The sequence below is a fragment of the Rana temporaria genome, chromosome 3 (assembly GCF_905171775.1).
Source record: "Rana temporaria chromosome 3, aRanTem1.1, whole genome shotgun sequence".
NCBI classification, from domain to species: Eukaryota; Metazoa; Chordata; class Amphibia; order Anura; family Ranidae; genus Rana; species Rana temporaria.
Window position 1 is genome coordinate 387,861,589 of NC_053491.1, and position 482,162 is coordinate 388,343,750.

A 482,162-nucleotide genomic window follows, 5' to 3' on the forward strand; every position below is an offset into this window, starting at 1 on the left:
TAGATAACCATTTAAACTTCAAGGAAAGGTTTTTTTTAACCACTTCATTACTGGGCACTTAAACCCCCTTCGTGCCCAGACCAATTTTCAGCTTTCAGCACTGACGCATTTTGAATGAATTGCGCGGTCATACAACACTTTACCCAAATTATATTTTTATCATTTTTTTTCCCACAGAGCTTTCTTTTGGTGGTATTTGATCATCTTTTTTATTTTATTTTTTTTGCGCTATAAACATAAAGACCGAAAATTTTGAAAAAAACACTATTTTTAACTTTTTGTTATAATATAACATTAAAAAAAAAATACGTATTCTTCTACATATAAGCGTATATTGATTGGTTTGCGCAAAAGGTATAGCGCCTACAAAATAAGGGATAGATTTATGATTTTTTGTTCTTTGTCAGACCTGCGATATTGCGGCAGATGTATCGGACACTTGACACAATTTTGGGACCATTCACATTTATACAGCGATCAGTGCTATAAAAATGCACTAATTACTGTGTAAATGTGACTGGCAGTGAAGGGGTTAACGCTAGGGGGTGAGGAAGGGGTTAAATGTGTATCCTGGGTGTGTTCTAACTGTGGGGGGAGGGGACTGACAGGGGGAGGTGACCGATGCTGTGTCCCTATGTACAAGGGATGCAGATTGGTCGCCTCTCTCCCTGACAGGACGTGGAGCTCTGTGTTTACACACAGAGCTCCACGTCCCTGCTGTCACCGCCGATCGCAGGTACCTGGCGGACATCGCGGACGCCAGGCACACGCAACGGCTTATCAGCCATGCGCCGGGCACGTTGTTTGCGCGCTGCGCACCCCCAGCTCCGCGCACAGGGAATGTCAACAAGAGGACGTCCAGAGACGTCCACTCGGCACTTGAGAGCCGCGCTGTGGACGTCTTTCGTCCATAGCGCAGATCCCAAGTGTGTTAAACCTTGCCTTTAAGCTACTATAACATGGCAACCTGAATGTAAAATGGAGGTTGTCATGCTATGTTCTTTACAGCTTTGTCACGTCATGAGTGATATGCTCATCAGCCAGTGGGGAGCGTTTCCTGGTATTCAAAGAATGCCCCAAGTTTGGTGTTGGTTTAAAACCCAATGCTGCATTCATATAGTGACCAGTGTCCCTCCCAATATCTGTTTATATACACTGTGTGGGTTTTTTTTTTTTTGTTTTTTTTTTATTTGTTCAGACTCGCACACACTCTTGTGCTCATAAGTGTACATACCCTGGCACAATTTATGATTTCTTGGCCATTTTTCAGATAATTTGAATAACAAACCTGTGTTTGGCTGAAGCCCTTTATTATCAATCAACTGTTTTTATTTTTTTTTAAATCCTAATCGCAACAGAAGCTGCGTGTGTGTTTTTGATAGCTATAAAAAGGCTACTCCTCTGTTACAATGTCAGGTTTCTCTGATGTAAAAAAAAAGGAACTTTTTACACCTTTTAAACTGTACAGCAAACTGAAATCTTTTAGTTGGAGAGAAGTAAAACTAAAATATGGTTGCATAAGTGTGTACACTCTTGAACCAATACTATTGTTAAAGCCTTTTTTTTTTTTTTTTTTCTTATTACAGCAGTCTGTCTTTTTGGGTATGAGTCTATAAGCATGACACATCTTGACTTGCAATATTTGCCCACTCTACAAAAACACTCCAAATCTGCCAGATTGTGAGGGCATCTCCTGTGCACAGCCCTTTTCAGATCACTCCACAGATTTTTAATTGGATTAAGGTCTGAGCTCTGGCTGGACCGTTCCAAAACTTTACTCTTCTGGTAAAGACATTCCATTGTTAATTCGGATGGATGCTTTGAGGCAGTGTCATGCTGAACGATGGAGTTCCTTATCAGGTCTGGACTTCTAGCAGAAGCTTAAAGGTTTTGTACCAATAAGGCCCCTGTTCCAGCTAAAGGAAAACTGTCCCAAAGCATGATGCTGCCACCACGTGCTTTACTGTGGGTATGGTGTTTTTTGCACCGGACATATTTTTTTGAATTTTGGCCAAAAAATTTCAACCTTGGTTTCATCAGCCAATACCAAATTTCCCACAGGCTTTTGGGAGACTTCAGATGTGTTTTTTGCAAAATGTAGCTGTTCTTGGATGTTTTTCTTCGCAAGAAAAGATTTCTGTCTTGTCATTCTACCTCCATAGCCCAGACATATGAAGAATATGGGAGATTGTTACCGCATGTGTGACTAACGCGAGTGTCAGATCCCCGCCCTCAGCGCTAACTGGCAACGGACAGGCCGACCTCACACTGCACTGTCACTTACGTAACAATGCCACTCTGTTGCGCCAGCGCAAAGATTTTCCAGCTTGTGGGACCACAATCTAAGTGCCAACAGCCTGAGAGCGATTGTCACTGGGCTAATTACACAATTAACCCTTTAACAGCCACCACCCCTGTTTTGTCCAACTAAGGGGATACTCGTGATTTTAGCAATACCAATTATAATTTAGAATAAGCATCTGCAACACACACTGTCACCACAGACAGGTCTGCTCAGAGGCCTTACTCTACAACAGTAGTGCGCTCTTCAAGAGGCAGGTTCGTTTATAGCTTGCGTTAAGAGTTTGAGACAAGGTTAACACTTTTCAACATAAGAGTTTATTATGAAAAGCGCAAAGTTGGTGCAACAAAATGTTACAGAAAAATGTTTTAACCACTTAAGCCCCGGACCATTTTGTTGCTAAATGCCCAGGCCAGGTTTTGCGATTCGGCACTGCGTCGCTTTAACAGACAATTGCGCGGTTGTGCGACGTGGCTCCCAAACAAAATTGGCGTCCTTTTTTCCCCACAAATGGCTTTCTTTTGGTGGTATTTGATCACCTCTGCGGTTTTTATTTTTTGCGCTATAAACAAAAATGGAGCGACAATTTTGAAAGAAATGCTATATTTTTTACTATTTGCTGTAATAAATATCCCCCAAAAACATATATAACATTTTTTTATTCCTCAGTTTAGGCCGATACGTATTCTTCTACCTATTTTTGGTAAAAAAAAATCGCAATAAGTGTTTATCGATTTGGTTTGCGCAAAATTTATAGCGTTTACAAAATAGGGAATAGTTTTATTGCATTTTTATAAAAAAAAAAATTCTTACTATTGGCGGCGATCAGCGATTTTTTTTCCGTGACTGCGACATTATGGCGGACACTTCGGACAATTTTGACACATTTTTGGGACCATTGTCATTTTCACAGCAAAAAATGCATTTAAATTGCATTGTTTATTGTGAAAATGACAGTTGCAGTTTGGGAGTTAACCACAGGGGGCGCTGTAGGAGTTAGGGTTCACCTAGTGTGTGTTTACAACTGTAGGGGGGTGTGGCTGTAGGACTGATGTCATCGATCGAGTCTCCCTATAAAAGGGATCACTCGATCGATGCAGCCGCCACAGTGAAGCACGGGGAAGCCGTGTTTACATACGGCTCTCCCCATTCTTCAGCTGCGATTGCAACGGAGCAGCTATAAACGAATAGCCGCGCCGTCGTCCCGGATCGCTCCCCGAGGTAAGCCGCACGCAGCGGAGGGGGTCCTGATCGGACCCCCGACCCGCAGAAAGGCGGGGACGTATATATACGCCCATCTGCCTGTCCGTGCCATTTTGCGTACATAAATAGTCGTGCGGCGGGCGTTAAGTGGTTAAAGAGAGAACGACAATATAAAGCCACAAAGTAATAAGGTAGAATTGAAGAAGAATACTTGCAATTAATGGCCAAGGGTTGATTGGAGTTCGATCGATGAACTGGGTAATCGGTTCTCAAACTTGGCAGATGTTCCTGCTTGGATGGGGGAAAGGAGAACTCTCTATTGACTTGGCATCTCCTCTTTTCTGTCAGGTCAAAGGGGTGTTGACAGTGACCCGGTACCAACTGTCTGGTCATCTTACTTAGGGGTTGGTTACTGGGAGGGGTCCACATTCATGCCCATATCCCAGGCCACTTGGTGATCCTTTTTCATATCTCTGCAGCTCTAATGTTTACAGACTAACAATATCCATTTTATTGTCCACGTGATATTTGCTTTAAGAAAAGTCCAAACATGACAAGTTTGCCATTGCTTTTTTACCTAGGACAAATAAATGGGGCCATATAACCATATTAATGTCGGCTTGAAACATTACAAATTATCTGAGGAAACTAAATATGTCTTTTTTTTGGCTGTGTTATGATTTAGTTGGAAGTTATGAAACATTTTTAACTTTCATACTTATTCCACAGTTTAAGCTTTTATGAGTACTTTTATGAGGCATTTATGACAGGGGTCTGCTGATTCTCTGAGGTGAGAGGGTGACAGTTTTACGACAGGCCAGGTACCCTGCCAGGCGACATTATCAAACCTAGCTTGGTTCTGCTTCTCTGAGAACTTTTTTTTTTTTACAAATGTTTTTATTGTAGTATTTAACCACTTGACCACTGGGCACTTAAACCCCCTTCCTAACCAGACCAATTTTCAGCTTTCGGTGCTCTCACAATTTGAATGACAATTACTCATACAACATTGTGCCCATCTGAAAAATTTATTTTATTTTTTTTTCCACAAATAGAGCTTTCTTTTGGTGGTATTTGATCACCTCTGCGTTTTTATTTTTTTGCGCTATAAAAGAAAAAAACACTAAAAATTTCTGTCATATTAGCAGGTATTGCAGAGTATGGGGGGTATTGCGCAGGGAGGGATGGCTGTAGGGGTGCAACGGATCGTCACCGATCCGCGGAGCGCTCCGGAGCCTCGGCTGTAGGAAAGTCCCTGGCTTAGGCCTAGCTCTGGAGAGGCGGCCATCTTGTTCCACCCCGTGTGCTTGTCAGAGCACAGCGTGACACGCCTCGGCGTGCTCACTACAGACCCAGAACTGCCTGCAGACATGTGGAGACCGCATCGGTGAGCTCTGCACCTGCAGGTAGGAGCTACACCATCACCTGGGGAGCATGTCTGTACACCAGGGTGGAGGGGGGTGGGTAGTGATTAGGTGGGTGTAACAAGATTTTTTTTTTTTTTTTTTTTTTGCTGATCCGAAAATGATCCGATCTGTGACTCCTGATCCGAGGATCAATCCGATCCGTGATTTTTTTTTTTGATCCGTTGCACCCCTAGATGGCTGGATCTGTGACTGCATTTGTCACAGATCCAGCCACAGCAGCTGCTGCTGCTTCCGCTCTCCCCCCTCTCCTCTCACACTGTACTGATCGGTACAGAGAGGAGAGGGAGGAACCGGCGTCATCACATGACGCCGGTTTCTTTACAAGTGATCGCTCCGTCATTTGATGGAGTGATCACGCGGTTACCGGGATCTGTGATGCGCCGGGTCTTCTAGACCCGGCGCTCACGGATGATTCTGGGAGGACGTCCTCACAGAACAACTCGACCGCGCTGTAGACGTCTTTTGTCTATGGTGCGGTGGCAAAGAGGTTAAAGGCAAAACAAAAGAAAAATAGAAATTATATAGAAAGACATCAAATAAGCATGTAAAAGTGCACATCACTAGAAAAGGCATTCAAAGCTTAATATAAAAATAAGTGAGACACACAAAAAAAAAAAAATTCAAAGCATACAGAAAAAGACCTGAATAAGAAATACATAAGTTCTTGTTCGTCATGGCATAACAATCTCATATAGACTTAACCTTCATTCTAACAAAACGTGCTTATGTATCTTCCACGGTTCCCATCTGTAAAGAACATAGCATGACAACCTCCATTTTACGTTCAAGACGCCATGTTATAGTTTAAGGAAAGGTTTAAAAAAACGTTTACATGAAGTATTAAATGGTTATCTGTAGACACCTTTCACCTAGTTATGTATGAATGGAATTTCACCTTGGCTCATGTTTGTTTAAGATTTTAGGTCACATTCCTATATTAACTGAACTTATATAACAGGTACGATCTAATAGGAAATGATTAACCTGAATGTATTCTTGTAATTGCATGTATGCCCTTGGGAAACTCCTCCTGTGTCCTACTATACCTGTATATATACGAGGGACGTAAGTCGAGTAAAGCAGATATCATATGATCACAAAGCATGCTTGTGTCCTGTGTCATTATTTGATGTCTCCAGGCCTGTGGGGCTTATGGAAACTCTTTCCTGCATTGAACCTATACCTGCCTCAGTGGTCTTGCAACCAAGGTTCCTTAGACCATCTACTATTAAATACATGCATTCTATCCGGCAGAGTATACAATATCCTCTCCATAATCATCACCATATCAATTCTATCATAAATGGAGGTTAGAGGTACAACAGGGGACTTCCAGTGAAGAGCAATGGCCTAGAGCAGGAATGGGCAAACTACGCCCCGGCGGACCTTTTAATCCGGCCCCCACCCGCAATCTCCTCGTGCCGCAATCGCCGCTAATTGAGGCCGCGGCTTTGCAGCCTATGCTTCAAGGGGGCTGGAGCAGTGTTTCTCAATTCCAGTCCTCAGGCCCCCCCAACAGGTCAGGTTTTCAGGATTTCCCTCAGATGAAAAGGCTGTGGTGATTACTAAGGCAGTGAAACTGATCAAATCACCTGTGCAAAATAATGGAAATCCTGAAAACCTGACCTGTTGGGGGGGCCTGAGGACTGGAATTGAGAAACACTGGGCTGGAGCAAGGCGAGCGCAGATAGGCTGCGGGCGCTCCGCCTCCGGCCGCTTCTCGCCCCGGGGGATTGGGGAATTCCTCTGTGAGGGAGGTGCCACCTACGTCATTGCCACGGGGAAACACAGGAAAGGAGCTGGCCCGGAGGCTGCAGATAACACGGCGGTCACGTGATCACACAGCGTGCGAACAGCAGGATATGGTAAGTGAGGCCAAAAAGACTACATTTAAAATATCCACTATTATATCCACTTGTATATATGTGCCCATTATATCTTTTTTCAAATGCACTTAGGGGGCAGTGGCGGCTGGTGCTCAAATTTTGGGGGGGCGCAAACGGAAAAAAAATGCAGCCTGACTGTGCCCATCATTTGTCACCACTGTGCCATGCCATCAATTGTCACCACTGTGCCATGCCAAATGCAGCCACTGTGCCGTGCCATCAATTGTAGTTTTGTAAAATAACTCTTTATGCTTTTCTACCTTAAATGAATCTAAACATTTAATGTTACAAATTTAAATTTAATTTATATTAATTCACACATACACACCGTCCATCTACTCTTGGTCCGCCCCCCGGGTCCAATATATGAACCCATTGCGGCCCTCAAGTCAAAAAGTTTGCCCGCCCCTGGCCTAGAGAGTAGCTATACAGATAGTATGTATAAGACATTCTTCCTTGCGAAGGATCTCCGCACCCAGCAAGCACATTGTGATCGTGAGCTCCAAAGAGGTCCCAGATGCAACAGCAGTCACCCTTTTCCAAACAGGGGCAAGGAGCCCACAATCCCAAAATATATGTCTGAATGTGCCCCGCATCTGACAGCCCCTATAGCATAATCCAGACGCTCCTGAGAACATCACCTGGAGTCTGGATGGAGTGTAATACCATCTGGTCATTACCTTATACGCTGTTTCTCTAACCGCTAGTGATTTGTGGCCTTCCGAAGGTTTGTCAACATGGCAAACATTTGTCAACATTCATGTGGTGTGAAATGTACGTTAGTCGGTTTCCCACTTTAGTCTGTAAGGAGGATCTTCCGAAAAACCCGAAGCCAAAGAAATCTTAAAGAGTTGAGATGAGACCCTTAGCTCTAGGGGTTTCTCTGCATATCCGTTCGTAGGTGGTATAGGGGGAGGAAGGGGCTAAACCACCATGGGAAATATAAACATTTCTAATTTGCATGAAATGGAGATATTGCCGAAGTGGGATCTGTTTTTGTGTGCGTAGTCATTCAAACGAGGCAAACGAATCTCCAATTTGGAGATCCGCTAATGTAGTCAGGGAGTTGGATTTCCACCAAACAAAATTCTCGTGGATATGAAATGCTAAGGAAAACAATGGTTCTCCGAGAAAGGACAAGCCTGGAGGGAAGGGTGAAATTAATCCAAGTTTTTATAATGGTGCCAAAGGATAAGAGCATGGGAAACGATCGAGTTTAGGGGCGCAAGCTTATGTATAACATTAGAGGGCGACCATAATATAGACGAGAGGCAATAGGGCAAGACGGTGTCAGCTTCGAATTTAACCCAGGGTTCCTTTTGATTTTGGAATGTTCCATTGCGCTATCTTGGAAAAGCAGGCAGCTAGAAAGTAAAACCAAAGGTTGGGGAGACCCAGACCTCCAGTGGGTTGTGACTTGTAAAGAACATTCTTTGCGAATCTGGGGCGTTTTATTCTGCCAAATAAATCTCTTAACATCCTGTTGAAGCTTGTCTATAAATGCTTTAGGGATATTGACAGGGAGGGAACAAAACAAAAATAAAAGCTTTGGTAAAAAGGTCATTTTGACCGCCATCACTCTACCCAAGAATGAAATACGATACGAGCTCCAAGTTCTAAGTAGGCTTCGCAAACAGGGCACACAAGGTAAATAATTGGCAGCAAAGATAGATGAGTATTGTGGAGTGATAAAAATGCCAAAATAAGGAATCTTAACCTTTGACCATTGGAATTGGAAAGATCCACGGAGAGCCTCACACTGGGCAGAGGGTATATTTATGGGAAGAGCTGTAGATTTAGTCATGTTCACCTTAAGTCCAGAAATCGAAGCAAATTTATCCAAAACCGTGAGCAAATTAGGAAGGGAGGTTTGGGCCTGGGTCAGAAAGATCATAACATCATCCGCATACATACAGAGTTTAAATTGGGGGGATTCTAAAGGATAACCAGCAATATCTGGGTTTAATTTAATGGCTATTGCAAGGGGTTCCAAAGCTAGGGTAAATAATAGGGGGCATCCCTGGCGGGTACCCCTGCTCAGTATGAAGAAGTCCGAGTTGCATCCCGGTAACTTAATCCTCGTTTTGGGTTGGTGATAGAGGGCCTGCACCCCACAAAGAAATTCATCTTTCAAACCCATCTGTCGTAGGACAGAAAACAAATAAGGCCAGAGGACACTATCGAAGGCCTTATTAAGGTCAAGGCTCAGAAGGAGGACCTGATTGTTGTGTAGATTAGCATCTTGAAGGACATTCAGAGCCAAGCGGATATTATCTGTGATAAGTCTATTCGGGATGAAGCCCGATTGATCTGCGGAGGTCAAAGTTTCAATAATGTTAGCCAATCTATCTGCTAGGGCACGACCTGAAAGTTTTAAGGTCATTATTAATGACCGAAATCGGTCTGTAGTTTTGCGAGTGTGTGAGCCTTCAAGGGCTTTGGTAACAAGGACATATTTGCCAGGGTGAGATCATCGGGAAAGTGTTCTCTCTTGAGGATTTTGTTAAACATGGCGGTTAGTCGTGGGGTTAAGATGGGGGCATAATGTTTATAAAAGCTAGCTGTAAACCCGCCAGGGGCGACTGACCGTTTCAGGGATTTAATAACTTTTTGCAGCTCCTACTCCGTAAATGGTACATTCAGGTTCTCTATCTGAGTGGATGTTAGGGAGGGTAATGGTAGGGAGGATAGCCAGTTATGAGTTGTTTGCGCTGGGAAAGAAGGTGGGTGGGAGAGCAAATTAGAATAGAATTGTTCAAAAACAGACAAGACCTCCTTAGGGTGAGAAACCATATGACCAGAGGTGTTACGGAGTTTGTACAGGTGAGGTGGATGTATTGTCTGGTTTAATTTACGGGCAAACATAGAGGAAGCCGAATTGCTATGTAGAAGAAATTTAGCTTTGGACCAGCGAAGGGCTTTCTCCGTTTTTGTGGATAAGAGTGTCTAGTTTGAGCCTTTTCTGTGCAACTAGCTGTGCATTGTTGGCCAATGTTGGACTCCCCGTCTGCAGCCAATACAAATTATCCAATTCTTTTGCCAACGTTCCCTATTTTTCCTGGAGGCTATACTAATAAGATGGCCTCTTATAACGGCCTTGTGAGCCATCCATAGAGTACTAGGGGATATATCTGGAGTGGCATTTAATGTAAAGTAGATGAGAACTCTTTTGCCTCTATAAAGCCTATGAATTCCTGGGAATAAGGGAGGAGGGAGTGAGTAAATTTCTACTGCTTACACTGTTCGCTAAGCTGTCATGGCTGTCGTACAGTTTTCAAACAACATGGCCACTAGCTACAGCTATTCGTGTGTCCAGTGCGTGATATCGTTACAACATGTACCACACATCCAGTACTTGCCAGATATTCCTGCCGCTCCTTTAATGTTGCTGTAGGCCTCTTGGCAGCCTCCCTGACTAGTTTTCTTATCTTCATCAATTTTAGAGGGACTTCCAGTTCTTGGTAATGTCACTGTTGTGCCATATTTTCTCTACTTGCTGATGACTGTCTTCACTGTGTTCCATGGTATATCTAATGCATTGGAAATTATTTTGTACCCTTCTCCTGACTGACGCCTTTTAACAATGAGATCCCTCTGGTGCTTTGGAAGCTCTCTGCAAACCATGGCTTTTTCTGTAGGATGTGACTAAGAAAAGGTCAGGAAAGACCTACTAGAACAGAGGAACTTTATTTGGGGTTAATCGGAGGCACTTTAAATGATGGCAGGTGTGTACTGATTCCTATTTAACATGTTTGAATGTGATTGCTTCATTCTGAACACTGCTACATCCCCAGTTAGAGGGTGTGCACATGTATGCAACCACATTATTTTTTATTTCCCCCCACAAGATTTCAGTTTGGTTTTAAATTGAGTTATACAGTTTCTAGGTTGCATTAACCACTTCAGCCCCGAAAGAATTTATCCCCTTCCTGAATAGGGCCATTTTTTGATACAGCACTGTCGCTTTAACTGACAATTGCGCGGTCGTGCAATGTTGTACACAAACAAAATTTGTCATATTTACCCCCATAAATGGAGCTTTCTTTTGGTAGTATTTGAAGGGAATTTCAGCTTATACGACCACCCAGGCAGATTCAGGTAATGCAGGAAGACTTCCGTAGACCCCCAGGCCCAGAGATGCCGATTAATGACACAGGTTTGCAATGTGCACAAAAAGATATCTGATTTAATCAGCTGGAAACAAGGATATTTATACATTTCTATGGGACAAGGAGGGGATGGGAGGAGTTTACTAAGCTTGTACGTGTTTATAACAACATAGTGGGCCAGATTCACAAAGGTTAGCGGATCTTTAGATCCGTGTAACCTATGTGAATTAAGATCCGCCCTCGCAAGTTTGTGAGGAAAGTGTCAAATTCACAACACACTTACCTCCAAACTTGCGACGGCGGATCCTAACTCCCCCAGCGGAATTCAAATTCCGCGGCTAGGGGAGTGTCATATTTAAATCAGGCGCGCTCCCGCGCCGATTTAAATACGCATGCGTCGTCCGGGGAATTTCCCGGCATGCATTGCTCCCACTGACGTCAATAGGACGTCAGTGGTTGCGACGTGAGCGGGACTTGCGACGCGCGTGTTCGTGAATCGGCGTACGCAAACGACGTAGGAAAATTCAAAATCGACGCGGGAACGACGGCCATACTTAACAATACTTACCCCTGCTTTTAGAAAGGGTAAGTATACGACGGAAAACCGCTACGGAAACGACGTAAGAACACAGCGTCGGGTCCGCGTACGTTCGTGAATTTCGCGTATCTCGCTGATTTACATATTATTCAGTGTAAATCAGCGGGAACGCCCCCGGCGCCATTTTTAAATCAAAAAAAAGATCCGACAGTGTAACACAGTGTGACACTGTCGGATCTCAGCCCTATCTATGCGTAACTGATTCTATGAATCAGGTGCATAGATAGGACCAGAAAAAATCCGAGATACGATGGTGTATCTGAGATACTCCATCGTATCTCTTTTGTGAATCTGGCCCAGTTTGTTTATATTTTCCTATTAGCTGATGTCATAAGACAAACTTGCAACATTATGTAGACTTCGCTACAAGGATATATATGTATTCTTGCTGTGTTTAAAACAGGTGTTGGAGAAAGGTACTTTGCCCTAGCTCATGTTTATTTTAGATAAGCCAAGTTCTATAGATTAGTTATATATATATACATACATAAATAACCATGAAAAGATTTTTATAGATAAAAGAACTTAAACTTGTGAGTTTTTTTTTTTCCAAATAACATTTCTTATTGATCATATCAATCAGCAAATGAACATAGACGGCATACAGCAGTGTACACAAATCGCTAGAGCAACAATTTAGCCAGTGCCTACATTGTATTAAAACACAACTCTGGAAATGGAAAATAATCAAAATGGACAAACTGCATAAGATGGCAATCATCAAACAACTGCCACAGGCCTCTACAAGGCCAGAGAAAAACTGAGAGAAGAGAGGGCAGGATAGAAAAGTGAGAAAATGAATAAGGACTAAGGGGGTTGGAGCTCATCCATCGGCTCAGGGCAGTGCCACTCCCAGACCTTATCGTGCATTTCCAGCCTATCCTGTAGCCTGGCTGTCATTTTTTCCATAAGTTCCACATATTTTATTCTAGTGTACAGAGCTTCCTGGGAGGGTGGGGAGCGCCGTTTGCAGTGGAGAGCAACCAGGCATCGGACAACTGAGTGTGTCTAAGCAATTTTTTTTGATGATTTGGAAATCTGTAGGGGTGATACCCCTAGTAAAAATAGTTGTGACTGTCCAAAAGGGTACAATATTGGGGCAGCACTAGTAAATATGGTAGAGGGAGCCCTTGTTGCCCAGGCAGCACTAGCACCTATCTGAGCAGGAGGGATAAATAGTGTAAAGCACATCTGGCGTTGGGTACCAAAAATAGAGAACTTGAACTAAAAAAAGTCTCTCGCTATAGTTCTTTACAATCCCCTCTTTGAGACATTTATATAGCTCACTACCTTTCACAGTTATGTAATCTTTCTTCTATCATAATACATACTGAGATAAAATTTATTCACAGCAGTAGGATGAGGGGTTCGGGATGCCTTAACAATTATGCACATTATAAGCTTATAACAGGCATATAGGAACAAAAAAGAACAATCATCATAATAGTTATGGGAGCACTTTTTAACCATGTTGGTATTCCTACTACAGAACTTGTGTTTGCAAAGGGATCCCATGTCTTGGCAATATTTCTAGCTTCATCTTGTAACTTTCTTACTACTTTTCGGTGTTGTGTCATAATCTGGTACCTCAATACTTGTGTTATGAAACCAGGTACAACACTCATAATCTTCTGTGTTTTCATATAACCCAGTTAACAGCACTCATGCTTTCTATGGCTAACTCGTGTAGTTCTAATTGCTCTAGTTTCTATATTTAATTTAATAATATCAGAATTATTTCCGTTATGTCATCAATAATTCCAGTGTAATTATTCAACCTTTTCATTAAGTCTATTCCCCACCCAATCCACAAGGGAAACCAAGCCCATGCCATATCCTTTTCTTGGAATAAATCCTGTCTTTCACAATACTTAAAGCGGCGGTCCACCTAAACAAAAAATATTTAACGCCAGCAGATAACAAATACTGCAGCTGCTGACTTTTAATAAGTGGACACTTACCTGTCCAGGGTTCCCACGATGTCGGCAGCCATAGACGAGCAATTGCTCATCTCACGGCTGCCCCCGCCGCCATCCTCGGTGAGGGAACCAGGAAGTGAAGCATTGCGGCTTCACTGTCTGGTTCCTTACTGCGTGAGTTGCACAGCACATTTTCACTGGTCCCTGCTGTGTTCGGGGGAACTGTGTGTTTCCCAGAACACAGCTAGGGGAGGGGGGGGGGGTATTCTGCGGATATCTCTCACCGGAAGTGGGTGCAAATACCTTATACAGGTATCTGGACCCCCTCCCCCCTGAAAGGTGCCAATTGTGGCACCGGAGGGGGAGAAATCCGATGAGCGGAAGTTGCATTTTAGGGTGGAACTATGCTTTAAGGGGGTATCTGGGATGCATACTGGCCTCTAACAGGTGTCCTCCCTTATCATCCCCCAACACACTCATTATTGAAACCAGAGAGGATAATTAACACCATCCTCCTACTAAATTCCGGGGAATACAAGAATAGCACACCTTCCCATAGCAGACATATATTATTTGTCCTAATGTAAATGGTTCTTTGGCAACAATTATATTTGTATATTTGTCTTGTACTGAAATTGCAAATTGGTGTAGTATTGCCCTTATATTTTCTGGAAGGGAAGAAAAATTCTGCATGGCTTTGGGTAGATCAGGATCAATTGTATGAAAAGGTGAACCAGTGACATTTTCAAACCCACTAATGGAAATGTTGCATATAGATCTGCTGCTGGTAAGATAGCGCAGGGGGCCAATGCTCCTTTGCAGCAGTCTGTGATTGCCTGTGTCCCAAGGGTTGCAGGTTCGATCCCGGCGGGGACCACTCAGCCTTTTATCCTTCCGAGGTCAGTAAAATGAGTACCATTGAGTTGGATAATAATGACAACCATTATCAGCACTTAGACACCGCGGCAACGCTGTAATTGTCGCTATATAAGTGTAAACATTATTATTATTATGTAGAGGGGTTAGTCTGTGTCTGATCACCTAATCAAACACCAGTCAGGGAAGTTACTCCTACCCACTTTGGGAAATGTGACAGTACTGTTTTCATATGCACTTGATATGTGGGTTAGAGCAACGGGAGGAGTTTTGTTAAAAAGGGTCACATTTAAAGGTACAACCATGAGAGGAATACTAACGGAGTATGGGTGCAATTTACTACTTATCCAACATTTTTCATATCCTGATTTCTGTGCATAGGCATATTTAAACTTCAATAATATTTTCTCTGAAAAACTTTCTGAGTTTTCATTTCTCTCGTCTGTCATGTATATTATTCTGTTGTGGAGTATTAGAGGCTCCACAAATACCCTTTATGGGTCCATAATCTTCAGGATGATAAATACAGTTAGTTATCAGCCAAGTTGACAGGAATATGATCAGGACAGCCCAGCATAAGAGGCACAAGGCCTTCCAAGTCCGTGGTGAAATAAGCGAGGCAATGTTGTTCAGAGCCTGTTACACCTGCTTCACTCAGTTTTTGAGGCCTTATACCAACTGTTTCGCCTCCGTTATCTTTGCCTTGCTTCTTGGGAGTCTGGTCCACTTTCTTTACACGACTGGCATGGATCCAGAATGACTGTGTGAATCACTGCGATCACTGTGGTTGGGGGTCCAAAAGGATACTCTTGCTGCTTTGTGCGGTTTAATTGCTTGACCAACACAGTGTCAACCACCTGGAAAGGGTGCGTAGGTTCCTGTGAAGGAGAGGTGCGAGCGACATTCCTTTTAACTTGATCCAAACTTTCAATAAAGTTTTTTTTTTTCTTGCATATTCTTCCTGAATAAGATCTAGGTACCCTCTTTATAACATAAGTGTCTGTCTGGCCCATGGGGTGGTGAATGGCCTACCCATTAAGACTTCAAAAGGAGAGTATCCTGTCTTTTTAGAGGGTGTCATTCTTACCTTGGCTAGTACAGCTGGTAGGACCTTCTTACAATTTGCATATGTACCTCCAGTGGCCTTCCTGATCTTTAATGATTATGTTCATCCTTTCCACTATACCTGAACTCCTGGAGGTGGTAAGGAATATGAAACTTCCATTCTATTTTTCAGTGTGTTTACCAGGCCTTGACAAACTTTGGCCACAAATGCAGGACCATTGTCAGAGTTGATCTGTAGTGAGCAACCCCAACTTGGAAATTCTTGTATCAGAATCCTCACTGTTTGTGCATCTTCCTTTTGTAGTTACATATGCTTCTATCCATCTTGAAAAAATGTCCACTATTACTAGCAAATATTCCTGTCTTTTACCTAGTTTGGGCATGTGTGTAAAATCTATCTGCAGATGAGTGAATGGTGTAGATGGATATATCACATGTTCATGTTTTGCTTTGTGAGGGTTCCTAGGGTTATTCCGGATGCATCTGGAAACCATTGCCTTAACGAGAGAGGGAAGACCTGGAATGTAAAAATCTTTATCCAAAAGTTCACATGTGACTTTCCACCCTCTGTGACTTATCCCATGGTATTGTGAAATAAAAATGGGTGTGCTGGCTAAAGGGATACATAATCTCCCCTCTTGGCAGACAAGGCCAGTTTCTGGTCTTGTCTGCACACCTATTTGATTTCCATTGCTGGATGTCTTGATCTGTGGCATATGCTTGGAGATCATGCAATGTCTGATCCAAAAGAGGACTCTCTGGTGAGAGTAGTGGCATTTGTATGGTTGCAGGCTGTGTGGATGCTGCTTTGTCAGCTAAGGCATTGCCTTTGGCTATGTCATCCTGTTGCCCTGTATGTGCCCTACAGTGTAGTATAGCTATGGACCTTGGCAATTGTATAGCTTCTAGCAGACTTGTGACAAGCGTTGAATGTGAGATGGATTTTCCATATAACCCCAAAATCGTGTGTGACACCATGTGCGTATTTTGAGTCGGCGTAAATGTTTACATCTTGCCCTTAAAAAAGCTGACAAGCTCTGGTAAGCGCAATTAGTTCCAGCTTGGGCTGACTGGAACGTGACTGGATTTTCTTCTAGGATTTTATCGTGCAATTGCACAGCAGCATATTCAGCATGGTATGTGTTGTCATTTGGCCTGGAACAGGATCCATCCACTAAGACATTCTGTTCATCTGGAAAAGCAACAGAAGACCTGTGGTCTTGGATGTATCCTGATGTATGACGTCCGTACATTTGTTGTGGGACAACCTCATCCTGTTCTCCTTTTTAACTCTAACAAAGCATTCAGGATTGGGGCAGGACCAGATGTAGAAGAGGTGTACTTTATTTCAAGCTGTGGGTTGGACAGAAGAATTACCTCATACCCACTCAGCCGTTGGGCTGACATATGTTGGGTGTAAATGTTGTGTAAAATTGATACATTGTGTGTAGTATGCAGGGTAGTGGGGTGTCCCAGATTAAATGACGTTGCCATTTTCACCACCATAGCACAGGATGCTAGAGCATCCTGAACCCGGTGTTGACACTACCTTTTGAAAAAAGTTTCCCCCCATGTTCCTGCACTAGGACGCCCGCCATGGCTGTACAGTTGTCCCTGGCAAATATCTTTCCATAATTCGGTAGTCCGAGACCAGGGGCAGTTACCATTGCAGTTTTGAAATACACAAAACCATTTTACATTTCATCATTCCATTTGATACAATCGGCATGTCAGAACCAGTGGCTTTCCTTAGATTGGCACAGAGAAAAGACAGCATATATTTTCTAGTGAGTGGGCGGGGCAGACCCATAAGAGCCGCAGCTCTTTTGTGACTAACTTCTTTCTCCTTTTGTGAGGGTAAAACCAAGGTATTCAACAGTTACTTGACACCATTGCAACTTTTTTTTTTTTTTTAGAGACCTTGTGACCATTGTCTGCTAGCCAGTGCAGCAAAGCTAAACCATAATTTTGACATGCTTTCTGGCTCGGACTACTCAACAGTAAATCTACATATTGTAGAAGGACAGAACCCTGACGGGGAGCCCAGGACCGTAGTGTAGCTTGGAGCACAACAGATTAGACTACAGGGGAGTCTACATGGCCCTGGGAACACAAGATAATTGAGCGCACTCCTGACATGTACAGATGCACGTATTAGGAAGGGGAGAAGGGAAAGGGGAGAGGGGAGGGGCACTGGTCACAACAAGTGATCTGAAGGGGGTGCCAACTGTCAGAGAAGTAATCTGAAGGACAACAAGAGAAGAAAAGAGCGGCGCCTTCTAAGCGTAGCAAGTAAGTTTTATTCAAATAAAAGCTCATAAAATAAGTGCACTCACAAAAGGAGCAACATAAAGGGCTTCATAAGATATCAGTTCATCCGCTCTGGTCCCAGGGAAGACTGCAGTCGCTCGGTGACTGAATTCGGCTAAATCCTTTGCCTCAGATGGCTGCGGCTGGGGGAGCCGAAAGCTCACGGAACGCTGGAGAAGGGAGCTTGTTTCCTGAGTGTGCTGCTGGAATAACGTCACTTCCAGGTCAGGGGTGTGCGGGAGGATGCGCTTGTGCGAGACATGCGTGTCTCTTCTTCAGGCTCTGGAGGTGCCATCTTACGAGTGGGAATATAAGCACAATTGGGGCCGGCCTGGCACTATCCTATTGACAAACATTTAAACTAAAAGGAACCAATGTCATTCGTGATATACATACAAAGGAAACAATGGTCATAACGTTCATTGGCTGCCATAAAAGATATTATATAAAAAACTGAATGATCGGAAATTATGCAAGTTAAAACTGAGGAAAGGGAAAATGTAAAGTTAATATAAGTTAAAATAAGATTGATGTTGAACAGCCTGGCTCTAGCTGGAACCTGAAAACGGTGTGTGACAGTGCTTGTGCTTGTGTATTAAAGTTTAAGCACCTCAAGTCAAATTCATCTTGGTTTTCTTTTAAGAAATAACATAATGCCTTAGCCTGCAAGAGTGTTACAAGTGACATACACAGGAAGTCTGAATACACCTTAGTTCACCAGTAAGTACCTTTGTTAAAATTTTAAAATTGCACTCATTACCCGAATATTGTCAGCTATGTAAAGTACACACCCAGACACAAAACGGTTCTAGCACACAAATTTAATCATAACACAAACAAGAATACTATGAGTCCTTAAGGAAAGTTCATAAAATCATGAAAAGTTCATATGATGCTAGTTTCAGCAGTCTCTCCTTCCTGCGGGATCTGGGACAGTTCCCATCAGCAGAACATGTAAACACCAAAAAATAAAGAAAGAGGGAGAGAGAGCGCCATTACCTGAGTGTAGTATTTATTAAAACTGAATACAAATGAAAATTATATATTGCACTCACATGTAAAATGAACATATAAGCACATTTGTCAAGTGTCCAGTAGGTGGCAGTATACCAGGTGGTCAGTGGTGTTACAGCAGACCACTCTAGGTGTGTGTGATGTCAGCAGGGCCAGGACAAGGGGTGGATGAAAGGGACAATTGCCCTGGGTGCAATAGTTTGCTGTATAGATGGGGGCACCTTGCTTCTGTTGCAAGGCTGACAGGAGTAGTGATGACAGCAGCAGTGATTTAACAAGTGACTGCTGGGCGTAGGATTCCCTAAGGTTGCACGTCACGGGGGGGGCGCAGTTTGGGGACTTTGCCCTGGGCGCTGGATGACCTGGTCCCGCCCGGCACTGTGCACAAGGCTGCATTAGGGACATGGCTGCATTATGGACATGGCTGCATCAGGGACATGGCTGCATCTAGGGACATGGCTGCATCAGGGACATGGATGCATCTAGGGACATGGCTGCATCTAGGGACATGGCTGCATTAGGGACATGGCTGCATTAGGGACATGGCTGAATTTAGGGACATGGCTGCATTAGGCACATGGCTGAATTTAGGGACATGGCTGAATTTAGGGACAAGGCTGCATTTAGGGACAAGGCTGCATTTGGGGACACAAGGCTGCATTTGGGGACACATGGCTGCATTTTAAAAAAAAGTATCGGTATCGGCGAGTACATGAAAAAAAGTATCGGTACTTGTACTCGGTCCTAAAAAAAGTGGTATCGGGACAACTCTAGTTTCACGTATTCCCAAGATTTAGGGCAGACTACACAAATATCTTTATATATAGTCTTTATAATTTGCACAATCTTTTCGGGGGGGCTTCCCAAAGGGAACTCTCCAGAATTGTGCAAATTATACCTCAGACACTGGACATTAGGTGTCCCGTTTCTGAAATATGAGCCCTTTCCCAATTTGATGTGATAACCCCCTGGAACAGTGGACACCAAACGGATAGATGTTTTAGTACATACAAATAACAATCCCGTTAAACAATGTGGACAATTTTGTAATAAAGAAGTTTGTGACATAAATCATAAAGTATTTAACTCAATAAAGTAACTCTAAATATCTGAATATTTATAGTACTGCCAAAATACCACTTCAAACCAATCAACACCATCAACAGGATAACCATACAGAAATATAGTGCACAGATAGATAATGTAATCATATAAACCATTTTTCATATATTTGTTTTTTTATATCCGCGCATCCTTCGTCCCCTGAACGATAGAGGGTCCTGTGCGGTCCTCTCTATTACAGGAGGTCCCTAATTTCCTAACCCTTTTATTTGCCCCCGGGAAGCCAGTCTAGCTTCCGCGAGACAATATCCTAACCTTTTCCTAATATCATATAGAAATGGAGAACTCCGGCGCTGTCTAATGGACTGGGGGGGGGGGGGGACTGCAGCAGCACCTGTGGATCTGATCCTAACAGAAAAAGTGATAATAATGCAAAGCATTGTAGCTGCGCTGTGAGGGAGGGAATTCCCTCCCTCACAGCGCAGCTACCACACCCCACATTTTTCCTAATATCAATCATCCCAGGTAAGCCAACCTAGCTTCCTCGAGACATACTCAAAAGTTAAAAGTACTTCAGCCAAGTATATTCTGCTATATCATATTCTCTAGTTCGGAGTACCGGATCAAAGCAAGTGTGACCTTCATACAAATATTCACTTATAAGAAAATAAATTGTAGAGGTTTCTCACCTTCCTGAAAACGGCACCCCACTTCTGCTACCACCTATTAGTACCCCTGTTCACCTGATCTGGGTGCGTGGATTTCAACCGGTTGGGTAATCAAGATAGACACTAGCATTGAGTGTAACAGGATTACAATAATATTGTTAGGCCTTGTACTCACGAGCAGACATGTCCGATAAAACCGGTCCGCGGACCGTTTTCACCGGACATGTCTGCCCGGGGACTTCTGTTCGATGGCTGTACACACCATCGAACAGAAGTCCGCACGTAAACAATACGCGGGGCATGTCCGCGGTGTCGCCGCGTCGATGACGTGGTGTCGCCGCGACAATGACGCGCAACGTGGGCGGGCCTGCCTTTTAAATGCTTCCACGCATGCGTCAAACTCATTCGACGCATGCGAGGGATGGCGGGCGGCCGGACATGTACGGTAGGTCTGTACAGACGACCGTACATGTCCGGGCGGACAGGTTTCCAGCGGACTGTTTTAAAGCAAGTCCAGGAAACCGTTGTCCGCTGGAAACCTGTCCGATCCGCCCGAAAATGGTCCGCTCGGGCCTACACACGGCCAAACATGTCTGCTGAAACTGGTCTGCGGACCAGTTTCAGCAGACATGTTTGGTCGTGAGTACGGGGCCTTAGACACTGGCTGGTTTTCTTGTCTGTGTATGGGGTGTACCCCTTCGTGGATCAACCGATCATATTACAGTATCTTAAAGTATATTTTTGTACAAAGTTTGCCTGGAGACAGATATAATATAAAATAAAAATTTGCCTAGAGATAATTGTACGTGACAGATAAAAATATATATTTTAACCATATTGGCAAGACCTTAGCACATACGTATTTGTGTCTGTAACTGTCTATAATATTTTCACACATTTTTGCAAAATACATTTATTTGCAGCAATTGTGGCTTCTTTGCTTTTAGCCGCAAGCTTTTGAGTTTCCTGTCTTTCTCATGCAGTTCAGCCTTAGCCTTATATGCAAACTTAAAACATTTAATTTAAAAGTTAATAAGAGTTCAAAATAATAAGCATAATATGAAAATTAATATAAAGCTGATATGATATCATAAAAGGTAACCCCACTTTCCTATAAAAAAAAAATGCATTACAAAGATCAATGACCAAAAAATATTCTGCATCGGATGGTATAGAGGTTAGGAGTGATGGCACGTCAGGCACTATAGGAGCGATGGGTATCAAAAGGTTGTTTATAGCTTTGAGGTCTTGTACAAACCGGTACGAGCCATTCGGCTTCTTTACTGAGTTAATGGGGGTGTTGTAGGGTGACAGTGACTCTTTAAGGATTCCTTGCTGCAGGAATCCTTCTATCATTGTGGCAACTCCTTCTTCTTTTTTTCTTTTGAAATGGGGTATTGTTTGTGATAAACCAGCTGTGACCATGATTTTAAAGCTGCCTTGTATGGGTACAAGAAATAAGACCTACATCCAAGGAGCTTTTAGGCAATACCGTATCATCTGGTGGAGGAAGATCACTATCCTCAGTGTAAAATATTGGTATTACTTTGGAGTGTACAAAGACCTCTCCTTCAGTGGTCATTTTCAAATTTATACCCAATCTTCCCATTAAATTTATACCCAAGAGCTTCACAGGACAGCTTGGTATAATCCTGAAACAGTGATGCAAGACTGTTGCACCTCCCCTTTTAACATCCCATTAATTCCCATAGAAGGTTCAGCATATTTGGTCTCACCTCTTTAGTAGTCCTCACTGAGGGTGCGCCGAGTCGCCCCTGAATCGGTTAAAACGGAACAGGCCTATTTTTAACATATAGGGTCACAATTGGTTGCTCATTGTAAGAGTGTGAGATCAAGGGAAATGCTGGGATACTACCTTCCGGGAAGCTTCATTTTAGTTGTTGATTCCACTGTATAGGAAATCGAAGACCCTGTTGCTTTTGGTCAACTTGATTCTGTTAATATGTGTATGCATTTGATCTTGAGTATTTGGGTTATTCCATTTTTAAGGACATTAATTTCTCCAGTGCCCCTCCTGTCCACAGTTAAAACAAAATGTGCGGGACTGCTGGGGTGGTCTGGAAAAACCATGCCCTCTCCCTCTTATTCTTCCTTTGCCTCTGTTTTCACTGCCCCATTGTCCACCATTATTTTGGGGAGGCTGGGTTTGCACTCCACCCTGATAATGGGTACTCACTGCTTTCTCTCTTATTACATCGAAACACCCTGCTGCTTCTGTATTAAAGTTTCCTGAAATTGATCAATCATCTGGGTGGTCCATTCAAATATCATCTGACCATCAAGGCGAACTGGGGTTTTAGATTATTCATATATCAGTAGTTGTAGCTAATCCAGCTTCTGTTGTCCAATTTTTATGAAACCTTTTCCAGAACTCAACTACAGTCTCTCCTGACTTTTGTTTGCATGCTATGGCAGTAGGGAGGGAACTGTTATTTTTAAATACTTTCATCATTTCAGCCTCTAATTCTTTCCACATGATGTTCCTACCTGGTACTGTGTCTAACCCATATGCTCCCGCATTTCCAGTGTCAATAGTGTTTATACTTGGAACATTTGCCCAGCTCCAGGAACTGGTGTGTCCTGTGATGCCATCAATGCTAAGACGCATGTCTTCCTGTGTGTAATTTCTACCCTTACATGATTTTTTTAAGTAAGTTAAAGTGCCTCCTGCAGAGGCAGTGGGTTTGGGGCAATGTTTTACTATCCTGTCAATGTCCTCAATGTCTATTACCTTTTTTCAATATTTCATTTCCAATGGTCATAAAAGGCGCTTAAAGATTGGTGTTACTATATACAGTTCCACTCATTTTAGGTAGACTGAGTAATTTACCCCCTTCAGCGTCTTCCTGTTCTACCTCCTGCTCTTGGCCAGGTGGTGAAACTACCCCTTCTGTAGCTCCCTGATCTTCTTCTGGTTCAGCTACCTCGACTCAGGCTTTCTGTTCTTGCATCTGTGGGCGCTGTCTATCTTGTTGTGGATCGGGAGGGCTCTGCTGTTGTGGTTGTGGTGCGGGAGGGATCTGCCATTGTCTGGTTGCATAATGTCCAGCCAGAAGATCAATATCTTCCTTTGTTAATCTCGGATAGACATGTACATATAAGGGTGGAGGATGACTATTGGCAGGGGTGGGGCTGTTGGGTCAGGGACAGCTCTCTTTTTTATCGGCTTCTTCTCTGTTTCTGGTCATAATCTTCCTTACTTAAACATTTGGTGGGCTTTTTCTGTTTCTCATTGTCCCTTCTGAAACCAATATAGGGCGTATTTTAAACAATTCTCTCCTCCCTTTTCCAAATAATCCATATCCCATTGAGGGTCCCCAGGGTACCAAGGGAAAGATCTCTTATCTCCTAAACATGATCCTTTTACCATATCCATGTGAAATTCATCTTTATTACTATTATGGATAAAGGGGTCTACACTGTGTATGGCTTCTGTCAATTTGAAACCCATGGGACTATAAATTCATAATCGGTACCACAAATTCTAGCTACAAAATAATTACACGTTTCTCCTGGGTTGGGAAGAGGAGGAGGATTTTCTTTACCTTGTTTCTGACCCATATTGACAGTGGGAAACTACAGTCTTACCATGCAGTCTTCTGATCCACACAATAAATTGTCTTATACTTTTATGCGACAGAAAGAAAAAGCAAACGATTTGGGGTCACCGGAGTCTATTTCCTCATTAATCACCTCATATTCCTTCCCAAAACGAATGTATCTATAGTATATATGTGTATGCAGTACTGCTTATCTTTATGGGTTTCCCAAAAACCCTCCAATATTAACCTCTGGCATGGTTCTTATCCCCTACTAATTTATGGGACTAAAAGCTTTAATCAGAGCTGAGGCAAGAAATAATTTGTCAATAGAGACAAAAAGATCCACTTACCACAGATGATTGCTTTATCCCAGACGAGCCCCCAGATTGGCCCGGAGATACCGATTAATGACACAGAAGACAGGTTTTCAATGTGCACAAAAAGGTATCTGATTTAATCAGCTGGAAACAAGGATATTTATACATTTCTAGAGGACAAGGGAGGGGATGGGAGGAGTTTACTAAGCTTGTACGTGTTATAAGAAAACAAATAGATTCAGTTAAAAATTTCCTATTAGCTAATGTCATAAGACAAAAACTTGCATCATTATGTGGACTTCACTGCAAGGATATATATGCATTTTTGCTGTGTTAAAACAGGTGTTGGAGAAAGGTACTTGGCTTATCTAAAATAAAAATGAAAAAATAGAGAACTCAGCGCTATGGTAATAAAAATATAAATATATTAAAGAAGCTGCTCCCCTAAAGTGGTGTGAAAACAACTTTAGCAATGTGGGGGTGTATAATAATAAGGGGGCGCTAATAGTAGGTGATAAATAAATTCCAAATTCTAGCTTGAAACAATATATTAACTATAAGGTCAACAATATAATAGTGATTTATAGTGCAAGTGCTTATATAATGACAACAGCAAAAAATTGGTGCAAACAGGTCCAAAAAATGCAGCAATGGTCACTAAATGATAAACATTGGGAAGTCCATGCATCAAATGGTTGACTTGAGAGTAGACACCATCACCACCTAACAGATATCAAACTGGCGACACCCGGTGAAAGGAAGCTTCCTGACATCATTAATAGATGAAACGTACGTCGAGGCATTCCTGGTCATGTTCAGCCACTTCCAGATTTGGCAAAGAGGGGCGGCGGAACGAACGCACGCTACACCTACCCACGAGAGTGAGACACAGTGCAGCTGGTGCTCCACGTCACATCTAGCTGTAACATGCTTGATTCCTTAGTGCCAAGGTCTCGGCACTTGCACAAGTAAGCGGCTATTTGGCTTTTGTTTTTAATCTGTTGTACAATAAATCGCAGAACTTCACTATGTCCCTCTTTTCTTCATTTTATTCATGGTAATTTCTTCTGTTGAGTCCATTCCTGGCCAGTCCCATCCAGGTACCAGTACAGACCTTAGGCCACCAACAGTACTAAAGCTCCACCTGATCCTTTTTTCATACAAATGGTCATGGTGGTCTGGTAAGTAGGCACTTACCTTTCACCGGGTGTCGTCGGATTGATATCTGTTCCATGGTGATGGTGTCTACTCTCAAGTCAACCATTTGATGCATGGACTTACCAATGCTTATCATTTAGTGACCATTGCTGCATTTTTTGGACCTGTTTGCACCTATTTTTTTGCTGTTGTCATTATATAAGCACTTGCACTTTAAATCACTATTCTATTGTTGACCTTATAGTTAATATATTGTTTCAAGCTAGAATTTGGAATTTATTTATCACCTACAATTAGCGCCCCCTTATTATTATACACCCCCCACACTTATCTAAAATAAACATGAGCTAGGGCAAAGTTCTATAGATTAGTTAAATATACATGCATAAATAACCATGAAAAGATTTCTATAGATAAAAAAACAACTTGACCACTTAAGCCCCGGACCATTTTGCTGGTCAAAGACCAGGCCACTTTTTGTGATTCGGCACTGCGTCGCTTTAACTGACAATTGCGTGGTTGTGTGACGTGGCTCCCAAACAAAATTTACGTCCTTTTTTCCCCACAAATAGAGCTTTCTTTTAGTGGTATTTGAACACCTCTGTGGTTTCAATTTTTTTGCGCTATATTTTGAAAAAAATGCAATATTTTTTACTTTTTGCTATAGAAAATATTCCCCAAAAAATATATTAAAATTATTTTTTCCTCAATTTAGGCCGATGCCTACTCTTCTACATACGTTTGGTAAAAAAAAAATAGGGGATAGTTTTATGGCATTTTTATAAAAAAAAATGTTTTACTAGTAATGGCGGCGATCAGCGATGTTTATCGTGACTGCGACATTATGGTGGACACATCAGACACTTTTGTGACCATTGTAATTTTTACAGCGATCAGTGCTATAAAAATGCACTGTTTACTGTGAAAATAACGCTTGCAGTAAAGGGGTTAACCACTAGGTGGTGCTGTAGGGGTTAAGTGTGCCCTTCTAACTGTAGGGGGGATGGGCTGTGTGTGACAGGACAGTCATCACCGGTTCCTAGTGATAGGACGGTGAACACAGCTTCTTGTAATCGGAAGACTGTGGAAATGCTTGTTTACACCAGCATTTCCCCCTTCTTCCTCACCGTGACACGATCGCGGACATCAAGTCCACGGGACCCGTGGTAGGAGTCACGGAGCTTTGCCTCCCTGTGACGTTCTGCCGACGTATATCTGCGTGCTGCGGTCGGCATGTGATTAAACTTATGTGTGAGTTTTTAACTTTTCTTTAAACCATGAAATGGCGTCTTGAACTAAAAATAGTCTCTCATGCTATAGTTCTTTTCAGTATTTGATCACCTCTGCATTTTTTTGGTAATTGAGTCACAATTTTTACTATAATAAATATCCCCAAAAAAATAAAAAATTCTTCATCAGTTTAGGCCAATATGTATTCTACATATTTTTTCGTAAATGTCACGGGCAGGGAAGGGGTTAACACTAAGGGGCGATCAAGGGGTTAAATTTGTGTTCCCTTGGTGTGTTTTGACTAGGAGAATAGACAGATTGTTGTTCTTAGCTAGTAGGAACAGACTATTTCTGTTTCTCCTCCCCTGTGAGAGCAGGGATTTTTGTGTTTACATGCAAATCCCTGTTCCTGCTCTTGTGCACGTGATCGCACCCGTCGGCCACACACATTGGTGCCTTGGCCCGCGCGTGCGCCTGTTATGGCTCTTAAAGGAGTTGCCTTATATATACATGCCGATTTGCGCAGGAGAGCCATTCTGCCGCCATTTATATTATATGCAGGAGCCATTTGAGAAGGGGTTAAAGGTGGGAAAAGGTTCTCAAAATATTTGTCTCTTTTTTTTTAATATATACAGGTGATACTCGAAAAATTTAAATTTTGTGCAAAAGTTCATTTATTTTACCTTAAAAGGTGAAACTAATATATGCGACTCATTACATGCAATGCAAGATGGTGCAAGCCGTGATTTGTCATAATTGTGATGATTTCGGCTTACAGCTCATGAAAACCCTAAATCCACAATCTCAGAAAATTAGAAAACAAGGAATGTAGAACAGACCTCTGAAAAGTATAAGCATGCATATGTACTTGGTTTGGGCCCCTTTTGCAACAAATACTGCCTCAATGCAGCGTGGCATGGAAGCTATCTGCCTGTGGTACTGCTGAGGTGTTATGGAAGACCAGGATGCTTTAATAGCGGCCTTCAGCTCCTCTGCATTGTTCGGTCTCATGTCTCTCATCTTTAGCTTGTCAATGCCCCATAGATTCTCTATGGGGTTCAGGTCAGGTGAGTTTTCTGGCCAATCAAGCACAGTAATCCCACAGTCACTGAACCAGGTTTTCGTGCTTTTGGCAGTGTGGGCAGGTGCCAAGTCCTGCTGGAAAATGAAGTCAGCATCCCCATATAGCTCTTCTGTGGAAAGAAGCATGAAGTGCTCCAAAATCTCCTGTCAGAAGGCTGCGTTGACTCCGGACTTAATGAAGCACAGTGGACCAACACCAGCAGATGACATGGCTCCCCAAATCAACAAACTGTGGAAACTTCACACTGGACTTCAGGCATCTTGCAGTGTGTGTCTCCATTCTTCCTCCATACTCTGGGTCCTTGGTTTCCAAATGTGATGCAAAATTTGTTCTCATCAGAAAAGCGGACTTTGGACCACTGAGCAACAGACCAGGTCTGTTTTTCTCTAGCCCACGTAAGACGCTTCTGACGTTTGTTGTTCAGGAGTGGCTTGACAAGAGGAATACGACATTTGAAGCCCATGTCCAGGATCCGTCTGTGTGTGGTGGCTCTTGATGCACTGACTCCAGCCTCCTTGTGGAAGTCCCCAATACTTTTGAATGGCCTTTTCCTAACAATCCTCTCCAGGCTGCGATCATTCCTGCTGCTTGTGCACCTTTTTCTTCCACACTTTTCCCTTCCACATAACTTTCTATTAATGGGCTTTGATATAAAACTTTGGGAACATCCAACTTCTTTTGCAATTACCTTTTGAGGCTTTCCTCCTTATGGAGGGTTTTAATGATGGTTTTCTGCACAACTGTCAGGTCAGCAGTCTTTCCTATGATTGTGATTCCTACTGAACCAGACTGAAAGACCATTTAAAGTCACTGAGCCTAGAATATTGCACCTTTTCACAATATTCTAATTTTCTGAAATTGTGGATTTGGGGTTTTCATGAGCTGTAAGCCATAATCATCACAATTATGACAAATCACGGCTTGAACTATCTTGCTTTGCATGTAATGGGCCAGATTCACAGAAGAAGTACGCCGGAGTATCTACTGATTCAAATGATCCGGGTAGGGGGCGTGGATCATTTAAATTAGGCGCGTTCCCGCGCCGAACGTACTACGCATGCTCCGTTTTGAAATTTCCCGCCGTGCTTTGCGCGAAATGACGTCGCATCAACGTCATTTTTTGAACGTCGACGTGAGTTACGTCCTTTCCTATTCACGGACGACTTTCCTATTCAGTCGTCCGTGAATAGGAAAGGACGTAACTCACGTTGACATTCAAAAAATTACATTGGTGCGACGTCATTTCGCGCAAAGCACGGCGCATGCGCAGTACGTTCGGCGCGGGAACGCGCCTAATTTAAAAGATCCACGCCCCCTACCCGGATCATTTGAATTAGGCGGGCTTGCGCCAGAGGGATTTACGCTACGCCGCCGCAACTTTACAGGCAAGTGCTTTGTGAATCAACACACTTGCCCGTAAAACTTGCGGCGGTGTAACGTAAATGTACCAGAATCTGGCCCAATGAGTCTATCTCATATATTACAGATCTTGTCACAGTCGGGATCCTAGGGGGTCACAATTCCTGATTATTGACAGGTATATTCCACCTTGGCGAGGAGGAGCCAAAACTAGAGGAGTATCTAGACTCGAAACCTACTGGATCTATGAATTGCAATCCCACTCTCCTCAGGGTATGAACGTAGAGTGGCATATAAATGCATTCATTAACCAGTCCTAATAGTCGGTTGATTCCACATATATCAATCCTTCAATCCCTTATTAGTGGGTTCAAGAGGTTTTTTTCTTTCTTTTGATAATTTCATGATATACATTATTTTCTATTGGTGGGTTTGTGTTTTTGTAAACCCATGTTCAATTATGGCTTCATCAGGAATACACTTCCCTTATATTTTGAATGCATGTCATAGCATTGGAATTCAACATATGAGGTTTATTTGGACATTTCTATAGCCAGATTCAGAAAGACTTACGCCGGCATATCTACAGATATGCGGCATAAGTGTAAATATGCACCGGCGTATTTATGTTCTTTACCCACAGAACAAGATACGCCTGAAAATAGGCTTCCCTTGACCGACGTAACTTTCCTACGCCGACGTATCGTGGGCACATATTTACGCTCGACGCATCTTGCACTCACATTGATTTCCTATTCAAATATGCAAATGAGGGAGATACGCCGATTCACGCATGTAAGTGCGCCCGCGCAGGCCACGCGCGGTGCGCGTAAGTCGTACGTCAGGCCTAAAGTTATTCCATCAAAAAGCTGGAATATCTTTGCCCCAGACGTGTGCAGGTTAGCTGGAGAGCAGCTACAGCAGTACCGTTACGGACGAGCTGAGCAACCACACGTGCAGGACAACACATCTGTGTGCCAACATGCCAGGGGCAGGCATGGTCCTAGCACTACTAATGGGTCCACCGACTCGTAGGAGGGCACGGGAGAGGATATACCGCACGCGCATGGACGTCTTTGGCATGGGTGATTCCGAGGTGTATCGCATCTTCAGATTCAGCCCTAATGCCATCCTAGAATTAGCCACAACCCTGCATGATGACATCACCAGCAAGACACATCATGCACATGCAGTGCAGCCACTGGTCAAGGTACTGGCAACACTGCATTTCCTCGCCAGTGGATCTTTTCAGCATACAAGTGGAGTCGTGGCTGGGATGTCACAATCCACCATGAGCAGATGTGTGCACCAGGTTGTCCCCAAAATCCTCAAACGTATGTCCCACCACTTCATCAGACCCAACCAGGAGCATCTGCAACAGAAGGCAATGGAGGATTTCTACAGAATTGCCAGATTTCCACGCACTGTGGGGGCCATTGATTGCACACATGTGGTACTATGGCCCCCCCGTGATACAGAGCACATATACCGTAATCGGAAGCACTGGCATTCCATCAACATACAGGTGATAGCTGATGCCCAATGCCTCATATGGCACGTCCGTGCCAAACACCCAGGGTCCAGCCACGACAGCTACATATACCGTCAAAACAACATCCCAACAGATTTTGAACAGAACGTGTATGGGGACAGCTGGCTGGTTGGTGAGTGACATGGGTGTCAGGCATGACTGTCCGAACCCATGATGCACGCATCACGAGGGGCACATGCATGACTAACATCCTCCTGTCTTTTCCCTTCCAGGTGACTCTGCATATGCACTTGGACCCCATCTCATGACTCCATACCGGACTCCCCAAACCACAGGAGAGCAAAACTACAATGCTGCACACATACGTACCCGTGCAGTGGTGGAACGCACCTTTGGCCTCCTGAAGTCCCGTTTCCGATGCCTGGATAAGTCCGGGGGTACCCTGTTGTATTCCCCAAACTTTGTGTGCCAGATCATCGGTGCATGTTGCATTCTACACAACTACGCCATGAGAAAGGGCCTGGAGATTGACATACGTGATGACCTGACCCCCGAACCACACAATCCCCCCCTAACCGAGGGTAACCCGTCTGCTGAGGGAGCAGCATTCAGGAGACGCCTCACAGAAGACATGTTTGCACGTTAAACACACACATTCATCATGGCACAAGGAGAATGCACGCATGCACACCACTGTGGTCCCTAGCTCACACACCCCACATCCACATCACATTGGATTAGCACAAGTCCAACATGCAGGACTTGGGAGCAGCAACGCCACGCCAAGGCTCCAATTATGTCGCTGTACATTCATACCACATTCACACGGGTCGTGGGGATAACTTCTCCCCAACGACTAAGGGTGACACCCCTTACTGGAAGGAGTGTCACCCCCCCATTCACACATCACTCACAATGTAGCCAGCACTCCTCACCGTGGCCCGGATTCACGCAGAGCCGCGTAAAATGGTGCGGGCGTAACGTATCTGATTTACGTTCTGCGCCTAGCATGTTCCTCTGGGGTTAGTCTGGTCCGGCCCTGCTGCATAGGTTCCTCTGCAGGCAGAGGATGCTCCACGGGACGAAGTGATAGGAGCTCAGACAGGCTAAGGCCTAGGGAGTGTTGGCGTCTTTTTTCTATGGACCTCTCCTGAAAACGAATATCGATCTGGTTGCATAATGAGATGAGATCGTCCAGACCGACGGGGATGGTTCTTCCGGCTAATTCGTCTTTCACTAAGTGTCACTAAGCGATCGGTTTTCTGATCGCTGTATTAGTGTCACTGTTGCGTTAGGTACCCCCATAAATAAAGGTTTTAACCCCTGATCGCCCCTAGAGTTAACCCTTTCACCAGTGATCACCGTATAAGTGTCACTGGTGATGCAGGTTAGCCAGTTAGTTATTTAGTTATTTTAGGTTCGCCGTCAGGTTTTTAGAAAGCGTCAGGTACCCCCATATATTACCTAATAAAGGTTTTAACCCCCTTATTGCCCCCTAGTTAACCCTTTCACCAGTGATCACCGTATAAGTGTTACGGTTGATGCTGGTTAGTTAGTTTGCTGTTTATAGCATCAGGGCACCCGCCGTATATAACCCAATAAAGGTTTAACCCCCTGATCGCCTGGCGGGTGATATCAATTCAATTTTAGCGTCAGTCAGGGTCTGCGTCGCCCCAGGCAGCGTTAGGTTAGTGCCAGTAACGCTTACACCCACGCGTATAACTTTGTCTTATACAAAGCTTCAGGACTGAATGGATCCTTCCTTGAATTCCAGGAGGAGATCATCACAGAACTCCTGTATCCAGGCGGTTCTACACCTCACCATCCCCTACCAAATGCAGTAAGCCGACTGCATGAGAGGCATTTTTCGTATGCACTCGAGAGTACCCTAACCCAACAAGCCCCCCAAAGAAAATGTTGTGTCTGTAGCAAGCGGGGATTTAGGCGTGACACCCGTTATTTTTGTCCTCAATGTCCTGCCGATCCTGGTCTTTGTATTGGTGAATGTTTTGAACGCTTCCACACACGAGTGAAGTATTAGGCCCCATACACACCATAGAATCTATCCGCAGATAAATCCCATCAAATGGGTTTCTGCGGATAGATTCTATGGTGTGTACACTCCGTCGGATATTTATCCGCGGATAAATCTCCCCTGGGATGGATTTCCAGCAGATGGATATTTGCTGACATGCTCAACAAATCCATCTGCTGGAATCCATTCCAACGGATGGATCCGCTCGTCTGTACAGACTCACCGGATCCATCCGTCCAAAGGGATTCCCCGCACGCGTCGTAATGATTTGACGCATGCGTGGAATTCCTTATATGACAGCGTCGCGCCCGTCGCCGCGTCATAATCGCGGTGACGGCGCGACGCGTCATCGCCAGAGGATTTCCGCGCGGATTTCAATGCGATGGTGTGTACACGCCATCGCATAGAAATCTGCTGAAATCCTCGAGAGGATTTATCCGCGGATACGGTCCGCTGGACCGTATCCGCGGATAAATCCTCTCGTGTGTATGGGGCCTCAGTGTAGGGTAAAACATTTCACAGGCTAGGCACACTTACACAGGGTCTCCCAAGATGCCATCGCATTTTGAGAGACCCAAACCTGGAACCGAAAAGTTGAACAGTTACAGTTACAAAAAAAGTGTTAAAAAAAAAACACAAAAAAATATATAAAATAAAAAAAACAAAAATAGTTGTTGTTTTTTTGTTCTCTCCCTCTCTATTCTCTCTCTATTGTTCTGCTCTTTTTTACTGTATTCTATTCTGCAAAGTTTTATTGTTGTTATGTTTTTTCATGCTTGCTTTTCAGGTATGTAATTTACTTTACTGTTTTCAGGTACGCCATTCAGCTGTTGCGCAGACTTATTTATCTTGACAGCAACAGCGTTTGCTCCCACGATATCCAATGCTGTAGAAGGTGATTTCACCACCACAGTTAAAAAAAGAGCATATATGCCGAAGCATGGGGGCATTAGGAGCGGAGGAGCGATTTTGTTCCTAATGCCGCGTATATACGGTCGACATTCCTACGGAGGCTTGCCCGTGGAAAAGTTCGACCGTGTGTACGCGGCATAACTTTTTTGCGGGAGGATGCCCCCATGTTTCGGCATATATATATTTTAGGCACCGGTTGCGTTAAAAAATGTTTTATTTTTGGTATTTGCTTTGCAGGTATGGTATGATCTTACTGTTATACTGTAATGTTACTTTGTTTTAATGTTAACCATCATTTGCTTAGCAGGTACGACATTCAGTTGCAGCGCGGATTTATTTAGCGTGACAGCAACAGCGTTTGCTCCCACAATATATAAAGCCGCGACTCCAACGCTGTAGGAGGTGATTTCACCACCACAGTTAAAAAAAGAGCATATATGCCGAAGCATGGGTGCATTAGGGGCGGAGGAGTGTTTTTGCTCCTAATGCCGCGCACATACGGTTGACATTCCTACGAAGGCTTTCCCGTGGAAAAGTCAGACCGTGTGTACGCGGCATAACTTTTTTGCAGGAGGATGCCTCCATGCTTCGGCATATATAAATGGTGCATGTATGCCCATCATTAGAAGTGGGTGGATGAAGGGAGGTACTCTAATGGTGGGCATACCCACCGATCAATCTTTTTTTCGTTCAGCCAACAGGCTGCATTAAAAAAAAAGATTACAATACATGTCCAACAAGAACCATCAACATACTGGTATGTTGCTGGACTTTGAATGGTTATACCAGAATGATGCCTGCGGGTTTAGGCATCATCTTGGTATCATTCTTTTCAGCCAGCCGTCGGCTTTCATGTAAAAGCAGTCACAGTGGCTAATTAGCCTCTAGACTTCTTTTACATTCAGTGGGAGGGAATGTCCCCCCCCCCCCGGATATAAAGAGCGCCATTGGGAAATTGGGAAAGCATTTTATCACACCGATCTTGGTGTGGTCAGATGCTTTGAGGGCAGAGGAAAGATCTAGGGTCTAATAGACCCCATTTTTAAAAAAAGAGTACCTGTCACGAACTATTGCTATCATAAGGGATATTTACATTCCCTGAGATAACAATAAAAATGGTAAAAAATAAATAAAATGGAAGGAACAGTTTACAAATAAAATAAAAAAAGCTAAATAAATATAAAAAATAAAAAAAAGCATCCCTGTCCCCCCCTGCTCTTGCGCAAAGGCGAACGCAAGCGTCGGTCTGGAGTCATATGTAAACAGCAATTGCACCATGCATTTGAGGTATCACTGCGAAGAGGAGATCGAGGGCAGTCATTTTAGCAGTAGACCTCCTCTGTAAATCTAATGTGGTAACCTGTAAAGGCTTTTTAAAGGCTTTTAAAAATGTATGTAGTTTGTCGCCACTGCGCGTTTGTGCGCAATTTTAAAGTATGTCGTATTTGGTATCCATGTACTCGGCCTAAGATCATCTTTTTTATTTCATCAATAATTTGGGCAATATAATGTGTTTTTTAGTGCTTTAAAATAAAAAAAGGGTATTTTTTCCCCAAAAAATGCGTTTGAAAAATCGCTGCGCAAATACTGTGTGGAAAGAAAATGCAACACCCACCATTTTAATCTGTAGGGCCTTTGCCTTAAAAAAATATATAATGTTTGTTTTTATGTAAACAAACAGTGTCAGAAAGGGCTTTGTCTTCAAGTGGTTAGAAGAGTGGGTGATGTGTGACATAAGCTTCTAAATGTTGTGCATAAAATGCCAGGACAATTCAAAACCCCCCCAAATGACCCCATTTTGGAAAGTAGACACCCCAAGCTATTTTCTGAGAGGCATCTCCGAGTCCATGGAATATTTAATATTTTGACCCAAGTTGCGGGAAAAATAAATATTTTTTTTTAATTTTTTTTTGCACAAAGTTGTCACTAAATGATATATTGCTCAAACATGCCATGGGCATATGTGGAATTACACCCCAAAATACATTCTGCTGCTTCTCCTGAGTACGGGGATACCACATGTGTGAGACTTTTTGGGAGCCTAACCGTGTACGGGACGGGACCCCAAAAACCAATCACCGCCTTCAGGCTTTCTAAGGGTGTAAATTTTTTAGTTCACTCCTCAATACCTATCACTACCTATCATAGTTTTGAAGGCCATAAAATGCCAAGATGGCACACAACCCCCCCAAATGACCCTATTTTGGAAAGAAGACACCCCAAGCTATTTGCTGAGAGGCATGTTGAGTCCATGGAATATTAAATTTTTTTGCCCAAAGTGATTGAATAATGACCAAACATTTTTTTTTTACAAAACGTTGTCACTAAATGATATATTTCTCACACATGCCATGGGCATATGTGGAATTACAACCTAAAATACATTCTGCTGCTTCTCCTGAGTACGGGGATACCACATGTGTGGGACTTTTTGGGAGCCCAGCCACGTACGGGACCACGAAAACCAATCACCACCTTCAAGATTTCTAAGGACATACATTTTTGATTTCACTCACACAAATCTTGAAGGCGGTGATTGGTTTTCGGGGCCCGGTACGCGGCTAGCCTCCCAAAAAGTCCCACACATGTGGTATCCCCGTACTCAGGAGAAGCAGCAGAATGTATTTTGGGGTGCAATTCCACATATAACCATGGCATGTGTGAGCAATATATCATTTAGTGACAACTTTTTGTAAAACTTTTTTTTATTTTTTTTTGTCATTATTCAATCACTTGGGACAAAAAAAAAATATTCAATGGACTTAACATGCCTCTCAGCAGTTTCCTTGGGGTGTCTACTTTCCAAATTTTTTTGGGGGGGGGGTTTGTACTGCCCTGACATTTTAGCACCTCAAGAAATTAGATAGGCAGTCATAAAATAAAAGCTGTGTAAATTCCAGAAAATGTACCCTAGTTTGTAGACGCTATAACTTTTGCGAAAACCCAAAAATATACGCTTATTGCGATTTTTTTTACTAAAGACATGTGGCTGAATACATTTTGGCCTATGTTTGACTAAAATTTAGTTTATTTGATATTTTTTACTTTTTGTTATAAGAAAAATCTATTTTTTTAAAAATTTACGGTCTTTTTCCGTTTATATCGCAAAAAATAAAAATCGCAGAGGCAATCAAATACGATCAAAAGAAAGCTCTATTTGTGGGAAGAAAAGGACGCAAATTTTGTTTTGGTACAGCATTGCATGACCGCGCAATTACCAGTTAAAGCAGCGCAGTGCCAAATTGTAAAAACACCTCTGGGCATTTAGCTGCATATTGGTCCGGGGCTTAAGTGGTTAAAGACATATTTAAAAGCAGTTTTTTTTTTTAAATAACTGTTTTGCACAGAGCAGCCCCAATTCTCCACTTCCTGGGTACCCGAGTATCTGTAACAACCCCTCACCAGAGTACCTATATGTTGCCCATAAGAGTGCCTGAGTACCTATCCCCAGCTCAGAGTACCTGGGTACCTATCTGCAGACCTTTAGAGTACCCAAGTACCTGTTCCAGCCCAGAGTACCCGAGTACCTGTTCCAGCCCAGAGTACCCAAGTACCTGTCACAACCACTCAGAGTACCCGAGTACCTGTTCCCAGTCCAGAGTACCCGAGTACCTGTTCCCATCCCAGAGTATCTGAGCCCCTATCTGCAGACCATCATAGTACCCTACCATCCAACCCTTTAGAGTACCTGAATACCTGTTAATGGGCCAACAGAGTACCCAAGTACCTGTCACCAGCCCAGAGTACCTATCTGCAGATTATAAGAGTACCTGAGTACTCATCTTCAGCCCATCAGAGTACCGGAGTACCTGTCTCCAGCCTAAAGTACCCAAGTACCTACTGTATATTGAGCTCAGAGTACCCGAGTACCTATCTGCAGGGCATCAAACTAACCAAGTACCTGTCTCAAGCCCATCAGAGTACCCAAGTACCTATCTGCAGCCCACCATATTGCCCGAGTACCTGTCTCCAGCCCATCAGAGTACCCAAGTACCTATCTGCAGCCCATGACATTACACGAGTACCTGTCTCCAACCCATTAGAGTACCCATCCGAGTACCTATTTGTAGCCCATCAGAGTACCCGAGTACCTATCTTCAGCCCACCATTTTGCCAGAGTACCTGTCTCCAGCCCATCACAGTACCCGAGTACCTATCTGCAGCCCATCACATTACCAGAGTACCTGTCTACAACCCATCAGAGTACCTATCTGCAGCCCATCTGAGTACCTGAGCACCTATCTGCAACCCATGCCTCATATAATATACGATGGGGCATTTGCTTTCCAAAATGGGGGCATTTTGTGGGTAATTCCACTGTCCTGGTGCTCCAGGACCTTCAAAAGTGCGATAGGTCATTAGGAAATTAGATCTGTCATTTATGCTCCTAGAATGCCTGACGGTACTCCCAGCAAGTTGGGCCTCTCTATGTGGCCAGGCTGTGTAAAAGTCTCACACGTGTTACATAGTTGGTAAGGTTGAAAAAAGACACAAGTCCATTAAGTCCAACCTGTGTGTGTGTGTGCACGCGCTTTTATGTCAATATTACATTGTATATCCCTGTATGTGTGTTGTGGTCGTTTAGGTTGCCTATCTGATAGTTTTTTTCTTATTTATCTATGCTCCCTGCTGAAACCACTGCTTCACCATTCTCGGGATGAGTAGCAGAATGTATTTTGGGGTGTAATTGGAAGTATGCATATGCCGTGTGTGAGAAATAACTTGTTTCCCTGACAGACTCCATGGCAGCCTACGTGTGGGTTAATCCCGCCTCTCATACCTCATAGGACCCTACTCCCATAAAGCTTTGCTTCCTGGCCATAGACAGTGTTCCTTTTTTGTCCTCCTCCTAGGACCTATTTTATTTTCAATCTAAAAGGTTCAGTCCTGGCGGTTTTTATTTTGGGAGATGATATGTACTAGTGTCCAACATGTCCCAGCTATTAGCAGGGTGAAGTGAACAGTACAAACTGATGCCTGGTAGAGCTTACTATCCAGCCATTGGCTGGCAAGCATCTTTGGTCGTTTATCCTGGCTATTAGCAAGGAGGCCCTTTTCCCCTATATGAAGTTTCCCAGGCGGTGAATACATGCTCCCTGTTCCAGGCTGGACCGGATCGCTGGTGAAGTATAAACTTTTATGTTTTAAAATCTCACATGGCAGCTGTTTATGTTTGTTGTTCGTTGCGCCGCACAGCCTTACCTGTTGGTCAAATGGCCGCTGGAACGCATGCTGCGTTCCACCTCTTCCTCCACTCAATTCCTGTGTGTGAGAGCCTGCGCGCGCACGCGAGTCTCCGGCTCGCGCGTGCGCAGTAGCGTCTGATCGCCGTTCGCGCATGCGCACACGGTAGCAAGGGTCACGCCAGTCACAGCGCAGTTGCGCGGTGGACGCGGCGGGCGCGGTGACGTCATTAGGGCGGCAGGTTTAAAAGACTGTCAGTGACAGCTGATCCTGGGGGTGCTCCTAGGATCGTTTTCTGACTTCCAGGCACGGTTTCTGTTGGACAAGGTAAGGTGCCCTGTGGCACTTGGTACCTTCTACTGCATCATGTTACTGCTATTGTACTTGCCTATGCCCTATTCTTATCATCTAAACTTCTGATTGTTTGCAGTGTAAAACTTTTTTCACTATGGATGTCTCACCGCCCCCCGGTGGCCAACCCTTGCACCGCAGGTAGGATGGAAATTTTTAATTTCCTCTGCCTGTCTGTTTGGGTCATTAATACTGTATTTATTTCTGATTTCCCTTTTTTTCTGTTACCATCAGCCCTTCTAGGTCTGATCGTCAGCCTTCAGTCCATGAAGATATTGACGTCACTAGATTACATCGACATCATTCTAGAGCAAGTTCTAAACGCCCAAAGAGCAGGTCACCTTCCAGACATCATGGGGAAAAATATAGATCCACCTCTGAGCGTCATTCCCACCGTCATTCCAGCAGCTCTGGAAGAAGGTCTTGCTGGGGGTGCAGGGCTCAAGTCCCAGAAGACAAATCCCTCTGTGATTCCTGTTTTTCTCGGGCTACAAGAGAAAGAGAAGGTGGAGACCAACAAGTAGAAGCTCTAGTCAGGAAAGTGGTCCTGGAATCTCTGAATAAACCTGATCCCAGTGGTGATATCCTTTCGCCTGTAGTTCCAGCTCCAGTCCTTGTACAAGATGACTCTGAAGTTCCGGGTCCATCTCAGCGTAATCGCTCCTCAAGTTTATCCTCCTTTAGTGAGGAAGAGAGTGTCGTCAATTCCACTGGATTTGACTTTTCTCTAGTCCCAAATCTGGTGAAGGCAGTTAAAACCGCTCTAAAATGGGAAGATCCGGTGGAAGCTCCTAATAAACAGAAAAAATATTTTAAACACCTCAAAAAAGAGCGTCCTAGCTTTCCCCTTTTGGGTGAACTTAGTGAAATGATCACTGATGAGTGGACCTCCACTGAAAGAAAGAATTCCTTGATCTCCAAAGTGTCAAAAATGTATCCATTTAAACGCGAAGAAGTGAAACACCTAGAGTCGGCCCCTTTGGTGGATGCCGCTTTAATGAGACTGGTCAAGCATGTTACTCTTCCTTTAGAAGACACAGTTTCTTTTAAAGATGCTTTGGATAGGAAGATTGATACTGACCTCAAGCGCATATATATTACAGCAGGTATGGCTTGTAAGCCAGCTCTGGCCCTTGCGGCCCTCTCCAAAGCAATGGAGACCTGGACAGATGAGGTGGATTCTACTCTTTCAAATGTGTCTGGTCTCCTGGTCAGAGACCTACCAGTTCACGAAATAAGAATGGCGGCTGCCTTTATGGGAGAAGCTTCCCTTGACATTATCCGCTTAGTGGCACGGGTCATGCTCTCATCTGTTACAGCTAAACGCGCCCTATGGCTCCGTCCTTGGGTAGCCGACCCAGCCTCTAAACAGGCATGGTGCCGTATTCCCTTTCAAGGGTCTTCCCTGTTCGGGAACAAACTTGACAGCGCTATCTCCCGTGCCACAGGGGGTAAGTCAGGTTTCCTTCCCCAAGACCGTCGTCCCTTCAACCAAAGGAAATTTTTTCCCAGGCAAGACCAAGATCGTGCTAGAGAGGCTCGTCGGTACAAGCCGGGTAGAGAGTTCAGGAAAAATTGGAGAAGAAACCAACCTTCGGGTCAAAAACCCACAAAAGGGGCAACTCCGGGTAACTGTGAAACCCCTAAGTCCTTTTGATATTGGGATCGCTCAGACGGAGCAGGTTGGAGCTCGGCTTCTGCAATTCCGGCACGTTTGGGCAGCCTTGATAAAAGACTTTTGGACAATCAAGACAGTATCCTTAGGTCACTCCTGGACCTTTGTCAACCCTCCTATACTTCAGTTTGTCCCCACAACTCTGCCTCACTCAGAAGAAAAGAGAAATATCCTTCTAACATACACAGACACTCTCCTGTCTCAGGGCGCCGCTATACAAGTTCCAGCGGCAGAAAGATTTCAGGGAATGTACTCACCTCTGTTCATGGTTTTGAAGAAGTCCGGCTCTTGGAGGCCAGTGATAGACCTGACGCATCTGAACACCTTTATAAAAAAGGAAAAATTCAAGATGGAGTCACTTCTCACAATTCGTCAGACCATTCTACCGGGCGACTGGCTTGTGTCAATCGACTTGAAAGATGCCTACTTCCACGTGCCCATAGCGGCAGAATTTCAGAAATACCTTCGGTTCGCAGTAGGCAGTGTTCACCTTCAGTTCACGTGTCTCCCATTCGGGCTTACAACATCGCCGCGAGTGTTTTCAAAGCTCTTACTGGCTGTCGTGGCCTTAATCAGAATGAAAGGCATCCGTCTATACCACTATCTAGACGACCTGCTGTTACTTTCACAGAACAGGGAACAGATATTGATACATCGGGCTCAAGTTATCCTTACTTTGACCGAGTTCGGCTGGCTTTTGAACAGGGAAAAGAGTCATCTAGAACCCACACAGTCCCTAGTCTTCCTCGGTGCCCAGTTCGATACGATCCAGAGTACAATTTCTCTACCCTTAGAAAAAATCCCAGTCATCCGGGAAAGAGTTCGTCTTGCGTTGGAGTCCCCTTTTCTCAAAGCTTCACTTTGTCTCAAAATTATAGGCACCATGGTATCCACGACGCCCATGGTCAGATGGGCACAATGGCGAATGCGTCCTTTCCAGAGGGGTTTTCTCCAACAATGGGATCCGAGGCCCTAGGACCAATTAATCCGGATAACTCAGTCAATGAGGGACAGCCTCCTCTGGTGGCTTCTGCGGAAAAATCTCCTCAATTGTCTCTCAATAGCCCCTGTCTCCTGGATCACAGTTACATCCGACGCCAGCAACAGCGGCTGGGGTGCCCTTTGCCTGAAAGAAGTAGCTCAAGGGAAGTGGGATTTCCCATCTCGAAAGGTAGTATCCAATATCCTGGAACTCCGTGCAGCCTTCTGTGCCCTTCAAGCCTTCACCCATCTGGTAAAGGGGTCGTCAGTCCTTCTAAGGATGGACAATACGACAGCCGTGTCTTACATAAAAAGACAAGGAGGCACTCGCAGTTTGTCCCTTCTGAGGGAGGTGGAGCCGATTATGTCATGGGCTCAGACACATCTGACAGATCTAACAGCAGTTTATCTCCCCGGAACTCAGAATATTCAAGCAGATTTCCTATCGAGGACGACACTCGACAACAACGAGTGGTCTCTCCACAGCGAGGTTTTCATCTGGATCCTGTCACTAGGATTCACACCGGAAGTAGACCTATTTGCATCCCCGTGCAACTACAAACTGGAGAAATTTTACACAAGAAATCGCTGTCCCCAAGCACTCGGGGTGGATGCTCTAACAGATCAGTGGATGTTCCACAAAGCCTATGCCTTTCCCCCAACTCCAGTTATTCTCCGGTTCCTGTCGAGACTCAGATGGGAGAAAGTCGAGGTGGTCGCAATAATTCCTTACTGGCCCAACAGACCATGGTTTCCACTGTTGTTTCAGTTGAGCTTCCGGGATCCAGTTCTGCTCCCATCCAGACCAGATCTCTTGCTCCAGGGTTCGACCCCTCACCCTTGTCCATCACACCTGCACCTGATGGCCTGGTTTTTGAGAGGGAAAGATTGGAAGCGCTAGGTTGCCCAAGCCAAGCAATCTCTACATTACTAAATGCCAGGAAAGTGAGCACCAATAAAGTCTATCAGAGGATATGGTCCAAGTTCTCGGATTACACCTCCTCCATGAACAGTTCAGCCAAAGTCCCCAGAGTACAGGACATTTTGGGCTTCCTCCAAACTGGGCTTGACCTACCCTTATCAGTCAGCTCCTTGAGGGTCCAAGTATCAGCAATCTCTGCTTTCACAGGTATTTCGTGGGCCAGACATTCCCTTGTCCGTCAATTCTTCAAGGGAGCCATGAGGTTAAGACCTTTAAGAAAACCAAGATTTTCTAAGTGGGATCTTCCATTAGTCTTGGACTTTTTTTCAGGAGATCAAGATTCAACTAATCAATCTATCAAAGATCTTTCCCTCAAGATTGTCTTCCTTGTGGCTATAACATCTGCCAAAAGGGTCTCCGAAATTGGCTCTCTAGGCTCCAAAGAACCGTTCCTCACCTTTTTTCCGGACCGTGTAGTGTTGATTCCAATGCTGGGTTCCAAGCCTAAAGTCACGTCAGTCTTTCATGAAAACCAGGAAATTGTACTTCCCACATTTCATTCTTCTGAGGGTTCTATGGTTCATCCTCTGGATGTCGGCAAAATCCTTAAACAATATCTGGAAGCCACAGCGTCCTTCCGTAAATCTGATCATTTGTTTGTGTCATTCCATGGAAAAAACAAAGGCATGCGTGCTTCCTCCAGAACCATCGCCACATGGATCGTCCAAGCTATCCAAAGGGCTTACAAGGCTAAAGGGTTGGCTCTTCCTGAAGCGGTAACCGCTCATTCCACGAGGAGCGTCTCTACATCATGGGCGGCTGCCCGACATGTTTCCCCTGAAGTTATTTGCAAAGCGGCCTCTTGGTCGTCCTTAAATACATTTATGACGCACTATTGCGTAGAGCCGGCCTCCTTGTCGTCGGTTAATTTTGGTTTGAATATATTATCTGTTGACAATGTCAATTAAAATTTTGTTTCTTTAACCAGCAATTGCCCACCCGGGTGTGTTTGGCTAGTCATTTCCCACACGTAGGCTGCCATGGAGTCTGTCAGGAAAAAGGAAAATTTATATGAAATACTTACCGTAATTTTCCTTTCCTGATGGACTCCATGGCAGCAGGAGTTCCCTCCCTTTTGCTGGAGTAGGCTATATTACGGAACACTGTCTATGGCCAGGAAGCAAAGCTTTATGGGAGTAGGGTCCTATGAGGTATGAGAGGCGGGATTAACCCACACGTAGGCTGCCATGGAGTCCATCAGGAAAGGAAAATTACGGTAAGTATTTCATATAAATTTTCCTTTATTATGACGATTTTGTATAAAAAAAATAATAAATAAATAATTTCTTAATTTTCCCTAAAATTGTGGGAAAAAATTACAACTTCAAAAAACTCACCAAGCCTCTTACTAAATACCTTGGACGGTCTACTTTTCAAAAAGGGGTCATTTGGGGGATATTTGTACTGTTCTGACATTTCAGGGTCATAATGAGAAATGGGATAGGCCGTCAGTACATCAGGTATGATCAATAATTGGTAGCATAGCTTGTAGACTCTATAGCTAATTAATATCCACTAATTTGGGGTATTTTTTTACCAATGATGTGTAGCAGTATAAATTTTGGCCCAAATGTATGAACAAAAATTACTTCACTTGAATGGGTTGACAGGAGCAATAATTTTTTTCCACAGGTGTGATTCAAAGCAATGTGACTATAACATGTTAATATCTCTATCCCCTGCTTTTGCAGCTTAAGCGGGGCAGTAAGGGGGATGCTAAAAAAAAAAATGCCTCAACTGCATGTTTTTAACACCCTTTTCCAACCACAAGTCTAAAGAGGTCCTAAGTTAAAACACTGAACATATTATTTTGCAAGTGACAGTTCCACTTTTACAGGATTACAATAAAGATTTCCTACTTACTGGGATTTATAGACAGCAAAATTAAGTGCAGAGTTTATACAATGGAACAAGTTCATCTCCAAACATCAGGCTCCAAAATGTATTTCCAGACTAGACCTTGCTTGACATCTGTTGTCCAACCATCTTTGTTTTGTTATGTTAAATAACATCAAATGCGTAACAGAGAGAGAGGGCTGAGGCCTAGACCTTCCCCAGGGAGGAAGATTCACCTGCTCCCTGCCATTGTTAGCTTGTGTTGCTAAGAAACCTTTTTTTCTGAATAATTTTAGTACCGGCATCCACATAGAGGATCAGCAGCAAATTTGCCTGAATGAGACAATTACTGAAAGGGTGTAAAACACAACAATGTCGGAACATGCAGCAGTTTTATCAGTTAGAAATAGTAAGTCAGCATCCAGAATAATGTGTATGTAAAACCAAAATCAAATTTTTGGTACGTTGACAAGGTTCCACCTTCACAAGATGTCACCCAAGGCAAAGATGCACCCCTTTCCCTGGGTGTTTATACATTAGGGTGACCAGATATCCTCGGTTTCCGGGGATAATCCCTGGATTGAGGACACTGTCCCCGAACCAAGTCTGTCCCCGGTGTTGTCCCTGCATTGGATTCGAACAGGGGCTGGTGCAATTTCAAAGACAAAAAAAATCTGAATTACACACTTCCGCTCCGCCACTCCTACTAGCTTAGGGGGGGTGTATTTTTTCCATTATCTGTGCCCCTTTTTGATGATCATGAGCTGGTTGGAACGGAGGGAATACTTCTTCAGTTTCGGGCGCATGCCCATTCAGCTCCGCTCGCATGTTCTTCTGCCTTGGCTCAAGTCCTGGCCAGTCACCTACCTGCTTAACTCCTTGCCTTCCCTTGTGGAGTGATCTTCCTCTGCTCCCCATCCTGTAGTAGCCGGAGCCCGGAGAGTAAGACTTGACAGGCTGTGATGCGGGCGGTGGCGGTGACGCGCAGAGAATCGCTGATTGCCGCCATTACCAGTGAAAAAAAAAAATATGTCCCCGGATTTCATTTTAAAAATCTGGTCACCTTATTATACATCCATGTGTTTATTTTCAGCACAGATATAGCAGCTCTAAGATTGCCATGGTTGGACCATTGGAAATCGAACAGGATGAGGAGGGTCTTGAGATGTGGCTAAATGACTGTTTTTTAGTCATAATAAGCATGAAGAAACAGTACCAGAATTTAATTAACATAATGATAACTGAAATCTGTTCTTCCATCTGGGAAGTAAGGTATCGTATTACTCATCCAAAGTGAAATTTTATTCTGTGAATTGTCTCTTTCAAAAAGACAGTTAGATCATGTTTCTAGCACAAAGCATTTTAATGCAGTGCTACAAAACAAAGACATGCAAATTTACATATGAATGGTTAAAACAAAGCAGAAAAATAAAGCTAAGGGGAGGTTTAGATGAAGGGGTTAATAAAAAGTAGTGCTAACAATGGGTTATTATTGTGTTTATTTTTATTAGGGCAAAAAAAACTGAGGCAAATTAGGAGGAGGTAGCTGTACTAACAATCCAATATTAGTACAGTGATCTCCCCACTTAGTTATCATGTTGTGACAGGGGAAATGCACCCCAGCCAGAACACAACGGACAGCGCTCACAGCCATTAGCTGAGAGCGCTGATCGGATGCTCATTGGCAGATGTTTTTCTGACATGTCCCTTCGACAGAAGCTGGACAAGCTGCCGTACACATGAGTCAAATGTCAACCGGTTTCTGTTGAACTGGCCGATACTGGCTGATATTCAGCCTGTGTGTACCAGGATTTAAGCACTGCACATTACGCATTGAGATCATATCTCCTAGTATAATCAGATATATTTTCTTACAGTGTGATCAGAGATCAACTCTCCCAGTGTAATTTGGAAATCATCTCTCTCAGCATAATCAGAGACCAGCTCTTCCAGTGTAATTAGAGATCGTTTCTCCAAGCGTAATCAGAGATTGGCACTCCCAGTATAATCAGAGAATAGCTCTCCTAGTATAATCAGAGATCAGTTCTCCTAGTGAAATCAGAGAATAGTTCCCCTAGTAAAATCAGAATAGCTCTCCTAGTAATAATCAGAGGATAGCTCCCCTAGTATAATCAGAGATCAGTTCTCCTAGTGAAATCAGAGAATAGTTCCCCTAGTAAAATCAGAATAGCTCTCCTAGTGTAATCAGTGAATAGTTCCCCTAGTATAATCAGAGAATAACTCTCCTAGTATAATCAGAGAATAGCTCCCCTAGTGTAATCAGATAATAGTTCCCCTAATAAAACCAGAATAGCTCTCCTAGTATAATCAGATAATAGCTCTCCTAGTATAATCAGAGAATAACTCTCCTAGTATAATCAGAGAATAACTCTGCTAGTATAATCAGAGAATAACTCTCCTAGTATTATCAGAGAATAACTCTCCTAGTATAATCAGAGAATAGCTCCCCTAGTGTAATCAGAGAATAATTCCCCTAGTATAATCAGAGAATAACTCTCCTAGTATAATTAGAGAATAGCTTCCCTAGTGTAATCAGAGAATAGCTTCCCTAGTGTAATCAGAGAATAGCTCCCCTAGTGTAATCAGAGAATAGTTCCCCTATTAAAACCAGAATAACTCTCCTAGTGTAATCAGAGAATAAAGCCTTGTACACACGCTCGGTTTACTCAGCAAGAACCAGCAAGAAAATTAGAGCTTTCTTGCCGAGTATACCGAGCGTGTGTACGAGGCTTTCAGGTTTCTCGACAAGAAAACTGCACAGAATCTAGACGAGAAAAAAAGAGAGCATGTTCTCTATTTTCTCGTCGTGAGATTCGCGCCAGTTTTCCTGCCGAGAAACCCGAGAGTGTGTATACTTACCTGTCGCTGTGGCGGCGACGGCATAGAATGTGACGAGCGCATGCTCGTTGTGCACAATGACGTCACCGCGTTCTTGCCTTTCAAGAGAACCACGGTTCTTTTGAAAGGAGAGTCTGTACGCTCGGGCCGCATGAGATTCTTGCAAAGAATCTCATTCCTGACGAGATTCTGATCCGTGTGTACAGGACTTTACTCTTCTAGTGTAATCAGAGACTAACTCTCCTAGTATAATCAGAGAATAACTCTCCTAGTGTAATCAGAGACTAGCTCTCCTAGTTTAATCAGAGAATAGCTCCCCTAGTATAATCAGAGAATAAGGCCCCATACACACGATAGAATCTATCCGCAGATAAATCCGTGCAAACGGGTTTCAGCGGATAGATTCTATGGTGTGTACACTCCAGCGGATAATTATCCGCGGATATTTTTCCGTCGAATCGCTTTTCAGCAGATCAAATATTTGCTGACATGCTTAACAAATATATCCGCTGTGAAGCTATCCGACGGATATATCCGTTGGTTAGTACACATTATCCGCGTATAAAAATCCCGCGCATGCTCAGACGAAATAAGGGGATGGGAGCACTCGTTCAGGTAAAACTCTCGTTTGTTTGTGATATGGCACATTCGTCCTGTTAAAGCTCTATTGTGTTGTTTCTTGCCTCTTTTTTTCTCTGCGTTCTCTTGCTAGAATAAACCCGTTTTCTTGCTAATGCTATCTATCCAGATGTTGTAACTTTATTTTAGTCCTCCACATGTCTATGTTTTTTGTTTAATTTTTAAATGTACATTTTTTTTTTTTGGTGTTTTATTTTCTTAATATTTTTAGTGCAATTTCTGGTACCATTGTTTTTTCATGCACAATTTTTTTTTTTTTTTGGTGCAATTTCTGGCACCATTGTTTTTTCATGCCCATTTTTTTTTTTTTTTTTTTTTGGTGCAATTTCTGGCACCATTGTTTTTTCATGCCCATTTTTTTTTTTTTTTTTTTTTTGGTGCAATTTCTGGCACCATTGTTTTTTCATGCCCATTTTTTTTTTTTGGTGCAATTTCTGGCACCATTGTTTTTTCATGCACATTTTGTTGTGTATTTTTTTGGGTGAGGTTATGTCACCATTTTTGTTAGGCGTGTGTTTTTCCTTTTTGGTTTCACCAAGTTGGTACACCAAATGTCGTCCCCCCCCCCCACAAGGAGTTGGTGTCCTTTCTAAATGACACATATTACCAAAAATGTTTCATGCCTAATCAACACAGTGTAAAAAAACAATAGACAAGGTATTTCTGAAAATAAACTCACCATTTATTTCAAACATAATTCAACAAAAAAATAACTAGAAGGGCAGCACTTGCTGAGATAGCAACATACATGCAGACTTGTGTTCCAGACTGCACAGGCAACATAGTCAAGGACAAAATGGCAAACCTTGAGGACCGCATACCGACAACTAAAGAGAACAACTACAAAAAACAAAAACCAGGAGCAGCAGCAAGCGAGCCAATGGAGCCCAGGCTGTGGTAGTCCAAAAAGCATAAAGTTTTTGGGGGATCAAATGGAAGGCCGGGAATCATCGTCTCCTATTCCTTCTAACCCTCCTTGCAGCAGATCTTCCACGGATCCGGAAATGGCCTCTTGCAGATGGGGAGGATGTGGCAGCAGGAGGAGGTAAGAGATGTTGGGCAGGATGGGCCGGGTCACTGAGCTCGGTGTCATCCGTCAGCCAGCCCCTCTGCATCCATAGAATGACCTGATTAAATAGGTTCCTGGCACACCTCTGATCTTCCTCCCCCCCTGTTGCTAGTTCGTGTGCAACATAGGCACTGTAGGCCTCAGTGCGGGTCAGGGGGGCCCTCATTATGGCGCTTGCCTCCCTTATCATCTCAAGGCTCCTATCCTCCACTTCCCTCCTGCGCCTCATTAGGCCTGCTTGCCTGACCTGGGGGGGAGGGACATGTGGGCTTGTGCTAGCCCTGGGCCTGGGGCCCTCCTGACTAGTGCTTGGCCCGGCCTCCTCCTCCTGGCTGGCAATGACCCCTTTCTCCTGGCTGCCATGCATCTCGGGCTCAGTAGCTGTAAAATCCAGGCTGGTCTTTTCTTCCTGTGGGAAAAAAGGGTAATTTTTTACAATTTGTCACCAGCAAATCACACACATTTTCAGGCTCTAGACTGGTTTGTTTTTTCTTACTTTAATCTTTAATCTACTCTCCTTCTGATCCCTGTACTTGTCATCCAGGACCCCTATTTTTCAGACCCCGAATTTACTCAGCCATTTTTTAGTTTGTGCTTACAATATCAACTCAAGAATTAAACCATAATTAGCAGCCCAAAAATTGGGTGTAAAATACTCTACCTCATCTGAAGAAGTGCTCAGTCGAAGTTCTGGACGCATGCCAGCCAGCCCCTCACTGTTCTCCTCCTGTCTAGGGTGATCCGTGGAAGGTCTGCTGCCCTGCTGTCTGGGTGGAAGGCTTGACATTGATCGCCGGCCATCCATTTGATCCCCCAAAAACTCCAGCTCCTGGTAGTACCACAGACTTGGCTCCGTGGACTGTCTTGATGCTGCTCCTGATCGTTGCGCCCGTAGTTGTTTTCTTTTTGTGCGGAATGCGGCCCTCAGGTTGTTCAATTTGTTCTTGACTATGTTGCCTGTGCAGTCGGGAACCCATGTCTGCATATATGTTGCAATGTCAGCAAGTGCTGTCCTTCTGCGCGCCCGACTTTTATAGAGGGGGTGTCTACTATCCCAAAGTAGGGGCGTCTCCCGATACTTCGCTATAAGCCGACTGATCGCCTCTTGGCCCACAATCTGGTCCATTTCCTTGGTGAAAGTTTTTTCACAAAAACCACAATTAACACACTGTAAAAATCAAAATTAAGAAGCATTAAAAAATGCACAGCATTCACATTGTAAGAATATGTGGCACCAGATTTCAAAACTACTATGCAAACACAGTGTCTCCTGCAGCTAAAATGCTGCCCAGCTCTGCCCCATTGTTGTGACCAAAAATTATTTCATATGCAGCCCATTTTTAATAAAAGTTGCCTAAATACGTGTCATCTCTAACCATCCTCCATTTTTGAGATTTTGACCATTCCTCAAGGCACTATTTCATGTGTACCTAGCATGCCCCTCATCATTCCTGACCTAGAAATACACTTCACATACTAACCTCTGGCCAACCAACACAGAACAATACTTGCATGATCACAATACACCTGTCAAAAACTACAAATACGTAGAGCATTCTTCACATCTACATTAAAGTGATGTGTGAAAGCATTGTGAGAAGGAATTACCGTTTTGGGGACACAAGAAACATAAGTAGCGTTAAAAGGGTGCAAACAACAGACCAAACCCCAATTCCATGGCTCTATATTTTTTAGGCCTCTGCTGATCCCATGTTCCAATTTTCTTACCTTACTATCTCTAGCTCCTCGTGAAGCACCTTCAATAAATCTCCGCGTAAAGTACGTAACACGTAGGTTCCCTTTTATACACTCCGCGTGTACGTGACACCCCGCCTTTGCCATGCCCCCTAATCAATGTTAATTTTAAAAATCTGGCGTTAAGTGGGTAACTTCTGTCAAATGTGAGAATCAGCTCCGCGTAACGTACGTAACCACGTGGCTTCCTTTCTAGACACTCCGCGTGTACGTGACACCCCGCCTTTGCCATGCCCCCTAATCAATGTTAATTTTAAAAATCTGGCGTTAAGTGGGTAACTTCTGTCAAATGTGAGAATCAGCTCCGCGTAACGTACGTAACCACGTGGCTTCCTTTCTAGACACTCCGCGTGTACGTGACACACCGCCTTTGCCATGCCCCCTAATCAATGTTAATTTTAAAAATCTGGCGTTAAGTGGGTAACTTCTGTCAAATGTGAGAATCAGCTCCGCGTAACGTATGTAACCACGTGGCTTCCTTTCTAGACACTCCGCGTGTACGTGACACACCGCCTTTGCCATGCCCCCTAATCAATGTTAACTCTAAAAATATGGCGTGAACCGTGTAACTTCTGTGAAACGAGCGAAGAATCTCCGCGTAACCTACGTAATTACGTCTTAATCATTCTCTACACTCCGCGTATGCATAAACCGCCGCCCTCGTACACGCCCATGACGGGACATTTCCTGGTTTCCACGCCCCTAATCTCTGTGGGGATGAAAGATGGCGATGACAGGCGACCATACACGGAGCTCTCAGGCCAGAAGTGAGGGGACAGAGGCAGGAACGTCCCGATCCCGTCCCAAACGGTATAAGGCCACTAATATGGCTTTTGAGGAAATGATAGAGCTGGTGGATATAATGCGGAGGAAGGACTATGATGGCAAATATGGGCCATACAAGACCCCCAACCGCAGAAAGGGGAAAATAATGGAGAAGGTGGCAAGAAGAATGAAGAGAATGTTTGGGATCACCCGGTCCAAGGAGCAGCTACGGAAGCGGTGGTCTGATTTGAAACTGAGGGAGCCACATCAGTACAAGAGGATAAAAAAAATCTTAAAGAAAAGTAAGTAAATTATATTAGTTGGGGGGGGGGGGAACCTTTTTTTAATTTTAGCTTGGTCAGGTACATTTCTACATCTGTCTCCTTGGCCTGGTTGTACTTCTGAGCTCATGTTGAAATAGAAGGTGTTGTTCTCCAACATTTTTCTTGGGCAACGACTGTTAATAGTAAACATCTTTGACATCAGCTTATTTATACTAAATACGATGTTGGCCCAGGAACAAAACACCTGGACATGCCTCTCTGGTCAAAAACATGGTTTGTAAACATTGTGTACAAATAGAGTTGTGGAAAATGCAAATCCAAGACTGTGTAATGCCAACAGAGCTACTAAGCAGGTGTTTTCATATCTGAAATCCAGAGCACCTGTGTCTCCACCTAAATATTAAGATTGTAATTTGTATGGTGTCCGTGTTAAAATTTAAGGGGGGGACATCCATGTGTGTCACTTTGCCAAAAAGGGCCCGAATCAGAGCTTGCCATAGAAGTCATCCAAAATGTAGGAGTGGGGGGGAGAAGACCCAATTTAGCCCCAAAAAAAAGCCTCTTCCATAATAAAGCAATGTATGCGATTTCTGCTATACAATATCTGTGTGTTGATGAGTATACCTTTTTGTCATTGTTTATTTAGGGGAAAGAAGACGCCTGCAGTTTGAGGAGGCAGAGAGGGCCAGACAAGGCCAACATCAAACATCTCGCCATGTGGAGGAGGAGGAGGATGTGGAAGGAAGACAGGAGGATGTGGAGGAGGAGGAGGATATGCAAGGAAGAGAGGAGGATGTGGAGGAGGAGGAGGATGTGCAAGGAAGAGAGGAGGATGTGGAGGAGGAGGAGGATGTGCAAGGAAGAGAGGAAGATGGAGTCATCTTGGATCTGGTACTTGTGGATGAGGAAGGGGAATTTGATGAGGATGATTTTAACAATTTAGAAGATGGTGGATTGATGGAAGGAGGAGTCGTGGAGGATGATGGGGAAGTGGTGCAAGAAGGAGGAGTGATTCAAGATGTCGAAGATGTGGAGGTTGGAAGGAGCACACCATCAGGTCAGTGTCACACAAGCTTGATATGGAAAAACAGATGTAGATAGGCTTGCCACCTCATCCCTTTATTCCCAAACACATATGGATTACACATGTTCTGTGGCTAGTGTAATGCTGATATGGCACCAGATGAGTTTAATTACCACCTTAATCAGCCACAGAACCTGTTAAATTAATATGTGTTGTGGTTTAAAGGGATGAGGTGGCAACCCTATATAGATCTACACAGGCTTTTTCTCACATAGTATTTTTTTGGCTTCATTTTGTAGGGGATGAAGATGTTGGTCATCATTTTTCGGCCGCCAGTGCTGGAATGATTATACAGCAAGTGATGGAGTGCAGCAGTGAGATGGACAACATGCGCCAAAGATTGCATCTCATGGAACAAAATGTTAAATCCTACTTTTTAGAGTGCTGCACCGAGCTGGAAACTATGCGCCAACAAATGAGTGCCATAGAACTGAAATATAAAAACATCATTGACATGATGGGCCGGGTCAAAGACTGACCACCCCCCCCCACCCGCCCATCCCCCAACCAGTTTTATTTTGTTAGTCAGCAATACGCCAAAATTTGAAGATGCACACACAGTGTGGCAACATGTGCTATCTGCCATCACAGAATCTTGATTATCTGTGCTTTGTGGGTACAACCCCCTCCTCGATTCTCAAGTAGTTTTGGAGGAAGGGTTTGCTCCCACATAACACAGACATTGATCACTCATGATGGCAGATAGCACATGTCGCCCTTTGTCGGTGTTTAGATGTTGTAGAACTGACATTTGTCCATTGGTGTGTGCATCTTTAAATTTTGGCGTGTTCAGGTGTGAACTCACACCATGACTGGGATGTACAAGTGAAACATTTTTGTCTTTGAGATTTTTTACACATTTTATATGTTTTATAAAAAATAAAGGCTTCAATCAAAAAGCAGAAAAAAAAAAAAAATTAATATTAAAATAAACTAAAAAAAAAAAAAAAAAAAAAATTATTAAAATTTCCGTAAACATTTTAACAAAAATGTTTTTTTAAGATTTGAATTATTTTCAAAAAAATTAAAAAATAAATAAATAAAGGAAACCAAAAAAAAAGGTTAAATATAATATTTTTGAGAATAAACATTTACAAATCTTAACAAAGTTTCACTCAAAATGTTGGGTGTGAAATATGTTGAAAAACTTGGACCAAGATTTGAGCAATAATACCAAAAAAAAAATTTACTAAATATATTCTTAAAAAAAAACCCCAAAATAAATATTTTGATTTACTAATTCACACACAAAAATTGTGTTAAGTTTACTATTGTGAAATATTCTAGTTGTGGTAAAAATGTATTTTTTTTTTACATTGTTGGTGAACTCCAAAAATATAGGAGAATAATGATTGTTAAAAATCCCAGAATTCGAGAACTCAAAAATATAATAAGTCAAAAAATACGTGCAAAAAATCAAAGTTGACATGTTTGTTAAAAAAAATTTGAGTCAGCAAGGAAAATGAAAAAGCTGAAAATAAAAAAAGCTTGTCCAAAAAACAAAGAATGAGTGGCTTTCTTCTTTTATATGCTGGATACCCAGTTTGTAGATGAGTGAATAATGTGCAATTGTGTTTATTTACTAAAACATGAACCCTACATTTGGCACTAGAAGTGCACTATTTTTGGTGAAAACCAGGAAGACAGAAAAAAAGAGAAAAAGCAGTAATGACAAACAACTGTATAAAGTCCAATGGTCTAATTATTTATTATTTCTGTGAATATTCCTTTCTTTTGGGGGCCAAATTAGAAAGTAATATCATCTGGCATAGCAATGGCCCCCCGACCCATGAAGTACTCAACATATTTGTTGCGTACCTCACGAGCAGATTGGGTGCCAATGCCAGCGCGACCAGTGACCAGCCCAGGGAGAGGATCTGAGAGTAGTCTTGCCTCAGAAACGCTGTCGGGTAGGTACGTCTGGGAATGCCTGCGTAAAAAGTTGTGCAAAATGCAGCAGGCAAATACAATGGTGTTCAATTTATATTCCGCCAGATGTATAGCTGTCAGGAACAGGCGGAACCGGTTGGAGAGGATCCCAAAGGCATTCTCGACTACCCTCCGAGCTCTGGACAACCGATAATTGAACACCCTCCTCTCGTAGGTGAGAGTCCTCAGGGGAAAAGGCCGCATTAGGTTAGGTCCAAGCCCGAAAGCTTCGTCCGCTAGGAACACAAACGGAAGTCCTTCCACATTATCTTCATCTGGTGGCAATGCCAGGCCACCAGTTTGTAGACGATCGTAGAATTCAGTCCGTGAGAACACTCCCCCATCTGACAGCCGGCCGTTCTTCCCCACGTCCACATAGAGAAACTCATACTGTGCCGACACCACCGCCATCAACACGATACTATGAAAACCCTTGTAGTTAAAATAGTCGGACCCCGAGTGGGGTGGGGGCACAATGCGGACGTGCTTCCCATCTATTGCTCCACCGCAGTTCGGAAAATCACAACGCTGGGCAAATTGGGAAGCCACAGACTGCCATTCCTGTGGTGTGGAGGGTAGCTGTGGGGACAAACCAAAAAAAAATATTTAATAATTTATCAGATAAACATTGCAATCACAATACAAAAACCATCATTGTGCAACTTCAACAACAGGATTATAATTTCATACCATCATTGTGAAGTGAGTATTTAGTTAAAACAATATAGGCCCACTTAATTATCAGACTCCACATCCCTCTGATGATAGAGCAATAAACTAATTACAGGGGGGAGGAGGGGGGGGGGGCAGAGCTACAATTGATTAGCCAAAAATGCAAAAATTGGCTAGGTGGGTTTGGGCCTAGCAAAGCATGCTGGACAGGTTTATGGTGGGTAAGGACAAAATATGCAGGTAGGCCCAAATTAAAAAAGTTAAAGGTTAACAACATGCATGGGGAGAAAAGGGAACATCCCACACACAGCAGATTCAAATCTCATGGTTATTATGGAACAAAAATAAATTAGACTATCACACATTTAAAAAAAAAACATTCTGATGTTAAAATTAGGGAACTTACCTTAATATACTCCTCCTGCAGAACATGTATGATGGCAGTACACGTCTCCGGGATGATGACCCCAAGCGCCTGGGGAGAGATGCCTGTCGAGAACTTGAGGTCCTGCAGGCTCCTCCCAGTCGCCAGGTACCGCAACGTGGCAATAAGCCTCTGCTCGGCCGTGATGGATTCCCGCATCACAGTGTCCTGCCTCGTGATATAGGGGGACAGAAGTTCCAGCAGACGGTTGAATACGGGGTCCGTCATGCGGAGAAAATTCCTAAAATCATCAGGATTATTCTCCTGGAGTTCCTAAGCAGAGGCATATGAGAAAAATGGTCACGCTGGCGCAACCAATTCTTGGTCCAGAAACGCCTCCTCCCAGTGTTCCTGCCCAAACAACTGATTCGCTGAGCCTGTCCATAAGCAAACCCATAAACACCACCAATTCGCGAGAATCGACGATGCTGCTCCATCATGGATTCAAACCGACAGGCTGGTCAGTCAAGAACACACTCCAACAGAAAGCACCCCCAAATCCAGCACAACCTGCTAAGCCCGCACGACACACAGATACGAGCGCACAGTACGCGGAAACGTGCTGAAAGCCTGTGCCCGAATGCCAACTGCAAACCCGCAAGCACACGCACTGAACCCAAGAATACCACCTGTCAAACCACGGAGACTGAAAAGCACGAATCGGCTCTAACCAAACCTTCACTAGCACGCGGTCACACGGAACTAGCAAAAGCGGAACAGAGGGCGGCGCCGTTGACTTTGGTCTTCCCCTTTATAGTGACGTCTTACGTGGTTTACGTTCCATACGTTCTGGTTCGCGGGGATTTTTATACGCTAGTGTGTACGTGACAGCGGATCAACAGATAAATCCGCCGATCCGCTGAAACCGATCCGCGGATAAATTCAAGCGCATGGATTCTATCGTGTGTATGGGGCCTAACTCTCCTAGTGTAATCAGAGAATATCTCTCCTAATATAATCAGAGACTAGCTCTCTTAGTGTAATCAGAGAATAGCTCCCCTAGTGTAATCAGAGAATATCTCTCCTAGTATAATCAGAGACTAGCTCCCCTAGTGTAATTTAGAGAATAGCTCTCCTAGTATTATCAGAAAATAGCTCTCCTAGTATTATCAGAGAATAGCTCTCCTAGTGTAATCAGAGATCGGTTCTCCAAGTGTAATCGGAGATTGTCTCTCCCAGTATAATCAGAGAATAGCTCCCCTAGTATAATCAGAGAATAACTCTCCTAGTGTAATCAGAGAATATCTCTCCTAGTATAATCCAAGACTAGCTCTCTTAGTGTAATCAGAGAATAGCTCCCCTAGTGTAATCAGAGAATATCTCTCCTAGTATAATCAGAAACTAGCTCTCTTAGTGTAATTAGAGAATAGCTCCCCTAGTGTAATCAGAGAATATCTCTCCTAGTATAATCAGAGACTAGCTCTCTTAGTGTAATCAGAGAATAGCTCCCCTAGTGTAATCAGAGAATATCTCTCCTAGTATAATCCGAGACTAGCTCTCTTAGTGTAATCAGAGAATAGCTCCCCTAGTGTAATCAGAGAATAGCTCTCCTAGTATTATCAGAAAATAGCTCGCCTAGTGTAATCAGAGATCGGTTCTCCAAGTGTAATCGGAGATTGTCTCTCCCAGTATAATCAGAGAATAGCTCCCCTAGTATAATCAGAGAATAACTCTCCTAGTGTAATCAGAGAATATCTCTCCTAGTATAATCAGAGACTAGCTCTCTTAGTGTAATCATAGAATAGCTCCCCTAGTGTAATTAGAGAATAGCTCTCCTAGTATTATCAGAAAATAGCTCTCCTAGTGTAATCAGAGATTGGTTCTCCAAGTGTAATCGGAGATTGTCTCTCCCAGTATAATCAGAGAATAGCTCTCCTAGTATTATCAGAGAATAGATCTCCTAGTATACAGTAATCAGAGAATAGATCTCCTAGTGTAATCAGAGATGGGCTCTCCCAGTATAATCAGAGAATAACTCTCCCAGTGTAATCAGAGAATAGCTCTCCTAGTGTAATCAGAGAATAGTTTGCCTAGTATAATCAGAGAATAGCTCTCCTAGTGTAATCAGAGAATAGCTCTTCCGGTGTAATCAGAGAATATCTCTCCCAGTGTAATCAGATAATAGCTCTCTTAGTGTAATCAGAGAATAGTTCCCCTAGTGTAATCAGAGATGGGTTCTCCCAGTGTAATCAGAGATTGGCTCTCCCAGTATAATCAGAGAATAGCTGTCCTAGTGTAATCAGAGAACAGCTCTAGTATTATCAGAAAATAGCTCTCCCAGTATAATCAGAGAATAGCTCTCCCAGTATAATCAGATAATATCTCTCCTAGTATTATCAGAGAATAGCTCTCCTAGTGTAATCAGAGAATAGCTCTCCTAGTATAATCAGAGAATAGCTCTCCCAATATAATCAGAGAAAAGCTCTCATAGTATAATTAGAGAATAACACTCCTAGTGTAACCAGAGAATAGTTCCCCTAGCATAATCAGAGAATAGCTTTCCTAGTGTAATCAGAGATCGGTTCTCCAAGCGTAATCGGAGATCGGATCTCGCTGGATAATCAGAGAATAGCTCTCTAGTAATAATCAGAGAATAGTTCCCCTAGTGTAATAAGAGAATAGCTCTCATAGTGTAATCAGAGAATAGCTCTCCCAGTATAATCAGAGAATAGCTCTCCAAGCGTAATCGGAGATTGGCTCTCCCAGTATAATCAGAGAATAGCTCCTAGTGTAATCAGAGATTGGTTCTCCCAATATAATTAGGGAATAGCTCTCCTAGTGCAATCAGAGATTGTCTCTCCCAATATAATCAGAGAATAGCTCTCCTAGTGTAATCAGGGAATAGCTATCCTAGTAATAATCAGAGAATAGCTCCCCTAGTATAATTAGAGAATAGCTCTCATAGTGTAATCAGAGAATAGCTCTCCTAGTATAATCAGAAAATAGCTCTCCCAGTATAATCAGAGAATATCTCTCCCAGTATAATCAGACAATCTCTCTCCCAGTATAATCAGAAAATAGCTCTCCCAGTATAATCAGAGAATATCTCCCCCAGTATAATCAGAGAATATCTCTCCCAGTATAATCAGAAAATAGCTCTCCCAGTATAATAAGAGAATAGCTCTCCAAGCATTATCGAAGATTGGCTCTCCCAGTATAATCAGAGAATAGCTCTCCTAGTGTAATCAGAGAATAGCTCTCCTAGTATAATCAGAAAATAGCTCTCCCAGTATAATCAGAAAATAGCTCTCCCAGTATAATCAGAAAATAGCTCTCCCAGTATAATCAGAAAAATAGCTCTCCCAGTATAATAAGAGAATAGCTCTCCAAGCGTTATCGAAGATTGGCTCTCCCAGTATAATCAGAGAATAGCTCCTAGTGTAATCAGAGATTGGTTCTCCCAATATAATCAGGGAATAGCTCTCCTAGTGCAATCAGAGATTGTCTCTCCCAATATAATCAGAGATTGTCTCTCCCAATATAATCAGAGAATAGCTCTCCTAGTGTAATCAGGGAATAGCTCTCCTAGTAATAATCAGAGAATAGCTCCCCTAGTGTAATTAGAGAATAGCTCTCATAGTGTAATCAGAGAATAGCTCTCCTAGTATAATCAGAAAATAGCTCTCCCAGTATAATCAGAGAATATCTCTCCCAGTATAATCAGAAAATCTCTCTCCCAGTATAATCAGAAAATAGCTCTCCCAGTATAATCAGAGAATATCTCCCCCAGTATAATCAGAGAATATCTCTCCCAGTATAATCAGAAAATAGCTCTCCCAGTATAATAAGAGAATAGCTCTCCAAGCATTATCGAAGATTGGCTCTCCCAGTATAATCAGAGAATAGCTCTCCTAGTGTAATCAGAGAATAGCTCTCCTAGTAATAATCAGAGAATAGCTCCCCTAGTGTAATCAGAGAATAGCTCTCATAGTGTAATCAGAGAATAGCTCTCCTAGTATAATCAGAAAATAGCTCTCCCAGTATAATCAGAAAATAGCTCTCCCAGTATAATCAGAGAATATCTCTCCCAGTATAATCAGAAAATAGCTCTCCCAGTATAATAAGAGAATAGCTCTCCAAGCGTTATCGAAGATTGGCTCTCCCAGTATAATCAGAGAATAGCTCCTAGTGTAATCAGAGATTGGTTCTCCCAATATAATCAGGGAATAGCTCTCCTAGTGCAATCAGAGATTGTCTCTCCCAATATAATCAGAGAATAGCTCTCCTAGTGTAATCAGGGAATAGCTCTCCTAGTAATAATCAGAGAATAGCTCCCCTAGTGTAATTAGAGAATAGCTCTCATAGTGTAATCAGAGAATAGCTCTCCTAGTATAATCAGAAAATAGCTCTCCCAGTATAATCAGAGAATATCTCTCCCAGTATAATCAGAAAATCTCTCTCCCAGTATAATCAGAAAATAGCTCTCCCAGTATAATCAGAGAATATCTCCCCCAGTATAATCAGAGAATATCTCTCCCAGTATAATCAGAAAATAGCTCTCCCAGTATAATAAGAGAATAGCTCTCCAAGCATTATCGAAGGTTGGCTCTCCCAGTATAATCAGAGAATAGCTCTCCTAGTGTAATCAGAGAATAGCTCTCCTAGTAATAATCAGAGAATAGCTCCCCTAGTGTAATCAGAGAATAGCTCTCATAGTGTAATCAGAGAATAGCTCTCCTAGTATAATCAGAAAATAGCTCTCCCAGTATAATCAGAAAATAGCTCTCCCAGTATAATCAGAGAATATCTCTCCCAGTATAATCAGAAAATAGCTCTCCCAGTATAATAAGAGAATAGCTCTCCAAGCGTTATCGAAGATTGGCTCTCCCAGTATAATCAGAGAATAGCTCCTAGTGTAATCAGAGATTGGTTCTCCCAATATAATCAGGGAATAGCTCTCCTAGTGTAATCAGAGATTGTCTCTTCCAATATAATCAGAGAATAGCTCTCCTAGTGTAATCAGAGGCCCAGTAATCCAATCCACCATGTACTCCCGAGGAGGTTCAGTCGGTGGCTCCACTTGGAACACATAACTCTGGCATTTCTTGCACCTGGCAAAGGGCAAAAGACGGATGGCCAGCTCCGAACAGCGGGGGCAGGACAGTCCGATGGCCTCCACGCTACCGCTGGAAAATAGGACGAACATAACCTGGGTCCGCATTCGAATTCCGGTATCTGTCAGGGGGACTACAGCAGTAGCAGACATTGCGTTGACCCCTGGCACAGACATTAGGTTCGCAGCTTTCCAAATGGCGTTGATGGCACAGATATGTTCGCAGGACCTTCTCTCTTGGGCGGGCAATCACTCTATCCTTTGGCACCAAACTCAGTCTGCGTCTCACGCAGGGGTGGGTAACCCCTCCCACCTGAGTTCTTTTTCTTTTTTTTTTACACGTGGTAGGCGCACAGGGCCTCGCCACACGTGCGCCCAACTTCAATGGCGACGTTAACTCCTTCCTCACCAGGCACAATTTAACACACGACAATTCCTTGAATTAATGGCAGATTAAACTTCTGAATTCGGGTATTTTGAGGTAACAGCCTATCCCGGACGAGCCCCCATGTGTAGCACTACCCCCGGAGGAGCTGCTGGTTGTTTTGGGTGGCACATTTACCTCATGGCTCCCCCGAATTCCTAGGGGTGGATGATGTGTATTGCATTTGGTAGAAGTAAAGGAATGTCCGCAACAGGTGCTCTTTTCTGTGCTCTTTATTACACAGCCGGGTAAAAACAATAAACTTGTGGTGAGGAAAGTAAAGTTGAAGAAGGGAGAACAGCATATTCAGTCGTGATGGTAGGGAAACAGTCCTGTTCCGAAGCGTAACACTTTTCTGCGCCACTCCTATATGAGTGGGTCTAGTGTACCCGGACAGGCCACTCTCACTGACCTGGCAGCCGGAGTATCACTCGAACATTTGTAGGATAAAGTTCCTGCCACAGACCCTCCTTGGTGAACTTGAAGAAAAGTCTCTGCCACAGACCCTCTTTGGTGAACTTCAGAGAAACACCTCTGCCACAGGCACTCTCTGATTTGTAGTTAAGGAGATAATCCTCCTTCAACTTGTTGCCCAGGTACCAACTGACAAGTGAAAGAAAGAGAGATGCGCCCTTCTAAGTGCAGTAAGCATGAAGTTTAATAAGGAATGACATAAAACGAACAGCCAAGTGACTACTCACAAGCATCACAAATATGAAGGGCATGTAGATAATGGTGGCCGACCCGATGTCACTGGGGTGGTCAGCAGTTCATGGGTCTCATTTCGCTAACACAGGAGCGTGGGAGCGCTTGATGTCGCAGGAGCGGTAGAAGTTCCAACGGTCCAGTACCCCAGAAGCCTCGACAAGCCACGGGACCACCCCAGTGACATCGGGTCGGCCACCATTATCTACATGCCCTTCCTATTTGTGATGCTTGTGAGTAGTCACTTGGCTGTTCGTTTTATGTCATTCCTTATTAAATTTCATGCTTACTGCACTTAGATGGGCGCATCTCTCTTTCTTTCATAAATATTTTCCAGAGCCTGCTTCTGCTATAGGGTTGCTGCCGCTAGTGCTGGTATATATCTTTTGGATTTTAAATTGGACTTTTATTGGACTATTGACCAAACCCTTTGCATTTTTATGGACCATATGCTATTTTACCATTGATCATTATTAGATACACTGATAATTGTGCGCCATCTACTACATTTTTTACCAACTGACAGGTGATCATTCCTTCAGTGTTAGGCTACCTTGATCCCCGGTGGTTTGTCGAGGCCCTTTTGGACCGCCAGCCTCTCAATGGCGCTCCTCAGACAGACTCCCCACGGAACAGCAATACAGCTTAGAATCCTCAAAGGTGGGAACCCGGTCGCTCGCTGGGTCCCCGTCGCTGTTCAGATGCTCCGGGCCAACATGGTCCCGGAGCCAGGAACACTGCGTGGCACGCGCACCCTGGCCAGGTAGGCCATAACGCCGGGGCGCTGTGATGTGGCTGCCCTAGAGGTGGGTGCCACACTCGAAGAAGAAGACCCAGAACCAATGGCGTCTTCCCCATAAATCCCCTCCCAGCATGCATAGTGAGGCCAAACCCTCCTGATTGGCTGCTGGGAAAGGGGACCCAAACCTTGACTCCACTGCTGCCACCTGGGGTTGGAAGAACACCCCAGTGCAACAGAACTACAGCACAGCCAAGCTGAGACAGAGACCCTGTTTTACACATAACATTTTGGATCAGAGTTTAACTACACTCTGATCTCCCTCTAAATGTAACTAGGACCGGTACTATAACATACCCAGGCGCTACATTTGCAATGCAGCATCACAGTCATAGCTTGTGCTGTCATCCATGGATTGTGTGATCCCTTATCTAAGGGTCTTCTAGCCAGATTCATCTGGGTTTCTCCAGTCTTCTTTGAAGGCTTCGGCATTCCTGTTTTCCTTGATGGGAGGGGGTGTCTGGAGAGGCCATTTTGAGTAAGGAGATTTCGCATGTATATGTGTACATAATAGAAATAGTCATTTAATTAGAGCATTAAGCAATCCATAACAGTCCCCCCCCCCCTTGAAATGTCTATTTCCTATTCTGTCCCTAGTAGGTAGTCTAACTCATCTGTCCTCATGTGCCTATGAACTTTTTTCTTGCTATACCTTAGACGGCTGATGGCTGGCCCATCACCTCCCGTGCCACAGTCTTTCCAAAGGTGGAAGTCAGATGCTATCCTTTTGGCTGAATGATCTGATAAGTTGTAGATATGGGGAGGGACTGAAATAGCTAGGGTAAGGGGCATGTTGTAGCCTGTTCTCCCAGTGGATAGGCATGTACCTGGTTTTGACAGGGTCATCCTTTTTAACAAGGATTTCCCATTCTTATCTGTTCTATTCAGTGCACTCCTGTATTCCACCCTACTGATCCCCAATAGTCACAATTCTGTCCCCAGTAACTATCTGTGACACATATATAGGTGGATGCATACAGAGTTCAGCGTCCAGGGGTGTTATACCAGTTATATTGCCAGGAAACATCTAAGGGACAGGATTCTGAAAGGGTCTGGCAATTCCTCTATTCGTCACCTGTTACCGGTTCAGACTACGTCCCAATCTCAAATTAACGAGGATGAAACAGATAATAAGACAAGGAGAGGATTTGTCTATAGTGCTCGACTGCCACCTGGGTTGCCCCTGGTGCATCTTTCCAAAACGTAGACTTAGTCACTGGGTCTGCCTGTCCGAGACGGCCACAGACCACTCACTTCCCTCAACAAGACAGCAGTTAATATTCAACAATGAGATCCTCAACCTTTCACTTTCCTCCATTTCCTTCTAAATCTCCCATGTGTTCAGGACACCTTCTGGAAAGTCCTCTAGCAATCTTTGTAATATCAACTTTCCTTGTTATACCTGTAGTGCCCCCTTACTTTCAGTAAAGGCACTACGCTAAAGTTAGTGGGGAATGAGAGAGATAAGTTGCTCTCATTCCAAATTGTGTTAAATTTGGCTGTCGCCAAATCTGGATTGTTCTGTTGGTCAGACTGCGTTCTGGGGATGCGGTACCATCCCTGGGCAGCAGGTGGCGCCAGAGAGGTCCAGGCGGAGCAGCTTCTTCCTAGCAGCCAATTGGAGGAGTTTTCCCTCGCGGGGCATGCTGGGGAGGAGTATTTCTGTGGCGGAGGCCGTTGTTCTTGGTTCTTCGCAAGTTCCTGGTTCCGGGTGCGGCACCCACCTTTAGGGTGTGCGCACATCGCGGGCCCCACCACTATGGCCTACCTGGCCTGGGGTCACGCGCAACGCAGAGTTCCTGACTCTGGGCCCTCATGGCCTGGAGCAACTGATGCTACCAGGGGCCCCAGTGACTTACTCGGGGATCTGGTGACCGGGACACTTCAACTGTCAACCGGTGACCTCAACGCAATTCATTGGGAGGATTCGCTCTGCTGTTCACATTGTCAGCATTGAGCCTGTGGCAGAGGCCTCATCTGGCATCTAAACCTAATTCGATCAGAGCCAAGTCGTGCAGGGACTTGTTCCTCCCAGTAACCTTAAAGTGGCACTCCAGGTGCAAGGCTCGTGGCAGGGGTCTGTCCGGAGGCACTTCACCCACTCTGATTGGAGTGGCGACAAACTTTGTGTACTACTGCTGAGAGCAGGCTTGCTTTCTTCCTTATCCAAGGCCTGATACAAGCAAAGTTCCTTTACTTCATCAACCTTTTCTGTCTACCTCATGTCGATGTTTGTCATGTTGGGCCGAGAAATAAAGCATTCAGAAAACCTCACTCACTGATTGGACATTCGTTACTGCTCTACTCACTACCATCACCTCTAGACAATGATAAGAGGTAACTTAATACGCAGATCCCAAAACAACCAGCGGCTCCTGAGGGGGTAGCGCTGCACGTGGGGGCTCATCCCGGATATCGGCTGTTACCTCTGGCAACGGAAATTGTGAGTACAAGATTCACTAAAGAGTGTCGTGTTTTGAACTGTCCTGCTACGAGGGAGTTAACCTCACACAGCTAAGCTTGGGCGTACGTGCAGCACAGCATGCGCCTGAAACGTGTCTGGACAAGTTCTTCAAGTGGGAGGAGCCACCCACCCCTGTGTGAGACGTATAATAGAGTCTTCGCGCCATTTTCGCAGATCAACGCCCACCAGCAAGAGGGAAGGAGAACCACGTGGCGGTGTCTGCCTTTCTACAAACGGGTGTTGCCGTTCCACGATTGAGGCCTCCAACCACCTCACCGGGGGTCCTCAGCATGTTTGCACTGCCTGGAGTGCCTGTGACTGACACAGGTATTCGCCTGTCCACAGAGGGACAGTTTGTGCTGTTGTCGAGCGGAGGAATGGAGATGCTGGGACTATCCTGCCCTCGATGCGAGGAACTGTATGTGAAAATACAGCCGTTCGCCCGATGCCAAAGATGCCGGGCCTACCTCTTTGTCGCCACATCGCCCGTTAAGACTCCAAGGGAGTACAGGGTGAACTTTATTACTGCTGTCATCACCGCGGAGGAGGAAGCCACAAGGCTGGAACCATCCCCGTCGGTGGAGATCGTAGAGCCGGAGGCTCCCAACGTTGAGGTCATCTCGGTCTCATCAACCCTGACCTTGCACTCGGCTACCCCGCCACCTTGCTCTCCGGAGGTAAGCCCTATGACCAGAGATGACCCAACCAGCGTGACCAGCCTAACGGACGTGACAAGTACACAGGCCGAGACCACTTCGGAGACCATCACTTCCACAGCGATCTCCGTGTGGCACGCCTTTATTGGAGTAGGACCTGCTCCAGCCTCCCGCAGCCGCGGTCAAGGCCTACCTTCCAGCCACTCCTGGCCGAATTGGCCAAGGGACCTTCCTGTGTCAGGACCTTGCGGTTTCCTGCCGGCGGAGAAATTAAACTCCTCGTACTTCGATTCGCTGTCAGATGATGGTGACCTCCATGACTCTATGTTTGAGCCTATGTTCCCGGAATCGCAGGGCTTCGGAGGATACCGTGCCTTCTACGGTACTCGGAGGAGGAAGAAACGCTTCGGCCGGAGTGCATCATGTGGGTCTCAACAGCCGTCCATGGACGTTCCGCAGCTAACCTGGGGAGTCAGTGAGTCAAACCCTGTTCCCATTGTTCCGCTCACCACCCCCGTGCCCCTTGTTGCTCCCATGTTGAAAAGAGCACCGGACGCATTAGTGCTGCCGGGATGTGGAGACCCACGAACATTGCCCAATTTGGCTCGCCTACAGCGTGTGGTGGTCCAGAAGGTTGCCACTGAGTATGGGTACGAAGACCCATACGTGCCACCCCCTCTCCTTTACCAGATCGATCAGGAGAGAGAGGGATGGTGCCGAGACGCTGTATGGGGGCGCTTAAATGTCCCAAAAGAAGAACGGGAGACCCCCTATGCTTTTGTCTGTGTGGGGAAACGTTTTCAAGACTGTCTCAGAGACTGGAGCTGGGGCAGGCATATCTATCGAGACCGGGTCGTGTTGAAGTGCCCCGGGAAGGAAGATCATACCTTTTCGGTGACATCAACGACAACAAGAGGGGACACTATTTTGTTGCCTGACCCTCGATTCTACAAGTAGGTCAGATGTCTGCTTTTCCTGACCTACTAACTTTTAAGAAGTTCTGGACAAGGGTTTGCCCCCACTCAAGTTGTGTTTTTCTCCTGTTTCCCCTTTCCCCCTGGCCTCTCCGGATCCACATTGCGGCCTATGTGAAGAACTTTGGAGGGGTTGGGTTCAGTCAGTTAGAGGGGGTCCTTGCCAACTTCTCCACAGCAGTACCGGAAGATTCAGTGAGAAAATAAATGTTTTATCTTTTACTTCCTTTTTTCTGCTACTTCTTTGCGACTGAACTCGGACTGCCGCAGTACCAGCGCACTGACCGCTAGGGGCAGTGTTCTGCAACATTTTATTGCAGGACGGACATGTATATTTGGTTCAGATTTTTTATATTTCTTGCAACAGAGTAAAGGGTAAATTATGCTCATACTTAACATTGACTAGTCCAGCTATTTGATGGAATAACTTTACGCCTGAAAACGCCTTACGTAAACGGTGTATCTTTACTGCGACGGGCGCACGTATGTTTGTGAATAGGCGTATCTAGTCATTTACATATTCTACGCCAAACTCAACGGAAGCGCCACCTAGCGGCCAGCCTAAATATTGCACCCTAAGATACGACGGCGCAGGCTGTCGTATCTTAGCTAGGTTTAAGTGTATCTCAGTTTGAGAATACACTTAAACTTAGGACGGCGCAGATTCCGTGTTAGGTCGGCGTATCTACTGATACGCCGGCCTAACTCTCTCTGAATCTAGCTATTAAACTCCTCGGAAGGAAGGGAAATTTCATGCTCGGGCTCGAGTGTGCAGTTTCAATTCCAATCCTGGAGAATTGTATATAGAAATGTTCTTAATATATTAGGATGTATATTTTTTTATGTTCTCTTTTATATTTTTATGCAGGTTCTGGACCCACCTACTATCAACACTGCGGAGAATGGGCAGCGTAGATAGCTAGGGCTGTGTATGTGTGTAATGTCATATGTTATTTAAATTGCCAAATATTGTAATTCAATGTTTATACTTTTTTTTTCTACTTTTCTGTACTGTTAGCAAGTTTCAGGCTGGCATTCAGGCTTGAATTCCTTAGGACACTGGGGACAGTGTCAATTCAAGTGGGGGGAGTATGTAGCGCCCCCTTACTTTCAGTAAAGGCACTACGCTAAAGTTAGTGGGGAATGAGAGAGATAAGTTTCTCTCATTCCAAATTGTGTTAAATTTGGCTGAGGAGTTTTCCCTCGCGGGGCATGCTGGGGAGGAGTATTTCTGTGGCGGAGGCCGTTGTTCTTGGTTTTTCGCGAGGTTCCTGGTTCCGGGTACTGCACCCACCTATAGGGTGTGCGCACATCGCGGGCCCAACCACTATGGCCTACCTGGCCTGGGGTCGCGCGCAACGTGGAGTTCCTGACTCTGGGCCCTCATGGCCTGGAGCAACTGATGCTACCAGGGGCCCCAGTGACTTACTGGGTCCCCAGCTCTACTGAAGAGATCCCAAGCTACGTGCTGTGCGGTGGGGGATCGGCTCAAGGAGAACCCAGAGGCAGGTTGTCTGAGAGGCTTGAACGAACCATCGGGGATCTGGTGACCGGGACACTGACAGGTACACTTCAACTGTCAAACGGTGACCTCAACGCAATTCATTGGGAGGATTCACTCTGCTGTTCACATTGTTAGCATTGAGCCTGTGGCAGAGGCCTCACCTGGCATCTTAACCTAATTTGATCAGAGCCAAGTCCATGGCAGGGACTTGTTCCTCCCAGTAACCTTAAAGTGGCACTCCGGCTGCCAAAGGACAAAGGAGTTTGTCCACATCAGCTGGGTCCCTGTGTGTCAATCTCTTTCAACATCACACATCATGTATCACAGACTCATACAACACAAATACAACACAGTGTTTTTACAGGCTGCAGATAATCGGAATACAGGTTCATATAATGGACCCCGGGCAAGTATTACCTGTCTTTTGGTGACCTTTGGCAGCCGACATGGACACAAAGATGGACCCACACGGGGGACTGGATATACTAAGCAAGATAGGAACGTGATATCTTACCGTATTTTCAGAGGTGATCAGTCTCTGTCCTGCCCGTGATGGTTCCTCTCGGTGGCCTCTTGGTAGGCTCTCCTCCGGCAAGTGCACACACACACTGTCCTGGTATTATCCTAGTGCCCTGACCAGCAGCCTGTTTTCCTGATTCCTGCATCATGATTATCTGTTCTTGCATCCATAGATCCTTGCCCTGCAACCTGATTCCTTCCTTCTTGTCCCTGTCCGTCTACTCCTGGCCCCCCCATCTGCTGATCTCCTGTTAATGATGCCCGGCCTGGCTTGACTATGATTCTGGTTCTCCCCTTTCTACATATGCTGATTGGTTACTGTCACTGTTTTGGTTGTTTGGTTTGTTTGTTGTATTGGTGGTGTATTCACATTTATATGTACAGTACTTACCTTAAATAAACGTACCTACTTTCACCTATTACTGTTTGCGGTTTCCTCTGTTGCAATCCACATAGTTCTGGTAACTCCTGATACATGACAGCCCGACAGAGGGGGACTGACAGAGATAGCAGGCTCAGAGAGAGGGTGTCAGAGAGAGGGGGTCTCGGAGAGAGAGGGGGCTGAGAGAGAGGGAGGGGCCGAGAGAGAGGGAGGCTGAGAGTAGCTCAGAAAGAGGGTGGTGGACAGAGAGGGGGACTGAGAGAGAGAGGTAAGGCTGAGAGAGATAGGTGGGGCTGAGAGTGAGAAGTAGGGCTGAGAAAGAGAGGGAGAGGCTGAGAGCGAGGGGGACTGAGAGAGAGGGGCTTAGAGAGAGGGTGGTGGACAGAGAGGGGGCTGAGAGAGAGAGAAGTGGGGCTAAGAGAGAAGGAGCTGCTGAAAGAGAGGGAGGGGCTGAGAGAGAGGGTGGTGGACAGAGAGGGCAGCTGAGAGAGGGGGGCTGACAGACTGGTGGGGAATGACATATAGACCCCCAGCCCTGTCCCTATCCCAGTGTGTATTAGGGTGGCCACATTTTCAAACTACCATTCAGGGACACCCTCCCTTCCCAAAAATCATCTTGTGCCGAAACGAATCACAGCACAGTGATTGGACACAAGAGGCTGGATTTATGATTTCTCCAATCACAAGCAGGGGCGGGATTGTGCTCCTCCAGGCATTCCTGGCCAGGACAAGTACTGTCAGTGAGTGAAGCGGTGATGTGGCGGCCTTTTTTGGGGGCATCAGATTAGCCCGGGGGGGTGGCTGTGTCAGTTTCATTCCGGGACACTGCATTGTCCCGGAATGAAGGTGCCCGAGACCAGGGACAGACCTGCAAAATGCAGGACTGTCCCGGGCAATCTGGGACATGTGGGCACCCTAGTCTGTATGTGCAGGTAGGTCTGTGTCAGTGTATAATGCCCAGTACCTTCTTGATCCGGGAGGTGCTCTGCTGCTTCTTCCAGCAGCTTCCTGGCAGCTTGCGCCTCCCGCTCATCCTTGTCCTCCTGGCCTCACTGCTGATGCTGTATCAGAGAGGAAATTGGAGTAGACGGAGGCCAGGGGTCAAGGAGGCTGTGAAGCTCTTCTCTCTCCTGGGCTGCCAGCTGCCCTTAGTGTGTTCACCTTCCACGTGGATGCAGCCTCCTTCTGCGGGGCCGGTCACTCACCATGTGGAGATGCCTGCACCACAAGGACGCTTCCGTGCCATGCTCCCACCTCCACCCAACTGACATTACAACAGGGCTGATGCAAGGATTTTTGACAACCTAGGCAAAACCTTATTTTGCCACTATGGCACATGGAAGTCAGGAAGGATCACTATGGTACATGGAAGGCAGGATCACTATGGTACAAGGAAAGCAGGAAGGAGCACTATGGTACATGGAAGGCAGGATCACTATGGCACAAGGAAGGCAGGAAGGAGCACTATGGTACATGGAAGGCAGGAATGAAGGATCACTGTGGTACATAGAAGGCAGGAAGACTATGGCACATGGAAGGAAGAAAGACTATGGCACATGGAAGGCTGGAAGACTATGGCCCATGGAAGGCTGGAAGAATATGGTGCATTGAAAAGCTAGAAGACTATGGCGTATGGAAGGCAGGAAGTCTATGGCGCATGGAAGGCAGGAAGACTATGGCACATAAAAGACTGGAAGACTATGGCACATGGAAGGCAGGAAAACTATGGCGCGTTGAAGGCTGGAAGACCATGGCACATGGAAGGCTAACTTACCTCCTCCTGCCTTCTTGTATGAATACAGCGGGCGAGGGATGTGTACACTGCAGCAGACGTGCCGGCGGGTGGGTCAGTGGGCGGTGGAGGTGGGGGGCAATGAACGAGGCCACCGCACTCTCGACTGACATGTGCTCTAGGACGATTTACCGGTGCCCAGCCCTTATTACAACCAGGGGCAGCTGCTGCGAGCCACACATTGCCGACTGGGCTTGAGGCAACCAACTCTGGACCAACGGTGCCCTGGCACTTTGGCGCCCCCTCCCCTGCGGCACCCCTCACACCTGCCCAGAATCGGCCCTGTCCTGGTGGTTCCAAACCTTTCACTTACAGATGCCACTGTGCTAATTGGGACCTTCAATACTTCAGAAATGTTTCTGTACCCTTCTCAAGATCTATACCTTGATACAATCCTGTGTTGGAGGTCTAAAGACAATCTTGGACTTCATGGCTTGGTTAGTGCTCTGACATGCACTGTTAACTCTGGGACCTTATATAGACAGGTGTGTGCCTTTTCAAATCATGTCCAATCAACTGAATTTACCTCAGGTGGGCTCCAATCAAGTTGTAGAAACATCTCAAGGATAATCAGTGGAAACAGCTGTGAATATTTAAATGTAACTTTTTCATTTTACATTTTTAATACATTTGCAAAGATTTCAAACAAACTTCTTTCACATTGTCATTATGGGGTATGTTGGGTGTGGAATTCGGCAGGGGATGATTTGTTGGGTGAATAGGTGGCGTTAGAACTTCACTCATTCCGACACCATGCTTGAATGATTGATGATTATATCACACAATTTCAATTACTACATTGTAATATATAACTCACCATAATGCAGAATCAGTGGGAGCCCTGACTGTTTCACTTGCCACCATAGCCTGCCATCAAATGCAGTGTGTCCCTTTGCCACCCGTAGCCTGCCACCAGATGCAGCTTGTCACTTGCCACACGTAGTCTGCCACCAAATGCAGCTTGTTACTTGCCACCCATAGTCTGCCACCAGATGCAGCTTGTCAACCGTAGTCTGCCACCATATGTAGCTTGATACTTGCCACCCATAGTCTGCCACCAGATGCAGCTTGTCACTTGCCACCCGTAGTCTGCCACCAGATGCAGCTTGATATTTGCCACCCATAGTCTGCCACCAGATGCAGCTTGTCACTTGCCAGTGCCACCCACAGCCTGCCACTAGATGCAGCCTGTCACCTGCCACCCGCAGCCTGCCACTAGATGCAGCCTGTCACTTTCCACTGGTAGCCTTGGGTTGGGGACCTCTGCTCTAGAACACAGCCTCTCATTTTGCCTTTTGGATATTTGATTGTTGTATCCTTTCTTTTATATAAGATGTGAAACAATAAAAACATTTCACCTCTACAACATATATTCAAGTGCATTAATGATTGACATTAATTGTAAACACCCTATAGATGCAATATCAAGAACCAGATCATATATACAAGAATTATGAGGATAGTCAAGATGACTCAATATCAATAACCTGAAATTGGTAACTTGATAAAGACGGCTTAACAGCATGTCTTCAGGCAGGTCTCTAAAAACAACAGATTATGATGGTCCTAAAAAATTTTTCAAGTGATTCAGGAGCCCTTTCTGGTCCCTTCTGGTTTGATTTTTCTTCTCCTTTTTTAAGAATATATTTTTGTGTCATAATAAGTTCTGGCTTGATGACACACAAGTATGATTGAGACCTTTCCTGCCACAATTATCCCATTAGATGGCTCCTTAAAAAAAAAAAGAAAAAAGAAAAGGGGGGTATCCTCATAGTGTAGTAGTTTCAATAAACAATTTATTTACTGTAAAAAAAAAGTAACTGACGTTCAAAATTTAAATTTAAAGAGCTCCAAAACACTCTGACAGCCGGGTTGGGAGGCTCCCCTGCGTCACTTCCAGTTTTGGCAGCGTCACTCAGCTCCACCCCACGCATATTGTCACATGACTTCTTCAGGGGTATCCTGACCCATACCATTAAAGTCCCGATTTATTTCCTTTTTATTTACTGTAATGTCAGAAAATGGTACCCACTTCAAGAAAACAAATATAAAAATGTGCCAATAATGGATGAGGAGGAGGATGAGCGGAACTTTTACTCTTAAAGCGGGGGTTCACCCAAAAAAAAAAAAAAATTTAATTAGATCTAGCATACTAATGATACTAAGGACATTTATTTTCAGGAGGTCATTTTTTTTCCTCTGTACATACCTTTATATCCTGATTTTGTCCTGGGCTTCCGGGTTCCGATCACTGCGGGACTGGGCGTTCCTATCCTTTGGTTCGATGATTAACGACTTGTGAAACAGGTCCCCTGTCGCACAACGCGCGTCAGCAGATTTTCGGAAATAGCCGAGCTGCGAGTCGGCACTATACGGCGCCTGCGCAGTCAGCTCTACACGGCGGGCGCAGGCACCGTATAGTGCCGACTCGCAGCTCGGCTATCTCCGGGGAATCTGGTGACGCGCGTTGTGTGACAGGGGACCTGTTTCACAAGCCGTCAATCATCGAACCGAAGGATAGGAACGCCCAGTCCCGGAGTCATCAGAACGCGGAAGCCCTGGACAAAATCAGGATATAAAGGTATGTACAGAGAAAAAAAAATTACCTGCCAAAAGTAAATGTACTTAGTATGCTGGCTCTAATGTTAAAAAATTGTTTTTAGGGTGAACCTCCACTTTAAGTGAAGTTCTGCTTTAAGGTGTCCTGCCAGCCCATTACACATACAAGGGCTGCATTATGGCAAAGTATAGTGTGCAGGGGGTCTTAGAGATAGATAGAGAGACAAACATATATATATATGAGAAGGATAGATAGATAGATAGATAGATAGATAGATAGATAGATAGATAGATAGATAGATAGATAGATAGATAGATAGATAGATAGATAGAGAGGTAGATAGATAGATAGATAGATAGATAGATAGATAGATAGATAGATAGATAGATAGATAGATAGATAGATAGATAGATAGAATGGACATATGAGCAAAATTATATAGATAGATAGATAGATAGAATGGACATATGAGCAAAATGATATAGGATAGATAGATAGATAGATAGATTGATAGATAGATAGATAGATAGATAGATAGATAGATAGATAGATAGATAGATAGATAGATAGATAGGATAGACAGATGAGCAGACATTTATAAAGAATAGATTGATTGATGAATAGAGATAGATAGACAAATTGGCTGGAGCATAGATGGATAAAAATAGATAAATTGATACATAGATAGGTTGACAGATTATAAAAGATAAATAGATAGATAGATATATAGATAGATAGATAGATAGATAGATAGATAGATAGACAGACAGACAGACAGACAGAGAGACAGACAGACAGACAGACAGACAGACAGACAGACAGACAGATAGATAGATAGATAGATAGATAGATAGAGCTATAGATAATTCATAGATAGATACTTGATAGATATATAGATAGATACTTGATAGATATATAGATGGATACATGATAGATATATAGATGGATACATGATAGGTATATAGATAGATACTTGATAGATATATAGATGGATACTTGATAGATATATAGATGGATACTTGATAGATATATAGATAGATACTTGATAGATATATAGATGGATACTTGATAGATATATAGATAGATACTTGATAGATATATAGATGGATACTTGATAGATATATAGATGGATACATGATAGATATATAGATGGATACTTGATAGATATATAGATGTATATATATATTTGTATAGCTCCATGACAGACACGCCCACCTGTCACCCTGATCCCCAGCTGTCACCCCTTTCTCTCTCCTATGTCCAGTCCCCCCCATGTCCGACATGTGCCCTGCCCGGTCCAGTGTAGTCGGTGCCCGCTGCTGGCAGACTGCATCACTTGTGATCCGGTGGCGGGGGGGGGAGCGGGTGGAAAGTTCACACTGCAGTGACGCGGCCGTGAAGGGATGGCGCTGCCTCCTCCTCAGTCTCCTCTCTATGAATAAGCAGAATAGCGGCGGTCGAGTGGTCCAGGCGGAAGGAAGGAGGGGGCACCCGGGGCAGGTGGAAGGGGCCCAGGAGATGGGAAGAGCAGGCTTGCTGCCTCTACATGCCATGATGCTGCAGAGCTGTGTGTGATCCTCCGCTGGTACCCATCCAGCAGCCTCCCACCTCATCCCTACTCATCCCCCTTCCTCTGTGTGTCTCCCCTCCCCACCCATCTGTCCCTCCAGTCTCACTCCCAGCACAAGGAACTATGGCTGCTGAGGAGATACCGCAGACTGTGGAGGATTACAAGGCTGAGATTGAGAGGTTGACCAAGGAGCTGAGCGAGACCACCCAGGAGAAGATCCAGGCTGCAGAGTATGGGCTGGTGGTGCTGGAAGAGAAGCTCTCCTTGAAGCAGCAATATGATGAACTGGAGGCAGAGTATGACACTCTGAAGCAGGAGCTGGAGCAACTCAAGGAGGTCAGTGCCAGGGGCTGAGGGTGGTGGCAATGGGGGCTCCGAGCTTGTGTTGGTATGCAGTAGTGATGGAGACATTCCTAGAATATTTCTCATGGATGCAGGGCACAGGAGACAGAGTCTTGTAGAGGACCACTTCTACCTTTACCTAGGGGCAGACTCCTGTAAAGGACCACTACTACCTTTACCTAGGGGCAGGCTCCTGTAAAGGACCACTACTACCATTACCTAGGGGCAGACTCCTCTAAAGGACCACTACTACCTTTACCTAGGGGCAGGCTCCTGTAAAGGACCACTACTACCTTTACCTAGGGGCAGGCTCCTGTGAAGGACCACTACTACCTTTACCTAGGGGCAGGCTCCTGTAAAGGACTACTAAGATCTCCACCTAGAGGTAGACTCATGTAAAGGACCACTACTACCTTTACCTAGGGGCAGGCTCCTGTAAAGGACCACTACTACCTTTACCTAGGGGCAGGCTCCTGTAAAGGACTACTACTACCTTTACCTAGGGGCAGGCTCCTGTAAAGGACCACTAATATCTCCACCTAGAGGTAGACTCATGTAAAGGACCACTACTACCTCTGCCTGGGGACAGGCTCCTGTAAAGGACCACTAATACTTCCACCTAGAGGCAGACTCATGTAAAGGACCACTCCTACCTCCACCTGGGGGCAGACTCCTGTAAAGGACCACTACCACCTTTACCTAGGGGCAGGCTCCTGTAAAGGACCACTAATATCTCCACCTAGAGGTAGACTCATGTAAAGGACCACTACTACCTCTGCCTGGGGACAGGCTCCTGTAAAGGACCACTAATACTTCCACCTAGAGGCAGACTCATGTAAAGGACCACTCCTACCTCCACCTGGGGGCAGACTCCTGTAAAGGACCACTACTACCTCCACCTAGGTGCATATTTCTGTAAAGGACCACTTCTACCTCCACCTGGTGGCAGACTCCTGTAAAGCACCATTACTACCTCCACCTAGGGGCAGACTCGTGTAAAGCATCACTACTGCCTCCATCTTGGGAGCAGACTCCTGTAATGGACAACTACTACCTCCACCTAGGGGCAGACTCCTGTAAAAGACCACTACTACCTCCACCTGTGGCAGACTCCTGTAAAGCACCATTACTACCTCCACCTAGGGGCAGACTTCTGTAAAGGATCACTAATACCTTTACCTAGGGGCAGACTATTGTAAAGGACCACTACTACCTCTTGCTAGTGGCAGACTCCTGTAAACTACAACTACTACCTCCACCTGGGAGCAAACTCCAATAAATGACTACCAGCACTTCCACCTAGGGGCAGACTCCTGTAAAGGACTTCTACTACCTACTCCGGGGGACAGACTCCTGTAAAGAAGTGGTTCTCAACTTCAGTCATCAGGTAACCCCAACAGGCCATGTTTTGGGAATTTTTCTCTTAGGTAAAATAACTGTCCAAAATACCAAGCCATTGACTCTAATTTAAAGCACCTGTGCAAGATAAAAGAAAACCTACAGCATGGCATGTTGGGGGTACTTGAGGATTAAGAACCACTGCTGTAAAGGACCACTACTACTTCCGCCTGGAAGCAGACTCCTATAAATGACCACTACCACCTTCACCTGGGGACAGACTCCTGTAAAGGACCACTACTAACTCCACCTGGGAGCAGACTCTTATAAATGACCACTACCACCTCCACCTACGGGCAGTCTCTCTAAAAAAGGACCACTACTACCTTCACCTGGGGGCAGACTCTGTAAAGCACCACTACTACGTCCACCTGGGAACAGATTCCCGCAGAACGCCACTAGTACCTCCACCTGGAGGCAGACGTCTACAGAAAGCCATTACAACCTTTCACCTGCAGGTAGACTCCTGTAGAAGATGACCTTTACATCCACTTGGGAGTAGACTCCTGTAAAGGACCTCTACTGTCTCCACCTGGGGGCAAACTCATTTAGAAGACTACTACTATCTTCACCTGGGGCAGACTCCTGTTGGCACCTTGTAGGCTCTGGCAGAGGTCTAGTAATCACCCTCTATCAGAAAAAGGTGGGGATCCTCTATTTTGGCCTGGTATTAAGAGAAGATGGTAAACATATTTGAAAGGGATCTCACTCCAGGTGAAAGTGGTATAGGATCTCTACAGGAGTTTTCATTTTGGAGGAGATGGTATAGGTCCTCTACTAGGTTAGGTTAGCTGTCTTGAAGACAAGACTCCTCTAGATGACCCCACCTTCTGGTGAGAAAACTCCTGTAGACCTCATCCAACATATCCTGAAGGCAGATATTTATAAAGGATCACGGCTTCCTTCTTATAGAGAAAGACTCCAAAAAAAGGGTTATTGAAAATGACTGCAGTTGACAGAACCTAGTAGAGGAGCTATAATATGGCCTCCAGGATGAAAACTCCTGTAGAGATCTTATTCCACTTTCACCTGGGGTGAGATCCCTTCCAAATATGTTTATCATCTTAATGCTAGGCACCAATAGAGGACCTATAATATCTTTTGATAGGGGGTGATTCCTAGACCTCTGCCAGAGCCTACAAGGCACAAACCCCTTTAGAAGGCCTGAGCAGACCCTTACAGGTGACTTCTACCACTGCATATTGTATACAGACCTTAAACTCTATCATGACCTTTTTAACTGACTTCAACTTGGGTTCCCAACCTACAGTTAGTGCACCAAGGCTTCAGAGGCCCAATGCAAACTTTTTGCAGCAGCCAACCTCTGTAGGGGCAATGGATATTGTTCCCTGACCTTTATGACGCTCCTCTTAGAAGTAGATTTCCTTGTCTTAGGGTCTTTCTCTGTAGTTGATCATAGACATTATTCCTTGACCCTTGTAATGGTCTACCTAGAACAGTGGTCTCCAAACTGCGGCCCAGGGGCCAAATTTGTGCCCTTTGCTTGCTTTTATTTGGCCCATGAAGTACTATTTCAACCACTGATACAAATAATGGGGCATAATTCCTCTCAATGACACCAATGATGGGGGCGTAATTTCGCCCAATGATGGGGCACAATTTCTACCAATGACACCAACAATTGGGCCCCTACACCATTGATTGGACATAATTTCTTCCAATGACACCAGTGATGAAACACAATTCCTTCGAATGGTATTTAAGAAGGGGTGCAATTCCTCCCACTAACACCAATGATTGGGCACAATTCCACCTACTGACACCAAAGATGGGGCATTGTTTTTTCCCACAGACACCGGGACCTTTTCTACATTTAATGGCCACAGTCCGACCCTCCTAAAGTCTGAGGGACAGTAGACTGGCCCTTTGTTTATAAAGTTTGGAGACCCCTGACCTAGAAGTAGACTCTCCTCTCTCTGGTACCATCTCTGTAGCAGACTGGTGCTATTTTTTCCTTCCCCCCCTTATAGTGGTAATTTTGTATTTCTAGACCCTTGTAGTGGCTCTCTTGTCTTCTTGGATGCCTAGCGTGGTCCTCCTTGAAATAGACCCCTTGTCATTACTGGTTATGTTATAACATCTCTGCTTATTGTTGCTGCCTTGTCCTGTGTTGCTTGCTTTCAGACTCGGCAGAAAATAATTTCTCCAAACGTCAAGGAACTAAAAGTCCCAGCATGCTATCCTGCTAAGGCTTTCAGTTCTTCAACAATTGTAGGGCTGGCTGTACTTTGCCCATACAGATATCTTGTACCTACCAGGGATGTGCAGATGTAGGCCCGAAACAGACTGCTTGTCACATAAGGAGTGTTTATGTCCTGTCACTCTGCAGGTGTATGAAACGCTTGTCTGACATCACTCACCTATTGTTATGCTTTGATAGCCGGTCTCTGCCCTTTAGACAATCGATGAGCCACAACTGGCAACAATAACAGACCCCTCCCTCACACTCGCCCACATACATATGTATGAACACCCATTACTGCCAGCTGTCCCGTGAAGGGGACAAATCCATTAACTATCAATAGTGAAATGTGTTTTTGTGATATGAGTGTATGCTGTAGACAGAATCTTGTTTCTTTTTGCTTAATTTTCTACTTAAATCATCATACTTTATGGTATTTATATCTTATATCCTCTGATGTGGGGATGTAATCATATCTTATCATTTATTATATTTTTTAAAATGAGTAAAACATGTCTACATGCATTAAAATGTATTAGTATATATTATTATTACATGGTGTAACTATTGTATATTCTGTATAATCTTAGAGATATAGCCAAATCTATCTATCTATCTATCTATCTATCTATCTATCTATCTATCTATCTATCTATCTATCTATCTGTCTGTCTGTCTGTCTGTCTGTCTGTCTGTCTGTCTGTCTGTCTAGTGTTTTAGAATTTAGTTAGGCATTGTAGCCGGCTAGCAGGGGATGGGATTATCCGCCACTTCCTGTAGTGTGACAGAATGTCCATGACATTATGCCATAGCAGCAGCCAGTGACAAAGACCAGTGCTGAAGCATAGGCGGAAGAATCTGTAGCTGTAGGCCTGACTTGTCTGCTATTTGCAACGTCAGCTCCTGCAGTCAGGGAGAACACATGCTTCCATGCATACATCTCATAGCAGCCTCTGGGATTGCAGCTTAGCTTCTTTAGGCCATTCTTGCACAAACACTACTGAGTATAACAAGGATTTATTGGGGACAGTTGCACCAAGCTGTGTTACTGGTGTCTTGTGGCTTATTATATTTGTGGTTCTCTTTTGTCTGTTCCAATGAAGACTTTTCTAAAATGTATCTCACAGTAGCAAAAATAATGTTATCTTCTACCTACTTGGGTTGCTTTATATTTGCACAGGGAATTTTGTCATACTCCATGGCAGGTGTCTCCGAACTTTCTAAGGCTCCATTCACACCTAGGCGTTTTAACGCCTGAAGCCCGACGCTATTGCAGCCTTCAATACGCTTGAGGGGTGATTTAACATTGTCGGCTATGGAGATGGTTCACATCTCCACGCCGAACGCCGAAACGCCGTAGGCCTGAAGCTCAAAACAAGTCTCAGGCCCTTTTTTTCAGGCGGCTTTCGGCGTTTGGCATAGCCAAAAATGTTAATCACCCCTCCGGCGTATGTTAGGCTTAAAAACGACGCGTTTTGTCGCGGCAAATCGCGGGACAAATACCTGTTCACAGCCGGTTCCCTACTGCGCATGGGCAAAGCGTGCTGCGCTATCTAATTGGTACGCCGCTGTTTTCCGGAAGTGGGAGATGATACCTGTCAAAAACAGGTACCCATTCCCGCCTCCCCCCTGAAAGGTGCCAAATGTGGCACCGGAGGGGGGAGGAGACAGATAAGCGGAAGTTCCACTTTTGAGTGGAACTCCGCTTTAAGTTGAATTTGTATGTAAGTTGAAACAAGTACATTTTTTTATGTTTTTTGAATAGCATAGGGAAGAGTTAACACCCCTGTAATGTTTGTTTTGCTGTCTGTTTCCCTGTTCTGAAGATTTCACCTCACTTTCTGGCTCCATCGGACATTTGTTGTCGGATTTTCTGACAACAAAAATTTGAGAGCTGGTTCTCAAATTTTCCAACAACAAGTTTTGTTGCCGGAAATTCCGATCGCGTGTACACAATTCCGATGCACAAAATTCCACGAAAGCTCAGAATCAAGCAGAAGAGCTGCACTGGCTATTGAAATTCATTTTGCTTGGCTCGTCGTACGTGTTGTACGTCATTGCCTTCTTGACGTTCGGAATGTCCGACAACATTTGTGTGACCGTGTGTATGCAAGACAAGTTTGAGCAAACATCTGTCCACAGTTTTGTTGTCGGAATGTCCGATCGTGTGTACGCGGTATTACAGGAGTGAATTTCCCTTCCTAGAGGTAGATTTCCTCTCACGTCCTGTTGTCTCCCTCCATTTGTTAGTATGAGTCGTATGTAACTAGGGGACTGCCTGTAAATAAACTACATAGTGCCTGTGGTCAATAGGAGGAAGAATAGTGTCCTATCATTGGTTTTAGTGGAAGGAATAGTGCCCCATCTTCAGTGTCAGTGGGATGAATAAACTACATATAGCTGGATTCAGGTAGGGGCGCGCATCTTTAAGGCAGTGTAGCGTATGGCATTTACACTACGCCGCCGTAAGTTAGATAGGCAAGTGCTGTATTCACAAAGCACTTGCCTCCTAAGTTACGGCGGCGTAGCGTAAATTGGCCGGCGTAAGCGCGCCTAATTCAAATGAGGATGTGGGGGGCGTGTTTTATGTATATTACTTGTGACCCGACATGATTGACGTTTTTTACGAACGGAGCATGCGCCGTCCGTGTACATATCCCAGTTTGCATTGCTCCAAAGTACGCAGGCTGTCGTATCTTAGCTAGATTTAAGTGTATCTCAGTTTGAGAATACACTTAAACTTAGGACGGCGCAGATACCGAGTTAAGTCGGCGTATCTACTGATACGCCGGCCTAACTCTCTCTGAATCTAACTAATAGTTCCTGTGGTCAATAGGAGGAGGAATAGTGTCCCATCATTGGTATTAGTGGAAGCAATAGTGCCGCATCTTTGGTTTCAGTGGGATAAATAGTGCCCAACTGTTTTTATCCATAGGAGAAATTATGCCTCATTGTTGGTGTCGATGGAAGGAATAGTGCCCCATTGTTGGTGTTAGAGGTAAGAATACTACCCCACTGTTGTTGTCAGAGTGGAGGGAATGGTGCCTCATCATTGGTGTCAGTCGGAGGAATAGTGCCTCCAGCCAGTGAAAGGAATAGTAACCCAAGGGCCGGATAAAGTCAAAGAGTTGCATCCGGCCTGCTTGCCACAGTTTTGAGGCCGCTGCTTTGAAGGATGGACAAAAGTTGCATGGTGCTGTTGGGAAGTTGTTTGCAGAATGACAGGTCATTGCAGATGTTTTGATGGCAGCTGTTGATACCCACATCGGGGGAACATTTGGTGACTTGTGATCTATATACAGTCTTTTTTATAATGGCCATCTTTGGTTTGCAACTTATTCATTTTCATTTTTCATTCTAGACTGGCCGGCTTTAGACAAACTCAAGCTAATGATAAAGTAGGGATGAGCTAGGTGTCATTCACATGTCCAAAATCTGCCATGGTGCAGCAAGTATCTTGCAGATACCTGCAGCCAGGATCCCAGGTGTTCCAGTGGTTACCTGCAGTTAGGGACAGATATTTGACCTTGGATGTGTCTGTGTCCAGGGTCGGACATCTGTGCCTAAACACAGGTAACTGGGGGATGTGTGGATATAGTGAATACTAGTAGATACATGCTTATATCCGCAGACAGCCCTGGCTCCTTTTGGCTGTTACTGTGTTGTGTAGGCTGAATGACTACCACCTGAGATCCTGGCCACAGGTATCTACACTATACTTGCTGCACCATGGCTTATTTAGAACATATGAATTCGGGCTTACAATGTTTTGAATATTATTCCATTGTAAAGATTTTCTAATTTCTTGTCCCTTTTACACCCATACAAGTAACAGGGGGTCATAATTTGTAATAATATAAATGAACCATCAGGATTCCATTTTGTGGAACCCCGCCATTTGTGTGTGTGTCCCTGGCATATCTGTTATTTCCTTATTGCTGTAAGCTTTCTGTTTGTGTATCTGTATGGTATGTGGGAATGTTGTATAGCAGGGATGCCCAACCTTTTGAAGAGCGAGGGCCGTGGGCGGATGACTGGTCTGTGTCCACTCTGCATATCGAGAGCAGACATAGCCCACTCTACTCTATGGGCCCTTCAATCTGATCCACCCAGGCGAAACGGGATGGATCCGCTTCTGTTTTTTTTTTTTATCGGATCGATTGGAGGTAGGCGGTGCATCTGCTGATCAGTTTGAAAGCAGCCCAGTAACCACTGCAGAACAGATATGCCCATATTTGGTATCAATAGATATGCCCATATTATGCGGCTCTGCTCTACAGCCGCTTGCTTTCTCTACCGCCGGCTTCATTCTCAACATTGATGCTCTGGGATGACGGATCGACAATCCGCGATCTGGGCTTGCCAACCAGCCATCCCAGAGCAGAAGGTCGCGGGCCACATCAGAGGGCTCTGCGAGCCACATGTGGCCACCGGCCACTGGTTGGGCACACATGTTGTACAGCAACATACCCCCTATTGTGTTTGTTTGTGGTCAAGACCTTTCAAGTATGTATATCCTGTTTACCCTTAGAGAATCAGCTTAGATTTATGACTAAATGATCAGGTGTCCATCTAACTGTTTATAGATAGTCATGTAACTAATCACCCCCCCATTTCCTTTCATCTGTATTCAATATAAGCTGTATGCCTCCTCAGTAAAGACAGACATTCGGCGAATTCACTTTCTGTTTCATTGTCTTCATTGAGTGTCTCACGGTACCGAAGGGCTGCGTGGATTGCTGAATTTAATCCAAAAGTGTGGTAGTCCAGAACCAAGTATTCCTATCACTGTCATCTGGGAAAGAAAGGTAGAGACCGCAATAAGAACATTGTAATACATTTTAACCCGTCCCCACTCCAATGTGTTTTGTTTTTTTGCCTGTCCCTCCTGGAGACATTTCCAGTCACTTCCTGTCCTGACTAGAAGCGAGGGGATATTTTCCCATAAAGAGACACATAGGGCAACATCTATGGAACTTTAGGCTTGATGATGTTATGGTTACTCATGAGCTGGATGACAGCATAAGATAAAACTGAACTAAACCAAAGATTTAAAGAGAAAGTAAACGCTCCTATCGCTTATAGCCAAGGAAGCTGCCATCTTGGCCTCTGTTTGGTGTTTAACTGACATGATGCTACACGTGTGATCAGTTATGACACCAGCCATTGGATGGTTTGACAGTTTGGTTGAAAGCCCAACCAATATGACAGTCACATTCCATCCATGTGCTGGGAATGTAACTTTTTTGCAACTATTAAATTGATGTGTTTAGTTCCGCTTTAACTGTTTCTCAAAATTTTATGTTCGAGGCATGCCTTAACTACTTGAGCCCCGGGCCATAGTCAAAAGACGGCCTCACGGTGGCTCTGTAAATCCAGGAGGACGTCATATGACGTCCTTGGGTCCTCCGGCCACTGGGGGGCGCGCGCATGCGTACCTGGCGCATCTCCGAGATGCCGATGCACGTGCCTGGCGGCCGCAATGTCCGTCAAGTTCCCGCGATCGGCAATGACAGAGCCAGGGACGTGGAGCTCTGTGTGTAAACACAGAGCTCCACGTCCTGTCAGGGAGAGGAGACAGATGTTGTGTCCCTTGTACACAGGGACACAGCATCGGTCACCTCCCCCAGTCACCCACCTCCACACAGTTAGAACACACCCAGGGAATACACATTTAACCCCTTCCTCGCCCCCTAGTGTTAACCCCTTCCCTGCCAGTCACATTTATACAGTAATCAATGCATTTTTTTAGCACTGATGGCTGTATAAATGTGAATGGTCCCAAAAATGTGTCAAAAGTGTCCGATGTGTCCGCCGCAATATCGCAGTCCTGACAAAATTTGCAGATAGCCGTATACTAGTAACTAGTAAAAAAAAAATAATAAAAAAAATGTCAGAATTCTATCCCCTATTTTGTAGTCACTATAACTTTTGCGCAAACCAATCACTATACGCTTATTGCGTTTTTTTTTTACCAAAAATATGTAGAATACGTGTCGGCCTGAACTGAGAAAAAAAATAGTTTTTTTTTTAAAAAAATTGGATATTTATTATAGCAAAAAGTAAAAAATATTGTGTTTTTTTTTCAAAATTGTCACTTTTTTTTGTTTATAGCGCAAAAAATAAAAACCGCAGAGGTGATCAAATACCACAAAAAGAAAGCTCTATTTGTAGGAAAAAAAGGACGTAAATTTTGTTTGGGAGGCACGTCGCACGACCACGCAATTTTAATTTAAAGCGTTGCAGTGCTGAAAGCTGAAATTTCGCCTGGGCAGGAAGGGGGTATATGTGCCCAGTAAGCAAGTGGTTAAAGTAGTTGTAAAGGTAAAACATTTTTTTCCTAAATAGCTTCCTTCACCTTAGTGCAGTCCTCCTTCACTTACCTCATCCTTCGATTTTGCTTTTAAATGTCCTTATTTCTTCTGAGAAATCCTCACTTCCTGTTCTTCTGTCTGTAACTCCACACAGTAATGCAAGGCTTTCTCCCTGGTGTGAAGAATACTTACCTGACCCCTCGAAAGTACCGCTCTCGGTCCCGGGATCCTCTTCGCTGCTCAGCCTGGCCGCTGATTGGCTAGAGCGGATGGATTGAGAGCAGCGCAGCCATTGGCTGGCGCTGCTGTCAATCACATCCAGTGACGCAGCGCGCCGAGGGGCGGGGCCGAGTGATACAGTGAGCCGTCATGGCCGCTCGCTGTATCACGGGAGCGCGCCTGCAATTACTCACCACCATGCGAGCTCTCGCATGACTGTGGTCAGTAATTGCGGGGAGGACAGAGACAGCCGCCGAGGGACCCCAGAAGACGTGGATCGGGGCCACTCTATGCAAAACAAACTGCACAGTGAAGGTAAGTATCACATATTTGTTATTTTAAAGGAAAAAAAAATCATTTACTAACCCTTTAAATCCCCCTCAGGGGAGCTAAATATAGTTGATAATGAAGTAAATTGGACTTATAGGAAAGATTGGAAAGTGAAATAATTTGGATATTTGGATTCTTTAATAAGCCCCTGTAATTGGTTCCTTTGTATGTCCTATAGTAGTTCTGTTTTGAGCTGTTTTGTTTCCCAGGAAAATAGTGTCACTGGAGCTAATACTGGAGGGGATTTGGCTCGGGCAGCGGGTAAACGGCTTGGTGACCTCAGTCCATGAGATCAGCGGGAGGTCATTTGTATTGTGTCTGTGATCCCAGATAATCAGTGTCCCCAGGCTCAACCCCACAACAGAGATTACTGCGGTCAGAACCCCTTGTAGGCTTTAAGTGCCATTCAGATTAAAGGACCAGTACTCCTAAATTCTATGCCAAAGTACCTAAAGGGCCAGCCCAACCTGAAACAATCTCCAGATGTTGGGTAGATGCCAGCAGGCTGAATCAAGCACTGATATCTCTTAAGGTGGCCACTCAAGTGGCAGTTTTAAAAATCTGACAAGCATTCGATTCCATTATTTGTCGAAAATACAAAGCAATTAACCTATTGCCACTGGCCATACGTATATATGTAGTGGCTGGGCTAGTGGGCTTTAATGCCAAACCACTGCAAATACTGTATATGTCAACAGAGAACAACTTATCTGTGCTGAAAGCATGCTCATTGCATGCTGTCAGGGGCAGCTTCAATGTATGTGATTGGAAGCTTCTAATCATAGTTACATAGTTGGTGAGGTTGAAAAAAAACACAAGTCTATAGGCTGCTGGCAATGGGGCTGGACACTGCCCTGTGCCTCCTTGGCATCCGAAAACACCAGGTATGACATACAATGGGTAAATGCTTAAGCCTCGTTCACATGATCGGAAAATCCGACATAACACATTTGTTGGCGGATAATTTTAAAGCATGCTATCCCACATTTGTCCGCGGAAAATCCGCCAACAATTGTCTGATAGAGCATACAAACGGTCAGATTTTACGACAACGTCCTGTCATCACACAATTCCCGTCGGAAAATCCGATCGTGTGTATGAGGCTTTAGTGTGCATGAGGTTTTAGTTCATAGGCGTGCACACAGTGTGTGCCGAATGTGCCTGGGCACACCCTAATAACCGTTTGTAGCTCAGATTCCCCATGCTGCCCAAGCCAAAAGTGAGATTGCATGCTGCCCAAGCCAAAAGTTTAGAGCCCTGATATTTCACCAAAGCTCCCACACGTGGCTCCTAAAATAATTGTAAAAAAAATAGAAAAAGTAAAATAGAAAAAAAAAGATAAATAATTGAAAGAAAAAAAAACTACTGACACTGTCCTCTGCCCTACTGGCACCATCCACTGCTCTACTGACTGACACCAAACTGTGCCCTACTGACACATCCACTGCTCTACTGACTGACACCAAACTGTGCCCTACTGACACGTCCACTGCTCTACTGACTGACACCAAACTGTGCCCTACTGACACGTCCACTGCTCTACTGGCTGACACCAAACTGTGCCCTACTGACACATCCACTGCTCTACTGACTGACACCAAACTGTGCCCTACTGACACGTCCACTGCTCTACTGACTGACACCAAACTGTGCCCTACTAACACGTCCACTGCTCTACTGACTGACACCAAACTGTGCCCTACTGACACGTCCACTGCTCTACTGACTGACACCAATCTGTTCCCTACTGACACGTCCACTGCTCTACTGACTGACACCAAACTGTGCCCTACTGACACATCCACTGCTCTACTGACTGACACCAAACTGTGCCCTACTGACACGTCCACTGCTCTACTGACTGACACCAAACTGTGCCCTACTGACACGTCCACTGCTCTACTGACTGACACCAAACTGTGCCCTACTGACACGTCCACTGCTCTACTGACTGACACCAAACTGTTCCCTACTGACACTTCCACTGCTCTACTGACTGACACCAAACTCTGCCCTACTGACACTTCCACTGCTCTACTGACTGACACCAAACTGTGCCCTACTGACATGTCCACTGCTCTACTGACTGACACCAAACTGTGCCCTACTGACATGTCCACTGCTCTACTGACTGACACCAAACTGTGCCCTACTGACACGTCCACTGCTCTACTGACTGACACCAAACTGTTCCCTACTGACACGTCCACTGCTCTACTGACTGACACCAAACTGTTCCCTACTGACACGTCCACTGCTCTACTGACTGACACCAAACTGTGCCCTACTGACACGTCCACTGCTCTACTGACTGACACCAAACTGTGCCCTACTGACACGTCCACTGCTCTACTGGCTGACACCAAACTGTGCCCTACTGACACATCCACTGCTCTACTGACTGACACCAAACTGTGCCCTACTGACACGTCCACTGCTCTACTGACTGACACCAAACTGTGCCCTACTAACACGTCCACTGCTCTACTGACTGACACCAAACTGTGCCCTACTGACACGTCCACTGCTCTACTGACTGACACCAATCTGTTCCCTACTGACACGTCCACTGCTCTACTGACTGACACCAAACTGTGCCCTACTGACACATCCACTGCTCTACTGACTGACACCAAACTGTGCCCTACTGACACGTCCACTGCTCTACTGACTGACACCAAACTGTGCCCTACTGACACGTCCACTGCTCTACTGACTGACACCAAACTGTGCCCTACTGACACGTCCACTGCTCTACTGACTGACACCAAACTGTTCCCTACTGACACTTCCACTGCTCTACTGACTGACACCAAACTCTGCCCTACTGACACTTCCACTGCTCTACTGACTGACACCAAACTGTGCCCTACTGACATGTCCACTGCTCTACTGACTGACACCAAACTGTGCCCTACTGACATGTCCACTGCTCTACTGACTGACACCAAACTGTGCCCTACTGACACGTCCACTGCTCTACTGACTGACACCAAACTGTTCCCTACTGACACGTCCACTGCTCTACTGACTGACACCAAACTGTTCCCTACTGACACGTCCACTGCTCTACTGACTGACACCAAACTGTGCCCTACTGACACGTCCACTGCTCTACTGACTGACACCAAACTGTGCCCTACTGACACGTCCACTGCTCTACTGACTGACACCAAACTGTTCCCTACTGACACGTCCACTGCTCTACTGACTGACACCAAACTGTGCCCTACTGACACGTCCACTGCTCTACTGACTGACACCAAACTGTGCCCTACTGACACGTCCACTGCTCTACTGACTGACACCAAACTGTTCCCTACTGACACTTCCACTGCTCTACTGACTTACATACTTCATATTCCCATTGCACACTTTCCTGGATGAGCTCTTGGATTCGGGTGCTGTAACAACAACCAGCTGGATACTGGTACAAGTTAGTTAAGATATTTGCCAGCACACCATTGAACAACGAAAATAGCGTCCCCCTTCGTCATCACATGCCTGACGAAGGGGCCCTGCGTGGCTCCGAAACGTTGCACTCTCTTTGTGTTGTGATCATGCAATAAATCATCCGCTTGGACGCTATTTTCGTCGTTCCATGGTGTGCTTACAAATATCTTAACTGCTCTACTGACTGACATTGTCCACCCCCCTACTGACACCCTGACACCGTCCTTGTTTTAATACATTTATTTATAAGAGTGTGTGCCATTTATACACTAACCCAACACTTTATGAAGTACACCTTTCTAGAACCCGGTTGGACCCTCTTTTGCCTTTAGAACTGCCTTAATTCTTCTTGGCATAGATTCAACAAGGTGTTGGAAACATTCCTCAGAGATTTTGGTCCGTATTGACATCACACAGTTACTGTAGATTTATTGGCTGCACATACATGATGCAAATCTCCCATTCCACCACATCCCAGGTGCTCTATTGGATTGAGATCTGATGACTGTGGAGGTCATTGACCTCATTGTCATGTTCAAGAAACCAGTTTGAAATGATTTGAGCTTTGTGACATTGTGCATTAACCTGATGGAAGTAGCCATCAGAAGATGGGTACACTGTAGTCATAAAGGGATGGACATGGGCAGCAACAATACTCAGGTAGGCCATGATGTTTAAGCTATGCTCAGTAAGTACTAAGGGACCCAAACTGTGCCAAGAAAATACCCCTCACACCAATATATCACCACCACCAGCCTGAACCTTTGATACGAAGGGCAGTGGAGTAGTGAGTAGCACTCTTGCCTAGCAGTAAAAAGGGTTGCTGGTTTGAATCCTGACTACGACACTACCTGCCTGGAGTCTGCATGTTCTCCCTGTGCCTGCGTGGGTTTCCTCCGGGTACTCCTGTTTCCTCCCACACTCCAAAGACATACTGATATTTTAATTGTCTTCCGTCTGATTAAAAAAAAAAAATTGGCCCTAGTAGATGAATGTGAGTTAGGGACCTTAGAGGGACCGATGTGAATGTACAATGTATATGTAAAGCGCTGCGTAAATTGACGGCGCTATATAAGTACCTAAATAATAATAATACAATGCAGGATGGATCCATGCTTTCATGTTGTTAATGCCAAATTCTGATTCTACCATCTGAATGTCGCAGCTGAAATCAAGACTCATCAGACTAGGCAACGTTTTACAATCTACTATTGTCCAATTTTTAGTGAGCCTGTGCAAATTGTAGCCTCAGTTTCATGTTCTTAGCTGACAGGAGTGGCACCTGGTGTGGTCTTCTGGTGCTGTAGCCCATCTGCTTCAAGGTTCGATGTGCTGTGTGTTCAGAGATAGTATTCTGCATACCTTGGATGTAATGGGAGGTTATTTGAGTTACTATTGCCTTCTATCATCTCGAACGTCTGCCTATTCTCCTCTGACCTCAACAAGGCATTTTCATCCATACAACGTCCGCTCACTGGATATTTTCTCTTTTTTGGACCATTCTCTGTAAACCCTAGAGATAGTTGTGTGTTAAAATCCCAGTAGATCAGCAGTTTTTAAAAAACTCAGACCAGCCAGCCTGCCTGGCACCAACAACCATGCCATGTTCATAGTCACCTAAATCCCCTTCCTTCCCCATTCTGATGGTAGGTTTGAACCTCAGCATGTTGTCTTCACCACATCTAGATGGCTGATTAGCAATTTGTGTTACCAAGCAATTGAACAGATGTAACTAATAAAGTGTGTATATATCTACACACACACACGTGTGTTTGAGCTTTGGGGTACACACCCTATTGCAACTTTAGGACTCCAGGTTCAACACCTTTTTGGTACTTTAAATAGTTTAAATATGAAGATTCCACTAAGTATCCCTGATATCTAACCTAACCCTAGTAAGTGACGAGTAAATCTGCCTGGATTCAGTTTGTGAACAATTTCTGCAACTGTGGCCCTGTACACACGAGGAGACATGTCCGATGAAAACGGTCCGCGGACCGTTTTCATCGGACATGTCTCCTGGGAGCTTTTGGTCTGATGTGTGTACACATCATCAGACCAAAATCCCTGCGGACAGAGAACGCGTTGACGTAGAAGACACCGACGTTCTCAAACACGGAAGTGCAATGCTTCCACGCATGCGTCGAATCAATTCGACGCATGCGCGGGATTTCGGTCCGCTGGTTAGACGTACTAACCAGCGGACATGTCCGACGGACAGGTTTCCAGCGGACAAGTTTCTAAGCATGCTAAGAAACTTTTGTCCGCTGGAAACCTGTCCGCTAGGCCAGGAAACCTGTCCGATAGGCCGTACACACGACCGAACATGTCCGATGAAACTGGTCCGCGGACCAGTTTCATCGGACATGTTCGGTTGTGTGTACGGGGCCTGTGAGTCCACCCCTTTATAGAAAGGGGGTCGCGTTATGTAGTGCTTCAAAGTATTGGCCCTTTTGATGTAGCTGACCAGGGGCAAGGGCTGTTCAGTGCATTTTAGATTGTTTCTTATTTCAACCCTAGGGATTTGCCTTATACCCAAATCTTTCTAATCCCTAACTATAATGTTTACAGACATCTCTGGGTAAGTCTTGCAATGCCTTCCCTTACCCCACTTTAAAATTCTCAAGGATTTTTTTTTCTTCTTGTTGGGAAAAATTGGCTTTAGATAAACTTTAGGGCTTATTCACAAGGGCACACTGATCTATACAGCTACCAGCCTGTTTAAACCAATGACAGACTGATGGCTGCATGGATCTTCAGCAGGGGTCAAGTCCTGGGGAAAAAAGTGTGGGAACTCCCACCCAAGATCCACTCACCCACCAAAAAAAATGATACGCTCATATGCATAATTACTAAACCGCATGTTTTTTTTCCGATCCACTGTACCTTAGTAATCCTTTATGTTACTGGCCGCTTCCTGTATATGGATTCATCGGGTAGTGTGCAGGTGATCCGTCACTTCCTCAATGCCGCAATGTCTCCTGGGAGCTTTTATCATTGTTCCCAGGAGACATTGCGGAGGTCTGCCGCGAGTTATCGTGGGATTTAGAAAGAAGCAAGTTCAGTGACTCGAGCTGGGCATCGCCGCTTAGTGAAGGATTGGCTCGGGCAGCTCGGTTGCTCTCGGCTGCTCTAGTCCTGCAAAGGGAACTGAGTTCCTGCTGTGAAAAAAGTGCAGGAACTCCGTTCCCAATGCGTTCCTGCAGGACTTGAGCCCTGATCTTCAGGCACATCCCCATGCATCAGTCCCACACAAATGTCCAATCAGGGATTTGTGTGAAGTTTTCACATTGTTGATTTTAGGCTGGCTTCATCGGTGCCTCCTGGACGGGCCATCTGCATAATTGTACAGGTCCACATGCAAATGTGAACGAAGCCTTAAGTACATGCTACACAATTATCTTGTATCTTAGAGGTGAAAAGGCATTGGGGATACCGATGGACCCCTGACAGTCCTCCAGCTCTGGTCTGGACCTGTGTGGTCAACCATTCCTGGTCAGTAACAAGTCATTTATTATTACTAGGGAGATATTTGACAGTTATGTGTACCAAGGGTTGTTCTTCACTCCGCTCGAGTTGTTTATATCACCACTGTGAATTCTGGTTTTATACTGAGGTAATGTAACCCTGATATAGTGATGGTTAGGAGGGTCACCATATACCTAAAGCTGCAGTCAGGTCAGTCATGCCAGGGATTAATAATTCATGCCTCTCCTCATATACTGGAATGAGGAAATGATAAGCAGCAATGCACAGTACAGTAATTTAATGCCAGCATAAAATATTCATGGTAGGCCTCGTCTGTATGTCTTTATTACAAGGTATGGTTGTCATAATGACATTTCAGAAATTTTTCCTCCATAAGTCAGAGAAATAGAAAAACGAGCAGGGTACAATTTCACCCATGTCTAAAATAAACCACTTACTCAATTATTGGAGATGCAGAGCATTTGGCACAAAGTGCTTCTGACAACAATTACTGTATTATACGCATTGTGCAGAACATCAATTACTATATTAGACATAAGCTTTGAGTGTCTAATGCCTTCACTGGAAGCATGGAGAGCTACAGTGGACCAGTCCTTGGGATTAAGGAGTAGCCCAAATTGGAATTTGCAGCAGATATATTTTTCATGCCAAATAATGTGTAAATGTATAACACTGCCAGGTATTTATTACCTCTCACATCGATCACAGTACTCTCCCTGACAATGCATTCATCTGATTTTCTCTTCAGAAGGACAGAGCCATCTTTCTTCAGGCATCTAGGCCTACCATCAACTTCCTGGGCTGAGATGCTGGCTTGGATATGACACAATCATGTAAATCCTGGTGCTTGTGCATTTCTCGGCTATGTTCACGAATATCCTAATATACTTGCTGCAAACTTACATTGTACAGGCACTGGGGGAGTGGAGATTGAGGAAATGGTTCCTTCTGCCTGCAGCAGATCATTGTTATCATCACAGCCTAAGCAAAATCGCTGACTAGAGCTCAAGAATGCCTTTTACAGCCAAAATTTAGACATAATTAAAAACAAATCTGTAGCTTTGGTGAGCTAATTTACTTACATTTTGAAGGGGTGTGATTTATAGTATAGGTCCAATTTATTAGGGGGTGGTGAGACTCAGTGAGTTCCATGTTGGCAATTTTCAGCACTTTATAGCGAAAAATATATCACGTGCTTGCACAATAAAAAAATACCCATGACTGTATACAATTGATGTGTATTAGTACCATGACTTTTCCTACTCCATCAGTCACATATTATAAAAACAAAATCTCTAACAATTGCTACATGTTGCCATCTGTAGAGAATGCGTAGAACAAAAGTGTAGTGTCTATAAGTGAGGTATGTACAGTATGTAAACGCAATCGCTGTATGTAAACCCAATTTTCTAATTCTGATATATAACTTTACTATACTAATGTTATTACAAAAGGCATTTTTGATTATTTTAAGTATGTAGCTTGCATTAAAATAATACCTGGTGATCCCACCATGAAGGGAATTTCCTGTTATACAGTAGGGTGTCAGTGCTCTGTCTCTGACTCCCAAGTATGCCCCTGCTTTGTCATTCTGTCACACTGAATTCTACTGGAGATTGTTGTCACCAACAGGGAATAGCTGAGAAATGCCATGCAGCCATTGCTGAAGTGCATGTAGAAAGTAAAGGGCTCTAAAAAGGGCACAGGAGATCACTAGCACTGAGATTCAACAAAGGATAAAAAAGCTAAAACCAAGTATTTTTTGCCCATTTCCTGATTCCCTTACCAAAGATGGTGGCAGCAGCACCCAAGAGTCGTTTGGCTTTGGCTACTTACATCGCGATTGGCTTCGGTGACACATCGCGGGCGCCCTGCACAGGTAAGTGTCCATATATTAAAAGTTAGCAGCTGCAGTATTTGTAGCTGTGACTTAATTTTTTTTTTTTCGGCGGGAACTCCGATTTAAGTAGCAAACCTGGCCTATCTGTGTAGTTTACGGCCTTTTGGGTTCTATGGGCCAAATCCACAAAGAAATTGCGGATCTTAGTTTTAGGCAGAAAAGTTACACTGGCGCAATTTTAGTATTTTAGGTAGCGATCCACAGAGCACTTACCTCTAAAATTGCGCCAGTGTAGCTGATCTCCTTGCATCTTAAGCGATCCCTAATTAAAATGGGCGATTCCCATTTAAATTAGGGCGCGCTCCCGCGCCGGACGGACTGCGCATGCGTGTGACGTCATTTTTCCCGACGTGCATCGCGCATACGTAGTTTACGTCGGGCTTTGTGGATAGCGACGGGTTCGTAAAGTTGCGACGGGAAAAAAAAAAGTTACGCGACGAAAAAAAAAAATTTAAAAAAAAAACGCGGCGATCGAAAAAAAGGTATGGTTTTGCATGGTCTACTAAAGTTAGTCCATATAAAACCAACCTTAGTTTTGCGCAAGCAAATTCGTAACTTACGCAAATCACACAATGCCTAAAGCTTTGTGGATCTCCGTAAGTACTAATTTGCATACGCAAGGAGGGATTTCGACTCGAAATGCCCCCAGCGGCGGATGCGGTACTGCATCCGAAGATTCAACAGCGTAACTAAATTACGGATGTCGGATCTTCTGCCTAACTTGGGAAAAATCCTTTTGAGGATCGCTCCCAAAGTTAGGCACAGAGATATGCAGGCGGAACAGCAGTTCCGCCTGCGTATCTCTTTTGTGGATTTGGCCCTATATACCCAGCCTAAGCTCCCATTCACACCTGATCAATGTGAAGCACATTTTAAAAATCACTTCAACACTCAGCAATGAGATTTCTATGTTCTATTGTGCTCCTTTACATCTAGCATTGATCTTTCACTCAATGCTCAGAAGAAGTACAGACGCTTCTTTGGTGCATGATAATGCATTTTTGGACACAAAATCTTTTCAGGAGTGCCCAAAAAATGTGCATAATAAATCCTCCTCCTAAAAACTAGCTTTCTACTGGCTAAAACAAAAATGCTCAAGCCTGAAACTTGTGAAAAACACTTCTAAAAACATGCAAAAGTGTTAAAACTACTGAAGCACCATGGCCAACAGACAATAACTAGATTCTGTAGAACACCTGCCTTGTGTACCCTAGCTACTAAACACAGGCTTATGCATTTGGTAGTGCATGCCAAAATTGAAGCCACTTTACAGGACCAAGTCCATCAGTATACAAAAATTTGGCAGCCATGGGTTGATCAGTTTCTTCCTTTAGCTATTGACGCAACCCTACAGGAGCCCTGATCATTGGAGCTATTTTTTTCTCATTGTCATCACAGGAACCCCTTCCCATCCCCCTCCGCATCCTCCCTCTATTTTAACTTTAGCTTATCTTGCCCCTGGTCTTATGACAGTTGGCCTTGACTAGACTCATTTTGGGGAAACATACAATACTGTGATTTTATTCTTACTGCTATCAGGGATGGACTGGCCATCGGGACTACCGGGAGATTCCGGGTGGGCTGATGGCTCAGTGGGCCAGTTGGAGGTCCCCGGCGATCTAACCGTCAATCGCCGACAGCTGGCGCCTGGTGGGTAGATCGAGATTTAGCCAGCATGCAGAGTAGCGCAGGAAGCGTGTGTAATAAGTTCTCTCTCAAGTCACGCTGCAGCTGCTACCCGCCCCCTGACGGCCCCTCCTCTCTTCTCGTCCATCCCCATTTGCTTGTGACATCATCTGGGATAGATGAGAAGAGAGAAGGGGGGGGGGGAGCAACCGCAGCATGACTTGAGAGAGAACTTATTACACTTCCTGCGCTACTCTGCATGCTGGCTGGTAAACAATGTGCCCTGATGTGCTATGTGCCCTAATGTGTCCTGTGCCCCATGTCCTGATGTGCCCTGTGTCCTGATGTGCTCCGTGCCCTGATGTGCTATGTGTCCTGATGTGCCCTGTGCCCCGATGTGCTGGGCTCTGTACCCTGATGTGCTATGTGCCCTGTGCCCTGTGCTCTGTGCCCCGATGTGCTGGGCTCTGTACCCTGATGTGCTGTGCCCTGATGTGCTGTGCCCTGTACCCTGATGTGCTGTGCTCTGTACCCTGATGTGCTGTGCCCTGATGTGCTGAGCTCTGTACCGTGCCCTGATGTGCACTGTACCCTGATGTGTTGTGCCCTGGGCTGGTCTGGATGAAGTCCAGGGCCACATTTTTGTCCCAGTCCAGTCCTGACTGCTATACAGCATTGACAGCATACTTATCTAACAGAAGCTCATCTTCAGCAAACTGTAGGACGCAGTTTTAATGTTGTTAGTACCCATATCTGTGCTATTATTTTTCCTTGCTCATTATATTAGACTTCTAATCCTTCCCTGTGTGAAGATTGTTCATACTAATTAATGTCTTGGCTAACTCCTTGTTGATTATATCCTCAATAAAACTGTTTGAACAAGAAAAAGTGCCGAAGGCGCCGACAGTTAAGTGTGAATGTAGCCTCAGAAAACTTCTAGTAAAAGTGTGGATTAACAGTTTCCCTGTATACAACATACAAGTAAAATGAGAAACAAATTATAGAAAATAATGGAGTTACCTAAACTTAACCTTGAAAACCAGAATTGCAAAAATACTTTTCAAAGGTTTACTTGTTTCCTGTTTAATAATTAACACTACTTTACATTTAATTTGTTAGCCTTCTTACTTTATAGAGAGGAACAAGTCTGTCCGTTAACCATGGTGAAACATGGATAATGTTTTGGGTTTAAAATTAGATGACTAGGACTCTGGAGTAAATTTAAACTGCTTCGTTCACAAGGACATGCTATTATTAGCTGCCTATATTCACAAGGGAGCCTGCCATGGTGTATATGTGTTCTTATGTAAGGTATAGGAGAGGAAGGTGATTGACAGGAGCAGCGTGTGTGCTTGGCATTTAGATAATTCGCAGAATTGTTATTTGTGCATGGTAGGTTCTTTTGATGGACTTGACTCTCAAAATAGAGGGCTATGAAGCTATAACCCCAGAGGGCAAAATTATGTCAAATGAAGCTTTAAATAGAGACGCAAGACAGTAGAAGACATCACCTTTAAGGATATCTCACGTCTGGAGAAAGCTTCCTCTTGGAGATCTTCTGATGTTTTTTTTTTCTCTAGCTTTGCCTTTTTTCTGATGATGTCAGCATTTTTGAATAGAATTGAGTTACTTACACAGGACGCGATTTGGAATTGGTTATTCTCAGTCTAATGCCCCGTACACACGATCCGAATATTGTACGACAGATCGTACGACTTTTTTCGCTTAATTGTCGCAAGTAGAAATTAAATGCTGACCAATGCACGACTATTTACGTTGACAACATGGCACAGGCAGGCAGATTGGCGTACAGGTAGGTCCCTTTAACCACTAAGGACCGCCTCCGGCAGATATACGTTGGCAGAATGGCACGGCTGGGCACAAGCACGTACAGGTACGTCCTCTTTAAGTGCCCAGCCGTGGGTCGCGGGCGTGTGCTCGCGGCGCGCGCCCGCGACCCGGTCCGAAGCTCCTTAACCCGGGACCCGCGGACCCGCTGGAGTCCCGCGATCGGTCCCCGGAGCTGAAGAACGGGAAGAGCTGTGTGTAAACACAGCTTCCCCCGTTCTTCACTGTGGCGCCGTCATTGATCGCGTGTTCCCTTTTATAGGGAAACACAATCAATGATGTCACACCTACAGCCACACCCCCTACAGTTAGAAACACATATGAGGTCACACTTAACCCCTTCCGCGCCCCCTTGTGGTTAACTCCCAAACTGCAATTGTCATTTTCACAGTAAACAATGCATTTTTAATGCATTTTTTGCTGTGAAAATGACAATGGTCCCAAAAATGTGTCAAAATTGTCCGAAGTGTCCGCCATAATGTCGCAGTCATGAAAAAAATCGCTGATCGCCGCTATTAGTAGTAAAAAAAATAATTAATAAAATGCAATAAAACTATCCCCTATTTTGTAAACGCTATACATTTTGCGCAAACCAATCGATAAACGCTTATTGCGATTTTTTTTACCAAAAATAGGTAGAAGAATACGTATCGGCCTAAACTGAGGAAAAAAATGTTTTTATATCTTTTTGGGGTATATTTATTATAGCAAAAAGTAAAAAATATTGATTTTTTTTCAAAATTGTCGCTCTATTTTTCTTTATAGCACAAACAATAAAAACCACAGAGGTGATCAAATACCACCAAAAGAAAGCTCTATTTGTGGGAAAAAAAGGATGCCAATTTTGTTTGGGAGCCACGTCGTACGACCGCACAATTGTCAGTTAAAGCGACGCAGTGCCGAATCGCAAAAACTGGCCAGGTCCTTTAGCTGCCTAAAGGTCCGGGTGGTTAAATTTGCTGCCCAGCGGGCGCACGTGCCCGCCGCGTGCCTTGTGAGTGCAGCCGCGGGTCCCGGTAACTCAATGTTCCTGGAAGGCCCGCGATTGTGGTCGGCAAGGGCAGGACAGGGGAATGTCTTTGTAAACAAGGCATTCCCCTAGTCTGCCTTGTGACACTGTCACTGATGACCGTTTCTCCGTGTTCGGGAACGGTCATCAGTGACGTGTCACGTGTAGCCACGCCCCCTAATAGTAAGAATCATTCCTTAGGAAACGTAACCCTTGCAGCGCCACCTAGTGGTTAACCCCTTCACTGCCAGGGTCATTTTTACAGTAACAGTGCATTTTTACAGCACTGATTGCTGTAAAAATGACAATGGTGTCAAAAGTGTCCGATGTGTCCTCCATAATGTCGCAGTCGCGATACAAATCGCTGATCGCCGCCATAACTAGTGAAAAAAAATTACTAATAAAAATGCCATAAAACAGTCCCCTATTTTGTAGAAGCTATAACTTTTGCGCAAACCAATCATTAAACGCTTATTGAGATTTTTTTTACCAAAAATATGTAGAAGAATATGTATCGGCCTAAACTGTGGAAAAAAATATTTTTTATATATTTTTGGGGGATATTTATTATAGCAAATGTAAAAAATCTTCAAAATGCAAAAAGCACTAAAACTGCATAGGTGTGAATCCAGCCTAAAGCCTCGTACACACGACCGAGAAACTCGACGGGTGAAACATATCGAGTTCCTCGTCGAGTTTCTTGTGAAGCCGTCGAGAAACTCGACAAGCCAATTTTCTCCATTCCCATCAAGTAAATAGAGAACTTGCTCTCTTTTTGGCTCGTCGAGTTTCTCGACAGTTTCCTCGACGGAAATGTACACACGACCGGTTTCCTCGGCAAAAAAAATATCTCCCAGCAAGTTTCTTGCTGGTTTTTGACGAAAAACTCGGTCGTGTGTACGAGGCCTTAGGAGTGCAGCATTTCCATTTCAGAGTTTTTTCCGAGTTGACTCTGATTTGTCCACCATAAGGCTGGATTCACACCTATGCATTTTTAGTGTTTTTTGCAGATTTGCACTACAGTCCATTTACCATGGTTTCCTATGGAACACGTTCTGTAGTGCAAATCTGCAAAATGCAAAAAGCACTAAAAATGCATAGGTGTGAATCAAGCCTAAGTCCCTTTCTGTATACTGGAGCCAGTTGGTCAATTCAAAATTCACTTACAAGAATTTATTTGGAGTGTGGGAGTATATTAGAGATCCTGCAGGAAACCATGCAAACATAGGAAGGACAGACAAACACCATGCAGACACAATCCGGGTGGCAGGTTGACATTTTATCTGATAAAAAGGAACTTATAAACGCTTTAAAATGCATTGCCATAATTCTATTTTTTAAACATATTTTTCATTCACCCGCACTTTTATCTGCATTATGACAGTAAGTTCCTCAGGATCCCAAGGACTGCATTCTCTTCTATTTTTGGATCACTTAATAACCACAACATGAAAAATGTATGAATATTACATTACGTTTTTTTTTATCCTTTACTACAATAACACAACATAAAAAAATGTACAATACTATATCAGTTCCTGTCTGTGTTTTTGACTAGTAATAACTGAGATTTAGAATTTAGTATACGCGCTTATTTATGTATTTTATTTGAAAATTAGTTTGACGCCTTAATTTTAAAATTCAATTTGCTTCTCTTAATCATCAGCCAACTACAAGCTTTAAGAGGAGGCCAATTAAGACAAAAAGGCCCGGATTCGCAAAACACTTACGCCAACGTATCTCGAGATACGCCGCGTAAGTGCAAATATGCGCCGGCATATCTATGCGCCATGCTCACAAACCGAGATACGCCTAAAAATAGGCTTCATCCGACCGACGTAACTTGCCTACGCCGGCGTATCGTGGGCGCATATTTACGCTGGACGCAAGTGGCGCTCCCATTGATTTCCTATTAAAATATGGAAATGAGGGACATACGTCGATTCACGAACGTACTTGCGCCCGGCGCATAATATACGCGGTTTGCGTAAGTAGTACATCCGGCGTAAAGTTATTCCCCATATAGGAGGTGCAACCCATGCAAAGGTATGGACCAGGGAACACAAGCCGTCGTATCTTATGTTGTTTACGTTGTATGTGAATATGACTAGGCGTAGGTTACGTTCACGTCGTAGGCAGTGATCCGTCGTATCTTAGGGAGTAGTTCCGACATGATTCTGACCATGCACAGTGGGATGCGTCCACGGGACGGTGCATGCGCCGTTCAGTATATGTATCTTTATGGTGCTCGGCCCATCATTTGAATGGGGTCACGCCTCATTTGCATGGCTCACGCCCACTTCCACTTATGACGACTTACGCATAGGAAACCCAGCGCAGATTTGGCAGCAATGGCTTCGTGAATCCAGTGCTTACCTCTCTGCACTACGTCGGCGTAGCGTAAATGAGATACGCTACGGCGACCTAAATATGCGCCGATGTATGTGAATCCGGGCCAAAGTGTCTATCCAGCAGGTCATGAACTAAAGCTGAACATAATTAATACATTTATTAAAACAATGTACCAAATAAAAGAGTTACATGTAAATTTATTCACTAATAGCTAGATTCAGGTAGCTTTACGCCGGCGTATCAGTAGATACGCCGACGTAACTCTGAATCTACGCCGTCCTAAATTTAAGCGTATTCTGGAAACCAGATACGCTTAAATTAGGCTAAGATACGAGCGGCGTAAGTCTCCTACGCCGTCGTATCTTAGGGTGCAATTTGTCCGCTGGCCGCTAGGTGGCACTTCCGTTGAGTTCGGCGTAGAATATGTAAATGACTAGATACACCGATTCAAGAACGTACGTGCGCCCGGCGCATTTTTTTACGTTGTTTACGTATGGCTTTTTCCGGCGTAAAGTTAGTCGAACAAATAGCTGGCATAGTCAATGTTAAGTATGGCCGTCGTTCCCGCCTCGAAATTTGAAATTTTTACGTTGTTTGCGTAAGTCGTCCGTTAATGGGGCTGGACGTAATTTACGTTCACGTCTAAACCAATACATCCTTGCGGCGTACTTTGGAGCAATGCACACTGGCATATGTACACGGACGGTGCATGCGTCGTTCGTAAAAAAATGTCAATCACATCGGGTCACCACCCATTTACATAAAACACGCCTCCCTCATCCTCATTTGAATTAGGCGCGATTACGCCGGCCCCATTTACGCTACGCCGCCGTAAGTTAGGAGGCAAGTGCTTTGTGAATACAGCACTTGCCTCTCTGACTTACGGCGGCGTAGCGTAAATACGATACGCTACGCCTGCCTAATGTTACGACGATGTACCTGAATCTAGCTATTAGTGTCGGTTCACACTACCGCGACTTGGGATCCGACTTGTGTCGCCCCAAGTCGCGTGACATGAGAAATTCCATTCCACTCTCTTAACTGAAGCAACTTTACAGGGAAAGAAAATAGTTTACTCTGGCAAACTCCTCCCTCCCACAGAGCTGATTATTCTGTGATTGGCCACAGTCAACGTCGCTTGTCCTGGAGGCAACTTCAAGTCGCGTTATAAGTTGCTCAAAGTCGCGCTGAAGTAGCCTTGCAAAATCCCTGTATGAACCGGCACTAAAGGCTCATATAAGCTTTCACGTGTTAATATCACTTTCAATATTTTGAAATCTGCAGTTTTCTTTGAAACAATCTCACACTCCAAAGACATGCTGGTAGGTTAACTAGATCCTGTCTAAATTAGCTCTAGTATGTGTATGAATGAATGTGAGGTAGGGACCTTAGATTGTAAGCTCCTTGGGGCAGGGACTGATGTGAATGTACAATGTATATGTAAAGTAATGCGTAAATTCTCGGCGCTATATAAGTACCTGGAATAAATAAATAAACAATATATGGTGATCTATATAAATATAGATAATATAGATGGAGTTCTTTGTTCAGTTATTTCTTGTTATAGGATGACAACTTTCTGCACCTATCCTCAAATGCTCTCCTGTCACACGCACTCCCAATGAAGAATACTAGTGGCTGTGCTCACATGCATTGCATAGGCGCATTACACTGTTGTCACCATCAGAAAATCCATCCTGAGAAATTACGTGCAGCAGTTGCTATTGTAATTGTCTGCACATAGTATGCAGCACTCTTATGAAAAAACGGCAATTATTTATATAGCGCCATTTCTTTTCAGAAATTCCAAATGCAATAATTTAATGGTTGGGTATACCACATTTGACAGTTCTATGGTATATTTTTTTAGAGGTCTGTACATATATATATACCAAAAAGAGGTTCAGAGGAACAAAAAGGATACAGTCTCTTTTTTAGGACTTTTGATTGAATTTGTCACCTTAGACAAAGAAGTCCGTTTCCTTCCAGCCTCTGATCAAAGGTCTGTGCACATCACAAGTCTTCTTGTCTCCAAACATGTTGTTCAGTTTTACAACAACCATTATCATTCATGGGGATTTTATTGTATCTCTTTGTTATTTTGTTTAAGGCCTCATGCACACAGGACTGATTTTTTAAGAAAAAAATGCCTGAAGCTTGTAAAAGTGTCTAAAGCTTTTACAGGCGACAAGCTCTTGGCCATTAATTCATTCTATTGGCCAGAATAAATAATTTAGTCCAAAAAAGTTCAACAAGGGAAGAGCTGTTCTGGTACACAAATCAAGCAGGTTAAAAGGTTTGAAGAAATGGTCCCTTTAATAAGACAATCTATTGCCCTTGCAGGAGGTGTAAGTGTACCCATAAGGCCCCTTCCACACGGATCCTTTAACGGTGTCCACCAGCTCAGCGGGAGATCTCTCCGTTGATCTACGCTGAGCCGGTGGATGACAGGTCCCCCTCTGCTCACTGGGTGGGTAGGGGCTTGTCGAGCCACGTTGTTGCTTGTCTATGGAGAGATCGGACAAAAACTAACAGCATGTCCTTTTTATCAGATCTCACCTGATCCGATCTGCCAGGACGGTTGCCGACGTATCGTCATCCAGCTGATTTCATTGCTGACATCCGATGATCCACAGACAAGCATGGAGCGCCCATTCAGGTCCACCGAATAAATTGACAGGTGGACCTGAACGGTCTGCCCGTGTAAAAAGGGGCCTATTAGACAACGCAACTCACAGCTTTAGTGGAAGCCTCTGCTGCGCCAGGTGGGAAGAATGGCTTCCTCAGTTTTTGAAGGTCCTAAGGATGGGCGATCAGACCAATGGATGCTGGTTCCGTTCCCGGACCTCGATGGAACTAGGCAGGGATGGTCACCGCCAGCAGGAGGGAGTTACCAGGAGGAGGATCCTGCAGAGGCTGCACACAGGCAGTCTTGTGGCAACTGGGCAGGGCTAAGATGAGTGGAGAAAAAGACAGAAAAAAATGTCCATTGAAATTAATTAATGCTCGAACACTAGCTTTTAGGCTTGTTTAGCAGCTTCTAGCAGCTTTTAATAAGTGTCAAGCGCTTTTTCTGCCCAAACTATGCTGCTTCTGGACACGCTGGCAGTTATTTGTTTTTTTACTGCCTCTTCCTGGCTTCATCTATACCCTGCCTACATTCACAACGGCTGCAGGAAAACGTGGCAAAATTGCGGCAAACTCGCATCACAATTTTGATGCGTTTTCCCGCAGCAGGCGGTCAAAGCAATCTTACACATTCAGGAGAGGGAGGTTGAACCTCACATAACCGCAGCAGCTCCTAAATGCTGCTTAAAGCCTATGTGTACATCGACACATAGGCTTTTATGGAGTTGAGTTTAGAAGCTTTGGCAAAAAAAATGGCAAAAGCTCCTAAATTTAGGAGCTGCTAGTGTACATGAAGCCTAAAAGCCTCTAAAAGCTCCTGCCACTAAATGCTGTTAAAAGCCTATCTGTGCATGGAGGGGCATTTATAGGCATACAAAAAAAACTAAAGTCATATGCCCCTAGAAGCAGCTGTAAAAATGTCCAGTGTGCATGAGGCCTAAAAGTTTAACCAGACCGGTTATGGTATGGTTATGGTGGACTAAAAGGTTCCTTCAAGCCTTCATTAAAGTAAAAAGGCTTTCCTGTGCTTCCACTATTTTAGTTGACGGCTCTCTGGTTCCTTTTAGGCCATCTCACCATAACCTGTTAATAAAGTTAAGTTAATAAAGTGTCGGTTTTACCTATTTAAATTAGAGAAAGAAGAAATGAGAGGGTAGCCTACAAACCAAAAATACCAGTTTGACATGCATGCTCTATGAATACCTTAAAGTGGAGGTCCACCCCAATTCTTTTTTTTTAAAGCCAGCAGCTACAAATACTGCAGCTGCTGATTTAAAAAAATGGACACTTACTTGTACAGCGCGCCCACGATATCGGCAGCCGAGGCCAAGCAATCACTCATCTCTTGGCTGCCCCCACCGCCATCCTCGTGAGGGAATCAGGAAGTGAAGCGTTGCGTCTTCACTGCCCGGTTCCCTACTGCGCGAGCCGCGCGGCGCGCCCTCACTGGTCCCTGCTGTCTCCTGGGACCAGTGTGTTTCCCAGAAGACAGTGGGGGGGTGACGCAAAGGGGCGTGATCAAGAAAATAAAAATACACCCAATATGTTTATAGGGAACCATCATTTATAAAAATGCCTAAACTGTTGTACATTTTTCAAACCATAACAATCATCCCCCCAGCAGGTTTCTTTTGGACGCTACTTTCTGTCTATCCAATTTTTCTGGCGTAAACAGTTCTCCAGGTTACGGTATAATACCCATTGTGTTGAGAAGGCCTGGGGTGGGTCGGGCCTTCCTGACTTCAAGTCATATCATTTTGGGGCGGTCTTGTTCCCCATGATAGACTGGTTTTCCCATACCCGTCCTCAAAGCATCTATGCAAGTCAAGCAAAACATGTCATCTGTAGACCACAAAGCTTTGCCCTGGGGATGTGGGGAGATTCGCCACTTGTTACAGATGCTTTCTCCTCTTACTGATGTATTGCTTCATCTTTGGTACAAACAGTGCTCTTTCTCATCGACATCAGAAACTTTGTCTCCATACCCCTCTAGTCAACAACTCAGGCCTGCCTAACAGTTTGAATAGTCCCACTTTCGGAACTTAAAAACTTTGTTGACTCAGCCTCTGGTTTCTTTATGCCTTCGACTTCAATCAGGTTCTATAGACTGGCTTACGAAGTTGAAACTACAAAAAAGTGTACATTGACCTCTTGCGTTGTTTGAGGAACAATGTTCCAGTTCGGAACCACTATGCCACGCATTATCTACAGTATACTGACTTCTCCTTACTAAAACACCTTTGAACCCGCCTACCTATATTAGATTATGGTCCAGGGATCTGGGATGGGAGATCTCCTAAAAAAAATGTCAGAGGGCTTTCCAATACACGCACAAATCAGCTTTTTCCTGTCATGCACAGGAAAAAAATGATAAACTGATCTTAAAATTGTAAAGAGACCCAGTTTCGGTCCACAGGATGTTTACGCTGTCCCCAGACACCTGCTGAAGATGTAATATGGAAAGAGTCATGGCAGTTGTGCCATACTCTTTCCATTTTTGGATGATGGATTGAACAGTGCTTCATGAGATGTTCAAAGCTTGGGATATTTTTTTATAACCTAACCCTGCTTTAAACTTCTCCACAACTTTATCCCTGACCTGTATGGTGTGTTCCTTGGCCTTTGTGATGCTATTTGTTTACTATGGTTCTCTAACAAACCTCTGAGGGCATCACAGAACAGCTGTATTTATACTGAGATTCAATTACACACATGTGGACTCTATTTACTAATTAGGTGAATTATGAAGGCAATTGCTTCCACTCCATTTTAGTTAGGGGTATCAGAGAAAGGGGGGTTGAATACAAATCTTTGCTTTGCTTTGTATATTGCATATACTATCAGAATTCTGCATTGCTGCAGTCTGATATAACACAAAGCTACCCTTCATTAAAGTCTCCTCCTTGCATTCCATTAGAGTGCCTGCTTCTAATAGACAGTAACCAGATTCCCGGCAATTACTGTATCTCAGCTCTATATGCTGCATTCCCGATTCCAGGAACATGCTTTATGAGACACCATTTATAGAAAAATAACAAACCCTACCACATCAACCAATACTGTATTGATTAGATAATTCTGGACTATTCTGTGGCTACGAGAAGACTGTGCAATGGAACAGTAAACATTTTGTTACAAATAAATAAATGTACTTTACAGTTCTTTCTGCAGTTTAGCTGTCTCCCACAGCGACTGGCCCCAGCCCTTGTCTGGATTGAAGTAGTCATCTCCAAAGCAGTTTGTGGGAGGGAGGAGCACTAATGCATTTTAAATAATTCAAAGAAGAGTGTGCCACTACCAGAATTATGCTGACAGCAGTTTGTTGTGACTTTCTGAGCACCTGTCAGCCATTAAAATGTATTTTTCTTCCCAGGTACTGTACTTTGTCAGGGTGTGAATCAGATAACTGGCAATTTTCCTATTATCATCACCCCAAGTGCCAGGGTACAAAAAATAATTGATACACAATTATATTTATGGATTATACTATATCTTTTATCCTTACCTATGCATGCCCACAACAATATTTCCTTTTTTCAGCGTTTCGCTTTAACAGGCTAAAAGGGAGCAAATACAAGGAGTTCATTTTTACAGTTTACATACACTTTAACCACTTCAATACAGGGCATTTTCACCCCTTTCATGCCCAGACCAATTTTCAGCTTTGAGCGCTGTTACATTTTCAATGGCAATTGCGTGGTCATGCAACACTGTACCCATATGAACTTTTGATATTTTTTTCCCCCCCACAAATAGAGCTTTCTTTTGGTGGTATTTGATCACCTCTGTGGTTTTTATTTTTTTTGCGCTATAAACAAAAAAAGAGCGTCAATTTTGAAAAAAAACACAATGGCCCAGATTCTCAAAGGACTTACGACGGCGCATCGTCATGTACGCCGTTGTAAGTCCGAATGAGAGCTGTCGTATCTATGCGGCTGATTCTTAGAATCAGTTATGCATAAATTCGGCTAAGATACGAGCGGCATAAGTCTCTTACGCCATCGTATCTTAGTTGCATACAGTATTTACGCTGGCCGCTAGGTGGTGCTTCCGTAGATTTCCGCGTCGAATGTGTAAATTAGCTAGATACGCCAGTTCACGAATGTACGTGCGCCCGGCGTAGCAAGATACGTCGTTTACGTAAGACATACGCCGGCGTAAAGTTACCCCTCATAAAGCAGGGGTAAGTCATGTTAGGTATGAACGTCGGAAACGCACGAACAGCGTCGTATTTTACGTCGTTTGCATAAGTCGTCCGTGAATGTGGCTGGACGTAAGTTACGTTCACGTCGAAAGCATTGACTATTTGCAGCGTAATTTTAAGCATGCGCACTGGGATACGTTCACGGACGGCGCATGCACCGTTCGTTAAAAACATCAATCACGTCGGGTCACAATTCATTAGCATAAAACACGTCCACACTAGCCTACTTTGAATTACGCAGGCTTACGCCGGCACAGTTACACTACGCCGCCGTAACTTTGGGCGCAAGTTCTTTGAGAATACGGGACCTACCTCACCAAGTTACGGCGGCTTAGTGTATCTGAGATACGCTACGCCCGCACATAGTTACGCCGCCCTACATGAATCTGGGCTACTATTTTTTACTTTTTGCTATAATAAATATCCCATTTAAAAAACTAAAGCAATTTTTTCCCTCAGTTTAAGCCGATAAGTATTCTTCTACATATTTTTGGTAAAAAAAAAAATCGCAATAAGCGTATATCGATTGGTTTGCACAAAAGTTATAGCCTCTACAAAATAGGGGATTTATTTATGGCATTTCTATTGTTATTTTTTTTTACTAGTAATGGCGGCGATCTGCGATATTGCGGCTGACACTTTTGACACTATTTTGGGACCATTCACATTTATACAGTGATCAGAGCTATAAAAATTTGCTGTTTACTGTGTAAATTAGGGGTGCAACGGATCGTCACCGTTCCGTGATCCGAACGGGTCACCCCGTTTGGATCGGCACACCACGCGATCCGCGGAGCGCTCCGGAGCGGCGGCCATCTTGCTCCACCCCAACCAATCACAGATCGGCTGTGATTGGTTGGATGGGATGTCCGGTCTCTGCACCTGATTGGCCCGCTTGATGAGCTGCCCGGATTGGCTGGTTTACTTGGCGGCGCTCTGGGAATCATCTCTGCTGACATGTGTCTTCATTCTGGTGCCTTGGCTTCCACTGTAAAATACACTCCAATTTCTGGGATGACGCACACTCCATGCAATCTGCCTGCACACTGATTAAACTTCTCCTGCAAACAGACCAGGTGGATAGGAAGGATGGCACAGGTCAGTGATGTAGCCCAGGAGGGTACCAGCAGTTATAGAGCTTGAAATGAAGCCATAAAAGGTTTTGGGCAATTTAAAAAAAAAAATATTAAGTTTACGAATTTGCAAAAAAATAAAAAAACTGTATATTTATATAAAATCTCACATACGTATATACTGTTTACATGTTAAATTTTAAAAGCTGCAGCAAACCTTACATGTTTGCTAATGTGACAGAACACCTTTGATTTTCAAACATGTAAGGTTTGCTGTAGCTTTTAAAATTTAACATGTAAACAGTCTGTCAGATTTACATATACTGTATTTAAAGTGGAGTTCCACCCATAAATATAACATTACATCAGTAGTTTTAAAAAAATGTCATTATAAAATATTTTTTTTTTTTAGATGCCTTTAAAGTGTTGTTGCTAGGCAGAATAGTTAATCTTCCCACTTCCTGCACCTAGGTGCTTAAGCTTCCTAACCTACCCCGCACAGACCCCTGGGAATGTAGTGGGTGTAACTTTCCAGGAGTCTGTGCACTCCCCAGTCTCGAAGAATCATGTGACTTGGACAGTACAGGTGCTGAAACCTGAAATCCAGGAAGTCATACAGTCTGGCTTCATGATGCCCACACTTAAGATGGCCCCAGTCAATTTCTATTTTATAAAGTGTCTAAATGCTGTAACAACCTAACAAAACGGACCTTAGTTTACAGACTAACTTTACTAGAATACATTAAGCTTGTGTATTACAGGGGTATTTATATTTAAAAAGTGAAATTGTGGCCGGAACTCCGCTTTAAGCACATAAGCTACATTTTGTGTTGAAAATAACTGAATCTAAAACTCTGTTGGGTGTAACAAGATTAGTCTTTTTTTTTTCTTTTTTGCTGATCTGAAAAATGATCCGATCCGTGACTCCTGATCCGAGGATCGATCCGATCCGTGAGTTTTTTGATCCGTTGCACCCCCTAGTGTAAATGTAACTGGCAGGGAAGGGGTTAACACTAAGGGGCGAGGAAGGGGTTAAATGTGTATCCTAGGGAGTGATTCTAACGGTAGGGGAAGGGGACTCACAAGGGGAGGAGACCCAATCGGTGTTCCTCTGTACTTGGAATACACCATCGGTCTCCTCTCCTCTGACAGGACGAGGATCTGTGTGGTTACACACACAGATCCACGGTCCTGCTGTGTTCATGGGCAATCACGGTTGCCCGGTGGACATCACGGCCGCCGGGTACGCGCATCAGGTGCTGAGTGACACCCGGGGAGCACCCCCTAGAGGCACGGGAAGAAAATACACACATACCCTGACCTACGTGTGTGTGTGCGCACACACACTGACCTGTCCTGCATACACTGACCTGACCCACTGACCTGTCCTGCATACACTGACCTGTCCTGCATACACCGACCTGACCCACTGACCTGTCCTGCATACACTGACCTGTCCTGCATACACTGACCTGACCCACTGACCTGTCCTGCATACACTGACCTGACCCACTGACCTGTCCTGCATACACTGACCTGACCCACTAACCTGTCCTGCATACACTGACCTGACCTGACCTACATACACTGACCTGACTCACTGACCTACCTGACTCACTGACTGACCTGACCCACTGACCTGACCCACATACACTGACCTGACCCACTGACCTGACCCACATATGAATTTTTCAAGAACAGATAGGTGAACAGAACAGGTAACTGTACCTTTGGAGAAAATCGATGCACCATCCACCCACAGCAGCCTTCAGCCTTTCATAGAGTTGAACAGGCTGCCTGCAGTGGGGCTGGATGGTTCACATGTGATTTCCGCCCACACCAAAGTGCCAGAGCCTCATGTTGCGTGGTTAAATGTTCAGTTTTGCAGGGGTCCTTATTTTCCATGGCAGCAGAGACTTTGTCTTGCCAGCCTTCTAATGTTAATAAACTCCAGGTACTTGTAAGCTGTTAGAAACTGAAACACACACAGATCCATATCTCTGCTAGCATTTAAAAAAAGATCAGTAACAGCTCCACATGGTGCACTGACCTACCTTAGCTCAGCCTCAGCTTGCGGTCACAGCAGGCACTGGCAGTCAGAGAGGAGCTGAGGAGAAGACGAGAGGCGAGGAGAGCCACACGCCTGAGCGGGGATGTGGTGCGGCGGCCGAATTGTAATTCCCGCCGTAGAGCCTGCAGCGCCTATGATGGACGTCACACATCCCGCGTCCCGTCATTGGCGCTGCAGGCTCCAGAAGGCGGGGCCTGCTATCTATGGCACTCTGCCGCACTCGCCCACTTTCGCCCACTTTCGGCATCACATTGGTCCCGACTCCCAGAAGCTCGGGGCTAACAATGTGATCGAATGCTGCATAGACTCTGGGCTTTTTGGGGACCCATTCGGGGATCCAGCCCACCAAGCCAGGCCCTAATGACGCCCCTGGATAAAGGAATTGACACCATTGAATGGCCCCCACGCTCGCCTGACCTAAATCCAATTGAACACCTCTGGGACATTATGCTTGGGTTCATCCGATTCTGCAAGGTTGTACCTCAGTCTGACGCAGGCACCCGGAGCTCCACTCCTCTCCCCCCTCTCCGGCTGGCGCCTCTATTCATAGTGTGGGCACCCGGCCGTGACAGATTTCGGCTTCACGGCCGGGCACTCGCTGCGCATGCGCAAGTCGCGCTGCGCTCTATGAATGGACAGGCGATCTCTTGGGACCTGTCACGTGTCCCTGGAGATCGCCTAAAGGGAGGGGCCGCCTAAGGCGTGAAGAGAAGTCGCCGAGGTGGTCCCTGGGCTGAAGGAGGAAGTGGGACAGGAAGTCTAACTCCTACTGAAGCCCCCCCCCCCCAAAAAATGACATACCAAATGTGGCATGTAAGGGGGTGAGGAGTGCTTAAAGCAGAAGTTCCACTTTAATAGAACATCCTGACAGGGTGGATTTACTAAAGGCAAATAGGCCATGTACTTTGCAAAGTGCAGTTGCACTTGGCAAGCGCAGCTGCTCCAGAGCTTAGTAAATGAGGTAAAGCTTCACTTTGTAAAGAATATCCAATCACGTGCAAGGAAAATAAAAAAACTAAATTTTTGCTTGCACATGATCGGATGATGGAATTCAGCAGAGCTTCTGCTCATTTACAGTACTAAGCTCTGGAGCAACTCCTCTTGCAAAGTGCACAGTCTATTTGCCTTTAGAAAATCAACCTCTCAGACTGTGCACTTTGCAAGTGCAGTTGCACTCTTTTTCCTTAGTAAATGTAAATTAAGTAAAGTTTCACTTTGTAAAAAATACCCAATCAGGTGCACAGAAAATAAAAAGGAGCATTTTTGTTTGCACATGATTGGATAATGGAGATCAACAGAGCCTTACTACATTTACTAAGCTCAGGGGGGAAATAAGTGCAAGTGCATTTGCAAGGTGCACATTCTTTTTGCATTTAGTAAATCCACCCGATTGTGTTCATCAAACTGAGTATATTAAAATCCACTCAATGCAGACATTTGGGGATTTTAGATTTCATTCATTGTCAAGAGTTACTGTAATATCCCCGTATAATTTATCCTTCAAGTTCTGTTTAAGATTTACAACTGACTTTACACATGTGCACCTTTCAGTGTTCACTATGCATGTCATCCAGTGTCCTTTTTTTTTTTTATCCAGAACAAAAGTTTATTGAAGGTCATCCAGTGTCCTTAAAGTGGATGTAAACCCTCCATACACCCAGTGAAGTGAACAGCCTCAGATTATACACAGAGATTAACCAAATCTCCCTACATAGGTTTTACATGTATATCTGCTGTCTTCACATGTATATACTGTTTAGAAGGTTCAGATTGTGTTAGGAGATTTTCTCTTCCTGTTTATCACAGAGCGTGATGTCTGGGCATACAGCCAAGATAGCTAAAACTGCTGATTGGAGGAAAGGCACACACCCCCTCTCATTATAGGCAGAGACTCTCAGAAGTGTTTTGTAACAGGGCCAGCTGCCTGCTAATCTATATTAGCAACTTCCCCAGACAGAAATTTCAGGCTGCTTTTATCTAAAGTGTCAGAGAATTTGTCAGGAGTCATCAGGCTGATAACAGAGGAACGGTTCAGGAGAGAGCTATGGGACATAGCTCTTTGAAGAGAGATAATAAAACACTGCAGATATATGTGCCCAGTTTAAATTTCATGAATTGGTTTTACATCAACTTTAATATCACTATCTGCTCAACATGGTTGTCAAAATGTACAAAGTGCATATTGATCCTTGCAGGTCCTAGAAGTATTGAGCTTGTTCCAAACAGTGTCTGTTTCCACATATTAAAACTGGGATATAAACACTGCCCACTATAGATACATTTCCTTGGCATATCCTCCAGCATATTATTATTACACAAGATTTATATAGCAGTTTTTGTTCATATAATTTATATAACAGTTTGTGCAGTGCTTTATAACATGAGGGCAGACAGTACAGTTACAATACAATTCAATACAAGAGGAATACGATGGCCCTGCTCATTAGAGCTTACAATCTAGGTATATTCCTTTTCTTCCCTTCATAGAGGGATCTCCAAAAAGTTGCATCATAATGTGTATGTCTCATATAAGTGGGAGCTATAAATCCATTATACTCGGTCTATAATGTAACATGTGTACACTGGTAGCTGTATTCAGCATGGATTTTTGCCAAAATAGTGTTCTAAATATAAATGTCAGTGTCACATCTGTTCATTCCAAGGGTCAGACAGAAAAATAGTATCGCTCCATGGCACCACTATATATGATAATGAAGACATCCTTGAGCGCTGGATGCACAGTGATATTTCAAATATAAACAGCTGATCAGAAAAAATGTGAAAGGTTCTCACAATACTTGTCAGGGCATAGAAATGTTCACAATCTTTGTTCAGGTCCCTCGTATCCTGAGACAATCAAGCATGTTGTCCATCATAATGTGTATAGTCCAAGGGCATAGGCAGGCTCAAAAGTAGCACCTGATCGGTTGTGGTGGTCCGACACGGCTAGATCAAAAGTTTCCACTTATCCCCTTTGCGATGTACTAAACAGACACTGTTTAGAACAATCTCAGTACTTCTAAGAACTATATCAATCAGTATGAACTTTGTACATTTTGACAAACATGCTGAGCACAGTTTGTCACACAGTTTTTTTTTTTTTTGGTTTGTTTTTTTACTTTTTGAATTTATCAAGTTGATACAGTGGACTCCAGACTTTGAGGAATTTTGTTTGCTTTTGTAATTAATAGTAAACCTAAACTGTGAAGGACATCTGTGGGAAGCATTGGAATGTAATGCTTCCTTAAAGCGGATGTGCCATGGGGAAAAAATATTAAAAGCCAGCAGCTACAAATACTGCAGCTGCTGACTTTTAATATTAGGACACTTACCTGTCCTGGAGTCCAGCGCTGATCGCAGCAGAGCACGAGCGATCGCTCGTCTCTCTGCTGCTCCCCCCGCCATCCACGCTGAGGGAACCAGGAAGTGAAGCGCTGCGGCTTCACTGCCCGGTTCCCTACGGCGCATGCGCGAGTCGCGCTGCGCCCGCCGATTGGCTCACACGCTGTGTGCTGGGAGCCGAGTGTTCCCAGCACACAACGGGCGACAGACGGGAAGTCAGAAAAACCCGTCTTTCGCCTGTAGCGTGTGGCCGGAAGTGGGTGCAAATACCTGTCTTTAGACAGGTATCTGCACCCCCCTCCCCCCTGAAAGGTGTCAAATGTGACACCGGAGGGGGGGAGGGTTCCGATCAGCGGGACTCCACTTTAGGGTGGAGAACCGCTTTAACCACTTAATAAACAAGCCTGTTAATATTCTTCATTATTTATTATTATTATTCAGGATTTATATAGCACCAGCAGTTTATGCAGCGCTTTACATCATAAGGGGAACAGTACAACTCCCTGCTCATTAGAGCCTACAATCTAAAGGCCCATACACACGGCCTGACTTTTTGACAACAAACTTTAAAATTAGCAGGTTTTCAAAAAAATCCGACCGTGTGTACGCTCCTTCAGACAAACTTTTTTCGGGTTTCATTGGACAAAAGTTCGCTCTGGAAATGGACAAACTTTTCGGCAACAAAAGTCCTACAGTGCAAAATCCTATTGTGTGTACAGAAGTTCATCTGACTTTAGTCCAAATTAATTACACCACAAAGCTTCTAATTCACTTCCTGGCCATCTCTCATCTCAACTACTGCAAGCACGCAGGCTCAAAACCAATGTTAAAATCAACCAACAATAGCAGAAGTTGACCAAAGGGTGGCGGTAAAGAGCAGATAAGAGCTTTTGATTTTGGGAAAGTTTGTTGAAAAAGTCATGCCGTGTGTATGCATACCAAGTTCACGTCCAAAGCCCTTTAAACAAAGATCCACGCAAAAGTTTGTTTAAAGTCCGACTGTGTGTATGAGGCTTAAGAGGGAGGAGTGGCAGCCAATGGAGGGATTGGCAGAGAGGGGTAGCAGACGCTAAGCTTTTTTAAATGTAGATGAGCCTGGCAGTAGCATTCATGATGGACTGAAGGTTGGTTAGCCTATTTAAAGGTCAGCTATAGAATAGGGAGTTGCAGTAGTTGAGATGAGAGATGGCCAGGAAGTGAATTAGAAGCTTTGTGGTGTAATTAATTAGGAAGGGGCGTATCTTGGAGATGTTGCGGAGGTTGAGGCAGCAAGTTTTGGACAGCAATTAGATGTGGGACCAAAAGGATAATTTGGAATCCAGGATTACACCTAGGACCTTGGCTTGGGGGGGATGGGTTAATAGTTGAGCCATTGATTTTGACAGCGAAATCAGGGGAATAGGTACGTGGGGGAGGAAATATCATGAGCACGGTTTTGGATAGGTTGAGTTTGAGGAAGTGATGTGACATCCAGGCTGATATGTCTGTTAGTAAGTTGGTGATGTGTGACGAGTGAGATGGAATGAGCTGGGGGGTAGAGAGATAGATTTGGGTGTCAGCAACGCATTAATGGTATTGAAAGTCATGGGAGGTGTAGATTGAGAAAAGGAAAGGTCTGATGCCGCGTACACACGACCGTTATTCATGTCACGTTTTTCTGGACGTGATTCCTCTCAAGCCTGCCTTGCATACACACGATCGTGATAAAAAATGCTCGAGCAAAGTGCAGTGACGTACAACACGTACAACGGCACTATAAAGGGAAAGTTCCATTCGAATGGCGCCACCCTTTGGGTTGATTATGCAAATTTCCCTTCTCATAACTTGCTTCTGAGCATGTGCGTTTTTTCCCCGGCCTACACACGACTGTTTTTCACGACGAGAAAAACTACGACGTGAAAAACAACAAGAAAAAATAGGGCAGGTTCTAAATTTTTAATGCCCATTTTTCTCGTCACGAAAAATGCTCTGGAGCCTACACACAATCGTTTTTCACGACCAATTAGAATTTTTTTTTATTTTTCTCGTCAATGAAAAACGCTCGTGTGTACGCGGCATAAGAACAGAACCTTGGGGGACCCTGATGTAGAAAGGAAGAGGGGAGGAGGAAGTAGAGTGACATTGAAGGTGTGGTGGGATAGGTAGGATGAGGACCAGTGAAGAGTACAGTCACGGAGACCAAAGGAGTGGAGCTTTTTTAAGAGATGGGGTGGTCCACTGTGTCAAAGGCAGAAGAGATGTCCAGGAGGCGTAGTACAGAATGGTCATAGTCAGAGGTGATTGCACCTTTAAATGTTGGTGGTCAGTGGTGTGTGCCCTCTTGAATATTGGTGATCAGTGGTATGTCTCACAACATTGGTGGCCAGTAATCTATAACATTAGTGGTGAGAAAGAAACTCTAAAAACAATAAAAGTTTGATATTACATCATGTTACTCTCAACCAAAATTTCCCCTCCTACGTATCTTGTCAGCAAAAGTTTATTAGTTGAAAAAAAATCAATAGTTTATGTTTGCTTGCTTATCTATGTCATCTTGTACTGTTTGCTTATCTTATACTGATATTTGTCATACAATTTATATAAACCTTATTGGCCCAGTTGATTATACGCCCTTCAAACTTTACAAATATAAATGCAACCAAGTTTAAAGTGGTAGTAAACCCAAAACCAATAATGTGATATATTGCAGTTTAGAAATCCTTAGATATGGTGGGTGCATTAGTTTTCTACTTGAGAGCCAGTTCACACAGGGGCGGCACGACTTCGGGGGCGACTCGGCCAGGTGACATGAAGACGACATCTAAGGCGACTTGCAAAATGACTTCTGTATAGAAGTCAATGCAGGTCGCCCCGAGTCGCCCCCAAAGTAGTACAAGAACCTTTTTCTAAGTCGGAGCGACTTGCATCGCTCCTATTAGAACGGTTCTATTCACTAGAATGGGACGCGACTTGTCAGGTGGTTGCGTCGCCTGACGTGTCGCCCCAGTGTGAACCGATTAACAACAGGCCAGTTTATGAGAAGGTTATCGACAGATTGCCTTTCCGTGAGAGGGAGCAGCCTAATCGAAGCTGAAGGAGGAGCAACAGAGACACCTATGAAGCATTGTAAAAAACCTTGAGGCTTTAGAATCACTGCAATACGCAGCAGACAAGGATGTTGCATCCACAATGCTTTGCACCCATGGCAAAGTTCACCCAACATGTAGCCATCTGTGGGCAGCAATCCCACAAGTAAATGGCTAAGCGCCACAAATGCCCCACAATCATGTACAATGCACGTGGTCGCGGCCCATTTGTTGGCAAAAATTGTGTTAAAACAGGCGGAGAGGAGGCGTCACATCCTTTCTTTACTACATGTCGAGAGCCTTTGGAGCATGATCTGAACACAGATCGGGATTCAAAGGCAAGGGAGATTTAGATGAATGTCTATATCTACCCTTAGAGGCACTAACAAATTGATTCCATACTCCAGCTAACATTTTTTTTAAGCGGTTACAGTAACAGTTTTTACCTATTTGGAAAAAGGTTTTACATAAATAAATAAAAGCTGACCATTGCAAGCACCAGTGTCACTGTTAATGGTTTGTCTCAACCCTATAACTGCTACATCTACAGGGCAGCTTGTTCTGTTGAAAAACACCAGACGTACTGGCCAGATCGCCAGGTGAAAAAATAAAACAAAGCCTAATAAGGAAAACAAATGCAGCGATCAAATCTAGTAATTGGCAAGCTGCAATTTAATAAATGTTTGCTTTTGGGTTCAATACCGCTTTAACCCATTAAAGTAGTACTGCATCAGATTTCTATGAAGTTTGCACCCTGTGATATCACATAAGACTACATCACCTAAAAATTTCCAGTGGTCAGTGTGCCCCCTAATGGTTCATATGTGCACTGTGCCTCACTTTCTGCTCAGTGGTTGTTCGTGTGCCCATGTCCTTTGCTGCTCAGTCTGTCCCTCTTTCCTTGGGGGCCATAAAGAGCATGTTTACTAACAGGATTGCCAGGAAAAGCTACTGGCAGAGGAGGGACGAAGAGGATTGAGAGGATCAGCAGAAGAGAAAAAAGGGGTGGGCTCTCCAATGTGAGGGGTTGGCTCTCATTGGATATGGCTGCGATTGGCCATCACAATGAACTAGTTACCTGTATTTCCTATGCTTTGTGCTCACATTTGATTGCCCCCATCCCTACTCCCCCACTAGTCTGCACTCTCACTGGCAGAGATGTATTATGGCCTAGGCCGACAAGGCCCAGGCCTAGGGCGGCACTTTGCGGGGGGTGGCGAAAAGACGCCCCCCCCACGCGAACCCCCCTCCTCCCGCACGGAGAGCCGCACAGCTGAATCCTGGAGTTCAGTGCCGAAGCGTGCAGTTGCACTGAACTCCAGGATTCAGCTGTGCGGCTCTCCATGCGGGAGGAGGGGGGTTCGCGGAGGGGGGGGCGCTTTTTTGCTGCCCCCGCAAAGTGACACGGTCACCCGGGACATCTGCCGCTCGGGGTCCCGCAGCGTCATTCGGCTACAGTGCAGCCGTCCCTCTCTCTCCACTGACTGCAATACACAGTCACTCTTTGGCTAATCCCCCCTCTTGGCTCAATGTTCCTGTGTACACAGCCAGGAGGAGGAGCCGAGGAGAGACACAACTGAGACCAAGAGGTAAGGGGGGGGGGGAGCAGATACGAGGTGAACTAATGAAGTGATGGGAGAGGAGAGGGTGGTATGGGGATATGTGCTGGGGAGTGATTTAAGAGGGAAGATGATATGTGCTAGTGGGGGTGTCCGATTCCCAAATTAAAAGATGTTCTGTCCCCCTGTGCTCATCCCACCCTGTGCTCATCCCACCCTGTCCCCCTGTGCTCATCCCACCCTGTCCCCCTGTGCTCATGCAATTCTGTCCCCCTGTGCTCATGCCACCCTGTCCCCCTGTGCTCATGCCACTCTGTCCCCCTGTGCTCATGCCACCCTGTGCTCATGCCACCCTGTCCCCCTGTGCTCATGCCACCCTGTCCCCCTGTGCTCATGCCACCCTGTCCCCCTGTGCTCATGCCACCCTGTCCTCATCCCTCCCTGTCCTCATCCCACCCTGTCCCCCTGTCCTCATCCCACCCTGTCCCTCTGTCCTCATCCCATGAAAATGACAGGACGAGTCTTAAAAAGGAAGGGATGCGTCATATATAAAGTAGGGGGTGCACAAGTTTCACCAGGCCTAGGGCAGCACAAAACCTAAATACACCCCTGCTCACTGGGCTATAAGCAAGTGATACCTCTACCAACCAGACCACAGTGATCCCTGCTTTTTTGCTCAATGATCTATAGAGAGTTCTGTACTCAGGAAAGGTTTGCAAAAAGGACAAATTCACTTTAAAAAAATAAAAAATAAATGCACATTTTTTTGCAGGTAAAAAAATGTGCATTTTTTTTTTTTGTATTGTAGGAGCCATGTAAAACATTGTACCAGTGATCAGCAGATCGCTGGTGCCATGCAGGTCTCCTGCAGATCTGTCAGTGTATTGGCGTGCTAGTACCTTGTACGAGGAAGCCAATACATTCTGACAGGAGGATTTAGCGCTCACCATGGTAGTTCTTCAAGCCAAAAGCCACAAAATGTTCCATTCACAGAATACTGTGAATGAGTGACACGGCCGGGCAAGTGGGCAGGGAGGTTGAAGATTTCTGCTAGATTTCTGATCGGGGAGCAGGGGGGGGGCTGCGGGGTCCGTTATATTCGTAACATGTTTCATTTTAGACGTTGAATATTGGTGTAACATGTTACAAAAGGTGAACTTATCCTATAAATTTAAGCAAACCAGACTAGATCACAAGTAAATAGTTAACCATTCCCCTTCACAGTTTGGAGCACTCACACAAAACAGATGAGCTGTACCAAGGCGGTAAACCGTGCCTGGCCAGAGTTTAAACTGCCAGTGGGAGTGCACCCCCAATAGGGGCAAAGCTTCCATGGGCAATGCACAGGGTCACTTTAGGGATTCATGAACATACTAGCAGACCCTACCTACCTGATTTGGAAAACTTACATATAAGTAAATAGCATATTCATACATCCCACTCGTTTAGAAGATTCTATTTTTACTCAGCATCCTTTCAAGACATGTTATACATTTCATGCTCTGGAACACAGGGGGATGCTTTGACATTTTAATCAATGCTTTTAGAAACCACAATTAGCAATTTTACTAGATGCTGCATTTTGTGGCTGTATCAAATTTACAATATATACATATTTCTATAAGCTTCTAATATTAAAACACTAGCATTTAAAAAATAAAAATACATCCATGCATCAGTGGTTCCTCCCCTGCAGCTTAACCAGATGTTTGGTCCCAATACGTTGCCATATATACCTCCCAACAGCAGGGGCGGCCCATCCATTAAGGGCGCACGGACGCCGCCCCTATTCATGCGGCCCCCATGCAGGAAGCTGGATGCGTGGATTCCAATGGGGGAGGGGGGGGTTTGAAGCACATGATTATAGCCATAGGCTCTAATAGGCTTAAAAAAAGGGTGCGCTTGGGGCGCTGAACACTGTGAACCGAGCCCACCCAGTTGTGTGACAATAGCAAATGAATATTTGCTATTTTCACACTGATTCTCCTCCCGGCCAATCAAGAAGCAGGTTGGGGTTGGCTGTGGGTGCACCGCTCCCCCCCCCAAAAAAAAATTACCACAAGCCACCACTGCTCAACAGTTATGTTTCAAAGCCACCCATGCGCAGTGTGTTCTCCCTCACTTTTAGTTGTTGCGGCTATAGGGTAGGGAGATCACACTGTGGGAATGGAATATGGTAGTGTGTTTGTTCCTGTGATGCTGGGTGTGAGTGCCTAAAGCTTCAAGCGATTTGGACTTGACGCGACTTGGCAATTCAATGGACGTTTTTATGGTAGGCTTTGGGAATATCATTGCCTACTGGAAAGGCATTTTTAATGCTTTGCCAGTGGGCAATGAATAATATTCCCAAGTAGTCAATGAATTTTATTCCCAAGTAGGCAATTAAAGTGGATGTAACCCGAATTTTTTTTTTTTTTTTTTTTTGCTGTTACAAGGTAGAGTATAAGATTTCCTATCACCTGTGCCCAGTATTGCCACAAAGAGTTAATCCAGCTCTGAGCAATCCTCTTTTCTTTTTTCAGTGAGATAAACGGACAAACAGGAGAAAACTTTTGTCCGTTCCTCCCCCTTGCTGTGAATGACAGATTATTTACATATCTCATGCACTAGCTTGAGACAGGCATTATTTTTTAATTCCCACCCCCACTCCTTTTCTGAAGTCATGTGGTTACTTTTCTGGATTTTGACTGAATGTTAGTGATCATAGCAGAATTTAGTTTAAGGAATACACAGGAGAAAATGCATGTTGACAAGGGTAGTGTAGAGGTGGGCGGGGAGTCTACTGACATCACGACTCCACCCACCGAGCTCCAGACAACAGATCCACCCACAGAATCTGCAGTTTTTCAGTTCTTATAACAGACAGAGGGGAGATATTTGACAGGTAAGGATACATGCAGGAGGCATGTATATCCTTATAGATCAGCACCATGGCAGTAGTTTAGAAAGGATAATGGCGCGTACACACGACCGTTTTTTCATGACGAGAAAAATGCCATTTTTTTTAATTGGTCATTAAAAACGACCGTGTGTAGGCTCCAGAGCATTTTTCTCGACGTGAAAAGTGGTCAATAAAAATGTAGAACATGCTCGATTTTTTCTCATCGTTTTTCACGCCGTCGTTTTTTACACCCAGAAAAACGGTCATGTGTACGCGGCATGAGTGGGTTTACATCCACTTACGGTAATTGATATTCCCAGTAGGCAATGAATGATATTCCCAAAGTTCCAGCTCGTGTTCTAAGGACACTATCTGAAAACAGACAACATACTGGGGCCCATAAACACCATAGTATGTTTTAGTGAAAAGGGGAACTTAGCATAACTGGCTATTGATGAGTAGAATTTTGAATGAAAATTCTTGGAAAAAAATAAGTTCTATGAAAGTTTATACATTATTGTAATCATTTGGGTCAAATCGACATTTGTTTTTGACTACGGTGATGAGAAAATTTGAAGAAGCATGTTGGAAAATGTTTCTCAAGAAAATTCATTTCTAATGCCGCGTACAGACGGTCGTTTTTTGTGATAAAAAAAAACGTCATTTAAAATGACCGTGTGTGGGGAAAACGTCGTTTTATGTCTTCTAAAAAAAGACACAAAAAAAATTCGAACATGCTTGAATTTGTTGTGTCGTTTTTCAAAACGTCGTTTTTTGTGTCATTTAAAATGATAGTGTGTGGGCAAAACGACGTTTAAAACAACGTTTTTAAACCCGCGCATTGCTCAGAAGCAAGTTATGAAGCGAGCTTCAATGGAACAGAGTACGGCCGTACGTGCTGAACGTAACCGCGCTTTGCTAGAGCATTTTGAAAAAACGATGGTGTGTATGCTTCATCGTTTTTGAAAATGAAGTTTGTTTCATGATTTAAAACGACCGTCTGTACGCGGCATTACAGTGTATGTGGTTTTCATTCGGTAAAGTCCATTAATTTCAAAATCAAATGTTAAAAAGCAAACCAAATATTTAGAATGACAAAGAATGTTCTGAACATTTTCGTACAAATTTTCTTAAGATACTTTCTTAGAATTTTCATTTAAAATTCTATCCATCTATAGCAGTGGTTCTCAACGTTCTAGTGCCGTGACCCCTTGATAACATTTTCCAAGTTGTGGGGACCCCTAGCAGTAAAATTATTTTCGTAGCGTGGGTTGTCAGCACCCAAGGCAAAACAAGTAATTTTCACGCCCAAACTCACAGACATTTTTCACTCCCTGAATACCTTCCACTCATACAGTATTACAACCCCTATGGTACATTTTAGGATGTACAACTCTTTCTCTTTGTTCTCCTTTCTTTCTCTTTTATCTCTTTATTAAAAAAAAAAAAAATTTCCCCCCATCCGTCTCCAGCTGTCTTTCTTGTTCTTTTTCTCCCTTTTTCTTTCTTTCATTACGCTCTTTTCCTCTCTATATTCCATGTATTCTCTATTTTTTTTCTTTTCTTGCTCCTTGGTGGGGGGATGGGATGAGTGGCAGTGATGGCGGGGAATTGGGATGAATGGCAATGCTGGGGAGAGTTCTGGTCAGTCAAAAAGGCTGGGAGAGCGGTGTTGGCTTCAGGAACAGCCCAGGATGTGGGGACCCCTGGCAAATCATCATTTGACCCCCGAGGGGGTCCCGACCCCAGGTTGAGAACCACTGATCTATGGCCATATAAAAGTCTATAGCTCCCTAATATAACACACGATTTAGTGAACCTGGAGTTCAGAACTGCTTTTTCCTTGATGGAATATTAGTCCAGGAAATCTTGTTAGGCTGTATGTATCCAGTGTTTTTTTTGCAGTGATCTGCTGATATGGATTGGTTCCATTTTACAGCATCCCATAAAAGACCTGGAATTCCTCTCTGAGGTTACAGTAAGGTCAGCTGGTCCTGGAATACCATTGAACAGACAACACTCCTTATCAGAAAAAGAGGGGACCTCTGACACAAGATATAGTCTTTCCATATAATAAATGAAATCCAATCACTAAAATCATGATTGTTAATATGGTAATGTAGTTTATAGGTTACTTTCGATCTTTTGAAATCTGCAGCTTTCATTAACAGAGTACCTGGTAAACCTGCCTGTAAGATCCTCGGTATTATTATTAATATCATTATTAACCACTTGCTTACTGGGCACATATACCCCCCTCCTGCCCAGGTGAAATTTCAGCTTCCGGCACTGCGTTGCTTTAACTGACAATTGCGCAGTCGTGTGACGTGGCTCCCAAACAAAATTGACGTCCTTTTTTCCCCACAAGTAGAGCTTTCTTTTGGTGGTAATTGATCACCTCTGTGGTTTTTATTTTTTGCGCTATAAACAAAAAAAGAGCGACAATTTAAAAAAAACGTGTTGCTATAATAAATAGCCAAATTTAAAAAAAAAAAAACATTTTTACGTATTCTTCTACATATTTTTGGTAAAAAAAAAACAACGCAATAAGCGACTGGTTTGCGCAAAAGTTATAGCGCCTACAAAATAGGGGACAGAATTATTATTATTTTTTTTTTACTAGTAATGGCGGCGATCTGCGATTTTTATTGGGACTGCGACATTATGGCGGACATATCGGACACTTTTGACACATTTTTGGCACCATTCACATTTATACTGCGATCAGTGCTATAAATATGCACTAATTACTGTATAAATGTGACTGTCAGGGAAGGGGTTAACACTAGGGGGTGAGGAAGTGGTTAAATGTGTACCCTGCATAGTGTTTCTAACTATGGGGGAAGTGACTGACTGGGGGAGGTAACCGATCTGTGTCCCTATGTACAAGGTACACAGATCGGTCTCCTCTTTCCCTGACAGGACGTGGATCTGTGTGTTTACACACACAGATCCACGTCCTTGTCTGTGTAACCGCTGATCGCAGGCGCCTGGCGGACATCGCGGCCGCCAGGCACGCGCATCGGCATCTCAGTGATGCGGCGGGCACGCGCTTGCCGCCGTCGGTGGCGCTCGCACGCCTCCCAGTGGCTGGAGGCCGGAGGCCGTATATAGACGGCCTCCCGGCAATTGGCATCCACACTGCGGCCGTACAAAGTCGTACGGCCGGCAGGAAGTGGTTAATACTGTTTCAATACATCTTAATACAAGAGGAATCAGAGGGCCCTGCTGGTTGTTTAGGCATTTTCTGTTATAGGGTGACAACACTCTGTCCCTGATTACTGCATTGTCACTATGTCACACAATTGCAATAGTGACTACAACACAGATTACACAGACATGGAGCACTGTTATCACCATCAGGAAACCCGCCTGAGAAATGCTACATAGCCATCGCTGGAGATCACAGAAAACTGCTATACAGAAGCTGCAGGAGATCAGCAGCACTGAGATGCAACAAAGGTTGAAAAAAAACACAGATATTTTCTCAAAAATAAAATTTATAGTTTTTTTATGCACAGTACTTTAGCAAGCTAAATGTAACTCAGCCAGTGTTCAGATCTATTTGATTAAAGCCTAGTACACACAGCACAAAAGTTGCCCGGCATCGGCTGGTTCTATAGAAACTGACCGACGTTCGGCCCGCCTGTATGGCAGCCGGGCCGGCTTCAGTTAAAGACTCATGACCGAAAAAAGGACTGCCGACCATCTCCTGGTCGGCACTCTCATCCAATAACTATGAGTGCTGACCTGAGTGTTCTGGCGGGGGGCTATCCTTCTGTCAGTACACAATATCTTAGCATGGGAGGTCGTTGTACCAACATTGCATAGTTAGTACAGGAGCTATGACCTAAGCTGTCAGTTTTTTTACAGCGGGTTGAATGAAATAAAAAAACTAGTAGTGTGTACGAGAGAAATTCAGACAAAGAAAAAAAAACATTTAGAAGGGAAATCGAAGGAAAAGGTAAGTGAACTAACAATGCACTAGCTTAAAGGAACCTATTTAGAAAATAAAAAACAAACCTTTACAACCCCTTTAAGTCTTTTGAAGCATTTTAGGCCTTAAATTGGTTCTTTCCTTTATATATACATATAGAATCCTATCTCAGCCTTTTATTAACCCCTTAACGCCCGCCGCACGACTATATACGTCTGCAAAATGGTACGGACAGGCAGAAGGGCGTATATATATACGTCCTTGCCTTCTAGTGGGTGGGGGGTCCGATCGGGACCCCCCCGCTGCGTGCGGTGGGCGGATTCCCTCGGGGAGCGATCCGGGACTATGGCGCGGCTATTCGTTTATAGCCGCTCAGTCGCGATCGCTCCCCGGAGCTGAAGAACGGGGAGAGCCGTATGTAAACACGGCTTCCCCGTGCTTCACTGTGGCGGCGTATCGATCGAGTGATCCTTTTTATAAGGGAGACTCGATCGATGACGTCAGTCCTACAGCCACACCCCCCTACAGTTGTAAACACACACTAGGTGAACCCTAACTCCTACAGCGCCCCCTGTGGTTAACTCCCAAACTGCAACTGTCATTTTCACAATAAACAATGCAATTTAAATGCATTTTTTGCTGTGAAAATGACAATGGTCCCAAAAATGTGTCAAAATTGTCCGAAGTGTCCGCCATAATGTCGCAGTCATGAAAAAAAAATCGCTGATCGCCGCCAATAGTAGTAAAAAATTTTTTTTATAAAAATGCAATAAAACTATCCCCTATTTTGTAAACGCTATAAATTTTGCGCAAACCAATCGATAAACGCTTATTGCGATTTTTTTTACCAAAAATAGGTAGAAGAATACGTATCGGCCTAAACTGAGGAAAAATGTTTTTTTTATATATGTTTTTGGGGGATATTTATTATAGCAAAAAGTAAAAAATATTGATTTTTTTTCAAAATTGTCGCTCTATTTTTGTTTATAGCGCAAAAAATAAAAACCGCAGAGGTGATCAAATACCACCAAAAGAAAGCTCTATTTGTGGGGACAAAAGGACGCCAATTTTGTTTGGGAGCCACGTCGCACGACCGCGCAATTGTCTGTTAAAGCGACGCAGTGCCGAATCGCAAAACCTGGCCTGGGCATTTAGCTGCAAAATGGTCCGGGGCTTAAGTGGTTAAATAATTACCTGTGATGTAATTTTGTCTAAAAAAGTAAATTATTTGTGCACCAACTATGTTAAACTCTGCACGAACTGTGTTTTTGTAGAGTTCTTTGTGCAGTCATAAATTGTACATGTGATAAATTGGAAGGCTGTATTGTTGGGATGTGTCTGAATGTGGAAAACATTGGAATGTTAAAAAATGATACAATGTTTTAGTGTACAATGGATGCAGTGTAGACTAGGGAAGAAAATCTTTGCTTTTGTTTATGAGAAGGCTTTGCTTGACTAAACAAAGGGAATCTGGAGAGTAAAACTGGACAACACACATCCCCATAGCCTGTGTGGTTATACTGTGTAGTTGCAAAAAAATATTAAAAAGGAGCATTCTAAATTGCTTATCTCATACCAATTTGCAAAAACTCCAAAAGATAGGTAATAAATTGTAAAATCTACAAATTATATAGAAGCAGTTCGGGGAGCACGGGCGCCGCCCTCTCATCCATGCATCCGATCCTTTAAATGATACACGCCCCCTACCCGCCGAATTTGAATTCCGCCGGGTGGATTTACGCTACGCCGCCGCAACTTAACAGGCAAGTGCTTTGTGAATACAGCACTTGCCTGAAAAACTTGCGGCGGCGTAACGTAAATGAGTTACGTTACGCCAGCAAAGATCCGCTGATCTTTCTGAATCTGGCCCTTAGGCCCCATACACACGATAGAATCCATCCGCTGAAAAATCCCAGCGAATGGGTTTCAGCGGATAGATCCTATGGTGTGTACACTCCAGCGGATCTTTTTCCGCGGATATTTATCCCCTGGGATGGATTCCAGCAGATAAATATTTGCTGACATGCTAAACAAATCTATCCGCTGGAATCCATCCCAACGGATGGATCCGCTGGTCTGTATAGACTCACCGGATCCATCCGTCCGAAGGGATCCCCCGCATGCGTCGTAATGATTCGACGCATGCGTGGAATTCCTTATATGACAGCGTCGCGCACGTCGCCGCGTCATAATCGCGGCGACGGCGCGACACGTCATCGCCAGAGGATTTCGGCGCGGATTTCAATGCGATGGTGTGTACACTCCATCGCATGGAAATCCGCACAAATCCTCGAGAGGATTTATCCGCGGAAACGGTCCGCTGGACCGTATTCGCGGATAAATCCTCTCGTGTGTATGGGGCCTAAGTGTTTATTCTTGGACCATGTTACTCTGCCTTTGATGCTTTGTGATCTAGTGTACACTGCTATTGCCCAGTAAACCATACATAGACTGAAGAGATGTACCAGCGTGGATGTCCTTTATTGTAAGTCTAACCTAAACAGTAGTTTACAGACGGGAAAATAGAACGATGGCGGGACTGTAACGGTGCACACAGTAATAAAGCGGTATAGAACAATAGTATAAATTTTAATAGTTTATTAAAAAGAACATAATAGCATCAAGCTACATAGCACATTATAGACCCACAAGGGCCCACTAGGCACATAGATAACCTGATTGATAATACAATATCAATTAAAAAGGTTCCCGTAACAGACAGCAGATACTGTAACAGGGATCGCAACCAGGTTGGTAAACCCAAAGGGTTAGGGTTTACCAACCTGGTTGCGATCCCTGTTACAGTATCTGCTGTCTGTTACGGGAACCTTTTTAATTGATATTGTATTATCAATCAGGTTATCTATGTGCCTAGTGGGCCCTTGTGGGTCTATAATGTGCTATGTAGCTTGATGCTATTATGTTCTTTTTAATAAACTATTAAAATTTATACTATTGTTCTATACCGCTTTATTACTGTGTGCACCGTTACAGTCCCGCCATCGTTCTATTTTCCCATATATAAATTTGGGATGAGGTGCTTTTGTTAATAATACATTTTCTAGTCTAGACCAGCCGGATCCTATCCTCTCTTCCAAGTAGTTTACAGACATCAGAAAAGAGCCCTGCTGGTCTTTGCCTTTCTGTATGTAATAAAGCAGATAAACCGTTAACAGTTCTCAAGTCAAGTGTAAGTGAAACAATCGCTGGGCGGTCAAGAACATGGATGCCAGACCCAGCACAGACAATGGATGGGTTCCAGGATTTAAAGTAGAAGTTCATCCTATAACTAAAATCTCTCAATCTACTTGCATCCAGAATCTAAGAATATCTAGCCCTGTAAAGAAAAAAATGCTATATATACCTCTTCTGGAGCTGCTTCGGTCCAGTCAAATGCTGAGCTGTCATCGGCAGCTTCTCTGTGAGGGAGTGTGCAGGAGAGGCAGTTGACAATGGAAGCCCCATAGTAACTCTATGAGTGATGTCAATTCTCAGGCATTCCTTAACCCCTGTCGGCTGTCTCCTGCTCACAGCATATGCCACTAGAGACCGGATCGGCTTCAGAAAAGGTATGTACAGGGCTAGGTTTGTCTTAGTTTGTGGATGGAAATAGATTTAGAGATTTTAGTTTTAGGGTTAACTTCCACTTTAATTAACATCTGGGGACAATCTTTGTGTTGAAATTCTAGCGCCCTGCTCCCAAATGACTGGGCGCTATGCTAAATTTAGTGGGTGTCTGAGCCGATAATATGGCTCAGACTGTATGATTTGTTCTAAATTAGTCCTGGCAGTGGCTGTGCCTGATAGCATTGTCAGAACCATTGACGTATCTCGGCATAGTGCCTACATATACCATCAGAATGCTTATACTGAATTATAAAATATTATTGTATTTATGGAAAAAAGTAAATATGTGCTTTGGGAGATATACAATTTTCCTACAATACAAGATATCAAAATTCTTTTATCCGTGCTATTTTAAGGACAAGTAATACAAATGAATATTTAAAACATATATATTTATTAACTAAAGATATAGTGCAAAATTAAAATCAGGTACAATTTGTGATAAAACAAATAATTGATATGCTTCTACAATCAGATACATGATGTTTGAATGTTCAGATGATATTTACATTATATGACAAGGTAAATTCATAGCTCTTATTTAAATCATCCTGGTGTATTTAAAACCTGGTGGCTTGTACCTTGACATTGTGTTATCTCTTCTCAGTCCCAAACAGATCTCTTGCATACTTCTTATTATATATGTGTACAGAACAACTGTTATATTGTACACAAGCTCTGCAATGCAAACAAGCTTATTTTTAAATTTAGAGAGAATATATGTTCACAGACCTCATTCTAAAACCACTATTGTTGGCACTTAGCTTTTTTAAAGACAAACGTAAGGTGTGTATGTCTCCTAATATTTGGAATACAATTATCTCATACTGCAGTTAGAAATAACCAACTCCCAAATTATGCTTGCCAAGTATATTTAAATGGTCTTAGTTGTGTGTATGTGAAAACCTTCTAATTACCAAAAGGTAAATAATCAAAATTATACATTTCCAGTATTTAAGAGTTCTTTCTGTTTGAGAAGTGAGAGTCCTAATGAATGACTCTCTTTGAACCATTGCTACATGTTTGCGGTCAATCTCTGCCTGCCAGCTTGCTTCAGAGATCCTCTCAGAGATCAGAGATCAGATCAGGCTTCAGACCTCCAGCTCCAGCCATCAGAGCCCATCAGCCTCCAGGCTCCGATCAGCCTAGCGATCAGCTCCCCTCCTGCCTAATCACTTTTTATCTCCCCAAAGAAGTGTGTGAGTATTTCACTATCACGTGACTGGCGATGTCACATGATACTATGTTAGGTCAGCTGCCCTTAGCAACCAAGGATATGGCTATCTTGAACCATGCCAATATTAACCTGTAGGGGGCAGTGGTGTCTAAGGATAATTCCTAATTTTAAGGTCATCCAGAGTTAATCATGATTTACGACCCCCTGTGAGTTCTGGCTTGGTATAACACCATTACCTGCTAAACAATGTCAAAGAAATGACAACCAAACCAGACATTTCGGCAACTTCTAATTTATGATTGAGATAAGGTTTATGGTCAGCACAAATGCTTTGGGTAAGTTCCTTTGAACTAATGCCGGAATTTGATCAAAGCAGTCTAATACTTTTAAGTAGGGCTGTTACTGATCAAAATTTTTCTGTTCGATTAATCGTTTTTTTTTTAAATCGATTAATCGACTAATTTCGATTAATTATAACGCACATACAGATCCAACTACTTTTAGCTGATCTCCTTGCAGGCTGATTCCCAGTGCAGCTACAAACAACTGGAAAAATGGATAGCAGGATACAAAAAAACACACAAAAGCAGCGCTTGATGGGAATAGCATTAAAACTTTTATAGTCTTCAAGTAGGTAACCAAATAAATATTGCACTGGAGATAAAATCGATGTAGCTACATAAACTGTAAAAATGGTGCGAGTAATACCAAACGGTACCAAAAGCAGTCATAAAAACATGTAGCTAAGTATGATACTGGTATAAAAATGTGTACAACGATACCACTGCTGAATCCAGATGAGGAGGGGTTAACATCAGTCCGTCGGCATGTAGATGTCCCATGAAGGGAACTATCAGTGGATGGCTGTAGAATCCCAGGTTGATAGAGGGAAGTGATAGAGGGAAGTGTAACAGCCCTTGCGTGTGGCAGATAGTAAGGTCCCGCCGGCATGCAGATATGAAGGCACAGCAAAGGAGCCCTTCAGATAGACACGGCAAGCCCCGCCGGTGTCCATGAAGTTACTGGATCTCCGACGGAACTCCCTGAAGGCACAGAAGCCGGCGGAGAGGTGAGTACCAATAAAAAGAATTTTAATCGATCAAAAAGATTTTGATTGATCAAAAAAATTTAAGATTAATCGATTAATTAAAAGAAAATTTGCACAGCCCTACTTTTAAGCTATTATAGGATCTTATACTTGGGACCCTAGTAATGTCTATGTATTAAACAGGTTTATATATGAATTACTAATACACATATATTGTTAAGGTATTATAAAGAAACAATACTATATAAGATATATAATTCAACCGGGATTGTGAATAAGCCCCATGGCCTCAATATATAAAGACAATACCAGTCGTTTTTGTGTCATGCTGTGTAAGGCCTTTCATCTTGTTTATCTTTCTGGGAGTCCTAAACCTGTGATTTACAACCTGGGAGATGGCACAGATAGGCTCCTTATAACCTAAAGACAATGGGCCAAATCCACAAAAGGGATACGACAGCGTAAGTGCTGTTACGCCGTCGTATCCCTGTTCCTAACTATGGAACTGATCCACAGATTCAGTTTTCCATAGTTAGGCAGAAGATCCGGCATGTGTAAGGGACTTACACTGCCGGATCTTAGGATGCAGTACCGCATCCGCCGCTGGGGGCATTTCGTGTGGAAATGCCGCCTCGGGTATGCAAATTAGCACTTACGGAGATCCACGAAGCTTTTCAGCTTCGTTTTTTCTCCGTAAGTTTTAGTTTGCAAACGCAAAATTAGGGCTGCTTTTACAAAGTGTAAAGTTAGTACACCTTGTAAAAACAGACCTTTCTGTCCAGCGACGCGATTTGTTTTTTAATTAGATTTTTTTTTCGCGCCGTATCTTTTTTTTTTCCCGACGCAACTTTATTGACCCGTCGCAATCCACAAAGCTCGGTGTAACGTAATTTTGCGCTATGCACGTCGGGAAAATGACGTCACGAGCATGCGCAGTACGGCCGGCGCGGGAGCGCGCCTAATTTAAATGGGAATCGCCCCCATGAAAATAGGAACGCCTTGCGCCGGCGAAATTTAAGTTACACAGCCCAAAATTTCTAGGTAAGTGCTTTGTGGATCGGGCACTTAGGTAGAAATTTTAAGGCAGTGTAACTTAAATGGAAAAAATTAAGTTACGCCGGATCTTTGTGGATTACCCTCAATGTCTATTCATGCCTGAGAACCTATTTCTAAACTTTAACAGGGAAAAATGGCTGTCCTTCAGTTCATCATATACATGTGGATAGGAACACTAGAAAAATATACTTGTGCAACTTTATATGTATTCTTTTAACCCCAAATGTTCTGACAACATTTTTCCACTGTTGCCTGTAGGTGGCGATACCCCCACAGGCCAATGTTGGAACAAGGGCAAGCCATTGGTCATTAGGTATCTTTCCTCGGGAGCAGCCCAGTGGGAGTGGTGCCCCATTGTACATGCCGGCAGGGGATACTTAAGGGGCAGACGCCATATTTTGGGGTCCTTCGCCTCATGGCCCTCCTGGCACGAGGTATGTGTTGTATGATTTCCAGCCCCGGGACCACGTTGGCCCAAGGCTGGAACTCTACTAGTAGGCCCAGTTATGCTGGCTGGGGCTTACGAATCAAGAGGATCCTAAGCTGTCCATCTGAGTGAAGGAAGCTACACTTAATGAAGGAAACCGGGGCAGGACCTGCCCTGGACGAGACCAAGCAGAAGGCTTATGTCTCGGGATAGGCCCGGTGACCTTATTAGAGAGGAATCCACAACTCAAGTTGTCCTACAGATCGCCGGGTTGGCTTAAAGGCTCTTTAACTGTAATGCTGGAAGTTCAGGAGTTACATCCTGTGGCAGAGGATTCCGGACTTTTCAAATTTGGTCACAATCAGTCTGTGGCAGAGACTATTGTCGAACTGGTTCGCGCATCATTCCGGCTGCTAGGCCAAGTGAGAGGGGTCTATCCGGGTGAGCAATACTCACTCAGAAGGGAGTGGTAAATGATTTTGGAGTTTAGGGGATTTTCCCCAGTGATCTGTACCATGTACCTGAACCTTCCCTTCTCCTTCAACCTTCTACCTTCTTCACAAGTTTTTCAGCAAAAATAATAAAATCTGACAGTTGGAGGTTTTACATCTTGTGTGGACATTGGAATTCTTTTAGACTTTCTTCCCCTAGACAACGAATGTTGAGGTAACGTGCAGGCCTAAGACAAACCAGCAGCTCCTACGGGGGTAGTGCTACAAAAGTATTTCTACAATTAGAGCAAAGTTAACTTGATTCTTTCATTCCTCAAACATAGGTGGGTTAGAGAGTACAGTTTGGATTATTAGTTTTCTTACAAACGGTAAAGACGTTTTTATATTCCATTTTTATTTATGATTATGAAATCTGCTAAATTTGTAAAATTGCAGGTCACATACATTCAATGTAAGACCCCTTTCACATTAGGTGTTTCAGAACCATGGGCAGAATTGCCACAAATCACAGCAAAACACACAGGGCCAGATTCTCGTAGTTTGGCGTATTTTTGTGCGGGCGTAACGTATCCTATTTACGTTACGCAACTTAGAGGGGCAAGTGCTGTATTCTCAAAGCACTTGCTCCGTAAGTTGCTGCGGCGTAGCGTAAATAGGCCGGCGTAAGCCCGCCTAATTAAAATTTGGAACAGGGGGGCGTGTTTTATGTAAATAACTTGTGACCCGACGTAATTGATGTTTTTGTGCGCCATCCGTGGAATATCCCAGTGTGCATTGCTCCAAAGTACGCCGCAAGGACATATTGGTTTAGACGTGAACGTAAATGACGTCCAGCCCAATTCACGGACGACTTACGCAAACGACGTAAAATATTTAAAAATTTGACGTGGGAACGACGTCCGTACTTAACATTGGTACGCCGCATGTACGCCTCATATAGCAGGGGTAACTTTACGCCAGGAAAAGCCTAACGTAAATGGCGTATCTGTACTGCGTCGGCCGGGCGTACGTTCGTGAATTTGCGTATCTAGCTGATTTACATATTTCTAGGCGTAAATCAGCGTACATGCCCCTAGCGGCCAGCGTAAATATGCAGTTAAGATCCGACGGCGTAACAGACTTACGCCGGTCGGATCTAATAGAAATCTATGCGTAACTGATTCTAAGAATCAGGCGCATAGATACGACCACCCAGACTCAGAGATACGACGGCGTATCTGGAGATATGCCGTCGTATCTCCTTTGAGAATCTGGGCCACAGTGTGCAATTGGGTGTCATTATTTGCACTTTGAGAATTGCAAGTGGGAATGGGGGCCTTATTTCCAGTTATAAATTTTAAGAATTGGTGATTCAATGTACAGGTAAAAAAAGCTTGCCATACCCTGATCACATTTTGATCAGTTTGTGGGCTCCCCCGCTTGACAGCTTGATTCTTTTCAATTTACTTCTGTCGAAGGGATATACTGAAAAATTCTCCATTACCCAACAGCTGCAGCCGCTAATTAGTATATTCTGACATTGATGGGTGTCACTGTCAAAATATAATGGCCCCATGGGGGGATTCCTCCATCCACCTAGTTTGTGTGGATGGAAGAATCTGAAAAAAATAAAAATAAATGAACTGTGTGTGGCCAGCTTTAGTTCCTACAATTAAGTATGTTTCTGTTATGTTTGTAGCCACAATTCCAAGTAAAATTACAAGGTCACTTTGACCACGAGATCTGGGCGTATAGCCAATTAGTCTGTAAATATTCAACTATTGTTCATTTGTCATTTTTTATGTCTGTATCCCACCCCTCATGTATATAAGCACTGCCCCTTATCATCAGATTAGAATACATCACACTGGTGTCTGTATAGTCTGTTCTCAGCTAAAACAAATACTCTATTGATGATTGATAAGGCTCCTTTCACACATGCGGACCGTATGTCTGTTTTTTCATCCATCTGTTTACGGATGAAAAAGGGACATACATGTATCCCTATGAGATAGCGGTTGTCAGCAGATGAATATCCGTTGACACCCGATCTCATCGGTGTCCGCTATGCTCCAATTCTGCAGACGGAGGAAAATCCTATTTTTCCATCCACCTGCAGAGCGGATCGGGTGAACACGGACAGACGGTCCGTGTTCATCCGGTCCCCCCATAGATGAGAGCAGAGATTTAACAGGGCGGTCCCTCCACAGTGTGCAGGGACCGCCCTGTCATCTGCCGGCTCAGCAGGGATCAACGGAGTGATCCTCACGGGACCCGTACATCTGAAAGGAGCCTTATGCCGCGTACACACGACCGTTTTTCGGCATGTAAAAAATGTAATTTTTTTAATGTCAATAAATACGATTGTGTGTGGGCTCCAGAGCATTTTTCGCAACGTAAAAAATGGGCATTAAAAATTTAGAACATGCTCTAAATTTTCACGTCGTTTTTAACGTTGTCGCTTTTTAACGTCGTAAAAAATGGTCGTGTGTGGGCTTTAACGACGTGAAAAAAATATGCATGCTCAGAAGCAAGTTATGAGACGCGAGCGCTCGTTCTGGTAAAACTAGCGTTCGTAATAGAGATAGCTCATTTATCACGCTGTAACAGACTGAAAAGCGCAAATCGTCTTTTACTAACACAAAATCAGCAAAAGCAGCCCCAAGGGTGGCGCCATCCGAATGAATTTTCCCCTTTTTAGTGCCTTAGTGTTGTACGTCACCGCACTTTGCTAGAGCATTTTTTTTTCCGGCAAGGCCGGTTTAACAATAATAGGGTTGAAAGAAACGTTGTTTTTTCTACACCATTAAAAATGGTTGTGTGTATGCGGCATTAAACTCAACTCAACTCTCTTCCAAACACCAAATGTTCTTATCCATTCAACTGCACTGTAAGATCTATTTTTTAGAAATCAAGTTTGTATAGAAACTTTATTTAAAAACATGACACTCAGTTTGCAAAGCATGATGGCATTTGCCTTTTCCATTTATCTACTAGCTGTTCTGTATTGTATAAAGTGAAGTAGAATAATGACGTATTGAACCAGGTAGACAAGATCATGTTCAAAGCATAGGGGCAGGCAAGCTTGAATTTATACAGTTTCTCACAATGCAAGCATATTAAGTGCGATATGATTGGTTATGTAGTAGGATTTCGTATTACTTTAATTAATTAGCATTTGTGTTTTTGATAATATGATTATTATTCATATTCATATTATTATCATTGTAGTAGTATTAGTAGTATCATCATTATTATTATTAATTCAATATTATGCAATAGTTACTGTAATAGTCTCTAGAAATGTATATTATACTATTTCATAATATAGAAAATCTACATTTAAAGTTGAACACTCGAACACTATCAAGAAAAACAACCTTGACAAGAAATGGAATAAAACCTGGTACTGTCTGCTTGAATTATAGACAATATTAAATGAAACAGCTAACTTTGCATCGATATATATATATATATATATATATATATATATATATATATATATATATATATATATATATATTAGGGCTGTGGAAATTAACTATTAATTCATCGATTGATCTTTAATTTTTTTGATCGATCAAAATTCTTTTGATTGTTACTCACCTCTCCGCCAGCTTCCGGGCCTTCAGGAAGTTCCGTCGGAGATCTGGTGACGTCACGGACACCAGCGGGGCTTGCCGTGTCCATCTGAAGGGCTCCTTTGCTGTGCCTTCATATCTGCATGGCGGCGGGACCTTACTATCTGCCACACGCAAGGGCTGTTACACTTCCCTCTATCATTTCCCTCTATCAACCTGGGATTCTACAACCATCCACTGGGAGTTGTGATAGTTCCCTTAACGGGACATCTACATGCCGACGGACTGATGTTAACCTCTCCTCATCTGGATTCAGCAGTGGTATCGTTGTACACATTTTTATACCAGTATCATACTTAGCCACATATTTTTATGACTGCTTCTTCTACCGTTTGGTATTACTCGCACCATTTTTACAGTTTATGTAGCTACATCGATTTTATCTCCAGTGCAATATTTATTTTGTTACCTACTTGAAGACTATAAAAGTTTTAATGCTATTCCCATCGAGCACTGCCTTTGTGTGTTTTTTGTATCCTGCTATCCATTTTTCCAGTGGTTGGTAGCTGCACTGGGAATCAGCCTGCAAGGAGATCAGCTAAAAGTAGTTGGATCTGTATGTGCGTTATAATTAATAAAAATTAGTCGATTAATCGATAAAAAAAAAAATGATTAATCGAACACAAAAAATTTGATCAGTAACAGCCCTAATATATATATATTGCATATTTATGTAACCTATATATGAATAAATACAAATATATATAGAATTGTATGGTTAAACACGTATGAGACATTTAACACATAGGAGGGGGTGAACTAAAGTTAGTTTCCCAACGTCATATATATGTCCTTGGGTTGGAGAAGTCTTATCAGAAGAAGAAGAGTTTGATTTAATGATGAACACGTTGGGTGTCATACTGTCTGCAGATAAGCATTTTAACTGGGTAAAACTATAGCCAGAAACTGTTATCAATCATTTTTAAATAAACATATAGGAATTGTGGGAATGAATAGATGTGTCTGGATGTATGACAGTTGTCAGATTTATAGTTAGTTACAATGATGTAGATCTTTGTAAAGTAAAACAGGCATCAGAGTGCGACCACACTGCCCGGTCCACTCTGTAATTTATCAGACCTGGTTAGATATGTCCCCTCTCTTCATTTGCACTCTTTAAGTCAGCCATAGACGGATCAAAATTTGGTCAGTTAAACAGGAATGTTGAATCTATGAGCAGGCTGGATTTATTAAAGTTGATCAATCAAATTCAGTACAACCAGCCTGTTGATACCCCACTGTTAGAATACAATAGCGCAGCAGGAGAGATTCCTCCATCATGCGGTGATAGGGAAATCAATTTATTTTCTTTCCTTCAACCATTGCTTAATGTATGGCCAGCCTTAAAGTTTATGTGAGGACATGAGTGGTATGGCCAATACACAATATAAGCCAGCATAGAGCACAAAACTTAGGGAAGGCAGTGCATTTCTGCTAGGGGAAAGGGGTGTTCTAAGGCATTTCCAAAAGCACTTAAAAGCATTATATACAGCACCAAAAAAAGTGTGGAACTACAAAGCATAAGTTTAGTAAAAAAATAAATAAAAAATCTGCATAAGGAACATTACTTACCGATATGTCCCTCGTGCTGCTGGCTCCTAATTTAGTTGAAACCTTCCTTCCCTGATGGCACCACCCTACCCTGCCACCATAATTTTTTGGTGCAGCACGAGTTACTGAAGCCAAGGGACCTGTCATATGCACTCATCCAGAGTGCTGACTATCCTTACCTGCTCCACCCACATTTTCTATTCACAGAAGCTGTACTATTGGTTTGATGAATGAAAAGCACTCTGTGAATGGAAGAGGGGGTGTAAAGGGCAGGCATTGTGGGCACTCTGGATGAGAGCATATGACAGGTCCCATGGCTTTAGACCAAGGTCAAACAAACACTGTAGGGCAATGGTGTCCAACCCGCAACCCTTGGGCTGCATAAAGCCCCAGAGAGTTTGACATGCGGCCTGGGAACATTTGGTGGGATGCTGGGATGTCATGCAAGCACAACAGCCTCTTCGGCCAACACAGACAAGCCTAGAAAATTCAATAAATGCTGTATGGCCAAATCGAGTGGGGTGCTGGGGTGGGCTGCACCCTCCAGATTTCAATTGCACCCCCCAAAGCCCCCGCCCATAATCCCCTCTCTACCTCACTACACAGCACATACATAGGCTACATTCTCCTTAGTGATTATGTCTGGTGCGAATCGTAGCGGCAGTTCCTCCTGCAGCTCTCAACAGGTAGGTGTGGCTGCCATCCCTGGTGTTCACTATAATGACAGGTCGCTGGCTGGTGCACCCATTTGCAACTACCTGTAGTGATCCCTGCTGGTATTTGCTGGCTGTACAGAGAGCTGCGAATAGGTCTGGCAGCCGGAAACCTATTAAAATGAATGGGGCCAGCAGCTGAACCTACTAGCTAAGGGCCAAAGGAGGAATTGCTCATCAACTATCCTTATTGTTGTTTATCAAAAACAATGTAAAATATTAAACTAGTTTCATATTGCCTCTTTTACTTTTATACAATGTTTTATTATTCAGATAATATTCAGGTACATTAACTTGTGATCTGCGCGTCTTTTTCTGATCATCAGCTATCCTTATTGTTAGTGTATTTTATGTGTAGCCCAAGACAGTTCCTCTCCTTCCAATGTGGCCTAGGAAGGTGAAAAGGTTGGTCACCCTTGCTGTAGAGCGTTGTATGAGAAAAGCCTAGCCTATTCTGATTTTGCATAAATGCCCTGCAGCCTATATATACACCTATTTCACCGTTGCCGGATAAGTGAAATTTATTCATACCCGCACACAGGGGAAGCTTCTAAAAATAGTTGTTTAATGAAACTTTTTTTTCTAGAAAGCAGATTGCCAAGAGAAAGAGGATTTAAGGATTGTGTGGGTAATAGCATTAGATTAACTGTGTACAGTCACTACAAAGTGAAAGCAGACCACATGCATTAAAGCTGAGCTTCAAACACCCATAACATTCCTCACTGGATAAAGCACGTTAAAACACAATCAACCTATATAAAAAATTGCCCAATGCAGGTAAAACTGTTAGGCCTTGTACACACGGTCGGACCAAACCGATGAGACTGGTCCGACGGTTCGTTTTCAGCGGTTCACCTCTGAAGTGGCCTGACGGCCTGATATGTGTACACACCATCAGTCCAAAATCCGAGCTGGTCAGAACGCGGTGATGTAAAACACACGACGTGCTGAATAAAACGAAGTTCAATGCTTCCAAGCATGCGTCGACTTGATTCTGAGCATGCGCGGGTTTTGAACCAATGCTTTTCTGTACTAACCATCGGTTTGGTCCGATCGTCCAGCGGTTCGGTTTTGAAGCATGTTTAGAAATTTGGACCGAAGGAAACCAGACCGCTAGCCTATACACACGGTCGGTTTGGTCCGATGAAACTGAACTTCGGTTCATTCTCAGCGGACCAAACCGACCGTGTGTACGAGGCCTTAAAGGTTAGAACCTTTGTCAGATCCTGATTGCTGTCTTTCCCCATTTGGGAGATTTCCTCTTACTTATTGACTCCATGATGGTGTCACCAGGCCAGGAAATTAAAAGACATCTCCCTAAGGTGGACACACACAACAGTGAATATTTGTTAGTAGACTGGAGAACTTGAAGTTAGGCTTGAAAATTAGCAACAGCTACAGTGCCTTTTTGGGAATGTCTCTACCAGCTTTGCATATCTAAAGAGTGACATTTTTTCCCATTCTTCTTTGCAAAATAGCTCAAGCTCTGTCAGATTGAATGGAGAGCATCTGTGAACAGCAATTTTCAATTCTTGCCACAGATTCTCAAATGGATTTAAGTCTGGAATTTGACTGGGCAATTCTAACACATGAGTATGCTTTGATCTACCATTTCATTGTAGCTCTGGCTCTATGTTTAGGGTCGTTGTCCTGCTGGAAGGTGAAGCTCCACTCAAGGCTCAAGTCTTTTGCAGAATCATATGCCGTGTACACACGTCGGTTCGTCTGATGAAAACGGTCTGATGGACGAACCGATCGTGTGTGGGCCCCATCGTTTTTTTTCCGATCTGTGAAAAAACGTAGAACCTGTTTTAAAATGATCTGATGGTTAAAAAAACAAAAGAAAAAAACAATCGTCTGTGGGGAAATCTATCGGTTAAAAATCAACGCATGCTCAGAATCAAGTCGGCGCATGCTCGGAAGCATTGAACTTCATTTTTCTCAAAACGTCGTTGTGTTTTGCGTCACCGCGTTTTGACACAATCGTTTTTTTATTGCAAAGGAATTCCTTATAGCTTTCTATAAACAATGGCTTTCTTCTTGCCACTCTTCCATAAAGGCCAGATTTGTGGAGTGCATGACTAATAGTTGTCCTATGGACAGATTCTCTCACCTGAGCTGTGGATCTCTGCAGCTCCTCTAGAGTTGCTTCTCTGATTAATGTTCTTAATCTTCTTGCCCGGCCTGTCAGTTAAGGCGGACGGCCATGTCTTGGTAGGTTGGTAGTTGTTCCATACTCTTTCCATTTTCAGATGATGGATTGCTCCATGAGATTTTTTAAAGTTTGAGGTATTTTTTTATAACGTGACCCTGCTTTAAACTTCTCCACAACTATATCCCTAATCTGTCTGGTGTGTTCCTTCGCCTTCATGATGCTGTTTGTTCACTAAGGTTCTCTAGCAAACCTTTGAGGGCTTCACAGAACAGCTGTATTTATACAAATATTAAATTACACATGGGTGGACTGTATTTACTAATTTGGTGACTTCTGAAGGCAATTGGTTTCACTAGATTTCATTTAGGGGTATCAGAGTAAAGGGGGCTGAATACAAATGCACACCGTATTTTTCAGATATTTGTTTGTAAAAAAAATTGAAAACCATTTATAATTTTTCTTTCACTTTACAATTATGTGTCACTTTGTGTTGGTCGATCACATAAAATCCCAATAAAATACATTAATGCTTTTGGTTGTAACATGACAAAATGTGGAAAATTTTAAGGGGTGTGAATACTTTTTCAAGGCACTGTAAATACACAGAAGAAATTCATCCCCTTTCGAACCACATTCTCATTATGGGCTTATGGGCTTAATCGTAGAGGTGGGAGTGGAGATGTGTCTTGCAATTTTATGCATCATCAGCCCATTGAAAACAAAATTTAAATCAATTTCAGCTGGGGCAAAATAAACAAACAAGGATGAAGCAGGACAAAAGGATTGTTCACTCCATATATTGCACTGTGCTTGTTCCTAATGCCCTGAGCACACGATCAGAATTTCCAATGGGATAAAATTTGATGGAATTTTCAGTCAGAATTCCGTTCAAGCTGTCTTGCATACACACTGTCAGGCCTCGTACACACGACAGAGATTCTCGGCAGAATTCGCCGAGAAACTCGGTCAAAACCCGGATTCTGCCGAGAATCTCTGTCGTCTGTACAGTTTTGGCTCGATGGAGCCGCCGAGGAGCTCGACGAGAAAATAGAGAACATGTTCTCTATTTTCTCGTTGGCCGCGTTGTTCTATAGGAGAAGGCGGCCCGCCGAGCTCTTCGGCGGCTTCATCCCAAAACGAGACGAGGAACTCGACGTGCCAAGCACGTCGAGTTTCTCTGTCGTGTGTACGAGGCCTCAGACCAAATTCCGACCGTCCAAAATGCGGTGACATAAAACACTATGACAAGCCGAGAAAAATTAAGTTCAATGCTTCCGAGCATGCGTCGACTTGAATCTGAGCATGCGTCAGAGTTCCACACAGACGATTGGAATTTTGGATAGGATTTTTTTCCGTAGGAATATCCGATGAAAAAATTCCATCAGACTTTTTTCATTGGAAATTTTGATTGTGTGTACAAGGCAAAAGACGCACCTACAGCACTGTTAGTGTGAATCATAGATACACTGAGACCCAAAAATGTATTTGTCCTGAAGTTTCACAGAGAAAACAATGAAAAATGTATATAAAAGACATCAGCTAAAACAAAAGGAAAAAGACAAACTACAAATGAAGACAAAAAGAACCAAGACAATTCTTGGCTAAGTTCAGTTATGGTGCCGCCTTCTGTATACCTGCTTTTTGTAGATTCTTCTCATGATCTGCTTGTTTAAACATCTATTTCATTCAGTCAGTTAATTATTCTCATCTTTGTTTTTTTGTGTTTGCACAGTTTAATTTTTTTTTTAATTGTGCAATAATGTTTTTGAACCAATTTTTAAACTGATGTCAGTAAAGTTTTGCCTTCATTTTTCTTTTCTTTTGTTTCTTTTGATTCTGTTGCTGACTTTTATTTTACTTTTATTTTTCATTATTTTCTTTGTGAAACTTTAAGAGAAATACATTTTGGTTCCGTCTATCTACTGCTTCATTCTGATTTGATTTTTGCACCAGCTGAAACTGATTTTGTTTCTAATGGGCTGATGAGTTAAAAAATCATAAGACACATCTCCACTCCCACTTCTGCGATTAAGCCCATGACGGGTGAAATGCGTTAGAGGGGGTGGTTTTGGAGAAGATGAAGCTGAAGTTTTCCTGTCACGTTTGCAATTGAGCGGCTTTCAGTGTGAACTTCCATGCCTCCCTTGTTTGCTTCTGAGTATTGGATAAGATGAGACCTCTGGGAGCTGCACCCAACAGGGATTGAATCACTGGGTGGCTGAATTAGTGGAGCTTGGAGTGGCGCAACATGTCCGATTAAAGTTCAATGACCTATTTATTTCACACAAAATGACAAACAAAATTATAGGAAAAAAATACAATATTATTATCATTATACAGGATTTATATAGCACCAACATTTTACACAGCTCTTTACAACTTGAGGGTAGACAGTGCAAATAGTTTAATAGGGAAGGTCAAGACATACACAAGGTAATAACTGTGGGGGATGTGCTGATGGAGAAAATAAATGTACAGTTTTTAGGTGGGGGCCATGTTGTGGAAATTTTTATTAATGTATGTTGTCAGATCGTCCCACAGTGTCGGGTTTTGCTGTAATGCGCTCATGTGAGCGTATTCGCACATACAGACGTTGGTGGAAGACCATTGGCCGCGAAAACCTTCCTGTGGACACAGCAGATATGTTTTCTCTTTTAGAGATGTTTATGCCTCACTTCATGGCGACTGCATTTAATGACTCCGAGCAAACAGATCTGCATACATGGGAACTATAGCATAACTATACAAAAATTATGGCGCACTGAGCCATGATGGAGTATGGTTTGCGTCATTGGTAGCAGTGGGTTGGTGTGCACACGGTCATGTTCAGAGCCATCTTTGTAGTGTTCAAATTGTGAGACACGCTTTGTCTCACAGAAAGCATGCCGCATGGCTCTGTACATGACCGTTTGCACTGCTAGTATTCTATTTGTATATATACATGTGTGTGATTGGTTCTTTTCAAAGAATACAAATGTCTGATTGGCTGATTCTGAAGCCACCATGTTCTTTTGTTATTCACGTTGACAGCATAAATAAACAGAGCTGACCATCCTAAGACAGGATTCTGCTAAGCTCAACGTGATACCAGCATCTGTGTCTGTGTTACTTAGAGACAAACCCAGCGCGCATTTCCTGGCATTATAGAGCTATATTTGTGCTTTTAAGCGCAAGGAAATTATTTGCTTATAGGAGAAGCTTAATATTTCTCAGACAGCCAGATAGGCTTCTCTGAAGAGATGAGTTTCCAGGAATCGTCTGAAAATTGACAAAGTAGGAAAAAGTCAGACAGTTTTGGGTAGAGAATTCCAGAGGATGGGAGAGGCTTTAGAGAAGTCCTGAGGGCGAGCATGGGATGAGATGACAAGGGAGTTATAGAGCAAGAGGTCTTGGAAGGAGCGAAGAGAACGATTTGGTTGGTATTTTGAGACTAGGTTAGTGATGTAGCTGGGGGCCAGGCTGTGGATGGCTTTGTAAGTTATTGTTAGTATCTTGAATTAAATTTGTTAGTTGAGTGGCAGCCAATAGAGGGATTGGCAGGGGGGTATAGCAGATGCTAAGCAGTTTGTGAGGTGGATGAGCCGTGCAGAGTGTTCATGATGGACTAAAGTGGTAATATCCTATTTAGAGGTAAGCCAATGAGGGGGGAGTTGCAGTAGTCGAGACGAGAGATGACCAGGGAGTGAATTAGAAGCTTTGTGGTGACATTGGCTAGCAAGTGGCGCATTTTGGAGATGTTGCAGAGGTTGAGGTGGCAAATTTTGGATATCGATAGGATGTGGGGCCGAAAGGTTAGTTCAGAGTCCAGGGTTACACCTAGGACCTTGGTGTGGGGGGACAAGTTGATAGTTGAGCCGTTGATATTGACAGAGAAATCAGGGAAAGTGGCACCTGGGGAAGGAAATATCATGAGCTCGGTTTGGATAGGTTGAGTTTGAGGAAGTGATGTGACATCCAGGCTCATATGCCTGCTAGTAAGTTGGTAATGCGTGAGGAGACAGATGGAGAGAGCTGGGGGCTGGAGAGATAGATTTGGGTGTCTTCAGTGTGGAGATGATATTGAAAGCCATGGAAGGCAATAAACTGACCCAGGGAGGTGGTATAGATTGAGAAAAGGAGAGGTCCAAGAACAGAACCTTGGAGCTCCCCGACGGAGAAAGGAAGAGGAGAGGAGGAAGTAGAGTTGTAAGTGACACCTTTAAATGAGAGGTGGGATAGGTAGGATGAGAGCCAGCGAAGAGTACAGTCACGGAGACAAAATGAGTGGAGTTTTTTTAGGAGGATGGGGTGGTCCACTGTGTCAAAGGGACCAGAGAGGTCCATGAGTAGTAGTGCAGAATAGTGTCCGTTGGTTTTAGCTGTTAATAGGTCATTTGTGAGTTTAAGAAAACCAGTTTCCATGGAGTGTTGAGGGAAAAATCCAGACTGAGGGGATCAAGAAGTTTTTCATGGTCAGATGGTCGCTTAGTCAGTTGTAGACCTGTCTTTCAAGCAGGTGGAGGCAGTGGAGGACAGAATAGAATGTTAAAGGTAGAGAAGAGTTAACACACCTCTCCTAAAGCTGGGGCACCCCCTTATCCCCCCTCCCCCCCACCTTATATCAGCAATCAGCAGCAGAGAGGACAGATCTCCTCCGCCAGATCCTGAGCTTTTATGTGCGGCCACAGAGAGGGTGTTTTGTTCCTTATTGGTGTTTTAGCTGCATTGGCATTGGCATTCTTTTCTCCAGGCAGCCAGGCATTGTTTTCTCTATTAACCACTTCCATACAGGCCACTTCCCGCCCAAGCCAATTTTCAGCTTTCAGCACTGTCGCACTTTGAATGGCAATTGCGCGGTCATGCTACACTGTACCCAAACAAAATTGGCGTCCTTTTTTCCCCACAAATAGAGCTTTCTTTTGGTGGTATTTGATCACCTCTGCGATTTTTTTTTTTTGCGCAACAACGAAAAAAAGACTGAAAATTTTGAAAAAAAATAAGTTTTTATTTTTTTCTGTTAAATTTTTTGTAAATAAGTAAGTTTTCTCTTTCAATTACGGGCACTGATATGGCGGCACTGATGGGCACCGATGAGATGGCACTGATGGACATCGATGAGGTAGTACTGACGGGCACAGATGAGGTGGCACTGATTGGCGGCGCTTGTATGCGGCACCGATGGACACACATAGGCGGCACTGATGGGCACACATAGGCGGCACTGATGGGCACACATAGGCGGCACTAATGGGCACACATAGGCGGCACTGATGGGCACACATAGGTGGCACTGGGCACTCATAGGCGGCACAGATGGGCACTCATGGGCGGCACTTATGGGTGGCACTGATGGCTACTTATGGGTGGCACAGATGGGCACTGATAGGTGGGCACTGGGCATGGATGGGCACTGTGGGGTGGCACTGATGGACACTGTAGGGTGGCACTGATGGACACTGGGGCGGCACTGATTAACCTATGTTGCCAGTCAGTGCCCATTTGTGGGCACTGAGTGGCATCTTTTTTTTTTTAATGCTTTTTTTTTTTACAGCCTTTTTTTTTTTTTTTTAGCCTTTTTTTTTTATCTGCCCTTTTTTTTTTTTTTTTTTTACAGCCTTTTTTTTTTTTTGCCTTTTTTTTGGGGGATCTGCCCTTCCCTGGTGGTCCAGGGTGGGCTTCCCTGGTGGTCCATGTGGCGATCCGAGGGGGGGCTGCGCTGATAAACAATCAGCGCGAACCCCCCCTGTCAGGAGAGCAGCTGTTCGCCTCTCCTCTACTCGCGTCTGTCAGACGCGAGTGAGGAAGAGCCGTCAACGGCTCTTCCTGTTTACATCGTGATCAGCCGTGATTCGACACGGCTGATCACGTGGTAAAGAGTCTCCGTGAGAGACTCTTTACCGAGATCGGTATTGCGGGGTGTCAGACTGTCCCGCAACAACGATCGCCGCGATGCGCGCCCCCGGGGGGCGCGCAGCGGCTCAGAATCCTGAGGACGTCATATGACGTCCGGTCAGGATTCTACAACCACTTTGCCGCCGTCAATCTGTCATTGGCGGGCGGCAAGTGGTTAAACTTGTTGTAACAATAAAATACTCGAGTATAAGCCGAGGTTTTCCAGCACATTTTTTGGTGCTGAAAATGCCCCCCTCGGCATTGTACTACGCATGCTCGAGATTTCACGGCGGAGCAACACAGGCTATTGTAGGAAAACTGCGGCCAGGGCTTTAATTGCCCTCAGTAAACATGGCTCCTCGCACAAGAGGTGTGGGGTATGAGAGACAAGCCGTTTGACAGGTAAAAAGTTAGGCTAAAAACAATACGAATTGCTAATACTGCTTTAAAATGTCAGAACTACATACTGTTGTGTTTTTGGGATTACAGTATGTGTGTTTGACTGCATTTCCTCTTTAAAGAGATAGGCCCGGATTCACATACATCGGCGCATATTTATGCCGCCGTAGCGTATCTCTTTTACGCTACGCCGGCGCAGCGCGAAGAGGCATGCACTGCATTCACAAAGCCAGTGCTCACCAAGATGAGCCAGCGTAGTGCAGCGTAAGTGTAAGGCCAGCATAAGTGTAAGTGGGCGTGACCCCATGCAAATGATGGTCCGAGCCTGGCGCAGTGGTTTACGCCCGGCGTATCTCAAACGGTGCATGCGCCGTGACATGGACGCATGTCCCGTACCCCTCTGCGCATGCTCACAACTACGCCCGGCGTAACCCCTAAGATACGCGGGCCCACCGCCTAGGCCCAGAGCATAAATACGCCCAGACATGCGCCCGTCGAGCGCAAAAGAACACCAGCAGCTTGTCTTCCGTGGTGTAGGTACTTTTGCGTTCTGAGCGATGTCTGCTCCAGAGACTTAGAGGGAGAGGAGGAAAACATTTTTTTCAGCTGAGGAGAAGGCAATCCTGATCTCTGCCATCTCAAGGTACGATGTGTACCTCCATGGGGCACAGAGTGGCATGACCAGCAAGGTCAGGAGAGAAGAGATCCTCCAGGAGGTCACCCTGGAGGTCAATGCCCTTGGACATGAGTTAAGGACCTCTAAGGACATTGGTAAAAAAATTAATGACCTGCGCCGTCTGTTCAGAGATAAGCTGGCCAGGTTGAAGAGGCACGCCAGGGGCATGGGAGGCGGACCAGCCAGTACTATCAGGCTCACTGCCGATGAGGAGGTGATTGCCAGATGTCTGGAGAGGAAGCAAGTGGAGGGCCTGGAGGGCTTTGACTCCGGTGACCAGGCCTTGAGGACAGGTAAGTGCTTTTTATCCCCTATCCGGTGTGTAGCATGTGAGGGGGTGGAAGGGAACATGTGACAAGTGTGTGGGTCCACCAACATGTGAATGCTTTGTGTCATCCACAGATGTGTTGGAGGGAGCGGGGCCATCGTCAGCTGCTGGACGACCCACACCGTCCCCGGAGGAAAGTGCCCACACCTTTCTAGAGGTAGTTGAGGAGAAGCATGGTGATCTTGAGGAATGTATCTACCTCGAGGAGGAGAACATCTTCCCTGGACCCTCCCAAACCTTCCCCCCATTAGGGGAAGCCCCTCAACCTCCCCCCATCAGGGGAAGCCCCTTAACCTCCCCCCCATCAGGGGAAGCCCCTCAGGGTCCACCCCCATCAGGGAAAGCCCCTCAAGGGCCTCCCCGTACAGACGGGCCCAAGCCTCTCCTGCCCCCAGGAGGGCATTGCGTAAGACAAGGGGTGTACCGGAATCCCTACAACAAGGGCTTGCGAGGGAACAGGCCCGCCAGACGTGCCACATGGGTGTTATTGCCTGTGACCTGCGCCGTGTGGCAGACAGCCTGGCCTCTTCAGCCAAGACCCAGGCTGAATGCACAGTGGCCAGCATCTGCCCGGAGTGACAGACCGGGGGATGATCCTCCTCCTGATGCTCCACCCCCCCCCCCGAGGCTCCCCCCAGACAACTGAGGAGCCGGAGCCGTGGCACCAGGCCTGGCCCACGACAGGGCAAATGAGTGCTCTTTTTTTTGGTTGGCTCAGATTATGAGCTTTTTTTTTTTTTGGAGAGACGTGCATAGATGTATGTGCCGTCCTCCAGTAAGGGCATGCCATGTCGGCCAATGGCATGATCCCTTTTATTTTTTTTGTAGTGACTGCACATGGTCAGTAGTGCAGGCTACAGTGTGACTGGTGTGTGAATGTGGGTGACATTCCTGCCAGCAAGGCGTGTCACCTTGGGTCGTCAGGGAGAGGTTATCCCTACGATCGTGTGAATGTGGTATGAATGGACAGCAACACCATTGGGGCCTTGGCTTGGCGTTGCTGCTCCCAAGTCCTGCATGGTGGACTTGGGCTAAACCAATGTGAAGTGGATGTGGTGTGTGTGAGAACAGGACCCCAGATGACTAGTCACCTTTTTTTTTATTTATTAGAAAAAAACGTTTTTGATATTTTTTTATTTCTTTTTTTATTCTTTTTAGTTCCTTTTTTTATATTTATTTTGTCTTTATTTCATCTTTCTCAATTCGTGGCAGCACCCCCCCAGGCCCATGCCTGAAGCTGTGTAAGGGGCCCCATAATTCCTGATGGCGGCCCTGCCTGGCATGTTGGCATACAAATGTTTTGTCCTGCAAGTGTGGTTGCTCAGCTCGTCCGTAACGGTGCTGCTGCAGCTGCTGTCCAGCTGACCCGTGCATGTCTGGTGCTGAGTTACACCTGCTTTATGGGCAATAACTTTAGGCCGGACGTTGAACTTGCGCGCACCGCGTGTAGCCTGCGCCGAGCGCGCGTACGTTCGTGAATCGCCCTATCTCCCTCATTTGCATATATGAATACAAAATCAATGGGAGCGCCACATGCGTCCAGCGTAAATATGCACCCACTATACGCCGGCATGGACAAGTTACGTCGGTCGGATGAAGCCTATTTTCAGGCGTATCTTGGTTTCAGAGTACGGCGCATAGATACGACGGCGCATATTTACACTTACACATCGGCATAAGTGCTTTGTGAATCCGGGCCATATTTTTCATGCCTTAGGCCTAAGTGCCGTTCTAAAACTGTAAAAATCTGGTGTAATGGTGCTACTTTGAAGGTATTTGCAGCTCCACTTCCAAGATAGCAGAGGGACTCAGAATACACAAAAGGGGGATGACAAAGCAGTTCTAAACAATGAAGCCTTTAATGTCTAATAAACATTTTTCTAGCTACGTGTTCCTATGTGGCAAAGTATAACAAAAGCCATTTTTCTAAAATGCCTTTAGCAAAAGAAGTCTATTTCTTGGCTTAAGTTGTATGTTCATTACAATGTGTTGTTTAGCATCTTCTTATCTACATACCTATGACATCATATGTTTAACAACTTCCAGCCCAAGGACGTCATATGACGTCCTGGACTTTCAGTGGGGATATCTAAAAGATGCCTGCAGCCACAGGCATCATTCAGATATCCATCTCTTCAGCCGGCGAATCCCTGCACCATAGGAATGATCATAGCGGCGGTTCCGCCGCATGATCGTTCTTATAGGCGGCGGGAGGGGACGCCCCCCCCTCCCGCCGCCATCTGGTGCTTCTCCGGGCTCCCCTTTGCCATCGGAGACCCAGGGAAACGATCCGCCGGCGTCCGATGGAAACCATAGAGTAGACTGGTGACCAGATGGTCACCAGTCATCTCTATGATCGTCGGAGGGCCGGGCGCGATGTTATGACGTCACGCCCGGGTCCTGGAATGTAAACACAGCCGCAATCGCGACTGAAAGCATTAGATCAGTGAATTTTTTTTCACGATCTAATGCTTTCCAGCCTGGAGGAGAGATGTGGGGTCTTATTGACCCTGCATCTCTCCATAAAGAGTACCTGTAACAAACCATTCCTATTACAAGGGATGTTTACATTACTTGTAATAGGAATAAAAGTGATCAAAAAAAAAAATGACAAAAAAGTGTAAAAATAAAAGAAATTGAGTAAAAAAAAAAAAAAACATAATTTTTTTTTTTTTTTAAACACCCCTATCCCCGGTAGCTCGCGCTCAGAAGCGAACACACACACAGAAGTCCCGCCCACATATGTAAACGCCATTCAAACCACACGTGAGGTATCGCCGCGTGCGATAGAGCGCCAGCAACAATTCTAGCACTAGACCTCCTCTGTAACTCTAAATTTGTAACTTGTAAAAAAAAAATATATATTTCCAGTTGGGGCCAAAGCCCTGCTCTTTAGTGGTAAAGAGGAAAAGAGAGCATCAATGTGCTTGCACCACTATCACACATTGGCAGAGTGGATCCCAGCAAGAAAAGTGCCGAGCAGATGAGTCACTACTGGGAAGGGGTAACAGGGTAAGATGAGCTGCTGATTCATTGCTGAGTTGGGGGGACAGGGTGAGATAAGCAGCTGATTCAAGGCTGCAAGGGGGCGGGCAGAGCTGCTGAGTCACTTACAGTTGAAAGGAGCACGGGGAACTGAGCTGCTGATTTACTGCTGGAAGGAGGAGCAGGGAGAGCACAACTGCCGAGTCACTGGTGGGAGAGGGGAGCAGGGGGAACTGAGCTGCTGATTCACTGCTGGAAGGAGGAGCAGGGAGAGCACAACTGCTGAGTCACTGGTGGGAGAGGGGAGCAGGGGGAACTGAGCTGCTGATTCACTGCTGGATGGAGGAGCAGGGAGAGCACAACTGCTGAGTCACTGGTGGGAGAGGGGAGCAGGGGGAACTGAGGGAGCAGGGGGGACTGAGCTGCTGATTCACTTCTGGAAGAAGGAGCAGGGAGAGCACAACTGCTGAGTCACTGATGGGAAATGGGAGCAGGGGGAACTGAGCTGCTGATTCACTGCTGGAAGGAGGAGCAGGGAAAGCACAACTGCTGAGTCACTGATGGGAAATGAGAGCAGGGGGAACTGAGCTGCTGATTCACTGCTGGAAGGAGGAGCAGGGAAAGCACAACTGCTGAGTCACTGATAGGAGAGGGGAGCAGGGGGAACTGAGCTGCTGATTCACTGCTGGAAGGAGGAGAAGGGAAAGCAGAACTGCTGAGTCACTGATGGGAGAGGGGAGTGAGGGGAACTGAGCTGCTGATTCACTGCTAGAAGGAGGAAAAAGGAGCACTGCTTGAGGGTGGGGGGAGCAGTCATTGGTTTCATTGTTCTTGATTCATTGCTTGTTAGTTTAAACGCTATCCGTAGGCCTAATTATTCTTTCTGAGTCCTGAAATAGGTTCTCTTGTAGAGTAATAGAAGGAAGTGTGAATGTTTTAGGTATGCTGTGAATATCTGGTGGGTAGATAATGGAAGGTGCCAAAGGTTATGTACCCTGTGCTACTGTTTATGACAGGTGTGCCAACCTTTCTTGGCAAACTGTGCTAACACATTGTAATCAACTGTATCTCCTAATGTACTGATATAGAGGTATAAATACATCTACATGAATGTATGTGTGCAGCGCTGTCATGTATAGAGGAGTGCCTATGCACATGGGTCAATAGACTTCTTATTATTTCACAGACAAGTGCTAATAACTGAATTCCACAATGTTGGAGATTAGTCCTGTGGAGATGGTCAAAAGGGTGAGATCCTAACCCTTTGATCCAAAAAAAATTGAAGCAGTATTACGAGGTCGTGTGTACGAGGCGGCCTCGTACACACGACCGAGAAACTCGACGGGCGAAACACATCGTTTTCCTCGTCGAGTTCCTTGTTAGGCTTGTCGAGGAACTCGACAAGCTTGCTTTGCGTACACACAGTCAAGCCAAAATCCCCTCGTTCTCAAATGCGGTGATATACAACACATACAACGGCAGGGGAAGTTCGATTCCACTGGCTAAACTCTTGGGGCTGCTTTTGCTAATTTCATGTGTTTGCGTGTTAAATAAAAGTTTGGTAAGAGACGATTTGCACTTTTCAGTCTGTTACAGCTTTAAAAATGTGTTATCTCCATTACAAATGCTACTTTTACTCCCGTCTCATACTTTAATCTGAGCAAGCGCGGGTTTCTTAGCATACAGACGTCCGAGTTTCTTGTCGAAAACCAGCTCGTCAAGGATCTCGACGAGCCAAATCATTCTCCCGTCGAGGAAATAGAGAACTTGCTCTCTTTTTGGCTCGACGAGGCTCTCGACAGTTCCCTCGACGAAAATGTACACACGAACGGTTTCCTCTGCAACAAAAATATCTCCCAGCAAGGTTCTTGCTGGTTTTTGCCAAGAAACTCGGTCGTGTGTACCAACAGCTTCCTCAGTAAACTCCAAGTAATCATCCATTCAAAAAATAAGTGAATTTGCCCCAGGTTAGCTACCATATGAATATTTGTATATTACCTCCAAATGCTACAGATGCCTTACTTTTGAAGGTCACAGCTTTTAGGATCACAACTCTAACAGATGTCCAGTACTCTGAGTCAGTAAGGTTCTGCTGTATGTGCAAGAAACCTGCTGAAAAGGGAAGGAGCTGACTTCATCAATCTGTTGCTGCTACTTTTCTACCCAGTCACAGCCTGGGGGCAAGTAAGTGACCAAGCTTTGTTGCTTCAATGCATTAGAAAAAAGTAAAGTCATCAATCTAGATGTACTGTAAATCTCAGGACTTACTGAAGAAAATTACATATCCTATATACATAGGCCCGGATTCACATACATCGGCGCATATTTATGCCGCTGTAGCGTATATCTTTTACGCTACGCCTGCGCAGCGCACAGAGGCAAGCACTGGATTCACAAAGCACTTGCTCCCACTTGCTGTTAAAGATACGCTGGGTTTCCTCGGCGTAAGCCAGCATAGGTGGAAGTGGGCGTGAGCCATGCTAATGAGGCGTGACCCCATGCAAATGATGGGCCAAGCGTCATAGAAGTACTTAAAATGAACGGCGCATGCGCCGTCCCGTGGCTGCATCCCTGTGCGCATGCTCAGAATCACGTCGGAACTACTCCCTAAGATACGCTGGATCACTGCCTACGACGTGACTGTAACCTACGCATAGTCATATTCACATACAACGTAAACGACAAAAGATACGACGGCTTGTGTTCCCTGGTCCATACCTTTGCATGGGTTGCGCCTCCTATATGGGGAATAACTTTACGCCGGATGTACGACTTACGCAAACTGCTTATATTATGCGCTGGGCGCAAGTACGTTCGTGCATCGGTGTATCTCCCTCATTTCCATATGTGCATAGAAAATCAAGGGGAGCGGCAAATGCGCCCAGCGTAAATATGCGCCCACGATACGCCGGCGTAGGAAAGTTAAGTAGGTCGGATAAAGCCTATTTTCAGGCGTATCTCAGTTTATGGGCACAGCGCATAGATACGACGGCGCATACTTACACTTACGCGGCGTATCTCGAGATACGTCGGCGTAAGTGCTTTGTGAATCCGGGCCATACTGTATTTCATCAGTGTTTTTTGCTGTTTGCCTGGTTTAACGTCTCAGGATTAAACATTGACCTGTTGCCAATCAAAACAAAGGGAAGATGTGTGCTAGTTGAATATTTGTCTTGCCTGGAGTTTAAAGAAGGCCTTTCATGAAAATGACTTTAATGAATGCACTGCTGTGCTGTTTCTAGCTTCATAAAATCTTGCGAGAATGCACCTAATGCAGTGTACAGGAGATCATTTTCACTGGATCTTGATCAACCAGTTTTCCTAAAAGTCAGGTGACTTCACTTGCACCTTTGGGAAGTCATACATAATTAGTATTTGGTTAAATGTTTCCTAAAAAAGCTGTATTTTTTGCACTTTTTATTAAAAAAATTATATACCGTATGTGGTGGGGGCTGTCACATTTAATAGAACTTTAAAAATGAAAGAAGTGACTAAACCAGTTCTACAGAAGAGTTGGCATTACTGTGGTTATGCACTGCATGGAGAACAGTCAAAGGTGCAGTATGCATAGTAACCAATCAGAACCCAATTAGTATTAGTATTACTTTCCTGAGTAAAGTAAATTGTAATAGGGTGTTATGTATTTTGGCACTCCTCTCCTTGCATTACACCTGGGTCATAAAACAATCTTAGGGCAAGGATACAGATGGTCAGATATTGGTCCAGTAGACTTATCATTTAGCATCCAGCACAAGAGCCTAATTGGTCAGTAGGCCACTGGTATTAGCTTGCTGTTGTACTTGATGAGGGTTTGGGTCCTTCATAGTGTTTTGTCAAGGGTTGAAGTTGAAGATTAACATTGGCCCTTAACATTGAGAGTTGTGTTATGCCCTGTACACACGATCAGTTCGTCTGATGAAAACAGACCGATTGACCGTTTTCATCTGACAAACCGATCGTGTGTGGGCCCCATCAGTTTTTTTCCCATCAGTGAAAAAAAATTTAACCTGTTTTAACATTTTTGTAGAAAACCAATAGAAAAAAAAATCCATAAGTCAAAAATCCACGCATGCTCAGAATCAAGTCGACGCATGCTCGGAAGCATTGAACTTAATTTTTCTCTGCACGTCGTTGTGTTTTTACGTCACCGCGTTGGACACGATCGGATTTTTAACCGATGGTGTGTAGGCAAGACTGATGAAAGTCAGCTTCATCGGATATATGATGAAAAAATCCATTGGTTCGTTTTCATCAGACAAACTAATCGTGTGTACAGGACATTAGTCTAGTCTCTTTCCACACCTGACAGGTTCTTTTGTGCTTTTTGTAGGGCTCCAGGTAGCCTAATTCTGAAGTGATTCTGTGTACATCAGATGAAAATGAGATGTGACGTTTCCTCATTGGGGACTAAATCTTAACATGTTTATTCCTGGCAGTCTAGAGGGATTGTCAGCTAGTATTAAAGTGCTGTCACTCAGCCCAAAAACTCTGCTGGGTTTATGAAATAATCAGAAATGTAATTGGAAGTGCTGTTGCCCTAAGCAAAGTGACTGAGTGCAAACCAAGTCAGTGATTGGGCACTCGGTGTGCTTATGTCCTTCATTTAAAGCAAGACTGAGAAACTGGGGCATTCCAAAATTAGAGGAACGTTATTGGTCATCAATGTATTCTATTTGATCTAATCTGCTACAGTATTCCATTAACGTTGCCACAATTACAGATAGGCTTTACTGATTTCCTAAACTACTTTTCATTATTATATATATCCCTTACATTTAAAGAATTTGAATAAATAGTACCCTAAATTGATGGAAAACAAATCAAACACAGATTTCTTTAATTTAATAATTTTTTCAGTGTCTGTTGTGGATCCAGGTGACTTTTCCTTCAAGTTTTTCACAACTGTACATGAAATACCGTATTTATCGGGGTATTGCGCGCTCCGGCGTATAGCGCGCACCCCTAATGTGGACCCACATTCCTGTAAAAAAAACATTTTAGTACTTACAGTTTTGGTGTCTTGCGCCGTGTCCATCGGCGGCCTTGTCGGGTCCGGCGTCCCTCTGCGGCTTCGGTGGTGTCCTCCTCGTCGGGTCCGGCGTCCGTCTGCGGCTTCGGTGGAGTCCTCCTCGTCGGGTCCGGGGTACGGCGTCTGTCTGCGGCTTCGGTGGTGTCCTCCTCGTCGGGTCCGGCGTCCGTCTGCGGCTTCGGTGGTGTCTTCTCGGCTTCGCCCACGCTGTTACCCGTCTGCGGCTTCGGTGGTGTCTTCTCGGCTTTGCCCACGCTGTTACCGTCGTGCAGTACACTCGGCTACATTCGGCCAGGCTTGGCTTTGCTCGTGCTCACGCTCTGGGACGTTTATGCGTGAGCACGAGCGAAGCCGAGCCTGGCCGAATGTAGCTGAGTGTACTGCACTCGGTATATGTCGGCGCAGGCAATCAAACTGAGCGCGGGAAGCGGGTATTGGCGTATATCGCGCACCCACGATTTTCCCCTTATTTTAAGGGGGGAAAAGTGCGCGGTATACGCCGATAAATACTGTAGTTGCTGTATTGAGTCTCCAAACATTTCCTTATATATACATGTCTCTTAGCAATCCACAAGTCAACTGGCTTTAGTTTTAGATCCTACCAAACTTTTAGGATATGGAATTGGGGAGAAAACACATACATGAGTTTGTCAAAAACCTTAAAAGATCAGCGACACTCTCTGTGAAATCCGAAAGGAGGACTTCAGCTGCTGAGACAAAAAATATAAGCAAGTGAGTAACACACTCCCAAACAAAATCCAATAGGGAGAGAGTCCAACAACCACTTAGGGGTTCGATAAAATATAAAAAAACATTCAGGCAAAAGTTTTTTTTAGTTTCTTAGTTTAGTGTAAAAATAAAAGCTCAAAACTTCTAGAAAGGACTAGATAAAAATGATTTCCTCTGTTACTCTATGTAGATTCTGGCACTCTCTACTTACAAACTACTTCTGATAACACTTTTTTACTGAGGCCTTTACAGTAGCATTTGTCACTGGACATCCAGAAAACATGTCTATACAGATAAAATGCATACTGGTAAAATCCTGACTTGGGCATCTGGATATATCTTTGTAATCTCTGGAAGGGATGTTCAGCTTTTGGTAACACTTTTGGTAACAGGTAAAACAAGAAGTGATATATTATAAAAACAACTGTGGAGAACCCTGACTCTATCCCATGTTCATTTACTAAGGCAGCCATAACTGCTTGTGACACATTCCATTTGTCAAGCTGGAGGGGAAAAGAGTGTCTGGCAGACATAAAAGATCAAATTTTTCCAAAGTCCTGTTTCATAAGAAGTTGCCCCCTGTGGACCACTTGTTCTTCTCGTTCTGTGGTCCTTAAAGTTGAAGTATTAATCCCAGCTATACTGGGCCAGAACTAGGATGGAATCTGTGAGTTGCACAGACCCATCAAGTGTCCGGGGCTGCAACACAGCATCCTTAGTCGCCTAGTCTGCTTCCATATGTGAGTTTTAACCACTTCAGCCCCGGACCATATTGCTGGTCAATGACGGGCCACTTTTTGAAATTCGGCACTGCGTCGCTTTAACTGACAATTGCACGGTCCTGCGACGTGGCTCCCAAACAAAATTGGCGTCCTTTTTTTCACACAAATAGAGCTTTCTTTTGGTGGAATTTGATCACCTCTGCGGTTTCTATTTGTTGCACTATAAACAAAAATAGAGCGACAATTTTGAAAAAAATTCAATATTTTTTACTTTTTGCTATAATAAATATCCCCAAAAATATATTAAAAAAAAAAAACATTTTTTTTCCTCAGTTTAGGCCAATACGTATTCTTCTACATATTTTTCGTAAAAAAAAATTGCATTTTTATTAATATTTTTTTTTTTTTACTAGTAATGGCGGTGATCAGCAATTTTTATCGGTACTGTGACCTTATGGCGGACACATGGGACACTTTTGACACATTTTTGGGACCATTGGCATTTTTATAGCGATCAGTGCTATAAAAATGCATTGATTACTATAAAAATACCACTGACAGGGAAGGAGTTAACACTAGGGGGCGAGAAAGGAGTTAAGTATGTTCCCTAGGAGTGTTCTAACTGAAGGGGGGGTGGGACTGACTAGGGGAAATGACTGATAGCTGTTCATACATTGTATGAACAGGGAACAGTCATTTCTCCCCCTGACAGGACCGGGAGCTGTGTGTTTACACACACAGCTCCCGGTTCTCGCTCTGTGACGAGCGATCGCGGGTGCCCGGCGGCGATCGCGCCCGCCGGGCACGCTCGTCGGGACCAGGGGCGAGCGGGGGGTGCGCACGTGCCCCTATTGACTGATTCGCGAGATGACGTAGATCTACGTGATCTCACGCAGGGGAGCCGACCGCAGGGGAGCGGTGGCTGGTCGGCAAGTAATTAATGTTAGTATGGCTGCCTCGGCAAGAATCTGGAAGGCTGAAAACAGCCAATCAATTTAACTTGGCATGCTTGATTGGTTTACCTGCCGAAGTAAAAACAAACTTCTGGCCCTTCCAATGGAACCAAAAGCTCTCTATATCTTGACTATCTATATAAATATATACTCTTTTTATAGCTCAAAGGCTTTCTAAAACATGGAGCTCTGCTTCTTGAGCTGGGGAAAAGGATCCAATGACTCTGAATACAGAGTGTCCTTCTGTGTGATAAACTGCACACTCAGTATAAAACTGGGATCAAATCTACAGAAAATGTAATATCTGGGTCTTCGGGGAGTGTGTCCTGCACTGGGCTCACAGCAGTGGATTCCTACATCATCAATTTAACACATGTGGTTTCCTTTGTCTCCAGCCTCCTCCAATAGAGGCAATAAGGTGTTTCATTGTTAGATTTGTACCAAAACAAAACCAAAACCAATTCCTATTTTGAACCTTTCATTAGACAAACATTTAGTATTGTATATTTGCTGCGTAGAAATTTGGGACTAGGGGTGTCAAGTTTAATCGCTGCATCGCGATTCGGGTGTCCCCGATGCGGCACCGATGCATGCGACCGTAATAATCGATGCCTAGCCCCGCCCCCGTCCCCGCCCCTCCCGGGAGAGCGCTCCGTTCTATGGTACCTTTTGTTACAGCGCTCATGCGACTGCCTGGCCCGGCCCGCCTCTCTCCTATGTCCAGATTAGTAGAGTATTTTTTAGCTAGTAACCGACGTTTAAAAATGCCAGTATTGCTGATTTTACATACTGCGTTTATGCGTGTTTGCGTTTAGAAGTTTTTTTTAACCATTTCAGCCCCGGAAGGATTTACCCACTTTTTAATCTGGCCATTTTTTGCGATACAGCACTGCATCACTTTAACTGACAATTGCACGGTTGTGCAACACTGTACCCAAACAAAATTGACATCCTTTTTTTTCCACAAATATAGATTTCTTTTGGTGGTATTTGATCCCCTCTGGGTTTTTTATGTTTTGCGCTATACACAATTTTGAAAAATTAACAATATTATTTACTTTTTGCTATAATAAATATCCCCAAAATGTTTTTAAAAATCAAATTTATTCATCAGTTTTGGTCAATATATATTCTTCTACATATTCTTGGTAATAAAAATCACAATAAGTGTATGTTGATTGGTTTGTGCAAAAGTTATTGGGCCAGATTCTCATACTTTTCCCGCGGCCATAGCGTAAGCCATTTACACTACGCCGCCCCAACTTACTGGAGCAAGTGCCGTATTCCTCAAGCACTTGCTCCGTAGTTTGCGGCGGCGTAGTGTAAAAGGCCCGGCGTATCCCCGCGTATTTCAAAGGGGGCGGCTTATATTTAAATTAAGCGCTCCCCCGTTCCGATCGAACTGCGCATGCGCCGGGCTAAAAATAGCCCAGTGCGCATGCTCCAGTTCTCGGCGGAAAACGTCAATGACGCCGACGTGTGCGTCATTGACGTAAAGTCGTATTCAAGAACGACTTACGAAAACGACGTACCCGACGGGAAAAGACGACGCGGACCCGACGCCATACTTAACATGGCATACGTGGGACTGGCGTAAGGTTACCCCTCATATAGCAGGGGTAACCTTACGCTTACGCAAACGACGTAAGCGACGGTTACGCAACGCGATTTCGTTCGGGAATCGGCGTATCAGGCTCATTTGCATAAACAAATGAGACCTGAACGTAAACGCCACCTAGCGGCCGGCGGCGAATTACATTTAAGATCCGACAGTGTAAGTGACTTACACCTGTCGGATCTACAGCGTATCTATGTGAAAATGATTCTAGGAATCACTCGCATAGATACGCGGGTCAAAAAAGAGAGATACGACGGAGTTTCCGGAGATACTCCGTCGTAACTCTTCTGAGAATATGGCCCATTGCGTCTACAAACTATGGGAAAGATTTATCGCATTTTATTATTCTTTTTTTTTTACTGGTAATGGCAGTGATTTGCAAATTTTAGTGGGACTTGCTCCCTGCATGTTGGGTCTCTGTATGTGGCCAGGCTGTGTAAAAGTCTCACTCAGGACGAGTAGCAGATTGTGTTTTGGGGTGTAGTTGTAAGTATGCATATGATAATTTTGTGGAAAAATAATCATTGTGGGGAAAAAGATTTAATGTGAAAAAACTCATGATGACTCTTACTAAATACCTTGGAATGTCTACTTTCCAAAAAGGGGTAATTTGCAGGGTATTTGTACTTTCCTGGCTTGTTCGTGTCTCAAGAAATTCGATTTTCAAGGATTGGCACCATAGCTTGTCGACTCTATAACTTTCACAAAGACCAAATAGTATACGCTGATTTGGGTTATTTTTTCCAAAGATATGTAGCAGTATACATTTTGGCTAAAATGTTGTCCAAAATGTATTTTATCGCATTTTTTTACAACATTGTTGGTCTTTTTTGCTTTGGGTACCCTGTACACACTCTGGAATGGTCTGAGCAAAACGGGGAAATTATTGAAGCCCATTTTTTACAAAACGTCATTGAGAAAGATTAGCCTCCGCTTGTTGAGAATTTCACGAGGTTGGACAATTTCTGCAGATTATATCTAGCCCCAGGTCAGCTCCATTTTCTTGGGGGAGGGCAAAGAAGCATGGGGTGCTAGCAGAATTTTCCCCAGACACTGGTAAAACGCTGAGGTATCTGACGGGATCCCTCACAGAAGCCAGCTGCCGCTGTACAAGACAGTAAGCCCTGGTTCACATTGATGCTACTTTGAAATCGTGCTACTTCACTTGAAGTGGCGCGATTTCAAAGTAGCAAGGTCAGCGCGATTTCAGCTGCTACTTGATAGACATCTGTGTGGCTTAATGCATAGACGTCTATTGAAATCGCACGTGAAAACGGCACAAGTAGTGCAGGAACTACTTTTGCAAATCGGTGTGGCACTGCAAAATCAGTGTCGCACCGATTGGATCAGTGCCATTCCCTCCAATAGTCTGCGACTTGTCATGCGATTTGATCTCTCAAATCGCATGACAAATCGCTCCAATCTGGACCTAGGCATAAGCAGTTAGTAACACCGTCTGGCTTCTGTAAGGGGATCCCCTGTCAGCAGTTTCTGGTGAAAACTCTGCTAGCACCCCGTGCTTATTTGCCTGTCACTGCTACCAATATGTGAAGGCTATAGGATTGATTTCTTTAATTATTGTGTGGATGCATTATGATTCCCAACACTTTTTTCTATGGATGCTATACATTGCTAGATATTTATATATCATCAAATTTATTGTCTGAGGGGCTCCTCCTATCCTCAAGCAGCTGCTGACATCTTGACTACACATTTGCCTAAATCTTCTGAAGAAGCACTCTCCACGTAACATGTAGAGAAAGAGCAAGTCATGACATCACTCTACATCAGGGGTCTCCAAACTGCGGCCCTGGGGCCAGATGTGGCCCTTTGCTTGCCTTTATCTGGCCTTTGGGACACTATTCCATCCACTGACACCAACAATGGGGAATAATTTGTGTTGCTAAAACCACCAATGGGACACTATTCATCCAACTAACACTATCAAAATATCAAAAGGGTACAATTTCTTCTCTTGGCACCAACAACGGGGCACTAGTCCTCCCACTGACACCAAAGATATGGTATTATTTACTCCCACTGGACATTTTCTACTCCCAATGGCCCTAGTCCGGCCCTCCTAAAGTCTAAAGGACAGTAGACTGGCCCTTTGTTTAGAAAGTTTGGAGACCCCTGCTCTACATCATAACCAGCACTCTGGGATTAATTACACTGTAGAGACCTCTCTTTATTCTGTGTCGTGCAGTAGGTCGATGCTAGAGATGTCTACACTATTTTTTAAATCATTAGTGTGAATTTTAAACTTTATTGTTATTATCGTGTTTTTTTTCTTTTTATATTACAGATATTATATTTTACCAATTTGTGTATTGTTGTGCCTACAAAGTCCAAAGCTCCATGTTTTTCTTGTATATACACAACTGGATGGGCTCACTGCGCCCAGGAACCCACCCCTTTTGAAGCCAATTAGAGCCTCAGGCTCTAATCATGTGCTTCTAAAAAAAAAAAAAAAAGATTGGAATCCATGCATCTGGTGCTCTGCATGTAGATTAGGGGCCGGGCCCATGAATTAGGGGGGCGGTGCCCCTGCGCCCTGAATTAGCACCCGCCACTGCCTAGCCCCATTACAGACATCAATACATGGACGTAATATTTGCTAGGACAGTATAGGTGGATACTGCATTGCACAGGCCTGTAACAACTTGAGGCACTCGTTTTCTCAGCTCACAAATAGTTCATACATAAGAATAATGCTTGTTATCTGCCTGTTTATTGTCTAAATGTATATTTTTTAGGACAAACTGTGACAAATTCTCCCAACACAGCTTTTTATGGTACCCTGATTTAAGTTAGGAAAAATAAACGATCATGTCTTATGATAAAGTCTTTGTAGCTTCTTGAAGACATTCTTTCTTGACTGAGCCATAAAGCATAAAACACTTGGCAAGATAAGGTTCTGTTCTTTTATTCCCTAAGTACCGGTACTACCGGGGATATTGATTGTGTCATTGAGATGTAAATGGATGACAGTAAATCAGATCAATATTGTCATTTCTCATCAGGTATTTCCCACTTTGTTGGTGTGCTTTACATATTTTAAAGAAGAACTTCAGAGTAACAATTGGTTGCAATCAATGATACAATTTAAGTTTAGGTTTTTCAGGGCTGGTCAATTAGAGCATTACTAGTTAACATTACAGTAACTCTCCTTAACATTACAGCATACATTTATGATAAAACTATTTGTTTCAATAACTTTTTATTAAGCACATTGAACAATGCACAGATATCAGACTAGCATTTTGTTTCACAGTGATACATAGTAAACAGTAGCTTACAATATACAGTATATACAGCAGATTCCCAAGATGAATAAAAGATTCATGTAGTCTTACAACAAAATGTAAGTCTACATTCCACCATATAAGCAAAGGGAATAAATCATCAATTTCCACCAAGATGACTAAAGGGGAATAAGCCACATACTAGTAGAATACATTAACGTGTTTATGATAAAATTGCAGTAGTATTACAGAAACTAGTACTCTTCTCGTGAGCAAAGTAATGGGTCACCTTAACCTCCCTGGCGGTATGATTCTGTCTGGAATTACGTACCAAAAGCGGTACAATTATTTTGCAAGGAAATTGGCGTTTTATACTGTAGGCCTGTAATTTTTAGAAATAACTCACTTAAATCTGACCAAGCAAGAGTCTTGTAGGCATCCCGGGTATGATTTTTTTTTTTAAAACAAAATTATAAATTATAATATAATAAATAATTATAACAAATAATAATATAATTATAATAAAAATTATTCAATAATGTAATCAACTCAAAATCACTGAAATTTGCAGTTGCAGAATTGTCGCTGTCATTATTTTTTTTTTTTTATGACGAATTTCCCCGCAAATCGCTATCACACATTTCTGCAAGTGATTATAATTTATTATCGCTGTTTTCTAGCTGATCTAAAACCATTTTTGACATAAAGGGACACTTTTGGACAATCTACAGTTTTTAGGCAGAAATGAAATTTTTTATTATATAAAAGTACATGCAGGGCACTGGGCAGACCACTAGGGACAAGGGGGGTGTGTATTTTTTACATACAGTACTGTAATCTATAAGATTACAGTATACTGTATGTAAAGTGTTTGTTTACTTTTTTGAATTTGGCGCCGATCTCCGCCCCCGTGCGTCGTAACGTCGCAGGGAACGGAGATCGGCGGCACATGGGGACTGTGAATCGAGCGAGGAGGTCCCGCTCGCTCACACAGCGGGGTGGCATCGCTGGATCCAGGGACAAGGTAAGTAAACCAAGCCTGTGGATCCAGCGAAAGGTAAGCCCGTCCAGCCCGAGCGTGACTCGGGGTTACCGATCCTAACATGAAAAACCAACCCCGAGTCACGCTCGGGTTTACCGTCAGGGGGGGTTAAGGTGATAGGTAAGCATATTGGGAAGTTAAAGGGGTTGTAAAGGTACAATTTTTATTTCCTAAATAGCTTCCTTTACCTTGGTGCAGTCCTCCTTCACTTACCTCATCCTTCAATTTTGCTTTTGAAAGTGCTTATCTCTTCTGAGAATTCCTCACTTCCTATTCTTCTGTCTGTAGCTCCACACAGTAATGCAAGGCTTTCTCACTGATGTGGAGTATTGTGCTCGCCCCTCTCTTGGACTACAGGAGAGTCAGGACGCTCTCTAAGTTGCAGATAGAGAAAGGAGCTGTGTGTTAGTGGGCGTCCTGACTCTCCTGTAGTCCAAAGGAAGGGGGCGAGCACGACACTCCACACCAGGGAGAAAGCCTTGCATTAATGTGTGGAGTTACAGACAGAAGAACAGGAAGTGAGGATTTCTCAGAAGAAATAAAGATATTTAAAAGCAAAATCGAAGGATGAGGTAAGTGAAGGAGGACTGCACTAAGGTAGAGGAAGCGATTTAGGAAAAAAAATATTGTACCTTTACAACCCTTTTAACCCTCCTGGTGGTATCCCCGAGCGTGACTCGGGGTTGATTTTTTTGGCTAAAATTGGTAACCCCGAGTCACGCTCGGGGTAGCTGTGCAGAGCCTGCAGCGCGCGATGGCTTACCTTCTCCTGGATCCAGCGATGTCACCACGCTGTGTGAGCGAGCGGGACCTCGCTCGATTCACACAGCGTCCTCCTGTGCCGTCGATCTCCGTTCCCTGCAACGTTACGACGCACGGGAGCGGAGATCAGCGCCAAATTCAAAAACGTAAACAAACACAATACATACAGTATACTGTAATCTTATAGATTACAGTACTGTATGTAAAAAATACACACCCCCCTTGTCCCTAGTGGTCTGTCCAGTGTCATGCATGTTCTTTTATATAATAAAAACCTTTCTTTCTGCCTGAAAACTGTAGATTGTCCATAGCAACCAAAAGTGTCCCTTTATGTCAAAAATGGTTTTAGATCAGCTAGAAAACAGCGATAATAAATTATAATCACTTGCAGAATTGTGCGATAGCGATTTGTGGGGAAATTCGTCATAAAAAAATAAATAAATAATGACAGCAACAATTCTGCAACTGAGCAAATTTCAGTGATTTTGAGTTGATTACATTATTGAATAATTTTTATTATAACTATATTATTATTTGTTATAATTATTTATAATTATTTATTATATTATAATTTATAATTTTGTTTTTAAAACAATGTCATACCCGGGATGCCTATTAAACTCTGGTTTGGTCAGATTTAAGTGAGTTATTCCTAAAAATTACAGGCCTACAGTATAAAATGCCAAATTTCCTTGCAAATAATGGTACCGCTTTCAGCATGTTTTTCTGAAAGAATCATACCGCCAGGGAGGTTAAGGGCTCCATTTTGGGGTTATGTTAAGGGTAAATGTTAAATGTCACCAAAGGGTCACTTGTACACAATGCAAACGCAAACAGGGGAGGGAGCAAATATTCAACCCACCCAGAGAGGTAAAAACCTGCAGGGAGAAGCAAAGAGGCAACATTTCAACACCCCCAGAAAGGTAGTATATTCCTCTACTTTTACAGGGTTTCTCTTGTATACAAGTGATGCTATGGATACAGGGTAATGTATAGGGCTAGGTAAGGTAAAACTAAAGAAAAAACTTTTTTTATTTTATTTTGTTTTGGATAGAGTAGGGGAGGGTTATAACCTGTCAGTTTTTATTTTTGCTATCTGTGTTGCATTGGGGAGATTTCCCTTCATTTCTTGCTCAATAGCCAAAGCAGCAAGTAAGAAGAAATCTCTCCAAAGTGAGGGAATGTTTGGGTGTCACCAGGGACACCAGAAGTACTTTCACTATTGGAAAACTTCTTCTCTAATACTGCTCTGGGGACAACTCAAAATCTGGGAACTTCTTTCACTTTTGTTGATAACGGTCAACATGACAAATAGAGAGTTTGAATCTCCCTAATGGCACAAATACCAATTAAAACCTGACAGGTGTTGTAATCCCTCTCCACTATATTCAAAACTAAAACAAGTTATACCTAAAGTGCTGTGCCTTGAGGAGAGGGAGCTAAGTGGTAAAGTCATAAGGGTTAGAGATAAATGTTATTCAGTGCTTTATGGAACAAAATAGTTTTGACCTTAGGAAGTAAAAAAATCTAGGGCCAGATCCACAAAAACCTGGCGTAACTTAAAAAATCCCATTTAAGTTACACTGCCTTAAAGTTTCTACCTAAGTGCCTGATCCACAAAGCACTTATCTAGAAATTTCAGGCTGTGTAACTAAAATTCCGCCGGCGCAAGGCGTTCCTATTCAAATGGGGCGAGTCCCATTTAAATGAGGCGCGCTCCCGCGCCGGCCGTACTGCGCATGCGCGAAGTTACGTTACGCCGAGTTTTGAGGATCGCGACGGCTTAAAAAAGTTGCGTCGGGGAAAAAAAAAAAAAAAAATGACAGCGTCGCTCGGCATGCATTCCTGAGAGGGAGAACTCCATGCCAATTTTCAAAGAAAAAACCGGCATGGGTTCACCCCCCAGGAGCATACCAGGCCCTTAGGTCTGGTATGGGTTGTAAGGAGACCCCCCTACGCCGAAAAATCGACGTAGGGGGTCCCCCTACAATCCATACCAGACCCGTATCCAAAGCACGCTACCCGGCCGGTCAGGAATGGGAGTGGGGACGAGCGAGCGCCCCCCCCCTCCTGAGCCGTGCCAGGCCGCATGCCCTCAACATGGGGGGGGTTGGGTGCTCTGGGGCAGGGGGGCGCACTGCGGGCCCCCCCACCCCAGAGCACCCTGTCCCCATGTTGATGAGGACAGGACCTCTTCCCGACAACCCTTGCCATTGGTTGTCGGGGTCTGCGGGCGGGGGCTTATCGGAATCTGGGAGTCCCCTCAAATAAGGGGGCCCCCAGATACCGGCCCCCCACCCTAAGTGAATGGATATGGGGTACATCGTACCCCTATCCATTCACCTGTAGGCAAAAAGTTAGTTAGTAAACACACAACACAAGGCTTTTTAAAATATTTTATTATTCTGCTCTGGATGCCCCCCCTGTCTTCGTTATTAGCTCAATTAGCAGGGGGGGGCTTCTTCTTCCACTCTCCGGGGGTCTTCCACTCTCCGGGGGTCTTCTCCGGACTCCGGGGAGGGCTTCTCCGGACTCCGGGGGGCTTCTTCCATCTTCTCCCCTCTTCCGCTGTTGACTCGGCGAACCCCGGTTCTTCTGCAGATGTCCGGTGCCTTCTTCTTCAGCGCTGGCTGCCTGCTATGTTTGTGTGTTAGCTCAATTTCTAACAGGCAGCCAGCGCGGTCTTCTGTGGCGTCAGGGTCTTCTGTTCTTCTCTTCCGATGTTGCCTCGTCGCCTGTTGTCGCTGTAATGATGGAAGCGCGCCTTGCATCCCATTTATATAGGCATCACCGTCCCATCATGCTCCGGTAGGTACCCACGTGGTGGGTGCACGTGGGTAGGCACCCACCACGTGGGTACCTGCCGGAGCATGATGGGACGGTGATGCCTATATAAATGGGATGCAAGGCGCGCTTCCATCATTACAGCGACAACAGGCGACGAGGCAACATCGGAAGAAAGGAAGAGAAGACCCTGACGCCACAGAAGACCGCGCTGGCTGCCTGCTAGAAATTGAGCTAACACACAAACATAGCAGGCAGCCAGCGCTGAAGAAGAAGGCACCGGACATCTGCAGAAGAACCGGGGTTCGCCGAGTCAACAGCGGAAGAGGGGAGAAGATGGAAGAAGCCCCCCAGAGTCCGGAGAAGCCCCCCCCGGAGTCCGGAGAAGCCCCCCCGGAGAGCGGAGAAGACCCCCGGAGAGTGGAAGACCCCCGGAGAGCGGAAGAAGAAGCCCCCCCTGCTAATTGAGCTAATAACAAAGACAGGGGGGGCATCCGGAGCAGAATAATAAAATATTTTAAAAAGCCTTGTGTTGTGTGTTTACTAACTAACTTTTTGCCTACAGGTGAATGGATAGGGGTACGATGTACCCCATATCCATTCACTTAGGGTGGGGGGCCGGTATCTGGGGGCCCCCTTATTTGAGGGGACTCCCAGATTCCGATAAGCCCCCGCCCGCAGACCACGACAACCAATGGCAAGGGTTGTCGGGAAGAGGTCCTGTCCTCATCAACATGGGGACAGGGTGCTCTGGGGTGGGGGGGCCCGCAGTGCGCCCCCCTGCCCCAGAGCACCCAACCCCCCCCATGTTGAGGGCATGCGGCCTGGCACGGCTCAGGAGGGGGGGGGGGGCGCTCGCTCGTCCCCACTCCCATTCCTGACCGGCCGGGTAGCGTGCTTTGGATACGGGTCTGGTATGGATTGTAGGGGGACCCCCTACGTCGATTTTTCGGCAGAGGGGGGGTCCCCTTACAACCCATACCAGACCTAAGGGCCTGGTATGCTCCTGGGGGGGAACCCATGCCGGTTTTGTTTTTACAAATTGCCGTGGAGTTCTCCCTCGGGAAAGCATACCAAATGCCGTCGCTGGAATGGGCTTTTACAAGGTGTGACTAGTTTACACTTTGTAGAACCAGCCCTAATTTTACACTTGCAAAATAACACTTACGGCGCAAAAAGGAAGCTGGAAAGCTTTGTGGATCGCCTTAAAGCGGTAGTTCACCCACAATCCCATGATGTTACCATCGAGACAGGCATTGTAGCGCGAGCTACAGTATGCCTGTCCCGATTTTTTTAACCCCGTACTCACCTCGTAGTCGTCCATCGTAGATTCCGGCTCCCGCGGGGAATGGGCGTGCCTATGGAGAGGGAGGATGATTGACGGCCGGCCCTGGCACGTCACTCTCCCCGAAGACAGCCGGAGTAGGTCTCGGCTCTTCACGGCGCGTGCGCACAGGCTATGCGCACGCGTCGTGAAGACCAAGCCTATTTCGGCTATTTCCGGAGAAGCGTGACGCGCCAGAGCCGGCCGTCAATCATCCTCCGTCTCCAGAGGCACGCCCATTCCCCGGTATCTTCGATGGACGACTACAAGGTGAGTATGGGGGGAAAAAATTCGGGACAGGCATACTGTAGCTCGCGCTACAGTGCCTGATTTAAAGGTAAAAGAAAAAATTTTTTTTTTTTTCCTGTCGATAGGGTGAACCCCCGCTTTAAGTGCTAATTTGCATACTAGAAACGGCATTTCGACTCGAAATGCCCCCAGCGGCGGATGCGGTACTGCATCCTAAGATTCGGCAGTGTAATTCAATTACACATGCCGGATCTTCTGCCTAACTTTGGAAAAAGAAAATTGGTTGGAAACAACTGCGCTAAGGTAAGAGATCGGGATTAATAAGCAGCAATTAAATTGTGTATAAACAAAGAAATAACGAATAAAAAAAGAAAGGTAATTGCGCTAAACCCAAATATACACTCGTATTGAACAAGTGTGTGTGAAAACCATTGTATCTGTAAACAATCCAATGGAATCAGGAAGTCAGGGTTACCTACCCTGCTGGTAAGGGTGTGTATGAACCCAGTGATCAACAACACAAATAGTGATAAACCATAACTTCAAAAGTGATTAAGATAAAAATAACATTAGTGATATAAAGTCCATGAAGTCCAAAACTAATTTTTGGAAATAAATAGTAAGTCCATATGATGAATGAAGACACCCGTGAAGATTCCAGAACTATTGTAATTAATACACCAAACGTGAATCCTCCACCGATCATGCAGCTGCTTACCAGAAATCTGGGTCCTGCCGGACCACTATCCACATATCTCTCAACCAGAGATTTTGTAAGGCAGTAGTAACTCCTCCACTTGCACTAAAACCACTCCGTGCTCAACGAGGGATATAGAAGACAACAAGACAGAGCTCCACATAGCATAAATCCGGGTAATTTATTTAAAACAGCAGTAAGCATATATACATACAACTCACATTTAGGTTGAATAGAACCAGCATTTGGCCTGTAACGCCGGCCGGACGTGTCCAGGAACAAATAAAAGGCCACTCGTTTGGAGAAATGAAGGGGATGGCGTCCACACGTCACTCACTCCACCCGGGTGGAGTGAGTGACGTGTGGACGCCATCCCCTTCATTTCTCCAAACGAGTGGCCTTTTATTTGTTCCTGGACACGTCCGGCCGGCGTTACAGGCCAAATGCTGGTTCTATTCAACCTAAATGTGAGTTGTATGTATATATGCTTACTGCTGTTTTAAATAAATTACCCGGATTTATGCTATGTGGAGCTCTGTCTTGTTGTCTTCTATATCCCTCGTTGAGCACGGAGTGGTTTTAGTGCAAGTGGAGGAGTTACTACTGCCTTACAAAATCTCTGGTTGAGAGATATGTGGATAGTGGTCCGGCAGGACCCAGATTTCTGGTAAGCAGCTGCATGATCGGTGGAGGATTCACGTTTGGTGTATTAATTACAATAGTTCTGGAATCTTCACGGGTGTCTTCATTCATCATATGGACTTACTATTTATTTCCAAAAATTAGTTTTGGACTTCATGGACTTTATATCACTAATGTTATTTTTATCTTAATCACTTTTGAAGTTATGGTTTATCACTATTTGTGTTGTTGATCACTGGGTTCATACACACCCTTACCAGCAGGGTAGGTAACCCTGACTTCCTGATTCCATTGGATTGTTTACAGATACAATGGTTTTCACACACACTTGTTCAATACGAGTGTATATTTGGGTTTAGCGCAATTACCTTTCTTTTTTTATAACTTTGGAAAAAGCCTTTTGAGGATCGTTTCCAAAGTTACACACAGACTGAACAGCAGTTAAGTCGGAGTATCTCTTTTGTGGATCTGGCCCCTAAATCCCAGTACCAAAAGCCAATATACCAATCTGGTTACTCTCAGACAGACTTTCTATAATTATGACCATACACACATATGAGTAATGAGGGGATTCTGTTGGGGTACTTCATTTAAATGACTGTGTGCAATCCAGGAATTTAGGGAGGGTGCACATTGGACTGACACTGTGGCAATGCTGCATCTTGTGAGTCTGCTTGGTGGGTGTGAGAGAAATGCACCTGAGACCACACTCTGGATCAAGTTGAGAAGTTTTCTTTATTGACTCGTACGAGGAGACAAGTTACAACAAAAGAACAGATATTTGCCTATTGGTTCTGACCGCCTGCCACTCGTGCAATAGGGCTGCATAGACAAACAGTCAGCCTGATAGACACCTATCTGAACAGATAATTGCCCACTGGTTCTGACCTCCATGACCCGTGCAATAAGGCAGCATACATAGAGTTCAGCCTTATGAGCTCCTATCTGACTTGTCTGTCTGATTGTAAAACTTGCATTTATATACCCTTACAAGCCTTATCTTAGCAATCTCTCCTAGATATGATTGATTGCTAAGATCTACGTCGATGTAACACCTGTCCTACAACCAAACTTAATTATTCCCAGAATTCCTATATGTTCATTAAAGTGATTTATAACTGGTTTTGTCCAATTAGAAACACCTGTGTAGAGACACACTGGCACCCAGCTGTATTAGATCAAAGCCTCCTCATTCTGATAAGATTCCACCAACAGATTTACGACTTTGGGAGAATGAACTTTCAATAACCCCGCCTTATGCATTATGTCTTACTATATAATCCTATATGTATGTATTTATATATATTTATATTTATTGGTTCCCCAAAACTATACTGTATAATTTACATCATATACATATATGCATATACATATATATAAAGCCAACTGCTTTATTCAACATTGTCTAATTATTAATACATACATTGAAAACTGTATTTTAACAGTTTTAATGAGGGCACAAGCAGACCTTTGTTTGACCCTGTCAAACTAAATTAATGTATTGTACATAACTTTACCATATTCCACATAATTATTTTAAACCACCTGTATCACTTATTCTTGAAGACTCTAATCTTATATCTGTGATTTATATACATTTCAACTGTGGTTAAAATGTTCCTTTTCTAATTAGTGAACTTAAAATGAACTCTTAATACATTTTCAAGAACACCTGTGAAAACTTGTCATGATGCAGAGAAGTCATCTAAAGTTCAACACTTAAAAATTAAGGCCCAGATTCACGTAGATCGGCGCATCTTTATGCCGGCGTAGCGCATCTCAGATGCGCTACGCCGACGTGACTTAGAGAGGCAAGCACCGTATTCTCAGAGTAAATGCTCCCAACGTTGTGCCGGCGTAATGTAAATTCGTAGGCGTAAGCCGGCGTAATTCAAAGTAGGAAGGAAGTGGGCGTGATACATTTAAATGAAGCGTGACCCCATGCAAATGAAGGGCCGAACGACCGGCGCATGCGCTGTGACGTGGACGTATGTCCCGCGCCCCTCTGCGCATGCTCACAACTACGCCTGGCGCAACCCCTGAGATACGCTGGCCCACCGCCTACGTGCATAATTACGCCCAGACATGCGCCCGTTGAGTGCAAAAGTACACCAGCCACTTTGGTTGTTTTGGTGTAGGTACTTTTGCTTGCAGATTTCAGAGCCATGTCTGCACCAGTGCCTGGGCCTAAGGATAAGCGGAAGAAAAACTTCACACCAGAGGAGAAGGCTATTATTATTGATGCCATGTCAAGGCACGACAAGTACCTCCATGGTGCTGAGAGTGGCACGACCAGCAAGGTGCGTAAGGATGAGATCCTTCTGGAGATTGCAACTCAGGTCAATGCCCTTGGCCATGAGGCTCGGTCCTCAAAGGACATTGCCAAAAAAATTAACGATCTGCGGCGTCTGGTCAAAGATAAGTTGGCCACGATCAGGAAGCATGCCAGGGGCACAGGAGGTGGACCAGCCATGAAGATTACGCTGACTCCTGATGAGCAGGTCACAGCCAGGTGCCTGGAGAGGGAGCAGGTGGAGGGCCTGGAGGGCTTTGATTCAGTTAATCAGCCCTTGAGGACAGGTAAGTGTGTTTTATCTCTTATCCGGTGTGTAGCATGTGTGGGGGTGGAAGGAAACATGTGACAAGTGTGTGGGTCCACCAACATGTGAATGCTTTGTGTCATCCACAGATGTGCTAGAGGGAGCTGGGCCGTCGTCGGCTGCTGGACAACCCACGCCATCCCATGATGACAGTGTCCACACCTCTCCTCTAGAGGAAGTAGAGGAGGAGCAGGGTACTCTGGAGGAAGGAATATACCTTGTGGACGAGACCCCCATCCCAGGACCCTCCCATACCTCCACCTCCATACGGGATAGCCCCTCAAGGGCCTCCTCCATCAGGGATAGCCCCCCAAGGGCCTCCTCCATCAGGGATAGCCCCTCCTCCTCCTCCATCAGGGAAGTCCCCTGATCGGACTTCCACATACAGACGGCCCCAAGCCTTTCCTGCCCCCAGGAAGGCTACGAGGAAGATGAGGGGTGATCCCGAGGCCTTAGAAGAGACTCTGGCGACGGACCAGGCCCGGCAGACCCACCATATGGGTTCTGTTGCGGGTGACATGCGACGTGTGGCAGACAGCCTTGCCTCCTCGGCCCAGACCCAGGCTGCCTGCACACTTGTTGTCCAGCCGACCCTCACCCAGCAGGCTGCTCAGACTACGGCCATCACTGACAGCCTGCAGGATGTCAGTGCAAACTGAACAGCAATAGTGACCTGCCTGGGGGAGCTGCAGGCCACAACTTCAGGCCTTGTGGCAGAGGTCAGGAGCCTGGCAGTGGCCATACAGGCCAATACAGCTGCCATTGAGGCGGAGGGGAGGCAGACTAATGCGGTCCTCACCCGCATAGCCCCGGCATTGGAGGGCAGGCAGCCAGCCAGGGAGAGACCGGGAGATGATCCTCCTCCTTTTTTTGTAGTGTATGCACACGATCAATAGTGCAGGCTACAGTGTGACTGGTGTGTGAATGTGGGGGTGACATTCCTGCCGGCAAAGGGGTGTCACCCTGGGTCGTCGGGAAGAAGTTATCCCCACGACCGTATGAATGTGGTATGAATGGACAGCGGAACCATTGGGGCCTTGGCGCGGCGTTGCTGCTCCCAAGTCCTGCATGGTGGACTTGGGCTAATCGAATGTGAAGTGGATGTGGTGTGTGTGAGCTAGGGACCACAGTGGTGTGCATGCGTGCATTCTCCTTGTGCCATGATGAATGTGTGTGTTTAACGTGCAAAGATGCCTACCACGAGGCATCTCCTAACTGCTCTTCCCTCAGCAGACGGGGTAGCCTCGGGCAGGGGGGGACTGTGTGGTTCGGGGGTCAGGTCATCACGTATGTCAATCTCCAGGCCCTTTCTCATGGCGAAGTTGTGCAGCACGCAACATGCACCGATGATCTGTAACACAAAGTTTGGGAAATACAACAGGGTCCCCCCGGACTTATCCAGGCATCGGAAACGGGACTTCAGGATGCCAAATGTGCGTTCCACCACTGCACGGGTACGTATGTGTGCAGCATTGTAGTTTCTCTCTCCTCTGTTTTGGGGATTCCGGTATGGAGTCAGGAGATTGGGCCCAAGTGCATATGCAGAGTCACCTGGAAGGGAAAAGACAGGAGGATGTTAGTCGTGCATGTGCCCCTCGTGATGTGTGCATCATGAGGTCGGACAGTCATGCCTGACTCCCATGTCACTCACCAACCAGCCAGCTGTTCCCATACACGTTCTGTTCAAAATCTGTTGGGGTGGTGCTTTGACGGTATATGTAGCTGTCGTGGCTGGACCCAGGGTGTTTGGCACGGACGTGCCATATGAGGCATTGGGCATCGGCTATCACCTGTACGTTGATGGAATGCCAATGCTTACGATTACAGTATATGTGCTCTGTGGCACGGGGTGGCCGTAGTGCCACATGTGTGCAATCAATGGCCCCCACGGTGCGTGGGAATCCTGCAATTCTGTAGAAATCCGCCATTGCCTTCTGCCGCAGATGCTAATGGGTGGGTTTGATGAAGGGGTGGGACATGCGACTGAGGATTGCGGGGACAACTTGGTGCACGCATCTACTCATGGTGGATTGTGACATCCCAGCCAAGACTCCACTTGTACGCTGAAAAGATCCACTGGCGAGGAAATGCAGTGTTGCCAGTACCTTTACCAGTGGCTGCACTGCATGTGAGCGATGTGTCATCATGCAGGGCTGTGGCTATTTCCAGGATGGCATCAGAGCTGAATCTGAAGATACGATACACCTCCGAATCCCCCATGCCAAAGACGTTCATGCGCGTACGGTATATCCTCTCCCGTGCCCTCCTACGTGCCCGTAGACGCAGTAGTGCTATGACCACAGCTGCCCCTGGCATGTTGGCATACGGATGTGTTGTCCTGCAAGTGTGGTTGCTCCTCTCATCCGTTACGGTGCTGCTGTAGCTGCTCTCCAGCTGACCTGTGCAAGTCTGGTGCAAAGTTACCCCTGCTTTATGAGGGGTAACTTTAGGCCGGACGTACAGCTTACGCGCATCGCCCGTAGCCTGCGCCGGCCAAACGTACGTTTCTAAATCATCATATCTCCCTCATTTGCATATTTGAATAAGAAATCAATGGGAGCGCCAGATGCGTCCAGCGTAAATATGCGCCCACGATACGCCGGCGTAGGAAAGTTACGTCGGACGGATGAAGCCTATTTTCAGGCGTATCTGGTTCTGTGGGTACGGCACATAGATACGCCGGCGCACATTTAGACTTACGCGGCGTATCTCTATATACGTCGGCGTAAGTAGTACGTAAAACTGGGCCTAAGACTTTCTTTATATCTATGAAATAATTCTACTTCTAAGCAATCTTTTGCAAGTATTCATAAATGATTATAAAATAAGCATCTAATTTCTCTAACAGGGGGTTACATCAAATATATAGTACCTTAAAGTGGTTGTAAAAGGTATTTTTTTTAATAAAAATAATAAACATGCTACACTTACCTGCTCTGTGCAATGGTATTGCACAGAGTAGCCTGGAACCTCTTCTTCTAGGGTCCCCAGCTGGTACTTTTGGCTCCTCCTCTTCCCTGTGTGCCACTATAGGAAGCCGCTTCCTATGGTGAAACACCTGCTGGCTCACTCCCAAACTGGGCTGTGTGCATCAATTGACACACACAGCGTGGCTTGGCCCCTTCTTCTGCCCCCTCACAATATTTGTCTGACAGCAGTTGGACCCTGTGGCTCCTGCTGCTGTCTCTTAGCATGTCTCTTAGCATGTGAGGATAAAGAGAGAGACCAGCGTTGCTGCAGACGGGCACTGCAATGGATCGAGATAGGAATGTATGAAGGGAGGTGAGGGGGCAATACAACTAGTGGGACATGCAAAATTAAGGAAAAACTTTCTCGACAGCCACACTCCAAAAATGCTTTTATTGTAAAATCAAAAAAACACACAAAAAGCATGCCACAGCAGACGGGGTAATAAGCTGACGCGTTTCACACCAAACTTTAGTGCTTATTTATAGCTTACAACATAGAAAGTGGATGTCCAGTATATATACAACTATATATATATATATATATATATATATATATATATATATATATATATATATATATAGTATATTAACCACTTAAGACCCAGACCAAAATGCAGCTAAAGGACCAGGCCCCTTTTTGTGATTCGGCACTGCGTCGCTTTAACTGACAATTGCACGGTCGTGCGAAGTGGCTCCCAAACAAAATTGGCGTCCTTTTTTTCCCACAAATAGAGCTTTCTATTTGGTGGTATTTGATCACCTCTGTGGTTTTTATTTTTTGCGCTAAAAACATAAATAGAGCGACAATTTTGAAAAAAATACAATATTTTTTACTTGTTGCTATAATAAATATCACCCAAAAATATCTAAAAAATAAAAAAATTTCCTCAGTTTAGGCCGATACGTATTCTTCTACCTATTTTTGGTTAAAAATATCGCAATAAGCGTTTATCGATAGGTTTGCGCAAAATTTATAGCGTTTACAAAATAGGGGATAGTTTTATTGCATTTTTATAATTTTTTTTTTTTTACTACTAATGGCGCCGATCAGCGATTTTTTTCGTGACTGCGACATTATGGCGGACACTTCGGACAATTTTGACACATTTTTGGGACCATTGTTGTTTTCACAGCAAACAATGCATTAAAAATGCATTGTTTACTGTGAAAATGACAATTTCAGTTTGGGAGTTAACCACAAGGGTGCGCTGAAGGGGTTATGTGTGACCTCATTTGTGTTTCTAACTGTAGGGGGGTGTGGCTGTAGGTGTGATGTCATCGATTGTGTTTCCCTATAAAACGTAACACAAGATCAATGACAGCGCCACAGCGAAGAATTGGGAAGCTGTGTTTACACACAGCTCTCCCCGTTCTTCAGCTTCGGGGACCGATCGCGGGACTCCAGCGGCGATCGGGTCCGCGAGTCCCGTGGTCACGGAGCTTTGGACCGGGCCGCGGGCGCGCGCCGGCGACCCACGGCTGGGCATTATACAATCACGTAGAGGTACGTGATTGTGCCCAGCCGTGCCACTCTGCCGACGTATATCGGCGTTAGGCGGTCCTTAAAGTGGAAGTAAACCCTCCTATCGTTTTCAGCCAAGGAATCGGCCATCTTGACCTCTGTTTAATCTGAAACTGCCATGATGCTGTACACGTGACCTGTTATGAAACCAGCCATTGGATGGTTTGGCAGTTTGGTTGAGAGTACAAACAAACTGACAGCTAGCATTTCCGGCATGCCGGGAATGTTAACTGTTTTTGTAACTATCAAATTGAAGGGTTTACTTCCACTTTAAGTGGTTAATACAAACATTAAAAGTAGATAAATAAATGAATATGCATATAAATATATATATAAATACATAAGGACGCTGCTGTTATTGTTCATAGATGTATCATATACATAGGGACTTCAGCATTATTTTTATTTTTGATTCACTTAATCAGTTTTTCTCATTCTCAGGACTATTTCTGGAATAAGAATAACTATATGTGTTTTGTGTTTTTTTTAAACTTCAATTTTAATTTTACATAGGTGTGTTTGCTCTCTCAACCATGCAATCTGGATTTGTCTAGGTTCACACCAGATACTAATTGGTAACTTGCTAATTGGAATGTTGATTGGGTTCCCAGCTGCTATCCTTTTTGTCACGTGACCTATAGTCACTGGCCCAGATTCAGGTAGAATGGAGCAATATTTGCGTGGGCAAAGAGCAAAGATTTTTCTCTGCGCCCACGCAAATATTTCGATTTGCCCAGCGATTCACGGAGCAGTAGCTCCGTAAATTGCGCGGGCGCTATGCTAATTAGCCCTGCGTAAGGGCGCCTAATGTAAATGATCCCGCCGGGGGCGGGAATCATTTAAATTAGGCGCGCTCCCGCGCCGAGCTAACAGCGCATGCTCCGTCGGGAAACTTTCCCGACGTGCATTGCGGCAAATGACGTCGCAAGGACGTCATTTGCTTCTAAGTGAAAGTGAATGGCGTCCATCGCCATTCACGAATCACTTACGTAACCGACGTGAAATTTAAATTTCACGAGCGGGAAGCGCAGCTATACTTTAGCATAGGTTGCCCCTGCTATAGCAGGAGCAACCTTGCGCTAAAGTTGTCGTACGGAAACTCCGTACCTTGCGTGCCCAGGGCCCGCACAACTTTTGTGAATCGGTGGTAGTATGCAATTTGCATACTATACGCCGATCACAATGGCCGCGCCCCCTAGCGGCCCACGCAAGAATGCAGCCTGGGATGTGAAGGCATAAGGAGGCTTATGTCTGTCAGATCCTAGGCTGCATTCGGTGTAACGAGGTTCCTGAATCAGGAGCACTCGTTACACCGGAGCAAGTAAGCCCTTGCGCCGCGCAACCTATGGTTGCGCGGGCGCAAGTGCTTTTTGAATCTGGGCCACTGTATACTGGACATCCACTTTCTATGTTGTAAGCTATGAATAAGCACTAAAGTTTGGTGTGAAACGCGTCAGTTTTTACCCCGTCTGCTGTGGCATGCTTTTTGTGTGTTTTTTGATTCTACAATAAAAGCAATTTATTTTTGGAGTACGGCTGTCCAGAACGTTTTTGCTTCATTTTGCATCATTCTATGCATTGCCAGCACCCGTGGCTTTGGATCAGGTGAGGAGACTTTCTGATTTGTATCCTAGAGCGGTGATTTCTCTTTTTCAACTAGTGGGACATCTTTTATTTTAATGCAAGGAATACATCAAGGTAAAAAAATGTCTAGCCTTTAGAATCACTTTAAGTGTGGGAAATGCGTAATTGGCTTTGTTCTGAACCATTCTCTGTGCGAAAATAGACTCAGCAGAATCTATTGTACATTTCACCTTGATACACAAAGGTGACAGAGAGCATTAAAGCTCAGTTTAAATGAACGCCATGAGACAAATAGCTGTCTGGCACATATTCAGAAAACCGTTAATTACAAACATCTGACTGATGCTACAAGCTGACAGGTGCACAAGGTTGAAAGTGTAAGTTCTGTTCAACTAAGAAATGGGGAGAAAAATAATAGAGTAACATTTCTGCTCATTCAATTTCTTCAGATATTTGCATAATTTCATATATCATCTTCTATAGGGGCTTCTTTTGTTTGGATCATTGATATGGTCAGTCTCTAGCTAGTATCCTCTATGTGTAAACTGTGCAACTGATTTTGGACTTTAACTTTAAAGTGTCATTAAACCCAGACTATGAACAACTCTCATTACATGCTATATAACACAGTGTTTGTGCTCACAAAGCCACTAAAGCATTTGTTTTGTTTAGAGTGGAAATTACCTGGTTGATCCTGCCTTCAGCTGTCCCTCCCCTTTTCTCTGTGACCCCATTGCCGGTTTTGATTGTGTAGACCAGCTGGTGTCCTCTATGTATCATGTTCAATCTTAATGTGCTTCTTTTTTCTTATCTGTGCAGCTTACATGACTACATAGTGGTAAATGACACTCTACTCCCTCCCTCCCTCCTTTTCCATGTTCTCCTATTGTTAAACACTATTATTATTATTATTATTATTATTATTTAGGTACTTATATAGCGCCATCAATTCTCACACTATGGGCACAGGATATAGTATGCTGAATGAATTTACATTCACTAAGTAACTCAATTTTCTAAATAAAAATCTGTATTAAACCCCTTCGCGCTGACCGTACGCATATATGCAGCCTCGGGTTTAGGGGGTTATATCGGGATGATGCCTGCAGCTTCAGGCATCATCCCAGTAGCATTTTTTAGAGTGAGCAGTCGGCTTTCCAGGGATAACATCCAATGCAGCTAAAAGCCGCTCAGCTGTTATACCAGAAGAGCGGGACATCCCCCTCCCACCGCCTTCCGCCGCTCATACCAGGCTTCCCATCTCACCAGGAGACCCGATCCACGATGCGCTACTTGGCTGCCAATGGCGCCGGTTATAAAAAAAAATAAAGTATTCAGAATCGCCATTTTTTGTCCGATTTGAATAGTTTGAAGTGCAAAGGAGGGATCGGAGGTCTTTTAGACCTCCGATCCCTCCATAAAGAGTACCTGTCACCACCTATTACTGTCACAAGGGATATTTACATTCCTAGTGACAGCAATAAAAGTAAAAAAATAATTAATAGGCGCCTATGGAGATTTTTAGGTACTGTAGTTTATCGCTATTCCGATTGGGTCAGACCAATCGTGTTAAAGGGGCCTAAGGCAGTCTACCCACACTGTGGGTGCAGCACAGTGCACCTGTGGCTTTCCTGTGGGTTAACTACACTTTGCCATAGAACTCTATTATATCCTGCAGGTGTGGTGCACTGAAAGCGCACCAAACACGCAGGTACGTGACCCCGCCCCACCCCTCACGTGACCCCGCCCCCTCTGACGCACCCTCTGCTACGTCACTGGGGAAGCCCAGTCTTCCCCCTTGCTGGGCTTCCCCAGTGACGTAGCAGAGGGTGCCTCAGAGCGGGCGGGGTCACGTGATGGGTGGCCCCACCTCCCCTATATAAGAAATGTCAAAGCTACAGCGCGTCATTCGCTGGGCTGTGTGCAGCGGAGAGAGGAGGTCAGCGCGGCTGCGCTCTGGATGGATGGATCTTCTCATCGCTGGACCGGAGATCAACCGTTGCTGGATACAGACAACGTTGGAGCAGGGAGCTGGGACCGAGTAGATTACCACCGCTGGATTTTTTTTCTTTTATTAATAAAGGACTTTTTTCTACGGTGTGTGTGTGTGTGTTTTTTCCAACTATTTATCTGCTCCCGAAAAAACAGCCATTTTTAAAACTTTTTTTTGCCTTGATACATGTCCCCTGGGACAGGACCCAGGTCCCCAAACACTTTTTAGGACAATAACTTGCATATTAGCCTTTAAATTTAGCACTTTAGATTTCAAATGTTTGAGTCCCATACACTTTAACGGGGTTCTAAAGTTCACACGAAAATTTGGTGTGTTCGCAAGTTCTGGTGCGAACCCAACAGGGGGGTGTTCGGCTCATCCCTAGTGACATGTTACAAAAGGTGTACTTGACCTCCAGAAAAACAGATAAATACACATTTGAAATATGTGTATAGCAACTGTTTTACTAAAGGATTGGTAGTTCTGTTTAACCAGTCTTGTTATCAAGGAATCATTGCTAGATAGTATATCCAGGTCAGTCAAGCTGGCCATACATGCGTAAGATGTTGTAAGAAATGTATTTCAGAACATTGTTTAATTTTCAAAAAGTTGGTTGTAAACCCTTACAGACCACTTTTACCTACAGGTAAGCCTAGATTAAGCTGTAGGTGCAAGAAATGCCTCCTAAACCTACACGGTTTAGGAGATATTTGCAAAAAATACAGGCACCGATGTCTACGACGCATGTCGTTTCTAACGGCAATCGTGCCGTGACTGGCGGCTCCCGCACGCAACACACGGGAGTGATGTCATCGCGGCTCCGGTCAGTCACAGCGCCGGAGCCACGATACCCGGAAGTCACTCTGGGAGAGATGGTGGCGTCAGAGGGGAACAAGGAATCCTGCGGGGGCTTCCGTCTCAGGTAAGTAATTCATAATAAGCTAGTATGCTATGCATGTCTTGCAGGGTGTATTTTTTTTCAGAGGCTTTACTTCCTCTTTAATGGGGTCAATATGGCAATTTTTTTTAACTGTAGTGATGGAAAAAAAAATTCCAACAATGATTTTGTATCATTTGTAAAAGTTTGTTTAATTCCAAAATGAAATTTTAAAAGCAAACAAAGTTTTGTAGCTCTTTTGAATGACATTTATTTCTGGAGTCATTATTGATTGTACTGACAAGATTTTTCATATGAACGTTTGTCCAAAAAGCTACTAATGTATGGCCAGCTTTCTTCACTGTAAATAAGCAGTACAGCTTGGTCACCAGCCGTTCTCCAGCTTGCTGACTGGACAATGAAGACATTGAGCATGATGAAAAAGGCATTCATTGCAATTTGAAAAAGCTCTTCTAGCAGTCCAGCATTTGTTATTCCTAATTTGGAATGCATGTAAAGGTGGGGCTAAAAATACATGCTTGCTTATAGATTGGACTGACTTGCTTCTGATTGCTGCAACTGTTTGTCCCTAGGTCCATCTGCAATTCCAGCGCAGTGTGCAACCTGTGGGGTTATAAATTTGACTTGAGTGACTATTTTATTAATTTGGCCACTAGAGTAATATAAGTAGCTGAAAGTGCCTTCATTCTGCCTCCTCACATTGCTGATGTAATTGTTGTTTGTGCTAGTATCATTGTAATGTGTAACTGTTCCTTGCTGACATTTAATGGATTATTGTCCCTGTTTGAGGCCAATTAAAAATCATTATGTAGAAGGAGAGCACTGTGAGATCAGCGTGTATTCTAAGACGAAGAGCACATGAACACATGAACATTTTGTAATGAAGGAACTTTATTGTTGGGTAGAAAGAATAGTCATAGAACATGCATCTTATACCTAATTGTAATAGCATTTAGTAGGGCATGTAGTTGGAAGACGCGGTACCAGTTTTCAAGCTGTTGTTGGTGGGTTTTGATTGAATTGTTCCAAAGCTGGAGCACCTTAGCTTAAAGCGGAGCTCCACCCTATTTTTTAAAAAAAAGTTCAGTTTCTTCCTTCATTTGAGGCTGCAATGTAATTAAGCTCAAGTGTTAAAATAGGGTGGAGCTCCGCTTTAAAGAGGATCTACACCAGGGGTGCCCAACCTTTTGAAGAGTGAGGACCACTTAAGTGACTTAGGCCCAGATTCACAAAGACTTACGACGGCGTATCTCCGGATACGCCGTCGTAAGTCCGAATGGCCACCGTCGTATCTATGCGCCTGATTCATAGAATCAGTTACGCATAGATTTGGCCAAGATATGAGCAGCGTAAGTCTCCTACGCCGTTGTATCTTGGGTTTGAATAATTACGCTGGCCGCTAGGTGGCGCTTCCTTGATTTCTGCGTTGAATATGTAAATGAGCAAGATACGCCAATTCACAAACGTACGTACGCCCGTCGCAATTAGTTACGCCATTTACGTAAGACATACGCCGGCGTAAAGATAAAGCATGTCTCTAGGTGGCGCAGCCCATGCAAAGTATGGACGTCGGAACAAGCGTATCTTTTTGCGTTGTTTGCGTAAGTCGTACGCTAATAGGGCTGTGCGTAAATTACGTTCACGTCACAGGCATTGAGCCGACGTATCTTTGGGCGTAAATACGACGTGATACTGAGAATGCGCGTGCATGCGCCGTTTGTTCGGCCATGCATCTACATGGGGTCAAGCCTCATTTAAATACAACACGCCCCCTACCAGCCTACTTTGAATTACGCGCGCTTACGCCGGCCCATTTACGCTATGCCATCGTAACTTAGGACGCAAGTGCTTTGTGAATACAGCACTTGCCTCTCTAAGTTGAGGCGGCGTAGCGTAAATACGCGCAACGTAGAGCGGCCGTACGTGAATCTAGGCCTTAGTAACTAGTCGTGGGCCACATTGAGCAGAGTGGGCGGATGACAGGTCTGTGTCCACTCTGCATATGTAAAACAGACACGGCCCACTCTACTCTTTGGGCCCTCTGATCCGATCAGATGAAAGAATCCACTTCTGTTTTTTAGCAGATCGGATTGGAGGTAGGCGGGTGTAAATGGACACAAGTCTTTTTACATCTGCCGCTCTATAGAGGTGAATAGAGGGTCCGATTGGGTCAGACCTGTGAGGGATGACAGAAGCTCAATCCAGCTTGTACTCCATTTTGTATGCATATACTCCATTTTCTACAGGCATATTCTAGCCACATAAGCAATATAATTGTATACGTGTCCTTGCTGAGTTCTATTTTTTATGCAATCAAGGGTCACGTAGAAACTCAGACAGTCAGCTGCTTTTTTGCCTTGAGTTTCCATGTCTATATTCGGTGATATGCTTACTCGCTTAAAAATCTAAAAATCCCCTAAATGACGATTGTTTTTCTCTAAAACATTTAACCCATAGGAATTGTTATATGTATTTTGAAAGCCATGATGTACGCCCCCATTTCCCCCTATATAATCAGCAACGAGCCAAAAATAAACAGAGCTTGGTTTCACAAATTATATGTCTCCGTCTGTGTTACTTCTCTAAAACGAAACCAATCTCCCAGGCCTGCAGGCACAACACGAGCGTACCATCAGATAGTCAGGGACTATCGGAGAGACCGGGGGTCTCAACCACCAACAAGACCAATCGTGTTAAAGGGGCCTAAGGCAGTCTACCCACACTGTGGGTGCAGCACAGTGCACCTGTGGCTTTCCTGTGGGTTAGCTACACTTTGCCATAGAACTCTATTATATCCTGCAGGTGTGGTGCACTGAAAGCGCACCAAACACGCAGGTAAAACCAGAAGTCTATGGCTCAGTGCAGATAGCCTGCAGGTGCACTGCGCTACACCTGCAGATGAGTTTGAAAGCAGCCTAGTAACCACTGCAGAACAGATATGCCCATATGTACACTGATTTTAGTAATAAACATACTTTTAATAACAATCTTCCATTCCTGCATTACCAGCTGTTGCTGTCCCAGGCAGAGTGCATTTGGTATCACTCCGCCTATGATAGGAGCCCATGCTATACAGGAAGCATCGGCTAATGCGGCTCTGCTCCGCACCTGCTTGCTTCCTCTACCACTGGCTTCATTCACAACACTGATGCTCTGGCATGGCGGGTCGGCAACCTGCAATCTAGGCTTGCCAACCCAGAGCAGGAGGTCGCGGGCAACATCAGAAGGCTTCGCGGGCCACATCAGAAGGCTTTGCGGGCCACATGTGGCCCCCGGGCCACTGGTTGGGCACCCCTGATCTACACCCTAGAAAGGAAAAAATAAAAGTCAGCGGATGATCTGAAACGTAGTTTATTCTTACAGCTTATATAGTAGAAAACAGTAACTATGAAGATCAGCATAAACCAGACTAAACAAATAACATCTAGATTGTCCATGGGACTTCTCACAGAATGTACTCAAAACAATATCTGTACACGAATGTGATTAGAGGCACTTTAACGTCATTGCAGAGGTAACACATATCTCCTAAGAACAACAACTAGATAGCGTGCGGCTAAGGCGTGGGAAAGCATTTGAGTAAAAAGAAAGCTAAAACAAAGTAAGGTTATACATTTGAAATGGATGCTAGTAACAAAATGGAGTTAAGTTTGTTCATTCTCTTTCAATAATTACTGTAGCTGCTGACTTTTAATCACTTGTCTACTGGGCACTTTTACCCCCTTCCTGCCCAGGCCCATTTACAGCTTTCAGCACTGTCACACTTTGAATGACAATTGAGCAGTCATGCAACACTGTACATAAACAAAACTTTTTATATATTTTTTTTATTTTTCACACAAACAGAGCTTTTTTTTGGTGGTATTTAATCACCACTGGGTTTATTAACTTTTTGCTAAATAAACGAATAAAGACCGAAAAATTTGAAAAAATAAAAATAAAAGTCTGTTATAAAATTTTGCAAACAGGTAATTTTTCTGCTTCATTGATGAAGCTGATGAAGCTGTACTGATGAGCACTGATAGGCTGCACTGATGGGCACTGATGAGGGGGCACTGATTCGCCTTGATGGGCACTGATAGGCTGCACTCATAGGCACTGATGAAGCGGCACTGGTGGGCACTGATGAGGGGGCACTGATAGGCAGCACTGATGGGCACTGATAGGCGGCACTTATAGATGACACTGATGAGGAGACAGGGATTCTAATCTTTCCTAATCTACCGATAATTAAAGAAAAGCTTTGGCTGTAAACACTCTTTAAAGCTAAACTCCAGGAATTCAGCTCCTTTGTAAAAAGTGCAGGCACACTGTGAATTAAGTGCAAGGAGCTATATGCCACATCTCTGTTATTTACATCCGACAGGTTTATGTAGCTCCTGGTATTCAGCTATTGCTATAGTTCCAGTAGCTGCAATGCTGAACCTCCTGGTCATAGCTCCTTCAGAAGAGTCAATGCAGCGGTTATACCTGCTTTTCCCCTCTTGCTGTCCAGTCACAGAAGCCTTTGTATTATGAGAAGTCATTCAAAAAATACAAAGACTTCTGTCAATGGGCAGCTGAAGAGAGGAAAGACCAGAGTTGCTGTGTGTGCTTCTCTCATCTCGAAGAAGTGTCTCCTCAGGGAGCACCATAAACCTGTCAGATGTAAATAATAGCGATAGGTCCGGGAGGTGCCATGTACCATGTTGGACTTAACTCATAGTGTACCTGCACATTTTACAAAGTGGGGAATTCCTGGAACTCGGCTATAAGCTAACATTTTCTGGTGCAGCTTTGCATATAAGGGCCTGTTTACATCACCGTGATAGAAAACACACATGCATTTTTCACAAAGCGCATAATGCATTTTTGGTGCATATTCAACAATGTGTTATAATGTAAAACAATGCAAGCTGCGTTCATGTACTTTTTTTTGCCAAAGGCAAAGGCATGATTAGACTTGTAGTTCTGCAACAGCTGGAGGGCCATAGGTTGAGCACCCATGGTATAGGTCTTAGGCCCCATACACACGATAGAATCCATCCGCAGATAAATCCCAGCAAATGGGTTTCTGCGGATAGATCCTATGGTGTGTACACGCCAGCGGATCTGTTTCCGCGGAGAAATCTCCTCTGGGATGAATTCCAGCAGATCGGATATTTGCTGAGATGCACAACAAATCCATCTGCTGGAATCCATTCCAATGGATGGATCCGCTCGTCTGTACAGACTTACCGGATCCATCCGTCCAAAGGGATTCCCCGCACGCGTCGTAATGATTTGACGCATGCGTGGAATTCCTTATATGACAGCGTCGCGCCGTCGCCGCGTCATAATCGCGGCGACGGCGCGACACGTCATCGCCAGAGGATTTCCGCGCGGATTTCGATGCGATGGTGTGTACACTCCATCGCATCGAAATCTGCGGAAATCTTTGAGAGGATTTATCCGTGGAAACGGTCCGCTGGACCGTATCCGCGGATAAATTCTCTCGTGTGTATGGGGCCTTAGAATCGTGGTGGTACCAGGTTCAAGCTCAAGGTTTTGACCAGACTTCCACTTTAAATATACTTTTTATCGCTGAGATATGGCCTGAAATCCTGTCAAGATTTTTACACAAATATTCCATTGATGTCATTGTTGTAAGGTCTGAGGGGCATGTGAGAGATTTCAAAAAGAGTGTTTATTGAGTGTGTTGGAAAAATTCTGTATCTGGAAGCTAAAATTTATCCTGTCGTTTTTTGCCATATTTCTGATTTTCCATGTGTTTTGTGGCGTGTTATCACACAATTCTACACATGCATTATAGCGCATTGCGTGCCTGCCTAGACGTGGGTCGGGGGTCCGATCGGGACCCCCCCGGTACTTGCGGCGGTCGGATTCCCTCAGGAAACAGATCCGGGACGACGGCGCGGCTATTCGTTTATAGCCGCTCCGTCGCGATCGCCCCCCGGAGCTGAAGAACGGGGAGAGACGTATGTAAACTTCACTGTGGCGGCGTATCGATCGAGTGATCCCTTTTATAGGGAGACTCGATCGATGACGTCAGTCCCACAGCCACACCCCCCTACAGTTGTAAACACACACTAAGTGAACACTAAATCCTACAGCGCCACCTGTGGTTAACTCCCAAACTGCAACTGTCATTTTCACAATAAACAATGCAATTTAAATGCATTTTTTGCTGTGAAAATGACAATGATCCCAAAAATGTGTCAAAATTATCCGAAGTGTCCGCCATAATGCCACAGTCATGAAAAAAATCGCTGATCGCCGCCATTAGTAGTAAAAAAAAAAAAAATATATAAAAATGCAATAAAACTATCCCCTATTTTGTAAACGCTATAAATTTTGCGCAAACCAATCGATAAACGCTTATTGCGATTTTTTTTTTACCAAAAATAGATAGACGAATACGTATCGGCCTAAACTGAGGAAAACATTTTTTTTAGATATGTTTTTGGGGGATATTTATTATAGCAAAAAGTAAAAAATATTGAATTTTTTTCAAAATTGTCGCTCTATTTTTGTTTATAGTGCAAAAAATAAAAACCGCAGAGGTGATCAAATACCACCAAAAGAAAGCTCTATTTGTGGGGAAAAAAGGACGCCAATTTTGTTTGGGAGCCACGTCGCACGACCGCGCATTAGTCTGTTAAAGCGACGCAGTGCCGAATTGTAAAAAACCCTTGGGTCATTTAGCAGCATATTGGTCCGGTCCTTAAGTGGTTAAAGCACAATTTTCTGCATTCTAATTGCATTTTTATAAGGAGCATTACCAGTCAGCAGTCAGCCTGATAGGGTGTGTTGCAATACCTCAGAACATTATTGAGTGGAAGAAATTCAGCCAGGTCACATTAGTATATGTAGTACAAATGGGTTAAAGTTGACTGCTATTATGTGTTAGCAGTGAGTTAGGAGTTAATTAAATTGTAACTCACGTGTTGCAAGGTAGAAGTTCTCACATACCTCCGTGAACAATATCTCACATAATTAACCTCACACAATTAACAATGGAAAGCATCATGTAAGGTGTTGCGGTCACTTATGTCATCTGTTTTGGTTCAAAGGATATGTTACGGTCATTTGCCTCAGTATAGTGGATAATGGATAGGGCGGCTTTCTTGAGCATTTTTGGGAGCATGGCCAGCATTCAGTTTGTGAAACAGAGCTTTTCTGATCTAGACAATTGTGTAAACTTTTGATAAATAGAAAGCAGGCAGTCATTGCAGCAAGATATAAAAGATTGGGTCTCTGATCGATCAGTTTGAAACCTCACCTGTGAGTGGATGCACTGCACAGGACCCTTTTATTCCCGATTGAGATTCTAGCCTGACTGTAAGGGGTTCCCCAGTCAAGGTGATTGCATGGATTTTGTTTGCAGCTCCTTCGGTGATGTATTGTTTTTTACTTCACGTATTGCATTGCTGCTTGTATGTCATATTGCTTTATTAACCATATGTAAATCTGATTAATTGATTGCATGTAGATGAGATTACCTGTTAATTATAGGTAAACAAAGTTAATCATTAATTTTGGAGTTACTTTGTTTTGTGTCCTGTTGGTTAGGCAATGCATCCTGCTGTTCCTCTCTGCCCCCACAGTAACGACCCCCCTGTGGCCTTCCTGCTGCCAGCTTCTTTTCCTCTACCTCCCAGCTGACTTCAGCTGCTGCAGGGGAGCCACAGGATTGAACTTAGTAAATAAAAGTCCCCACCGCTGTTCTGACCCACCCTCTTTCTGTTCTGAAACCCCAAGCAGCACCGATCCCCAGCATGTGCCTTCCCCCCTTGCCCAGTGCTGCTGGCTACTCCTCCTCCCTACCCGGCACCTGCAGCTGCTGCTGGGGTAGGAGATTGGTGTAAGAAAGAAAGGGGAGGGGGTGTGAGAAGCATTTCATGTTCACCAAATCCTTCCTAAATGAACACAGTGAGCGTTCAGTACCAATCACTCCTGTGTTCATTCATAACTGAAGCCTAGTAAAGCTTCAGTTTGTGAATGAATAGGTGCTTTTATTCATTCAACTGAAGTGCAGCTGAGGCTTAAGAGAAAGGGAACGAGGACTCTATGTCCCCAGTCCCTTTCTCTATCTCAAAAAAGAGAAAGCTTTTGTTAAGACCCCTGATCTCTCATGAAAGCCCCGAACAGGGCCGGCAACTTCATTCCTAGTGTGGGCACCCGGCCGTGACAGCTTTCGGTTTCACGGGCGGGCACTCGCGGCGCTGCGCTCTGTGAGTGGTCAGGCGAGCGTTCTCTCTAACTCTATTACATTGGGGACTGATATGATTAGTAGTTTACACAAAAAGATAAGGATATTTTTGCTTTTTTCAGCTCACAGTAAGTGATACTGCATTTCTGGCAGGATAAACAGGTATTACCTGTACTTGCTGAAAATGTTCTGAGCCTGAAAATAGAAATTGAATGCAGCCACTACACGTAAGGACTGGTAAGCTGCAATATATTACCATTTTGTTTTGGGTTTATATTGGTAATTAAATTGTTAGGTGGTGTAAGGTTATGTGACATCCCAGAGTACAGGCTTCACATAGAATCTGATACTGTATTGGTTAATTGAATCAAATCTTTTATACCATGAGCCTTATATCTGTACTTTGAGTTAAATCAGTGAATAAACACAACATGGAAGTGGTCGTCCAAAAACAAACAGGGCACGTTGACATTTCAGTACAAAGTCAAATGACAAACATACAATAAGTTTACAATGTCAGCTGACAAGACATGACATGACAAAGTACATATGATAAAATCACACGTTGTACAATTTTAGCGAACATGAAGTACAATTTTAGCGAACAAGACATTTTATTATAATTATGCAGGTTTTAAATAGCACCAACAGTTTTAATGTTTAATGAGGAAAGACAGTAGAGTTACAATACAATTCAATACAGAAGGAATCAGAGGGCCCTGCTTATTAGAGCTTAAACTCTAAAGGGGGATTCAAGTGATACAAAAGTAAATAACTGTGGGGGATGAGCTGATGGTGAAAATTAAAGTACAGTTGTTGGGTAGAGGTGGGATAGGCTTCTCTAAAGAGACTGGTATTCAGGGATCACCTAAAAATGGACAGAGTAGGAGATAATCGAACAGATTTGGGTAGTGAGTTCCATTGCAGGAGAGGTTCGGAGAAGTCCTGGAGGTGTGCATGGGAGGAAATGACAAGGGAGCTAGACAGCAGGAGGTCTTGGGAGGAACAAAGAGAACACTTTGGTTGGTATTTTTAGACTGGGTTAGTGTTGTAGCTGGGGCTAGAGTTGTGAATAATACTAAGTTTGTGAGGATGTGGAAACCCTGGCTAGACGAAACAGGATGTTCTATATAAAAAGAAGACAGTCGCCATTCAAATTCAATAAATATCTTAACCCGCTATCGGGCATTCCTTTATGGGGAAGACACATTTAACAAAGTATATTAACTTCAAAAACCGGCTCACGGTGTGATGGGAGGGTGGGCAAGGGTTTGCGGGGTGGGGGCGGGGAGGCGAGGTATGACAGTTCAGAATCAAGTGGTCTTTCATTTATTCACAATGTTATAAAGAACAAGTGTAGGATAAGATAGGGGGAAAATAGGGAAAAACGTATGGTTGTGTATTGTTTATATTATGTACGATGGTGTAACACTTTTTGTATCTTTTTATAAGCAAACAACAATAAAAAAAATATTGAAATTAAAAAAAAAGAGTTGTGGATGGCTTTGTAAGTTGTTGTTACGGTAATATCTTTAATTTAATTTGTTGGGCGAGTGACAGCCAATGGAGGGATTGGCAGAAAGGGGTGGCAGACCACTAAACAGCTGGTAAGGGCGATGAGTCTGACAAAAGCTTTCATGATGGACTGAAGGGGGAAAACTTATGTAAAGGTAATCCAATGAGGAGGGAGTTGCAATAGGCAAGGCAACAGATGATCAGGGAGTGAATTAATACATCCCTCACATTTTTGAAAATATTTTATTATATCTTTTCATGTGACAACACTGAAGAAATTACACTTTGCTACAATGTAAATTAGTGAGTGTACAGCTTGTATAACAATGCAAATTTTCTGTCCCCTAATAATAACTCAACACACAGCCATTAATGTCTAAACTGCTGGCAACAAAAGTGAGTACACCCCTAAGTGAAAATTTCCAAATTGGGCCCAATTATCCATTTGCCCTCCTTGGTGTCATATGACTCTTTAGTATTACAATGCCAACATGTACTATGACATACTAAAGCAGAGCATGATCCCCTGCCTTCGGAGACTAGGCAACAGGGCAGTATTCCAACATAACGACACCAAACACCTGTATAGCCTCATATACTTAAATTTTTATGTGGATTTTTGTTTGAAGGGCGTTGGCCGTGAACTTGGTATACATACACACGACAGGACTTTTTCAGCAAACTTTCCCAAAATCACATGTTTTTTCTGCTCTTTACCGCCACCCTTTGGTCAACTTCTGCTATTGTTGGTTGATTTTAACATTGGTTCTGAGCATGCGTATTTGTACTTTCGACTAAAGTCCGATGGATTTCTGTACACACGGCAGGACTTTGCACTGTAGGTTTTTTGTTGCCGAAATGTTTGTCCTTTTTGCAGAGCGAACTGCTGTCCGATGAAAATGAGAAAGTTTGTCTGATGGAGCGTACACACGGTCGGATTATTTTGAAAACCTTCTCATTTTGAAGTTTGTTGTCAAAAAGTCTGATCGTGTGTATGGGCCTTAAGACAACCACTGTCTTGCTAAAGAAGCTGAGGGTAAAGGTGATGGAGTGGCCAAGCATGTCTCCAGACCTAAACCCTATTGAGCATCTGTGGGGCATCCTTAAAACGGAAGGTGGAGGAGCGCAAGGTCTCTAAGATCCACCAGCTCTGTGATGTTGTCATGGAGGAGTGGAAGAGGACTATAGTGGCAACCTGTGAATCTCTGGTGAACTCCATGTCCAAGAAGGTTAGGGCAGTGCTGGAAAATAATGATGGCCACACAAAATATTGACACTTTGGGCCCAATTTGGATATTTTCACTTAGGGGTGTACTCACTTTTGTTGATAGCAGTTTAGACATTAATGGCTGTGTGTTGAGTTATTTTGAGGGGACACCAAATTTACACTGTTATACAAGCTGTACACTGTACATTGTAGTAAAGTGTAATTTCTTCAGTATTGTCAAATTAAAAGATATAGCAAAATATTTACAAAATTGTGAGGGGTGCACTAACTTTTGTGATATACTGTGTGTGTGTGTGTGTGTGTGTATATATATATATATATATATATATATATAGGCTGCAGGGTGGAGAAGAGGGGTGAAGGAAAGAGAGTTTAAGAAGAGAGGGCACAACTGCGAGAAGGAGAGGTAGAGAGCACATTTTACATAGTGGAAGGATTGAGAAACATACTGGATAAGAGATGAATGAGCTGAATGGGGAAACAAGGTCATCTGCACTACATTTTATTTGGTGTTTTACAAAGTAGTTTGCTGTGTATTTTCCCTTTGTGCAATCACTGAAGTGCAGAGTGGAAGTGCCCACTTAATCAAAGAAACCCATGTTATTGAAATAAAACCAGCCTATGCCATTCCAGTATCTGCCCCCCCCCATATGTACCTCAATTGTAAAGGTGGTCAAACTTTATACTGTGATGAGTGGGGATGGTAGTTGCCAATTAAAGGGGTTGTAAAGGTAAAAAAAAAAATCCCTAAATAGCTTCCTTTACCTTAGTGCAGTCCTCCTTCACTTACCTCATCCATCGATATTGCTTTTAAATGTCCTTATTTCTTCTGAGAAATCCTCACTTCCTGTTCTTCTGTCTGTAACTACACACAGTAATGCGAGGCTTTCTCCCTGGTGTGGAGAAAGCCTCTTGAGGGGGCGAGCAGGAGGGTCAGAACGCTATCTACTTTGCAGAAAGAGAAAGTGTGTTAGTGGGCGTCCTGACACTCCTGCTCGCCCCCTCCCCCTTAAGAGGCTTTCTCCACACCAGGGAGAAAGCCTTGCATTACTGTGTGTAGTTACAGACAGAATAACAGGAAGTGAGGATTTCTCAGAAGAAAAAAGGACATTTAAAAGCAAAATGGAAGGATGAGATAAGTGAAGGAGGACTGCACTGAGGTAAAGGAAGCAATTTAGGGAAAAATGTTTTTACCTTTACAACCCCTTTAATCAATCAGAACTTATTAAAAGACACATGGCTAGCTGAGCAAAGTTTTTAAAGTTGTTAGTATTGAGAAGTTACTACTTCTTTATTATTGAGTATACTTTGAAAAAATGGTGTATGGCTTATGCTGACTATTTGTTATACGTATTATAGACAATATGCCTGATTCTTCTTCACACCTCTGAGAAAAGAGAGGCATCTCTCGGAAACGTCGGGTATACTTAGAAGAATCACGTCCCATAATGCTTGTTTGTACTTTGAACTCAATTACATTCTAGGCTGTATTCATTCCATATTATGTTCTAATATATTCTGTTTTGTACTCATATAATAAACAATATTTTTTCTTTTTTACAAACAATTATCTACCATGTGGTTTATACCCTTGTGCCTTTAAAGTCCAGTCAGGGGACCCATTGTTTTTTTTTTATTCTTCTTTTAGATGTGGCACCATATAGAGACACAGACCGATAATCTGTTTTCCGCATAAACACAACATGGACATAATATTTTAAGAGATACAATATATTATTTCAGTTCTGACAATATCATTTTTTTCTCAAGATACACTTTAATCAGGTTGAGGTACAATCAAACTGACACATTTGTATTTTTAAAAAAAAATCAGATAATCAGTTGTCTGTTCTTTTCTCAGGCCTTTGGACAGTCCTTCACCGTCCACCGCAAAGTTGCTGAAGATGGAGAGACCCGAGAGGAGACCCTATTACAGGAGTCAGCGACCAAAGAAGAATATTACCTGGGCAGGATATTGGAGATGCAGATTGATGTGCGGCAGAGTAAGGCGACCATCGGCAATGTCCAGGGCGAAAATGAGCGTCTTACTGCTCTGGTCCAAGACTTAAAAGAGGTAATTCCTTTTGCTCTTTGTACTGTACTTGTCCCAAAAATATTTCCCTTTAAGGCGAAACTCTAGGTAATCAGCTAAAAATACACAGATGAAATACATACAGTATATGGGAGCTATTGTACCTCTGTTTATCTAGTTCTCAGGGTTATGCAGCTCTGTTATGTAGCACAGCCTTGCCTGATTTTTTTGGCCGCAGTTCAGAAACACAGGTCTTGTCCCTCCTCAAGCCTGAGACTGTTGGCATCCTTTTTGTCAGCTTATGAACTGAATGGCTTCTTGCGCTGCTTCTCCCTCTCACACGTTAGCCCTGCCATACAAGGCCTGCAAAAGGCTGATACCAGGTCAGATCCAGGTACCTACATTGCTTACATTGAAAAGATCCAAAATATTTGATGATGTATTAATAAAGAGCAGCATTGAGTTATGTCTTTATACCCTCATTTTCAAAACAGCACTACAAAACCAATAAACAAAATATGATTGGTTAGCTCAAGAAACACAGACACTTACCAATAGTTCTTATCAATCATCCCAGTGTCCACACTGCAATCAGTCAAAAAAAGCTGGGTCATCGTCATCCCCAGACAGTGTGGACTGACCGGCAGTTTGTAATTCATTTATACGTTTCTACAAAGTAGAAGATAATGTCAGATAAACAGAAGTACTGGCACAAGACCACGACCTGGTAATTCAAATGTCATTCCGTCCTAATGTGCTGCAAATCAATACTTTTAAAAAGTCCTAAGTGGTGCAGGATATCTGTGTCTCAGAACTTCAACAATCACACACAACATTTTGTTTTAACCCAATGCTTAAAGGGGAATACTGGAGATTTATTGAGTACTCGCTAATTGATTTTAACTGATTTAAAAGTGGCCAAAAACAACTTGTAATTAGTGTTGAGCGGAATACGCCATATTCGATTTCGCGATATATCACGAATATATAGCCGAATATTCGTGAAATATTCGCTAAAATCGAATATTTGTGATATTTTATATAAAAAAAAATTTGGGCGAAATTTCGCTAATGCGAATGCGAAAATGATTGCAAATTTTTGATAACTGTGGTAGGAGAACTCTGATTGGCTCTGATGCAAAAGAAGGACGGAGAAAGTATTCTCGAATATTCGGAAATCGAATATTCGGAATATTTTATCAAAAAAAAAAATGTTGTGAAATATTTTGACAACTGTGGTAGGAGAACTCTGATTGGCTCTGATGCAAAAGAAGGGTGGAGAAAGTATTCGCGAATATTCGGAAATCGAATATTCGCGAATATTTCTCCACCCTTTTTTTGCATCAGAGCCAATCAGAGTTGTCAAAATCTCGCAGTCAATTTCGCATTCGCATTAGCGAAATTTCGATAAAATATCACCAATATTCGATTTCCGAATATTCGCGAATACTTTCTCCACCCTTCTTTTGCATCAGAGCCAATCAGAGTTCTCCTACCACAGTTGTCAAAATATTTCACAACATTTTTTTTTTTGATAAAATATTCCGAATATTCGATTTCCGAATATTCGAGAATACTTTCTCCGCCCTTCTTTTGCATCAGAGCCAATCAGAGTTCTCCTAACACAGTTATCAAAAATTCGCAATCATTTTCGCATTCGCATTAGCGAAATTTCGCAATTTTTTTTTTTTTTAATTCAGCAACATAAAAGGATCGCCTCAGCTTAGCTACTCGGCCCAGGGTCTCTAATCATACCAGCAATGCTTTTAGACGTCGATAGGATGTGATCTGTTTTAAAAATAAAATTGAAAAAATGTGAATATTCGGAATAGCGAATATTGGCCTCGAAATTCGAGATATTCGCGAATACTCGAATATGCCATATTCTAGCCGAATATTCGCAATACGAATATTCGTGAGCAACACTACTTGTAATGTGTTTTTCCCACTAGTTCATACTCATTTTCTGGGCCATATTTTTACTACACATCTTATACTAAGCTAGCCTACAGTGCAACTAACATTATTGCTGAATGACTTAAGCCCTGTACACACGATCGGTCCATCCGATGAGAACGGTCTGATGGACCGTTTTCATCGGTTAACCGATGAAGCTGACTGATGGTCAGTCGTGCCTACACACCATCGGTTAAAAAAACGATCGTGTCAGAACGCGGTGACGTAAAACTCAACGACGTGCTGAAAAAAATGAAGTTCAATGCTTCCAAGCATGCATCAACTTGATTCTGAGCATGCGCGAATTTGACAACTGATGGTTGTGCCTACTAATCATCGGTTTTTAAATATCGGTTAGGAATCCATCGTTAAATTTAAAACAAGTTGGCTTTTTTTTTTACCGATTGATAAATAACCGATGACGCCCACACACGATCAGTTTGGACCGATGAAAACGGTCCATCAGACCGTTCTCATCGGTTTAACTGATCGTGTGTACGCGGCCTTACTTTAATATTGAACTCCGGGCAAACAGCTAAATACACAGGTGAAATACATATAACACAGCTTTGCATATGCCAAAAAGATCTGCACTTCTGTCTATCTGATTCTGAGATTTACACGGCTGTCTGACACACAGCACCATCAAATGTGATATGGAAGGAGACTTAGATTCTCTTTGCTGTAGTTAAATAACACTTTCATGGCTTGTTCAATTTCCAATCACTCCGCCTGTGATTGGACAGTGAAATGAGGAGAAGCTGAATGATGAGGTCATCTCTACATCACTCTGCTTTCTCCTGCTGTCAGTACGTCCATTGTAAGCACATGACTAGGGTAGCCAAGAGCTAACCATGCCACTTAAAACCTTACCACTTACCATTCCCCCTTTTCTTACATGAGAGATGACACCACACCTGATTTTTGGGTAACATGGCCGAACCCGGCCTTTTATTAACAACCAAAAACATAAAATTAACAAATAACATTTTTAAATAACCACAAAACAGACCTAATGCTTTTGAGGTCCTTGACGGTAACAATCTAACCATACCCTTTACTTGTGTCAGAGGCACCAGCTAGCTGAGTTGCCACCCCAGTCGCTAGCTATAGACTCAGGGCCTAAAACCCAGCTGGCCTCAGCCACCCAGGGTCCTTAATGCTCTCCGTTCACTACCCAGCGAGTCGGTCCCACTCAAGGATACCATACCTGAGATGGTTCACCACCACTCACCCAAATGAACCAAAATTATACCCCCGCCAAGGACCCCAAAATGCTATACACTAACACACCAACTTAACCAAAGATTACAGGCGGGAGGGAGGGATGTTCTTTCCTGGCTATCTAACAGAAACTGTCAGAGCCCCACCCCCACAGCATGGCTAATATACCCTGTGAAGGACTTTTTACCTATATGCTTCAGTTTAATCCTCCCTGCTTGTTTAAGGCTGTTATGGTATTTACCCTTCTGTAGCTAGTCCTGTTTCAAATGTTAATTGTTCTAGCCCTGTGGTTACTGGTTACTGTGATTAGATAAGTGTCTCATGTTAATTATGCTGATTGCTTCATTGTGGTAATTATCTCTCTATATGCGATGCCGAACCGGCTAGATACTGATTAGTTCAAAGAAATATCTTTATTTCAAAGGAGCTGTATTGAAGACCCCCCACTGTGTAAGAGGGGGGCGGAGATTTTTCATTGTAACAGTTTTGGAAATGACATATAAGCTGTGTGTGTTATAACATTAAACTCTGTGTTGTTCCAGCAGTAAGTTTGGCATGTGTGGCTTTCTGGGCGACTCCAGGGATATTCCTTCTCGTGGAATATTGGGGTGATTTTCATTATGGGAAGAAGGGAACGTTGACGGGGATATCATACCAATACCGTCACAATTGGTTGGCAGCAGTGGGATTTTTCCCTTCTATTCCCCTTCACACCCGGATTCCAAGCAGACACTGGAAGAACTACTGGAAGTTCGTGGAAGGATTGCTAGCAACAAAACCAAGCGGGTCATCATAGCAGAATCAATGGAGATAGACCAGGAGGACAGGATTGCAGCAACGCCAGCAGTACAAGAGATGGAGACACCAGTGATTCAGGAGGAGGAATCGCCAGCCAACAAGCTAATGAGAGAGAAGCTAGCGTGGTTCGGCCCGAACCCAACGCCGGATGTGGTGCTGAAAGTGATGGACCTGTTAGCGAAGGAGGCTAAACAAATAAGAGACAAACAAATAAGAGACGCAGAACTACAGGAGGCTAAACAAATAAGAGACGCAGAACTACAGTTAAAACTGGCAGCAGTCCAACAAGCAGCCGCACCTTCTCCGAACAGTGAGTACAGCACAGCAGACACAAGGAAGATTCCGTTTAGCGCTTTTAAAGCTTTTGATGAAAAGGACTGTGAAATTGATAACTACCTGGCGGATTTTGAGCGACAATGTAACCTGCACCGAATAGCTAGAAGAGAGTGGGTTGCAATATTGTCAGGCAAACTGTCAGGCAAAGCTTCTGATGCTTTCCGGACCGTGCCAGATCAGGATATCCATAGCTACGCCCGGGTTAAAGAAGCGCTCTTGGCTCGTTATGCAGTAACCCCAGAGTCCCACCGACAGAAGTTCAGGGACTCACGCAAAACCACGAAAGACTCTTACGCGGAATGGGCATGCCAGTTGTCCCTGTCGGCCTCTAACTGGGTTAACAGCAGCCAGGCCACCACCGCAGAGGACATTTTGCAACTAATGCTCCTGGAGCAATTTTACAATCACATCCAGACGGACGTCAAGGATTGGGTGAGAGATCGCAGGCCCATGACTCTACCAGAGGCCGCGAAGTTGGCGGATGAATATGCGGATACTCGCAAGACAAACCAGGTCACACCACGGGTACAACCTCCACAACCAACGGCGCCCTCACACCAACCAGCCGCTAGATACCAACCGCCTAACAGACCGATGACATCTAGCCCTTGCTACCCACGCCAGGAGGACAACGAACAACGCTGCTTCTGGTGCAAACAGTTGGGTCACTTCAAGCAGAATTGCCCCATGAATGACAACACCAGGTCAAATTGGTCTCAACCGGGGTACCGCCCACCAGCAGCAGCCCATTGTGTAGACTCGGCTTGGGATCCCCAGGAGCTGGGTCAGGAAGAACCATTGGGCACCCCTTACGAAGCCCTCATGGTACAATCTGTTATTACGAACAACAGGGAACACCATTGTCAGCTGGTCATGGGCGACAGCCATGAGCCGGAGGGGCCTTGGAGGAAGCTGGGCAGAAAGAGGCACCGCCAGCTACCCTCCAAGAAGAAGAGGTCCTGGAAGTCATATAACCAGCGGACCTGGGAGGAGAAGAAGCGACTGGAGGAGATGGAATCGCAGCGGGCGCCCCAGATGCGGGCCGAGATGTTCGCCAAGGGCCCACCGGTGGCCCCTTACACCACCACCCAGTTCCTGATGATGAAGGACCACGTGGTAAGCCTGCAGGACATGAGCAAGCAGGATCTGATCCGTGAGTACATAGAGCTGGAGGAGTGCATAAGCCGCATGGAGGAGGAGAACAACCACCTGAGGTCACAGCGGGCTGACCCCCCCAGGCTCCATGAACTGGAGATGGAGCTGGAGAAGCTCAAAGAGGAGAACCGGCGGCTGCGGAGGGAGCAGGGGGTGGCTGACCTTATGGGGCTCTGAGTCCCCCCCCCCCCCCCCCCCGGACTCTGAGCACCGGTGCTACAGCATTTCAACAAATATAACTTTTTCTTTTTATGAATCTCCTGTGACTGTCACTTCAGAGCCATAACCTGCCCCTCCCATGGCGGGACACCTAGATGGCGGCGCACAGACCCATTCGCCATCTTCACACTGACTTCTGGTGACTCTGCAGATCGCACAAAGACTTGGGGACTGAACGGCGTGTGATCTGACGACCCGGTGGCATACCTGAGTCTGAAGCAGTTGCCAAGGGAGGTCAGTCACGCCAAACGGAGTTAACCTCGGACTAAAAGCTCTGAACCCGTCAACCCTACTGGACCAGGGAAGGTCCAATCGGGTTTGCCGGAGCAGGGAGAAAGGGGGGCCATTGTGAAGGACTTTTTACCTATATGCTTCAGTTTAATCCTCCCTGCTTGTTTAAGGCTGTTATGGTATTTACCCTTCTGCAGCTAGTCCTGTTTCAAATGTTAATTTTTCTAGCCCTGTGGTTACTGGTTACTGTGATTAGATAAGTGGCTCATGTTAATTATGCTGATTGCTTCATTGTGGTAATTATCTCTCTATATGCGGTGCCGAACCGGCTAGATACTGATTAGTTCAAAGAAATATATTTATTTCAAAGGAGCTGTATTGAAGACCCCCCACTGTGTAAGAGGGGGGCGGAGATTTTTCATTGTAACAGTTTTGGAAATGACATATAAGCTGTGTGTGTTATAACATTAAACTCTGTGTTGTTCCAGCAGTAAGCTTGGCATGTGTGGCTTTCTGGGCGACTCCAGGGATATTCCTTCTCGTGGAATATTGGGGTGATTTTCGTTATGGGAAGAAGGGAACGTTGACGGGGATATCATACCAATACCGTCACATACCCTAGCTCCCCCACCCCCCACCAGCCTCCTAATCTACCAATAAGCAAGCTCCTATTCAGATGCTAGCAACTGCCTTAACCCTATGTTAACCTGGCTAACATTAACACCCTGTCATGTGCCCCCCCCCCTCCACTGATTCGTTCCTGCTCAGCTACGGGGCTTTCTTGGGCACTGCAGCACAACTGACTGAATCCTTGTGCTGCTTCCCCCCCGCCACCCCAGTCTGAGATTTGCAGTCCAAGCAGCTGATACAAGTACATGCTTTGCTTGCACTTTACAAAATACATTTAATTATGTACTGTATTTATTGGCGTATAACACTCACTTTTTTACCCTAAGGCCTTGTACAGACGACCAGATATATCCGCTGGGATTGATCCGCGGATCAGTTCCAGCAGATAGATCCGGTCGTCTGTATGTCCGAGCGGACATTTCCCGGCGGATAAAAATCCAGCCGATGGATTCCCAGCGGATAAAAAATTCTTAGCATGCTAAGAAATCTATCCGCTGGAATCCAGTCCAGCGGACTGATCCGTTCGTCTGTACAGACTCACCGGATCAGTCCGTCCGCTCCTCTCCCTCGCATGCGTCGTAATGATTCGACGCATGCGTGGAAGTATTTACCTTCCAGCGACGCACACGTCGCCGCATCATCGTCCGCCGGACCGTTTCCAGCGGATATCCTCTCGTGTGTACAGGGCCTGAAAATCTATTTACAGATTACATACAGCGAGAATCTCCTGTTTACTCAGTGGCCTCTGTAATAGAAAGTCCCTTCTCCTGGGCCGGCATTTGACCAGTGTTTTGTCTATCATAGAAGCCAGGAGGCGGGACTTTGTATTAAAGAGACTGCCGAGTAAACAGGAGATTCTCGCTGTATGTAATCTGATGGCGCTCATCTCAACCCCCTCCCTGTCCCCTCTGAGTCAGCAGTAATCTGAGGTGAGATGGGCATTGATCAGGCGGCATTCATGGCAATGTTGAGGCTGCAGATGGGCATTGATCATGATCAAGCTGCAATGATGGGCAATTATAAGGCAACATATGGGCATTGATCAAGCTGCATTGATGGGCAATGATGAGGCTGCAGACGGGCATTGATCAAGCTGCAATGATGGACAATTTTGAGGCTGCAGATGGGCATTGATTAAGCTGCATTGATGGGCAATGGTGGGGCTGCAGATGGGCACTGACCCTTATTTTGCTTTAAAGTTAAAATGTAAGTTTTTTTCCTGAAACTTCCCCCTTAAAATGAAGGTGCGTGTTATACAGCTGTGCGCGTTATATGCCGATAAATACGGTAATAATTTTAAGTACATAACATTCAGGTATATTCATATGCTTAGCAGTATTGCTGTAGAAGATACAAAATTAGTAGCAGAAGAAATTAAATAATTACCCTTCCTAGATAAGATGCAGCTCGGAGTTCCTCCAAGCGCGTAACCACAAAACCTGGGTAATAGGTCACGTAATCTCCACTGAAGGGAGGATTAGAGATAAGGGCCCATACCTTCCTCTTCCAGTCTTAGTGGTGCTGTGCTGGTGAAATTGGGAAGCTGATCTCAAGAAAGATCCAGGTACTTATGTTAGCTGTATGTAAAAAATATATTTAATTATTTTTAAAGGAATACACATTTGTATTATTTTTTCATATCTGACAGGAGCATCGCTGTACAGGCCTCCTCTGTGATTGTAGGGAAGTGCAGGGAGATAGTGGGCACAAAGTCACCACAGGGTCAGACAGAGTCTAACTCATTCTTTGTAATTTTTAAATCCGCTGTTAAGCTTTAGAATGACAGCAATGCACTTATGTTGGCAAATGCTGGGATTGTGTACGTGCAGCCAGTGACACTGAGCCCTGGGTTCTTTCACCTTCACCTGGTTCATTCATAAACTATTCCTTTATGACATCACAGGTGACTTCCCCCTCCATTGGTTAAAATTTCCCCTCAGCCATTCAACTTTCTCAGCTGTTGGTGAACCATATACTGTTTATCTGGCGGTTTAGCGCTAAAAATCCTGCCTGAAAAAATCCTGCAGTCTTCAGTGTGAAAGTCTGAAGGCTTTCACACTAAAGCGGTGCGCGAGCACTGAGCAGGACTGCTCCAAAAGTCCTGCTAGCCGCATCTTTGGAGCGGTGAAGGAGCGATGTGTTTAACTCTCCTCCACCGCTCCTTCCAATTGAAAACAATGGGAAACCGCGATAATACCGCCGGCAATGCGCCTCTGCAGAAGCGCATTGCCGGCGGTATTAACAGTTTTTCGGGCCCTAGCTGGGGTTAAAACCGCAACGCCAGAGGCCGAATATCGCGGTAAAAACGACAGTATAGCGCCACTATACCGCCAGCGCACCTCCCGCGCCCAGTGTGAAAGGGGCCTTATGGATATTGTAGAGAAGAGTACCCATTGCTGTGTACCCTTCTATTAAAAATATTGAGTTGTCACCGGAGCAAGAGGTGGGGAAAAATCCTCGAATTGTAACACGTGATTCCATGACTGCTCTCTAAGATCTTTCCCCTCATTTTTTGCTGTGTCTTCAGGAGAGGGAGTGAAGAAAAATCTCCCCAGTGTGACACAATTTCAACCCTTCTTTACTCTATCTAAAACTAAAATAATTTGTGTGGGTCTGGACGGTGGTTGTACGGGTCTGCACCTTTGTACTAATCAACATGGGGAGAAGGTGCACACTCAGATTAGGTTACGGACCCCAAGTATTCCCTTTAAAATCTGTATCAGACTGGCGAGGAATTTTCTGGGGGACCTCATGCAATTCCATGGGGTACCCCCTTAAAATCAATGCCGGACTCAAAGAGCCTTGTTTGAATAAGGAGGAGAACCCCAACCATTTTTTAAATTACAAGACTGTGGATTGTTCTCCAAGTGAATAGGCTCAGTGACATCACTTGTTAAGGCCTCACTGGTGCCTGCTACCACCAGGGTCCTTAACAACCACTGAAAGTCGGAAGCTGCCATTTGTAATAGCAGAAATAATACCACTATTGTACATGACGTTCTGCTCCCACTGAACTGATAAATGTTCGGGTGTTTTTGTCTGAACACCTGAACAGCCAAAGTTCAGTCTGAACTTTTATTCAAACTATATCTTAAGTCCGGGACTAATCATAAGCAGAAAAAAATACATTTTGTAATTGTTTTATTTGACTTATTTTGATTTCATCTACTGGTAAGTGGTAGATATCATTCAGTTGACCATACATGTTACAGTCTGAATATCTGTACCTTTGGGGCCGGCCATGTTCTTCTGCAGAATCCAGCTTCCTGTCATTTTAAAATAGTTTGTCTGGACCAAGCTGGTCCAAAACTATCTATTACCTTCACCAACAAACATGCCCACTATGAGCACTCTATAAACTGTATATAGCATCAGCTACATACAGTATACAGTGCTGTGACTTGCTCTCCCATTCCTAGAACAGAATCGAGTCAGACTGAGTACCACTCAGCCATTCAAAGGAAACTATATTTTAGAAGTGAAATTAACCACTTAAGCCCCGGACCATTTTGTTGCTAAATGCCCAGGCCAGGTTTTGCGATTCGGCACTGCGTCGCTTTAACAGACAATTGCGCGATCGTGCGACGTGGCTCCCAAACTTTTTGCTATAATAAATATCCGCGATTTTTTTCGTGACTGCGACATTATGGCGGACCCTTCGGACAATTTTGACACATTTTTGGGACCATTGTCATTTTCACAGCAAAAAATGCATTTAAATTGTATTGTTTATTGTGAAAATGACAGTTGCAGTTTGGGAGTTAACCACAGGGGGCGCTGTAGGAGTTAGGGTTCACCTAGTGTGTGTTTACAACTGTAGGGGGGTGTGGCTGTAGGACTGACATCATCGATCGAGTCTCCCTATAAAAGGGATCACTCGATCGTGAAGCACGGGGAAGCCGTGTTTACATACGGCTCTCCCCGTTCTTTAGCTCCGGGGAGTGATCGCGACGGAGCTGCTATAAACGAATAGCCGCGCCGTCGTCCCGGATCGCTCCCCGCGGGAATCCGACCGCCGCATGTCGCGGGGGGGTCCCGATTGGACCCGCGGAAAGGCAGGGACGTACCTGTTCGCCCATATGCCTGTACGTGCCATTCTGTGGACGTACATATACATGCGGCGGTCGTTAAGCGGTTAAAGGGGTTGTAAAGGTTCATCCCTTATTTTTTTAAATAGGTTTCTTTAAGCTAGTGCATTGTTGGTTCACTTACTTTTTCCTTCGATTTCCCTTCTAAATGTTTTTTTTTTCTTTGTCTAAATTTCTCCCTTCTTTTTCCTCCTCGGTCACTCCACTACCCCCCCCCCCCCCCCGCTGCCTTCTGGGAAACACACTGGTCCTAGGAGACAGCGGGGACCATTGGAAATGCGCTGCAACGCTTCACTTCCTGATTCCCTCACGAGGATGGCGGCAGGGGCAGCAGAGAAACAAGCGATTGCTCGTCTTCTGCTGCCGACATCGCGGGCACGCTGGACAGGTAAGTGTCCATTTATTAAAAGTCAGCAGCTGCAGTATTTGTTTCTGCTGGCTTTTAATTTTTTTTTTTCGCAGGACCTCCGCTTTAAGTCTTATTTCTGCATGTGTCTGGAATTTCAAGAGTCTACAGCACCACTACGTAGACATTTACCAGAGCTGTAAATATCTAATTGAGGTTCTGGAAGGGGATCTGGCAGTTTGCTAACTATAAACATCTGCAGATTATCAATTCCCTCTGGGGGGAATTGGGATTGACCTATCGTAAAACAGTCACTTTAGTTCTGTCAGACATGGTTTGTAGGGCAATCAAACTCATTAGGAATACACAGTATGCCCTAAAATGTTCTGCCTAGGCAGGGCCGATCCTAGGGTCACAGGCGCCTGGGTGCAGAAATATTTCTGGCGCCCCCACATGGGCGTCGTCATTTTACTAACTCCTCCCCTTTACAAATGTTTCTATGGCAATGACTCAACCACAGATATGCTCCCCCACAAAGTCTTCATTAACCTGGGATACTTACATGATATCTTAACAATTAACAAAATACAGGAAGATAAGCAGAGTACTTTATTGGGACCTGGAGAAGGGCCTCTGTGATGGACACAGAGAGGGCTTCTGTTAGAGAGTCTGTTGGATGTTCGGCAGCCCCCACCTCTGCAGGCGCCTGGGTGCAATGTGCACCCTGCCTAGGATCGGCCCTGTGCCTAGGGCTAAAGGGTATCCTAAAGCCAGTCAGGCCGGCAGCGACCTTTCAGAGACCTCTTCCTCACTCACAATTTTAAAAAACCTACACACAATTTCTAAAATCAGGACCAAGACACATTAATATTAAGTATATATGTAGCACTACCCCCGGAGGAGCTGCTGGTTGTTTCGGGTGGCACATTTACTTCATGAGTTCCTAGGGATGAATGATGCGTATTGCATTAGAAGTAAAAGGAATGTCCGCAACAGGTGCTCTTTGCTGTGCTCTTTATTACCCAGCCGTGTAAAAACAATAAAACTTGTGGTGATGAAAGTAAAGTTGAAGAAGGAAGGAGAACAGCAGATTCAGGCGCGATGATAGGGAACAGTCCTGCTCCCAGGCGTAACACTTTTCTACACCACTCCTGCGTGAGTGGGTTTAGCGTACCCGGACAAGCCTCTCTCACTGACCTGGCAGCCGGAGTATCACTCGAGCATTTGTAGGATAAAGTCTCTGCCACAGACCCTCCTTGGTGAACTTGAGGAAAAAGTCTCTGCCACAGACCCTCCTTGGTGAACTTCAGGGAGACACCTCTGCCACAGGCCCCCTCTGATTTGTTGTTACGGAGATAATCCTTCTTAGATGAATTATGCCTGGATCTCCTTCAACTTGTCGCCCAGGTACCAACTGACAGGTCATCAATCCTTCAGTGTCCAGCTACCTTGATCCCCGGTGGTTTGTCGAGGCTCTTTTGGATCGCCAGCCTCTCAATGGCGCTCCTCAGACGGACTCCCCACCGAACAGCAATATAGCTTGGGATCCTCAAAGGTGGGTCGCTCACTGGATCCCTGTTGCTGTTCAGATGCTCCGGGCCAACATGGTCCCGGAACCAGTAACACTGCATGGCACGCACACCCCGGCCAGGTAGGCCATAACGCCGGGGCGCCAAGATACAGGTGCCTAAAGGTGGGTGCCACACTGGACGAAGGAGAACCCAGAACCAATGGCGTCTGCCCCATAAATACCCAGGGGCGGGCTGGGCCAGGGGGCAGAGTGGAGATTTCCCCCTGAGCTGCTCTGATTCCCTGTAAAAGGGCTGCTGTGCCTGTGCAGCCAGCTCAGAACTGCACATGTGCAGTTTTCAGACCTGGCCAAGTGCTACTGCTCGGGCAGCTCCGGCAGGAGGGGTTAACAGGGCTTCACTGTGTCCTGTGACAGGGATATTAGCTGCACCTGTCACAGGGCTGAGAGTGTGTTTCGTCTTACAGAGCACAGCGCTCCCCCCTCCTCTCCACTAATGGGAGAACGATCTGGGGCGGTACTGTTGGGCACTGATGGGTGGCAATGATGGGCATTAATGGGTGGCACTGATGGGCACTGAAGGTGTCACTGATGGGCACTGATTGGTGTCACTGATGGGCACAGACTGACATCACTGGCTGGGCAGTGCTAGGGCTGCACTGTAATCGGTGCCCTAATTGTCTGTACAGTGTTCACTGTGAGGAGATGCTCTGATCGGCTCTCCTCACATGCTGTCATTTACATGTGATTGGCTGTTATTGGACATAGCCAATCACATGGGTAAAGAGCAGCGTCATCGGGGCCATGCCGTCATTGCTGTGTCATATTTGTCTTGCTTCATAACATCAATACGTGTTATAAAACCTGGTGGGCATGAATGGTGAGCTGATTCGGTGGTACAATGGGCCACTCGACTAGACTTGCCCCCCAGACTTAAGGCTGCCAGCCCTCTCCTGTAAATACCCCTTCCCAGCATGCACAGCAAGGCCAAACCCTCCTGATTGGCTGCTGGGAAAGAGCACCCAAACCTTGACTCCACTGCTGCCACCCGTGACCCGGTCCGAAGCTCCGCGGACCCGATCGCCGCTGGATTCCCGCGATCGGTCCCCGGAGCTGAAGAACGGGGAGAGCTGTGTGTAAACACAGCTTCCCCTTTCTTCACTGTGGCGGCGTCATCGATCGTGTGATCCCTTTTATAGGGGGACACAATCGATGATGTCACACCTACAGCCACACCCCCCTACAGTTGTAAACACATATTAGGTCACACATAACCCTTTCAGCACCCCCTGTGGTTAACTCCCAAACTACAACTGTCATTTTCACAGTAAACAATGCATTTTAAATGCATTTTTTGCTGTAAAAATGACAATGGTCCCAAAAATGTGTAAAAATTGTCCGAAGTGTCCGCCATAATGTCGCAGTCACGAAAAAAATCGCTGATCGCCGCCATTAGTAGTAAAAAAAAAGAAATTATAAAAATACAATAAAACTATCCCCTATTTTGTAAACGCTATAAATTTTGCGCAAACCAACCGACAGACGCTTATTGCGATTTTTTTTACCAAAAATAGGTAGAAGAATACGTATCGGCCTAAACTGAGGAAAAAATATTTTTTTTATATATTTTTGGGGATATTTATTATAGCAAAATGTAAAAAATATTGCATTTTTTTCAAAATTGTCGCTCTATTTTTGTTTATAGCGCAAAAAATAAAAACCGCAGAGGTGATCAAATACCACCAAAAGAAAGCTCAATTTGTGGGGAAAAAGGACACCAATTTTGTTTGGGAGCTACGTCGCACGACCGCGCAATTGTCTGTTAAAGCGACGCAGTGCCAAATCGCAAAACCTGGCCGGGTCCTTTAGCTGCATTTTGGTCCGGGTCTTAAGTGGTTAAATGCAGAATATCATACCGAACAAATCAAGGTCATACATGGCTAAGCTATAGTGTACAAAAGGTGAGCTAGCAGTCTTCTACTTCCTGGGTGACGGGCCTATCCAAGAGACCCATGATTAGTATCTCTGTACACGAAAATCAATGCTGCACAATAATCGACCAGTTCCCAGAATACAACCTGAACATATTTGAAGAAATTAATATCGGTATAAAACTGTTTTTAGAGAATGGCCATGGTACATGCGTAAACACAGTGACATCCCAGGACCACTCCTCAGCCGCTTAATTAGTCAGATAATTTCTGTCAACACCCCCCTCACCGGCAAGAAAAGGGGGCTACCCTTGCAGTTGACAGCTCTCATTTTAACATCAAACCAAGGAACACCTGTGAAGTCGTATGACAGCCACTATATCACCTTTTATTGATGGAAGTCTGCTGAACCAGGACATTGTTAAAGTGGGAGTTCACCCGAAAAAAATTTTTTTACATTAGATTCATGCTTATTTTGTGAAGGGGAATCTGGTAGTTTTAGAGAGCGATCTTCTCCGCCGCTTCCAGGTATGGTCTTCAGGACTGGGCGTTCCTATTTGATTGACAGGCTTCCGACGATCGCATACATCGCGTCACGAGTAGCCGAAAGAAGCCTAACGTCGGTGCGGCTCTATACGGCGCCTGCGCACCGACGTTCGGCTACTTTCGGAAAATCGTGACGCGATAGATGCTACCGTCGGAAGCCTGTCGGAAGACTGTCAATAAAATAGGAACGCCCAGTCCCGCAGCCCATACCCGGAAGTGGCGGAGAAGATCGCTCTCTAAAACGGTAAGTACTGCTTCGTTTTTAAAAAAACAACCCGATTCCCCTTGACAAAATGAGCCTCAATCTAATGTTAAAATTTTAGTTTTCGGGTGAACCTTCACTTTAAATATTCTCACCCTCAATTTTTTTTCTCTGTTGCAATATTGTCTCTTTGCTTCTTTGTAACGCCCTTTTCTGTAAATATTTTTTGTTTCACAAGATTTTTTTTTTTACCTTTTCATTTTTAAGCGCACTAACGCAGAACCTAAAGATTTACTGTCTCTTAAAGAGCAGTACTATAGTGTAAATCTCTTGTCTGTGGTGACAGTGTGTGTTCATAATAAATTCAAAATAAAAATGATTAGGAAATCTTGTGAACGTTAACTACTTCTCAATAAAAAGTAGTTGGTGGGAGTTAAAGGGTTAATTGCTTAGTCAACTAAACCAGTGTCAATTCCTCTCAGTCTGTTGGCACCTAGATTGTGTTATGTAATATGTCAAGGTACAATTATTTTTTCCGAAATAGCTTCCTTTACCTTAGTGCAGTCCTCCTTCACTTACCTCATCCTTCCATTTTGCTGTTAAATGTCCTTATTTCTTCTGAGAAATCCTCACTTCCTGTTCTTCTGTCTGTAACTCCACACAGTAATGTGAGGCTTTGTCCATGGTGTGGCGTGTCGTGCTCGCCCCCTCCCCTGGACTACAGGAGAGGCAGGATGCCCACCAACACTGAAAAAACTGATGCTGCTTTGAAGGCAAAGGGTAATCACACCAAATATTGATTTGATTTAGATTCCCATTTAGATTCCCCTTCTGTTCATCTAATTTTGAATTTGTTAATTGATAAAACTATTAACACCTCTGTTTATAAAAGCATTCTTAGTTTTATTTATATATATATATATATTTACACATACTTACCAGCAACTCAATGCATTTAGGCATCTAGACCTGGTGAAGACGACTTACTGAAGTCCAAACTGAGCATCAAAATGGGGAAGAAAGGAGATTTAAGTGACTTTGAGGCCTCATGCACACTGGACATTTTTTGGACGTTTTTACAGCAGCTGTTTTTGGCATTAGACTTTTTTTTTCTACAGTCAATAAACTCTCCATCATGTTATCCTGTGTGTCCATGCACACATGGGCTGTTATCAGCAGTTTTGGGCAGTGACGGTTTTGAGCAGTAAAAAAGAAACCAAAACTAGTGGGTTCTAAGCAACGTCTTTCTGCTGTAAAAACGCTCTAACGCTTTCTTTAAAAAAAAAAAAAAACGCCAAAAACGCTAATAAACGCTAAAAACCGCTATTGAAAAAACGTTGAAAAAAGTTGAAAACTCACTGCAAAGCTACTGGCGTTTTTATAACGTTATTTTAACGTCCAGTGTGCATGAGGCCTGAACGTGGCATGGTTGTTGGTGCCAGACGGTCTGGTCTGAGTATTTCAAGAACTGCTGATCTACTAGGATTTTCACGCAGAACTATTTCTAGGGTTTACCAAGAATGGCCTGAAAAAAAAAAAGAAAATATCCAGTGAGCAGCAGTTGTGTGGAGGAAAATGCCTTATTGATGTCAGAGGAGATTGGGCAGACTGGTTCAAGATGATAGAAATTCAACAGTAACTGAAATAACCACTCGTTACAACCAAGGCATGCAGAATACCATCTCTAAATGCACAACACATCAAACCTTGAAGCAGATGGGCTACAGCAGCAGAAGACCACACCGGGTGTCACTACTGTCCATTAAGAACAGGAAACTGAGCCTACGAATCACACAGGCTCACCAAAATTGTACAGAAGAATAGAAAAACGTTGCCTTGTCTCAATTTCAGCTGCGACATTCAGATGATAGGGTCAGAATTTGGCATAAACAACATAAAAGCATGGATCCATCCTGCCTTGTATCAACAGTTTAGGCTGGTGGTGGTGGTATAATAGTGTGGGGGATATTTTCTTGGCATATATTTTCTTGGCCTTAGTACCGATTGAGGATCGTTTAAAGCCATGGCCTACCTGAGTATTGTTGCTGACCATGTCCATCCCTATATGACTTTAGTATACCCATCTTCTGATGGCTCCTTCCAGAAGGATAATGCACCATGTCACAAAGCTCAAATCATCTCACCACTGGTTTCTTGAACATGACAATGAGGTCACTGTACTCCAATGGCCTCCATAGTAACCAGATCTCAATCCAATAGAGCACCTTTGGAAAACGGTTGAACGGCAGATGGCACCATGGATGTGCAGCCAACAAATCTGCAGCAACTGTGTGATGCTACCATGTCAATATGGTCCAAATTTTCTGATGAATGTTTCCAACACCTTGTTGAATCTATGCAACGAAGAATTAAGAAAGTTCTGACGGCAAAATGGGGGCCCAAACCTTTACTAGCAAGATGTACCTAATAAAGTGGTCAGTCAGGCCTCGTACACACGACCAAATTTTTTTGCAGAGGAAACCGGTCGTGTGTACATTTTCGTTGAGGACGAGCCAAAAAGAGAGCATGTTCTCTATTTCCTTGACGGGAATGGAGAAAATTGGCTTATGGAGTTCCTCGACAGCCTAACAAAGAACTCGACGAGGAAAACGATGTGTTTCGCCCGTCGAGTTCCTCGGTCGTGTGAACGAGGCTTAAGTGTATATTATTCTACAAGGTCAACCAAAGTTCATGTGGAACCCCTACACCCGTTCCCTTTTTTAAAAACAATTGGGGAAACTTAGTAAAGCATCATCTGCCTGGAGTTTGCATGTTCTCCCTGTGGCTGTGTGGGTTTCCTCCGGGTACTCCGGTTTCCTCACACATTCTAAAGACATGGTGGTAGGTTAATCAGATCCTGTCTAAATTGGCCCTAGTATATGCATGTATGAATGTGCATTAGGGACCTTAGGTTGTAAGCTCCTTGTAGGCAGGGACTGATGTGAATGTACAAATGTATATGTAAAGCGCTGCGTAAATTGACAGCGCTATATAAGTACCTGAAATTATAATAATAATAAAGCAATTAGAACACTTTTCTAGCAGAACAGACTTAAACTGGCCTGCCAAATTCATGCAAGTTCTGTGCCAGTTTCACTACAAGTACAGACGTGTGTGCTAGACTTGGGAAGTTCTTCAGGTAGCCTTATCTCTATTTACTACAGACATAGTACAAGGACTATCTCTGTGAAGGACACTCTTCCAATTATTAAAGCGGTAGTTCACCCTCTGGTACTTGATGTTACCATCGAGACAGGCATTGTAGCGCGAGCTACAGTATGCCTGTCCCGATTTTTTTAACCCCGTACTCACCTCGTAGTCGTCCATCGTAGATTTCGGCTCCCGCGGGGAATGGGCGTGCCTATGGAGAGGGAGGATGATTGACGGCCGGCCCTGGCACGTCACTCTCCCCGAAGACAGCCGGAGTAGGTCTCGGCTCTTCACGGCGCGTGCGCACAGGCTATGCGCACGCGTCGTGAAGACCAAGCCTATTTCGGCTATTTCCGGAGAAGCGTGACGCGCCAGAGCCGGCCGTCAATCATCCTCCGTCTCCAGAGGCACGCCCATTCCCCGGTATCTTCGATGGACGACTACAAGGTGAGTATGGGGGGAAAAAATTCGGGACAGGCATACTGTAGCTCGCGCTACAATGCCTGATTTAAAGGTAAAAGAAAAAAAAAAAATTTTTTTCCCGTCGATAGGGTGAACCCCCGCTTTAAAGTATTTTCCAGTCATAAAAATGTACCATAATATGAAGTAGTGAGTTCATCCAAAGTCCAATTGCTGATTTGAATTGCTCTGCAAGTTCAAATCTAGCTGACGTACTGAATTACAGTAACTATAACAATAATAATATTAATAATAGTGTATATTTTATTTAATATCAATATTATAAAACGTATAGATTAATATCAAAATCCCACTACACTGTATAAAATGACCCTAAAATGATGATTCTGGTACAACGTATTGCAAAGTTAATTCAAATAAAATATGGTCTTTTTTGCCTTTTTTTTTTTTTATTTAATACAAAAAATTAATAAAAAATACCAACAAAACTAATACAAATGAAAAAAGTTTAATTATCAATGTTTAGAAAAGCAGAAATTGTCAACAAAAAATCATCTGGAAAATTACAATTATGGGGGAAAGGGAATAAAGAAGTTAGTTAGGGCTGATTAGAGTAGATTGAAAGAGTAAATGAGTGGACACATTTTTTTAGCTTTATGCCCTGTACACACGATTGGTCAATCCGATGAGAACGGTCTGATGGATTTTTCAATCAGTTAACAGATGAAGCTGACTGATGGTCAGTCGTGCCTACACACCATCAGTTAAAAAACCGATCGTGCCAGAACGCGGTGGCGTAAAACACAACGACGTGCTAAAAAACAAAGTTCAATGCTTCCAAGCATGCGTCGACTTGATTCTGAGCATGCGTGGATTTTTAACCGATGGACGTGCCTACAAACGATCGTTTTTTTTCTATCGGTTAGGTATCCATCAAGTTTCAAATTTTTTAACCGATGGATAAATAACCGATGGGAACCACACACGATCGGTTTGGTCTGATGAAAACGGTCCATCAGGCCGTTCTCATCGGATTGACCGATCGCGCGTACGCGGCATAAGTTGATCCCATTTGAACCTCAAAGCCTGTCCCTTTGATTTGCAGATGAATGAAACAGGGTACATACACAAGTAACAATATTACTTTGTATCTTGTGTCTGAACAGTGTTAATAAATACTTTGCTGCCAAACTAGCTATTCACAAGGCCTGTACTTGCAATCACACTGGAGAAAAATAACATTAAAGTGTAAATTCACCTTTACAAAAAATCTGTAAGGTGGGTCCACTGTAAGGTCACTTTACAGATTTTCTGTAAAGGTGACCTTATACTTTGAAGAGGAAGTAAACCCTGATGGGTTTTACTTCCTCTTTTGGTCGCTGCAAAGCCTGCAAATGAAAAGCATTATGTGCCACTTACCTGCAAAACAATCAAACGATGTCCCCTGTGTAGGCAGTGTCCATCTTCTGGCCCCTCTTCCTTCCAGGCCACGGACTCCAGCTCTGTGATTCGCCGGAGCAAGCGTGACGTCACGCCCACAGGCTAGGGAAGGGAAGAAACGGCACTTAGTTTAGTTTCTTCCCCGCGCATGAGCCGTTAACATTTTTGGGCGGACTGCAAGTGAAATATCTCCTAAACGGCGCACGTTTAGGAGATATTTCCACTACCTATAGATAAGCCTTATTCTAGGCTTATCTATAGGTAGAAGTCCAAAAAAGGGGTTTCAACCACTTTAATCTAGAGTTCACTTCTAGTCTAATCGCATTGTTGTCAATCAAGCCCTGATGAAGAGGCACTCTTGGACCCATGAAAGGCATGGGCTATTTTTTGTAGTGTCCCCTGACTTTTATTGGAATAAACTTAATATAAAAAAACCTGTGCACTGCTATTTAGTGCAATAAAACAACACAAAACCCCCTTTTAACCACTTCAGCCCCGGAAGGATTTACTCCCTTAGGCCCCATACACACGAGAGGATCCATCCGCTGAAAAATCTCAACGGATCGGTTTCAGCGGATAGATCCCCTGGTGTGTACGTTCCAGCGGATATTTATCCGCGGATATTTCCGATTTCCAGCAGATAAAAATTTGTAGACATGCTAACAAATCTATCTGCTGGAATCGGCTCCAGCGGATCGATCCGGTGGTCTGTACAGACTCACCGGATCGATCCGTCCGAACCCATCCCTCGCATGCGTCATAATGATTCGACGCATGCGTGGATATCCTTATATGACAGCGTCGCGCACGTCGCCGCGTCATCATCGCGGCGACGGCGCGACACGTCACCGCGATGGGAATTCGGCGCGGATTTTGATCCGATGGTGTGTACACTCCATCGGATCAAAATCCTCAGAGGATTTATCCGCGGATATGGTCCGGCGGACCGTATCCGCGGATCAATCCTATCGTGTGTACCAGGCCTCAATGACCAGAGCACTTTTTACAATTTGGTACTAAGCTGTTTTAACTGGTAATTGCGTGGTAATTCTGTACCCAAACAAAATTTGCTTCCTTTTCCCCCACAAATAAAGCTTTCTTTTGATGGAATTTGATCACCTCTGGGATTTAATTTTTTTGCGATATAAACGAAAAAAGACTGAATATTTTGAAAAAAAAAAATGATTTTCAACTTTTTTGCTATAAAAAAAAATTCAATAAACTAAATTTTAGTCATACATGTCTTGGGTAAAAAAAAAATGCAATAAGTGTATATTTATTGGTTTGCGCAAAAGTTATAGTGTCTTTGAATGGGTAGGGTACATACTCATTCACATAGGGGGTGGGATGTTAAAGGGGGCTTCTATATTCTCATAAGCCCCCTGCCCGCAGACCCCCACAACTACAGCCCAGGGTTGTGGGAAATGAGGTCCTTGTCCCCATCAAAGCACCCACCTCCTGTGTTGAGTGCATGTGGCCTAGTATAGTTATTGGCCTGCCAGGCTGCATGCTCGTATAAGGGTTAGTAATGAATTTAGGGGGGACCACGCCATTTTTTTTTTTTTGCATATGGATTGGTGGGGCCCCCCACGCTGTTTTTTTTTTCACTTTTTTTCCTATTCAGCTGTCAGCGGGGAAGCCCATTGACAGCTGACGCCCCGGCCGGTTTCCCGACCCGCTCCTTAACAACCAGCTATTCACTGTGCCCTGATTGGGCAAAGCTTTGTCTAATCAGGGCTTAAAATGCATTGTGCAGCGCACACAGTGCATTGCAAGGTGTTCGGTGGGGCGAACACACGCCAAATTCCCTGAAGATTCGGGTTTTCGCCAAACGGGCAAACAGGCAATGTTTGGGCTGAACTTTCGTTTAGCCCGAACCGTTCACCCAAATCTAACTTATATGAATGGCTTTTATTCACGACTCAGGCCTCGTACACACGGCCGAGGAACTCGACGTGCCAAACACATCGAGTTCCTCGGCCAGTTCAGCACTGAAGCCGCCGAGGAGCTCGGTGGGGCGAGAGCTCCCATAGAACAACGAGGAAATAGAGAACATGTTCTCTATTTCCTCGCCGAGCTCCTCGTCGGCTTCCTCGGCCGAAAGTGTACACGTTTCAGCCAGAAACTCGGTCGGAAGCTGAATTCTGCCGAGGAAACTGGTCGTGTGTACGGGGCCTCATTGTTGACTGTTATGATGCTGTGATTGTCACAGCTATCACATGGTGCTGGTTGCTGTGATTGGCCCAGGTATCTGTCAGCTTTTAATTGTCTGTTTCCCTAATTTAGATTTTACCTCAATATCTGTCATCATCAAAAGGTTATCGCTATAACAAAAAGTGAAAGGAATGCTGTCTTAGGGAGCCCCCAAATAGCAGGAAAACCTGATGGGGGTTTTAACCTTTCCCCGTTCTAGCCAAAACTGAAATATAGAAAGTATGGATACACTTGATTGATTAGACAAGGTTTCACACATTTCAAACCTTTCCAGTCCATCATATGCCTCCAAATGTGGTCAGCTATGGGAACTTGCCAGCATCATAGTAGAGATGGATGCATAAATCAGAACTTCAGTCATACAAAACAAAATAAAATTGAGTAGACCATTCAAAATTAAAATGACAAAACCAACTTATGATGCAATATTCATCTTTATGCCAGAGATTTCCTCAGTCCCATGGCCCTCTGTCACTCTACTTCCTTCCCCTATCAGCATGCTTCTTGTCACCACATGAGCTCTTTGTGCTGCTTCTTTCTTTTACAATTTATCCCTGCTGTACACAAACTGCAAAAAGCTGATGTCCGGTCACATATAGGTGCTCACACTAACAATAAAAATATAAAGTTAATGATGTATCAATAAATACAATTAATAGATGGCCATGTTTATGTTTTATGGGTGCTCAGAATGAGGGAAAGCCGTCTGCACAGGGAGAAGACAGTAATTAAGACTTTCTGAGCAGACAATTCCCCAGGGGTATTCTCCTGTCAGCACTGTCTGTGTGAACTCATGGTTGCAGGAAAGAAATTTGCACCATGTATGGCTTCCCTAAATGGGAGGGGCTGCCTACTATAATCACATTACCAGTCTATGTGTTGTAAAAAGAGAAAATCTCAGCTTACTGACAAAAATCTAAGGACAAAGCAGAGCAAGTCTGAAATTCTACTTAAAACAAGAACCAACCAGACAAGCTTCTCTTAAGAATTATCATTCTTTTTAATAAATGATGTGAAAAAAATACAAAATGGTTCTAGCAGTTTTTATTCTTAATTACAAAATTGTCATTTTCCTTTGGGACAGAAGTGACAAGATAAAAACTGTAGACAGCATGTGCAAAGCCACAAAATGTTTTTTTTAGTTGTCAGTAAATATGCGGCAGAGTTTGTTATTCCCAGTTCACAGTTGAAGTGCCTGTTTCTCTTGTGGCTGAGGGAGGGACTGCTATTGGATGGAACTGCATAGTGTACAGTATAATAGATTGTTCTAAGAAGCCCACAGAAGATGTGCACATAACCCAATAATATGTTTTTATGGCAATTTTTATCCCCACTAGTGCTCTTCTGTAATACATGTCTGAGTTGGAGCCACATATAATTTTTTTTTAAGCATCATCCTCTCCACATATTGATACAGTGCAGTAGGATTTCTCCCTGCAGCCACAGACATTCCTGTGGGAACGTGATAAGCCAAGTGTAAGTCATTTCTTTCACTAATTAACAAAAAAACATAGTGATGTATTTCTCCATGTGGTGAATGTTAATGAGACTTTTTTTGTTAATGAGAAGTAAGGATGACAGCATTCAATGTTTTTGGTGTTCACCAGGCAGAAGGAAAGTATTCGTCAGATCAGGGATGTATTTAAATTTAAACAGTGGTTGACTTGCAGAACTTGCAGTAAAAAGGAAGGTCTGCTTAAGGGGTCTAAAGCCTTTTCATGTCCACTTTAAAGAAAAAAAAATGTTTTATTATTATGTGTTGTGGCAGCACAGTGGCTTAGGGCCAGATTCACGTAGCCCGGGCGCAGCGTAACGTAACCGATTTAGGTTACACCGCCGCAAATTTTCTGTCTAAATGCCCGATCCACAAAGCACTTACCTGGAAATTTGCGGCGGTGTATCCTAAATCCGTCCGGCGCAAGGCGGGCCAATTCAAAGGGGCAGGTACCATTTAAATTAGGCGCGCTCCCGCGCCGGACGTACTGCGCATGCTCCCGACGCAAATTTCCCGACGTGCTTTGTGCGAAATTACGACGCGCCGACATTTTGTGAATCGCGACGTGAAAAAAAGACTTGCGCCGGGGAAAAAATAAAAAATTAAAAATTCAAAAGCGACGCGGGAAATACAGGTATACTTTTACATGGTGTAGTAATTTTACACTTTGTAAAAGGTGCCCTATCTTTGCGACGGCAAACTAACACTTGCGGCGACGTAACGACGGGAAAACGTTTTGTGGATCGCCGTAACTGCTAATTTGCATACCCGACGCTGGTTTACGACGCGGACTCCCCCCAGCGGCGGCCGCGGTACTGCATCCTAAGATCCGACAGTGTAAAACTATTACACCTGTCGGATCTTAGGGATATCTATGCGTAACTGATTCTATGAATCAGTCGCATAGATAGAAACAGGGATACGACGGCGTATCAGCAGATACGCCGTCGTATCCCTTTTGTGAATCTGGCCCTTAGTGTTTAGCATGTCTGTCTGGCAGAAGTGTTAACCATATGGTTCACATCCCAACCACACCTCTACCAGCATGGAGTATTTCATGGGTTTCCTCTGGGTATTCTGGTTAATTGGCTCCTATCTAAATCAGTGCTCGTATGTGTATGTATGAATGTTAGTTAGGAACCTTGGATTGTAAGCTCCTTGGGGGCAGGGACTAATGTGAATGTACAATCTAGGCCTCGTACACACGACCGAGTTTCTCGGCAAAAACCAGCAAGAAACTTGCTGGGAGATATTTTTTTGCCGAGGAAACCGGTCGTGTGTACATTTTCGTTGAGGAAACTGTCGAGAAACTCGACAAGCCAAAAAGAGAGCAAGTTCTCTATTTCCTCGACGGGAGTCTCAAATTGGCTCGTCGAGTTCCTGGTCGGGCTGGTTTCCGACGAGAAACTCGAGCGTGTGTATGCTAATAAACCCGCGCTTGCTCAGAATAAAGTATGAGACGGGAGTAAAATTAGCATTTGTAATGGAGATAACACATTTTTCAAGCTGTAACAGACTGAAAAGTGCAAATCGTCTCTTAACAAACTTTTACTTAACACGCAAACACATGAGATTAGCAAAACCAGCCCCAAGAGTTTAGCCAGTGGAATCGAACTTCCCGTGCCGTTGTATGTCACCGCGTTTGAGAACGAGGAGATTTTGTCTTGACAGTGTGTACGCAAAGCAAGCTTGTCAAGTTCCTTGACAAGCCTAACAAGGAACTCGACGAGGAAAACGGTGTGTTTCGCCCATCGAGTTCCTCGGTCGTGTGTACGAGGCCACAGGCCCCGTACACACGGCCGAGGAACTCGACGTGCCAAACACATCGAGTTCCTCGGCCAGTTCAGCCCTGAAGCCGCCGAGGAGCTCGGCGGGCCGAGAGCTCCCATAGAACAACGAGGAAATAGAGAACATGTTCTCTATTTCCTCGTCGAGCTCCTCGTCGGCTTCCTCGGCCGAAAGTGTACACACGACCAGTTTCCTCGGCAGAATTCAGCCAGAAACTCGGTCGGAAGCTGAATTCTGCCGAGGAAACTGGTCGTGTGTACGGGGCCTTCAGTGTTTGTTATCCCATCTCACTATTCTTTATATCCAGTTCTGGAATGTGAGCAATGTGTACCCTGTCTAATCCCCATTTACAGTTATAAATGTAAGTGCTGCATAAATTGTTGGCACTATATAAATACCTGTTATAAATAATGTAAAAAAAAAAAAATTTTAGCTTTACCTTTCTGGCGTACTGGAAATTGTAGGACAGGGAAGAAAACTGTATCTGGGTCCTACTGGGTCATTCCTGTCGAGGGAGATTAAAATATCTCCTGGAAGTTCCACTCTCTGATGGAGGAACCATAATGAATCAATCATTAATTGTCCTTTAAGGTTCAGATTGGCCTCCAGCCATCTTGTATTCCTAAACTGGTGGTTAGGTATGGGGGTGGAAGTTTATCTTCCTTTACAGGAACACATTGTTCTATTTAATGGCCTCAATGTTTGTTATCCCATCTCACTATTCTTTATATCTAGTTCTGGAATGTGAGCAATGTGTACCCTGTCTTATCCCCATCTCCAGTTATATATGGTATGTAGTGCTGCATAAATAGTTGCCACTATATAAATAGCTGTAATAAATAAAACAAATATTTGACAGTTCATCTTTACCTTTTTGACGAGCTGGAAATGATGGGACAGGAAAGTGAACTGTATCTGTGTCCTACTGAATAAAAAAAGGACATTTTACTGTTATAAAGTAGACAGCGACCCAACTGTATGACATTATGGGGGTTATTTACTAAAGGCAAATTCACTTTACAAGTGCAAACTACAAGTGCAAAGTGGACTTGAAATTGCACTGAAATTGTACTTGGAAGGGCAGTCGCTGTAGATCAGAGGGGGACATGCAAGGAAGATAAAAAACAGCTTTTTAGCTTCCACATGACTGGATAATAAAATCAGCAAAGCTTCCCCTCATTTCAGATCTTCCTCTCAGACTTACAGCAACTGCACTTCCAAGTGCACTTTCAGTGCAATTTCAAGTGCACTTTGCACTTGTAGTGCAAAGTGGATTTGCCTTTCGTAAATAACCCCCTTAGTTTGCTAAAGCAAAGTGTATAATAAACAACTGACATTTTTCATAAAATTTAAATTCTATAAATCATAATGTTGCCTAAACTGATTATACAATAGGTTTTGTATTATGGGTAGTCTACTTAGTTTCTAAGGGCTTTAGTAAAGCCTTGAGAGATAACATTTTTGTTGTATTTTCTTGACTTGCACATCTAGCTCTCCATATATGTCTGTGTTGTCAGTTTGCTGTTGCTCTACACTGATCTACCAGATTTGGGCAACACATCCCATACAAGTCCTCGTTCCCATTTGGGTCTCAACCTATAGTTTAAGAAACACAAATATAGAGGTTCATGCATTATATATATATATATATATATATATATATATATATATACTCATTTTATCTAAATGTATTAGTTGATTTATGTTGATGCTGGCATAGATCAGCATGTGGTCAGACATTGTTGGCCTCACTGTGCTTTAAGGCCCCATGGTGTGCTTTAATTAAAAGAGAAGTGTGGAATTAAAAAATAAAATAAACGTTCATATTTGCCTATGTAAATGCAGCATCAATCCAATTCTGTATCTGCCCCCACTGCCACTACACTGAGAACTGAGCGATCAAAGGCCACTAATTGCTCATTTCTCAGGACAGACCTGAGCACAGATGAAAAGTGCCTGTAAGTCACTGATTCTCTGCTCTGCCCCTCCCTGCGCTTACTGAAGGGCTGGGCTGTGAAGGGGTGGGAGCAGCTGGCTCAGGCTCTCAGTGGTGTGCTAAGAGGATGAGCCAGCTGCCGGTCAGGCATCTGGGCAGATCCCAACATTATAGTCAGGATCCCTGCAAAGCCTTGGACCAAATCTGTGAGGTCAGCTGACAGCAGGCTTTAGCTGCTGTCTGCTGAATCTGGGTCACAGGAGTGCAGACCTAAGTGCACTCCTGTGACCCACAGGACAAGAATGGCCAAAAGAGCTTTAATCTTACTTTTATTTAACCACTTAAGGACCGCCTAACGCCGATATACGTCGGCAGAAAGGCACGGCTGGGCACAATCACGCAAGAGTACGTCCCCTTTAAGTGCCAGTCTGAAGCTCTGTGACCGTGGCCGCGGGACCCGCGGACCCGATCGCCACCGATGTCCAGCGATCGGTCTGTCACTGATCCTCTGTTCCCTGATATAGGGAAAGACGATCAATGATGTCACAAGTCCAGCCCTGCCCCCCCTACAGTTAGAAACACATAAGAGGTCACACTTAACCCCTACAGCTCCCCCTAGTGGTTAACTGCTGTGAAAATGACAAAATTGTCCAATGTGTCCGCCATAATGTCGCAGTCACGAAAAAAATCGCTGATCGCCGCCATTAGTAGTAAAAAAAAATATTAATACAAATGCCATAAAACTATCCCCTATTTTGTAAACGCTATAAATTTTGCGCAAACCAATCGTTAAATGCTTATTGCGATTTTTTTTTACCAAAAATAGGTAGAAGAATACATATCGGTCTAAACTGAGGAAAACATTTTTTTTTTTAGATATTTTTTGGGGGATATTTATTATAGCAAAAGGTAAAAAATATAGAATTTTTAAAAAAAAATTCGCTCTATTTTTGTTTATAGCGCAAAAAATTAAAACCGCAGAGGAGATCAAATACCACCAAAAGAAAGCTCTATTTGTGGGGAAAAAAGGACGCCAATTTTGTTTGGAAGCCATGTCGCACGACCGCGCAATTGTTAAAGCGATGCAGTGCCGAATCGCAAAAAGGGGCAAGGTCCTTTAGCTGCATAATGGTCCGGGTCTTAAGTGGTTAAGCCCTTGCCCTGAGAGAATATTTCTCCTCAGTAATTTGTGTCAGCACAAACAATGGTTACTCTGTTTAGGGAGAATATCTCCCGGAAATTCCATTCTCTAATGGAGGAATCATAATGAATCAATCACTAATTTTCCTTTAAGGTTCAAATTGGCCTCTAGCCATCTTGTATTCCTAAACTGGTGGTTAGGTATGGGAACACAGATTTTTTCTATGGTAATGGCCTCAATGTGTGTTATCCCATCTCACTATCCTTTATATCCAGTTCTGGAATGTGGGCAATGTGTACCCTGTTTAATCCCCATGTCCAATTTTCTGTTAATTGATGATGCTTCATTACCAGGATGCATTAATGAGCTTTAAAGTATAGACCTAGTTGTATGTTAGATTGCAGTGTCCTTGTTTTGTTAAGTGTATATGCATTGTATTTATGAATTAGTTCATCTTCTTGAAGGAAATTTGGACGGCTGTAAAACTCTGGTATGTGATATCATTGAAAAGTGATTAATGTCTCCTGATTTTTAAACCTAATTCTGAGCAGTTTTTTTCATTTTTATAAGGTGCCCCAGGACGTGTAAAATAAAATAAAACAGCTCTGACTACAATGCGCACTTAGAGCTAGATTCACGTAGCTCGGCGTACCTTTTGACGTAGCGCATCTCATATGCGCTACACCGGCGTAAATCTGGGAGCCCAGAACGGTATTCAGCAAGATCTGGCGCCGTACGTTGCGCCGGCGTAGGGTAAATAGGCAGGCGTAAGCCCGCCTAATTGAAATGTGTAAGGTAGTGGGCGTGTTGTATACAAAGTAGCCGTGACCCCATGTAGATTTTTTCACGAACGAATGGCGCATGCGCGCGCATGTTTAGAGTCACGTCGCATATACTCCCTAAGATACGTCGGCTCAATGCTTTCGAAATGAACGTAACCTACGCACAGCCCCATTCACGTACTACTTACGTAAACGATGTAAAATTCGACGGCTGTTCCGACGTTCATACTTTAACTTTGGCTGCGCCTCATATAGCAGGGGTAACGTTATGCCGGACGTAAGCCTTACGTAAACAGCGTAGCGGGCGTAAGTACGTTCGTGAATCGGCGTATCTAGGTCATTTACATATTCTACGCATAAATCGACGGAAGTGCCCCTAGCGGCCAGCGTAAATATGCACCCTAGATACGATGGCGTACTAACACTTACGTCGGTCGGAGGAAGCTATAATTCAGGCATATCTAGCTACCAGAATGGCACGCATAGATACGACGGCGCATCTTTCTACTTACGCGGCGTATCAATAGATACGCCAACGTAAACCTATGCTGAATCTAGCTCTTAATCTCTGGAGCTGTCCCCCACAGTAATCCTTTTTTACCAATAGATGTCTGAGGACATTCCAGAGAGTAAAGGGACTTCATGGATCTGCAGACAAAAATTTCCCAATGCATGTACCAGCTATAAAAAAAAAAGAAGAAATTGACTCTGTCTAACAATTCACGCTAAAAAGAGAGGTTACATTTAAACAAATTTACAAATATATGTGAAAGCCACAGTGCCTACACCAAGGTTTCTCACTATGCAGCGGCCAGCTATATTTTTGAGAGTCTCCAAGTTGGAGCCTATATAGCAGTGGATAAATTAAAGGTGGGTTTGCCTGGAGAGAGCCCTATCCATCCAGTGTGTCCCTGCGCCACATCCAGCAAACAAGCTATTCAAAAAGATGGCAACCACCCCAATTTATAACGAGTCTTTACAGTATTGTGCACATGGAAGGGCAATGCACATCACAAACAAACATTTCCCAGCACACTTACCAGCTAGACTGCAAAAAAAACCCTCTCTAATATTTCACAATAAAAACAAAGGGCCAGATCAACAAAAGGGATACGCCGGCGTATCTACTGATACGCCGTCGTATCCCTGTTTCTATCTATGCGACTGATTCACAGAATCAGTTACGCATAGATATTCCTAAGATCCGGCAGGTGTAATAGTTTTACACTGTCGGATCTTAGGATGCAGTACCTCGGCCGCCGCTGGGGGCATTTCTCGTCGAAATTCCGCGTCGGGTATGCAAATTAGCACTTACGGAGATCCACAAAGCGGTTTCCCTTCGTGAAGTCTCCGTAAGCTGTTAGTTTGCAAACGCAAAATTAGGGCTACTTTTACAAAGTGTAAAGTTAGTACACCATGTAAAAGTAGACCCTTCTTTCCCGCGACGCTGTCAAATTTTTTTTTTTATTTATTTTTTTTTCCCGCTGCATCTCTTTTTTTTCCCGACGCAACTTTTTTTACCCGGCGCGATTCACAAAACTCGGCGTAACGTAACTTCGCGCAAAGCACGTCGGGAAAATCGCGTCCGGAGCATGCGCAGTACGTCCGGCGCGGGAGCGCGCCTAATTTAAATGGGAATCTCAAAAATATTCCGATTGCACACCTTCCGGCAAAATGGCCAAGTAGTAAAAGGGTGCTGAAACGATCACCGGCTGGGAACCGGAAAGCAAATCATATATATATATATACTCGCCAGCACACCAGGAATCATAACGTCCAAAGATTTAATGCATATCTATTATGTCAAAAAGAGCAACGTTTCGAGGCCACGCAGGACCTCTTCGTCAGGCAAAAAGATACAAATACAATAAAGCAAACAAATATATAAGAAGCTGTCACCAATGAAAATCTTTGAAAAATAAAACCCACCCACCCCAAACACCTCCTCCCTCTACCCACCCATCCAATCAGGAGTCTACATTAGGTATGTTATGCAAGCACCTATTAGTGATCAGTTAATCACAAACAGGCATGAGCAAAGAGTCACATGGGGTACATACCCCCAGCTGTGTTCACGATCAAAACAGTGATCGCATAGCTGCTCAGTTGTACATTGCCAGAAAAAATGTATAAATCCCCTACCTGCAAAAGGAGCTATCCATGTACCCCTCCGCTGTGTCGTCGATCATAATCCCGATCGCACAGCTGATACCACGTGTGCTGTCCTGTGGTATCCCTCAGCCAGTGTCAGTCTGCAAAATTGTGGTCAGCGTCGTTGTGCGGCCGCCGTCGCCATAGAAACAATGACGTCGGCGCGTCATACGTCGGCTCAGCCAATCAGCTTCGACCAATGTGACAGTGAGGCTTGGAAAGCAAGCCTACGTCACATGTTACAAGGGGCCAACGAGAGCGCAGTTTAACAGTTCAGGTCTATGACTTTGTTTTGTTTTTTGATTTCTGCCTTGTTTTGTTTTATTTTTGTTTTATTTTTGTTTTATATTTATTTTTATTTATCTTTATTTTTATTTGTATTTTTCTATTTTTATTTTTATTTTTATTTGCATTTATTTATTTTTATTTTTATTTTTATTTATTTTTATTTAATTTTTTATATTTATTTTCATTTTTTTATATTTATTTTTATTTTTATTTATATTTATTTATATTTATTTTTATTTTTTTCTATTTATGTTTATTTATGTTAATTTACATCTATTTTTATTTTTAGTTTTATTTATATTCTTTATTTCTTACATTTTTTCTAGTTGTTTATTATTGTTTAATTTTACTTTTTTTCTTTTTTTCTTTATTCTTTTTCTCCTTTTTTTCTTCTTTTTTGTCTATCTATGTAGGTGTTTGGTTCTGTATTGGTGCTTATTATTAGTCATTTTACCTTTTTTTTAAAAAAGTTTCTTCTTTTCTTCACTTATTATCTTATCCTGGGTGAATATAGCACGCTTCCTCTCTAGTACCTCCCATTGAACCATATCACAGCGGCTTGTTTTACAAGTCGCGCTGTCACATTAGCCTGAATTGTCAGGCTGCGCTCTCCTTGACCCCTGCTACCATGCGACAGGGACTTGCTTTTCAAGCCTCGCTGTCACATAGACCTGAACTGTTAAACTGCGCTCTCGTTGGCCCCTTGTAACATGTGACGTAGGCTTGCTTTCCAAGCCTCACTGTCACATTGGTCGAAGCTGATTGGCTGAGCCGACGTATGACGCGCCGACGTCATTGTTTCTATGGCGACGGCGGCCGCACAACGACGCTGACCACAATTTTGCAGACTGACACTGGCTGAGGGATACCACAGGACAGCACACGTGGTATCAGCTGTGCGATCGGGATTATGATCGACGACACAGTGGAGGGGTACATGGATAGCTCCTTTTGCAGGTAGGGGATTTATACATTTTTTCTGGCAATGTACAACTGAGCAGCTATGCGATCACTGTTTTGATCGTGAACACAGCTGGGGGTATGTACCCCATGTGACTCTTTGCTCATGCCTGTTTGTGATTAACTGATCACTAATAGGTGCTTGCATAACATACCTAATGTAGACTCCTGATTGGATGGGTGGGTAGAGGGAGGAGGTGTTTGGGGTGGGTGGGTTTTATTTTTCAAAGATTTTCATTGGTGACAGCTTCTTATATATTTGTTTGCTTTAGAGCCGGTTCACACTGGGGCGATCCGATTTCCAGCGCGACTTCCAGAGGCGATTCCGACACGACTTGAATGTGAACCACAGGGCGATCTGGGGCGATTTATAAATCGCCTCCAGGACAGGGAATGTCAGAAATGGCCAATCAGAGCTACTAAGCTCTTCTGACATTTTCTTCTTCCCTGTTCCCTGTTTTCCTGTGTCTAAAATGCTCTCTGTGCGTTACAATAGATCAGGGATCTATTGTTGTTGGGGGATCTGTTGTTCCTGCCAGGGATCTAGTTTTGTCAAGGATCTATTGTTGTTCTCATGTGAACTTGTGTTCCTTTCAGGGATCTATTGTTGTTGGGGGATCTATTGTTCATGCTATTGAGCTAATGTTGTCAATGATCTATTGTTGTTCTCATGTGAAGTAGTGTTCCGATCAGGGATCTATTGTTTTTGGGGGACCTATTGTTCCTGCCAGGGATCTAGTGTTGTCAAGGATCTATTGTTGTTCTCATGTGAACTAGTGTTCCGATCAGGGATCTATTGTTGTTGGGGGATCTGTTGTTCCTGCCAGGGATCTAGTGTTGTCAAGGATCTATTGTTGTTCTCATGTGAACTTGTGTTCCGATCAGGGATCTATTGTTGTTGAGGGATTTGTTGTTCCTGCCAGGGATCTAGTGATGTCAAGGATCTATTGTTGTTCTCATGTGAACTAGTGTTCCGATCAGGGATCTATTGTTGTTGGGGGATCTATTGTTCATGCTATTGAGCTAATGTTGTCAATGATCTATTGTTGTTCTCATGTGAACTAGTGTTCCGATCAGGGATCTATTGTTGTTGGGGGATCTGTTGTTCCTGCCAGGGATCTAGTGTTGTCAAGGATCTATTGTTGTTCTCATGTGAACTTGTGTTCCGATCAGGGATCTATTGTTGTTGAGGGATTTGTTGTTCCTGCCAGGGATCTAGTGATGTCAAGGATCTATTGTTGTTCTCATGTGAACTAGTGTTCCGATCAGGGATCTATTGTTGTTGGGGGATCTATTGTTCATGCTATTGAGCTAATGTTGTCAATGATCTATTGTTGTTCTCATGTGAACTTGTGTTCCGATCAGGGATCTATTGTTGTTGAGGGATTTGTTGTTCCTGCCAGGGATCTAGTGATGTCAAGGATCTATTGTTGTTCTCATGTGAACTTGTGTTCCGATCAGGGATCTATTGTTGTTGAGGGATCTGTTGTTCCTGCCAGGGATCTAGTTTTGTCAAGGATCTATTGTTGTTCTCATGTGAACTTGTGTTCCTTTCAGGGATCTATTGTTTTTGGGGGACCTATTGTTCATGCCAGGGATCTAGTGTTGTCAAGGATCTATTGTTCTCATGTGAACTTGTGTTCCGATCAGGGATCTATTGTTGTTGAGGGATCTGTTGTTCCTGCCAGGGATCTAGTTTTGTCAAGGATCTATTGTTGTTCTCATGTGAACTTGTGTTCTTTTCAGGGATCTATTGTTGTTGGGGGATCTGTTGTTCCTGCCAGGGATCTAGTTTTGTCAAGGATCTACTGTTGTTCTCATGTGAACTTGTGTTCCTTTCAGGGATCTATTGTTTTTGGGGGACCTATTGTTCATGCCAGGGATCTAGTGTTGTCAAGGATCTATTGTTGTTCTCATGTGAACTTGTGTTCCGATCAGGGATCTATTGTTGTTGAGGGATCTGTTGTTCCTGCCAGGGATCTAGTTTTGTCAAGGATCTATTGTTGTTCTCATGTGAACTTGTGTTCCTTTCAGGGATCTATTGTTGTTGGGGGGATCTTTTGTTCATGCTATTGAGCTAATGTTGTCAATGATCTATTGTTGTTGGGGGATCTGTTGTTCCTGCCAGGGATCTAGTGTTGTCAAGGATCTATTGTTGTTCTCATGTGAACTTGTGTTCCGATCAGGGATCTATTGTTGTTGGGGGATCTGTTGTTCCTGCCAGGGATCTAGTTTTGTCAAGGATCTATTGTTGTTCTCATGTGAACTTGTGTTCCTTTCAGGGATCTATTGTTGTTGGGGGATCTATTGTTCATGCTATTGAGCTAATGTTGTCAATGATCTATTGTTGTTCTCATGTGAAGTAGTGTTCCGATCAGGTATCTATTGTTTTTGGGGGACCTATTGTTCCTGCCAGGGATCTAGTGTTGTCAAGGATCTATTGTTGTTCTCATGTGAACTAGTGTTCCGATCAGGGATCTATTGTTGTTGGGGGATCTGTTGTTCCTGCCAGGGATCTAGTGTTGTCAAGGATCTATTGTTGTTCTCATGTGAACTTGTGTTCCGATCAGGGATCTATTGTTGTTGAGGGATTTGTTGTTCCTGCCAGGGATCTAGTGATGTCAAGGATCTATTGTTGTTCTCATGTGAACTAGTGTTCCGATCAGGGATCTATTGTTGTTGGGGGATCTATTGTTCATGCTATTGAGCTAATGTTGTCAATGATCTATTGTTGTTCTCATGTGAACTTGTGTTCCGATCAGGGATCTATTGTTGTTGAGGGATTTGTTGTTCCTGCCAGGGATCTAGTGATGTCAAGGATCTATTGTTGTTCTCATGTGAACTAGTGTTCCGATCAGGGATCTATTGTTGTTGGGGGATCTTTTGTTCATGCTATTGAGCTAATGTTGTCAATGATCTATTGTTGTTCTCATGTGAACTTGTGTTCCGATCAGGGATCTATTGTTGTTGAGGGATTTGTTGTTCCTGCCAGGGATCTAGTGATGTCAAGGATCTATTGTTGTTCTCATGTGAACTTGTGTTCCGATCAGGGATCTATTGTTGTTGAGGGATCTGTTGTTCCTGCCAGGGATCTAGTTTTGTCAAGGATCTATTGTTGTTCTCATGTGAACTTGTGTTCCTTTCAGGGATCTATTGTTTTTGGGGGACCTATTGTTCATGCCAGGGATCTAGTGTTGTCAAGGATCTATTGTTCTCATGTGAACTTGTGTTCCGATCAGGGATCTATTGTTGTTGAGGGATCTGTTGTTCCTGCCAGGGATCTAGTTTTGTCAAGGATCTATTGTTGTTCTCATGTGAACTTGTGTTCTTTTCAGGGATCTATTGTTGTTGGGGGATCTGTTGTTCCTGCCAGGGATCTAGTTTTGTCAAGGATCTACTGTTGTTCTCATGTGAACTTGTGTTCCTTTCAGGGATCTATTGTTTTTGGGGGACCTATTGTTCATGCCAGGGATCTAGTGTTGTCAAGGATCTATTGTTGTTCTCATGTGAACTTGTGTTCCGATCAGGGATCTATTGTTGTTGAGGGATCTGTTGTTCCTGCCAGGGATCTAGTTTTGTCAAGGATCTATTGTTGTTCTCATGTGAACTTGTGTTCCTTTCAGGGATCTATTGTTGTTGGGGGGATCTTTTGTTCATGCTATTGAGCTAATGTTGTCAATGATCTATTGTTGTTGGGGGATCTGTTGTTCCTGCCAGGGATCTAGTGTTGTCAAGGATCTATTGTTGTTCTCATGTGAACTTGTGTTCCGATCAGGGATCTATTGTTGTTGGGGGATCTGTTGTTCCTGCCAGGGATCTAGTTTTGTCAAGGATCTATTGTTGTTCTCATGTGAACTTGTGTTCCGATCAGGGATCTATTGTTGTTGAGGGATCTGTTGTTCCTGCCAGGGATCTAGTTTTGTCAAGGATCTATTGTTGTTCTCATGTGAACTTGTGTTCCTTTCAGGGATCTATTGTTGTTGGGGGGATCTTTTGTTCATGCTATTGAGCTAATGTTGTCAATGATCTATTGTTGTTGGGGGATCTGTTGTTCCTGCCAGGGATCTAGTGTTGTCAAGGATCTATTGTTGTTCTCATGTGAACTTGTGTTCCGATCAGGGATCTATTGTTGTTGGGGGATCTGTTGTTCCTGCCAGGGATCTAGTTTTGTCAAGGATCTATTGTTGTTCTCATGTGAACTTGTGTTCCGATCAGGGATCTATTGTTGTTGAGGGATCTGTTGTTCCTGCCAGGGATCTAGTTTTGTCAAGGATCTATTGTTGTTCTCATGTGAACTTGTGTTCCTTTCAGGGATCTATTGTTGTTGGGGGGATCTTTTGTTCATGCTATTGAGCTAATGTTGTCAATGATCTATTGTTGTTGGGGGATCTGTTGTTCCTGCCAGGGATCTAGTGTTGTCAAGGATCTATTGTTGTTCTCATGTGAACTTGTGTTCCGATCAGGGATCTATTGTTGTTGGGGGATCTGTTGTTCCTGCCAGGGATCTAGTTTTGTCAAGGATCTATTGTTGTTCTCATGTGAACTTGTGTTCCGATCAGGGATCTATTGTTGTTGAGGGATCTGTTGTTCCTGCCAGGGATCTAGTTTTGTCAAGGATCTATTGTTGTTCTCATGTGAACTTGTGTTCTTTTCAGGGATCTATTGTTGTTGGGGGATCTTTTGTTCATGCTATTGAGCTAATGTTGTCAATGATCTATTGTTGTTGGGGGATCTGTTGTTCCTGCCAGGGATCTAGTGTTGTCAAGGATCTATTGTTGTTATGTGAACTAGTGTTCCGATCAGGGATCTATTGTTGTTATCATGTGAACTAGTGTTCCGATCAGGGATCTATTGTTGTTATCATGTGAACTAGTGTTCCGATCAGGGATCTATTGTTGTTCTTGTCATTTGAAGTAGTGTTCCTCTTAGGGATCTACTTTTTTGGGGAATCTATGGTTCCTGTCTGCATCTACTATTGCCAGCATGGGATATACTGTTCCTGCCAGGGGATCTATTGATGCCGGTGTGCTCTATTGTTGCTGTCTTCAAGAAGAAGTTCATGCCGCCATTCTCTGTGCAAACAAGTGGCATGTATGGAACTACAACCAGCATGCCTAGGCAAGGAAAATAGACATATAATAAAAAGGTTAAACTTACTTTTGGCAGTGCGGTCGGTCTCAGACAATATGCCCCAATCCTCAAAGGTCAGGCCAGAAATGTCCAGCCAGGCATTGTCCCTTGTAAAAGGGGGTCCCTCTTGTCGTAGAGGCATGGTCTCTCTTTTACCAGCCTTATAAGGGACTCATTATCCACGGCCTCTTTCCTAACTCTGACAGCCATGCTGCAAACAGAGACAACGTACTAAGAAAGTGAAAGTAATCCGTGCCAAGAAGGTGGGGGCTGCCTGGGGACAGGGGAGTACCTGGTGGCTTCTGGGTAAATTCCTCTCTGCTTCTGGCAAAATCGCCTCACTATGAACAGGGATCAGACTTGAAAGCTACTTCCATTGAAATCAATGGGTAGGAATCGCCTACAAGTCGGATTGAAGTCGTACAGGAACTTCTTTTGAAGTCGGATCGCCTTGAGTCGTGTGTATTAACACCAGTCCCATTCACATGTATTGTTTTTCTTGACAGCACGACTTGGGACGACTTGAGGCGATTTCAAGTCGGATCCAAAATCGCCCCAGTGTGAACCGGCTCTTATTGTATTTGTATCTTTTTGCCTGACGAAGAGGTCCTGCGTGGCCTCGAAACGTTGCTCTTTTTGACATAATAGATATGCATTAAATCTTTGGACGTTATGATTCCTGGTGTGCTGGCGAGTATATATATATATAATTTAAATGGGACTCGCCCCATTAGATTGGGCACGCCTTGCGCCGGACGAATTTAAGTTACACCGCTGAAAATTTCTAGGTAAGTGCTTTGTGGATCGGGCACTTAGGTAGAGATTTTGCGGCGGTGTAACTTAAATAGGAAAAGTTAAGTTACGGCCGCTCGTTGTTGATCTGGCCCAAAGGTTTTACTTGCACACCATGGCCTGGAGGTACATTGGATGCTTCCAGACACCATGTGCTCTTGTTGGGTATCCATTGTGTCCCTGTGTCCTTAATTTATCCACTGCTATATATGCTCCATTTTGGAGACTCTGAAAAATATTGTGTAAGAACTGCAGTATAGAGGGGAGCCTTGACTTAGGCACTGCAGCTTCCACATATATTTGCAAATGTGTGCAAAGCACGGTTTTTAATGAGAATTGTTAGACAGGGTCAATGTTTTTTTTGTTGCAGGCTAGCTGGTAAGTGTGCTGGTAAGTTTTTTTTGTTTGTGATGTGCATTGCCCTTCCATATGCACTTTACTGCAAAGGTTAACTATAAATTGGGAGTCACCACAGTCAGAATATAATGGCACACTAGGGAAGACTCCTTCATCCATCTTGATTGGAGAGGATGGGGAAATCGTTGTATACCCAACCTAAATGTGGACAGGAAGTTGTGTACCTGTACTTCCAAAGAAATCCATAACAGATAGAGTAGGGAATAAGTAAAGCTCATTTTGGGTTAGAGTAGGGAATAAGTAAAGCTCATTTTGGGTTATTTTACCATCTGTGTGTCCCATTGGCAGGGAATGTGCCCACAGGTGCTTTCTAGAGGGGCGCCCATCTGAGTTGAAGGATTGCTCCTCTCTTTCCCTGGGCTCGGCCGATGGGACCTGACCCTGCTGACAACTCCTTTGCGTCTGCCATCAGGTCGTGCTGGAAGCTCTCTCTTCTCGGGCCCGCGTAACATATTTCTGAGGTCCCTCTGACCGTCCAGTTGGTGCCTCCCATTGGCTGCTGATAGCAGATATACATGTAGTGAGGGAGTCCCTGCAGCCCCCCGGATGTGGTGACAGTGACAGCTCGGCTGACTGGAGGGGGACTAGGGATCAGCGTTCTATGTAGTCAGGGAGCAAGCAACCAGCCACAGGTCACAAGATGCCAAAGAAGAAACCGTTCTCCATCCAGCGCCTCAACTCCACCCCCGATGTCACGGAAGTCAATGGGATCCCCACTGCCATTTCACAGTTTGGTGAAATGTCGGGAATAATGTATTTGAGCACCCAAGGTAAAAGGGCCAAAAAGTGCCCCCCTTCCCCTCCATGAGCTGTGAACTACAATAGTTCAACTAGTAAATAACAAAGGTTCAGATTGGCATTGAAGTTATTTTTATTTTACAGGGTTGATATAGTGCCAACATTAGGTAAACCCATACGTGCTTTCTTTTTACCACTACTATTCCTTTATACTGGCTTTTGAAAATGCAGCAATTTAGAAACTGGATGAAAGGTTTAGCACTGGCAAACACTTATTGAAATGTAAAAAGTGCATTTTATATACAACTATATAGATCAGACCAAAATGAGGTGGAAAGAGATGAAGGGACTTTGTTCCAAATCAGGGACAGTCCCTGGAAATCAGGGACAGTTGGGAGCTATGTTTACTACATACTGTATACAGACTGATTTTACTGTTAAAGAAAAGGTATTCTGAAAAGTCTACAGTAACTCATAGTAAGTGCTCAGACATTTATTTTTCCTCTGGAGAAATGGCAGAAATAGAGTGGCTGCAGATTTCTGAGGTGTCCCGTGTCCATCTATATGTGTAATGTGGTGATGATTTTAAAGCAGTCTTTGTCTGCTCCCTATAGGTTTAATTTCATATATTTATTCATCAATGTGAATAATATCACTTACACAGTGGTTTTGCAATGCAAAGCACAAATTAATTTCATATAGTCAAATGAGAAGTGATGGCCTTTGTGCCACCCTATTGTGCTCTGGGATTTTGGATTTGGGATCGGTCAGCTTACTGCTAAATACATGAAAATTTGCCTAACAGTTGAAATAAAGGCCGAGAGAGAAGTCATCAGGAGTCTCATAGTTGTATTTAAAGGGATCCTGTCAAAATAAACAGAAAACCGGTTTATCTACAAGGAAGGGAAATAAAACACAAAATGAATGCAGCTCTATAATCATAAACGCATTATTAAATGTATTTATTTAAACACAAGCAGTGCAAGTACCTGGATTTGACTTGGTATGAGCCTTTGCAGCCCCTGGAGTGTGAGAGGAAGAAACAGCGGGGCAGATTCCCAGAGCAAGTACGCCGGCATATCTACTGATACGCCGGCGTACTTTCAAATTTCCTGTGTCGTATCTTTAGTTTGAATCCTCAAACCAAGATACGACGGCATCTGGGTAAGATCCGACAGGCGTACGGCTTTCGTACGCCTTCGGATCGCAGATGCAATACTTCGGCGTCCGCTGGGTGGATTTCGCGTCGTTTTCCGCGTCGGGTATGCAAATCAGCTTTTTCCGACGATCCATGAACTACGCGCGGTCGTCGCATTCTCTTACGATGTCTGTAGTCGGCTTTTTCCGGCGTATAGTTAAGGCTGCTATTTTGTGGCGTATAGATAGACTTGCCATGTTGAAGTATGGCCGTCATTCCCACGTCGAAATTTGAATTTTTTTGCGTAAGTCGCCCGTGAATAGGGATGGACGTAAGTCACGTCTAAGTTAAAAAAATGACGTCGTTGCGACGTCATTTAGTGCAATGCACGGCGGGAAATTTAGGAACGACGCATGCGCATTTCATTCGGCGCGGGGACGCGCTTCATTTAAATGAAACCCGCCCCCAACCCGCCCAATTTCAAATACGCCGCCAGAAATACACTATGCCGCAGTAACTTACGGCGCAAATACTTCCTGGATTCGAATTTAAGCCAGGTAAGATACGGCGGCGTAGCGTATCTCTGATACGCTGCGCCTGTCCAATTGTATGTGAATCTGCCCCAGCATAACTACTTCTACTGTGGGGAGAAACCTGAACTAACGCTGAATATTGCAGCAAAAACTTTTGTTTTTTATCTTTAATAAGCTATTCATTTTATTTTCTTCTGCATGCACTGTCAGATTGCCACTTCATTCAAAAGAAATCCACTATTGAAGTTTGAAATGGACACTGTGTCCCCCTTCTTCTTCTCCTCACTATAGGACCCTGTAGAGAGGTGGAGGTTAGCGGGAGGAACCATTGATCGCAGTGGGGGACCAGAGCAATTGACACTTTTGGAAGTGTCAGTTTTGTAGCAGACTTCAGTGGAGGACTGCTCGTGAACACTGCACTGTTCTGTCAACGGTGCTGGTGACGGAAGAGCTAAATAGTTACCGTACTCTTCTTTTGCAGGTGCAACTTAATTTCTTATAGGTTGCTTTAAAAAAAAAAAAATTAGGAGCTAACCTAAGTTTTCTAAACAGCCCTGAATCTGAACTTGTTAAAGAGTATCTAAGGCTGGGTTCACACATATGCAGCCGCGGTTTCAGTGCAGTGCGGTTCTGTTTACCAGTTCAGGTGCTATTCAGGTGCAAATTTTTTACCTGAAATCAAAAGTTCTCTTCCTGTTCCAGGGACACAACAGGAAATTAGCATAGCCACTGGACTTATAGAGAGCGTAAATATTGCAGTGGTGGAACAGATAGCAAAAAAGACCTGAGAGAGATTCTGACCCCTCACCACAAAATGCGAAACTAAAAAAAAAATATAAATTGGCTTTAGGTACACTTAAAATCGAAGCCTCGTACACACGCTCCGTTTTTTCGGCAAGAACCAGCAAGAAGGTTTTGAGGTTTCTCGTCAAGAAAACTGCCCAGAATCTAGACTAGAAAAATAGAAAACCTGCTCTCTATTTTCTCGTTGTGATTCTCGGCAGTGTTTTCCTGCCGAGAAACCCGAGCATCTGTATACTTACCTGTCGCCGTGGAAACCCGCGTATGCTCGAAATGACTTTGACGCATGCGCAGTAGCTTCCAAGGCATAGGTAGGGTGTAGCAAGATAGCGGCGACGGCATCGAATGTGGCATCACAGTCGATGCCGTCGATAACATCACCGCGTTTGTGCCATTCAAAAGAACGGCGATTCTTTTGAATGGAGTATGTGTACACTCGGCCGGCAAGAGAATCTTGCCAAGAATCTCGTCAGGAAAAACAAAGTTTTTTTTCCTGACGAGATTCTGGGCCGTGTGCACATTGCTTTAACCAGTTAACAACCGCCCTATAGACGATATACGTCTACAAGGCGGTTGCTTAACTCTGGGAGGACGTCCTCCAGACCCGGCGCATCACGGATCATGGTAAATCGCTGGTTCCTCCCTCCCCTCTCTGTACCGAACGGTACAGTGTGAGAGGAGAGGGGGGGGAGAGAGCGGATGCAGCACGAGTGCTGTGGGCTGGATCTGTGACACATGCAGTCACAGATCCAGCCAGCTATCCATCCCTGCTCAGCTTTCCCTGCCCATACTGTGCAATACTCCATACCCATACTGTGCAATACCCCACAATACTCTGCAATACCCCACACTACTCTGCAATACCCCACACTACTCTGCAATACCCCACAATACTCTGCAATACCCCACAATACCTTGCAACGTCGCCTATGGGGATTTTTAAGTAGCAAAGTTTGGCGCCATTTCACAAGCATGTGCAATTTTGAAGGGTGACATGTTGGGTATCTATTTACTCGGCGTAACTTCATCTTTCACATTTATGCAAAAGAATGAAGAAAAAATACTAAATTTGCTAAATTTTATAACAGAAACAAAGAAAAATTCATTTTTTTTAAAGAATTTTCAGTCTTTTTTCTCTTATAGCGCAAAAAATAAAAAACCCAACGGTGATTAAATAACACCAAAAGAAAGCTCTATTTGTGAGAAAAAAAGGACGAAATATTCATTTGGCTACAGTGTTGTATGACTGAGTAATTGTCATTCAAATTGTGAGAGCACCGAAAGCTGAAAATTGGTCTGGTTATTAAGGGGGTTTACGTGCCCAGTGATCAAGTGGTTAATTATAGCCTATAGCTCCCTATGCCCATTCTGCTGCAAGCAGCACACAAACAAATCTTTCAACTCCAGAAAGTTACTACAACAGTCATTAATTCAAACAGCAAGTTTCAAGGAAGCTTAGAAATCTGTCAGCAAACAGGGTAATTGTCTACATTTAGAGTTTTTTTTATTTTAGAGTTTATTATTTTGTTCCATCATATTTGTTGTTTCTGCTACGCCTTTCCATTACTTCCCAATAAGTCTTTGATACACTGACCAAACTATCATCCTAGTCTTGATCAACGCTGCATGAGGAATTAGGAAAGCTTGCAGAACTCCAGCCTCCCCTAATGTTCACTGAAGCTTACTGCAGTTTAATTTCCAAATCCCCCTTGTAACCTCCACTTAGGTGTTACTTTAATTAGAACTCCAGATACCAATTAGGAAGCTGCAGCATTGAACTTTGGAAGCCAAAATATGGCGAGGATAATGACAATGTTGTACAAGTTATTAATTTTCTATCAAGGGGAAAAAGTTTCAGTTTTCGCGCTGGGAATCTAGGTCTTCTGAGAAATCATACATTTTTACATATTTTGCTTCATCTAGTTCCATTGACATTTAAATCATTTTTATATTATAGGTTTTATGTGACACTTATTATCTGTCCTTATTGGATGTATATTAACCTCCCTGGCGGTATGATTCTTTCAGAAAAAACATGCTGAAAGCGGTACCATTATTTGCAAGGAAATTTGGTGTTTTATATTGTAGGTCTGTAATTTTTAGAAATAACTCACTTAAATCTGACCAAACAAGATTCTAATAGGCATCCCGTGTATTACATTTTTTAAAAAACAAAATTATAAATTATAATATAATAAATAATTATAAATAATTATAACAAATAATAATATAATTATAATAAAAATTATTCAATAATGTAATCAAATTAAAATCACTGAAATTTGCTCAGTTGCAGAATTGTTGCTGTCATTATTTTTTTTTTTTTATGACGAATTTCCCCACAAATCGCTATCGCACAATTCTGCAAGTGATTATAATTTATTATCGCTGTTTTTTAGCTGATCTAAAACTATTTTTGACATAAAGGGACACTTTTGGTTGCTATGGACAATCTACAGTTTGCAGGGAGAAAAAAAGGTTTTTATTATATAAAATGACATGCAGGACACTGGGCAGACCACTAGGGACAGGGGGGGTGTGTTTTTTTTACATACAGTACTGTAATCTATAAGATTACAGTATACTGTATGTAATGTGTTTGTTTACGTTTTTGAATTTGGCGCCGTTCTCCGTCCCCGTGCGTCGTAACGTCGCAGGGAACGGAGATCGGCGTCACACGGAGGCACTATGTGAATCGAGCGAGGTCCCGCTCGCTCACACAGCGCGGTGGCATCGCTGGATCCAGGGACAAGGTAAGTAAAAAGTGCCTGTGGATTCAGCGAGGCGAGCCGAGACTGACTCGGGGTTACTGATAGTAGCAGGAAAATCTAACCCCGAGTCAGACTCGGGAACCATGCCAGGGAGGTTAAAGCTATCCAGCACCTTTAATTTTGTGCAGGACTGTCTATCCCACTAGTTCATTCCTAAATGCCATCAGAATACTTATTTCTCTATAGACCCTAAAAAGGCTAAGGGACGCACCGTAGCGACAAATATTTGCAAAACTTTATTATTGCAGGATAACCTTCCCACCTGAGATCCCTCTTTAACACCATCCCGGTGTCAGTGGCAATGGTGGCAATAAATATCACCCTCCCCACACACCTCATTGATGTGCATTTGGATTTAAAAATAATCCTTTTATTGGTGTTCAGTGGTTGCTTACTGTTGTCAATATATAAAACATGATAATACGTGTCTCCGCAGCAATGAGGTTCTTTCTCAGAGGGGTTGCATTTATTGAATCCAAGAACAGATCAGAGGTACAGACAGGGTAGATGACGGGGTACATTCCTCAGCCAAAATAACTTTCCCTAATATACGCATTTCCCCAATTCACTAAAAGGTAGAGCAATCTGATTGGTCAGTTTTACTAGCACATTTAATCTTCTGGGTGACAGATAATGCCTCTTGGCCTCTAGAAGCTGCAATCATAAATTCCAAATAAAGGCCCGGATTAACGTAGAATCGCGTATCTTTGTGCGGGCGTAACGTATCCTATTTACGTTACGCCTCCGCAACTTTTACAGGCAAGTGCCGTAGCGTCGCGTCGTGGCGGCGTAGCGTAAATAGGCCGGCGTAAGCCCGCCTAATTCAAATGTGGTAGATGTGGGCGTGTGTTATGTTAATTTACTGTGACCCCACGTAAATGACGCTTTTTACGAACGGCGCATGCGCCGTCCATGAAAGTATCCCAGTGCGCATGCTCCAAATTAACCCGCAAGAAGTCAATGCTTTCGATGTCAACGTAAATGACGCCCAGCCCTATTCGCAAAACGACTTACGCAAACGACGTACAATTTTCAAAATTAGACGCGGGATTGACGTCCATACTTAACATTGGTACGCCGCATCTACGCCTCATATAGCAGGGGTAACTTTACGCCGGAAAAAACCTAACGTAAACGGCGTATCTGTACTGCGTCGGCCAGGCGTACGTTCGTGAATTTGTGTATCTAGCTGATTTACATATTTCTAGGCGTAAATCAGCGTACACGCCCCTAGTGGCCAGCGTAAATATGCAGTTAAGATACGACGGCGTAAGAGACTTACGCTGCTCGTATCTTGCCCAAATCTATGCGTAACTGATTCTATGAATCAGGCGCATAGATACGACAGCTCAGATTCGGACTTACGACGGCGTACGTGGAGATACGCCGTCGTAAGTCCTTTAAGAATCTGGCCCAAAGTTGTTTGGATATTTCATTATCGTGTAAGACTAAATTGCATTTATTTTTGCCACTATTAATTAGGTAAACAAGTTACCCTTTGAAAAATGCTATGTACCATAAACAAGTACTCCATAAATACTTAAGACCCCTATTGATGTCCAAGTATCATCATTAAAGGGGTTGTAAATGTTCGTCTTTTTTTTTTTCAAAATTAGTTTCTTTAAGCTAGTGCATTGTTGGTTCACTTACCTTTTCCTTCGATTTCCCTTCTGAATGTTTTTTTTCTTTGTTTGAATTTCTCACTTCCTGTTTCTCCTCAGTAAGCTTTCCACCATCATCCGAGCAGTGGAAAGTCATTTAGAAAAGCTTACTGAACACCTTACTGAGAAGGAAAAGGAAGTGAGAAATTCAGACAAAGAAAACAATGGAAAAAAAAACATTTAGAAGGGAAATCGAAGGAAAAGGTAAGTGAACCAATAATGCACGAGCTTAAAGGAACCTATTTAGAAAATAAAAAACAAACCTTTACAACCCCTTTAAATATTGTTTATGGCCAAATTGCATTCTCACTTTTTGAAAAAATAAATAAATAATTTTATCACACATAAAAGACATAGTGTAAACATTTAACTGGCCCTATGGATCTTTACGATTCCTTTGAAGTCTGACCAAGCAATCTTCATTTTACAATCCCTGCAAATTTGCAAATAACGTCCTTTGAAACGTTTAATTAGATATCCATCTGCCAGGACCATGGGGAGGTATCTGCCTCTTGCGTAAAATTAACTTAGTTAAGAGTCATTACTCTACTTCTTTGATGTGTAAAATGGACTTGTCACTGGCCTGTGCATGTACATCCAAGAATGTATGTATGTATGTATGTATATCTACACATGTACTATATATATATTGTATATACAGTGGATAAAATAAGTATTGAACACGCTAAAAAAAAATTGTACAGGTGCTATTGACTTAAAATTTTCACCACATGTCGGTAACAACCCATGCAATCCATACATACAAAGAAACCAAAACAAATAAGATCAGAAATTAGGTTATGTGTAATAAAATGGAATGACACAGGGGAAAGTATTGAACACATGAAGAGAGGGAGGTGCAAAAAGGCATTGAAAGCCAAGACACCAGCTGAAATCTATAAGTAATTAGAAAGCAATCCTGCCCATTGTCAGTACAAATTAATATCAGCTGGTTAAATCTCAAATGATGGCCTATAAAAATGTATCTCATTACCAAGGTATCACACAAGAAATATCTCATGATGGGTAGGTAAAAGCAAAGAGTTCTCTCAAGACCTTTGCAACCTTATTGTTGCAAAACAATGGCAATGGTTACAGAAGTATTTCTAAACTTTTGAATGTTGCAGTGAGCACTGTTGGGGCCATAATCTGGAAGTGGAAAGAACATAATTTCAGTCTGTGAAATACTAGAAGAATATAGTCTGGTTAGATGAGACCAACATTGAATTCTTTGGATGCCATAATACACACCATAAAAACTACCACTACACTTACCTGAACACTTAGGCCCTGTACACACGATCAGTCCATCCGATGAGAACGGTCCGAAAGACCGTTTTCATCAGATCACCGCTGAAGCAGACTGATGGTCTGATGTGCCTACACACCATCAGTTCAAAAACCGATCGAGTCCAACGCGGTGACGTAAAAAACAACGACGTGCAGAAAAAAAATGAAGTTCAATGCTTCCAAGCATGCGTCGACTTGATTCTGAGCATGCGCGGGTTTGGAACCGATGCTTTTGTGTACTAACCATCGGTTTTGACCGATCGGTCAGGCGTCCATCAGTCCAATTTTAAAGCAAGTTCTAAATTTTGGGACTGAAGGACAGTCCGATGGGGCCTACACACGGTCGGTTTGGACTGATGAAACGGTCCTTCAGTCCGTTTTCATCGGATTGGACTGATCGTGTGTACAGGGCCTCACTCCTTTTCTGCTTTTATTCACCCACCAGGGACTTGTAGTTTCACCACAGCTGGAGGGCGTGAGGTATCCTACCCCTGCTCTAATTCGTCTTCTTACCACTCTTTAAAGGCATAGTTCACTGTTACAAATAAAAAACCCGCCTGTGCAGATAAGGGACATTTGTAGATGAACACAAGCTGTGCAGCTGTGACTAAAGTGAATATTGCCCTTGCTACAGCTGAAGGCCATTTACTTACCTCATAAATCCTGACCAGAATCCACCAAGGATGACAGATGACAGAATGGCACTAATTCCATGCATTTACCGAGTCTGCAGCGAGCGTTCAAAGTATCACTACACTAATCCACAAGTTTTATTCTAGATTCAGAGGAGGTTTCCTATGTGTAAACATTATATTACTTGTAATGATGAAAGTACCATTGTTAGTGTGATGATTTACAAAAAAATTACAATATACATGAAACACGTCCAAGAAAGAGAAAATGTATTCCATTAACCCGGCCACAGTAAAGCAAGAGATCAACTATTGCCTAAAGCTTTATTAATAGGCCACACAGTGTATGCAGCAGGTCACATAACAATCCAAGTACTGATTTCTGGTACAATTTTTTTATTGAAATATATATATGTGTATAAAAAGCAAGAATAGCTGAAATGATCCCATGCAGGGAATGTGAGCAATAAGCATATCATGACACAACATAATAATACATATTGAAAACATGTTTTGTATAAAGAACTGTTGAACAACAATAACCTTATGGACAAGGCCGAGGGTCATCTTAGAATGGTTGAGCTTTAATTGCTCAGGGGTTGAGGTGTGGAGCAGTCCAAAAGTTTTGAAAAACAAGACTTGGACTGAACTGTTACGAACAAACAAGAAAAAAAGCAAACAAGGGGTAACAAGACAAAGCACACAAGGTAAAAATAGAAAAAAAGAAAGGGGCAGGGGGGTAGGCCAGATGCCAAGTACTGATTTCAATATATATACTATAATTACCCTTTTTAAAATGGCTGTTGGCTTAAAATGATCGCCACCAGGCTCTAACCCTGATAGCAAGCAAGTTTGTGATGCTGCTGCGCTCTATCTATTGATTTTAGTTATTTTAATATTTATGTTTACGGTTTGACCAATCCAGTGTTCGCTGCAACTAGTGCCTCAACCTCTCTTGATTTGGGTAGCGCAGGAATATTCTGTCTCTCTTTTTAATACATAAATATATATATTCATTTATATATATATATATATATATATATATATATATATATATATATATATATATATTTATATTAATATAGCATACATAAGTTAGTACAACTCTAAAGCCTTGTACACACGCACAGTTTTCTCGGCAAGAACCAGCAAGAAAACTGCTGGCAGAGCTTTCTTGCCGAGTAAACCGTGCGTCTGTACAAGGCTTTGAGGTTTCTCGTCAAGAAAATTGCCCAGAATCTAGACGATAAAAATAGAAAACCTGCTCTCTATTTTCTCGTCGTGATTTTTGGCAGTGTTTTCCTGCCACGAAACCCGAGCGTCTGTATAATTACCTGTCGTTGTGGAAACCCCCGCATGCTCGAAATGACTTTGACGCATGCGTGGTAGCTTCCAAGGCATAGGAAGGGTGAAGCAAGATGGTGGCGACGGCATTGAATGTGACGGGTGCATGCTCGTCGTAGTCGACGACGTCACCACGTTCGTGCCATTCAAAAGAACGGCGGTTCTTTTGAATGGCCCGTGTGTACACTCGGCCGGCAAGAGAATCTTGCCAAGAATCTTGTCAGGAAAAACAACGTTTTTTTCCTGACGAGATTCTGGCCTATGTGTATAGGGCTTTAGCTGTAAAAATAGGAATGATTAGGGATATTAAATGATTTTAAGTGAGTACCGAGCTTAAAGATATATTAGTTTCTCCATCTCATTCCACCCAAGGCTATTTGCAAAAATGTTCTACTAAAACAGTAATAATGATTACAGAGGACATTCTAAGGAAAAAGATTTCCACAAAGATGAACAAAATTTTCATGTTACAACATTCACATTAGGAAGACAGGCCAGAACATCAGTAGTGAGCAGCCAATACTGGAAAGAGAGATTGTTGACAAGAAGTGGCCAAAAGAGGCCGCCGCAAGGGATAACAGCACTAATGCAACAAAAAAGAAAAAAAAAGAAATGATAACAGCATTCTATAAAAGAAAACATGGCAGTCATTTTATGATACAGAGTGCAAAATGAACGTCATTCACTTAAGATTAACTCTAAGGTCTTACCTACATTTGGTTATGTCTCATTTTTACCCTCATTGATAATCTGGGGTGCCCCATGCTTTTAGGTTCCTGACACTACCTCTGACGAACATAGATTGCTCTTCATATCAGGGCTCAAGTCCTGCGGGAACGCATGGGAACGGAGTCCCTGCACTTTTTTCACAGCAGGAACGCAGTTCCCTTTGCAGGACTAGAGCAGCCAAGCCGTCCGAGCCAATCCTTCACTAAGCGGCGATGCCCAGCTCGAGTCACTGTCAGGGGCAGGCGAACCTTAGTAATCCTTTATGTTACTGGCCGCTTCCTGTATATGGATTCATTGGGTAGTGTGCGGGTATTCTGTCACTTCCTCAATGCCGCAATGTCTCCTGGGAGCTTTTGTCATTGTTCCCAGGAGACATTGCGGAGGTCTGCCGCGAGTTATCGCGGGATTTAGAAAGAACTTGCTCAAAGTTCTTTCTAAATCACACGATAACTCGCGGCAGACCTCCGCAATCTCTCCTAGGAACAATGACAAAAGCTCCCAGGAGACATTGTGGATCGAGAAAGTGACGAAATACCCGCACACTACCCGATGAATCCATATACAGGAAGCGGCCAGTAACATAAAGGATTACTAAAGTACAGTGGATCGAAAAAAAAACAAAAAACATGCGGTTTAGTAATTATGCATATGAGCGTATAATGTTTCTTTTTTTGGTGGGGGAGTGGATCTTGGGTGGGAGTTCACACACTTTTTTCCCCAGGACTTGACCCCTGCTTCATATTATCATATAAACCCAGTTGTGAGTATTATATTTTTATTATTAGTATTGTTTTGTTTTTTCCTACAGACAAATGAAATTCTGGAGCTGCAGCGAATGCGGATGAAGGATGAGATTCGGGAGTATAAGTTCCGTGAGGCCAGACTGCTCCAGGACTACACCGAGCTGGAGGAAGAGAACATAACTTTACAGAAACTGGTCTCTACACTGAAACAAAACCAGGTATATTCTTATTTTATGCTATAATGCTGTATTATTAGTGCAGCACAGTATCCTTATTTGAGAACTGTCACCTGTTGACAGCCTACCATATAAGCACACTCTGGTGTACTATAGCATTAAAGGGAATATGTCAGAAGGACAATTCTGAAATTTTTTACCTGTCAGCAGAACAGGAATAGAAGAGAAATCTTCCCAGGATAACTCTTGTTCCAGTGACAGCTGTCTAAGAGAATTTTGTAATAAAGAGAGGCAAGTCTTCATGCATGTAATCATTCTATGGAGACATTCTGAGTCAGTCACATGTGTGCATATCTTGCAGAGATAAATAGTCTTAAAATCACACAAGAGTTTAATTAGGAGCAATATCAGATTTCACTCCAAAACTAGTATTTGTGCCTCATGGGAGTTCTCCGTCCCCATAAGACTTCATAAACTGTCCAATTATTTCTGATTTTTAACAAAAGCTTCCCGTAGAACAAGTTCTTCATTAGATCATTATATCACAGCTGCATTTTTTTTTTACATTATTTCATTTGTCGGTTTAAAACTAAATGTGGGGAAATTTAAAAACACAAACTCATGCAGTTATCTATTCATTAGGAATCAATAAGTCAACTCTGACACTACACTAGTAAAACCTAAACCTCACAAATCAAACTAATCTTGAAGTAGAAGCGTGGGACCTGTCATAACCATCATATTAGACATTGCCTAGGCATGCTGTAGAATTTCACACATTGCCTGTAACGTATATTTACCAGACCAAAAAATAAGCAAATAAGAGAAGTTAATTGTTAGGATTAAGGTATACTTTAAGCTTTTTTCTCACGAGAGCTCCAACTGAAATGTAGAATAATTATCATTTGAGGACTTGACCTATGAATTTGACCCTGCAATTGTTTCTTTGTTTGAAATAAAATCTAATTTATCTCATTTACCAAAGAAAATTTCCCATGAGGAATAGTTTGGTGTATGTTGGTAATTTTCAATGCACTGGCCACCTTGTCAAGGGAAAAGTTAGGTACCTTGGAGGGCAATTTATAAAACAGCAAGGACACTTGCTACTTTTTCTTTGGTTAGCAATGTAGAAGAGGAACCTGAACTGATTACTAAACAACCAGAAAAATTGTCAGAAAAATTAGACTTGTAATTTAATTTGTGGAAATTTATAGTTTATAACAGAATTTATAAAGCAGTAAGTTAGTTTCCCTTTACATATGGATAATTGGGTACAGAAAAGCTGAAATACAACCAATGAGAATTTTGAGGATGTATTTGTGAAATCAAAAATAGGATTTTTGTATACAGCTTACCTGTAAAATCCTTTTCTTGGGAATTCATCACGGTACACAGAGCCTTAACCCCCTTAGCGGTATCCCCGAGCGTGACTCGGGGTTGTTTTTCAATGCTAACGTAACCGATTTACGTTACACCGCCGCAAATTTTCTGTCTAAGTGCCCGATCCACAAAGCACTTACCTGGAAATTTGCGGCGGTGTATCGTAAATCCGTCCGGCGCAAGGCGGGCCAATTCAAATGGGGAGGGTACCGTTTTGTGAATCCCGACGTGAAAAAAAGACTTGCGCGGGGAATTTTTTTTTAAAAAAAAATTCAAAAGCGACGCGGGAAAGACGGGTATACTTTTACATGGTGGAGTAATTTTCCACTTTGTAAAAGGTGCCCTATCTTTGCGATGGCAAACTAACACTTGCGGCGACGTAACGACGAGAAAAAGTTTCGTGGATCGCCGTAACTGCTAATTTGCATACCCGACGCTGGTTTACGACGCAAAAACTCCCCCCAGCGGCGGCCGCGGTACTGCATCCTAAGATCCGACAGTGTAAAACTATTACACCTGTCGGATCTTAGGGATATCTATGCGTAACTGATTCTATGAATCAGTCGCATAGATAGAAACAGGGATACAACGGCGTATCAGCAGATACGCCGTCGTATGCCTTTTGTGAATCTGGCCCCTTGTCCCTGGATCCTGCGATGCATCCCCGCTGTGTTAGCGAGCGGGTGCTCGCTCGATTCACAGTGTCCCCGTGTGCCGCCGATCTCGGTTACCTGCGACGTTACAATGCACGGGGGCGGAGAACGGCGACAAAAATTTAAAAAAGTAAACAAACACATTACATACAGTATACTGTAATCTTATAGATTACAGTACTGTATTTAAAAAATACACACCCCCCTTGTCCCTAGTGGTCTGCCCAGTGCCCTACATGTTCTTTTATATAATAAAAACTGTTCTTTCTGCCTGCAAACTGTAGATTGTCCATAGCAACCAAAAGTGTCCCTTTCTGTCAAAAATGGTTTTAGAGCCGCTAGAAAACAGCGATAATAAATTATAATCACTTGCAGAATTGTGCGATAGCGATTTGTGGGGAAATTCGTCATAAAAAAATAAAAGTATTGACAGCGACAATTCTGCAACTGAGCACATTTCAGTGATTTTGAGTTGATTACATTATTGAATAATTTTTATTATAATTATATTATTATTTGTTATAATTATTTATTATATTATAATTTATAATTTTGTTTTTAAAAAAAAATCATACCCGGGATGCCTACTAGACTCTTGTTTGGTCAGATTTAAATGAGTTATTCATAAGAATTGCAGGCCTACAGTATAAAAAGCCAAATTTCCTTGCAAAATAATTGTCCCGCTTTTGGTACGTAATTCCAGACAGAATCATACCGCTAGGGAGGTTAATTACTTAATGGGTTATGTAGTCACCACGGGTGATTGGACACTGGTAACCCAATAAAATTTGAATTCCTCCCCTATATATCCCCTCCCAAATGGAGAGTACCTCAGTTTTGTAGAAAAGCAATAAGTGTTCCACGTTTAACCCTGAAGAGGGGCGGAGCTCTGTGTCCCATAATGTATTCCCAAGAAAAGGATTTTACAGGTAAGCTGTATAAATCAATCCTATTTTCTTTCTCATACATCACAGGACACAGAGCCTTAATTACTTAATGGGATGACCCAAGCAATGCTAAAATTGAGGGGAGGGAGACACAGATCAGAAACATAGACCGCCATTGGGCCAGAGGATCTATACTGCTGCCTACAATACACTACGCCCGAAGGCGGCATCCTCGTACCCTCTCACATCTACCTGGTAGAACTTGGTAAATGTATGGACCGAAGACCTAGTAGCAGCCTTACAGATCTGAGCCATGGAGGCCTGGTGATGCACTACCCATGAAGCACCAACTGCTCTAGTTGAGTGCGCTTTCATCTGAAAAGGAGGAATCTTCTTTTCTAAACCATAGGCCTGAATAATGACTTGTCGAATCCAACATGCAGTAGTAGATTTTGACGCTGCCTGGGCCTTTCTAGGGCCCTGTGGCAGAATAAACAGACAATCAGTCTTCCGTATTTGAGCCGTAGCTTGCAGATAGACTTTTACCGCTCTTACAACATCTAGAGAGTGTAAACTATCTTCCTCTGCAGACTGCGGGTCTGGAAAAAAAGACGGTAGGACTATATCTTGATTCAGATGAAATCCTGAAACCACCTTAGGTAGGAAAGTCAGGTGAGGACGCAGCACCACCCTGTCATCATGAATATTCATATACGGTTCTTTACACAAAAGAGCCGCCAATTCCGATACCATCCTTGCTGAGGATATGGCTACGAGAAAAAAGACTTAAAGAAGCATGGTGTCAAGTCCAGCTTTCACCCATCACGACGGGTATGCTGTACCAACCTTCAGGTTTACCAAGGATTCCTACTTAGAGGAACCTCATACCTGAACCTGTAGAAGACTCTGCCAGTAACTTTTCATGCCACAGTTGCATGAGTACACCAAAGCCTGGATCCCAGAGCCCAGACCGCCACAGAGAGACTATACAGGCAAACCTTGTTTCTTCTTTACACGAGGCCCGGGTACCACCCATCTTAGGCTTTTGATATGGGCCCGAGGTATGGATCCGGTTATAGCTCCTAGGCCTCCGCAGAAGACCATCAAAAGAGCTTTTTCTTCTTAGCACATGTTTAACTTGATCAACCACCTTAGGTGGCGGAAAAAACTGAGGTACTCTCCATTTGGGAGGGGTTATATAAGGGAGGAACTCAATTTTAATTGGGTTACCAGTGTCAAATCACCTGTGGTGACTACATAACCCATTAAGTAATCAAGGCTCTGTGTCATGTGATGTATGAGCAAGAAATATAAAATGGAGGTCCAGCTGCTGACAATGTTACTCATAGCCATCTGACATATCAAGCCATTTTCTCCACCTTGATTTCAGGTTTAATAATTCAGAGAATCCTCTTTTATTTTTTTAAAAGCTTTTCAAAATCCTAGTCCCATAATTGTATTTTTTGGTTATGGGTATGGCTAATGCCTGTTAAGAAAATGTTCGCTGATAGTGCATTTGGTCGGCAAGAGTAAGCAAAACATTCTGCAGCTCTATAATGCTTCTTGCTTCAAGGTTGCGCCATACCATATATTCTTCCAACCTAGAAACTTAAACCATGGTTGCAGGAAAGAAAATTGCATCATCTATGATGAGTTTAATTCTCATTGGTTTCTAGTAAAGAAAATCACTCAATTCCCCAGTCAGTGTTGATGGGGGGAATCCCTCCTGCAGATCTATTTTTTCTCTAAGGGTAGGTCGGGGGCAAAGGGAGCTGTTCCTACCAGAAGAAGGATTATTGCCAGCAGCTACAGCCGCTGGCAATAATCGAATGCAGAAAATCTGATATGCTGTTTGTACCCAAGATCGATCAATGCATTTATTTGGGTATAATCAACCTGCCCATACATGGTTTAAATTTCAGCCAGTCCCTGCTCAATCTGCTAAGATTTGAGCCATCTCTGGCTGGCTTGAGAAGTTACCCTTCCCTCCAGCTTCTGGTACAGTACTTTGAAGGTTCTCAGATTGTAGTGTTGTTAAAGATTGAGAATCTGCTGCTGTTGAAAAGGTACTGTTACCGGTACTATTATCAAGCTAAATCATATATTATTATGCTATATGTTATAAAATAATAATTTATTATTTATCTTTTTACTGTGAAATTACTGGTTTGGAGTTGTAACTTCAAACTTCAGTAATTTGTCTGTTAAAGGGGTTGTAAAGGAAAACATTTTTTTCCCTAAATAGCTTCCTTTACCTTAGTTCAGTCCTCCTTCACTTACCTCATCCTTCAATTTTGCTTTAAATGTCCTTATTTCTTCTGAGAAATCCTCATTTCCTGTTCTTCTGTCTGTAACTCAACACCGTAATGCGAGGCTTTCTTCCTGGTGCGGAGAAAGCCTCTTGAGGTGGGAGGGGGCGAACAGGAGTGTCAGGACGCCCATTAACTCACAGCTCCTTGCTCTATCTGCAAAGTAGAGTGTCCTGACTTGCCTGCTCTCCCCCTCCCCCCTCAAGGGGCTTTCTCCACACCAGGAAGAAAGCCTCGCATTACGGTGTTCAGTTACAGACAGAAGAACAGGAAGTGAGAATTTCTCAGAAGAAATAAGGATATTTAACCTGCTTAAGTACAGTTTTTGAAAATATAGTAAATTACCTTAAAAACAATTCTGACACCTTTTTCCTACATGTAATAATCAACATTTTATTGTTGGAAAATTACTCAGGACCCCCAAACATATATATTATTTTAGCACACACCCTAGGAAATAAAATGGTGGTTGATGCAACTATTTATGTTACACAGTATTTGTGCAGCAATTAAAAAAAAAAAACACTGTTTCATGAATATTAAAAAAAAAACACTAACGATAACCCGATTGTTTATTTATTTTTATATAATGTGAAAGATGATGTTACGCCAAGTAAATAGATACCTAACATGTCCCACTTTAAAATTGCGCACTTTCGTGGAATGACGCCAAACTTCAGTACTTAAAAAGGTCTATAGGTGACGCTTCAATTTTTTTACAGATTACATGTTTAGAGTTACAGAAGAGGTCTAGTGCTAAAATGATTTCTCTCGCTCTAACGATTGCATTGTATGTAACCTGTGTGTATCTAGCTCTGATACTAGCCAGTGCCTCACCAGCCACCTTACCGCACGTCCCTGGTACACATACTTTAAAAGAAAGAGAACTAAAATAAATAGGTTAAAGAGTGATATTTCCATAAATAACATGTTTTTTTATTGTCTGATATAGGTTGAATATGAGGGCCTGAAACATGAGATCAAGCGCTTCGAGGAAGAGACTGTGCTTCTAAATAGTCAACTGGAGGATGCTATTCGGTTAAAAGAGATAGCAGAACATCAGCTGGAAGAGGCCCTGGAAACACTGAAGAATGAGCGTGAGCAGAAGAACAACCTGCGGAAAGAGCTAGCACAGTACATCAACATCAATGACAGTATGTACAACAACCACATCAACATTGCTGTGGATGGATTGAAGTTCTCAGAAGATGGAGAGTCCAACAACGAGGAAAAGATGAATGGACACATCCATACCCCTCTTGTCAAATTAAATGGGGATTATCGGACTCAGGCAGTTCGCAAGGGGGAGTCACTTCTTCCCGTCTCAGATCTCTTCAGTGAGTTGAATATATCAGAAATGCAAAAACTCAAACAACAGCTTATTCAGGTAGGTGGAAGCATATAGTCACCAAAAGAGGTGGACATTTTGTCTCTATAATTGCAGTGATAATAAACATGTTGCCAATTTGTAACTATATCCCAGTACTCTGTGAGCAGAACTACTTGTTCCCACTGCCTTTACCAGTAATTACATCTTCTTGCAGTCCCTGCACAGTCTGTGGACAGATGTGCAACCTGGGAGGAGGGCAAGCATTTACATAACTGTAAGTGGCGATGGTGAAAATGTTAAAGCAGGAGTTCACCCAAAAAATTTTTTTTAACATTAGATTGATGCTCATTTTGTCAAAGGGGAATCGGGTAGTTTTTTTTAAAATCGAAGCAGTACTTATTGTTTTAGAGAGCGATCTTCTCCGTCGCTTCCGGGTATGGTATTCGGGACTGGGCGTTCCTATTTGATTGACAGGCTTCCGACAGGCTTCTGACGGTCGCATACATCGCGTCACGAGTAGCCGAAAGAAGCCGAACGTCGGTGCGGCTCTATACGGCGCCTGTGCACCGACATTCGGCTTCTTTCGGAAAATCGTGACGCGATGTATGCAACCGTCGGAAGCCTGTTGGAAGCCTGTCAATCAAATAGGAACGCCCAGTCCCGCAGCCCATACCCGGAAGCGGCGGAGAAGACCGCTCTCTAAAACGGTAAGTACTGCTTCGATTTTAAAAAAACTACTTGATTCCCCTTGACAAAATGAGCATCAATCTAATGTTAAAAATTAAGTTTTCGGGTGAACCTCCACTTTAAGCAGTGCCATGTAAAACCATCTGATTTATTAACCACAAACTAAATTTTACATTGTGATGAGGGGTGTGGTTGTTACTTAGCTCTGCCAGCAAGAGCACTGCAGTTTGAGGGCTATTGATTTCAATATGTTTTTATTCAATTTTTCAACATACAATAAGAAAAGGTTGTAGAAGACTTTTTATCAAGTATTTATTCAATGTTATTACAGGGTCTCCCTAATAAAGAGTGATACAATTATGATCTTTCATCATTTATGGAACTATCTCCATGATTTCAGCTATCAAGTCTGAGCAGAATAGCTTGTGGGAATAGCAAAAAGAGAGAGAGAGGGAGAGTTGGACATTGGACACAGCTAATCATGTGATATAGGGCTACTGTGATTGTCCCTTTACCCCCTTCTGTGATCAGCTGTGTCCAAAGGACACGGGCAGCACGATCATGGGAGGACATCATATGATGCCCTCCTGCCAAAGTAAGCCCATGCTGTAGCTGTCTTTCAGCTATAGCATGGACGGGAAGTGGTTAAGCTGCCTAAAAAGAGTTTGGTTTCATAATCCACACCTTGGTAATATTCGCCAAACCTGCATCAATCCAAGCCCAGGTACATTTAGCTCATCCCTAGTAAAGATATTTTATATTTACATTTTGTTCTGCATGACTCCCGACACCTGGAGAGGAAATGAGTGGAAATAGGGGACAGATTTTTATTGCTAGGGCAATCAAATGTTAAAATCTCAGTTAAAGTGGAACTATTTTTAATAGCTATGCTGCTAGCATTGGTAAATAGATAGGAAGCTATAATATTACTTGTTTTAAGTATTTTTTTTATTTTTATTTCTTCAGTTGCTTTCTGGTTGCTGGCCTAGGCCAAAATGATGTCATATATCCCAGTAGTGTTCATGGACATATTTTTTGTTTCATCTGGAGGAGGGGAGGAGGGGAAGAGGGTCTTTCTCAGCTAAACATGCTTTGAATACACATAAATACACATAAGTGTATTCAAGGCAACGCCCCCCAAAACCAATGCGAAAAAATAAAAGCCCATAACCCCAATCGCATTCTGCGATCCACCAATCAAAACCTCCTCCAGATACCCAATGCCAGATACAAGTCCAAAGGAGACCAAAGATTTGCAGTCCAGGGACCTCGCCTGTGGAATGCACTACCAACCACCATCCGACTGGAGTCGGACCACTTGGCCTTCAGGAGAAAGATTAAAACCCATCTCTTCTGAGGTCAAGGGGTTCCTTACCCATGAAATGGATACAGCGCCCAGAGGCGATTCAGTTCGCTTGTGTTGCGCTTTACAAGTCTCTCTTTTCCTGACTGCATGCCTGAGCTAAGGGCAGATGGATTCCAGGACCTGTGCTACATTAATCATCTGCCCTTACACAAGAAATACTTGGAAATAAAAATAAAGCATGAAGACATGGATTGATAGACGAATTTGCCTTAAATATAAAAATTGTATTAAATAGTGCTTTCAGTTTGTATTGGTTAGATACATTTACGTTCTGCTTTATGCTTTCAGGTCTATTTGTCAAATTTTTTTCTGTAGTCACTGAGACAGGAAATTAGGGGAAGTTGGCCCAGTGGGGACAAAGCAATAACATCCTAAAATAGGTTGTATCCTGTCCCATTTGTCTGGAGTTCTTTTTTTTTATAACATCAATCTGTCTGTGTGTAGGTGTGGTTGGGATCATATATATCATAAAGTCTGTCTCTGCTGAAATGCATCTCATCAATAAAAATGATTCTTCCATTTCTCCTTTTGCTGAAGAATGCACAAAAATAAAGGGATTACTATTTGTTCAGTGTGATCAGTATTTCACTGTTGACATTATTGATTCCAGTATGTGGATAATGGACTTGCACTGCTATAAATATAGACTCCCCACTCCCAAGGGGAAAAGTTTAATTCTACTGAATTAGTAAGTGTGCCGGGACATATAATGGCCTAATATAACCTACTGGATTTATAAAATGAACAATTTAACTATTGTTTAAAGTGGGTCCTTCTGTAACTTTACAAGTTTTCACTAAATAAACTCCTGACATATCGGCACAATATACAGAAAAGGCGTCATTTTCCAATAAAGCTGCATCCCTTGTTATTAAAACACCTAGTGCTCCAGTCCAGTGACTTTGTCTAATGCCGCCTACACATGACCGTTTTTCATGACAAGAAAAATGCAATTTTTTTAATTGGTCATGAAAAAACGATCGTGAGTAGGCTCCAGAGCATTTTTCTCAACGAGAAAAACAGTCATTAAAAATTTAGAACCTGCTCTATTTTTTCTCGTCGTTTTTCACGTCGTCGTTTTTCTCTTCGTAACAAACACGCATGCTCAGAAGCAAGTTATGACAAGGGAAATTTGCATAATCAGCCCAAAGGGTGGCGCCATTAGAATGGAACTTCCCCTTTATAGTGGTGATTTTTTTCACGATCGTGTGTATGCAAGACAAGCTTGACAAGAATCACGTCGAGAAGAAAATAATTTTTTTCCATGACATGAAAAACGGTCGTGTGTACGCGTCATTAGGCTTCATGTACACTGGACCTTTGAAAACCTCTTCCAAACGCTGGAACTTGGCAGCTAGTAACCGACATTTAAAAACTTCAGTTTTGCCACTTTTACCTGCTGTGTTTATGCGCGTTTAGCGACATTCATGAAGAATAAAAGATTATAGCACACACATACAAAAATGACATTTAATGACATTTAAATACTGCAAGGCTATTTAAAGCACCTGAACATATTGCTTTAAATATAATTTTTGTATGCGTGCGCTATAATCTTTTGTTCTGTTTGTATGGTCTTATGGCAGCACCATCTTTAATATTAATATAATGCATTGTTGGGGTGTGCCCCCCAAGTACTGTTTCTTAGCGACGTTCATTAGCGTTTTTGTTTAGAAGCTTTTTTTCCAGGTAACAGATTGTACCGATCAGTATAACCTCCCAAATGCCTACAATGCAGGGAAACCCCCCCCCCCCCCCTTTCTCTCTATCTCTTCTGTTCTGGAAAGTCTGTTTTTTCCATATTGCAAATGGTCAGAAATCTTTCCCCATTAAAAATGCATATAAACGAAAACACTTATAAACGTGATTTACCGCGTTTTGCATGCTGTTCAAGCATTTGGCATTTCAAATGCCACTAAACTCAAACGACTCTAAATGGCTATAAGCTCAGTGTAATTGAGTTGTACCTCCCAAGTGATGCCTACAGTGCAGGAAAAATCTCTCTCTCTCTCTCTCTGTCTCTCTCTCTCTCGCTCTCTCTCTTGCTCTCTCTCTTGCTCTCTCTTTCTCTCTTGCTCTCCCTCTCTTTCACTCTCTATCCCTCCCCTCTCTCTCTTTCACTCTCTATTCACCCCCTCTCTCTCTTGCTCTCTCTCTCTTTTGTGCGCTCTCTCTCTCTCTCTCTTGTTCTCTCTCTCTCTTTCACTCTCTATTCCCCCCTCTCTCTCTCTCACTCTCTATCTCCCTCTCCCCCTCTCTCTCTCTCGCTCTCTAGTGTTCTCTTTCTTTCTCTCTCTCTTGTTCTTTCTCTCTTTTTCACTGCCTTTTCCCCCCTCTCTCTCTCTCTCTTGCCCTCTCTCTCCCCCTCTCTCTATTTCTCTCTCTTTCTCTCTTGTTCTCCACTTTCTTTTGTTCTATCTCTCTCTCTCTTTTCTTCTCCCCCCTCTCTCTTGTTCTCGCTCGCGCTCTCTCTCTGCCTTGTTCTTTCTCGCTCTTGTATGTATCAAAGATTTGAACAAAAGTGCTTGAAGAGATATTTTAAAGTAAATCATATATTATTCAAAATGTAGTTATTTATTTGATATAGTTATTTAATTAGTTAGCTAGTTAGAGTTTGTGTGAAATAATATATTTTATATATATTATAAGTTGATTATGTATTTGTAAGTTCTGGTACAGAACTGAATTTCTTTTACCTAAAGAATGTATCCATTACAAGAATTTAGTCATTTAGCAGAAGGTCAACACTATGTTTTTTTTATAGGAAATTGTTATGTGTTACTGTCAATCAAAGAAGTATAAAAGTCGTGTCAGCTATTAGAAAAGTGAATATTTAGAATAACTATTAATACGATCATTATACATCTAGTTCCAGCTATATATGGCTATAGCTGCATGTTGCTGACTTGTAGATTTGAGAATTGTATAAAATAGTGTTACAACGAGACATAGGGAGACTCCTTCTTCACATACACATAGGAGAAGACACTTTCATACACACGCATTCTTACAATGAAGAAGACATTTTGTTTACTTTAGGTCTATATACAGCCTAGCTCATAACAGCTGTTCTAACAGACACCTCTCTGACAATAGAGAAAGCAAGAAGCTAATTATTTTCCTGTACTTTCCTTTTAAGCTTTTATTCCTAATATCTTTTGTTTTACTACATCAAGCTGTATGAAGTTTTAACTTTGTAATAATTTTCAAGTTGATGCCAAGTGTGATCCAAATAAACTCACACTTTGTTTTAAGACAGCCTGGCTATTGAACTATTTAACAAAATGCCTAAAAGACACTACTGGCATTACACGTATCGCCCAGGTTCACACTGGGTACGATTTGGTACGATTTGAGATGCGATTTCACATGTCAAATCGCATCTCAAATCGGCGGCATTTGCCGGCAATGGCACTGTCCTAATCAGTGCGACGCCGCATCTGGGGCACTGCACCGATTTCAAAAAGTAGTTCCTGTAGTACTTTTTGCGATTTCGGGCCGCAATTTACATTGAACACTGCACAGATGTCTCTTAAATCGCGTCAGGAAATTGCAGCAAAATCGCAGCCGCGAAATCGCGGTAAAATCGTGATTTTACCGCGATTTTGAATTCGCAGCAGTGTGAACCTAATCTGGTGTACTTTTACAATCTCTCTCTCTATTTTTGTTCTCTCTCTCTCTTCTTCTGGAAGGTATTTTTTTTTTCCATATTGCAAATGGTCGGAAATGTTTCCTTATTAAAAACGCCTATTAATGAAAACGCTTATAAATGCGATTTGCCTTGTTTGTACACCAGGGGTGCCCAACCTTTTGAAGAGCAAGGGCCACCTTAGCGACTTGGTAACTGGTCGTGGGCCACAATGAGCAGAGCAGGGGGAAGGCAGCCCATTTGACTCTATAGAGCCCACTCTACTCTCAGCACACCAAACTCGAAGGTAATAGAAGTCTATGGCTCAGTACAGGTAACCCACAGGTGCACTTTTCTGCACCTGTTGATCAGTTTGAAAGCAGCCCAGTAACCACTGAGAACAGATATGTCCATATATACACTGTGTTTTTAGTAATAAACTTACCTTTAATAACAGTATTCTATTCTATTTTATTCCATCCCACAGCAGGAGGTCACGGGCCACATTAGATGGCTCCGCGGGCCACTGGTTGGGCACACCTGTTGTACACTATCATTTGGCATTTCAAATGCCAATAAACTTTTGTTCTGAATAGGATTTTTTGCTTTCAAATAAATGTCACTGAACCCAACTGCCTCTAAATGACTATAAACTACTACACATGTACTACATGTACAGATACGATAACATTGACTATAAACTACTCAGTGTACATGTACAGATAAGATAACATAGAGGAGGGGCTGCTTCAAAAAATTCCCACCTGTTTATCAGCAAGCAGAAGTTTACATGAGGGCTAAGATATGATGATGCAGTCATATTTTGACTGAGATGGGAGGAAAGATACTCCCCACCCCAGTTATCTGACTGTAACATTGTAACTTTGTAGCAAGTTACAAGGTGATAATGGAGCAGTGCATTAAAGTGCCCATTTGGCCCAAAACCAAAAATGTAACATATTGCAGCTTACAAATCATTTGATGTGGTGGGTGCATAAGTCTTCTATTCTTTTGCCGCGTACACATGACCGTTTTTCATGTCATGCAAAAAAACAAACTTTTTCTCGACATGATTCCTCTCAAGCCTGCCTTGCATACACACGTTCGTGAAGAAAATTGCTCTAGCAAAGCGCGGTAACGTACAACACATACAACGGCACTATATAGGGGAAGTTCCATTCGAATGGCGCCACCCTTTGGGATGCTTTTGCTGATTTTGTGTTACTGCGTGTTAGTAAAAGTTTGGTGAGAGACGATTCGCGCTTTTCAGTCTTCGTGCTTTTCAGTCTGTTACGAATTTGCTATCTCCATTACAATTCTAGTTTTACCAGAACGAGTGCTCCCGTCTCATAACTTGCCTCTGAGCATGCACGTTTTTTTCCCGTCGTTAAAGCCTACACACGACCGTTTTTCACGAAAAATGACGAGAGAAATTAGAGCATGTTCTACATTTTTAATGGTCATTTTTCACCTCGAGAAAAATGCTCTGGAGCCTACACACAAAAAAATTGAATTTTTCACTTCATGAAAAATGCTCGTGTGTACGCGGCATCACAAATTGAAGCCAAAACTCCAGCTTCCACTTTACAGTTACAGCAAATGTATTTATTTTTCCTTTTGGGATGAAGGCTTTGCATGAATAAATAAAAGCTGCTAATTTTAATCGTCCCTGCCCGTGTTAAGTGGTTTGTCTCGTCCATGTAAACTGATACATTCTGCTGGTGAATTTGTGCTGTGAAAACAGACTTGTTGGCTGGATTAATGAAAATGGAAGAATTGATTGGTTGACAGTGTTTACAGGCATTACTAGTTTTGTCAGCATGACTGATCTGGGATATATTGCCAAGTATGGTATGTCATACTATGATAGTAGCAAACAAGGTTCAGGGTAACCTTCGCCATAAGTTGCCAGATGGTAATGTCATACAACATTCTTCGCTTCCTTGTTATAGCTATCCAAAGGTCTCAGGGAGGTGATGACACAGGTTTGAACCATAATGTCTTAAGCAGCAGTTATAGTATAGTAGTTACTTTGTTTCATATCTAAGGCCCAATTCCTTGTCACTGGAAATTTGGGTCATTTGGGATTCTGCCTTTTTTTAATTAAGACAGATTTGCAGCTAATAGTAACACTGCTTTGGCCCTGGGTGAGCCAGGCAGTGAGAACTTCTCTGAAGTCTGTCCTATTCTTTAGGAATTTAATGTGGAAACTGGAGACAAAGGGCCTGCAGCATGTGGTGCAGCCTAAACATAGCAGACAGTGCTTCATTTGAAGGGCTGCTGTACACTATTTCCAGCCAAGGTGGCACTCAGGGACAGGTGAAGAGCCTACCACAGTTGGGTTGTACCTAAAGCAATTTTCACAAAAAAAGGGAACTTTTTTTGCACCAAAAGTTGCCCCAGTTGTGTAAAATTCAGGGCACATGCTCTGCATGACAGTCACAGTAAGGACTGTAATGAATACCTTCTCATGTGACCACTAGCATGTTTGTGTATTATTGAGCTTCCAAATTTTATCTGTGCATGTACATAAATTACTACATTAAGTTTAAATTATAGTAGTAGATCCTGGCATAGATGCCTAAATGTAACCTCAGCAGCAATTGTCTTTCAGAAGGCCGTTAAACATTATGACTCAGCAAAATAGTGGTTACTGTTATTTATGATATTCCTGTAGCAGCAGAACCTGAGATCAGTAATATTGTAGTATCTTCACTTCTTCCAGGAAAGAGGCTATCATATGTCACTGTATTGCTTTTATGTCAGTAACATTAACAATAAGCTCCACAGGGCTGACACTGAGTACAGAAGAGCACAAAAATTGTGACTTGATGAAAACCAACCATCATCCTATGGCTCTATAGGACTTCAGTCCCTATACCTGAGTTCCCAATTCCTCCCACCTGCTATTTTCAGGAAATCTCACAGTTTTGATAATTCATTTTGTACGATACAAAATGCTTCAGGAAGTAAGGTAGAGCCATTGGCTGCAACGGCTGGGTTTCCAGCAGGATTGTTCGACAGAAGCCATTCTAAAGCCTCATACACACGATCAGATTTCCATCGGAAAAATCCAAGGAATTTTGTCTGAAGGGCGTTCGCCGTGAACTTGTTCTGCATACAAACGGCAAAACTTTTGTCGGCTAACAAACAAACTACATGGTTTTTCTGCTCTTTAGCGCCACCCTTTGGGCAACTTCTGCTAATGTTGTCTTATGGTTAGCATTGCATCGGAGCATGCGTGTTTGTACGTACATACGATCGGATAATCCGACGACACACATTCGTTGTCGGACAATTTTAAAGCATGCTATAAAATATTTGTTGTCAGAAAATCCAACAACAATTGTCCGATGGAGCATACAAATGGTCGGATTTTTGGAATAAACTCTGCCATCACACATTTGTTGTCCCAAAATCCAATCGTGTGTACAAGACTTTACAATAGGCTTGTATTGAGCAGAGAGGGCTACAAACAGATACAAATTTGTCCAGTTCCTGCTGTACTGGCTGAATTTCGTGTCTACCCAACTTTACCCTTGGGCAGGACTGTATTCTAGAGATCAGGAGTGTATTAATCTATGACTACATTTCAGAGGTGGTCCCACCCTTTATAGGGGATTTTGCTTAAGAATAAAAACTACCCCAGATATTGGTAAAGTTAGAAAATTGGGTGTGATTGCTAGCATCTGTTTTACATTTTTAGAAGCAAACAGTTCCACTTCCTGTTTATAGTTGTTCAAATTACCAAGGCCTGTCTTGTGTCTGGCTACTAAGTATGTTATTTCTGGGAGGGATTTCAAATTCATGGGTGGGATTTTATTGCACTTGGTGTGGTCTATTTTGTCCTGGAATTTTATAAAGAAATGTCAACAAGCATGTTTAAGGGCATAAACATAGCAAGAGTCCCATCAAAGCCTATTTTTTTTTATTATTCAAGTTGTCTTAAAATATATCTATTTTTGACATTTTTCCTCTTGATTATCAATTATTGAAGGTGGCTGAGTTGCAGAAGGCTTGACATTTCCCCTAATTAATATTTTAATTCCACTGCAGTCTGTGTGTGTGTATAATTATGTTGTATTTTACATTATTTCCACATCAATATTTTATCAATGTGCTATGCACCATAGAGAATTTGGCAGATTTTCTGGTGCACTTAGCCACTATATCTTCCCTGAGTGTTTATTTAAGAGTAGCAGTTATACTGCAAGCAGTAGCTACTTTGTTTTGTGGGAATTCTTGACGGAACCAAAAACCCTTCACAAAAATACTGTAAAGAAGTGTACTGAGATGCTTAGTGTGATTTGGTTGGTGAAAGCTGGTTTTTAGATGGTCTTCACTGAAAAACTGATTTTGGGAACATGTTACTAAATACTGAGTGCACACATGCATGCAAAACCTAATGAGCCTCATGCTTTCTATGATGTCACAGACACAAACATTTGGCTTAGAATTTGATGAAGAAAGAGGGAGAGGAAGAAGGAGAAATAGTTTAGCCCTGACATAGGGTGGGTTGCCACCTGTACAGAAATGACCCAGACAGTCTGGGTTTTGATACTTTTGCCTTTTTTTTGTCCCCCTGAAACACAGACACAGTTAGTCCCAACCCAGGAAGGGTCGGTGTAACGGCTACCCAGCTAGGGAGAGGGTCTCAGCCGTTGGAGAAGTCCTTTTCCCTGGCAAGCTGCGATATGCAGGTACCGCCGGTATATCCCATCGAACGCCCTTTCAAGAAACGAGACGGGCTACGTTTGCAGAGTCAAGCAGGACTGACTTTTATTGCACATTTCACCTCACTCTTTATATGGTTACAAGCTTACATGAACAATGACACTCTCCGCCCCCTCCTTCACACACATACTTTGAAATAATGACATTCCCTCGAATCAATCAGTCTCTAGACGTTCGGCTCCAAGCTGACATTTAACATGACTTGATCAGACAATAGAATTCAATTAACCTTTAAAACAATTACACACTCACAAAGGAGAGCCCATTAGCTATGCAGGTATTATTAGCATTCAGCAGTGAAAAAAGTCCCTTGTATATTTAACCCTTTGAGCTCAGAATACAATGTGGTAAATCCAATTGTAACGAGCCATGCAGTTCTTTGTAGACCTTACTGTAGGAGTATCATCGATATCCACACAGAATACATAGTTTCATAGGTCCGTTACAGTCGGCACAAGGGGGGAAGCCGAAGGGTCACTAGCGCAGTGTTGAGGGGGGCAGTAGCCGCTTCAGTTCCTCCTGCATCTTGGAGACAGGATCAAAAATGTCGGCTTCTGTCCCACAAGGCTTTAGAATGCTTGAGTCCTGGCATCTTCTGTCTGCTTTTGTCCCCGCCTGTCTTCCCGCCCACCATTTGCATTGCTTTAGAATTCTTAGTTCTGTCCAGGTTGAGTTTTTCGGCATCTTCTGTCCCCACCAACTGGCCCACCCACCTCCCATCAGACCTGTAGTACATAGTCTATAAAAGTGCTACAGGGGATGGGCTGGCCAGCGGGCAGGGATAGAAGCCAGCAGAAGATGCAGAAAATGTCGGACTGCATCCCTGACAGAGCTAAGAATACTAAAGCAATGCAGGTGGTTGCAAGCTGACAGATGGGGACAGACACAGACTGAAGATCTTGGGACTAACCCCAAGAACACCAAAGATTTACAGGTACAATGCAATTTCGTTCTGCTTTTTCAGCTGAGCACTGTGGATATGTTCACTAAATAGAAGAGTACTTAGTGGAAATATTTTTTAAAGTGACTTTGTGCTATTAGGTGAATGATGTTGGAGGCACGGTGCTATATGTATTTTCCTTTTAGCTGACTATTATGTCAGGTTCACACCAATGCATTTGCTGTGACTTGCATTTGTGTGGGAACACATTCATTTAAATAGGATGCTGTACCTGCAGGAAATACAGGAAAAAGGGCTGCATCTTCATGAAAATGCAGCTGCAGGAAAATCGCATGGTGCTTTTGCACTATGCGATATCCCACATCTTAAAATGTGCTGCATTTTCAGAAGGATGGGTGTGCCAAATAGAATGAATGCCAGCCTTGCGTGTCTTGGTAAGAAACAGGGAATTTTGCCTACAGGTGGTTGTGGGAATAGATGCCATTTACACACTGTCTCGCACATGCAACCACCCGCAACAATGTGAGCGTGCTGCTGAGTCTCATTTTACCGCTCCCTATCACTCTCCCTATTTAAGATGAAGAGGCAGCAGCTGAAGGTGTACAGATGGCACTGCTGCATTATTTTGATTTGCAGTTGCGGCAGGAATTATACCCCCTGTCACTTTCAGCGTGCACTACCGTCTGCTGAAGAGACAACCTGTTCAAGTGAATGGGGCCACACTGCAACCTCCCTACAACTGCATGCAATGCACACAGTTGTAGTGCAGGTTGGGGGATTTAAAACAGGCAAGGAGGCAACTGTAGCGCTACCCCCTGAAGGAGCCGCTAATTTGTTTTGGGATAGGCGTATTAAGTGCAGTGTGTCTAGGGGTGATAGCAGTGAGCCAAAACAGTGAGCGAATGTCCAGACAGTGAATAAAGGTTTTTCCAATGCTTTATTTCCAGGCCAACACGGCCAACATCAACAATAAGTGGGAAGAGCAGGTTGATGTAGAAAAAGGAGAACCTTGTAGTATCAGGTCTGGATATTAGTTGAACAGCCCTTGCTCAATAGAGTACCAAGTTATAACTCGTCGCCACTCTTAGCTGGAGTGGGTAAAGTGCCCCCGGACAAACCCCTCTCACAAGCCTGGCAGCCGAAGCGTCACTTAGGATTTGCTGGGAGGAACAGGTCTCTCTCACAGACCTGGCTCTAGGGCCCCTGCCACAGGCCAATTACTTTAGGTGAGCTAAATGGATGGACAGAGCGAATCCTCCCAGTGGATTTTTAGCATAAGTCACCGGGTGACAGCAAAGCGTACCTGTCAGCATTCCGGTCACCGGACCCCCGAAAAGAACGGCACTCAGCCTGGAATCCTCTCAATAGAACCCGGAACCCAGTAAGTCACTGGGGTCCCCTTTTACCTCCGGATGAGGGTTTGTGTAGCCTGCAATTTTGGCCAGGTGTGCCGCGCTGGCGGGGTCCATGGATGCGCGCACCCTGAAGGTGGATGCTGCACCTGGAACGGGACCCCGCAAAGATTTTAGAACACATGACACCTGTCACAGATATACTCCTCCCCAGCATGCCTTGCGAGGGAAAAACTCCTCTAATTGGCTGCTGAGGAAAACTCACTCTGCCAGAACCCCTCTGGTGCTAAGTGCTGGCCAGGGATGGTAACGCATCCCTGGAGCACAGACCGACCCAGTGGACTTTTCTGGAATGACAGAAGTCACAATTTAAATAAATTGTGAATGGGAGCAAAGTAACTCTCCCATTCCCCACTAACTTTAGCGTAGTGCCCATACTGAAAGTAAGGGGGCGCTACACAACATATTGCCTACATATACCTACTGGGGGCAGAAGAAAGAGGACGCTTGCTGAAAACACAACACAGTCTCAGCGCAGTGCCACTGGAGAGTGAGGGCAGTCTCCCCTTGTCAGGTGACATATCATATGACTGGAGAGTGAAAGACAGAGAAGCTGTCTTTATCCCAAGCGGGAGCCACACTGAGACCAAAAAGTGAACCGTGAGGGGGTGCCCTGCTGTCAGGTATCTGTCCTGGGGATGGAGTCAGTCTGGGAACTCAGTGGGGGGTATCCTTGAATTTCATAGTTATTCCTGCCAGCTGCGGTGCACTCTCTCTAAAAGCCCCCCCCCCCCCGACAGGCTGTGAATGCATTGCATTTATTGGTTGCTAGGACTGCTGGTGTCCTAGCAACCAATGGCACATTTGCCATTTTGCACACACACACGTGGGATTTTCTTAGAGCCGCTCCACCTCCAATGGTACATAGTAGACATATAGTAAGTAGTAGTTTTAAAGTGGATGTAAACCCGATTTATGAAATTTGACTTCGGCACATCTATCTAAAGGGTTTACCTATCTCTCTCCAAAGTCCTAAGTCCTGTGTCATTCTGCTGTTTCGTTCCTCTGTTATAAGCATGATAACTTCTGACAAGCTCACAGACACACAAGATAAAACCAGCCTGAAATTTGTGTTGGGGAGGGTGCTATAAATAGATTAGTAGAGAGCTTGTCTTGTCACAGCACAGCTCTGCATATTCCTTCCTTCCTCTGCCTGTGTGGAGAGGGGTGTTTGCCTTTCCTCCAATCAGCTGTCAGCCAGGAAGCCACTTCTCCTGCTGAATGAGGAAGTAGAAATTCTACCACAATGTTAGATTTCTAAAGAATATAGCAAGCTGATGACAGCAGAAAAACATTTAAAACTTATGTAGGAGGATTTGTTTCATCCTGGTGTATCATCTGAGACTGTTCACTTCACAGGGTATAGCAGAGGGTTTACATCACCTTGTGAGGCTAACCATGCTCTTCCTGCTGACTAGGGATGAGCCGAACACTCCCCCCATTCGGTTCGCACCAGAACCTTTCGAACGGACCTAACGTTTGCGCGAACATTTATAACCCCATTGACGTCAATGGGGCTCGAACGTTCGAATTCAAAAGTGCTAATTTTAAAGCCTAATATGCAAGTTATTGTCGGAAAACGGGTTTGAGAACCCGGGTCTTGCCCCAGGGAACATGTATCAATGGGAAAAAAAAGTTTTAAAAACTGTAAATTTTTCTGGAGCAGTGATTTTAATGATGCTTAAAGTGAAAAAAAATGAAAAATTCCTTTAAATATCATACCTGCTGGGTGTCTATAGTATGCCTGTGAGTTGGCTCGTGTTTAGAACTGTCCCTGCACAAAATGAGATTACTATAATAAAAAAGTAATTTAAAACTGCTTGCGGCTTTATTGTAATGTCTGGTCCGTGCAATATGGATGAAAATTATTGAGAAAAATAGTATGGGTTTCCCCCAACTCCCCCCAGGTCATTACAACCCCCTTTGGCCCTATATACTTTTAACAGCATTATACAGGCGGTGCAAACAAGACAGGCACTGTAGGTTTGTTGTTAAAAAGAATCTGTTTGTAATTTTGAACTGGTACTTTTTTAAAGTGTAGCTCCAGCCATAAAATCTGTTTTTAAGCTTTTCTGAAAACATAAGATAAGGGTTATCACCCCTGTAAACATTTGTTTTGCTGTCTGTGTGCATCTGTTCAGAAGATTGCAATTAACTTTCTGTCCCAATGACAAATGATGTTTTGAAAATGTGGGTTTTTTAGTGAAACAAGGATTGGTGATAAAGCACCAGTGGACAGGAGACACCTCTTACAGAAGAGAATTTCCCTTCCTAGGGGTAGATTTCCTCTCACTTCCTGTTGTCTCCTTCCGTTTGTAAGTTGGATGTTTGAAAGTAGGGGCCTGCCGTATATACTCTGCAGAAATATGGGTGTTGGGTGTTGCCACAACACTGTAAGCCCTCACAGTCTTGGTGGACGCTGGAACACCCTGCTGTGTGAACTATTATATCAATAATTGTAATTACATGCCATTGTTGAACAGTGGTAGAAAAATTGGGCCTTTGGTGCTGGCGCTGGTGCCACAACTCTGTAAGCCCTCACGGTTACTCTTGGTGGGCACAGGAATGTTGACAAAGGCAGTACACACACCACGTAGCTTTATGGTGCACACTGCAGAGGACACAGGCAGTACACACTACGTAGCTTTAGGTGCAAACTGCAGAGGACACGGGCAGTACACACCAAGTAGCTTTAGGTGCAAACTGCAGAGGACAAAGGCAATACACCACGTGAGAATGCTGCAACTAGCACAATCACCTGCCTGCCAGTAAATTAGGAAGAGCTGATCTAGCTAAACTATACAGTGTATATATATATGTACAACACCTGGGATGCATATATATCCTCTACACACTGTAACTTTAACTGACTAGCCTGCCTGCTCTATCTACCTAGAAAGAATTACACTCTCTCTCTCTCTCTCTCTCTCTCTCTCTCTCTCTCTCTCTCTCTCTCTGTCACTAACCACCGCCGCAGCACACTACACAAGGCTGACCTGCAGGCAGCCTTTTATAGTGTGGGGCGTGTACTAAACCCCCCGAGCCATAATTGGCCAAAGCCACCCTGGCTTTGGCCAATTATTGCTCTCTGTTTTTTGCGCGCTGTGATTGACCAAGCATGCGGGTCATAGTGCATGCTTGGCCAATCATCAGCCAGCAATGCACTGTGATGCCACAGTGAATTATGGGCCGTGACACTCCCATAATTTTTGTAGCATGGACTAAATTTTTTTAGGTAAGGGTGGACAGCTAATTGACCTACTCCCTTTTTTTATCAAATAGTTTTTATTGAGGTTTTACATAGTCTACAAAGAAAAAACACAAAACCCCATAATAACAACCCTCTCTTCCCTTCCCCAGGTTTTCCAAAAACTGGGATACCCTAACAAAAAGCATTTATTAGACATTGGGGTTGATTTACTAAAGGCAAATAGACAGTGCAGTTGCTCCAAAAAGTACCCAATCATGTGCAAGGAAAATAAACAAAAACTGAATTTTTGCTTGCACATGATTGGATGATAAAAATCAGCAGAGCTTCTGCTTTTACTAAGCTCAGGAGCAACTGCTCTTGCAAGTGCACAGTGTATTTGTCTTTAGTAAATCAACCCCATTGTGTTTTTATAGAAATAACACAATCCTGTTAAAGAATGCAACCATACACATAAACAAATATAAATATGATAAGCAGGCTCATAAGGGTTTTAGTATTTAGTGTACATGAAAGAATGTTGCAGACAAGTTTTTTTCCCTTAAAGCGGGGGTTCACCCAAAAAAAAATTTTTTTAAATTAGATCTAGCATACTAATGATACTAAGGGCATTTATTTTCGGGAGGTGATTTTTTTTTACTCTGTACATACCTTTATATCCTGATTTTGTCCAGGGCTTCCGGGACTGGGCGTTCCTATCCTTCCATTCGATGATTGACGGCTTGTGAAACAGGTGACCTGTCGCACAACGCGCGTCACCAGATGTCGGTAAATAGCCGAGCTGCGAGTCGGCACTATACGGCGCCTGCGCAGTCAGCTCTACACGGCGGGCACAGGCGCTGTATAGTGCCGACTCGCAGCTCGGCTATTTCCGGAAATCTGGTGACGCGCGTTGTGCGACAGGTCACCTGTTTCACAAGCCGTCAATCATCAAACGGAAGGATAGGAACGCCCAGTTCGCCCGTCATCGGAACCCTGAGGCTGGGATAGGAACGCCCAGTCCCGGAGTCATCAGAACGCGGAAGCCCTGGACAACATCAGGGTATAAAGGTATGTACAGAGGAAAAAAAATGACCTGCCAAAAGTAAATGTACTTAGTATGCTGGCTTTAATGTTAAAAATTTGTTTTTAGGATGAACCTCTACTTTAAGTCATACCACAATCAAATATGTAAGTGCAATATGGCACCGAAATCTTCAATAAAAAGAGTATGTAGAACACAGGCTTTAGTTAGATTATGTGGAGCAAAGTGACTGTAAGGTTTTACAGATGTCACAGAGTTAGGCAAGAAGCCTATCAAAGACCATTGAACTAGGTGCTATTCCTGGGGTGTCTAACTAGAGCCCCCCAAATTTATCAAGTTTTGCTAGGCACCCTCATGTGGTATATGTCAGCTTCTTCCATTAACAGTCGTTAACCAATCTGAATTTGTAGGAGGCGGTGGGCCAAGCCATGTTTGGACAATAAGCTATTGGAAACAGTATTGGAAACTGTGTGGAAGGGGGTATTAGTTCTTCATCTACAGTCTAAGACCTAGCAGGCATAGGTGGTTATTTACAAAAAGGCAAATCCACTTAGTCTAACGCTGCTATTTGTATACTAGAATATAGATCTGAAATGAGCCCCCCCAGTGGAAGTAGCATTTGCCAAAGAAATAAATAAAAGAGCAACACTTCATTTCAGAAGTGTAGTTCTAAACTGCATTTGTAAAGCCTTAACTGTAAATGCTGGTAAAGGGGAGGGCGTACTCATCCTTTAGGTCAGGGGTCTCCAAACTTTCTAAACATAGGGACAGTTAACTGTCCTTCAGAGTTTAGGGGGCAAGGACCAGTGGGAGTAGAAAATGTCTTGGCATCCAGTGGGAGTAAACAATGCACCATCTTTGGTATCAATGGGAGTATTAGTTCCCCTATCGTTGATGTCAGAGGGAGGAATAGTGCCCCATCATTGGTGCCAGTGGAAGGAATAGTGCCCCATCGCTGCAGTTGATGAAAAGAATAGTACCCCATCATTGATTTCAGTGGGAGGAATAGTGGTCCATCGTTGGTGTCAGTGGGAGAAATAGAGATCCAATGTTGGTGTCAGTGGGAGGAATAGCGGCCCATCTTTGGTTTCAGTAGGAGGAATAGTGACCCATCATTGATTTCAGTGGGAGGAATAGTGGTCCATCGTTGGTGTCAGTGGGAGAAATAAAGCCCCACCGTTGGCGTCAGTGAGAGAAACTGTGCCCCATGAATGTATAAGTCTTAAAGGTAAAAAGTTGGGTGAGTCATGTAATCTCACACGCCTTCCAATTACTAAAGGCACCTAGGCCTCTGAGTTCTAGTACATTTTCATTTTCATTTTTAGAGTAAATAGTAAATCCAAAGTAATGTAACAAGGAACGGACTGGACAGTCTTCTATCACTTCAACAGTAAATGTAACGCAGGACACTGTGGGTAGTTTTAAGGGAATCCGCTTCCAGAGCTTTAATTAAAGTAGAGTGTGGGGGTACCGATCAGCAATAAGAATCTGCTAGTGTGGATACCATCTATTGAGGCTTAGTTCATAAAGTGCTGCAATTGTGCTGCTAGATAGCAGCTCCAGGGATGGGGTAGAGCCAATCCAATCATGTGTAATTGCAGCGTACAGAGTTGTATCCTAGCCTGACCCTTTTTCCAAACAACATCCCTATGCAGTGTGCCTAATTTCCTAAACAAGGGTCTGGTGATCCATATTGGATATTTTGAAGTATGTAAAGTAGCTGGGGCATCCGGATCATCTTTATTATGTTACAGTGGCCCACAACTGACAATGGGAGGAGATACCATGTGTTATACCTGTCCTTGAAGCCTGTCAGTAATGGGGTCAGGTTGAAGGAGAGGAATAACTTGGGATCTGTTGTCAAATTAACACATAAATGTTTGAAGCTGTCTACTACTCTGTTCTTGATGCTGTTTTCTTACATACAGTGATCTTTGAAAGAGATAGAAATATCTTGCATGTTATTTGTGTGTTTCTTAATCTAACTGATGCTCTGTTCCTTTACAGGTTGAGAGGGAAAAATCGATTCTGTTAACTAATCTACAAGAGTCTCAGACTCAACTGGAACATACTAAGGGAGCCCTAACCGAGCAGCATGAACGGGTCCATAGACTTACGGAACATGTGAATGCAATGAGGAGGCTCCACAGCGGCAAAGAGCTGGACTTTGATAAAGCTAAAGTATCTGGAGAGGAGACTCATGACTATGAGGTCGACATCAATGGCCTGGAGATCCTGGAATGCAAATATAAAGTTGCTGTTACGGAGGTGATCGACCTCAAAGCAGAACTTAAAGCCTTAAAGGAAAAATACAATAAGCATACAGAGAGCTACACGGAAGAGAAGACAAAGCTGGATTCAAGGATCCAGATGTACGACGAAGAGGTTATGGGTCTAGAGAAAGCCCATAGGGAGAGTAGTGATAAACTGATTCTGTTGGAGAGGGAGCTTCATATAATGACTGCTATAGCAAACGAGACTCACAACACCCTTAATACAGCTCAGGATGAGTTAGTGACTTTTAGTGAAGAGTTAGCCCAACTCTACCATCATGTATGTCTATGTAACAATGAAACACCAAACAGAGTTATGTTGGACTACTACAGGCAAAGCAAGGGTACCCGTAGTGGAAGCTTAAAGGGTCCTGATGACCCCAGAGGACTTCTATCCCCAAGGCTGGCCAGGCGGGGTATAGCTTCACCAGTGGAAGCAAGAAGCCCTTGTGAGTCAGTCCCAAAAGACAGCATAGATTCCAGTAGGGAACCCACTCCTCAAAAGTCTGCTACTGTTTCCCCCGTCATCACTGCCCCCCCATCCTCGCCTGTATCTGACTCTAGTGATATTCGAAAGGAGCCAATGAACATCTACAACCTCAATGCCATAATCAGGGATCAAATTAAGCATTTGCAAAAGGCCGTAGACAAGTCCTTACAGTTGTCACGTCAGCGGGCCGCAGCTAGGGAATTGGCGGCAATGATCGATAAAGACAAGGAAGCCTTAATGGAGGAGATCCTCAAGCTAAAGTCCTTGCTTAGCACCAAACGGGAACAAATAGCAACTCTCAGAGCTGTGTTAAAGGCGAACAAACAGGTAAATTGTATAGTACACCCTTGGTTTAACTGTCATAATCCATCTGTATATTTTATCTATCAGTTGGTTTTTAGGCTGCAGTTTAGATCTATTTTGTGCATGCCAGTTCTGTTTTTTAAAGTGATACCAGAACTTCAGTGCTGAATAACTACCAGCAGAAGGTAAATGTTCAAGGCTGATCCTTTAACCATTAAAAGAGAAGTTATACTCACCTAGGTGGATGCAGCATCGATCCAATGCTGCATCTGTCCCCTGCCACCTCTGCAGTGATAACTGAGCGATCAAACACCGCTGATCACTCAGTTCTCCCCCTCCTCTCTGAGCAGAGAACCGCGACTGTCTGTCAGCGGCTCTCTGCTCTTCCCTCCAGCACCCATTGTAACACTGGGATGTGGAGGGAGCAGGAGGTTCTGGCTCAGAAGTATGTCCAAAAAAAGCTTTGGCGCTACTTCTCCTTTAAAGTACTGAATATCAGTGATCAGTCAGTTCCTCCTACCTCTGTTTCAGATAAGGGGACTTACAGAGGGTGGAAAGGCTATGGTGAAAAAAAAATCATTCTCTTTCCCTCTTCATTGTGTGTTATTTGTTTACCGCAGTATAACATTGATGAAGTCAGGGATAAAGGTACTGAGTCCAGGATGGGCAGAGGTGCAAACAAACATGACAGTTGTTTTACTTCCATGTCAATTTGTAAAAAAAATAATATTTGTGTATCCATTCGTAAGGACACTTGCACTAACCCCCCCCCCCCCCTCCATACTTACCTCTTCTAATGGCTGCAGCCTTCTATGCTGTCTGCAACTCAACCAGTATAAATCAGGTTATAGGCTGCCCGCCCCTGAGTATTAACATATTAACATCCCAAAGACTTGAATGGAATGTTGCTTCTGCAGTAAAAGTACATCCCATTCATATTTATAGTTTAGCCGTGTTTTCCTTTGTAGAATAGAAAAAAAAAGTGAGATCTAAATCGGGTTTGATGGTTTCTATTTAGGAATGTTATGAAATTTGACAAGAAAGATTAATCAGAAAAAAGCTAAATGCAGTTTGGAATAAAGGCTCTATAATATTAGATTATGGGGGTTATTTACGAAAGGCAAATGCACTTTGCACTACAAGTGCACTGCATTCAAGCTGCTCTTAGAAGCAGCAACTTGGAGACCCAAATTAAGGATGCCAAAAAAGTCCTGTGGCACCCCCACCGCCAGATATAAGCTTGTCTGACCCCCAGACTGAAAAGCTGAGGGTCCGTTTTTTTTTTTGGCCAAGTAGGGATACAAGAGGGGAGTACTACACTACACTACATGGCATGTTTAACTGAATAATTTCAGCCCTTTTTTTATGACATATGGAGCACCGAGCACTTTATAGGAGGCTAATATACTTATTGATTGCATCACTATTTGGATTAAGAATTTTTTTCACAATTGGACTTTTAATATATATTTTTTTGTCACTTTAATTATTTATTTATTTATCATATTTTATTTGTATAATAATATGTATAATAAGCGCTTTAATATTGAAAATCAAAGGGGTTGGAAAGACAACAAATGTTTCCTCCTAAATTAAAGTCTGACAGAAGCTGATAAAGTAAAAAGTAATGTTTTGCATTATAACTAGTTTGATACCTGTTGAAATCGAGCTGTTTTATTCACCTCCAGCTTTTCTGAATCATTATTCTCACTGACTTCCTGGTTTGCGGTGCGCATTCATTCTTGCTACATCACGGCCTAATGGGAACTACAGTTCCCATTAGGCTTAGCCTCCATGCCTGTGGGGGATAAGAGAGCATCTTCACGCAGGGCTACAGTCATAGGGAGGGGGTGAGCACATTCTGCTTTCCACCATGCAAAACAGCTCAGATGCTGGTGGAAAGCAAGAAGAGGAGTGACAGGAAATGGCATTTTCAAGCCTGGATTACTGTATTTTGGAGGTCAAAAGGAAAAACGAGGTAAGTGATATTAAAATGCTCTAGCTTACAGCAATCAATTGATCTAATAAAAAACGAACCTTTAGTGTTCCTTTAAGGCCCCATACTCACGACCAAACATGTCTGCTGAAACTGGCCCGCGGACCAGTTTCAGCAGACATGTTTGGTCGTGTGTAGTTACGAGCGTACAGAATTTCACCGTACATTTGCCAGCCGGGCCGTTTTTCAGCAGACATTTATTTGCAAACTTGTTTTAAAACCGTCCGCTCAAATCCTGTCCGGACGGACATGTTTGGTGGTGAGTACACAAAACCAACGTACAAAAACCCCGCGCATGCTCAGACTAAATGAGGCCACGGGAGCGCTCGTTCAGGTAAAACTCACGTTTGTTTGGGATATGGCACATTCGTCAATAGAAAGATTAATTCTAGCAATAGAACACTGAAGCAAACCACACAATAAACAACGCTTGATGCCGTCGTTTTATTCATTCTTCTCTTGCTATAAATAATCAGTTATTTAGCTCATGTTATTTCAACTGAATTGTTCCATACTGAAAAGTGACATTTGTTAGCTGTGATGTAGTAAGATTTTAGCAATCTTTTCTTGGCCCGACGTATCATATTTTTAGTGGTCCTCCACATGTCTAATTTTTTGCTTTTAATGTTTAATGTTTATCTTTCCCACTTTATTTATGTGTTTATAGTTATGTCACCATTTAGAATATTTTAATAGGAAATATTTTTGATTTTGCTTTTGTTTGTATATTTAACTGGATTTATTTTAAGATTGTCTACCATGTTGCACACCAAATGCCCCCCCCCCCCCCCATGAGTTAGTGAATATTTTAGATTAAACATTTTATTTGTTTGTAATGTTTGATGCCTAAAATAATACCCACAGTATTACAAACAATAGGCACGTTTTTCAAATTAACAAAAAGGCTTTTATTTTAGCAAATGATAAAAAGGAACAAAAACAGAATGGCAGCACTTGAACAGCTAGCAACATACATGCAAACTTGCATTTCAAACATGGTGAAGGCTAAACTAGCCAACCTCAGGAGGCACACAAACTAAAATCTGAAGCAGCAGCACATAACCAAAGGAACCCAAGCTGTGGTAGTCCAAACAAGATGCCATTTGTGGGGGATCAAATGGAAGGCAGGGCATCAACGTCTCCTCTTCCTTGCAACCTTCCTTCCAGGCTGCCTTACAGCGGGTCTTCCCTGGGCCCTTGCAGGTGGGGATGATGTGGTAGCAGGAGTATGATGTTCAGCAAGCCGGGCCGGGTCACATAGCCCAGTGTCTGGGGTCAGCAGCTCCCTCTGCATCCACCAAAGGGCCTGGTTGATGATGCCCTTGGCCAATTGCCTCTGCTCCTCCGTGCCTTTATTGAGATCATGTGCCACGGAGGCACTGTAGGCCTCAGTGGGGTTGAGGGGGGCCCTCATGATGGCACTTGCCTCCCTAATCATTTGGAGGCTGGCTTCCTCCACTGCCCCCAATTTCTTCTTACGGCCTGGTGGCCTAATATAAAGGGGAGGAGCCTGGCTGGTGGTGCTTGTCCTGGGGAGCTGCTCAACGCCACTGGGCCCGGCCTCCTCCTGGCTGCCACTGACCCCTTCGGCCTGGCTGTCAGTGAGGAGAGGATCTGCCACCTCCTGGCTGGTCTCTTCTTCCTGTGTAAAAAAAAGGGACATGTTGTAATATATTTAGGAATATAATCACTCACATTTTCATGCTTGAATCTTATTTTTTGCCTTGAATTTAAACTTGAAAACAGACTCACCCTCTGACCCCTGCAGTTGTCATCCCTGACACCTATTTGTTTGCCCACGACTTTAGATTTTTACTTCCCAGCTTGTATTTTATTAACCAATATCAAGTCAAGAATCAAACAATAATTAATATTATTACATAAATAGTTATGAAACTACTATCACCTCATCATCGTAGAGGCGCAGATCTGCCTCTCTGTCAGCCAGGCCCTCTTCATCCGACTCTGCAGGGCTGTTGTGATCTGGGGAAGTCCCGCTGGAAGGTAGCGTGGAGGGAAGGTTGGGATTCAGACTTGACATTGATGGCCTGCCTTCCAGTTGATCCCGCAAAAATGACATCTGGCTGTAATACCACAGCTTTGGTTCCTTTGGTGGTCTTGCTGCTGCTCCAGATCTTAGCTGCTTTTGGTGAGCTTTGTACGCTCTCCTATATGTGCCCCTGAGGTTGGCAAGTTTATCCTTCACCATGTTGGCACTGCATTCTGGCACCCATGTCCTCATGTATGCTGCTAGCTGTTCAAGTGCTGCCGCTCGTACGTCCTTGTTGTGGTAGGTGGGCTGCTTTGAATCCCACAGGATGGGCATTTCCCTAAATTTATCCAGCAAGTGCTGGATAATCTCTTGGGTCTGCAGGAGATCCATTGGGAAATGATGATTTAGTGATTTTTATTCTAGATTGAAAAAATAAAAAGAAACCAAAAACACAATTAAAAAAAGCCTCAGCATTTACATTGATAGAATATGTTGTTTAAAAAGTAGTACCTATATAGAAATACAAACACAGTGTCTCTTGTTTAGAAAATGCTGGCCAGCTTGGCCCCATTGGTTGGTTGTAGCTAACATTATTTTTATACATGCTGCCCCTTTGGTTACATTGCAGTAAATAATTGAAATCTAGAACCATACACAATTATTACAAATGACAGCATTCATCAAGGCACTATTGCATGTGTAGATATCCTGCCCCTCAGCATTGATTACATGAAAGAAACTTCCTAATGACCTCTGTCCAACCAACACAGAACAATACTTGGCCTGATCTGAATACACCCTACATAATTGATAATGAGTCACAGCATTTTTGACCTCTCTATTTTGTGATGTCTACAAAAGCATTTGGGTACGAAAATCACATTCTGGTATCCAAGAGACATAATAGCTTAATAAAACTGTGCAACCAACAGACCAAACCCCCATCCCATGGCTCAACATTTTATAGCCCGCTGCTGATCCCATGTTTAAATTTCTTACCTGCCTCTCTCAAAATCCTCGTTTGTTACGCTCGCTGAATTAACACGTAACCTACGTAATCACGTCAAGCGCCTTTTATCCACTCCGCGTATGTATGAAACGCCGCCCTTGTCACCTTTGCCATGCCCCTAATCAATTGAAAAAGTAAATATGGCGTTAACTGTGTAGGTTCTGGAATCGCGTGAATATTCTCCGCGTAACCTACGTCAATACGTTGTTGGCATTCGCGACACTCCGCATATGCAAGAATCCCCGCCCTCATCTCCGCCCCTGACGGGACATTTCCTCGTTTCCACGCCCCTAATCTCTGTGGGAAGGAAAGATGGCGATGTCACACGAGCGGGCACGGAGCTCTCATGGCGCAAGTGAAGGGACAGAGGCAGGACCGTCCCGATCCAGGCCTAAAAGATATAAAGCCACTAATATGGCGTTTGAAGAAATGGTGGAGTTGGTTTACATCATGAGGAGGAAGGATTATGATGGTGAATGTGGGCCCTACAAAACACCGAACCGTAGAAAGTCACACATAATGGACAAGGTGGCAAGGAGAATGAGGAGAATGTTTGGTGTCACCAGGTCCAAGGAGCAACTCCGGAAGCGTTGGTCCGATTTAAAATTGAGGGAGCCACATCACATGAAGAAGATCCTCAAAATTCTGCGTAAAAGTAAGTCCATATTATTTAAGGGGGGGGGGGGAATGTCTGCAATAATGTGTTGACATGTATTTTTTCACATCTGCCTCCTTGGCCTGCTTGTACTTTTGAACATGTGTAGATACTGTATTGTGTTTATGTCAAATAACAACCCTTACCAAATTTCGTGAAATAGTAAACACGCGTAATATGACATTGTTTAGCAAAAATGCGACGTTACTCCAGGAACAACACACCTGGACATGGCTGACTGGCCCCAAACTTGGTTTTCCAACATTGTTGAATAGCAAAATCACAGAAATTAAATTGAGTGCATGTGACAGGCAAACAAGATTCATTCTCCAAAATGCAAATAAAGCTGATGTTTTAACATCTGGAAATGCAAACCACCTGTGTCTCAATAATCAAAGTATATTTATTTGGAGGGTCGACGAGAATTAACGTTTTGGGGGGACATCCATTTGTGTCACTTCTTTGCAAAAAAGGGGCAGGATCAGAGCTTGGCCTAGAACTACGCCAAAAATGGAGGATTGCTGAAAGAATAAACAAACAAAAATCATCATAAATGTATCGTCTATGCAATGTGTGCGATTTATGATATCCAATATCTGTGTGCTGATGAGTATACCTTTTGTTTTTCCTTATTTCTTATAGGGGAAAGAAGACGCCAGCAATTGGAGGAGGCAGAGAGGGCCAGACACCCACAAAATCAAACACCTCCACATGTTGAGGAGGAGGAGGCTGTGGAAGGAAGAGAGGAGGATGTGGAAGGAGAAGAGGATGTGGAAGGAGAAGAGGATGTGGAAGGAGAAGAGGATGTGGAAGGAGAAGAGGATGGGAAGGAGAAGAGGAAGGAAGAAGGAGGAAGAGAAGGAAGAAGTAATTTTGGACTTAGAATTTATAGCAGATGAAGGGCAAGTGGCGGAAGAACAATTTGGCGAATTGAAAGAAGGTGGATTGATGGATGAAGGAGGAGTCGAAGATGATGGGGAGGTGGTGGAAGAAGGAGGAGTGATAGAAGATGATGGGGGAGGTGGTGGAAGAAGGAGGAGTGATAGAAGATGAAGAAATTGGGGATGTGGAAATTATCAGGCCATCAGGTCAGTGTCACCCCTATATTAATAGGGCCAAACATATGCAGATAGGCTGGAAACTATTTACATATTTTGAATGCCAATTTGTTTCTTTTTAGGGGATGAAGATGGTGTAGCACATTTTTCACGTGCAAGTGCTTCTATAATTGTACAGCAAGTAATGGAGTGCAGCACGGAAATGGACAATATGCGGGAAAGGATGCTAGTCATGGAGCAGAATGTGCGAAATGTCATTTCAGAGTGTAGCACGGAAATGGACAACATGCGCCAAAGGATGCTAGTCATCGAACAGAATTTACAAAAATATCATTGACATGATGGGCCGTGTCAAAGACTGAACCACAGAAGCCCATCCCCCGCCCATCCCCCGCCCACAAAACCCTTTTTAATTTTTTGTACTTTATAATACGCCAAAATTTCTAAATGCACACACAGTGTGCCAATATGTGCTATCTGCCATCACAGACTATCTATTGTCTGTGCTTTGTGGGTACAAACCCCTCCTCGATCCTCAAGTAGTTGAGAGGAAGAAGGGTTTGCTCCCACAAAACACAGACATTGATCACCCATGATGTCAGATAGCACATGTGGCCATTTGTCTGTTTAACCAATGACATTTGGCGAGTTTTCACTGAATGTGTGCATTTAGAAATTTTGGCGTGTTCCAGTGTGAAAGCACACCATCCATGACTGACTGCTGTTCTTTTTTTAAATTTTTGTTTGGTGTTGATCTTTTTTGGTTTGTAAATGTTTACAGTTTCAGATCACAAAACGAACAAGAAATCTCACCTAAAGAAATAAGTTAACGAATTTTCTTTAAAAAAAAAAAAAAAATTTTTGTTGTGTTAAAATCTTGTTGAAAAAATTATACACAAACAAATACAAAGCCAAAAAATGTTTTGTATAAAAACAATACCCAAACATTTCTAAATGTAAATAAATGTCTTCGAAACAAATAAAAAAAAAAAAAAAAAAAAAACATTAAAAAATAACCAAAAACATTTCTACATAAATTATTCTGGGTTATTGAAAACCAAACTAAATAATAACTTTAATTTTGAACCAAAGTCTAAAAAACTTCTGTTTAGAAGTGTGTATATATATATATATATATATATATATATATATATATATATATATATATATCTCTAGAGATAGATATATAGGAGACAAGCCCAAAAATTCTGGCGTATAGTTTCAGTGAAATTATTCTTACATTGTGTTTCGATCAGTATTATTGCTAATCACTGTCAATAAAGACAAAAAAATAAATAATTCAAAGCCAATATTTTGTACCAAATATTTGCAGGAAATGTTTTCAGCAAAAAAATACACATTTCTTGTTGAAAAATGACTAAACTAAAAAAATTTAATTGTGACATCAAAAGCAGCAAAATGAGTGGCTTCTTATTTCTAGACTGAATACCCAGTTAGTAGATGAGTGAATAATGTGCAAATGTGGTTAGTTAATACATCTGAGTAAGTAAATTTGGCACTAGAAGTGCACTATTTTTGGAGAGAACCTGGAAGACAGAAAAATAGAGAAAAAGCAGTAATGACAAACAACTGTATAAAGTCCAATGGTCTAATTATTTATTAGTTGTGAGAATATTCCTTTCTTTGGGGGGCCGAATTAGAAAGAAATATGATCTGGCATAGCAATGGCCCCCCGACCCATGAAGTACTCAACATATTTGTCGCGTACCTCACGAGCAGATTGGGGGGCCAAGCCAGCGCGACCAGTGTCCAGGCCAGGAATGTTCTCTGAGGGTAGTCCTGCCTCAGAGCCCATGGAGGCTAGGTACGTCTGGGAGTGCCTGCGTAGAAAATTGTGCAAAATGCAGCAGGCAAATATAATGGTGTTCAATTTATATTCCGCCAAATGTATCGATGTCAGGAACAGGCGGAACCGGTTGCTGAGGATCCCAAAGGCATTCTCGACTACCCTCCGAGCCCTGGACAACCGAAAATTGAACACCTTCCTCTCTAAGGTGAGGGTCCTCTGGGGAAAAGGCCGCATTAGGTGAGGTCCAAGGCCGAAAGCCTCGTCCGCTAGGAACACAAACGGAAGTCCTTCCACATTATCTTCATCTGGTGGCAATGCCAGACCACCAGTTTGGAGACTATCATAGAAATCAGTCCGTGAGAACACTCCCCCATCTGACATCCGGCCGTTCTTCCCCACGTCCACATATAGAAACTCATACTGTGCCGACACCACCGCCATCAACACGATACTATGATAACCCTTGTAATTATAATAGTAGGACCCCGAGTGGGGTGGGGGCACTATGCGGACGTGTTTCCCATCTATTGCTCCACCGCAGTTAGGAAAATCCCACCGCTCGGCAAATTGGGAAGCCACAGACTGCCATTCCTGTGGTGTGGAGGGTAGCTGTGGGGACAAACAAAAAAGAGATTTAGTACTTTGGCACATAAACATTGCAAACATAATCCTACAAGCATCCTTGTGCAACTTTACATTTTTAAAATAGCATTTTCAAATTATGAAGGGAGAATTTCGGGGCACAAATATATAGGCCCACTTAATTAATAAGAGACTCCACAGCCCTCTGATGGGGACAAAAACACTTTGAAGGGGGGGTGGGGGGTGTTTAAACTGTTTTTAGAAAACAAAAAAAAAAAAAAAGTGGCAAGGTGGGGGTTGGCCCGAAGATAGCATGCTGGACAGGTTAATATTGGGTAAGATCAAAATATGCAGGTAGGTCAAAATAAAAAGAACATGTAAAAGCTGATATCAACATGCATAGGGAGAAAAGGGAACGTTAGTTAAACACACAGCATATCTGGGAAATAAAATAAAAAGTGAGTTTGCCACATTATTAAAGACACATTGTGAGGTTCAAATGAGGTAACTTACCTTAATATACTCCTCGTGCAGAACTTTGATGATGGCAGCACACGTGTCCGGTATGATGACCCCAAGCGCCTGCGGAGAGATGCCTGTCGAGAACTTGAGGTCCTGCAGGCTCCTCCCAGTCGCCAGGTACCGCAACGTGGCAATAAGCCTCTGCTCGGCCGTGATGGCTTGGCGCATCACAGTGTCCTGCCTCGTGATATAGGGGGACAGAAGATCCAGCAGACTGTTGAATACGGGGTCCGTCATGCGGAGAAAATTCCTATAGTCATTAGGATTATTCTCCTGGATTTCCCTAAGCAGAGGCATATGAGAGAACTGGTCACGCTGGCGCAACCAATTCTTGGTCCAGAAACGCCTCCGCCCCCTGTTTCTGGCCAAAGTACTGGAATAATGAACATATCCAGCAGCCATCCCATAAACAGCACCAACTCGCGAAAATTGACGCTGCTGCTCCATCATGGCTTCAAACCGGCCGGCTGGTCAGTCAAGAACACACTCCAACAGAAAGCACAATCAAATCCAGCGGTACCTGCAAAGAACGCACGACACACAGATACGAACGCACAGTACGAATCTGCAAAGCAGAACGAACTGCACGCCTGTACCCGAATGCCAACTACGTACCCACAAGCACACGCACTGAACGAGAAAATACTACCTGCTAAAGCCTGGAGACCGAGAAGCGCGAATCAGCTCTAACCAAACCTTCACTAACACGAGCAAAGCCGTAACTAGCAAAAGCGGAACAGAGGGCGTCGCCATTGACTTTGGCCTTTCCCTTTATAGTGACGTCAAACGTGGATTACGTGCACGCGTTCAGGTCCGCAGGGAAATATGGTCCGCTGGTGTGTACAAGCCAGCGGGCCAAATGAAAAAACAGCCTTGTACGCCGGAAACAGCCCGTCGGACATTTCGAGCGAACATGTTTGGTCGTGAGTACTCGGCCTAAGCTGCACCCAATGTTGATCAAGAACATTTTTCCAACGTTTTCAAATAATTCACTTCTGTTGAATGGGGACAGCCACACACCAGTTGAAATTCAGTTTCAATCAGAGTGACAGCTTTAGTGTATCGCTAGCCAAAGACTTTTCCTTTTTTTTTTTAAATAGAAGAATTATAGTGTAAGAAATATGTCAGGTTATTGCTCTCTATGTCCTTGCTGGGGAGATCCACCCTCTCTGTGTGTTTACTTTGGAGAGTGTTTCTCTCACCTTCTGTAAAAGCTGAACTCCAATTTAAAACTAGGTGGTTCGCTTTTTGCTTTTCTAAATTCCAGCTCCCCTATACACCAATATACCATTAATGTACCTCTGGTGCAGAAAACAAAAAACTTTCTTTGATTTTTAGGACAAGGCTTTACCTTAGCCCCTGCTGTGTTCCATAAAAAGCTTCATGACTTTCTGGTATGCAAATTTGGGAAATGAGAACCAGTAAGACACAGGAAGCAGTTCACCAGTTCACTATGTTTCAGTTATGAACGGTGTCGGTGTTCGGTATGGATGAATGACTGCATTCATTCAGACAAGAAAGGGGCCGGTAAATAACATATTTACAGGCCCATTCCACCACTCTCCATTCCGACACAGCCGGAGGGAGAAGAGAGGAGGGAAGCTGGCAGCGCTGCGGGGGACAAAAGGGGGCAGAAGAAGTGCAAAGGGGAGCCCAGAGAGCAGGGGGTTATGGAAAGCCTTAAAGGGAGATCGGTGCTTGTAATAGCCCCCTCCCCCTCCACTGCACTGATCTACCTCTAAGGCCCCTTTCAGACGGACGGATAGAATGGTGCTTTTAGCTGCGGTAGCTGCGATTTTACCGCAGCTAGAAGCACACAATGCTTTCCTATGACATTATTCACACACTACGGTTACCTGCGTTTTTTTTCCTGCGGTTTTGTGCGGATAGAAAAAATAGAACTGGATGCGTCCAGCTGCGAAATCCCGCAGCTATCGGCACATAACCGCAGGTAACCGCAGTGCACTGTGTCAGCTGCGTTTGGTATGAATCTTGAGGGGGAACTCCACGCCAAATTTCAACTAAAAAAACAGCATGGGTTCCCTTGGGTCTGCTATGGATTTTAAGGAGACACCCCCCCATGCCGAAAAAACGGCGTGGGGGTCCCCCCCAAAATCAATACCAGACCCGTATCCGAGCAGCAGCCGTTCAGGTTAGGGGTGGGGACGAGCGAGTGCCCCCCTCCTTAACCGTGCCAGGCCGCATGCCCTCAACATGGGGGGTAGGTGCTTTGGGGGAGGGGGGTGCCCTGTGGCCCCCCACCCCAAAGCACCCTGTCCCCATGTTGATGAGGACAGGGCCTCTTCCTGACAACCCTGGCTGTTGGTTGTCGGGGTCTGCGGGAAGGGAGCTTATCGGAATCTGGGGGCCCCCTTTAATATGGGGTACCCCAAGCCATTCACCTGGCGGAATAAAAAAATGTAAAAAAAAACACACGACACAGGGTAAAGTAATTTACTAGTCAGCTCCGGGGCCCCCCCTCTCTTCTTTAGCTCTTTTACGAGGGGGGGCTGCTTCTTCGATGTCTTCTGGGGGGGGGGGAGTGCAGGTCTGGTTCTGTTCCGCCGGGGGGGGGGGCGCTTTCTTCTTTAGCTCTTTTCCAGCGGCCCCCCCTCCGGGCTTCTTCCAACGTCTTTCGGCGGGGGTGACCGGGCTTCTGTCGCTGTCTGCTGCTGCTTCTTCTTCTTCTCTTCTGCTTCTTCTTCGATGTTGACACATCGCTTCCTCCCGCTGAAATGGCATGTGCGCGGCTCACACCGATTTATATAGGCTCTTATGACGTCACAGTCCCAGCATACTCCAGGTGGTACCGGAGCATGCTGGGACTGTGACGTCATAAGAGGCCTATATAAATCGGTGCGAGCCGCGCACACGCCATTTCAGCGGGAGGAAGCGACGTGTCAACATCAAAGAAGATGCAGAAGAGAAGAAGGCAGAAGAAGAAGCAGCAGCAGCAGACAGCGACAGAAGCCCGGTCACCCCCGCCGAAGACGTCGGAAGAAGCCCGGAAGGGGGGCCGCTGGAAAAGAGCTAAAGAAGAAAGCGCTCCCCCCCCAGCGGAACAGAACCAGACGGCGGTGAAGACCTGCACATCCCCCCCCCCTGCCGAAGATGTCGGAGGAAGCCCGGAAGGGGGGCCGCTGGAAAAGAGCTAAAGAAAAAAGCCCCCCCCCCCCCCCCCGGCGGAAGAGAACCAGACGGCGGCGAAGAGCAGCACATCCCCCCCCCAGAAGACATTGAAGAAGAAGCCCACCCTCGTAAAAGAGCTAAAGAAGAGAGGGGCCCCCGGAGCTGACTAATAAATTACTTTACCCTGTGTCGTGTGTTTGTTTTTTTTTACATTTTTTTACATTTTTTATTCCGCCAGGTGAATGGACCCCATACTCATTCACCTAGGGTGGGGGGGCCGGCATCTGGGGGCCCCCTCATTAAAGGGGGCTCCCAGATTCCTATAAGCTCCCTTCCTGCATACCCCGACAACCAACGGCCAGGGTTGTTGGGAAGAGGCCCTGTCCTCATCAACATGAGGACAGGGTACTTTGGGGTTGGGGGGCCACAGGGCGCCCCCTGCCCAAAGCGCCTACCCCCCCATGTTGAAGGCATGCGGCCTGGCACAGTTAAGGAGGGGGGGCGCTCGCTTGTCCCCACCCCTTTCCTGACCGGCCGGGCTGCTGCTCGGATACGGGTCTGGTATGGATTTTGGGGGGACTCCCACGCCGTTTTTTCGGCATGGGGGGGTGTCTCCTTAAAATCCATAGCAGACCCAAGGGCCTGGTATGCTCCTGTAGGGGGAACCCATGCCGTTTTTTTAGGTGAAATTTGGCGTGGAGTTCCCCCTCAAGATTCATACCAGACACAGTGCTTGGTATTGGCAGGGATCCAAGTCGGATCCCTGTTCAATATCCTTCCGCGGCTAAACGCAACCGCAGCTAAAAGCACTGTACAAATGCAGCTAATCGCTGTGCCTGGAGTCTTGAATTCCAGCAAAACATAAACATGCTTTTAGCTGCGGTAAAACAGCCGTCCGTCTGAAAGGGGCCTAAGGCTTTTCATGAAGCTGAAAGCTATGGAAGGGAGAAGAGGAGAAGTGGCTTTCAGCTGCTTCATGGAGAGCCATAGAGGGGGATTGGTGTTGGTAACTGCCCCCCCCCCCGCTGCACCGACCACCCAACTGTCAGATTCCTTTTGCTGCAGGGGGTACCAGGAACCTCTCATGGGGTCCCCTACTGGCCCAGGCCCTCAGGCAGTGCTAGAGTGCCCGTATGGTCAATCCACCCCTGCTGGGCCTATGTTAAGGTAGGGGCCTGGTGCTGCAGCCCCAATAGCCCCTATATTAATCCGGCCCTGTCCCCGCTCTTCAAAATTAGGGTTAGAACCATCAAGCTAAGGAACAGCCTTTTCGCTGATGTTGTAATATTGACAAATTCTGCTTCATCTTGAATTACTGCTGCTATTATTAGTATTCTTTATTTTCTGGGTATCGCTGCAATTTGAGATTGATAATACTGCACTTTATCATAGTTGGTATTGCAATCTTATTTTGTATCCTGCTTTTTATGTGTAGTTGTTGAACAAATTGGTGTTACTTATAAAAATAATATTTTTATTTATCTCCACACTTTTATCTTTATAATTGTGTTAACATATTATTATTTTTTTTTTTTCATTTATTCATTTGTCTGTCTTGATTTCATTATTGTTCACCAGAACCTTATTTCATTCCTTTTATGTGTAACATGTTTTTGAAATGACAGTAAAAATATCCTTATTCTTTTCTAACGTTTTGTCATTGTTTATGTGTACTGCCCACCATCTTGCATATATATTTTATATCTTTTCATGTGACAACACTGAAGAAATTACACTTTGCTACAATGTAAAGTAGTGAGTGTACAGCTTGTATAACAGTGTAAATTTGTGTGTCGGGGCTGTGGTGTCCTCTCCTCCTCTCCTGGAGTTCGGCCAGCAGTGGCTCTGGTGTTCGCTCCTCAAGCTTCCTCCGTCTTGTGTCCCCTCTTCCGCCAAAGCGCTAGGCATTCAATAGGATCGCCTGAAGCTTTGGCCAATTGGGAAACAGGTCTCACCACATGCCTCCTGATTGGGGGGTAGGAAATTTAGTGTGAAAATAGCGAAAATGTATTTGCTATCGTCACACAACCAGGTGGGATTGGAGCTTAGTGGTCTGCGCTCTGAGCCTACCCTTTTTTGAAGCCTATTAGAGCCTCTGGCTCTAATCAGGTGCTTTAAAAAAAACACCCACCTCGCATTGGAATCCATAGTCTAGTGCCCTGATATGTAGATTGGGGGGCCGGACGCATAGATAGGGGAGGCGGCGCTGAGCGCCCTCTATGGGGGGCAGCCAGTGGTGGCCACACAAAATATTGACACTTTGGGCCCAATTTGGAAATTTTTAGGTAGACCATCTTTATGTAGATCAACAATACTTTTTTTCAGATCCTCAGAGAGTTCTTTGTCATGAGGTGCCATGTTGAACTTCCAGTCACCAGTATGAGAAAGTGAGAGCGATAACACCAAATTTAACACACCTGCTCGCCATTCACACCTGAAAACCTTGTAACACTAATGAGTCACATGACACCGGGGAGGGAAAATGGTGAACTGGGCCCATTTTCACTTAAGGGGGTGTACTTTTGTTTCCAGCGATTTAGACATAAATGGCTGTGTGCATGGGCGTCCGCTCCATAGGGCAAGGGGGGTCAATTGCCCCCCCCCCTGGAAGTCAGAGTGGACTGCACTTTTCAGGCTCCACATGGATGCATTCCACACACACACCATTTCTTATTAAAAATTATTATTTTTAATAATGTGGAATACTTTCTATGTAGAACCTGAAAAGTCCCAGTATATTTCTGACATTGTCATGAGTATAAAGAGACATACAGAATACAGCCTACCTCCAGGAAAGGGAAAATTCCACCCTTGCACTGCTGGGGGGAAATTACCACTTGTACTTCTATGTTTCCATGTTCCAGCCAGCCGCACTGCTCTCCTCCTCAACCCAAAGCCCCAGCATCATTGCATACCATACAGGAACATTAACCCTGTATGGTACAATGAGGATGATGGTGTGCCACCACAGCCTGTCATAACTTTCACAGAAGCTGCAGGGGACCAGTCACAGAGATTGAGGGAATCAGCAAAAGTTTGGTACACAGAGAGTATATTTGTTCCAATTTACTATGTTTATTATGCCTCAGAGAAAGGAACTGTAGAATTCACACTCAGCTCACTTTAAAAAAAATAGAAATGGACTATCAGGGGTCTGTTTAGTCCCCTAATATTTCACCAAAGCCCCCCAACAAGACTGTTAAAAAATGTAAAAATAAATAAATTTGTAAAAAAAAAAAACGGCTGACACCGTCCACTGCCCTTCTAACACCGCCCACTGCCCTACTGACACCATCCATCCTATTCGGCTGCTGGGGGGGGGGGTTAAACCCCAGCTAGTGGTCGAAGACAGGGTTAAATGTGACTATGTATTGCCCCTGCCGAAGCGCCCCCCCTTGAAAAAATTTCAGCAGACGCCCATGAATCTATGTTATTGTAATCAGTGGCGGTGCGAGAGCCAGAGAGGGCGGCGCTCTGGCTCCCTCTATAGACGCCCCGCCACTGGTGTCAGGTTTGTAAGTAGTGGCAGCTTGTGTGTGTGTTTTCCTGTATCTTGATCTGAGGATTCCTGTACCGGTGTGCTGGTAAATTTTGGAGAATCTTTTCCTTAATCCCTCCTTATCCATGTCAATAATTTATATATATACATACCAACAATACAGACCTGATCATGAATGAGGAAATACGGGGCAATTTAGGTAACAGCGATCACAGGTCAATTGGCTTCAGTATAAATCACACAAATAGGAAACACAAGGGGAATACAAAGACACTGAATTTCAAAAGAGCCAACTTCCCTAAACTACGAACCTTGCTAGAAGACATAAATTGGGATAAAATCATAGGAACAAAGAACACGGAGGAGAGAGGTTTGCTTTAAGAGTATATAAATTAGGGCATTAGCCAATGCATCCAACTGTGTAATAAATTTAAAAGAGCGAATAAAAGTCCTGGATGGCTTAACTCCAATGTAAAAATGCATATAAAAGCAAAGGAGAAGGCCTTCAAAAAATATAAGGTTGAGGGATCATCATCAGCATTCAGACTTTATAAAGAATGCAACAAGAAATGTAAGGGTGCAATTAGGATAGAACATGAAAGACACATAGCGAAGGAGAGCAAAAAAAAGTATGTTAACTGTAACCAGATGTCCTTCCTCATTCTTTATGGGGCCAATATGGTCTGTCCTCGCTTTTTTACTAAGGATGGAGAGATGGCGAAGGTATTACATTTATTCTTCTCCTCACTCTTCACAAGGGAATCAGGGGGCTTCAGTAACCAAAACTGCAGTGTTTATCCCCATGACACATCACAGGAAGCACCTCCATGGTTAACAGAGGACAGAATGAAAATAAGACTTGGAAAACTGAACATTAATAAATCATCGGGACCAGATGGCTTGCACCCGAGGGTACTTAGGGAACTCAGTCAAGTAATTGCCAGACCATTGTTCCTAATTGTTACTGACAGTCTTCTGACTGGAATGGTACCAGCTGATTGGAGAAAAGCCAATGTAACACCAATATTTAAAAAGGTCCCAAAATACATCTTTGGGAATTACAGACCAGTTAGCCTAACATCAATAGTATGTAAGCTGTTGGAGGGGATGATAAGGGACAATATACAAGATTTTAGTAATGAGACCTTATCATTAACAGTTATCAGCATAGATTCATGAAGAATTGTTCTTTCCAAACCAATCTATTAACCTTCTATGAGGAGGTGAGTTGCCATCTAGATAAAGGAAGGCCCGTAGACGTGGTGTATCCGGATTTTGCAAAAGCATTTGACACAGTTCCCCATAAATGTTTACTGTACAAAATAAGGTCCGTTCGTATGGACCATAGGTTGAGTACATGGATTGGAAACTGGCTACAAGGGCGAGTTCAGAGGGTGGTGATAAATGGGGAGTCCTCGGAATGGTCAGGAGTGGGTTGTGGGGTCCCCCAGGGTTCTGTGCTGGGACCAATCATGTTTAATTTGTTCATAAACGACCTGGAGGATGGGGTAAACATTGCAATCTCTCTATTTGCGGATGATCCTAACCTAAGCAGGGCAATAACTTCTCAGCAGGATGTGGAAACCTTGCAAAAAGATGAACAAATTAATAGGATGGGCAACTACATGACAAATGAGGTTCAATGTAGAAAAATATAAAATAATGCATTTGGGTGGCAAAAATACGAATGCAATCTATACACTGGGGGGGGGGGGACCTCTGGGGGAATCTAGGATGGAAAAGGACCTGGGGGTCCTAGTAGATGATAGGCTCAGCAATGGCATACAATGCCAAGCTGCTGCTAACAAAGCAAACAGAATATTGGCATGCATTAAAAAAGGGATTAACTCCAGAGATAAAATGATAATTCTTCGGCTCTACAAGACTCTGGTCCGACCGCAACTAGAGTATGCTGTTCAGTTCTGGGCACCCCTGTCCTCGGGAAGGATGTACTGGAAACTGAACTTATTCTCTCTGGAGAGGGGATACGATTTAAATTTACAAATACCATACTGGTCACCACACAATAGGGATAAAACTTTTTCGCGGAAGGGAGTTTAACCACTTAAGCCCCGGACCAATATGCAGCTAAATGCCCAGAGGTGTTTTTACAATTTGGCACTGCGCTGCTTTGACTGGTAATTGCGCGGTCATGCAATGTTGTACTGAAACAAAATTTGCGTCCTTTTCTTCCCAGCTTTCTTTTGGTGGTATTTGATCACCTCTGCGGTTTTACATTTTTGTGCTATAAACAAAAATAGAGTGACAATTTTGAAAAAAATTCAATATTTTTTACTTTTTTCTATAATAAATATCCCCCAACTCCTCAGTTTAGGCCGATACGTATTCTTCTACATATTTTTGGTTAAAAAAAATCGCAATAAGCATTTATCGGTTGGTTTGCGCAAAATTTATAGCGTTTACAAAAAAGGGGATAGTTTTATTGCATTTTTATTAATTTTTTTTTTTTACTACTAATGGCGGCGATCAGCGATTTTTTTTGTGACTGCGACATTATGGCGTACACTTCGGACAATTTTGACACATTTTTGGGACCATTGTCATTTTCACAGCAAAAAATGCATTTAAATTGCATTGTTTATTGTGAAAATGACAGTTGCAGTTTGGGAGTTAACCACAGGGGGCGCTGAAGGAGTTATGTTTCACCTAGTGTGTGTTTACAACTGTAGGGGGGTGTGGCTGTAGGTTTGACATCATCGATTGTGTCTCCCTATAAAAGGGATGACACGATCGATGCAGCCGCCACAGTGAAGCACGGGGAAGCCGTGTTTACATACGGCTCTCCCTGTTCTTCAGCTCCGGGGAGCGATCGCAAGGGGGTGCAAATAGCCGCCCCCTCATCCCGGATCGCTCCCCGACAATTTCCGACCGCCGCATGTACCGGGGGGGGGTCCTGATCGGACCCCCGACCCACGTCTAGGCAGCGACGTGCGGGCACGTCGTTCTGCCTGTCCGTGCCATTCTGCCGACGTATATGTGCATGCGGCGGTCGTTAAGCGGTTAACAAGACATGTGGGCACTCATTAAAATTAGAAGAAAAGAGGTTTAACCTTAACCCCTTAATGCCCGCCGCACGACTATTTACATCCGCAAAATGGCACGGACAGGCAGAAGGGCGTATATATACGTCCTTGCCTTCTAGCGGGTGGGGGGTCCGATCGGGACCCCCCCCCCGCTGCGTGCGGGACGACGGCGCGGCTAACGAATAGCCGCTCCGTCGCGATCGCTCACCGGAGCTGAAGAACGGGGAGAGCCGTGTATAAACACGGCTTCCCCATGCTTCACTGCGGCGGCGTATCGATCGAGTGATCCTTTTTATAGGGAGACTCGATCGATGACGTCAGTCCTACAGCCACACCCCCCTACAGTTGTAAACACACACTAGGTGAACCCTAACTCCTACAGCGCCCCCTGTGGTTAACTCCCAAACGGCAACTGTCATTTTCACAATAAACAATGCAATTTAAATGCATTTTTGCTGTGAAAATGACAATGGTCCCAAAAATGTGTCAAAATACGTATCGGCCTAAACTGAGGAAAAAAAATGTTTTTATATATGTTTTTGGGGGATATTTATTATAGCAAAAAGTAAAAAATATTGCATTTTTTTCAAAATTGTCGCTCTATTTTTGTTTATAGCGCAAAAAATAAAAACGCAGAGGTGATCAAATACCACCAAAAGAAAGCTCTATTTGTGGGGAAAAAAGGACGCAAATTTTGTTTGGGAGCCACGTCGCACGACCGCGCAATTGTCTGTTAAAGCGACGCAGTGCCGAATTGTAAAAACGCCTTTGGGCATTTAGCAGCATATTGGTCCGGGGCTTAAGTGGTTAGACTACGTAGAGGGTTCTTTACTGTAAGAGCGGCAGGGATGTGGAATTCCTCAGCGGGGGGCCTCGATGGTTTCAAGAAACTATTAGATAAACACCTGAACGACCACAACATACAGGGATATACAATGTAATACTGACATATAATCACACACATAGGTTGGACTTGATGGACTTGTGTCTTTTTTCAACCTCACCTATTATGTAACTATGTAACTATATACTATGTTTTAAGAAATATTGGGACGCCTGCCTTTACATGTACATTTAATGACATTCCAGTCTTAGTCCGTAGGGTTCAATATTGAGTTGGCCCACCCTTTGCAGCTAAACTCTTCTGGGAAGGATGTCCACAAGGTTTAGGAGTGTGTCTATGGGAGTGTTTTATCATTCTTCCAGAAGCGCATTTGTGAGGTCAGGCACTGATGTTGGACGAAAAGGCTTGGCTCGCATTCTCCACTGTAATTCAACCCAAAGGTGTTCTATCGGGTTGAGGTCAGGACTTTGTGCATACTAGTCAATTTCCTCCACCCCAAACTCGCTCATCCATGTCTTTATGGACCTTGCATTGTGCACACTGTTGGGAGCATGAAATTGTACAAAATGTCTTGGTATGCTGATGCCCTAAGAGTTACCTTCATTGGAACCAAGGGGCCAAGCCTAACCCCTGATAATCAACCCCACACCATAATCCCCCCCCCCCCCCCCTGCACCAAATGATTTGGACCAGTGCATAAAGCAAGGTCCATAAAGACATGGATGAGCGAGTTTGGGGTGGAGGAACTTGACTGGCCTGCATAGAGTCCTGACCTCAACCCGATGGAACATCTTTAGGATGAATTAGAGCAGAGACTGCGAGCCAGGCCTTCTCGTTTAACATTAGTGCCTGGCCTCACAAATGTGCTTCTGGAAGAACGGTCAAACATTCCCATAGATACTATCTTTTTTTTTTTTAAAGTGTATTTTGTGCTTCTACTCGAGAGAGGAGCCGGACTGCAGGAGTTGGGAGTAGGCAGGCCTCCCCAGAGGCAATCTGCCACCTTTCTCCATGCCCCGGGTGGCAATGGCAGGTGTGTGAGGGGGTCCTCCCACACAGCCCGCCCTACCTGCTCCGCTTTGAAGCCCAACGGGGCAGAGGGACTCCCTATAAGGGAGTGAGAGGATTAGCCCGCTCAACCAGCCCTGTTAGTCCTTCGCCTCTCTTTTTAGAGACCAAAGTGCATGATGTTAACCCAATTTCGAGTGCGTGTAAGTGTGGTGGTTTTTGTGGGAGGGGGGGTGGGCGTACTAAGCGCAGGCTTACCTCGCATAGCACACCCACCGGGAGCCGGGCTGAGACCACCAAACTCAATTCACATGTAGCCGAGACCGGGATCCGAACCCCTAGCTGCAGAGGTGAATGGCTTGTCAGCGCAGTGCCAATCGCGTTGAGCCACCGCAGCTCCACTTAGATACTATCTTAAACCTTGTGGACAGCTTCCCAAAAGAGTTAAAGCCGTTATAGCAGCAAAGGGTGGGCCAACTCAATATTGAACCCTATGGACTAAGATTGGGATGTCATTAAAGTTCATGTGTGTGTAAAAGCATGCGTCACAATACCTTTGACAATATAGTGTGTGTATATATATATATATATATATATATATATATATATACACAGGGCTTTTTTTTCTGGGGGAACTTGGGGGAACTCAGTTCCACCGCCTCTGGCTCAGACCCTTTGGTGCCTGCTCACCACAATCACTTGTAAACACAGAAGTCTGGTTTCTGTGTTTACAAGTGACAGCTCTGCACTCTGTGTGTAACCCCCCTGAACTCTGCACTCTGTATGTAATGCAATTCTGGTATTTAATGACCCTTTAAGACCCTTCTACTGTTTGTGAAATCTGAACGGGGTCATGGTTGAGTTCCTGCACCTATTTTCTGAGAAAAAAAGCTCTGTATATATATATATATATATATATATATATATATATATATAGTGCATATGGAAATATATATTAATGATATGAAGCACTCTCCTTCCCCTTATTTGAATTAGCTGTGTCTCACATGGTTGATGTTTTCAGATACATTTACATAACGCGTGAAGAGCCTTGGCAGTATGCCACCATTGTTGGGACAATAGTGGTTTTTTTTAAGCTGAACTGCTGTTTTGCCAGCCAGATGATTTGTGAATCTGTTCAGATTTATGGGCTTTATGTGCAAACGTGTATATATTTTGCTTCAGATGTATTTGTAAAGTATTTTTGAAGGAATTAAATATGTACAGTAAATGCTGATTTACATTGTATGAAGCAGTGCTGCTTGTTTTTGCTTTCATGTGCATTATGTTGCACTGTGTTTTTATTATGTCCTATCTTGCTGCATTTGAATTTTATTCTTGCACAGTTTTGAAGAGGAAGTAAACCCTCCTCAAAAAAAAAACCCCTGCAAGACAACCCCTGCAAGACAAAGGCATAATGAGCTAGTATACATAGCCTACTAGCTCATTATGTAGTACTTGCCTCCGATCGAAGGCCCCACAGCCGTCCACGTCTCCCCCTCTGGCCGCCAACATGTTGTCCCGCAGTGACTTCCGTGTATCGCGGCTCCGGCGCTGTGATTGGCCGGAGCTGCAATGGCGTCACTCCCAAGCATGCGTGCGGGAACGACACAGTACAACTAAAGCAACGGCACATAGTGCCGTTGCTTCAGTTGGCTTAAGTGCGCATATGCCGCATGACATTGGCACATGCAAATTCAATGATATCTCCTAAACTGTGCAGGTTTAGGAGATATCCTTGTTAGCTACAGGTAAGCCTTAAAGCGGAGGTTCACCCAAATCACAACACTGTACTAAACACATCAATGTACAATCTAGATACACAATAGCCATAAGAATTTTTTTAACACATTTAATTACCTTAATAATTTAGAGTTACAGGGTATCACTCCCGCGGGAGTATGCCTCTCCCTGGCGCCGCATTACAGGCCTTGTTTCTCCCTCAGCCTGTGATTGGACAATGAAAGAAGCAGCAGTAACTTGGTGGGATAACCTGTCTGTTACTCTGTGTGGAGCTTTAATGTTAACCAATGTTGCATGTTAGGACGCTGCAGCATCACAATCATATTATTATTATTATTATAATACAACATTTATATAGCGCCATCAAAATGGAGGCAGACAGTACTGTTTCAATACAATTCACTAGGGGGGCCCTGCTTGTTAGAGGTTACAATTATTCATTTGATGAAGCAATAATATTTTCCAGGAGTGCTTACAGTACTTGCTTTAGGGTGACTGTGTTAATAAACAGACAATAATCACTGTATAACCTAGAACAATACTGGAAGAGAGCCCAGGTATAGACATATCCTGTGCCAGCTGGACGTTTACTGTTCTTTAAAATATTCCTGTCGCACATAATGTGCACCCATTCACTGGTGGAATTATGATATCCAGTTGGCTCAGAAGAGCAAGGAGTAGCGTGTAAGGTGCAAAAAAAAAACAATCAACTGTCATATTTCTCTGAACTGCTCCAGGCTAGTTACAAATGTTTGTCTTTGGTGGCACCTTTTTTGGCGGTGAGATGATAGGGCATCGTTTTCGAGAAGGAAGTAGTTAACTCTTGCTTGAAGTTGAACTCCTGGAAGGTATATTAAGGACACACATTCATAAAGCTCTGTATCCATTAATCCATCAGTCATTTTTTATAGTCTTTAAAGTGGATGTAAACTCTCACATATAGCCAGTGAAGTGAACAGCCCCAGATGATACAGACATGAAACAAATCTCCCTACATAAGTTTTACATGTATATCTGCTGTCTTCAGCTTTATATACTGTTTAGAAAGTGCACGTCCTGTTTTTTTTTATATTCTCTTCCTGTTCCAGCAGGGGGAGTCTTGCCATACACTGTGAGACAGCTGATTGGAGGAAAGGCACACATCCCCTCTCATAGGCAGAGACTAGCTTAGCTGTTCTGTGAATTGACCAGCTGTCAGGCTGGTTTTGTCACATGTCAGAGAACTTGTCAGAAGTTATCATGCTGATAACAGAAGAATGGAGCATGAAAAAGCCACGGGACTTAGGGCTTTGGAGATAGATAAGAAAAGACTGCAGATATATGTGCCCAGCACAAATTTCCATTTTAACCATTCTGCCAGAAACACACTCACAAAATTTCAAATCTTTTACATGAAAATGTATGGACTCCATTATTGACTTTTTCAAGTAGCAATAGTATAGGGCAGATAGGGACTAATCATGATAGCCGTCTGGAATAGGATCAGAGCAGCCATAGGGCACTTGGCACTGGGCATTTGTCCGGTGGACCAGGGTCGCCAGGCTGCATGTCCTAAAGATGGATGATCAGACAGACAGCCTGACATATCTCCCCCCCCCCCCATTACACACACACATGGCATGGATAAACATGAAGCGGTGTGCTGGCGCTGTAGACATGTCATAAATACACATATGAAGCTTCGCGCTGGGATACAACTCTTGCCACGGGCTGCAGCCTCTGTCCATGTGTCAGTGACCTCAATAAAGTTGTGCAAAAAGACAACCATTTGCCATATGAACACTGCACACGCCATGCTGTTGGAGGTGGCTGGAGAGAGAAAGAGGCCGTCGTCGGGCGCCATGTTGATTGTTGGTCATATAGGATGCATTAAGGTAAGGTGACCAGATTTTTAAAATGAAATCCGGGGACATATTTATTTTTACTGGTAATGGTGGCAATCAGCGACTCTCTGCACGTCGCCGCCGCCCGCCTCACAGCCTGTCAACTATCTGGGCCCCGGCTAATACAAGGTGGGGAGCGGAGGAAGATCACTCCGCCAGGGAAGGCAAGGCGATAGGCAGGCGGCTGGCTGGGAATTGAGCCAAGGCAGAAGAACATGCGAGCGGAAGCGGAACGGGCATGCACCCTAAACTGAAGAAATATTTCCTCCGCTCCGACCAAAACATGATCATCAAAAAGGGGCACAGATAATGGAAAAAATACCCCCCAAGCTAGTAGGAGCGGAAGGGGGGTGTAATTCAGATTTTTTATTTTTTTTATTCTGCACTGACTGTCTTTGAAATTGCCCCAGCCCCTGTTTAAATCCAATCCAGGGACAAAACCGGGGACAGACTTGGTCTGGGGACAGTGTCCTCAATCCAGGGACTGTCCCCAGAAACTGGGGATGTCAGGTCTCCCTACATTAAGGTGAAAAAACTCCAGGGTTTATAACCCCTTTAAGCCTGCTCCCACCCTATTCCAAGCCCTATACTGACTATTCAGTAAAAAGGAAAGATGTCTATACTTACCTAATTTAAGGGCACTCTGGTCCTGTGGAAAAAGAAAATATGGACAGCCGCACTGCAAAAAACCTTGATGGTTGTCTTTATTTAAAAAAGGAAAAATGCACTATAAGTCACAGCACACTACACAGGAGTAAAACAGCTGACGCGTTTCGCACTATAAATTAGTGCTTAATCATAGCTATGATCATGAGCTATGATTAAGCACTAATGCCACGTACACACGATCCTTTTTCAGCATGAAAAAAAACGTTGTTTTTCAGCATGTTTAAAAAACTAAGTTTTTCCAACTTCATCATTAAAACGACGTTGCCCACACACCATCGTTTTTAAAAAATGCTTTAGCAAAGCGCGGTGACGTACAACGCGTACGGCGGCACTTTAAAGGGGAAGTTCCATTCGCCTTTGGGCTGCTTTAGCTGATTCCGTGTTAGTAAAAGACGATTCGCGCTTTTTTGTCTGTTACGAGCGCTCCCATCTCATAACTTGCTTCTGAGCATGCGCAGGTTTTTTACGTAATTTTAGCCCACACACGATCATTTTTTAAAACCCAAAAAACTACATAGTTTAAAACGACGTTAAAGAATGCAGCATGTTCAATTTTTTTTTTGTCGTTTTTCAGAACCTGAAAAATGATGTGGAGCCCACACACGATCATTTTAAATGACGTTTTTTAAAAACGACGTTTTTTTCATGCTGAAAAATGATCGTGTGTACGCGGCATAATTTATAGTGCGAAACGCGTCAGATGTTTTACTCCCGTGTAGTGTGCTGTGACTTGTAGTGCAATTCTCCTTTTCTCCTTTTTTAAATATAGACAACTATCAAGATTTTTTGGAGTGCGGCTGTCCATATTTTCTTTTTCCATTTGTTGCCTTGTGCATTGCCAGCAACCTTGATCTCCTGAGACTACACTGATCATCCTCACACAATCCACCTGGAGCGGTGACATTCTTTCTTTCATTCACTCTGGTCCTGTCACATGACTGGCTCCCAGAACCAGCTTCAGAGGAGAGGAGGCACAGCCAATAAAGGATGCCCCATAATAAGTCTATGGGTGACATCACCGCCCAGGCACTGCAGTCTGCTTTCCCCTGAAGCCGGCCAATAGGGAGATCACGCGACCAAATTGGAGAGCCTATAGATTAGGTAAGTATAGATATCTTTCCTTCACAGGATAGTTAGTACTATAGGGCTTAGAATGTGAGTGGGAGCAGGTTTAAGCTTAGCTATTAGTAGACCAGGCTTCTACTTTAAGTTACATCCTGTTCATAAGGACTACTTTGAACCAGGAATACAGTACATAGTTTAGAACACTTCACTTAGGGCCCTTTCACACGGGCGGATCAGTAATGATCCGCCCCGTGTGTGTCTGCAAAAGCTCAGCGGGGATCCTCTGTAAAATCCCTGCTAAACCGTCGGCTGACAGGGCGGTCCCTGCACACTGTGCAGGGACCGCCCTGTCTTTCCTCCGCTCTCCCCTATGGGGGATCGGATGAACACGGACATTCCGATCCGATCCTCCAGACGGAAGAAAAATAGGATTTTCTTCCGTCTGAAAAATCGGATCTTTGCGGAGGCGGACGATTACGAGTGTCAGGGGATGGTCATCCGCTGACACCCGCAATCACATAGGGACCCATGTATGTCCCGTTTTCATCCGCAACGGATGGATGAAAATGCGGACATACGGTCCGCATGTCTGAAAGGGCCCTTAGAATGCTGATTTCTCAGTATATCTAATACCTTATGCATACCGCAGCTGTCAAATTCCAGTTTTTTTTCTGTCTCTAAATGCCCTGCTAAGTTAGCTTATGTGTCCATGCGCATATACTCATTTAGAGGCAGAAATCTGAATGCACAATAATCATGGTCAGGAGAGGAGTGTTTGGGCAGAAAAAATGTCTGACGTGCCTAAATGCAGGTAGCATTTGAACATTCATTATGCTGCCCATCTTAAAGTGATCTTAACAATCATAAAGTGCTTCTAAAGCCAAGACATTTTTTTCCTTAACCACTTCAATACCAGGCACTTACACCCCCTTCCTGCCCAAGCCAATTTTTAGCTTTCTGCGCTGTCACTGTCACACTGTACCCACAGAATTTTTATCATTTTGTTCCCACAAATAGAGCTTTCTTTTGGTGGTATTTGATCACCTCTGCGGTTTTTATTTTTTGCTTTACAAATAAAAAACGACCGAAAATTTTGAAAAAAATAAAAGTTTTATTTTTTTTCTGTTATAAAATTTTGTAAATAAGTAAGTTTTCTCCTTCACCGATGGGCACTGATAAGGTGGTACCGATGAGGCGGCGTCAATGAGGTGGCACTGACGATGGGCACTGATATGCAGCACTGATGGGCACTGGTAGGCGGCACTGATGGGTGGCACTTATATGCAGCACTGATGGGCATTGATGGGCGGCACTGATGAGCACTCATGGGTGGCACTGGTGGGCACTGATTGGCACTGATAGGTGACACTGCTGGGCACTGAAAGGCTGCAATGATGGGTACTTATGGGTGGCACTGATAGGCGGCACTGACAGGCATTGATAGGTGGCACTGCTGGGCACTGATGGGCATTGATACATGGCACTGACATGCAGCACTGATATGCATCCCTGGTGGCACTGACACTGGTAGGAATTTTGGGTGGGCACTGGTTGGCAGCTGCCTGGGCATTGATTGGCAGCTGCCTTGGCAAAGATTGGCATTTCCCTGGTGGCCCAGTGTGGATGCCCATCCCTGGTGGTCCTGGGCGGCATACTGGTGGTTCTGGGCGGGCATTCGAGGGGGGGCTAAGCTATCAGCATAAACTATCAGCACAGACCCCCCTCCGTCAGGAGAGCAGCTTATCGACTCTCCTCTACTCGCGTCTGTCAGACACGAGTGACACTTCCTGTTTACATTGTGATCAGCCGTGATTGGACGCAGCTGATCACATGGTAAAGAGCCTCTGTTGGAGGTTCTTTACTGAGATCCGTGTAGCAGTGTGTCAGACTGACACACCGCACCACCAATCACCGCAATGCCCGCCCCCACGGGCGTGCGGCGGCTGTTATCCTGCTGGCTTTATAGGGTATTTGACTTGGAGAAAAGAAGTCCAGGTCTATCTCTGTGTGATTTCTTGAGAATGAGTGTCCTTTTAAAATGTCCATATACCTTTGATCAGACGTTTGAGGGAACATACGCTTTATTGCCAGAGGTCAGACATTTAAAGTGACACATACAATTTAGGCTACAGTCTAGACTTTTAAAGAATTGTATACATTTTGTAATTACCCATTCCAACCTTGCTTTCCGTGATTTTAAGTTCTCGATCTGTAATTTAGTCTTGAGATCATTTATTTTGTTGCCTCTCAACCTGAAATAGACTCCTACAGAACCATTTTTTTTATTTTTTTTTCATAATTGTAAACTGATGTTCATTCATTGATGAAGGGTTTGACCAGTCTCCCCAACATAGAGACTGGTCAAACCCATTAGGAAATTTAGTGTTGTTTATATTACACACCATTTGATATTTAGCTAAGAAAAGGTAAGTCTATTAAGTTTTAGCTAAGGTTGAACATGCTTATGAAAATAATTCAATATTCAATAATTGTCCATGATCTAGGGGACCAGTTGCTGACTAGATGGTATGTTCCACATTCCTTCTCCTGTCTCCTAGAGCAGAGGAGAGCTTGGGTAATCCTTCAGTCTTAGAATACACAGGCAAAGACCTTAAAAATTGGTTGTAATCCTAACTGAGGTCCTGTAACTCAAATAACCAGAGGTTGCAGTCCTACGCAGAAGTTCTGTGAACAAGTTGTCCTATTTAGTTGCAAAGCTTAAAACTGAGTGGAAATTTAGATTTTGAAACAAATGCCTTGTTTTCTGGATAGCATTTGCAAACTTTTTGATTGATCTTGCTTGTTCCTTATGCACGATACACGATCATTTTTCGGCATGTAAAAAACCACGCTTTAATTTTTTTTTATTTAAAATGATCGTGTGTGGGTTTCACATCATTATTCAGGTTCTGAAAAACGACAAAAGAAAAAAAAATTCGAACATGCTGCATTTTTTAACGACGTTTTAAACAATGTCGTTTTTCGGGTTGTAAACAATTATCGTGTGTGGGCTAAAACTACGTTAAAAACCTGCGCATGCTCAGAAGCAAGTTATGAGACAGGAGCGCTCATTCTGGTAAAACTACCGTTTGTAATGGAGTAAGCACATTCATCATGCTGTAACAGACAGAAAATCGCAAATTGTCTTTTACTAACATGAAATCAGCTAAAGGGTGACGTCATCCGAATGGAACTTCACCTTTATAGTCCCGTCGTACGTGTTGTACGTCACTGCGCTTTGCTAGAGCATTTTTTTTTAAACGATCGTGTGTGGGCAACGGCGTTTTAATGATGAAGTTGGAAAAAATTCATTTTTTTCTACATGCTGAAAAACGTTGTTTTTTAAATGCTGAAAAATGATTGTGTGTATGCGGCATTAGAGTTGTTTTCTAAGGGCATATCATAGCTCTGAAATAATGATAGGCCATTTTCTGTGCTCCTTTTTAGACTGCAGAAGTTGCTCTTGCAAATTTGAAAAATAAGTATGAAAATGAAAAGACTATGGTGACAGAAACAATGACGAAGTTGAGGAACGAGCTAAAAGCCCTGAAGGAGGACGCAGCCACCTTCTCTTCACTCCGAGCCATGTTCGCCACCAGGTAAGTGAATCTGGAAACCATGGGTAGAACAATTTGTCATACCATACTTTTGCCCACCTGCTTTCAGTAGATTGGCTTTGTGATTTTAGGTATATTTTCACTTTTGCTGTCAAATTTCCATTCACACAACATACCTAAAAAAAATTGCTAAATATTTCTTACCTTTTTACATATTTCTGAAGAGAAAGCTTCATGGTATATTGCATTTCTGGACAATCAGTGACTCTGACCCCACACAGACTGGGGACACACAGAGCGATCCCTCATTTATATACAATTAGGAGGCCAACTTCCGATTCTTTAACACTGTGTTAGGACATACAATATTCAAATACAGTTTTCAACTGATAATGAAGATCTGCCAGCACAGATAGGGTTAATTATGGTACACATTAACTCCCCAGCCCCCTTGCATTTCACAAGGATGAATCAGTTTAGGAGTAAAATGTAAAAAGCTAAGCAGCAATCTTTAAATAATTTTAAAAGTTATTGTTTGTGAACATTTTTCTTACCCAATTGACTTATAGACTGCAAATAAAAACCAAACAGAGGTTCTATACCTTCTTCGATCTGTCAAAATATATATATTTTCTAAAGTTGTAGCTGGGCATTAAATGGCAAATAATGGAATCTAACTTCTCTATATATGGTAGAAATTAATAGGGCTAATGTTTTCTGTTATTACCATATATTTACTCACTTATTCTATGGTACTACAGGCCTTGACTTCCTGTTTAAGCTTTGCAAGAGTCACTTTAAAAAAATATCAGTTCCATGGCCAAAAACCACTCTGTAGGGTATATCTTTTTGTCTGGGTGATTGCTGGAGCCATTTCTTTAAATGTTTGCTGTACCAGAATATTTTGGTCTCTGTCCTTTACCTGTAATTGACTCCTCTTAGATCTAATAACTCCTTTAGTAACGTTTATTGGATTTAATTCTCTGCTGTCTGTAGATCTTCCTGTTTTCTGCTGCAGCCTGTGCCAGCCGAATATTTCCTGGCCAAAAATCAATGCATTTAAATTAGATCACTTCATCTTGGTAGAACTGATGGTCCAAACAGCTCTATGCCGCTGTGAAAAAATCTAAAAGTATGGCTGCGCAGTTGAACCATTTAAGGATAACAAAAATGCTACCATGGATTCTTTCCTTCTGAATATGCTGCTTGTCTGGCTATAATGCTGATCCATTGTCACAGTACCTTGTCACTGAACCACAACTGTTCTCTGGGAAAATTGTTAAATACCAGCATGGATTGACAAAAGACTGAAGATGTCAAACAAATCTGACTTCTTTCTATGAGGAAGTAAGCAAAAACGTAGACAAAGGTGTGGCTGTAGATAGGATACTTGGATTTTGCTAAATCATTCGACACAGTTCCCTACACATGTCTAATGTGTAAAGCCTCGTACACACGATAGGTTAACCAGAGGACAATGGTCTGAAGGACCGTTGTCATAGGTTAACCGATGAAGCTGACTGATGGTCGGTCACGCCTACACACCATAGGTTAAATAACCGATCGTGTCAGAACGTGGTGACGTAAAACACAACGGCGTGCTGAAAAAAAATGAAGTTCAATGCTTCCAAGCATGCGTCAACTTGATTCTGAGCATGCGTGGGTTTTTAACCGATGGTCGTGCCTACTAACGATCGTTTTTGACCTATCAGTTACCAATCCATAGGTTAATTTTAAAGTAAGTTGTCTTTTTTTTAACCTATGGTTAAATAACCTATGGGGCCTACACACGATCGGTTTTGACCGATGAAAACGGTCCTTCAGACCGTTGTCCTCTGGTTAACCTATCGTGTGTACAAGGCTTAAGTAAGCTAAAAATTTGCTAAAAGACTGTACAGAGTAGTTTTTAATGATTTATACTCTGAATGAACCGCAGCCTATTGCTTGGACTCTTACTTTTTAACCTATTTATAAGTGATATAGAGTTTTGGATTAAAAGTACAATTTCAGGGTTTGCAGGTGACACCAACATATGCAGTGGAATAGCCTCCTTACAGGATGTCTCCAACTAACGAGCCGACCTCAATGCTCTATTTAATTGGGCAACTATGTGCCAAATGAGGTTAAATGTTGATAAATGTAAATTTATGCACTTGGTGGCAAAAAACATGGATGCATCATACATTCTAGGAGGAGAACAGCTGGGGGAGTCAATGGCCGAGAAAGATCTGGGTGTAGATCCTTCTTGTAGATCATAGACTTAATAATAGTATGTAATGCCAGGCTACAGTTTCTAAATCTAACAAAATACTTTCTTGTATTAAAAGAGATTTATGAAAAAGTTATTGTATTAAAAATACAAAGAGAGAGATAATTTTGCCCTTGAACAGATCATTAGTACGACCTCATCTGGAATATGCAGTTCAGTTTTGGGCAACGGTTCACCAGCTGAGATTTGAATCATTAATAGGCAGGCTGAATGTACCAAGTTGATTGATAAATCATCTTGGGTACAACCCGCCTGCTTGATTCTCTTGCGATTATCACTAGCGGCTGCTATAGTCACTAGCGATAATCGCCTCAGCCCCTTCGTCGGGAGCAGACAGTTGCTTAGCAGGTGGGATTCCCCTGTCAGCACTGTCTGTGTTGAACCATGAAACTTGCACAGTGTATGGCCTGCCTAAGAACTGGAGAAAGTGCAGGGAAGGGCCACCAAACTGAAAAGAGACACAGAGGAACTTGGCTATGAGGAAAGATTAGATGAACTCAATTCAGTCTCTCTTGAGAAGAAGCGATTAAAGAGAGACCTGTAAAAACCCATAAGTGCAGAAAGTGAACTTGTTGTTAAGTTATTCACTTTTTCAGATTATTACAGAGGATTATTAAGGAGGCACTCTTTACAGCTGGAGGAAAATAAATGTAACTTCCACATACAGAACGGCTTCTTCACAAATAAGAGCTATGAAAATATGGAAAAAAAACTCCCTCAAGGACTCATTTTACCCAGCTTAGTGGATTGTTTTAAAAAGAGCTGGGTGAACGAATGCACAAAATATAACTAGTTACAAACACTTTTAGGTAATTACCCCAGTGGTTGATGATATCCAATTGTCTCCTAGGGATCGGGTAGGAAATAATTTTTCCCACTGGAGCAAATTGGATCATGCTGTATCGTTTTTTTTTTTTGCCTTCCCCTTGATAAACTATGGGTATAGGATTGTGTATATGGAGGTTTTCAATTGGTTTATTTTTTTTATTGGTTGAACTAGACTCACTTGTTTCTATTTTCAACTATGTAATTATGTTGTCACAAGAACAGAAAGGAGAAAAATCTCTAATGGAGACCCGAGGAATAAGTAAAAAGCTGCCTGGGGTTATGATTTTTCTCCACTCGATCCTAGGGGGTTATGATTTTTCCACATTCTGTCCTTGGTAAAAAAAAAAAAGTGTTGACTGGACAAACTCTTCACAGTGACCCTGTCCGGTCTATGGAAAAAATGTAAACTAAACCCATCCATTAACAAAGAAGGTAAATATTTACCTTTTTGGTAGTCATAAAACAGACTTTGCTGCATTGCTGATCTCCACCCACTGCAAGTATCAGACCCTTTCAGATGTGTCCAATACTTGCTCAGCTATCAAGCTCTCATTCCTCCCAATGGCACCATCATCTTTAGGGCCCTTTCACACGGGGCGGATTAGTAATGATCCGCCCCGTGAACCTCCATTTGCTCAGCGGGGATCGCACTGTTGATCCCCGCTGAGCCAGCGAATGACAGGGCGGTCCCCGCACACTGTGCACGGACCGCCCTTTCTTTTCTACGCTCTTCCCTATGGGGGGATCGGATGAACACGGATCATCTGTCCGTGTTCATCCGATCCGCAGACAGAAGGAAAAATAGGGTTTTCCTCCGTCTGCAGAATCGGAGGAATGCGGAGGCGGGTGAGATCAGGTGTCAGCGGATGTTTATCTGCTGACACCCGCGATCTCATAGGGACCAATGTATGTCCCTTTTTCATCCGCACAAGGAAGGATGAAAAAGCGGACATACGGTCCGCAAGTGTGAAAGGGGCCTTACAGAACATAGGAGCCAGTGGGAGGCACCACAGCACATGATGTGCCATCATGCTACCTTTGCAGCCTACTTATTTGTCTAACATTAGGAATGTAGAAAGAAAACATTACTATTTTCTCCCTCCTTTTGCCTGACCAGGTGTGATGAGTATGTGACACAACTGGATGAGATGCAGAGACAGCTGGCAGCCGCAGAGGATGAGAAGAAGACTCTGAACTCTCTCTTACGGATGGCGATCCAACAGAAACTAGCACTCACGCAGAGGCTGGAAGACCTAGAGTTTGACCATGAGCAATCTTGGCGTACCAAAGGCAAGGCAGGAAAAAGCAAGATTGGCAGTCCCAAAGTAAGTGCAGAACCACCTACCAGCTCAACACTTCTATACACCTTGACGTATACGCACTTGACCCAGCAGTCAAACATTCTGGGCACCAGTGGCATTGACAGCAAGAGGTGAGGTGGCTATTTCCCAAACTGAAGAAGCTTCACCTTTTGCTTTTACTACCTCACAATTTTGTGATTGTCTCAAGCCTTGTTTTTATAACAGATGTCACTTGTCATGCATGGTCATCCAAGCTTTTTGCATGTTAGTATAATACATGCACTGTTTGTTATCTGCAAGAAAAATAAACTGAATGAATGATTCTTAAATTGGAGTTGGGTGACTAAAATGGTAAGGAATTCATTATCTACTAATAGACAGAAACAGTTGGTAAAGTTGAAATTCAGACACAAAATGGTTATTTCTTTACAAGCTACAAAATATATAAATACACTTTGTGTGCATCAAAAGCTTTAGTAAACCTATCTTTGACCTTGTAAAAGTAGTGGTGACATCATCCCTGTGCTGTGCATAGTCTGAAGGTGTGGATAATAGACCAGTCACCCTGAACAAGGAGAAAGAAAAGTAGTGACTGGTCTATGTTTTAGGATGTTCCTGCATAGAGACAAGGTGCAAAATATGTTTTTTTTTTTAATTACTGCACATATCTGGAAAAAAATACAAAAAAGGCACCAAGATTCAAGTAAAAATACACATCACTTTTGTACATAGACAATATGTATATAGCCATAGTCAAATACTATATTGGAGCTTACAATCCCTTGCATTAGAAAATAAAAAATAATAATATTTTATATATATATATATATATATATATATATATATATATATATATATATATATATACACACACACACACACACACACACACACACACACACACACACACACACACACACACACACACATACATACCATATGCTTATTTGCATTTGAGATCTAGTGCTGTCTAACACATTGAGGCTAACCACTAGACCATTTGCTGCTTAGAAATAATATTCAGAACTCTGTTTTATACATTATAAGGATGTTTAAGAGCCAGTTAAACCAAAGATCTTACTTTATAAACATTATAATGTATAAGTCTGGTTTCAAAGCTATACCCATTTTGTAGGTACCCATTAAGTAATTACTTTCTTTCTAGTTTATATTTTTGATGATATAATGTATATGTTATATGTTCATATTTTAATGGACCCGAGGAGAGTATAAGCACAACATCACTTATCACTATATTTAATTATTATATTTGGTTAGATTTATAATATGTAAAAGTTTTTGTCACCACTGATTGATTCTAAGCAGATTATACCTGCCAGAGCCAGAGAGACGCTGGTACCCAAACTATTTTATATAATACTTAGATTTTAATAATGTATCCCTTCCACCCTGTAAGCTATAAAGAATTATAGTTCAAAGTGAGGACATATTCGAGATTAGGTATTCTATCCAAAGACTTATATGCCAGGTATAAATTAATGTGTTTAAAATGTAAATTTTTATACCCGTGTAAAAGCGAAATTAGGTTATGCATGTTTAACGTGTATATATAGCCAAAACCTTATTTTTTACTTAATTTTTGATAGAGTTGGGGAGGCCTAAAATCCCCTGTTAATTTGTTTTCTGTGTTTGTACCCATGTGGGCAATTTTCATTCATCTCTTGTTTTGGTGACAACTGCTCATTATTTTCTTTTTTTGTGAAGCACATACACAGGACAAATAGGCAAGGTAGATCTTTAGAGCAGGGGCACAGACTGCAAAAAATAACTTGACAGGAGTTCCAGCCAACTGTCAATCCATCGAAAAGTTTAATAAAATGGTTGTTTTGGCTTTGCATACACTTTAGGGTCAGTAAAAATCTGTTGCGTATGAGGCCTGGTTCACATTGGTACAACACGACTGTTGTACGAATGTCATCCTACTTTGCCCTGCGACATCACTCCTACTTCAGTCCTACTTCCAACTGACTTGAATGAACAAGAAATTATTTTGCTATCTGACATTCAGATAGTCTGACTTGTCCTTTGACTAATCAAAACAATCCCAGTGTGACATAAATTCATTTTCAGATGTCACAAGTCAGATGGTTAGGGCGAGGATCCGACTTTGATCCAACTTCAATGATATTGAATGAGCTGATAATGGACCAAAGTCAGACCAAAGTAGTGCAGGAACCTTTTCTAAAGTCGGATCGACTTGTGTCATGCCAGTAAAGACAGCTCTCATAGGAAACCATTGATGTTTACACGTAATTCGACATGTGCTCCCAAAGTCTGAGAGTATGTCGTACCATTGTGAACCGGGCCTTATCAAAAATATCTGTTATCAAAGATGGAAACAACTTGGTTACTGTAACTAGTGACCATGAAAGAGATGTAGTAGTTAAATCAGAAGGTGTGATAAATGAGTGAAGTGAAGATAGATGCATAGATAAGTGAACTGCATACTGAATGTGTCTTCTTAAGATTGCAAACTTTGTCTAAAGCCTAGTACACACTGCCTAGTTTTCTTTTGCCACTGTACTAACAATCTGATGTTAGTATAACAATCTCCCCTGCTATTGTGTCCTGACAGGGGTACCCCCCCCCCCGCCAAAAGACTCCAGTCCGCTGAACAGGAGCCAGTCCACAGACCTTTTTCGATCATGACCCTTCCACAGGCTTCTGTCAGACTGGCCGCAGTGCACATGGGCCAAATGTCAGCCAGTTTGTATTAAACTGGCCAATGCCATCTGACATTGGGCCTGCGTGTGCTAGGCTTTAAGGTCATGGATGCAGGTGGATTTCATTATTTTATGCCAAAGTAATGCACATGGAAACAGCTACTATGGCACTTTGCTTTAAACAGTATTTGACTAGGGTCTGAGTTCCTCTTTCATCCTTTCTGAAAATATGCTTACCAACAAACCAGCAGTAGGCAAAGTAAAGGCAAAATAAAAGATAAATCCAAAAGTGGAAACTCTGCTCATCTGTCTCCTCCTCCCCTCCAGTGCCAGTTTTGGCACCTTTCAGGGGAAGGGCGGAGCAGGTACCTATTTTTTACAGGTACCCGTCCCCATTTTCGTTCAATCTCGCCGCAGTGAGATCTGTCAGAAGTTCAGCCCCCCTCCTCCACCGCCGGGCCGTTCAGAAAGCGAAGCGTGCTTCATGCATGCACAGTAGGAATTCGGCTGTGAAGCCACAAGGCTTTACTTCCAGTTTCCCTTACAGGCTATGGCAGCAGCAGTACCCGAGAGCCGATGGAAACATTGGCTGGGGTGCTGACATCGCTGGATTTCAGGACAGGTACGTTTCCTAATATTAAAAATCAGCAGCTACAGTATGTGTAGCTACTGACTTTTAATGTTTGTGTGAGGGGGGCTGAAGTACCACTTCAAACACCAAATCCCTTTTTTTGCTCCACTCATGTCGGTGTATTGGGAGTGCAACATCCTTGGTGACCGCCAAATCTTGGAGGAAACAATTAATGTGTTAAAAAAAAAACCTGCCCTGACTGACAAACTGTTCCAAAGAATGCCTGCTCATAAATCATCTCCTAGAATCCATAGGCCACACAATCATCCCTTTATCTGGCCTCAGTTGCAAATTGGCCAAAGTGGGTATCAGTAAAGTAACAGTAAAGTGTTTTTCCACGTTTGCAGTCAAATATGAAAAAACATAGAGTGATTGATTTACTAAAGGCAAATAGACTGTGCACTTTGCAAAATGCAGTTGCACTCTGCAAGTGCAGTTGCTCCAGAGCTTAGTAAATGAGCAGAAGCTCTGCTGACTTCCATCATCCAATCATGTGCAAGCAAAAATTAATTTTTGTTTAAATTTTCCTTGCGCGTGATTGGCTAATCTTTGCAAAGAGAGCCTTAACCTCTTTTACTAAGCTCTGGAGCCACCGCACTTGTGAGTGCAAATGCACTTTACAATGTATACAGTATATTTGCCTTTAGTAAATCAACCCCTATAGCTTTGTTATTTGTTCCTTTTCACACAGATTACTTAAAATACATATATATTTTCTACGTTTTGTGGAGAAGGTGTTATGGCTGACTGGAAGCATTCTCTGCTAGCTCATGCATGATTTGTCCTAATAGCTGTGCTGGGGAATGGCTTCTCATTAACCACTTAAGACCCGGACCAAGATGCAGGTAAAGGACCTGGCCCCTTTTTGCGTTTCGGCACTGCGTCGCTTTAACTGACAATCGCGCGGTCGTGCAATGTGGCTCCCAAAAAAAATATGGGGGCCTTTTTTTCCCACAAATAGAGCTTTCTTTTGGTGGTTTTGATCACCTCTGAGTTTTTTATTTTTTGCGCTATAAACAAAAATAGAGCGACAATTTAAAAAAAATGCAATATTTTTTACTTTTTGCTATAATAAATATCCCCAAAAAATATAAAACAAACGTTTTTTTTTCCCTCAGTTTAGGCTGATACGTATTCTACATACTTTTGGTAAAAAAAAATTCACAATAATCGTTTATTGATTATTATAGCGTTTACATAATAGGGGATAGTTTTATGGCATTGTTATTAATAATTTATTTTTTTACTACTAATGGCAGCGATCAGCGATTTTCTTTGTGACTGTGACATTATGACGGACACATCGGACACTTTTGACACATTTTTGGGGTCATTGTCATTTTCACAGCGAAAAGTGCTATAAAAATGCACTGATTATTGTGAAAATGACACTGGCAGTGAAGGGGTTAACCAGGAGGGGGCGCTGTAGGGGTTAAGTGTGTACTAAGGGAGTGTTCTTACTGTGGGGGGGGTGTGGCTGTGTGTGTGACGTCACTGATCGTAGTTCCCTAACACAGGGAACAGACGATCACTGACAGCCACACTAGGAAGAACGGGGAAGGTTTGTTTACACTCGCCTCTCCCTGTTCTTCCTCTCTGTGACCCGATCGCGGGACATCGGCGGCGATCGGGTCCCGCGGGCGCAGTCACAGAGGACAGGACTGGGTCGCTAGCGGTCCATGTGCCCAGCCGTGCCATTCTGCCGACGTAAATAGTCGTGCAGCAGTCCTTAACCGGTTATAATTCAATGGGGAAACTCAGCACTTCAACCTTTAACTTTTTGTTAAGAAAGACAGTGTTCAAATCTAGTACAACTGATGAGATAATATCTGTTTACACAGTACAGATTGGGTCAGTCCACAAACAGAGAAACAACAGGCTGCTCCACTGTAATCCGTATGCTGTTCACAGGAAAAGGTGCGCACCTGGCAAATGCATCACAGCAAGAGCACCACAAGGGGACAGTTAATGTGTTTCACCCACCAGAGCGCTTAATCAGAACAATTATAGTTAAGCACTCTGGTGGGTGAAATGCTTTAACTTTCCCCTTGCTGTGCTCTTGCTGTGATGATTTTTATCTGAATTTTTATAATAAACACCAATCTGCATGTGTTAAAATCAAGTTGCGGTGGGAAGGGCAAGGTCAAACAACCAGTCAATATACACTATATTACCAAAAGTATTGGGACACCTACTTTTACACGCACATGAACTTTAATGGCATCTCAGTCTTAGTTCGTAGTGTTCAATATTGAGTTGGCCTACCCTTTACAGCTATAACAGCTTCAACTCTTCTGGGAAGGCTGTTCACAAGGTCTAGGAGTGTGTCTATAGGAATGTTTAACCATTCTTCCAGAAGAGCTTTGTGGGGTCAGGCACTGATGTTGGACGAGAAGGCCTGGCTCGCATTCTCCGCTCTAATCCATCCCAAAGGTGTTCTATCGGGATGAGGTTAGGACTCTGGGAAGGCCAGTCCAGTTCCTCCACCCCAAACTCGCTCATCTATGTCTTCATGGACCTTGTTGTGTGCACTGGCCCAAATCATTTGGTGGAGTGGGGATTATGGTGTGAGGTTGTTTTTAAGGGGTTGGACTTGGCCCCTTATTTCCACTAAAGGGAATTCTTAACATTTTGGACAATTTCATGCTCCCAACTTTGTGGCAACAGTTTGGGGATGGCCCCTTCCTGTTCCAACACGATCACGCATCAGTGCACAAACAAGGTCCATAAAGACATGGATGAGCAAGTTTGGGGTGAAGGAGATTGACTGGCCAGCACAGAGTCCTGACTTCAACCCGATAGAACACCTTTGAGATAAATTAGAGCGGAGACTGTGTGCCAGGCCTTTTCAGTTGAGTTGAAGCTGTTATAGCTGCAAAGGGTGGGCCAACTCAATATTGAACCCTACGGACTAAGACTGGGATGCCATTAAAGTTCATGTGCGTGTAAAAGCAGGTGTTCCAATACTTTTGGTAATATAGTGTATCTTAATAAATAATCAATGGCCATTCCATAATACTAGTACAAGAGGATTGTGGTGTCCAAGGTAGCGCCATTAAAAGTGAAATTTCAAATACCAAATTTGTTTTCCGATTAGCAACACCAATAATTAGGGATTGTTCTTGGTATTGTGTTTATAAAATAACATATAATGAAGTTCTTTACTCAATAAAGCAGCTTGAAAGACTTGCAGCTTTAATAATGCAGAAGGTTAACCTATCCCAGTTTTCTGGCGCATGAATCTTACAAAACATGGTATCGTTAAATCTGGGTCATGCCAACTGACGGAGCAGAAAACGTAAATGACAAACTACTTGACTTTGTAATCGGAGGCATCTATAGTGGAATTCTTCAGTGTCACCATCATAAATGAATGCACAGGTGACAAGAATGCTAGTTTTCTTTATAAAAATGGAAGAGCAACCTGCATCCAAGCCTCAGGGAATGTTACTTATTCAAGATAACGTAAAAGAGCAACGATACCAGAGAGAAATCGAGCATGAAAATCAACAGCTTTTCAATTCAGAATCTTCATCTTTCAGATGTTCAATAAAACAAGTTATTATTAAAGGGTTGTGTAAAGCTTACATCAAGATCAAGGAACCGATTATTTCTTGGAACTATGTGCCAAAACATCAGCCTCAGATTCTGTATAACTTCTAGATAATTTAGAACTTAAACAGGAGGACTATGGTGCAACTGCTGTTTAGAGATACTGCAGAATTTATCGTAAAATACTTTTTTATTGCAGGGCTCCAATCTAAAGATTGCTTTTGAAAGGAGAATTAATAGTCACATGACCTTTTAATATTTCCTGCTGTAGTTCATATTATTATTTTCCAAAAAAGGGGAATTTGTTTAGTATCAATTTTTTTCTCAAAGTCTTATGTAATTTCCAGATATTCCAAATAAAACGTAACTTAACAATTAAAACTTAAGTTCAAATCATGAACTTTGAAAGTATTGTTAATAACTTTACTTTTTTTATCAATATTTCCAAAAGTATGAACCTAAATCATAGTGTAAAATATTTTAAGGAATGTTTTTGCACATTTTGTTGTGGAACCATTTCAGAATTAAACATATAACCTCAATCAAGCAGCAGCTACTCACTGAACATCTACGTCAATGGAATATAATTTCTGGCAAAAGTCTAAGAATTCTGAAGATAACACCATAAGAACAATTTGAAGAAAACATTCTGTGGTGCTTGATTTGATACGTATTGAAAATAACTCACAATAATGAGGACAAGTTAACCTTCAAAAAAAGTTATAAAGTCATTTGGCAGTGTCTCTCGCAAATATTTTAGCCTACTTAAAAAAACATTTTTATGATTAAATTAAAAAAATACTTGAGATTCTTGGTTTTATTTAAGTTAGTCTTTTTCTAATTTAATACATTCATCTTTGTATTTAGAAACTTACACTATAGGTAGATAGTTTAGATTTCATGCTCTAACAAAATATGTCATTGTATAGTTCCTAGGTACCTCTATGACATTTTTTATTTCATACTTTCTGATATCTTTTTATGGCCAAATCCTTGTTTTTACATTTTTCATGACATATTATATAGCTTTTCGAATGACATATTGTATGTTGCTTCATAAACAATATTTACATTAAATGAGACAATTTAGGCAGTTTGATAGAAATTTATACTTGTTATTTGTATCAAGCATGACTGTTATATACTGAATATACTGCTGATAAAACTGCAGTCTACAGGTTAGCTGCACCTATAACTGGGTGAAAATTGTGTATCTAATTTCAAGTACAAAAATGTAAATAATAAATATATAAAAATAAGCTTACTAGTCCTTACATGTGATGGCTGCATTCGTTTTATTTTTTTCATGTTTTTTTTTTTTTATTTTCACCTTTTGATCCTGCTAGTAATACACTTTCAGTCTTCTGGATGGCAATGCTCACTCACCATACCGGTATCTAGGAAGAAGTAGCATTGTCACCCTAGGACAGGAAGTGTGTACTACCCATCTCCTTTTTCCCAACATTGGAGAAGTTATTTTATAGTGCACAGAGAGAGCTGTAAACAGTGTAAACAAATAAGTTTGCAGTAGAGGCAACAAGCACAGGTTTATCAGCTCACAAGATTTCTGGCAGCATCAATATTTAATGTTTCCACTTGTCCAAAAGACATATAAGATTCCAATAGTATACTTAGCAGACCAAAAGGGAGCAAATAAGAAAAGTTAATTGTTAGGGTTTACACACCTTTTTAAATTGTGAAAAATTTGAACATTGGCTCAACAATTACTGCCTGTACTGGATTTGAAGGGTTTGGAAGATTGCTAGCCATTGGAAATATGCCACTGATTTAACTTCTTATTCGTAGTTCAGATGTAATTTAGTTCAGATGTTTGGAAGCCCATTGCACAGAACATCTTATAGTCTGCCTAGTTTATAATTTGTTTATTATACTAAAACATTTTTTCATTTAGTATTTGCTTACTAAACATGTGTAGTGCATTAACTGGTAAAACATTTCCCGCATAGCTTTTTGTATAACTATAGCTAAATGTCATACATAGGGGTTGATCTACCAAAACTGAAGAGTGCAAAGTCTGGTGCAGCTCTGCAGAGAAACCAATCCGCTTCCAGGTTTATTTGCCAAAGCTTAAAGCGGAAGTAAACCCATCGATTTAACAGTTTAAAAAAGCAGTTACATTTCCGGCATGCCAGGATTGCTAACTGTCACATTGGTTGTGCTCTCAACCAAACTGTCAAACCATCCAATGGCTGGTGTCATAACTGATCACATGTGCAGCACCATGGCAGTTGAAGATTAAACATAGGCCAAGATGGCAGCTTCCTTGGCTGAAAATGATAGGTGGGTTTACTTACAATTTAACTGAGCAAGCTGAAGTTAGAAGCTGATTGGTTATCATGCACAGCTGCATTAGATTTTACACTCTACAGTTTTAGTAAATTAACACCAAAGTGTGCACAGTTTACACCATGTCTGCCATTTTGTGGTGTAAACATCAAAAAATATATGAGAATGCAGTCATTGGGAACCAGACAGATAATTCAACTAATTACTTGCATTCACATGAATATTAGTCATAGGAACATTCACTTCAAGTGGAAGGTGTATTGCTTTTTTTAACACAGTATAATATGGCATGTCAAAACTATAACCAAACGTCAGTTATCTAGAACTTAACATTGTACTAGTGTACATTGTTTTGGTTGACACTACTAGCTCTATCAAAGTTAGTCTGTTATAGCCATCAGTGATCTAAATGGGAATACAATATGAAAGTCATAGCTGATCTAGATACATAGTGGTCATGAGATTTTTCTGAAAAGCTATGAAAATTATTTTAATGGGCCAATACATAAAACACATCTTGTAGTTATGAGGTGCTAAATACATTATATTAAATATATTTATGAGTATTGCCAAGACCTGAAAATCAATATAAATGTAGTCATTTGCAATATGTTTTAATGGGAGAGCATACCCTATAAATAAAAATAAAAATTCTTAACAAGATATTTGAATTCTCAGTTTTTTAACAATATATTTCATTAGAATGTCTGCTGTCAAAGCAGACAAATGGTACAGTGAGCTAGTGTTCCTCTTGGGAACAAATGTGCTAAAACTTTTTTTATTAGTCTTTAAATGTAGAGTATTAGCCAATAACATTTTGCTCCACAACGTTAATATAGATCAACAATAATCACTGATAAAAAAAAGACAAAATATCTGCAAAAATTATATTCCACATGAGGTCAGAGAAAGGGTATAGTAAACATTTAGATAAATATCACACTAAACCAGCCAAAGAGCATATCATTGTATCTACATAGCAAATGTTAAGCTCCCCAAAAATACCAAGTCCTGTTTATGAATGGAAACACATAGTGGTCCATGGCCACCTGGTAGTCTATTAGGCTTTCCTATATTAAAGTAGAAATTCACATTTACACTTAATTAAACTTAAGCCAAACGATCAAAGCGCAAAGAAAAACACCAGTGTTTCCAAGCATCAGGTAGCAACAGCTAAGCTGTGAAAGCATCGTCCATCCACCAACCCCAGGTAACACGTTTGCTGTCTTTGCAGCAGTTCCCAGCTCCAGTTGGCAGGAACCCGCTTCACACCTATTGCAGCAAGCTTCCGTTCCAAGCATCACAGGACAGGCCACCACTCAGGGTTCCAACAGCTTCATCATCAGCCAACTCCAGCCCAGAGAAGTCCTCTACACTCCTCTTGCACCAGCTATCAGCCTCAAGGAGCACTGGACAGCTTAATACACAATGCTTCTCTACAACTTACAGCCAAACCTTTCCTTACTGTGAGGAATCTCCTATCTCCCGGCAACAAAGGAACCTCTTCGGTTTTACAGCTTCATCATCGACACCGTCATCACCCAGAACCAGAGATGCTTACTCTCTTTCTGCCACTTCTCATTGTACCAGACAAAAAGGTAACAGCTCCCTTCTCGCTGCATCATCTCCCAGATACATGCAGCATCTCCAGACTAACTATCCATTAATTGAATCAAGGCTTCAGGCAACCCGGGTACTCCCTCCAAGGCTTCTGTCTTACCCTAGTTACACAGAACACATTGCCCTCAGTGAATCATTGCTTAGTCCAGAGTCAAATCAGTAAGTTAAAAAAAAAGTATAAAGATATACTGTAACAATTAACCTTAAAATACTGGGGCAGAAATATACAATCTAATGTTGGTGGATGTTCTGTGCAATTGACCTTCAAATTGTATATAACATGCAGGAATCAAAGTTTGAAGAACAAAAAGTATAGGTAGTATAGAACATAGCACAAATTGAGGGTTCAGCTTTATTCTGGAGAAGAGCTCAGAGCATGGGGTTTCAGGAGGAATGTTAGACATAATGGCAATTTGATGGAAGTTTGTTTTATAACACAAATATAAAGCACAGTTTGAATAGTCCTGTTTTTAATGTGTTGGTTTTCCAAAGTGGCCTTTCTTTACTAATCACTAACAATGTATGGAGTAACAACGGGTGCTTTGGTGCTGTAATGCTGTGACTAACAGTATGTTTTGCAGGAAGAAGTCGTTATTTTTAAAACTGTTAGAAGGTCATGATTTATTTCATTGAAAGAGGTGTAGCATGAAGAAACACTGGGCCTTCTACAGCCTAGAACATTTTTTTATGACAAAAGATAAGTGTTGTTTGGGTTTTTTTCTTCTTGACTAGGCAGAGGTATAGTATGGGTATGTGAATATGGACCAATGCCAACATCATTATTTGAGGCCTATTAATGACTGTTTAATAGTGACGTGATGCCTCATTTTTCTAATACACTTATCAACATCATTACATTTCCTGTATAATATCCAGCCACCCTACCAGAATGTATCCTTATTTGTGAGCACATTGACATTCTGTTTTCCTTCTGAATATTCTTTGACAGCTGTTCTCATGTAAGACCTAAGCCAATTCAGCTTGGCAGCCTAATGTGTTGAAAACAGAAAGCAACTATTCAGGCTGACCAATGGATTCTGTAGGCTTCTGATTAACTCCATTTTGTATTGATAGATCTCAATTGCTTGTTTCCATCTTTCGGTAAACAATGTTGATAACAAAAAGACTTGCACTGTTTTAGACTTACGCTAATGCTAAAGAAGATAATTTAATAACTGTATATATATAGCATAAAAATTGCACATATATGAAGGAAATTTATTTTCAGGGTCTAACCTCAATGACGCTAAGACTGTTAGTAAAATTGTGTACACTTATTTTATGCGAAATTCTTTACAGTTGTACACGTATTTTATGCAAAATTCTTTACAGTTGTCTATGTTTCATGTTATAATTTTAATTTATAAAAAATAAAAATACAACAACCTTTGCGTACATATATAGTATTGCTGATTTCCTTTGTAGGTTACTTTAATGATATTTTTGTTTATGTGGTATGGTGGGAATTATTTTAGGTTTTATGGAGCAAGGCAAAAAGATTTACTTTTTTTGGACTTAAATGTTGCCACTTTTGGTTTAAGTCCTTAATAATTAATATTTGCATTCCATGAGACCAAGTTAAAGCGGTAGTTCACCCACAATCCCATGATGTTACCATCGAGACAGGCATTGTAGCGCGAGCTACAGTATGCCTGTCCCGATTTTTTTAACCCCGTACTCACCTCGTAGTCGTCCATCGTAGATTCCGGCTCCCGCGGGGAATGGGCGTGCCTATGGAGAGGGAGGATGATTGACGGCCGGCCCTGGCACGTCACTCTCCCCGAAGACAGCCGGAGTAGGTCTCGGCTCTTCACGGCGCGTGCGCACAGGCTATGCGCACGCGTCGTGAAGACCAAGCCTATTTCGGCTATTTCCGGAGAAGCGTGACGCGCCAGAGCCGGCCGTCAATCATCCTCCGTCTCCAGAGGCACGCCCATTCCCCGGTATCTTCGATGGACGACTACAAGGTGAGTATGGGGGGAAAAAATTCGGGACAGGCATACTGTAGCTCGCGCTACAGTGCCTGATTTAAAGGTAAAAGATAAAAAAAAATTTTTTTTCCTGTCGATAGGGTGAACCCCCGCTTTAATTACAGAAAAAAACAGGATACAACGGTGCTCCTTGTAAAAAAAAAATAGTTCAGAAATTCTGTAAACATTACAAATGTCATTTTAAGGAGATGTCTATTCATGAAACAGGCAATATGGATGTAGAGCAGGCACCTTCTAAATTTTCCAGATTGCTTTCAAAGTGATTAAACTCTATGATCTCTGATGGTCTGTCAACTTGGGTTTTGACTTCTGCTCCATTACAAGGCTAAAAAGCCTCTACTCTGGAGCCAGGTGCTGCCCCTCACAATCAACAATGCTGAAGCCTCAGCAGCCAATAGAGGCTTTGGCATTGAACTGTTACCTGCTAGGTTAGGGCAGTGGCTTGGCTTAGGATCTAAGCATGTGTGTTCAACCTGTCGCCTTCCAGCTGTTGCAAAACTACAAGTCCCATCATGCCTCTGCCTTTGGGAGTCATGCTTGTAACTGTCAGACTTGCAATACCTCATAGTTTCGCAACAACTGGAGGGCCATAGGTTGAGCACCCATGGTTTAGGTGGACAGGGAACGCATTATTAGGGCTCCCCATGTGCACCAAAATCTAAAATGTCTAAAACTTACTTGTGTCACCATTAGGTGTCGGCTCTAAAGCTGCATTGCTAATTTAAAGCACTTGATGCATGTGACATGTTTGTGTTTTACTTTGTGCACAGCTTTGTATTGTTAGATAGTTTAAGAAGTTTTGTGTGAACAGTTTAGGATTAGATAATGCACTTTCTTTCATCATTGCATATAAATATCTTAAGTTATTATCTATTATTTTTCAAATAACAGTGCTAGAATTTGTGTGTTTTCCAATAAAATTTAACATTTCAGCTAAATAAATTTGTGATACTACCAAAAGGATACGTTTCTGAATGGGATACAATTGATGCTAGTTCTGTGAATCACTAAGGTGATTTTCTTTTTTAGCATTCATGCAGCTGGCTGCCTGGGAAAATTACACAATTACATTTAAAATATGTGCCCCATTTTTAATAAGTGATAAGTAGAGTCTTTGAATAAAGGACATCAACGCCAATCAAATTGCATTCGTCTTAAATGTATGTTTACTTCAGAATACACTGTACAGAGGATCACACCTTCCAAGGGGTTGTGATACAGAATACAAAACGTTACAGGCTTTTATAGGAAATCATAACAAGTACGGCGCAAGCCCAAGGTACAGATTACACAATACATTCTTTATTATCTGTGATAATATTATATCTGGTCAGCATGGCCTAACTAGGGTGTTAAGTGAAAGGTTGTTTTAACAGAAGAAAGATGGATTATATCAAAGGAGTAATTAAAAAGTAATTCAAGAGGGGAAGGGGCTTTCCAAAACAATCTCTTTTCTGAGAATACTTATCATGTTATTGGCAGAACATCTCATGTCTTCTGGAGACAGTCAAGGCACAAAAACATGTTGCAATACCAAAAGAATTCAGAAACACTTAAGAGAAAAACATCTTCATATACTGGGGGAACTCAACTTCAACGAATATATATATATATATATATATATATATATATATATATATATATATACACATGACATATAGGGCCAGATCCACAAAGAAATGGATAGGCGCAGCGTATCAGAGACACGCTACGCCGCCGTATCTTACCTGGCTTTAAGTCGAATCCTGGAAGAATTTGCGCCGAAAGTTACGGCGGCATAGTGTATTTCTGGCGGCGGAATTTAAATCGGCGATTACGGGGCGTGATTCATTTAAATGAAGCGCGTCCCCTCGCCGATTGAACTGCGCATGCTCCGTTTTGAAATTTCCCGCCGTGCTTTGCGCGAAATGACGTCGCAACGACGTCATTTTTTTAACTTAGACGTGACTTACGTCCATCCCTATTCACGGACGACTTACGCAAAAAATAAAAAAAATTCAAATTTCAACGCGGGAACGACGGCCATACTTAACATGGCAAGTCTATCTATACGCCCCAAAATAGCAGCTTTAACTATACGCCGGAAAAAGCCGACTAATGACGACGTAAGAGAATGTGACGGCTGCGAGTACGTTTGTTGATCGTCGGAAAAAGCTAATTTGCATACCCGACGCGGAAAACGACTCAAACTCCACCCAGCGGATGCCGAAGTATTGCATCTACGATGCGAAGGCGTACGAAGCCGTATGCCTGTCGGATCGAACCCAGATGCCGTCGTATCTTGGTTTGAGGATTCAAACTAAAGATACGACGCGGGAAATTTGAAAGTACGCCGGCGTATCAGTAGATACGCCAGCGTACTCTCTTTCTGGATCTGGCCCATTAGGTATATTTTCATATCTTCACAGTCCCTCCTGTGTTCTTTGGTATACGATTCTTATACTTCTTCAGGGTCTTTAGGTAGAGCCCCAGTTAATCTTTTTTTAGGATGTAACATCCTTTCCTGTGAGAAAAGCAGACTCTTAGTTGAGTAATATAATTTATTATTTAGCAAAATTAATCAAATCATAATTAAAGTTAAAAAGTATATGCAGATATTTTTAAATATATGCATTATACAAATGTATTATGAATGAATAATAATCAGTAACCATTTTTTTAGGAATACAGATTTAAATAAATATTCATTTTCTTTCGGGAAGTAAAGTTTAAGTATCATTAAACATGTCATATGACTTAATTTAAAAAAATAATGAAAGATTCTTGAATTATAGCAGGGGCAATAATACCAAATAAGCATAATGTGTTTTAAGGCTTCGAATTTGTGAAAGTTATTCCAGTGTTTTTTGTTTTTAAAATTGCATGCAGAGACAAGTAAAAAAAAAAAAAATATATATATATATATATATATATATATATATATATATATATATATATATATATATATATATATATATGTTTTGTCACTGCCTCCTGCTTCACTGTGTCAAATTGTTTTAATGTTTTCTCTAAGATAATAGGCTTACTAACAATCTCTTTGCAACTAACTGTACAATAAAGGGGCAGGCCTTTCTGGCTTAAAAAATATGTTTTATTTAAAAGGGAAGTGATGTTTTATTTTCTGTTACCATTTTTGTTATATTTTTCAATTTTTTTTAACATGTACCATCTTAAAAGCGGTTATTGCATGATTAATTAAACAAAATCATACAACTTTTTTGCAATAAGTTGTAAAAAAATGATATCTATCTATATAGATAGATAGATAGTAAGAGCATGTTCCCTTATTTATATTTATTCTAAAAACAGAATTTACCTAATTTTCAGTTTAAAATGTGCTGTAGAGGTTATGTAGAGGTTATACTGGGACTGCCCCTTTAAAAAAATTGAAATTTTGTTTTTCTTTCCTTATTTTAATTTTCAGCATTGAACGTGGAATTGCTCAGTTTGAGCCATTCACAAATTTTGATTGATTACCCTTTTTTTTTCAATATTGGCCTACTGTTTGCCTTTAAAGCAAGAATTGGAATTACACAAGAACTTTGAAGCAGCAGCTGTGATAAAGGGCTCTTGTCAGTGAATACAAAAAGAAATAGCCCCCAAATGCCTGGTAACTTACTACAGGAATTTCATTTCAGCTGCCTGTCTCCTGGATCTGTTCTCCAGAACGTAAAAGAGGGCAGGAGGAACAGTGACCATCACGAAGAGGTGTAGAAAAAGACTGATGACTGAACTAGGTCATATTTTTTATTAATTTTAAAGGCGCTCTCTATTGGTGACTTAAACATAAAATTGGTGCAATGGACACTTGAAAATATTTCATCATCACTCCTCTACTTCTTCAATCAGATGGTGCCTGACAGAAGATGTATATCAAAACTCCTTTTTCTCCTGCAATTGCAGCACATCAAATAATTCTTCCAGGCTTAGAAAAATGCAGTCAGTGGAGGCAGACAGTTTAGGAAAAAGCGCAGTTAATGTATATATAAGGGTCTCTGTATCAAAGCAAATTTAATTATCCCCGAAATATTTATATCTATATGCATGAAGAAAAACACATAAAATGGTCCTTCCTGGCATACATGTTAGGTGTGTTATTAAATAGCACACACAAATTTACAAATTTTAAAAATAATAATTATGCATTTCTGGAAAAAATTGTTAAGGAACAAATATTTCAGCCAATCAATTTCTGAACTAGAAAAAAACAACACTGATCTAAAACCAAGGAATTGCCAATATGGCATCCGCTATGGCAGATCCAATTTAAATGTTTAAAAAAAAAAATATTGCATGTGAGAAATGTTCAGTTAAACTCCATTTAAGAAATGTGTAAAACATTTTACGGTTAAAAAAAAATTTGCAAAGAAAACGATTTTGAGGTAAACATTTTAAATAGGATAACAAGTTTACGGTTGTGCATTGATACATAGACCCGGTAATATGTAGCACAAATTGTTATGCATTTAAAAAAAGTTTGTGTGGAATTTAATTTATTCTCTCTAGCACACATTTATGGACTTAAAGTAGTATAGATATTGTTGTTTTTTTTTAATTTTTTCTGGAAATTTGGAAAAACTATTATTATTTACATTTTAACAATTTAAACGAGGCATGCGTGTACTCTTTAATGGCATTATCATTGTGCCAAGCAGTTTGCAAATATTTAATAATATTTATTTATTTTATTCACTCAATTTATTTAAATAGTGTATTACATTATTATTTTTTTACTTTTAAACATGTATTGCATCTTGTTCAAAACAAATTTTAACACCATCTTTGTCCAAAAATGGTGAGGAAGGCAGACAATTATTTATACAGTAATTTAGAGTTTCTTGGTGAATCTGACATGTACTGAACATTGACTATTTAACAAATATTCCTTTTAAGACCTAATAAGCCTCTTCTGTGCCCCACGCTAAAAAGAATGTTTCAAGTAGTTCCCAGTCTGATGTAGTTTATATTTTTTCCTGAGGCCTGACTTTGCCTAATTTTATATCTAAACTCCACCAAATGCCATTCCCCTGACCACAAGAGTGCTCTTATTAGCCACACAGGGAGACTACTTGGATAGTGGAATGGCACTTGGTATGGCTTAGCCTTCATTTAGAGTAAATTATTATATGATTTTTGTTATACGTAGGGCTTTAGCATTTAAAACTTTCATTAGCTGCCTCTGGTAAACTTTCTGGCATGAATGTAGGTGGTACCTTTTAAAGGAAAAATCAATTTTCATCCTATCCTGTGTGCTCCTGAAATACAAAACTAAGTGCAGGGATTTTTATAAAAATATATCATGAATCTAATTGGATTTATGACATAAACATCACCTAGGGTGAAATTGATTTATTTTGCAAAGCAATCCCATAAATGTTTCAGGGTATACATCTAACAACTATGCATTAAATGTGACCATTTTTAATGGACGTGTGTGTGTGTGTATATGTGTGTATGTGTGTTCATGTGTTTATTTTGTTATAAACCTGGCACCAGTATTAGTTTGGATTGCATGTTGTTTTCCTATTTTGAATCAAGCTGCAGGTCTTTCTTGCCTCCTTAACTGTGCATTAGATGCACCTTCTCTGTTGCCTAAATGCTCTGGTTGTCTCAGTTGCCTTTTGGGCCGTCCTGACATATCCAAACACAATGTAGTTAGGTAGGACAAATTGCTGGTTTGTTATTTGCACCATGGAACCGGAAATCATCTTACGTTTGATTCATAAGACATTACAGATAGGTAGAAAAAACGTCCTGGTGCTATTATATTACAGTGTCATAATACCTCACGGCCAGACATCAAGTGGTGTTTTTCTGGACAGGCAAAATTGGAAATGCTGTATATAATTTACAAGCTAGCAAAAACAAAACTGAATGCAACAAATACATTCAATTTTGGCAAGCCTCATCTGGCATTTTGCTCTTCTTTATAGCACTATCATTGCAATGTAGGTGTCACACAAAACAAGAACTCCTATACCCGCCTCTCCAGCAGTCTGTGTGTCCTCCGTTTCCCCTCTGGTCGAGTGCTGCAGCCTCTATCAGTCTTGCCGGCATTCAGCGCTTCAGGAATTGGGATGATGTCCTTTGCCATGTGGTCCCTTCCTCTGACATCCTAAGTCACTGTGGAGTCCCCTAGTGACATAGGGGTCAGAGTATCGAACCATGGTGGAGTATAAGAGTTCTTCTTTCATATGACTCTTTCATGTTGATTTTTTGTAACCTTACAGGGTAGCTTTCAAAAAGATAACACGCTGCTAGAGAGGGGGTCAATTCATCGAAAATGCATAAGCATTCCCCAGCACTTAGTCCACAGCACTTAGCCAAAAAGGACCCCAATGAATACCAGTTTATTACTGTTTAAAAAGAGAGGTATCTCTTGCATATGTTTTGGAAGCATATTTTAAAGACCAAAGTGATGCTGAGATCTGCTCTATGGGCGCATTAGGATTACGTAGGAAAGGGTTAGAACTTTTGACAATGTTTGTTATTGTCTATGCTTTCCTGTCTTGGTGACAGCCACACCCCTGTTTCTTGTGTGGGTGTCACAGGGACAGGACGTGAATACAAAGTTCTCTAATGGGGTCATAAACATAACTACTTGACAGACCTGACCTCTTTATTCTTCCCCACTCAAATCTAAAAAAATATAATAACAATGGCTAGAGTTAGGCTTTAAGAGTAAGTGTATCTGGTGGTTACCACAGGTACAGCAATACATGAAAGATCCAGACTCATTCAGATAGTTGTTTCTCCTATCATGTATGTTGACACCTTTCAGTGCACGAAAAATATGCCCATGTAGTCTTTTCGTCTGTATTTATGTGGAATGGTCTCAGATTCATTGTTTGTTCATTTTTTTAATTATTTGCTATTTCAAGGGGCAATACAGCCCATGTAATATAATAATAAATAAAAGGTTAATTTTTACATATTTTTGTTATGATCTTTTAATAATAGTTTTATACTTTTTAATGTGTTAAAATATTAATGTTATGTTTTAAGGCGGTGTTAAACCTTTATGTGTTTGTGTGGCTCGGGTATTTTGATTGATAGAATGTTGTGCCAAGTTTATGGGATAGTAGTTATAAAGATCATCAAATTATTTGTAATTTTTCTGCATTGCCCTGTTTCAGTGGATGGATAGCAGCTTTTTATAAACATTCTTTCATTTTAATGGTCAGGGATAAAATTTGAAAAAAAACATTTTTTTTTTGCTTCAGGCAAATATGAAATATCGCATATGAGTAAGTTATTTATCTCAATTTACATACACATACATTGACTCTTCCTTGTAAAACAACTCAGTAGAAAGTTTTATTTAGACACATGGAGTGTAAAAGCAAACATTCCTTGGTGTGATTTCTTTAACAAAAAATAAATTTCTATGAGACATAGGTATACCCTGTATTTAATGTTTATTTTTGAAAATAAAATGATAAATACATTTTAAAAACAAATATAAAACACCCGTTAAAATAATACTTTAAATACGTAGGATAGTATTTATCAAATGCAGTCATTTTTCCTATTTACAAAAGTACTGTTTTTTTGTAAATAGGAATGTGTGAATGGGGCCTAAAAGTGAAATTGGTGTGCAAGGCCTTGTCATAAAATCATAGAAAGCTTTTATTTTTCTACAACAGAAGTACATATTGGTACATAGAGGAGCTGAAAGTTAGAAAATAAAAAGTTGAGAAATCCTCCAAAAAAGAGAAAATAGGTAAATTTTGAAAATAACAAAAATAATGCTAAATGTTTTCAAAAATCATGACAAAGATATTCAATAGCTCCTTAATAAAAATAAAAGTCAATCAAATTATTCTTATCAATATTGTCATTTCAATGCTTTATATAAAAAAAGAAAAGTTACAAGGTCAAAATACTTCGTAATAAAAAAGCTTTTGTCAGGCATTTTTTCAGGCATTTTTCAACTAAAAGGTGCAGAGTGCTGCTAAAAAAGGGATGGAGGGCTGCTGTTTGAGCAAAAAATGCGCAACAAAACTTTTGAAAAAATGTTTAAAAAAGTTAATGTTGTGCTTTTCAGGTGTTTCTATTGAAGTCAAATGAGACAAAAATGCTTAATTCTGCCTGAAAAGGAGTTAATGCACTTTTTTGAGCCACTGACATTTCGTTAGATGTTAACAAGGACTATTGAAAACAATGGCTTTCTGCTTTTTAAACGTTTTTTGAGCTTCGAGCTACAAGCTACAAAACACAGAAGTGAGCGCCATGTCACTTGTGGCAAAACGCCCATCGCTCAAAAAGTATATGAGCTACTTTTTCTTCATGAGCATTTTTTGCTCAAACAGCAGCTCTCTGCCCCTTTTTTCCAGCAGCACTCCACATCTTAGTTTAAAAAATGCCTGAAAAATGCTTGTCAAAAGCAACAAAAACACACAATTCTGCTCCAAAAAAAAGTTTAAAAACTCTTGAAGAAAAAAAAACACTTGGAAAAAGGTTTAAATATGCAACGCTTAAGTGTGAATGTAGCCTTGAACAGGCTCCCAAATTACCCAGATAGCAAGCAATTGTGCTGCAAGTTTGAAAATTACTTGCTAAGCTACTGCTAGACTTGCCAGGCTTCACAATTTGTTGCACAATTGCAGCAAGTCCGCATTGCATGACTCCAGATCAACTTTCTTTGCAAACATTCTGCAAGTTCTGGATCAGTTATGCTGTGCAATTGTCATCCCACCACAGGGGGCGCTGTGGTTAAATTTTCATGCTGTAGACTTGCAGAACTCTAGCTGTAGACTCACCAATGCAACTTTTCAAGTGTACAGCTTGACAGGAAGATTGTGCAGCAAGTTAACATACTTATAATTCAACACAGACACAAATTTGTGGAAAAGTTATCCTAGCTATCTGGGTAGCAATAACTAGACATGTGCACAGAATTTTTTTTTTGTTTTTTTTTTATTCTGTTTCGTATCGTTCCGTAGGCTCGTTCCCGTTCGTTTTTCGTAAGACGCCCGTTTTCCTGTTCGTTCCCGTTCGTTTTTCGTACGACGCGATTTTTTCGTATTCCGATCGTTTCGTATTTTGGTTACCGTTTTGTTTCGTACATGCGGGATGGTTCGTTATTCTGTTTAATTCATGTTCGTTACTTGTTAGACAATAATTTTCGTGAATTTTCATCATTTTGTACTTTCGTAAATATATCGCGGGATTCGCGGCACTTTCAACACGCGGCTCATCCATATTAACTATTGTTAAGCCCCATACACTTGGTCAGACTTTTTTAACAACAAACATAAAAACGATCGTTTTACCGAACGTTCGTTCGTTTTTAAACTCCATCAGAAAACCATTTTTGGGTTCCAGGTTCAAAAGTCTGGCCAACTGATCTCTCCCTTCAGACGAAAATCCACAGAAAAGTTTATTTGGCTTTACTGCACTTCTGTACTCAGCACAAAAGAGAAGCTGCTTCACTAACTAACTACACTCACTGTCCATTCAAAAAAACGAAAATGACATCTTATAACAAAAGATTTGCATTCTGTATTTTGAAACCAAATTACGAACAGAAAGAAGGAATTCAGAATACAGAATACAAATCTTTTGTTATAGATGTCATATGAACATACAAACAGAAAAAGGAATCAAACAAAATACAGAATGAAAATCTTTTGTTAGATGTCATATGAACATACGACTGAAAATCAAAATACGAACAGAACAAGGATTCAAACAAAATAAAGAATGCAAGTCTTTTGTTATAGATGTCATATTCGTTCTTTTGCCGTTTTAATTTTGTCGTATTTTCGTCGGATCGTTCGTTCGTATTTGCGGTTGTTCGTTATGCGACTCATTCGTAATCCCATTGTTTTCGTATTTTGGTGCTTAAATTTTTTCGTATGTACACATTATTCTGCGGGTACGAAAATGAACATTTTCGTACGAAAATAACATTCGTACGAACGGGAATGCACATATCTAGCAATAACTATACAATACTATGAATAACATGATTCATTTTAAAAGCACAGTATTAGTATTTGATATGATTTTAAAGAATGTCTAAAGGTTTTTTCAGTTTCAGGTAGAATAAGGAGGGAATAGTTTTTACTGCTTTCCAGGGCTCCATTACAGAGATTTGCCCTCACTTGTCTCCGAGCCAATAGTGTTACCAGAAACAAAAGTGAAGTAGTAGATTTAAACCTTTCTCTACTTTACTAAACAAACAAAAAAAGGTTTCTGTGTTGCTGTTGGAAATTTACACTCACTTCCTGTCCGGGAAAGGAAGTGAATGGCATTCTAGTACTGTGTCCACCTGGCCTTACTGACTTATCGTATGCAGTTTACAGCTAAATCTGATTTTGATGTGTCTATTGTAATAGTGTAGATGAGCAGAATCCATATCCAGGATGGGTATGTTTGTATATAAATGCTGCATATTCTATATTTATAACAGAGATGTGTACCGTACCATAAATGAAATGGATCCATAATATAATATTTTTCTCCAGATAGCGCCCAGCCCTTTTTATATTGTATAATGAATTTCCTCCCATTGACACTTTTGAATTCCTGTTTGTAAAATAATAATAAAAAAAAATACTAACCACATTAAAGCGGATGTTCCGCCCCAAAAAAATATTAAAAGCCAGCAGCTACAAATACTGCAGCTGCTGACTTTTAATATTAGGACACTTACCTGTCCTGGAGTCCAGCGGCGTCCGCAGCAGAGCACGAGCGATCGCTCGTCACCCTGCTGCTCCCCCCTCCATCCACGGTGAGGGAACCAGGAAGTGAAGCGCTGCGGCTTCACTGCCCGGTACCCTACGGCGCATGCGCGAGTCGCGCCCGCCGATTGGCTCCTGCTGTGTGCTGGGAGCCGAGTGTTCCCAGCACACAACGAGGGGGGCGACGGGATGTGACAAAATGCCCGTCTTTTGCCCGTGAATGCCGGGCCGGAAGTGGGTGCAAATACCTGTCTTTAGACAGGTATCTGCACCCCCATCCCCCCTGAAAGGTGTCAAATGTGACACCGGAGGGGGGGAGGGTTCCGATCAGCGGGACTTCACTTTAGGGTAGAGAACCGCTTTAAGTTATATATTAGAAATTAACCCTAAAGGTACATTTTGGTGTTGCCATTGTCTCTTTTCATATCTGTCTTTACTCCATTGACTTCTGTAATGTGTATGTACTGTATATAATATATAAAAGCTGAAAATATTAGTTGCTTGGCTGTCATGCTGATCCTCTTCTTCAATGCATAGTGAGACAATGTACCTAGTACAAGTGTGTAGCTGTAAACTCACAAATAATGACTTCTGTACAGTTTTTTGGTCATTAACTCACTTGGTGTTCAGTTAAAGCAGTGGTTCTCAACTCCTGTCCTCAGGACCCACTAACAGGCCAGATTTTAAGTATTACCTTGGGGAGATGCAGACTAGAATACTGCAATCACTGAGCAGCAAATAATATCACCTGTGATGTATTTCAGTTATCTTGCAAACCTGGCCTGCTAGTGGGCCCTGAGGACAGGGTTGATGACCACTGAGTTAAAGGCTTGCATTTACTCCAGAGAACCTGTGTTCACTTTGGACAACCAATCATGAGCGGAACAATTCACGTGTATCTAATGCCAATTTGTTAAAATTCTGGACAAAGAACATATTAGAACAGAAAGTGAGAAGAAATCTCATCAGGAAATCTATGACAGGTGACACCTTAGCGGTTGTCCCAATTGGAAGCTTTGGTAGGCCTAGTGAAAAATAGGTTCTTTTAGTAAAGCAGCCTCAGTAAGAGCTGAAGTTAGAGGATTAGCTTGACAGTCTGATGTCATTGTCTAGTATTTTAATAAAGGGATTGGTAAATGTATCCTAGGGGTTCTCATATGTTTCCTTTAATCTGAACAAATGTCATGTGTTCTATTTTATTGTGTATCTGTAAGCAATTGTCGCTTGCCCATTCTAACCTCTCTAATGCCATCTGCTGGTAATCCCAAGGTACTGCACTTCATACAAAATACACTGCAGAAAACTTGTTAACTGAAAAACTATAATCCCTGTTCACAAATTAGCCACTCTATATGTTTACAAATAGGATATAAAAGTGATGATAAATGTGCTTCAGTAGCTTTACATATCATATGCAACTATTTGCTTTTTAAATGATTTAATGAATTTACAATATATATATATATATATATATATATATATATATATATATATATACGGTATATTACCTTTACATGATATGTGAACAGAGCCTTGGGGTTCATTTGAAAGGAATGCTAATTGTACAACTCAGAAAGTATTGATTCCAGAGGATTAATGTGATAACCTAGCAACTAGCTTTTTTAGAAAAGGTCAGCGATCGCAGCCTCCTTATATTTCTTACAATATCATTTTTTAAAGCACAACTTTGTGCGGAAAAAAATGGTCCCTTGTCCTCGGGGCTGTGCTTGCACTGCAAGGTATAATAGCTCATTTGTCTAGGGGAGACGAGAAATAGGTTTACTTACCTGATCCTCTGTCCCGCGTCAAACGGCACATCTGCATGATTCGGAAGTGGACTATCCCTCATGCTCCTCATGTCTAGAGAAGGCCTTTGTGGCAATTCCTATAGTTCTACCATGAAAGGTTCACTTTAAAGTAGGGCTGTGCAAATTAACTTTTAATTAATCGATTCATCTTTAATTTTTTTGATCGATCAAAATCTTTTTCGATTAAAATTCTTTTCATTGGTACTCGCCTCTCCGCCGGCTTCCTGGCCTTCAGGGAGTTCCCGTCGGAGATCCGGTGACGTCACGGACACCGGCGGGGCTTGCCGTGTCCATCTGAAGGGCTCCTTTGCTGTGCCTTCATATCTGCATAAACAAGTTTACGGTTGTGCATTGATACATAGACCCGGTAATATGTAGCACAAATTGTTATGCATTTAAAAAAAGTTTGTGTGGAATTTAATTTATTCTCTCTAGCACACATTTATGGACTTAAAGTAGTATAGATATTGTTGTTTTTTTTTAATTTTTTCTGGAAATTTGGAAAAACTATTATTATTTACATTTTAACAATTTAAACGAGGCATGCGTGTACTCTTTAATGGCATTATCATTGTGCCAAGCAGTTTGCAAATATTTAATAATATTTATTTATTTTATTCACTCAATTTATTTAAATAGTGTATTACATTATTATTTTTTTACTTTTAAACATGTATTGCATCTTGTTCAAAACAAATTTTAACACCATCTTTGTCCAAAAATGGTGAGGAAGGCAGACAATTATTTATACAGTAATTTAGAGTTTCTTGGTGAATCTGACATGTACTGAACATTGACTATTTAACAAATATTCCTTTTAAGACCTAATAAGCCTCTTCTGTGCCCCACGCTAAAAAGAATGTTTCAAGTAGTTCCCAGTCTGATGTAGTTTATATTTTTTCCTGAGGCCTGACTTTGCCTAATTTTATATCTAAACTCCACCAAATGCCATTCCCCTGACCACAAGAGTGCTCTTATTAGCCACACAGGGAGACTACTTGGATAGTGGAATGGCACTTGGTATGGCTTAGCCTTCATTTAGAGTAAATTATTATATGATTTTTGTTATACGTAGGGCTTTAGCATTTAAAACTTTCATTAGCTGCCTCTGGTAAACTTTCTGGCATGAATGTAGGTGGTACCTTTTAAAGGAAAAATCAATTTTCATCCTATCCTGTGTGCTCCTGAAATACAAAACTAAGTGCAGGGATTTTTATAAAAATATATCATGAATCTAATTGGATTTATGACATAAACATCACCTAGGGTGAAATTGATTTATTTTGCAAAGCAATCCCATAAATGTTTCAGGGTATACATCTAACAACTATGCATTAAATGTGACCATTTTTAATGGACGTGTGTGTGTGTGTATATGTGTGTATGTGTGTTCATGTGTTTATTTTGTTATAAACCTGGCACCAGTATTAGTTTGGATTGCATGTTGTTTTCCTATTTTGAATCAAGCTGCAGGTCTTTCTTGCCTCCTTAACTGTGCATTAGATGCACCTTCTCTGTTGCCTAAATGCTCTGGTTGTCTCAGTTGCCTTTTGGGCCGTCCTGACATATCCAAACACAATGTAGTTAGGTAGGACAAATTGCTGGTTTGTTATTTGCACCATGGAACCGGAAATCATCTTACGTTTGATTCATAAGACATTACAGATAGGTAGAAAAAAACGTCCTGGTGCTATTATATTACAGTGTCATAATACCTCACGGCCAGACATCAAGTGGTGTTTTTCTGGACAGGCAAAATTGGAAATGCTGTATATAATTTACAAGCTAGCAAAAACAAAACTGAATGCAACAAATACATTCAATTTTGGCAAGCCTCATCTGGCATTTTGCTCTTCTTTATAGCACTATCATTGCAATGTAGGTGTCACACAAAACAAGAACTCCTATACCCGCCTCTCCAGCAGTCTGTGTGTCCTCCGTTTCCCCTCTGGTCGAGTGCTGCAGCCTCTATCAGTCTTGCCGGCATTCAGCGCTTCAGGAATTGGGATGATGTCCTTTGCCATGTGGTCCCTTCCTCTGACATCCTAAGTCACTGTGGAGTCCCCTAGTGACATAGGGGTCAGAGTATCGAACCATGGTGGAGTATAAGAGTTCTTCTTTCATATGACTCTTTCATGTTGATTTTTTGTAACCTTACAGGGTAGCTTTCAAAAAGATAACACGCTGCTAGAGAGGGGGTCAATTCATCGAAAATGCATAAGCATTCCCCAGCACTTAGTCCACAGCACTTAGCCAAAAAGGACCCCAATGAATACCAGTTTATTACTGTTTAAAAAGAGAGGTATCTCTTGCATATGTTTTGGAAGCATATTTTAAAGACCAAAGTGATGCTGAGATCTGCTCTATGGGCGCATTAGGATTACGTAGGAAAGGGTTAGAACTTTTGACAATGTTTGTTATTGTCTATGCTTTCCTGTCTTGGTGACAGCCACACCCCTGTTTCTTGTGTGGGTGTCACAGGGACAGGACGTGAATACAAAGTTCTCTAATGGGGTCATAAACATAACTACTTGACAGACCTGACCTCTTTATTCTTCCCCACTCAAATCTAAAAAAATATAATAACAATGGCTAGAGTTAGGCTTTAAGAGTAAGTGTATCTGGTGGTTACCACAGGTACAGCAATACATGAAAGATCCAGACTCATTCAGATAGTTGTTTCTCCTATCATGTATGTTGACACCTTTCAGTGCACGAAAAATATGCCCATGTAGTCTTTTCGTCTGTATTTATGTGGAATGGTCTCAGATTCATTGTTTGTTCATTTTTTTAATTATTTGCTATTTCAAGGGGCAATACAGCCCATGTAATATAATAATAAATAAAAGGTTAATTTTTACATATTTTTGTTATGATCTTTTAATAATAGTTTTATACTTTTTAATGTGTTAAAATATTAATGTTATGTTTTAAGGCGGTGTTAAACCTTTATGTGTTTGTGTGGCTCGGGTATTTTGATTGATAGAATGTTGTGCCAAGTTTATGGGATAGTAGTTATAAAGATCATCAAATTATTTGTAATTTTTCTGCATTGCCCTGTTTCAGTGGATGGATAGCAGCTTTTTATAAACATTCTTTCATTTTAATGGTCAGGGATAAAATTTGAAAAAAAAATTTTTTTTTTGCTTCAGGCAAATATGAAATATCGCATATGAGTAAGTTATTTATCTCAATTTACATACACATACATTGACTCTTCCTTGTAAAACAACTCAGTAGAAAGTTTTATTTAGACACATGGAGTGTAAAAGCAAACATTCCTTGGTGTGATTTCTTTAACAAAAAATAAATTTCTATGAGACATAGGTATACCCTGTATTTAATGTTTATTTTTGAAAATAAAATGATAAATACATTTTAAAAACAAATATAAAACACCCGTTAAAATAATACTTTAAATACGTAGGATAGTATTTATCAAATGCAGTCATTTTTCCTATTTACAAAAGTACTGTTTTTTTGTAAATAGGAATGTGTGAATGGGGCCTAAAAGTGAAATTGGTGTGCAAGGCCTTGTCATAAAATCATAGAAAGCTTTTATTTTTCTACAACAGAAGTACATATTGGTACATAGAGGAGCTGAAAGTTAGAAAATAAAAAGTTGAGAAATCCTCCAAAAAAGAGAAAATAGGTAAATTTTGAAAATAACAAAAATAATGCTAAATGTTTTCAAAAATCATGACAAAGATATTCAATAGCTCCTTAATAAAAATAAAAGTCAATCAAATTATTCTTATCAATATTGTCATTTCAATGCTTTATATAAAAAAAGAAAAGTTACAAGGTCAAAATACTTCGTAATAAAAAAGCTTTTGTCAGGCATTTTTTCAGGCATTTTTCAACTAAAAGGTGCAGAGTGCTGCTAAAAAAGGGATGGAGGGCTGCTGTTTGAGCAAAAAATGCGCAACAAAACTTTTGAAAAAATGTTTAAAAAAGTTAATGTTGTGCTTTTCAGGTGTTTCTATTGAAGTCAAATGAGACAAAAATGCTTAATTCTGCCTGAAAAGGAGTTAATGCACTTTTTTGAGCCACTGACATTTCGTTAGATGTTAACAAGGACTATTGAAAACAATGGCTTTCTGCTTTTTAAACGTTTTTTGAGCTTCGAGCTACAAGCTACAAAACACAGAAGTGAGCGCCATGTCACTTGTGGCAAAACGCCCATCGCTCAAAAAGTATATGAGCTACTTTTTCTTCATGAGCATTTTTTGCTCAAACAGCAGCTCTCTGCCCCTTTTTTCCAGCAGCACTCCACATCTTAGTTTAAAAAATGCCTGAAAAATGCTTGTCAAAAGCAACAAAAACACACAATTCTGCTCCAAAAAAAAGTTTAAAAACTCTTGAAGAAAAAAAAACACTAGGAAAAAAGGTTTAAATATGCAACGCTTAAGTGTGAATGTAGCCTTGAACAGGCTCCCAAATTACCCAGATAGCAAGCAATTGTGCTGCAAGTTTGAAAATTACTTGCTAAGCTACTGCTAGACTTGCCAGGCTTCACAATTTGTTGCACAATTGCAGCAAGTCCGCATTGCATGACTCCAGATCAACTTTCTTTGCAAACATTCTGCAAGTTCTGGATCAGTTATGCTGTGCAATTGTCATCCCACCACAGGGGGCGCTGTGGTTAAATTTTCATGCTGTAGACTTGCAGAACTCTAGCTGTAGACTCACCAATGCAATTTTTCAAGTGTACAGCTTGACAGGAAGATTGTGCAGCAAGTTAACATACTTATAATTCAACACAGACACAAATTTGTGGAAAAGTTATCCTAGCTATCTGGGTAGCAATAACTAGACATGTGCACAGAATTTTTTTTTGTTTTTTTTTTGTTCTGTTTCGTATCGTTCCGTAGGCTCGTTCCCGTTCGTTTTTCGTAAGACGCCCGTTTTCCTGTTCGTTCCCGTTCGTTTTTCGTACGACGCGATTTTTTCGTATTCCGATCGTTTCGTATTTTGGTTACCGTTTTGTTTCGTACATGCGGGATGGTTCGTTATTCTGTTTAATTCATGTTCGTTACTTGTTAGACAATAATTTTCGTGAATTTTCATCATTTTGTACTTTCGTAAATATATCGCGGGATTCGCGGCACTTTCAACACGCGGCTCATCCATATTAACTATTGTTAAGCCCCATACACTTGGTCAGACTTTTTTAACAACAAACATAAAAACGATCGTTTTACCGAACGTTCGTTCGTTTTTAAACTCCATCAGAAAACCATTTTTGGGTTCCAGGTTCAAAAGTCTGGCCAACTGATCTCTCCCTTCAGACGAAAATCCACAGAAAAGTTTATTTGGCTTTACTGCACTTCTGTACTCAGCACAAAAGAGAAGCTGCTTCACTAACTAACTACACTCACTGTCCATTCAAAAAAACGAAAATGACATCTTATAACAAAAGATTTGCATTCTGTATTTTGAAACCAAATTACGAACAGAAAGAAGGAATTCAGAATACAGAATACAAATCTTTTGTTATAGATGTCATATGAACATACAAACAGAAAAAGGAATCAAACAAAATACAGAATGAAAATCTTTTGTTAGATGTCATATGAACATACGACTGAAAATCAAAATACGAACAGAACAAGGATTCAAACAAAATAAAGAATGCAAGTCTTTTGTTATAGATGTCATATTCGTTCTTTTGCCGTTTTAATTTTGTCGTATTTTCGTCGGATCGTTCGTTCGTATTTGCGGTTGTTCGTTATGCGACTCATTCGTAATCCCATTGTTTTCGTATTTTGGTGCTTAAATTTTTTCGTATGTACACATTATTCTGCGGGTACGAAAATGAACATTTTCGTACGAAAATAACATTCGTACGAACGGGAATGCACATATCTAGCAATAACTATACAATACTATGAATAACATGATTCATTTTAAAAGCACAGTATTAGTATTTGATATGATTTTAAAGAATGTCTAAAGGTTTTTTCAGTTTCAGGTAGAATAAGGAGGGAATAGTTTTTACTGCTTTCCAGGGCTCCATTACAGAGATTTGCCCTCACTTGTCTCCGAGCCAATAGTGTTACCAGAAACAAAAGTGAAGTAGTAGATTTAAACCTTTCTCTACTTTACTAAACAAACAAAAAAAGGTTTCTGTGTTGCTGTTGGAAATTTACACTCACTTCCTGTCCGGGAAAGGAAGTGAATGGCATTCTAGTACTGTGTCCACCTGGCCTTACTGACTTATCGTATGCAGTTTACAGCTAAATCTGATTTTGATGTGTCTATTGTAATAGTGTAGATGAGCAGAATCCATATCCAGGATGGGTATGTTTGTATATAAATGCTGCATATTCTATATTTATAACAGAGATGTGTACCGTACCATAAATGAAATGGATCCATAATATAATATTTTTCTCCAGATAGCGCCCAGCCCTTTTTATATTGTATAATGAATTTCCTCCCATTGACACTTTTGAATTCCTGTTTGTAAAATAATAATAAAAAAAAATACTAACCACATTAAAGCGGATGTTCCGCCCCAAAAAAATATTAAAAGCCAGCAGCTACAAATACTGCAGCTGCTGACTTTTAATATTAGGACACTTACCTGTCCTGGAGTCCAGCGGCGTCCGCAGCAGAGCACGAGCGATCGCTCGTCACCCTGCTGCTCCCCCCTCCATCCACGGTGAGGGAACCAGGAAGTGAAGCGCTGCGGCTTCACTGCCCGGTACCCTACGGCGCATGCGCGAGTCGCGCCCGCCGATTGGCTCCTGCTGTGTGCTGGGAGCCGAGTGTTCCCAGCACACAACGAGGGGGGCGACGGGATGTGACAAAATGCCCGTCTTTTGCCCGTGAATGCCGGGCCGGAAGTGGGTGCAAATACCTGTCTTTAGACAGGTATCTGCACCCCCATCCCCCCTGAAAGGTGTCAAATGTGACACCGGAGGGGGGGAGGGTTCCGATCAGCGGGACTTCACTTTAGGGTAGAGAACCGCTTTAAGTTATATATTAGAAATTAACCCTAAAGGTACATTTTGGTGTTGCCATTGTCTCTTTTCATATCTGTCTTTACTCCATTGACTTCTGTAATGTGTATGTACTGTATATAATATATAAAAGCTGAAAATATTAGTTGCTTGGCTGTCATGCTGATCCTCTTCTTCAATGCATAGTGAGACAATGTACCTAGTACAAGTGTGTAGCTGTAAACTCACAAATAATGACTTCTGTACAGTTTTTTGGTCATTAACTCACTTGGTGTTCAGTTAAAGCAGTGGTTCTCAACTCCTGTCCTCAGGACCCACTAACAGGCCAGATTTTAAGTATTACCTTGGGGAGATGCAGACTAGAATACTGCAATCACTGAGCAGCAAATAATATCACCTGTGATGTATTTCAGTTATCTTGCAAACCTGGCCTGCTAGTGGGCCCTGAGGACAGGGTTGATGACCACTGAGTTAAAGGCTTGCATTTACTCCAGAGAACCTGTGTTCACTTTGGACAACCAATCATGAGCGGAACAATTCACGTGTATCTAATGCCAATTTGTTAAAATTCTGGACAAAGAACATATTAGAACAGAAAGTGAGAAGAAATCTCATCAGGAAATCTATGACAGGTGACACCTTAGCGGTTGTCCCAATTGGAAGCTTTGGTAGGCCTAGTGAAAAATAGGTTCTTTTAGTAAAGCAGCCTCAGTAAGAGCTGAAGTTAGAGGATTAGCTTGACAGTCTGATGTCATTGTCTAGTATTTTAATAAAGGGATTGGTAAATGTATCCTAGGGGTTCTCATATGTTTCCTTTAATCTGAACAAATGTCATGTGTTCTATTTTATTGTGTATCTGTAAGCAATTGTCGCTTGCCCATTCTAACCTCTCTAATGCCATCTGCTGGTAATCCCAAGGTACTGCACTTCATACAAAATACACTGCAGAAAACTTGTTAACTGAAAAACTATAATCCCTGTTCACAAATTAGCCACTCTATATGTTTACAAATAGGATATAAAAGTGATGATAAATGTGCTTCAGTAGCTTTACATATCATATGCAACTATTTGCTTTTTAAATGATTTAATGAATTTACAATATATATATATATATATATATATATATATATATATATATATACGGTATATTACCTTTACATGATATGTGAACAGAGCCTTGGGGTTCATTTGAAAGGAATGCTAATTGTACAACTCAGAAAGTATTGATTCCAGAGGATTAATGTGATAACCTAGCAACTAGCTTTTTTAGAAAAGGTCAGCGATCGCAGCCTCCTTATATTTCTTACAATATCATTTTTTAAAGCACAACTTTGTGCGGAAAAAAATGGTCCCTTGTCCTCGGGGCTGTGCTTGCACTGCAAGGTATAATAGCTCATTTGTCTAGGGGAGACGAGAAATAGGTTTACTTACCTGATCCTCTGTCCCGCGTCAAACGGCACATCTGCATGATTCGGAAGTGGACTATCCCTCATGCTCCTCATGTCTAGAGAAGGCCTTTGTGGCAATTCCTATAGTTCTACCATGAAAGGTTCACTTTAAAGTAGGGCTGTGCAAATTAACTTTTAATTAATCGATTCATCTTTAATTTTTTTGATCGATCAAAATCTTTTTCGATTAAAATTCTTTTCATTGGTACTCGCCTCTCCGCCGGCTTCCTGGCCTTCAGGGAGTTCCCGTCGGAGATCCGGTGACGTCACGGACACCGGCGGGGCTTGCCGTGTCCATCTGAAGGGCTCCTTTGCTGTGCCTTCATATCTGCATGCCGGCGGGACCTTACTATCTGCCACACGCAAGGGCTGTTACACTTTCCTCTATCACTTCCCTCTATCAACCTGGGATTCTACAGCCATCCACTGGGAGTTGTGATAGTTCCCTTCACAGGACATCTACATGCCAACGGACTGATGTTAACCCCTCCTCATCTGGATTCAGCATACTTAGCTACATGTTTTTATGACTGCTTTTGGTACCGTTTGGTATTACTCGCACCATTTTTACAGTTTATGTAGCTACATCGATTTTATCTCCAGTGCAATATTTATTTTGTTACCTACTTGAAGACTATAAAAGTTTTAATGCTATTCCCATCAAGCGCTGCCTTTGTGTGTTTTTTGTATCCTGCTATCCATTTTTCCAGTGGTTGGTAGCTGCACTGGGAATCAGCCTGCAAGTGCATGGTAGCTGTGACAAAACCTGGAAGCTGATTGGTTTCTATGCACAGCTGCACCAGATTTTGCCCTCTCCAGTTTTAGTAAATCAACCCCATTGTATCTTTTCTGTAAGCATTTCAGTTTGCCATACTTGCTAATCTTTCAGATATTAAAGATTAGCGCTATGTAATTTTTGTCCCAGGAAATGTTCATTTTTACACTTGACCAACTTTACCAAATATGCAATTTTTCTGTATGATGTAGATCAACTTCAGCAGGTGACATTCTGCACAATTTTAACAAATAGATTTTTAAGCATCACTTGGTAATGGAAAAAGTATATTGCAATTTAGCATCATTTCAAATATTAAGGCCTCGTTCACACCATGGTTCGGAGACGTCAGTTTTTCTGCAAGGGCACAAAAAAAAGCATTGTTCTCTATGTGTCCTGTTCACACCACAATGCTGGCATCACATGCTGATTTTTTTCTGCACCGGCACATTACTCACCCGCATGAAAACTGATGGAAACTGATGGCGGTTTTGCCATCAGTTCCTATCAGTTCTCATGCAGGTATGATGTGAATGAGCCCTTAAAGATAACTGTTTAGTTAGCCTTTTATCAGTAAAAGCGTGTGCACTGCGGCAGTTGGGGACAAGTTTATTTGTAGAAGGCTTATTTTCACTACGTCAGTTGAAAGGTCTTTTCAGTGGAGAGAATTTGATAAAGCTGACCAGTGTTTTATAGAGTCAACCTCTACAGCTGCCTTCTATAAAATAAGGTCAACTGTAAAGTGGAAGTAAACGCATAGATTTAACCGTTTAAAAAAACATGTATATTCCTGCACGTGACGGGAATGTAACTGTCACATTGGATGTGTTCTCAACCAAATTGTCAAACTATCCAAAGGCTGGGGTCATAACTGATCACATGTGCAGCATCATGGCAGTTGAAGATTAAACAGAGGCAAAGATGGCAGCTTCCTTGGCTGAAAACGGTAGGATTTACTTCCACTTTAAAGCCCAACTGCAGTTTCAGTTTAAATCTGCTAAATACATTCCAGGTGCGTCAAAACAGAAGGTGTTCAATGACTTGCAAATCATTTTCTTAACAAAGAAAGCAAGAATAGTCTGTCCCCTGCCAGAATTCTATACAGGAAAACCTCTGCTCTGTGTGAAAGCAGTGGTCTCTCTGAAGAGGTCTGACACACCACCACTGAATCAGAGATACATCTCTTGAATCAGAAGGGAAATTTGTGGGTTGGGGAAATCCAGCTCTGATGTGTAGTCAAAGCTTCCACACAGGGAGCAAGGGCCCTTCTCTGCAGCATGCTGACAGGGAATAGGCTTTTCTACTCAGACTGTGGCTGCTTATCTAAAGCCAACCAACTTTTAGACTTTGCACAGCTTTTGTTTTGATGTACCTGGAATGTATTTATCTGATTTAAACTGAAAGTTTGATTAAACATTAAATAAACTGAAAGTGGTTAAATGTTACATATATTTCCTCCTTGGTCTCTGCAGATACATGTTTTCCTTATGTTGCTTTAACATGTCTTATAACACTTGTGTACTGCAGTGTCCTCTTTTCCATATAACTAACCATGGATTGTGTTATCTCTTTGTACATACGTCTAATTTATCAGTTTCTTGTAGATTGTCAGCAGCCTGCTGCCCCACCGCCACAATGTTCACAACTAACCCAACGGCTAGACTATCTGACCGCCAGGTAACGTGCAACTAACCATTACCACCGTGCCTCGTTTCAAACTTGCTTGCTGCATGCAGAGTCTGTCTGTTTGTCTTTAGACTAACTTCTCTACTGTCTTCTATTCCTCCAAAAACAGTATACAGTAAAACCTTGGTTTGAAATTAACTTGGTGTGAGAGCGTTTTGCAAGACAAGCAAAATGTTTTAATACATTTTGCCTTGATATACAAGCGATGTCTTGATATAAGAGTAGTGTCAGGTCACAACAGTATAAAAGAGAAGAGAGGAGCCTCTAAGTGTAGCAATATGGTTACATTTAATGAAGGTACAACATTTAACAACTTATTGCTACACTTAGAGGTGCCTCTTTTCTGTTTTATACCCTGTAAAAAAAATACTTTGATATCCAAGTGCTTTGGATTACAAGCACGTTTCTGGAACGAATTATGCTTGCAAACCAAGGTTTTACTGTACTGTTCAGTCTACTAACACGTTTAATGCATGTAAAAAGTTTTTCCTTAATATAAACTAGTCTACATGGATTAGACAAATGCAACACAATTTGATACGTTCTAGAAGTTTTAGAACATTTTTAACTGTATATAATATAATTATTATATAGAACTTATATAGCGCCAACAATTTGCTCAGCGCTTAAATATCGACTGTTTTACAGGTAAATTGAATTTTAACAACCAGTTAACATAAAGAGATTTGGGTCTCTAGGGGATTTTTGCCGTACTGTGCAAGTATATAGAGCATATTTTCGCATTATGACAGACTTACCTAACAAATTGATTCCTTCCAGTACTGCAGTGTCCACGCTATCTTTCTTTGCCAGTGCTTGGACTGTCAACTGACCATTTTGTAAGTTCAGAGTCTTTGGGCATCTTGATTGGCACCATTCCTGCACATGTGCATAAGACCCCTTTCAGACTGGGGCGGTTTTCAGGTGCTTTAGCGTTAGAAATATCCTCTGCTAAGCGCCTGAAAACCGTCTCTCATTCCTTCCAGTGTAATTTTTCATGCTCAGGCGGTGCGTTTGCGGGACGTTGCCAAAACCGCCGCGCTAGTGGCTGAAAAGCATTGCAAAAGCACAGCTAAAACAGAGCTGAAATGCTGCTAAAACGAGCGATGTGTTAGCACTAACAGCGGGAGCTGTCAGTGTGAAAGGGGTCTACGTGTTAGTTTATCCCAGAATAGAATTGTACCAAACGTGTACATGTGCAGCTCACTGTTCACTCTGAAAGGCAAGGAGAAGAAGACAGAAGGGACTTAATCTGGCCACAGACGGTTTGAATCTCTGCTGGTTCAGCATGAACTGGAAAAGATTCAAACCATGTATGGACAGGCTAAATGTACCAAGTTGATCAATTAATCAACTTGGGTAAAACCAGCCTGCTGGATGTTACATGTGATTACATGCCGGTATAGCCACTAGCAATAATCACTACCTTCTCCCGACGGGGACAGCGATCCACGCCCCCCTGCCGGGAATATATAATGGCTCAGCGGGAGGGATTCCCCTGTCAACACTGTGTTGATGGGGGAATTGAGCAGGAAAGAAATGTATGGCCGACCTAACAGGGTTGATTTACTAAAGGTTAATAGGCTGTTCACTCTGAAAGGGATTTGCACTTTGCAAGTGAATTTTCCCTGAGCTTGGTTGACAAGGCGTCTTTCATCATCCAATCACATTCAAGTAAAATTGCTGCTTTATTTTTTTATTTCCTTGCATGTGATTGGGTATTCTTTGTAAAGTAACAAAAACATAAGTAGTGCCATCTAAGTGTAGCAATTCGGACATTTATTAAATTAAAATAGTGATGGAAACACAAACAAGCGGTATAAACCAGCATAAGTAGTGGGGTCACCCGCGCTGTCCCGGAGGCTGCCTGGTGCCTGGTGTCGCTGGCTGGAATGGCTGGTGTGACTGTCCATTATCCGGTCCCAATGATAGTGCCCAGTGCTCCCGGAAGGCTGGGATACAGATCAGCGATACACTGTGTATGAAGTACAGGGACACTGCAGGGTGACGTCACTTCCGGGTATGGGGTCAGCAGGGAGGTGTGCGCTTTTGGAGTATGCCTGCTCCTTCCTCAGGCTCTGCTGGGGGCCATCTTTGAAGAGGGTTTATATACGCCACATTCAACAGAATAAAGAAACAGAGATTGCCGCTCCAAGCAGGTCTTGTTGGGTGCAATCTTCTTCTCAGGAACTGAGGGTGCTAGCAATGCACATGGCAAATAGGAACAAAAGACGATCAGGACAGCCGCACTCCAATCCAACTTCATGAGTAAACACTGAAGTTAGTGTGAAACGCGTTAGCTGTCCTAGGTTCCGTTGCTGTGACTTGTAGTGCCTGTTTCCAGTTTTTTACATTAAATTTACGTTGGATTGGAGTGCGGCTGTCCTGATCACATTCAACAGAATACCAAGTGACTGACTAAACAGGTAACCATGGGAACATATAAACACAGAAGCAAAATACGATTCCAGGAAATAAGAATAATATTAGACAATTACACATAAATATAGATAAGATTACTAGTGGAATTGATAGATAGAAGAATAAATATATAAAATGTAAAAAATTAATGAATTAATAAACTAGAATACATTCCAGCCAGCAACACCAGGCCTCCGGGACAGCACGGGTGACCCCACTATTCCCGCTCGTTTGTGAGTGTTTCCATCACTATTTTAATTTAATAAAGGTCCGAGTTGCGAAACTTAGAAGGCGCTGCTTTTGTTTTTTTGTTGCAGAGTCTCTTCTAGCTGTAAGCTGGCAGCCTTCTTGAGATAAGCATATCCAATATCCTTAGGCCTCATGTACACTTCTGCTGGTAAACAGACGTTTAGGAGCAGTTGGGAATTTTTTTTCAACTGCTCCAGAACTCTCCTCTATGTTATCTTATCAGTACATGTACACAGGGTCATTTCTAGGCAGTTGAGTTTAGAGGCTTTTTTTTAAAAGAAAAAAAAATTAGTTCAGACGCTGTGTTTAGAGGCATTTCAAGCGTCAAGCACTTCTAAACACGGTAACGCGTGTTTAACCGTGTTTCGTTTACAGGCATTTTTCATTTTTGGCTATTTAAAAAACACAAATTTGATTTTTTTTTAGAAATGCTGCAAAACACTGCTAAACGTGCCATGTAAACGCGGCAAAACGGATGTTTTAAACGTGGGTCAAGCACTTCTAAACGCGGTAACGCGTGTTTAACCGTGTTTCGTTTACAGGCATTTTTCATTTTTGGCTATTTAAAAAACACAAATTAGATTTTTTTTTTAGAAATGCTGCAAAACACTGCTAAACGTGCCATGTAAACGCGGCAAAACGGATGTTTTAAACGTGGGTCAAGTTAAATCGTTCAGGAGAGGTTGTAAAAACGTCCCGTTTCTTGGAAATTTTGTCATGGACTTGATTCATTTTCCTTTTCATTGACCCCACTCCCTTTTCTCCCTATTTTGTATAGCCTTATCCAGAGTGCGCCAAATTAACCCATTGTTTGCATTCTTTGCAAAGTATTTTTTTTTATAAATTCGCTAAGATAAGAGAAAATAAAAAATGAGCAGCCTATTTACTTTTAGTAAATCAACCGCACAGAGTGGCTTCTGTCATAAAAAGCCTACCTGTCAGAATTTTTTTCAAAAAGGGTTTACTTCCCCTTTAACTACTTGAGACCCGGGCGTATGTAAAAAGATTGCCTCTCGGGTTTATAGAGCCACCTTGAGGCCGTCTTTTTACGGCCTCGGGTCCTCCGGCCACTGGGTGGGCATGCGCTCCCAGCGTGTCACCGCGATGCCGATGCGCGTGCCTGGTGGCCGTGATGTCCGCCAGGTACCCACGATCGGTAGTTTAAGAGCAGGGACGTGGAGCTCTGTGTGTAAACACAGAGCTCCACGTCCTGTCAGGGAGAGGAGACTGATGCTGTGTCCCTTGTACATAAGGACACAGCATCGGTCACCCCCCCCAGTCAGTCCCCTCACCCCACAGTAATAATCACTCCCAGGATCCACATTTAACCCCTTCCTCGCCCCCTAGTGGTAACCCCTTCCCTGCCAGTCACATTTATACAGTAATCAGTGCGTTTTTATAGCGCTGTTTGCTGAATTAATGTAAATGGTCCCAAAAATGTGTCAAAAGTGTCCGATGTGTCCGCCATAATATCGCAGTCCTGACATTATTTGCAGATCGCCGTATTGCTAGTAAAAAAAAAATATATATAAACAGGACAAGGGAACAGTGAGGGGTAAGATGTGTGAGGATAATACATTGGTTCTAGGGAAGCAGGTAATGAGGTTAAGGATAGGAGGTGGATTAGCATAGGAACAGGGTAAAGTGACTATGTTGGTAATTATTGTAGTTTTCTTTTACATCTACATTTTTTTCCTTTTGATTTTTTTTGCTAACTCTATGTAGACTGAAGAGACAATAATTATATGATTATGTACCCATTGTATATGCTATGTTAAAAAAAAATTGTGACCTTGACCAAAAAAAATAAATAAAGGAATTAAATAAGTAAAAAAAAAAAAAATGTCAGAATTCTATCCCCTATTTTGTAGCCACTATAACTTTTGCGCAAACCAATCACTATACGCTTATTGCGATTTTTTTTTTTTTTTACCAAAAATATGTAGAACACATATCGGCCTAAACTGAGGAAAAAATATATATTTTTTAAAAAAAATTGGATATTTGTTATAGCAAAAATATTTAAAAATATTGTGTTTTTTTTTTTAAATTGTCGCTCTTTTTTCGTTTATAGCGCAAAAAATAAAACCTGCAGAGGTGATTAAATACCACCAAAAGAAAGCTCTATTTGTGGGGAAAAAAGGACGTCAATTTTGTTTGGGAGGCACGTCGCACGACCGCGCAATTTTAATTTAAAGCGACGCAGTGCTGAAAGCTAAAATTTCGCCTGGGCAGGAAGGGGGTATATGTGCCCAGCAAGCAAGTGGTTAAAGAAACTCCCCTGAAATAATTTTTCCAGAAAATAAAAATCATCATGTTAGCATTTAACATGATGATTTTTGCTGCCAGGTGTGTCGGATTCCTGTTTCCCCAGGTGCACTGTGGTTCCTCCCACCACCTGCTACAATACTACTGTGCTCTGTAATGATAGCACCTGGCAAATGGGCGTATAACATATTCTTTTAGTTTTGGATAGACCAGGACAGAGTTTGTGTTTGTGTCTATCTATATAATTTCCATTATATAGACAGCAAGTAGGGGGATTTTCTATCATTCCCTGTCCTGTCTGACGTCCATCAAATAAAAAGGAAATATGGAAATTTTCTTCTACTTCCTATCTTATCCAGCACACATCAAACAGACATATTGGGGTGATTTACAAAAGATAATTATACTGTTCACTTTGCAAGGGAATTTGCCCCAGAGCTTATTGAATGTGGTGAAATTTCACTTTGTAAAGAATACCCAATCATGTGAATGGACAGTAAAAAAATATATATATGATTGGATGAGTAAAGTCAGCAGCGCTTCACTTCATTCACTGATACAAAAATCAAACGAAAAATACAGTTTTTCGAAGCGATAGGACGATAATCGGATCGTTAGTACAGAGGTTTCAAGAGCCAATCCCGACAGTTCATTTGATAATATCCGATCAGACAAGCATGAAAAATTTTCTTGTACGATACCAGATCGTACGATTTTCGTTTAATCAGTACAGTTTTCGTTCGAAAATACAATACAAATACATTACAGCACATTACTAGAATTTTCATAACTTTAGTAAACTCTTCAGGTTCAATATGCGACTAGCATGTAAAAAAAAATCTGTCGTCCGATTTTCGGATCATGTGTACGGGGCTTAAGGCCTAAAAAATCAGCACTAGCGGTATAACCTGCTATTAATCTAATGTGTCCCTTCTCCTACTGGCTCTTGCAGTAGTTGAAATCTTCCTCCTACGATCCACCCCACCCCTGCCGTCATAATCTTGCAGTAAAGGGGGGGGTAATAGAGCCAACTGGTGACAGACACACATAAAGAGAAAAGACTATGTCCACTTTTTCTGCCCACCTCCCCCATTCATAGAAGTCATACTATAGCTTCTATTAGTGAAACGTGATCTGTGATTGGAGGAGGCAGGCCTCTCACCTGTCCTTCATTCATAGATCATGCTTTATTTATGTAAACTATTGCTTCTATGAATGGAGGAAGTGGGTTAAAAGAGCGGGCATAGACGGCACTCTTGTCACAGGACCATTGGCTCTAATAATCCTCTCTGCACTGCAGTAGGTAGATTTCAACTGATAAAGGAGCCAGCAGCACAAGGGACATGTTGGATTGATAAGTAATGTCCTTTGTGCGGTTTTATTTTTATTTGAAACTGGAAATTAATCTGGGCTAATATAATGGACTTTTGACGGTACAAGTAAATACTGTAGAAAATCTATAAATATTTATTCATAAAAAAAGGGTATACGAAGAAAATTGTATACAGAACTTTGTGAACAAAACAGTACAGTATCAGCATATTATCTCAGTACACATTATAGGAAATATTACATAAAAGCTTATACTTATTCACATATGCTCATGAACATGAGAACATATAGCACCAGAGGGTATACATAAACTTTTTGATCCTTAGGACTGGATTTGATATGCGGAATGGTGGATCTTGCTTTTACTCAACATGTTTCGCGTACAGGATGCTTCATCAGGAGCATAAAGGTAGGTTAAACAGGTCTCCGCAACAATGTGTGGATCAGACCGTTAGTAATCAATTGTGGCATATACAGCGCTGTTATCTAGCCAGCCAAATAGGCATGCGGTAGGCACTTTAAAACACCATAGTATATGAAGGTAATAAAACTTTTGACTCATGCACGATATGTTGAGAGACATCACATCACCTCCTCTCTGCTCCCTACGGGTCCATATCTGATGCTCCTTGTTGGACACTAAGCCTACAAGCTATCCAACAATTGGAGCTACAACAGATTCTGGGACTCGCTTTAGGGACTCTAGACGGAGTACCCGCTGTCCATCCTTAATTATCGTCTCTCAACAAATCGTGCATGACCCAAAAGTTTTATTACCTTCATATACAACGGTGTTTTAAAGTGCCTACCACATGCCTATTTGGCTGGCTAGGTAACAGCGCTGTATATGCCACAATTGATTACTAACGGTCTGATCCACACATTGTTGCGGAGACCTGTTTAACCTACCTTTATGCTACTGATGAAGCGTCCTGTACGCAAAACATGTTGAGTAAAAGCAAGATCCACCATTCCGCATCTCAAATCCAGTCCTAAGGATCAAAAAGTTTATGTATACCCTCTGGTGCTAAATGTTCTCATGTTCATGAGCATATGTGCATAAGTATAAGTTTTTATGTAATATTTCCTATAATGTGTACTGAGATAATATGCTGATACTGTACCGTTTTGTTCACGAAGTTCTGTATACAATTTTCTTCGTATACCCTTTTATTATGAATAAATATTTATAGATTTACTACAGTATTTACTTGTACCGTCAAAAGTCCATTCTATTAGCCCAGATTAATTTCCAGTTTCATATTATCGGGACGCTGGTACACTTTAACAGTAGCATTCACAGTATTTAGTCGCCCTGTGTTTTATGCATTTTTCTTTGGCAGGGTCCACTTAAATTTATTTTTATTTGGACTTATCTTGTGCTTTATGTCTATTGTTAAAAAAAACGTGTGCTTTATCAAAAATCTGAATACAAATAATTCATTATATCTTTATTATATTTTTATCATTTGTAATTTGATCCCCTGCTGTTTAGGCCTACTTACAATACGCACACCCCTCCTTCCCTTCTTCCAGAAGATAGTGATTGTTACGATTTTCAGACAATAAAAAAGTGAGCAGACTTGACTTTCGTAAGAGAAAAGTATGCAATATGCTGTGTAAAGTATCTAATAATGATGTGCATAGTAGGGTAATCTATACACTTTTTAAAAAACATTACTTAAGTCTTATGACAAATTGGATTTCAAGGCAGGGGTTTGAAGCTAGGTTTAATTACTGTTTTGGGTCTGAACAAAGGAAATTGAGTACTGTGCTTGATACTTTTCTTATTTGCACTAACATATCATTTTTCATGGACGAGGTTTTGGGGTTTGTCCCCTTCTTCAAGGTCCAAGCAGTACTGATTCACAAAAGTTTTAGCAGAAGGTGAAATGTTACAACAAAACAGAACAAAAAAAAATTCTCCGATGGAAAGGGAAAAGAAAAACAAACACATACATATCAATGTGTATGGCAATTGTAATAAAGCTATCAGCAAGTGAGATAAGACAGAGGGAAAGCTATAGACTGGAAGGGGGGGGGGTGATAGTCACAGAGGGGGTCATAAAACTGTAGTATAATGGGTAAGGAAAACAATATCTAAATTTAGGCCATTGTTTTTTTGTGTCAAAAAGAAGTATCATTCTTAGTTCAAACGTTTTCCTTTCCTGGATAGTTCTGAAATTCCCTTCAAGAACTAAAACATTGAAGTCTTCTATAGTGTGGTCCAGTTGTGAGAAGTGATGTCCCACGGGTGCAGAAACTGTCTTCTTTATGTTCCTTGATGGTATGTCTGTGCAAATTTATCCTCACTTGCAACTTCTGTCCTGTTTCACCAACATAAGATCCTTTGCTACACCTGTTGCATTGGATGAGGTGGAGGTACAGCTGTATGATCCCATGAAACTGAAGGTCCCATTTGTGTGTGTCAGGCCCCGTACACACGACCGAGTTTCTCGGCAGAATTCAGCCAGAAACTCGATCGGAGCTGAATTCTGCCGAGAAACCCGGCGTGTGTACACTTTCGGCCGAGGAAGCCGACGAGTTCCTCGTCGAGCCAAATAGAGAACATGTTCTCTATTTCCTCGTTGTTCAATGAGGAAAGTTGGCTCGCCGAGATCCTCGGCGGCTTCACACAGAACTCGACGAGCAAAACGATGAGTTTTGCCCGTCGAGTTCCTCGGACGTGTGTACGGGGCCTCACACTTTTGGATAGATTGATCCGATTGCACAGTTTGCAGCATTTTTTATTGCAGGGTTTGCTTATTATTTGCCATTATTTGTGACTTCATAATCAGAGTGAAGTTTTCTGCTAATTAGTTTATGTCTGAGGTTGGGTGGTTGTCTGAAAGCCAATAATGGGGGTTGTTGGAAAACAAATAACCGATTACCTCTGGTCACCACATACAACCCAACACTAGAAGGGATGAAAAAGATGATCAAAGATTTACAAGCCATTATAACATAGGATGAAGCTCTGAAAAACAACAACCCCCATTATTGGCTTTCAGACAGCCACCCAACCTCAGACATAAACTAATTAGCAGGAAACTTCACTCCGATTATGAAGTCACAAATAATGCAAGCAAACCCTGCAATAAAAAAACGCTGCAAAATGGGCAATCAGATCAATCTATCCAAAAGTGTAACACACACAAATGGGACCTTCAGTATAATGGGATCATATAGCTGTACCTCCAGTAATGTTGTGTACCTCATCCAATGCAACAAGTGTAGCAAAGGATCTTATGTTGATGAAACAGGACAGAGGTTGCAAGTGAGGATAAATTTGCACAGACATGCCATCAAGAAACATAAGGAAGATAGTTTCTGCACACCTGTGGGACATCCTCTCTTACAACTGGACCACACTATAGAAGACTTCAATGTTTTAGTTCTTAAAGGAAATTTCAGAACTATCCAGGAAAGGAAAACGTTTGAACTAAGAATGATACTTTTTTTTTTTTACACAAAAAACAATGGCCTAAATTTAGATATTGGTTTCCTTACCCATTATACTACAGTTTTATGACCCCCTCTGTGACTATCACCCCCCCCCCCCTCCAGTGTATAGCTTTCCTCTGTCTTATCTTACTTGCTGATAGCTTTATTACCATTGCCATACACATTGATCTGTATGTGTTTGTTTTTCTTTTTCCTTTCTATCAGAGAATTTTTTATTTATATTTGTTCTGTTTTGTTGTAACATTTTACCTTCTGCTAAAACGTTTGTGAATCAGTACTGCTTGGACCTTGAAGAAGGGGACAAACCCCGAAAGCTCGTCCATGAAAAATTATATGTTAGTGCAAATAAAAAAAACAAAATTTTCTCTGTCACAATTGCACTAATACGGCTACGATCACCTCAAGTGGATCTGAACAAGGAATGTGGATCACAATCATTTTAGTCTTGCAAAGATACGTTTTGACATATAAATAACAGCATCTGGAGCACATCTACTCTTTCCACTATCTGTGGTTAACGTGGACTGCTGTGTATTTTTAATCATATGGCTCCCTCTAGTGGAAAATTCAGAAGCTGCAACAGAGAGTAATTTTTAAAGCTCAGCTCTAGGAAACTTGAAAATTCTCCCTTCCAGTGGGGCTGCGCCCACACTGCAGGTGTAAGCTGCTCATTTAGGTTTAGGGGACATGGAAAAATAGATTTACTTGCCTGATCCTTCATCCTCTAAACTGCTGGACTGCTCCCTGCTGTGTCTCCCCCCCCCCCCTTACGCTGCAGTTGTCTTTGGTTCTGACATCAAGACCAATGAATAATGCATTGGAACCTCTGCAAAAATAGCAAGCATCCTCACACACCATAAACATGTAGCTCCCTGATCCCAAGACCAGAAGAAAGCCCCCTTTGTTATAACAAATAATACAAAGTTGTTTTTTCCATGAACAGATACTAAAGATTGCTTACGTTAAAGCTGAGGTTCAGACTAATATGAAAAATCCTTGGGTAGTTGTTGTTATAATCAATAAATGAAGTCATGTATGTTAAATATGGCTAGTATAAATACATGTCTGTATATTGGCTTCTTCTAATTCCCCTGCCCAGTGATCTGAGCGAGTCATGCTGTGATATAAATGCTGTAAACGTTTCTGGGAGTGGGGGATAGCACATAGAAACTGATCTGCTTACATAGGTCCCAAAGGCAAATACCTGTAGGTCAATTTTGTTAATCAACAACTTTCAATATGAAATTAAATTTGTGTGTGTGACTAGATGTATAGAGGTATCCAACCCAATGGCAGTTGGTTATTTGGTGTTCTAAGAGAAAGCATAATTTAGTAAGTAAGTCCATCTGATATGGGTAAAGCTTGTATTTGAGGTTTGCTGAACTCTAGACAGATAAAAAAATACCTATGAAAAGTATTTATTAAAAAATAATTAAATACATTTCTGATTTTGACTTAAAGCGGATGTGCCATGAATTTTTTTTTTAAAAGCCAGCAGCTATAAATACTGCAGCTGCTGACTTTTAATATTAGGACACTTACCTGTCCTGGAGTCCAGCGCCGTCCGCAGCAGAGAACGAGCGATCACTCGTCACTCTGCTGCTCCCCCCGCCATCCTCAGTAAGGGAACCAGGAAGTGAAGCGCTCTGGCTTCACTACCCGGTTCCCTACGGCGCATGTGCGAGTTGCGCTGCGCCGCTGATTGGCTCCTGCTGTGCTCTGGGAGCCGAGTGTTCCCAGAGCACAAAGGGGGAAGACTGGAGGTGACGTCATGCCCGCAGTTTTTCCGAAACTGTGTGGCCGGAAGTGGGTGCAAATACCTGTCTTTAGACAGGTATCTGCACCCCCCTCCCCCCTGAAAGGTGTCAAATGTGACACCGGAGGGGGGAGGGTTTCCGATCAGCGTGAGTTCCACTTTAGGGTGGAGCTCCGCTTTAATGCAGCCCCTCTACAGCAGCACTCAGACTGGGAATAAGAGGGGTAGTACTGGGGAAAATCAAGTGCCTTCCATTTACATGTAATAATAAAAAAACTCATCTGTGTATGGCTGCTCCTTCACTGTCCAATCGCTGGCTGGGGGCAGGAAGGTGACCTAGCTCTCTTCGTTAATCTGCAGCCCAGATAGCAAGCAATTAAGCTGCAAGTTTGAAAATTACTTACTAAGCTATTGGTAGACTTGCCAGGCTGCACAGGTTTTCTGCACAATTACAGCAAGTCCGCATTACATGACTCCAGATCAACTTTCTTAGCAAACATTATGCAAGTCTGCTGCAAGTTGTAGTTCAGTTATATTGTACAAAAGTCCTCCCACCACAGGGGTCACTGTGGCTGAATTTAAAAAAGTGTCAACTAGAACTTGTGCTTTAAGTGCTCTGCAAGTGTACAACTTGCCAGTGAAAATGTGCAAGTTAACAGATTTACAATTCAACACTGCCACACATTTGTGGCAAGTTATCCTTGCTATCTGGGAGTAGAAAAACATCAGGTCACCAGCCCAGCTGTCCAATCCAGTATGGCTTTGTAAATTCTAGAGCTGGGTGGATATAAATAGAATTACCTTGGGGAATAGGACAGCTTCCATTTCTATATACAGTATGTATTTAGCTGTTTGCCTGGAGTTCAGCCCTAATAGATGTTAGTTGTCAAAAGTGTTTTTTTAGGTTATTAAATATTTGTATACCTTTTTTTTTCATCTTCCAGTCCTAATCTAGCACTCCAAGAAGGGAAAGAACATTCCAGTTCACAGTATGCCCCCCTCAACTGTCTTTCCAAAATGCCCCCAGATCCATAGACTTCAACGGAGATGCTAAAACAGGACTATCTGAAGAAGACATCGCTAGACAGGCGGTCAGCTCTGGAGGCGTCCGTGCCGCAGAAAATGTGGACACTCTACACCTCAATATACAGAGACCTGGTTTATACCAAGAAAAGAAAAGCACAGAAAACTGGGAATCTGAAAATCGGCTGATGAGGACAATATTTTTGGCACCTTCACGTCAGATGCTGGCCATATGGGAAAAATCCAAGATGGCACCCTCCATGTTACACATCTGAGTGTTATGGGATGCTGAAAACCAATATATGGAGCCGCATTAGTACTTACCTAACTTAACTTAGGCCATTCATAAGATTATATTGTGTTTTTATTGTCATTGAAAGCATGCTATTTATTTTTTATATATAATTTTGCACCTTTTTTGCTGTGTCCTGAATACTGAATGAAAGACCTGTTCATTGAGCGTCTCTGTAAGGCTAGGACTTAGGTAAGGCAAGTTTCTTAGGTGACAGCAGATTAGCCAAATTGGACAAAGTACCACAGCTGTGCAGAGCATGCAGGGATAGAGTTATAAAGCAGAGTTATAAAGGGGTTGATTTACTAAAGGCAAATAGACTGTGCACTTTGCAAAGTGCAGTTGCAAAGCTTAGAAAACGAGGCAATCTTCACTTTGCAAAGAATACCCAATCACATGCAGGGGAAATAAAAAACAACAACATTTTAGCTTGCACATGTTTGGATGATAAAGTTGGCAGAGCTTCTTCTCATTTACAAAGCTCTGGAATCGACCCCCGAAGTGTTTGGGTGGCCAAACATAGAATCAAACTCTGGCCCTGACTCTACGGCCACACAAAAATTCGGGGCGAGCCACCCCTAGTAGGTATAGACAGAGCAATAAAAACACAAAAGAGATTGTTTATAATATTGCATGATAGGGAAGGATAACAAAGATTTGGCTGAAGTTGGGCTTTAAAGTAGAACTCCAACCTTCCCTTGAGTCCTGCACAGTTGTACAGGCCCCTCTCCTGTACTGAAATGTCTTACTCTGATTTCACTGCACACTGAGTTTCTCACACTGTACATTCAAAGCTGCAGCAAGTCAGAGAGAGATTGCCTTATTTCCTGGCTAGAGGATATCCAGTATTATCTAGCCCTTTCTTCCCCAGCCTGACCAATCCTTTTTATTGGTTGTATTTCAGTCTGTCTAGAAACCACCACTCATCCAGACTGACACCCACCCATCAAGGCATTTTAATATTTGTATAACTTCTCCCAGGAGCCAGTCCACTGCTTGCATCAGGGCTGAGGGCTCTTGAGAGAAGTGTTGTGATGTTTCAGAAAATTGTGAACAGCACCCTGGTGCCCCTCCAGCTATGATATGCCTACATATAAAGAAGCACAGAGACCCAGTGATGACATTACTGGGACTAAAATAAAGTATGTCATGAAACAAGAGAGGTTTAAAAATGTAATTAGCATTTTAATCAGAGGGGAGGAAGGAACCAGGAAAGGCAAAATCAGATTAAACCTCAGAATTAATTATAATGTTCACTTCTTACCTGTAATGCCGCGTACACACGATCACTTTTTGTGATGAAATAAAATGACATTTTTAAAAATGTCATTTAAAATGATCGTGTGTGGGCTTCACATCGTTTTCCGTCTTCTGAAAAACTACCAAAAAAAATTTGAACATTCTTAAATTTTTTATGTCATTTTTGAAAATGTAATTTTTCGGGTTGTAAAAAATTATCGTGTGTGGGCAAAAACGACGTTTTAAACCCGCACATGCCCAGAAGCAAGTTATGAGACGGGAGGTAAAAATACCATTCATAATGGAGTAAGCACATTCATCGCGATGTAACAGTAAAAGACAATTCGTGCTTTTTTGTCTAACAACTAACCAGCTAAAAGCAGCCTCAAGGCGAATAGAACTTCCCCTTTAGAGTGCCTTTTGCTTTCTTCATCATTTTTCAAAAACGATGGTGTGTGGGCAACATAATTTTTAATGATGAAGTTGGAAAAATGTAGTTTTTTTTCATGATGAAAAATTACTTTTTTTTTTCAAGAGAAAAAGTGATCGTGTGTACGGGGCATTAGAGAAAACATTATGTTCATTTACATCCAAAAAACATAAAATACTCATCAACCAAAATATATTTTCTAACATAGCTGGGTAGGGTTATAAAAACTGCCACGGTTTTATTGTTGTGTTGGTGCCATCTGTGACCCTGATTTTTGGGTCTCAGTGTCACAGGACTGGAAGTGAGGGAAAATCTTCCTAATGGACCGAACAGTAGCAATTAGGTTGGGCTTCATTCTGATCCTTTTCCCTTTAGCTACAGTGCAGTGTACCCATGTTTTTTGTGCATGCACGCAGGATGTTTGGTGCGCTTTCAGAAAGCTTTCACCAAAACCGTGGGACATAATAGAAGTCTATGGGAAAGCAAAGCTAACCTGCACGAAAACTATGGGTACACTGCACTGGCCAAAACACATCAGGGGGCAGTGAAAAAGCGCTCTAAAGCCTAAGGCGGGATTCACACCTATCCATTTTTTGTTTCACAAATTTTTCACACCTATGCATGTTTAGTGCTTTTTGCATTTTGCAGATCTGCACTACAGTCCATTTAACATGGTTTCCAATTAAACACGTTCTGTAGTGCAAATCTGCAAAAAGCACTAAATGCATAGGTGTGAATCCAGCCTAAGGCTGGATTCACACCTATTCCTTTTTTTGTGCTTTTTGCATTTTGCAGATTTTCACAACAGAAACCATGTTAAATGGACTGTAGTGCAGATCTGCAAAATGCAAAAAGCACTAAACAAGCATAGGTGTGAATCCAGCCTTACAAAGGTTCTGACCCTTGCCCATACTATTCATATTGAAACAATAAGATCTGGTTGGAGTTTTGTTTTAAGCAAATCTATCTTGATATATAAGTGCCTTGATGGAAGAAACATACAGAGGTCAAGCAGTAATCATATAGTAATTGTTAGTAGACATTTTAATTTCTTTGAGTAAGAAGAGAAAGAAAATCTATCCAATGTGAAACAGACACTAAGCCCTTCCCTACTGTATCCTAAACTAAATAAAAACCTTGGGGCTTTAGATATACTGTACATCAGTGGTTCTTATTCTGGTCCTCAAGTACCCCCAACAGGCCGTTTTAGGAATTTCTCCTAGATAAAATGGCTGTCCAAAATACCAAGCCATTGACTCTGATTTAAAGCACCTGTACAAGATAAAGGAAAACCTGCAGACATGGTCTGTTGGGGGTACTTGAGGACAGGGTTGAGAACCACTGCTGTACATTAATGATTTCAACAGGTATCAAGTAAGCACTAACTCAGTGGTGGAAAAATATACTTTAGATCATTTTTTTTTTTTTTTTTTTTTTTTTTTACCTAATACTAGTTTACACTGATAAGCCATTGATGAGAAGTACACTTTGTTTAATATAGTCTACTACACATTCGTGCATTAGCTAAATACTGATCATTCTTCACAGAGTTTTGTTTGCTTCAGGAGAGTTGGATATAACTATAGATTTATTTTTAAATCGTGAATGGTTTCTTTGGCCCAAGTGTGGTCTTTAACGGTCAATTAAAGTTATTGCGGGTGGAGTGAACTAGAATGTCACTATTGTCCTGTTCGGTCAAAGCACTGGTTCGTTCATGCACTTTTTCTTTTAATTTTTAAATAGTTGGACAATAAACAATATACATTTTCTAGAGGGAAGAGCTAGTCCTACGTAGGCAGATTGGGCAGCCCAAATCTTCTTCTTGGTTGCAAAAAAAAAAAAAATGAATGTGTTTGGTCATTCATGTTGGCCAGATCATTGAGGCGCAACTGGACAGGTGTAAGAATAGAGTGTATGGACTAAGTGCCAACAGGTGTATGAAAATGTGGGAGAGTGCGATGGCAGTAAATGATTTTTACATTAAAAAAAGGTGCTTTACCTTCCAAGACAATCTTCATGCCTAATCCTTCAAACTGTGACTGCATTTAGGCATGCTAAATTAGCCCTAAAAGTCATATTATCACATATGAAAATCTACTTTAGCATGTCTTAAGTGATATTGCAGTGATGAATCAGGATCCTTGTATTATTATGCTCTTGATTGTGATATAAAGGGGGGTTTTGCTTGTTGACACTAAATATAATGTGTGGGTCATTGGTGAATGCTAAAATGCATTTGTATTAACTGTAGCTTGGTCAAGGATAGATCTATACAAATAGCTCCAAAGTGCAGTTTAGCCTTTTTTTATGTTTTTTTTCTGTCATCTGGTACTACTAAATTTTAACATTATAAATAACCAAGAAAGTAAAATTTTTACTACAAATTGCAATTTTCAATGTAGGGTGAAAATAACGTATGAAGTCAGTAGTGCTTCCTGATATGACTTTTTGTTAAACATTTTAGTTAGTTAGTTAGTTTGTTTTCTTAATCACTTTCCACAAATAAAATACAAATACATATAAACATATTTTTAATCACAGTTTATTTTCTGGACGCTTGGGCAAAAAAATACTAAATTGGATCCACCAGCAGCCAGTAAAAATAAAAAAATAATAAGCAGCCCTTACTGTCTTACTCACCTTTTCTAAAGTGCTAGCCCCACAGACTCACCCCTTCACAGGTTTTGTAATAAAGCCTCCATACATTTTTATACAATTTTCAATAAAACGAATTAAAGGCCAAATTTGAGATTTTTAAATATTGTAAAGGAAAAAAAATACACAACACAGTTTTTTTCCTCTCTGACGCTGTCCTCCAAGGATTCACGGATTGAGATCCTTTGAAGGTCCTCTTCTGCCCAACTTCACTCAACCTACTTCCTGTGAGCCCAGGCTGTCATGGACACACCCCTTGGGAGTGTTATCACACCCTCTGAGCACACATTACTATTTACACATCACAATGTGGAACACCCACTGCCCAGGCAAGAAGGACCCATGATGCCATAAGACTGGCTGGAATTAAACTTATGGTCAAGCTGGAGATGGGCTTTAAACAATATATGCAATGTGATACATTTAGAACTAGCGTAATAGTAAGGAAATAGTCCTGAACTGTGATAAATGAAAAGCAAAAAGGGTTTACTAAAGGATTACTTTTTTACTTACTGTAGTGAAGCAACTATTCAAACACATGCAAAGAAATTTCCTTGCAAGACTGCAATGTCTATATGTACATAACCAGAAACATTGCTTTTGCAAATGCTAGTTTGAATTCTTTATTCAAACTTTTAACAAAAATAATTGAGAGCAACTAATGTGTAACACATCATTTTAAAGACAGACATATTTATTTTATGTTTTGTTATGTTTTATTTTTATAAGTATTATTGCTGAAATATTACAGTAAAACAGAGCACACTTGGGGCGTTTTATATAAGTTTATCCTTCTATAGCAGAATAGTCTACTTATTTCATTTGATACGAAAACAATTTGTCTTTTTTTTCTGTTATCCGGCTTTTCTTTAATATAATTTATTTTTCCGTATTCATATATTTAATAATTTATCATTCATAGCCATTTTGGTAAGGAGACCAACCTCTAACCTGTTATTGTTGTTTAATTATTCTTCTGATTTCTGTGATTCATTTCAGATCACTTAGAATTAATAATTTAAATTATTTTTTATGCTTGTAAAAGTAAAAATGTTTTTTTATTTTTTTAATTGCAGTATTGTTTTAATAACTTTAAGCACTTGTGTCAATCACCACTGTTTTATTGCAGGTTTACACGTAAGGTACACGTTATTTTATTTGCATTACCTCATTTAATTTCACGAAATAAATTATTTAATTGTCAAAGTCAAATTACCTCGGATTGCAGGTTAAAAATCTGCATTACAACTTGTGATTTCCCTTCTGTAAAAATATGTAAATGGTGAACAGACCTGCTGTACAAAAACATTTCCTTGCACTGCTGTTTTCTTTCCCCCCCATTATTTGTATTATGCGGCAAAGATTTGAATTTTGGGTAATATTACAAATTAAAGTATCAGTTCAAACTGCTCTTGAAATGAGGAGTTAATAAAAGCAGAATGGTAATACAAGATGGTGCATTTTTATTTGTGTAGTTTTACGAGTGGATATGGTGTTGTTTCGGGTGTTTTGCTTGCCCCCCTCAGGCAGCGCTGGGACCTGAACTTTCACCTGCCTTTTCCTAAAACAAGACCTGATCAATACAATGCTTCCTCTCCTCCAGTGTCAAGATCTGTCCAATCCAACGCCTCCCCTCCCCCACCTTAAGTCCATGGCAAGGGTGGATTTTGTCTAATTCCCAAAATTGGACTTCAACGAAGACCGGAACTGTGAAAGTTGTGGCCAAAAAAAAGCAAGATAAGGACTGGTCACCAGTATTGCCCATGGACTCCCTGCAGCTGATCTACAACCATTAATGATTTGTGTGGAGATGGGCATCTTGATAAAACCAAACAAGGGCGCCACTCTGGGTGCAGGAATAAAAACAAGGATTTTATTAGACAACACAATTGGCAACTCACATTTGTAAGGGAAAAGAGGGTTTTGCACATCATACCAGATCAATATAGCAAGGAACATCCAGGGGGAACCACCACTCCAACCAAGAGCAGAAAGGCCGAGCTGGGATCCTGGAAGCCCTCAAGTCGTCCAAGGCCCTTGGAATGCTGAGCCTCGCCAGGAGGAGATTATGTCAGTAGGAAGTATGCAGGACGAGGCGTGGCATATGTATTTCAGAGCCACCCAGCTCTTTTGTCAAAGCCTGGAAGGTGCCAAGTACCAGCCTCTTTATGTACTGAAGCTGATTGGGTCTAGAAGCGGTACGTGAGTGTCTGGGGAGGGGCTACTTGAGCCACACCAAAACACATAAGCCACACCTCCCCTCTCCAAGCGGTGATGTAATCTCCTCCGGGCTAGGCTTGGCATTCCACGGTCCCAAGATGGCTTGTTGGCTTTGAGGATCCCAGCAGAGCTTGGCATTTAAGCTCTTGGTTGGAACAGCAGTTCCCCCTGGATGTTCCAGGCTTTACTGATCTGTCATGGTGTGCAAGCACTCTTTTCCTATACAAATGTGAGTTGCCAGTTATCTAATAAAATCCTTAGTTTTTTAATGTTGCACCCAGAGTGGCACACTTATATGCCTTTCTCATTGCTGCAGATATTTTTTTATGTATCTAAGGAGCTGCTTTCAAGTGCTGCCATTCATTAGATTAACTGTCACTTCTGGACTATGTGCTTTTTATCCTGTGGACTCTAGAGGCTTACCCCGTCTTATGCACCATAGTGATGGGCTCTGGCCTGTTCAGTTAGAACCCGCCAGGAAGTCGTCACTGCACACCGCCAATCATAGGTAGTGAGGCATTTCCCAACTGCAAATACACACGCTTCCAGTTTATACATATGTGTTTTGATCTTGATAAAAGGGCAGGGCTTTACTCCCTAATTTTATAGCTACCCCCTTCCATTCAAGGCTTAGGATCTGATACCTGGAGGGGAATATTTAGGAAGCAGCAGAAGAGATGAATGAAGCACAGAACTACAGAATGAATTAAGCAAAAACAGGGAGATGCATACAGTACAGATCCCCCTCCAGCAAGCAGCACAGTGGTAAGATCACCAATTCTAACTTCGTATCACGTGAGACTAGCTGTCAAAGGCACAGTGCCTCTCCCACGGCATTATGAGGCTATAGGCACAGGAGCACCTAGGTGCACTCACATACCAGGAAGCTACCAACATTTATTTAGTAGGGATTCAGAACATAAATATTTCAGTAGGAAAACAAAAAGTAAATCATTCAGGGCCAGGATCTGGACCCGTCATCGCTGGGAGACAGCACAGAAGGATGGAGATATATACCATAATCTATATGTATCCTGTGCATACTTGCAGATTATGGCAAAAGCTCACCTCCACCAACTAATTTACTTTCACTTTGAAACTATGTAGCCATTTTAATAAATGTTAATTTTGCTTTCAGCCATAAGGCTGGGTTCACACTATACTACACAACAGCAGTACAACTTTCATCCTACTTTGCTCTGCGACATCTGTCCTACATTGATCCTACATCCATCCGACTTTCATGAACAGCATACTACTTTGATCCGACTTTGTGATAGTCTGACTTGTTCTTTGACCAATCAAAACAATCCCAGACTGAGATAAATTCTTTTTACTGCTGCTGTAATCACATGTCGGATGTCAAAAGTCGGATGGTAAGGACAAGGCTCCTACTTTGGTCCAACTTCAATGATATTCAATGGGCTGAAGTAGGATCAATGTCGGACCAAAGTAGTACAGGGAGCGTTTTCAAAGTCAGACCGACTTGTGTCGGACCAGTTAAGACAGCTCTCATAGGGAAACATTGATTTTCACACGTCATGCGAAATGAGCTCCTAATGTCGGAGCGTTTGTCGGACAAGTGTGAACCCGGCCTGAAACAGCAAATGTGCTACATTACAATCTATAACTGCAACAATCATTTTAAAATTGTTCAATATGTCTATAATGTTTACACTTCTAAGGCTGTGATTTTCTCTTCGGCTTTAGGAATGTTACACAGTACATGAAGAAACATGTTTCTAGTGCAGTGTAACTAGTTCTCAAATGTTCACTGTCTAAACATGTTGCCCAGCAATATATGCTATCTTTTATACTCCCTTTGTCTTTAAGCTCTACCAGAGTTCTCTGTGTTTACTCTCATTCACTTCTACTTTGCTTTACAGTGTAAAGTAAAGCAATAGTCTTAGCCAATATTTAAAGGTAATTGTTGTGATACAAAAAAGTGCCATAGGAACCTTTCCCCCACCATAAAAAAAAAAAAAAACTTACAGTAGAGTGGAATCAAACCTCCATACTTTTTCTTTAAATGTCTCCCAGGAACTTTAAACCATAATGTGCATGTATACACAGCTTATTAGCACATTTTGTCAGACTTACCTCCCAAGTGATCTCCTCCAGAGCTGCACTGTTAGCGTTCCCCTAGATCTGTGGTTCTCAATCTGGGGGTCAAATGATGATTTGCCAGGGGGTCCCCACATCCTGGGCTGTTCCTGAAGCCCACACCGCTCTCCCGGCCTTTTTGACTGATCAGAACTCTCCCCAGCATTGCCACTCATCCCAATTCCCCGCCATCACTGCCACTCATCCCATCCCCCCCCCCACTAAGGAGCAAGAGAAGTAATAAAAATAGAGAATACATGGAATATAGAGGAAAAGAGCGGAATGAAAGGGAAAAAAAGAACAAGAAAGACGGCTGGAGAGGGATGGGGGAAAAAAAAGAAAGAAATTCGAATAAAGAGAGATAAAAGAGAAAGAAAGAAGAACAAAGAGAAAGAGTTGTACATCCTAAAATGTACCATAGGGGTTTTAATACTGTATGAGTGGAAGGGATTCAGGGAGTGCAAAATGTCCGTGGGTTTGGGCATGCAAATTACTTGTCTTGCCTTGGGTGCTGACAACCCACGCTACGAAAATAATTTTACTGTTAGGGGTCCCCACATCTTGGAAAATTTTATCAAGGGGTTACGGCACTAGAAGGTTGAGAACCACTGCCCTAGATAGAAGTCGTGGGCACTTCCATCTTCTCCCAGTCCTCCTTCCAGGTTCTGACACTCCGGCCGATTGGTTGGCCAGGACACGATACTGTTGCACCTATGCATGTGCACTGGAGTCACATTGTCATGGCACAGAGCCATGCTGTATATGTACGCTGAGCATGCATGGCACATTTTTATGTAAAGCTATGCTTTTTCTTCATCCTTTATAGCAGGGGTCTCCAAACGTTCTAAACAAAGGGCCAGTTTACTCTCCTTCAGACTTTAGAGGGGCTGGAGTGTGGCCATTGGGAGTAGAAAATGCATCAGTTGGAGTAAACAATGTCCCATCATTCTTGGTAGGAATTTTCTCCCTTCATTGGTATCATCTGGTCCCATTGTTGGGGTCATTGGGAGGAATTGTGCCCCATTGTTGAGGTCGTTGGGAGGAACTGTGCCCCAACATTGGTGTCATTGGGAGGAACTGTGCCCCAACATTGGTGTCAATGAAGGAAAGAGTGCCCCAAGGTTAAGATAAAAGCCTTTCATTGACACCAATGTCCCCCGAGACGCAGTTTGGAGTCTTGGTGAGAATTTTGTCCTATCATTGGTGTCATCTGTTCCCCTTGTTGGGGACATTGCGAGGAATTGTGCCCCATTGTTGAAGTCATTGGGAGGAACTGTGCTCATTGTTGTGGTTATTGGGAGGAACTGTACCCCAATGTTGGGGTCATTGGGAGGAACTGTGCTACAATGTTGGTGTCATTGGGAGAAACTGTGCCCCAATGTTGGTGTCATTGGGAGGAACTGTACCCCAACGTTGTTTTTTTTTCTCCCGCCAGCGCATCGCCTCAGTGTGAAGGCCCTCGAGCTTTCACATTGCGAATGCCGGGGCAGGAGTATTTCAGGCATTCATTATGCGCTATTTTTTGTGATAAAATGCCCGAAATACTCCTCAGTGTGAAAGGGGTCATAGTAAATCTCCCCCTCAGAGTGTTCTGCTCGGAATCTGCTGGGGATGCTGACATAACATTCAAGATGGCAGCACCCAGAAAAAGTCTCTGGGCTTTTGGATGTCTACACAAGGGAGACATAGAATGATTTTTGTTGAAATGAATAGTTTGGCAACAAGTAAAGAACGTCACGTGTTCTTTTTTCCTTGCTGATGGTGGTTGGCATTGATGACATCCCTGATAAATTGGGCTCTGAGGATATGGGTTAAATTATGCCAGTCATCATTAGACTTATAAGACTTGTAACATCTTGTGGTGGGGAAAAAAAACGACAGCTCCAAATTAAAGCTGAGTATTTTCTTTCTATTACTGGGATATACTTTTATTTTTGCAACCTAGTTAAGTTTTAAATTCCATCACACACGTGCTTCACAAAATTCTATAGAATTCATATTGCCAGTCCAAATTATCCATCAGCTAATCAGTGTAGCTGCATTTTTAGAGAATTGTGTGGATTTATTGTGCAGTGGCTTATTTTTCTAAATACATTTTCATGTTGTTAGCTCTGCCTGTCTGCTAGTCATTTCCTTCCAAAACTTCCTTGATTCCCTGCAACAAAAGACTACATATCCCATGATACCTTACAACACCTCAGAAGGCAGGCTCTGTGAATTTTGTGACACAGCAGTATCTACTCACAGGGCATAGTGAAATACTGTCAGAATATTCAAGGAAGTAAATATATTGGATTCTTTACAAAGTAATTTACAAACTTGAAGATAATTGAAACATATGATTCAAAATGTTGATCACAGATTCACTTTAAAGTGGTTGTAAAGCCTTAAGAGGAGGATCAGGACTTCTCTGTGCAAAATCATTGCACAGAGCAGGTAAGTATAGACATGTTTGTAAACCACAGATTTTTTTAAATAAAAATAACAATCACTTTAAAGTGGAAGTAAACCCTTCAATTTGATAGTTACAAAACAGTTAACATTCCCGGCATGCCGGAAATGCTAGCTGTCACATTTGTTTGTGCTCTCAACCAAACTGCCAAACCATCCAATGGCTGGCTTTATAACAGGTCACATGTACAGCATCATGGCAGTTGCAGATTAAACAGAGGTCAAGATGGCCGCTTCCTTGGCTGAAAACAATAGGAGGGTTTACTTCCACTTTAAGGGCATGTTTGCACTGCCTTCACACTAAACCATAGCAGGATACCTCCCAACTTTCTCAGATGGGTATGAGGGATGCCTATTAACAAAAGTATGTAATGCATAGGAGACACTAACCACTTACAGACCGGAAGATTTTACCCTCTTAATGACCAGGCAATTTTTTGCGCTACGGCACTGTGTCACTTAAACTGACAATTGCACATTTGTGCAACGCTTTACCCAAACTAAAATTATGAAAAAAATATGTTTTTTAACTTTTTGCAATTATAAATATACCAAACAAAAAGATTCTTCATCAATTTAGGCCGATATATAGTCTTCTACATATATACAGTAGTCTTCTACATGGTAAAAAGTGTTTATTGATTGGTTTGCGCAAAAGTTATAGCGTATAACAAAATAGGAGATAGATTTATGGCATTTTTATTATTTATGTATTTTTTTCTAGTAATGGCGGCGATATGCGATTTTTAGCAAGACTGTGACATTGCGACAGACAGATCGGGTATTTTTGACACTTTTTAGGGACCATTGACATTTATACAGCGATCAGTGCTATAAAAATGCACTGATTACTGTGTAAGTGTCACTGACAGGGAATAGGGTTAACACTAGGGGGCGATCAAGGGGTTTAATGTGTTCCCTCATATGTGTTTCTATCTCTGGGGGGATGGAACTGACTGGAGGAGGAGACATATTGCTGTTCCTAATCACTAGGAACAGTAGATTTGTCTCTCCACCCCTGTCAGAACGGGCATCTGTCTGGTTACATACACAGATCCCCGTTCTGGCTCTCGTGCCCGCGATCACGGGAGGCTGGCGAACATCCCTCATTGTGCAGGCACGAGCACGCCTGCTATCGCCCATAAAGGTGCTGACGTACACCTACAGCGATTTGCGGGACCAAACCAACCTGCTGCAGTATATGTGATCAGGGACACAGTTGTTTTCTGTGTGTTCTAGCAGTGCGGGTAAACTGCAGGTCACCACATTGTGTTTAAACGGGGCCTAAGACACACCTATAGGTCAGGGGTTCAAAGGGAACATTGGAAAAAGCAGTAAAGTTTGGTTTGCAGACACAGAACACAGGAATGCAACATAAGAATCTCTGATATGCCAAAGGCATTCCTGTAAAAGTCAGAGCAAGGTACTACAATATGTTGTGCAACCTCATTGCAAAATAATCACGGGAATGTTATCAGGGATATGGGTACCATCCAGCACGTTGAGGCCTTGTTCAGATCGGATGTGTAGCAAAATGTATGTATATGAGAATAATACATTCTGGGGAATTATTTAGGCTTCCTGAATAAGCTTCCTGCTGTCACCACATTAACCAAGCTGCACCACCTGAGTGAAATAGGAACTGATGTGGTTCTGCATAAAGCTTCTTTGTTGTTCCCTCGGTGTGTTCATTTGGGACTGTTCATGACTGGCATCGCCTACATATTTTATGGTGAAATAAAACTACCGTATTTGCCGGTGTATAAAGCGACCAGGTGTATAAGACGACCCCCTAATTTTACATTTTTTTTTAAGATTCTTTGTCTGTACTCACTGTATAAGACGACCCCCCCCTTCCGAGGCTTCATATTTCTTCCTTCTGGAGCCATTGGATTGGCAGAGGTTGTAACATCACCGTGCCAAGCCTCTCTGACGCTCAAAGCCAATCCGAGCAGGCTACTGTATGTAGCCTGCTTGGATTGGCAGAGGTTGTTACTCCAATCCGAGCAGGCTCTGTATTCATTTGAATACATCGCTCACTGGGATTGGCTAAACGGTATATACTGTATGTAGCCGAAGCTACATACACTATTACTGCACATCCAGCAGGCATCTGAGCAGCTGACCCGGCGTATAAGACGACCCCTGCTTTTTGGCAGGTAGTCTTATACGCCAGCAAATACAGTACATAAAACCTGACATCTTCAGTTCTTCAGATTGTTCATAATAGCATTTATACTACAATACTCTATGTAGAACATATGTAAGTTCTAAGACTGGCAATGCAATAATCGATTTTCAAACAAACATTCATACAAAAATTCAGTACATTAGAGCAGTGTTTCTCAATGAAAAAAAAAAAAATCCTAAGTACCCCTGTCTCGAGAAAGTGATGGGCAATGATAGGTGGCACTGATATGAAGCACTGATATGAGGCATTTATGGCTGCACTGATTGGAGGCACTGATATGAAGCACTGATGGCTGCACTGATAGGAGGCACTGATAGGAAGCACTGATGGCTGCACTGATAGGAGGCACTGATGGCTGCACAGATAAGAGGCACTGGTGGCTGCACTGATAGCCGCACTGATATGATGCACTGAGAGGAGAGGCACTGATTAGGGATGAGCTTCATGTTCGACTCGAACATCGTATGTTCGACCGTTCGTCGAATTACGAACGTTATGGGCCATTCGAGTGGCGTGTCACGGCCCATAATTCACCGCCACATCGCAGTGCATTGCTGGCTGATGATTGGCCAAGCATGCACTATGACCCGCATGCTTTGGCCAATCACAGCACGCAAAAAACAATTTTTTTTAGAGTAGCATTTCAATTTATACATGGGGTATTTTGATTACCGTATTTATTGGCATATGGCACGCTCCCTAACTTTAAGAGTGAAGTTTCAAGAAAAAAAACTTTCCACGGCCCCCTGCGTATAACACACAGGCACAGTTTACGCTCTATTTTCAGGGAAAAAAAGTGAGTGTTATATGCCAATAAATGCAGTATTTCAGTTAGGCTCTGTTTCCACTATTGCAACCCCAGATTTACGTGATTTACAATGCAACTTTACAATGTGATTCTTGATGCAATGTCATGCAACCGTGTGAGAACAAGTCACACCGAAGTAGGAACAAAGTAGTGCAAGAACCTTTTTGAGTCGCTGTGACTTGAGTCGTAAAAATGAAAACAGGGACCATTGAAATACATGGGTTTTGACTTGTCATGCGACTTCACATGTGTCAAGTCGCACGGCAACTCGCAGTAGTGGAAACAGATCTTTAGATCCTTAGAGTCTAACTTTGGGGACTGTTTTAATTGTGTAATTTCCTATCCTTACGTTATTGAAGTTAAAAGGTGTTGTTTTCTTTTCGGTATCAACAAATATGCTCTTGTTGGGATTGATACAATTACCCTGGGCTCCGCGGTGTTCAGTAAATGGCATTATAGTTTTGTTGATGTTGAAAAAAAAAAAAAAGGGGGAACTTTTGCATTGTATAAGTACATTGCCTGTTACAAGACAAGGGAATGGTTATTTGTGCAAATGGGTTTAATTGTGTTTAGGCTATATTAACAATGATTGGGGATTTTAAAATGTTTGATTTTATCTCTTTTTAGTAAAATACAATTTTAGGGCTGGGTTCACACATATATGGTGCAAATTTGAGCTTTGTTTTCACAGCTAATTGACACGGTAGTTGTTCAGCATTTTCATGTCAGTTTTTGATCAGGATCAGGTCAGGATTGCATCAGTATCAGGTCAGAATTTTATACTGTTCACAAATGAATGACATGTGCGATTCAGAAGCGTTCCCATAGAGGTCAATGGACCTGTATTCGTACGTAAGCCGGACCGCACTTTATAGAAAACGCACACTTATTTGGGCAGTGCGGAGTGTGAATGCAACGCAGGTGTGTGAACCAGCATCATTCAAGGAAGTTATGTATTTCAGGCGCTACGCCAGAGGAATTGTAGTTGGTAAAAAAAAACTAACTAAAGGTTTGTGTAATCCTATGCACTAGGGAAACATATGAGAGATATGGAAAAATAAATAAATAAATAAATAAAAAACAAATGGTAAAGGTGTTTAAAAGCTGTTCAAAAGGCAAAAATGGAAAACATTTCTAAATGAAGAATGAATGGAGTGGCCAAATGGATGTGAATAAAAGGAGAAAGTGGTTGTATTGTGTTTAATGAATGCACAAGGTACTGTATTATTTGATTAGTAAAGTATCTTAAGTGTTTGTTTAAAATGTACACAAGGAGTTGTCTCATATTGTGTTTTCTTTTTCTGGGAGTAGAGGTTTTTAGGCCCATGTTCCTGATAGTATATATTTCCCTAAATGTTTGGGTTAATTAAGGCAATGTACACGGGAAATTGTTCAAACCTCTCCTGAACGATTTAACTTGACAGCTAGAAACCGGCGTCTAAAAAAATCGGACGTTTGGCTGCGTTTGCGTCTAGAAGAGTTTGAAAAACATCTGTAGACGAAACGCTGCTAAACGCGAGTTTCCGTGTTTAGCCGTAATTGGGCTTGTTTGAAGTAAAAAATGCCTCTAGACTCAGCTTCTGAATGTATTTTTTTGGGGTTCCAGAAAAAGCCTCTAAACTCAACTGCCTAGAAATGACTATAAAACATGAACAGATAAGATAACATGCCCAACTGCTCCTAAACATCTGTTTACCAGCAGCAGTGTACATGAGGCTTTACCAGGATATACAAAATAAATTGCTGCATATATTGGGTTCATGAGTTACTAAAATATGATGGGAAAGTTTGTTTGAATAACAGTCAGAGTGACTATTCTGGATATATTTACCTTTTCAATTCCCAGAGTTTCAATCGTAAAGTGTTAATGATGTAATATTGTTTATCCATCAATGTTTTGTTTGTTGCTAATGATCAGATATATTTAAACAGTTGGGAGGCTGACTTTTGAGTCAGAATATGTGTTTGGGTAAATGTTCTGTTCTGAGTTCCTCGGGTCCACTTGGGTCCCGGGATAGAAGAAACAAAAGTTGTTTACGTTTTATTGAAGTCCTGCAGTAATACTGGATTTGAAAAAATGTTTAAATATATTGAATCTAATGAAGACTGTTGCTGAGAAACATTTTATATTCCTGCATACTTATGTTTGAGTTAATGAGGAATATTGTTTTTAAAGGCTGGTTAAGGCCTTAATTGATCAGGTAGATTCTGTGATTTTTCATGTTGGATGAGGAATATCCACCCCAGCCAGCCAGCATTCACCCCTAGCCCCATGCACATAAATAAATGCCCATCCCATTCCTACCCTATACCCAATTCATACCCTGCCCTATACCCTATCCGGATGAAGAGATGACTAAAGGTTTTACATGGAAATCTTTGTTGTTCATCGTTGTTGTTTACATGCCATGGGAAGTGCTGAGATGAGTAAAGGCGGACTCCTGCTGGAAAATATTCCTGGAATGACACCTTGAGGGTTAGCCATGACGCACGCCCAAGGTCTACGAAATTCCAGTGAGCATCACAAGGGAGAGATCCAGATACGCCAGCCCGAAGACCCAAGTCTAGCCCAATGCATCTGTCTGTGGATATCGAGTTCTATCTATCAAAGAGGCAGAGTTTTGGGGTAGAAGGATCTCTGTAAAATATGGATAAACACAGAATCTAACCAAAAGTTTTGGGAAAAGTTTCAGCGAATTATAATGTGGACATTTCCTTCCCTTTCATGAATTTATTGGATATTCAGAAGTTTTTTCTTTGGGACTATTTTTTATTTTGGCCTAAAGGCTATCATGCCCCTCCCATATGCTTTTAAGGACTGTCACGCCCCTCCCCCCTTTGTATTTCATGGACAATTGCTATGAAGCTGAGATTATCTGCTTATTGTTCTATATTTTTACATGCTTAGGATAATGATACATTTATGGTAAGTAGCCCAGGTGAATGTCGGGGGTTTCAGGGTTTCTGATTATCACGTTCGTGATAAAAGAGAGGACTGTAATAGAATGTATAAATAACTGACTTTATTTTTAAGTAGAAATTAACTTTTCTATATGTGTTTTGACATACTTACATTAGCTAACAGTTTGCATAGAGTCACACCCTGCTTTTGCCAAGTCATTGTGGTTAAATTCATGGAACAGCCTGATTGTATAAGCAAAGTCATCTTTTAGCCATTGTTAAAACTAAATTCAGCTGGTTTAAATCTTGATAAGAAAATACTGAGTTTGTATGAAATCTACAGACATATGCGATAATATGCAGCCCATCCTATTTTTCTTCTGTATATAAGTCCCTCTGAGAGAATACACTTTAGAGATCTAATGAACACTCAAATGCTTCCTTGTGTCTCATTTTGATTTCTCATGGAATTCCGGGGGTTACTGAAATGTATCCTGCATTTACCTGAATTACACCTGGGTGGCGGTATTGCCTGCTTCACCTGTCTTGTTTGCACCGCCTGTATACTGCTGTTCAAAGTATATAGGGCCAAAGAGACTGGTAATGATCTGGGGGGGGGGAGGGGGGGGAAACCAATGTCATTTTTCTCAATGATTTTCATCCATATTGCAGGGACCAGACATTACTTTAAAGCCGCAAGCAGTTTTAAATGACTTTTTTCCTATAGTAATGTCATTTTGTGCAGGGACAGTTCTAAACACGTGCCACTTCACAGACATATTATAGACACCCAGCAGGTACGATGTTTAAAGGAATTTTTTAAAACATTTTTCACTTTAAACGTTATTAAAAACACTGATCCCGAAAAAACGTCAGTTTTTAAAACTTGTTTTAGCATTGATACATGTCCCATGGGGCAAGACCCGGGTCCCCAGATCAGTTTTAGGACAATTACTTGCATATTAGCCTTTAAAATTAGCACTTTTGATTTCGAACGTTCAAGTCCCATAGACTTCAATGGGGTTCTAAAGTTCGCGCAAACGTTCGGTCCATTCAAAGGTTCTAATGCGAACCGAACCGGGGGGTGTTCAGATCATCCCTACTTGTAACCAACACCACCACCGCCTCAGACATGGATTCAGCAAGTGCCTCCAACATAAAGAACTGTGCAAATAGGGATACAAGCCGGGGGGGCCAGCAGATCCTGATTATGCGAGTAGAACTCCGTTGGCAGGCTGTTTGCCCCAGGCCTCCAAATCTGAGCGTGCCTTGTCTCCAGTCGTAGGAAGAGGAACTCCAGCAAGATAATCCGGAAAGCTCCTGGGGAGAGTAATCCACCCTAGAGGAGTACAGGTGCCCATAGTACTGGGAGAATCTATCATTTATATTGCTAGGAAGTTTCAACAACACCCCTTCTGAGTCTTTAACTCCACCAATATGTGTAACAGCAAACTGTCCCTTAGCCAACCATGCCATAAGGCGACCACTCTTGTTACCATATTCAAACATTTTGTGGGCTGTGGTGAGGAGCGACTTCTCCTTCGCCTCCACTCTACAAATAGAAAGTTGGTGCAGGGCAAACTGCCAGTCCCCATAAGTAACCTGATCTGGACGTGCTACATAAGCTTCCTCCCAGGGCCAGATTAAGAACATCGTGGGCCTGGTGCTGTGGATTTTGGTGGGCCTTTTATAAATAATAAATAAATAAATATGCAAACAATTTTTTGTTACAACAAATTAAATTAAAGAGTGGGAGGATGAGAAAGAGAGCGAGAGAGGATGAGAGAGGGGTAAGGGAGGGGGGATGAGAGAGAGAGAGGATGCGCATGAGCATGCGTGGGAATGACATCAATACTACCGAAGGCACAGAGCCCAGAAGGAAGACGGGGTGAAGATGGAAGCGCCCGGGACCCGCCGGATTGATCACAGCACAGCACTGGAGGGCTCAGTCCGACAATTTAAGTGTACCCTAATGTGCTAATATTCTGTGAATTCTTGTACATTGTGGCATAACCTACCTCAGGGCCTCTAAAAAGCAGTAATGTTAGCAAAGTTTACTACCGCTTTATTATGACAGGATCCCAGGACCCTCTCATGGGGCCCCCTACTGACCCGGTGCCCCTTGGGCAGTGCCTAAGTGCATAGTTGCCAACATTTAAAAAAAATATTTAAGGGACACTTTTTTTTACTAATGCTATATTTAGAGTAGCTGAGATCCCCTATGTTCCTCTATACATCACAGTAGTAATCACAAAATGAAACGAGTACTAATAATGGGACAGAACAAATATAAGGACTGAGAAGATTTCCTTTAGTTGAACTAACAAAAGTGTGCCCATTCTAGAGCTGATTACATTCAGAATATTCAGTATAATTTTAAATAATCCTCAGTATGATTTTAAAGAACTATTTTTGTGGGTAAGAGGCATAGGGGTAGTGTATGGACGATATTAAACTGGGAAGTATGTGCAGTTGATGGAGACGAATGTGGAGGGTCTAACAGTGGGCACTATGTACAGGAGAGGAGTGCGGAGGGTATGGCAGAAGGCACTACATACAGGAGAGGAGTGTGGAGGGTATGGCAGAAGGCACTATGTACAGGAGAGGAGTTTGAAGGGTATAACAGTGGGCAGTATGTACAGGAGAAGAGTGTGGGGGTATGACAGAGGGTGGTATGTACCGGAGAGGAGTGTGGTGGGTATGAAAGTGGTCAGTATGTACAGGAGAGGAGTGTGGAGAGTATGACAGTGGGCAGTATGTACAGGAGAGGGGTGTGGAAGGTATGATGGGGGCGGTATGAACAGGAGAGGAATGTGGAGAGAAAGATAGTTGGCTGTATGTACAGAAAAGGAGTGTGAAGGGTAAGGTTGGGTTACAGTATGTACAGGAGAGGAGTGTTGAGGGTAAGGTTTGGTTACAGTAAGTACAGGAGAGGAGTGTGGAGGGTATGGCAGAAGGCACTATGTACAGGAGAGGAGTTTGAAGGGTATAACAGTGGGCAGTATGTACAGGAGAGGAGTGTGGGGGTATGACAGAGGGTGGTATGTACAGGAGAGAAGTGTGGAGAGTATGACAGTGGGCACTATGTATAGGAGAGAAGTGTGGAGGGTATGACAGTGAGCAGTATGTACAGGAGAGAAGTGTGGAGAGTATGACAGTGGGCACTATGTACAGGTAAGGAGGATGAAGGAATCTGGGAAGGAAAAATTTAAAGGTTTGTGGAAGGATGTTTAGGGACTGCGTAGTGGTTAGGCAGACCATATATGGATTGAAATTATGCCAATTAAGCATAGACCAGCCATAGTCGATTTATGTATGGGCTAGCTGGTTTTACACAAGTCAATCTATTATCTGACTTAAGTACAACCAGCTTGTCAGGTTTTTCCCAAAACAATCAGTGCTGCCAGCTATAGTTAGCAACACTGATCATTGTATTCACTGGCAGAACACAATAACACTGCAGGAGTGATTCCCCCATACACAGGTCATTAGGTGAGAGGGTGTGTGGGGACAGGCTGAGGAGAGATACCAGTCAGTGGCTGGGTAGGCACTGGCTAGTATCAGAGCCAGATACACACAGATTACATACGCCACGATTGTTAGAGCGAGAGCAATAATTCTGGCACTAGACCTCCTCTGTAACTCTAAACATGTAACCTGTAAAATTTAAAGCTTCGCTTAGTATACAAAAAAAATCGTGCTAACTTTAGAGTTTTTTTTTTTTTTTATGAATGAAACAGTTTCTTTCCAAAAAAAATATATTTGAAAGATTGCTGCGCAAATACTGCGTAACATAAAAAGTTGCAAAGACCACCATTTTATTTCCTAGGGTGCCTGCTAAAATAATATATATAATGTTTGAGGGTTCTGAGTAATTTTCTAGCAAAAAACAAATGATGATTTTTACATGTAGGAGAGAAGTGTCAGAATTGGCCTGGGTGGCAAGGGGTTTATTATAATAATTATTTGTATATAACTTATGGTAAGCCCCGTGATCTCATCCACTTATGCCCCGTACACACGATCCGAAAATCGTACGGAAAATGCCGCTTTCGAAACGATCGTACGATAATCGGATTAGTACAGCGCTGCTGAGAGCCGATCAGGACAGTTCATCCGATTTTATTTATCGTGCGATGCCAGATCGTCCAATTTTCGTATAATCAGTACAGCTGTCGTTCGAAAATGCAATACAAATGCATTACAACACATGACATCACTTCCGATTTTTTATTCTGCCGTACGAGAATTTTCGTGACTCATCAGAACCGACGTGAGATTAGCATACAAAAAAAAACGGACGATCATTCGTCCGATAATCGGATCGTGTGTACGGGGCATTAGTCTGCTGCTGCAGAGTGTGTCATCTTGTATTTAAATGGGCCACTCTGTATGTAGCTTCTGACATGCTGCGCAAGCAGCCCCGTATCTCCGGAACCATAAATGATAGCAGTCCCCCACGTATGACCACTGGTGGGTTAGGTCTTTGGCTACATACCTCCCAAATGTGGGGTCTCTGTGACCCCTGGTCGCCGAGCTACAATCCTCAAAGTCGATTTATTTATTTTGTGATTTTTTTATTTATTTTTTGGGCAAATGGGCCTATCTTGAGGAAGGGGCCTGGAGCTGCAGCTCCAACAGCCCCTATGTTAATCCGGCCCTGCTTCCTCCTGGATCCTGGCCTCATCCTCCAACCTCTTCAGAGAGTACGAGGACTGCTTACGGGCAGCCGATATACGCGCCATATACTATCCTCTGGTCCAGGCCTTAAAGGCATCCCAGGTTTGTACTATGAAAATCCAAATAAAAATATATGTATAAAATAAAAGGCAGCACAGGTGACCAGAGGGGTAGTATTGTCAGCGTTATCCAACCAATATTGGCATATGCCCTCCTGAACTCCTTCATCCTCAATCCAAAAACAGGATAACCTCCATAACCTCTCTCCGGGGAGCCCACTGGACACCTTGAGGAGCAAAGAGGCGTGGTCTGAAATTCCCCTAGGTAGAATACCAACATCTGTAACCTTTGTGAGCATAGATTGGGATGCAAATACCATGTCGATTCGGAATAGGGTTTTGAAGGTGGCGCCAGACATCCGTCAAAGCGAAAGTGTGAGCCCACTCTGCCAGCCCAGGCACCCATCGGGACACAGAGTGGAGCCTATCCCAATCTGAGGTAAGGGTCAGGTTAAAATCACCCACCATCAAGACATCATCCACCCCATAGGTGCTTCATAACTGTACAGGAAAGCCGGATCAGCCAGGGGAGGGAGGAACAACCCCACCAGGACACAAGGGTTATTAGCAAGTAGTGTGTGAAGGATAATATACCTTCCCCCGGGGTCCGTCCTGATATCTAAGAGCTGGAAAGGAAGCGGTTTATGTTTTAGGATGCTGGGCTCCAATGGTGTAGGTCATAAAGAGGTTTTCATGATAAAAACCAATATACATAAAAATATAAAAATGGTGATCACAATGAGTATTAAAAGCAATATGGGGAGCAAAATGCATGCATTGGTTTTTATCATTAAAACCTCTTTATGACCTACACCATTGGAGCCCCCATTTTTTTCTTCTCTTTACATCTATTTGTAGAAGATACGTTTTTTTCAGCCCTCTCCAGTTGGTTTCTAGTACCCATGCCAGGGTTCTCACTTACCTGAACCAGATCGTGTTTGGATGCTTGGAAGATCTTTATGATTGCCATACCCACGGTTTACTAGGATCTTCAGTATTGGAGTAGTTGGTGGCCGATGAACATCTGGTCTTCCTGTCCCTTCCTTGATGACATTTGACTGCCTATGAGGCAGACTCCATTTTCTTCTGGACTTCCGGTGATATCTTTGTGGGACATCTCAAGCTCGATTGATCCACTGTCGTACGATATTTGGGTCCAACGGTTGCGGTAAGCGCATATGTATTCCACCTCATATTTGAAGATTCCTGTTGGGAAGTTCCTTACCATCTCATGACATCTTCATCGTTTTTAGATTTTGTTATGGACACTATATAACATTTTTGTTTATATTGTTCACTTTGATTCGTTTTTTTAATTTTTTTGTTTTGCAATTTTTGCCATTACATCTTTTGTGTCACATTATATGGTCACACCTCACAAGGTGCATACAGTCATTGCCATTGGGCTCACACGTAGCGCTACATTACCATCCACAGCGGTGCAGCATCGCCTATGATCTAACAGTAAACTTAAGGAGAGGAAAGGGGGTTAGTCCCAGAAGTGTCAGTTACTGAGAGAGCAAACATAGGAACTAAGAGATGCTGCTATAATGTCTTAACCGGGTGTGAAATTCACCGGGACTATGCCAGGGGCTCAATACTTGCAGGTTGCTGTTCCAATTGGAAAAATTAGGAATAAAAAAAGGGGTAAAAAACTAAAGGGGAAAAACAAAGAAAGGATCCAACAGTAGTATGGCAGTCTGATAGGTTTGTCCCCATCTCAGGTACTAGCTAACCACCAGTAAGAAAATTAGAGTGCAGCCAGCTCCAGGTTAATAAAACAAGTCTTCTTACCCAGCGTGTTTCCCGTCCCCAGGGTGAGGGAAAACAACGCAGACCTGCCATACAAACAATGTAAATCTGGTCAGTGTAAAACAAACGACCTAGACATCCAGGGGAAAAGATTAAGTTGCAGCCGTTCCATGGGTCTTCACCCGATGGGGGGTACGGTTTCCAGCCATCTTGCGGCCTCCTTCGGGGAGGTGAAGAAACTGACCGTTTCACCATCGATCACCCGTAACTTGGCAGGAAATCACACTGTATTTTATCCCTTTAGAGCGGAGGTCAGCCTTAATGGCATCAAAGGATCTCCGGAGCTTCTGGGTCTCAATGGAGTAGTCCAGGAATAGCATCAAGCGGTTGTTGCCGTGTGTTAATTCTCCCGCTGCTCGGGCCGCCCTGAGCAGCTCATCGCTGTCTCTGAAGTTAAGGAGACACAGAAGTTACAATGGCATCTTTTGCTCCAAGTTAGGAGAAGATGATGCGTAGTCCGCATTAACGAGACAATATACTGACCCTGACTCATCTCAATGAAGAGCTCCACAAGGGATGGGGGTTCCCTTTAACATAGTACCGTCAAGCAGTAAATTACCGGTACAATTAATTGGGTGATATCTCTCCTCAAAAGAACCCCTCTAGCCATAGCCTGAAGAGGAAGGGCTATAACAAACAAAGCCATATTGGTAACAGAATGTCTGGATCATCTTGGGTCATTCCCCTCCTACACCCCAATGGTGTAGTGAGGTGCGGTTACATTCCTGCACATGTTTACGGTGGTTTTCTTTCTAAAAGATCTCAGAGCGTTCTATTCTCGGAGGCAGGGAATTTTAGCAAATAGTTTCATCTGGGTAAATCACTGCCAGTGGACCTCATCCCTTGGTCTATTCCTGCATCAGATACAGCTCATCTGGCTTAAAGCGCCAACTTGGATAATTCATTTACTCAGGGCGGATGGCAATTGAATACCGAGACTTTAATATCCAGCTTTCACAAGTCAGGGGCTCCTTGCCCGGCTAGATGCCGACTTAGCACCCCCTGAAGAGGCGAATCCATCCTTGTTATAAGTAGGCAACAAGCCGGCCTTGGCCTGTGTCCCATCATCTGCCGGATCACCTATCAAGGGAAGCACCAATAGCAGAGATCGGCCCTTAATTCAGCAGTTTTTCCGATGGGGGGCTGGTCTCATGAGACAGTCCTCCAATAGTCTTTCACCCTTTCAGTGTGCCTTCCTCTCAAATGTTAAGGCACCTCGTTACTACAGTGACTTCAAAGGATACCCTCTTATCCAGCTAGACGCTAACACCTGACAGTCGAGCGTGTTTGCTTTCATAGCTACAATGCCATGGGTCATCAGAAAGATCTTGGAAAAGGAAAATTACGGAAAGGTAAGTATACAATTTTCAGTTTTTTAAAAACTGACTTTTTCAGGAGCAGTGATTTTAATAATGCTTAAAGTGAAACAATAAAAGTGAAATATTTCTTTAAATTTCATACCTGGGGGGCGTCCATAGTATGCTTGTAAAGTAGCGCATGTTTCTCGTGTTTAAAACTGTCCCTGCACAAAATGTCATTTCTAAAGGCAAAAAGTCATTCAAAACTACTCGCGGCTATAATGAATTGTCGGGTGCCGGCAATACAGAACAACGAGAGAGCGCCACCCCCTCCTGAACAGTACCAGGCCACATGCCCTCAACCTGGGGAGGATGTCCCCATGTTGATGAGGACAAGGGCCTCATCCCCACAACCCTTGCCCGGTGGTTGTGGGGGTCTGCTTATCAGAATCTGGAAGCCCCATTAACAAAGGGGACTCTCAGATCCCAGCCCCCCCCCCCCCTTCGAACCCCGCACCATTTTTTTTATTTGGCGTAGGGTTCCCCTTAATAGCCATACCAGACCTGAAGGGCCTGGTAATGGAGTTGAGGGAACCCAACGCTTTTTTTTTTAAATTATTTTTCAATGACTTTATCTGTATTGCTGGGACCTGACAAAAGGTTCGCCAGGATTTCATAGAGTACTGTCAGCAAATGGGCAGCTATCGTGGCAGCTCGATGCAATTGAGGCTTAAGATTAATATACTGTACTCTGCTTAACATACTGTTAGAGATTTTGAGTTTTACTATTTTAAGTGGTAAAAGTTTCTGAAATCTATATGAATGTTACAATGCAATAGAATATATGTTAGTTTCTGAAAGTTATTGATATTGCTGTGTATGTAACTTCTATTCTGAGGTACTATGTCAGGACAATGGGTGGAGTTATGTTACTTATAATACTCAAGTGGGTGTTACTTCTTGAACAGTAGCATCACCTTCCTTGGAGGGATGCTTAGAGGGTCACTAAAGGAAAAAAATGTTTTTGCTGAAATTACTGTTTACAGGGTATAGAGACATAATAGTTAACTGATTCCTTTTACAAATGATTAAAAATAGATAAAAATCAATCATATAATGTACCTGCAGTTTAGTTTTGTTTTTGCTGTGGTTTCCTGGTTCTCTGGTGTACAGAGACGAAGAGCCAATAGAGGGCAGTGATGCTTTGTAAAACGAAAATGGATTGGTGCTGACACACAGTAATCACACCTCCTTGATTAGTCACCACAGTGAGAAATCCCCCAGTACTGTTGTGATCAGGAAACAGACAACCAGGAAGTGTCCAGAACAGAGAGGAATTACAGCAACATCAAAGCAAAAACTAACGAGGACATTAAACCTGGACTGCAGTAAGGCAAAGGAAGCCATTTAGCTAAAAAAAAAAAAAAAAATTCCTTTAGCCTAGGTTCACACTGCTGCGAATTCAAAATCGCGGTAAAATGCGCGATTTTACCGCGATTTCGCGGCCGCAATTTTGGCCGCAATTTAATGTAAATTGCGGCCCGAAATCGCAAAAAGTAGTACAGGAACTACTTTTTGAAATCGCAGATGCGGTGTCGCACTGATTAGGACAGTGCCATTGCCGACAATTGCCGCTGATTTGAGATGCGATTTGACATGTCAAATCGCACCCAGTGTGAACCAGGGCTCAGTGACCCTTTAATGTAAATGTAGCACTAACCTCCGAAAGAGCTGCTGAATATTTTCGGGTGGCATGTTAGCTCCATCTTCTCGCTGGCCAGGGTAATAAAAGAGAGTCTGAAGAATTCCAATGTCCACAAGATAGACTTATTTTTCTATGATTTATTTGCACAACTTATTCGAAAAGAAGTTGGAAGGGTGGAAGGGTAAATAGGTAGATAGGAAACACTCCTGCTTCCAGCAAACAGTTCTCGTCGCCACTCTAACCAGAGTGGGTATTGTTCACTCGGATAGGTTCCTCTCACTGGCCTAGCAACCTGGAATGGCGCACGAAATAAAGTACAGTCTCTGCCACATACCTTCCTTTATGAGGAGATACTTTTGGTCCAGAATCCCCTGACACAGGAATCAGCACCCGAAACTCTCCAGATTTACTTCTGTAGAACTTAGATCACCATCAAGCCTCTCAGTGTATGGTGCATCCTTTGATTAAGTTTACAGGCTTTCTTCCAAGATACCAGCCTCTTGCATGGTCCTCTCCAGGATAGGTCCCCCCCCTGGCTTCCTTCATCAAGTGGCTTCCTCCCGCAGGACAGACAGCACCACCTAGAAAGCGTAGACCCAGTCTGACCCAGGCCTACCAAGCTAAACCACAACCCCGGACCAACGTGGTCCCAGAGCCAGGATTCAGGAGCACGCACCCCAGGCCACGGGGTGTGTGTGGGACGGCAGACCGACGACCCCGACACAATGGTGTCTGCCCCTTAAGTACCCCTCCTCAGCAGGCACAGCGCGACAATATCTCCCCTGATTCGCTCCTGAGGGGGACACCCACTACACCCTGACTCTGCTGCTGCCACCCTTGGCCTAGAATGATAATAACTCCCCAGACGAACAATGGTGGTTACTCCCAGCACAGCCATGGCTGAAACAGAAGCTAAATTGCCCATAATTACATTTGTCTGAGTCAAATAACAACTCAGACTCCCTCTAAATTTACAGCAGCGCCTGTTCAATAGGAGCAGGCTACTACATAAATAATGCTTAGCTTTACAAACTGTATAAAAAGCAAAGGGGGTTGAATAGTGAGTTAGGAAGATGGGGGAAGGAACCCCACATTATGAAGAATGTACCATATGTTACCTCTTCCTGAAGCCATCACCTTACCATATGTTACCAGCTATCATTATGCAAGTCTTGTCTTTTGCTTGTCTTTCTAAAGAATAAACTCACACTTTGTTGAAGACAGCCTGGCTATTGAACTTTTGAACGAAACACCTTAAAAGAAGACACTAATTGACATTACACGTGTCTGGTCTACTCTTACACATACTGCATGGTGTCAATTTTCATTGGTTAAAATAAATAATTACATTTGCTACTGTTCACGTGAGAGTGTAATACTGTCATTATTTTACAGGGTGTGTGTTTGTGTACATATAGATCTTCCTATACCATATCCCCAATACAGATAACCCTAACCTTTTTTTTTTTTTTTTTATCTTTTTTTTTTTTAAGTGTATTTTGTGCGTGTACTCGAGAGAGGAGCCAGACTGCAGGAGTTGGGAGTAGGCAGGCCTCCCCCAGAGGCAATCTGCCACCTTTCTCCATGCCCCGGGTGGCAATGGCGGGTGTGTGAGGGGGTCCTCCCACACAGCCCGCCCTACCTGCTCCGCTTTGAAGCTCAACGGGGCAGAGGGACTCCCTATAAGGGAGTGAGAGGATTAGCCCGCTCAACCAGCCCCGTTAGTCCTTCGCCTCTCTTTTTAGAGACCGCGTGGTCAAAGTGCGTGCATGTTTACCCAATTTCGAGTGCGTGTGTAAGTTTGGTGGTTTTTGTGGGAGGGGGGTGGGCGTACTAAGCGCAGGCTTACCTCGCATAACACACCCACCGGGAGCCGGGCTGAGACCACCAAACTCAATTCACATGTAGCCGAGACCGAGATCCGAACCTCTAGCTGCAGAAGTGAATGGCTTGTCAGCGCAGTGCCAATCGCGTTGAGCCACCGCAGCTCAACCCTAACCTTAACCCCAACACATATAAAATTATTGCATACATAGATAAGCAATATATTTACGATTATGTTCATGGGTTCCAGGAGGTAAGCTGTCATGGTACATGAGATGGATGATTTGCACCATAGTAAGCAATATAAGCAATACAAGCAATGCAGACAGATATCACACCAAAGCTGTCTTCCAAAAAAGTATTTTTTTTTATTTGTAATCTGCATGTAATTACAAACGGTTAAAAAAATGTTGGGAAAACAATCAAACTTCTTACATAAAAATCACCACATAACAAGGAAACACTACTCTGTGTCTCCTTTTAGCTTTCCCTTCATGCTCTTTCTCCCCTCACTCCATCTCTTCCTTCAGTCTAACCCTATAACTTCCTCTGACTCTCTAACACACATGTACAAAAAGCAGCACCTCATTGTCCACCTCAGTCTCGTACTCTCTCCCTCTTCCTCCACCTTTTTATATGTATCCCACAAGAACCTGAAAAGTTGGTATGGACCAAAAATGTTTGATTACAAAACATTAGTAACAGAAACTATACTTCTCCACCTCATCCTCCCTCTCATCCCCCACTCTCTCATGCTCCCTCCCATGTTCATCTCCCCTCTCACCCTAATCTGTTTTCTCTCCACTTCCCTAGTTGAGCCATCAAAATATGAATATCTGAATAAACTATTCAAATTGATAAAAAACATAACGTAAACAAATTCAATATGGATTAGCAACATGAAAGTGGCAGTGCTGTTAACAGGTAGGCATCTATAAATTAAAAAAAGTAGTTAAACTCTGTTCCTTAGGCTTTGATTGCCTCAATGGCACAGGCGGGGATATAACTTTATCCGGAGGTTCACTTGGGGGCCCATATAGTTGATTGGAGGCATGATTGAATTAACTTCAAGTGATTGATTTCTTTATGGATAATGACTTGGAATTATTGGTTTGTGCTGTTCCATAGGTCTTGACACAGGTGGATATTGGTTTGGCATGGATGGTATTTGATTGCAAAGCTGTGGTGGTCTGTTTTGTTGTGGGAAATGGTAAGAAGTTGAGTCGCGTGGTCTAACATCCATTACTCTTGTCATATCTGGGGTTCTAGTTCGGGGGGTCATTACTGAGGCAATTGGTGAAGGAATGGGATACAGGATTAGTGATCTGGGAGTCTCATAAATGCTAGAGTGGTCCGCAAAACTAGAAGAATAAGGGTTTGGCGCAGGGTTTGAAGCAGAAGAAATGGGAGTAATTATTTGAGTACTAGTACTAATGCGTTGACACTGAAACATGGCACGGCATAGTAAAGAAATGTATGCAATGTTGCACTGCAATCCTCATGTCAAAATAAAGGTCTGACAAGACCTCTTTGAGAAGAGACACCAAACTTATGGCAAACATAGTATGAGGGCATCGCTGGACATCGATTTGTTCAGTGATCCCTGACACTATGTACAGTAATTCATTTGTCTGGTCCTTCCACCTGTTCTGCTGCTTCGCTTCCTGCATGAGGTAGATGTTTGCCTTCTGCTGGAAGGTGTAGAAATGTCATTATCTTGATCCCAAGTAGATGACTCATTTAAGGCATGTACCTTGTTCGCCTCATCCTGTACCTTCATAGATGATGAATCCTCTTGATTTGTGCAAGCAAATGATACTCCGTCAACAGTAGCAGCATGCTCCTCTCCACTTGCTTCTGTGCTGAAATACAAAAAATGTGAAATTTTAAACTCTTATGGAATTTCGAAGTATGAAGATGATAGAGGGAGAAGCGAAGGTTAGGGGGAGGACAGGAGAGAGAGAGAGAGAGAGAGAGAGAGAGAGAGAGAGAGAGAGAGAGAGAGAGAGAGAGAGAGAGAGAGAGAGAGAGAGAGAGAGAGAGAGAGAGAGAGAGAGAGAGAGAGAGAGAGAGAGAGAGAGAGAGAGAGAGAGAGAGAGAGAGAGAGAGAGAGAGAGAGAGAGAGAGAGAGAGAGAGAGAGAGAGAGAGAGAGAGAGAGAGAGAGAGAGAGAGAGAAAAAGCGATGGTAGAGAGACCTATTCTTGTATGATAACTTACTTCCTTAATTCTAGAACTGGCTTGAGAAAATCCATGTATCTGGCAAAGGGACGCTTTGGAGGGGGGGGGGGACCAGACCCACTTCTTGCTTCACGCTCCAGTCTCTGGTGTCTTTGAAGTGTGTCCTTGAGGCTCCGCCACCTAGTACGTATGAGTTCTTCTGTAATAAAACAAATAATTTGTGGTCAGTGGGAAGAATGGTCCTTACAACAATGATCAGTGGGAAGAATGGTCCTTACATTGGTGGCCAGTGGGAAGAATGGTCCTTACCATTGGTGGCCAGTGGGAAGAATGGTCCTTACATTGGTGGCCAGTGGAATGCATGGAGAAGGTAGCGTAACAAAGTTGGGACTTTATAGGAGGTCATTGCCAAAGGGATCATGTGCCTCTAGCCCTGTCTAGTGGAAAATAAATCAAAAACTATAGGAGGGAAAAGGGAATGGATGGGAAAGGTTGGGACTTGATATGAAGCACACAGTTTGAATGTTTTATTAGGTACAAGTGGACAGTAATGAACATAAAAAAATAATAGTATTAGAGACCATAAATAAAGAGATACAAAAAGAAAAAGCTGCGCTAGTGAAATATGTGATTGTTAGGAAATGCGCTAATTGATACCAGTGTGGTGCTTATTAAATGATAAAGGTCAATAGACCCAAGTAAAAAGAAGTTCTATAGAAATAAATAAATCCATGTACTAGTTATAAACCAGTCTTTGGAAAGTTAATGTAGTGATATACAATCCACCAAAAGTCCATGAACATCAAAAAAATGCTCCAAAGTGCAAATGAATCCACAGCATCCAGAAAGGGGCGATAATAGAAAAGTGCTTTCACCTCAATAACACACTGCCGCTTACCAGATAAAAATTATATCTCTTAATGACTCATTAAGGCCCCTTTTACACCGAGGAGTTTTTCAGGTGGTATAGCGCTAAAAATAAAAACTCCTGCCCAGCATTCTCAATGTGAAAGCCCGAGGGCCCGAGGGCTTTCACACTGAGGCGATGCGCTGGCAGGAGGGAAAAAAATCTCCTGCAAGCAGCATCTTTGGAGCGGTGAGAGGAGCCGTGTGTATACCGCTCCTTCTTATTTAAAACAATGGGAAACCGCGGTATTAACCCTTTTTTGGCCGTTAGCGGGAGTTAATACACAGCAATTCCGACGGTATACCGCCGCTAAAAATAGCGGCGCTATACCGCCACCTCACCTCCACTGCCCCGTGTGAAAGGGGCCTTAATGTTTAAAGGATTTTATGCTATGTGAGCCTTTCATGTTCCTGTGGCATATTCGGTATTGATATAATGCACGAGGCATCCATGCAAGTAACGCTTTCCCTGAGGAAACCCTATGTAGAGACCATTACTTCATGCGTTGCCTGATCTACTGTAATTAAGAGATAATTTTTATCTGGTAAGCAGCAATGTGTTATTGAGGTGGAAGCACGTTTCTGTTATCACCCCTTTCTGGATGCTGTGGATTTATTTGCACTTTGGAGCATTTTTTTGATGTTCATGGACTTTTGGTGGATTGTATATTACTACATTAACTTTTTCCAAAGACTGGTTTATAACTAGTACATGGACTTATTTATTTCTATACAACTTCTTTTTACTTAGGTTTATTGACCTTTAACATTTATTATGCACCACACTGGTATCAATTAGCGCATTTCCTAACAATCACATATTTTACTAGCGCAGCTTTTTCTTTTTGTAGATCTTGTTTGGTGTTTGTATAACATTTATAGTTGCCGCTTGATGTTTTTTGAATGAGTGCAGTATTTTTTTTTTTTTTTTTATGCAACAAAAAAAATAGACAGACAATTGATATGGGATTTTTACAAACACTAAGATTCAAAATAATTTACACATGCATATATATTGTAAACATAACACAGAAACGACCAAGTATCCGTAATCTGTATCAGCGCAACCCTTTAGATTTTTACTCCAAAAGCATTGATTTTTATCCACCCTGATAACAAACATGTTACCTCCTCTGTGCAGTTGATTTTGCACAGAGCAGCCTCCTCTTGAGGTCCCCTTCCAGCACTCCAAGAACCTACTCTTCATAGAATGCATGAAGGTGAAAAACATTGAGGCTTTACAACCACTTTAAAACCAACTGATCAGCTGAAGATGTTCTAGTTGTATGTAGGAAGACTTTTACCATGATAACTTATACTTAACCAGTGTTAGAGTTTGCAGACTACCATTTTCCCCTCCCCCAATGTTCTAATGTTGTGCACTGCAATCCCAGCAATACAAATCAAACACATTCATTGGAAGTAGTGACACTGACCTTCATATTTCTCCAGGGTCTGTACCACACTGGGAAGCTGGTTCACCGCCTGGTACAACCTGTAGCAATCTTACAGGTTTGCATTCTGCCTCTGGAATTTCTTTGCCAGCCGGTTAAAATCTGGAAAAAGATCTTCCTCAAGACTCTGCCTGAGCTCCACATCGGTCACAAACATCTCCACCAAGTTCAGCCTGAAGAACAGAAACTTCTATTAGTGCATTGAAGGCAAATCCTTCACACCTGCAGCATGCTCAACGGCATGACTGCCGATGTGCCATAAACCTATATATATATATCACACCAACTTTTTGCTAGAACTAAATTGAAATGTCAGAGGGCCATTTTATTCAGTTCCATTGGCAAAACAGCGGTGCAATGGATCGTGTTTTACCATGCTGCGCTATAAGAAACATTCATGATAGCTTTTTTTGCCTTGTCTATGCGTTGGGCAAAACTGCCCAGCACTGGCCAACGCATTGAAAGCGAAAGAACCCTCATACCGCTAGGAAAAGCTTGAATTGTAACATAAAAATGCAGCCAATTAGGACAAAACTGGCGTTTTTAGCGCTAGCGCTTTTAAAAAACGTAACAGCTAGCTACCATAACCCCGGTAACCTCTTCAAGAGCCGGCAGTTCTTTCAGATAAAAGTGGTTTCTGTGGGGGATTCACCGCAAGATCACTTAGCGGCGGGAGAGGCCCCCCCCCCTCCTGCCGCGCTCCAGTGCCCTCTGCCACTTACCGTGGCCGTCGGTAACGGTGGAGGCGATCTGGACCTGTCCCTAGCCTGACATGGAGACAAATGAGGGGGAAGATGGCCCCCGCCCATCTCCAAGTCATAGCAGGGCGGGAACGACGTCAAAACTTCACTTTCGCCAATAGCTCTTAAAAAGGGACATTATATTTTTATTTATTTTTCCAATTAGAATTTTTTCTTCTTTTTTTTTATTGCATTTTAGTGTAAATATGAGATCTGAGGTATTTTGGACCCCAGATCTCATATTTAAGAGGACCTGTCATGCTTTTTTATATTACAAGGGATGTTTACACTCCTTGCAATAGGAATAAAAGGCGACAATTTTTTTTTTTTTAAAAGAACAGTGAAAAAAGAAAAAAGTAAGAAAAAAAAAATTTAAACACGCCCTGTCCTGCCGAGCTCGCTCGCAGAAGCAAACGTGAGTAGCGCCCGCATATGAAAACGGTGTTCAAGCCACACAAGTGAGATAGATACCGCCGCGATCGGTAGAGCAAGAGCAATAATTCTAGCCCTAGGCCTCCTCTAACTCAAAACATGCAACCTGTAGAATGTTTTAAATGTCGCCTATGGAGATTTTAAAGGTTAAAAGTTTGTCGCCATTCCACGAGCGGGCGCAATTTCGAAGCGTGACATGTTGGGTATCAATTTACTTGCCGTAACATTATCTCTCACAGTATTAAAAAAAAAAAAAAATGGGCTAACTTTACTGTTGTCTTATTTTTTAATTCAAAAATATGTATTTTTTTCCCCCCAAAAAAAAACGTTAACGTGTAAACACCAAATTTCAGAAATAGGCTCGGTAATGTAGTGGTTAGACATAAGGTTTAGCGATGCTTAGTTGCAGATAGTTCAGCTGCGTTTAAGGAAAGTGCTGCGACCAGGGGCGACTATCTGCATCTAAGCGCGCATGGCGTTTGGGCCCTTTCACATTGATCACAACGCAACAAAATGCATTGTGTGCGTTTCCCGCACTGCCCTTGCGATCGGCATGCAGGTGCCAATTGTTAAAGGCGTCCCAAACGCAGATTGCAATGCAATGCTTTTGTGGGCACCAAAATCACATGGCACATGCGCGTTTAATAGTGCTGTGCGTGAGAATCGTCCCTCATTCATCTTCTCCTCTCAAGCCAAGCTACTTGCTACAAGGGCATTCATGCAGGTTCGATCCCGAATTGCACTCAGAGCACAGCTCAGCTGTGCACTCTGCTCACTGACTGTATTTGACAGCAGCAGGTGCTAAAGGCTCCCACTGCTGCCTCTGTCTAGTGAGAAGAGAGCTGCTGCTTTCAGGGACAGCACTGGATCGAGATTGGGCTCAAGTATAAAAAAAGGGGGCTGGAGTGGGGAGCTGCATGCAAAAGGCTTTTTACTCTATGGCATACAATGCATTAAAGCAGAACTTCAGTCATTTTTTCATCTTTCCATCTATTAAATCTTCTGCCCTTGTTGTTTTACCTTTGGATAGCAAAACTTTTTTTTCTGCCAGTAAATACCTTCACGTTTGTCTGGAAAAAGCCTAGGCTTATGACATAGCTCTCTCCCTCGCTCTCATGAGAGTTTGCCAGAAAGGGAGGGGGAGAGTCATAAGTAGACCAAAGAGAACTGCAGAGCTGGAGGTGTGCTTCTCTTTCCCTATAAATCCAGGAAGTGAACAGGCAGCAGCTTCAGCTGCCCACAGTTAAAACGCTTGCAGCCAGACTCAGTGGAAGGAGACTTCTGCAGCATTTTTGGCAAGTACAGAATCACAGTGTTGGAGGGAAGCTTCAGAATGGCAAAGATATTTTTTTTTTACAAAATTATGTGAGCAGACTGCAGTTCCTCTTTAATGTAAAGTGGTTCCAAAAGGCCAAAGATAAGTACCATCTAAATTTACAAGCTCAGTATGCATGTGCTTGTTTTATAACGTGCATGGAGTCCAATTCATGAGCAAACCACACTAATAAAAGGCAGATTACATTTCTGAGTACATGTAAACTGTTTTTGGATACATGTACATGGCTAGAGGGTTATGCAATATACAATAACAGTTTTGTCTTGCAAATGATACAACTGGAATATTACATCGAAAACATAAACCAATGGAAACAAAATGTACATTTTTAAAATAAGTAAAAATAAAAAACAAAAACACACACTGTGCCGACAACGATTCAGATCCTACAGCTCCATGCAATTTAACAGAGCTTTTCTAGTTCAATGCCCTCCAGAACCCAACTGCCAGATCTTGCAGGCAATGCTTAAAGTTATAAATAACAAGCAAACCAATAAATGTACAGATATAAGACGTTATATGCATCTGCCAAAGAAAGGATTGTGTGTTTGTCCAATCAGTTCTGAAATTTACACAGCCCTGCAACATAAAACCAGCAAGCTTTATTATTGTCACTGGTCCCCAAAAAGTGTCACTTCATGTCCGATTTGTCCACCACAATATCGCAATCCCACTATAAGTTGCTGATGGCCGCCATTCCATAAATATATCCCATAGTTTTTAGATGTGATAACTTTTAGGCAAACCAACCACTATACGCTTATTGGGATATTTTTTTTTTTTTTTTACCAAAAATATGTAGCAGAATACATATTGGCCTAAATTTATTAAGTAGATTTTTTGAATTTTTTTTTACTGGATAGGTTTTCTAGAAGTAATTTTTTTTTGCAATTGGTTTTGTTTATAGCGCAAAAAATAAAAACCTCAGGAGGTGATTAAATATCACCAAAAGAAAGCTCTATTTGTGGGGGAAATGTATTCTTTTATTTGGGTTCAGTGCAATTGTCGGTTAAAGTAACGCAGTGCCATATCGCAAAAAAGGGCCTGGTAAGGGAGGTAAACCTGCTGAAGTGGTTTAAGTGGGACTGTGATCGTGACAGATTACCCTTTGTGGGAACTGACATCACCAGTGACGCCAATACAGTGAACAGTGCTAATACTATACACTGTACTAATGACACTGGCTGGGAAGGGGTTAACATTTAGGGGCAATAAAATGGTTAACGGTGTGCCTAATAAGGTTTACTGTGTGCTGTGCTTGTTTTTACTTCCTGCTTAGCAGGGAGGAAAAACAAAAACGGACACATCACTGCTGTCTGTAGAGAGCCCTGTGATGTTTACCAACACCGGGCTCTCTTCTGTCATTTGCTCAGCTGACCATAAATCATTGGCTAGGACCCACTGATCAGCTTGTGCTGGAGAGAATCACAGCACAGCCGGGGCAGCGGGCGCGTGCCCACACCAGGAAATACCAAATCACTTACACGTATGCGATCTGATGCAGCAGGGCTGCCCTGTCACAGTATAAGTGCGGTGGGCGGCCGTGAAATGGTTAAGCAAAGATAAAATATGACACATAATGCACTCACATGCTCCTGAAATGACACCAAGCTCATCATACAACTCAGAATCCACCTTCAGAACTCATGTGGGTGACACCAGAAGTAATCAACTTGGCTAAAAGCTCCTCTACCCATATCTGTGTATTTCGTAAATAAAGAAAAGCGAGAAGCTGCCCACAATAGCAGCTTGTGTGTGACAGCTGCCAGGATCATGGGGAACCAACAATCATTCAGTAGAGCGGCATGCACCCGAAGGAGCCATAGGTTTGGGGTCATGGGCACCATCAGACAGCTACGCGGGCCACAAGTTGAGCATGCCTGCAATAAGCACACCCAGAATACCTGTTTAGATGCAAAAGTTAGCCTGAAACAGGTAAGGGTGTATAGCAGTGTGCATTGAGTGTTTCAAAACCTCAGTATAAACACCTAAGGAGCTATACAGGTGTGACCACATGTTAAGTATGTGTAGCGCCTGTGTACTTTCAGTCCAGGTGCTATTTCAAATTTAGAGGGGGGATGAGAGAGTTATGTAGCTTTCATCCAGGTGATTTGTACAAATTCAGCTTCTGTTCTAGCTGGGCTGTGCTGACAGTTCATTCTGTGTTCCTGAGGTGCCTTTCCACCCCCGGGATGGCAGGTGGCGGCAATGGAGTTCAGGTCAGAGCGCCTTCTTGCCAGCAGCCAATCAGAGAGGGTTTTCCCTTGCGGGGCAGGCTGGGGGAGGGTACTTCTTGAACAGACGCCATTGGGCGGGGTTCTTGTTCCGGGTGCGGCACCCACCTTCAGAGTGTGCGCACATCATGGGCCCCAGAAATATGGCCTACCAGGCCGGGGCGCACGTGCTACGCGGTGTTCTCGGTTCAGGGACCCTGTTGGCACGGAGCAACTGAAGTTGTGATGGGGCCCAGCGATCTACTGGGTCCCCCTAATTCTGTGAAGAAGATGCCAAGCGAGTTGTGCTGTTCGGTGGGGAGTCAGTCTGAGGAGAGCCCGGAGGCAGGCAATCCAACAAGGCCTAGACAATCCATCGGGGATCAAGGTGACCGGACACTGGGAGTTTGTCTGTTGGCAACCTGTCAGCCGGTGACCATTTGAAAGAGACTACCTGAGGGAGATTCAGGCATCAACATTCTTGAGAAGGATTCACCTCACTAACTGTGTTCTAGAGTAAAGGGCCTGTGGCAGAGGTTCCACTCCTATTTCTATTTCGGTCAAGTCTGTGGCAGAGACTTGTTTCCTTCTCAAGGTTCCGAGTGATACCCTGGCTGCCAGGTCGGTGTGAGAGCCCTGTCCAGGTACACTACACCCACTCCGGCTGGAGTGGCGACGAATATTAAAGTCCCATTGGAAGCAGGATGGTTTCCACCGTTCCTAGGCCTGAATCTGCAAATTCTCCTTTTCACCAACCTTTACTCTATCTACCTCAAGTTCACCGTTTCCCGTGTTGGGCAAGAATAAAAGCACAAAAAAGACACTGGCTGTTTGGACATTCCATCATTGTTATCATCATCATAATCAAACCCCTAGAGTCGCTCACACAGGTAACAAGACATCCCTATTCTATCCAGCGGCTCCTTTGGGGGTGAGCGCTACATATACACACACACATATGTATGCACGTATGTATGCATGTATGTGTATATGTAGCGCTCACCCCCAAAGGAGCCGCTGGATAGAATAGGGATGTCGTGTTACCTGTGTGAGCGTCTAGGGGTTTGATGATGAGAACAATGACGGAATGTCCAAACATACATATGGTTTTTGGATGCAGTTTGCTGTGCTTTTACACTAATGTGCTGCGGTTTACCCACACCACGGGTGCAGCGCATCTGCAACTTTCCTGGGTTAGCTTTGCTTTGCCATAGGCTTCTATTATATCCCGTAGGTGTGGTGCACTTTCTGAAAGCGCACCAAAACTCCTGCATTCAGAAAGTGCACCAAACCTGCAGGATATAATAGAAGTTAATGGCTAAGCGCAGAAAACCCACAGGGAAGATGCAGGTACACTGCACCTGCGGTGTCGGTAAACTGCAGCACATTAGTGTGAAAGCAGCCTTATATTATTAAGTGTATTGCTTCACACTGATCTGAATAGCTCTTCTTTCCTGATGCTGGCACCACTCTGGAGACGGGCATCAGGGATTACAGGTGGAGTGCAGTTGGTATCACTCCACATGGGACAGGAGCCGGCACTACAGAGAAGGCATCTGCTTATGTGGCTCTTGCTCCCTACTACAGATCCAACTTTACAAGTAGTCCCTCTGCGTTGCATTCTGTCCGATGCTCTGTGATGGCAGGTCAGTAAGGCCAGACCGCAATCTACCAGTCACCTGGCCACGATCTACTGGTTGAGAACCCCCTGATGTAGAGGATCTAAATGTGAAAATTAAAGCAAAGTACCAGAATGTCCCCCCATTGCAGAGACAAGATAATGGATATGAATATGTGAAATTTTATCACCGGTGCAATAATGTTATATATGCGTTTTTCTAAATATTGGGTCTGCTGCAGTCTCAAATTCCCCACCAGTAAGGGATATGTAATGTGTTGCTTTTAGTGGATAAACTGCACCAACTCTATACTAAACAAATATAGGTTTATATTCTGTGACAGTGAAAAATCAATAATTTGTAGTTTAAACCATGGAAACTGTAAATACCAAAAAGTCCCCAAAAAAGCATGTATGAATAACAAAGGAAAAAAGAAAGAAAAAAAAAAAGTCCTGTGCTTTAAATCAAATAAGAGGTCAAAAGTCCTCCTGGGCCAAATGGACCAAACCGTGCTTTACCACCACCTTCCAGACTGAACACTCAAATCAATATCACCTTATATGAGCCTGGATCAGCTGCTTATCAGAGTGTACCATAGTCTGCTTGGGATTTCCCAACCGATCAATGGCTCCTTGTTGTTTTCACTTTAAGCGGATCATTAAAAAAAACTCATAGAAAACATACGGCCATCATTCTTGTGCTTTTATTCAAAAAACAATCTTTAAAAAGTTATTACACTCACATGGTATAGTGCCTTCGACCGCCACCAAGGCCTTCCAGCGATCTGTTAGGGCTTGTATTTTGACGTGCCGTCTTTGGGAACCGGCATGCGTTGCAAGCCTTGTTCTCGTGCCGGTTTGGGACAGGACAGGACATTGGCGTTACCCCTAAGCCTCTACGTGTTTCGCATCCAACCATACGTCTTCAGGAAGCTTCAGACGCCATCTTACTTGAGGTATTTATGCCCATACTACGGAGCTAAAAAAAAAAAAAAAAATCCCCAAAATTGCTTTTTTTTACCTTAGTGCAGACCTCCACTTACCTCATCCTTCAATTTTGCTTTTAAATGTCCTTATTTCTTCTGAGAAATCCTCACTTCCTGTTCTTCTGCCTGTAACTCCACATAGTAATGCAAGGCTTTCTCCCTGGTGTGGAGTGTCGTGCTCGCCCCCTCCCTTGAGGGGGGCAAGCAGGAGAGTCAGGATGCCCACTAACACACAGCCTCTTTTCTCTATCTGCAATGTAGAGAGCGTCCTGACTCTCCTGCTCGCCCCCTTCCCCCCTCAAGGGAGGGGGCGAGCACAACACTCTACAGCAGGGAGAAAGCCTTGCATTACTGTGTGGAGTTACAGGCAGAAGAACAGGAAGTGAGGATTTCTCAGAAGAAATAAGGACATTTATAAGCAAAATGGAAGGATGAGGTAAGTAAAGGAGGACTGCACTAAGGTAAAGGAAGCCATTTAGGAAAACATTTTTTTTTACCATTACAACCCCTTTAGGCAATCGGCTGACCGCAAAAACAAAGTTTGCTTGCTGCCATTTTGGTTATTGGTACAGATTCGCCCATAGTTTACTGTAATGATTCTCTGCTCACTCCTTGCTTACATTCCATTCAAAAACGCAACTACAAAAACCAAAGTCCCCATTTAAAATGTAGTGTAAAAAACCAGCGTGTGCAGAAATAAACTTAGACTGCCCTAAAATGGTTGTAAGAACTTTACAATTTTAATCCACATTTCATATATATATATATATATATATATATATATATATATATATATATATATATATATATATATATATATATATATATATATATATATATATATATATATATATATATATATATATATATATATATATATATATATATATATATATATATATATATATATATATATATATATATATATATATATATATATATATATACACACACACACACACAATATATATATGTGTGTGTGTGTGTGTGTGTGTGTGTGTGTGTGTATCTCAAGAATTTAATATATAAAAAGCACCAACTCTATATTATTATTACATCTATCATTATTGCGAAACAACCTACACTTAATATACTTTTATTTTATTTACATTTTATTTTTATATTATTTATATTTTATTTTTATCTATATTAACATTTTATTTTAGTTATATTTACTTTTATTTTTACTGTTTCCCTACATTTTATTCTTTTTGTAATTAACATAAATCAAGTGTAGGCCGTTTAGCAATAATGATAGTAGATGTAATAATATCAATAATATAGAGTTGGTGCTTTTTATATATTTTTTCAATTCTTGATTTCCATATATATTTTTTATTTTTATTTGTATTATGTAATATTAAATGAAAATGTGGATTACGATTGTAAAGTTCTTCTAGCCATCTTATTAGGGCAATCTAAGTGTATCCATTTCTGCACACGCCAAATATTTTTGCAGAGAATGACGACAAAATAGTAATAAATTGTAATTTACATTTTAAAGGGGGACTTTGGCTTTTCTAGTTTCCGTTTGAGTGAAATGTAAGCAAGGGGTGAGTATAGAATCATTAGAGTAAACTATGGGTGAATGAGTACAAATAACCAAAATGGCGGCAAGCAAACTTCCTGCTTTTGCAGTCAGCCGATTGGTTAACTAACTCTGTAGTATGGGCACAAATACCTAAAGTAAGATGGCGCCTGAAGCTTCCTGAAGACATGATTGGATGGGTAACGCTGACGTCACATCCTTGCAACACGCGCTGGTTCCAATAGACTGAATGGCAAAATACTAGCCCTAACAGATCGCTGTTACTCGTGCAAGTCTGCAAGGGGCGGAATTGTTCAAGATGGGCGCGTGTGAGGGGCGGATGCCTACAGAAGGGGGCGTATTTTGTAAGGATGGGCAGTGCTGTTAAAGCGGTTGTAAACCCGCATATACATTTTTTTTAAACCCTGCAAGGCAAAAGCCATAATGAGCTAGTATGCACCGCATATTAGCTCATTTATGAAATACTTACCTCGGAACGAGGTAGGGAACTTACCTGGTCCACACCGAGCGTGTCTTCTGGGTATCGCCGCTCCAGCGCTGTGATTGGCTGGAGCGGCGATGACGTCATTCGCACGGGAGATTCCAATCCGGCATGGGTCGGCGGGGCCGGCCCTTCAGCCAAGGATCCCCCCTGCGCATGCGCCGCTGCAATCAGTACAGGTTTAGGAGATATTCTTTATACCTACAGGTAAGCCTTATTATAGGCTTACCTGTAGGCAAAAGTCAAAAAAGTGGGTTTACAACCACTTTAAGGGGGAGGAATTGTTCACGAAACTCAAACACATCTCTTAAATATATATCTGCTATTCACGCCCCGCAAACACGTGTAGGAAGAATAGCAGAGATATAGTTGTTTAAGAGATGTGTTTGAGTTTCGTGAACAAGTCCGCCCCTTCTTAACAGCACTGCCCATCATTACAAAATAAGCCCCCTTTCGTAGGCATCTGCCCTTCACACTCACCCATCTTTAACAAATCTGCCCCTTGCAGACTTGCACGAGCATCGGGAGCGTGTGGCACATTTTCGGCTATTGTGCACAGGCGCTGTCTACAGCTGATCGTCAATTCCAGTAATCAGCGGCTCCGTACTGCGCATGCCGGGCATGCCATGCGTTTCCGGTGGGCATTTCTTGACAGGACACCTCTCTTAGGCACTATACCATGTGAGTGCAATATGTTTTTAAAGATTGATTTTTGAATAAAAGCACAAGAATGTTACACAACGATGGCCGTGTGTTTTCTATGAGTTTTTAAAGATATTTTTTAAGATTAACAACAAGGAGAGATTATTGATCGGTTGGGAAATCCCAGGCAGATTATAGTAACTGATGAGAAGCAGCTGATCCAGGCTCATATAAAAGGTGTTTTTTGTATTGATTTCTGGTGAGTGTTCAGTCTGGAAGGTGGTGGTGTAGCACAGATTGGTGATAGTTACACTTAGCCCAGAAGTACTTTTGACAACACTTATTTGTGATTAAAGCACAGGTTTTTTGTTTGTTTTTTTCCTTTTCCTTTATTATGCATACATTTTTTTTTTGGACTTGATTTTTCACTGTCACAGAATAAATACCTATTTTTTTTAGTATAGGGTTGGTGCAGTTTATCCACTAAAAACACCACATTACATATCCCTTACCATTGGTGGGGAATTTGAGACTGCATCAGACCCAATATTTAGAATACACATATATGAAATTATGCACCGGTGACACAATTTCACATATTCATAATCTTGTCTCTGCAATGGGGAGACATTCTGGCACTTTGCTTGAATATTCACATTTAGATCCTCTACATCAGGGGGTCCTCAACCAGTAGATCGTGGCCAGGTGACTGGTAGATTGCGGTCTGGCCTTACTGACCCGCCATCACAGAGCATCGGACAGAATGCAACGCAGAAGTACTGCTTGTAAAGTTAGAGCTGTAGTAGGGAGCAAGAGCCACATAAGCAGATGCCTTCTCTGTAGTGCCGGCTCCTGTCCCATGTGGAGTGATACCAACTGCACTCCACCTCTTATTCCTGATGCCCGTCTCCAGAGTGGTGCCAGCAGCAGGAAAGAATAGGTATTCGGGTCCGTATGAAGCATTACACCTAATAGTATTAGGCTTCTTTCACACTTATGTGCTGCAGTTTACTGACACCGCAGTGTACCTGCAGCTTTTCTGCGCTTAGCCATTGACTTCTATTATATCCTGCAGGTTTGGTGCACTTTCTGAATGCAGACATTTGGGTGCACTTTCAGAAAGTGCAGGATATATTGGAAGCCTATGGCAAAGCGCAGCTAACCCAGGAAAGTTGCAGATGCGCTGCACTCGTGGTGTGGGTAAACCGCAGCACATTAGTGTAAAAGCTGCCTTCTAGAGGGCTCAGAATAGTAAGGGCCCATTTACAAGTGCAGCAGGTGTGGCTGTTGCCCTAAAAAGTGTTATTCCGAGTGTGTTCGACAGGTGCTGTGGAGGCGACAAGTTGCCTCCTTACCACCTAATTTGAACCCATGATTGCTGTGCATTGCACACGATTGCTACATGGTAGTATGCCAAATAGAGGTTTAAATCATGTTTGAGGCTGCGAGACTGGGACAGGTGATCTTTGACTTCTCTCAAGTTATTCAGGTAGATCTCCACCTCTTTAAGGTTGTCCACCCCTGCTCTACATTTTGCTCTGAAAATCTGCTTGCTACCATGATATGGCTTAAAAATAATCAAAGTACATTTCCAAGAGGAGAGGATTAGTCTAGCTCCATGCACACTGAAGCTGATAAACTGTAGTTCATTGGCGTTTTAGCTTTTTTTTTTATGCCCATAAACTGAACTCTATGTTAGCCTATGTGCCCATGCACACCTGGGCGTTTTTTCTAGTGTTAATGAGCTTTGGAGTTTATTGGCTTTTTTCTGAACGCCCAAAATTTGTGTTCAAAGTGCAGTTTTGACAGGAAAAAGGCTATAAAAAACAAAACGCAGAAAAAAGCTCAAAAACGCCGACACGATCGTTTAGCTTTTTTTATCCATTGAAAAAAAACACCACTACACTGAAAAACGCTGATTAACTGGTTGCCGACCAGCCGCCGCAGTTCTATGGCGGCAGGTTGGCTCCCCTGCGCGAGAACCCGTAGCTCTACGTCGGCTCTCGAAGCGGCCACTAGGAGCGCACGCACGCCCCCCGCTCATCCCCGACTCCCGTGCGCGATCGCCGCCGGGCACCAGCGATTGCTCGTTACAGAGCGAGGACCGGGAGCTATGAGTTTACACACATAGCTCCCGGTCCTATCAGGGAAGAATTGCCTGACCATCTGTTCATACAACGTATGAACAGCGATCAGTCATTTCCCCTAGTGAGGCCACCCTACAGTTAGAACACACCCAGGGAACATACTTAACGCCTTCCCTGCCCCTAGTGTTAACCCCTTCACTGCCAGTGGCATTTTTATAGCACTGATCGCTATAAAAATGCCAATGGTCCCAAAAATGTGTCAAAAAGTGTCTGAAGTGTCCGCCATAATGTCGCAGTACCGAAAAAAAAAAAAAAAAAATCGCTGATACTAGTAAAAAAAAAAAATATATTAATAAAAATGCCATAAAACTACCCCCTATTTTGTAAACGCTAAAACTTTTGCGCAAACCTAACGCTTAATGCAATTTTTTTTACGAAAAATATGTAGAAGAATACGTATCGGCCTAAACTGAGGGAAAATTTTTTTTTTATATATTTTTGGGGGATATTTATTCACTAAAAAACACAAGATAATGGATTTGTTAGAATGTAAGGAGGCCGCAGTTTAACATCACAGTGCACTAGAAAGGAGAAGCAATAGCAGACTCCTGGACTTGACAAACTTGGAGAAGAGAAGGATAGACATGATGGGAGACAATGTTACTGCACCAGAATAAACTGAGCTGCTGAAACTTATAAAAATGCAATACATAAAACCAGAAGATGGCGACGAATGCAATTCGCCTAGAAACGTGACAATATAAAATTGATAAAGCACCAACATAACATTCCCTAGCCTTGCTCAACTACCGACAGTATGGGACCTTCTCCACACGCAATATGCCCTTAACCACTTAAGAACCAGCGCACACACATACGTCGACAGAATGGCACGGAAAGGCAAATGGGCACACAGGTACATCCATTTAAATTTGCCGCAGTGTGGTATCGCGCCGCCGCCCGTGGACTCTATGTCCACAGGTGTCCTGCGATCGGGTCACGGAGCTGAACGGGGAGATTCAGTGTAAACACATATCCCCATTCTTCCTAGTGACGTCACTGATTGTTTGTTCCCTCTCATTAGGAACAGCGATTAGTGATATGTCACTTGTAGCCACACCCCTAACAGTTAGAATTACTCCCTATGACACACTGAACCCCTTCCTAGCCCCCTAGTGGTTAACCCCTTCACTGACTGTCGTTTTTACAGTTATCAGTGCATTAAAATGGCATCAAAAGTGTCCGACAATGTTTCAGTCCCGAAAAAAAAAAAAAAAGAAGGATCGCCGCCAGTACTAGTAAAAAAAAAAAAAAATTATAAATAAAAATGCCATAAAACTATCCCCTATTTTGTAGACGCTATAACTTTTGCACAAACCAAACGCTTATTGCGATTTTTTTTACCAAAAATAAGTAGAAGAAGAATACACATCGCCCTAAACTGGAGGAAAAACATTTTTTTTTATATAGTTTTTGGGGATATTTAAAGCAAAAAAATATTGCTTTTTTTTTAAAATTGTCGCTCTATATTTGTTTATAGCACAAAAAATAAGGACCACAGAGGTGATTAAATACCACCAAAAGAAAGCTCTATTTACAGGGAAAAAAATAAAAATTACGCTTACCAGTAACGTCTTTTCCAGTAGTCTTTCAGGACAGCCACAATTGAGAGATAGGCTCCTCCTCTTCCTTTAGGAAACACTGCACCAGCCCATAAATTCTCACTTCCCCCTGCCAGACCTCAGTTTTTATAAGATCACCTCCGGTCAGCTGGGGAGACACAAGAACACATTAATGGTGGCTGCTTGCTGTAGAGTCTCACATCGCCTGTGCGAGAACCGACTCTTCCTCCAGCGTGCGCCCGGACCCTCTATCAGCACCGCGACCCGGAACCGGAAGTCCCGGGTCAAAGGGGATGCATCTGCTCTACGCCGGAGATGACGTCACCCGCCGACCGGCCCGCCTTGGTTCAGAAAATTGCAGCCTGTATTGAACAGGGCAAGCTGAGCTGCCTCCCCTGATAGGGGTCCCCCGCAACCTACAACCCCGCTCGGCGAGGATGGGGTGGCTGAGCGGTGGGTATGTACCACACCTAGGATACCCTGAAAGGCCCCTGCTTCCATAGGTATGTAAAACGGCCTCAGTCCCCTGACTGCTTCGGCCCGGTTCCTTGCACAGTGTCTCCCCACCGGAGGAAACACTAATAACTGAGGTCTGGCAGGGGGAAGTGAGAATTTATGGGCTGGCGCAGTGTTTCCTAAAGGAAGAGGAGGAGCCCATCTCTCAATTGTGGCTGTCCTGAAAGACGGAAAGGGAAAAAAAGGATGTCAATTTTGTTTGGGTACAACGTCGCACGACCGCAGAATTGTCAGTTAAAGCGACGCAGTGCCGAATCACAAAAAGTGCTCTGGTCTTTGGCCTTAAGTGGTTAAAGTAGAACTACAGTGAGGAAAAATAGGATTTTTTGTACTCACCGTAAAATCCTTTTCTCTGAAGTCCATGGACGGACACAGCTCCTTAAATCTTGACAAGTGGGTTATGTTCCCTGTTTACAGGAGAGGACTAGGCAGAAACATGTTAAATAGTTAAATACATGTTACATTAACAGAGTTGAACAGCCCCGCCCAGGGGGCGGTCCCTCCAGACATAACCCTCCTCACTGCAGCTTGCAGCCTCAGTTCGTAACAAGCAGTACAAACCTAAAAAGGAGGGGTGGGAGCTGTGTCCGTCCATGGACTTCAGAGAAAAGGATTTTACGGTGAGTACAAAAAATCCTATTTTCTCTTATTGTCCATGGACGGACACAGCTCCTTAAATCTTGACAAGTGGGACGTCCCCAAGCAGTGTCAAAAAACGAGGGGTGGGAAATATATCAGTAAAAACAATTTTAACTTCACCCCAAAACAAGCAGAGCTCCTCAACGGAGGAGGTGCAACTTTAAACAGCCGCCGGCAAAAACTAGCGGCTGAAAAAAAAAAACATCATAAGATGCACTCACAGCAACCATGTAAATTCTGGAAAAAGCGTGAACGGACGAGCAAATCGCCGCCTCGCACACCTGTGAGACCGACGCATGATGTCGGGAAAAAAACCCCCAGGAAGCACCAATTGCCCTGGTCGAAAGTGCCGTGACCGGAAAGGGGGGCCCGCCCTTAGGAGCATAGGCCTGTATGACGGCCTGCCCGATCCACCGAGAAATGGTGGTCGACGAGACCGCCAGGCCCTTTTGTGGACCAGACACCGACACAAAAGAGAGTCAGAAGCTCCGAAATGGAGCCGTAGTAGGCTGGTATACCCGCAAAGCGCGTACCACGCCTAAAGTATGAAAGGCCGAAACCTCCTTCGGAAGAAGGGAAGGTCGCGGGCGCACCATCACCTAATCCTTATGGGGGATCAAGCATGGCGGCTTGCAAGACAAGACCGCCAACTCAGAAACCCCTCTAACAGAGGTAAAGGCCACTAAAGGGGCCACCTTCTGAGATAGTGTCAAGAGAAAATCTCTCTGATGTTTCCAAAAGGAAGGTTCCTGAAGAACCGAGAGCACCAGAGTCAAAACTCATGGGGGAAGAGATGGGCCAAGAGGGGAAAGTATATGACAAACCCCTTGCACACAAAAAAAGGGGACCCACCAGGGAACGGGCCGCAAAAAGGCCACTAAAAGAACACAGCCAAGGCTGAAATCTGCCCCCAAACGGTGCTTTAAGCAATTTTTAGATCCAATCCAAGCTTTAAAAACAGCAGGACCCTGGACATTGAAAGTACGCCCGTGGACGTCACTCCATCCCTTCGCACCAAGAGAGGTGCGACGGTAGATCCTCCGGAAGAAGACTACGGTGCCCTGTTGAGATGACCGAGTCAGACAGACCCTGGTCACCTAAAGTCTGGCTTCCAATAACCATGTTAAGCAAGTCAGTGACTGTACAACAGGAGGAAGTATGGGACCTTGAGACAGGAACCTCCTGCCCTGGCAATCGCCAGGGTGCCTCCGCTACCAGGCGCCCGATATCAGCGTACCAAGGACGCCGAGATTAATCTGGAGCGATTAGAATCATCGGGATCTCCTCAGCATCCACTCTGTGGAGCGGCCGAGGAAGCAACTACCATGGAGGAATGGCAAAAAATCACTGATACAGACAACACAGGGCCACCAGCGCGACTGACGCGTCTGTACAAGATCACTAGACCTGGCCACTAACTGACACCCTTGCGGCGGAGACAAGCTGCCAGGAGATCCATGCCATGTGAGGCTCACCTCCTGCAAAGGAGCCGAAACACCTCAAGCACAAAGACCAGTCGCCCTGGTCCAGCATCTGGCGACTCCAGTAGTCTGCCTGCCGGCATACCTGATGGTAGACTGAAGCCACGGCCGTGGCGTTGTCCGGCTGAAACCAGATTGTTCGACCACAAGGAGAAGCATAGCCTGATCGCCTAAAATAGTAGGACAATGAACAGTAGACAGCACCTGGTATTCCCAGGCGGTCTTCCACCAGGCACTAGCCAGGCCCGACCCTGGGTAGCTACCGAGACCAGACACATTCAAGGAGGTGTGGTCATAGGTCCACGCAAGTCCAGCGACTCAGGGCCGACTGGACCCCCCAGTTTTGTGAACCTCCAGGTTCACAACCCGTGAGCTGGCATTCGTCGTAAACACCGACCACTGGAAGGAAGGAACAACTTCCCGGACCGAAGAGTCGGGAATCTCTGTCACCAACTCAGAGAGACTCTGACTAGGTGGCGCACAGGAATCTAATGATTTCAGAGACAAGAGATTTTTACCACCTGGACAGTAGTTCCACTGGAAAACCAGGGTGTGGAACTGGGCATACAGTACCACCTTGAAGGAGGCTACCCACAGACCCTGAACCAGCAGGCGCCCGGAGAGAAGACCGATTGCGTGATGCCAATACCTTCTCCGCAGACTGAAGAGTCTGCAATTTCTCCAGGGGAAGAAGGACCTTTGCCACTGAGGAGTCTGGATCAACACTAGATACTCCAACGCTGAGTCGGAACCTAGCATGCCCATAATTTGAACCCTGGGTCGCACACATGTAGGGCAGGCTTGCTGCCACTGAGCTACACTTTCTGGCCTAAACGTTTAACATCCACCCGAATCTTCGGAGGGTCTGAATGGGAATAACCCATCCACTAGGTCGGAGACAGAAGCTGCTCTCAGAAGAAAGTCGTCAAAGTAGCCAATGAGGCAAAGCCTCGCTGTCCCAACAAAATTCAAATAAGTGCGAGCTCCTAGCTGAAAACCCATGGTGCTGACGCCAGATCAAAAGGGAGGGCCACAGGCTGACAGAGACCCTTCTCTCATCACGAAGCACAGAAAAAAACACTGTGACATGTGCAAAACGGGACATGCATGTATGCGTCCCTGATGTCCGAGGACGTCAGGACATCCCCCGGATGAAGCGCAGCTACCACCGAACAAATGGATTCCATGCGGAACTACCCGACGTTCACAAAGGTATTTAGGGCCTGAGGCCCATAGAAAACCCCAAAACTCTCGTCCTGCAGGAAAGGTAAAATTACCTTGCAGCTTAGCAAATCCCACACTGCCCAAGGCAGACCGACGTGCCGGGAGGGGAAGACACAAGGACAGAACTTTGTTCTGTGGATAGGAGGAAACCCTATCTAGTACTCCGAAGAGACCACCTCGCAGACCCACTAGTCGGAGAGCAGGGAGGTTTCACTGAATTGTGAACCTGCAAGCCGCCCCTCCCACCTAGAGACAGGGAGGGAAGGCTATATACATTGGCAGGATTTGGGTGCCGGCGTGATCGGCTTATGCACCCAGGGACAGATTAGTCCCCCAGCTGGGCCTTTGACGGCCTGGGACAATAAAAACTCTGTGGGAATCACAGGTGCTAACACCTGCTGCCACCACCAGCATGTGGGGAAGGACCCAGATACTGACTCCAATATTTACATATAGTGTGTATTATAATATGCACACCTGTCCATACAAATAGACAAAAGCTCCTAGAGCCCTATTCAGGGCCTCTCACCCACTTGCTGCGCTGACCAGGGGTAACCAGGGGACTCCCTCAGGAGGAGACTGCACAGCGCTGCCTGTGAGGAAAAGAACCGTGAGGTAACTTTTGCAGGGACCTGTGTTTAAACAGGAAAAGCCTCATAGGGCTGTTTTATTTAAGGATAAGACACAGATACAGCATAAAAAGCAAAACCATTACAGGTGTCACCAATCAGTCAGCGTCTGCTGAAGTATAATCATAAACATCTGTGCTCATCACAGGGCTTTTTACCTCACAGGAAAGCCCAATACAAAAAAAAAAAAAACACAGGCCAGATAACAGTCCCCTCAGGAAGGCCCCCTCCCCCCTGACAGCGGCAATGTTAGCAATGCAGCAAGGGAAAGGAGCAGGGAAGTAAGGGGAAGGGACCCCCGAACCCCAGGAATGCCCAGCTGTACCAACCCACCGAAGCAGGAGGGACTGTACTTACCTGTCCGAGCGAGGACTCGCTGACGCATTCCTGACAGACCTACAACCGCAATGGAGGTAGCTGTCGGCCCGGTCCACTGTGATTGAGGCAACACCACAGCTCAGTCATATGTGGACCTCGGAGCAAAGCTCACCGGCCACCTCAGGAGTCATGAGGTATGGCGTGGCAGACCAAGCCTCTTTGCAAAGGTGTGCCCACGCTTGCTGGTCGGACTGAGTAGACTACAAGGATCTATAATATCCAGCCTGTCTCTCAGCCAACAGTTGAAAGAAGATTCTTCAAGAAAAAGTAAAGTAAAATAAAATAAAATTTCTCCTCAGGGCGCTGGGCCCAAAGGGAGCCATACGTCCTTCTCCTTTGCTAGACAGAACGAAACTGAGGCTGCAAGCTGCAGTGAGGAGGGTTATGTCTGGAGGGACCGCCCCCTGGGCGGGGCTGTTCAACTCTGTTAATGTAACATGTATTTAACTATTTAACATGTTTCTGCCTAGTCCTCTCCTGTAAACAGGGAACATAACCCACTTGTCAAGATTTAAGGAGCTGTGTCCGTCCATGGACAATAAGAGAAATAATGATTTGATCCCCTGCTGATTTTGTAGGTTTGCCCACTTACAAAGAAATGAAGGGTCTATAATTTATCATGTATATGTATATGTATTTTAAATGATAGCGACCGAATATCAACTAAAAAGCAAAATACAAATGTTATAAATTGAGTTGCAGTTCAGTGAGTAACATAAGTATTTGAACCCCTACCAACCAACAATAATTCTGGCTCCCACAGACTGGCTACAGTATGTGTTTATGTGGTACACGGATTAGTCCTGTCAATTTAAGAAAGTGCTGCCAAAGATAACTCGTTATGTGTATAAGACACCTGTCCGCAGAATCTCTATTTCATTCAAACCTCACCATCATGGGCAAGACCAAAGAGATGCCAAAAGACGTCAGGGACAAGATTGGAGACCTGCACAAGGCTGGAATGGGCTACGAGACCATCAGCAAAAAGCTTGGTGAGACGGAGACAACTGTTGGAGTGATTATTCGCAAATGGAAGAAAATACAAAATAACCATCAATGGAAACAATCTCATACAGGATGGTATGGAGCATATAAAAATTAGAAAAGCTCATTACACCACATCCTCAATTAAAGGGGTTGTAAAGGTGTGGAGAAAGCCTTTTGAGGGGGGAGGGGGCGAGCAGGCAAGTCAGGACACCCACTTACACACAGCTCCTTTCTCCATCTGCAAAGTAGAGCGTCCTGACCATCCTGCTCACCCCCTCTCCCCTCAAGAGGCTTTCTCCACACCAGGGAGAAAGAGTTGCATCATTGTGTGTAGTTACAGACAGAAGAACAGGAAGTGAGGATTTCTCAGAAGATATAAGGACATTTAAAAGCAAAAATCGAAGGATATGGGTAAGTGAAGAAGGACTGCACTAGGGTAAATGAAGCTAGTTCGGGATTTTTTTTTTTTTTACCTTTACAACCCCTTTTAAAACAATTAAAAGACCTACTTACCAAGACTAAAGAACAAACAGGCTTTCAATACAAATATTCGTCTAACGCCTCGGCGGACATGCTGACGTCACCACCATTTCCTCCGCCCCACGTACGTTTTACCTTAATAGACATCGGCAAAGGGGCGATGGGGATTTTCTTGACAATCTCCATTATGACAAAACATACAGCAGGCGGAGGAAATAGCGGTGAAGTCTTATAATAAATTGTAATAAACTGTTTTTCATGGAGAATGTTGCATAATGAGCTTTTCTTTTCATCTGCTCCATACCATCTTGTATGAACTTGTTTCCATACCAATACTCTATAGGAAATTTTAAAGGAAGACATACCTGCAGTGAGGGGTGAGCTCACTAAGGTCTTATCTGGCAAGAGGCCATTTTTTCCCCCCATATCGCACCGGAGCAATGATTGGTGACCACTTGCAGCACTAAGAAATAAGAATGTGCATGTTTTTAGCACGGCTTTCAAATAATCACATTGGGACTTTACTATTTCCTTGTGGATGTTGCATTTGTTCCCCTGACAGCACAGACTTTGCAAACTTCATCCTAACATTGGATGAATTTACCTTTATATTAAGCATTTGTTTCAGCACTTAATGAAGCACTGTTTTTTTTTAAATATAATTTGCATGAGCTTATGAACATAATAAAAATGTTACACTTGAGAAACATTGCTAGGCTGCATCCAATGCTATCATATACTGCAGCTAAAAAGCGGATTCATACATTTTTGTTCTACGGACTTTACTACTGCAATGCTCTACTCGCTGGTGTACCGAAATCCACTATAAATCTACTTCAATATGTACAAAATTCTGCAGCTAGAATCCTCACTAGGTCTAGTACAAGTCACCATATTACCCCTATCATGGGGTCCTTGCACTGGATAGCCATCAGGTTTCACATAGACTTTAGGATCCTCTTGTTCACCTACAAGGCTCTTCATAGCTTGGCACCCCATTATCTTTCTAAACTTTATTAAAACTTACTCTTCCCCTCTCTGGTATAGTGTGTCCCCCCTGCTCATTTACACTCCATAGGGTACAGAGCATTCTTCTGCTATGCTCCAAAATGCTGGAATTCACTGCCTAAGATCATCAGAGAGTCATCTTCTGTAAACTCATTCTAATCTGTGTGTAGCAGTCTCCCTTATACTTAACTGATCCCCATCTCGATCCAGGGATGTTGCATGAGAGACTCCCACTGACACACCAATTGCTAATAGCAGGGTACCCCTAAACCCGAAAACTCCAAGGCTTCCTCCAGGGTAAAAAGGAAAGAAAAGGTTACTCTTGCTTACAAAGTTTGGAGACCCCTGACTTAACCACTTGCCAACCAGGCCAATTCTGCCATTTCTCTCCTACATGTAAAAATATTTTTTTGCTAGAAAATTACATAGAACACCCAAACATTATTTTTTTTTATTTTTTTTAGCAGATACCCTAAAGAATACAATGGCTGTCATTGCAACTTTTTATCTTGCTAGGTATTTGCGCAGCACTTTATCAAACGCATTTTGTTTGGAAAAAACTGTTGAATGCTTTAAAAAGAAAAAAAAAAAGAAGAAAAAAAAACAGTAAAGTTAGCCCAATTATTTTGCATATTGTGAAAAATGAAGTTACACCGAGTAAATAGATACCCAACATGTCACGCTTCAAAATTGCACACGCTTGTAGAATGGCGCTAAACTTCGGTACATAAAAAGCTTCATAGGCGATGCTTTAATTTTTTTTTTTTTTTTTTTTTACAGATTACATGTTTTGAGTTAGAGGAGGTCTACGGCTAGAATAATTGCTCTCGCGACAACATCTCACATGTGTAGTTTGAACACATTTGGGGCGGGACTTACGCTTCTGCTTTTTTTATTGTAAACTGTACATTACATTTTTTAGTTCGACACTTTAAAAAATAAAATTTTTGATCACTTTTATTACAATTACAAGGTATGTAAACATCCCCTTGTAATAGGAATATGGCATGACAGGTCGTCTTTACAGAGACATATGGGATCAATAAGACCCCACATCTCACCTCTAGGCTGGGAAGCCTGAAATCGAAAAAAAAAGGAAAAAACATCACGGCTTCCCAGCCGAGCGTCGCCGTTATTTTGAATGCAGAAAAGGGGGAGGGGTGTCCCTTCTCACCGCCCAAAAGTACGATAAAACTGCTGACCAGCCGCTTTGATTGATCGTCTGGTGTAGGGAATCACCGGCTGAAAACAACAAATATCTGAATGATGCCTGTAGCTGCAGGCATCATTCAGATATACCACCACAAAGCCCAGGACGTCGTTAGACGTCCAGCCGCCGTCAAGTGGTTAAAGGGCCAGATAACTGCCCTTCACCCTTTGAGCAGGCCAGACTGTGGCATCATCGGTCGGGGAGCGTCAGTGGCCCGCCCGCTACTGTGGCATCATCAGTCGGGGAGCGTCAGTGGCCCGCCCGCTACTGTGGCATCATCAGTCGGGGAGCGTCAGTGGCCCGCCCGCTACTGTGGCATCATCAGTCGGGGAGCGTCAGTGGCCCGCCCGCTACTGTGGCATCATCAGTCGGGGAGCGTCAGTGGCCCGCCCGCTACTGTGGCATCATCAGTCGGGGAGCGTCAGTGGCCCGCCCGCTACTGTGGCATCATCAGTCGGGGAGCGTCAGTGGCCCGCCCGCTACTGTGGCATCATCAGTCGGGGAGCGTCAGTGGCCCGCCCGCTACTGTGGCATCATCAGTCGGGGAGCGTCAGTGGCCCGCCCGCTACTGTGGCATCATCAGTCGGGGAGCGTCAGTGGCCCGCCCGCTACTGTGGCATCATCAGTCGGGGAGCGTCAGTGGCCCGCCCGCTACTGTGGCATCAGTCGGGGAGCGTCAGTGGCCCGCCCGCTACTGTGGCATCAGTCGGGGAGCGTCAGTGGCCCCCCCGCTACTGTGGCATCAGTCGGGGAGCGTCAGTGGCCCGCCCGCTACTGTGGCATCATCAGTCGGGGAGCGTCAGTGGCCCGCCCGCTACTGTGGCATCATCAGTCGGGGAGCGTCAGTGGCCCGCCCGCTACTGTGGCATCATCAGTCGGGGAGCGTCAGTGGCCCGCCCGCTACTGTGGCATCATCAGTCGGGGAGCGTCAGTGGCCCGCCCGCTACTGTGGCATCATCAGTCGGGGAGCGTCAGTGGCCCGCCCGCTACTGTGGCATCATCAGTCGGGGAGCGTCAGTGGCCCGCCCGCTACTGTGGCATCATCAGTCGGGGAGCGTCAGTGGCCCGCCCGCTACTGTGGCATCATCAGTCGGGGAGCGTCAGTGGCCCGCCCGCTACTGTGGCATCATCAGTCGGGGAGCGTCAGTGGCCCGCCCGCTACTGTGGCATCATCAGTCGGGGAGCGTCAGTGGCCCGCCCGCTACTGTGGCATCATCAGTCGGGGAGCGTCAGTGGCCCGCCCGCTACTGTGGCATCATCAGTCGGGGAGCGTCAGTGGCCCGCCCGCTACTGTGGCATCATCAGTCGGGGAGCGTCAGTGGCCCGCCCGCTACTGTGGCATCATCAGTCGGGGAGCGTCAGTGGCCCGCCCGCTACTGTGGCATCATCAGTCGGGGAGCGTCAGTGGCCCGCCCGCTACTGTGGCATCATCAGTCCGGGAGCGTCAGTGGCCCGCCCGCTACTGTGGCATCATCAGTCGGGGAGCGTCAGTGGCCCGCCCGCTACTGTGGCATCATCAGTCGGGGAGCGTCAGTGGCCCGCCCGCTACTGTGGCATCATCAGTCGGGGAGCGTCAGTGGCCCGCCCGCTACTGTGGCATCATCAGTCGGGGAGCGTCAGTGGCCCGCCCGCTACTGTGGCATCATCAGTCGGGGAGCGTCAGTGGCCCGCCCGCTACTGTGGCATCATCAGTCGGGGAGCGTCAGTGGCCCGCCCGCTACTGTGGCATCATCAGTCGGGGAGCGTCAGTGGCCCGCCCGCTACTGTGGCATCATCAGTCGGGGAGCGTCAGTGGCCCGCCCGCTACTGTGGCATCATCAGTCGGGGAGCGTCAGTGGCCCGCCCGCTACTGTGGCATCATCAGTCGGGGAGCGTCAGTGGCCCGCCCGCTACTGTGGCATCATCAGTCGGGGAGCGTCAGTGGCCCGCCCGCTACTGTGGCATCATCAGTCGGGGAGCGTCAGTGGCCCGCCCGCTACTGTGGCATCATCAGTCGGGGAGCGTCAGTGGCCCGCCCGCTACTGTGGCATCATCAGTCGGGGAGCGTCAGTGGCCCGCCCGCTACTGTGGCATCATCAGTCGGGGAGCGTCAGTGGCCCGCCCGCTACTGTGGCATCATCAGTCGGGGAGCGTCAGTGGCCCGCCCGCTACTGTGGCATCATCAGTCGGGGAGCGTCAGTGGCCCGCCCGCTACTGTGGCATCATCAGTCGGGGAGCGTCAGTGGCCCGCCCGCTACTGTGGCATCATCAGTCGGGGAGCGTCAGTGGCCCGCCCGCTACTGTGGCATCATCAGTCGGGGAGCGTCAGTGGCCCGCCCGCTACTGTGGCATCAGTCGGGGAGCGTCAGTGGCCCGCCCGCTACTGTGGCATCATCAGTCGGGGAGCGTCAGTGGCCCGCCCGCTACTGTGGCATCAGTCGGGGCGCGTCAGTGGCCCGCCCGCTACTGTGGCATCAGTCGGGGAGCGTCAGTGGCCCGCCCGCTACTGTGGCATCAGTCGGGGAGCGTCAGTGGCCCGCCCGCTACTGTGGCATCATCAGTCGGGGAGCGTCAGTGGCCCGCCCGCTACTGTGGCATCATCAGTCGGGGAGCGTCAGTGGCCCGCCCGCTACTGTGGCATCATCAGTCGGGGAGCGTCAGTGGCCCGCCACTGTGGCATCATCAGTCAGGGAGCGTCAGTGGCCCGCCCGCTACTGTGGCATCATCAGTCAGGGAGCGTCAGTGGCCCGCCCGCTACTGTGGCATCATCAGTCGGGGAGCGTCAGTGGCCCGCCCGCTACTGTGGCATCATCAGTCGGGGAGCGTCAGTGGCCCGCCCGCTACTGTGGCATCATCAGTCGGGGAGCGTCAGTGGCCCGCCCGCTACTGTGGCATCATCAGTCGGGGAGCGTCAGTGGCCCGCCCGCTACTGTGGCATCATCAGTCGGGGAGCGTCAGTGGCCCGCCCGCTACTGTGGCATCATCAGTCGGGGAGCGTCAGTGGCCCGCCCGCTACTGTGGCATCATCAGTCGGGGAGCGTCAGTGGCCCGCCCGCTACTGTGGCATCATCAGTCGGGGAGCGTCAGTGGCCCGCCCGCTACTGTGGCATCATCAGTCGGGGAGCGTCAGTGGCCCGCCCGCTACTGTGGCATCATCAGTCGGGGAGCGTCAGTGGCCCGCCCGCTACTGTGGCATCATCAGTCGGGGAGCGTCAGTGGCCCGCCCGCTACTGTGGCATCATCAGTCGGGGAGCGTCAGTGGCCCGCCCGCTACTGTGGCATCATCAGTCGGGGAGCGTCAGTGGCCCGCCCGCTACTGTGGCATCATCAGTCGGGGAGCGTCAGTGGCCCGCCCGCTACTGTGGCATCATCAGTCGGGGAGCGTCAGTGGCCCGCCCGCTACTGTGGCATCATCAGTCGGGGAGCGTCAGTGGCCCGCCCGCTACTGTGGCATCATCAGTCGGGGAGCGTCAGTGGCCCGCCCGCTACTGTGGCATCATCAGTCGGGGAGCGTCAGTGGCCCGCCCGCTACTGTGGCATCATCAGTCGGGGAGCGTCAGTGGCCCGCCCGCTACTGTGGCATCATCAGTCGGGGAGCGTCAGTGGCCCGCCCGCTACTGTGGCATCATCAGTCGGGGAGCGTCAGTGGCCCGCCCGCTACTGTGGCATCATCAGTCGGGGAGCGTCAGTGGCCCGCCCGCTACTGTGGCATCATCAGTCGGGGAGCGTCAGTGGCCCGCCCGCTACTGTGGCATCATCAGGCGGGGAGCGTCAGTGGCCCGCCCGCTACTGTGGCATCATCAGTCGGGGAAGCGTCAGTGGCCCGCCCGCTACTGTGGCATCATCAGTCGGGGAGCGTCAGTGGCCCGCCCGCTACTGTGGCATCATCAGTCGGGGAAGCGTCAGTGGCCCGCCCGCTACTGTGGCATCATCAGTCGGGGAAGCGTCAGTGGCCCGCCCGCAACTGTGGCATCATCAGTCGGGGAAGCGTCAGTGGCCCGCCCGCAACTGTGGCATCATCAGCCGGGGAGCGTCAGTGGCCCGCCCGCTACTGTGGCATCATCAGCCGGGGAGCGTCAGTGGCCCGCCCGCTACTGTGGCATCATCAGCCGGGGAGCGTCAGTGGCCCGCCCGCTACGGAGACATCAGCCGGGGAGCGTCAGTGGTTCGCCCGCTACGGAGGCATCAGCCGGGGAGCGTCAGTGGCCCGCCCGCTACGGAGGCATCAGCCGGGGAGCGTCAGTGGCCCGCCCGCTACGGAGGCATCAGCCGGGGAGCGTCAGTGGCCCGCCCGCTACGGAGGCATCAGCCGGGGAGCGTCAGTGGCCCGCCCGCTACGGAGGCATCAGCCGGGGAGCGTCAGTGGCCCGCCCGCTACGGAGGCATCAGCCGGGGATCGTCAGTCGCCCGCCCGCTACGGATGCATCAGCCGGGGAGCGTCAGTGGCCCGCCCGCTACGGAGGCATCAGCCGGGGAGCGTCAGTGGCCCGCCCGCTACGGAGGCATCAGCCGGGGAGCGTCAGTGGCCCGCCCGCTACGGAGGCATCAGCCGGGGAGCGTCAGTGGCCCGCCCGCTACAGAGGCATCAGCCGGGGAGCTTCAGTGGCCCGCCCGCTACAGAGGCATCAGCCGGGGAGCGTCAGTGGCCCGCCCGCTACGGAGGCATCAGCCGGGGAGCGTCAGTGGCCCGCCCGCTACGGAGGCATCAGCTGGGGAGCGTCAGTGGCCCGCCCGCTACGGAGGCATCAGCCGGGGAGCGTCAGTGGCCCGCTCGCTACGGAGACATCATCAGTCGGGGAGCACCAGTGGCCAGCCCGCTACGGAGGCTTCAGCCGGGGAACGTCAGTGGCAGCAGCCCGGGGAGCGTCAGTGGCCCGCCCGCTATGTTGGCATCATCAGCCTGGGAGCGTCAGTGGCCCGCCCGCTATGTTGGCATCATCAGCCTGGGAGCGTCCGTGGCCCGCCCGCTACGGAGGCATCATCAGCCTGGGAGCGTCAATGGCCCGCCCGCTACGGAGGCATCATCAGCCTGGGAGCGTCAATGGCCCGCCCACTACGGTGGCATCATCAGCCGGGGAGCGTCAGTGGCCCCTCCGCTACTGGCATCAGTCTGGAGCATCTATATCTCTGGTAATGCAGCACTATTGACTTGTTCTCCTTTCTTGGCTATCAACAAACGGTTACGATCCAGCATGCTGTCCTTTGTAGTGAACTCTGCCTATTTCCTGTTCGTGATCAAAATCCCACCTCTCTGGAGAATCTGTAAAATTTAATACAATCGTTACAGAGTAACTATGACCCCAATCCTAAACAACAGACAGTGGTGTAACGTGGGTTGTCGGCAAGGCAAGTAATTTGCACCACCTAACCTTGTGGACTTTTAGATATCACCACCCTGATCACCCCCACCACATTCCCAGATCCCTCCACTCTTTTTAGATATGGGCTCATGCGTGTTCGAGATCCTAGTCTCGACCCACCTGCCCAAACCCGCCAGGAAGCCAACACTGCACACAGCTAATCACAGGCATTGACACATTGCCATGTCTGTGCAGCTGCGGACTGGGAAATGTCCCACTGCCTGTGATTAGCGGTGTGGGCTTCCTGGCGGGTTCGGGCAGGTGGGTTGAGACTAGCATCCCGAACACGGCCAAGCCCATCTCTAACTCTGCTTACACCCCCAGATCCCTCCACTCTGATTACACCCTCCGCAAGTGGCTGGGGATTTGGATTTTACCACCACCCTACTACCTCACCCCCAAATGCTGCCTGGATTTATTATGGTGGCGCCGGCCATGTCTGAGCCCCTCTAAATGTTTGGCCCAGGGCGACCACGCCAGCTACCCCTCACATGTGGACAGGCTTAAAGTGGATGTAAACCCGATTCGTGAAATTTGACCTGGGAACATATCTGCAGTGTTTTCTCATCTCTTCAAAGCTCTAAGTCCCCGTGGCTTTCTCCTGCTCCGTTCTTCTGTTACCAGCATAACTTCTGACTAGTACTCTGTCAACTATGATCAGCCTGAATATTGTGTTTGGATGGGTGCTATAAATAGATTAGCAGAGAGCTGGTCAATTCACAACACAGCTCTGCAAGTCTCTGCCTATGTGGAGAGGGGGTGTGTGCCTTTCCTCCAATCAGCTGTCTCACAGTGCATGGCAAGAATCCACACCCACAGGACAGGTGAATCAGAAAGAGAAAATTCCAACAAGACATGCACTTTCTAAACAGTATATAAAGCTGAAAACAGCAGATATACAAGTAAAACTTATGTAGGGAGATTATTTTCATCTCTGTGTATCATCTGAGGCTGTTCACTTCACTGGGTTATATGTGTGGTTTTACATCCACTTTAAGCTGGCCATACATTATACCAGGGCTCGAATCCCGGGCGCCAGGTCGCCATGGCGACTAGAAATAGGGTCCTAGCGACTTGGCTTGGAAGGGCGCCATCTGGTGGTGGCCGTTGGTATTACAAGTTAAGCATTACAAGTTAAACAGCAATTCTAATGTAATTTTTCACTATTTTGACTGCCATCTTCTTCCCTCTAATTAGAACCCCCAAACATTATATATATTTGTTATCCTAACACCCTAGAGAATAAAATGGCGATCGTTGCAATACTTTCTGTCACGTCGTATTTGCGCAGCGGTCTTACAATCACACTTTTTTGGGAAAAAATTACACTTTTTTTAATTAAAAAATAAGACAACAGTAAAGTTATCCCCATTTTTTTATGTTATAAAAGATAATAACACCGAGTAAATTGATACCCAACATGTCACGCTTCAAAATTACGTCCACTCGTGGAATGGCGACAAACTTTTACCCTTTAAAATCTCCATAGGCGACATTTAAAAAATTCTACAGGTTGCATGTTTTGAGTTACAGAGGAGGTCTAGGGCTAGAATTAATGCTCTCGCTCTACCAATCGCGGCGATACCTCACATGTGTGGTTTGAACACCGTTTACATATGCGGTCGCTGCTCACGTATGTGTTCGCTTCTGCGCGCAAGCTCGTCGGGACGGGGCGTGTTTTCTGGCTCCTAACTTTTTTAGCTGGCTCCTAGATTCCAAGCCAATTTGTCAACCCCTGTATTATACAATATTTTATTTGGTTTCCTTTAGATTTACCTTTGACTATGTAGTGCAAGAGCCTGGCTGATTGCATACATGCTGAAAGGGTTTAGGTTTGACCTCATATTACATGGTTTTGGTAAGTCTAAAATAAATTTGTTCATGAAAATTGTATAATGTATGGCCAGCCTTCATTTGAGATGTATCAGACCAAAACCAACGTAAATACATTTGACTTGCTTTCAGCAACTTTCCTAAATACTGTGGAGAGAAGTTGCTATAAAGCAACAAGCGCCCGTCTACACTAGCCCTGCAACCCAGGAGACCACAGTGATTAACAATAATCGTTTCCTAGAAAGTCGACATGCTTGTTGTACCCAAGCCGATTGACTTTGGTACAATTAGCCTGCCCATATAGATGGTTAGAATCTCAGCGGCTCCCTGCTGAACACGCCAAGATTTGAACCATCTACAGCTGGCTTAAGTGAGAGCAATTGTTACCACAAAAGGAGGCGAGGGTAAATTTTCCAGTTGGGCCACCTTTAAGGACAAATGGAAAATTGTGGATTGAGCCTCACTTTCTGTTCCATTGACAAAGAGGAAAAATCTCCCCAGTGGGTACAGACAGCAATAAAAACTTGAAAGGGGTCCTAATCCTTGTCAGTATATTCTAAAAATTGTTGAAACTTTCAAATGTATGATAAAGAGGGAGTCACTGAATAATAAACCTCCTTGGGTGTTTGACAGTAGACTACATGCTTGTTTCAGATCAGCAACACACTGGGTGAACCAAGGATAACAACCCTCTGCCTATTGGATGCAGTCATTGCTCACCAGTGCCATATGTGCATCAATGCAATAGCCAGCAATGGGAACTCCTCCATTCATTCTGTTTAGCGAAATCAAAAGATCTTCTCTTGTTCAGCCCGCAGGCTGAACAAGAGAAAGACTGAACAGTGGAGTGTGCTTTACCTTTAGCAGCAATTTAACACAAAACTGATAGCTTACCCTTGGAAAGTACAAGACCACACAAACCATTACACATCCACAAAGTATCCCCATTGCCCATGTCTGTCAAAGATTTTTTTGCTCCGATATATTTACCTGACTCAATTTTGCCATGTCTCCGGCACTATCTCCTCCAGGCATCACACACTCTTTAGGCCCGATCTGAACCAGCAAAGCTTCCCGATTAGAGAACTGATCGTTATCCGGGAATTCACATACTCCCAGCCACCTCAGAGTGGAACCCACATAACCAACACCAACCACTCTCTGACCTTCAGAGCCTACCAGACAGACACCAACAACTCCAACCACAGATGACATGTCATTATTGCCAAACAAGACCTCTTCAAACTGAGTCAGGTTTCCTGGAGAGGTCTGGTACAAAAATTACAATATACACACTAGGGTTTATTTACTAAAGCTGGAGAGTGCAAAGGTCCTTCGATGACTCCCTGGAGGGGGGCGAAACGTGTCAACGCACTTCCGGTTCATGTTAACCATTGACGCAATTTCCGCCTCTGTGGAACACACACCATACAGCGGGGGACTCAGATGTTTTTACTGATGCCTGTTTTTGCCAGATATCTTGTAAGTGGCGTCTAGATTGCGCTTTATATTTTATCCTATCGGTCTTTCACTACGAGCTTTCCCCATCTATGGTGTGTGGCGTATCCTCTCTATAAACAACCATCTTGGAAGAGTCTTGAGCAACCATTCTATATATCCCAGCCTTTTTGACCCCAGACTGCATGGCTGAGGGTCCATTGTTTGTGCTGAGCGGGTCACCGAAAGAGGAGTGTGGCACCCCACATTATATATATATATATATATATATATATATATATATATATATATATATATATATATATATATATATATATATATATATATATATATATATATATATATATATACACATACATACACACACACACATATATTACACACACACACACATATACACACACATACATACATACATACATACATACACACACACTTATTTATTTTTTTGTTTTGCATGGCTTCAATGCCAAGAATTGTATAGAATATATGCTGCCAACTACTATGAATTGTATAGAATGATATGTGCTGCCAGCGCCGTTTCATATATTTTTCTATCACTATTAAAGCAAAAGGGTCACCCTAAAAAACATCTATGTACCATCCCATCCAGCATACTTGCGTCAGCTACAGTATGCCGTTTTTTTTTTTGTCGCTGTATTTAGCGTTTAATCATTCAGTTTCTTTTCAGACTCCCGCGGGGAATAGGCGTTCCTATGAAGAGGGGAACATGATTGACGTGCGGCTATAGTGCGTCACGCGTTCCGAAAATAGCCGGATTAGGACTCGGCTCTTCACGGCACTATACAGCGCCTGCGCAAAGACTAGGAGCTGACTACGCAGGCGCCGTATATAGCCGAGTCCTATTTCGGCTGTTTTTGGAACGCGTGATGCGCCATAGCCGCACGTCAATCATGTTCCCCTCTTCATAGGAACACCTATTCCCCGCCGGAGTCTGAAAAGAAACTGAATGATTAAACGCTAAATACAGCGACAAAAAAAAAACGGCATACTGTAGCTGACGCAAGTATGCTGGATGGGATGGTATATAATTGTTTTAGGGTGAACCTCTGCTTTAAGGTTGTAGCATCTTTGCACAGCTGCTGCAGTTTTGTATTTATTTATATTTTTTTATCTAGTAACTTAGCGCAAGTTTTTGAATTGTTTAAGATTTCCTGCAACAAAAATTTTAATATACACACTGTGGTTTATTTACTAAAGCTGGAGAGTGCAAAATCAGTCTCACTTCTGCAGAGAAACTAATTAGCTTCTAATCTCAGCTTCTTTAAGCTTTGGCAATAAAACCTGGAAGCCGATTGGTTTCTATGCAGAAGCAAGACTTGATTTTGTCCTCTCCAGCTTTAGTAAATAAACCCCACATTGTACAAAAAACACAATGACATTTTTATATACCAGCCTTTCTCAACCATTTCAACAAAGAAAAAAACTAAAAATAACCGTTCTGGTCTCAGGGAACCCAGGTTAAAAAACATACTTAACACCTTAGTGTGATGGTCAGTGGGAAGAATGCTCCTTACACTTGTGATCATTGGGAAAAATTACCCCATTACAGATAGCTAAAAAGATCAATGAGAACTTATCCTATTGCTCATGGAACTCCTTGCAACCTCTGCAGGAACCCTAGTCTATACAAAAGCATGCTGTTCTGCAGCTGCCTGGTGGCAATACCACTCATGTCAGCCAAAGCAGAGGTCCCAATAGCTCCTGGAGGGAGGGTCCTGTTCTCTCTTCCCTCCAAATGGTAGCCTACAGTGGGAAGAAGAGAGCAAAATGAGGGAAGGGGGCATGCTTAGAGGAAACCCAAGTACATGCTTCCACTGGGAGTGCCTTCATTCCATGGCAGACGCTACAAGAAGATCTGAAAGGCCAGTTGTAAATGGGTGGGGGGGGAGCAAATAAACCCCCAGAGCTGCCCTCTCCTCTTCAAAGCCCAAAAGAATCTCATAGCTGTCTTACCCCCCTCAGAGTACTTCAGCTCTCTTCCGCTTCCCTAGGGCCACACAGGACCCCTTAGTTAAAGTGGTTGTAAGGGATAAAGGTTTTTTTTACCCAAAATGCATTCTCAGCAGTAGAAAAAAATAAAAAACACAAAACACACCCTTTAGGTGCAGCTCCCCCTCTGCCCCCCTTAAATATTTACCTGGACCCGACCTTGATCTGGCACTGCTCTCTCCCTGTTTTTACTGTATTGGCCCCTGCTTCTGTCAATCAAATCCAGTGACGAGGTGGTGAGGGGCAGGGCGCTCTGAGTGCCACTATGTTTGTGTAAACAGACGCACACAGTGTGGCTCTGGGTATAGCCCGCACGAGTGCACCCCTAGCATACAGCTTACTAGGGGGACACTCGAAAGGCAAGATGAGACAGGAGCACCAGAAGAGGAGAAGGAGCTGGGCAAAACAGTTATACAGACCAAATACATATAACATATTCCAAAGGCAGAAGATTTTTTTTCCATATAACAAAAAGAAAATGCACCCCATCATTCTGCCCCTTATACTAGTGAGATACAGAGGCCAAAGCAGCCATCCTTGGTTTTCACCGACACTGATGCAGCAGCATTCTTTCCTTCTCGCAACGATAACGACTTAGGGATGTTTCTTTCCTTGCACCGACACCACCAATGCAGGGGCATTTTTTACTTCCAATGATCGGTGTTGGGCATTTTAATTCCCCCACACTGATGCTGGGGCATTTCTTCCTTTGTCCCTGTTAGCCCTATTGCAGGACAGTGCACCTCATTGAACCCTTCATTGCATGCCACAACCAACACATGTTTTGGCAAAGTGCGTACTGCCATGTCCTTGGGGAGAGGGGGTCACATATTGTCGAAAAGTAACCGTTACCTTAAATGCCAGGTGCCAAGTCATTGGAGGATTTGCTTGAAGGCTTATTTTTGTAAACTTCCACCTGATATTGACGAACAAAAAGCAGATCTCTTACAACAGACTCAAAGTTCATTTTACCAAGTACCACGCTCACCAATTTCTTGTACCCTGAAAAACAAACAAAAAAAATTATATACACACATACACACTAGATAAGGTAAAGAGACATGAAGCAGTGGAACATTCCTTCTATTTGTTTTCTAAGATGCAACAGAAAAATGACAGGTGGATTCCAACTGGTTGTTATGGTCAAAAGAGACATTTTCTATACATGCGTCTTCAACCAGGTTGCCGCAATCACCATCATGCGCTACCATGACACAGGGTGGATATCAATGATTTAAAAAATTAAGATTTTTTTTCATTTAAATAGATTTTTGATTGTTATCAAATTTATTTTAATAAAATGCTTTTGCAGCAAAAATCAATCCAAAGATAGATTTCGATTTAAGATACATTAATAATTTAAGTTTATTCAGCATGAAATGGAGCTTAGTTTGTAGCATGAGGCTGTATATTCTGCAATATTTACATTTTTGGTAAACTCATTCAATGAATCCAAACTCTACAAGCCGAGATAACATGCACTGCATTGATGCATTCACACAATTTCACAGTAACCGTGAGATAAAACAAAGTTCAGGAATATTCCATTATTTTACAAATCTATGTACACTACAAACTTTATGATTGAATCGGTTCTGATTTTGCTCTTTTACTAACCTGGCAGCTTATTCTAAATAGGAAACCTTCATTTTGTTTGCAAATATTAAAGATTCCAACTACCAGCAAGAATAAGTCCTTACATTTAAAGAGAACCTGTTCATTTCAGATCCATCATTGCAGTGCCCGTTAGATGGCATCCACTCACCTGCTGCCGCCACGTCCCTCACCTTGTTGTGTTACTGCCGCATCACCAGACACCCCATTAAAGTGAATGGGACTTTTGGCGAGTCAAAAGCAGGTCAGAGGAGGAGCCACTGCAGGACAGAGATGACAGTTGCTCTTTAAAAATTACGATTTAAATCGAGTTGTTTTATATCAAGCCTTTTTACTAGTGATTTAAATCAAATCCACCCTGCGCAGGCAGGCCACCAGACCAATAACACGCCACAAAAACGCATTCCAGATCTCTTCCGGATGCGTTTCTGCATGTGCGCTTTTGACACGCTCTGTTGTGTTTTTGATGCACTCCAGTGCTTTTTACCACGTTCCGGTACAGGAAAAATGCAACATGTTCTACTTTTTTTCTCTTGAACTGGAACGCCCTGAAACTGACCGCACTGGTGTGAACTATGCCATTGGAAACTATAACCTACTTTCCATGCCTTTTTGATGCAGGGGAAAAAAAAAACGCCCTGGACTGCATGTGGTGTGAACAAACCCTCACTATGGTAGCCAATCAGCTTCCAGGTTTTTTTTGTCAAAGCTTAATTGAACAAGCTGAATTTAGAAGGCAATTGGCTACCATGCACAGCTGCACCAGATTTTGCACTCTCCAGTTTTAGGCTCCGTTCACATCTAGGCAAACCGCGGAAGCATCCTCGCAGTCCCTGTCACTTCCATTGGCACCCTGATTGCAGCGTTTGTGCCGCAATTGTCGCTTAACGAATCGCGATAAAATTGCGCAAACAGAATTCCACTACATCTGTCGCCCAAAAGAACAGGCACAATCTTACCATTATTTGTTGAGCGACAATCGTGGAAAATCAGCCATTGGAAGTGACCGGAAACGCAAGGGCGTCCCGCGATTTTCCCGTGATTCAGGATCATGGGCAGAATCGTGGCGATCCTGCCGCGACACCTAGATGTGAATGGAGCCTTAGTAAATCAACCTCAAGGTGTCCTGCCTGCACCTCTGAATTGCATGATGCTGATCCAAGATCTGATGGGAAGAGGGGACCTCATGGTAAGGGTAAGGGTTCCGATTTGATGAGAGGATTCCATGATGGGGAAGGGTTCCATGACCCAAAACTGGAACTTCTGCTTTAAGCACTCCTGACCCCCATGCATGCCACATTCAGCATGTCATTGTTGTGGGGGGGGGGGGTACTTAGTTTTAACAGGTACCCAGCTTCCGCTCATGGCACCGCAGAGGGGACGTTCTCCTCTACCCCCTCCCTGCAATCTTCTGGGACACATCACATAAGATTGCCCGGCCAGTGTAAATGTGCAGCGCAACTCATGCATGCGCAGTGCACACCCGGCTGTGAAGCCGCAGGCTGTCATAGCCGGGTGCCCACACTTGCAATGGCGGGGCTGCAGGAAAAGAGGAAAGAGAGGCTTCGGCATCGCTGGACCGTGGGAAAGGGGAGTGCGTGTTAATTTCAAGTCAACAGCTACACTTTTTGCAGCGGACTTTTAAAAAACACAGAAATGGGTGGAACTCCACTTTAAAGCGGAGCTCCACCCTAAAGTGGAACAAACGCTGATCGGAACCCTCCCCCCTCCGATGTCACATTTGACACCTTTCAGGGGGGAGGGGGGTGCAGATACCTGTCTAAAGACAGGTATTTTCACCCACTTCCGGCCACACAGTTTCGGGAAAACTGCGGGCATGATGTCACCTCCCCCCCCCCGTTGTGCTCTGGAAACACTCGGCTCCCAGAGCACAGCGGGAGCCAATGCCAATCAGCGGCGCAGCACAACTCGTGCATGCACCGTAGGGAACCGGGTAGTGAAGCCAGAGCGCTTCACTTCCTGGTTCCCTCACTGAGGATGGCGGGGGGAGCAGAAGAGTGACGAGCGATCGCTCGTCCTCTGCTGCGGACGGCGCTGGACTCCAAGACAGGCAAGTGTTCTAATATTAAAAGTCAGCAGCTGCAGTATTTGTAGCTGCTGGCTTTTAATATTTTTTTTTCATGGCACATCTGCTTTAAGGATGGGAGAAATGCTGTCCTATGCTGCACTGTTTACACAAGTCTCCTTACAAATAAATGATGTGCATTGCCGTATATTATACAAATAATTCCATCATAACATGCAAAGAGTCTGTGCTTATTCCATCTATTGCTTGGAGATATTAGCATTATACCTTGCAGTGTACAGCTTAACCACTCTACTACCGGCCGCCATCAACTGACGGCGGCATGATAGCTCTGTTCTGACGTCATAGGACATTCTCGTCTTGCAGAGCCACTAGGGGGCCCGCCGCATTACTGGGAACCCGATGCACGTGCCCGGCAGCCGCGATGGTCGCCGGGCACCCGCGATTGCCCAGTAACTGAGCAGGAGCGTGGGATCTCTGTGTGTAAACACAGAGATCCACGTCCTATCAGGGAGAGGAGACCAATGCTGTGTCCCTTGTACATAGGGACACAGATCGGTCACCTGCCCCAGTCAGTCACCTTCCCCCACAGTTAGACTCACAAGTAGGGAACACATTTAACCCCTTCCTCGCCTCCTAGTGTTAACCCCTTCCCTGCCAGTCACATTTATACAGTAATCAGTGCATATTTATAGCACTGTTCGCTGTATAAATGTGAATGTCCCAAAAATGTGTCAAAAGTGTCCCCCATAATGTCGCAGTCCCAATAAAAAAAAATAAAAAAAAAAAATAAAAAAAAAAAAATAAAAAAAAAAATAAAAATCGCAGATCGCCGCCATTACTAGTAAAAAAATAAAATTCATAATTATGTCCTATTTTGTAGGCGCTATAGTTTTTGCGAAAACCAGTCACTATACGCTTACTGCGATTTTTTTTTTTTAAATATGTAGAAGAATACGTATCGACCTAAACTGAGAAAATAAATATTTAAAAAAAAATTGGGGTATTATAGCAAAAAGTAAAAAATTGTTTTTTTCAAAATTGGCGCTCTTTTTTTTGTTAATAGCACAAAAAATAAAAACCGCAGAGGTGATCAAATACCACCAAAAGAAAGCTCTATTTGTGGGGGATAAAAGGGACATAAATTGTTTGGGAGCCACGTCGCACGACCGCACAATTGTCAGATAAAGCGACGCAGCGCCAGAAGCTGAAATTTCGCCTGGGCAGGAAGAGGGTATATGTGCCCAGTAAGCAAGTAGTTAAAGATACACCTATGGGCAGGATAAAAGGGAAGTTAAGTAGCTTGGGAATAAACAGCTGCATAATTGAGAAATAAACACAAAGCTGAACCTGTTACATTTCCATGATGAGAGAGCGACACCCAAGCAAAGTGCTAAATGAACATTCCGAATAAACCATGAGCCCCCTCCCACCCCACTCTAACCCATCCTGCAAGATTTTACATCAAGGATCAGCACCTGTTTTTAAGCATACAAGTACCGATACTTGTGCTCAAATACTCGCCGATATGGATTACCAATACCACGTTGTGCAATTTAAGCTCATACAAAATGAATGGGCTCCAATGGCACCGTAAAGAATCACATGCAGTTTCCTGCACCGCCCACGTCTGAACCCAGGGTAAAGTCAATGTGACGTTGGCAAGTACTCACAAAAAAAAAAAAAAAGGATTTGCCAATACCAATTACTGATATCTTTGTGGTGCCATTCAAGCCTATACAAAATGAAGGGGCTCAAATCACACTGCAAAGAATTGTAGGTGATTTGAACAGGAATGCATTGCGATTCCTGTCCGAATCCCATGCAGTTTACCGCACGGCTTTGTGTGAACCCAGGCTTGTCACAGTGGCTTCAGCCTGGGTTCACACAAGAGCGGTGGGGGAACCGCAAGCGATTTGTTCAGGAATCGCATTCGATTTACCAAAAAAATATGTAGAATACACATCGGCCTAAAATGAGAAATTATATATATATATATATATATATATATATATATATATATATATATATATATTTTATTTTATTTTTAATTGGGATATGATAGCAAAAAGTAAACAATATTGTGTTTTTTTTTTCAAAATTTTCAGTATTTTTTTGTTTATAGCGCAGATACTACGGAAAGAAAGCTCTACTTGTGGGGGGGGTGGATTTCAATTTTGTTTGGGAGCCACGTCACACGTCCGTGCAATTGTCAAAGCGTGACAGTGCTGAAAGATGAAAAATGGCTTGGGCAGGAAGGGGGTGAAAATGCCCAGTATTGAAGTTGTTAAGAAATAACAGCACCAAAAACACACATGGAACGCATGCAGACTGCGTTTCTATGGTGTAAACTGGCCCTAAGACTGGGATGCCATTAAAGTTTATATGCGTGTAAAAACAAGCATCCTAATACGTTAGGTAATATAGTGTATAACAGGGTAATAGGACCCCTGCACACTTTGTGTTGTCTGTAGGGGCCACAGGGCTTTAAAGCCTGGGCGAGAATTACAGATATGGGGGTGGGGGTTGACTTAAAAAAAAAAAAAAAAAAGGAAGCAAAAACGATTTGTTTTCTAGCCACTTTAGATTGGTGGGGGAGCAATGATGCCTCATGTATCTAATAAGTGAAGGTGGTCACATTTGCAATAACAATGGTCCCACATGTGTAGAGCCCACCAATAAAAGGAATGAATGTGTATGATAGAGGAATCCTCATCTCAAATAAACACACACAGCCCACCAGCACAGACTGCCGCTCTATGACAGAACTACAAGTCCCAGCATTCCCCCCTGGCTTGTTCTGTTCATGGCATGCTGGGAGTTGTAGTCCCACACGCGGTCCAGGGTCCTATAGACAGAAAGGAGCGAGGTCCGCACCTGATCCCAGGTACTTGATAAACCCATTGGTCTTGAAGACCTCCTTGGCGGCATAGGTGGAATCGCTGCCGTGCACCGTGTAGAGGTCGCTCCTGCCGAACACCCGCAAGGTGTCTCCGGCATGCTGAGGAAGCCGCTGTCCATAGACAGCTTCTCCTTCGGTTGGACTGCCATGCTGGAATCTCCCGCCAACAGTGCAGTAACCCACGACACAGGATGACAGCACGCCGCGGCTGCGTGTCGGCGTCAGCACGCAAGAGAAGGGCAGCGTGCGAGGTGAAGGATACTAGGATGCCATGTTGTGTAATGCACTGCTGGTGCGCCTCACAAAAAGAACAGAGCTGAGATGTGCCCCTGGGATAGTTTAAAATATCAATGAAAGTTGGCCAGTTTCTGTCTGTGTTGAAGTCACATACTGTAGTTGACAGCATGTTAGAAAGCATGTAAAAAAGAAAAGGATGGAGGGCGCTAATGGTTCCTATTTGGACCAATAAGTATTTAAAGTGTGTATATTCACGTGAATGAGTGGGTCACCGTTGAAAGTGTCCACAATACTAAGTGAACACAAATGCAAATAGATGCTGCCTGTGAACAATAAAATATATCCACAATAAGTGATAGAACACAAATGCATGAAGGTACTGTGAACAATGAAATAAATATATAAAAGAAAGTCCCAAAAACAATTTGATTAAATCCAACAGCCAAAGCAGTGAGAGTAACACATGAAGGAGATTCTTCCAAGACTTGTCATGCAATCTGAGTTCAACGTGATAGTTATGCCTTCACCATCAAAAAAACAGCTTCACCTGAAGTGCTCAGGGATAATATTGCGCTTACCACAACATATGGACTACTTTAATGAAAAAGATAGTCATATACCGCTGAACAGGAATAAGTGCCTGCGCACTGATAGACATGGACTGGACCTTGAACTTCAACCTCAAAGACGATGTGGTGTCAACCCAAGAAAAACAAAGGGGATCTCATAGCATAATTCGTGTGACGTGGCTCCCAAACAAAATTGACGTCCTTTTTTTCCCACAAATAGTGCTTTATTTTGGAAGTATTTGATCACCTCTGCGGTTTTTATTTTTTGTGCTATAAACAAAAAAAGAGCGACAATTTTGAAAAAAAATCAATATTTTTTACTTTTTGCTATAATATATATCCCCCAAAAATATATAAAAAAAATATTTTTTTCCTCAGTTTATGCCGATATGTATTGTTCTACATATTTATGGTAAAAAAAATTGCAATAAGCATTTATTGATTGGTTTGCGCAAATGTTATAGCGTCTACAAAATAGGGGATAGTTGTATAGCATTTCTTTAAAAAAAATTTTTTTTTACTAGTATTGACGGCGATCAGCGATTTTTATTGTGACTGCGACATTATGGCGGACACATCGGACAATTTTTACACATTTTTGGGACCATTTTAAATTTTTACAGCGGAGAAATAAGTGTGTAGCGCTAATGCAATAATAATCGTGATGAAGATCATTGAAAATAATTAAAAATATATATCATGCATCAATGAACATAAAAAATAATAAATTCACATGTGCATCAAGGTTGTGTCTGATATATGACAACGTCCTTAAAGGGGTTTTCCACCTTTTTTTAAGTTTATTGAAAGTCAGCAGCTACAAAAAGTGTAGCTGCTGGCTCTTAGGCTGCATTCACACCTAGGCGTACAAAATCGCGGCGTTTTGTCCCGCGAATTGCGGCGACAAATTGTGGCGTTTTGTACCGCGATTTGCGGCGACAAAACGCCGCGATTGTGAATGCAGCCTCAGCTTTAAAAAAAATAAAAATAAATAACCCCCAATGTGTGATTTTACATCTGTATATTAATAAGCTGCTGAGGGTGATCTGATGGGATGGGAAGGTGTGTCTATGGGATGACAGTGACACTCATGAATGGTAAGGTATTCCTTGTCTGTATGAGCTGTCGGTGCACAGCGTTCTCACAGCTAAGCAGCAACCAATAGGAGACGTTCGGGGCGGATCAGCTCCCTGTGCCTGGCCAATGACAGGAGCTTACGTGTCTGGCTGCTTTCAGAGGACACCCCCTCTATGGAGATGGTTCACATCTCCTATGCCGAAAGCGGCCTGAAAAAAAGGTCTGGGACTTTTTTTCAGGCGGCAGGCGTACCGTGTTCGGCGTGGAGATGTGAACCATCTCCATAGAGGGCAATGTGTTTTCATCCCTCCAGCGTCTCGGGGCTGCTGCGTAGGGTGACCACATTTCCAAACTGCCATTCAGGGACACCCCCCCCCCCAAAAAAAATACGTTTTTTTACATATTTTTTTTGCCAGTTTTGGGGGCAGGGGCGTATCATGAAATCAGCGGGCCCGTGACAGGGGACTGGGTGACAGGGGACTGGGTGACAGAGGGCTGGGTGACAGAGGGCTGGGTGACAGAGGGCTGGGTGACAGAGGGACAGAGGACTGGGTGACAGAGGACTGGGTGACAGAGGGACAGAGGACTGGGTGACAGGGGACAGGGTGACAGGGGACAGGGTACTGGGTGACAGGGGAATGGGTGACAGGGGAATGGGTGACAGGGGAATGGGTGACAGGGGAATGGGTGACAGGGGACAGGGTGACAGGGGACAGGGTGACAGGGGACAGGGTGACAGAGGGCTGAGTGACAGGGGAGTGGGTGACAGAGGGCTGGGTGACAGGGGACAGGGTGACGGAGGGCTGGGTGACAGGGGACTGGGTGACAGGGGACTGGGTGACAGGGGACTGGGTGACAGGGGACTGGGTGACAGAGGGCTGGGTGACAGGGGGCTGGGTGACAGGGGACTGGGTGACAGGGTGACAGGGGACAGGGTGACAGGGGACAGGGTGAAAGAGGGCAGGGTGACAGAGGGCTGGGTGACAGAGGGCTGGGTGACAGGGGAGTGGGTGACAGGGGAGTGGGTGACAGAGGGCTGGGTGACAGAGGGCTGGGTGACAGGGGGATGGGTGACAGAGGGCTGGGTGACAGGGGGCTGGGTGACAGGGGAGTGGGTGACAGAGGGCTGGGTGACAGAGTGTCTGGGTGACAGAGGAGCTGGGTGACAGAGGAGCTGGGTGACAGAGGAGCTGGGTGACGGAGAGCTGGGTGACAGAGGGACAGGGTGACAGAGTGACTGGGTGACAGAGGGACTGGGTGACAGAGTGACTGGGTGACAGAGTGACTGGGTGACAGAGGAGCTGGGTGACAGAGGGACTGGGTGACAGAGGGACTGGGTGACAGAGTGACTGGGTGACAGAGGGACTGGGTGACAGAGGGACTGGGTGACAGAGTGACTGGGTGACAGAGGAGCTGGGTGACAGAGTGACTGGGTGACAGAGGGGCTGGGTGACAGAGGGACTGGGTGACAGAGGGACTGGGTGACAGAGTGACTGGGTGACAGAGGAGCTGGGTGACAGAGGGACTGGGTGACAGAGGGACTGGGTGACAGAGTGACTGGGTGACAGAGGGACTGGGTGACAGAGTGACTGGGTGACAGAGGAGCTGGGTGACAGAGTGACTGGGTGACAGAGTGACTGGGTGACAGAGGGACTGGGTGACAGAGGGACTGGGTGACAGAGGGACTGGGTGACAGAGTGACAGAGTGACTGGGTGACAGAGTGACTGGGTGACAGAGTGACTGGGTGACAGAGGGACTGGGTGACAGAGGGACTGGGTGACAGAGTGACTGGGTGACAGAGGAGCTGGGTGACAGAGTGACTGGGTGACAGAGGGACTGGGTGACAGAGGGACTGGGTGACAGAGTGGCTGGGTGACAGAGTGGCTGGGTGACAGAGTGACTGGGTGACAGAGTGACTGGGTGACAGAGGAGCTGGGTGACAGAGGAGCTGGGTGACAGAGTGACTGGGTGACAGAGTGACTGGGTGACAGAGGGACTGGGTGACAGAGTGACTGGGTGACAGAGGGACTGGGTGACAGAGGGACTGGGTGACAGAGGGACTGGGTGACAGAGTGACAGAGGAGCTGGGTGACAGAGTGACTGGGTGACAGAGTGACTGGGTGACAGAGGGACTGGGTGACAGAGGGACTGGGTGACAGAGTGACAGAGGAGCTGGGTGACAGAGTGACTGGGTGACAGAGTGACTGGGTGACAGAGGGACTGGGTGACAGAGGGACTGGGTGACAGAGGGACTGGGTGACAGAGTGGCTGGGTGACAGAGGAGCTGGGTGACAGAGGGACTGGGTGACAGAGGGACTGGGTGACAGAGGGACTGGGTGACAGAGGGACTGGGTGACAGAGGAGCTGGGTGACAGAGGGACTGGGTGACAGAGGGACTGGGTGACAGAGGAGCTGGGTGACAGAGTGACTGGGTGACAGAGGGACTGGGTGACAGAGGGACTGGGTGACAGAGTGGCTGGGTGACAGAGGAGCTGGGTGACAGAGTGACTGGGTGACAGAGTGGCTGGGTGACAGAGGAGCTGGGTGACAGAGGGACTGGGTGACAGAGGGACTGGGTGACAGAGGGACTGGGTGACAGAGGGACTGGGTGACAGAGTGACTGGGTGACAGAGTGACTGGGTGACAGAGGAGCTGGGTGACGGAGAGCTGGGTGACGGAGAGCTGGGTGACGGAGAGCTGGGTGACAGAGGGACAGGGTGACAGAGTGACTGGGTGACAGAGGAGCTGGGTGACGGAGAGCTGGGTGACAGAGTGACTGGGTGACAGAGTGACTGGGTGACAGAGGGACTGGGTGACAGAGTGACTGGGTGACAGAGGGACTGGGTGACAGAGGGACTGGGTGACAGAGTGGCTGGGTGACAGAGGGACTGGGTGACAGAGGGACTGGGTGACAGAGGGACTGGGTGACAGAGTGACTGGGTGACAGAGGAGCTGGGTGACGGAGAGCTGGGTGACGGAGAGCTGGGTGACAGAGTGACAGGGTGACAGAGTGACTGGGTGACAGAGGAGCTGGGTGACGGAGAGCTGGGTGACAGAGTGACTGGGTGACAGAGTGACTGGGTGACAGAGGAGCTGGGTGACGGAGAGCTGGGTGACAGAGGGACAGGGTGACAGAGTGACTGGGTGACAGAGTGACTGGGTGACAGAGGGACTGGGTGACAGAGGAGCTGGGTGACAGAGGGACTGGGTGACAGAGGGACTGGGTGACAGAGGGACTGGGTGACAGAGGGACTGGGTGACAGAGTGACTGGGTGACAGAGGAGCTGGGTGACGGAGAGCTGGGTGACGGAGAGCTGGGTGACGGAGAGCTGGGTGACAGAGGGACAGGGTGACAGAGTGACTGGGTGACAGAGGAGCTGGGTGACGGAGAGCTGGGTGACAGAGTGACTGGGTGACAGAGTGACTGGGTGACAGAGGAGCTGGGTGACGGAGAGCTGGGTGACAGAGGGACAGGGTGACAGAGTGACTGGGTGACAGAGTGACTGGGTGACAGAGGGACTGGGTGACAGAGGAGCTGGGTGACAGAGGAGCTGGGTGACAGAGGAGCTGGGTGACAGAGTGACTGGGTGACAGAGGGACTGGGTGACAGAGTGGCTGGGTGACAGAGTGGCTGGGTGACAGAGGAGCTGGGTGACAGAGTGACTGGGTGACAGAGGGACTGGGTGACAGAGGGACTGGGTGACAGAGTGACTGGGTGACAGAGGAGCTGGGTGACGGAGAGCTGGGTGACAGAGTGACTGGGTGACAGAGTGACTGGGTGACAGAGTGGCTGGGTGACAGAGTGGCTGGGTGACAGAGGAGCTGGGTGACAGAGTGACTGGGTGACAGAGGGACTGGGTGACAGAGGGACTGGGTGACAGAGTGACTGGGTGACAGAGGAGCTGGGTGACGGAGAGCTGGGTGACGGAGAGCTGGGTGACGGAGAGCTGGGTGACAGAGGGACAGGGTGACAGAGGAGCTGGGTGACGGAGAGCTGGGTGACAGAGTGACTGGGTGACAGAGTGACTGGGTGACAGAGGAGCTGGGTGACGGAGAGCTGGGTGACAGAGTGACTGGGTGACAGAGTGACTGGGTGACAGAGTGACTGGGTGACGGAGAGCTGGGTGACGGAGAGCTGGGTGACAGAGGGACAGGGTGACAGAGTGACTGGGTGACAGAGTGACTGGGTGACAGAGTGACTGGGTGACAGAGTGACTGGGTGACAGGGACTGGGTAGAGAGAGATTATACAGTCCAGATTACAATTTGCAGGGGCAGCAAAGGTGACAGAGAAAGGGGGGTGCACCATGCAACCCCCCCCTCCCCCCTCCCTCACTGTCACCTCTGCTGCCCCTGCAAATTGTAATCTGTACTGTATAATATCTCCCCCCATTGCATGGTCAACCCCCCCCCCCTCCCCTGCACCTACCTTTTCTGCCCCTGCTCCAAGGATGGCCGGCGCCGCGGCGCAGCGGAAGTCGGGACTCGCGGGAGGTCGGGACTCAGGACGGGCGGCGGATCGAGTCCAGCTGAGCAACCGAGGCCTGGAGGGGAGGAGGAGGAGGTCTTGGTCTGTGCCGCGGTAGGTGAGTGACTCACTTGCCTGTTACGCTGCTGCTCTCTCTGCAGCAAGAACCGCGGCTGGCCGCTGGAGGAGGAGGAGATGGGGGTGGAGTCGGAGGCCGCAGAGAGAGCGGGACACTGCGGTGACGTCACTGGTTGCTACAAGCCAAGCGGGGCTTCCCTAGCAACCAGTGATTTAGAATCATTTAATTACAGCGGCAGTGAGTGTGGCAGGCAGTTGATTCCGGGACTCTCCATTGTCCCGGTTTGAAGGCTCCCGGGACACGGGACAAAAGTGTATATTACGGGACGATCCCGGGCAAACCGGGACACGTGGTCACCCTACTGCTGCGGCGTCACACTACAGGCGACAAAACGCCTAGGTGTGAATGGGGGCTAAATAAACAGACACTTACCTGCTCCACGGCTCCAGCGACGCACCGGCCGGGGCTCCGCTCCTTGCCCCCCCTCGCCGGCCGACGTCTTCATTCCTAGTGTGGGCACCCGGCAGTGACAGCTTTCAGCTTCACAGCCGGGCACCCACTGCGCATGCCGGAGCGGCACTGCGCGAGCGGCTCGGCGCCGTCCGATTGGACAGGCGCTCGCCTACAGGGAGGGGCTGCAAGAAGGCAATTAAGCTAATCGTCTTTCCAGCCCCTCAGCGGAAGGAGGAAGTGGGACAGGAAGTCCCCTTCTCCTGAAGCCCCCACTCCCCCCCCCAAAAAAATTACATGCCAAATGTTGCATGTAAGGGGGCGAGGAGTGGGTTAAGCGGAAGTTCCATTTTTAGGTGGAACTCCGCTTTAAGGATCATCAAATATGTAAATAATCCAATGGATCAAGTAAACACAACATGGACCAATAAACACAACAGTGTCAGTGCAAACACAAATCGCTTGTGAAACAACTGATAAGTAAATTTATGGTATAGTCCAAAATTAAGAGTCAATCAAGTGAATAAGTGAAATATATAAAATAAGTGGCTTCTTCAGTGTGCAATATTCCCATCACCAGACAAATTGCAGGCTTACCAGAACATATGGACTTAAGGGACCTATGTCACCAAAAGTCGGACAGGCTTGTAATGACTAGTGTCATAAACGATCAATAGAAGGATTACAGGTTAGCCGATCATCTTAGCCTCTATTGGGTGGATGGTTTGAAGGAAACAAGACCTGAACTGGAAATGAGGTCCCCAAGCTCCTCTGCTGCCTCTTCCAGTAACGTCTCCTCTCTACTTCCTGAGGAAGTATCCATCCATCCACCCAATAGAGGCTAAGATGATCCGCTAACCTGTAATCCTTCTATTGATCGTTTATGACACTAGTCATTACAAGCCTGTCCGACTTTCGGTGACATATGTCCCTTAAGTCCATATGTTCTGTTAAGCCTGCAATTTGTCTGGTGATGGGAATATTGCACACTGAAGAAGCCACTTATTTTATTTATTTATTTATTTTATATATTTCAGTTATTTCACAAGCACTTTGTGTTTGCACGGACACTGTTGTGTTTATTGGTCCATGTTGTGTTTACTTGATCCATTGGATTATTTACATAGGACTTTGTCACTCATATATCAGACACAACCTTGATGCACATGTGAATTTATAATTTTTTTTATGTTCATTGATGCATGATATATTTATTTAATTATTTTCAATGATCTTCATCACGATTATTATTGCATTAGCGCTACACATTTATTTCTCTGTTTGTTCCTTAGCTTTTTTTTCAAATTAGCCTTTTAGCAGCTAGTACGCACATATTTTTGGCAGCGCAGGGTACCCACATTCTTAATTTTTACAGCGATCAGTGCTATAAAAATGCACTGATAACTGTGAAAATGACACTGGCAGTGAATGGGGTTAACCACTAGGTGGCGCTGTAGGGGTTAAGTGTTCCCTAGGGAGTGATTCTTACTGTAGGGGGCGTGGCTTGCTGTGACACGTCACTTATCGTTGTTCCTGATGACAGGGAACACAATCAGTGACAGTGTCACTAGGCAGAACACTATCTCTCTGTGAGAGGATCGCGGGTATGCAGACGTATATCTGCGTGCGCCGGGCGGCAAGCGGTTAAGCACCAACTCAAAAATGTATGTGTGGTTGCTGTAACCAAATATACCAATGCATGGATAATAGAAGAGGGAATTCCTTCTTATTACTCCCAGAATATTTGTGCACCGAATGATCCCTGATAACAGTGCGCCTATAGGAATTGTATTTGAATGACTAATAACCGACTCAAACTGAAGATGTCATAAAGTTCATTCACTGAAGACTGATGTGGCATATATGTTATACAGAGCATTAATGTCCAGTTATATGTGGAAATCATTATGTGAACACCTTTGCTATGAATGAGGATTGCGATCAGGAATGATGAAAATAGATGTCTGTCAGGGCCAAAGCGCTGTACTTCCTCCTTTAACACACCAGCGTAGTAGATTGGCTTCCCGGCGGCTAACTGGGCACTTTAGGCGTGTGCGCATACGCATGTGACCTCTCGGGCCAATCACCAGCGTGACCGCCCTATTTAAACCAGCTCCTGTCAGTAGACAGGTTGCTGGTTTATTGTCAGCTACTTCCTGAACCTGTGTCTCTGGAAACCATTTCCTGTTGGAATTCCGTTCGACTCACCTCTCACCTGGAACCTGACTTCGGATTGCTTCACCACTCTATTGAACTCTTCTGACCCCGACCTCGGCTTGTGACCTGGACTCTGTTGTTGTTTCTCCTGCCCTTGAACCTCTTGGCTTGTGACCCGGATCTGCTGTCTTCTCTGCTCCCCGAACCTTGGCTTGCACCCCGGACTTTCCAGTTTGTTTCTTGGACTCTTTCAGTACCGGTTATCCAGCTTCAGTATCGTTTGTTCCTGTTTCCGTCTGCAGTCACCCAGAAGCACCTGTCATCTACAACCGTCACCGGTCAACGCTTCTCCACTGGCACCGGTACCGCCTCGTGCTTCCGCCACCTGTTCCAAAACTCAGTGGGCGGGCGCGCTTGGTCGTAAAGGTGAACCACCCTCGGCAGTTCGGTCTCGGTGAGTACTTGATTCCTGATAGTATAAACCAGCCGAAAACAAAAAATGTCCGAGACCGACAGGGTGCGTTCACCTTTCGAGACACTTTGCCAGCAGGTGTCCGCGCTTACCGAGGCGGTGCAGAAACTTCAGGAGGGATATGTCCAAGTCGATGGCCGTCTACAACAGTTAACTGGGTCTCCTGGGGTAACACCCCCACCTGCTGCATCTGCTGTCGGGACTTCCTCATCACAGTCCATTCCCAGTTCAGCTGTCGGATTGATTCACCCGGAACCTCGGGTCCCTCCTCCGGAGCGTTTTTCTGGCGAACGCCGAAAATACCGGGCGTTCAAAAACGCGTGTACTTTATACTTAGACCTCCAGCCTAGAACTTTTTTCTCAGAGGCCGTGAAAGTTGGATTTGTTATTTCCCTCTTGTCCGAAGAACCCCAGGCTTGGGCGCACAGCCTAATGGAAAAACAAAGTCCGATCCTAGATTCACTGGACTCTTTCTTTGATCATATGGCTCAGTTATATGATGACCCGCAGCGTATGGCTTCTGCTGAGACCGTCCTCCATAATCTAACCCAGGGGAGGCGTCCGGTAGAGGATTATACCGCGGAATTCCGCAAATGGTCAGCTGACACCGGCTGGAATGACGCAGCACTAAAATACCAATTCCGCCAGGGACTCTCAGAAACTCTCAAGGATGAGTTGGCAAGAACCGAGGCTCCCGCTTCGTTAGAGGCCTTGATCCAGTCCGCCACCCAGCTGGACCGACGTTTACGAGAACGACGCACTGAGCGCTTCCAGACTTCACGCCCTGCTTGGGTTCCACCCAGGGTAGTTCCAGCTGCATCCCCTCCTGTGGCTCCTCAACACGGCAGTCTTCCAGACCCGGAACCCATGCAACTCGGACTGGTTCGAACCCCTCTCACCAGTGAGGAAAGACTGCGTAGACACCAGAATAACTTGTGTCTGTATTGCGGTGCCACCGGTCATTTTCTTCGCACCTGCCCCATAAGACCGAGTAAGTTCCCGATTCAACCCGTTTTCAACCTTCATGTCTCAAATAGTTCTCAAACTCATCTTGTACTCTTCGTCTCTTTACAGCTACCGGAAAAGACCATCCGCCTCCCGGCCATCCTTGATTCAGGTGCATGCAGTAATTTTCTGGACTCCAATTTAGCCCTTAAACTCCACATACCCCTTCGCAATAAGGATCAACGCCTGCAAATACATTTGGCCGATGGCTCTCTTCCTAAATCGGGACTAGTCTCACAGGAAACTGTGCCTCTTCTAGCCATTACCGATTCAGGTCATCAGGAATTTCTACGACTAGATCTCATTCCTTCACCGCTTTTTCCTATTATTTTAGGACTCCCCTGGTTGCAAACACATCAACCTTGCATCGATTGGCTGAAGAAAGAGGTCAACTTTACATCTTCCTTTTGTGCCCAAAACTGCTGCGCACCCACGGTAGCCACCTGTTCAACTGTGGTAACCTCACCTGAACTTCCACCTCACGTCCCCTCTGTTTACCATGAATTTAAAGACGTTTTTGATAAACAGCAGGCTGACTCTCTCCCTCCCCATCGGCCTTATGATTGCCCGATTGATCTCTTACCTGGCTCTGAAATACCTTTCGGCCGCATCTTCCCGTTATCTGAAACCGAGCTTGCGGCTCTTAAGGAATACATCGACGAAAACTTACAAAAGAACTTTATCCGACCTTCTTCTTCTCCAGCGGGGGCAGGTATCTTTTTCGTTCAAAAGAAAGACGGCTCGTTACGACCCTGTATCGACTACAGAGAACTTAACCGGATCACCATCAAAAATAGGTACCCGTTGCCTCTCATACCAGAGCTTTTTCAGAGATTTCGAGATGCCCAGGTGTTTTCCAAATTGGATCTGAGGGTTGCCTACAATCTTGTTAGAATCCGAGTCGGGGATGAATGGAAGACCGCCTTCAGGTCACGGTTCGGTCATTTCGAATATCTCGTCATGCCATTCGGGCTCTGCAATGCCCCGGCCACCTTTCAACATCTGGTCAATGATATCTTTCGTGAGTATTTGGACGATTTTTTAGTTGTATACCTGGACGACATCCTAATTTTTTCCCCTTCTCTTGAGCTTCATAGGCACCACGTCAAGAAAGTTCTTACTATCCTCAGGAAACACAAATTATTTTTGAAAGCCGAAAAATGCGAATTTGAAAGAATGACGATACAGTTTCTAGGTTTTGTCATCTCCACCGGCGGGGTCGCCATGGATCCCCAGAAGATCAAAGCCATCTTAGACTGGCCGACACCAGTGGATAAGAAGGCAGTGCAGCGGTTTATTGGCTTCGCTAATTTCTACCGGCGATTTATCGTCGGGTTTTCTGCCATCGTGATTCCTATCACCAAACTTACCCACCAAGGCAGCCATTTTCACTGGTCGCAGGAGGCTCAGGAAGCTTTTGAGAAACTAAAAAAGATTTTTTTCTTCAGCACCTGTCTTACGGCACCCTGATCCAAAGTTGCCCTTTACTTTGGAAGTGGATGCCTCTGAGACAGCCCTAGGAGCCATTCTTTCACAAAGGCAAGGGTTAAAGTCCCTACTCCATCCCGTGGCCTTTGCCTCCAGGAAACTAACAACTCCAGAGAAGAATTATGACGTAGGGGACAGAGAACTCCTCGCTATCAAATTTGCCCTCGAGGAGTGGAGGTACTTGTTAGAAGGAGCAATTCACCCGATTATAATTTTTACGGACCATAAAAATCTCGAGTACTTGCGCTCCGCAAAACGTTTGAGGCCTAGACAAGCTCGATGGGCTCTTTTTTTTTTACGATTTAATTTCCATATTACTTATAGGCCTGGTTCGAAAAATGGAAAGGCGGACGCACTTTCCAGGATGTTCCCAGAGACTCCTTGCACAGCGGAACCAAGTACCATCCTGCCTTCCCGGAATTTTCTCTTAGTTTCTGAAACTGATCTGTTAAATTCCATCAAAATTGCATCCAGACAAATCTCGGACCCAGTATCATCGTCACTAAAGGAGCGCGATGGCTTATTTTGGCTTCAAGACAGGATCTACGTTCCCACCGAGATCAGGCAATCAGTTCTGAGCACCTTCCACGACCGTAAGTTAGCCGGTCATTTTGGGGCAAGGAAGACCTCTGAACTACTTTCCCGTTATTTTTGGTGGCCAAAATGGAAACAAGACTGTAAAACTTACATTTCTTCATGTGCAATCTGTCAACGCAACAAGGGTCCTAAAACTAAGACCTGGGGGTTACTTAAGCCTCTGCCAGTTCCAGAACGTCCGTGGGCTGATATTGCTCTAGATTTCATCGTAGATTTACCTCCATCGGAGGGCTTCACGACAATCCTGGTAGTCGTGGATCGCCTGTCTAAAATGGCACATTTTCTACCCATGGTTGGAACTCCTTCTGCTGCCGAAACGGCGAAAATTTTCTTCAAAGAAATCGTTAGGCTTCGTTTGTCATCAGCCTACCACCCGCAAAGCAACGGGCAAACAGAAAGGACGAACCAAACTCTTGAACAATACCTCAGATGTTTTTGTTCTGCCTCCCAAGATGATTGGTCATCTCTATTGCCCACCGCGGAGTTTGCCTACAATAATTCTGTTCACACTACCACCAACCAAACACTTTTTTGGGCTAATTGCGGTTTTCACCCGGCCTTCCTGCCAGACCCTTTCCCAGAGATACCTGTCCCAGCTGCCCAGGAACGTATAACCACCTTACAGTCTAACTTTCGGAAACTCAGGGATGTAATGCAGCAAGCCCAAGAGGATTATAAGAAATTCTATGATAAGGGAAGGAAGGACTGTCCCTCTTTTGAAATCGGGGAAGAGGTCTGGCTCTCCGCGGCTAATTTGAAGTTGCCAGTTCCTGCCCGGAAGCTAGGTCCGAGATTCATTGCCCCGTTTAGAATCAAACGCAAGATCAACGAAGTAGCTTTTGAACTTTCATTACCCAACTCCTATAGAATCCACCCGGTTTTTCATGCCTCCCTCCTAAAACCTACCATCCCCGACCCTTTTCAGGGAAGGGCAGCTCTTCCTGCACCACCAGTGGAGATTGATGGAGAAGAGGAGTTTGAGGTCGAGGCCATTTTGAGCTGTAGAAAAAAGGGGAGACAACTCCAATACCTGATCAAATGGAGGGGCTACCCTCCAGAAGACAACTCATGGGAACCTTCAAGAAATGTGCATGCCCCTCGGCTAATTCGTGTTTTTCACCAGGAGCATCCGGAGTTGATGGCCAGTTTAGGCGTCCGGAGTCTGCCCCTTGGGGGGGGGCACTGTCAGGGCCAAAGCGCTGTACTTCCTCTTTTAACACACCAGCGTAGTAGATTGGCTTCCCGGCGGCTAACTGGGCACTTTAGGCGTGTGCGCATACGCATGTGACCTCTCGGGCCAATCACCAGCGTGACCGCCCTATTTAAACCAGCTCCTGTCAGTAGACAGGTTGCTGGTTTATCGTCAGCTACTTCCTGAACCTGTGTCTCTGGAAACCATTTCCTGTTGGAATTCCGTTCGACTCACCTCTCACCTGGAACCTGACTTCGGATTGCTTCACCACTCTATTGAACTCTTCTGACCCCGACCTCGGCTTGTGACCTGGACTCTGTTGTTGTTTCTCCTGCCCTTGAACCTCTTGGCTTGTGACCCGGATCTGCTGTCTTCTCTGCTCCCCGAACCTTGGCTTGCACCCCGGACTTTCCAGTTTGTTTCTTGGACTCTTTCAGTACCGGTTATCCAGCTTCAGTATCGTTTGTTCCTGTTTCCGTCTGCAGTCACCCAGAAGCACCTGTCATCTACAACCGTCACCGGTCAACGCTTCTCCACTGGCACCGGTACCGCCTCGTGCTTCCGCCACCTGTTCCAAAACTCAGTGGGCAGGTGCGCTTGGTCGTAAAGGTGAACCACCCTCGGCAGTTCGGTCTCGGTGAGTACTTGATTCCTGATAATGTCACTTGGCATTTTAGTGCATTCTGTCATATACTGGAGATCACAGAGATAAGGAAATTGCAGCAATATGCAGATGTGCATGCTCTGTTGTGCATTTGCAGGAGTAAGTGTGGTAGATGTGAAATAAAATGAATATTTTTGTGTTATGAATAGAGCCACTCAGATATTGCCTTTCCTTCATTATATCGTTTGTTTGTTTTGTTTCCTTTTATTGCTTGATCTATGGAGTTATTATGTGTGGATATATATTGCAACACTGTTATTATCCTTACATGAAGAAACAGATAATGCTTTAAAGTTACGACTACAAATCTGTTTGAAATGAAGGCAAAGAAGTTATCAATATAGGGCAAAAGACTGAAGATGGGAGTAGATGCTATTTCTTCTCCATTATGTTTCAAACGTGTTCAAACCTTCTTCCCCTCCTCACTCCTAATTACGGCCCCTCCTTTATGTTGAATTCCTGGACACTTCATTTTGAGGCGTGTGTGGATTTTCAAGAGGAAGTTCTACCATCCCCCTCGTCCTCACTCAGAGACGTTGAAGGAAATCCTTGCTTTGGGATGACTGAAGGAAACTCTTGTAACGAGAACTGTTTTGTACTATGAAGAAGCCCTATATGAACTGACCAATGAGGGATCCCATGCTGAGTACAAGGGGGTGGGTGAAATGGGTGTGAAATGTATAGGTTGACCAATGAGAATGCATTTTGTGATCTTGTGCTGATAATAAAACCAACTGCACAGTTGGCAGCCATTCTCTTTGCTCGCTGAACGTTGGAAGGTGAGCATGTGGTCTGTTTTGTCTATAGATTGCACTGTCTCACCATAGTCATTTGAATCAGACGGTAGAATGGGTTAGCCCTGAGATTGTATCAGGAAATCAATTAATTAATAAATCCACATCATTTGCAGGGAAATATTGAAGCAGATTGTGGCAGAGGACAGAAGTACCAACATAAAATAAAAGCTGAAATATATTGCTGGTTTTGAAGGAGTTAGCAGGTAAGCAGGTTAGTAAACAGAAAATGCATGTTTAAGCAGCTCATCTCCCTTCATGAGACTGAGAAAATAGATATACTGTATTAGGGTGACCACATTTCCAAACTACCATTCAGGGACATCCCCCTTCCCAAAATTCAGCTTGTGCTGTAAGGAATCACAGCACAGTAATTAAACACGAGGCGGGATTTCTGATTTCTCCAATCACAAGCAGGGGACAGGGACTGTGCTCCTCCAGGCATTCCTGGCCAGGACAAGTACTGCCAGTGAGTAAAGCGGTGATGTGGCGGTCTTTTTTAGGGGCATCAGATTGGCCCGGGGGGGGGGGTGGCTGTGTCAGTTTCATTCTGGGACACTGTATTGTCCAGGAAGGAAGGTGCCCGGGACAGACCTGCAAAATGCGGGACTGTCCCAGGCAATCCGGGACACGTGGTCACCCTACTGTATGTCTGTCAGCCACTGTATGGGCTTTGGAGCCAGTACAGTATTTTAATCCGTTTAGCATCAAGCTCATAAACTGTAAAACTGGTTCGTGTATCAAGGGTTAAATAGATCAGTGTACTGGGAGCAAACAGTGGCTGGCCAGAGATAGCAAGTGCACAGATAAGAGGAGCAGAGTTGTGAGATGTATGCACTGACTGTCACTCAGTTTATACACAAGCCAGTGTAAGGAGTCATCTGCGACTGCGGCTTACTACACCCAATTCTTTTGATGTTTATCTTTTTGTGCCGATTGACTGGTACTTCAGATGTCCTTTATAACAGCCAAATCAAGACCTGCTTCTCCTTGTCACTTTCAAAACATGCCGCGGCTGCAGTGTGCTGATCCCACTCTTGGCTCCCTGTTGGGCCCCCTGCTGGTCGGGCCCTCGGTTGGAGTGCCGAGTGCTCGAATGGCCTTCCTCCCCTGCCCGGGGATTTACCTCTGGGTATCGCGGCTCCGAAGCTGTGATTGGCCGGCGCCGCGATGACGGTACTCCCACGGATGCGCACGGGAGCCACCGGTAACGACACACAGACTAAAGTAATGGAACATTGTCAACGGCACGTTGTTTCTGTAGCGCTACCCCCTCAGGAGCCGCTGGTTAGATTTTGGGATCGGCGTATTTAAGTTACCTCTGATGTGTCTAGGGATGAAAGTATTGAGCAGAGCAGTGATTGAATGTCCATGCTGTTGGTTGACGTTTTCAAATGCTTTATTTCTTTCTCGTACATCACGGGACACAGAGCGGCATATTCATTACTATGTGGGTTATATGGAGTACCTTCAGGTGATGGACACTGGCAATCTCAAACAGGAAGTGCCCCTCCCTATATAACCCCCTCCCATAGGAGGAGTACCTCAGTTTTTTCGCCAGTGTCTTAGGTGTTGGTCACGGAATAGCTTGCCTCCATATCCTTAGGATTTTGGCAGGCTAACCGGATCTGTCCAGAGTGCCTCAGTGCCGAAGTGGACAGTACCCGGGCCCCAAAATCCATGGGGTTTTGCCTATAATGCCCTCTCTGGAGGGCTGGACCCCGGGCCCAGGACTTGGAGCTTTTTTTCAAAGCCAAAAGTATCCTGCTTGCCGGGGTGCTATATAGGTCCAGGACAGTGGTTCCTTCTAGGACCCCAGTGCCTGATGGTCTACTACACTACCCACGGAGATGGGAGAAGATTGGACTATGTTTGCTTGCAAACGTCCTGCGGCATGGAGCAGGTAAGTGGGGAGCCTGCGGAACTTGGTTCGACAGCGGGCTCCCCAGGGGTGATCAAAAGGGGGGGTAGCCTAAGTATGCTCTGCATAGGCACCTTGGTCACTATGTCTGTGTGTAGACAGGATGGTCTGATTTCCCCCCCCCCATCTCTGGTTCCCCTGTCCAAGTCTTTGCTGGCTACCTGCTGCCCTGCTGGTCAGATAGGGTCATATTTGAATTCTTTCTGGGCAAAAAACTGAGTCCTTAAGAGTCTCTGTTAGGTGCCTACCTGTCCGGGGGTTCAAATTTGCCGCCCTGCAGCCGTTGGCTCGATCCTCTCTCCCTGCCTCTGTAGCGCCTGGCGCGCGTCTCCATGTGTCTCTCTCCTTCCTGACAGGCGCGCGCGCGTGCGCGGGCACGCCAAAATAGACGGTTTCGCGCCGTTCGGGAGGAGGGGGCGGAGAGAGCGCAGGAAGAGGCGTGCCTTTGCGTCTGTTAAGAACAGACAGGCTGCATTCATGGCTCAGTCTGAGCTGATGCTGGAGGAGAGGGGACGCAGAGCGGCACTCCGGTGACCCCCGGTGGCAGGAAAGGGGTAGTACATCCTAGGCTTGGCCTAGTTTCTTTCTACAGCCAAAAATTCCCCTTTGCAGCAGGTTGGAGGCCGCAAAGGATATCTGGTGGGGCCGTGTGTTTAAAAAAAAAAAAAAAAAAAAGTATATATACATTCTATTTAAAGGAACATAATATCATAGTAAAAAAAAAAAAAAAAAAAAGAGATTTTTTTCCTTTGTTTTTTGCATAAACATACTCGGCCTCACCAGGGGTTTTTGGACACTAGTAATCCTGCTGTTCCCTAAACCTCTTAACTATTCCTAGCTGCAAACAGTCAGTTGTTGCATGCAGGGGTACCTCGGTATTGTACTATGGCTCCCAAAGGCTCAGGATCAAAAGGGGCAAAAAATGCCAAAAAACAAAAGGGCTCCCCCTCGGATTCTGAGGACATGAGTCAGGCTATGCCGGTACTCTCCCCACCTAGTAGCCAAGTTGTGGCCGCCTTGGTTGAGCCAATAGGGGGGTCTGGTGCGGCGGCTGGCCCAGATCTACCCAACCCTGTGTTTGTCACAGAGGAAATGCTAGCTGCCTCTTTGGGTGGGCTAGAGGAAAGATTGGCGGCTATGTTCGCTAAGTCTTTACCAGGCAAGAAACGGACTAGATCCCCTTCGCCTAAATTTGTATCCTCAGATGCTGAAATTCTCTCGCCGGAGGAATTAGAGTTTCAGGAGGACCTACTGGACGAGAATCCAGAGGGTTCAGAAATTGAGGAATCTACTGTTGAAGAACCATTCTCAGCCTCCCAAGCGGAGAGTCTGTGGGTCCAGTCTTTGACAGACATGGTTCACTCAGCATTTAAGTTGCCTTTACCGGAGCGCCGGGGTCCGGTAGTTTCCTCTTTGGGCTCCTTAAGGGCGCCCTTGAACAACGCAGTTTTTCCGGTCCATCCTCTTTTGGAGGAATTAATTTTCCAGGATTGGGTACGACCAGACAGAATTTTTCTGCCGCCTAAAAAATTTTCTGTTATCTACCCGTTGGAAGAGAAGTTTGCCAAAAGATGGGCGCTCCCAGCTGTGGATGCTGCCATCTCGTGTGTGAATAAATCACTAACTTGCCCGGTAGAAAACATTCAAATGTTTAAAGACCCGGTTGATAAACGTTTGGAGACTCTTTTAAAAGCTTCCTTTGCTACGGCAGGGGCAGTGGTACAGCCAGCAGTTGCTGCTATCGGAATCTGTCAAGCTTTAAAGGACCAGACTAAACAGATGCTTAAGGACATCCCTGCCCAGCAGGCAGAGGAGCTATCTGATATACCCAGAGCTCTATGCTTTGCGGTGGATGCTATAAAGGACTCTATTCAGCAGGCGTCTCGTTTATCACTATTTTTAGTGCATATGAGAAGACTCTTATGGTTAAAAAACTGGGCGGCTGAGCCCCCGTGCAAAAAGCTTCTGGCAGGTTTTCCCTTCCATGGAGGGCGACTCTTCGGAGAAGATCTGGATAAATACATTCAGACTATTTCGAGTGGTAAGAGTACGCTTTTACCAGTCAAAAAGAAGTTTCGGGGGCCTACACGTAAAAGGCAGCTTTCTCCGGCTTCGGGGCCCTCAAATTCCAGGCAGTACCGACGGCCTCCTGTACGATCAAACTTTAACAGCAAAGCGCAGGGACAGGCCTCTGGCGGCAAGAAACCTTGGTATCGTAAACCAGCTAAGCCAGCCCCTAAGTCTGCCTTATGAAGAGGCGCCCCCACCCATGAGGGTGGGGGGAAGGCTTCACCTCTTTGCAGAGGTTTGGGAAGCCACCATCCCCGACGAATGGGTCCGGTCTACTGTGGCCGCAGGTTACAGATTAGAGTTTCTAAAAATCCCTCCTCCTCATTACCAGGAGTCAAGAGTACCAGGCGACCCTGTGAAAAAAGCCGCATTGATAGCGGCATTGAATCATCTGCTATGCCAAAAGGTGATAGTAGAAGTACCAGTCCGGGAACAGGGATTGGGGTTCTACTCCAGCCTGTTTATCATCCCAAAGCCCAACGGCGATGTCAGGCCAATTTTGGACTTAAAGGGAGTAAATGCGTACCTAAAGGTCCGCCCATTACGGATGGAAACTATTCGGTCAGCTGTCGCCGTGCTCCAGAAGGACGACTTTATGGCGTCCATAGACATAAAGGATGCTTACCTTCATGTGCCAATTTTTCAGCCACATCAAGTATTTCTACGCTTCTCGGTGGCTCAACGTCATTTCCAATTTATGGCGCTCCCTTTCGGGTTGGCTACGGCCCCCCGGGTATTCACGAAGGTCCTAGCCCCAATCCTAGCCAATCTAAGGACCCAAGGGGTCACGGTCTTGGCTTACCTGGACGACCTCTTGGTTGTAGACCACTCGTCTCCTGGCCTGGAGCGAGCAGTGGCCCTCACAGTTCAGTACCTCGAAAGGTTCGGCTGGGTCCTAAATCGAGACAAGTCAGCATTCCTGCCCACAAGGCAGCTGGAATATCTCGGCATGAGATTGGATACAGAACAACAAAAGGTGTTCCTACCCCTATTAAAGGTCAAGGCCATCAAAGAGCTAATACAAATAGTTCTAAGAAAGAAAAGGCCAACTGTTCGTCTATGTATGCGACTACTAGGCAAGATGGTGGCCACATTCGAGGCGGTTCCGTACGCTCAGAGCCACACTCGCATCCTGCAGGCAGCCATCCTGTCAGCATGGAGCAAGAGGCCTCAGGCCTTAGAAATTCCTTTGCCACTCTCGCCAAGAGTGCGGCAAAGTCTATCTTGGTGGTTAAACCCTCAGAATCTCCTGAAGGGAAAGACTTTCAGTCCTGTGAACTGGAAAATAGTAACCACAGACGCCAGCCTGATTGGCTGGGGAGCAATATTGGAGGGTTGCACTCGCCAGGGCACTTGGGCAGCGGCAGAGAAGCAGTTGCCCATCAATATCTTGGAGCTCAGAGCTGCTCGACTAGCCCTCAGGGCTTGGACGTCCAAACTGCAGGGGTTCCCGGTGAGAATACAATCGGACAATGCCACGGCGGTGGCATACATAAATCACCAAGGGGGAACCAAGAGTCAAGCCGCTCAGAGAGAAGTGAGCTTGATTTTCTTGTGGGCAGAAGCCCATGTGCCCTGCATATCGGCTATATTCATTCCCGGAGTGGACAACCTACAGGCGGACTTCTTAAGTCGCCAGACTCTGTTGCCGGGGGAGTGGTCTCTGCATCCACAGGTCTTTCAGACACTCTGCCAGAAATGGGGAGTGCCGGACGTGGATATCATGGCATCGAGACTGAACAAGAAGCTAGACAGGTTCATGTCCCGCACAAGGGATCCCAGGGCCTGCGGAACCGATGCGTTAGTTTGCCCTTGGCATCAGTTCAAACTTCTTTATGCATTTCCCCCGCTCCAGTTACTACCCCGCCTGCTGCGCAGGATCAGGGTGGAGCACATACCAGTTATCCTGGTAGCTCCAGCATGGCCCAGAAGGGCATGGTATTCACTAATCCTAAAGATGGTAGTGGGAGACCCTTGGACTCTTCCTCTACGGCCAGACCTGCTATCGCAAGGTCCGATCCTCCACCCTGCCTTACGGCATCTAAATTTGACGGCCTGGAAGCTGAATCCCTGATTCTCAGGGGTAGAGGTCTGTCTCAGAGAGTAATCTCTACCCTAATCAGAGCCAGGAAACCGGTCTCTAGGGTGATTTATTACAGGGTCTGGAAGGCCTATGTAGGCTGGTGTGAGTCCAAGCGATGGCTTTCTCGGAAGTTTACCATCGATAGAGTATTAAGTTTTCTCCAGCTAGGAGTGGATAGAGGACTGGCATTAAGCACAATCAAAGGACAGATTTCAGCTTTGTCAGTATGGTTTCAGCGGCCGCTGGCCACCCACTCGCTGGTTAAGACCTTCATGCAGGGGGTCTTACGTATTAATCCTCCAGTTAAATCCCCGCTTTGTCCGTGGGATTTAAATCTTGTTCTGTCAAGTTTACAGAAACAACCTTTTGAGCCGTTGGCTGAAATTCCTTTGGTTTTACTGACAAGGAAGTTAGTATTTTTGGTCGCCATGGTTTCCGCCAGAAGAGTATCGGAACTGGCAGCCTTATCCTGTAAGGAACCATATCTTATTTTACATAAGGACAGGGTCGTTCTCCGCCCTCATCCTTCCTTCCTACCAAAGGTTATATCCAGTTTTCATCTAAACCAGGATTTGGTATTACCATCCTTCTTCCCTAAACCTACTTCCAGAAAGGAGGGGTTGCTGCATACCTTGGATATTGTCAGGGCCATGAAGGCCTATCTTAAAGCTACAGAGAAGATCCGGAAGACAGATGTGTTGTTCATTTTACCGGATGGGCCCAAGAAGGGGCAGGCAGCTGCAAAATCCACCATCTCGAGATGGATTAAACAGTTAATCACTCAGGCCTACGGCTTGAAAGGGTTGCCTCCTCCGTTATCATTAAAGGCTCATTCTACTAGGGCCATGGGCGCCTCCTGGGCAGCACACCACCAGATCTCTATGGCTCAAGTTTGCAAGGCGGCAACCTGGTCTTCTGTCCACACGTTTACAAAATTCTACCAGTTGGACGTAAGAAGGAATACTGATACAGCCTTTGGGCAGGCAGTGCTGCAGGCTGCAGTTTGAGACCCTCGGATTCCGGGGGGCTCCCTTTTGAGTTAAATTTAAAAAATATTTTTTCTCAACTAAGTTGGATTTATTATGATTTGAGTATATCTCTAAATTAAATCCTTTTGTCTTGGGAAGATGTTCTCCCTCCCCTCATTGTAAGCATTGCTTTGGGACATCCCACATAGTAATGAATATGCCGCTCTGTGTCCCGTGATGTACGAGAAAGAAAAAGGGATTTTTAATACAGCTTACCTGTAAAATCCTTTTCTTGGAGTACATCACGGGACACAGAGCTCCCACCCCTCTTTTGGGGACCATTTTTGGGAGGCATACTGCTTGCTACAAAACTGAGGTACTCCTCCTATGGGAGGGGGTTATATAGGGAGGGGCACTTCCTGTTTGAGATTGCCAGTGTCCATCACCTGAAGGTACTCCATATAACCCACATAGTAATGAATATGCCGCTCTGTGTCCCGTGATGTACTCCAAGAAAAGGATTTTACAGGTAAGCTGTATTAAAAATCCCTTTTTTTGGTCCAACACGACCAACAGTCAACTCTAAGTAATAGAGCAGAGTGGTGAAGAAAGAGGCATTCTGTGAAGTCCTGATCATTTTACCAAACGTTTTATATTTCCAACAATGTTTTAAAGATTACCCATCTTTAAATACAACTCGATCCTGTGGATGGTAGGCATTTTTCCAACGTACCTGCCTTATTCCTATCTTATTTTACTGTATTTTGGTGATGGTGTCACTACATTAGTGCACACTTCTTCTCTCGAGTAGCCCTATTTCTATGTCCAATTGGGGTGATCTAGTATATTGGAGTAATATTTCCAACTAATCAACACCCCTACATTGCTGGTATCTAACACTTATGGATTTCTATATTACCACTTCTCCAGATGCGTCCTGACATTCCTATCTTGCTGGATCTTTAGCACGCAGTCCCTTATTGGTGGCACCAGGGTGGTTCCGATTCTACTCGCATGCTCTGTGCCATGGTGCTTCAATGCACGTGGTATAACTGTTTTGCTGATGTAATTTTCTGATATATATTATATATGCTTATGTATGTCAAAAACCAATAATAATCTGTTTCCTTCTAGAATTACTAATAGCTCCCAAAGAAGCGGTCTCCACGAAACATGTCAAGTTTTTCTGTGTTCTACTATACATGATAGTCATTACATCTCTTTCGAGATTTGATGCTCCCTCTGGATTAGTATTGGTCAATTATTTTGTTGTTAAAGTTGCTACTGTGTTCACTGTTTTGTTTTAATGGTTTATTGTTCATCTATTTTCTGATGGTCCAATAACCCCCTTGGGGCGTTGTATCAATAAACATATTTTATATATTTTTACAATTGGTGCCTACAAAGTCCATTTTTGTCCAATTCTAACATTTGTTGTTCCAATATATTTAGGACGTGGCACTGCACTATCATAGACACCCACAGTCCATCCTGTGTGTGGTGTGCTCTTTTTAATAAGTGAAGAAAGAATAAACTTGCAGATACAGGCTGTGGATATAGAAGCAGTCCTGCCTCCAATGATTAAAGGTTTGTCTCGTCGCCACTCCAGCTGGAGTGGGTATAGTGCTTCCTGGACAGGTCCCTCTCACAGGCCTGGCAGACGAAAAGTCACAAAGGATTGCTGAACAGTAACAAGTCTCTGCCACCGACTTAGCTCTAATAGGACTTAGGCCCCGTACACACCATAGAATCCATCCGCAGATAAATCCCAGCAAATGGGTTTCAGCGGATACACGCCAGCGGATCTGTTTCCGCGGATATATCTCCCCTGGGATGGATTCCAGCAGATCGAATATTCGCTGACATGCAGAACATATCCATCTGCTGGAGTCCATCCCAACGGATGGATCCGCTGGTCTGTATAGACTCACCGGATCCATCCGTCCGAAGGGATCCCCCGCATGCGTCGCAATGATTAGACGCATGCGTGGAATTCCTTATATGACAGCGTCGCGCACGTCGCCGCGTCATAATCGCGGCGACGGCGCGACACGTCATCGCCAGAGGATTTCGGCGCGGATTTCAATGCAATGGTGTGTACACTCCATCGCATGAAAATCCGCCGAAATCCTCGAGAGGATTTATCCACGGAAACGGTCCGCTGGACCGTATTCGCGGATAAATTCTATCGTGTGTATGGGGCCTTAGTGGAATAAAGGGTCTCTGCCACAGGACCAGTACTCAGGAACATGGGTGTAGAGCGAATCCTTTCAGTAATTAGTTATAGGGGGTCACCGACTGCCAGTTTGCATCAGGCAACCTGTCAGTGTACGGTACCCGGATCCCCGATGGTTCGTTCAAGCCCTATTGGATCACCTGCCTCCGGGTTCTCCTCAGACCTCAGACTGAGCCCACAGCACTTAGGCCACTGAACAGCACCCAGCTTGGGATCCTTTTCTTGTAGAGTGGGGACCCAGTAAGTCATTGGGGCCCCTCTGTAGCTTCAATTGCTCTGAGCCATGAGGGCCCAGAGTCAGGAACTCCGCGTAGCACGTGCGCCCCGGCCAGGTAGGCCATAGTGGTGGGGCCCGTGATGTGCGCACACCCTGAAGGTGGGTGCCACACCTAGAACCAGGAACCCGCGAAGAACCCCGGAAAATGGCGTCTGCCACAGAAATACCCCTCCCCAGCATGCCCCGCGAGGGAAACACTCCTCCAATTGGCTGCTGGGTCCCTCTGGCGCCACTTGTCGTCCGCAGGCGTAACTACACCTCCAGAATACAGAACGACCCAGAACAGCCCAGAACTGGCAGAACCCAATCTAACAAAAATGAAAGCAATGTAATTCTCTCATCCCCCAACTAAATTCAGCGTAGCACCTGTACTGATAAGTACACATGGGCTACACTTCAGTTTGCCCCAGTGCGCATGTGCCGATGGCATCGGCACATGCAGGTTACAGGGGATTTTTCCTAAACCGTGCACTAACGCCCAATAACACACAGATCCTTTCTCTATTTGCAACGTAGTGAGCGTCCTGACTCTCCTGTAGTCCAAAGGAGGGGGCGAGCACGACACTCCACACCAGGGAGAAGGCCTTGCATTACTGTGTGGAGTTATAGACAGAAGAACAGAAAGTGAAGATTTCTCAGAAGAAATAAAGACATTTAAAAGCAAAATAAGGTAAGTAAAGGAGGACTGCACTAAGGTTAAGGAATCTGAGAAGAGGTCTCTGCCACAGACCCTCCTGAATGAACGTCTGGGAAAAGCCTCTGCCACAGGCTTTCTCCGATTGAAGATATGGAGGTAACACTCCTGAGTAAAATTTCGCCTGGATCTTCTAGTTAACGTCATTTGCAGGTACCGACTGAAAAGGGGAGTCAATCCTTCAGTGTCCGGTACCTTGATCCCCGGTGGTTCGTCTGAATCCTGTTGGACCGCCAGCCTCTCAATGGCGCTCCTCAGATGGACTCCCCACCGAACAGCCACACTCGCTTGGGATCTTCAAAAGTGGGAAGCCAGTCAATTACTGAGTCCCCGTCCTGCTTGAATGTCCCGGACCCACTTAGGCCCGAAACCAGGGCCTAAGTGGGTCTGAAATAGCACGCATAGCACGCACACCCCGGCCAGGTAGGCCATAGCGCTAGGGGAGCGGTGATGTGGCCACCATAAAGGTGGGTGCCACACTCCAACCCGGAAAACACACACCCCAAAAATTGCGTCTGTCCCATAAGTACCCTCTCCCAGCATGCCCCGCGAGGCCCAAACCTCCGGATTGGCCACTAGGAGAGAACACCCAAACCTCAGCTTCCACTGCTGCCACCTATCGCCCCGGGGTGGAACAACACCCCAGCAACGACAGAATGAGCCCACAGCACAGCCAAGCTGAAACGGAGACCCTAACGAATAATTACAATTAGAATCAGAGTCACTTACACTCTGATTATCCCTTAACTTTTAATAGCACTGGTACTTGGAAGTACACAGGCGCTACACACTCCCCCACTTGAATAGACACTGTCCTCAGTGTCCCATAAAAGCATTCAAGCCTGAATGCCTGACCTGAATCTAAATAACAGCAAGAGAGAGATAGAAAAGATATAAAACTTTGAGTTATAAAATATTACTTTGTACAAATATTTACAGTGATACATTATCACATCACATATTCCTAACTATCTATCCTGCCCCATTCTCCGACAGTATTGATAGAAGGCCAACAACCTAAAAAAAAAACAATGGGAGAAACATACACACAATATACATCCGTATACATCTAAAAGTCACCAAGGGTGGATTTGAAGCTGCACCTTCTCTCTTTTAAAAAAAAAGTGAAACCTCCTTTCCCTCCCAAAGGGACACATCAATTATAAGTGCTAAGGTTTTCTCAAACTGCAAGGCTTGGGAGAAAATATGTGAGAAAATATATACAATTTACTCTGCGCTGGCAGAAGGTGCAGAACACTGCCCCTAGCGGTCAGTTCACTGGTACTACCAGCATAAGGCAGTCCACTGTTTACTCAGAACAACTAGCAGTAAAATGGAGATATGAAAAACTGTGTCTTCTCCTCCTTTCTTTTTCCTGGTGCTGTGAAGAAGCCGGCAAGACCCTATCCTTACTAACTGATCAAACCCCCCAAAGTTCTGCACAAGCAACAAAGTGTGGATCCGGTGGGATGAAAACACAAACTGGAAATGGGCAATAGTTCTTGTCCGTAACTTCTTCAAAAGCAATAGCAAAGGTGACAACCAAGGCATGAGGCCTACTTATAGAACCGTGGATCTGGCAAAACAACAATATCCCCTCGGAAATTGGTAGTGGTAACAGAAAAAACTTGATCCACTCTCCCGGGACATTTGAGGACCACTTTATCATTAAAGATGTGCCGGCCAGGACTCCAATCCTTCAAGCAGCTTTCAAACTTGTGATTTAAGTGGATGAAAGTGTAGTCCGTGTCACAAGCACACCTGGATACATTCAAGTGCTCCCAGATTGCATCATGGTACCAGCCCTCTCTTGCCTGCTCAATCACGGGCATGAGAGCTGGAGGCACATAGGGGTATTCCCACCCGTAGTCAGTGGCCACCCTCTTCATGAGGATGCGCTGCAACCGGGCAAGTCTCGGCAGGTTACGGGAATGTCCAAGTCCTGGTAAAACAACAGTGTCAGGCGCCCTCTTTAGTACAGGCAATGCGGCAGGTGTGGGATTAACAACTCTGGTATTCAGCATTCCAACTTCCCATGTCAGCTGCAGGACGTCCGTCCTCGCCTTGGCATCAGAAGCGCAATTCTTTCGGTTGCGTGATTTGAAAGGCCAGGATTTTTTTTACCCCATTGCGACTCAGGGAACTCCGGCTCAAACCACTTATCGTCTCCAGCATCAGACGATGAGTCCAGATCTGAGGTGTCACACTTCTCAGCAGGCAGACAGGTGCGTCCCCCAATAGGGACGTTGGTCAAGTCACTTGAGCATACAGGTAGGCCTCGACCGCAGCCGCGGGAAGCCTGTACAGGGCCCACTTTAGCAACGGCATGCCACGCGGAGACCACGTTAGTGACTGTAGCCTCCAGTCCGGCATATGTTGGCACACTGGTCACACATTCTGGCTCATCCACATCGCTTACCTCCGGTGATCTAGCTGGGGTAGCAGTAGCAGCCAACAGCAGGGTGAGCGTGGATGAGATGATCATGACCTCCGGATCAGCAACCACAGCAGTTGGGGAGGGTTCCGGCCATGGGGCCTCCTCCTCCGTGGTTACAGTCCCATTGATCCAGTCCACCTTGTACTCCCGGGGAGATTCGGTCGATGGCTCGATTTGGAACAGGTAAGCCCGGCACTTCTTGCACCGGGCAAAGGGCAAAATCCGGACGGCCAGCTCCAAACAGCGGGGACAGGACAGTCCAAGGGCCTCCACGCTACTGCTGGTGAACAGCACGAATTTCCCCTCGGTCCGCATTCGGATTCCGGTATCCGTCAGAGGAACTCCAGCAGCAGCAGACATCGTGTTGACTCCCAGGACAGACATCTGGGGTCTCAGCTTTTCAAAAGGAGCAGACATACTAGCACAACCTTCTCTCATGGGCGGGCAATCACTCTGTCCTTTGGCGCCAAACTCAGCCCACATCTCACGCAGGGGTGGGTAGCTCCTCCCACTTGGAAACTTTTCTTCCCACGTGGCAGGCGCACATGGCTTCGCCACACGTGCACCTGGCTTTAATGGCAACGTTAACTCCTTCCTCACCAAGCACATTTTGACACACAACAGTTCCTTTTTCACAATGAAATAAACTTCTAAATCTTGATACATTGAGGTAACAGCCGATCCCGGACGAGCCCCCACATGTAGTGATACCCCCAAAGGGGCTGCTGAGAATAGAATGGGATGGCACATTACCTCATGGCTTCTTCCAAACATCTAGGGGTGAATGATGAATGCAACAGGAGAAAAAGGAATGTCCGCAAAGGAATGTCTTTTATGTGCTCTTTATTACCCAGCCGGGTAAAAACAGTAAACAGGTGATGAAAGATGGAAGTTGGAAGGAGAACAGCAGATTCAGGCGTACAATAGGGAAATAGTCCTGCTTCCGACAACACTTAGTTTTCTTCGCCACTCCAGCTGGACAGGTCTCTTTCACTGACCTGGCAGCCAGACTATCACTCAGAACCTGAGAAGAGGTCTCTGCCACAGACCCTCCTGAATGAACGTCTGGGAAACGCCTCTGCCACAGGACTTCTCCGATTGAAGATATGGAGGTAACACTCCTGAGTAAAATTTCGCCTGAATCTTCTAGTTAACGTCATTTGCAGGTACCGACTGAAAAGTGGAGTCAATCCTTCAGTGTCCGGTACCTTGATCCCCGGTGGTTCGTCTGAATCCTGTTGGACCGCCAGCCTCTCAATGGCGCTCCTCAGATGGACTCCCCACCGAACAGCCACACTCGCTTGGGATCTTCAAAAGTGGGAACCCAGTCAATTACTGAGTCCCCGTCCTGCTTGAATGTTCCGGACCCACTTAGGCCCGAAACCAGGAACACCGCATAGCACGCACGCTCCGGCCAGGTAGGCCATAGCGCTAGGGGCGCTAAAGGTGGGTGCCACACTCCAACTCGGAAAACACACACCCCAAAAATGGTGTCTGTCCCATAAGTACCCTCTCCCAGCATGCCCCGTGAGGCCCAAACCTCTGGATTGGCCGCTAGGAGAGAACACCCAAACCTCAGCTTCCACTGCTGCCACCTATCGCCCGGGGTGGAACAACACCACAGCAACGACAGAATGAGCCCACAGCACAGCCAAGCTGAAACAGAGACCCTAGCGAATAATTACAATTAGAATCAGAGTCACTTACACTCTGATTATCCATTGAATTTTAATAGCACCGGTACTTGGAAGTACACAGGCGCTACATGTGCAAGCGATGACAATGTTTTAGGACTTCCCTAATAGCCGGCCATTGGGTCGGGGAAACCAATGTGTGTGCAGATGTGCCTTTAGGGCTTGTTTGGGACCGTGCACAGGGGGATGCAGGAAAAAAAATAAATCTTATCTAGATGAGAAATGAGGAAGTGCTGCTTTGCAGCGCTAATAAATATCACAAGTAAAAACTTCAACTGTAGGAGAGGGAAGGTAGAGGGGTCAGGGCACCATGACTTTTTAGGATGAAGGTCCACTTTAAGGTATAACTACAACTTCAATGCAGTCTCACCATCTTTTGGAAGCCCCCTGCCATCAGCCCTGTCCCAAGTCTTATACCAACCAGTTCCTGCTAAGAGTGCAGATACACAATAACACCCCCCAAGACATGAAATCTTCTAATTTGCATGTATTGAATTCCATGCCTGTGGGGTGGGCAGATGACTAATGCTCATTTATTTCTACATCAGTTTGTAGCTGGCTACACCACAAATGTAGGATTACTAATGTAATGAAAGGGCTGGTTCACCCCACAACCCAGGGATTGTGGGATATATGTTTCTTCACAGGAAGTGTCAGTTCTTAGACTACAGACAGAAGTCATGCATTAACCAGTGTAATGTCATGACAAATGCCTCATGTTTGAACGCAAACTGAAAATTCTAATATCGGAATGGGAAAATTTACTTTACTATAGGCTGTGCGTACAGTGCAACAAATGACATCATGAAACTACATGATCAATACATGTCTTATGCAGGTGGAAAATACAAGGTGCAGGTAGAAAGGGTTTTAATGCCTTTAATGAATATAGCGATGCATTCATTTGTGTGTTTTATATCTGCTAGAAGTTCTGTTTTAGAGTATATCTAAACCCTTGAAGAACATTCTTGTTCAGTGACAGGGCTAAAAAATTCTGGAATTGCCCTGGCACAGCCCTTCCTGTAATCACCCACTGTTAATGATTACTGCAAAGTTATTGGTACACAATAGATTCTGTACTGGAAAATATGACCTGTATAGATTTTATGAAAGATGCAGCAGCAAACCACTGATTAGCTGCTATTGTACTGTATTGAACTGTTACAGAGCTCTGTTCTCCTCCTGTGGATTGCTCAGCAGGAAGGATCCCATCATGATATGCCAACAGATTTGAGTGGGTGTAAACAGGGCCGCCATCATGGGCTACTTTCCAGGTCCTGCCCAACCAATTCAGCAGGGAAGCAAAAGAGGTGGGCGAAGGCAGTGAGGAGACTCTGGGCACCGCGATCTGCAGGCTGTGGCAATTAAAAACAAAAAATGCTTTCCCCAGTCAAGCGTACTGTTTCTTCACTGTTGGTTGTCGTTGTCGGTGTAGTAATCTCCTATGCCAGACATTACAGTCCTAGCCTCTTTTATATCTGTAGCGCTACCCCCTTCAAGAGCCGCTGATTGATTTGGGATCAGCGTATTAAGTTACCTCTATGTGTTGTCTAGGGATGAATGTAGTGAGAAGAGCAGTAAGCGAATGTCCAGACCTGTAGCTGAAGTTTTCTGAATGCTTTATTTCCTTGGTCCTGTTGACTTGAGGTAGATAGGAAAGGTTGATGAAAGTAGAGTAACTTTGCAGTATCAGGCTTTGGATAAGGAAAGCAGTCCTGCCTTCTGTGATTATATCAATGCGTCACCACTCTAGCCAGAGTGGGTGAAGTGCCCCTGGACAAACCTCTGCCACAGGTTTGGCAGCCAGAAAGTCACTTGAGGTTGCTGGGAGGAACAATTCTTTGCCACGATTTGGCTCTAATTAAATTAGGTTTTAAGATGGAGACCTCTGCCACAGGCCCAATGGTAGAACTGTAGAGCAAATCCTCCCAGTATGTCTTCTAATAAAGGACACCAGCCAACAGTCTGAATATGATCTGTCAGTCTCTGGCAACCAGATCCCCGATGGTTCGTTCAAGCCCTTTTGGATCACCTGCCTCTGGGTTCTCCTCAAGCCGATCCCCCACCGAACGGCATACAGCCTGGGATCTTCTCAGTAGAAGTGGGGACCCAGTAAGTCACTGGGGCCCCTTTCAGCATCAGTAAGGAACTCCGCGTAGCATGCGACCCCGGCCTGGTAGGCCATATCGCCGGGGTCTGTAGTGTGCGCACACCCTAAGGGTGGGTGCCGCACCCGGAACCAGGAACCCGCGAAGAACCCCGAAAAATGGTTTCTGCCACAGATATACCCTCCCCCAGCATGCCCCGTGAGGGAAACACTCCTGCAATTGGCTGCTGGGGAAAAGTGGCTCTGCCTGAACCCCTCTGGCGCCACCTGTCGCCCCGGAGATGGAACTACAACTCCTGAAGCGCAGAATGACCCACGGGACAGTTCAGGAATGACAACAGCCCAATTTAGCAAAATCAGGAATGGGAGCAACATAACTCTCCCATTCTCCCACTAACTTTAGCGTAGCGCCCTTTCTGAATGTAAGGGGGCGCTACATATCAATCTCCCGGGCAGGTTGGGACTGTAATGTACTTGTCTGGCACGGGAGATTGCTACGACAGCAATGGTGCGCTTGGCTGTGGACATTTTTAAAAAAAATTGTTACAGCCTGCAGATCGCGGCGCCCAGAGTGTCTTTTCCGCCTCTGTCCATACCCCTGCCTTCTGAGGGATTCCTCTGACTGGGATGGCTGTGTGTGCAGGGAGGGGGTCTTCCACCTGAAAGGTGTGGAGGTGCCCACTAGCAGGACTTGGCTGTGTGTGTTGAATGTGCTATCTTTTAACAATTGCTATATGGGGATGTCTCTTTTATGGATTGGGCTATCTCTTTGTTGAACTGGACCATCTCTTTGCTGGGTTGGGATGTTTCTTTTCTGAATTGGGCTGTTTCTTTGCTGGACTGGGATGTCTCTTTTCTAGATTGGGCCTTCTCTTTGCTGAATATGGGGAGATGTCTCTGCTGAATATATGGGAATGTCTCTTTGCTGGATTGGGTTGTCTCTTTGCTGGATTGGGCTGTCTCTTTGCTAAATATATGAGGATGTCTCTTTACTGGATTGGGCCAACTCTTTGCTGAATATATAGGGGTTGCAAGCACCGATGATTTGCAATAAACTTCTAACTTTCATACAGTTGTTGAGTGTTAAAAAAAAGCGTGTGCACTGAAGGACTTGGTGGGATGGCCAGTGGGTGGATTTGATGGGGCGACCAGTGGGCAGGCCCTGGGGAATGTTGATGGTCAGGCCCAGGGAGGCCTGACGTGTGTAAGGGGCCCCAAAATTTCTGATGGCTGCCCTGGTTGTAAAGGCAGAAGGTTTTTTCCTTCATGCACATTTGAGTGCAGTTCCCCCCTCGTGTACATGAGAGCAGAGCCTCTGTCTGCTCTCTCCCTCTTTGGCTCAGAGACAGCACACCAGTTACAATATCCTTGATCGCTGCCACACCAGTTACACTGTCCCTGATCACTACCACAACTAACCTATCTGCATGTCCAACTGACTATGTTCCTGTAAGACACTGGTCCCAGCCATCCACTGGACAATTGCACTCCTGGAACCAAGGGAACTCTATTCTTCCTTTCTTTAGACTGGAGGCTGCCATGTACCAGTAGGCTAGGCTTGCTTGACTTATAGAAACTAGGACTGCTATAGGTGAGGATACTCTAAGCCAAGGTTTAAAATTTAAAGTCCTGAGCTATTAGCCAGGCCTCAAGGGTTACTCACCACCAGTTGCCCCGCCCAACCCCTACCCTGCCTCTAATTCCGCCCCTAAACACGCCCGCATAAATTATCTCATGAAATGACACTTCACTGTTTTATGCAGAATTAAGTTATAAAAATAAATATTAACAACAACTTTATCCATGCCCAACAATGCAGCCTGCCCATGTCCATCAATGCAGCCTACCCGTGTCCACCAATGCAGCCTGTACCACCAATGCAGCCTGTGTCCGCCAGTCCAGCCTGTGCCCCCAATGCAGCCTGTGCCCGCCAATGCAGCCTGTGCCTGACAGTGCAGTCTGTGTACGCCAGTGAAGCCTGTGTCACCAATACAGCTTGTGTCCCCAATGGATCCTGTGTCCCCAATGCAGCCTGTGCCCCTAATGCAGCCTGTGTCCCCAATAGAACCTGTGTCCCCAATGAAACCTGTGTCCCCAGTGCAGCCTGTTCCCCAATGCAGCCTGTGCCAACAATGTAGCCTGTGTCCCCAATGCAGCCGGTCTACCCAATACTACCTGTGTCACCAATGCAGCCTGTGTCCCCAATGCAGCCTACCTGTGCAGGGGAAGCAAGAGAAGAGCCACCGCCCAGATAATCAGTGCAGTTTTTATTTCAATAGCTATGTTACCCGCTGCGCGCTGTCAAATACAGCCCCTGCCCCTTATTTGGGGAATTTTGATAGACAGATCACTCATCCCAGGATTGGACAGGTGATCTGTCTATCAAAGTGCCCGGACAAAGAGGAGGGGCTGTATGTGACGGGGCACGGCAGGGGAACACGCAACTATTGAAATTAAAGCTGTTATGTTCCCGACGCTCTGATCATCCGGGCAGCGGCTCTCCTCTCTCTTTCCTCTCCGATCGCTGGGAGAATGTCTCCCATACAACCCATCTGCCGGTGGTGCTCGCCCCCCCCCCCCCCGCTCCCAGGCAGCCATAGCCCGCCAGTGGAATTTTTGAGGGCTGCTCTAAGCTATATTTCCTGACCACTCGTATAGAGATGACAATTACAGTATTGGTCATGATACAATTGGTTGATTTGTGTGATAAACAAGATACAATATCTGGTACTCAGGGTAATCAATCCAGACAGTGAAAAAGACACACATATGTGGCATTGTTATTTTCAGAAGGAGTACCAGAATGTGTTTTGGATTGTAATTCTAAGTATGCCCATGGTGCATGTGAGAAATATATTTTTTAAGCCGACAACTTTGTATAAAAAATCTTAATTTCATTTTCATTACGCATTTTCCAAAAACTTGTGTCAAAAAAATAAATCTTCAAAAGAATCCCCACCCCTTATGGGTGTTTCCACTGTTCTGGTGCTCCAGGGCCTCCAAAAATTAGATAGCTGGTGTCACCTACCTTGTGGCAGAGCCTGACGTGTAGAGGGAGGCCTCTCGGACAGCCCCTCTGGGACCACTGATGTTGCGACAGTGGCCACGAGAGCATGGCGAAGTATGACTGCCTGTAAAATGTTCTGCCAGCTGCAGGAGTGAGTAGGAGGTGCATCACCTGAGACAGGTCAAATCGCTGAAACAGCAGATGTCAGCAGAGACAGCAAAGCCGGGACTGGGCAGACAGCAGGTGCTTGACAGACAGCTGGCAGATGTGGAAGGACTAGCAGCACTCAGCAGGTGAAGGACAAGGAGGTACCAGGAAGAATGTAGATCAGAACAGATGGATAACAGGATGTAAGGTCAGACGAGCCAAGTCAGTAACAGACGGTCAGATACAGGCATGAACGGCAGGCAGAGAATGGTCAGGATACAAGCAGAGGTCAGCAACATAGAATCAGGCAGATGAGCAGGAGGCAGAGCAAACCCAGAAACAGACCAAGGTCAGGGCAGGTAGCATTCAAGCAAGGTCAGGGCAGGATCAATAACAAAAGACAAACACAGGAACCGATGCACGGACACAGGTAACAGCTGTAGATCAGACAGCACTGGCTAATAGAACTGCTGAAATTTAAATAGTCTCATTGGCACACACGGGTGCACATTTATGCACAGAAGAACAGGCACCCACACATCTCTGCTTGCACACCCATGTACATCTTGAGGCTTCATCTGTACTATGGCTAATGCAGTAGGAAATGAGATGCATAAATGAAGGGCCTTAGAAAGCCTGAAGGTGCTCCTTGGACTTTGGGCCCCGCTATGTGGCTAAGCTGTGAAAAAGTCTCACAGACTCACACATATGGTATCCCCATACTCAGGAGGAGTAGCAGAATGTGTATTGGTGTGTTATTTTAAGTATGTCTATGATGTATGTTAGAAATATCCTATTCAATGACAACCGTGTATAAAAAAAAATACATTTTAATTTTCTTTCCTGCATTTTCCAAAAACTTGTGTCAAAAAATGACATTTTCAGAAGGCTCATTATGCCTCTTATAAAATATGTTGGAGTGTTTGTTTTCCGAAATAGGGTCATTTTGTGGATGTTTCCACTGTCCTGATGCTTCATAGCCTCCAAAAAGCAAATTGGTAATAAGGAAATTTGAGTTCCTGAAAGCCCAAAGGTGCTCCTTGGATTTTGGGTCCGTCTATGTGGCTAGGCTGTAAAAAAGTCTCACACATGTGGTATCCTCATACTTGAGTGGCATAGCAGAATGTGTTTTGGGATTAAATTCTAATAGCCAGATTCACAAAGAGTTACGCCGGCGTATCAGTAGATACGCCGATGTAACTCGGAATCTAAGCCGTCGTAAATTTAAGTGTATGCTCAAACTGAGATACACTTAAACCTAGCTAAGATACGACGGCCTGCGCTGTCGTAACTTAGGGTGCAATTTTTCCGCTGGCCGCTAGGTGGCGCTTCCGTTGAGTTCGGCGTAGAATATGTAAATGACTAGATACGCCGATTCACGAACATACTTGCGCCCGTCGCAGTAAAGAAACGCCGTTTACGTAAGGCGTTTTCCGGCGTAAATTTATTCCAACAAATAGCTGGCCTAGTCAATGTTAAGTATGGCCGTCGTTCCCGCATCGAAATTTGAAAATTTTACGTTGTTTGCGTAAGTCGTCCGTGAATGGGGCCGGACGTAATTTACGTTCAAGTCAAAACCAGTACGTCCTTGCGGCGTACTTTGGAGCAATGCACACTGGGATATGTACACGAACGGCGCATGCTAATGTCAATCACGTCGGGTCACCAATCATTTCCATAAAACACGCCCCCCCATCCTCATTTGAATTAGGCGCGCTTACGCCGGCCCCATTTACGCTACTCCGCCGTAAGTTAGAAGCCAAGTGCTTTGTGAATACAGTACTTGCCTCTCTGACTTAAGGCGGCGTAGCGTAAATATGATACACTACGGCTCCTTAAAGATACGGCGCCCTACCTGAATCTGGCTATCAGTATGCTGTGTGTGAGACATAACTTAAAATTTACCTAATTTGCAAATTTTCTAAAAAAATATGAAAAAAATTACAACTTCAAAAAACTCACAATGACTCTTATTAAATATATTGGACTGTCTATCTTATAAAAAAGTGGTAGTTTTGGAGGGTATTTGTACTGTCCAGGCATTTTAGGGCTTCAAGAAATAATATAGGCAGTCAGTACATCAATTGCATTGAAAAAGTATTCATACCCCTTGAAATTTGCCACATTTTGTCATGTTACAACCAAAAACGTAAATGCATTTTATGTGATAGACCAACACAAAGTGAAAGGAAAATGATAAATGGTTTTTAAAATATTTTACAAATAAATATCTGAAAAGTGTGGCATGCATTTGTATTCAGCCCCCTTTACACTGATACCCCTAACTAAAATCTAGTGGAGCCAACTGCTTTCAGAAGTAACCAACTTAGTAAATAGAGTCCATCTGAATGTAATTTAATCTCAGTATAAATACAGCTGTTCTGTGAAGTTCTCCAAGGTTTATTAGAGAACCTTAGTGAACAAACAGCATCATGAAAGCCAAAGAACACACCACACGGAGCATTGTTCAATCCATCATCTGAAAATGGAAAGAGTATGGCATAACTGCAAACCCATCAAGACATGGCCATCCACCTAAACTGACAAGCCGGGCAAGTAGAGCATTAATCATAGAAGCAGCCAAGAGGCCTATGGTAACTCTGGAGGAGCTACAGAAATCCACAGCTCAGGTGGGAGAATCTGTCCACAGGACAATTATTAGTCATGCACTCCACATATCTGGCCTTTATGAAAGAGTGGCAAGAAGAAAGCCATTGTTGAAAGAAAACCATAAGAAGTCCTGTTCACAGTTTGTTAGAAACCATGTGGGGGACACAGCAAACATGTGGAAGAAGGTGCTTTTGTCAGATGAGACCAAAATTAAACTTTTTGGCCTGCAAGCAAAACGCTATGTGTGGCGGAAAACTAACACTGCATATCACCCTGAACACACCATCCCCACCGTGAAACATGGTGGTGGCAGCATCATGTTGTGGGGATACTTTTCTTCAGCAGGGACAGGGAAGCTGGTCAGAGTTGATGGGAAGATGGATGGAGCCAAATACAGGGCAATCTTAGAAGAAAACCTGTAAGGCCGCATACACACGATCGGTCAAAACCGATGAAAACGGACTGAAGTTCAGTTTCATTAGTCCAAACCGATCGTGTGTAGGCCCCATCGGTCAGTTGTACTTCGGTCAAAAAAAAGAGAACTTGCTTTAAAATTGAACCGATGGACGCCTGACCGATGGGTCAAAACCGATCGTTAGTATGCAAAGGCATCAGTCAAAAGGCTGCGCATGCTCAGAATCAAGTCGACGCATGCTTGGAAGCATTGAACTTCGTTTTTTTCAGCATGTCGTGTGTTTTACGTAACCGCGTTCTGACACGATCGTTTTTTAAACCGATGGTGTGTAGACCGAAGATCTTCAATTTGATCCACCTCTGTGCATGCGATAAATCACTTCTTGTGCGACCCTTCACCGGCTTGTGTCCTTACCTTTATACCGCGTACACACGATCGGACATTCCGACAACAAAACCGTGGATGTTTTTCTGACATAATCTTGGCTCAAACTTGTGTTGCATACACACGGTCACACAAATGTTGTCGGAAATTCCAAACGTCAAGAACGCTGTGGCGTACAACACGTACAACGAGCCGCGAAAAATTAAGTTCAATAGGCAGTGCGGCTCTTCTGTTTGATTCCGAGCATGCGTGGCTTTTTGTGCGTCAGAATTTTTTGTCAGAAAAATTGAGAACCAGCTCTCAAATATTTGTTGTCGGAAATTCCGACAGCAAATGTCCGATGGAGCCTACACACGGTCGGAATATCCGACCGAAAGCTCACATCGAACATTTGTTGTCGGAAATTCCGATCGTGTGTATGCGGCATAAGGCTTAATAAAAACGCATGTGACAGTGCACTGCATTCTACAGAAAATTACAGCGCTGCAGATTGAAAAGGAAAGGTAACTTTTAATAACATTCAGTTACAATACGACTTGAATCACAATTCAATGCTATATATATATTTTTTTTTTATTTGCTATTTTTTAGTTTCTCTTTAACTCATGCAGTGTGTGTGGGGGGGGGGGGGAGCACTGCTAGGGAATATTTAAAAGCAGCTTGGGCTTTAGGATAAGGTGACCAGATTTTTAAAATGAAATCCGGGGACATATATTTTCTTTTACTAGTAATCAGTCACTCTCTGCCCATCGCCGCTGCCGCCCAGCTCACAGCCTGTCAAGTCTTAGGCCGCGTACACACGATCGGTCAAACCGATGAGAATGGTCTGATGGACCGTTTTCCTTGGTCCAAACCGATTGTGTGTGGGCGCCATAGGTTAGTTAACCTTCGGTCAAAAAAATAGGAACTTGCTTTAAAATTTAACCGATGGACGCCTAACGATAGGTCAAAACCGATCGTTAATAGGCACAACCATCGGTTAAAAATCCACGCATGCTCAGAATCAAGTCGACGCATGCTTGGAAGCATTGAACTTCATTTTTTTCACCACGTCGTTGTGTTTTACGTCACCACGTTCTGATACGACCGTTTTTTTAACTGATGGTGTGATAAAAACTGCTCTACCACTCATATGCAGACGACACACAACTATATTTCCGCATTTGCAATAAAAAGGATCATCACCTCAATCTAGAGACATGCCTCTCTTTGATAGAGGACTGGATGACAAAGAGTACTTAAAGCGGATGTGCCATGGGAAAAAAATATTAAAAGCCAGCAGCTACAAATACTGCAGCTGCTGACTTTTAATATTAGGACACTTACCTGTCCTGGAGTCCAGCGCCGATCGCAGCAGAGGACGAGCGATCGCTCGTCTCTCTGCTGCTCCCCCCGCCATCCACGCTGAGGGAACCAGGAAGTGAAGTGCTGCGGCTTCACTGCCCGGTTCCCTACGGCGCATGCGCAAGTCGCGCCGCGCCCGCCGATTGGCTCCCGCTGTGTGCTGGGAGCCGAGTGTGACGGAATGCCCGTCTTTTGCCCGTGAATGCCGGGCCGGAAGTGGGTGCAAATACCTGTCTTTAGACAGGTATCTGCACCCCCCTCCCCCCTGAAAGGTGTCAAATGTGACACCGGAGGGGGGGAGGGTTCCGATCAGCGGGACTCCACTTTAGGGTGGAGAACCGCTTTAAACTCAACGGAGAGAAAACAGAACTTCTCCTGTTTCACGCCAAGCGTATGAATCAACCTACAACAACTTGGACCCCCCCCCCGCCCATTCTGGGCAAAATCATCACCCCTAGCGCCAAAGTCAAAAGTCTCGGGGTCATCTTTGACTCTCACATGACAATGGACGCACAAATAGGGTCAGTAGTCAGCGGATCTCACCATCTGCTGCGCCTACTACGCAGACTTACTCCTTTTATTCCCAAGGAAGACATAGCGGTCGTGGTGGGAGCTATTGTAAACTCGAGATTGGACTATGCAAATGCCCTTTACCTCGGACTCCCCAAGTACCAAATCGCTCATCTACAAGTCGTTCAAAATACGGCCGCTAGACTTGTGACTGGGAAAAAACCTTGGGAATCAATCTCACCTTCACTGAGATCCCTTCATTGGTTGCCAGTAAAAGACAGAATCACTTTTAAAGCACTCTGTCTAATGCATAGATGTATCTATGGGAATGCTCCCCATTATCAATGCGAAAAAATAAAAGCTCATAATCCCAATCGCGTTCTGCGATCCACCAATCAAAATTTCCTCCAGATACCCAAAGCCAGATACAAGTCCAAAGGAGAAAGGAGATTCGCGGTCCAAGGGCCCAGACTATGGAACGCTTTACCAACCAGCATTCGGTTGGAGGAGAACCACTTAGCATTCAGGAGAAAGATCAAGACTCATCTCTTTTGGTACCAAAGGAGACAGGAACAACAAGCGCCCAGAGGCGATTAAGTTCGCATGTGCTGCGCTATATAAAGTTTTCATTCATTCATTCATTCATACACATCAGACCATCAGTCAGCTTCATCGGTTAACCGATGTGAACGGTCCTTCGGACCGTTTTCATCAGATGGACTGATCGTGTGTACGAGGCTTTACTCTCCGGGTCACGGCTACTACTGGGTGGGGAGCGGAGGAAGATCACTCCACCAGGGAAGGCAAGGAGATAGGCCCCGTACACACATCCGAGAAACTCGACGAGCAAAACACATTGTTTTGCTCGTCGAGTTCCTTGTGGAGCCGCCGAGGATCTCGGCGAGCCAAGTTTCCCCATTGACTAACGAGGAAATAGAGAACATGTTCTCTATTTGGCTCGACGAGTTCCTCGTCAGTTTCCTCGGCCAAAAGTGTACACACGACCGGTTTCCTCGGCAGAATACGGCTCCCATCGAGTTTCTGGCTGAATTCTGCTGAGAAACTCGGTCGTGTGTACGGGGCCATAGGCAGATGGCTGGTCGGAACTTGAGCCAGGGCCGGATTAACAAGGGGGCTGATGGAGCTGCAGCTCCAGGCCCCTTTCTCAAGATAGGCCCATTTGCCCAAAAAAATAAAAATTCAGAGAAAAAAAAAAAGATCGACTTTGGGGGGTTGTAGTTCGACGACCAGAAGTCACAGAAACCCCACATTTGGGGGGTAGGCATGGGAAGAGCTACCCCACAACTGGTCAAAATATGGGACGGCTATCATTTATGGTTCCGGAGATACGGACCTGCTTGCACAGCCTGTCAGAAGCTACATTCAGAGCGGCCAATATAAATACAAGCTGACACACTGCAGCAAACTGATAGGATCACAGGGCTTATAATAATTATTTGTATATTACTCATGGTAATTAACCCCTTACCACCCAGGCCAATTCTGACACTTCTCTACTACATGTAAAAATCATCATTTGTTTTTTGCTAGAAAATGACTCTATGGTGGTCTTTACACTTTTTATGTTGCACGGTGTAGAGCTGCACGATTCTGGCTAAAATGAGAATTGCAATTCTTTTTCTTAGAAGATAGATCACGATTCTGTCACAATTCTTGCGGCGTAACATCATCTTTCACATTAAAACAAAAAAACAAACAAAAAAAAAATGGGCTAACTTCACTATTTTGTTTTTATGGTTTTTATTATTCATTGAAGTGGGCAAATGCAGTGTGACATAAAATATTGCAGCAATTGCCATTGTATTCCCTAGAGTCTCTGCTAAAATATATATAATGTTTGGCGGTTCCAAGTAATTTTCTAGCAAATAATATTGCTTTTTAATTTAAGAAACAAGTGTTGGACTTAAAGTGGTTACATTTAATTACAATGTTAGTTAGTTACACTTTTTCATTTTGTTTACAAACTTTGCAGACTGCCCAGATTTGTTCTTTACACACAGAAGTGTATCACTTTGATCCAAGAAGGAAGCGTTAGTTACAATGTTTCCTTTTAAAAACCTGGCAGACTGCCCGGATATTTTCTTTTGATAGCTGAAAGTCTCTCCACTTGTTATATGAAAGAATCAGCAAACTCTGCATTGGAGATCGTCAGGGGGGTTGAATCGAGATCACGATTTTTTTAACGATTAATTGTGCAACTCTAGCACGGTATTTGCGCAGCAATTCTTCAAACATGTTTTTTTTTTTTTTTTAAATTGTATTCATTAAAAAAAACACTACTTAGTTAAGTAAGCACAATTTTTTTTGGTATCCTAAGCGATGCTTTAAATTTTTTTTAGGTTACGGGCCAGATTCACAAAGATTAGCGGATCTTTAGATCCGTGTAACCTATGTGAATTAAGATCCGCCCTCGCAAGTTTGTGAGGAAAGTGTCAAATTCACAAAACACTTACCTCCAAACTTGCGACGGCGGATCCTAACTCCCCCAGCGGAATTCAAATTCCGCGGCTAGGGGAGTGTCATATTTAAATCAGGCGCGCTCCCGCGCCGATTTAAATACGCATGCGTCGTCCGGGGAATTTCCCGGCGTGCATTGCTCCCACTGACGTCAATAGGACGTCAGTGGTTGCGACGTGAGCGGGACTTGCGACGCGCGTGTTCGTGAATCGGCGTACGCAAACGACGTAGGGAATTTCAAAATCGACGCGGGAACGACGGCCATACTTAACAATACTTACCCCTGCTTTTAGCATGGGTAAGTATACGACGGGTACCGCGCTACGGAAACGACGTAAGAACACCGCGTCGGGTCCGCGTACGGTCGTGAATTTCGCGTATCTCGCTGATTTACATATTATTCAGTGTTAATCAGCGGGAACGCCCCCGGCGCCATTTTTAAATTAAAAAAAAGATCCGACAGTGTAACACAGTGTGACACTGTCGGATCTCAGCCCTATCTATGCGTATCTGATTCTATGAATCAGGCGCATAGATAGGACTAGAAAAAATCCAAGATACGATGGTGTATCTGAGATACACCGTCGTATCTCTTTTGTGAATCTGGCCCTACATGTTTAGAGTTACAGAGGAGGTCTAGTACTAGAATTATTGTTCTCGCTCTAACGATCGTGGCGTATGTAACCTGTACCCAGCCACTGACTACTATCTCTCCCCAGCCTGTCCCCACACACCCTCTCACCTGCTGAACTGTGGTTGGGGGAATCACTCCTGCAGTGTTATTGTGTTCTGCCAGTGCGTACAATGATCAGTGGGGTAGATTCAGAGAGCAATTGCGTCTGCGTAACCATAGTTACGCAGCGCAATTGCTTACTTGCGCCGGCGTATCGAATGCTCCTGATTCAGGAACCTCGATACGCCGACTGCAGCCTAAGATATGCCTAGGCTGCATTCTTACACAGGCCGCTAGGTGGTGTTCCCGTAGTGGTCAGCGTAGAGTATGCAAATTGCATACTAACGCCGATTCACAACCGTACACGCGCCCTGCGTACGCAGTTTACGTCGTTTGCGTACGTCGGTTTTTGCGTAAGGCTGCCCCTGCTAATAGCCAATGCTACGTATGCCCGTCGTTCCCGCGTCGCGTTTTTGAAAAATTAAGTCGTTTGCGTAAGTGAATCGTGAATGTTGCTGGACGCCATTCACGTTCACTTTGAAGCAAATGACGTCCTTGCGACGTCATTTACCGCAATGCACGTCGGGAAAGTTTCCCGACGGAGCATGCGCACTACGTTCGGCACGGGAACGCGCCTAATTTAAATGATCCACGCCCCCTATGGGATCATTTAAATTGCGCGCTCTTACGCCGGGCATTTTTCAGTAGTGCCCACGCAATTTACGGAGCTACTGCTCCGTGAATCAAGCGTAGCGCAGGTAATTTACGGAGGCGCAGCGGCAAAACGGTGCGCTGCGCACCGTAAGAACTGCACAAATGTACCTGAATCTACCCCAGTGTTGCTAACTATAGCTGGCAGCACTGATTGTTTTGGGAAAAAAACGAACAGGCTGGTTGTACTCAAGTCGAATAATAGATTGACTTGTGTAAAACCAGCTAGCCCATACATAGATTGACTATGGCTGGTCTCTGCATAATTGACGTAAATTCAATCCATGTATGACCCGCTTAACCACTACGCAGTCCCTAAATATCCTTCTCTCCTATACATAGCGTTCACTGTCATACCCTCCACACTCCTCTCCTATACATAGTGCCCACTGTCATACCCTCCACACTCCTCTCCTATACAGAGCGCCCACTGTCATACCCTTCACACTCCTCTCCTGTACATAGTGCCTGCTGTCATACACTTCTCTCCTGTACATAGTGCCCACTGTCGCACCCTCCACACTCCTCTCCTGTGCATATTGCTCACTGTCATACCCTCCACACTCCTCTCCTATACATAGTGCCCACTGTCATACCCTCCACACTCCTCTCCTATACATAGTGTTCACTGTCATACCCTCCACACTCCTCTCCTATACATAGTGCCCACTATCATACCGTCTACATTCCTCTCCTGTACATACTGCCCACTGTCATACCCTCCACACTCCTCTCCTGTACATACCGCCCCATCATACCCTCCACACTTCTCTCTGGTACGTACTACCCTCTGTCATACCCCCACACTCTTCCTGTACATACTGCCCATTGTCATACCCTTCACACTCCTCTCCTGTACATAGTGCCTTTTGCCGTACCCTTTGCACTCCTCTCCTGTACATAGTGCCCACTGTTAGACCCTCCACATTCCTCTCCCTCACCTGCACATACTTCCCACTTATATACCGTCCATACTCCTCCCCTATGTCGCTTACCCACAAAAACAGTTCTTTAAAATTATACTGAATACCCTCAATGTTACCAGCTCTAGAATGGACACACTTTTGTTAGTTCAACTAAAGGAAATCTCAGTTCTCATATTTGTTCTGCCCCATTATTAGTACTCCTTTAATTTTGTGATTACTACTGTGATGTATAGAGGAACATCGAGGATCTCAGCTACTCTAAATATAGCACTTATATAAAAAAGTGTCCCTGAAAATATTTTTTAAATGTTGGCAACTGTGCACTTAGGCACTGCCCAAGGGCCACTTGGGGGCCCCATGAGAGGCTCCTGGGAGCCTGTGATAATAAAGCGGTAGTAAACTTTCCTGACATTACTACTTTTTAGAGGCCCTGGGGTAGGTTATGCCACAACGTACAAGTATGCACAGCATATTAGCACATTAGTGTACACTTACATTTTCAGACTGAGCCCTCCAGTGCTGCGCTGTGATGAATCAGGCGGGGCCCGGGCACTTACATCTTCACCCGGTCTTCCTTCTGGGTTCTGTGCCATTGGTCACTCACTTGCCTTGGCCGGGCTGCGTTCATGTCATTCCCACGCATTTATTTGTTATTTATAAAAGGCCCCACCAAAATCCTCAGCACCAGGCCCATGATGTTCTTAATCTGGCCCTGACTTGAGCCAAGGCAGAAGGGAGCGGAACGGGCATGCACCCAAAACCGAAGAAATATTCCCTCCGATAAGACCAGCACATGATCATCAGAAAGGGGCACAGATAATGAAAAAAATACACCCCCAAGCTAGTAGAAGCGGCAGAGCATTGGTGTGTAATTAAGATTTTTTTTTATTATTCTGCACTGACTGTCTTTGAAATTGCCCCAGCCCCTGTTCAAATCCAATCCAAGGACAAAACCAGAGACAGTTTTAGTTCGGGGACAGTGTCCTCAATCCAGGGACTGTCCCCGGAAAACAGGGATGTCTGGCCACCCTACTTTAGGCCCCTTTCACACGGACGGACCATTCAAGTCCACCTGTCATTTTTGTCGGCGTACCTGACCGACCGTTCCATGCAGTCCTATGGAGCGTCGGATGTCAGCGGAGACATGTTTGCTGACATCCGACCCGATCTGCCAAAATCGGCCGGATGGCTATACGTCGCCATCCATCCATGGCGGATCGGATCGGGTGAGATCTGATGAAAACGGACATGCCGATCGTGTGTGGGCCCCATCGGTCAGTTATCCTTCGGTCAAAAAAAAGAGAACTTGCTTTAAAATTTAACCGATGGACGCCTAACCGATAGGTCAAAACCGATCGTTAGTATGCAAAAGCATCGGTTAAAAAGCCACTTATGCTCAGAATCAAGTTGACGCATGCTTAGAAGCATTGAACTTCGTTTTTTTCAGCACGTCGTTGTGTTTTACGTCACCGCGTTCTGACATGATCGGTTTTTTAACCGATGGTGTGTAGGCACATCAGACCATCAGTCTGCTTCATCGGTTAACCAATGAAAACGGTCCTTCGGACCATTCTCATCGGATGGACTGATCGTGTGTATGCGGCCTTTCAGTTTTAATCATATGTGCCAGTTGCAGTTACTTGCTCAAATACAGACATAAGTAGCACACAGGCTGTTATGAATACAAACTCCTCACCCTATCACCCAGCTGTGTATTGTATAAATATTGCAATTTAACCGCCAATGACCAGCAGCTTTTTCACCTGATGGTCCTTGGCGATGTGTATACACAGGCCCGGATTCACGTAGAAGCGCGTATCTTTATGCGGGCGTAACGTATCCTATTTACGTTACGCCTCCGCAACTTTGACAGGCAAGTGCCGTATTTTCAAACCAAAGTTGCGGCGGCGTAAGCCCACCTAATTCAAATGTGGTAGATGTGGGCGTGTGTTATGTAAATTTAATGTGACCCCACGTAAATGACGCTTTTTACGAACGACGCATGCGCCGTCCGTGAAAGTATCCCAGTGCGCATGCTCCAAATTAACCTGCAAGAAGCCAATGCTTTCGACGTGAACGTAAATGACGCCCAGCCCTAATCGCAAACGACTTACGCAAACGACGTAAAACTTTCAAAATTTGACGCGGGAACGACGTCCATACTTAACATTGGTACGCCTCATATAGCAGGGGTAACTTTACGCCGGGAAAAGCCTAACGTAAACGGCGAATCTGTACTGCGTCGGCCAGGCGTACGTTCGTGAATTGGCGTATCTAGCTGATTTACATATTTCTAGTTGTAAATCGGCGTACACGCCCCTAGCGGCCAGCGTAAATATGCAGTTAAGATACGACGGCGTAAGAGACTTACGCTGGTCGGATCTAATACAAATCTATGCATAACTGATTCTAAGAATCAGGCGCATAGATACGACGGCTCAGACTCAGAGTTACGACTGGAGATACGCCGCCGTAATTCGTACGAGAATCCGGGCCATAGTATGTACCATATACAGTATACTTCCCACCCCCACTGCAGGTACAGAGATATGGCTGCATTTTCTAATGGTATGCATTTCGCTCTGTTCAAATGGAAAACGCAGTGCTTGCAACAAAAATCTCAATTTTTGCTTTTTTTTAGCTCTCCAGAGATGCTGCTTGTATGAGTTTTTTCACCTTCCCGCCAAACGCACCACCCCACTGTGAAAGCACACATTGATTTTTACATTTTTTTTTTCATTGTATGTAACGCTCACCCCCGAAGGAGCCGCTGATTAGTTTGGGATCGGCTTACTGAATTACCTTTTTGACTTGGTCTAGGGGTGATTTCTGTGAGTGTGAATAAAGAGCAAGTGTCCAGATATTAATTCAGTTTTCAATGCTTTATTCCAAGGCCCGACACGGCCAACATCAACATGGCACACGACAGAAAAAGGTTGGTGAGTGTAGGGAAACTTTAGTATCAGGCCTTGGATATGAAGAGAGAGCAAGCCTGCTCTCAGCAATGATATAGCTCAATTACGTCGCCACCCCAATCAGGGTGGGTAAAGTGCCCCCGGACAGGCGGTTATCTCAGGCCTGGCAGCCGGAGCGTCACTTGTGGATCACTAGGAGGAAACAGACCTCTGCCACAGGCCTGACTCAGGGCCTCTGCCACAGGCCGGACAACTAAGGGCCCTTTCACACGGGCGGACAAACGGTCCGTTTATTACAAGTCCGTTTACGGGGATTTACGGATGATCCCCGCTGAGCCGACGGACACACACGGGGCGGATCAATACGGATCCGCTCCGTGTGAAAGAGCCCTTAGGAATTTGTGAGATCAATTTGAGCAAATCCTCCCAGTTAGTTCAATCAGTGTCACCCACTGACAGCTTGAGCATACCTGTCATATGGTGTGGTGACCGGATCCCCGATGGTTCGTCTAGGCCTCCTGGACAACCTCTAGTTCTAGGTTCCCCCGAGCCTATCCCCCATCGCACAGCCTCCAGCTTAGGATCCTCTCAATAGAAGGTTGGGAGCCAGCAAGTCGCTGGGGCCCCTCTCAATGTCAGGATGAGGCTCTGCATAGTGCACAATCTCAGCGAAGCAGGCCACGGTGGCGGGGCCCATGGATGCTCTTACCCTGAAGGTGGGTACCGCCCCTGGAACTCAGGCCCCGCATAGAACAACCCGCCAAAAGCGGCTGCCCCAGATATACCCCCCTCCCAGCATGCCCAATGAGGGAAGAACTCCTCTGATAGGCTGCTGGGAGAAGGTGGGTCTGTCAGAACCCCTCTAGCGCCAACTGCCGCCCAGTGGTGATAACATACCCCTGGAGCGCAGACTGACCTACAGGACCGATTCTGAAGTGGGCAGCAGCCTGATTTTTCATAAATCACGAATGGGAGTAAAACTAACCCTTCCATTCCCCACTAACTTTAGTGTAGCGCCCGCATAGAAAGTAAGGGGGGGGCGCTACATGTACATTTGCTTTTTATTTACATATCAACAAAAAAAACAATAAAACCATCTTTAAAAAAAAAAAAAGGAAGAAGAAGAAGGATAGCCTTATACATTGGGGCGGATTTCAGTACCTTCACGCGCTTCTCTTATTTCAGCCTAGCAATGGTTGCCTTAAGCTTGGAGTCATCTGCACCAGAAAATTCTTCAATCTTTTTTTTTGTTTTTGTAAAATTGAAAAGTAGGCATGGCTTGAATTCCACACGATTCTGATAAATCCGCTCATCCACGTCTACTTTACAAAAGAATACATCAGAATATGTTTTGGAAAGTTCCTCAAATATGGGAGCAATCCTTCTGCACGGTCCACACCATACTGCAGTGAAATCAACGACAGCCAGATTCTCACCCGCAGATGCCAAGAAAGCATTAAAGTCTGCCAAGCTCTCTATGTGCTTCACCATGATTGCCCACTAATAGACTTATAGACTACAACGTGTACTGAGCGGACCCTGCCCTCCACATATACACATGAGGTATGTGGGCGGAGACAGCATACATTGATTTTAATGGGAAGCAGTTTTCGTGAGCTTTTCCAGTGCTTTTTTTAATGCAAACACGCTTGAAAAACTCCTTGGTGTGTGAAAGGGGTCTAAAGACGGGATACACGTCTACACAAAAACATATATGGCGTTTTACAATGCCTCAGCGTCAGAGCTGCTGATAGGGGGGGGGGGGACCACCAGCCCTCCTGTAGAGGGCCCGGGCAAACAGGGGGGGCTAGACAGCAGAGGGAATCATTGTGGTCAGATGGAGGGGCAATTACAGAATTACTTCCCCTGCACAGATCCCCCTTGCTGTTCTGCCTGCTTCTGATCCCCCTCTGTGTCCCATGTCACTGTGCTGCCCCCCCCCCCCCCACAGCACTGCTGGCTTACCTGTCTCATAAAAAAATTACAAATTGTAAAATAATTTTTTTTAATACATTTTAACATTCTTTAAAAAATTATATTAAAAAAAGTTTAAAGATTTTTCTAACTATTTAAAAAAGGGCTAATTCACATATTGTTTTGATATATTTGGGAGGGGGGGGCCCTGTCAGGTGGGTTGTACGGGGTCCCGTGATTTCTAAAAGCAGCCCTGCTCAGCGTAAACGGCCCCTCAAGAATGGTAAAACGCAGGGCCACCATCAGGAATTATGGGGCCCCTTACACAGCTTCAGGCATGGGCCCTCCTGGAGCAGAGAACCGGGGGGGGGGGGGGGGTGCTGCCGCCTTGAAATTGAGAAGCAGGGGGGGGGGGGGCTGCCGCGAATTGATAGAATATATATAAAAAAAAAGGGGGGTTGCCATCTGGGGCCCTGGGGACCTCTGGTCCCTTTAATAAAAAATAAAATATAAATATATATATACACACAAATTATTATTTTTTTAATTTTTTTATAAAAAGAAATTACAAAAAAAGGGGTTTGCCATCCGGGTCCTCTGGGCCCTTTAATGAAAAAAAAAAAAGAAACCTCTGGGCCCTTTAATGAAAAAAAAAGAAACCTCTGGGCCCTTTAATAAAAAAATAAATAAAACAAATATATAAAAAAATAAAGTAAACATTTATAAAAAAAAAAAAAAAGGGGGGTCGCCATCCGGGGCCCTGGGGACCTCTGGGCCCTTTAATAATATGTGTATATATATATATATATATATATATATATATATATATATATATATAAAAATAAAAAATAAATATATATATATATATATATATATATATATATATATATATATAGATAGATAAAAAGGGGGGGGGTTGCCATCTGGAGCCCTGTGTATATATATATATATATATATATATATATATTTATATATATTACAAAAAGGGGGGGTTGCCATCTGGGGCCCCTG

General features: G+C 43.8%; 1 protein-coding gene, 1 long non-coding RNA gene and 1 pseudogene across 7 annotated transcripts; 1 reads left to right on the forward strand and 2 right to left on the reverse strand.

The window, feature by feature from the left end:
* Positions 1-75,293: 75,293 nt before the first annotated feature.
* On the forward strand, positions 75,294-359,737 carry BICD1 (BICD cargo adaptor 1). 5 transcript variants are annotated; one of them, XM_040345757.1, is made up of 10 exons: positions 75,294-75,816; positions 196,966-197,178; positions 248,876-249,028; positions 255,168-255,602; positions 274,513-275,595; positions 305,528-305,679; positions 309,852-310,059; positions 320,444-320,807; positions 346,115-346,187; positions 358,632-359,737. In XM_040345757.1, the coding sequence occupies exons 1-10, from the start codon at positions 75,604-75,606 to the stop codon at positions 358,720-358,722; spliced, it is 2,985 nt and encodes a 994-aa protein (XP_040201691.1). In that variant the 5' UTR covers positions 75,294-75,603; the 3' UTR covers positions 358,723-359,737. The 5 variants fall into 5 exon arrangements, with proteins under 5 accessions (XP_040201691.1, XP_040201690.1, XP_040201688.1 ...); XM_040345759.1 differs by lacking the exon at positions 320,444-320,807 and having other exon boundaries at positions 75,296-75,816; positions 358,632-358,716; XM_040345756.1 differs by lacking the exons at positions 346,115-346,187; positions 358,632-359,737 and having other exon boundaries at positions 320,447-322,277.
* Positions 359,738-387,722: 27,985 nt separating this feature from the next.
* On the reverse strand, positions 387,723-431,439 carry LOC120932913. 2 transcript variants are annotated; one of them, XR_005748042.1, is made up of 5 exons: positions 431,357-431,439; positions 425,671-425,820; positions 391,900-392,090; positions 389,597-389,756; positions 387,723-389,240 (listed from the first exon to the last, which is right to left on the reverse strand). It is a non-coding gene; the product is annotated as an uncharacterized LOC120932913 (long non-coding RNA). The 2 variants fall into 2 exon arrangements; XR_005748041.1 differs by lacking the exon at positions 391,900-392,090.
* A 48,937-nt stretch (positions 431,440-480,376) lies between these two features.
* Positions 480,377-480,981, reverse strand: LOC120930885 (annotated as a pseudogene).
* Between the last annotated feature and the right edge of the window lie 1,181 nt (positions 480,982-482,162).

Excerpts from the sequence above, each read along its gene's own strand:
- BICD1 (XM_040345754.1), top strand. The coding sequence starts at position 75,604 with ATGGCTGCTGAGGAGATACCGCAGACTGTGGAGGATTACAAGGCTGAG. Across the intron at positions 249,029-255,167 it reads CTACACTGAAACAAAACCAG|GTTGAATATGAGGGCCTGAA; the intron begins GTATATTCTTAT and ends TGTCTGATATAG. Across the intron at positions 305,680-309,851 it reads CGAGCCATGTTCGCCACCAG|GTGTGATGAGTATGTGACAC; the intron begins GTAAGTGAATCT and ends TTGCCTGACCAG.